This window comes from Oryctolagus cuniculus, chromosome 5 (genome assembly GCF_051225735.1).
Source record: "Oryctolagus cuniculus isolate XC-2025 breed Fujian yellow rabbit chromosome 5, ASM5122573v1, whole genome shotgun sequence".
Taxonomy (NCBI): Eukaryota; Metazoa; Chordata; class Mammalia; order Lagomorpha; family Leporidae; genus Oryctolagus; species Oryctolagus cuniculus.
The window spans coordinates 22,455,715-23,032,430 of NC_142871.1; the positions used below are offsets into that span (position 1 = coordinate 22,455,715).

The 576,716-nt window shown below is 38.9% G+C and overlaps 2 protein-coding genes and 1 pseudogene across 9 annotated transcripts; 2 read left to right on the forward strand and 1 right to left on the reverse strand.

Moving 5' to 3' along the window:
• Positions 1 to 29,690: 29,690 nt before the first annotated feature.
• FBXO30 (F-box protein 30) lies at positions 29,691 to 48,667 on the forward strand. 2 transcript variants are annotated; one of them, XM_051855290.3, is made up of 4 exons: positions 29,722 to 29,897; positions 36,287 to 36,400; positions 40,089 to 42,144; positions 46,418 to 48,667. In XM_051855290.3, the coding sequence occupies exons 3-4, from the start codon at positions 40,105 to 40,107 to the stop codon at positions 46,619 to 46,621; spliced, it is 2,244 nt and encodes a 747-aa protein (XP_051711250.1). In that variant the 5' UTR covers positions 29,722 to 29,897; positions 36,287 to 36,400; positions 40,089 to 40,104; the 3' UTR covers positions 46,622 to 48,667. The 2 variants fall into 2 exon arrangements, with proteins under 2 accessions (XP_051711249.1, XP_051711250.1); XM_051855289.3 differs by lacking the exon at positions 36,287 to 36,400 and having other exon boundaries at positions 29,691 to 29,897.
• A 77,105-nt stretch (positions 48,668 to 125,772) lies between these two features.
• EPM2A (EPM2A glucan phosphatase, laforin) lies at positions 125,773 to 412,363 on the forward strand. 6 transcript variants are annotated; one of them, XM_051855292.3, is made up of 4 exons: positions 125,773 to 128,193; positions 180,268 to 180,442; positions 231,659 to 231,900; positions 239,724 to 242,068. In XM_051855292.3, the coding sequence occupies exons 2-4, from the start codon at positions 180,381 to 180,383 to the stop codon at positions 239,999 to 240,001; spliced, it is 582 nt and encodes a 193-aa protein (XP_051711252.2). In that variant the 5' UTR covers positions 125,773 to 128,193; positions 180,268 to 180,380; the 3' UTR covers positions 240,002 to 242,068. The 6 variants fall into 6 exon arrangements, with proteins under 6 accessions (XP_051711252.2, XP_089188715.1, XP_089188714.1 ...); XM_089332589.1 differs by lacking the exons at positions 125,773 to 128,193; positions 231,659 to 231,900; positions 239,724 to 242,068 and adding exons at positions 128,200 to 128,734; positions 374,494 to 374,595; positions 411,854 to 412,363; XM_089332588.1 differs by lacking the exons at positions 125,773 to 128,193; positions 231,659 to 231,900; positions 239,724 to 242,068 and adding exons at positions 128,200 to 128,734; positions 374,494 to 374,595; positions 380,223 to 380,396.
• On the reverse strand, positions 395,400 to 396,135 carry LOC149126437 (nitric oxide synthase-interacting protein pseudogene; annotated as a pseudogene). The gene has a single exon (XR_016233509.1). The product of XR_016233509.1 is annotated as a nitric oxide synthase-interacting protein pseudogene (transcript).
• Positions 412,364 to 576,716: the final 164,353 nt, after the last annotated feature.

The following is a 576,716-nucleotide window of genomic DNA, read 5'->3' on the forward strand; positions in this document are numbered from 1 at the left end:
TTAAAGATCTCTACAATGAAAATTACAAAACCTTAAAGAAAGAAATAGAAGAGGATACCAAGAAATGGAAAAATCTTCCATGCTCATGGATTGGAAGAATCAATATCATCAAAATGTCCATTCTCCCAAAAGCAATTTATAGATTCAATGCAATACCAATCAAGATACCGAAGACCTTCTTCTCAGATCTGGAAAAAATGGTGCTGAAATTTATATGGAGGCACAAGAGACCTCGAATAGCTAAAGCAATCTTGTAAAACAAAAACAAAGCCGGAGGCATCACAATACCAGATTTCAGGACATACTACAGGGCAGTTGTAATCAAAACAGCATGGTACTGGTACAGAAACAGATGGATAGACCAATGGAACAGAATTGAAACACCAGAAATCAACCCAAACATCTACAGCCAACTTATATTTGATCAAGGATCTAAAACTAATTCCTGGAGCAAGGACAGTCTATTCAATAAATGGTGCTGGGAAAATTGGATTTCCACGTGCAGAAGCATGAAGCAAGACCCCTACCTTACACCTTACACAAAAATCCACTCAACATGGATTAAAGACCTAAATCTACGACCTGACACCATCAAGTTACTAGAGAACATTGGAGAAACCCTTCCAGATATTGGCACAGGCAAAGAATTTCTGGAAAAGACCCGGGAGGCACAGGCAGTCAAAGCCAAAATCAACTATTGGGATTGCATCAAATTGAGAAGTTTCTGTACTGCAAAAGAAACAGTCAGGAGAGTGGAGAGACAGCCGACAGAATGGGAAAAAATATTTGCAAACTATGCAACAGATAAAGGGTTAATAACCAGAATCTACAAAGAGATCAAGAAACTCCACAAAAACAAAACCAACAACCCAATTAAGAGATGGGCCAAGGACCTCAATAGACATTTTTCAAAAGAGGAAATCCAAATGGCCAACAGGCACATGAAAAAATGTTCAAGGTCATTAGCAATCAGGGAAATGCAAATCAAAACCACAATGAGGTTTCACCTCACCCCAGTTAGAATGGCTCACATGCAGAAATCTACCAACAACAGATGCTGGCGAGGATGTGGGGAAAAAGGGACACTAACCCACTGTTGGTGGGAATGCAAACTGGTCAAGCCACTATGGAAGTCAGTCTGGAGATTCCTCAGAAACCTGAATATAACCCTACCGTTCGACCCAGCCATCCCACTCCTTGGAATTTACCCAAAGGAATTTAAATTGGCAAACAAAAAAGAGGTCTGCACCCTAATGTTTATTGCAGCTCAATTCACAATAGCTAAGACCTGGAACCAACCTAAATGCCCATCAACGGTAGACTGGATAAAGAAATTATGGGATATATACTCTTTAGAATACTATACCACAGTAAGAAACAATGAAATCCAGTCATTTGCAACAAGATGGAGGAATCTGAAAACATCATGCTGAGTGAAATAAGCCAGTCCCAAAGGGACAAATACCATATGTTCTCCCTGATCAGTGACAACTGACTGAACACCAAAAAGGAAACCTGTTGAAGTGAAATGGACACTATGGGAAATGGTGACTTGATCAGCATAGCCCTGACTGTTAATGAGCAACTTAATACATTATCCCTCTTAGTAGTTTTTTTTGTCTGTTCTACTTAATATGACTGGTTTAATTCTATAATTAATACACAGTTATTCTGAAGTGTTGAAATTTAACTGAAATGTGATCCCTGTTAAACATAAGAGTAGGAATAAGAGAGGGAAGAGATGTACAATTTGGGACATGCTCAAGCTGACTTGCCCCAAATGGTAGAGTTAGAAACATACCAGGGGACTCCAATTTAATCCCATCAAGGTGGCATGTACCAATGCCATCTCACTAGTCCAAGTGATCAATTTCAGTTCACAATTGATCATAATGAAAGGACTAAGAGTCAAAGGAAGCACATAAACAAGTCTAGTACCTGCTAATACTAACTGACAGAATAAATAAAGGGGAGAGTGATCCAACATGGGAAGCGAGATACTCAGCAGACTCATATAGAATGGTGGATGTCCTAAACAGCACTCTGGCCTCAGAATCAGCCCTAAAGGCATTCCGATCTGGCTGAAAAGCCCATGAGAGTATTTCAGGCATGGAAAGCCAAGACACTCTGGCAAAAAAACAAACAAACAAACAAACAAACAAAACAAACAAATAAAAAACACCACCCTAAATGAAAGATCTCTGTGAATGAGATCCCAGTGGAAAGAACAGGTCTTCAAAGAAGGAGGTACCTTTCTCTGAAGGGAGGAGAGAACCTCCACTTTGAATATGACCTTGTCTAAACAAGATAAGAGTCTGTGAACTCAAAAGGCTTCCATAGCCTTGGAAACTCATGACTGGTGCATAGGGAGATTACTGATGCCATAAACAGGAGTGTCAATTTGTAAAGTCAACAACAGGAGTCACTGTGCACTTACTCCTCATGTGGGATCTCTGTCCTTAATGTGCTGTACATTGAGACTTAATGCTATAATGAGTACTCAAACAGTATATTTCGCTTTGTGTTTCTATGGGGGTGCAAACTGTTGAAATCTTTACTTAATGTATACTAAACTGATCTTCTGTAAAAAAAAAAAAAAAAAAAAAAAAAAGAAGAAGAAATTATCAATTCCCAACTTGACTCTCACTGGGATAAACATGACAATAGGTCTGATCTGATTTCATCATCATTTAAAAAATCATCTATTATTTTTCACTTTATGTTTGTGTGGGAGCAAACTGTTGAAATCTTTACTTAATATATGCTGAACTGATCTTCTGTATATAAAGAGAATCGAAAATGAATCCTCATGTGAATGGAAGGGGAGAGGGAGTGGGAAAGGGGAGGGATGCGGGTGGGAGAGACGATATGGGGGGGAAGCCATTGTAATCCATAAGCCGTACTTTGGAAATTTATATTCATTAAATAAAAGTTAAAAAAAAAAAGAAAGAAAGAAAGAAAAAACAAAAACCAAAAACCTAAATGAAAGATCTCTGCGAGTGAGATCCCAATGGAAAGAACGGGCCATCGAAGAAGGAGGTACCTTTCTCTGAAGGGAGGAAAGAACTTCCACTTTGACTATGACCTTGTCTAAATAAGATCGGAGCTGGTGAACTCAAGAGGCTTCCATAGCCTTGGCAGTTCATGACAAGAGCCTAGGGTGATTACTGACACCATAAACAAGAGTGTCAGTTGTTAAATCAACAACGGGAGTCACTGTGCTCTTACTCCCCATGTAGGATCTCTGTCCTTAATGTGTTGTACTATGTCAATTAACTAATACTCAAATAGTGCTTTATACTTTTTTATAGCTAATACTCAAATAGTGCTTTATACTTTTTGTTACTGTGTGGGTGCAAACTATTGAAATCTTTATGTAGTATGTACTAAATTGGTCTTCTGTATATAAAGATAATTGAAAATGAATCTTGATGTGAATGGGATGGGAGAGGGAGTAGGAGATGGGATGGTTGCAGGTGGGAGGGTGGTTATGGGGGGGAAAAACTGCTATAATGCAAAAGTTGTACTTTAGAAATTTATATTTATTAAATAAAAGTTAAAAAATACATAGCAATCTATGCGTAGCTAGAATTTCTATGGGTATTGTTGCAATATGTAGACATGTTTCTATATAATGACATATGCAAAAGTTGCTTAATGAGAATGATTGGTGGAACTGTAATTATTCTAATGCCTGAAAACTTATGTTAAATTATTACCGATCAATTATCTTGTTCTATTGTCTAGATTTTCCACTTGACCTGCTGGCCTATTCCCTATAGTTGACAATGGACACACAGGTACATGAGGAACAGCCTGGCTGGGAAAGACTTTCATGAACAAGAAATTAGAGAATATCATCTTTTGAGAAGGAACTCACATGCTTTATAACACTGAGTTCATTTTAGAAGTGATGAGCAGGGAGTGGTTGGGAGAGGAGAAAATCAAGAGTTCCCTTTGCCTGGCTCTGCACCTAGCAGTTTTGCCACATCCTATGTGTGGGGTAGGGAAGATGAAAGTACTTCTGTTATCAAAAATTTAGAGAAGATGCCACTCAATGTCATACCAAGCAACCAAGAACAGCTCCTTCCATCTCTGCAGTTCTAGGAGTAGCTGGGCAACTGAAATGCAAGTGCCTAAGTGAAAGCCCTAGGAAACAAGTTCCTGAGAGCGAAATGTCGCCATCATTAGATCTCTTCTGTGGTTTAAATTACAGTGGGGGTGCTGCTAGTCAAATCCAAGCCATAAAACTTTTTTGAATCAAAGTCATAGCTTGAATTATAGTGAGGAGAAAAGCATGCAATTAATAAACACTTTCTAAGCTTAAGTGCATTGGTGAGTATACCTACAATTGCTTCCTTCAGAGCCAAGAGGTATATTTTTAGAATAAGCTAAAAATTACCCCTGGCTTATGTTGTTTAACTGTATGTGTCCCTCCAAAATTCATGTGCTAGAATGTAAACTCCAGGGTGAAGATAGTAACAATCAGGGCCTTTGGGAAGTAGTTAGGCCATCGGGCTCTACTTTAATGAATAGATTGTTGCTTTTATAAATGAGGTTGAAGGGTGTCTTCTAGTGTCTTTTTGTCCTTTATTTTTGCTGTCATATGAGGAGGCAGGTTTGTCCCCTTTTTGCCCCTTTTTCCACAAGAGCATGCACAAATGCACAAGAGGTGCTTTCTTGAAGAGTGAAGCCCTCACCAGACACTGAATTCACTCGCACTTCCATCCTAGGTCTCTGTCTCCAGAACTGTGAGAAACGAATTTCTATTGTTTATAGATCACCTACTCTGTGAGTTTTGTTAGTAGCAAATGGAGTAAGACATTAAAGCTAATTACCTTAATATTTAATATATAAATGTGACATGTTATTAAAGCAGATCAACAAAATGAAGAGGTCTACCTGGCCTCAATCTTTGAGGCTATTCAGATTCCACTGACCAAATACAATAGAAGGTTGCTATATTGGTATTCGCGAGAGAGAGAGAGAGAGAGAGAGAGAGAGAGAATTTATTGATTATAGGAATCCAGATGATACTTGGCAATCCAAAATCTTCAGGTTACGCTGGCAGCTGGAGACCCAGGGAAGAACCTAGGTTGCAGTTTGAGTCTGAAAGCCATCTGCTGGCGGAATTTGCTCTTCTTCTATGGACTTCATTCTTTTTCCATTAAAGCTTTCCCTTGAACAGATGAAGATATGTGCATTATGGGAGGTAATCTGCTTCGCTCAGAGTCTACTAGTGGCCAGAGTTGTGGCATTGTGAGAAAAGCCACTGCCTGCAGTGCCAGCATCCCATATGGGTGTCAGCTTGAATCCCAACTGCTCCACTTCTGATCCAGCTCTCTTCCATGGCCTGGGAAAGCAGTAGACTATGGCCCAAGTCTTTGGGTCCCTGTACCCATATGGGAGACCTAGAAGAAGCTCCTGGCTCCTGGCTTTGGATTTGCCAAGCTTCAGATGTTGCAGCCATCTGGGGACTGAACCAGCGGATAGAAGATGAAGACCTCTCTCTCTCTCTCTCTACCTCTACCTCTGCCTTTCTGTAACTCTGCCTTTCAAATAAATAAAATAAATAAATATATTTTTAAAAAGTCTATTGATTTAAATGTTAATCTCATCTGAAAGATGTCTTCCCAAAACATCAATAGTAATATTTGATCAAATACCTGGGTATCTTTGCCTTACTAAGGTAACACAATATTAACCAGCAAAGTCACTATCCTCAGTGTAATGTGATTCTGGTCTTGTTTTAGCTTACAAAACCCAACTAATGAGGCAAGTGTTTGATCTGGTGGTCAAGACACAAATTGGGACAACCACAACCCATATTAGAGTGCTGGGTTTGAGGCCCAGCTCGGCTCCTAATTCCAGCTTCCTGCTAATGTGCACCTGGGAGGCAGCAAGCAACAGCTCCAGGACTTGGATCCTTGCTACCACACAGGAGATCTGGACTGAGTTCTGGGCTCCCAATTTTGGCCTGGCCCAGCTTCAGTCATCATGGGCATTCAGAGGGTGAACCAGTGGATGGGAGCTCTCTCTCGCTTGCTCGCTCTCTTTTCTATGTGTGTTTCTCTCTGCCTGTAAAATAAATAAATAGAAATTAATTTTAAAAGGAAAACATGTATTCTGTTTTTTTCTTTAAATGAATTTACAGTAGTGAGAAGCCAGGAAGTACTTGAGATTAAGAGAATATATTCTGTAATAGAAATAAAAACAGGTTTCCCTTTTGGTGCTCAGTTAGTTGTTGCCGATCAGGGAGAACACACATATTTGGGACTGGCTTAGTTCATTCAGCATGATGTTTTCCAGATTCTTCCATCTTGTTGCAAATGACCGGGTTTCATTGTTTTTGACTGCAATATAGTATTTTATAGAGTACATGTCCCATAATTTCTTTATCCAGTCTCCTGTTGATGGGCATTTGGGTTGGTTCCAGGTCTTAGCTATTGTGAATTGAGCAGCAATAAACATTAATGTGCAGACAGCTTTTTTGTTTTTTTTTTTGTTTGTTTTTTGTTTTGTTTTGTTTTGTTTTTATTTTTGACAGGCTGAGTGGACAGTGAGAGAGAGAGACAGAAAGAAAGGTCTTCCTTTGTCGTTGGTTCACCCCCCAGTGGCTGCTGCGGCCGGCGCACCACGCTTATCCGAAGGCAGGAGCCAGGTGCTTCTCCTGGTCTCCCATGCGGGTGCAGGGCCCAGGGACTTGGGCCATCCTCCACTGCACTCCTGGGCCACAGCAGAGAGCTGGACTGGAAGGGGAGCAACTGGGACAGAATCCGGCGCCCTGACTGGGACTAGAACCTGGTGTGCCGGCGCCACAGGCGGAGGATTAGCCTATTGAGCTATGGCGGCCTGTTGAAGTGAAATGGACACTATGAGAAACAGTGACTTGATCAGCTCTTGTCCTGACTGTTGATGTATAATATAATACTTTATCCATTTTAGTATTTTTTTGTTGTTCTAGTACCATTGGTTGAACTCCGTAATTAACACACAATTATTCTTAGGTGTTTAAATTTTAACTGAAAAGTGATCCCTTTTAGGAATTTGGAAAACATTATGCTGAGTGAAATAAGCCAGTCCCAAAGGGACAAATATCATATGTTCTCCCTGATTGGTGACAACTGACTGAACACCAAAAAGGAAATCTGTTAAAGTGAAATGAACACTATGAGAAACGGTGACTTGATCAGCCCTTGCCCCGACTGTTGATGAACAACTTAATACGTTATCCCTCTTAGTATTTTTTTTGTTTGTTCTACTTAATACTTTTGGTTGAATACTGTAATCAATACACAGTTATTCTGAAGTGTTGAAACTTAAGTGAAAAGTTATCGCTGTTAAATATAAGAGTAGGAGTAAGAGAGGGAAGAGATGTGCAATTTGGGACATGCTGAAGCTGACTTGCCCTAAACGGTAGAGTTATAAACATACCAGGGGATTCCAATTCAATCCCATCAAGGTGGCATCTACCAATGCCATCTCACTAGTCCCAGTGATCAATTTCTATTCACAATTGATCATAATGATAGGACTAAGAGCCAAAGGGAGCACATAAACAAGATTAGTGTCTGCAAATATTAACTGATAGAATAAAAAAGGGAGAGAATGATCCAACACGGGAAGCGAGATACACAGCAGACTCCTAGAATGACAGATGTCCTAAACAGCACTCTGGCCTCAGAATCAGCCCTTAAGGCATGCGGATCAGGCTGAAAAGCCCATGAGAGTATTTCAGGCATGGAAAGCCAAGACACCCTGGAAAAAAAAAAAATGACCTAAATGAAAGATCTCTGCGAGTGAGATCCCTGTAGAAAGAATGGGCCATCAAAGAAGGAGGTACCTTTCTCTCTGAAGGGAGGAGAGAACTTCCACTCTGACTATGACCTAGTCTAAATATGATCAGAGTCAATGAACACAAAAGGCTTCCATAGCCTTGGCAACTCATGACAAGAGCCTAGGGTGATTACTGATGCCGTAAACAAGAGTGTCAATTTGTTAAGTCAACAACAGGAGTCACTGTGCACTTACTCCTCATGTGGGATCTCTGTCCTTAATGTGCTGTACATTGTGATTTAATGCTATAACTAGTATTCAAACAGTATTTTTCACTTTGTGTTTCTATGTGGGTGCAAACTGTTGAAATCTTTACTTAATATATACTAAATCGATCTTCTGTATATAAAGAGAATTGAAAATGAATCTTGATGTGAATGGAAGGGGAGAGGGAGCAGGAAAGGAGAGGGTTGCAGGTGGGAGAGAAGTTATGGGGGGAAGCCATTGTAATCCATAAGCTGTACTTTGGAAATTTATATTCATTAAATAAAAGTTTTTTAAAAAAAGAAACAAAAACAAAACATCTATGAGGTTATTTGAAATTAATAACAGAGAGCAGAGTTCTTCCTAAAATAGTAAAAAAAAAAATGAATTCCTTTGAGCTTTCACTAGGGTTTCCTACCCTATGTTTCGAAGGATACCACCTACAAGGAAACAATCAAAACAATTCATTCCTTGCATCTGATATAGATATAGATATAGATAAGATTTAGATAAATAATGTAGGTGAAGATCCTGTTGACTAGTTCAAACTTGCCACTTTTTTTTTTTTTTATTTATTTGACAGGTAGAGTTACAGACAGGAAGAGAGAGACAGGGAGAAAGGTCTTCCTTCCATTGGTTCACCCCCCCCCCCCCAAATGACCACTACAGCCAGAACTGTGCTGATCCGAAGCCAGGAGCCAGGTGCTTCTTCCTGGTCTCCCACGTGGGTACAGGGGCCCAAACACTTGGGCCATCCTCCATTGCCTTCCCGGGCCACAGCAGAGAGCTGGACTGGAAGAGGAGCAACTGGTACTAGAACCGGCACCCACATGGGATGCTGGCGCCACAGGCAGAGGATCAACAAAGTGAGCCAGGGTGCCGGCCCCAAACTTGCCACTTCCGACCTAAACATGAGAATGTATAGATCTCAAAGAATTGTCAGGAATTAGTTTCTGGAATTTAGAAATACAAAATACATTTGTTACGTCTTACTTGAAAAGATATGTTTCACCTTAAGAATATACTTTCTATTTTTATACAAGGATAGTTCACTAACACTCAGTAAGTTACTATATGCAACCCAAAAGGCAGTCTGCAAAAAGAGTGGTGACTAGATAGGAACCATCCCAAGAAGTCTTCTAGGGGCTAGAATATCTGAACGCCAAATAGAAACTACTAGGTTGGTATATAGTGTGACAGTAATGCAGAGTATTTTAAGGAGCAATTTAAAACCTACTGTCCCAGAAAACCTTACAAGCCTTTACATTTCTATCAGAGGTATTTCAGGTATATAGGAATATATTACAAAATGTAACTCATATATATCATCTCCCTTTAAATGCAAGATTTTACCATGAGACTAAATGTTCTTTATAAAAGAAATAAATCTGATTTCTGGAATGACAACAAAATACTATTAGTATGAATAATTTATATTTTATTCCTAGGGGAAAATAATTATTTACAAATTTTTTGCCCCCTATGTTTCTGATCAATGAAATATCTAAAGTAGTCATTTAATGTTCATTTGATCCTACTATGCTGAGGATATTATCAGTAAAGATTATTATCATTCTTTTATTTCTTCAACATATTTTGAAGACTATGTGATAATCCTATGGGATATGCTGAAGATTCTGAGATTCTTCTAACTGCAAAGAGTTTCTGTTTTAGTAGGGGAGCAGGTAGTGCTATGGTTTGAATGCTTTTTTTCCCCTCAAGAATTCATATTGAAAGTTAATTCCTAATCAACAAAAGTAAGAGGTGTGACATATAGGAGATAATTGAATCATGAGGGCTCTCTCTTCATGAATGGGATTAGGCGGCCTTAAAATGGACTTTGTGCTAGATGAGGGCACCTCAGCCATAAGACCCATCACAGTGATCACCCAGTTTCAGCAGACAACAGGACAGCTTTCAGAAACACAGCCTCGAGAACTGAAGCCTCCTGTGCAGGAGACCTGGTGCTGGTGAAGTCTCCCCTCTCTCCCCATCTCAAAGTGATTGTGGGAGGGGTCCTATGCCACCATACTTTCTACTCCCACTGTAGTAAATGTGTCTGGACTAGAATCTTGGATCCACCACTTTCAAGTAAAAGCCTGGTTTTTCAAACTAACTTCAGACTTGACTCAGGATAGCTGCAATACCTCCGAAGAGAATGGTGACTACTCCTGTGGGGTGACTGAGGGACTCCAGCTATTCAAAAGGAAAAAGGACCCACTTACAGGGATGGGAAGCATAGTGGGTGCCATTGAGTCCAAGAAACCTCGGAGCTCACAAGGTTCGTTGGTCTTGCAGAACCATTGGGCATCAGATTTCCTCACAGTTGAGCAGGTTTGTAAGATTTGAGTCCTCATCCACAGGCTATCAGACTCCAGATGGTTCTTCAGAAGGAACCACATAAGCAGGCCTTCCATCAGGGACCTCTGGACAGACCTCTGGAGGAGGAACCCTGACTGCTGTCCCCAATGTTGCCTTGCCTCCAGCTTTTAGTAGCCAGAGCAATCTTCACTCCTGCTTCCTGATGGCAGTTAGGGTCACCTCATCAGAGAGGGGATTGATAGACACCATCTAGGTAGGCAGGCACAGGTGTGCCCCTCCCCACTATGTAGTGATGAGTCTTAGAGGACTTTAGAGGAGCCAGGAAATCAGCTTCTGTGATTGGAGACTTAACTTTCATCCAATTACCATAGCCAAGAACCAATCAAAATAGTCACTGCTGAAGGTCTCATTTGTATCTCTCCCAGGCCAGTCATGAGAACTTCCCCTTTATAGTCCCTAAAAACCCTTAGAGCACTTCTCCTAACAGAAATCCTCTTTTAGGAGCATCTCTTCAATAAACTTTGTACCTTCAATTGCTAAACAAATTAAAAAAAAAAGAATTTTATTTATTTGAAAGGTAGACTTACAGAAACATAGGGAGAGACAGAGATAGAAATAGAGAGATAGAGAGGGAGAGAGAGATGGATAGAGATGTTCTAACTCCTGGTTCACTCCCCAAATGGCTATAATGACTGAGACTGGGCCTGACAGAAGCCAGGAACCAGGAACTCCAGTCGGTCTCCGACATGAATGGCAGGGACCCAAGCACTTGAACCATCTTCCATTGCTTTCACATTAACAAAGAGTTAGATTGGAACTGGGGCAGTCAGGACTGGAATCAGTGCACATATGGGATGCTGTCATTATAAGCTTTGTCTTAACCTGCTGCAGCACAATGCTTGCCTATAAAATGATCTTTCTACCAGGAGCCAACAGAGATAATAGCTTCTACTTACAATATTTGGACATTATCTGCAGGTTTTAGACAATTTCCTCCAAAACCATTGTGAGGTTGGTGCTACTGTTCTTCTGCTACTTACCTAGGTAGGAACTGTGAAAGGCTGAGAATCTTGGTCAAATCATAAAATTAAAGTGTGAATCTGGGACTCCAACCTAAAGTCATGTTTTTCCTACTGTGTCCACCCAGCCATGTAGATGTATGTTTATTTCTTTTTTTTTTCTTTTAAGGAACAAACTGCTTTTGAAGGAGAGAGACAGACACAAAAGGAGAGACAAAGAGACATAGAGAGATCTTCCTTCTGCTGACTCCCTCCACAAAAATCTGCAACAGCTGGGTCTGGACCAGAGCAAAGCCAAGAGCAGGAGCTCACTCCAGATCTCCTACATGGATGGCAAGGACTCAACTACTTAAGCCATCAACCACTACCTACCATAGTGCACAGTAGTAGGCAGCTGGAATAAGGAGCTAATCTAGGACTCGAATGAATCCAGGCATTCTGTTATGGAATGCATGTATCCCAAGCAACATCTTAATAGCTGTATCAAACACCTACCATTTTCTGTTTGCTATAGAGATAGAGGTAGAATCATGTAGGGGATGCTGAATATAATGTCTTTACATCTCCAATGACCATCAAGTACAACTTTTGACGTAACTAAGGGACAAGCAATTTTAATATGAGATCCCTGACAAATGCCTGTAATACTAACATTTTGCAAAAGAAAATTCAAATGTTTTATCCATCAGCTCTATAAAATCAAAACCTCTTCTTTTCAAATGAAAATTTAGAACCAGATATAAATTGCTGGAGATGAAGATTTAATCATATTTTTGCACAATAGTTGGCTGCAGAGTAGATGAGGATTAGGATCAAAGTTTTCCAAATAAAGACAGTTAATGCTTCAGATTCTACCTAATAAAACTGCAATGCAGCATACCTGGGTAAGAACTCTAGTTTGAAAGTGACAGAAATTCGATTTCAACCTAAATAGAGAAAGAAACCTAGTTTATTGTCTTGAAAAATCCAAAGAGCAGGCAAACAGCCAATTCATGTCAAAGGCAAACATTCATTTGGGTCTTAGTAACTGACAGTACCTGGAACTTGAACAATGCTCAACCTCAATTTCTCTCTCTTTTTTTCCTCTCATTTACTCTGTCTGTCTGTCTCTTGCTGCCTCTTTGCTCTGTGCCGAATTTTTCTCACATTGATTCAGGTTTTCTATATGTGGCAGGAAATGTGATCACTGACAGTTCCTGTTTTATATCTCAATTCTATTATAGGACAAGAAAGCCTAACACACACTGTATCCATTCCCCCAACAAACAAGCCACCAAGGAATGCCTCTTATAATACAGCTTGGTTTGAATACCCACCCCTAGAAAGCACAACACTTCTAGGATGAGCAGTCTCCAGTAGCCTGAGTTGTTTTTAGAGAAGGTAGGAGATGGTTGCAAGAACAAGTAATAGATGCATCCCACAATCCCACAAGACTATCTTCTGTCAGTGTATTTTAAAGGCAGAGATTTCACAATTTAAACTCCTTCTATATCATAGATTTAATATTTCATTTAATTGATGGGTTAAATTTTTAAAGTATTAATGCCTCACTCCATTGCAAAAGGATATTTAAGATTAAAGGAACATATAAAATATGCCAATATACAATTGTTAAAGTAACTATGCAGACATTAGCCTGTGTGTGTTAAGAGGGGTCAAAGAAAATGGAATTTTTCTGTAGATGGATGAGGAAACACAGAAGCAAGCCTTGGGAGCAGATCGGCATTACACATCTAAAGTATTGCTCTTGTTCAATAACTTTGTTGAGTAGGCCTTTTATGGGATTAAATGAGGGAAGAAATGTCATAGCAAACCATCATTTACATACAACTTGGTTAAGTGGGTCCCAGACCCACTCCCTGGGGACAACTTAGGGGAATCTCATCTGCCCTGTACCAAGAGAGCTTTTAGTCTCATTATGAATTTCTGGGAGGAATTTTAGGAACTGCACACCCAGAAGCCCTCCACCCAGCAAGAAAAGATAGCCAACACAGGGAGGAGGCCCACAGCCATAAAAACTCCAGTCTGAATGCAGACTGGGCTCTCAGTTCTTTAATGAAATGGCCACCTGGTCTATCAGTTATAGTCCTTTTAATTGCTTCAGTAGTCATATGTCCTTCTGGATCTGCACCTTCATATTAAATCACCCAAAGACAACAAACTCCTGCAGCTAGGAACCACTACTACCCACTCCTGTTTCACAGTCAATAAAAGATGGCAATGGGGACAGGCATTTGGATTAGCAGTTAAAATTTCTGTATCCCAGAGGCTGGGTTGGATACCTTGTTTCAACTCCAAATTCCAGCTTCCTGGCATTACAGACCCTGGAAAGCGGCAATGATGGCTTAAGTAGTTGCATTCCTGTCATTCCTGTGGGAGACCTGGATTGAATTCCTGGCTCATGGTTTTGGCCTAGTCCAACTCAAGACATTGTGAGAATTTAGGAAGTAAATAAGCAAATAGAAGCTTTGATTTTTTTTGTCTGTCTATCTCTTTTTCTATCTTTCTGCCTCTCAAATTAATTATTTATAAAAATGCCAGTGAGGGGAATGGCACTGTGGTATAATGGGTGGTGCCAGCATCCCACATGTGCCTGGGAAAGCAGCAGAGAATGGCCCAAGTGCTTGGGCCCCTGCACCCATGTAGAAGACTTAGAAGAAGCTCCTGGCTCCTGACTTCAGATTGGTCCAGCTCTGGCCATTGTTTACATTTGGGGAGTGAACCAGCAGAGAGAAGATCTCTGTCTCTCCCTTTCCCTCTCTGTTTAACTCTGCCTTTCAAATAAATAAGCAAATTTTTTTTAAAAAATGCCAAGGAGTTATGAAGTACAAAGTACACAAAGGGAAAAAAAAGTGGTAATAAAAACCTGAAGTAGAAATGAGTTGGGTTAAATTCAAATGCAATCATACTGTCATTTTGAGCAAAAATGTCACTCTATGATAGCCAAAGAGAAAAGGGAAATCTGATTGGTAAAACAGTTCATGATACCCATAAAATAAAAACAAATCAGTTTATCAAGATATACAAGGCTATTCTTTATAAACTAGCACCAGGGAAGAAATGTTGAGGTACTTTATAGAGAATGTGAAATATAATATCATCAGTTCCATAAAGGGGTGTATGGAGCGATTACAAGTACAAGCCAGGGCATCACCGCAAACCCAATTCAGGAACAATTCTGTGAAGACCAAACAGTATTTTATGGAAATGCAAGGAATCTCCAAAAAGGTCATGGAAAATGCATATTATGAAAGAAACTATGCATGGATTTCAAAATGTTTTATACCAAAAAAATTTGCCTTTTAAATCCATTTCACTACAAACTTTTTTTTTTAAAGATTTATTTTATTTATTTGAAAGGCAGAGTTAGAAGGAGAGGTAGAGGTAAAGGTCTTCCATTGGCTGGCTCACTCCACAAATGGCTGCAATGGCTGGAGCTGAGCCAATTCGAAGCCAGGAGCCAGGAGCTTCTTCTGGGTCTCCCATGTGGGAGCAGGGGCCCAAGGACTTGGGCCATTCTCTGCTGTTTGCCCAGGCACATCAGCACAGAGCTAGATTGGAAGTGGCGCAGCCAGGACTCTATGGGATGCCAGTGCTGCAGGCCAGGGCTTTAACCTGCTGTGCCACAAGGCCAGCCCCACTACAAACTTTTTGAAGTACCTTCATATATGTCTTTGCTTTTAAGAGACTTAATCTTATGAAAGGCTTTATTCATTCATTCAATTAACTAATTTTGTGGGATACCAACTACTTGTGAGACATAGTGGGAACAAAATATGAAGGAGTGAATGCAATATATATCTTTCTGAACTCATCCATGGACAATGTTTTCTTTGTTATAACTTTTAATAGATGCTTGAATGACAAAAAATTCAAGAATGAATTCCTTGACAAGTAGTTAGCAATTTTTTATGTTGTCAATTAAAGGCACAATTATATGGCTCTTACAGAGGAGAACAAGAGTTTGAATGGATTTTGTGAAAAATAGAAAAACATACATAGTTTCCTGAAGCCATTCTACTTCTCTTAGAGGTATTTTCCATGGGCAGAATCAAGATCCTCCTTAGAAAACAATGAATTGTCAGGATGCCCACAAATTTCTTTTCTAGATAATGTGTCAATAATTTTAGTTGGCAAAAAAAAAAAAAAAAAGTATAAGGCAGGGAGTCTGAATGCCTTTATCAAAATAAAAAAGCCTAATAATACACTTGAGAACAGTAGGGCTTAAAGTACTCTGTGGCATAAGCTCCAAAAGGGACTATTTGTCAAGTGTACAACAAGGTTAATGAAAAGGTACCATGCTACTACTTTGATTCTTAATAATGCTTTAAAGGTTGAAATTAGCAACCAAAAAATAATTTTCAGTATTTATCCCTTATCTGGAGAGAGAGGCAGTAACTAATAAATTTTCTGCGAAGGTCCTACACTATGATTACAAAAGTCCTATGATTACATTATGTATCTATTAAAGGACTTGCCAGAAATCAAAGGTACTGAGGGAACAGCACTTTTTAAGTCCAGATAGACTTTCTTTGAATTATCTTGCCATGAAAGAAGTATTCGAGAAAACTCACTGTGTTGCTAATGTTAAATAATTCATTCATCAAAGCGGAATTAGACAGCATTGACAGGGCACCAAAATGACTGTTTGGGTATTATCAATATTTATCATGGAATATTATTATCATTGTTGTTTTATTGTAACTAGACAATAGGTTAAGTTGTCAAGGTAAACACCTTGTCATTCCCATAAGGTTATATGTATACTATTCACTATGGAAGAGAGCATACATCCAATTAATATAGCCACCATGCCAATTTGCTGACTTATGAATGGAAATTAATGTATCAGTTTCTATCCAGTTTAATGTTCACAGTTTTATGATAAAGTCTCTGAACACCCATTAGAAGTCTGTTATTTATATTGAAATCATAATGCTTGGCACATGCATCTTTATGAAACCAAAAGATGGCAGTGTTTTAGAAATGTTGCAAACATTCTGAACATGTCCCTAACATTTTTGTTTTCTGGTCAGATACTGCAAAAGAGACTATAGCAGTAATCCAACAGTAAGAGGGAACTTCAAAAAATTCGAGGAAAATGTAATAATAAGATTACATGCATTTTCCTTGAGCTTTTTGAAAATCCCTTGTAAACCAGACCTATCCGATCACTATTTATTCCCTTGTAAATTTACAATCCATACTCTGTCATAAAAGTCACTCAGTAAATGTCTGTTGAATGAACTACACTGAACAGATGACTCTATAACAGGAGGGTGGAGGATTTCTTTCTTATAAGCAGACAGACTATATATTTGAGCCCTTGCTGAAGAAACAGAGGTGAGAGGGTGATTTTTGTCTTTCAATTGCGAATGTCCCCAGGAATCTGTGTCAATCTAAGTTAATTAATCAGAGCTCTAAGAAGTATTGTTGGTTCCATTTAGAGATAGTTCTAATATAAATTTCCAATGAAAACTTGACTATCCAGAAATTTTTAGAAATTAGATATTATAAAAAGCCAAGGAATGTAGGTAAATTGGGTCATTATATTTAAATTGAAAATGATTTAGTTGTTTTTATTTTAGCCACTTTTAACAAAAATTTTAATAAATACACATGCTTTAGATTTTCTTAAATAGAATTTATTAAACATGCTAACATTTTCTTACATACTATAGAGAGTTACTACATTTACAGCACTCTGAGGACTGATAAAAACGTATAGTCACAAGGTAGATTCAGGGTTTTTGTTTTTTTTTAAGTTTTTATGTTTGAGTTTTCCTAGCTTCTCCTATAGACTCTCCCAAGAGTCCACCAGACACTCAGGCAATTATTTCTTCTTGATTAGTTCATGGGCTTGTTTCAATCCTATTACCATATTTTAATTTGTGGTCCCCACTCTGATTGGTTAAGATATTAGAAAGTCAGACTAAAAATACTGCATCTAAAGTAAGATAATTTGATTTTAAATGGTTTAAATGTTATTTGTCATGAAGAACTGTGTATTTTTAAAAATGTTTATACATATTTTAACTGTTCTTTCAAATATATCTTTCAATCCTTTCTTTGTTTCCTGGTATACTGACTGTTTCTCTGATTAGGTGAGTTTTAAATACAGTGAAGTTTTGCAGAGATGAAGTATGGATTATGTACAAATTAATTCAATAATTAGTGAACCAGTAGTCAGACATTTCATGAGATTCTGTTATTTTCTCTGTGTTGAAAAGAAGTTTTGTGATATTGGGGAAGATATTCCTCTATAATTTCAAAATAAAATATATTTGTTTTAGTGATAGTCTAGGTGAAATGGTTGAGAGGTAGAGGACTAGGCTAAATAAAAATTTATTTGATAAAAATCACTGTCATATGGGACTGGTGTTTGATGTGGCGACTAATGCCGCCACCTGGGATGCTGACATCCCATATGGGTGCAGGTTAATGTCACACCTGCTCCACTTCCAGTGTAGCTCCCTGTTAATGGCCTGGGAAAAGCAGTGAAAGATGGCCCAAGTGTTGGGGCCCTTGCACCTCCTGTGGGAGACTTGGATAAAGCTGCTGGCTCTTCAATTTGGCCTGGCCCAGAGATGGCTGTTGTAGCCATCTGGGAAGTGAACCAGTGCATGGAGAATCTCTTTTCTCTCTCCGTCTCTCCTTCTCTCTCTGTAATTATTGACTTCCAAATTAAATAAATAAATCTTTGATCAAAAACAGACACATAAAGAAATGGTACAATGCCTGAAATTGACTTCTAAATAATCTAGGTGGGCAGTCAAGGTATTGAGGAAACAAGACTATACTCAAAGTTAGAAATATTGAATCTAGGTGGCAAGTATATAAGTGTTTAACAAGCTCATCTCTCTACTCTTAAATATATTTGAAATTTTCTCTAAAGAAATAATTTTTAAATGTAATGATTTATAAAAATGTAATTCTTTCATTCTATGAAAACTAATAGAGAAAAACTGTTATCTTTGTCAGAAGAACCAAGGAAACTCATGGCCAAAAAGGAGGGTTTTTGAGTGTACCTGTTAACATCTTAATTGGAAACTCATTATATCTGGCATTTGTTCATGCTTTCAGACACTTGCTGGACCACTAAGCTGGCTTTAGCCTGATATTAAGGTTATCAAGTCCCTAGCTCCAAAGCCATTAACACAACTTTACCATAAAATCTCACACTAATCTAAAATAGTTAAGTTTGATACAAACAATACATGTTTGCAAATTTCTGGGATTTGTTGCCAGAGGTAGAAATTTGTTGCCATTGGTAGAAATGTTCATTGCCTTCTGATTTTAGATGTTCTGCTTTATTAAGTATGACTATATGTATTTTATGGATTTTATTTCCTATAATCTTGTTTTAAACTCTAGAAGATACAAATGTATTCAGAGGGTAATATAGACACATATAGAAGATCTCATTACAGAGCACTTACTAATTGCATGCTACAACGTCCTATTATAATAGGGCCACTTTCATTAATTATAAAAACTCATCCTCCAAGAGGGTAAGATCTTCAGTCTTTTTGCATGCTTCTATTATTCATCCCCAAGAGAATCAGCGAAGATAAGAGGCTGAGCAAGACAGCCAAGCCCATGTGGCAGAGGGTGATGACTAAGCCAGTGGATCAGGGCCAGTCTGGCTTGGACCAGAGTGGAGGCAGCCAGCAACAGCCAAGCCAGAAAGAACTGAGATGAGAGCACGGGTCAGATAGCCAGAGGCACACAGACTGGGGGAGGTTACATCAGACTGTGGCCTCTTGAGTCCATGGAACAAAAGTCTTGGCCCTGCCATTCTCTGTGACAGTGCATTCTTAAAGTTGTATTTCAGGCACTGACTCCAACTGTATTGCATTTTATTCCCCCAGTACTTCTGAGCTATTGAAAATTCTCTGTTTTTGCCTCTGCAGCAGCTTATTAGTCTAACATTGATACTAATATTAATCAAGCATTTGATGAATATTCATCTGGACAAATTATAGAAACAGTATCAGTAAACAACATGGACTATGACTTCTGTAGGAGATTTGGAATGGTTTTTTTAAAGCTTAAATTCTTTATTTCCAAACAGAATCTCAAGGACTTTTTTCCTTGTGTTAAACAATAGTAAGTAATGTTTTATACTAGAATCCTTTTATAGGATGCTTTATTATTCAAATAGATTTGTTCATAAAATAGGACAAATGAAACCATTGCTCCCTGAATATCAAATACAGCAAATTACTATCACAGTAGAGGTGACTTTTGAAGATGCCTTTAAATGTAATATTAGAAACTGTCCTTCAAATCCACCTCAATCTGAACTCTACTGTAAACATGTGAAGAAACGTCTTTGTTTGTTTGTTTGTTTTTTTAGTTTCCCCTTCTAGGATCTACTTGTTCCTTCTGTCACCATAGGTACCTCTCCTATTCTACCAAACACCATGTCCTTGGCCATGATCCAGAAGCCTACACAGGGTGGGTTCAGCTCCTCATTTCTAATCTTTTCATTACCAAAATCTCCTTTAATTATCTATCCCTTTAGCTCTTCTCTCCATGCAGAGACTCTTAGTTTTAAATGACTTTAAAATTATTCCCCTTGGAGAAAGTATAATTTTATCAACAAGCAATGAAACAATCTTTTATCAACTGTGGCTATCCAGAGCCACTTCATTTGAATTTACAGACTGTGAGCTGCAAAAATCCAGAAGAAAAATCGATCAAATACTGAAAAAGGCAGTATCAGGACAATATGATATTTTTTCTCTTTTTAATTCCCTATGCTACCTCAAAGTAGTTTGGGTGGACCAGTCAGTCTGCTAGTTTCAGTACTGCCAATGATTTGCACTGTGGCCTTGGACAGGCATTTAGTATCTGTATTGGCAAAATGGTATGGTTAATAATTTCCTTAGTATTACCTTTCTGTTACTATAACTAAAATACCTGAGAAGTTACTTACGAAGATTTATTGTGGCTCAGTTTTTGAAGCTTCACAGTCTAAGATCAGGCAGCTCCAATGGTGTGAAGCCTTATGAGGGTGGTAGATGGGAGGAGTCATGTGGAGGGAGGACCACCTAGTGAGTCAAGAAGCAGGAAGACAGAGAACTTGTAGGCACATGTTTAAGTGGTTTCTCCTTAGAGAGCAATCATGATTTGATTATAAAATTCCACACTCACAACCTTGTCCAATCCCATCACTTCCCAAAGGCCTCAACTTTAGATACCATGGTTATATAAAGGCTTCACCCTGTAAGTACCATTAATCGATGACTTTGGGACTTAAACTAAACATCTGCATAATTTAAGAAGCCAAATCAAACTATAGCAATCTCTTAAATACCAACTTATTTGCTCATCTTTCTTTCTTCTTCTTATTTCTTTCTCGAGTCAGATATTCCTGAGACCACAAAACTACAAGATCAAGAGATCCCACTTCCAGCTCTGTGTTGTGAGAGCTTGGATACCTCACAGGTTCCTTATTTCCCTAAATTCTAAATATGGATAACTTGAAAAGCTCATGAGATAGATACTGAAATTACAATAATTGGTTTTAAAAAGTTTGAAATGATTTTAAGCATATTACATTAATATAACCTCTTCACCTAAAATTAGCTTAGTTTCTTGTATTTACCAAGATGGGTTCACATTATTTTGGGGGTGAGAAATAACTTGTCTCTACTAGTGAAAATTGCAAAGCAAAAGAATGATAACCAAGGACTTCAAGAGCAGAGGCAAGCACAGGAGGTAGAAAATAGGGATATCATTCCTAACCTGGATTTTAGCCTAGTCATAGCCCTTTTGTCTCATTGAATCTTATCCTACAGAAAAATCAAAGTATGTCTGAGATTGAAATTTAGGGTAGATATTCCCAGCCTTGTTCATGCTTCAGGTTCCCATAACAGTTTCTTATCCAGATCCATCCTCCTCTCAATCTGTTCCTCTCAGTGCTGATTTTAAGATCCATCTTTTCAAATATTGTAGGTCAACTGAAGAATGCTATGATGATATTGTTAGTATTATGTCAAGTCAGTGTCCTCTAACTATGAGCTTCCACATTAGATCAGGTGCATTCACTCTGGTGCACTTTACATTACATTCAGCCCCACAAAATGCTATTTGCCTGCTGTTTCTTTCTAAAGCCTTCTTTTCCCTATTTCACAAATGCTTCTGGTCTTTTTCAAATATTAAAAGCATTTAATTCAATGTGGGATGCAACAGAAGTAATCATAGTATTTAGGCAAGTCTGATAGATTTCTCCAGGGAACATTATTGTGTGACTTCACCAAGGAAAGGAGGAAATAGAAGCATATGTTGTTTATAATATTTTGATATTTCTCTGCAGGAGATACATGGAGAAGTTGGGGGGCAGAATCTGGATGTGGCCAGTTCATTCAACTCTGAAACATCTTAGAAGAGAATTGAGATGGATTAAGCACCCAAAGATAATGTGGCATTTGGGTTGTGGAGATGTGGGCTTTAACAAATGATCCAAGTGGTCTTACATTAGGCATTGCCATTTCAGGTTGGAAATAAAATTAAACAGAAGGGCAGTGAACTAAAAGTAAATTCAGGATTAATCTAGTTTTTATTTGAGTGTGTTTCCTTTCAATATTAATTAAGTCACATTATATGGGAGTAAAATGTTCTAGACTCTGGTCCTGGCTCAGAAATTGATTTTACTGTCCTTTCCATTGGCAAAACATGAGTGACATGAAGTCATAATGTCTCAGGGAGCATAAAATGCCAATGAAACTAGTTCCAGCATTTCTGTGAAGATAATAAGGGCAAGTACTTTGATTCTTCTTTTGTGTGCAGAAAAAAATCAAAGTTCTACATGCAGCAAAATTTTCCAAAGTGTGTCAGGGCAAATCATGAATGATGATTTTAGAGTTGCATCCTATGTAGTTTTATCTTAGTTTAATGTTCAATTCATGTAAAAAATAGATATAGAGTTATGGTTGTGGAGTGGCAGCCTTGGTTAGCTTCACAGAGTCCATACTTAGAAGTACTGATGTAAATATTCAGAGACAGACTTTGGAGGTCATCACCTTCCCTTGCAATCTTTTCACAACCCTGAGGCCCTTGTAATCCCCATCCTCATGCCTCACATGCTCCTCTATCGACTGTCCAAAATCCTGGTAAATAAAATGCTGCCTATTCCAAAATTGGCTGTTTTTTAATAGTTGATTATGGAATAGTTGTTAATAGTTGATTTCCATCACAGGAACAAATTGAGAACTTTGTGTTTCACCCAAAGTACTCAGATTTCACACTCTACTTTCTGACTTCCCAATCTTGAGGAAGAAGGTAAGAAGATACATATCTGTCCTCCATGGTTTTTGTTTGCTTGTTTTTTGTTCTCAAGGGAAAGTCATTCCAGAGTGAAATCAGAGGACCATTTTCCAAGAACTAGCCTTAGCTTTGTAAACTGATAGGAATGGAAAATGTGCTCCACGTTTCCCCTTTTGAATACTGAAGAAGCAAACTGGAAAAGTCCCTAAGTCTTACCATTCCCTCATCTGTGATCTGGAAGCCATCTAATTTTTCTAAGGGGAAAACTATTCCAGACTTATGTTTTTGCTTTCAGGACTTAAGAGTGCTTCCTAATGCAAGGAGTGATCAATAATCTAAACTAATTACGGATTTGTTTACACACATTTCTTACCTCCTGCCCTATCTTCTGTACTCAGAATACATCCTGAATCATTTCTATAACTAATGAGCAATGGAAATAATGCTTGGTAATTTATCTATTCAGGAAATATTTTGTTTTAGAGAAACAAATTGGCTTGTCATTTTCAATAGTTTATTGGAATGGAAAATAATGAACTGATCTAGAGGACCAGCTTTTCCTTGCTCCCAAAAGTGAGCCAAGACAGCTGTGGCCAGGTGAGCTTCTAGTCCAGTGTTATTATGCACCCTCCTTCCTTTATCACCAAAGTATAATGTCAGGCAAGAGAAAGGTCTCTGAAAAGTGTCCTACCATCTTAAAATATGAAACAATAACAATTTACAATTATCAGTGTATCACAAATATCATTTAGCCAATGTTGATTAACATCAAATATTCATACTCTCCTAGCTTCTGGGGATACAGGAATAAGCTAGACAGACTACAGACATTGTCCCTCCTGTCGAGGTTGGCACTACGTGGCTTAACAGAGGTTTCAGCTGCAGATCTTATTGCGAACACTCACTACCTGGTATGGCTTAAACATCTGACCCTAAACTCAGGAGTTTGGTCTCCATAGTCATATGTTAATGGCACCAACAGGGTGGAAATTTAATCCAGTTATGATGTTTATAGTTGGAGTCTGTGGGAAATAATTAGATTGGATTAGTCTTTGAGGGTGGAGTCCCTATGACTGAATCTTGGTGGCCTAATAAGAGACCAGGACAGATAAGCACACACTCTTGCCATGTGATGTTCTGTGCCTCCTCAGGACTCTGCCAGGAAGAACATCATCACCAGAGGCCAAATTCTGCACTATGGACTGTGTTCATCTAAAACTGTATAAGACAAAATAAACTTTGTTCCTTATGAAGTAGTTTGCTTCAGGTATTTCATTATAATAATAAAAGCTAATAAGTGACACCTTAGAGACTCATCAAACAGGCTAACTCAAGGTTTTCTGAATTTTCTCACAAAGTTTGTCTGTCGCTCCCCCTCTTCGTGGAGGAGCAACACTGAACCCTGCGCTGTTCTTTCGTCTGCTCGGCCCTCCCCGGGTTTGCTGCTGGTTCTTCCCGGGTTGGCTACTATCCCTTCCACCTCCGTGGAAGGGCAGTTCCCCCTGGCCGCATTCCCCACTTCCGCAGGGGAGCGGCACACCGCCGGCCGGCTCTCTGGGGGCTGCACGGGTTCCCTTAGATGTTCCCCATAGATGTTCCCGGTGCATGCCGTTTCTCTCCTCCTTTATAGTCCTTCTCTGCCAATCCCAACTCGGCTGCCCACACGCTGAGTACGCTGCTCTCCAATCAGGAGCAAGTCCTACAGTTAATTGGTTGAACTGGAGGCAGCTGTGCGGAAGCTGTTTACTTCTCTCCCAGCGCCATATTGTGGGAGAGCAGATGCATAGAATAAGTCTTAATTCGAGTAACTTAGTCTAGTCCGGATTGCTCCCCACATTTGTCAAAAATACTGAAGAATAAATCTACCCATGATCCTGTGCTCAGGCATCTTCCTCATTGCCTAGTCCCTCAAGGGTGTGGTCTCTGCCCTCACCTAAAAAGGACAGGACTCCCATGCTTCAGTAGAGGCCCTAGCAGCTGTCAGCCTCTGCCACAACATTGCTCCTAGGTAGTACATGACTGATGAAAATGATGTCACAATTTGTCTCCTTGGGTTGAAGCAGTACTGAAATACTCCTCTTACCTTGTGCCTACCACCCTCTCTGCTAAGACACCTGACTTCAGCTCTGGGATCTGACTGAGAAGACACACCCAACGCTATGGAGTGCTCACACATGCCGGGCATTGTTGTAAGCACTGCACAGGTACTAAGTCATTTAACCCTCAAAATAGCACATTTTGGGGTGGGGATGGAAATGTGGGGAGAGCTACTCTTCCTCATTTGTCGAAATGAAAGAAATAAGCCATGGTGTACTAGTTAACTATTACTATGCAACAAATGACCATAAACTTAATGCTTAAAATAACAATCAATTTTTCATCATATTTTGTTTGGGTCAGGGCATGACTTAGTGGGATTCTCTGCTTTAAGATCTCTCATGAAGCTCCAATTCAAGGTGCTGGTGAGGGTGAAAGTCTCTTCCGAAGGCCAGACCTGGAAGGGATTGGTTTCTAAATCCATGTATTGTCACTGGCAAAATTTTGTTCCTTTGAAATTTTGTCAAGAATCTCAGTTCCTAGCTGGCTGTTATCCAATAGATACTTTTAAGTCTATGCCACATGTGCCTACCAACAAGAAAACTTGTTTCATAAAAGCCAGAAGTGGAGAGGACAGTCTGCCAACATGACTAAAGCTACAATATTTATAATCATGGGCATGATAGCTAAAAATCTGTGACATATTCCATTGGTTAGAAGTAAGTTAACAGCACCTGACCATACTCAGTGGCATATTACACAAATGTGTGAATATTAGGACATGTAGGTCATTAGGAGCCATAATATTGTCTATATTCCACACACAGAGAGAGGTTAAACATTTCATGCAGGGATTATAGGCTACTAAATTAAACTAGGATTTTAGTATAAGAACTCCATCTCCGGGGAAAATGGGACTCAAATGGTTTGGAAAAAAAGACTACTCATTGGAATAAGTATGTATATCTATTTATTCTTTTGGATGAATCCCTAAAATAAGGGTTGCTGAAGATGTAGGGGTGTGTGTGTGTGTGTGCATTTTTTTCTTTATGCAAGGTTTTGTAATTTTGAAAATAACACTGGACTGCTTTCACATAATTATCTGGGTTTCCAGGAAATTATATATATATATAAAAGGAGATAGGGTGCCACCCTTTCCTTATTCTCATGTGACAATAACTGTGACTAAAGCTAAGCAACATGCTTGTCTGATACCAAGAACTCCCTATGAGCCCACTTCTTACTAGCATGACAGTTAGCTGGGGAGATTTCACTTTGCTGCCACTGCAATTTAATAATTCCAGAGGCCTGAAAACTGATTATTAAGAATATTTATGGGACAAAATAAAATAAAATTCTCCCAGATATTTGAACTGTATCAAATTTCTTTGAACAATGAGAGATTTATACATAAAATTAAATATTACCTTCTGCTCCAAAAGTGTCATTAGCTTAACAACTTTACAACTATCTAATTGTAGACAACTGATTAATTACAGGGGTGGGAAACATCAAGCTCATAGGCTACATTAAGCCTGAGAAATCATTTGGTGTGGCCCTGCCAAAGCAACTGCAAGAGGGTCTCAAGACTCACTAAATCTATAGTAGGCTAATTTTTAAGTTGATAATATGTATGACACATCAATGATTTTATAAATATGTGAATAGATCTTGGCAGAAAAAAGGTTCCCCACCCCTGTAAGACGTCATCTTCATTAATCTTACCCTACAGAAGGCTACCTGCTTATCTGCTCACACACAAACTAGTACCACCTAGTGCTAGCTGCCTGAAATGCAAATGGAACACCTTGAAGGCACAGCCTTTCAGTGAATAAAATTATTCACCTCTTCCTTTATTTCATGAAAATATATTCTGTAAGCTATAAACTGTTAATACATCTAATTGTAATAAATTGTATTAATCTAATTGTAACTTAAATTGTGAAACATTGGAATACATATTTTAATTTCAACAATGTCCTATAGGAATTCTGTGGTGCACAGGAACAAAACCTGAGTCTTCTTTTACTACGTTCCAGGTTGCCTTGGTTCAAATTCCTTCATTATTTAGACAAAACTGAGAGGGTGATTTGGGGTTAGGAACATATCCTTGATAGGTTGCTTCTAAATTACCATAATTGTATCCTAATCGTCACATTCTTCATACTTCAAATGAATCTATACAGAAAATATAACTACAGCTATGAGACTTCAGATTCTGTCATTTTGGTGATTCAAACTATCTTTCTCTCATAATTCTTTAGGAGCATATTATAAGAGGAATGGTATTTCCCACCACAGTCCCAGCTGGTAATTCTAATTGTCCCATGATTTCACAGCTGCAAATCAGCCCCCACCCACTTACACTTGTTTTGGGCCAATGATGCTTTCTTTAATTAGCACATGACTTAAGCTTTAGTCTTGACTTATCTGTTGCATTCACCCCTGGGCTACCCAAGTACAGATGGGTCTAATTGGGAAAGAAAATCTACCAGAACATACATGCTATCTGCCCTGACATTGAACAAAAGGAAGAATAATTTGGTTGCTGCATTTCCTTCATCAACTGAATATCTCTGACAACCTTTCTCTGACAATTTACTCTTCTGTCTGGAGTTTCTAATTGTGGTGTGTGTGTGTTTTTTTTTTGTTTTTTTTTTTTTGTTGTTTTTGTTTTTTTTTAAAGTTCTTGTACCTTCATCAACTTCAGAAAAGCCTCTAGAAAAAAGCACCAGGAGCTACTGCAAGGTGTGATTCGAGTAGGCAAGGCCCTCCTAATTTTTAAGGCACTATATATGTCAAACCTAGTTGGTTTTATTTTACCCTTTTTGCCTTAAATTATCAGGGTCCCTTTCACTTCTTTGGGTAATTAAGCCACAGAGATAATAGCTTTGCTTTAGAAGTCAATGTCAAAATGGATGAGTGTTAGAGGAAGGAGTATTTGAAGAAATGTGTGACTACTGGCATTCTCTTTAGTCGTAACTTAAAAATTTTAGATAAAGTATCTTGAAAAGGCAGCTCTCTGAGGAGCTGGAACATAGGACAGAAAATTAAAATGAGGATAGGATGAAATGAAAGGGAAAGTAAACATTTCATTTTTCAAATTATAAATATTAATTAAGCATCCACAGTGTGAATGGTAGTGTACTAGATACTTGGGTGGAGATTTAAAACTAGTGCAAAAATTTGCTCCCATGGGTTTGGGAGATAATCTGTAAACTGACAACCAGATTTATGAAACAGGTAATAGTGCCATTTGGTGCATGTGGAAATGCTTAAAATAGGTCTATGTACTACAAGACACCTCTCATGAGACATGCGATTTGAACCGCATAGTTAAGAAGCAAGGACTTCAAATCAATCATCATATGAGCACAGGTAACTTGGAAATAGATTGTGTATAGCATTTGATGGAGAAAAGATCAATCAGGCCAAAATGCCTTACTTTACCCCATGCATATATATAGCCATTGTAGATGTCTAAGTGGAAAAACAACAAGATCAAGACGAAGTGGGTGTCATAGATCTGTGTTGGTAGTGGGTTTGATGTGGGAAACCCTAGAGAAAAGACTGCTTAGGTAACAGAAATCCCAATTTGCTTGGGAAGTTAACTAGGAGTGGAGGTGACAGGCAAGTAAAAAGGATTTTGTTTTAACTGGGCATGGAAAATCATTGAGATGGAGGGTCAAAGAAGACCCTGGGGTTTCCAGCATGAATGATTCATTTGAGGTGGGAGACAGTGACTGAGCTAGCTGAGTTAGTCAAGGGGAAAGTCCCAGCTTTCAATTAGTACAATCATGAAATCATGGGATTTAGAGAACCTCTGTCTTTGCTCCTTTATTTTACAGGAGGGTAAGGGAAGTAAAGGAAGATGTCTGTCTCAATCCAGGTCAGTGAGCTTAGAGTAGGGCTCCATGTAGCAGAACCCATGGTCTTCTTCCCCGAGCTGCACCTGCCTGCTGCCCCGCGCTTCCTGTCTAGTTCTCTGAACAGTGGCTCTCTAACTCTGGGCTGAGGAACAGGCCCTCGTCTGCAGCCACATTAGACAAAATAACAGACTGACTCAATTAAAAAAAAAAAAGTTTTTTTTAAACTAATGAATGGGATTTAACGCTATGTTGAATCTGTGAGTTCCTGACTTGGCTTTATTTATCAATGGCAAATTATGTGATGGCTGTCTTTTCCAAGGCACTACAGCTGGGACTATAATTGTAGCGACAAAAAGCATGAGAAAAACCATGTTTTCCCATCTGTGCTCCATCCACACTGACAGGATTACAGACGCCTTCTTGCTATTGTGAAGGGTCTTGCCGAGTCCACGGAATGGACCCTGGAGTGGACCCTGGGTGAGGGACTCCGACCACCCTGCAGGCACCCTGAATCACCGCTCCTTTGTCTCTCGGCCCTTGGACCAACGTTGGATGGTAGTGGGACGGGGACACGCATTTTCTAACAAAGCCAGGAGAAGGTACCCTGCAACCGCTTCAAGACCCCCTTCCCAGCTCACGGCCTCGGCGGGAAGAACCCCCCAGGTTTAACGGGCCACAGCACGGTCCTAGCTTTAGGTGACAGTGTGGGCACCCTGGGCTAGCCGGCGGGAAGGCCCGTGGCGGGCATCACCACAGATCCAGCGGGAGCGCCCCCATTTCCTTCAACTACAAGCTCCTGCGACCAGCACCGCCCCGTGAGGCAAGGGATCTGGGCGGCTCCCGTCCCATCTGGCACGGCGAACGAGTCACTCCACTTGGGCCTAGTTCCTCAGTTCCGAAGCCAGGGGGCTAGGGTCCCCTCCAAGAAGGCAAATTTAAATCCAACGGGATTCTGTAGTCGAACCCGTGAGCGAACCTCATAAGCCAAATCCTCTGCTCTGTCAGCCCTACCTTGCGCCACGTCGCCGCGGGGGTCAGAGGGCGGCGTGCGCGCTCCCGCCGGGCCTGCGCGCGCGCGCGCGTCCGCCGGGCTCGTAGCCGCGGCCTGCTGGGTGGGCGGGGCGGAGCGGAGCGGGGCGGGGCGCGTGAGGGGGGCGGCCGCCTTTGGAGGTGGCGGAGAGAGGAGAAAAGGCGGCGGCTGGCCGGGGCGAGAGACTCCCAGGAGGCGGACCGGACGGGGGTGTGGGGTGCCGGGCGGCGCAGAGACAGCGCGGAACAGCCGGGCACGGCGGCCACGGCAGCCGGGGCCTGGGCAGCGGTTCGGCCGCGCGGGCCGGTGAGTTTCTGGAGGCCGGCCGGGGAGGCCGCCGGGGCCGGGGCGGGGACGGCGGCCGAGCGGGGTGAGGCCCGCGGCCGGGGCCGAGACTCCAGCGCAGCGACCGTGGGGTCCGAGGGCTCGGCCTGCGGCGGAGTCCACACGACGCCCCGGGCCGCCCGAGTCCCGGGTGGGCCGTCCCGGCGCGTCGGGCCGGCGTCCGCGGCGCGGGTGCTCGCGCTCGGCCTCCTGCCCAGCGGGCTAGTTGCGGCGGTCAGCAAATGGCGACCCAGACCCGAGGGCCGCGACCCCGGGTGTCACCCCGTTTTGCGTTTGAGTTTGGGGAAGGGACGCAGGAGTTAGACTGGAGAACCCAAGAGCCTCGAAAACCCGGCTTTGAAAACTTGAGGTTCTTTGGGGACAAACGAGTTAAAGTCTCCCGGGAGGCATCGTCCGCGGTCTGCACGAGACGAGCGAAGTGGGTGACTTTTCCATTCATGGAAGTGAGAGACACTGTCTTCGCCGCGGTTCCTATTAAAGGGAAACCTGTGGGTTTTTTAAGATCTGAGACGTTATTTGTGTGCGGCTCCTTGAAAGTACATTGCTTGGAAGGCAAGCCCGGGGCGCGTGCTGGCCTCCGAGTGACCTGGGGACGTGTTTTTCCGCGCGCTGGGAAGAGACGGGCAGGCGGGCAGGACGGGCTGTTTACGGTGCTCCTAGCTAGTTAGTACACTTGCCCGGCATCCCCGGCTCTTGCTTTTTTTTTTTTTTTTCTTTGCCTTGTAAGTCCCAGAGAAAAGATGCTTGGGAAGGAATTGACCTTTTATTCGGTGATTACTTTGTTGAATCTGATCCAAGATGAAGTTATTTATGATGACTGTGAAGCCAGTGGGGACTAAAAACTCTTTTAAATGCAAAAACCTGAACTTCCTGAGTTGTGATTTCTTGGTTGCTAAGTTTCAGTACGGCGGCATTGCTCTTTAGAGATGTACTAAGTTGTAGTCACAGGGTCTGCATTTGTTGATTTAAGGCTTTCCCAAAGCATTGCCCCGTGGTTGACATGGCAGAAAGAAAACAGCAGGAGAACGCCTTTAGGCTTTTTTTTTTTTTTTCCCTAAGGTCTGGGTTTTATTTTGCAGGTTTCGCTGAATCACTCTTGTTTATGCTTAGTCACTGTTTCTCACTACAGTTTAATTGAGGACAACATGATGTTTTGCTAGTTTTTAAAATTATCTATTTGTGTTTACCTGGTACATTAATACAGTGACATAAGCTTTGTGATTCTAGAAATGTAAATAGTGGGTGGAGTTTTGTGAATGTTAAAAGAGAAATGAAGTTTGCTGTATAGGCAAAACTTTTATGTATTGCAAAGATACTAGGTGTTTAATTTCAACACAGTATCTGGCCATCTCCACCTGGGAGACTTTTTCAAATACAAAGTATCTAAATATACCATTAGAAAGCAATATTTTGTAAATAATTGTTAATATTTTCAAGTAATGTATATAGTTAGAGAGGTACTTTAAGGTCACCAAAATAGACATAGGTTAATTTCTTTACTGTTTCATACAGCATGTTTCTAAAATGTGACTAATGGGATAAACTCCTTTGCTCTTCTGAATGATTTTGGATAAATCTTTTAACTGGGTTCCTTAGACTCCTTATTTTAATAAAAGGAACTACTACATGCTATGGAATGGCATTGTACTTGTTAACTATTTTGATGTTAATGTCTTTAATTAAAAAGCTGTATAAAATATTACTTAATTTTGGGTTCCATGTGGTAAAATTGGCCTTGTATGAGTTGGAAGATATTTCAACAAATTCATGGAGACGATAAAGCTATTTTTGTGCAAAATTTTTTGAAATCATGCAGTTTTTAATAGTATATATTTTTCCATGAGCTTTTTGTAGACCCATAGTATATTGTAGATAGCTAGGTGCTTTTTAGGTACAGACAAGCACACATCAATTAAAACCCTAGCTGTGAAAATATTTTACAAAAAATCTGTATTTTTCTTAAGAGTACATAAAATTAGCAGTAATTTCTCAGATTGTATTTAATAAGCTTTATAACTTTAAATGGTCTCATATAAAATAATTGTACATAAAGCTTTGTGTATGTAAATGTAGCTGTTGTATAACAAAGTGCATCTACTTTCTGAGAACTACATATTTATATCCTGTTGGACACACATAATTGTAACCAACATTTGCAGAGTTCTAGATTATTTTCAGAGTACAGTAATTCCCTCAAAGTCACGAAGCTGAGATTCCTTGGAAGCCCACACCCCATGCCATGCTGTCCATTTTCTTAAACAGATCTACCACTTAGGTGGATTGTTTTTAATCTAAGTTTCAAATAGGTCTTGATCTCAGTATTACATATGAAAATTACTTCGACTTCTGATGTATGTCTATAATGATTTCATTTTTTTCCAGTGAAGAACATTACAAATAGAACTTTCACTTTGAAACAAGCTACTCATAACCTTATTTAGAAATGGAAGATGTATGTTTTGATTTATATCATATATGGAAGTGTAAAAACTTGAAAAAATAATTTTCATGTAATTTGGCTATTCATTCTACAAATAAGAAGTCAGAACCAAAGTTAAGTATAAGAATGTATATATTGTGACTCAGCCATTTTGGTACTGGCAGTGTGTGCTTTGATTTGGGATTTTAATGATAATGAACATTTTAATCTTCTCAAGTAGTCCCCATTCTTGTCCAGCTATCCTCCATCCTCCTTTTTTAAAATCACAAGAGCTAAGTTGTCCAACAGATATAGGTTTATTATGGTCTTTAAAACTGATTCCACTGTCTTAATTAGTAAGCAAGTGTTTGTATTTACTATACATTAGTACTTCTCACTTTATGGAGGGTGAGATTTGCCCTGCTAAAGCTTATAACTTGTTGCTAAACTTGAAATTTCAATCATAGATGTACTTTTAATAAAAGTGAATTAATAAATCTTATCTGTGATTTCTTATCTGCCTTACATTGAAGTGACACGTTACTAGATAAAACAAATTCTATGAGTATTTAATCTAATACCATATTAATCGTAGTATTAAACAGCAGGCTGGTGCCACCAGCTTATTTTATGCTTTTCCTCACCGTGTACCCTACTCAGGTCACTTAACACATGTGCAGATACCACTGTCTGCCTTCCTTTTTGAACCTTGTGTCTCTATATTGAATTTTTTTCTTCAGACACCACCCTGCAGAGTTCATTAAGGAATTAAAATAGTGAGACAATATAAAGGTACAATTTCCTCCAGTGCCCTTTATTGTTATTTAAAATGTCAAAATAATGGGCAATTGTAATAACTTGATTTGCTTTTTATTTTTTTGAGACATGATTTATCTTACTACATTTTTAATGGTTGGAGCATAGTACCTAGGTGCTCAATAAATATTTGAGCACTGTTCACTTGTGATGAAAACTGTGATGTAATTTTGAATCAATTTGGTTTTTTAATGCTGCATTTAGAAACCTGTAATTTTCTATGAAATCAAGAATGTCAGTTTGTTTTAGGATCCATTTTTTATTGTTTTATTCTTTCATTCATGTATTTAACACCAATGAGCATCTCTAATTGTGGCACAGTTTTGAATGAAATAACTCAAGAGTGAACAAGGCACATATAGGCCTGACTTTCGTGGAGCTTATAGTTTTTTTTTTTTTTTATGGAAGGGGGAAATTATTAAAAATATTAAACAGAATAAAAATTTACTTGGAGTCATCAGTGAATTACCAAGGAAAAATGCATCATGTAATGAGCGTGCATAATGTGGAATTTGTACCTTATTTTTGAGCTACATGTAAAAGTAACTTTTAAGTTGAGACCTGTGAGACAGGATGCCATGAGGGAATGGGAAGGTGTGTGTGTTTGTGTATCTATAACTGTGTCTTGGAGGCAGAAGCTCACATTAGGTACAGCCCTGAGGCAGCACTCTGTTTTGAATTATTAGGTGAGTTTTCTTATATTTAGAAATCATACTAATTTAAAATTATTTTTCTTTATTTTAGTGAATTTGGAAAATAAATGCTATTTTGAGGGCACTATCTTTATGCCTTAAATAGTAAGATCTCATTTCATTGTATGGGAAAATGCCATGTCTTAAAACTATTTTTAAGGATTGATTGTCAGCCAGAGGATGAGTTGGCAAGAAACTTCTGTTGGAAAAAAATTGATTAATATTTTCATAATTTACAAATATTTTCTAGTCTCATGAAACTTTTTCCAATGGTATAAATTTAATTGTAAATTAATAGATACGTCTTTTGGCATGTCAGGATTCCAATTCAAGGGAGTTTTTAAGAAAAAAAAATTTCAGAGTTTTAAATTAAGTTCCTCTTGTATTTGAAGCCTCAGTTTTAGCGACATGTTTTCTTCTGGTCCTTCTCTGTCACTGTTCAGCTGGTAAAGCAGGGGTTGGCATTTTTAAACCTGTTTCAGATAACTAATCAACATTTGTAAAATACTTTTTGAAGGTATATTTAATTTGATAGTAGTGATCTTGACTAGACAGGATAGATCTGGGAGAGAAATTTTGAAGCGAATGTTCTCTCTCCAGAGTACTCTGGGTATTGGCTACTTTATTTTCTTAACTTCTCAACATATTTATCTGTAAAATGGCATTGAACTTGATTTCTCTTTTGTATAGCTATTTTGAGAATTGTTAAATTTGTAATATTGATCCATATACTTATACTGAATATTACCAATGCAAATTACTTTTAGAACACTTTTAAACACATATATTCAAAACAAAACAATGTGCTATTATAAATAGAAAGGACCAAAAAGACTTTCTTGACCACTAGGGTGATTAAGTGTTGGAATAAACTAGAAGCAAAGTTGTGTAATCTCCATTCCTCAAATAACACCTTAAAATTGAGTCACCAGTTGCAGAAGAGGTGTCTTATTTTCTTAAACTTTTATAAGTTAACATGTCTCTTTATTGCCCACGTATATTGAGAAAATACAGATTTAATTCCTAGTTCTGTCACTTACTAGGTCTAGATTATCTTGGGTAAGTCGTTTACCTTTTTTGAACATTAGTTTTCCTCTAGGTTGTTATGAGGATTAAATGACTTGCTATATGTGAAGAAGGATAAAATAGGTACATAGTGTTTCCTTTTCCTTCTAAGTTGACTTCAATAATTAGTAAGCATTTTGTGAACCTGTTGCTTTGAGGACTTAGAGTCTTAGAGGGAAATATTGTGAAAGACATTATTTGTTTTGGACTTTGAGAACCCTCTACTTTTCCTTCCACCTTTGAAGGTCATTGCTGCTGTTTTTGTGTTTAATTTGTTTTTTTTCAGCAGCTGCTATTGTAAACACTTTCGAATTAAGAGATGTTTTTAAGATGTGTTCTGCCTGGTGTTGTCATGTGATAGTGTATATAGTAACGCAAAATATCTCTACAAGTTCTGAAAGCTGTGGTCACCTCTGTTGAAACTGCTTGCATTTTTAGGTTTCTGTCAATAACGGGTTTATAATCTTCAGCATGTCAATCTAGTTGTAAAATAAGGAAGCTATAGCTATTTTCACAAGCTAATCATTCAGTGCTATTTGTCTTAATTCTTACTAAATTTTCTCTGCTTAAGTTTCAGATGTTTCGCATCAGTTATTTCTTTTTTTATGACTCTTTTTGCATGTCTAATTTATAGATTCTATATTATGACAAACATTCAAAAATGTTTAATGCACAATTTTTAACACAATTTAAAAATTATTTTTGGTGTTGAGTGTGTGCATTTTATTTCCCTGACATTGAACACTGCCACATCAATTCAGAACTTTTCTACTTCATCAAGAAAAGTTTATCAGTAATGATTTAGGGAAATATTATTCCAGTTTGAGGAAAATCATGCCTAAATTGGAAAGAAAGCTGTAGCAATTTGGGAATGATTACTTTAGTCATCTGGAAACAAGATAGAATTCAGGGGAAAATAGTTAGCAACATCTTATGCAAAGAGGTGAAAAAAAAATGGGCTAGCTAGGAATCAGCTTCTTATGCAGAAAAGTAATTTAATGTAATTTAATGTGGGAAATGTTGAACTGAGTTGTATGTGCCATATACAAGTAGAAATAAATTAGTGAGAGTACTTCATAAAGTTTGTGGAAAATGGAATTAGAAATAAGGTTATGAACATGTTGGCAAAAAACATTGAGATCCATGCACATGTGAGATCTTAAATTGAAGGAAAATGTGTATCATGAAAAAGTTGTGTGTGGATTTCAAGTTTTTTTTGCACCAAAATAAATTTGTTGTTAACTTCTGTTTTCCCAAAAACTTTGAAGGTACCCTGTATAATAAATTACTAGCTATAGAGGGCTGGAGTAAGGAAGAAAGATCTGAGCACGTTATTAAGATGCATTTTCTGTCTGTAGGTAGTAATTGAAACTTTTGGGGACACCCCAGGGAAGGAATAGAATGAGCAAGGAATGACATGGCACCAGGAAGAATAATATTTCAGAAGAGAAGGCTAAGAGACAACCAGAGAGGTAGGAGGACAACTGAATAAGTATACCATCATGAAAAGTAAGGGAGCATAATGACCCAGATAGGAGGAAATAGTGATGGCTTGGCCAAGGCAGATGGGGTTTGGACTGAGCAATGCCATTTGGATTTAGTTATGGAGGACCTTAGTCAAGCAGTTTTAATGAGGGATAGTAAAAATAAAGCAAAATTAGAGAACTGATGAATGTATACAAGAAGTGAAGTTTTTTTTGATTGATATTTTTCTTCTAAAATCTTGATTAAATAGAAAAAAAGAATGGTAGCAAAAGGGAGATGTTATTTGTTTTGTAAAGATGAAATAGTTTTCAAATTTTTATAGGTACAAACCAATAAAGACAGTGAATTTTTTTTTAAAAAAAAGATTTATTTATTTGAAAGGGAGAGTTAGTAACAGAGAGGCAGAGGCAGAAAGAGGGAGGGAGGGAGAAAGAGAGAGAAAGAAATCTTACATCAGCTGGTTCACTCCCCAAGTGGCTGCAACAATCAGAGATGTTCCAATCCAAAGCCAGGAGCCAGGACCTTTTTCTGGGTCTTCCATGTGGGTGCAGGGGCCCAAGGACTTGGGCCATATTCTACTGCTCTCTCAGGCCATAGTAGAGAGCTAGATCAGAAGTGGAACAGCCAGGACTTGAACTGGCGCCCATATGATATGCCAGCACTGCAGACAGCAGCTTTACCTGCTACTCCACAGCACTGGCCCCCTGGAAGTTACAGAAAAATATATTCTATAGGCTCAGTAATTACAGTTAAATTAATATACTATGCTATGTATGCATTATCTTGCTTTTTGTTTAAAACTGTTCTTAATAAAAACTACAATGTATGGGGCCAACATTGTGGCACAGTGGGTGAAGCTGCCACCTATGATGCTGGCTTCCCATATGAATATTGGTATGAGCCCTGCCTGCTGTACTTCTAATCCAGATCACTGCTAATGTGCCCGATAAATAAGCAGAAGATGGCTTGAACCCTGATAACATAGAAGACCCAGATGGAGTTCCAGGTTCCTGACTTCAGCCTGTCCCAGACCTGGCGATTATGGTCATTTGGGAACTAAATCAGTCGATACAAAATCAATCAGTCAATCAATCAATCTCTCTCTCTCTCTCCACCCCCAATTCTACCTTTCAAATAAATACAATGAACAACTCTTAAAAAAAGAGGCGTATTTTGCCTTGTGATCCAGCAATACTGGAAAACTTGAGGTTCCCTGTGCATGTTTTGCTAATTCATGCCTTTTTACATTTGCATATGCTGTTTTAACAATGAATTGTCTTCCTTATGTACTCATTTTCCCATATTTAAGACTTCTCATCTTTCAAGAGTACTGTGAATTCTTGTCAGACCCGTACCCATAGTGTTTGTGCTGCCATTTGACTCTGTTTTATTGACCACATAATAATGTGATAGGATTTCTACTGTCTTTTACCTCCTGCAACTGTTAGCTCCTTGAGATGAAGCACTATGATTTACTGATATTTGTATTGCCACATCAAACACTATGCCTAGTCCGTAGTAATTAAACAATAACAAATATTCTAATGAATGGATGGAAAGAGTAGTCTTCAGAACTATGTGATTTGCCAACAAAAGAGACATTTTCAGCTACACTTTTTCTTTTCTGAATAACCCCCCTGTTTGTTTCAGTTAAGGCTTACTCTGTTGATTTGTTATGGGATTTATTAAGGCATATGTAGAAGGAAAGATCAGTAGATGAAATCTTAAAAGGAATTCATAAATTTGCAAGGGAATACAGATACAAAGTTTTGATTATATACATTCATTCCTGAAATTTGAGTTATTCTGTTTTAAGAATTTGATAAGGTCTGTGCAGTAAGGGTATGTCAAAATCAGTTTACTTCAATTAAAAGTAATTAACAAAGGAAAACTATAGCATTCTCTGAAATCTAAATGTTATATATATTAACTTATTGTTGATGTTAATTTATTTTTTAAAAAAGATTTATTTATTTGAGAGGTAGAGTTAGAGAGAGAGGAAGGGAGAGACAGAAAGGTCTTCCATCCGCTGGTTCACTCCCCAAATGGCTGCAGCAACCCGGAGCTGAGCTGATCCGGAGCCAAAAAGTGAGCCAGGAGCTTCCTCTGGATCTTTCACGCAGGTGCAGGGGCCCAACCACCTGGACCATCTTCCACTGCTTTCCCAGGCCATAAGCAGAGAGCTGAATCTGAAGAGGAGCAGCGAGGACTCAAACTGGCACCCATAAGGGATGCCAACACCGCAAACAGAGGCTTAGCCTACCACACCATAGTGCCAGCCCCAATTTATATACCATTGCATAGTACTTGAACAGTATTGTGTTTTAAACCCATTTGGGCATATTGTTGTATAATATTATAAAAATGAATATGACATTTTAATTTTTTGGCATTTTGTTAGTGGAGTTAGGTTACTTCAAAGTACTTGAGGTTACTTTAAAAAATGTGTAGAAAACATAATTAAAAGGTTTTTATTTTGATGTAAAAATATTGAAGTCCATGCATACATTTTTCACAATGTAAGTTTTCTGTAAACTTTTTGAAGAGCCTTTGTATGCATGAATTTCAAATATTTTGGAAAAACTGTCTTTTAATTCTATTTTTCCACAAACTTTGTGAAGTACTGCCATAATAATTCAGCACTTTAAAATATCATAAAGTTCATTTTTACATATACTATTATAACAATACTCCTAAAAGGACAAAAGTTTCTGGGGCCAGCATTGTGCCATGGTGGGTTAAGCCTCATCCTGGGATGTTGGCATCACACATGGGTGCTGATTTGAGACCTGGCTGCTCCACTTGCAATCCAGCTCCCAGCTAATGTGCCTGGGAAAGCAGTGAAGAATGGCCCAAGTCTTTGGGCCACTGCACCCAAGTGGGAGACTTGAAAGAAGCTCTGGGCTTCTGGTTTCAGCCTGGCCCAGCCCTGGCTGTTGTAGCCATTTGGGGAGTGAACTAGTGGCGGGAAGATCCCTATCTCTCTCTGTCTCTCCGTAACTCTGCCTTTCAAATAAATAAAAAGTAAGTATTTTTTAAAAAGGCAAAAGTTTCAAAATATAACATTTAAGTTCTGGTACTGTGTAGTATGTAAATTAATGCCAGTTGTAAAAAATTTGCACAATATTTTAATTGCATTTTTTTTTTTTTATTTTTAAAAGATTTTATTTATTTGAGAAGCAGAGTTACAGACAGACAGAAAGGGCTTTCATCCGCTGGTTCACTCCCTAAATGGCCTCAATGGCCAAGGCTAAGTCAATCCAAAGTCAGGGACTAGGAGCTTCCTCCAGGTCCCCTTCATGGGTGCAGGGGCCCAAGCACTTGGGTCATCCTCCGCTGCTTTCCCAGGCCATATAGCAGAGAGCTGGATTGGAAGAGGAGCAGCCAGGACTTGAACCGGTACCCATATGGGATGCTGGTGCCACAGATTGAGGCTCAGCTGACTATTTCACTGCGCCGGCCCCCAGTTAAGTTTTTGATGTGCTCTTGTACTTTAAGCACTTAAGTTCTGAGGTATTGATTATATGTAAAATTAACTAGCTAATACATTTGTTTTATGTAGTTCATTCTAAAATAAGCCAAGATATAGTATGATTTCATTTTTACTATTAAACAATTTTGAAAAATCTACTACTTTTTGCCTAACATCTTATCTTTTCCCATTTCAATAACTAGAGCTGGACTGGCCATTATGGAGGAAGAACTGCAGCATTCACACTGTGTGAATTGTGTCAGTAGACGGTGTATGACCAGACCGGAGCCTGGGATTTCCTGTGACTTGATTGGTTGTCCATTGGTTTGTGGAGCAGTTTTCCATTCTTGCAAAGCTGATGAGCATCGACTTTTATGTCCATTTGAACGAGTACCTTGCTTAAATAGTGACTTTGGATGTCCATTTACCATGGCCCGAAATAAAGTTGCCGAGCATCTAGAGGTGTGTCCTGCAAGTGTGGTGTGCTGTACAATGGAATGGAATCGATGGCCAGTTAGTTATGCAGACCGGAAATCATACGAAAATCTAAGCAGAGATGTTGATGAAGTGGCACAATTAGATATGGCATTGGCCCTTCAAGACCAAAGGATGCTGTTGGAATCACTCAAAGTAGCCACTATGATGTCAAAAGTGACTGATAAAGTATCTGAACCTAGAGAACAAATCTCAGTTAAGTCAAGTGTGCCAGAAATACCACATCCTAATGGTCTGGTGTCTGTTGATGAAGAATCTTACGGTGCACTTTATCAAGCTACTGTAGAAACAACCAGAAGTTTGGCTGCTGCTTTAGATATCCTGAATACTGCTACAAGAGACATTGGCATGTTAAGTTCAAGTCTTTGTACTTCCCCAAATGAAATGGAGGAAGAGCAAGATACCAGGGAAACTTTACAGGATGACAACTTAAAAGCCCAGGACCATCTTTATGAGGATGAGATAGGAGCAGTAGGTGGAATTGACCGTAATGACACAAGTCAGAACTCCCAGCCTGAACAAAATGGTTCAAGTGATTTGATACGTGACTTGAATACAAATTCTTATGACACTTTTGCTCTTTGTAATGGCTTTCCTTTGGAAAATATACATGGACAGATCAAAGACCAGAATCAGAATTTTCATGGTGATTCAAAACAAAGTGACTTGACAAATGGAGAATGTGTGCCATCAGATGGTACTTTAGAACCTTCCAGTTCACTCTCAGTAGCAGCACAACTTAGGGAAGTAATACCACCAGGTGCTTTGCCAAATGGAACAGTTCAGCATATCCTCATGCCAGATGATGAAGATGAAAGAGAATTGTGTTGGAGAAAAGTAGACTTAGGAGAATTGAGAAATATGGATGTTTTATCTTTCAGTCATGCTCCTTCACTCAAATTTCTTTCTAATTCATGTTGGTCCAAGCCAAAGGAAGATAAAGCAGTAGACACATCAGATTTGGAAGTTGCAGAAGATCCTATGGGGCTACAAGGAATAGATTTGATCACAGCAGCATTATTGTTTTGTCTTGGAGATTCTCCAGGTGGGAGGGGTATATCTGATAGTCGCATGGTCGATGTTTATCGCATTGACTTTGGGACACAGACTTTTTCGCTTCCATCTGCAATATTAGCTACAAATACAGTGGTCGGGGAAATAGCTTCAGCTTCAGCTTGTGATCATGCCAATCCACAACTTTCAAATCCAAGTCCTTTTCAGACACTTGGGCTGGATTTAGTATTAGAATGTGTCGCCAGGTACCAACCTAAGCAGCGTTCAATGTTTACCTTTGTGTGTGGACAGTTATTTAGAAGAAAAGAGTTCTCTTCACATTTTAAGAATGTACATGGTGACATTCATGCTGGACTCAATGGCTGGATGGAACAGAGATGTCCTTTAGCTTATTATGGATGTACCTATTCTCAGCGTAGATTTTGTCCATCAACACAAGGTGGAAAGATTATCCATGACCGCCATTTGAGGTCATTCGGAGTTCAGCCATGTGTATCTACAGTATTAGTGGAGCCTGCTAGAAACTGTGTATTAGGATTACATAGTGACCATCTGAGTAGTCTTCCCTTTGAAGTCTTACAGCACATTGCAGGCTTCCTTGATGGCTTCAGTTTATGCCAGCTCTCATGTGTATCCAGGTTAATGAGAGATGTGTGTGGCAGTCTGCTTCAGTCTCGAGGAATGGTCATACTGCAGTGGGGGAAGAAGAAGTATCCGGGAGGAAATTCATCATGGCAGATAAAAGAAAAGGTTAGTTTAATCATGACTCTGTTGACCTCTTATTTGATGTAAGGTAGGCACTTAATGCTGCTGATTTAATACAGTTAATATCTTACTTTTTTATTATTTTTTATTTATTTATTTATTTATTTTGACAGGCAGAGTTAGAGAGAAAGGTCTTCCTTTTTCTGTTGGTTCATCCCCCAAGTGGCTGCTACGGCTGGTGCATTGTGGCCGGCGCGCTGCGCCAATCCAAAGCCAGGAGCCAGGTGCTTCCTTCTGGTCTCCCACGCGGGTGCAGGCCCCAAGCACTTGGGCCATCCTCCACTGCACTCCCGGGCCACAGCAGAGAGCTGGACTGGAAGAGGAGCAACCAGGACAGAATCCGGTGCCCTGACCAGGACTAGAACCTGGGGTGCTGGCGCCGCAGGTGGAGGATTAGCCTAGTGAGCCGCAGCGCCGGCCTACAGTTAATATCTTCTTGAGAAATTGACCATGCTTTAAAGCTTAGAAAGTCAATATGTAGACACTTATTTTTAGTGATATTAATGAAGGGCTAGAATAGTTAGAATTGTCATGTTCACATAGTTAGTACTGATTTCCTATAGCTACATTCTAATCTTTTATATTCTTTTTATTTAGTAAATATAAATTTCCAAAGTACAGTTTATGGATTACAATGGCTTCACCCCCCCCCCATAATTTCCCTCCCACTCGCACCCCTCCCATCTCCTGTTCCCTCTCCCATTCCATTCACATCAAGATTCATTTTCAATTATCTTTATATACAGAAGATCAATTCAGTATATATTAAGATTTCATCAGTTTGCACCCACACAGAAACACAAAGTGTAAAATACTGTTTCAGTACTAGTTATAGCATTACTTCACATTGGACAACGCATTAAAGACTACATTCTAATCTTAATAGTTCTGTACTACTTTAATTCTGTAACAACTTTGGGTCCACATTACATCTTTTAATTTGGACTAAACCTTAAACATTTTCATCATAAAGCAATGGGAGAAGCTAAGTGTTTTTTTTCCCCTTTTGTCTCTTGCTTAAAATTGTCAGTTTGTCTACATTCTTTATTAGAACATGGTTGTTTCACATAGAATTGAAATATAAATAAGAAAAGGTTAAAACTACTACTGCAGTCATATTGTTAAGTGACTAAGTATATGAGAGATACAGAACATACATGGATGGATTAGGAAATGTTTTAGGCCAATGTGGGAAAAGTGTAGAGCATTAGGATTTATATTGTGGGAACTCTGGGTTTAGTAAAGTACAAAGAGTGATGCATATTAGAAATTTGAACTAGAGATTTAGACAAACCTGGACAAATCCTGGTTCTACCATTTTTCTCCTTTGATGCTTTGCTTCTGTCTAGCTTCTGTTTGAGGCATTATCCAATAGAAACTAGAAGGCATTACAGCTATCTGTGATTGAAGGTGATTTTCATTTTACAACACTTCAGATATGAACCTTTACATTTTGTGGAGTGTGAACAATTTTGATAAACTTCACATTTGTTTGAACAGCATTCAAATTTCTGTCTACTTTATTCTTAGTACCCTTAGATTTTTCTTTTACTTACTATTCCAGTTTTTCAGTATTCTCTTTCTACTCCTCTGTTCTCTTTAAAATTTGACCAATGCCTGAAATATGAATTATTTTGTGATGTTTTTCCAAAAATGGAATTCTAATGGTAAATTTGTTTATATTTTCATTTTCTAGATAATTGTTTATCTTTCTCCTCTTTAGGATGTGGTATACTGAGTATAACCTCTGTTTGTCCTTGATGACATATAGAATGAAAAATTTTGTTGATTCTATAATCATTTCCTACAGAAAATATCTGATCTTCAAGTTTAAATTGCCTTCATTTGTAAAGATTACTTACATTTCTGAATTTAACATATCCAAGCTACTCTACTGTGCCCTAATTTGATAAGGTAGCATCATCATCTACGAAATTACCCAAACCAGAAATTTGAGTTAGAACTGCCTGCTCCCCCCTTTATTTCCATATCCAGATAATCATTGATGATTCTCCCTCCTTCATGTCTCAGATTTGCTTTACTGTTTCCACTGCCGATTCCCTGGTTCAGATCTACATTTAATTTTTTTTTATTTTCTTCTTGATTACTGCAGCATCCTCCTAACTGGCTTTCTACTTAAGTTCGGCTCTTCTCCAGCAAAATTCTCTACACAAGATCTGTAGTGATACCATTTTATAAAAATACTGTTCTTATGTTGTAACTGCAGTACTTAAAATTTCTTTGTTCAATGCCCCAGGGATAAAGTCTGATTCCTTAATGAAACATTTAGATACCTGAAATATGCTAGACCATGTTTATTAGTACTTTCATTATTTAATCTACTTCCCCATGTTACAGATAAATAAACAGAGTTTAAATAATGTGTCTAACTGATGGATTCAGACCAATAGAACCTGTCTCAAGCTTGTAATCTTCATCTTATTATGTCATGCTTACTGTTCAGGTCTTACTTCCTCAATCTACCCTGAAGTCTGTAGGGACACTCACTGTTTTGTGTTCTGATGGTGCTCCATTATATCCCCGTGCTAAGGCATCATGCTGTTCTGAAGCTCATTGATGAATTGTTAGTTTCCAAGCTTAGACAATTTTGAGTTCCTTGAAAATATCTATTGCCTGTGTGATAGGTACTAATTAAATGACTTGATGGATGCTTGAATGAAAGATTGGCCCATTATTTAGAAACTTTGTCATCAGCAGATGGGAGCCATCCTTCTCACCCGACCCCATCCCTACTTTTCCTGAGTTTGACCAGATTCTTAGTTTTGTGGAAGTAGGGAGGTTGCCCAACATCATTTTATCTAATTTGTTCTTGAATTTAAAGAAAACTTAATTCCTACTGTAGTTCTAAAGGTTTGGGAAATTATAAGGGGGGAGGCTGGAGACACCTGCAGTGTTCCAGGCCTTTACTCACTCTTGGGAAATTCTCCATACAAGGCAATCTAACATAACCTTGAAGAGTAGGGGAAGTACCCTGCATACTGAACAATGGTTACTTCTGTTGCCTGCCTAGAAATAATTGTGTTCCCACAGAATTTGAAGGCATCAAGCCACTCTAGGAAGTCCTTGCCATTTTTTCCTGATAAAATGAGTGCTAAAGGCTTCCCCAAAATCTGTTTCTTAGAATATCTCATCTGCTGTGTACAGTTGGCTGTCTGTGTCAGTGGGTTCCACATTCATGGGTTTAACCAACTAGATAAAAAACGTGGGAAAAAATCACATTGGTACTAAATGTGTGTATATTTTTTCATTTTTCCCTAGATAATAGGGTGTAACAACTATTTACATAGCATTTCTACTTAGTAGGTATTATAAGTAATCAAGACATTTTTAAAAATATAGGCTATGCATTGGTCAGATGCAAATTCTATGCCATTTTATATAAGGAAGTTGAGCATCCATGGCTTTTGGTATCCATAGGGGGTTGGAATATGTTCTGGAACTAATCCTCCATAGATATAGTGGGATGACTGTGTTCATAACTATTAGTCTGTTGATGAACTTAGCTGAAATGCCTAGGCCTATCCTCCTATTCATGCTTGTTACCTAGATCTGTCATGCTCTGCATTTATGGGGCCTCTGTTTTCATCAGCAGACACATGAACAGAGATGACAGGTGATTTTTTGTCTAAAACATTTTATAGTGATGTGGACTTAATAGAATCCAATTTATGTTTTTTATATAAATTATTATTTCCAAATAAGCAAAGCACCTGTTTTACTATTAAGTATCTTTAGCACATGTGAAGAGTAGAAAGAGAAGCTTCCTTGGTTTACAATATTTAAGGGTATTTTTAATACATTTCATATGGTATAATAGGAATGGGAGAAAAATAATAACACTTGTATTGTCATTATCTGCAAACTATGTGGATAGTTCTTTATAGCCAATTGGATAGATTGAAATAATAGTGTATGATGAATATTACTTTAGGAAGTGGTGCTGAATTCATGAGGTTGTGATTTTTAAAAAACTATTTAATAAGCGTGGTTGGATGTGATTTTTAATGCTGGATTTTGTCTTTGCTTATTCAGTTTAGTGAAGTCATAATGTTGAGGTGATTTGTTTTACAGTGTCTGATAGGTTTGTATTCAGATGGGTCTACTACTTTAGCTAACTATTTGAAAGTTTATATTGAATATTTCTCTAACAGTAGAAATAGATGCAGTTTGAACAGAAAATGTGTTTTGATTCTCTGTAAATTGACATTTTAAAATCTGAAACAGAATTTTCTTCTAGGTATGGCGATTCAGTACTGCATTTTGTTCCGTTAATGAATGGAAATTTGCTGACATCCTAAGCATGGCTGACCACTTGAAGAAATGTAGTTACAATATTATAGAGAAACGAGAGGAAGCAATCCCATTGCCATGTATGTGTGTAACAAGAGAACTCACTAAGGAAGGACGTTCACTACGCTCAGTTTTAAAACCTGTACTTTAAAAACTGTAACTTCACTTGCACATACATGCAAGAACCTAGTGTAATTTCTTTGTCATATGTGACATTTTATTAATGTATTAAAGATTACAACTAGCTAAATTTATTGTCACTATGTATATAATGTTTTGAAGTGACATATATTTTTATAAAGTACTGTTTAGTTGGGGAAAAAAAGCTGCCTTAATGTTTGAAATGTGTGAAAATTTTGGAACTTGCTGGACAGGGTGATTTAATTTTTAGCTTCATAATTTTCATAATTAGTATATTTAATGGTGTGCATATTTGGGTTCTTAATTTTTTTGCTTCTTAAACTAACAAGATCCTGACCAAATGATTTATTCCTCATGTTTTCTATGGGTTGCAGTCCATGCAATCAAAAGGCAAAACTTGGATTTAAATTTTGCAGCTTGGATTTTTCAGATAAAAACATTTAATTGTTTAAGCACTACCATGAGATTATTATAAAGTTTTTATTTTCTAGTGCTCCCCTAATCCAATTCTTGATACATATATGATCTCTAATATACCCTTACATGAAACTTGAAATCGTGACTAATGTTTGATAATGAGATTTACCATGTTTCAAAAATAATTCACAATGATGTTTTTGTCTTAAGTACTTTCAGCTCTTACACAGAGTGTCACCATTTGCAGCTTTCTTTTTTGTTAGATGCCACATCCCAAAGACCTATGGCAATGTGTTACATGACAAGCTGTGGAAAAAAACAAGCAAACAAAAATAAAGCCTACAAATTTAATTTGAAATTGATCACGGCATTGCAATTTGTTAGATATTTAATGTTTGAAAAGAAAATATACCTCATTTTAGTTTTGAATTTGGAATATTGTGTGAATAAATTTCACATATTCAGAATGCACAGGGCTTAACTATTTTTTGTAAGCATTTTAAACTTTAACCTTTGATTTTTGTAAAATTCCAGCTATATTGCTTTAAAACGTTTGAGCATGTGAAATTTGTTATCTTCTTTGCAAGATGACAATCATGCCAAAACCTGTCTTGGTTGACAATCTCTTTGAAACATTTCCAAATTTATTTTTCGTAGACTTCCGTGGGACTTCTACCAAGAAAGTAAGAATTTCATCTTTGTATAAAGATCAAGGTGTAACAAAAATATCCAAAGAGCTATTGTTGAAGTATTTTATTACAGTTTTCAAATTGATTTATACTATTATTAACCTGATATGGTCACTTTAAAAACTGAATATGCAGGCTGTATCAGTATTTAGAAGGAAATTTCAAAGATGAAAACAAACATAAAGAATCTGTTTTAACTAAATTCTGGCATTTGGTAGTCTGAAATAGTGACAAGTTATTTTGTTACATAAGTCAGAAATCAGCTGTGTCGTCTTTTCTTCCATTTGTCCCTGAGAGTGCCCTATGATTACTGGTTCTTGATTCCCATATATGGCAGTCAGGCTGAGCAGAGGCGTTCCTTGGGCATTAGAGAAGAATTCTGAACTGCTTAAGATTTGTTTTGATTAGATCAAACCCTTATTACAGTTGAAAAATACATTGTTAAAGACTAATTGTTCCATCTCACATAGCATTTTTATTACTAGAATACGTATTTCTCAGTGCTTAAACTTTTTTCATATGTGAGATTGAAATGCATAAACAGCCTCTTTCTGTGAGAAAACTAGAAATAAGATATCAAATACTGTAAAATACAATTCTGCCTTTCACAGTTTTGCTGAAGAATGTGTCTATGGTTAGGATAGCACAAGCATTAACTTTTTGTTTTGTGGTTGTGCTTCTTACAATCCATGGTTTTTAAAGTTTAAATTTCTTGTTTCCACACTGGGTCATGAAATATTTAACATTTTTTCCACCTTATATTTCTTTTACACATATTTTGCTGTTCTCTCTTGTTTGTTATGCCACCATACTATTTTGTTAAAATGTTTTCTTTGTGCAAGATTTGTTCTCAAGTTCTAATAAAATGTTTTCCCTTTATATGGCTTAGTAACTTAAAAAGAAAACTTTTGTTCAAATAAAATTTTAATACTTGTTTGACAAATTCTAAACACAATCTTTTTTTCTGTGATGTGGTTTTCTGCATGTTGTAAGTTTCTTGTTGATTATCATTGTTCACCTATGTTTTACTGGTAAACATTAAATTCTTTTTTAATGTGAGAAATTAATTAGTTATCTTTACCTCTTCAGTATCTTGAAAGTCATCCCATTTAGGAGTATTGAAACATTAAAGAGTTTCTGGCATGATTGTTTCTCTGAAATAAGCAATGGAAACATCTGCCCTCTTTAGAGTGAAAAGGTTTTCATGTTGGATTCTCATTTGAAGAGTCTTTGTTGATTCTTTAGTCTTTGCAGACCAGCAAAATAGAAGGTAAGCACTAGGATGGAGGGAAATCCATGAATTCACTTCTGTCTTCTGCCTCCTCCTGGAGTACTGCCTGTTAGTTTATTAACTTAAATTCAATGCCCCCCCCCCCCAAAGAATGTATTTGAAATGCAAATTCTTGGGGGTCTCCCCAAACTTAATTGAATCAAAATTTTAGGGGAAAGTCTGTGTTTTGGAGTGGATATATATGTATATGCATTTATATGTGTATAAAATTTAATGGCAGTGTATCAGTATTAGTATTTAAATTCAATAGTAGATTTTTGTCTCATTTTTATAGCCATATGATAAGATACATCAGGTACTATGGTTGTTGAACGTTTAAAAAAAACTTGTTTAGTGCTGTGTTAAAATTCACTAGGATTTATTCATTTCAAGGTAAATTGCAGTAAACAATTCTAGTTCATTAGCACAAACCTTTAGCTTAGTTATTTCACTTTTGTTTAGTGGTAGCAGTCATGTGAAAATAGTAGTTTTTAGGATAAGAGTAGGAGTAGAGAAGTACTGGATTAAATTCTACAAAAAATTTGTAAGAATCCTTTCAGACCAATCAAGAGATATTGTTAAAGAATGAATTTCTGGTTTATCAGTATTATAGAATCTTTTCTGTTATTTCACACTGTGATATATATATATATATATGTATATGTATATATCAGTATCATCAGTGATGATGCTTTTATGAGTCCCTTAAAATTGGGATCTTAATTGTATTGAAATACAGGATTTCAACAAAACTTCCAGAGCCATTGAAGATATATGTGGTAGTTTATAATATATCAATAATAGATTTTCACTGTGGAGATGTGACTGGTTTGTGTTTGGAAGCAGAACAGATTTTATCATGTTTTGTATCCCAGCCTGAAAATATGGGTTTATTAATTTTTAATTTCCCATGGAAATCATTCAAACATTAAAAATGTGTATTTCAAGCATAATACCTTATTTGAATATGTTGTGATTTTAACCTGCAGAGCTGGTAGTTTAGAGGGTGGTAGAAAGAGTAATTGGCTCTTATTTTCTGGACAAAAACCTTTTTTTTTTTTTTTATTTTATTTAAGGTATACAAATTTAGAAACAATAGTGATACTTCCCACCCTACCACCCTACCCTCTCTATTACCCCCCCAACATGATCCCACCCTTACCCCTCCTCCTACCCTATTCCCTCTCTTAATTTTTATAATGCTCTACTTTCTGTTTACTTTATACTCATAAAATTAACCCTGTACTAAGTAATAAGTTCAACAAATAGAAAAAAACACTGCTCTTCAACAGTAGAGAAAAAGCCTGTGTGTGGCTGGTGACCTGAAAATTACTCTAACTCATCTTAATGTATTGCTGAGGTCTAGGAAGCCAGAGAGTACTAGCTATGCCTTTGAAGAAAGTCAGTGACTTGTGTTTAAAGTGATATATTGATGGGTTTGTTTTTGCTTTTTTTTTTTTAGTTTTTTTTAGGATTTTTCTAAATCTAATCTTTCAAGTGAGTAAAAGTCAACTCTAGTGAAATCCTTTCTAAATACAGAAATAGGAAGGATGATTTCTTTGTGAAGTCACCTTTTATGTAATAAAAAGAGCTTTCCAAATTTATTTTATGGGTCATAAAACATTCTCAAAGATTAGGTACTAGTGAGTTTACTGGTATATTTTAGAGAGAAATGTGTCCTGCACAGGTCAGTTTTCTACTTTACAAATGCAGGGTGTGAAGGAACATACAGATGTAAGGGAAGTACTTTGGAAAATATTGTTTCCTGAAATATTTGATTTCTACTAAATATTTTGGGAGAATTTGAGGCGATACTAAAAAGAAAGTGGAAACTATCTACATACAGTATGTTATTTTAAAAATCTTTTGCAAAACTGAGACCTTTTGCTGAAATTTTTTAAGTATTTTGTTGCATCTGTGATTGAAATATTCTATAAATTCATTGTTTGTATGACATTATAATCTTTGTAATTGGCCAGAACATCTTGAGGTACATTTATGGAGGTACAAGTTAGGACATTTCAGAACTGATGTTTTATAGTCAAGTTTTTTGATATTCCAATTTAGAGAGTGTCTTTTCATTAGTTTAATAAAGAAACTACAAAGAAATAAGGAAAATTCAGGAACATGCTGTATAGAAATATAGTAAAAATTCTTTGACATGAATCTGCTTTTATAATTTTTCAATCTTTGTGACAATGGACAGAAGTTATCTTTACTAACAAGAAAAGCATTTTGGAAGCAAAATGTATAAATAAGGGAAATGCAGTATTTCTTTTTCACTAACACAGGTAAAATTTTATTCATCCCCCCAGTCACCTTATTAAGCCATTTGCATGCAAATGTTACAACAGTAATTGAATTTTCAGTATGTAGCTAGTTCTAGTGGTATAATTGTTTATGTATTTGCAAGTAAAAGAAGTAAATTTCTTTTAAAATGTTAAGACCAATTCATCAGGTATAATTGTCCTTTCCCAATAAAGGCAAATCCAGGGTTATTTTAGACTTTTTTTTCTAATTATACTTTATTTTTTCTCAGGATCCTTAAACAGGTACATGGGTTGATAAATATATATTCATTTTTTTTGGCAAGAGGAAATGACTACAGTTAGATAGCTTTCTATACCCCTTATCATGGGTGACATTAATTGTAACATTATTATTCAATGACGGTTATGAAGTGTAATGATTTAAGTAAAAACAGTAGCAATAATTTGGTTTGCCTAAAAGATTAAAAATGAAAGAAGGGAGTCCGACCCTCTGCTATCCTGAGAACTTATTTTTTTCACTGGAGTCTTTTTCAAGTTGACATTATTGCTTTTTTTATTCTATTGCTTTCATTTTAATGTGATCATAAAACCTAGATTAATTACATGGTTAAAAACTTGTTTTCTAATTAGCTTAAAATTAATAGTTTTGATTAGTTGTTTTCAGATTTAAGTAACATTACAGCTTTTTTTTAAAGTCCCTTTCAGTTCAGCAGTGAAAAAATAAGTTTGTAGTATTGAGAAATTGTAGTGTTAGCATTCGGGTTTAGCCATATCATTTAATTACAAGCAATCAAATCATAGAAATGAAAATAATGAGTAATACATTTGTTTAAGAGTAAAATTACCCAATAAACAATTATGACAACTGGATGTATTTTATATCAATTGATGACTTTTAAGTATTTTTAATAAGATTTGAAATAGATTAACTAGTATTGATTCCCTGCAACATTCCAATATTGTTGTGATAATAGCCCTGATAGGAAATTGATTGCTTTTGGGGGTGGATGTCTGGCATAGCAGTCCATATGGGAGTGCCTGGGTTTGAGTTCTGGCTCTGGTCCCATGCCTCCTCTTCCCTACCCCTGCTCCTCCATCCCAGCCCTACTCTGCCGCTTGCTGCCCTTTGTTCAGGGAGTTAATCAGGATAAGGGCTCTCCTTGTGTCTCCATCTGATTCTCATGTAAACAGAATTTCTTTAATTTGGTGGACATCAATTCTAAAAATGTTATTCTGCACTTAAAATGTTAAATTTGCATTACTCATTTTATCAGTGGTTAGGCACCAGTCAGTAGTGAAAGCTTGAACGATATTCTGAAAGACAGTTGCACTGTGCATTCACTTGAGATGCCATTGCATTTCTAATGTGTCTGTTCTCGTGATTTGCATTAATTGCTGTCTTTATCTTAAATGTAAAAGGATTTAGTATTCCTTGAAAAAACAAGTCATAGTAAATGGATGAAGCTAGACACAAAAGGCCACCTATTTTATGATTTCATCTATATGAAATCCACAATGGTCAAATCCTTGGAGACAGATGTCAGATTAAGTGGTAGCTGGAGGAAGGGGATATGACTGATTAATGAGTATAAAATGAAGACATTCTACAACAAGATAGTGGTAATGGTTGCACAATACTGTGAATACTACATGCCACTCACTGAACTGTACACTTTAGAATGTTAATAAATGCATTTGTAGTTATCAAAGCCAAAAGGTATAGTGTTCTCAAAGTTTGTGAATTACTAAACCAGGGTTCAGTAATATGTAGTATTATAGCATTCAATAATATGACAAATTTGTTCTGTAATGTAAGTCCTAATAAAATTCATGAATTCCATCACAGAATTACTGTTTGTAGCAACAGAAATAAAGCTGTAATTCATCAGTTTCCTTAAACTTACTACTGCTCTAGCTGGCTTCTGTGTTGATGTTCATTTTTCACCTTTTCATTTTGTTACGATTTGTTACACAACATCACAGTCACACTTTGCAAAGGTCTGTTTTTAAAATCATGCTTTGAAAAAATGTATAATTTTCAGGGTTTTTTTTTTTTACAAAGTAGTTTTATACTTTGTTTCTTTTAAAAAGTAAATGCATTTATGTATTAAATAAGACTAAATAAATTGAACTGATACATACATGTTGTATTTCCTTTGTATTATAAAGAAAAAATTTGTAGCAGGTAGTGACTTCGGTTACCATTTGGTTTCTCATATTTGGTGAAGTAGAAGCCAAATGTGTCAGTGTGTTCTTTGATTCAACAAGCACTTATTGAGCACTGGTGCCAGTTTTTATGTTGACTGACTGGAAGGTTATTTCATGCCTAAAATTTTACAGATAGTTTTTTTTTTTTCTATCTATGTAGTAACTATACTAGATACAAGGACAAATGACACGTTCCAGAGAAGAGGAAGGCTGTAGGCAGAGACTTGGCTTTAAGTGGTTCTTTACATAATTCTCCAAACACTTTAAAGAGGTGTTCTTCCATACAGTAAAGTACACATCAGCAAAATAAGTCTGCTACTCAAGGCATGCGATTATTATTTTCATGACTGTGGGAAGTATTTTCAAATTACTTTAAACCAATTCCTTTTTCTACTGTGTTCCTGGTAGCCAACTTTACAAAATCGTTTATTCAGACCAATGTTTAACATAAAGTTAAATTGCCCTGAAAGGCTATCTAACAATTAAATTGTGTGTGTTCTCCAAGTAGAACAATAATGACCTTAGCAGAAGGAGGCTGAGTGTGTGAATTTGGCTATCAGGATAAATATGGATTAAACAAGAGACTTGCACTACACTAGCTTTACATATACATGGCAACAAGGATCAAAATCAGAGAATGGAGGAAAGTAAATAATTATGATAGTTTATCTCAAGTTTATTGTTTTACTTTAGCAATTTTTAAAATTTTTGCATTTTTAGTGATTATTTAATTTTATAGTATTTCCATAATAAGACTTCTTGCCAAAAATGTTTTTTGACCTGCTTACCTTCACCATCCACCTTCATGCTTGCTTGCTTCTGCATTGTATGTCTCACCATTCTCCAATACTTTTTATCTTTTAATGCCACTGAGCCTTTACAAATGCTACTTTCTTTACCTAGAGTATTCTCCCCTCCAAATATTTTTGCTTGGTTCAGGTGGTGTAGATCCAATTCTGATTTCACTTTTTTCCCTCTCCAAAAACCATTCCAAGCCAATGAGTCATTCCTTATTGTGATCCCACGTTTAGCCTAATTTTTAAATCATACCTTTTATTCAGCATTAATCACATTGCACTTCCATTATTTATTTGCTGATGTCTACTGTAAGTTGTGAGCCTCATTGTTTAGAAACCATATTTTACTTTGGCTTTGAGTCCCTGTGCCTAGCAGAGGGTCTTACATACAAACGGCATTCAATAGATGCTTGTTGATAGTAAAACTGAACAACTTTTAATGCTGTTTCAATTACCTTTTATTGTATAACATGTCACCTCAAAATTTTGTTGCTTAAGCAACAGTATATTTAGCTCATGATTTCTGGTTTGGCCTGACTTGGCTGCTGCCTGGTTGGCTCGCACATCCAAGGTCAGGTGATCATTTGGCTGGAGGTTGCATGATCCAAGATTGTTTTATTCACATGTCTGGCAGTTGGCAGGCTGTTGGCTAGGGTGATGGGAACGATTAGGCCACATGTCTCTCATCACCCATCAGGCTAGCCCAGGCTTATTTATATGGCAGCAGCAAGAACACTCAAGAGAAAACCCAAATATACAAGCCCTTTCCTTGCCACTGCTTGTCACATTTACTAGTGTTCCATTTTCCAGAGTAGTTACATGGTCAAACCCAGATTTATCAGGTGGAGAAATAGACTACCTTGATGGGAGGAACAGCAAAGTCACATTACAAGTGAGTGTTCATATAGAAATGAAGAGAATCATGTCTACCACAGATGCTGAGGACATTTCAAATCTTGACGGATCCTTGGCCCCATTTTTCGAACAAAAAATTCTGAATATCAAAAACTATAGCAGGGGCTGTTTTTTTTGACGCAGAGAGTTAAGCTGCCAGCTACAACTCCAGCATTCCATGTAAGAGTGCCAGTCCAAGCCCCAGCTGCTGTTCTGATCCAGCTGCATGTTACTGTCACTATTAAGACAGCAGAGGATGGCCTAAGTACTTGGACCATGCCACCCATGTGGGAGAACCAGATGCAGCTCTAGGCTCCTGGCTTCAGCCTGAACCAACGCTGGCCATTATGGCCACTGAGGGAGTGAAGGAGGATGGAAGATAACCTCTCTGTTTCTCTCCATTTCTATCACTCTGGCCATTTTTTTTTTTTTTTAAGATTTATTTGTTTGAAATAGTTGCAGAGAGAGTTACAGAGAGATCTTCCATCCACTGGTCCACTGGTTCCCTCCCCAAATGGCCACAACAGCCAGAGCTGAGCTGATTGGAAGCCAGCAGTTTCTTCCTGGGTCTGCTAGGTGGGTGCAGGGGCCAAGGACCTAGGCCATCCTCTGCCACTTCCCCAGGCACATTAGCTGGGAGCTGGATCAGAACTGGAGCAGCCGGAACTCAATCATATGGAATTCTGGTGCTGCAGGCCTGGGTTTTAACCTGCTGCATCACAGCTCCGGCCCCCACTCTGGCTTTCAAATAAATTAAATAAATATTAAAAAAATAGAGCCAATTTGAAATCAAAATTATCCAATGCATTTTTTCTTAAACTGAAAACAATGCTTTAGTCAGCATTCTTCATAGAGACAACAACCAATAGGATATGTAAGTAAGTATAGAGAGATATAAAGGAAGGCCTTACCAGGAGAATTGACTTGCTCAAGCTATGGAGACTGAGAAAGCACACAATAAGCCTTCTGTAAGGTAAAGAACCTGCAACTCAGAAGCATGGCTCAGGGAAGGTCCAAAGGCCTCAGAACCAGGAAAGCTGACTGTATTACTCTGATGCTGTAGGCCCAAGATTCAGGAGGTCACTGGTGCATGTTCTAGAGTATAAAGCCAGAGAACCTGGAGGTCTGTCATACAATAGTCTATTCTTGCTCCAGAATAGAAACCGTGAAAATCTACCCCCTTTCCACCTTTTTATTGCATCTAAACTCCCAGATGATTGAATGGTGCATGCCCACATTGAAAGCAGATATTCCCAACTCAGTCCACCAAATCAAATATCATTTTCTTCTGGAAACAACCTGCTAGACACTCATGAGGTAGCCCAATCATCACATCTAGGTAAAACAAGATTTCCCTCTCAGCAGAAGAGGAATGAGCTCAGTGCCTAATGAAATATGATAATGTTCCAGCTATCAGGTACCATTAGTACAGTAAAGTTGACATGCAAAATCAATTATCACAAGTCCACCTCCCATCATTTTGGCACCCATAATCATCTTTTGAAACCATACTTAGTGTCCAAATGAAGACAAGGACAAGGTCATAATTCTATCTTGCATGGTACAGCTATTCTATGTACAATTGGAAAGCATACTAACCCTTTTCCCAGGAAAGAAGGTAAATTCCTTGAGTGATTTTTACTCCTACCCCAGTAGCTTATAACAAACTCAGCACAGGTCATGTAATAAGGAATAAGAGAGGAAGGAAAACAAGTATTTTCTCAATATATGATTATACATACAAATGTATTCTTAACAAAATAGGGAGGAAATACTCATGGCAATTATATCCCTTATTTATGTAATACATCAAATGGTTGTAGCTGGTATTTATATCTACCTTATTTACCTATTCTTCATTCCCTTTGTTTGAAGCAAGAAAGCTACTGATTTTCATTAGCCAATCCAAACTCTCATTCCTGAAAGGTCTCAGTCCTTCCTGGATTCAGTTTATGTAATTTTCCGTTGACATTAATCACAGAGCATGATAATACTAAGAGACATCCTAAGGGATCTCCTGTATTCCAGATGCATTTTCCTTACCTCCATTGTGAAGTAGAAATCCAGTTTACCCATGGTAGTCTGGATCAGTCATCCCAATGAACACTGTTAACCACCCCCACAATGCAGCCACTTTAGCCTGCTGACTCAGATGCATGAGGACCCAAGAGTGGCCAAGTGCCAGTTTAGTGGAATCAGCATTGTGTATCCTAATGGGAACATTACTCTCTGGAACTAAGATCTCCAGGCCAGCAGAGCCTAAAGTTGTAGGAACAGCGAACAAATTTGGCTAACAGATCATTAGGGGTAACAGTGAGTGGTGCAACACCCATTTCTCCCCCTTAAATCACATACCCATGAATCGCAGCTACATTAGAAAGGGTATCCTATACTGGGTATTGATTCAGAGTTTATACAACTTTCTGGAGAACTTTTTTGAGCTTTGCAAAAGGGTTATCTCCTAGCTGACACTGTGAATCTTCAGTGGTCCAATTCATGGACTATTAAGCCAAGTCTGGAAATTGGAACCTAATTAAAAATTTGATAACAAGAAAATATGGGAAAGTGGAGATGGGTAGAACTTATGAGAGGCAAAGAATGTGAAGATATTTGTGTCCTATGTGAATACTTACAACAGGTGACCTCAGCACAAGACTTTATTAATGGATAGTGCAAAATGTTATCACTTAGCTTGGAACAGTGAGTCCTCAAAAGACTATTTGACCTTTCTATCAAATCATTTCACCTTTCTGCCTCAGGATGATGGAGAATATGGTAAGACCAGTGAGTTCCATGGGAATGAGCCCATCGTCCCACTTTTTGGCTATGAGTATTTCTTTGGTCAGAACCAACTCCTTGTGCAATAAATTGATTGTAGATATGGCATTCTGTAAGTCCACAGATGATAGTTCTAGCAAAAACATTGCATGCAGGGATGGCAAATCCATATCCAGAGTGAATGTTAATTGCACAAAAGACAAAATGCTACTCCTTACAAGGAAAAAGTTTTCTAATGTAATCAACTTGCCACCCAGTAACTAGCTGAGCACTCCAAGGAATGGTCCCATATTGGGGAGTTGGTTTTGATCTATGCTGCTGGCCATAGCCATCAGTCTTGGTGATTAGGAGTCCATGTTGCTGAGCCCAAGGATACTCCCCTCATCACTACACTCATGATCACTTGGTTCATGACCTCACTGGGTAATGGAAGAATGGCTGGAAAGTCACAGAAGGGGTCTTCCAAGTTCAGAGAGTCCTATGCTGGTGTCACACTTCCATATGCATTCAAATAGGACACAAATATCTTCACACTATTTTCCCTCTCATAAAGGTTTACCCACCTATCTCTTTCTTATATTTTCTCATTACCAATTTTCCAATTGTTCCAAGTTTCTGATTATCCCGTCAGACCTTTGAGTAGTCCATGAATTTGTATATAGTAGCATACCTGGTCATTCTTTTTCCACATAAAGTGTGCACGTGTCTGAAGTTCTATCCACCAAGATTTCCCTTTGCAGCTATGTCTCAGGTATATGCCAGAAAGGGAGTTTAGTGTGCTAGCTGTCCACTTTGGGTTGTTCCTACCTGTTGTGTAGCACCATCTGTAAACTAGGTCTGAGTCCTCTCTTCCTCTGTCAACCGATAACGGCCAATTCCCCATGAAATCTGCAAGAGGGAAAGCAGCATCGCAGAAGAAGGAACCGTGAGATTTGTACCAAACGCCACAAGACACAGTCCTAAATGTTGAAATCCCAAAGATCAAAATCTCAAATGGAAAAAATAATTTTAAAAACTAGTGAAAAGACATCTGTTTACATTTCTAAGAGGGGATGTATTTGAAAAACATAAAGACACAACAGAATACTCCACAGGCCAGTACATTATAAAATAGGCAATGCTAACATACGTATTTTTGCAAGCATAAATACACTAAACTACTGGTGTTCAGTTCTTGGACTTCCAAACCTCCAGAACTGTGAGAAAACTTTCTCTTTTTCATATATTATTCAGTCTAGTATTTTGTTATAGCAGTGCAAAACAGACCGAAACAGTTGATACCAATAAATGGGAGTATTGTTATATCAAATTCATAACAAATGTAGGCATTACATTGGGAACTTCCTAGTGCAAAGAGTTTGGAAGAGAGGACTTCACTAAGTTTATGGGAAAATAAAATAAAGATAAAAATACAAACTTCATTTTTGACATAAGCTCTATCAAGTCCAGGGCACTTTGAAAAAAAGAAGAAAAAAAAAAAGAAAAACATGGGGCTCGTGCTCACTTGGTTAATCCTCCACCTGTGGTGCTAGCATCCCATATGGGCACCAGGTTCTAGTCCCGGTTGCTTCTCTTCCAGTCCAGCTCTCTGCTGTGGCCCGGGAAGGCAGTAGAGGATGGCCCAAGTGCTTGGGCCCTGCACCCGCATGGGAGACCAGGAGGAAGTACCTGGCTCCTGGCTTCAGATCGGCGCAGTGCTGGCCATAATGGTCATTTAGGGAATGAACCAATGGAGGGAAGTCCTTTCTCTCTGTCTCTTTCTCTCACTGTCTGTACCTCTACCTGTCAAATAAATATCTACTTATTTGACTACTATTTATCTACTTATTTGAAAGTCATATTGAGAGAGAGAGAGAGAGAGAGAACAATCTTCCATGTGCTGCTTCACTCCCCAAATGGCCACAATGGCCAGGCCTGGGCCAGGATGAAGCCAGGAGCCAGGAACTACATCCCAGTCTTCCACATGTTACAGGTGCTCAAGCACTTGGCCATCCTCAGGTGCTTCCCTAGACACATTAGCAGGGAGCTGGATTGGAAGCAGAGCAGCCAGGACTCAAACTGGTGCCCCTATGTGGTGCCAGCTCCACAGACAGTAACTTAACCCACTGCACCATAGCACTGGCACCAAGGAGAATTTTTAAAGCAACAACACCAACCATTAGTCCATCTCTCAATAAATGAGAGTGCTTGGAATTTACCCATGTTGAGGAAGTCCTTTTTGTATTATTAAGTAAAGAAAAATAGGTGTTCATTAAAGATATGGAAGGCTTAAGATCTTAGTAGTCTGCTTAAGGTATGCATATTTATATTGTTATAATTACTATCTTTTAGGCTAGGGGTACAATGTTTAATGATAGGTTAGTCCTAGTCTAGAATTTTGAGCAATTAATCATCAGTTGAACAGACTTGGTCTTATCCTTGAGCCAGTGAATCCTTGAATCCTTCAGAAAAGAATTTGTCATTATGCAGTGTCCACAGATTTTTATATGGTTTCTTAATCTCTGTAATAAAAGAGAAAATATCAGATAAGTAGATATTTTCATTACTTGGCCATCTAGAAAGTCAACATACAAAATGCCTTGAGCATCCAAAGAAACTGCTGCCATCTCTTGGTAGTCACTATTTTGCTTGTGTTTTGTTTTCGGGACCATATTGGTAAAGCCATGCTTTATCTCCTGTTGAATTCTTGGAATAAATGCCTCAGGATCTTGATCTCCCTTGTTTCAAATTGCCATTGAGTGTTCTGCCCTTAGGTGCAGCTATTCTGGGCACAGCAGTTTGGTGCCCATCATGCAGAAAAATTTCTCACCTTTAATTTTTCAGCCAGGATTGTAAATATTGAGCCAAATGAAATGTTTATGATGTTGGCTATTGTTTCTACTGTTCATTGTTGGTCCTCTTCATTTAGGGCATAAAGAAGATTAGCTTTTTTCCTCCCAAATTGATGTGTTTGGTTTACTGCTATGAGCTTCATCTTCAACATCATCTTGGCCTCCTTGAACTATCCATTTGTAAATGGCTAATTTTCTTGGGGCATTACTCCCATAATTTTTTCATAAAGCATAAGATTTTATCATTCTTTTACCCAAGCTTCACCATAAATTGGATGTCGGTTTTTGCTTCAATTTTAGCAGAATTTATGTTGCTCTGATAGGGGCTCATTTCAAAACTAATGTCTTTCCTTTTTTAATGCCTCAAACTAGATCTTGTTCAGACATAAAAGATTGAGTTTAGTTTGCTGCAAAAAAAAATTTAAATCCTTTCATAGCTTTTTCCTTTCAACAAATTTTTTAATATCTTTCATACAATGTCAAGAATGGAGAATTCAGGGCAGTTTTGGTGAGGGGTCAGAAGAAGAGAGCTGTGGAAAAAGCCTCATTCTTATAGATTAAGATTTTGTGAACAGATCATATGTAGAAAATGAACTGTTGTAAAAGGAATATGAAAGCTGTTGGAATCAAAATGGAATTTCATGTGTGAACCCTAACAAAAATATTAAGGAAAGCCAGCAAGTTATATTGAAAGGGTTATTATGCATAATTGCCTGACAATAACTATCACAAAAGGATGTCAGAACTACAGTGTTACACAGGACCACTGAAACCTCATGCAAGTAAAGGACTTCTACAAGCACAGCTGCCCAATGGTTGTTCAAATTCAGACTGACATCACCTTCAATATTAATCATTGAGGCCAATGATTATTGTTTCAACATCCCTAATGTAATCTTTCTCATTTTTGCCTTTAAAAACGTTCCTTTGCCTCAACTTCTTTGAGTATGCCAATAGTCTGCTTACATGCATATTCTCATTATAATGCTCTGCTTGTCCCATTGCAATGCTCTGGTATTTCCAAATAAACATCATTCTCTATTGAGTCTTTCTTTCTCTCTCTCTCTCTCTCTCTCTCTCTCTCTCTCTGATTGTTGTTTTCTTATTTAGGTTGACGTTACGATGATACTGGCAAAGAACTTAGCTGAATTTTCTGTGTCCTAGGACTTTGTGGAAGTTAGAATTTAAGAATGCTAAGTAGGATATTTGGTGGAACAAATCTTTAAGGCATAAAGTGTTCAGGGTACTCTGGCATCTCTTAACTGCTTATAATAAAATGTGAGAAAAGAGAAATCATTTAGGAATGGAATTCATAATAAAACAAAAAAGGAAGCAAAATGTAATGCTTAGGAAGATTCAGCCTGGCCATGTAAAGAATAAAAAGAGTGCTTAAGAAAGAAAGCCAGCCGGCGCCGCGGCTCAATAAGCTAATCCTCCACATAGCGGCGCCAGCACACCGGGTTCTAGTCCCAGTCGGGGCGCTGGATTCTGTCCCGGTTGCCCCTCTTCCAGGCCAGCTCTCTGCTGTGGCCCGGGAGTGCAGTGGAGGATGGCCCAAGTGCTTGGGCCCTGCACCCGCATGGGAGACCAGGAGAAGCACCTGGCTCCTGGTTTGGATCAGCATGGTGCGCAGGCCGCAGTGCGCCGACCGCGGCGGCCATTGGAGGGTGAACCAATGGCAAAAGGAAGACCTTTCTCTCTGTCTCTCTCTCTCACTATCCACTCTGCCTGTCAAAAAAAAAAAAAAAAAAAAAAAAGGCCAAGTGTATGGCCAAGGAGATTTGTATGAATAGAAGAAACCCAGATTCTATTCATTGAGGTAGTGGAAGTGTGACCTTGAAGGTGTTTCATAGATCTTTGAGGATGCCACGCGCATCAAAGGCACAGATTGCCAGAAGCTTGAGGATGAGATGTTTCAAGGGAGGGTCCCAGGGACACTCTTAGGACCTTAGGACTTATTACTTCTAGCTAATGCAAATCTATACTCCCTGCATTTCAGTGTAGCATTTCTTGGCTGCGATAGCAATGGTTCAGATAGGCCCAAGTGTAACTCAGGCTGCCACACTGGAGGGTTCAAACATTGAGTCTCAGAAGTGTCCACGTGCTGCTGTTTCTCCAGCCATTTAGAGTGTATGAGCTGTAGATTAAAAACAATGTTTCAAAGAGCTTCAGCACTAAGCTGAAAACTGTTCCAGGGATGAGGATGCTGAAGAGAGCCCTGAATAGAGCAATGTCAAATGAAATCATGGGTGCTGGGCTACTCTCTAATCCCAGAACTGGAGAGCTACTGGATACAATGCCAGTCTGAGAACTGCAAGCATCTGACTCCAACCCATGAGAGCTGTGGCAATGCTGTGGATACTGGGTACCTTGGAACCTTGAGAATCCAACCCTGTGCTATTGTTTTGCTTCGGGATCCTCCCTTTATGTGATCTGGTAGAATAGAGAGTGTTGTTTTGGGTGGAAGTTTTGAGTAAAGGGTGAGATCTCCAGGAATTTGGTGTTTTTCCACTGTCTGACCATTTTAGTAAGTCTTGGAATTATCATAGCATCAGGTCCATGATAGGAGTAAAAGTGTCATTTATGATCATTTTAAGATAGTGGTATTATAATTGGCTATAGGTCATCACGGGGATGCAATCAGCAGCCATGCAGGATATTTTTAGCCAGAACTGATTCTAGGTGGAGGCTTTGCTACAATAATCATTTCAGGTTTCTGTCCATGCAAGAGTTTTAAAGACAACCCTGGCAGGGGTAGGATATGGTAACATATTTCCTTTGATTCTTTTATGATCCCTGACCTGTTTCTTCAACTATAACACTCCCCCCTCCCAGAGATTTTTGTCACTTAATCTTTATGAGAGGTCAAAGGAGGAAGGTCTATTTTCTGTACCTTCTTCACACTATAGCATGATGTCATCCTTGCCTAGCCAAGGAATGAAAATCCTTTGCTGACTGATCTATAAATTCCATTGGAAGATCTAGAGGTGTCACGAGTCATTGGTAATAGCTGGAATCCCTGTGTGTCCTACATGAAACTGTTGGATTATAAAAGAGGCAAATTTGACAGTTACATAGGCTATATGTGGGCTAAAAAGGAGCAAGAGTAAGTATTATGTCAGAGAGGAAAGAATAGTGTTTACTGCTTCCCCGATCATGGGGACTGAGGGTTTTCCCTTACCAATATAATGGAGCCACTTGGCTTGATCTTAAACTCTTTGATATCTATTTCTATGAGCCTAATTTTTAATAAAAGCACAGCAGGTTTTATAATCATTGTACATGCTCCTCCCTGTTCTTCCAATAGATAATCACTACCAGAAGTCACTGTTCATGACCACTTTATCTAAGAGATCTAAAGAATTTTGTAGTTGCTCTAGGGGTTGGCCAGTCATTTGGGCTAAGTCACCCTAAGCAACAAATAGATTTATTAAAGCAACTTTATGGTATGTAGTAAGATTTTCTCCTTTTGCTATGAACCAGATGTTGGAAAAGTTTATCTGGGAGATTTCCTGCCAATGGCAGTTTCCCAAATAAGATAGGAGAAGTAGAAAAAACATGTTATATGGGAAGAGCTACAGCCTTATTAATATGACTGTGTAGGAAGAAGTTTATGGCAAAAGGAAAACTTTACTTACGTCTTTTGGACATAAACTTAAGGCCCTTAATTTGCTCACAAGCATTATCCCCTGGATGTGCCTATTAAGACTCATGGGTTAAAAGTTTAATTCTTTAAGGTGCACCCTGTTAGAAATTCCCTATAATTGAACTGTAGTAGGAGTGCTAAATAGCATCTGATAGGCAGAGTGAACTGTCGGAAGTGGGGCTCACTAACTAATCCCAAGATGACACAAATCTTTGAAGGTAGGGATCCCACATGGGAATTCAGAACAGAGTAAGTGGCCCCTGTATTAATGGGAAAATCAATATTATTAATCTGTGACATCCTGGTTCACTCAGGTCTCCAGCAGTGTGATCGTCATATGGGTTATGAGAGCTGAGTTTCTGAGTCCTGTAAGTCCTCAAATAAGGCCATTAAGAAACTCAGAGTCCTTCCTTCCCTTAGGAGCTAAGGGCAATCCCATTTCCAGTTTCCCTCTTGTTTATATTGCCAACCGGGTTCCGGCAGGCTTTTCGGGCATGGACATTCCTTATGCAAATATCCTGGCTTCACACACCTGAAACATGCTCTCTTCCTCCATGATTGGATGACTCCTAGGTTGGCCTTGAGGTTGCAAAGCACTGATTACAGTGACTACTATCACGTGAACTTGTGTTTTCTGGACTCTTGTGTCCCATGTTAAAATCTCCTTCTCTATTCAGTTTTGTTTATATTGTTAAACACCCCAAATGCTGTGTCTAGCACCTAGTTCATAGGAATCTTGGGTTCCATTACCAGTTTCTGGAGTTTCATTCTGAATGGCTGGGGTTAACTGACCAAATGAGTACCACCTAAGACCTGTTCTTCAGGGGTGCTAAGATACGTTTTAGCATATCTCTTTAAGGCCTCTCTACCTACCTGTGGAATAAGGCTGGGATTCTCTTTTTATGTTGTATTACATCCCTGATTTTTTCACAATTTATAGGCTTGACAATACATTTTTTTCATCCCATCCACCATAAAGCCGTGATTTCTTTGATAACTACAATATGTTGGTGGACGCCCTTGTGTGACCTCATGCCCCTCCCCCTCCCTGACCACACCTGTGTGTCCACCTGCCAATCAGGTTAATTAACCACTCCCCTTTTGGAAGTGGATAAAAGGCCTGGGACACAGTGGGTCCAGCTTTTTCTTTCTTTCTTTTTTTTTTTTTTTTGCCTTTGCGAGTGTGGGCCTGTGCTGCCCTGTGCCTCCAGAGCACATAGCCTTCGGGCCACCCACTCCATGTGTTATGCCCAGTTCAGTTGTCCCCAAAGACCACCAAGGAGCCGATACCACTGTAAAGCACACGAGAGTTTTATTGCAGGTCCAGGTCTGGGCTCTCAATCAACACTGACGCAGCGGGTCTGAATTGAGAGCCCCGACCCTTCAGTTAACAGGGTTTTTATAGGGTTTTCAGAGACATTTTATACATCATGGTACCATTTAGCAAATCATCTCATCCCGTGGGAAATTCAAGGGACATCTCTTAGAATTGATTAGTGCATCCAGTGGCAGAAATGGACCTAGTAAAGGTGGTTGGATGGCTTTGGGGTTGATGCCTTTTGAATTGATTGGCTGAAGCATAGGGTCTGAGCTGATGGGGTGTACATGCCGAACTGCAGGGTCTCAGGTAGCTATCAATCACCTTATCTGCCCTGAGAAGACACCAGGAACTCTAGGTATTTCTCTGTTATCTGTTAATCGGCTGTTGCTAGGAGAGTTTATTGTAAGGGGAGTTCATTTATTTACTTTTAGGAGCTTCTGGCTCAGAGTTCAGGGCCTGGTCAGGCCCAAGTTACAAGATGGAGGCCTAATTAAAAATAGCTACACCTTGATCCAGGCTCAGGTCTCACACATGCTTCCTGGCCTGCATGTTCCTCCATGTGGCTGGCTCCTGGTAATCGGTATGAATCCATATTTCCCTCTCTTTCAGATAGGGCCCTCCCTCTCCTATGCATTTCTCTCACTGAATAAAAGGCTTAAAAACGTAAAACACACGCACACACACACACACAAAACAATATGTTGTTGGAACTTCTGTGACTCCCACACCATACTGGTTGGCTTGTTGGCCACCAGGGAGTCAGGGTGGGCTTGGACTTTGGCCTAGATCTGCTCTTTTGCCTTTGGGGTACAACAGATATGATGATATGTAGGTTACCCCAGGTCAAGTTAAACATAAATGTTAAGACCTAAAATTCTGTGAATGCAGGGGAGTCCTCTGGAAACCTTCTTATGTATTTACATTGATATGTCTAGTTCATTAGCCACCTCCTACCATCATTTACATATAGATAATGGGAGACCCCACTGAAAGTGATCCCAGCTGGGATATCCTGTGGTAGAGGGCGAGAGGGCAGGTGGGCTAATAGGAGGTGAATGAGAAGTCGGTTCTGAAGGAGAAAGGGAGGACTCATTGCTTCCCAGGGATGGTCCTCATAATGGGACAAGCTGAACCTGAAGTTGTTGAGTTTTGGCTGGTGGAGGACAACTCAACAGTGGGTCATCTACCATATCTATCTGTTGGTCCCCTGTGTCTGCCGTTGCTAAGAAATTATAGGCATAACAGAGCCTATAGCTCTCTCTGAAGGACGGGATTTCAAAAGAGTGCCATAAAGACCTGAACATGAGGAATTTCTGTTGTCTCTTACAGAAGAAATCAGGTTGGAGGATAATATTAAAGTTCATGTTCCCATTTTGCAGCCAGATTTTCCCATTCTCTAGTTTATATCGTAACCAGAGTTGCAAAGGAAATAAGCTTTTTTTCTCTCTAAAGCATACAGTTTGAAAGTTTCTGGTTTTTATTTGCTTAATTTTTATTTGTTTATTTGTTCTTTTATTGCCCATGACCTGAGGGGGAGAAAAAGGAAGGAAGTGAAAGGTATAAGTCAAGGCTCTATGAGAGACCTGTTAGTGGATCTGATCAGACCTGGCATCCCATGGTCTTGAATGTGATGCATGTTGCCTGCTCGTACTTTGGCCCACATTGTACTCAGATGTCTACAGCTCCTCAGGCTTTCCCTGAAGTCCCTGAGGTTTTCTTTGTGTGTGTGTGGGTGTGTGTGTGGGTGTGTGGGTGTGTGTGTGGGTGGGTGGGTGGGGTGGGGGGGAGTGAGGTATGGTGTGGTTCAGAGGTATTAAGTCTTATATTGGAATTTTAGCAAGCTGATAGCCTACTTGATGCTTCAAATCCAGCCTTGGGTGACTTAGGGCCACCAAAGTCACCTTAAAACTACCAATTGGATAGAAAGGAGGGGATCCTTCTTTGGGAGAAGATGGGGATCCTTGCAAACTAAATATTACTGTCTGGGGACTTGAAGACTTCACTAGTAAAGGTAACAAAATAATCTACAGAATACTTACCCTTGAGGAGTAAGGAGGGTCGAAATAAAGAAGGTTCAGCGATAGGGACTGCATGTGATACAGGATGCTCACAGCAATAGAAGAGAGATCTCCAAACATTCCCCATCTGGGAACAAATCCCAACCCCTCTGACAAATTCCAACCGCTCTGCCTTCCACAAGAAGAATCCAACAGTGTCTAGCCTTTATGATGTCAGCTCTTAGCCTTCCCTCCTCCAATGACCACTGGTCAGAGTAGGTCCCCTGGAGGAAGCAGACATGCTTGCCCTATGAGGAGACTGAATGTGGTGGATTGGGAGAAAGGAAAATATCTGACATGATTTTCAACTACAAGGGAGATGAGAACTGAAAAGCTCAGCTGTCAGTCTCTGGATGGGTTTTTACCTCCTCTGGGCTTTCACTTACTGTTTCCACCAGGCTAACTTGCCATAGATGTTGTGGGAGGCAGGAAGTCCAGGATCTTGTCTCTGACGCATGAAAAAATTCAAGGATGAGACATAGATAAAGGTTAGCAAAGGAATAAATTTTATAAGCAAAGCAAAAATCCACACTTCAGAGTGAATACATGTTAGAGTGAGCTGTAACCCACAAAGTTCAGGGTTATATCTTTTTGTGGTCTGGAGGCATGGGGTACTGCTTTGGGTGAAGTTTTCCAGGAAAGGGCAGATATTTCCAGGAATTTGGTGACTGCTCATTTTCTGGTGCAATTAGGAAGTCTTGGAAATGTCATGGTATCAGTGCATTATGGAAGTAGTAGTATCAGCCAAGGGTCGTTGTTTTTACAGTGATATTATAATAGGCTATTGATCATCACAGAGAGGCAGTAAGGAGCTACATTGATATTTTGGGCTGGCTGGCACTGGTTTTGGGTGGTGGTTTCTCCACAATATTGATTTTGGTTGCTGGCCATGGGAGAAGATTTACAGGCAAATCTGGGTGCAGTGACTTATTTTCTCTGGCTCTTTCTTTGATTCCTCACTTCTTACCTATAACATGTCAAGATATTTCTTCCAGCTCTTTTTCTTATCACTGTCTCCTTACTTATTTCATGAGGATGCCTTTTTCTTCCCTTTCAGAGGAGGGAGCCTTCACCAGAAAACAACCTGCTGGCAGGTGGATCTTAGACCTCCTAGTTTGTAGAACTGGGAGCAATAAATTTTCTTTCTTTGTTAATTACTCAGTATGTGGTATTTTTGCATAGCAGGACAAAAAGAGAAGAAAAGAGTCATACATTTTCTTCTTCAGAAACTTTTAAGAATTTCTTTTTTAAAAACGATTTGTTTACCTATTTGGGAGGTAAAGTATCAGAGAGAGAGAGAGAAAGAGAGAGAGAGAGAAAGAGAAAGGTCTTCCATCTGCTGGTTCACTCCCCAAATGTCTGGAACTGGGCTGATCTGAAGCCAGTAGCCAGGAGCTTCTTCTGGGTCTCCCAGGTAGATGCAGGGGACCAAACACTTGGGCCATCTTCTACTACTTTTCCCAGGCCATAGCAGTGAGCTAGATCAGAGGAGTAGCAACCAGGACTTGAACCAGCACCCATATGGGATGCTGGTGCTGCAGGTGCAGACTTTTACCTGCTACGCCACAGGGCCGGCCCCTTAAGAATTTTTTAAGGGAAATGGAGCCGAAGTGAAAGAATTAAGACTCTGTGTTGAATTCAGGGGTACGGTAGGAAACTATCAGATCCTGAACTTCCCTATAGATGTTTGCTGTGATCCAGGAATCACTGCAGGATTTTTTTCTCAAGGGTGCTTTGTTGATTTGTATGGGATAAAAATTTGATGCTTGGGGGCTGTCATGGTGTAGTGGGTTAAATCACTTTCTGTGATGCTGGCATCTCATAAGGGTGCTGACTAGTATTCTGACTGCTCCACTTCCCACCCAGTTCCCTGCTAATGTGCCTGGGAAAGCAATGCAAGATGACCGAAGTACTTGGGCCCCTGTACCCACATGGGAGAACCAGGTGAAGGTCCTTCCTCCTAGTTTTAGCCTGGCCAGCTCTTGCCGTAACAACCATTTGGGGAGTGAATCAGCAGATGGAAGATCTCTGTCTCTCTCTCTGTCTCTCTCCCTCTCTGTGACTCTGCCTTTCAAACAAGCAAATAAATCTTTAAAAATATTCAAGGCATGGAGAGTGGAGGGAATATTTGCCTAATATTGGGAAATATTAGGTTTGGAGTATTCAAATGAAAGATATAGGGAGATTCTGCATAGGGAGAGATAGGGAAAGAGAGTAAAGGTTTTGAGTTCTGGTTTGGATCCCTTTGATGGTTCTTTGGGAGATATAAATTCAGTTTAGCCTTTTTGCTGTAAAATTTTGACTCATAAATTGTATTCCCTTGAATGCAAATTGGTGTAGGAACTGATCCAAATAGATTATAATTATGTTCATTTTATAAAATTAGGATAATAGCTCTTACAATAAAACACTGATAAATTAGGAGGCTTCAGGGATATTTAATGTGGACTTAAGAATGGATGGTGACTCCAGAGACCTAAATCAGTCCATGCTATGACGATACCCCATAGCTAGTTTCCAGGTAAAGATAAACTTTCAGAAGATTCTAAATATATACAAGGAAAAATGTCTTAAGAAATAATGATCGGGGCTGGCACTGTGGCACGATGTGTGAAGCTGCTGCCCGCCGTGCCAGCATCCCATTTGGACACTGGTTTGGGTCTTGGGTGCTCCACTTCTGATCCGGCTCTCAACTATGGCCTGGGAAAGCAGCAGAAAATGACCTAAGTCCTTGGGCCCCTGTACCCATGTGGGAGACCCGGAAGAAGTTCCTGGCTCCTGGCTTTGGATCAGCACAGCTGTGGCCATTGCAGCCCATCTGGGGAGCGAACCAAAACATGGAAGACCTCTCTCTCTCTCTCTCTCTCTCTGCTTCTGCCTCTGTAACCCTGCCTTTCAACTAAATAAATACATCTTTTTTTTTTAAATAAAAAGAAATAATGAGCTTTACTTCCTAGGGTAAATGTAGGAAGAGTGATTAAAGACACCTTTTTTACCTTCCCATAGATAAATAGCATTGACTGTGTGAATGAGTGTGGATATGTAGCACACCTCCTTAATCAATAAGTGAAGCTGTTAACTATTACCAGGTATTATTCAATTTTCAATGTGATTGATAACCACATTTAAGTTATATTGCTTAAACCTGATTCAACATATGTACGTACACTTTAAGAAAACTATAAATACCTCTAACTGTTAGCAGAGATGGCTAGGGTAGGTTCTTTTTTTCTTTTTTTATTTAGTAAATATAAATTTCCAAAGTACAGTTTATGGATTACAATGGCTTCCCCCCCCCCCATAATTTCCCTCCCACTCCTACCCCTCCCATCTCCCGCTCCCTCTCCCATTCCATTCACATCAAGATTCATTTTCAATTATCTTTATATACAGAAGATCAATTTAGTATATATTAAGTAAAGATTTCATCAGTTTGCACCCACACAGAAACACAAAGTGTAAAATACTGTTTCAGTACTAGTTATAGCATTACTTCACATTGGAAAACACATTAAGGACAGATCCCACATGAGAAGTAAGTACACAGTGACTCCTGTTGTTGACTTAACAATTTGAAACTCTTGTTTATGGCATCAGTAATCTCCCTAGGCTTTTGCCATGAGTTGCCAAGGCTATGGAAGCCTCTTGAGTTCGCTGACTTTGATCTTATTCCGCCAGGGTCATAGTCAAAGTGGAAGTTCTCTTCTCCCTTCAGAGAAAGGTACCTCATTCTTTGATGGCCCCATTCTTTCCATTGGGATCTCACTCGCAGAGATCAGAGATCTTTCATTTAGTTTTTTTTTTTTTTTTGGTCAGAGTGCCTTGGCTTTCCATGCCTAAAATACTCTCATGGGCCATATCCGAATGCCCTAAGGGCTGATTCTGAGGCCAGAGTGCTATTTAGGACATCTGCCATTCTATGAGTCTGCTTCCCATGATGGATTGTTCTCTCCCTTTTTGATTCTATCAGTAAGTATTAGAAGACACTAGTTTTGTTTGTGTGATCCCTTTGACTCTTAGTCCTATCAGTGTGATCAATTGTGAACTGAAATTGATCACTTGAACTAGTGAGATGGCATTGGTACATGCCACCTTGATGGGATTGTATTGGAATCCCCTGGCACGTTTCTAACTCCACCATTTGGGGCAAGTCCGATTGAGCATGTCCCAAATTGTACATCTCCTTCCTCTCTTATTCCCACTCTTATACTTAATAGGGATCATATTGCAGTTAAAATTTAAACACCTACAAATAATTGTGTGTTAATTACAGAGTTTAACCAATAGTACTAGGACAAAAAATACTAAAATGGATAAAGTATCACATTGTACATCAACAGTCAGTACAAGAGCTGGTCAAGTCACTGTTTCTTATAGTGTCCATTTCACTTCAACAAGTTTCCCCATTGGTGCTCAGTTAGTTGTTGCCGATCAGGGAGAACATAGGATATTTGTCCCTTTGGGACTGGCTTAATTCACTCAGCATAATGTTTTCCAGATTCCTCTATTTTGTTGCAAATGACCGGATTTCATTGTTTTTGACTGCTGTATAGTATTCTATAGAGTACATGTCCCATAATTTTTATCCAGTCTACTGTTGATGGGCATTTGGGTTGGTTCCAGGTTTTAGATATTGTGAATTGAGATGCAATAAACATTAATGTGCAGACAGCTTGTTTGTTTGCCAATTTAATTTCCTTTGGGTAAATTCCAAGGAGTGGTATGGCTGGCTTGTATGGTAGGGTTATATTCAGGTTTCTGAGGAATGTCCAGACTGACTTCCATAGTGGCTTAACCAGTTTGCATTCCCACCAACAGTGGGTTAGTGTTAGGGTAGGTTCTTATGTTAACTGAAGAAAAAATTCAGACGTGAGACAGGGAGCAGTGGTAAGCATGGTAGCAAGGTTTAATGGGGTAGGACAGCCATCAGAATGGATGGGACAGAATCTGAGACAGAGAGAGAGAGTGCCCTGTCAGGGAAACTGGAGAAAGCAGGTTATATGGTTTAATGGAAATGATACATCTGGCAGGCCAGGCTGGCGGCTCAGGAAAGAGCTGAAAGCTGAACGCGTAGTCTGTATTCAGACTGGGGCTTATAAGGTAAAGAGGTCCAGTTCTTCCCACTGTTTCTCCTTCCCCTCCTCCTTTTCCAGGACAGAGAGTTGCTGAGAATGAGTTAGGTGAAATTCCTCCCAAAGTTTCACTACTCAATACTATCGGACTGGGTAGACCCCCTGGCACCTGGGCAGAGGAGCTTCCCCTAGGGTGACTTCCTTGGAGGAAGGACATAGTTTTTATTGCTCAGTGTTATCAGGCCAGATAACCCATTTGGTGCTGGGGAGAGAGGATTCTCCTATGGAGCTTTCCTTGGGGGGTGGTAAGGCTGAGACCACCTGTCAAGTTATTGGGGTATGGATAGGACTTTGTAGTGTAAAATATTGGCTGCTTCCAAGGTGAACTTCTGCAGTTGCTTTCTTTTTCTTAGGTCCCTCTTACACACATAGGCTAACTTCTAACTTCCTACCTAACATAACCAGACTTGGGCTTGCTGAGCAACCTGCTTGTGCAACTGACTGATTGTTGTTGGATTTAAGTCATCAGTTTGACAAGCTTTGATTTTCCAATCAGTCTCTAATTATTTCAGTTAATGCTAATGAGGCAGACAATTTATGACCAGAATTTATGTATGGGGCTAATTTACAGTAGCAAGGCAATGTGGGAGAGAGAATTTTATATTTAGGGCTGCTTGTAGAGCTGCCAATGGTAAGGAGACTTGTGACTTGTGTATTACCTATACAGCAGGAGGAATGGCCTATGGCAGAGAAGCTGGGACAGGAGAGGAGATTGTGAGAGAAATGCAAGGGCATGAAGAAAAGTGATAGAGGAACATATCTGATTATATGTTGGAGAATTGATGAGAATAGAAATAGCATGATAAGTATTTGGAAGTCAGTGCACATTATGGGAGATGGGTTGAGAGCGGAAATGTTTAAAGTGTACTTTAAAGAAATTGTAGGGGCTGGCAGTGTGGTGCAGTGGGTTAAACCACTGCCTGCCATACCAGCATCCCATATGAGCACCATTTTGAATTTCTGTTGCTCCACTTCCAAATCAGCTATCTGCCAGTAGGCCTGGGAAAGTACTAGAGAATGGGTCAAATGCTTGGGTCTCTGCCACCCACATGGAAGACCCATATGATATTCCAGGCTCTTGGCTTTTGCTGGGTCCAGCTCTGACCACTGTGGCCATTTGGGAGTGAACCAGCAGATGCAAAATCTCTGTCTCTCCCTCTCTCTCTATAACTCTGCCTTTCAAATAAATAAAACAACCTTTTTTATTTTTTCGACAGGCAGAGTTAGACAGTGAGAGAGAGAGAGAGATAGAGAGAAAGGTCTTCCTTTCCATTGGTTCATCCCCCAAATGGCCACTATGGCCAGCGCACCGCGCCGATCCGAAGCCAGGAGCCAGGAACCAGATGCTTCCTCCTGGTCTCCCATGCAGGTGCAGGGCCCAAGCACTTGGACCATCCTCCACTGCCTTCCCAGGCCACAGCAGAGAGCTGTACTGGAAGAGGAGCAATGGGGACAGAATCCGGCACCCCAACCGGGACTAGAACCCAGGGTACTAGTGCCACAGGTGGAGAATTAGCCACGTGAACTGGCCAAATAAAACAATCTTAAAAAAAAAGAAAGAAATGTACATTAAAATGTCCTTCTCAGTTTGGTATTTTCTTGAGACTAAATTAAATTTTCACTTATTTTTTTTTCCTTTGAAACTCCTATTTGTTTGAATATGACACTGTAAATCATAGTGATGTTGGTAGTAGCTAGCAAGGAAGATCTGAGGTTGCTGACACCTCCCTGCAACCTTGCATGTGCTCCCGCCCTGCATACACTGTCCAGCTACCCCTTCTTTCTTTGCATTGCTTCAATCCCCCCATTTCCATGTAGTGGAGAACCTGCTGTTTCACTTTAGAACTGGTGCCAGCTAAAAATATAAAACATGGCTGTCAGCTGGGTCCCTGTGATGACCTTCAGTGCATTATGATGTCATTACAACAAAATCACCATGGCTGACACTGCCACTCCCATCATGCACCTGATGCCATGACACTTCCAAAATTTCAAGAAAATGCCAAGAAAATGGCTAGTACTTAAGGTCTGCCACAAAGTCCACCCACTGAACATTTCATAAAGCATACTCCAGACACTTTCTTCAATGATTCTGCATCATAAACTGATGGCTCCAAAGCCTGCGGATGCAGCTCTGTCTTGAGCCTCTCTGCACTCCCTCCTGAATAGGAACTTTCACTTTGCATGTTAATAAACTGTGCTTCTCTTCTGACATTTCCCTGTGTCTTTTCCTTGAATTCCTTGTGTCAGAGACAAGAACCTTATCAAGCTAGCCCACAATAAGGCTTTCTATCGTATATACACATATTAAAGATGTATGAAAAAAGTACTATATAATTATCTTAAAAGTTATCTTATATCTCATCTAAATGTGAGTTTTGAGAATAACCATATTACATACAACACTATTCTAGTTATGGAGTCTTCATTAGAAATGCACTATTATAGAAAGCAAGGGTATCCACTATTTGATCCAAAGAAGCCAAAGAACACACACTAAGAGAGGCAAACACATGAAGAAATTTTTATTCTTGCCTTGAACAGCACAGTACAGGGTCACTTTACTGTGATATCTGAGATATTTCAAGGAGCCACTTCAAGGGACAAAAGGCAGGAGGAGCACTGCTTAGGAAGCACTCTAGGCAGATGTCTCCCCAGTCTCACCTTACAACACATCCACATCTGTCAAACTTCAGCATAAAATTGTGTTTGAGCAGAGGCATACCACAACTAAAGAAAAATTTCAATGTATTAATACAGGGAATACAGATATATAATTACACTTTTGTTTTTCTTTCTGTTGTCTTTTTAAAGTGTAAGTTATAGGAAATTTGAGTGATCAGAGAACTGATCTAGATTAGGGAAAATCTTTCCTTCTGGAAGTTATCATAAAAAGAAGGCAAACAAAGGGAGACAATTAGAGTGACAGCAAAGACTATAAAAGTTATAGGGTCCATTGTCTCCCATGTAGAGGAAAGTTTCAGGAGAAAAGGGATTTATTTAAGATTTGTCAAAAATAAAAATCTGGCATCCCATATGGGCACCTCTTGAAATCCAAGCTATTCCACTTCCAATCCAGTGTCCTGCTAATGTGCCCAGAAAAGCAGCAGAAGTTGGCCCAAGTCCCTGGGCTCCCACATTCATGTAGAAGACCCAAAAAAGCTCCTGACTTCAGTGGAGCCCAGTTTGAGCCATTGAGGCATTTGGGGCGTGAACCAGTAGATGAAGTTTTGACACTAAGGGTAAAAGCACTGTGTGGGGAAATTTTTGGAAAAATATGGTATAAGTAGTTACTAATAGAGATGATCTCTCAAAATCAAGATTTTGGAAAAAATTTGCAATTTTTAAAAATTTTACGATGCTGAAGAACAACTTTTCAGAACAGAACAATTAATACAATTTCAATAAAGATAAATGTGTAAAGACATGGGGAAGAAAAACTACACTTAAAGAAAACATTTTTTTTTGCCATTTTCTGGACTAAGTACATTCACAATATTCTGTTAATCCTAACAACTTTCACAGGTAAAAAAATACTGATGACATTTTATATGTAAGGAATAAAACACTGAAAACAACCTTAGACTATTGAATTTTTTTTTAAGGGAAAGGGTTTATTGGGGAACACCCTACAGACTGGAGTGAAGGGGCAGTGAAGGAAAAAGAGAGAAAGAGTATAAGAGAGAAACAGAGAGGAGAGGAACTAGCAAGGAGAGAAGATAGAACAGAGAAGAGGAGAGGAGAGCAGAGCCAAGAGCCCAGAGGAGGATGCTAGAGAGAGGAACCGAGAGAGAGCAGGAGAGAAGGGGCAAGAGAGCACGTGTTCAGGAACAGGCCCTTTTAAAACTTTGCCTGAGGGCGGGCAGGGAAGCAAGAGCAGCCAATCCCATTAGGATGGGGGTGGAGCCTGGCTCAGGTAGCTGGGCCATGCGGCCAACTGCGCCAGTTTCCCCCCTTTTGTTTTTTATAAAGCAAGGTTTGTATGAGATTATATTAGTCCCAAAAGTCCAAGAGGGGTAGAGGGACGATGATCTGTCTTTAGAGCTACTTGCTGCTGACACGGGGCGATGGAGGTACTCTTCACTGGCATGGGATGATGTCTCAGGCCTCTGTCTCCTGTGTGGGGAGCCGAGTATACCCCTGCAGCAGCATTTGGTTGACTGCCTGGTTGCTGAAGGCCTTCGTTTGTTTCAGTATCACCTGCTGTAAACACTTAGACACTGTAGTATAGAAGACAGGGTGAGAATAGTAACCAATGATCCTAAGAGTAGCATTAACCAGGTAATAAGAGGATTTTATAGAGGAAATGGAGGGGGTCTCTGGACCCTTGTGGGGATAGTTTGATGGATGTAGCTTAAAGCTGATTCCAGCCAAGACTAGGAGAAAGGCCACTAACTTTTGCAGGTAGTGGGGTTTGTCTGTAGAGAAATTTTGACACACAGGTTGGGAGCAGAGCCATTGGTGGTAGAGTAGAGGTTATGATTACAAAGGAATGAGGCTCAAGTGGGCTAGATACAGAGGACAGAGTTGTTATTAGAGAACCTAAGAAAGGTGTTAGCTACAATTAAGTTTTCTGATTGAGAGGCAAATAGAACCTGACAGAAGGGGCTTGATAATAATCAGGTGGGCTTTCTGGAGAGAAGATGGAAGAGATTGCAGTGGAGGTGGGAGCAGAGGTTGAACCCCGCCCCCTGGAATTCGGCAGGAGCGGGGAGGTGAGGACACAGCCAGATGGTGGATTCTGCTGCGTGGGAGATAATGGCGCCAGAACTTCAGCCGCTGAGGCCTCAGGAGGCCTGTAGATTGGAGCAATAAGGAAGTTCATGTGCAGGATAACAGGATTCGGGCAGAAGAAAGGATTTTTTTGCTCAGGCCTCTGCCCCCTAGTGCGAATCTTGGAGACCAGAAGTACACAGGGGAGGTTTAGTTCGAAGATAGGAAAAGGCTTGAACGTATGGAATCTCCCTCCATTTTCCCGAACGCTCACGCAAGTGATAAAGATGTTATCAGGGTCAAACTACGACTTCCGATCCCTCAGGGCCAAATGCGCCACCATAGAGGGGCCACTTTTGAGGGCTGGGGCCAATTTGCGAGGGACCATATTAACGTGGGAGGAGGAATTTCCCATGGCGACTCAGTAGGTCAGATCGGTGGACAGCAAGTGTCCTTGAAGTCCTGGCCATCTGACTAGGAGAGGAATGGGAACAGAAGGCGGGGTCGTCACCCAAGCGCCCACTGGAGCCCAGGGCCTAGCCTGAAAAGAGGCGAACAGAGATGGAGTCGTCACTCACACCCACTGTTGCCTGGACACAGTGTCCGTAGAGGCTAAAGGCCTTAAGTAGGAGTGGTGGCTAGAGTCCAGTCTTAACAGGGAGAGAGAGAGAGGAGAGAGAGAGAGAGAGAGAGAGAGAGAGAGAGAGATGAGGACTGCGGAATCTCGCTTCCTTGTTAGACCACCACTCAAATAGCAGTCGCCATGAGAGCTTCCCGTTCCGCGTCTTACCTCAAAATTTGGAAGGCCGATGTGTGGATGGAGGTTGCGTTCGGTGGCTTGGAAAGAGTTCCGGAGATGTGCTTCGCGACCGGCAAAAATCCAGGACCCCAGAGCACTGGGAGATGCTGGATTACCGATATGAGGCTATCTGAGTCACGGCTCCAATGTTATATCTTAATGTTAGCCGTTGCAAAGCACACCGGACACCGGAGTAAGGGAAAGGGTTTATTGGGGAGCAACCTACAGACTGGAGTGAAGGGGCGGCGAAGGAAAAAGAGAGAAAGAGAGTATAAGAGAGAAACAGAGAGGAGAGGAACTAGCAAGGAGAGAAGATAGAGCAGAAAAGAGGAGAGAGGAGAGCAGAGCCAAGAGCCCAGAGGAGGAGGCTAGAGAGAGGAACCGAGAGAGAGCAGGAGAGAAGGGGCAAGAGCTAGACTCTTGAATTTTAAGTTCACTCTACTTTACACAGAGAATCCTTGATAAAGAACCGAAATTTATTTTGAAGAAAGTTCTTAGAAATCAGTTAACTTATTTATTTCCACCTTTGAATAAATGTTATTTTTTGTGTATAAAAGAGCTAAGATGGGGACAACATTGTAGTATAACAGGTTAAGCCATTGCCTTCAATACTGGCATCTTATGTGATGCTGGTTTGAATCCTGACTATTCTAATTACCACCCAGCTCCCTACTGATGCATCTGGGAAAGCAGTAGAAAATGGTCCAAGTACTTGTGTCCATTGCCCCCCAATGTAGGAGACCCAGATGGAGTTCTAGGCCTCTGGCTTCAACCTGATCCAGCTGTTGTGGACATTTAGGGAACCAACAGCAGATGGACAATTTCTCTTTCTCTCTTTCTATCTCTTTCTCTTGTTCTCTCTTTTGCTCTCTCTCTCCCTCCCTTGCTTTCTGTAACTCTGCCTATATAAATCAATCTTTTTTAATAAGAGCACTAGGGTTAAAAGAGAAAAAATTCATTTTCTTACTCCTACTGGTCATGAGGGTGGTTCTTATTAATGTAATGTGACTAATTGTGGACTGCATGTTTCCAGAAAAATGTGAAGATAGTGATGAACTAAAGGTAAAAAAATCCCCAAAGTTTAGAAAAAGTTCATGAGAGATCTAGAATAATGTTGGTTGTCTTTCTCACCCATAAGTATTATTTGTAAGGATGGCCAGGTGGTTATAAATTCTTTCAATTTTTTCTTATTTTGGAAGGTCTTTTTTCACCTTCATTTATAAGTAAGAGCCTCACTGGTTACAGTATTCTGGGCTGACAATTTTATTTCTTTAAGGGCCTGGATTATATCTTTCCATTGTCTGATATCCTGTAGGTCTTGTGGTGAGAAATCTCCATCAATCTAAAGGCGGCCTTACCTGCTATGCCACAGTGCTGGCACCTCTGTACTTATTTTTATGCATATGGAAAAAAACTTTTTGATATTCTTGATAATGTGTCTCGAGGCATAGTGGAATGCATGTACCTTTATCAGATATCCAGAGGTGTGTGCTGGGTGGGGCCAGGGTGTTCTGGCCAGTGTTTATGGGTGGGGCAAAATGCCAAGTTATGACTGGCAGATCTCCCTTATAGTCAGTGGGATAGAGAGGATGATCACCCCGGCTGGCATGATTGATTACTGATTCTACCTTTTTCTATGTGATGGTTAGCCAACTGTCTAGGATGAGCTCACTTGACTGCATACCCTCACTCACTCAGGTACATGAATAGCACAAAGAATTTATATGGTTCATAGTGTGAGCATGGAGCCCTCTGCAATGTGTTTCCTGCATGCAGGAAATTCTGAGCTTATGGAATAAGACTCAGTAATTGCCAAAAGATCCAGCCACACCCACACCCACATGCACACCCTTATCAGTTTTCCAGCCTATGGCATAATCCCAGGAAAGGTTCTCACAATTTGAGGATGTAGGGGATCCACTCTCTACCCTGTTAACCTCCCCATCCAAAGAGAGAACCACACCATCCCTGGAGCCATCCACTTGCCTGGCAGAGGTCAGCCAGTGATCCTCCTGAGTCTGGTGCTTTGATGTGAGGAGGGGAGGTAGGGAGCAACATGACAAGTGGGTACTCTACCCCACATTCCTTCCTTCCTTCCTTCCTTCCTTCCTTCCTTCCTTCCTTCCTTCCTTCCTTCCTTCCTTCCTTCCTTCCTTCCTTCCTTCCTTCCTTCCTTTCTCTCTTTCTCTCTTTCTCTCTTTCTCTCTTTCTCTCTCTCTCTTTTTTTCTCTCTCTCTCTTTCTCTGTCTCTGTCTCTGTCTCTCTTTCTTTTGACTGGCAGAGTGGACAGTGAGAGAGAGAGACAGAGAGAAAGGTCTTCCTTTACATTTTGGTTCACCCTCCAATGGCCGCCGCGGCTGGCGCGCTGTGGCTGGCGCACTGCGCTGATCCGAAGGCAGGAGCCAGGTGCTTCTCTTGGTCTCCCATGCGGGTGCAGGGCCTAAGGACCTGGGCCATCCTCCACTGCACTCCCTGGCCACAGCAGAGAGCTGGCCTGGAAGAGGGCAACCGGGACAGAATCTGGCACCCCGACAGGGACTAGAACCCGGTGTGCCAGCGCTGCAGGTGGAGGATTAGCCTAGTGAGCTGCGGCGCCAGCCATAATTGCATTTCTTCTGCTAATTGTTAGTCTCCTTGGTGGGGGAAGGTTGGGAAGCAATCTGCCCTCCATTCAGAGTTCAGTAGGCACCCTTCCCTTGCCAACTCGTCCAGGTAGATTGGAAGTCAGTGTGGACCACAAGGTTCTCCTCCAGACAAGATCACCAGAGGAGCATGGCCTTCTGCAGACTTCTCTCACATCACCCTGGAAAGAGGACTCCTCTGCCAGCTGCCGGCCTTGGGAGTCAGCACTGATATTTTGATAGGGATTGCATTGAAATCTCTATGTGGTTTTAGCTAGTATAGATATTTTAATGATAATTCCTTCATCAGCAAGGAATATGTTTTCATTTTTTGTGTCATTTATTATTTATTTAATGTTTGATGATTTTCATTTTACAGATCTTTCAATTCTTTGTTTAAGTCTATTCCTAATATTTAGATTTTGTTGGCAAGAGTGCATGGGATTTCTCTATTGACTTCTGTTTTGGTGAGTTCCTTATTGGTATATAAAATGTTACTTTTTTGTATGTTTCTTTTATAACCTTTAACTTTACTGAATTGGTTTATCAATACTAACAGGTTTTTGCTGGAGTGTTTGAGTTTTTCATGTACAGCATCATGCTTTCTGCAAACATGCATATTTTCATTTCCTCTTCTCCAATTTTGATGCCCCTTTTTCTGTTTCTTTTCCCTAATTGCTGTTGCTAATTCTTTCAGTACTACATTGAATAAGAGTGGTGAAGTGAATATCCTTTCCTTACTCCACATCTGAGGGGAAAAACTGTTCAGTATATTTGTTGTTGGTTTGTCATATACCACCTTTATAATTATGAGGTATGTTCCTTCTGTACCTAATTTGTGGAGGGTTTTTATTATGAAGGAATGTTGCATACTATCAAATGCTTTCTCTGCATCTATTACGATGATCATATGTTTTTTTTCTTGATTCTGTTACTGTAATTTATGATGTTTACTGATTTGCAAATGTTGAACTACCATTGCATATATGGGATAAATCCTAGTTGATTATAATGTATGATGTTTTTGACACAGGGCTGGATTTGGTTTTCTGGTGCTTTGTTGAAAATTTTCACATTTATATTCCTCAGAGAAATAGGAATGTCATTTTCTTCTTGTGTTGTGTGATGGTTCTGTTTTGGTATCAGAAAGATGCTGGCCTCATAAGGAGTTTGGCAAAGGTCCATCCTGTTCAATATTTGAAACAGTATGAAAAGTATTGAAGCTAGTTCCCCTTTAAATGTGTTGTAAAATTCAGTAGTCAAGCCATCAGTTCCTGGATTTTTCCTTGATGGGTCTGTTTAGCTTTTTTTTTTTTTTTTTTTTTTGACAGGCAGAGTGGACAGTGAGAGAGAGATAGAGAGAGAAAGGTCTTCCTTTGCCATTGGTTCACCCTCCAATGGCCGCTGCGGCCGGCGCACTGCGGCCGGCCGGCGCAATGCGCTGATCTGATGGCAGGAGCCATGTGCTTCTCCTGGTTTCCCATGGGGTGCAGGGCCCAAGCACTTGGGCCATCCTCCACTGCACTCCCTGGCCACAGCAGAGAGCTGGCCTGGAAGAGGGGCAACCGGGACAGAATCCAGTGTCCTGACCGGGACTAGAGCCCAGTGTGCTGGCGCCGCAAGGCGGAGGATTAGGCTAGTGAGCCGCGGCGCCTGCTCTGTTTAGCTTTTCTATACCTTCATGATTTAATCATGGTAGATTATATGCATCCAGGAACTTACTCATTTCTTTGAATTTTTCTAATTAGTTAGCATATAGTTGTTCTTAGTAGTTTCTTATGATCCTTTTTATGCCTCTGCTTATAATATCTCCTTTTCTTTCTCTAATTTTATGTTTGAGTTTTTTCTTTTTGGCTTTATTAGTCTGATTAAAGGTTTGTGTATTGTGTATATTCACAAAAATCTTTTGTTTTGTTGATCTTTTGAATTTTTTTGTTTCAATTTCATTATTTCTGCTCTGATCCTTATTACTTCTTGCCTCTTGCATGTTTTGGATTTGGTTTGTTTTTGGATTTGGTTTTTCTATGTCTTAACAATGCATCATTAGATTGTTTATTTAAGATCTTTCTCTTTTTCTAATGTAAGCACTTAATGCTGTAACATTCCCACTTAATACTGCTTTCTGCATTTCCCACAGGTGTTGATATGATGCTTTTTCATTTTGTTTATTTCAAGAAAGTTTTTTATTTCCTGTTTAATTTCTTCAATTATCAATTGATCATTTAATAGCATATTGCTTAATTTCCATATATTTGTAAATGCTGTATTGTTTTTGTTGTTGATATTTAGTTTTATTCCTTTGTTGTCTGAGAAGAAACATGGTATGATTTAAATATTTTTAAATTTACTGAAACTGGAATTGTGGTCCAATATATGGTCTATCATAGAAAATGCTACAGCTGTTTATGAGAATATTGTATATTCTGTAGCTGTTTGGTGAAATGTTCTGTCATTCACATTAGGTTCATTTGCTCAATAGTATGGTTCAACTTCAATGCATCTTTGCTGATTTTCTATTTGGATACTCCATCCATTGATGACAGTGGGGTGTTAAAGCCACCCTCCCCACAACAATGTTATTAACTTAGGTTCTATCTCTCTCTTTAGGTCTAATAGCATTTTTGTACATATTTGGGTGGTGGTGTGCTGGGTGCGTATATATTTATGATTGTTATATCTTCTTGCTGAATCAGTCTTTTAATCAATATACAATGTCCTTTTTGTCTCTTTGCAGTTTTTGTAAATTTAAGTCTGTTTTATCTGATATGAGTATAGTTGGTTTTGGTTTCCATTTGCCTGATGTGTCTTTTCCCATTGCTTCACTTTCAGTCTATATGTATCTTTATTTGGGAAGTGAATTTCTCACAGGCAGAATATAGAGGTCTTTGTTTTTGTCCATTCAGCCAACCTAAATCTTTTGGCTGGAGAATTTAGTTTACTTACATACAAGGTCAATACTGATAGATAAGAGCTAATACCTGTCATTTTGTTGATTGGTTACTGATTATACTTGCTCTGCTACTGAATTTGGTAGTTTCATGTTTTTTCATAATGTGTACTTCTAATGTAGGACTTTCTTGTAATGTTCGTCTGGTGGTGATGAATTCTCTCCGTATTTATTTATCTGGGAAACATTTTATCTCTCCTTCACTTCTAAAGGAAAGCTTCACTGGTTATAGTATTCTTTATTGGAAGTTTTTTCTTTTAAGACCTTGAGTACATCATACCACTCTATTCTGGCTTATAGGCTTTCTTCTGATAAATCTATTGTTAGTCTAATTGGTTTTTCTTTATATGTATTTTGATGACTTTCATTTACTGTCTTTAGGGTTTTTTCCTTGTGCCTAACTTTTGACAATTTAATAACAATATGCCTTGGAGAAAATCTTTTTTGATTAAGTCTTTTTGGGGTCTTCGGAGCTTCTCGTGTCTCATATCTCGGGTCTTGTATCTTATATAAGAGGCACACATATCTCTTTCAAGGAATGCGGAGTTTCCACCTATGTTGTCCATGCCTCTTTCCTTCTGTTCTTCTTCAAGAATCTGTGTAATGTTAATATTTGTTGGCTTAATGGTATACTATTTTTTTGTGTAGGCTTTCTTCATTCTTTTCAATTCTTTTCTCTTTATTTTTATCTTATTGAATTTTTTTTAAAAGTCTCGTCCTCCAGATCAGAAATTCATTTCTCTACTTGATCCATTCTGCTGTTGAAATGCTTGATTGATTTTTTTAATTTCATCAGTTGAAGTTTTTATCTCCAAAATTTCTGTTTGGTTCTTTTTAATGATTTCTATCCCCTTAGTAAATTTCTTATTCATGTAACCTATTTTTTTCCTTACCTCTTTAAACTGACTCATACTCTCTTGCAACACATCGAGTTTCCTTACAATCATTATTTTGAATTCCATTTGTGGCATTTCATAGATTTCCTTGAGATAAGGGTCTATTTCTGGAGAACTATTTTGTTATTTTGGAGTTGTCATGGTAGCTTGCTTCTTCATGTTTCATGTGTCTCTTCAATGTTGTTTGTGAATCTGGTGCAACAGTGCCTTCTTCTTTATGGAGTTTATTTTATTGAAAAATAATTTGTTGTTTAAATGGAATATATGGTATCACTAGGTGAACCAAAAATTATAATCTCTGTTATTTCTCTTGTTTTAGTCAATGTTAGCAGTGTCTAAAAGTGACATGTTATTCTAGTCTTCAGCAGTTCCTGTTGTTAGAAACGTGACTTTGAGGTGAGTATGGATTTCCTAGAGTGTGTATCTTCAGTACACCATGAGTTGGATATCAGGCACACTAGGGATTGTGATAGTTGGAACCTTTTTCTTGGTGCTTAGGGATACCAAAATGGTTATCTCCTATTCCCTCTGGTAAGCCTGAGTGATACTGGGGCTTTTGGCAAGAGTGACAGGAGGGAGGGAGGGAGGGAGGGAGAGAGAAAGTCTTCCATCTACTGGTTCACTCTCCGGATGGCCGCAATGGCCAGAGCTGTGCTGATCCGGAGCCAGGAGTTTCTTCTGAGTCTCCCACGTGGGTGCAGGGGCCTAAGGACTTGGACCATCTTCTAGTGCTTTCCCAGGCCATAGCAGAGAGCTGGATCAGAAGTGGAGCAGCCGGGACTCAAACTGGTGCCCACATAGGATGCTGGCAGTGCAGGTGGCAGCTTTACCTACTACACCACAGGTCCACTCCCTCTGTCCCCATTCATGTTAAGATGGAGATGTTATTCAGGTGTGCTTGACCTAATTAAGGAGCCCTTTAAAAATAGAGTTCTCTTGCTGGTTCCAAAAGAGAAACAGACATTTATGGTATGAATTTCCTGGGGTTATGTGGAAGAACTGTTGATGGCCTCTAAGAGCTGAGTGTATTCCTTGCTAGACAACTAGAAAAAAAAATGGAACTATGACCTAAATTGTAAGGAGGTTAATCCCGCCAACAACCATTAAGCTTAGAAGAGGATCCAGAGCCCCCTATTTGTACTGCTCTAAGTGCCACTTTAATTTCAGCCTTGTGAAATCCTGGGCAAGGGACAACTCTGTGGTTCAGCAGTGTAAGTGGCCTTTGCAACACCAACATCCCCTATCAAAGTGCTGATTTGAGTCCTGACTGCTCTACCTCTGATCCAGCTTCCTACTGGTGATCCCAGGAAGGCAGTAAAAGATGGCCCAAGTACTTGGGACCCTGCCACTAATGTGGGAGATCCAGATGGAGTTCTTGTCTGCTGGTTTTAGCTTGGCCCAGACGTGGCTGTTGTAGCGATTTGGCTGTTGTAGATGAAAAATCTCTTTCTGTCTCTCTCTTCCTTCCTTTCAACCAAATTATGATGATGATGATGATGATGATGATGATGATCTTCAGCAAAAAGTCCACTCACATTGATGCCTTGACTTTTAAACTATTTAAACTACTGAAACTGAGACAATACTTCTGTTTTGTTTTAAGCCACTAAATTTGTGATCATTTTTGCATGCAACAACAGAATACTGATGCATTTCAAACTGCAGCAACTGAGAGGAGAATCAAGGAATCAGGCAAAATAGAATCATAAACTATAATGAATTCATAAGGAATTGAAAGAAAAAAGATGGAAGAGGGAATAGATCTGGCAAGTAACAGCACAATTGTAGGTTTAGATATAAACTCAACCATTTTAATAATTACATTAAAATTCAGCCGGCGCCGCGGCTCACTAGGCTAATCCTCCGCCTTGCGGCGCCAGCACACCGGGTTCTAGTCCCAGTCGGGGCGCCGGATTCTGTCCCGGTTGCCCCTCTTCCAGGCCAGCTCTCTGCTGTGGCCAGGGAGTGCAGTGGAGGATGGCCCAAGTGCTTGGGCCCTGCACCCCATGGGAGACCAGAAGTACCTGGCTCCTGCCATCGGATCAGCGCGGTGCGCCGGCCGCGGCAGCCATTGGAGGGTGAACCAACGGCAAAGGAAGACCTTTCTCTCTGTCTCTCTCTCTCACTGTCCACTCTCCCCGTAAAAAAAAAAAAAAAAAAATTCAATGACCCAGAGTCGAGTGCTGTGGTATAGTGGGTAAAGCAACCTCTTATAGTGCTGGCATCCCATATGGATGCAGGTTCAAGTCCTAGCTGTTCCACTTCTGATCCAGCTCTCTGATATGGTGTGTGAAAGCAGAAGATGGCCCAAGTGCTTGGACCCCTGCACCTGCATGGGAGATCAAGAAGTTCCTGGCTCCTGGCTTCAGATCAGCCAGCTCCAGCCACTGCTGTGTAGTATCCATGGTGAGTACATATTCTTTCTGCATGTAAACAGAACACTAGCTGAGAAAGATTATATTCTGTGCCTTGAAACAAGTCTTACTGAATTTAAAACTATTCAGGTGGGCTGGCACCGTGGCTCAATAGGCTAATGCTCCACCTTGCAGCACCGGCACACCGGGTTCTAGTCCCAGTCGGGGCGCCGGATTCTGTCCCGGTTGCCCCTCTTCCAGGCCAGCCCTCTGCTGTGGCCAGGGAGTGCAGTGGAGGATGGCCCAAATCCTTGGGCCCTGCACCCGCATGGGAAACCAGGAAAAGCACCTGGCTCCTGGCTTTGAATCAGCACGATGCGCTGGCCGCAGTGCACAGGCTGCGGTGGCCATTGGAGGGTGAACCAATGGCAAAAGGAAGACCTTTTTCTCTGTCTCTCTCTCACTGTCCACTCTGTCTGTCAAAAATAAAAAATCAAAAATAAATTAAAAAAAAACTATTCAGGTGATACCAAGTATATTCTATGATATAATTAAAAATATTTTACCGAAATTACTTTAGAAAAAATAGAAACTAAATAATATATCTAAATGCATGCGTAACTCCTGATCAAAGAAAAAATCAAAAGAATATTAAAAAGGTATTTTGAAATAAATAAAATTGAAAACACAACATCTCCAAATATAACTATAAAGTTGTGTTTAAAGGGAAATTTCTAGCACTAAAAGTCCTGTATTTGAAAAAAATTGCTATGTAATTAATGATAAGCTTTGACTTAAAAATGTGTAAAAAAATAAAAACCAAAATAGAAGAATGAAATAACAATGCAATGGTCAAAGAACAAATGAAAATAAAAAATAGAAAAACAAAAAAATCAATGAAATAAAAACACGGATGTTGAATTTTATCAAATAATCATTTTGTATTTGGTAAGATGATTATATTATCTTCCTACTTTTCTTACTGCACTGAAATTATATTGATCTATTTTCTAATGTAGTTTTGCATTTCTGAAATAAATCCTATTTTGTTATTCTATATTACCATTGTTATGCATTGGGATATCTGACTAGCTAAAAATTTGTGGAGGACTTGGAGTCCAGTTGAGCCCAGATTGTCTTTAATGCAAAGATTTTGTTTTTGTTTTTCTTTTCTTTAAATATATTTTTTATTTTTTTAAGATTTATTTATTTATTTGAAACTCAGAGTTACACACAGAGAGAAGGAGAGGCAGAGAGAGGAAGATAGAGGTCTTCCATCTGCTGGTTCACTCCCTAGATGGCCGCAATGGTCAGAGCTGCACTGATCCAAAGCCAGGATCCAGGAGCTTCTTCCAGGTCTCCCATACGGGTGCTGTGGCCCAAGGATTTGGGCCATCTTCTATGGATTTCCCAGGAATAGCAGAGAGCTATATTGGAAGTGGAGCAGCTGGGACTCGAACCGGTGCCCATATGGGATCCCAGCACTGCACATAGCTTTACCTGCTATGTCCAGCACTGGCCCTAAATATATTTTTATTTGAAAGGCAGAGTAACAGAGAGAAGGAGAAAGGGGGGAGGGAGAGAGAGAGAGAGAGAAAGAGAGAGAGAGAGAGAGAAGAGATTGATTTTCCATCTGCTGTTTAATTCCCAAATGTCCTCAACAGTCAGGTCTGGGCCAGGCTGAAGTCAAGAGCCATGAACTCCATCCAGGTCTTCTACTTGAATGGCAAGGACTCAAGCACTTAAGTCATCATTGCTGCCTTTCCAGGAACATTAGCAAGAATCTAGATTGGATATGGAAGCCAGGACTTGAACCAGTGTTCTGCAGGGGGCTGACAACATCTTAAGTGGCAGCTAAACCTGCCCTGGCTTTTTTTTTTTTAAATTAGGAATTAAATTTCTTTGGTAGATAGAGTGAGATGTTTATATTTTTCATTTTTGAGTAAGTTTATATATGTGGTATGTTTCATAATGCAGATCATTCCATTTCAACCAAAATGTCAAATTTATTTTTATATTGATTGTATGTACTCACACCATTCCTTACTATACTTTTAATGTTTACAAAATCTGTATTCATTGCTGATACTAGCAATTTGTGTTTTCTTTTTCATTACTTTTGACACAAGTTTATAAATGTATTAATTTTTTATGTAACCAACTCTTTGCTGACTTCTGATTGTGGAAACATAGCTCATCTAAAAACATTTCTTCTTTTATAATATGACATTTAAATATAAAAATATCCTTTAATCACTATTTCAGCTGCCTCCCATAAATATTTATTTTTTATATTACATTATCATTCAAATAATTATCTTATGATTTCTTCTTTTATTCATTTAGAAGTGTCGCTCCCCGTCTTCGTGGGGGAACGACACAAGACCCTGCGCTGTTCTTTCGTCTGCTCGGCCCTCCCCGGGTTTGCTGCTGGTTCTTCCCGGGTTGGCTACTATCCCTTCCACCTCCGTGGAAGGGCAATTCCCCCTGGCCACATTCCCCACTTCCGCAGGGGAGCGGCACACCGCCGGCCGGCTCTCTCGGGGGCTGCACAGATGTTCCCCTTAGATGTTCCCCTTAGATGTTCCCGTTAGATGTTCCTGGTGCATGCCGTCTCTCTCCTCCTTTATAGTCCTCCTCTGCCAATCCCAACTCGGCTGCCCACACGCCGAGTATGCTGCTCTCCTCCAATCAGGAGCAAGTCCTACAGTTTATTGGTTGAACTGGAGGCAGCTGTGCAGAAGCTGTTTACTTCTCTCCCAGCGCCATATTGTGGGAGAGCAGATGCATAGAATAAGTCTTAATTCCAGTAACTTAGTCTAGTCCGAATTGCTCCCCACAGATCCCCCTTTCTTTTTATTTTTTGGCGTTGATACGCGCCTGTCTTCGGTGTCCCGCGGCACACACTCTGCTCTACTTGCTAGAGTTGCCACAGGTTCTTACAAGTCCTATCAATCAGGCAAACCGAATCCGGGTCCTCTCTTCGCCATGTTGTGAGGAGGTTTTTAGGCGCTGATACGTGCCTGTGTTCGGTGCCCTGCAGCGCATGCTCTGCTCTGCCTGCAGGGGCTTATCGCCCTAATCAGGCAGACCGAATCCAAGCTCTCTCATTGCCATGTTGTGGGGGGACTTATTGGTGTTGATTCGTGCCTATCTTCAGTGACCTGCAGCTCATACGCTGCTAGCCGCCCACAGGTGCTCATCGCCTCACTAATCGGGCAGACCGAATCCAAGCCTTCTAATTGCGGTATTGTGGGGAGGCCTTACTGATGTTAATTTGTGCCTGTCTTCGGTGACCTGCGGCGCATAAGCTGCTAGCCGCCCGCAGGTGCTCACCACCTCCCTAATCAGGCAGACCGAATCCAAGCTTTCTCATTGCCATGTTGAGGGGAGGCCTTTCTATTTCTCTATTTCTCTATCTCCGGGCATTCCTGTTTCTCCCATTTTACTTCTATCTTCCAGCATTCCTATTTCTCTCATTTTACTTCTAAACTTCTGTTTCTCTTATCCCTGTGGCTTTCCGGTGCCCGCCCCGAGGCTGCTTCTCGGCGGCTTTCCGGCTCTGAGCCGCTTCAGCCCGCGCCTCTCTCATCTGCGTGGCTCGGCTTTGCGCGCACACTCCGCGGTCTCGCACTTAGCCCAGCGTTCCCTATCTACTTGAGCCCCACACGCTCTCTCTGCGCGCGGCAGCCTCCGCGAATCACACAGCGTCAGCTCACGTCTCCGCCACTAGTATTCAATCTAAGTTCCCCGGGCTAACCTGGCGAATTCAACTTTTCGCCCCTTATTCCCAGGCTAACTTGAGAATCCCAAAGTGGCTTTCGTCTCCGCCTCGGCCTGCCCCCCGCGGCTTCAATTTCCCTAACATTTTTCTCTACCCGGTACGTTTCCCCAAGCTTTCCTCCAACAATACTCCTCCCTCATTTCTCCTGGCCTCTCCCCACAGTCCGCTTCCGAGTCTGTTTGTTCTAGCTTTCACTTTCGCTTTCGACCTTAGAGATTTCTCCCAGCTTCCCCCCGTAGTCCGTATCTGAGTCTATGCCTAGGCTTTCAATAGCTTCTTCCGGCACCTTTTTCGTCCGGCTTTTCCCTAGGCTGTTTGCTAGTCTCTCTCTCCGGTATTTTCCCAGTTCTTCCCGTTTCTTCCCTCCTAAGTTTCATATCCGTCCTAGGTTTCCTATCCGAGTCACGGCACCATTATGTCGCTCCCCGTCTTCGTGGGGGAACGACACTAAGCCCTGCCTAGGCTTCATATCCGAGTCACGGCACCATTATGTCGCTCCCCGTCTTCGTGGGGGAACGACACAAGACCCTGCGCTGTTCTTTCGTCTGCCCGGCCCTCCCCGGGTTTGCTGCTGGTTCTTCCCGGGTTGGCTACTATCCCTTCCACCTCCGTGGAAGGGCAATTCCCCCTGGCCACATTCCCCACTTCCGCAGGGGAGCGGCACACCGCTGGCCGGCTCTCTCGGGGGCTGCACAGATGTTCCCCTTAGATGTTCCCCTTAGATGTTCCCGTTAGATGTTCCTGGTGCATGCCGTCTCTCTCCTCCTTTATAGTCCTCCTCTGCCAATCCCAACTCGGCTGCCCACATGCCGAGTACGCTGCTCTCCTCCAATCAGGAGCAAGTCCTACAGTTTATTGGTTGAACTGGAGGCAGCTGTGCAGAAGCTGTTTACTTCTCTCCCAGCGCCATATTGTGGGAGAGCAGATGCATAGAATAAGTCTTAATTCCAGTAACTTAGTCTAGTCCGAATTGCTCCCCACAAGAAGTACATTATTAAATTCTCAAACTTCAGGGATTTTGTAGATAATAGTTTTTATTATCAGTTTCATTGTGTTGACTAATCTTAAATAAAAATCCATATGCACTTAGACAAAATGTGTATTCTTCAGTTTGGACTATAGCAATCAGTAAATGCAATGCAGGGAATATATATGTTCCTCGTTTTGTCAATGATTGATTAAAGGACATTTAAATACCCAAGCACAATTGTGGAATAATTCATATTTTTGTACACATCAGTTTTTTGAATTATTGTGTACGCCTTTACGATGATCACATCTTCTTGATCATTGACACTTCTATCATCATAAAGTCTTCTTTTTCCCTGTTAAAAATATGGTGTGAAAAATAAAGAAAAAATGGGGGAAAATTAGCAAAGGAGAAAGTCAGCAAAGAGGGAATGGGTTGCAGCTTGCAAATGTTAAAAGGGATCAGCATAAGCCACCTTGAAAAGGTAACATTTCAACAAAATTCTGAAACAATTAGCTAAGTGGCTATGTGGGAAAATAGTGTTTCAGAGGGTAATAGCAAGTGCATATGCCCAGAGACAAGACTGTGCTATTTTCAAGGAATAGCATGAAAGCCAGTGTGATTGAAGAAGAGGAGAAATTGGGAAAAAGTAAGAACGATGAAGCAAATACTGGAAAACCAGATCATACTGGGCCTTGAAGAGTTTTGTTAAGACTTTGGCTTTTTAAAAATTTTTTAGTTTTTTTTTTTTTTTTTTAGTGAACTTGGAGGCATTACATGGTTTTGAGTACAATTGCTCCATGCTCTGACTTATATGTTAAAGGGATTGTTCTAACTATGTATTAGTATAGAGTACAATGGGGCAAGGTCTAAATTAAGGAGCCTATTGCAGTAATCCAAGCAGAACAGGGTGATTTGAGTTAGGGTGTTATCAGTAGAGGTAGTGAAATACAAACCGAACAGGAATCACGGGTGACTTCAAGTTTTTTGGAGTGAATAAGTGTTATCAGACACTCAACTTGATCCTCAAGAGGTCGTTTAATATAGCAGTTCAGGAAAAATGAATGGTCAACTTGAGTTTTGCATTTTTGCCTTTCTTTTTTCCTCTTTCTAGTAGAAGTACACATGAACATTGAAGTATTGTCATTGAAGAGAGAGAGAAGAAAAGCCAGAGACCATGTCATTCACAAATTAAATATAATTCTAGCTAAATTATACTGTTAGTGATAAGCACAAATAAATTCACTATTTAAATTTTTAAAACATGAGGTAAAATTATTGAGAATAACAGGATAAAGATCTAAAATATTCTCTCCTCCAAGAAAAGCAGTGATAATACTACCTAGAGTTAGGTTCTTGGGAGTTAAACACACATGTCTTAACCTCCTAGAAATTTTTTATTTATTATTTCTATATTTTCTTTTTTTAACTTTTATTTAATGAATATAAATTTCCAAAGTACAGAATATGGATTACAATGGCTTCCCCCCCATAACATCCCTCCCACCCGCAACCCTCCCCTTTCCCACTCCCTCTCCCCTTCCATTCACATCAAGATTCATTTTCGATTCTCTTTATATACAGAAGATCAGTTTAGCATACATTAAGTAAAGATTTCAACAGTTTGCTCCCATACAGAAACATAAAGTGAAAAATACTGTTTGAGTACTAGTTATAGCATTAGATCTCAATGTACAGCACACTAAGGACAAAGATCCTACATGAGGAGTAAGTGCACAGTGACTCCTGTTGTTGACTTAACAAATTGACACTCTTGTTTATGGCATCAGTAATCACCCTAGGCTCTTGTCATGAGCTGCCAAGGCTATGGAAGCCCCCTGAGTTCACCGACTCTGATCATATTTAGACAAGGCCATGGTCAAAGTGGAAGTTCTCTCCCCCCTTCAGAGAAAAGTACCTCCTTCTTTGATGGCCCGTTCTTTCCACTGGGATCTCACTCGCGGAGATCTTTCATTTAAGTTTTTTTTTTTTTTTTTTTTTTTCCCCAGAGTGTCTTGGCTTTCCATGCCTGAAATACTCTCATGGGCTTTTCAGCCGGATCCGCATGCCTTAAGGGCTGATTCTGAGGCCAGAGTGCTGTTTAGGACATCTGCCATTCTATGGGTCTGCTGTATATCTCACTTCCCATGTTGGATCGTTCTCTCCCTTTTTTATTCTATCAGCTAGTATTTGCAGACACTTTTCTTGTTTATGTGATCCCTTTGGTTCTTAGTCCTATCATTATGATCAATTGTGAACAGAAATTGATCACTGGGACTAGTGAGATGACATTGGTACATGCCACCTTGATGGGATTGAATTGGAATCCCCTGGTATGTTTCTAACTCTACCGTTTGAGGTAAGTCAGCTTGAGCATGTCCCGAATTGCACATCTCTTCCCTCTCTTACTCCCACTCTTATATTTAACAGCGGTCACTTTTCAGTTAAGTTTCAGCACTTAAGAATAAAATTTTTCAAGTTAGCTTCTTTGTGTGTTTCTATGTAGGTTGATATGAAACAGAGATGTGCATTAGAAATTTATACTATGTTTAGAAAACATGATGCTTGTCTAGAGCAGTGATTCCTAACTGTCGACAATATCACCTTTTAGGGGATACTTAATAAAGTCTAAACAGCAGTGTGGTGCTGACAACTAGTAGATGAGGGCCACAGATGCTGCTGAACATCCTATGAAGCTGTGAAGCCCCCACAAAACAAAGAATCCCATGGCCCAAAATGTTAATAGTGTCTAGAGGAGCAATGGGCAAAGTTTTTAGTTAAAGGACAAGATAGTAAACATTGTTGGTTTGGAGGCCATTTGGTTCCTGCTGGAGCCACTCAACTCTGCTGCAGCAGTGGGAAAGCAGTCATAGACCAAGCATAGACCATACATGAATGAGGAGACCCTGTGCTCCAATGAACTCATTCATCAAAACAAGCATGTGGCCCATGGGTCAGAGTCTAATGACCTTTTCGCTAGAAGAATTGTTTGCTTTTTCTGCAACCATCTAAGACACAGAAGAGAATTGGGACTGACGGTTGGTGGTAATCATGATTAAAATCTCTGCATTCCTGAATTCCTGGTCATCACTGGTGTTGTAATATGTTGGTTGTACACCTAGTTGGTGCTCAGTGAATACTGTTAATCCCAGACCTAATTAATTGTAAGTTATAGGTCACCTAACTTTTTTATTTCTAACATTAAATTTCCTCCTGCCTGTCATGTTTTCAGCTGATATGCCTTTCTGATAATCTTTACTCCTGTCCATTTCCTTGTAGTTTAGGACTGCTTATCTTTTCTCTTTCCCCTAAATGGAATCATCTCTCTCCTCTGTCTCTGAGCCCATTAGTGCTATTATACACATACACACACACACACACACACATACACAAACACAAACACACAAATTAAACAGTGCAAGTTTTTGTGATTTTGTTGAAAATGACTCACTAATTCTTTGTAGGATTTACCACCCCAAACATTATGCTTTCAAAGTTTGACCAAATATTTTTGTCTCTCAGGATTAAATTCTCTCTGCTTGGAAACTTAAATAACATCTGTCTGCAGAACTACGCAGTTACATTTACTTTATTACTTCATAATTTTCTTAAATCAAGAAAAATGCTATCTAATATATCATTTTAAAGTCATATAAGTTTTGCTGATGCCATGGCTCACTAGGCTAATCCTCCACCTTATGGCACCGGCACCCCAGGTTCTAGTCCCCGTCAGGGTGCCGGATTCTTTCCCGGTTGCTCCTCTTCCAGTCCAGCTTTCTGCTGTGGCCCGGGAAGGCAGAGGAGGATGGCCCAAGTGCTTGGGCCCTGCACCTGCATGGGAGACCAGGAGGAAGCACCTGGCCCCTGGCTTCGGATTGGCACAGTGCGCCAGTCGCAGTGCACCAGCTGTAGCAGCCATTTGGGGGGTGAACCAATGGAAAAGGAAGACCTTTCTCTCTCTGTCTCTCTCTGTCTAACTCTGCCTGTCAAAAAAAAAAAGTCATATAAGTTTCTCAGAAATCCATCAGTCTTGATTTCAAGACAATAACTTACTAATATCCCAAGTTTCCTTCAATTGTTGTCTTTAGCATAGCTAGCAATATAAGAGTCTTATCTACATAGTGACTAAGAATGTTATCTTGACTTTTTGTGTTTTTCTTTGGAGATGTTATTACAGTTAGGAATTTTGCTGGTGAGAGATCAATTTTATATACTCTGAAGGATGAAAGATATCAAACCTGGTTCATGAATTTCAAAAAATTTGTTAAAAGTTTAAAACTATGACCAACTGTGAACTGAAACTGATCACCTGGAACAGTGAGATGGCATTGGTACATGCCACCTCGATGGGATTGAATTGGAATCCCCTGGTATGCTTCCAACTCCACCACTTGGGGCAAGTCAGCCTGAGCATGTCCCAAATTATACATCTCTTCCCTCTCCCATTCCCACCACCATGTTCAACAGGGATCTCATTTCAGTTAATTTTCAACACTTAAGAATAACTGTGTATTAATTACAGATCTAAACCAGTCATATTAAGTAGAACAGATAAAAAAAACTACTAAGAGGGATAATGTATTAAGTTGTTCATTAACAGTCAGGGCTATGCTGATCAAGCCACCATTTCCCATAGTGTCCACCTCACTCCAACAGGTTTCCCTCTTGGTGTTCAGTCAGTCGTCACCGATCAGGGAGAACATATGGTATTTGTCCCTTTGGGACTGGCTTATTTCACTCAGCATGATGTGTTCCAGATTCCTCCATTTTGTTGCAAATGACTGGATTTCGTTGTTTCTTACTGCGGTATAGTATTCTAAAGAGTACATATCCCATAATTTCTTTATCCAGTCTACCGTTGATGGGCATTTAGGTTGGTTCCAGGTCTTAGCTATTGTGAATTGAGCTGCAATAAACATTAGGGTGCAGACCGCTTTTTGTTTGCCAATTTAAATTCCTTTGGGTAAATTCCAAGGAGTGGGATGGCTGGGTCGAACGGTAGGGTTATCTTCAGGTTTCTGAGGAATCTCCAGACTGACTTCCATAGTGGCTTGACCAGCTTGCATTCCCACCAACAGTGGGTTAGTGTCCCTTTTTCCCCACATCCTCGCCAGCATCTGTTGTTGGTAGATTTCTGCATGTGAGCCATTCTAACCGGGGTGAGGTGAAACCTCATTGTGGTTTTGATTTGCATTTCCCTGATTGCTAATGACCTTGAACATTTTTTCATGTGCCTGTTGGCCATTTGGATTTCCTCTTTTGAAAAATGTCTATTGAGGTCCTTGGCCCATCTCTTAAGTGGGTTGTTGGTTTTGTTTTTGTGGAGTTTCTTGATCTCTTTGTAGATTCTGGTTATTAACCCTTTATCTGTTGCATAGTTTGCAAATATTTTTTCCCATTCTGTCGGTTGTCTCTTCACTCTCCTGACTGTTTCTTTTGCAGTACAGAAACTTCTCAATTTGATGCAATCCCAATAGTTGATTTTGGCTTTGACTGCCTGTGCCTCCCGGGTCTTTTCCAGAAATTCTTTGCCTGTGCCAATATCTTGAAGGGTTTCTCCAATGTTCTCTAGTAACTTGATGGTGTCAGGTCGTAGATTTAGGTCTTTAATCCATGTTGAGTGGATTTTTGTGTAAGGTGTAAGGTAGGGGTCTTGCTTCATGCTTCTGCACGTGGAAATCCAATTTTCCCAGCACCATTTATTGAATAGACTGTCCTTGCTCCAGGAATTAGTTTTAGATCCTTGATCAAATATAAGTTGGCTGTAGATGTTTGGGTTGATTTCTGGTGTTTCAATTCTGTTCCATTGGTCTATCCATCTGTTTCTGTACCAGTACCATGCTGTTTTAATTACAACTGCCCTGTAGTATGTCCTGAAATCTGGTATTGTGATGCCTCCGGCTTTGTTTTTGTTGTACAAGATTGCTTTAGCTATTCGAGGTCTCTTGTGCCTCCATATAAATTTCAGCACCATTTTTTCCAGATCTGAGAAGAAGGTCTTCGGTATCTTGATTGGTATTGCATTGAATCTGTAAATTGCTTTTGGGAGAATGGACATTTTGATGATATTGATTCTTCCAATCCATGAGCATGGAAGATTTTTCCATTTCTTGGTATTCTCTTCTATTTCTTTCTTTAAGGTTTTGTAATTTTCATCATAGAGATCTTTAACGTCTTTGGTTAAGTTTATTCCAAGGTATTTGATTGTTTTTGTAGCTATTGTGAATGGGATTGATCTTAGAAGTTCTTCCTCAGCCATGGCATTGTCTGTGTATACAAAGGCTGTTGATTTTTGTGCAATGCCATCTCACTGTTCCAGGTGATCAGTTTCAGTTCACAGTTGGTCATGGTGAAGGGACTGGGAGTCAAAGGGAACACATAGACAAGTCTAGTACCTGCTAACGCTAACCGATGGAGTAAATAAAGGGGAGAGTGATCCAACATGGGAAGTGAGATACTCAGCAGACTCATAGAATGGCAGATGTCCTAAATAGCACTCTGGCCTCAGAATCAGCCCTAAAGGCATGCGGAGCTGGCTGAAAAGCTCATGAGAGTATTTCAGGCATGGAAAGCCAAGACACTCTGGCAAAAGATCTCTGCAAGTGAGATCCCAGTGGAAAGAACAGGTCATCAAAGAAGGAGGTACCTTTCTCTGAAGGGAGGAGAGAACCTCCACTTTGACTATGACCTTGTCTAAACAAGATAAGAGTCGGAGAACTCAGAGGGCTTCCATAGCCTTGGAAACTCATGACTGGAGCATAGGGAGATTACTGATGCCATAGACAGGAGTGTCAATTGGTAAAGTCAACAACAGGAGTCACTGTGCACTTACTCCTCATGTAGGATCTCTATCCTTAATGTGCTGTACATTGAGATTTAATGCTATAACGAGTACTCAAACAATATATTTCACTTTGTGTTTCTATGGGGGTGCAAACTGTTGAAATCCTTACTTAATGCATACTAAACTGATCCTCTGTAAAAAAGAAAAAAAGAAAAAAGAAAAAAAAAATTATCAATTCCCAACTTGACTCTCACTGGGATTAAACATGACAATAGGTCTGCTCTGATTTCATCATCATTTAAAAAAATCATCTATTATTTTTCACTTTATGTTTCTGTGTGGGAGCAAACTGTTGAAATCCATACTTAATGTATACTAAGCTGATCTTCTGTATATTAAGATAATCGAAAATGAATCATGATGTGAATGGAAGGGGAGAGGGAGTGGGAAAGGGGAGGGTTGTGGGTGGGAGGGACGGTATGGGGGGGAAGCCATTGTAATCCATAAGTCGTACTTTGGAAAATTATATGCATTAAATAAAAGTTAAAAAAAAAAAGTTTAAAACTAAATAGGAATAGAAATTTTGCATAGCAGTTAAGACATCCACATCTCCTATTATTGTGCCAGGGTTTGATTCCTGGCTTTAGTTTCTCACTCCCGCTCCCTGCTAATGCAGATCCTGGGAGACAGTGGTGATGATTCAAATAATGGGTTCATGCTATCCACATGGGAAACCTATATTGTGGCTCCTGATTTGGTTCAGGCCCAGCCCCAGAGCTGGCCTTATGGTAATTTGTGGAGTGTGCTGGCATAGAGAGGATCTCTGTCTCTGTGCTTCTCAAATAAAAAAACATCATCAACAACAACAATAACACAACTAAAATAAATAGAAGGGAGGTAGAAGGATAAGAAGATTAGAGAAAAATGGTGGTTAATTTATGGAAATTATATAGGGTAAAATGGAAAAATATCCGTATGCACAATATGCACTAAGAAGAACTAAATAGAATAATTTTAAAATCATAGGCTTTCAAAATATCCTGATCCTTATTCCAATGATTTCAAATGTTCTGCTTCAGAATAAGGTAAAACTTACTCAATATGAGCTAAAAATTCATCTACTAAAGTGACTTTTTGTCGTAGAAAATATTGGATGGATTGAAATGCAATCAGAAAAATCAACTATTGCTGTGGATTTGGGGGTTACATAATCCTACTTGATTATCTGCTTTATTATGCTAGTTTTTCCTGAATTCATATTGTTTAAATTGACTTTCCAATAATCTAGAATTTAATATTTATTTCAAAATACTAGTTTTCTACTTCTTAAGTCAGCCTCTTCAGTGTTTAAATATTGAGAATTCTAAATTGTTTAGTAGTTTGATCGCATATTTTCAAGATATGATTTATGTTTTTCAAAGTGAGCCCCCTGAGTTCACTAACTCTGATAATTTTTAGACAAGGCCATGCTCAAAGTGGAAGTTCTCTCCTCCCTTCAGAGAAAGGTACCTCCTTCTTTGATGACCCGTTCTTTCCACTGGGATCTCACTCGCAGAGATCTTTCATTTAGGTTTTTTTTTTTTTTTTTTTTTTTCCCCAGAGTGTCTTGGCTTTCCATGCCTGAAATACTCTCATGGGCTTTTCAGCCGGATCCGCATGCCTTAAGGGCTGATTCTGAGGCCAGAGTGCTGTTTAGGACATCTGCCATTCTATGGGTCTGCTGTGTATCTCACTTCCCATGTTGGATCATTCTCTCTCTTTTTGATTCTATCAGCTAGTATTTGCAGACACTTTTCTTGTTTATGTGATCCCTTTGGTTCTTAGTCCTATTGGCAGCTCATGACAAGAGCCTAGGTTGATTACTGATGCCATAAACAAGAGTGTCAATTTGTTAAGTCAACAACAGGAGTCACTGTGCACTTACTCCTCATGTAGGATCTTTGTCCTTAGTGTGCTGTACATTGAGATTTAATGCTATAACTAGTACTCAAACAGTATTTTTCACTTTATGTTTCTGTGTGGGAGCAAACTGTTGAAATCTTTACTTAATGTATACTAAACTGATCTTCTGTATATAAAGAGAATCGAAAATGAATCTTGATGTGAATGGAAGGGGAGAGGGAGTGGGAAAGGGGAGGGTTGCGGGTGGGAGGGACGTTATGGGGGGGAAGCCATTGTAATCCATATTCTGTACTTTGGAAATTTATATTCATTAAATAAAAGTTTAAAAAAAAAACCAAAAATCAAAGTGAGCCCCCAATCTCTACTCACCTAATTTCCAATAGTTTTGGTAATCTAATGTCCTCAAATATCAGCACTTTGATGGTCTCAATTAATTTAATATCGCTTGAATATGACATCTATTATGGAGTGGAAAGTAGAATTGAAGCCTCAGAATGCTTTATAAAAAGTGTAGGGAATCAAATAATTTGGGTTCAAGTACTGGCTCCACTATTCTTGAAAGCAAGAAATAATTTACTAGAACACTTGAACTTCATTGTCTTAACCAGGAAAAAAAGGGTCATTATTTCTAGTTCACAACATTGTTCATAAGAGTTTACTAGATGATGCATACAAAGTTCGAACCCTAAGACTGCCTCAAGGTAGCTCTTATTAAGTGGTCTCTTTATTATTATTATTACCAATCTACTTGAAAAAAATCCAAGAATTTCTGAGGCAATTAAATTTGCCCCTAAATATTTTTCTCTTTTATTCACTTATCTAAAGAGAGATGCATGATAGATTGTTTCATAAAAACAAACACTAACCCTATGAAATTTCTTTGTGCTTTAAATAGTTTTGTTTTTGCATATTTCTGCTTAGAGAAAAATGTCACACTTCCAATTTTTCAAGTACAAATTGTCAAATAAGTACCATCTGAAACAGAACTGTTTTCTGAAGTTAGTAAATACAAGAGAAGAGTCTCAGTAGTGTTTTCCCTATTTCACTTTCTTTTTCATTGTTAGTTAACCATTAGATAAGATGCTTGAGATTTATGCTAAACTGAAGGTCAAATATACTCTTATCACTTCTCACATCTCTAAAGAACAAAATTAAAACCTAGGTAGCATTACTTCATTACCACTAAAAGACTAATGTTTTGCCTCTCTTGTTTAATAATTTAATTATGTAATTACTGTTACATATTAGAAACTCATAATAAAGACCCTGAGGCTTGGATTGCAAATATGATTGTACCATGTAACCAGTATGAGCTAGTCCTCTATCATTGCTTATTTGCTTTGTGAACACACAAACATAAGGCATGATAGGAAAAAGGTCATGGTTAGTACATTCTGGCATGCATGGGCTAGATCTAGTTTACATCTGTTCTTAATTAAAACTGCTCACTGTTTTAACACTACTTTCCAGTTTTAGTTATCACTTGTTTTATTTTTTTAAATAATTAAATTTATTTTTTTACAGTTTTTTAAACTTTTATTTAGTAAATAAAAATTTCCAAAGTACAGTTTATGGATTACAATGGCTCCCCCCCCCATAACTTCCCTCCCACCCGCAACCCTCCCCTTTCCCGCTTACTCTCCCCTTCCATTCACATCATTTTCAATTCTCTTTATATACAGAAGATCAGTTTAGCATATATTAAGTAAAGATTTCAACAGTTTGCACCCACACAGAACATAAAGTGTAAAATACTATTTGAGTACTAGTGATAGCATTAATTCACATTGAACAACACATTAAGGACAGAGATCCTACATGAGGAGTAAGTGCACAGTGACTCCTGTTGTTGACTTAACCAATTGAAACTCTTGTTTATGGTGTCAGTAATCTCCCTAGGCTCTTGTCATGAGTTGCCAAGGCTATGGAAACCTTTTGAGTTTGCCGACTTCGATCTTATTTAGACAAGGTCATAGTCAAAGTGGAAGTTCTCTCCTCCCTTCAGAGAGAAAGGTACCTCCTTCTTTGATGGCCTGTTCTTTCTACTGGGATCTCACTTGCGCAGATCTTTCAGTTAGTTTTTTTTTTTTTTTTTCCAGAGTGCCTTCGCTTTCCATGCCTAAAATACTCTCATGGGCTTTTCAGCTGGATCCGCATGCCTTAAGGGCTGATTCTGAGGCCAGAGTGCTGTTTAGGACATCTGCCATTCTCTGAGTCTGCTGTGTATCACGATTCCCATGTTGATTCGTTCTCTCCCTTTTTGATTCTATCAGTTAGTATTAGCAGACACTAGTCTTATTTGTGTGATCCCTTTGACTCTTAGTCCTATCAGTGTGATCAACTGTGAACTGAAATTGATCACTTGGACTAGTGAGATGGCATTGGTACATGCCACCTTGATGGGATTGTTTTGGAATACCGTGGCAAATTTCTAACTCTACCATTTGGGGCAAGTCAGCTTGAGTATGTCCCAAATTGTACAGCTCCTCCCCCTCTTATTCCCACTCTTATATTTAACAGAGATCACTTTTCAGTTAAATTTAAACACCTATGAATAATTGTGTGTTAATTACAGAGTTCAACCAATTGTATTAAGTAGAACAAAAGAAAAATTCTAAAAAGGATAAAGTATTAAGTTGTACATCAACAGTCAGGACAAGGGCCAATCAAGTCACTGTTTCTCATAGTGTCCATTTCACTTCAACAGGTTTCCCCTTTGGTATTCAGTTAGTTGTCACCGATCAGGGAGAACATATATTTGTCCTTCTGTGACTGGCTTATTTCACTCAGCATCATGTGTTCCAGATTCCTCTATTTTGTTGCAAATGACCGGATTTCATTGTTTTTGATTGCTGTATAGTATTCTATAGAGTACATGTCCCATAATTTCTTTATCTAGTCTACTGTTGATGGGCATTTAGGTTGATTCCAGGTCTTAGTTATTGTGAATTGAGCTACAATAAACATTAAGGTGCAGACAGCTTTTTTGTTTGCCAATTTAATTTCCTTTGGGTAAATTCCAAGGAGTGGTATGGCTGGGTTGAATGGTAGGGTTATATTCAGGTTTCTGAGGAATCTCCAGACTGACTTCCATAGTGGCTTTACCAGTTTGTACCCCCAACTTTGGGTTAGTGTCCCTTTTCCCCACATCCTTGCTAGCATCTGTTCTTGGTAGATTTCTGTATGTGAGCCATTCTAATCAGGGTGAGGTGAAACCTCATTGTGGTTTTGATTTGCATTTCCCTGATTCCTAGTGATCCTGAACATTTTTTCATGTGTCCGTTAGCCATTTGGATTTCCTCTTTTGAAAAATGTCTATTTAGGTCCTTGGCCCATCTCTTGAGTGGGTTTTTTGTTTTGTTGTTTTGGAGTTTCTTGATCTTTTTGTAGAATCTGGTTATTATTCCTTTATCTGTTGCATAGTTTGCAGATATCTTTTCCCATTTTGTTGGTTGCCTCTTCACTTTCCTGACTGTTTCTTTTGCAGTACAGAAACTTCTCAATTTGATGCAGTCCCAAATGTTAACTTTGGCTTTGACTGCCTGTGCTTCTGGGTTTTTTTTCCAAGAAGTCTTTGCCGGTACCTATATCTTGCAGGGTTTCTCCAATGTTCTCTAAAAATTTGATGGTGTCAGTTCATAGATTTAGGTCTTTAATCCATGTTGAGTGGATTTTTGTTTAAGGTGAAAGGTAGGAGTCTTGCTTCATGTTTCTGCACATGGAAATCCAGTTTTCCCAGCACCATTTATTGAATAGACTGTCCTTACGCCAGGGATTGGTTTTAGATCCTGATCAAATATAAGTTGGCTGTAGATGTTTGGATTGATTTCTGGTGTTTCTATTCTGTTCCATTGGTCTATCCATCTGTTTCTGTACCAGTACCATGCTGTTTTGATTACAACTGCCCGTTTTAAACAACAGCTTACAACATAGTTACCCCAGATTTGAAAAATGTGGAGGTGCTCTAAAAGGGGGCAATGGAAATAATTAAAGGCATAGGAAATGACCCCTATGAAGAAGACTAAAGGAATTGTGATTACTCATTAAAGAGCAGAGAAAATTTAGGATAATTACAATTTCAAGGAGAAAATGTGGACAGAAATACCCTAAAAGGAATCAAAACTTCTGCCTTCTTTCTCACCTGGGACTGTATAATATTTACATTCACACACTGGAGGTACATTAGGTAGAGAATAGGAAGCCATTGTACACCCCAGTGCACTCCCAGTAGTGGTTATTGTTTTCTGTATTGAATACTCTTTAAGGAATTTATAGAATATAACCATAGACTGTGGTTTAGCAATTCTACTCCTAGTAGGAACTGTACAAATATATATCAAGATGTACCATTCTGGTCCTGGTTGCTCCTCTTCCAGTCCAGCTCTCTGCTGTGGCCCGGGAAAGCGGTGGAGGATGGCCTAAGTGCTTGGGCCCCTGCACCCCATGGGAGACCAGGAGGAGGCACCTGGCTCCTGGCTTCAGATCGTCATAGCTCTGGCCATGGCGGCCATTTGGGGGCGAACCAACGGAAGTAGGACCTTTCTCTCTGTTTCTCTCTCTCACTGTTAACTCTGTCAAATCAAAAAAAAAATATATGTCCCTACCAGGATGCAATTAGCTTCACTGGTTGTAATATACCTAAACTAAAAATAACTCATCTATATAAAATAATTGTTAATAATAGTTATTAATAATAAAGATCATGAAGTATCAGATATTCAAACTATGAGATAGATATAGCCACATGAACAATATGTATGTATTCTGAATGACAATGTTGAGCAAAAGATAAGTTACTAAAGGATACATGCAACATTATTTTTTTAAAAAAATTTATTTCAGGGCCAGCCCCGTGGCACACTAGGTCAATCCTCTGCCTGCGGTGCTGGCATCCCATATGGGCGCTGGTTCTAGTTCCGGTTGCTCCTCTTCCAGTCCAGTTCTCTGCTGTGGTCTGCAATAGCAGCAGAGGGTGGCCCAAGTGCTTGGGCCCTGCACCCGTATGGGAGACCAGGAAGAAGCTCCTGGCTCCTTGCTTCGGTTCAGTGCAGCTCCAGCTGTTGCGGCCATTTGGAGAGTGAACCAACGGAAGGAAGACCTTTGTCTCTCTCTCTCACTGCCTGTGACTCTACCTGTCAAATAAATAAATAAAAATAATCCAAAAAAATAAAATAATTTCTTTTAATTGGTTTTTAATAGATTCAGTATGATTTGTAGATACAACTCCAGGAAATCCCTCCATCCCTCATCTCTTTTCTTCCCATTGTCTTTTCTTCTCCCTTTCTTTTTTTCAGTTTCTGAGGTAACATATTTTAAAATTACATTACAGTAAAAAGGCATAACACTTCATCAAATAAGAAGTTTAACAAGTAAAGAGCAAAAATATCCTACTTTAGTGGGAATCTAGACAATGGCTATAAACAATAATTGAACAGAAAAATGACCATTTCACCTACATACAGTAAATTTTAAAGTATTCACAGATCATTAAAACTATAGTAGTATAACATTCTTAACAATTGGTTTGACAGTTATGAAACAAAGTTTTACAAAACCATATTTGTAGCAATACTGATCCACAAAGGCATTTCTTTCTTTTTTCTCTTTTTTTGGTTTCTTTTCAAAATTTTATCTCCTACATACAAGGGAGAACATGCAGTATTTATCTTTCTGGGGCTGGCTTATTTAATGCAACCTAATGTCCTTCAGTTGTATCCATTTTGCTGCAAATGGTGAATTTCATTCTTTTTTTAAAGCTGAATAACATTCCATTATGTATATATACCACATTTTCTTTATCCATTCATCTCATTATGAACACCTTGGTTGTTGCAATATGATTTCATTCATACAAATCCCCCAAAATATGCAAAACTAATTTTTTATTATGAGTGTCCCCAGAAGCAAACTCTGCATAATCATTTCAAGTTCAAGCATTATACTGAAACATATGAAACTACAGGACTTCAACAATTTTTGACCCACAAAAATTAGCAAATATTATTTAATCTAGCAATTTATTCAGAAGAAGACAAATAGCAGAAAAGTGAGGAGAAAGTAGACAAAGAAGGAGACCAGATGATAGAGTGCATTTCCAAGCTAGTTAACACTATGGCTCTCTAGATCTTAGTCCCTTTAGGAAATGCTAGGGAAACAGTGAAACATGCATAAGAATTAGCTTATTTTTGGGACAAAGAGTTGCAACATTTATACACCATCCCCATTCCATTTCTTAAAAAGAATTTATTTATTTGAGTGTCAAAATTAGAAACAGAGTGGAGAGACAGATAGATCTTTCATCCACTGACTGGTTCACTCCCCAGATGGCTGCAACTGGGCCAGGACGAAGACAGGAGCCAGGAGCTTCATCTGGGTCTCCCACTTGGGTGGCTGGGACCCAAGTACTTGGGCCATCTCCCACTGCCTTCCCAGATGCATTAGCATGGAGCTGGATTGGAAGCAGAGCAGCCAGGACTCAAGCTGTTTCACATATGGGAGGCTGGGGCTGCAGACTACAGCTTAATCCCCTATGCTACAGCTCTGGCCTCTCACCCCCAAGTCCATTTTTGATAGAGGTCTGATCCAGGGTTTGCAGAGATGTCATTTAGTATCCCTTTCTACCTCTGACATCTCTAACAGTGGGTCCCATCATATGTTCCCAAAGGGATTATTATTTATGCAACAGATTAAAACTTACAATAAGCCCTTTCTTGATCTGGTTGCAGTCCCAACTGGCAATCCTCCAAGTTACCCAATGGATGATTGGATGAATGGGTGATTGGATATTCTCAACTGTGGTATATATTCTCCAAAATCCAAAGGTGACTACTAATGTCTGTGCTATTTTTTTTCTTTTAGTTCTAGCAGTTGCAAAGTACAATAACTTGTCTATTACTTCTAAGAGGACCTGCTTGCATACCCCAGAACACTGAATCTCTGAACACTCTTTTGATGTTATAGCACCCTGAATCTTTGAAAGGATTATAGCCAACACTCCGGTGCCCATTTTCCTCACTAGGCTATCCATAGAACTCTAACTTTTGATCCATGGTTCCAGTTACTCTGTTGAATATAACAGTTGGGTATAGTGTCATGAGAAATGTCCAGATGATAGAGGTTCATTTGGATTTTTTTGGCTTGAAATCAGGAATTCTAGTCCTGGGAAGATAGTGATGTAGATACCATCATCCACCATGATCCATATGGTTTGTTTAAAGAGTGATATTGGTGAATTAAATGGAGATATGATGGATAAAATGCTCCTACAAACTTTAAACTTTTGAGTGACACACTGATGTCTGTCATTCTATCCAGGATAACGTAGTGTTTTGAATGTACTGTCTAGCCTAACGTGAAGGCAGTTCCAAAGACTTCTACCATTTTCTATTGCTTTTAAAAAAATCATTATAATTTTACTTCACAAGTGATGGAACCAATCTTAACTTGCTAAACACATTCATTTTGATTATGCAACCAAGACTGGGGAAACAATAATGACAATTCCATGGATCTGTTGGATCTACTGTGAAATGGATTTGTGCCAAGACTCTATCAACAACCATGGAATGCCAATTCTCTAATGGGCTACCCATGATATTTTGGGTTTCTGATGGTTTCAAGCCAAGTCTTGTATTTATGATTTCTCAAAAGACGATTTCTGGCAATACACAGTTACTACTGCATGTCCCTCTGGTGGAATGATTGGGAAATTAATGGTGTAAGTACCTGCTGAAGCACTGTACTTTCTTTCCTTGAAGGACCATATGTTCCCTTCAATTCACAATATCATGTCCACTTTCCTTCTGATAGCAATGGATTATTCTTCTAGAGTATTCTTTTTCCCATTGACTATAATAAATTCAGCTCCATCACATGCTCTTGTATCATCGGCTTTGGCCTCAAAGAAGAGATGCCACAAAGATTCTCCAAAATGCTGGTGCCTTGCCTTTAGTGGATTCCTTATTATTTTAGTAAAAGGAACTCTCTGGGCTCTCCCAAGGAACAAGGTCAGCTGGTGAATTTTCTAGCCCTATAAATCTCTGTATCCTGTCCTAAACACTCTGCTGTGGCAACTTCAATATTTTACTTCATTCACCACAGGCCATCATTTCCCCCAAAATTTCAAGAAGCCATCCTAATAATGTATTAGAATTGGCTTTAGGAATCCTAGCCAAGATGTCATATCCTGACTTGCGAGACAGTGACCTGAAATTGATAACCTCATCCTAATCCAGCATACATTCCAAGCCCTCATTTTCAGGCAGGTCCTCTCAGTTCTGACTTGGACATATGAGCCAGGTACTGCAGCCCATTTGGTAAAGCATTTGCTTCCTCTCATGGAAGAATTGTTCATCTTATGTCAGGCTGTGTTGAGGCATAACTCTAGTAATTGTTGTACAAGCAAGCCATCAGAGGAAGTAGGTCCAGATTTTGAAAGATGTAGAGATGCTCCTTTCCCTTGTACAGAATTTCTTAAGCATATGAGCGTGTATCCTTTTGGTGAAAGGATTGGCAGAATCACTATTTAATATTTGCTGTAAAATTGTAAAGTCCTTCCTTAAAGGTACCAGGCATCCCCTTCCATTGATGGATACAAGTTCTAAGAATTGGTTCAGATTCGGAGACTGGGTAAGGATATAAGATTTTCTGTTGGGGTGACTGATAGTGTATTCTGCTTTGTTCTTGATTTTATATATATATATATTTACACACACATATATAGGTTATTATATATATATACACGTGTGTATATATATATATATATAGGTTATATATGCCAAACAATATCCTTGTTGGCTGCTTTTCTATATTGCCAGTTGTAACACCCTAACTTAGTTCTCAGTACAGATGCCTATGAGAACTGGCCCGGTGCTTTCCATTCCAGCTTTGCTATTTATATTTTGATCTTCCTCAGATGAATCCTCTGCAAGGTCCACAAGCAAGGAGAGACTACTATACTGTAGCACAAAAGAGTGGAGCATTTATATAGCATAGGGAGTTCAGGATGATCTGAAGGGTCAAGACTTTCAAACACAAAAATCCAGATGTTCCCATCCCAAATGTCAGGCAACCACACCTTCTTTGTGTTTAGAAAGAATTTCTGGGTCTTTGAATCTGCCTTTTAATGAAATTTAGATATGTTCACAATTAGATCTTGGGTCCACTTTTCAGTAGTTTGTTCTCTGTTTATAGGTAATGAGGGTCTCTTTCATGCCATTTAGAAAAAATTTCTGATTTTTACACCCTGAGTGTGTTGAATTATGTCCCCAATGAGATATGATTATATCCACCTCCTGTATGATTATATAACCTCCTGTAGCAGTGAATGTGCCCTTATATGGAGTTTGAATCTTTGTAGACATAGTCAAGTTAAAATTAAATCATACTGGATTAGAGTGGACCCTTCATGCAATGATTACTGTCTTTATAAGAGAAAGGAGTGGGGGATTCAAGCACACACACACACAGGGAAGAATGCCTTGAGAAAATGGAGGCAGAAATGGAAATGAATCAAACTACAAGCTAAGTTCATCAAGGGTTACTGGTGATCACTAGAAGCTAGGAAGAAGCATGGAAGGATTATTGCCTAGAGCCTTCAGTAAGAGCATGACATTACCAACATCTTGCTTTAGGAATTCTAGTTTCCTCAACAGTGAGAGAATAAATCTCTGTTAGTTTAAACCACCCAGTTTGTGAAACTCTATCATGAAAGTCCTAGGAAACTCTAACTGTATAATTTTATAATTATAATCATGTCATATATTTTTTAATGTTAGTTCATTTCTATTTATTTGAGAGAGAGTGATCACCAACTGTTTGTTTACTCCCCAATATCCAAAATAGCTGCAGTTTTAGAGCAGGCCAAAATTAGCAACTCAGAACTTGATCTGGATATCCCATATGGATGTTGAGGACAAAGTACTTGAGCAATTACCTTCTACCTTCCAGGTACATCAGCAGGAATGCTGGATTGGAAGCAGAACAGAACTCAATCCCAGGCACTCTGATATGTGTTGGGAGAAGCTTAGCCTACTACACTACAATACCTGCTCTGCTGTCCCATATCTTTTAAACAATAGACCTATTATGCTAGTATGGGAACCAAATCTGACACAAGTGATAATCAGTATATGTGATGTTATCCTACCAGACACAGGATTATTACTGCTTTGTGCCTAGAATTTCTCAACTTCATAATTCCATCCTGAGGATGCTCTTCTTAAAGCAATTTATTAAATCAGTTGTTTGATTTTGGATTCTACCAGAAACAAATTTTGAATAAGGAGTTGAGTGAATGTGGTATATTTTGGGGGTGAATGACTTATTCATAAGGGAGTGAGGAAGGTTGAGACATCGGCTACTACTCTGAGCTACTAAAACTTAAATAAGACTTTATAGATGGCTGGCGCCGTGGCTCAATAGGCTAATCCTCTGCCTTGCGGCGCCGGCACACTGGGTTCTAGTCCCGGTCGGGGCACCGGATTCTGTCCTGGTTGCCCCTCTTCCAAGCCAGCTCTCTGCTGTGGCCCGGGAGTGCAGTAGAGGATGACCCAAGTGCTTGGGCCCTGCACCCCATGGGAGACCAGGTTAAGCACCTGGCTCCCGCCTTCCGATCAGCGTGGTGCACTGGCCGCCACGGCCATTGGAGGGTGAACCAATGGCAAAAGGAAGACCTTTCTCTCTGTCTCTCTCTCTCTCTCACTGTCCACTCTGCCTGTCAAAAAAATAAAAAAATAAATTAAAAAAAATTAAAAGACTTTATAGACTCAGAGCCAGTGTAAAACATACCCCACATTGAAGGGAAAATAGGGCTAATGTAATCTTTATATAAATTCCCATATGTCTTTGTTTGAAGGTACTCCTGGGGTATTTTCTCCAGCATTTCTAGCCTGGTATGCACAGCAAAGTGTACTCCAACATTGAATGATATCTCTCAAGCAAAGAAGTTAGGCATTGGCTGTTGATATGCATGAAGTAATAAGGGCAATGGGAGATATATTGGACACTGATAGCTTCCACCACAGAAAATTATATTATGGATATTATATGAGAAATAAAACAGTAAATAGAAGTAAGAAAACAATATCATAGAATACACACTTTCAATGTTCTTTAAAGGATAAAATGAATTATTTATCTTGCTCTAATTGTACTCTTGATTTGTACAAGTAGTTTTATCTGACATCTCAAACTATTAAGGCATTAGTTGTATTTTAAGGATTTAGAGGAATGTGTTGTCAAATATCCAACCTACTGTTGAGTCTAGGCCAGCTGGATGCTTTGTGCAATTTAGCTTAAAGCAATCTAACTTTCAAATTCTTAGGCTTTAAATGTAGACTTCATTTCTTATTCTTATGACCAACCTCTGTTGATATGAGTGCATTTATTCCTGAATTCTGAAAATTTCAGTATTATAATATATATTACTGACAGGTATTTGCCAAGAAGTTTTGCTTATGTGAGCTTCTCTCTCTTGATGAAATATAACATTCTAGATAAATGGCATATTCTTAAAATTAATCAAATTCTCAATGCTGATAATGAAGATCAATGCTTGAATATAATTTCCTACTTGCCAGGCACTGTTCTTTGCATTTTATCATATGAGTATGATATTTCGTTTCATATCCAAATCTACTCTGTGATTAGGTTCATTTTTTGTTACCTTTTTATAGTGAAAAAATTGAGACAGACAGAGGTTTAGTAAAGCCAGGAGTAACAAGCGTTAGAAACAAAAGTTGAGACAGCTTGTGTCAAAAAGGGGTTTCTGCAAAGAAGGGCACTATGTTATGATTCAGGACTATGTAACTATGTAGTTAATAACTACATTAAATGTATATGACCCAATGCCAGGGTGGCTGGCTATTTAAAACAAATGTTAATGTATCTAAAGGGAGACATACTCTAATACAATAATAATGGGAGACTTCAACACACCCACTTTCATCAATTGTCAGATGAACCAGACAGAAAAGCAATAAAGAAACAAAAGAGCTATGGACCAAATGGACCTGAATAATGTCAACAGAACCTTTCATTCCATAGTTGCAGAGCACATTTTCTCATCAGTGCAAGGGATTTCCTTTAAGATATACCATATGTTTGGCCATAAAGCAAGTTTCAGCAATTAAAAAAAATTGAAATTGTACCATGCATCTCTTTTGACCACAATGGAATGAAGCTGGAAATCAACAACTCAAGAATCTCTTGATCATATGCAAATACATGGGGACTAAACAACATGCTCTGTAATGAACAGTGGGTCATAGAAGAAATAAAGAGAAGTCAAAACAATTTCTGGAAATGAATGAAAACAACAATACAGCATATCAAAACTTATGAGCTAGAGTATAAGAAATGTTGGGGCCTGCACTGTGGTGCAGCAGGTGAGGCTGCCTGCAGTGCTAGCATCCCATGTAGGTGCCGGTTTGAATTCTGGCTGCTCCACTTCCAATCTAGCTCTCTGCTATCGCCTGGGAAAGCAGTAGAAGATGGCCCAAGTCCTTGAGCCCCTGCACCTGTGTAGGAGACCTGGCAGAGGCTCCTGGCTCCTGGCTTTGGATCGGCACAGCTCCCGGTGTTGTGGTCAATTTGGGAGTGAACCATTGAATGGATGACACTTCTCTCTCTGTGTCTCTCCTTCTCTCTCTGTGTAACTCTGACTTTCAAATAAATAAATAAATCTTAAAAAATTATAAAAATACAAGAAATTTTAAGTGTTAAACACTATAATGTTATAGCAATTGGTGCTTACATCAAGAAATTTTAAAGGCATCAAATAAATGAACTATGAATGCATCTGAAGGAGATAGAAAAACAACAAACCAAACAAAATTAGTAGGAGTAAAGAAATAATCAAAATTACAGAAGATAGCCAAAATTGAAACTGAAAAACACAAAACAAAAGATCAGAAATGAAAACTGGTGTTTCAAAAAATAAACAAAATTGATACACCACCGGTCCCCCAAAAAGGGAGGAGACCAAATCAATAGAATCAAAGATGAAAAATGAAACTTAACAACAGAAACCACAGAAATAAAAAGAATAATCAGGAATTACTAGAAAGGCTGTATGCCAACAAACTGGAAAAATCTAGAAGAAATGGGTAGATTCCTGGACACATACATTCTACAAAAATTTAGTCATGAAGACACAGAAATCTAAACAAACCAATGCTTAAAGAGATTGAATCAGTAATAAAGTCCTTCTAACAAAGAAAAACCCAGGACTGGATGGCTTCACCGCTGAATTCTAACAGGCATTTAAAGAACTAATTCCAATTCTTCTCAATCTATTCAGGACAATTAGAAGGGAGGAAATCCTCCCAAACTCCTTCTATGAAGCCAGCATCACCCTAATTCCTAAACCAGAGATAGATACAGCAAAGAAAGAGAACCACAGAACAATTTCTCTGATGAATATAGATGCAAAAATCCTTAACAAAATCCTGGCTAATGGAATCCAACCACACATCAGAAAGATCATTCTCCTGGACCAAATGGATTTATCCCTGGTCTGCAGGGATGGTTAAACATCCATAAATCAATAAATGTGATACATCAATTTTTTTTTGAAAGGCAGAGTTAGACAGTGTGGGGGTGGGGGAAAGAGAGAGAGAGAGAGAAAGGTCTTTCTTCCATTGGGTCACTCCCCAAATGGCCACTATGGCTGGCACGCTGTGGCAATTCAAACCCAGGAGCCAGGTGCTTCTTCCTGGTCTCCCATGCGGGTGCAGAGCCCAAGCACTTGGGCCATCCTCCACTGCCTTCCCAGACCACAGACGAGAGTTGGACTGGAAGAGGAGCAACTGGGACAGAATCCAGCTCCCCAACTGTGACTAGAACCTGGGGAACCAGTGCCGCAGGCTGAGGATTAGCCAAGTGATCCGTGGTGCCGGCCGATACATCAAATTAACAAACTGAAGAACAAAAATCAAATGATTGTATCAATAGATGAAGAGAAAGTATTTTATTTGATAAAATACAACACTGTTCCATGATGAAAACCTTAAGCAAAAATTGGGTAGAGAAAAAACTTTCCTCAACACAATCAAGGCAATTTATGACAAACTCATAGCCAACATCATATTGAATGGGGAAATATTGGAAATATTCCCGATAAGCTCTGGAACCAAGCAAGGATGCACTCTCTCACTATTGCTACTCAATATATCCTGGAAGTTTTAAACAAAGTCATTAGAAAAGAAAAAGAGAAAGGTCTTTCTTTACTGTTGGTTCACCCTCCAATTGCAGCTGCAGCCCGTGCACTGTGGCAGGCGCACCGTGCTGATCCGAAGCCAGGAGCCAAGTGCTTCTCCTGGTCTCCCATGTGGGTGCAGGGTCCAAGTCCTTGAGCCATCCTCCACTGCACTCCCGGGCCACAGCAGAGAGCTGGCCTGGAAGAGGGGCAACTGGGACAGAATCCAGCACCCCGACCAGGACTAGAACCCGGAGTGCCGGTGCCACAGGTGGAGGATTAGCCTATTGAGCTGTGGCAGCTAATATCCAGAATCTACAGAGCTCAAGAAACTCAACAATAAAACAAACAATCCTGCTAAGAAATGGGCAATGGAATTGAACAAGCATTTTTCAAAGAGGAAATTCAAATGGCCAACAAACACATGAAAAAATGATCAGGATTACTAGCCATCAGGGAAATGCAAATCAAAGCCACAATGAGGTTTTACCTCAGCTCCGTTAGAATGACTCTCACATGGAAATCAAAAAACAATAAATGCTTGCAAGAATGTGGGGAAAAAATATCCTAATCCACTGTTAGTGGGAATGTAAACTGGAGCGGCTGTTGTGGAAGACAGTATGGACATACCTCAGAAATCTGATTTTAGACCCACCATATGTCCCAGCCATCCCACTCTTGGGAATTTACCCAAGGGAAATGAAATCAGCATATGAAAGTTATCTGTGCCCCATTTTTATTACAAGTCAATTCACAATAGCTAAGATATGGAATCAATCCAGATATCTATCAACTGGTGACTGAAATGACTGAATAAAGAAACTTTGGCATACATACACTATGGAATACTACTCATTGTTAAAAAAAATCAAATTTTGTCTTTTGCAACAAAATGGATGCAACTGGAAACATAATACCCAAAACAAATGCCATCTGTTTTCTCTTACCTGTGGAAACAGAGTATCTTAAACTTAATGAATAGGAGTGAAATTGACATTTTGGGATTTGATGATTGTTTATAGCCCCTGACTCTACTGGTGAGGAATGGTTATTCTTTCCTTCATACTACTTGTTGAACTCTTTACATAGTTAGAATTAATCTTATGAGTATAAAGTGAACAGAAAACAGATCTTTGTAAAAATTAAGAGTGGGAATAGGAGAGAGAAAGAAGTGTGGGAGAGGGTGGAAGAGTAGGGTGGGCAAATTCACTATGTTCCTAAATCTGTGTGTATGAAATTTGTATACCCTAAATAAATTTTTAAAAAGGAGGTTTCTGTAGATTCATGTAATCAAAACATGGAAAGGTCAAAGAAAGTGTTCACCTTAAAAAATGGATTCATCATTTCAAGATTTCACAGTTCTCTTGTGTTGCTTCTCTGAAGAGTTTTAGATCACTCACACCAATTGTCTCTTTAAGACTGGAACCTTGGCTGGCAGTAGTCCGTTTTGATCTTAGTTTAAAAAAAGAAGTCTTCCTTTTTTGGATGGGGGGGGGGTAACTTGGAAAGAAAGTAGCATAACAAATTTCTTTGCCCTGAGAAGATTTAAGATCGCTCTTGAACAATATCCCAGGGTGTTATTTCCAGGAATATACCAAAGAGATGAATGTGGTTTAAGATGTATATTAAGGCTCTTGGCACATACAAATTCTTCCTCATCTTCCTTCGGGGCAGGTCTGGGTGTCATGAGCTCACAGTTGCTACATCTTATGGAGGTGGAGAACCAAAAGCAGCACTTCCAGCAGCTCGTGCACCAGTTGACTGAACTTCAGCAGAGGTGCACGGGCAAGTTGGGGTCATAGTTGAACAGTTGTGCTGGGGCCTATTTTGTGCACTTCATTGATGCAAACCAATTCACCTTGAATTGACTGGATCAGACCCAGCAATCCAAGCCAGTCTTTTCAGAAAGCCTTCTAACTGACCTCAGCAGGTAGGTAGTTCAAAAAATGAAGGATCATCGATGGAATGGTTGAAGAAACAATATGGTGGGATTGGTTCCCACCTTTTGTCACTTCTGGGACATCCAATCACCTGAAATTTTTGTACAAAATCCAATTGTTTTGTGTGTGAGGTTTGAGAGTTATGTGCGTATTTGGTTTCATTCATTTTATCTAATTGTGTGAAAACAATTGACAGATAAATGGAAAGCTCTATTAGATGTGTGTTACTGTACACGGAACTATGGTTTTCTCAAGATCCCCTTAATTGCTTCCTATAGTTTTATAGTGGACCCACATAGGTAAGATATTCTTAGTGTGAATTCATTTCAGATTTCTGAGGATACCTTTGTGTCTGTCAGAAAGGGCAGCAAAGTGGGAAGAGTCAATGGCTCTTAATTCCAGTCTTCCTTATCTAATATTTGACTATTAGTACTGGGACAGATCTATAGAGTACTCATGTAGACCACAGAAGCTAATGGGGAGGCCCCAGTGGTTGAGTCCCTTCCACCTATGTGGAATCACGATTGAATTTCCAGATCCTAAGTTTGGCCCATGTGAGCCTCAGCCAATTCAGGCATTTGGGGAGTGAACCAGTAAGTGGGAGCTTACCTGTCCCCCACCACCTCTTATATGAATGTGCAAAACATTTAAAATGTATATTATATGGAACATTACTTTCAAAGAGTGACAGAGATTATTCTGAAAAAGTTCTATGGTTATACTATTTGCAAAACCAAAATGTCATTGCAATCATTTTTTCGAAGCAAATAAATTGTCTCATCATGTATTTGTTTTAAGTTCTGCTGGATGGATCATTGACACTTGAGGTCACCTCATTATCAGTCCTTGAAGCACAGGAGTCATGGAGGAACAGCATACAAACAAGGGGAAGCTTGTCTTTCTTGTCCTCCTTTATTTTCTAGGCATATTGATTTATAGATGAAAACAAATAAATAATAAAATTTAACAAGTTGTTTTTATAAGAACCTGTTTCTTTGTGTATCAAAGAGAGAAGAACATGGAAATTCTTCTTGCTCTTTCAAATCTGCAGCTCTAAATAATTCTTTCTTTGAATTTTCTAGCCCAGTGTAATATGGTACAGCTAACTTTTAAATTGACTAAATAATAAAGGCATTAATCTAGTGAATTAAGTTATGTTGCTATTAATCCTGTGGTAGAATTTCGAAATAGAATTATAAAATCCATTGGTACTGTACCTGGGAAACACAAACTTAATTAAACAAGGAGTGTTTTCAGGTGAATTTAGTGGCCCTAAAGCGACTATGTCAGAGATGAACATTCACAGAAAATTGAAGATTCTAGGAATTCAATCTTTTCTTCAGAGTAGTAACAAATAATGCTTTCTAAAACGAATGCACTGCTTTGCCAAGATATTTACTTATAAAAACAATCTAATTTAATAGTTTGAAATGTTTGATAACTGAATGAGATTTTCAATTATATATTAGCCATGCCATTGTGGACAGTGTTTGCACTGTAAGCTTGTGAGGGCATGTACTCACCTAGCCAGTCCTGAAGGTAATAAGCAATAGAGTAAAGCAATTTACAATGTGCTAATTTCTTCTCTTGTGAAATAGGATAATTGAACTCATGACTTTGGTGTGAAGCAGTTCCCTTCTTGATTTTATTGTTTGATCTTCTCTTTTTCAACATTACATATCCAAGATGTTATTTTTCTCCAATTCTTCTTTGTAGAACCATTGTAACCTTTTAGATTTTCTATCCATTGTCTTAATTACAAATCACGATATATGAAACATATCAGCTAAAGTACATAATTAGCCTAAAATGTAATTGAGTGAGGCAAAACAAATATTGGCCATACAAATACTTTAGTATAACCATTTTTGGTATTCTTGTCCTTTGTTCCTCTGAAATTACTTTCTCTGGGATTGTCTGACTCTGCTTTTGTTGATGTAGTTTTTCCACTTGGAAACCAGCTTCCTCGCACATGCTCTCTTCCTTGTTTTCTGCCTCTCCTGTATTCTGATTGCAAGCAGACATAATATCAGTTCTGATCTCTCAAGCTATTGATGCTTCAACCCTCTTCTCACCTTTATGGTGCTTGTCACTAGTCAGTTATCATTCTGTAGCAAGTAATTTATAAAATTTAAAAATATTAAATTTTGTGCTGTACTGTAACTTTCTGCGTGTTTTTCTCTCCAACCACTACATTATAAATACCTTGTGAGCAAGGATCACCTTTTATAATTTACATGCAGAGTTGCATGTTTCAAGTCACATAATCCAATATCTTACACTTCAAAAGTACTTGTAAATATTTTATGCTACATACTTGTCTTTTGTTGAAGAATTTGAAAACATGAAAACATTGTTCTTTTTATTTACCACTGCATAGTGCAGATCAATACCTACTGTATGCTAATCAGATTAATGAGCATTTTCTGTTGAAAAGTAGGAGTTCAAAAGTCAAATAACTTAAAGGGGCCACAAGATTTCCATATAAGTTCACTTCCCTTGTTATTTTAACTTTTTTAAAAACATATAATGCATTTACCATACACATTCATCTGTTTAAAGTGTACAACTCAATGACTTTTAGTGTATTCAGAGTTGTAAACCATCACCACAATCAAGGTTAGAACATTTTCACGCAAAAAGAATCTCATATTCTTTTAGTTACTTCCCATTCCCCTCTAATTCTTAACCCACTGCTACGCTCTGTCTTTCACTATTTGACTTTCTGTCTCTATAGATTAGCCTATTCTGGACATTTCACTGAAATGGGATAATATAATATGTGGTCTTTTGTATCTGGTTTATTTCACTGAGCATAATTCTTCCAAAATTAAGCCTTGCTGTAGCTTGTATAAATATTTCATTCCTTTTATTGCCAAATGGACATATATAATTTGTTGATTCAACCATTTCATTACCATTTGGGTTGTGTCCAATTTGGAACTTTTAATAATGTCACTATGGATATTCATGCACAGCATTTGTGTCGATTTATGTTTTCATTTCTTGTGGAGGACTGGAATTGATGGGTCCTATGGAAAATTTCTTCTTAAATGCTGAGGAACAGTCAAATTATTTTCCAAAATAACAGCACTATTTTACATTCTTACTCACCATAAATGAGGGACCCAATATCTTCACATCCATGCTATTTATTTAGTTTTTATTATTTTTTATATGATAACATGTTTTTATTCTATTTTTATTTATTCAATAATATAAATAATATAAAATAATATAATTTTATTATATAAAATTATATTATTTTATATATTATACTTTATTAATAACATAATATAAAATTATTTATTATTTACTTTTTAAATGTTATCATATAAGAAAACAAGAAAACAACTCATGAAGTAGAAAGATAAGTAGCAATTTGACCTCTGTATCATGTTCAGTGGTAGAGACTAGAGTGTCAGGAATGCAAGCCTACACAAAAGGGAGGAAGCCTCAGCTGTGGTCCACTGTGTGTGCCTTAGAAGCTGTACACTCTTTTTGCCAAATTTTCTAATTTTGTTCAGTGAATATTTGTGTAAAATTTTTCAAATTTTCATTTTGGCAACTGGTCAACTAAGAGTTTGTATATGCTTGTCTGTTGTAGTTTCTGTTATATAGAGAGAATAACAGTGGCTTCTAACATCATAGGCAACAATATCAAAGCTACTGGGATTAGTTCCTTCAGAAGGAGCAAAATTGGCCGTTATTACAAAGCCTCCACTCAGTGACTTTCCTCCTTCTTATCTGTCACTCCTTCATGGGTCACTTTGTAAGTTCTGCAAGCCATCCCCTCCTTTTGCAGTGGTGTAGAATCCTCCTATGAATAGCAGCTGACCACCAATTAATCACAATTTTACCTGAAATTGAAGTAAAATATTCTAAGTCAGGTGAAGAAAACTTTTCTACCTGAAAAAGGCTTCTCTGGTCTCCTTTCAGGGGAGGAGTAACTAGAATCTTTGTTTTCTGTTATACTCACCTCTCATAAGTTCCTGAACTATGGAAGGGAGGTGTATGGAGTTTCTGCTGAAGTTCCTGAAGAATTAAATTTTTTTTTTTGACAGGCAGAGTGGACAGTGAGAGAGAGAGACAGAGAGAAAGGTCTTCCTTTGCCGTTGGTTCACCCTCCAATGGCTGCCGCGGCCGGCGCACCACGCTGATCCGGTGGCAGGAGCCAGGAGCCAGGTGCTTTTCCTGGTCTCCCATGGGGTGCAGGGCCCAAGCACCTGGGCCATCCTCCACTGCACTCCCTTGAAGAATTAAATTTTAGTGGAGGGTAGGGTGACCCATATGGAAGACCCCCCTAAAAAAGACAGTCATCATCACAAAACATGTGTACAAAGTCCAGGCTGCTGTGTTAATCAGCTTTTTATTACTAAAATAAAATGCCTGAAGCAGACTAGCTTTAAAAAGGAAAGAGGTTTATTTTGTTGTTGTTGTTGTTGTTTTTAAGATTTTTTTATTTATTTGAAAGTCAGAGTTACACACAGAGAGAAGGATAGGCAGAAAGAGAGAGGTGTTCCATCTGATAGTTCACTCCCCATTTGGCCACAACGGCCGGAGCTGCACCGATCTGAAGCCCAGGAGCCAGAGCTTCTTCCTGATCTCCCATGCAGGTGCTTTCCCAGGCCATAGCAGAGAGCTGGATCAGAAGTGGAGCAGCCGAGTCTTGAACCAGCGCCCATAAGGGATGCTGGTGCTTCAGGCCAGGGAGTTAACCCACTGCGCCACAGTGCCAGCCCCAAAAGGGGTTTATTTTGATTCAGAGTTCTGGAGATTCACAGTCCAAGATCAGATGATCCCAGTATTTTAACATATAGTGATGACATTCTTGCTGTCAGAATTCTGAGTTGGTGCAGAGTGCCATATGGAAAGAGATTGGGAGATTCCATGTCTGTATATAGCTTTGTCCTTATTCAATCCAGGATTCAATCATGAATTCAATAAATTTAATCATCCCATCTAATGTATTCACTTTTCCAAAGGCCTTACCTCTAAATACCACAACTGGATTGTTTCTACCCTCTTAATACTATTAATTTATGACTTTGAGGTTTAAACTCCTCCATGAGTTCAGGGGCATAATCATGTACAAACCATAGCAGTTACTGCTCTAAATCTAGTTAGGTGTGCCTATATGAAGATGCTTTGAAAAGTTTATGGAAAAATGGAATTATATAAAGACAAGTTTATTTTGGTGTAAAGAACTTTGAAATCCAGGTATAATTTTTTCATGATATACATTTCCAAGAATTTTTGAAGAGCCCTTGTATTTGTCCGTGTTGATACATGTGATCTATTTACAGTTACAATTTTGCTAAGGATCTGGACCCTTTTGTAAGCATTCTGAGGTTTACCAAACTGTATCTAAGCAGTTCTAATTAATTTTTTAAACATGTTTAAAGTCAGGACTTTACCATGCTGTAGGAGATAGGAAGTGAAATGTTTCATATCTGTGCATTCATAGTCCTTATGGCTTTATATAGATTTGTCTCTGTGGCATCAGATTTGACAAGGAATGAATATCTTATGGGAAGGCATACCCAGAGGAAAAGGTTTGGAAAATGGAGCATGGATTGAGTTTTAGCTTCCACTACAGTAAAGCACTGTAGTGTGTGAGCTACGTACTGATACACTGTGTAGCCAGCTGGAAGAGCTGTTGGGTTAGAAAAATCCTGACTTTGTCAACTCTAATCTGTATGGCCTTAGGAAAATCAGTGAATGTCCCAAAGACTTGGATTTTTCCCTTTGTATCACGGGGGTCATCATTACATCATAGAAAGGTTGAGAGTATTAAATAAGATTTAAAATCAGGCACCCAACACAGTGCTTAGCCCATTGTCAACAGGAGCTAAATAAATAAGAATATGTATCTTAATTGAGAATTAAGGTGCCAGATTGACTTCATGTCCTATACTATTCTACAAACTCACCTAAGAATTATTCCATTCTTTATAAGATTATCTATGTCTCGGTTTCTTTTACTATTTCAGGAAATGTCTCTTGATCTCATGCAAATGCTTATAGTTTAAATCCTAGAGGTTTTTATAAAGGGTACTGAGAGGGCAAAAGCTTAATCTAATTATGGTGTCAATGTTGTGGGCCTACTGGGAGGTTCTTAGGTCTATGCGGGCATGTCCTTGGAGGGTGGTTGTGAGAGTGTTGGTTAAACAACCAAATTGGTCCCAGCAACTGACTCGGCTTCCTGGTTCATTATGTGTTTGTTTCTTTTTACTTGCTTTGCCATTTCTATCTTCTGGTGTCACAGGACAGCTGAGTGAAAAGGGCGTGCCTGAACATGGACTGTGAACCTCCAAAGTGTAAGCTGAAATAAACCTTCTTCATTCATAAGTAGCTTGTCTTAGGTACTCACTGTCATAATAAAAAGCTGACTAATACACTGTTGATCAAGGCCAACTCTCAAAGTTATATATGAAACCTTATAGATGTTTATCTATTAAAGATATGAGTGATTTCTGTGTAGTTGCATGGATAAATTCAAAGGTTAGTATAATTGCCCAGTAGGAAGTTAGTCAGTTTTCTATGTAATGCAGCAATCTTTATCTAGCATTTTTTAGATACTTATATATTGTATCTTAAAGTTTTTTTGACCTAACTTTACTATCTAGATTGTTCTACTATTAATTTACATGAGAATAATTTTAGAAAACTATAATTTGAGAATAGTAGTACATTTTTAGAGAAATATGTATCGTTGAATAAGTAGTCTATTCCACTAATTAAATGTGGTATAATACCTCTTCCACACTACTTCTGCATTTCTAATATTTTAATTCCTACTAAGAACCAGAAATTATTAGGAAGCCCGGGATAATCACTCAGCTCCTGGTTTAATCTTTCTTTTGTATTGAGGGTCAACAGGATTTCACCAAAGATTTCTCATTTCCAGTTACCACAAACCCCTTTCTCCTTCTTTGAGTGCTCTTCCTCCAGCTGACAGTGAGGTAAAAGAATATTTTCAAGCTCATCTTCTGCCTGCACCCCAATCAGCTTCATGCTTCAAGTTTAAAATACTTTTACTTCTAATTTTTTTAAAAGAGAGAGAGAGAGAGAGAGAGAGAGAGAGAGAGAGACCTCCTATCCACAGATTAACTTCCCAAATACCCACAACAGCTGGACCAAATCTGGGAGCATGGACATTCAGTCTAGTTCTACATAGGTGCCAGGGTCTACTCACTCCCTTTACCCTACTACTCAAGTATGAGAGCCATCACTGCTGCCTCACAGGGTCTATGTTGGCAGGAAGCTGGAATTAGGAGATTGAGCCAGATAGTGCACCCGGATACTCAAAATGTGGGATGCAGGCATCTCAACGGGCATCTTAACTGCTAGGCCAAAGCCCACCCTTACTTTTGCTCTAAATGTAACATACCTACCATACCTACAATGGTTAGGAAAAATAAGTAAAGAAAATTCAAGGTCTTAGAAAGTGTTGGTCAAGGTTGCCCCTATCCGCATTCTCTATTCTCTACTAAGTGTGGATGACCTAGCTCTATTTAAGCTCTTTTTTTTTTTTTTCTCCAAACTCTTGGGAGTTTCAAATCACTCCTTGCAGCCAGCACTCCTTTATTACTAAGGGTTGAGGTATCAGGACTTCTACCATTTTTGAAAAAAGGTATTAACTATCCAACCATTCAAGTTAGTCCCAGACCCAGGAGGATCTTTTTACTTCTGAAAGAAGCTCTAAACTGGTGTCTCTGACCTGGAGGTCCTTTCATTTGCCTTGGCCCTCTAGTTTCTGTAGGTAAAGTCAATTTATGTTACTGCTTAAGAAAACAAAGGCTTGAATGATCTGTTGAGAATTTCTCCACTGAGATGTAAGGAGAATAGGTGTGGATCTTACAATGATGGGCATTGGAAGTATGATGGAAAGACAAGTCAATTCTTTTGAAAGGGCATATGCTTATCTATAATTTCATATCTGGAACATTTAAACGTTATTTTAATAGCATAAATTCAATGACAGAAGTGTGGCTAAACAGGCTATTGGGGATATACCGAAGAGGCACTACTTCTCTATGGTGGGATGAGCGGGATGTGGAATCATTGGAATCTACTGGAGATAGATTTGTATATGTAACAAGAAGGGACATGAATTTTTTAAATAGTTGAGAAATGCTGTGGGATTTTGGACAAAGACTTAGGACAGCTTGTGTCCTATTTCTTTAGATTCCCAGCAAGGTTTCAATTTTCCAGCCCAGAAAAATGTTATCTATAACATGCAAAAGTCTCTCAGTTGTACTGAAACTTTTTCTGGAAGGTTTTTGTTTGTTTTAAGCTGCAAAATGAAAAATAATAAATGTGACAATTGAATTCTTAAATCTGTTTTGTTAAGTGGTAAACTAATACTTACAATAGTCTCTGAACCATTTGGATAAAATGTGGATTACATCAGTGAGCGTGTATCTACATACACAATAATATAAGGGAAGATTTATGACAACTCAGGAGCTAGTGAAAGATTGCTTCAGAAAACATAAATCAGCAAAGATTCAAGCCATAGCTTTTCCTAAGGGGGCTTTGAAAGAATTTACATTTGAATTGGATCCTAAAACTCTAAGTTTAAATTTATCACACATTCTTCAAGAAATACTGTAGTTATATAGAAGACAGCACTATAGAAATGAAATGAAATGATACAAGTTTTCTTTGGTCTTTTAAAAATTACTGTCAGAATTGTTATTCTATTGAGATGATTTTTACTCAGCTCATCCCCATAGCATCAAGTATCAGAACTCAGATAAATTATACAAGTAATTCTTTTTAATAATTACCATAATATTTTTGTAATATAAAAAGAAATATCAAATGAAGAACCCAACAAGGAAAAAGATATGGGAATAACATACTTTTTTAACTGGTAAATTTCTTCATCTTGGCCTTTCTTTCTTTCTTTCTTCTTCTTCTTCTTTTTTTTTTTTTTTTTTGACAGGCAGAGTGGACAGTGAGAGAGAGAGACAGAGAGAAAGGTCTTCCTTTGCCATTGGTTCACCCTCCAATGGCCTCCGCGGCCGGCGTGCTGCAGCCGGCGCACTGCGCTGATCCGAAGCCAGGAGCCAGATGCTTTTCCTGGTCTCCCATGCAGGTGTAGGGCCCAAGCACTTGTGCCATCCTCCACTGCCCTCCCTGGCCACAGCAGAGAGCTGGACTGGAAGAGGGGCAACCGGGACAGAATCCTGGGCCTCAACCGGAGTAGAATCTGGTGTGCCGGTGCCGCAGGCGGAGGATTAGCCTATTGAGCTGTGGCGCCAGCCCATCTTGGCTTTTCCATCTGTTTCTGTTGCCTATAGGATTTGTGTATAACAGCATAAAAATTACAATTTCCTACGGCACGAGATCAAATAACCTCTAAATATCAATATATTTATGCCTTTATAGATTCCTCATGATTCACCTGACCATCATTCCTAAGCATAAAATCAGTTACAGGAAATAATTACACGTAGTTCACTTTTTATTAAGAGCTGATAGAGTATAACATTTAAATATGCTGGGACTTAAATGCATTATGTATATTACATATACACAATGAATCACATATCTTTTAATATGCATTAACAGGATACACAGGATATTATTATAGGATAAACAGATACCTTTTAGAACCTGGCTCTTTTCCTTCCTTGCTGTGAGATGTTTACTGAACCTAATGTGCCTCCTTCTCTTCACATCTAGAAGGGGAATAATAATTATAGTTACCTCATAGGATTGGTAAGATAATTAAATGAGATAACATGAATATGAAAACCATGTGTCTGGCACACAGGAAGGGCTCAATTGCAATCATTAAGGCTTATGTTTCCAAATGATTGATGGTCAAAGTGCAATTGAGGTTTTTAAATATGTCTTTTACCCCATATTCTTTCTATTTCCATCTTACTTGGTGCACAACATAGTTATCAAACTTGTACCCTGTTAAGCTTTTGCCATAAAATAAGTTTTAGCTTATCTTGTTTAGGGGTTCAAAGGGTGCTTATTGTAATGGTTAAAATTATTCAATCTCTTTATGAAGACAGAAAAGTAAATAATATCTGAGGTGGATGTTTGGTCTGGTTTTTAAGATGCCACAGATGCAGGCAGCAGAGTAGAATGTGAAAGTTCTAAACTGTTAGCTCCCAGGTCCTTAAGAAATAAGATCAATTAAAGTCTGAATTCCATTGTGGACAAGAAGTATTCTTGGCCAGATGAGTATTATTTTCCTAAAATTATTCTAAAAATATTTTATTACAGTCGTTTGAATAAACTGACTCACATGCCATTGTGAGTTAATGTCTGTTTTGCTACTGAATCAGCCCTAGTTGGCCAGCCTTGCTGCCTTCACATTTTTCTTGATGTTTATCCTTAAGCTTAGCAACCAACCAAACTTTGAGTGAAGTACCAATGTTTAAAGAGTGAAGCGTATTATTAATTTACTAACGGTCCCACAGAGACTGAGTTTGTGCAGTTTACAATTTTTGTACTTCTATTTTATTATGAATGCCTGAGATTTTGGCTTTTTCGTTACTATTCACAAGCTTCCAAACACTGGCAAAAATGGGTCTGTGTGTGCTTTTAATTCACTTAAGAGATCTGTGTTATGTTAAATGTTGGTGACTACACAAATTTTAAGAACATGAGAAAAACTTCATTAAAAAATGTAACAAAATGTAAACAGGATATTTAGCTTATGTCAGTGACAGACTGAAGTATCCTCTTCCCCCAAAGACGTCAGTACAGTATTTTTCTTCTGGTCAATTAGTTATAAACTTGTTTCTTGACTCGAAAATTTTTTAAGTTTAAAAAAATAGTAACCTAGACTAAATTTAAACAAATGGTCTTATTTTTACGCTGTTTCAAAAAAATCATGGAAAGTATACATTAAAATCTCTGAATTATAGTTTTTTTTTTTAGACTTGAAGGGGACTTGGAAGTATTTACTTCAAACACATTGAGAACGCGTTGAATTCACACTGAAAACAAAACACAAATACAGTGTTTTTCAAGGGAGAAAGTGATTATCTTATCAGGCGTCGGACTGCAGAGCAAGGGCAAGGCATAAAACGATCTTTTCTCAGCTCATGGTCTTGCGCTCATTCGTTGCAGAACCCTCAGAGGTGGCAGGTCTTCAGACAGGACGATTCGCTTACACCTGCAGATCACAAAGCACCCGGGATCCAGAGGGAAGAAGTGACTTGGCTAAGACCCGAGGCCGCTACCCAGAGGCCATTCCATTCTTCATGACTCTCCTAGAGATCATTTCCAGGCTCCTGTCCAGATGACTGGACAATCGCGCGGCTTAGGCTTCGTCTCCCTGTTTCCAAGCCTCGTTTTCTCGTCCCTGCTGCCGTCCGAGCAGGCGTTCTAGGTAGGCGCCCACGAGCAGAACCCGGTGGTGCTGCAACAGGCCGCCCCAGAGGCAGGCACAGGCCTAGATGCGGCCCGGGCTCCGGCGCCGCGTGATAAAGCCCAAAATAGGTGCAGACCCACACGTGTCCCCGCCGGCGCCCGGGCCTCCGCTCCAACGCCCAATCGCTGCGGCCGCCTGGCGCTCGGGCCGCGTGGGCCGGCGCTCGGAGACCCGTCCCGGGAGACACCGCCCGTCGCCATGCGCTTCAGGTTCGGGGTGGTGGTGCCGCCCGCCGTGGCCGGTGCCCGCCCGGAGCTGCTGGTCGTGGGGTCGCGGCCGGAGCTGGGGCGCTGGGAGCCGCGGGGCGCCGTGCGCCTGAGGCCGGCGGGCACGGCGGCGGGCGCGGAGGCGCTGGTGCTGCAGGAGCCGGGCCTGTGGCTCGGGGAGGTGGAGCTGGCGGCCGAGGAGGCGGCGCAGGACGGGGCGGAGCCGGGCCGCGTGGACACGTTCTGGTACAAGTTCCTGAAGCGGGAGCCGGGAGGAGAGCTCGCCTGGGAAGGTACTGGCAGCGGGCGCCGCGCGCCGGGCCCAGGCCTGGTGTGGCGCGGCCCGAATCTTCCCGGCGGCGGCTCCCACCGGCGCTGTGTGCCCGCGCGTCTGCTCTCCGCGGGAGCCGCGGCTGACCGTTCGGCGCCGGCCTGCGCTGCCCTGGTTCCTGCGCCGGGCCCGGCCGCGCGGCCCCCGTGGTCCCGCACACCCACCCTCGCCGGGCCGTCCCTTCCCGCCTCGCCGGGCCGGGCCGCGCTCTGCAGCTCTGCCTTGTGCAGTGCGAGACCTCGAAAACCGGATCCGTGCTACTTAAATATAGCGATTTTTTTTTAAGAATTTGAAATTCATGGGAAGTCCTGAGTGTTCCCCTGTTGGTTTTTTTTTTTTCTTCATTCCAGTTTTATGGCGGCTGAGACAGCCTGATTATTCTTAAAGAATGCTATGTACAGGATACTAATACACCAAAGAAGTGTACAAAGGAAAAGCTTCAGGGTCTCCACACCACACTTTAAGCGTATTGCCAATGCAGGTTATAGTGAAATCATTTCTTAAAATTCATGGGAAGAAATGGAGCTAAAAGTAGGAGTTTATTTTGGTGCAAAGTTTTTTTTTTTTTTTAATCTATGCATAGTTTTCTTGCAAAATGCATTTTCCATGCATTATGAGTTTTTTTTTTTCTTTTCCCTCCCAAGTAAACTACACCTTATGCCCATTTCCCACGAACATTCTGTAGGACACTCATACGTGATTTGTATGTGTTAGTATACATTTTCACTTTCACAAAAACTGTATAACGTGTAATTTTGAATCTCGTGGGTTTTTTTTTTTTAACTTAAAATGTTGTGGGTACCATACATTTCCTGACACTACATATAGATGTATTTTATTTAAAAAAATTTATTTGGGAAGGAGAAGGGAACAGAGATGGACACAGAGACAAATATTTAGAGAAAAACGAAGCATACTCCCTTTTGCTGATTCACTTCCCAGATGTCTGCAAAGGCCAACACTAGGCTAGAATGAAGTTGTGAGCCCAGAACTCAGTCCAGGTCTCCCATGTGAGTGGCAGGAAGCCAATTGCTTGAGCCATCCTTACCTCCCAGGTCTCAGTTGGTATGGGACCTAGGTACTCCAATACAGGACACAGGCATTTTAACCAGAGACTTAACTGCTAGACCAAATGTCTACCCCTATTTCATTTTAAAATGGTAGCAAAATATTCTGCATCTACCAATGGGCGTTAAGGTTGTTTTTAATTTTGAATTTTTCTGGTATAAACAATAATGGCTTAATTGAAAGTCCATGTACTTTAGAGTTATCTTTAAGCATTTGGAAATTTTTCTGCAGGAGAACTTCAGAGAAGTAATATTATTAGGTCAAAATTAAGGACTGCTATGTTATACCCCAAAAAAGGAAATAGAAGTGTAGACTCTTGCCAATGACATGTGAATTGAGATAACTTTTTTTAACTGAGATGTGCAAAGTGTTATATTGGAGTATGTGTGAACAACAGTTGTTTAATGCCAATGCAATGAATGATATTTTACAAGTTTGTATGAAAAAATTGACTGTTTGCTTGATATTTTTGGGTAAACAAAGATTCAGCAAAGAAGATGAGTATGCTGACCTATGTGAATTATTATCCTTGTTCCTCTCCTTGTACTCCATTAGGTTTTATGGTCTAGTAGCGTTTATTGTCCTCTCCTTTTGCCATGACAGAAATGAAAGGTGCCTGCTTCAGTTTAATCTTCCTTTACAGGCAATAGTATTATTAATAGAGTAGAATTATTTTATAATAAAATAATAAGGTAATATCTGACCATTTTAATAAAAGTTTAAGTAGTGGAAAACGAAGGTCTACCTTTCTCCAAACTCTCCCCCTTTCCTGTTTTTGGCCTTTCTAATATTCCTCCCAAAACTCTATAATTAGTGTTGCTACTTCTTATTCTATCAGTTTTAATTTTCTGTTTTTAGTTTTTCTGATACAGTAAAAATACACATAATATTTTTCATTAAAATTTTATAGTATGTGTTGATACTTAGTGGATATGCATACAATTAACCATCATCACTTACCATGAACAATAAGGAATTTAATGCAAATTCATTATCTTTTTCCTACTGATTTGTGTATTACTATAAAATTGTTGACTTTCTATTCTAAAAGTTCATTATTGTAATTCTGCTAAGTTACTTCACAAGAAAATAAGAAAAATATCTTACTTGCACATTCCGATCTCCTCATTTTGGCTTCATTCTAATTGTTAAGATTTTATAGTTTATATTTTGTTTTCTAATTGTCCCCTTGCCTTCTAATTTTATGTACATAGACTGATTCTTAGGTTTGTAAGTTAACAAGCATTATGAGAAGTAGTGTAACAAAGTGTTTTAAGATCCAGGATTCTGGAGCCATATTTTCTGGGCTCACCAGCCAGTGTGTGGACCTAGGATGAGTCATTTCATCTCACTGTGCTGTCACTATATTGCCTAAAAAATGAACTTTATTTATTAGAATACAACATACACTAAGTAAAAAGAGGGCATATGCTAAATGTTGTGTAATAGTTATATTCTTCTTACTGTTATTATTAGGAAATCAAGTTGTGCCAGTAGACTGATAAAAAGGGAAATAAATTTTGTGACATAGAGAATATATTTCTGAAAAGAAAAATTCCCCTTTCTTCACTGTTAATCATCCTCAAATTTTATTTAAAAGTAATACTAGACTTTGTTTTACGTCGTATTTGGAGAGAAATGCTTTTCTACAAATTAATGTAATATTTCTTGTTAATTTTTTTAAAAGAATAATTATGCTAATTCTCAAATTTTTTACCTTAATTGTACTAGTTTATGAGTACAAATTGCTTACCTCTTGAAAACACTTTTTCATTGAAGAATTGGAGGATCTTACCTGCTGTGAATCTCATTCACTGAAATATTCTCTCAGATACTGTTTTTCATCTCTAGAAATTCCATCACATACACTTTTTTGTTTATCTCTTGTTTTCATTGCTTCTTGACCATTTCCCTTGTATCTTAGATTTGTATATTCTCTAGTGAGTGATTTTTCTAACAGTTAAGGTTAACATTTCCCTGCCATTTATTTAATGCCTTTTCTTGGTACTGTGGCTGAGCTTTATCTGTGGATCTCTTTTACACATTTTAGATTACATTGCATGTACTTTAAAAAAATAAAAAAATTTATTTAGAATAGGTTTATATTTACAGAAAAGTGGTGAAGATAGTGCAGAGTGTTCATTTACTCCTTACCCATTTCCTGTATTGTTAATGTTTTATGCCATATATTAGTAGAGGATAAACATGGAAATTAAGGAGCCAGTATTGATTTTTTTATTAATTAGGGTCCATATTTCAATCAGGTTCCCTTTTTTTTGGTCTAATATTCATTTTCCTTTTTCAGAATCTCACCCTTAATACCACATTACATTTAGCTTTCATGCTTGTGATTGTTTCTCATACTTTCCCTGTTTCTGAGATGACCTTGGCAGTTATGCAACATATTCATTAAATACTTTGTGGAATGCTCCTCAGTTGGGATTTTCCCAGTGGTTTTCTCATGATTAGACTGAGATTATGGTTTTTTAAATACAATGACATACTTTCAGTTTATTTCATAATCAAAAGATTAACCCTCCATTAAGTAAAGAATTCAACAAATACTAAAAAGAAAAAAACACTGTTCTTCAACAGTAAAGACAAGGAGTGTAAACAAGAATCAGTTCTCAAAATGTTAATTTTGCTTATATACATTACTTTTTGGTAGTCTATTAGTTACCACAGTGTAGCAAAAACATATGGTATTTTTGGGGGAGACTGGCTTATTTGACTAAACTTAATGGTTTCCAGTTGCATCCATTTTGTTGTGAAAAACAGGATTTCATTCTCTTTTATAGTTGAGTGTGTGTGTGTGTACCACATTTTCCTTATCCAGTCATTGGATGATGGGCATCTGGGTTGATTTCATATCTTAGCTATTATGAATTGAGCTGCAATAAACATGGTGTACAGATGCTCTTTCATATGCTGATTTCATTTTGTTAGGGTAAATTCTCAGGAGTGGGATGGCTGGGTCATATGGTAGATCTGTTTTCAAATTTTAGAGGAATCTCCATATTGTCTTTCACAATGGCTATACTAGTTTACATTCCCACCAACAGTATATTTGGGTACCTTTTCTCCACATCCTTGCCAGCATTTATTGTTTGTTGATTTCTGTATGAGAGCCATTCTGACTGGGGTGAGGTGAAACCTCATTGTGGTTTTGAATTGCATTTCCCTGATGGCTTGTGATCCTGAGCACTTTTTTTTTATGTGTCTGATGGCCATTTGAATTTCCTCTTTTGAAAAATGCCTATTCAAATCCTTTGCCTATTTCTTAACAGGATGGTTTATTTGTTGTTGTTAAATTTATTGAGCTCTTTATAGATTATGGATATTATTTTTCAATTCAATAGTTTGCAAATATTTTTTCCATTCTGTCAGTTGCCTTTTCACTGTGCTGAGTGTTTCTTTTGCAGTGCAGGTATCTCTCATCTATGTAATCCCATTTGTCAATTTTGGCTTTGGTTGCCTGTGCTTCTGGGGTCTTTACCCAAGAAGTCTTTGCCTATGTCACATCTTGCAGAGTCTCCCCAATTATCTCCTCTAGTAATTTGATGGCACCAGGTTGTGGATTTGGGTCTTTGGTGCATTTTGAGGGTTTTTTTTTTTTTTTTTTTTTTTTTGTGTAACTTGTAAGGTAGGGTTCTTGTTTCATACTTCTGCATGTGAAGGGAATTATGGGTTTTGCTGAGATGATTACAGAGGTAAAATGTCTTTTTTTTTTTTTTTTCTGACAGGCAGAGTTAGACAGTGAGAGAGAGAGACAGAGAGAAAGGTCTTCCTTCCGTTGGTTCACCCCACAAATGGCCGCTATGGCCAGTGTACTGCTGCTGTTGCACTGCGCCGATCCGAAGCCAGGAGCCAGCTGTCTCCTCCTGGTCTCCCATGCGGGTGCAGGGCCCAAGCCTTGCCTTCCCAGGCCACAGCAGAGAGCTGGATTGGAAGAGGGGCAACCGGGACAGAATCCGTCGCCCCAACCGGGACTAGAACCCAGGGTGCTGGCGCCGCAGGTGGAGGATTAGCCAAGTGAGCCATAGTGCCAGCTGGTAAAATGTCTTTTTTTTTTTTTAAATTTCTTTATTTAAAAATGAAAGTTACAGAGAGAGAATGAGAAAGAGACATCTCTCATCTGCTGATTTGCTCCTCAATGGCAGCATTGGCTGAAGCTTGGACCAGACCGAAGCCAGGATCTCCCATATAGGTAGCAGGAACCCAAGTACTTGAGCCATCTTGCACTGCTTTCCCAGGTATATTATCAAGAAGCTAGATTCAAAGTGGAGCAGGTGGGACTTGAAGTGGCACTCATATGGGATGCCATCATTGCAGGTGATGACTTAACCCATTGGGCCATGCCTTCATTGTAAAATGTTTTGCTTGTCTCATCATATCAAGTGTGTATGCCTTCAACATGACTCATTTCTGGGGGCAGGCATTTGGCCCAGAGGTTAAGACATTGCTTAGGGTACCCGCAATCCATGTTGATGTGTCTAAGTTCAAGTCCCAGCTCCACTCCTGATTCTCTCTTCTTGTTAATGTGCACAATGGGAAGCAGCAATGTTGTCTCAAGTGGGTGGGTCTATGCCGCTCATGTGGGTGACCCAGATTGAGTTTTGGGATCAAGGCTTCAACCTGGTGTTTCAGGCTGTTATAGGCGTTTGAGGGGAGTGAACCAGCAGATGGGAGCTCTGTCTGTGCCTTCCAAATAAATAAAATATGTAAATTTAAAAATCCAAGTACTGTTGATACAGATGGTGATCAAGTAGCTGGGGCAGTATTAGTTTTCCGTCGTGTAAAGTTACTGTCTTTCCTCCGTTTCTGTGTCATCATGCACAACCCACATTTAAGGAGTGGGAAGTTATATGCTACCTCCTTGTTGACAGGATATTTATAGAAACTACTTGGAATTTGTTTGCCTGGGGGATTTGTTTCTTCTCACCCTCATTTATTTATTCAATAACTTTTAAATTAGTGTGCATCCATGGTTATTGTTTTTTGCTTTGGGTCTCTTACTACTTTCTTAATTTTGTTGTTCAATTTGTTGTAGATTTAGCCATTGAGAGCCCTTTCAGTAGTCCCTGTCTCTTGTGATGTTCCCCCATTGTTGTGTGTATTATGTTTTTTGTGTATTTGTTTTTGAGAACTTTTTTACTTTTTGGCACTACGAAGTGCTCTGGGAACATCTTTTGTAGACCTTCTCACGATAAGATTAACCATTTCTCCCAAGAGCTCTGTTTTGTGTCAAATGCTATTAGAAACCAAGATTCGAGTACTTGGTGTGCTTGTTGCTTCAGGCATATTGTTGTTTGTTGGTCCGCTGAACCCATAGAACATTGAAATATTTATGGATATATTAATTAACTTTATGTGTGCCTGGGGAACAGATACATACACACATATGTATATTAGTATGGTCTAAACTGTGTTTTTCTTGTAAAATCAGATTAATTGATTTGGGATTTTCTTCTTTCATGCCAAAGATTCTAACTTTTTAATTATAGCCTTCCATTAAATTGTGTCCCCACCCAATAGTGCTCTAGATAAGGTTTTATATTTTTAGATTTCAATGACTGTACATTTGACATTCAGATTTTTTTTTACTCAAATATAGTTTGTCTTCATTTCGTATTATCTTTTGTACCACAGTATTGTCTGTGTTGCAGTGGAATTGATATATGAAGATTTTGAGTCCTTCAGTACTCTATTAAGATTTAAGGAGACTTTATGTCCATAAGATAACAAATTACTTTGCTGTTTCTATAACAAAGTACTACAGTTTGATTGGCATAAACAAGAGAAATCTGTTTGTTGTCCCACAATTCTAGGGCCTAGCAGTTTGTGATCAAGGTGTCGGCAGGGCAGGGTGGATTCCTTCTGTGGGGTGTCTGAAGTTTCTGTTCCAGGCTTTTCTTTTTGGATTATGCATGGCCACTTTCTCCCTGTACTTTCCCATTATCTGCTCTTTGCCTGTCTCTGCCTGCAAATCTCTTCTTGTAAGAGCACTGCTCATATGGGATTAGAGCAGACCCTTATGACCTCCTTTTAACTAGATCTCCTCTATAAAAACCCTATCTGCAATGAGTGAGGACTTCAACATATGAATTTTCAAGGACATAGTCCAACCCAGAATGGATAATAAGCTTTTTTTCAGTATTTTACTCATCAAATTGTTCTTAATATTCCAGGTGTCATGATTTGGCCCTTTCCCTTCCATACTGTATCACCTGTATCAGGGAGAACAAAGATGAGTGAATTTTAATAGCTCATACACAATCTCTGAACTTTGAGACATCACTGATGAGAAACTCTGTTATTTATTATTAGTGGAAGGGGAATTGAGAGAAAAGAAATATGAGAGAAATACAGAGGTGTGTTGACTCTCCTGATCCTTTCTTATGACATCTCTCTTAATCCTCCCTTCTTTCTTTTCAACAGAACATTCATTTAATGTGTTGCTTCAGCCAGAATGATTTGAAGTTTTGAGAACATTGTCGAGAATTTTTTTAAAATTAAAAATGAAAGGTGTTTTTTTTTCTCCCCATTCTTGGTTCAGACCATAGCCTCATTCATACCCAATGCAAATTGTACCAGACTAAAACAGTACAGGAGTAGAAATTACTGTAGTTTCTCATTATGTCTCCCTACATACACAGTTTTTCAGCATTTGCCAGAGTTCGTGGGAGCAGAAATGACAAGGCTTGAGACTTTTAGGTGACTTGCTCATTTTCTCCTGAAGCAGATGGAGTTGTAATCTTAGACCAAATTAAAAGACATACTGTAAATGCTTACACAATGGAAGGGAAAAAAGGTTTGAACCCTCCCCTGCCTGCATTGTTCCCCAAAAGATGCTAGAGCAACTACAGTGTTTTGAGATGATCATTGGTGACATTATCAGAAACAAAAAAGTAATACTTTGGATAAAGTATTTGTTTTAACTAGTATAACAAAATTTATAATGTTTAGAAAATAAGATGTTTCTGATGTGGCTTTTTCCTTTGTGCAAAATAATGCTAGTGTGTGTGTGTGCACGTGTATGTGGTGTTATGCGCATGTGTTTTAGTGTGTGTGTATGTGTGTACATGTGTAGTAAGAGTAGATGGGAGCCGGTGCCGTGGCTCACTAGGCTAATCCTCCGCCTAGCGGCGCCGGCACACCGGGTTCTAGTCCCGGCCGGGGTGCCGGATTCTGTCCCGGTTGCCCCTCTTCCAGGCCAGCTCTCTGCTGTGGCCAGGGAGTGCAGTGGAGGATGGCCCAGAGTGCTTGGGCCCTGCACCCCATGGGAGACCAGGAAGAAGCACCTGGCTCCTGGCTTTGGATCAGCGCGGTGTGCCGGCCGCAGCGCACCGGCCGCGGAGGCCATTGGAGGGTGAACCAATGGCAAAGGAAGACCTTTCTCTCTGTCTCTCTCACTGCACTGTCCTCTCTGCCTGTCACAAAAAAAAAAAAAAAAAAAAAAAAAAAAAAAAAAAAAGTAGATGGAAAGGGGTCGGTGCTGTGGTGCAGCAGGTTAAAGCTCTGGTCTGAGGCGCCGGCATCCCATTTGGGCGCTGGTTCTAGTCCTGCCTGCTCCTCTTCCGATCCAGCTCTCTGCTATGGCCTGGGATAGCAGTAGAAGATGGCCCAAGTTCTTGGATCCCTGCACCCGCGTGGGAGACCAGGAAGAAGCACCTGGCTCCTGGCTTCAGACTGGTGCAGTGTTGACCGTTGTGGCCATCTTGGGAGTGAACCGGCCGATGGAAGACCTCTCTCTCTGTCTCTACCTCTCTATGTAACTCTTTCAAATAAATAAAATAAAAAAGAGTAGATGGGAAAAAGATTATGAATGGTGCTTGCAGAAAGGTTTCAAATGGCCTAAGGAAACTGTGGAAGTCTGAGGGGATGTCAGCTTCCTGTGAACCAGGCAGACAGACACTGGCAGGGCATATCTGACCTGGGGACTCTGCTAGGTTGAGAGTTGCCTCTGTGTGTTGGTGTCAGTGTTGGTGTCTGGACTTCCATTTCAATAAGTTCAGTAGCATGTTTTGTTATTTGAGCACCATCACCAATTTGAATTTCATTAACTGGAAAATTCTCTCGTTTTTTTTGTTCCAGATTAATATTTGAGAGAGAGAGAGAGAGAGAGAGAGAGAGAGAAAAGAAGAAGAAGGAGAAGGAGAGGGGGGCGAAGGAGGGGAGAGGGGAGAAGGGAGAGGATCTTCCATCCTCTGGTTTATTCCCCAGATGGCCAGAATGGCCAATGCTGGGCTTGTTGGCAGCCAGAAGCCAGGAGCTTCATACTGGTGTCTTACATAGGTAGCCAGGGCCCAGACACTTGGGCTGCCCTCTGCTGCTTTTCGCAGGCCATTTGCAGTGTGCTGGATTGGCAGCAGAGCAGCTGGGACACAACCAGCACCCATATGGGATGCTGTCATCACAGGTTGTAGCCTCAACTGCTATGCCATAATGCTAGTCTTCAAGTTCTCAGTTTTCTGCTCTGATGCTGGGGTCCTGGCCTGTGTCTGGCTAGCCCAGGTCTGTAAATATAGCCATTATATATAAGAGTGAGAAGCTTAGCGTTTTCAATCCTGTGACCTTCATGCTTTTATATGGTAAATTAGAATGTCACATTAACATAGAGCTCTATCCTGAATTTTAGATAATTAAAACCTTAGAGAATTAGGGGAATGTTTACTATGAAATTATTTCCTTGTTCAGTTTGATCATAAAAGGCTCTATACTGTTTCTATGAGCAATAAGAATTTTTAACATAGTGTGATCTGTAATGTGAAACTTTCTGGATATTATATCTGTAGATTTTTATGAATTCTTAGTATCTTTGAGAAAAACTAAATTAGTTATCCAGAATCTAGTTAGTGTATACAGATATTCTTTGTAAATGGAAGTAAAGCATTTTACATAAAGCATGGGCTAAATAAACCCTAAATGGTTTATTTATGTTAGTTTTTGGGGATCTTTCTCACATTTTTTCAGAATGAAGGGGTATCCCATAAAAGAAATACTTATTTTTGAAACTTTTTATTTATTTAATTTATTTGTAAGACATAGAGACAGAGATCTCTCTTCTGGTAATTTACTCCCCAAATGCCCATAACAGCTAGGACTGAGCCAGGCTGAATCCTGGAGACTGGGACTGAGTCCAGGTCTCCCACAGGGGTGACAGGGATCCAACTATTTAACAACTTCCAGAGTGCGGGTCAGCAGAAAGCTGGAATCAGGAGTGGAGCCAGGGCTTGAACACAGGAACACTTATATGGGATTCAGTTGTTCTACATGGTGTCTTAACTGCTATGCCAAATGCCTGCCCAAAAAAGTATTTATTGAAAAAGTTCTGTACCCTAGTGCTGTGTGTATTTTTTACACAGACTTCTGTCTTTTCTTACATGGCCTGGTTAAAAATGTGATTCTGAAGTTTTCACTTTGAAAGCATTTTCTTTTGATTATGATTGAAGAGGTTTTATTATTTCTCAGAGGGAAGTACTTAGAATTCATTACTGAATCAGTCAGTCTAATTAGAAGTGAGGAATGTAGAGATGCATAATCCAAACCAGACTTAAAATATGCAAAAACTCTTTTGGATATTATGATATTACAAAGGAAAAATGCCATAAAAACAAAAATGCCTTAATTTCATTAAATCACATATTTAGAATTTGCTAAAACTTTATTTTAGTCAAATATAAAAAAAACACTAATGATTCAGACTCAGTATTTGATGTCTGTGTTCTTCTCAGTTAATGAATGTCGTTGAATCCCTATACACTGGAGTTGGGGTGGGAACTGAAAGTTTCAAAGATGAAAAACATTAGGACTGGTGTTGTGGTACAGTGGTTTGCTGCATCCCATATGAGTACTGGTCAATTCCTAGCTGCACCATTTTCAGTCCAGCTTCCTGCCAATGATCCTGGGAAAGTAGCCAAAGATGAACTAAGTGTTTGGGTCTCCACAACCCATGTGGGAGACCCAGATGGATTTCCATACCCTTAGCTTTGGCCTGGCCCAGGCCTGGCCATTGTAATTATTTTGAGGAATGAACCAGCAGATGGAATATTTCTCTATCTCTCTGTCTCCCTCTCACCTTAATGCTGCATTTTTTAAAAAAATTATTTAATGTATACAAACTTCATGCATTTCATTCCATATATACAAATTTAGGAACATAGTTATTCTTTCTACCTCACCCTCCCTCCTGCTCACAATCACAGCCTTTATCAACCTCTCTCTCCTATTACCACTCTTAATTTTTACAAGATCTGTTTTCAATTTCCTTTATACTCATAAGATTAACCCCACAGTAAGTATAGAATTCAACAAATAGTATGAGGAAAAAAATCAACACTGTTCCTCAACAGTAGAGACAAAGGCAGTAAGAATCATTGGCTGTCAAATGTCAATTTCGTTTTTATACATAACATTTTAGATACTCTATTATTACCACAGATAAAGGAAAACATATGCTATTTGTCTTTTGGGAACTGGCTTATTTCAATAAGTATAATGGTTTCCAGTGGAATCCATGTTGTTGCAAAACACAGGATTTCATTTATTTTAAATCATTGAGTAGTATTCCCTAGTATAGTATATATGCTATAATTTCTTTATCCAGTCATCAGTTGATGGACATCTGGGTTAATTTCACATCTTAGCTGTTGTGAATTGAGCTGCAATGAAAATGAGAGTACAGATAACTCTTTCATATGCTGATTTCATTTCCCTTGAGTAAATTCCAAGGAGTGGAATGACTAGGTCAAACGGTAGGTCTATATTCAGCTTTCTGAGGTATCTCCATTCTGTCTTCCATAGTGGCTATACCAGTTTACATTCCCACCAGCAGTGGATTAGGGTACCTTTTCCCCCACATTCTCGCCAGCATTTTTGCTTCATGAGTTTTGTATGAGAGCCATTCCAACTGGGGTGAGCTGAAACCTCATTTTAATTTTGATTTGCATTTCCCTCATGGCTAGTGATCCTGAGCATTTTCATGTGTCTTATTGGCCGTTTGAATTTCTTTATTTTTTTTTTTTTGAATTTCTTCATTTTGAAAAATGCCTGTTCAAGTCCTTTGCCCATTTCTTAACTGAATTGTTTGTTTTTTTTTTTGTTGTTGTTGAGTTTCTTGAACTCTTTATATATTATGGATATCAATCTTTTATCAGATGCATAGTTTGCAGATACTTCTCCCATTCTGTTGTTTGCCTCTTCACTTTTCTGATTATTTATTTTGGAGTGTAGAAGTTTCTGATTTTGATGTATTCCCATTTGTAAATTTTGGCTTTGATTACCTGTGCTTCTGGGTTTTTTTTCCAAAAAGTCGTTGCCTATGCCAGTATCTCATAGATTTCTCCAATGTTCTCTAGTAATTTGATGGTATCACATTTGTTCTTCAGTTTTTAAATTTGATTTATTACATTTATTAATTTGTGAATTTTGAACCATCCCTGTATACTAGGGATTAAATCCCACTTGGTCTGGGTGAATGATCTTTCTGATGTGTTGATGAATTCCATTAGCTAGTATTTTTTTAGGATTTTTATGTTTATTTGTCTATAATTCTCCTTCTCTCTTGTATATTTTTCAGGTTTAGGAATTAAGATGATGCTGGCTTCACAGAAGGAGTTTGGGAGATTACCTCCTTTTTCATTCTTGTGAATAGCTTGAGATAAGAATTGGAGTTAGTTCTTTAAATGTTTGGTAGACTTCAGCAGTGAAGTCTTGGGCTTTTCTTTGTTGGAAGGGTCTTTATTACAGATTCAGTCTCAATCTTTGTTATTTGTCTGTTCAGTTTTTTTTTTTTTTTTTTTTTTTTTTTTATGTCTTCGTGACTCAATTTCCGTAGATTATATGTGCCAGGAATCCATTTTTTTAGATTTTCTGATTTGTTGGCACATAAATGTTTCTAGTAATTGCTGATGATTCTTTTTATTTCTGTATTATCTATGGTTACATTTCCTTTTCATCTCTGGTTCTATTGATTTGGTTCTTCTCCCTCTTTTTTTTTGTTATTTGTGTCAATGATATATCAATTTTTTTTCAAGCGCCAGTCTTCATATCACTGATCTTTTGTGTTTTCTTTTTTGGTTTTAATTTTGTTTATTTCTTCTCTAATTCAGTTATTTCTCTCATCATTGCTATTTAGAATTTTGGTTTGTTGTTTTCCTAGGTTCTTGAAATGCAATGATATATCATTTATTTGGTGCCTTTTTAATTTCTTGATGTAGGCACCAGTTGTTATAAACTTCCTTCATAACACTGCTTTTGCTGTATCCCATAAATTTTTTTTTTGACAGGCAGAGTGGACAGTGAGAGAGAGAGACAGAGAGAAAGGTCTTGTCTTTCTTTTTCCGTTGGTTCACCCTCCAATGGCCGCTGCAGCCGGCGCACCACGCTGATCCGAAGCCAGGAGCCAGGTGCTTCTCCTGGTGTCCCATGCGTGTGCAGGGCCCAAGGACTTAGGCCATCCTCCTCTGCATTCCTGGTCCATAGCAGAGAGCTGGACTGGAAGAGGAGCAACCGGGACAGCATCCAGCGTTCCAACCGGGGCTAGAACCCGGGGTGCTGGTGCCGCAGGTGGAGGATTAGCCTAGTAAGCTGTGGCACCGGCCCCATAAATTTTTTTTTTGACAGGTAGAGTTAGACAGAGAGAGAGAGAGAGAGAGAGAGAGAGAAAGGTCTTCCTTTTTCCGTTGGTTCACCCCACAGGTGGCCGCTACGGCCAGCGCGTTGAGGCTGGCTCACTGCACTGATCCGAAGCCAGGAGCCAGGTACTTCCTCTTGATCTCCCATGCGGGTGCAGGGCCCAAGGACTTGGGCCATCCTCTGCTGCCCTCCTGGGCCACAGCAGAGAGTGTCTTGGAAGAGGAGCGACCAGGACTAGTACCTGGTGCCCCAACTGGGACTAGAACCCGGTGTGCTGGCGCTGCAGGTGGAGGATTAGCCAAGTGAGCCACGGCGCCGGCCTTTTGATTTCTTCCATGAACCACTGTTTATTTAGGAGCATGTTTTTTAGTCTCCATGTGCTTATATATGTTCTAAAAATTCTTGAGTTGTTAATTTCCAGCTTAATTGTGATCTACAAAGATGTATGGTATGATTTTAATTTTTTGAAAATACTGAGACTTGCATTATGGCCTAGCATGTGGTCTATCCTAGAGAAAGTTCCATGTATTGATGATAAGAATTTGTATTCTGCAACTGTGGGATGACTGTTTCTCTAGATATCAGATAGACCCATTTGGTTAATGTAGATTAGCTGGGTGTGTTTTTTTTTTGTTGTTGTTGTTGATTTTCTGTCTGGTTGATCTGTCCATTGATGAAAGTGGGTTGTTAAAGTCTCCTGTTAGTATTGTATTGGAGTCTGTGTCTTCCTTTAGGTCCATTAGTATTTTTTTTAATATATCTTGGTGCCCTGATATTGGGTGCATATACATTTATTATAGTCACATCTTCTTGTAGATACCTTAATCATTATATAGTGTCCTTCTTTTCTTTTTTAACAGTTTTTGTGTTAAAGTTGATTTTGTCTGATATTTTAGGATGGCTAAACCTGCTCTGTTTTGCTTCCTGTTAGCATGGAATATTATTTTCCATCCTTTCACTTCCAGTCTGCATGTATCTTTGTTGATGAAGTGTTTTTCTTGTAGGCAGCAAAGAGGTAGGTCTTGTTGTTTTAATACATTCAGCCAGCTTATATCTTTTAATTGGAGGGTTTAGACCATCTACATTCAAGGATACCATTGATAAGTAATGACTTGGCTCTGCCATTTTTCACAAATATTCCTATCATTTACTTTAGATTTCCTTTTACTTTTTTTTTTTTTTTTTGGACAGGCAGAGTGGACAATGAGAGAGAGAGAGAGACAGAGAGAAAGGTCTTTCTTTTTCCGTTGGTTCACCCTCCAATGGCCGCTGCGGTTGGTGCGCTGTGGCCGGTGCACCGCGCTGATCCTATGGCAGGAGCCAGGTGTTTCTCCTGGTCTCCCATGGGGTGCAGGGCCCAAGTACTCGGGCCATCCTCCACTGCACTCCCTGGCCACAGCAGAGAGCTGGCCTGGAAGAGGGGCAACCGGGACAGGATCCGGCGCCCCGACCGGGACTAGAACCCGGTGTGCCGGCGCCGCAAGGCGGAGGATTAGCTTAGTGAGCCATGGCACCGGCTAGATTTCCTTTTACTTTTACTGGGAGATTTTCTGCCATCAGATTGTTTCATAATTATGACTATCTTTTTCTGTTTCTGTGTGTAGGACATCCTTAAGCATCTTTTGTAAGACTGCATGAGTGGTAACAAACTCTTTAAATTTCTGTTTGTTATGGAAAGTCTTTGTTTCACCCTCATTCCTAAATGAGAGCTTTGCAGGGTACAGTATTCTGGGTTGATATATATATTTTTTTTTTCTCATAAGACTTGGACTGTGTCTCTCTATTCTCTACTAGCCTGTAGGGTTTCTGATGAAAAGTCAGCTGTGAGTATAATTGGAGACCAGCTGAAAGTTATCTGGCATTTATCTCATGAATATTTTAGAATCTTTTCTTTATCTTTTACTGTGGACTGTTTGACTACACTGTGTTGTGGTGAAGATCTGTTCTGGTCAAATATATATGTAATTCTGTGAGTCTCATGTATTTGTTTTTTTATTTTTATTTTTATTTTTTTGACAGGCAGAGTGGACAGTGAGAGAGAGAGAGACAGAAAGGTCTTCCTTTGCCATTGGTTCACCCTCCAATGGCTGCTGCAGCCAGCGCGCTGCAGCTGGTGCACCACGCTGATCCGAAGCCAGGAGCCAGATGCTTTTCCTGGTCTCCCATGGGGTGCAGGGCCCAAGCACTTGGGCCATCCTCCACTGCACTCCCTGGCCACAGCAGAGAGCTGGCCTGGAAGAGGGGCAACCGGGACAGAATCCGGCGCCCTGACCGGGACTAGAACCTGGTGTGCTGGCGCCGCCAGGCTAATGCCTGTTGAGCCGCAGCGCCAGCCAAGTCTCATGTATTTGGACATACCTTTCTCCAAATTAGGGGAGTTTTCTGTAATTATTTTATTGAATGTGCCTTTTAATCAATTCTCCCCACACCTTCAGGAACTCCTAAGACTCACATATTTGGTCATTCGATAGTATCCCATATATCTCCAACTCTGTTTTTAATTTTTCTAATTTCTTCTTTTTCTTATTTGGCTTAAAAATTTCCAAACATTTGTCTTCTAGCTCAGATATTCTTTCTTCTGCCTCACCAAATCTGTTGTTAAGGCTTTCCTTATTTTTCATTTGGCATAGCAAATTCTTCGTTTCTAATATTTCATTTTGTTTTCTCTTCAAGATGTCAATTTCATGTGAATTTTTCATTCATGTCATATATGGAATTCTTTAATTTGTGAATTTACTTCTCATTGCTTCTGAGTAATCTTATGATTACTCTTTTGAATTCTGCTTCAGGCATTTAATCAATCTCTTCATCTTCATGTTCTGATGTTGAAAGGTTGTTTTATTCTTTTGGGGAGTCTTGTTGTCTTCCTTATTCTTGTTTCTTTAATATCTGCATTTACTTTTAGGCATTTGTGGAGATACTTTTTTTTTTCCTCTTATAGCTTTTATCTTTGACTATGCTTCAGTGGCTTAGTCAAGTGTCTGCTCTTTCAGTGAATACCCAGAGGAGTGTGCTGGGCGTGACCAGGAAGCTCTGGTCAGTGCTCAGGGTAGAGTGAGTACCCAGGGTGATACCCAGGTTGATGGTGGTAGATCTCCTGTTTTTTTTTTATTTTTTTTATTTTATTTTTTTTTATCAGCAGGGAGGGTTTGATCTCTTCTGTTGGCATACTCTCACGCTCACCTCTTCTCTTCCAAGGTGAGCAGTGCTGAGGTGTTAGCTCACTGTGGGTGCGGTACTTATCCACTCTGATTTAGGAACTGCACAAAGGATCTGTGCAGTCCTCAGTGTGAACACAGATCATGTTGCAGTCACCCAGCCCATGCAGTCAGGGAGCTCAGAGCATGTGGAGCTGCCCACAGTGATTGCCCAGAGACTCATCTATACCCTGCCCCCTTTTGTGTAGTCAGAGTTCCCACAGTCTCAGCACAGAAGAGCCCACAGTCACGTATAGAGGATCTGCTCTGCCCCACTGGACTCCCCCATCCACAGAGAGGCAGAGAGATTCCCTGAGCCAGCTGCCCTTGGGTGTTCCACTTTGGTGGTTTCAGTCCCTTAGCCTGTATATGTTGAGAGGCTGGGGGCAGCTCACAGTGCCATGTGGGTGTCCAGCCCCCTGTCATTCCTCCCAGCCAGACTCGAAATCAGTGGGGAGTGCAGATTTTTCTGTCTGGTAAACCCCTGTATCACATGTGTACACAAGAGCCACAGGTTGCAGCCCCCTCTCATTTCACAGTAGTGTTTCCTCACCATCAGTCGCCAGGTTCGTGATCCTGAGCCCCTGCTACAGCTACTGAGAAGATGGCATCTTGTCTGGACCAGCTGCTGGGTGCATGCACAAGAGCTGGCTCAGCTGTTACATATGTTCAAAATGGTGCCTGCCCTCTCAACCAGTTGCTGGATGCCATTGTGGCAGTGACAGAGAGAGAGAAATGTGCCCCTATTTCTGCTATGTTAGCAGGTACATAGTCCCCCACAGGGATCCAGGCTGGATTCATGCCAGGGTCTCCCCACAGCTTTATTACCAGTGGCATGGCCTGCTGCAGTCTGATCTTACCTCACTCTCCAAAGCTGGCATTATCTCAGGCTCTTGGCTGCTGGGATCCTGTGTTGTGTCAGTGCCCGTGATGTGTGCCTGTCCCTCCACATAGGTACGCGAGTCCCTCTTACTCCTGTAGAATTTCCACTGCAGTTTAACCCTATCTGTCCCATGAACTCTTTCAAATAAATACATAAATCTTCCAAAAAAAGATGAAAACTTCACAGCTCTTGAGTTTATGAGACATTTTTCAGCCAAACAACAACAACAGAAACCAAAACAAAAAAAAAAAACACCAAAAAAAGAAAGGTAAAAGAAGTTTGAAAATGTGCATTTGTGCACCTTAATGGAAGGAGTTCATCTCTGTGGGCATTCAGGAAGGAGAAGGTGCCAGGGAAGGCATTTAAAAAATTATTATCCCTGATTGTGGTTTAAATTTTAGTTTCCTTTTTGCAAAAGTTTTTAAAAGATTTATTTGTGAGAGAAAGAGAGAGAATGAGAGAATATGAATCTCAGTTGCCCATCTGCTAATTCACTAGGGAGCCACGAATACCACCTGGAGACACAGCTGCAGTATCCTACATCTGCTGCCTTCCTGCGTTAGTACGAAACTGGAGCTGGCAGTAGAGCCAGTATTTGAACCCAGGCTCTGATGTGGCTTTCCCAAGGGTGTCTCAACTGCTAGACCAAATGCTCTCCTTGAAAAAGACTTTGTACAAGGATAGTATGTTGAACTTGATGGTTAGTGAAGAATTAGGATCTCCTCTCATTTATTTTGTTTCTGAAATTATGGGAATAAACAAAGAAAAATTATTTTTAAAATATGGCTTAGTTTGAATCTCAGAAGAAAATGGGTGCTCTAATTTTATCCTCCATGAGAGCTGGTGAGGAGAAAGGATAGTTTCATTAAACTGAGAAGGGAAAAACCAAAGTCGGAGAGATACAGAGGCATTTAATTCTGTGCTGGTGGGTCTTCCTGTGAGTGTTGTGGTGAGCTGGGCCAAATTGCATGAACATCAGCTCTTGTGTGAAGGAATCCCGAAGGAGAAGACTGCTGTAGGGTAGCTGATGGGGAGAGTAGAACGGGGACTGCAGCAGGATGGAGGAACCCACTGTGGGATGGTCATTAGAGCCTTCTTACTGGAAGCCTAGAGGAGCTGGATAAGAACAGACTTGCCTGCCTGCCTTTGTTTCTCTTTCTTTCTCTTACTCTCTCTCTCTCTTTATTTTAAACATTCCACTGAAAGGCAGTATATAAACAAAGAAATGCATGTAAGTATACAGATGAGTTTTTGTCATCTGATCACATTACATTCATAACCAATACCCAAATTAAGAACAGAATACCACTAATACCCCGAGTCCTCACTATTATCCCGTCTATTTTTTTTACATTTTAACACGGAAAAATATTGTCATTTACATGTGTGATTCAGTGAAGCAATATTTATAACTCTATGCCAAATGATATAAAACCCACCCAATGTTTATACTCTATATATTAACAACCATGGATAAGAGAAAACGTATGATATTTGTCTTTTTGGATCTAGCTTATTTCACTTAGCATAATGATCTCCAGTTACATCCATTTTGTTGCAGATTTTTTTTTGACTAAGTAATATTCCATCATGTATATATACTGAATTTTCTCTATCTAGTTATCAGTTAATGGACATCTAGGTGGATTACATATTTTAGCTGTCATGAATTGAGAAGTTATAATTAGGATAGTGCAGATATCCCTTTTCTATGCTGATTTCATTTCCTTTGAATACATTCCCACCACTGGGATACCTGGATCACAGTTTAGATCTATTTTTAATTTTCTGAGGAATTTCCATATTGTTTTCCATAATGGATGTACCAGTGTGCATTTCTAGCAACAGTGTATTACGGTAATTTGTCTCTACAACTTACCAGAATTTGTTATTTGTTAAGTTTTTAGATAATCACCAATCTAACTGGGGCAAAATGATATTTCATTCTGGTTTTGATTTGCATTTCCCTGATGGCTACAGTGATCCTGAGGATAGTTAATGTGTCTGTTGTCTATTTGCATTTCATCCTTTGAAAAATGTCTGTTCATATCCTTTGTTTATTTCTTAACTGGATTCTTTTTTTTTAAGCTTTGTACATTCCTTAAATATTTTTTTTGACAGGCAGAGTTAGACAGTGAGAGAGAGAAAGAGAGAAAGGTCTTCCTTTTCGTTGGTTCACTTCCTTTTCATTGGCCGCTACTGCCGGTGTGTGGGGCCGGCGCGCTGCGCCGATCTGGAGCCAGGAGCCAGGTGCTTCTCCTGGTCTCCCATGGGGTGCAGGGCCCAAGCACTTGGGCCATCCTCCACTGCACTCCCGGGCCACAGCAGAGAGCTGGACTGGAAGAGGAGCAACCAGGACAGGATCCAGCGCCCCAAACGGGACTAGAACCCAGGGTGCTGACGCCACAGGTGGAGGATTAGCCAAGTGAGCCGCGGCACTGGCCACATTCCTTAAATATTCTGATATTAATCTTTTATTTAATGCAAAGTTTGCAAATGTTTTCTCCCATTATGTTGGCTGCCTCTTCACCTTATCAGTGGTTTCCCTTGCTCTCCAGTAGTTTCCTAACTTGATGTAATCCAGTTTGTCTATTTTTGCTTTTATTTTGTGTATTTTGCCTAGTCCAAGGTCTTGCAGTGTTTCCTCTTTGTTTTCCTCTGATAATTTGGTAGTTTCAGGTCTTAAGTTTAGATTCTTGATCCATTGTGAGTTTTTTTTTTTTTAATTTTATTTATTTGAGAGGCAGAGTTACAGACCGTGAGAGGGAGAGAAAGGTCTTTCCTCTGTTGGTTCACTCTCCAAATGGCCAAGATGAGTTTTGTGTAGGATAAAAGGTATTGTTTCAAACTTCTTTATGTGGAAATCAAATTTCACCAAAACCATTTGTTGAAGAAACTGTTCTTGCTCTACGTATTGCTTTAAGCTGATTGGTGAAAGATTAGTTGGTTGAAGATGCCTAGATTAATTTTTGGGCTTTCAATTTTGTGTCATTTGTCCATATGTCTTTTTTTTTTTTTTTTGCTGGTACCCAGGCTGTTTCAATTATAACAGCGCTGTAATATGTCCTGAAATCTGATACTATGGTGTTTCTGGCATTGCTTTAATTATTTTAGATTGCTTTGGCTATTCGGGGTCTTTTGCATTTCCATATGAATCTTAGGATTGTTTTTTTCTAGATCTGTGAAGAATGTCTTAAGAATTATGATTCGTTGTCACCGATCAGGGAGAACATATGATATTTGTCCCTTTGGGACTGGCTTAATACACTCAGCATGATGTTTTCCAAATTCCTCCATCTTGTTGCAAATGACCAGGTTTCATTGTTTTTGACTGCTGTATAGTATTCTATAGAGTACATGTCCCATAATTTCTTTATCCAGTCTACTGTTGATGGGCATTTGGGTTGGCTCCAGGTCTTAGCTATTGTGAATTGAGCTGCAATAAACATTGAGGTTCAGACAGCTTTTTTGTTTGCCAATTTAATTTCCTTTGGGTAAATTCCAAGGAATGGGATGGCTGGGTTGAATGGTAGGGTTATCTTCAGGTTTCTGAGGAATCTCCAGACTGCCTTCCTTAGTGGCTTAACCAGTTTGCATTCCAACCAACAGTGGGTTAGTGTCCCTTTTCCCCCACATCCTCTCCAGCATCTATTGTTGGTAGATTTCTGAATGTGAGCCATTCTCACTGGGGTGAGGTGAAACCTCATTGTGGTTTTGATTTGCATTTCCCTGATTGCTAGTGATCTTGAAGATTTTTTCATGTGTCTGTTGGCCATTTGGATTTCCTCTTTTGAAAAATGTCTATTGAGATCCTTGGCCCATCTCTTAAGTGGGTTGTTTGTTTTGATGTTGTGGAGTTTCTTGATTTCTTTGTAGATTCTGGTTATCAACCCTTAATCTGTTTCATAGTTTGCAAATATTTTTTCCCATTCTGTCGGTTGCCTCTTCACTTTCCTGACTGTTTCTTTTGCAGTACAGAAACTTCTCAATTTGATGCAATCCCAAATGTTAATTTTGGTTTTGACTGCCTGTGATTTTGGGGTATTTTCCAAGACGTCTTTGCCCGTACCTATATCTTGCAGGGTTTTTCCAGTGCTCTCTAGTAATTTGATGGTGTCGGGTCGTAGATTTAAGTCTTTAATCCATGTTGAGTGAATTTTTGTGTAAGGTGAAAGGTAGGGGTCTTGCTTCATGCTTCTGCATGTGGAAATCCAGTTTTCCCAGCACCAAAGGGGAAACCTGTTGAAGTGAAATGGACACTATGAGAAACAGTGACTTGATCAGCCCTTGCCCTGACTGTTGATGAACAACTTAATGTATTATCTCTCTTAGTATTTTTTTGTTTATTTGTTCTACTTAATACCTTTGTTTGAATACTGTAATCAATACACAGTTATTCTGAAGTGTTGAAACTTAACTGAAAAGTGATCGCTGTTAAATATAAGAGTGGGAGTAAGAGAGGGAAGAGATGTGCAATTCAGGACATGCTCAAGCTGACTTACCTCAAACGGTAGAGTTAGAAACATACCAGGGGATTCCAATTCAATCCCATCAAGGTGGCATGTACCAATGCTATCTTACTAGTCCCGGTGATCAATTTCTGTTCACAATTGATCATAATGATAGGACTAAGAGCCAAAGGGAGCACATAAAGAAGACTAGTGTCTGCAAATACTAGCTGATAGAATAAAAAAGGGAGAGAACGTTCCAACATGAGAAGCGAGATACACAGCAGACCCATAGAATGGCAGATGTCCTAAACAGCACTCTGGCCTCAGAATCAGCCCTTAAGGCACGCAGATCTGGCTGAAAAGTCCATGAGAGTATTACAGGCATGGAAAGCCAAAACACTCTGGCAAAAACAAAAAACAAAAAACAAAAAACACCCTACATGAAAGATCTCCACGAATGAGATCCCAGTGAAAGAACAGGTCATCAAAGAAGGAGGTACCTTTCTTTGAAGGGAGGAGAGAACTTCCACTTTGACTATGGCCTTGTCTAAATATGATCAGAGTTGGTGAACTCAAAAGGCTTCCATAGCCTTGGCAACTCATGACAAGAGCCTAGGGTGATTACTGATGCCATAAACAAGAGTGTCAATTTGTTAAGTCAACAACAGGAGTCACTGTGCACTTACTCCTCATGTAGGATCTCTGTCCTTAATGTGCTGTACATTGTGATTTAATGCTATAACTAGTACTCAAAGATTATTTTTCACTTTGTGTTTCTGTGTGGGTGCAAACTGTTGAAATCTTTACTTAATGTATGCTAAACTGATCTTCTGTATATAAAGAGAATCGAAAATGAATCTTGATGTGAATGGAAGTGGGGAGGGAGAGGGAAAGGAGAGGGTTGTCGGTGGGAGGGAAGTTATGGGGGGAGGAAGCCATTGTAATCCATAAGCTGTACTTTGGAAATTTATATTCATTAAATAAAAGTTAAAAAAAAGATTATGATTAGGAACACATTAAATTACATTTAATTATGAATAGGATCACTTTAAATTGCTTTGGGTAGTATGGACATTTGACTATATTAATTCTTCCAATCCATGAACATAGAAGGTTTTTCAGTTTTTATGTCTGCTTCTATATCTTTCATTAATGTCTTATAATTTTCAGTGTAGAAATCTTTCATATCCTTGGTTAAATTTATGCCAAGGTATTTAAATTCTTTGTAGATATTTTGATTGGGACTGATTTACAAGTTCTTTTATTCCAGACACTGTTGATTTAAGAAATGTGTTGATTTTGCAAATTTTCCGCAAATTCTTTTAGGAATTATAATAGTATCTTAGTGGAATCTTTTGGTTCCACTATATAATAGATCATGTCATCTGTAAATAGGGGCAATTTGACCTCCTCCTTTCCAATTTGTATTCCTTTTATTTGTTTTTCGTTCTTTTTAAAAATATTTTATTTATTTGAAAGACAGAGTTACAGAGAGAGGTAGAGCCAGAGAGAGAGAGAGAGTGATCTTCCATCTGCTGGTTCACTCCCCAGATGACTGCAATGGCCAGAGCTGAGCTGATCCAACGCCAGGAGAGAGGAATTTACTCTGGGTCTCCTACATGGGTGCAGGAGCCCACAGACTTACACTGCTTTCCCAGGCCAAAGCAGAGAGCTGGATTGGAAACAGAGCAGCTGGGACTTGAGCTGGCACCATATGGGATGCTGGTGCTGCAGGCTGCAGCTTTTACGTGCTGCAACACAGCTCTGGCCCCTGATTTCTTTTTCTTGCCTAATAACTGACTAAAATGACCAGAGCTATATTGAATAGTGATGAGATTGGGCATCCTTGTCTGGTTTCTGTTTCTAAGTGGAAATGCTTCTAGATTTTCCCCAGTTAATATAATGCTGGATGTGGGTTTCTCATTTCTTGCCTTGATTGTGTTAAAGTATGTTCCATCTGTCTTCAGTTTGCTTAAAGTTTTTATCATGAAAAGATATTATTTTATCAAATGTTGCTTTGCATCTGTTGATGTAATCAAATTGTTTTATTCTCAATTTGTTAATGTGATGTATCACATTTATTGATTTGTATATGTTGAACCATCCTTGTATCCCCAGTATAAATCCCTCTTGGTACAGATGAATGATTTTTTGATGTGTTGTTGGATTTTATTAGCTAGTGTTTTGTTGAGGACTTTTGCATCTTTATTCATCAGGGATATTGGTTTGTAGTTTCCTTCTTTTGTTTTATATTTCTCTAGGTTTGAAATTAGGTTAATGCTACCCTCATTTATGAGGAAGGGTTCCCTCCCTTTAAATTTTTTGAATAGTTTAAGAATAACTGGCCATAGGCTTACCTTAAAAGTTTGGTAGAATTCATCAGTGAAGCCATGGGGTCCTGGACTTTTTTTTTTTTAAGATTTATTTTTATTTATTTGAAAGACAGAGTTACAGAGAGAGGTCGGTCAGTCTTCCATCACTCCCCAAATTGCCAACACATCCAGAGCTGAGCTGATCTGAAGTCAGGAGCTAGGGGCTTTTTCTGAGTCTCCCATGTGGGTGTAGAGGCCCAAGGACTTTGGCCATCCTCTACTACCTTCCTAGGCTATAGTAGAGAGCTGGATTGGAAGAGGAGCAGCCGGGACTAGAACCGGAGGACATATGGGATGCAGGCCCTTCAGGCTAGGGCTTTAGTCCACTGAGCCACAGTGCCGGCCCTGGTCTTAGGCTTTTTTAGACTTGTGTATTTGGTAATTTTATGGTATCCCATAGGTCCTGAATACTGTTTTAGGTCTTCTAATTTTTTCTTCTTTTTTTTTCTGACTGAGATGTTTCAAAAAACCTGTCTTCTAGATTGGATGCTCTTTTTCCTATCTCCCCAAGTCTGTTGAGACTTTCCACTGAATTCTTGTTATTTGGCTTACTGAATAATTCATTTCTAATGTTTCTCCTTAGTTTTTTTCCAATATCCCTGTCTCTTTGCAGTTTCCCAACTATGTCATGTACTTATTTCCTTGTTACACTTACTTGTTTCTCTGTTTCTGACTAACCTTACAGTTATGCTTTTGAATTCTTTTCTAGTAATTTCACCAATCTCACAGTCCAATATTAATGTATTATTATATTCCTTTTGGAGATTCTTATTGTTTTCCTTGTTCATGTTTCTCGGATTTCTACACTGATTTTTGTGTACCTGTGAATTTTCTTGTACTATCTTCTGTGGAGCATTTTTTGTTTGTTTGACAGCATTAATCCTGTAAATGTGCCTCTGGTGCTTGATTGTAAGCCTAAGGCTTACATTTGTGTTTCAGGGATGTGTGCTAGGTGGGGCCAGGGAGTTCTGGCCGCCTATTGTGGTTGGAGCAAGAGTCCAGAGTGACACCCATCACGGGTGTGTGAAGCACCTCTGGCTACAGTCAGTTAGGGGAGGAGATATTGGAGCCAGCTAATGTGTTTACAATCCTTGCCCTTCTCTGTGTCAGGGTGAACCAGCTGATTTACAGCCTAGAGTGAGATCATGGTACCATTGCACTCCACGCATCAGGCACTTGCAGCGTACAGAGCACTGAGCCTCTCTGCATTGCATCCCCCCATCTCTCTGGGATATCCGTCTCTAGCTTGCAGGGAGCTCTTAGTCTCCACAGCCCAACTGGGCAGGTGCCCAGGAACCCCACTGCAAACTGCTGCTCTCTCAGCTCTGTGGCCTATGCCTAGAACTGTCACAGTCACAGGGTGTGGTGGATCTGCTCTCTGCCCTGCAAGCTACTGTGTTTCAGGCCCCAGCATCTCTGGCCTCAGTGGGACTACCTGCTGTTTTTAAATCAGAACAGAGTTCTTGTGCTACTCCACCACAGCAAATTGAGTTGGTGCTTTGTTGATTTGAGAGGAAGGAGGCAGCTTGTCCTTCTTTCACTAAGCAAAGTAGTTGCTCAGACCCTGACAACTCCCCAGGTTGGATTCATAGCTAGTAGGGACCATGGTATTCTCTTTCAGTCAAAGCTGCCAGTGGCAGGGACTGTGGCAGCCTGAGAAGCCTCTTCCCAGCTTACCTTGGCTGGATGGTGCTTCCCAGCTGGGAGCTGGCTTGTAGAAGCAGGAGTGGTGGACAGTGAAGAGCATGTGTGTCCTCCCTCTTTGATGTTCCACCAAGTCTCTGTTCTGTTCTGTCTGATCTGTACTGAAAATTTCTCTCAGTCAGTTCTCTTGGAACATGGCCTCCTTTTGTTTTTCTGGTGTCTGTGGCTGAGGTCAGTGTGGCTTCTCACTATTCAGGCATCTTGGATTCTCTGGGACAATTTTCTTGATGTCTTTCTTACCTTGCGCTACTTCTGTTGTCATGCTTTCTGGCCCTTCACATCTAAAACATCAGGTTACTTGTCAGTGAATTCTCTAGGCATGCCAGTGAATCCCTAACCCAACTATGTAGACAGATCACCTTGATCACCTTGAAGCTTATTTTTTTTTAACTTTTATTTAATAAATATAAATTTCCAAAGTACAGCTTATGGATTACAATGGCCCCCCCATAACTTCCCTCCCACCTGCAACCCTCCCCTTTCCCGCTCCCTCTCCCATTCCATTCACATCAAGATTCATTTTCAATTATCTTTATATACATAAGATCAATTTAGCATATATTAAGTAAAGATTTCAACAGTTTGCACCCACACAGAAACACAGTGTAAAATACTGTTTGAGTACTAGTTATAACATTAATTCACAATGTACAACACATTAAGGACAGAGATCCCACATGAGAAGGAAGTACACAGTGACTCCTGTTGTTGACTTAACAATTTGACACTCTTGTTTATGGCGTCAGTAATCTCCCTAGGCTCTTGTCATGAGTTGCCAAGGCTATGGAACTATTTTGAGTTCGCCGACTCTGACAAGGCCATAGTCAAAGTGGAAGTTCTCTCCTCCCTTCAGAGACAGGTACCTCCTTCTTTGATGACCTGTTCTTTCCACTGGGATCACACTCACAGAGATCTTTCATTTAGGTGTTTTTTTTTTTTTTTTTCCAGAGTGTATTGGCTTTCCATGTCTAAAATACTCTCATGGGCTCTTCAGCCAGAACCTTAGAGCTTTTTAAATACACAGATTCTTAGACCAGTCACAGACCCACAGAATTTCTATGAGTGGAACCTAGAAATACATATTTTTGATAACAGTTTTATTGAGTTATAACTCACACACCATAAAATTCACCCTTTCAGTACAGTCAGCAGCTTTTAGTGTATTCATAAAGTTCTGTAACCATCACCATTACCTCTACACTCGTAAAACAAATCTCATCCTTGTTGTCAGTCATTCTCTGTTCCTTCTCCCCCATCATCTGCAAACATTGATGGGCTTTTATGTCTCTGAATTTGCCTAGTTAAAGGAAATTGTATAGTAACTGGCTATGTAACTTTCACGAATCATAATGTTCATGGTTCCTGGGTATTGTGGCTTGACTCACTTCTTCATTCACTTTTATTGTAAGTAATATTCCATTGTATGAGTGCATCACATTTTGTTTATTTTTTCAACAGTTGATGTATATGTGGGTTATTTTCATTTCTTGAATAATGGTGCCATGAACATTTGTGTACAGGTTTTCATGTGGATATATCTTTTTACTTCTTTTTGAGAATATAGCCAGAAGTAGGATTATTGAGTCAAATGGTAACTGTATATTTAACTTTTTAAGGAATTGTTTCCAATGTTACTGTACTATTCTGCATTCTCACCAGAAGTGAGTATGGAAGTTTCAGTTTCTCCATATCCTTGTCAACATTTGTTACTGTATTTTTCATTATTGTCACTCTAGGAGGTGTGAAATGATAACTTATTATTGTTCTGATTTGCATTTCTTTAAGGATGATGTTGAGCATCTCTTCACGTGCTTATAGGCTGCATGTAAATGTAGAGGTTATTTATGTATATATATACATCTTGTTAGGAGAATAATCCATTGAAATCATTTGTCAGCTGAGAGCTCAGTCTGACCCTTCCACATGGGCACCAGGGACCCAAATACGTGAGCCATGATCTGCTTCCCATGGTGCACAGTTGGCAGGACCTGAGACTTAAACTAGGCATTCTGATACGGGATGCGGGCATCTTAATTTTTTTTTGGTGTATAAATGGTTGTTTTAAATCATGTATTGCAGATACAATTCTAATAAAATAATGATACTTCTCTTTCCTTTAACTTTCTGTCCCTCCCTCCTCTGTCTTCCTTTCTTTTTTTCTTTTCTTTTTGCAATAAATAACATGCTTACAATTTATTTTATAATCACATACTTAATACTTAACAAAATATTGTGTTCAGCAAGTAAATGACCAGTGTTTCACAGGAATATAGAAAAGGGCTATAAAATATAATCAATTTATAGGAGGTCAATTTTACACTTATGCATTCAGGATATTTTTATACTCTGTATATGAGCTAAGAGAAATTAGAGAAAACATAATGATATCTGTCATTTGGAATCTGGCTTATTTCACTATGCATAATGGTCTCCAGTTGCATTCATTTTGTTGTAAAATACAGGATTTCATTCTTTTTTTATGGCTGAATAGTATTCTGTCATGTGTATAAACCACATTTTCTTTATGAAGTCATAGTTGATGGGCATCTGCATTGATTCATATGTTACCCATTGTGAATGGAACTGCTGTTAACATGGAGGTAGAGATAACTCTTTCGTATGCTCATTTCATTTCTTTAGGGTAAATTCCCAGGAGTGGGATAGCTGGGTCAAATTGTAGATCTGTTTTCAGATTTCTAAGGAATTCCCATGCTGTTTTCCATAGTGGTTGTACTAGTTTATGTTCCCATCAGCAGTGGATTAGGGTACCTTTTTCTTCACATTCTCACCAGCATTTGTTATTTTCTGATTTTATTTTTTGTCAGGCAGAGTTAGACAGTGAGAGAGAGACAGAGAGAAGGGTCTTCCGGAGTACTGGTGCTGCAGGCAGAGGATTAGCCTAGTGAGCCACGGCGCCAGCCAGCAAGGGTCTTATTTCATACTTCTGCATGCAGAGATTTAATTTTCCCAACATCATTTGTTAAAGAGACTGTCCTTTCTTCAGGGATTAATTTTAGCTCATTTGTCAACGATTAGTTTATTGTGAATGTGTGGATTGATTTCTGGGTTTCACTTCTGTTCCATTGGTCTGCACATCTATTTTTTGTGCCCATACCAACTGTTTTGATTATAAGCGCCCTGTAGGTTAGTCTTGAAGACTGGTACTCTGATACATATGGCGTTGTGTTTGTTTAAGATTGCTTTAGCTAAAAGGGTTTTTCTCTTATATTTCCTTATAAATTTTAGGGATGATTTTTCTAAATCTGAAATGAATGTCCTTTGTATTTTGTTTGGGAATCCGTAAATTTTTTTTGTGCAGTATGGACATTTTGATGATGTTATTTTTTTCTAATCCAGGAACATGGAAGATTTTTGCATTGTTTTGTGGCTTTTTCTATTTCTTACTTTAATGTCTTATAATTTTCATTGTAGAAATCTTTCTCATAATTAATTTTTTTAGCTATTGTTAGTTTGATTAATTTTACAAGTTCTTCCTCAGCCATGGCATTGTTTGTGTATACAAATGCTACTGATTTTTGTGTTTTGGATTTATATTCTGCAGCTTTTCCAAATCTCTTATGAGTTGCAATGGTCCCTTAGTGGAGTCATTTGGTTCTCTTACATGCAGAATCATGTCATCTGTAAATAAGGATAATTTGATTTCCTCTTTCCCAATTTGTATCCCTTTCATTTCTTTTTTCTTGTCTCTGACTCTGACTAAAACTTCCAGAACGATACAGAAAAGAAATGACAAGAGAGGGCACCCTTCTCTGGCTCAGGATCTAGCCAGAAATGCTCACAGCTTTTCCTAATTTAATATGAAGCTGATTGTGGGTTTGTCATACATATATTCCCTGATTGTGTTGAAGTATGTTCTTTTTATATCTAATTTTCTTAAGTTTTTTTTAAATGAAAGGATGTTGTATTTATCAAATGCTTTCTCTGCATCTATTGAGATAGTCATATGTTTTTTATTCTTCAATGTGTCTATGTGATATATCATGTTTTTTGATATGTGTGTTGAACCATCCATGTGGAATACCAACATCTTAACTGCTGTATCAAATACCGTCTCAGGCTATTTATTTTTAATTATTGTGTTGCAAGAGTCCAGGTTTTTGAAAACAAGAGCACTTTTATGATTAGCATACTTCCTGGCTCTGTTTCCACCATTTAATTGGGCATAGACTTTAAATGTGTATAGGCAACCCCAATGTGTTTATTCTAGATACACTGCTGTATGCCAGGCCCTGACACCCCACCTTACTAGCTGCAGTTTTGTGTGGGTATACGCACAATAAGCAGCTCTGCAGTGTCATTTCTTGTATGACGTGGCACCTTTACTGGACACTGGCGGCTGTCATGGGTTTGCACTGATAACAAGCTATTTCCAGAACTAGTACCTGAAGACATGTTTCATACTCACAGATATTCTAAATATTTTTACCCATGTACTATTCTAAAGTGTACTCATTTGTATCTTACATATTACAATTCTACATATTCTGAGATTCCACTCTCTTATGATAGCCCTTTAATCTCATGTTCCGATAAAATGACTTGAGTTTCCATCCCGTATGCTGAGGAATCTGATTTTCTCTCCTCTGCGTTACCTTGAACCACTTTTCCTCAGTATAAAGGCACTTCAAATAGATCATAGAATGATAAAATTAAGCAATAAATTTGTTTCATTGCAAAACACTTTGAAATCCACGCATAGGTTTTTAAAAATAATATTCACATCCTGTGATATTTTAGATACTATTCATTTTCTGTGAACTTTTTGAATACCTTTGTATGTGTGCATTTAAAATTATTTTGCAGTGAAGTTAATATTTTAATTCCACTTTTCTATGAACATTTTTAAAGAATTCTAGTGTACTTTAGAAAAGCTGTGGCATTTCTGACCTTCACATATTATCAATATCTGTGTCCTCCCTCTGTGGGAAGATTATTTTTTGCTCTGTTGAGGAAATACGTGTATCTTTTTCACATGGCTGGTTTTGGCTGATAAAATGTGAAAGGAATGGTATGTGCTACTTCCTGTAGCTTTGCATCATTCTCTCTTCTCTCTGCCAAGAGATGACGATTGCTGTTCCAAACGCTGATTCGTGATGGCTCTGTCTGGTGGTCCCAAGCTTAAAACTCATAATAATGTGAAGAATATCTGTATGCCAATCTGAAATGCACACTAACATGAGAGAGAAGTACAGATTTGCTTTTCTACACTACTGGTAATTTGAAGTTATTTATCGTCACAGTGTGTCTTAGTACCTAAAACAATGCCTGATGTTCATTGCATACTTGATGAATTAATAAGTGTGCTCTCCAGGAATCTCAAATCAGAACATTCTTGTTCTGCGTCTCTTCAGTGTGTCATGTGCCAGTGAGTTTGTCACACAAGATGAAGATGCAACGTTGTTTTCAAGTGTCAATTTTTCTGCAAGTGAAAAAGACTTTTTTTTTTAAATTAAAATATGCATGTACCATATGGAACAGAACAGAAAACTCACAGGAATTTTGAAAATGCAGTTTCACCTAAGTTTCATGGCAGATGACATCCGTTTCAGGCTTTTTCTAAAACTTCTTGGATAGTTTGAGAAGCCGGGGATTCTCTGACCTTGATCCTGTCCTCTGTGAAACAGTGTTTAGAGAAAGCAGACGTGTCAAGGGTTAGGTGGTGGTAACAGCAGTGGACCAGGGGCCAGCAGGGCTGGGCGCCAGCCCTTGCTTTGCTACTCAACTAACAGGAGTCTGTCAATAACAGCCCTAGGACGAGAAGTACTAACTCCTGCTGTCTGCCACAGTGGATCTTCTGGAGTAATAACATTTGAAAGTACTTTGAAAAGTATTAAGCTTTGTTATTCTAATTGAAAAGTGGTATGAAATTCTTGTCATCTTTTCAAATTTGGAGATTTTTGTTTATATTCAAATTCCACTGGGTGGCAGTATTTCACTTGTACTCTGCTGTAATTTTTACTGTTTGTATATATAATCTCTCAGAAAAGAATTTAATCACCATTTTAAATGATTACCTTATTCGCTCCCAAAATTGTCTTTCTCCTGTCTCATTCCATACGGTCCCTTCCTCCTCAACAATTAAGAAAAAACAATTCTCATTCATTTTAAAAAGATTTATTAAAGCATCTGTGAGGGCAGTTTCCCTAAAACTTTCCAATTTATCCACAATTCCTTCTTAATTGAGAAGAAGTATTAGTTAGCTTAATTTTGCTGAGACATGAGCAAATTGCTCTGATGTGAATGATTAAAATTAAAATCACCTACAAAAGATATTGCAATTGACTCTTCATGAAGGCTTTAATAACAACATTTTCAGGAGCCGGCGCTGTGGCTTACTTGGTTAATCCTCCACCTGCGGTGCTGGGATCCCATATGGGCACCGGGTTCTACTCTCAGTTGCTCCTCTTTCAGTCCAGCTCTCTGCTGTGGCCCAGGAAGGCAGTGGAGGATGGCCCAAGTGCTTGGGCGCCTGCACCCACGTGGGAGACCAGGAAGAAATACCTGGCTCCTGGCTTCGGATCGGTAGCTCCGGCCGTGGCGGCCGTTTGTGGGGTGAACCAATGGAAGGAAGACCTTTCTCTCTCTCTCTCTCTCACTGTCTAACTCTGTCAAATAAAAAATAATAACCTTTTCAGTATATTCATGTAGATGTTTTTGACTGATAATGCCCACTATACCTGTTTTATTCTGTACATCAAAAGATCATGGCATGATTGTTACACTGTGATGTTTATGACGTTTTTGACATGTTTGAGAAACACTTTCTCATGTTTCCATATCAGTGTACTTCATGTCCTAGAATTAATTCCTAGAGAATTAAATCTGCAGAATGAGTTAAGTAAGAACAATATACTTGTAAAGCGGTGTTCATGTTAAGAATTCAGTGCGAGTGAGGGCAAAGGTGTATTGCAGTCATCTTGCTGTGTACACTTATTCTGCAAGTGTTCACGTGTAAAGAGCCTATTGATACAGATTTTCTTTAAAAAGATTTATTTATTTCAAAGGCAGAGTGACAGAGAAATTTTCCTTCTGCTGGTTCTCCCCTACCCCCTGCCCCAAAATGGCTGCAATAGCCAGGGCAGTTCCAGCCCAAAGCAGGAGACAGCAAATCTGTCTGGGTCTCCCACAGGGGTTCCCAGGGGCCAGGCATTTGGACGATCTTCTACTGCCTGATGCATTAGCAGGAAGCTGGATTGGAAGCAGAACAGACAGGATTCAAACAGGCATTCTGATATGGGATGCAGGCATGGCAAGCAGTGGCACCACAATGCCTGCTCCTATCGATGAAAATTTTTTTTTTAATTAAAAAAAATTTTTTTTTGACAGGCAGAGTGGACAGTGAGACAGAGAGAAAGGTCTTCCTTTGCCATTGGTTCACCCTCCAATGGCTGCCGCGGCTGGCACTCTGCAGCCGGCGCACCGCGTTGATCCGATGGCAGGAACAGGTGCTTCTCCTGGTCTCCCATGGGGTGCAGGGCCCAAGCACTTGGGCCGTCCTCCACTGCACTCCCTGGCCACAGCAGAGAGCTGGCCTGGAAGAGGAGCAACCGGGACAGAATCTGGCGCCCCGACTGGGACTAGAACCCAGTGTGCCGGCGCTGCAAGGTGGAGGATTAGCCTATTGAGCCATGGCGCCGGCTCAATGCAAATTTTAAATAATTATATTTTGCATCAGAAAAATATAGCAGCTTTGGAAAATTATGCTTGTTAAAGTATTTGTAAAGCTTGATATAGAGGAAATACTCTCATTTTGAAAAACATGAAATTTTGTGGAGAATTTTAATTGTTTTGTGCCAAATAAGTCTGCTACTTTCGTGGAGAAAAAGAATGTCTGAAGTTAAGTTGATATGCTATTGACAGTTTCATATATTTCTCTTATGGTCATAATTATGAACCACATTTTCTCATACAGGTAATGATAAGCTGTGTACACTATTTGTATAAGCATTAAAGAGACTTTATGAGGAAGATAATAGTTCTTCACTGGTTCACAAATAATCCTAGGAAGCACATAAAATAAAATCCCTTATACTTCCCCATTACATATTTTTTTAACCATTACATACTTTTGAAGTAAATTTAGAAATTTCTTTTGTTCTATTTGAACAAGGACAAAAAGGAGGAATGCTGGGTGTATATTAGTTTTAGCAAAAGACTTTGGAAAAATCTTACAGTTTTCATGCACAAATTAGAAAGCAAAATTGACTGGCTAGCAGATTAGATAGACACTTCGCAAGTTAAAAACTTGACACAGAATGCTGTTATTAATAAGTCAGTGGGAACATAATGTGAGAATAAGTAGCAAGTCTAGTAACCCTTGAACTAGATCTTCCCCTGCTCAATCTTTAATGAGTGACTTAGAGAAACATGCCTATCAAATTTGCTGTTAAGATAAAATTGAGAGAGGTAGCTGATATTTTGTTTGAGAGAAACAGTATTCAAGATATTATATACTTTAAAAGATTGAAAACTGCCATGAGGAAGAGGGAGAGAGGGAGAGAGGGAGGGAGACAGGTTATTTGGTTCTTGGTTGAACTGGCCTGCATAACCTCTCTGTTATAACACAGAATCTCTTCATTCTAATCTAAGACATACCTTCCTCAAATGCCTTCTCTTCCAATTTGCTAGTGTCTCTGCCCCAAAAGCATCTCTTATGACACTGTCATCTTATTTCCTCCAGTTGGCTTGCCCTCACCCAACACCCTCACTTCCCTGTTCACTCTTCAGTGATCCACAGTATGGGGTCTGCCTTCAATATCCCCATGAAAAACCTTTCAGTGATGTTATTTTGTAACTGGAATGTCCATTTTTCATCGTTGTTTTCCTGCTTGCAGTATTTACTGATATCAGTTATTCTGTCTCTTTTGTGGGTTCTGGAATTCTCTTCTCCTGGAATGCAGGAGCGTAAGTTCATGGGCTCAAGATTCAGATCCAGTCTCCATTGCAGGTTAGACAGTCACCCCACAGTATCCATGGGAAACTGATTCCAGAGTTCCTTTGGATTTCACAATCTTTGGATGCTCAAGCCCATTATATAAAGTGATCTACTATTTCCATGCAACCTATACTCATTTCACCATATACTTGAGATCATGTCTGATTATCTCTAATACCTGATACAATGTAAATGCTATGTGAATAACTGTCACACTGTATTATTTAAGGAATGGACAAGATGAAAAGTCTGTACATGTTTATTACAGATGCAGTGATACAATTTTTCTCAAATATTTTCCATCTGAGTTTGGTTGAATCTGTATATTATGGAACCTATGGACTTAGAGGGATGGTCGTTCTACTTACTGGTTGTAAACAGAAATGAGAAAATCATTAAGTATCCTCTGCCTGTTTTCTCATTTTCAAGAAAGGGCTAATAGTACTGTCTGCTTCACAGGATTGTTCTAAGGAAATTCAATTAAATAACTGATTAAAAGCATTTAGCAGAAAACCTACTTCAGCTGGTGTTCAATAACTCAATAATAGCTCTTAACTGTTACTCTTTCTTCTCTGCCTATCTTTCTAGTGTATTTGTAAAACTGTACCCTGATGAGGCAAGTATTTTATAGCAGCAGGTTAAGATGCTGCTTGGGATGCCCGCATCACATACTGGAATGCCACTTTTAGTCCTGACTGCTCCACTTCTGATCCAGCTCCCTACTAATACACCTGGGAAGGTAGTGTATTATGGTCCAAGTGCTTGGGTTCCTGCCCACCATGTGCGAGACCCAAATAATGTTCTGGGCTGCTGGCATAGCCCCAAATGCTGAAGCCATTTAGGGAATGAGCCAGCTGATGAAAGACACCTCTGTTTACCCACAGCCCCACACATCTCTCTTTCTGTTTCTCTGTCCCCACCTCTCTATATCTATATCTATATCTATCCCTTTAAATAAATAAATATTTTATTAAAAATCCTATATGCTGACTTGCAACACAGGTATACTACGAGGCACTCAAATTATTTTAACAAAAGCTTTGTTCAGTCTGATATTTTTCAAGACAGGAATATAACAACAGTAACTCCACATGGGCCCATGTGTTCCCAAATAAGACCATTGATTTTCTCCATAACTCACTTTAGTACAAATTCTGGCCAGTCTCTGACCAAACCAGGCTACTTCACCCTAAAACTGAAACTAAAATTCTCAAATCTTTTCTCTTTAAACTGTTTTCCATAAAAATTTCTCTTATTTTCTCTACTTTCATAAAATAACTTATTTATTCAAATACAAGTGTTGATTTTTGTTAATTTCTTCTTGGTTTATTCTTACACTTGGGATGCTGTTAATATATTTAAATAAATATGCAGTTGAATATTTTTCCATTGGTTACTTTGAATTGAAAGAGATAGGAACATGCAATTCCTAAGGAGATATCATTTATCATCCTCTATTATTTTCAGGAGAGAGATGATGCGTTCCATCCTCTCTATCATCATTTATGGCTTGACTAGAGCTTGTTTCTCCCCACCCTCATTAGCTAATAAAATCCTGATTTGTTTAGGTGGTGGTGGGATCAATCACTGGTCTAGTCAGTTGTGGTAATCTCATTCCTCATGGCTAGCAGGTGGTTTAAAGATGTCCGTGTCATCTCACTGTGGCTGATGAGATGCAGGAAGTCTTCATGGTAAGGCTTCTAGGAAAGCTTTTGCTTTTCTCATGAAAAGGCTCAGCTGGCATGGCCCTTCACCCTTCTTCATGGGTAGGATCCAGACCTGATGCCCATAGTTCACACTCTGAATGTGAGATGACAAACATGATGACACCGTCAGAGTGCCCAGAATGCCAAAGCAACATTTAGAAAGAGCTTGGTATTGACTAGTTCTGGACTGCCTGGCATTGCACCTCTTGTGTGAGACAGAGCCTTGTAGTTCTTTAAGTCACTGTTTCTCTGTTGCATGCCACCAGGTATAGTCCTAGGAAAAACAAAATCCTTCTTCAACTATTTCTTATGCATGTGACATTTATGATTATAGCAACTTTTAAGATAGCTTGCTAATTGCTAGTATTAAATAAACTCTTTTACTTTCAGACTATAATGTCTCATTGAAAAGATTAAAAACAATCTGGCTTCACAATTTCATAAACAAGTTCACCTTTAAAAATTCTATTTGACCACTCTATCCTCTATTTAAATTAGCTATCCCTGTCCAATTTCTTTCCAGTAACTACGCCAGTAACTATATGATATTCCTTTCACCTATATACCCATAATACTTCTAAATAATTTATTTTCATGGAAGAAAATAAAGCATGAAACCATCAGGGATGGTTTTCACAGCAGAATTTTATCCACTCAGGGAATGTTTTATTAAATTATTCAGTCTGCAGAGAAAAATTTCAATTGAAGAGCTATTTCATGCCAAAACATTAAATAACTATGTAATTGCCCAAATGCATGTTTTCCTGGACTAACAAGATGAAGATGGAGTTAAGTGTAAAATAATTCTCAATGTTCCAAAGAATTCCCAAGGTGAGTATGGTCATTTTAGACTTTCTAAATCTGAATGGTAAGACATTTTGAGATGTCACTACCTGGGAAGCTTTTCTCCTTCTATCATAGCATTATTTGTGTATGTAAGACACACAGATAGATGATGTGGGAACTTTTATGTAGGCTTCAAGCTCTGTCAATGAAGTAGAGAAATCTGGTTAGAAATTTTTACTTTCCATAATGAGTCTAATACTAATACAGACATTTTATCTATTTTTGCAGTAGGATTTATGTTCAGGCAATGAAACACAAATTTCTAGTCAATTCTGAGAGTGCTGAGAGAGAAAAAATGACCTGCCAACTTGGAAACACCAACAAAAGTCTAGACACTGCTGTAAAGATGGTTTTAATGACAGTGCAGAAACTGACATTAAAAATTACTAGGATAATTAAATCAAAATGTATTAAACACATGAATAAACATCTCTGCATGTGACATAGAAAGTAAATTCAGCATCTAGCAAATATTTCCAGTTATGCATAGATGGAGCCTTTACTAGGCTGAACTTTTTGTAGAATCCCTGGAGTCTTGGCATAATTAGCTACAGAAAGATTTGGTCTCTTAAATCAGGGGGTCAAATATTTTAGTTTCTCTTCAGATTATCATCACATTGAATGAATCACTAACATCTGGGTGCTTTAAACCAAGTCCTTTGGAGAACAATTCAAGTTTCAGATTTTTCTTCAAAAATTATTTTAAGGGAGCTCTGTTATTTTGTTTCATTTTAAATAGAAGCATAGTATCATGGAGATAACATTATTTGGGTTGTGTTTTTGAGAGAGTCTTCTGTCTTTGAGATACCATTGTGAGGTGTGTTCATGAAAATCATTAATTAATGCAATTTTCACATTTAAAAATACACTTTCTTAAATGTTAGAGTTGTGAGTAATTAGTAATTCTGTTCTCTATTTTTAAAGTCTACTTTTCCATGAATCTGATGGTTCTTGATTTAGATGTTGTAATTTGGATTCCTATGGGCTAATAGATTGTTCCTCTACCCACTGAAATGAAAAAAAGTCTCTCCTAATAATTCTACCTCACAATGATACAACATTCTTCAATTTCCTCCAGTTTCAATCTTCTGTATTCAGGTAGACATGACAAATCTATCATAGTTTTCATTCTCAGTGAGTCAGTTGCTCCTTTGATTCATAGTACATGGAAAATGATATTTGAGATGAAATCTATTTGCAAAACTTAGATATTCTGTCTGGATATCAGTTATATAGTTTTAAAACTATTTTCACAATGCAGTTTTGATTCATTTCCTAATTTCTTAATCAGCAAAGGTCCACACACTGTGAGAGTCAGGTTTTCTGCTTTATGTGCCCTCAGCATAGCACAGGGCCGCATATATAACAGATTGTCAATAACACTCGATTATTAACTGAATTAAATTCTGGAATATTACACCTATATGAGTATATTGTTTCACCAGGGCTGCTATAACAAAATACCCCATAGGCTGAGAGTATTGAAAAACAAGAATTTATTTCTCACCATTCTGATAACTACAAGTCCCAAATGAGAGTGCTGGCTGATCTGGTTTCTGGTGAGGTCTGATGGACACCAACTTTTTGCTGTGTCCTCACATGGCCTTTCCTCTGTTCCAGTGGGGAGGCAGAGGTTCTGATGTCGTCTTCGTTTTGTAAAGACATCAGTTCAGTTGGATTAGGGCCCCACCTGAGAGTTTCATTTAACCTTACTAACATCCCTAGTAGTCCCATCTCTAGATACAGGCACACTGAGTATAAGGCACCCACATAGAAATTTGGGGGAGCAGAAGTATGGCACAGCAGGACAAGCTGCTGTTTGATGCCCATTTCCCATATCAAAGTGCCTCATTTGAGTCCTTGTTGCTCTGTGCTTCCAATACACCTTCTTGCTAATGTACCTGGGAGCGGCAGATGATGACACAGTGTGTGGTCCCTGGCACTCCCGTGGGAGATCCTGGATGGAATTCTTGGATCCTGGCTTCCATTCCTGGCTTCCTAGGCCTGGCTGTTTTCATTTGTGGAGTAAACCAATGTATGGAAAATTCTCTCTCTCTCTCTCCCTCCCTCTCTCTTTCTCAGAGCTCTCTCTCTCTCTTTCAAAATTAAATAAATCTTTAAAATATGAGGGGTACACAATTCAGTCTGTAAATAAAATAGTAATCAGTAGTAAATAACTTGAATTTTGCTTTTTCTACTCCTTTTTCCTATTTCTTCCACTAGTTTGATATAAGCCTATGTTTCACTGCTTTCTTTCTCTAATCATGGGAATTTTCTCTTATAATATTTTCTGCTCTGTGAGGTTTGGCAGGCACTAATTAAATCTCCCCTTATAAAACTTTTAGCTGGAACTTAGCAAGGCTCTTCTGGGAGTTTTCCTTAACGATCCTCTCTGGAGGCTTGGCAGATCCAAGGCTAAACTTTATTAATCACTCCTGCTGTTCCCCTTTCTGCACACCTGACGCTTACCTTTGAGAGGACCAACACAGCACCCAGGCTGCTCAACAGCTGTCTCAAGGACTTCCACTGAATTTTTTCATTGAATTTCAAAATATGTAAATGGATTTGAGTCTGATTATTAATGAGAACAAATAATGATAGATATACTATGTTTGGAGGTCTCAGCCCCACTAACTTAGATTTCTACTATAATGCAATCAAATAATTGGGCTTAGGCTGAATGGCTTATTTTTTTTTACTAAAAGGATTGGAGAAGTTTACATATACAAGTGCACAGAAAGATGGGTGCTTATATATCACAGATTCCCATCTACTACTGGCCATAAAATAGGAATCCTCTATGATAATGTTTTCTGTCTTATAAGACACACACACACACACACACACCTATGCCAAATGTTTTATTTATGCTCAACCTACCCTGTTTGATATTTTGTTGTCTAGTTCCTCAAATTCTTGCATTCTTAACATAATAAAGAACATTTTAATATATATTTTATCTCCAAATATAATACTTGTTGCATCATTGCTACTTGTTTGTAGTTCTTCTTTTTCTGCCACTTATTTTGATTGTTATTGTTATTTTTATTGACAAATACTAATTGAATGCCTTTTGGAGTACAATGTCATATATTGATATTTGTATACAATGTGGAATGAATGCATCAAATTGCTTAACATATCCTTCACCATACTTATTTGATTTTTGTTTTGAGAACTTTGAAATTTATACTCTTAGCTGTTCTGAAATATAGATTGCATTATTATTGACTATTGTCACCCAGCTTTACAATAGATCTCAGTAACTTATTCTTGCTAACTCAAACTTTATGCCCTTTAACAAACAACTCTCTATTACCTTTTCCCTGCTCTTAGCCTGTGGTAAACACTTTTTTACTTGCTACTTCAAATTTTTTAATTTCTACAAACATGTGAGATCATGTTACTTGTCTTTCTGTGTCTGGTTTATTTCAACTGATGTCCTACAGGTTATTCTTGTCATTGCAAATAACTGGCTCTTTTTTAATGGAGGAATCCTGTTCTCTTGTGTGTATGTGCAATATTTTCTTCATTTGTTGATGGGCACTTATGTTGATTCTATACCTTGGATGTTAGAATATGGAAGTGCAGATATCTCTTTAGCATTTTGTTTTTAATTCCCTTGGATATTTACCCAGAAGTGGGATTGCTAGATTATTTGGTACTTTTATTTTCAGCAGCTACATAGCATTTTTCATAAAGATTGTGCTGATTTACATTCTGACCAATAGTGTATAAGGGTTCACTTTTTTCTATATTCTTCCCAACACTTCTTTCATCTTGTTTTTCTGAAAGATTAATTTATTTATTTTGAAAGTCAGATTCACAAGGAGAAAAGGAGAGACACACAGAGATCTATCCATTGGCTCACTGCTCAGATGGCCACAGTGGCCTGCACTGGGCCAGGCAGAAGCCAGGAGATTCTTTTTTTTTTAATATTTATTTTATTTATTTGAAAGACAGAGTTACAGAGAGAGGTAGAGACAGAGAAAGAGGTCTTTCATCCACTGGCTCATTCCCCAGATGGCCACAATGGCTGGAGCTGCGCTGCTCCGAAGCCAGGAGCCAGGAGCCAGGAGCCAGGAGCTTCCTCCAGATCTCCCACATGGGTGCAGGGGCCCAAGGACTTGGGCCATCTTCTACTGCTTTTCCAGGCCACAGCAGAGAGCTGGATCAGATGTGGAGCAACCAGGACTAGAACCAGTGCCCATATGGGATGCTGGCACTTCAGGTCAAGGCTTTAACCTGCTGTGCCACAGCACCAGCCCCAGCCAGGAGATTCTTAAGGGTCTCCCATGTGGGTGGCAGAATCCCAAACACTTGGTCCATCTTATGCTGTTTTTCCAGGCCATTAACAGGGAGCTGGATCAGAAATGAAGCAGCCAGGACAGGAACTGGTGCCTATATCGGATGTTGGCAGTGCAGGTGGCAGTTTATGGGCTAAGCTCCAATGCTGACCACTGCTTACCAACACTTCTTTGAATGAGAATAGCCTTTCTAACAAGTGTAAGGGTCATCCCATGGAAGTTTTGATTTGGATTTCTCTAATGATTAGTGTTGTTGAGTTCCTTTTCATATACATGTTGGCTATTTTTTTTCTTTTTTTAAAAAAATATTATTTATTTATTTGAAAGGCAGAGTTGTAGAGAGGCAGAGGCCAGAGATAGAGGTTTTCCATCTGCTGGTTCACTCCCCAAATGGCCATAATGGCTGGAGCTGGAATCAACCTAGAAGTCCATCAATGGATGAATGGATAAAACACACACACACACACACACACACACACACTAGAATATTACTCATTTATAATATTACTCATTTATAATAATGAAATCTTGACATTAGCAGCAAAATGAATGGAATCAGAGATCATTATGCTAAATGAAATAAGACAAACACAGGAAGAGAAATACATGCTTTCAGTCTATGTGGAATTTAATATATGTAGTAAAAAAGTGTGAATGCCACATTAGTTGATTAATAGGTATTTATAAATGAGTGTCTTATACTTTTTAGTGTGCTCTTTCAGTTCCTTGACTAAATTCATACCTATATATTTTACTATTGTTATTATTAGCTGCTTCTGTAAATTGGATTTTTTAAAAAAAATCTCATTTTTGGATAGTTCATTGTTAGTATATACAAATGCTGCTGATTGCTGCATGTTTTGTTTCTTGAAACATGACTAAATTCATTTGTCAGTTCTAATACTTCTATGTTGATGGAATCTCTAAGGCTTTCTATATGTAAGATATGTAGTCCACAAAGACAACCTTGTACTATTCATAATAAGATATATTTTATTTGTTTATGTTACCTAACTGCTGTGCTTAGGAGTTCCAATACTGTGTTGCTAGGAAATGCTAGGAGTGGGCATCCTTCTCATGTCCCTGATCTTAGAGGAAAACTTTTCAGCTTTTCACTGTTACATGTTATAGTGATGAAAATTTGACTAATAAAATAGGATTGAAATTTTTTCACTCAGTGTAATTCTCTGGAGATTCAGAGGTTGTATATCAATAGTTTATTGTATATTGTGTCAATGAACCAATAGTTTATTCTTTTTTTTTGTTAAAGATTTATTAACTTATTTAAAAGGCAGAGAGAGAGAGAAAGAGAGAGAGAGAGACATCTTCCATAAGCTGGTTCACTCGTCAGTTGGCCGCAATGGCCAGAGCTGAGAGCTGGACTGGAAGAGGAGCAACTGGGACTAGAACCCAGCACCCATATGGGATGCCGGCACCACAGGTGAAGGATTAGCCAAGTGAGCCACGGCACTGGCCCCAGTTTTTGTCTTAAAGTCTATCTTGTGTGTTATGAGTGTAACTTCTCCTGATAATAATTGATTTCCATTTACATGAATATATTTTTCCATCCTTTCACTCTGTGTGTATTTGTATTTATCTGTATTGATGAAGTGTGTTTAGGCAGCATATAGATTTTAAAAACTTTTTATTATCTATTTGGAAGTCAGAGTTATATAGAGAGGGAGAGACAAAGAGAGAGATAGAGATATTTTTGATCCACTGGTTCACACCCCTAATGGCTAGAATAGTCAGGGCTGGACCAGACCAAACCCAGAAGCCAGAAGCATCAATAGGGTCTCCTACATAGGTGGCAGGGGCCCAAACACTTGGGCCATCTTCTGCTGCTTTTCCAGGCCATTATTAGGGAGCTGGATCACAAGTGGAGCAGGTGGGACTTGAACCGTACCAATATGGAATATCAGTATTGCAGTTGTTGGCTTTACCTGCTACATTACAATGCCAATCCCAGAGGGTCATTTTTTTGATCCATTCAGCCAGTGTGTATCTTTTAACTGAAATATTTAGTTCATTTACATTAAATGTTGTTATTGACTTGTCCTGGCATTTTTCTATAAGTGTTCCTATTGTTTATAATTTCCTTTATTATTTTACTGGGTGGTTCTCTGCCTTCATATTCTTTCATGATCCTGATTGTATTTCTGTTGTTCTCTGTGTAATGAGGTTGTCTGGCTAGTAACACATTGTTTTAATTTTAGTTTGTCTCGGAAGATTTGAATTTTCATTTATGAATTAATGCTTAACTGGGTAAGGAATTGTGGGTTGTCTGTTTTTGTTTTTTAATTTCTTTTAGAACATGGACTGTATCACTCCCTTTTGTCCTGCCTGTAGGGTTTCTGTTAAGAAATCTGTTGGTAGTTCCTTCAAAGATAATCTGGCATTTCTCTTTTTGAAGTTTTGGGACATTATCTTCGTGTTTAACTTTTGTAAGTTTAACTATAGTGTGTCGTGGTGAGGGTCTTTTCTGATTGTATCTATTTGATACTCAATGTGTTTCCTGTATTTGGATGTCCATGTCTTTCTCCAAATTGGGGAAATTTTTTGCTGTAATTATTTCACTAAATTTTGATTTTCTAAGTCATTCTTTTTTCCACTATTTGCAGGAACTCCTGTGACTCATATATTTGGTCATTTTATGGTATCCTGTAGAACCCAAACTCTGTGGTCTTTCTAATTTTTTTTTTGTTTGTTTGACTGAGATATCTCCAAGGACCTGTCTTCTAGACCTGATATTCTTTCTTTATTCTGCCTTAAAACATCTGTTGTTAAGGCTATCCCCTGTATTTTTATTTGATGTGTTGAACACTTCATTTCTAGTATTTCTTCTTATTTGGTCTTCAATATCTCTATCTCTTTGCTTTTGTCTATGTCATGTGCTGAATTCTTAATTTCATTATACCCTTTTCTGTGTTTTTTTTGAGTAGCCTTAAAATTATTCTTTTGAGTTCTTTTTCAGGCATTGAATCAATCTTCTCTTCATCACAGTCCAATATTAATGGATTATTGTGTTCCTTTTGGAGAGATACATTGCCTTCATGTTCATCTTATTTTGTGTTTCTCAGTTGTTGTTGGATGTCTGGGGAGTTTCTTGTTAGTCTCTCCTCTGTGGGATTTTTTTTTTTAATTGAAATTTTTATTCCCTTGAAATGTGCCTCTGGGGCTTGGTGGAGTACGTGTGGCTCACACTTCTGTTCTGCGGGTGTGTGCTATGTGTGGCCAGGAAGTTCTGGTCATTGGGAATAGGGCAAGAGTCCATAGTGACACCCAAGTTGGGCCGTACTGGAGCACCTCTGGGTACAGTAGGTGAGGATGAGGGGATGTTGGATCTGGGTCAGGTGTTTTTGCAGGGTGATCCAGCTGATTCACAAACTAGAGTGAGTACTTGGTGCCTGCACACCACACCTACCCAGACATGTGCACTGTACAGAGCAACAGTCTACTCGACAGATCTTTCCCCCACACGCAGGGGCCTCTGAGTTTCCACATCTGGGCAGGTGCACCAGAACCCAGCTGCAGCTGGCAACCCTCTGAGCTCCATTGGCTATGCCAAGAATTCCTACATTCACATAGTATAGGGAGTCCACTCTCCACCCTGCAAGCTGCCCTGGCATCCTCCAGCGGTGGTGAAACTCTCTGCTGTTCCCTGACTGTGGACACAGTTCAGCTGATGCTCCATCACAGTAGATTAAGTCTGGGGCTTTGGTGAGGGTGGCGGGGGGGAGGCTATGGGGCTTCACTTCACGGAGAGAAGTAGTCACCCGGACACCCACCAGCTTCCCAGGCTGGTCTCAAAGCCAGTGGGGACTGTGGAATTCTCATTCAGTCAGATTCCAGCATCAGGGGTGGCAGCAGCCTCCTCTCTCCTTGTCCTGGGAAGGTGGTACTTCCCTGCTTGAAGCCTGCCCATGTAGATGCAGGAGTGTCTGTCTTTTCCTCTTGCTCCCTGTGGAGTCTCTGTTCTGTTCTGTGTTGAATATTTTTCTCAGTAAGTCCCCTGGGAACATTGTTCTTCCTTTGTTGTTTGAGTAGCTTTCTGTGGTTGAGGTTATGGCAGCATCTTACTAATTGAGCCATCTTGGGTATCTCTCATTCAGTTTGAAATCTCTGTAGTCCTTTGTATGAGCCACTCTCTATTGAAACCTAGACATTTTTGATATTATATAATGAGACTCTGAATCTTCTGCAACCTCCAGTTTTAACTGAATTCCTCTGATACTGTTCCAGCAGCAGCGTGGGAGTACTACCTCATTACCCAGGTTCCCTACTCTGTCTCCATTGATAACTGAAGGAATTGGACTTCTGGTACTGAGTGGGGTGGGTGTTCCAGCTCTCCAGTAGGCCTCCTCTGATACCTCCCCTAGCGGAGATTGGTAGGAATGCTTTGTTACTACTGTCCATGTGGCCTCTGCTCACAATGGGAGTGGGAGGCAAGTGAAGGTGCTGACTGTTCACTAGGTTGTCTCTGACACCACCTCAGCCAGAAGTGAAAGGAGTGCCTTGTTCCTGCCAAGTGCAGGTTGAAAGGCCACCTTCCTACCTGTCTCCATTGATATCGCCCTCATGGTTTCTGAGAGTCTGAGCTCACTACTCGAATTTCTTCTCTGATGCTGCCATGGTAAGGGATGAGGCTCTTCATTGCAGCCTGGTGAGGTGGAAGTCAAGGCTTTCCACTTGGCCTTTGTGGTGTGAGAGGATGTGGTGCTACTAGAGTAGAGCAATTCTTTTCTGGAAAATTTCTGCCTTGCTAGACTACCCTTTTCTCCTTGGCTATGTTGTCTTTTGTTTATTATTACCAGCATGCTGGCTTCTTTAGATCTAAGTCTAGAACATATAAAGCAGAATGAAAAATCAAAGGAACACTTTACTGTGTTATTATTTATGTCCCAATGTATGTAGATGTTCTGTCTTTCAATGTAACCTTATGTCTGTTTTATATCAATGTACAGTCCAGTGATCTTAATTGAAGTTAGTGGGAGGAATAGGGGAATATGTATGTACTCCCTTGTCCTGGTTGCAGAAATTCCCCTGTACAAGACTTATTTTATTGCTCATTTTGCTTTTATTTAGGCTAATTCAAAAGGCAGTGACTGGGATGGGTGCTGTGGCACAGTGAGTTAGAATGCCACTTGGGGCACCTGCATCCCATATAAGAGTGCTGCTATGATTTGATTTCCAGTTACTGCACTTTGGATTCAGGTTCCTGCTAATGCATACTGGGAAGCAGCAATTGATGACTCAGTTGGTTGGATTCCTCCCACTCAGGAAGGTGTAAGATCTAGATGTAGTTTTGGTATCCTGGGATTCTGGCTGTAGCCTGGACTGGCTCCAGCTGTTATGGGTATTGGGGGAGGGGAGTGTGTGAACCAGTGGGTAGAATATCCTCTCTCTCTCCTTTTCAAATAGATTAAAACAAATTAATAAACATAAAAATGATGACTAGCCACCTAACAGATATTTAACTGACCAGAAAATAGCTTACATAATGCAGATTAACCATGTTTTATAAAAATTAGTAATTGCCAAAATAAATCTTGGAATGAAGAATTTTGAGGAAGATGGTATATGTAAATAATTTTTCTTGAAAATTATAATTTATTTTTACTTGAGTTTTTAAATAATTGTTAATTATAACTATAAATTAAATGTAATTTATAATTTAAATATAAATTTTAAAATATAGCATTGTAAGTTTACAATACTGACCAGTAGGAGCCATAGACATTGTTTTTGGAACCACAAAGTCACAACTGTTCTTTGTAACAAATAGAGCCAATTATGCACCCCTCATCCAATTCCATTTCCCAGATGTAACCTCTGTTAGTGTCAGATGTACATCCTTCGGGTTTTTAGTCCATGTTTACATTGTCAGTCATGCTCTGCCACCTCACATCTCACTCCTGTTTTTCTCCTTAGCTTTTCTTTCTTGTGCATCCTGGTAAGTTCATCCTCCTCCACCCTGCTGCTAAGTGTTGAGGTGCTTTCAGGCTCAGTTCTGGAACTCTGTTCTTCTCCGTCAGTGCTGTTTTTCTCTGTGACTCATCTGTCCTTATCTCAATTACTGTTTGTACTCAGATGACTCATATATTTGTGTTTTTGTTTTTTCTAGTTCAGATTTCTGCTCTGAGTTTCAAACCAAAGTGCCAACTCTCTTTTTGGCATTTCTTTATGGATAACTGCAAACTTAATGTGCCAAACCCAGTCTGGTGATCTTCCATTCCCCTTCCAGATTTTACATATCAGTGAACAATGTCCCATAAAAAAGGAATCGTATTTGAAGCTTTGGAATCATTATTGATCCCTTTTCTCCTTCACCTCCCGTATCCAATTAATCCTAAAATCCTGTGGCTTTTCCTTCAGGGATCTGCCTGCTCCTTTTCATTTCTACTTCTGAGATTTTATTATCTCCTATCTGGGCTAACATGTACTTTCTAATTCTATCTCACTATTTTCTTTTAAACTTTATTTATTTTTAGTTGAAAGTTAGAGTTACAAAGAGGAAGCTCTTCCATCCGTTGGTTCATTCCACAAATGGTAGCAGTAATGGCCAGAGCTAAACCAGGCCAAAGTTAGGAGTCAGGAGCTTCAGCTGCAGCTCTCACGTGGGTGGTAGGGGCCCAAGAACTTGAGCCATCTTCTGGTGCTTTCCCCAGGCCATTAGCAGGGAGCTGGATCATCCCATATGTGGATGTTGGCATTGCAGGAAGAGGCTATACTTGCTATTCCATGACGCTGGGCTCTATCTTATTATTCTTGAATTGCATTTTAACTCTATTACCAGAAGTTTTTTTTTTTTCAAAATAAAATTCTCATCCAGTCATTTGCCTGCTTAAATTAAAAAAAATTGAATGCTCCTGTAGTAAACATCTCAACCCTTAACATGATCTAGCACAGCACCTGTCTTAGTGAATGTTTGTGGAAGAATGAATAACCTTATCTGGTTTGAAGAATTTGTTATTAGAATAGTATTGATACACTGAAGTACCTGTGTGCATATCTTTCTTTACTCTTGTTAATATTTCTGTTGGATCTATTTACAGAAGTGGGGTTGCTAGTATAGGTTGATTTTCTTCTATTAAATATCAAGGTTGATGGAGAGGTGGTGTAGTGCTTTGTAGCCATCAAGAGAAGAAAAGGCATAAAAAAAGAGGAGCCTGACCTAAGAAAAGCACTAATGATTATTCAGAGTGGCATCCTATACATTCTGGCTGATGGAAGGAAATTATATCCCAACAAATCACCCAATAACTTAAATTTTTTTCATTTTGAGATTTTATGCTAAGAAACTTTAGGTTAAATATTTTATAAGACAGAGCAAGGTGCAAATGAATCAAAGTTTTATATTCTCAACAAATGTGATTTACTACTATAAACCACTTAGACATTGATTTTCCTTATAGGTTTTTCTTAATATTTTACAAATAGTATAATGAAATACACGATGTTAAATGGAGTGTTCACATAAGAATTATTAATAAAACATTGTATATTTATATTTTTCATAGAAATCAAGGTGTACTTAATAATGTCTTATACCATTCAGGGTGCTGTAACAAAATACTATATACTGAGTGACTTTTATTTTGTATTTATGTAATTTATTTATTTTCATAATAAATGAGAGGGAAAAGAGAAGGAGAAAGGAGAGAGAGAGAGAAAGAGAGAAAGAGAGAGAGAGATCAATCTGCTATTTGCTGGTTCATTCCCCAAATACCCATATTAGCCAGGACAGGGCTAGGAATCTGGAACTCAGTCTGAGTTTCCTGCATGGATGGAAGGGACCCAAGCACTTCAGCCATCATGTGCTGCATCCCTGGCTGCACGTTAGCAGGAAGTTGGATAGGAAGTGGAGTAACTAAGACTCAAACCATGCACTTTAATATGGGACGTGGTGTCCCAAGTGGGACTTAACCATTGTGCCACATGGGTAGTTTTTTTTTTTTTTGAGAGTTTATTTATTATTTCACAGGTAGAGTTACAGACAGTGAGAGAGAGAGAGAGACAGACAGACAGACAGACAGACAGAAAGGTCCTCGCTCCGTTGGTTCACTCTCCAAGTGGCCACAGTGGCCAGAGCTGCGCCGACCCAAAGCCAGGAGCCAGGTGCTTCTTCCCAGTCTTCCATGCGGTTGCAGGGACCCAAGCACTTGGGCCATTCTCCACTACCTTCCCAGGCCACAGCAGAGAGCTGGACTGGAAGATGAGCAACTGGGACTAGAACCAGAGCCCATATGGGATGTCGGCGCCACAGGCCAAGGATTTACCTAGTGCACCATGGCTCCAGCCCCATGGGTAGTTTTTAAACTATAGAAATTTATTGCTTACAGTTGTGGAGACTGTAAAGTACAAGACCATGGCACCAGTAGATTCATTTTCTGGTGAGAGCTGTCTTTCTGGCTCATAGACGACATCTGTTGCTGTGTCCTCACATACTGGGAGGGAGCAAGGAGTCTCTTGGGCCTTTTACAAGGTAGTTAATACCATGTATGCAAGTTCTGCAACCATGACCAAGTCTGCTCTCACAGACTGTACCTCGGAATATAATCACCTTCAGAGTTAGGATTTCAACATATGAAATTTGGGGTGACACAGCAATTCAGAACATAGCCTCTAGCATAGTTGATATTGGGCAAAATTGTGGACAAGTGCTATTTTCAGAAATGTATTCTGTCTCTCAGTCCTTTGCTCCATGGTCCTGGAATGAAGAAAGCATGTTCTGATACATGTGATATGGGCAGAAAAGTAGCTTAAAGATACTAGGTGTCCTGGGACTAGGGGAATCTGGTTACTACTAGCTTAGCCTCAATGAGTTCTGTGACCATCAGCAAGCTGTTTCATCTCTGTGAGACTGAGTTTCCTCATGTGAGAATAATGGTAACCACTCTTACTTGCAGACCTCACTGGATATGATCATTTGTTTGATCACTTATCAATACATTTCTTTATATTTAAGCATTTATTGTTTGAGCAGATACTAAAACACTGTAGTCATGGTATTAGTCATAAATTTGTGTCTTTAGGAGATGAAAGTATTACATACAGGGGCATTATCGGTTTAAAAAAAACCTTTTCAACAGCTCATCAGGCTGTAAAGTGATTCTCAGTACTGAGAGAACCATGAAGTTCTGAAAGAGTTAATGTGCCTACAGGACCCTGTGATTTTTCTAAGTAACCCTTTACCAGTCCCTCCTGTTCCCTCTTTCGCAATGGTCTATTTTTGTCCCTGCTGAAATGTGACAATTAAGCAAGTTTATATTTGTTTTATTTTACTATTTATTTTACATCAGCCACTTAGAGGCTGTTTAAGCAAAACACCAATTTAATTGCTTTGTTTTTCATTTCTTCTTGTTCTAGGCAATGGGCCTCACCATGATCGTTGCTGTACTTATAATGAAAACAACTTGGTGGATGGTGTTTATTGTCTCCCAATAGGACATTGGATTGAGGCCACTGGGCACACCAATGAGATGAAGCACACCACAGACTTCTATTTTAACATCGCCGGCCACCAAGCCATGCATTATTCAAGGTAAAAACTGTGCCATGTTTATAAGCATAGAAGTAGGACAAGAGGTAGTATTAGGGCGATAGAAGTATTTACTGTGTTGAGAACTGCTGTGTCTCTTTTTTGAGGGGCCCACATAGGCCTGCAATGCTTTGAGGAGTTGAATTACAATGACTCGATGTGTTAGCTTTCCTGGTGCTAGTAGGGAAAGATTCTTTTTTATAGAATTCTTTTATTAAGCATATACTCTGGCATCAATCTATTTTGTTTTTTTTTTTCTTTTGTTTATATTTATTTACTTGCATGCATTTCATAAATACAACTTTAGGAACGTAGTAGTTCTTCCCACCATACCTGCCCTTCCACTCAGCTCTCACCCTTCTTGCTCCTTCCTCTTCTATTCCTAGTCCCATTTGTTGCTAAGACCTGTTGTCAATTATCTTTACACACAGAAGATTAACTCTATTCTAGGTAAAGAGTTCAACACTTTGTATCAGAAAGTAAAAGAAAAGAAAGAAAAATAACAAAATTGTTCCTCAACAGTCCAGACAAGGGCTGCTCAAAGTCATTGCTTCTTTTTGTTTGTTTGTTTTTTGTTTGTTTGTTTGACAGGCAGAGTGGACAATGAGAGAGAGAGACAGAGAGAAAGGTCTTCTTTTGCAGTTGGGTCACGCCCAAATGGCCGCTGCAGCCAGAATACTGTTGCTGGCGCGCCGCGCTGGTCCGAAGCCAGGAGCCAGGTGTTTCTTCTTGGTCTCACATGTGGGTGCAGGGCCCAAGGACTTGTGCCATCTTCCACTGCACTCCCGGGCCACAGCAGAGAGCTGTACTGGAAGAGAAGCAACCGGGACAGAATCTGGCGCCCCGACTGGGACTAGAACCCGGGGTGCTGGCACTGCAGGCAGAGGATTAGCCTATTGAGCTGTGGCGCTGGCCTGTCATTGCATCTTAAAGTTAATTTTGCTTTTTATTTGAAGCATTCTTCTGGTCTATTAGTTATTGCAGGTCAGGGAGAACATATGTTATTTGTCCCTCCAGTATGATGTTTTCCAGTTTCATCCATTTTGTTGCAAATGACAGATTTTGTTCATTTTTATTGCTGTGTAATATTCCATGGTGTACATTTCCCATAATTTCATTATCCAGTCTAAAGTTGACAGACATTTGGGTTGATCCCATGTTTTGCTATTGTGAATTGAGCTGCAATAAACATATGCTGATTTCATTTCCCTTGGATAAATTCCCAAGAGTGAGATGGCCGTATTATATGCCATATAAATATATATATATATATATGTTGTGTATATATATATATATGTTGTATTATATATGTTGTATTGTCATCTTCATTTGTTTCCAGAAATATTTTGATTTTTTCACTGACCCCACTGTTCATTCAGAAGCATATTTTTCAGTCTTTATGTGTTTGCATATATTCTAGTGATTCCTGAGTTTTTGATTACCAACTTCATTCCATTATGGTCAGAGAAGATGCATGGAATGATTTCAATTTTTTGAATAGGCTGAGACTTGCTTTATGGCATAGCATGTGGTCAATCCTAGAGAAAGTTCCATGCACTGCTGATAAGAATGTGCATTCCACACCTGCAGGATGGAAAGTTCTGTAGATATCTATTAAGTCCATTTGGTCTATAGTGTCGATTAAATCTGCTGTTTCTTTGCTGATTTTCTGTCTAGTTGATCTGTCCATTGCTGAAAGTGGGATATTGAAGTCCCTCATTGTGGGGAGCAACTGGGAGCAACTCGGACTAGACTAAGTTACTGGAATTAAGACTTATTCTATGCATCTGCTCTCCCACAATATGGCGCTGGGAGAGGAGGAAACAGCTTCTACACAGCTGCCTCCAGTTCAACCAATAAACTGTAGGACCTGCTCCTGATTGGAGGAGAGCAGCGTACTCGGCGTGTGGGTAGCAGAGTTGGGATTGGTGGAAGAGGACTATAAAGGAGGAGAGAGACAACATGCACCAGGAACATCTATCTGAAGGAACACCTGTGCAGCCCCCGAGAGAGCCAGCCGGCGGTGTGCCGCTCCCCCGCGGAAGTGGGGAAAGTGGCAGGGGGAACCGCCCTTCCATGGAGGTGGAAGGGACGGTAGCCAACCCGGGAAGAACCAGCAGCAAACCTGGGGAGGGCCGAGCAGACAAAAGAACAGCGCAGGGTCCTGTGTCGTTCCTCCACGAAGAGGGGGAGCAACACCTCATTACTATTGTATTCAATATGTCTCCCATTAAATACAATGACTTTTCTTTTAAACAGCCAGGTACCCTGTAATTAGGTGCATATATATTTATAGTAGTCAAATCTTCCTTTTGAATTGATCCCTTAATCATTACATAGTGCCCTTCTTTGCCTCTTGTAACAGTTTTTGTGTTAAAGTCTATTTCATCTGATATTAAGATGGCTATACCAGCTCTTTTTTGGTTTCTGTTGGTATGGATTATTTTTTACCATCCTTTCACTTACAGTATGCATGAGTCTTTGTTGGTGAGATGTGTTTCTTGTAGGCAGTGAACAGAAGGGTTTTCTTTTTTAATCCATTCATCCAGTCTATATCTTTCAACTGGAGAGTTGAGGCCATTTACATTCAAGGTGACTATAGCTAAGTAATGACTTTGCCCTGCCATTTTTCCATAGATATTCCTATTTTTTACATTGTATTTACTTTTTTTTTTGACAGGCAGAGTGGACAGTGAGAGAGAGAGACAGAGAGAAAGGTCTTCCTTTGCCGTTGGTTCATCCTCCAATGGCCGCTGCGGTCAGCGTGCTGCGGCCGGCGCACCGCGCTGATCCGATGGCAGGAGCCAGGTGCTTCTCCTCATCTCCCATGGGGTGCAGGGCCCAAGGACTTGGACCATCCTCCACTGCACTCCCTGGCCACAGCAGAGAGCTGACCTGGAAGAGGGGCAATCGGGACAGAATCCGGTGCCCCGACCGGGACTAGAACCTGGTGTGCCAGCACCGCAAGGCAGAGGATTAGCCTAGTGAGCCGCAGCACTGGCCTGTTTTTACTTTGTACTTTCAGTAGGAGATTTTCTGCCTTCACCTTCTTTTGTAGTGATGACCCTGTTTCTGCATTTCTGTATGTAGCACATCCTTAAGCATCTTTCGTAAGGCTAGATAGTTGGTGACAAATTCTTTCAATTTCTGTTTGCTATGGAAGGTCTTTATTTCACCTTCATTCATAAATGAGAGCTTTGCTGGGTACAATATTCTGGGTTGACAGTTTTTATCCCTTAAGACTTGAAATAAATCTTGCCATTCTTTCCTAGCCTGTAGGGTTACTTATGAGAAGTGCACTGTGAGTCTAATTGAAGTTCCTCTGAAAGTGATCTGCCATTTCTCTCAAGCACAGTTTAGAATCTTTCTTTGTATTTTACTGTGGAGAATTTGATTACATTGTGAAACAGTGAAGTTCTTTTTTCGTCATGTCTATTGGCAGTTCTTTTTTTTTTTTTTTAAAAGATTTATTTATTTATTTGAAAGAATTACACAGAGAGACAAGGAGAGGCTGTGAGAGGTTTTCCATGTGCTTGTTCACTTTCCAGTTGGCTGCAGTGGTCGGATCTGTGCAGATCCAAAGCCAGGATCCAGAAGCTTCTTCCAGGTCTCCCACATGTGTGCAGGGGCCCACGATTTTGGGCCATCTTCTGCTGTTTTCCTAGGCCATAGCAGAGGGCTGGATCAGAAGTGGAGCAACTGGGGCTTGAACCAGCATCCATATCGGGTGCCAGCACTGCAGACAGTGGCTTTACCCATTATGCCACAGTGCTGGCCCCTTCTGGGAGTTCTGTGTGCTTCCTGTACTTTTGGATGACCCCTTCTTTCTCCAAATTAAGGAAGTTTTCTGTTATTATTTCACTGAAAAGGCCTCCTAATCCTTTCTCTCTTTCTACACCTTCATGGACTCCTAAGACCCGTATGCTGGGTCATTTAATAGTATCCTGTAGCTCTCCAACAGTGTTGTTCAGTTTTCTAATTTCTTCTTCTTGTTTTTGGTTTGACTGTAAAATTTCCAGAGATTTGTCTGCTAGCTAGGATATTCTTTTGTCTGCCTCACCAAGTCTGTTGTTCAGATTTTCCACCGCATTTTTTACTTGATCTATTGAATTCTTCATTTGTAGTAATTGATTTGATTTTTCTTTAAGATCTCAATTTCATAGGAAAAGTTTTCACTTATATATACAGTTTTCTTTTGTTCATAAATTGCTTCTGAGTCATCCAATGATTAGTTTTTAAATTCCGTTTCTGGCATTTCCCCAATCTCTTCATCTTTACCTTCTAATATTGTATTAATATTGAAATGTTTTAGTGTTCCTTTGAGGGACTCATAGTGTCTTCCTTGTTTTATTTCTTGAAATTTAGCCTTTATATTTTGGCATTTGTAGAATTTTTTCTGTGTCTGCTGGCTTTTATCTGTGGTCTGTGTCTTTGTGGTTTAGTGAGACATCTATACTTTCAGTGAATTCCAAGAGGTGTGTCCTGGGTGTGGCTAAGGTGCTCTGTTTATTATTCCAGGATAGAGTGAGTATCCAGCATAAGACCCCAGTTGGGGATGTTAGTTCTTCTCTGGTTAACTGGATGGGGAGAAATGGTCACCTCTGTTGGTGCGACCAGCCCTTCTCACAGCTGTGAGATGCCCTGGTGTAGTCCCCAGTGCACTCAACTCTCATCTACATTGCTTTATGAACTGCACATTTGATCCATGGAGTCTTTCTGGTGAGCACGGTTCCCTCTGCTATGAGCTGCTGTAGGCAACTGAGGAACTTGGAAAGTATGGAGAAGTGCTCTGTGGTTACCCAGGACCTAGCCACGCTCTATCTCCTCTTGTGAAGTCACTGTTTTCTCAGAATCAGCTCCCAGGGTCATGGATTGTCAGTGGGACCATTCCATCCTGCTAGTCAGTCCTATCTATAAGAAAACTAAGGTGTTCCCAGAGCCACTGTCTGAGTGTGGTCTTCCCAGCCAAATTCAGTGTCGGTTGGGAAGATGGATTTTTCTCCCTGGTTAGGTGTGGTGTCTGGTTCACCAGCGCACAAAGTACCCACCTGCTGTAGCCTTGCTCACTTCTTGATAGTGCTGGGCAGGTAGGAGAGTTCCGAAGGTTCCATTTCCCCTCCAGAGGGACGGTTCTCCCTCCCTTCCCATTGCTGGGCAACTGGCCTAGTGTAGCTGGTGTGGAGGAGGAAGGAATTCCTCTGAACGGTTGTGGCCTTCCCTGACTGGGTAGAGGGTGAACCCTGTTATTGCTGGGCACCTGCAGGGAAGGTGGGGTGGCAGCTTCCTGCTTGTGTCCAAAAATTGCAGGAGCCCTTCCCCACTGGCGGTAGGTCTCCGCGGTAGCAGGGGTGGGAGTGAGGGGTGGGGACTGGGGGAGAAATGCACTATCTTTTTTTTTTTCTCCTTTGGGTTTCTGGTCCGTGTGGAGCTCTAAAAGCAGTTCACCAAGCTCTCCCTCCCACTGTATTGGCAGTGCTGTGGGCCGGTGGATTCCCCTGTCACCTGGTCTGCTGGTGAGGGCATCTTCCTCCCTGGATCCAAGCTTTTGTTGTGTATTTGCATGGGTCTGGGCTGTTTCTGTTACTTTCACAGGGTCTCCTGCTGTGGTTCTCCCAGAGCTTTATTCTAAGAGTGTACTTCCTCCCCTTTTTAAAATAAATTAATTTTACCCCATGTAAATCATACTTTCCTGTCTTTTCTCCCATCTTGGAACCCTCTTAATATATTTGATTGGATTATGGTTAACTAACATTCTTTATTTATAGAATGGACTAAAAATGAAAACTTAACTAACATAAACTAGATCAGCATTATCTTATGGTTGGTATAAGTGACATCAAGATTGAATTATCAAGACACTGAATTATCAGTGTCTTTCATAGAGATAAAAGTTTCAAGAACACAAATATCTAAGAATTAAATTTTGCATAATAGGATGCAGGGTGTATTCATTCATTCAGTCCAAGTTGTGTGGTTTGCTCTGGGTAATCAAAGATGAAGGGACAGTGATGCCTGCTCTCCAGGAACGTGTGCCCTCCTAGAAGATAAACATATAAAGAGTAGTGATACAGTGAGATGATTGATGTGATGAAATTGTATATTCAGTGTCATGAGGGACAGTTGTAGGAAAATCTTTATGAGGAAATGGAACGTGAACATAAATGTGAGGGGCTTTCTGTGGAGGAGGATATCTGGGAAAGGGAGGTTGAGGTAAAGAGAAGAGCAAGTGCAAACTTGCAGCAATCAAGTGAGCAGTATTAGGATGACCAAATAACTTCTTACCAGCCAAGATACTTTGAGAGTAAACAGATGTACTTTTTTCTTTTTCTTTTTTCTTTTTTGACAGGCAGAGTAGACAGTGAGAGAGAGACAAAGGTCTTCCTTCCGTTAGTTCTCCCCCCCCCCCCCAAATGGTTGCTATGGCCGGCACACTGTGCCGATCCAAACCCAGAAGCCAGGTTCTTCTCCTGGTCTCCCATGTGGGTTCAGGGCCCAAGCACTTGGGCCATCCTCCACTGCCTTCCCGGGCCACAGCAGAGAGCTGGCCTGGAAGAGGAGCAACTGGGACAGAATCTGGCGCCCAACTGGGACTAGAACCTGGGATGCCAGTGCCACAGGCGGAGGATTAGCCTAGTGAGCCGTGGCATCAGCCACAGATGTACTTTTAATATTTAGCCTGGACAACAGGTATACAGCAAGACATATGACATCCTAGAGAGTGTGCCATGGACAAGAGATTCTGGTACTTTTCTATATTTAGATTCAGAGATTTTAAAATTAATATATGCTTCTATGTTCAGGCTATACTTGGTATAATACTGCATCTCCATCTTCGAGAGAATATTTTTTATATGGAAGAGTGAATTCGCATTGAAAACACGAATAACCAATTTAATGAGACATTAGTGGTAAAGGACTGTACTTTCTGTCTCTTAAAAAGGTTTATTGCCAATTGAACATACTTCAAGAGATATAAATTAGACTTTTATGAATATCATACTTTACTCTGTTTTAAAAATGTTACAGTTTAGAAAATATATTGTAAAAGCAATCTTATAATTTAGTCTCTTTAGATGAAAAAACGATATATGGTAATTTTCAAAACTCAAAATTATTTTAAACACAGCAGAACAACACATTTGCATATTAGGTGAAATTACGTACTTTGGATACAGAGTAAGTAAGGAAGTTGTGTTTGAACCCCAAATCTCTCATTTAGTCCTGGGTAACCTTGGGACAATTATGTAACGGTTTTTGCAGTTTGAGTTTCCTGAATTGCAAAGTGAACTGGTAGAACTAGACGCCTGCTAAAGGCAGCTCTGCAAATGATCAAGGCTTAATGCTAATTCTTAAAACTAAAGCTTATGGACATTTTCCCAACATGTAATATATCTAACTAAAAATGACCATGCTCCCTGTCAGCTTCTCTGGTTTCAGAACCAGGGACCAAACAACAGCAATCTCATGCTGCCCCTAGGTGGTACTTTCCCTCATCTTTGTGGCCCAGGCCATGTATTCTGTCCACAAAGCGATTATCTAGAAGCACACACATTTTATACCTAGTATTCAACAATCTTTATTAAGTATCTTTATACCTCTTATGTAATGATAAGATAGTTTTATATTACTCACAATTAAAATCAAACTGACAAAAATTTCCTTTTGTAGTAAATAGAGGATAGCTAAAAAATTTTGCATGTAATACTACCTAATTGAATTGCTCACAGTCTTGTAATTCATAATCAAGACATTGGTCAAAGGAGCAAACTAATTTCAGTTGACACTTACATCTGATTAACTGATCTGAGAGTCCTTTTAAACCTTAAAACCAAGATTATAATTGTTCATACTGGTAGCAAAGGAAGACAACATATTCCTTCTTCTTGTTGAGGTATTCTGATAGAGCAGTGGTTCCCCACTGAGTATTAACTTGGTATATGAGTTTCCTCTAAGAGTTCCTCTTCCCAGTATAAATAACATTCTTCATATTTTATAAGGCCAAATTATTTGATGGGTTTTTGTTTAAATGATTTAAAATGTATTTTATGAAGCCTTTAGATATATTAAGTAAAATCTTTACATTATATGTCTAATTATATTAGGACAATTTATTTTTAATATCATACCAAAGGAAAATATTAGTGGTGCATATGATGTGGTGCAGTAGGCTAAGCTGCTGCCCGCAATGCTATAATCCCATATATGAGTGTTAGTTCAAATCCTGGCTACTTCACATCCAATCCAGCTCCAAGCTAATGTGCCTGGGAAGCCAGGGTAAAACTGCTCAAGTATTTGGGCCCCTGTGCCACCCATGTGGAAGACATGATTGGAGTTCTTGGATTCTGGTTTTGGCCTGGCCCAGTCTTGGCTGTTGTTGCCATTTGGGTAGTGAACCAGCAGATGGAAGGTATCTTTGTCTGTCCCTCCCTCTTTCTCTTTGTCACTCTGTTTTTCAATTAATAAAATAAATCTTTAAAAAATGGAAAATATTGGAATTCCAAGATGGTGGATTTGGAAACGACATAATGCGCTAAGGATGAACCACAACACGAAAAAGTATAATATCTTGGACCTGTGTGGAATGTGTGGATATGCAGCATGAACACAATCACAAGCATAACTGCAGCAGCTGAGAGCCAGAGCAGGAGGCAGCTTGGAGATGGAGGAGGGACCAGACTGCAGCAACTCATGGTGATGCAGCCGGCGGGAAAGCATGGCGTGAGTTTGGACTGGAACCCTGGGGGCTAGTGGTTGCTAGCGGTTGCCCATGGACCCAGAGACGTAGAAGGCGTTCATTTATATTATCATAGCTGCCCCACAACAGTGTCTGTTGCCCAGCTGAGAAAGGCAGGTGCTATTTTGGGTTTGGACAAGAGTTGCAGAAGACTTTGTGCACAAGCACAGCAACTGGCTGAGACAGGATGCCATCCTGTGCAGTACAAGGGGTAGTGGCAGGGAGACAGCAGTATTTGGGCAGTGGCTGTTGTATTCACAGGTGATCCAGAGATTCTGGCAGAGGGAACAGTCTGCAGTCCCCACTGACTTTGAGCCTGGGTAGGAGATGGCTGGACAACTATGTAGGATGGTGAGGCTATCTCAAGGAACATCTGCCTCTCTATTGCTGGACAGGATAGCAGTGCAGAGCCTTGTGTGCTGAGACCATGGAGACTCGGCGGCTATATGAGAAGGTACAGGGGTATATCAGGATCTCTGAGAACTCACTGGGTACAGTTCCACATGTGCAGAGCTCCTTGGTTACCTAAGCAGGTTATTGCAGCAGGAACTGTGCTAACAGTGAAGAATGCACAGATCATTTGTGCGGTTCATACAGTGGTGTGAAATACACTGGGGACTAACACTCAGGGATTGAGATCTATGACACCCAACTTGGGTGAGACCCTTCCTGGATACTTGCCCCACCCCTGAGCACTGACCTGAGCTCCCTGGTCACACCCACCATGTACCTCTTGGTATTCACTGAAAGTGCAAACATTCCATTAAGCCACAGAGGCATAGCTCAAAGATCAATGCCATCAAAGGAAAAAAAATAAAAATAAATCCACAAATGCCTAAAAGCAAACACAGAAATTAAAGAAACAAGAATAAGGAAGACACCATGATCCCCACAAAGGAACAAAATAGCATGTCAGTACTATAATGTGAAGATGAAGAGATTGAGGAAATTTGGGTAATGGAATTCAAAAAATTATTCATAGGATTACTTGTGGGGAGCAACTGGGAGCAACTCGGACTAGACTAAGTTACTGGAATTAAGACTTATTCTGTGCATCTGCTCTGCCACAATATGGCTCTGGGAGAGGAGGAAACAGCTTCTACACAGCTGCCTCTCACCAACTTGACAAGCTGCAGGACCTGCTCCTGATTGGAGGAGAGCAGCGTACTCGGCGTGTGGGTAGCAGAGTTGGGATTGGTGGAAGAGGACTATAAAGGAGGAAAGAGACAACATGCACCAGGAACATCTATCTGAAGGAACACCTGTGCAGCCCCCGAGAGAGCCGGCCGGCTGTGTGCCGCTCCCCCGCGGAAGTGGGGAATGTGGCAGGGGGAACCGCCCTTCCACGGAGGTGGAAGGGACAGTAGCCAACCCGGGAAGAACCAGCAGCAAACCCGGGGAGGGCCGAGCAGACCAAAGAACAGCGCAGGGTCTAGTGTCGCTCCTCCAGGAAGAGGGGGAGCGACATAATGGTGCCGTGACTCGGATATGAAGCCTAGGCAGGGTTTAGTGTCGTTCCTCCATGAAGAGGGGGAGCGACATAATGGTGCCATGACTCGGATAGGAAACCTAGGAGGGAAGAAGCGGGAAGAAACGGGAAAAAGTGGGAAAATACCAGAGAGAGAGACTAGCAAAGAGCCTAGGGAAAAGCCGGACGGAAAAGGTGCCGGAAGAAGCTATTGAAAGCCTAGGCATAGACTCGGATACGGACTGTGGGAAAGAAGTTAGGATTTAAAGTGAAAGCAAGAAGAAACTCAGATACGGACTGTAGGTTGAAAGTGAAAGTGAAACCTAGAAGAAACTTAGACTCGGATACGGACTGTGGGGAGAAGCCAGGAGAAGTGAGAGGGGAATATTGTTGGAAGAAAAGCTAGGAAACATACTGGGTAGAGAAAAATGTTAGGGAAAATGAAGCTGCGGGGGCAGGCTGAGGCGGAGACGTAAGCCAGCTTGGGATTCTTCAAGTCAGCCCAGGGAGCAAAAGGCGAAAAGCTAAAACTAGAGGCGGACGCGTAAGCCAGGTTGGAATCCGTCAGATTAGCCCGGGGAGCAAAAGACGGGAAGCCAAACCGAAAGGCGCAGACGTGAGCTAGGTTGAATTCGCCAGGTTAGCCCGGGGAACTTAGACTGAATACTGGTGGTGGAAACGTAAGCTAGGCTGTGTGATTCGCGGAAGCTGCCGCGCGCAGAGAGAGCGCGCGGGGCACGAATGGGGAGAGCGCACGGGGTGCTAATAGAGAGAACACGGGGCTAGCATGAAGGCCGTGGTGCGGGCGCAAAGGGCGCGGAGACCGCGGAGCGTGCGAAGCCGGGAAGCTGCCGCGGGGCGAGGCGCCGAGAAGCAGCCTCGGGGCGGGCGCCAGGAAGCCGCGGGGATAAGAGAAACAAGTTTAGAAGTAAAATGAGAGAAATAGGAATGCTGGCAGATAGAAGTAAAATAGGAGAAATAGGAATGCCCGGAGATAGAGAAATAGAGAAAAATAAGGCCTCCCCACAACATGGCAATGAGAGAGCTTGGATTCGGTCTGCCTGATTAGTAAGACGATAAGCACCTGTGGGCGGCTAGCAGCTTATGCGCCGCAGGTCACCGAAGACAGGCACGAATTAACATCAATAAGTCTCCCCACAATACGGCAAGGAGAAGGCTTGGATTCGGTTTGCCTGATTGATAGGGCTTGTAAGCACCTGCAGGCAATTCTAGCAGAGTAGAGCATGCGCTGCAGGGCACCGAACACAGGCACGCATCAGCGCCTAAAAACCTCCTCACAACATGGCGAAGAGAGGACCCGGATTCGGTTTGCCTGATTGGTAGGGCTTGTAAGCACCTGTGGGCAACTCTAGCAAGCAGAGCAGAGTGTGTGCCGTGGGGCACCGAAGACAGGCGTGTATCAACGCCAAAAATAAAAAGAAAGGGGGATCTGTGGGGAGCAACTGGGAGCAACTCGGACTAGACTAAGTTACTGGAATTAAGACTTATTCTATGCATCTGCTCTGCCACAATGTGGCGCTGGGAGAGGAGGAAACAGCTTCTACACAGCTGCCTCCAGTTCAACCAACATGCTGCAGGACCTGCTCCTGATTGGAGGAGAGCAGCGTACTCGGCGTGTGGGTAGCAGAGTTGGGATTGGTGGAAGAGGACTATAAAGGAGGAAAGAGACAACATGCACCAGGAACATCTATCTGAAGGAACACCTGTGCAGCCCCCGAGAGAGCCGGCCGGCAGTGTGCCACTCCCCCGCAGAAGTGGGGAATGTGGCAGGGGGAACCGCCCTTCCATGGAGGTGGAAGGGACGGTAGCCAACCCGGGAAGAACCAGCAGCAAACCCGGGGAGGGCCGAGCAGACCAAAGAACAGCGCAGGGTCTAGTGTCGCTCCTCCAGGAAGAGGGGGAGCGACATAATGGTGCCGTGACTCGGATATGAAGCCTAGGCAAGGTTTAGTGTCGTTCCTCCATGAAGAGGGGGAGCGACAATTACTCAAAAGCAATCAGAAGCAAATCTATGAACTAAAGAAAACCATACATGATATGAATGAAATTTTTTCCCATGAAATTAAGATTTTAAAGAGAAATCAAAATGAAATACTAGAAATGAAGGATTCAGTAGATTAAATAAAAATTGTGGTAGAAAACCTTAACAGCAGACTTGATGAGGCAGAAGAAAGAATGCCTGAGTTAGAAAACAAATATTTGGAAATCTTCCAGTCAGAGAAAAAAAAAAACAAAATAAGAAGAAATTAGAAAACCTAAAAGCAGTGGTGGAGATGTATTGGATACAATCAAATTTCCCAGCATATGGGTCTTAGGAGTTCCTGAAGGTGTGGAGAGAATAGACTAGAAGGCCTATTTAATGAAATGATTACAGAAAACTTCCCCGGTTTGGAGAAAGAAAGAAAGAGAAAGAGAGAAAGAGAGAAAGAGAGAAAGAGAGAAAGAGACAGGGAGAGAGAGAGAGGCAGGGGGAGAGAGAGAGAGAGAGAGAGAGAGAGAGAGAGAGAGAGAGAGAGAAAGGGATGCCTAAGTAGAGGAAACACATAGAATTCCTAATAGACATGATCAGAAAAGATCTTCACCACGACACATTGTAGTCAAACTTTCCACAGTAAAACATAAAGAAAAGATTCTAAAATTCTGCATGAGAGAAATGCCAGATTACTTTCAGAGGATCTCCCAATTAGACTCACAGTGGACTTCTCATCAGAAAGCCTACAGGCTAGGAAAGAATGGAGAGATATATTCCAAGTCTTAAGAGAAAAAACTATCAACCCAGATAACCACCTTGAAATGCTCTCGTTGTCAACCCAGATTACTGTACCCTGAAATTCTCTCACTAATGAATGAGGGTGAAATAAAGACCTTCCATGACAAACAGAAATTGAAAGAATTTGTCACTACTCCAGGCTCCATGATATGCTACACAAGAAATACAGTAAGATAGCCATCATTATGCAAGAATGTGAAGGCAGAAAATTGCCCAATAAAAGTATGAAAGAAATCCAAATAAAAATAGGAATATTTCTGGAAAAATGGCAGGGTCAAGTTGTTGCTTATCAATAGTCACATTGACTGTAAATCACCTCAACCCTCCAGTTAAAAGATACAGACTGGCTGAATGGATTAAAAAGCAAGACCCATGTATTTGCTGCATATAAGAAACACATCTCACCTGTGAAGATACATGCAGACTGAAAGTAAAAGGATGCCAAAAGAGATTCCATGTGAATGGAAAGCAGAATGGTCAGGTGTTGTCATACAAATATCAGACATAAAAGACTTTAACATAAAAACTATCAAAAGAGACAAAAGTCACTACATAATGATTGAGGCATCAATTAAACAGGAAGATATGACTATAATAAATGTATATACATCCAATTACAGGTTGCATGGCTGTTTAAAAAAAAGGTTAATGGATCTAAAGAGACATAGACTACAGTACAAGAATAACAGAGGATGTCAACACCCTATGTTTATCAATGGACAGATCACTTGATAGAAAATCAACAAAGAAACAATGGACAATGGAGCTAATCAACACTATAGACCAAATGGACCTAACTGATACATACAGAACTTTTCACTGCACAGTTGCAGAATACACATTCTTCTCATGAGGCCATGGAACTTTCTCTAGGATAGACCATATACTAGGCCAGAAAGCAAGTCTCAGCAAATTAAAAAAATTGAAATCATACCATCATCTTCTCTGATCTTAAAGTAATAAAGCTGGAAATCAACACCTCAAGAATCTCTAGATCATGTGCAAACACATGGAGACTGAGCAACATGTTCCTGAAAGAGCAGTGAGTCATAGAAGAAATCAAAAAGAAATAAAAAATTCTGGAAATGAATGAAGATACCAATACATCATAACAAAACTTATGAGACATAGCAAAAGCAGTGTTAAGAGGAAAGTTTATAGCATTTGGTGCCTATGTGAATAAATTGGAAAAGTACCAAATAAATGAGTTATCAGTGCAACGCAAGAACCTAGAAAAACAACAAACCAAACCCAAAATTAGTAGGAGGAAAGAAATAATTAAAATTAGAGAATAAGCAAAATTAAAATGGAAAAACAGTACAAAAGGTAGGTGAAATGAATACTGATGTTTTGAAAAATAAACAAAATGGATAAACCATTGGCCCAACTAACAAAAAAAGACCAGAATTAATAAAATAAGACATGTAAAAGGAAATATAACAACAGATATCACAAAAATAAAAAGAATCACCATGAATTGCTACAAAGAACTATATGTCAACAAACTGGGAAACCTAGAAGAACTGGTTAGATTCTGGGGCACATACAGTCTACCAAAATTGAGTCAAGAAAACATAGAAAACCTAAACAGATCAATAACCAAGACAGAGATAGAATCAGTAATAAACATTCTTTCAACAAATAAAAACCCAGGACCAGAGAGCTTTACTGCTGAATTCTACCAGACATTTAAAGAAGAACTAATTCCAATTCTTTTCAAGGCATTCAAAGCAATTGAAAGGTAGGGAATCCTCCCAAACTCCTTTTGTGAAGCCTGCATCACCTTAATTCCTAAGCCAGAAAAAAATAAAATAGAGAAAGAGTACTATAGACCAATATTCCTGATGAATATAGATGCAAAAATCCTCAAAAATATTATTTAATCAAATCTAACAACACATCAGAAATATCATTCACCCAGACCAAGTGGTATTTATCCTTGTATTCAGGGATTGTTCAATATTTGCAAATAAATCATTGTGATACATCACATTAACAAACTGAAGAACAAAAAAATATATGATTATCTCAATAGTTGCAGAGGAAGCCTTTGATAAAATACAGCATCTTTTCATGATGAAAACATTATGCAAATTGAGCATAGAAGCACTGTTGGTGGAAATTAAAGTGGTGCAGCCACTGTGGAAGACAGTATGGAGATACTTTAGAAATCTGAGTATAGATCTACCATATGATCCAGTCATCTTACACTTGGGAATTTACCCAAACCAAAAGAAATCAGCAACTGAAAGTGGTATATGTAACCCCATGTACATTGCAGCACAATTCACAATAGCTAAGATATGATATGGAATCAACCCAGGTGTCCATCGGTTGTTGACTGGATAAAAAATTATGGTATATATCCACTATGGAGTACCACTCAACTGTAAAAAAAAATAAAATCCCGTCTTTTGCAACACGATGGATACAACTGGAAATCATTATACTTAGCAAAATAAGCCAGTTCCAGAAACAGATAAATGTTTTCCCTGATACGAGGTAACTAATAGAGTCCCTGAAATGTAATGGAGTGAAATAGATATTTTTATATTCAATGATTGTTTACAGTCCTTGTCTCTTCCATTGAGTAACAGTGTTTTTGTTTTGTTTTGCTGTTGTTTTCTTCATATTATTTGTTGAACTCTTTTACTAAGTATAAGGTTAACTATATGACCACTAAATAAACTGAAAATAGATCATTGCAAAAAATGAGAGTGCCATGTGAGAGGGAGGAGGGAAGGAATGGAGTATGGATGGGAGGGAGGGTACTGGGGGAATTGTCACAATGTTCCCAAATCTATTCATATGAAACGCATGAAATTGTATAACTTCGGCTGGCGCCGCAGCTCACAAGGCTAATCCTCCGCCTTGCGGCGCCAGCATACCAGGTTCTAGTCCCGGTCGGGGCGCCGGATTCTGTCCCGGTTGCCCCTCTTCCAGGCCAGCTCTCTGCTGTGGCCAGGGAGTGCAGTGGAGGATGGCCCAAGTGCTTGGGCCCTGCACCCCATGGGAGACCAGGGGAGGCACCTGGCTCCTGCCATCAGATCAGCGCAGTGTGCTGGTCACAGCACGCCGGCCGCGGCGGCCATAGGAGGGTGAACCAACGGCAAAGGAAGACCTTTCTCTCTGTCTCTCTCTCTCACTGTCCACTCTGCCTGTCAAAAAAACAAAACAAACAAACAAAAAAAAAAAAACAAAAAAAACAAACAAAAAAAGAAATTGTATAACTTAAATAAAGTTTAAAAATGTGGAAATCAAAAAAAAGTTAATGTGAAAATATTTTCATTTTTTTTGCTTCTTAGCAAAGTTTCTTTACCAAGTTTTGATTAAATTCCAATTTAAAGTTAAAAATGTAAAATATTGATGGTAGATATTAGCACTATCTTAGTAATTGATCTGATGCAAGCAAATCTTATTTCTTTTTAGGAATCATTTAAAATTTATAGCTAATGTGTGTGAAGAAATCAGGTTTTGCTGATAGTGCTGTTGTGGATTCAGTACAATTATATAGCAAACAGCTGGATCCTATGCTGCCTTGTGTATTACAGTAGCATTGTTATTTAAATTATGACTGGAATGTCTGGGTCACTGGTGAAGCAAGGCATATTGGAAAAGAGAGATCTGGGTTGTCAGACCTCAGGTTCTGTTTGTAGGCATGATAGTAAGAAAGAAGGATTGTTTTGTAAGTTAAGGAAATTTAATTCATAAGTCCTTATTTAGATAAAATATGGCAATTTTACTATTATAGAATTTTAACATAAGAGCAGAAAAATGAAAATCTCTAGGGTAAAGGAAGGTAATTTATAAGATGCAAACTGTTGCAGAATATTTTTATGTTAATGAAAATGACCCTATAGAGCAGGGAACAATTAAGTTGGAGAAAGAGCAAAGTCTTTGTGTGAGGAAGAATGAACTGACTCTGGGAGAATGCTGTTCATCTCTGTCCATGTGAGGAAGGCAGAGAATTTGGGATTTGATGTGTAGGTCAGTGTAGTAATGAGAGCATGTAGAAAGTTCAGTTTTTGATTGTTCCTGTTTTCTTAGTGAAATATGAAGCAAGGTCATCAGTTGAGAGTGAGAAGAGAGAGGAGTTTTAGACTTGAATGAGATATATAGACTGGAAGACTAATGGAATGTAAATGTAGTAACTCATGAATTTTAATTTTTACAAAACTCTCCCAATTCCAGTATTACAGTGGCCATGACAACTGAAGAAGTATTATTCTAGCATAATGTGAATATGAAAGACAGAGTATTTTTTTGACAAGCTCAGAAAGCCTTTTTCTAGTGTTTTCTAGAAAACTCTAACCAGATCAGAAAGAAGTCTAAGTAATGCACTGACACAGTGTCTTGGGGTGCTTGGAATTTTATATCATGTTTTTCAGAGCTAGAATCAAATGCATAATACCAACCTATAGAAGGTCCACATCAGGAAGCCCAGTTGGCCTATTTATATTAGAGTGAGTGAATACATTGATTAAAGTTTCTATCTTGTTTTCAGAAAGTTGGTATCTCTAGGTCATTTTGTCAGCTACTGGTGACACATTTATTGGATTAAAGTGAGTCTTACATAGATAATGGGCTTGTCTTTGGCTGAATGGAATGAGAGAATTATCAAACTTAAGGAGGACTGCTCCATGAAAAAACTGTAGTCAAAATGCATATACTAATTACTGTATATTAGTGTGCTAATTGACTTTGTCATTGGCCATTTCTGTATCATAAAGCCCTATTATTACTTTTCTGTTGACAGACTTATTTACTAAAATTCAAGATATTTATTGTTATGGTTTTTCAAATTATATAATGCTTTCCTCATCTTCCTTCTCCTAAGCCCGTTAATTGTTCTCTTTGAATATTCTGTGTACTTACTGCTTCTGACAAATGAATCGACAGTGCTGAAATATTAGCTTAATCGATTAGTAGGTGTAACTGTTACTCTGAAAATATGTTGGGTGTGTCAACACAGACACACACATACACTCACACACATGCACACTCATGCTGACACTATTTCCTTGTACAAATTCTCCACTATATAATGAAGCAATCACTTACTACCTACCTGTGATGTGTGTGCCAGGGTGTTGGCATAGTACTTTAGGATCTTGAGTAATGAAATCAGAGAGTAGATTTTAGATATCATAACCAGGATTAAATTGGGTATGTAAAACAATCTTAATACTTTATAATTCTCAGTTGGCTCTGACTGAGAGAAAAGGAATCTTATGCAGCATCCTCTCACGTGGTAGATGAACATACTCAGAACCAAAGTCATTGAGGTACTGCTCTGCAATGCTAATGACTGCTAAATGTCAGAGGTGCTGTTCCCAGCGTCTTTTCCACCTGCCATTTAACTGTTTTATCATTGTGAGACAAGGCTCCCTTTTTCTTAAACTAGAGCATTCCACCATCAACTTCTGATTAAAATACAACTGGCTACAAGCAAACACAAAAAACTTGCATCCTTTCACTACTCCAGTTTTAAAGTTTGTGTGTTCCATATAATTCCAGATAACTCTAACTAGTTATAAGAAGGGTATGAAACCCATTTCTTTTTCTCAGCACATTCCTGCTATTTTTTGAAAAGGTATATGAATTTATGTAGTCATTTGCCTTGTAGTTTAACTCGCTCCATTTCCTTTCTGCATCTTAATATATTAAGCTGTCATATTCATCGCTTGTCTTATTTCCTTTGTTCCTAGAATGTAGATCCTTTCTCAACACCCCCTTCTTCCCTAAGATGTTTTTTTTTTTTGGCCTGTTTTTTGCTGAGACAGTTTTTATTAAACTTCCTGGTTTAGTTACTATCATTGCATTGCCACATCTTTGCTTCAAACATGTTTGCTGCCCTTAACATTGGAGTAGGCACATGGGTGTTAGAGGAGGGCATTGTTATGAGGGGCTCTTACAGTGTATACACCATCAATTGTTTCCTACTGCTCCTCCAACTTTATTATATTGCATAATAACGTTTTATGAACACTTGCGATATACAGTCTCAAAACCACAGACATATTTGCATTAAATAGGAAGTCACCAGAGTTTGTTTAAATGGTGACCATTTCCCTTCCCCAGTGATTTCATAATTTACTTTGGCAAAGATTTTTCACTTGGCCAGACTTCCTGAATCTACAGGTAAGTCCATTTGTGAACTTAAAATTCAGTTTTAGCAAAGAACCCTGCCAAGTCAATTTTCAAAACTCTACCATAGATTTTTGATCACCCTCCTTTTCAACTGATTCCCAGGTGATGTCAGATCACTTACACCTGACTTCAGCAGGAATCCTGTTAGATGGGTTTAGCTATCTTCACTCTGTTCTTTGGTTTTAAATTCTCATTTGCCTCTGCTATACTCAGAGTTTAACCAAATCTCTGTCTTCCACTGAAAAATACGTGTCCATGGTCCCTTTACTTATCACCATGGTCCCGAATGAAAAGTCGACTTAACTATGGTGTAACAAGAACCTCTGACTGATATTTTTCTTTAACAGTTTGGGAGTATATTTTAGGCATAATTTTGGGGGGGGGGGAGAGAAACCTGAAACTAAAATGAATGATCAACAGAGGAAGAAAATACAGCATCTCAAAAAATGGTAAATTGAAAACAGTCAATTTATTAGAAAAATAGCAGGTCTATATAAATAACCAATAACCACTTTGGTGCACAGTGAAGTGTATTTGTATCTAGAAAGCTACTTGCATATTTACAGTTGTTAATCATTTCTTAGAAAAATTATAAAGAAGAAACATGAGTAAGGAGAGAGGAGAAAGGAAGAAGGATGGAACACAGATTTCTTTTTAGGAGTTCATTTAGCAGTCTTGTGGTAGTAGGTGGCAAAATGCTTTTTTTTTCCTTAACCCATTTCATTCTTACATATGCTCTGTCCCTTCAAAGTTCACTATTAATAATCTCTAATGTTACTAGGGGTTTGGAGATAGGGCCCTTTGTGTGTCACAATGCTTGTAGCCATAGCAATGAGTTTTTATAAAGCTTCAGACTTTTCCAAAGAAAACAAAGCCCAGATTGTGTCTATTTATATGCAATACTACATTATCTTAATAAAATTATCTTAAAAAATATTTTATTTGAAAAGCTGAGAGGCAGAGAAAAACAAATAAACAGAGACAGAAATAGGGACAGACAGTGAGAGATTCCATCTATTGGTTCACCTCAAATGCCTGGGAGACCAGAATTCAGTCCAGGTGTCCCATGTGGGTGAGAGGGACCCAAGTATCTGAGTCAAAATGTACTGCCTTTCAGGGTGTGCATTAGTGGAAGCTGAAATTGGAGAAGAGATGGGAGTTGAATCCAGGCACTCCAGTATGGGATGTGGGTGTCACAAGTGTCTTAACTGTTGTGCCCCAAATCCCTGCTCCACCATGTTTTAGATACTATAACTTTTTAGTACATTTTAATGTCAGATATTGTAATGCTTCTTGCTTTGTTTTTCTTGTTCAAAATTGCTTTGATTAATAGAGAGGTTTCTTAGTGTGTGTGTATTGGTTGCATATGAATTTTAGGATTTTTTTCTTGTTCTATGAAAATGTCCTTGTTATTCTGATAAGGATTGTACAGAAACTATATATTGCTTTGGATAGCATAGACATTTTAGCACTGTTAATTCTTCCATGCATGTGTGATGTCTGTACTTCCTTGTGTTCTTCAGTTTTTAAAATCAGTATCTTATAGTTTTGATTGTAATAATCTTTGTTTTGTTAAATTTATACTTGGTATTTATTCTAGAGTTAGAGATAGAGACAGAGACAGAGATAGAGAAAGCTCACATCTGCTGGTCTACGCCCCAAACAGCTGCTGGGGCTGATCTGGCACCTTATTATTTTTTTTTTTTTGACAGGCAGAGTGGACAGTGAGAGAGAGAGAGACAGAGAGAAAGGTCTTCCTTTGCCGTTGGTTCACCCTCCAATGGCTGCCGTGGCCAGCACGCTGCGGCCGGCGCACCGCGCTGATCTGATGGCAGGAGCCAGGTGCTTCTCCTGGTCTCCCATGGGGTGCAGGGCCCAAGCACCTGGGCCATCCTCCACTGCACTCCCTGGCCACAGCAGAGAGCTGGCCTGGAAGAGGGGCAACCGGGACAGAATCCGGCGCCCCGACCGGGACTAGAACCCGGTGTGCCGGCGCCGCTAGGCGGAGGATTAGCCTAGTGAGCTGCGGCGCCGGCCGATCTGGCACCTTATTTTGCTTGTTGGGTGAGGGCATTGCACCCTGAAAGTTCTTCATGCTTGTTGGCATATAGTGTCATCTGCACATTGGAGGATTAGGACTTTTTCAGTCTTCATAGTCTGACTGATTGTGCATGTCCTCCTAGAAATTGTAAGCAGTCTATTTTCCCTTGGCCTATGGACACTTCTGCTATTTCATCACTAGATGGTGCCCTAAGTCAGTGTTTGCCCTGAGTTAACTGTTGATGTGTTGCCACTCTTCAGCAGTAGAGGATGCCCATATCCCAGCTTTCTCCTAGATTTGCAGTTAGTACATTGTTTAGAATGCTCTGGAGAAATGTCTGAAAAGAGGTAGTCTGTCCCTACAAGTTGCTTCTTTGGACCATTATAGGTGCAGATGCCTTACATACAATCATTGATATGAATTTCAGGTTCCATGAAATTCTGCCTGAGTTTTACTATGAAGGTACCAGGCCCAGGTTCTTAGAGAATGCATTAATGCTCACCTCTCTTACTCTACCAAGTGGACCATCACTCTCTTCATATTGTACTACACAGGGCTGGGGGAAGTAGGGCTGGGTACTTATGTGACCACCAGTACTGTAGTGCTGGAACATACCAGGAGTCCACAGTTGGCTGAGATGAGTGCAGTACAGGGGTAGGACCAGGGTTCACTCTTCTGTGGACTCCCTGCTACTGAGATGGACTCATGTTCTGAGACGACTGCAGTCAGCCACAGGTGTTATTCACAGGGATGGAAGTCTGATCAACAGGGGCATGGGTTTCCACTTCACCCTGTGGCAGATCCTGAGGCTCTGTTTGTAGGTATTGCTCTGGGGACTGGGACTGTTAGGCTCTGCACAGTGTTGGTTTTTACCAGCCCAGCACTGAGTTCTAAGACGCAATCCTTTGCTCACTTTTGTGCCCTGTTTCTAGAGGCTGGTGCTTTGCTCCTTGTTCTTTGCTGTAAGTTGGGGAAAGGATGGTGAAGCAATTCCTTGGCCATTCAGGCTGACATTAAGTTGAGTTACGCCTGGATCTCACAGCCACAGGAGCCTATGCAGTCTCTGGTGCTTGTACCAGGCCCACACAAAGCTAGTGGTGATGCAGGCTCAAGCATGAGTCCATTACACTGGGGCGCAGGTTTCTGTCTGATAGCAGGACAGGTCTAGAGGCTCTGCCTACAAGTGTCTGGTGCTGGGTGTCACTGAGATGGAACACCAGACAGCTCCAATGTAAAATTCTGTACTCTCTCATCCGAGCCACTAGAGCCCAGAGTTTTGCTCTGCTGTCTGCCCAAGGTTGAGGAAGAGGTGGTGGAGGAAATCCTTAGCCTCATTAAGGAGGATGAAGGAACTCAGTCTGTAGTTATTGGGTTTCTGGCCTAGAAATAGGTTCTGTAGGGCCCCATCTGGTCTGAGTTTTACTGTGATGGGCCTGGTAGTGGGTTTTAAGTCTAAAGTTGGATCTTAATTCCTCACGCCTGCCCAGGTAGCAGATACAGATTCTTTCTCAAAGCTTGCAGCTGGGGAGGAGTGACACACAGGAAGCTCCCTGTCTTCTTCAGTTAGTCTTTCTTATCCTTACGCTGGAAGTAGGCTCTTCAGTCTCTCATCTGGCTTCCTTAGCTCTTGTGAAGGCAGCTTTGTGTGTGCATAGCTGTTCAAACTGGTGTCTGTGGGAAGATGATCACTGCAGGATCTACTTAGTTACCATCTTGCTCCACCTGTTCGTACTTGGGATTTTGACCCCTTCCTGGGCTAATGATATATAACATGAAACCATCCTGCAGCACTGGGCAGAGACAGTCACAAGGGGATTGTTGCTGAGCTGAGGTAACTGGATGTTCTGTACCTTAGGTGTACTACAGACATTTTGATTTATAGTGTTTTCAGCTTATGATGATATTAAGACAATCCACTTGTTAGCAAAAGAGCATCTGGATTCCATATGCTCAGTATTGTGTTAGATTTTGCTAACATTCTTCTACTTAAATAACAATGACATTATATGACATTTATTTATATCACAAAGGTGTTCCTCACTTTGTGAAAAGATCCCTTTAAATTTAGGCAAAATAGACATTTTTCAGGATGCAGCTACAAAATGGGATCTTTCTCTTTCTGGCCTCAATTAATAATATTTGAGGGAGCAGATGTTTTGCCCAGCAGTTAATATGCTGGTTGACACCCTTGCTTCCTCCATTGGAGTACCTGGGTTAGAATCCAAGCTTTGGCTCCTGACTCCGACTTCTTACTAAAGCAGACCCTGGGAGAAAGTGGGTGACTCAAGTAATTGAGGTTCTGCCACCCACGTGAGAGATCTGGATAGAGTTCTGGGCTCCTGGCTTTAGCATGACCCAGTTTTGATGTTATAGTTATTTGGGGAATGAACCAGTGGAGGAAACACGCTCTTTCTTTCTTCATTTTCTTTCCTTCTCTCTTTTTATCCATGCTTCTAATATAAATAAATAAAAGTTAAAACATCACCCGAGGAGGGGCCTGCATCATGGCATAGCCAAATTAAGCTGCTGCATGACTTCTGGATCCAGCTTCCTGCTAATATGTTTGGGAAGTCATCAGATAATGACTTGAGCAGTTAAGCCTCTGCCATGCATGTGAGCAACTAGTATGGAGTTCTCAACTCCTGGCTTTGGTCTGGCCTAGCCCTGGCCTTTGTGGCCATCAGGGAATAGACTAACAGATGGAATCTCTCTCTCTCTCTCTCTCTCTCTGTGATTCTGCCTTTCATGTAAGTAAGTAAATAAATAAATATTTTAAAAAATTCTCAGGCTTTTTTTTTTCCTGGCTGCTGACACAATGGTAGGAAAAATAAGAAGGAAAAGCATTCCTTAAATTATGAAGAATAATTAATCAGTCAACTCGCATTTCAAAGATGGGTAATGAATGAGAAGTCTGCATGTGGAAATTCATGGCCTGGTGAACTGCAGATTGTGGATTGACATTTATAAAACTACATGGGAAGGCATCCCACATTTTATGCCACCCTTTTCTGTTACTCTACGATTTTCCGTATTTCTAGTCTGCCTGTGTCTCTGGCCCTACCACACTTTGATTTCCATTGTCCCGGCAGCTGTGCTGTCTCCCACCTTTCCTTCTCTTCCTCACTCACTGTCTTTTCCTTTCACATTTTTTCTATCCTAAGGTCCTTCCCCCCTTTCTTCCTTGTCTTCTTAATGCTTTATTCATTAGGTACAATATGTGATTTAAGTCCGTATCTAAACACATATTTAAAACATTTTGTATTTTCTGATCTTAATATCTTAGGTGACTTTGAGCTGTTTTTTTTTTTATTTTTTTATTTTTATTTTTTGACAGGCAGAGTGGACAGTGAGAGAGAGAGACAGAGAGAAAGGCCTTCCTTTGCTGTTGGTTCACCCTCCAATGGCTGCCGCGGCTGGCGCGCTGCGGCCGGCGCACCGCGCTGATCTGATGGCAGGAGCCAGGTACTTATCCTGGTCTCCCATGGGGTGCAGGGCCCAAGTACTTGGGCCATCCTCCACTGCACTCCCTGGCCACAGCAGAGAGCTGGCCTGGAAGAGGGGCAACCGGGACAGAATCCGGCGCCCCGACCGGGACTAGAACCCGGTGTGCCGGCGCCGCAAGGCAGAGGATTAGCCTAGTGAGCTGGGGTGCCGGCCTTTTGAGCTGTTTTAATTCTAGTCATTCATTCATCAAATATTTTTCAATGCTTCTTTTTTGACAGTAGCCAGGAACTAGGGTTACAAAGTTAGCACAGCCTAGTCTTGCCTTCAGAAGCTAATAACAGCAAATAAAATATGTATTACTGTGAAAATCTTAATGCAGCGAAGTTAATTTTTATGTCTGTGATTTTTCAAGTTGTTTTCTGTAAGTGGCCTCCATGAGCGAAGATCTCAAATTCATTTGTAAATATTGCTAAAATATGACTTTTATTTTGAAAACTTAGTTAACATTTAATGCAAAAATCCACATTTTTTAAAGAGGGAGAGACCATGGCACTTAAAATTTTTTAAAGGAAATTAATGAAAGTTTTATCTACCTCATATTCTGTTTTCTCATCCTAGTAAAGTCTTTTCAGATTATACTATCAAGAATTTGTTAGTGAAATCCAGTAAAAGCCTTCTGGGTAAAATACAACACAGTCTCCAAATTGTACTTTGAATTATTATCATTATTTAAAATAGAATTTTGCGGAGTGTTGGGTACAGGAATGTTTCCTTACAGATGTATGATACATGGCATAGCTTATGTACATCTACCTGTGCAAAGTGTGTGTCCATAGCCCTTGTGTAGCAAAGCATGCCTTACTCTGTGTGGGAAGAGTGGCTGGGTAATAGTATTAGATACTCTACAGAAGTCTTCTTGGTAGACATTATAATCTTCGGATTGGTATAGTCTATAAAATTTTATAGTAGACTTTTGACCCAAGACATAGTAATAACTTCTAAAAAATTACCTTTATTAATTTTCTTTAGTTGGTATATCAGGTGGCTGACAGTCCATCACATCCCATTTTGAACTCTTTTTTTTGTCCCCCCCCCCCTGGAACTCTTTGATATGCATTAAGACTGCTTATGTTATTTAGTTTTCAAGTGTGTACAACTTCAAAGTCTGAAAAATATTTCTGGATTTTTATAGAGAAAATAAGTAAACTTAGAAGCAAATATTTCTTTCTTTTTTTTTTTTTTGACAGGCAGAGTGGACAGTGAGAGAGAGAGAGACAGAGAGAAAGGTCTTCCTTTGCCGTTGGTTCACCCTCCAATGGCCGCCGCGGCCAGCGCGCTGTGGCTGGCGCACCGCGCTGATCCGATGGCAGGAGCCAGGTACTTATCCTGGTCTCCCATGGGGTGCAGGGCCCAAGTACTTGGGCCATCCTCCACTGCACTCCCTGGCCACAGCAGAGAGCTGGCCTGGAAGAGGGGCAACTGGGACAGAATCCGGCGCCCCAACCAGGACTAGAACCCGGTGTGCCGGCGCTGCAAGAAGAAGCAAATATTTCTAAACATAATAGGCAAATGGAGATCTAAAAATTATGTGAAAGCATCTAATCCTCTGGTAATATTAACAATTGTCATTAAAATCGTTAAAAATTGAAACCACTTATGAATTTGGAATTTAGCAATCTGTGTTTATTTAATTTTTACCTCTGTAACTTGTAAAAGGCAAACTAGATTTTTCTACGTATTTAGATTTGTGAAATAGCCTTTATTTTAAGATTTATTTATTTATTTGAAAGGCAGAGTTTAAAGAGAAGGGGGAGGGAGAGAAAAAGAGAGAGAGATAGAGAGAGAGAAAGTCTTCCATCTGCTGGTTCATTCCCCAGATGGCCGCTACGGCTGGAGCTGCACTGATCGAAAGGCAGGACCAGGAGCTTCTTCCAGGATCCCACGTGGGTTCAGGGCACAAGGACTTGGGCCATCTTCCACTGCTTTCCCAGGCCACAGCAGAGAGCTGGATCAGAAGTGGAACAGCAGGGACTCAAACTGGCACCCATATGGGATGCCGGCACTGCAGGTGGTGGCCCCATCAGCTATGCCACAGCACTGGCCCTGTGAGATATCCTTATATGACATGTGTCATTTTAGAGCAGATTTTTCATTGTTTAATTATGAATCAGATTTTAATTAAAGAAATGTTATATTTATCTAGAACTCAGTGAAGTATGGTATTACAAAATTAGACTAAAATAAGGTTTTTAAATTAAAAGGATAATACAGGCATCTGGCGGGATTTTTGCTTTTAGAACAACTAACACTCTGAATGAAAATGTTTCAGGGTTCTAGTAATAGTAATGAGGAGAAATAATGAGGACTGAAAGTCATCTATCGTGTTATAAATGGGGAATCCAAACCAGAGATTCTCATTAAAAATAAGAAGCCATAAATTTAAAAAAATGCTATAGAGTGCAGAGCAGGTCAGTCATTTAATGGAACATATGTATAATTAAAAAGCAAAATAAAGGGAGGGTAAAATATGACTGCATGCTTGGACAGATGCAGACAGTAGTTACTAAATTATATTGCCACATTGACTAATTCCTTCACCTTGTTTAAATATATCTGTCTTGATCTGCTTTCTTGCTAATGCAAATAGTTTTTTGAGGGGGCATCAGAACTTTAAAGCTAGAGTGCATGCAAAGGTGGCTAGTGTACAGAGGAAAATTAAGGAAATGACTGTTATTTCAGACCCTCAAGAAAGCAAACTTAGTTTCATGAACTACTAAGCTGATAGGGATGTAGTTTCATCAGTTTAGGGCACAGGTGAAGGGCTGTTCACCTGAGTGCCCCAAAACCGTACCACAGGCTGTGGAGACAGAGATTGTAAATGTTGGAGTGCTTTCAGAACGAAGTAACAGTCTTGATTGAAACATGAAATTCGTCCGCAAAATGAACTTGAAAAATCTTAACAGAAGGCTGTTGTCTGTTCTGAAAGTTCTGATAGAAATTTCCCCTGTGGCAGCCTCAGATCCCAACCAGGCAAGCAGGTTGTTAGAAAAATGTCATTTGTATTGAAAGTCAGGTCCATTCTTATAGATCCAGTGGTAAAGAGAGGCCAGCATACAAGAAGAAGGAGCAGATTAAAGAAGAAAAATAATGGAGACCATAAATGATAAAAAAAGAGATGACATCTGAGATACAGAGATGCAACTTGACTACAGTTAGGCAGGACAGCCTCCTCTCCTTTGGTTCATTAGCCAACCAGAGGCTGACTCTGCATCGTTGGCAATTTAGAGATGTTTGTCAGAAGTAACAGAGAGTGACTGGTGCAAAATTTCACTTGATAGAATGGAGAGATGGGAGTAGAGAAGGGTGAAGAAATCAGAATTGTAAGGAAATTGCAAGCAGAATTATAGAGGATAGTAGTTATTTGATCCCAAATAATAGAGACTCAGATGAAGGTGATTGAGTGCTTTATCTTCACTATGCAAGAAAAAGAGTCAGTATTGCAGGGCAGAGACTACTTAGCTTAGAAAAGCCTGTTTACAGGGGTAGCCTTCTGTTGGGACTTGGCAGGTAAACAGTGCCTTACACTGATACCAAAAAAAAAAAAAAAAAAAAAAATCCAAAGCTGCCCCTGAATGATAAGGGCGGCTCACTGTTTCTAAACTGTGCAAAGAATGTGTTTATGTTTAACACCTACCTTCCTTCTGGGAGTCTAGATGTTGGGCACAAGCTAGGCAGTGGGTGTCTACACACCAGCAACAACAGAAGCCATGCAGGGTGTCTGCCATGCACTTCCCAGAGATATAAGCCTTCCCATGTGTTACAACTTGTTCTGGAGGAGGTAAGCACACCCTGTGCAGTGTCACTGGGAAAGAACCCTTGGATGTTAGCACTTGTTTTCTCCCAAACTTTTCCTCATGGCCTTTTCTCCTTTGCTGATTTTGCTTTGGGTGCTTCAGTTGTAGCAAATCTCAAATGTGTGTCCAACTATATGCTGAGTCCAGGAAGATCTTCTAACAAGTTATAGAACCCACATGTCTTAGTTTGTTCTCAGTTCCAGAGGCTGAGTGGTCCAAGATCAAAGGGCTGGCAGATTCTGCGTCCTTCTGGGGAGGGCCTGCTTTCTGAGATGTCCTCTTCAGGTGAAATGGAAAGGGCGAGGGAGCTTTTTCAGGCTGCCAAGGGCAGTAGTTCCATTCTTGAGGGTTCTGCTTTTGTGATCTAATTGACCTTTTTAGGCCAAGCTCCTAATGCTGCCACTGTGGGAGTTAATTTCAATGTATGAATCCTGAGTACACCAATAATTAGGCCATAAAATTGAGGGTGACTTGAGAACCCTGGAACACTCACTTTACAAAACCTAGTTCCCCTAATGTCCTGAGCCAGTCCTGGCCGGTCAGACAGGCCATCAGAAAGCCCTGTGCCACCAGTCATTTGGGTGTAGGTTTACTGCCTGAGCTTGGAATCTGAACAACCTCTGAATCCAGAGGACATGTGTGCCCACGCCCAGAGAGTTGGAGTCTTCCCACTATGCTTTCTAATTACTTTCTACTTACATAATGTAGGTACTAAAATCATGTGCTCTGAATTGCCAGGGTTTGGACTCCAGCTTTACCACTATGTAGCAGTAGGACTTTGGGTAACTGAGTTAACTGCTGTGTGTCAGCTGGAAAATACGATAATAATAAAATTTACCTCATAAGATTTTTCCCAAGACTAAATGAGATAAAACATTAACAAACTGAGTAAGCACATGTTTAATTATTATCATAATTGCTATTATAAACAGGAAACCAAATCATTTTGTCTCTCAGAACTCAGTCAGTATGAAGATCTCCCAGGACCCTACATAAAAACTTGAACAGGTCAATATCTTCAGCCATTTATAAGTAATGAAATTTCTATACTTACTTAAGTCCTAAAATGTAATCTTTGTTTTCTACTCAGAATGTTCACTCCTGTGAAACAGTAAAAGTTTTAAATTTCATTTACAAGAAAGTATTTTATTATACTTGCTTTGAATTCAATCTAACTTGCTATTCAACTTTTAAACTTAGGTTTATGTTTATAAACAATGATTTAATGGTAAACACATTAATGATTAAAATGATAATTTTTGCCTATCTTCAAATATTTGATACATTTCTAACCCTATACCATCAATCTGGTCTTGGGGCATGATCAATGAGGATTTATAGGACTTAATACACTCACTATTGGCCCCACAGAAGAAATGTGTTTAGGGTCAGAAGTTACATATTGATGCTTTTTGGTTGTGACTATTTTATATTTTGACCCCCCCCCTTTTTTTTTTAAAGATTCATTGATTTATTTGAAAGAGTTACACTGAGAGAGGAGAGGCAGAGAGAGAGAGAGAGGTCTTCCATCTGCTGGTTCACTCCCCAATTGGCCACAACAGCCAGACCTGTGCCAACCTGAAGCCAAAAGTCCAAATTTATTCCAGTGTTGACACAGTACGATGTATGCATGCATAGCCATGGAAATTCAAACAAACCAAATCAAACAAGTAAAACAATCCATGCAGTCTTGAGGAGTGAAAAAGTAGTTCTCAATGGTAAATAAGAATGTTACCTTTAGGGAGTTGACACTCCAGAACAGGAAATAGACTTAGGAAAATGTGCTACCATGGGTGGCAAAAGTCAAGTATATAAAGCTCCTACTTTATGAAAGCATCACAATATCAACCTAAACTTCAAGAACCTTAAGAAACAATTCTATTTAAATACAGGGCTCCACTAAGCAGAAATTGGCTCTAATTTAATCTTAGCAGCTCAGTAGCCAGTTACCAAGCTCTAAACCAAATCCTCTGCTCTATTTTATTCTTAAACATTGTTTTACATAAGCAGGAAGTCATAACAGAGAACAGATTACTCACACCTACAGTTGCTACGGAAATAAAGCAGTGAGTGAGAATCTAGGTCAGGTGTAATGAACTTGACAGACTCTGTAAAGCTTTGTAGGCAACTGTGAATTTCTGTTGAATTCTGAGCATGACAGATCAAAATTGTTTCTGTATTTCTTAGAGTCGAGAACATTTTCCATAGCATAGAGTTAAATTATTATAATTTTTTCTTTTTTGTTTCTGCTGCCTACTCCTGAAATAACTTTTTCTTGTCTGTGCTTTTACACAGTAGGATTGTACAGTCTGTACTGATAATATTGAAGTGGACACTTTATAAACTATACCACATGATGAGTGATTATCCAGTGAATTCTGATCAGGACAGTGGAGGAGCCTGGAGGTTCATAAACAGCTCCCTGCCCTACTGGAGCTTGCTACCCATTTGGAATAACAAGGCATTAATGACTGGACACTTTATTGGTAATGAAAAATTAAAGTAGTCAAGTGAGATCAGAACACCCAAGAAGCAGCAAGAAATCAGTATGTGTGGTTTGTTTTATGTATCAACTTGGCTAAGGCATGGCATTCAGATATCTGATCAGACATCATTCTTGATGTTTCTGTGGAAGTACTGTTTTGATGAGATTGAAATTGAAATCAGTAGAGCTAGAGTAAGCAGATTGCCCTACAGGCGAGTGGGCCTCAACCTGTCAGTTGAAGGCCTTGGTAGAAAAAGACTGACTTCCCTGGGAGAAGAGGAAATTCTGCCTGCAGACTGCCTTTGAAGTTGAACGGCCATCCCACCCTACACATTTTGAATTTGCCAGCCTCTGCAATCATATGCGCCAACTCCGTGAAGTAAATCTCTTTGCCTGGTAGGTATAGCATATTAGTTCTGTTTCTCAGGAGAACACTGATTAACACAAAACCACAGGCAATTGAGGGCTGTGGTTTAAGCAAAGAGAATCTGCAGGAGGCCTGATGATGACATATCTTTTTCTTCTTTTTCCCGTGTTTAATCTTCTCCCTACATGTTGAGCTGCTAGAGGTCAAGGGGAGCAATATCAAAGGTCTGGTATGAAAAAAGACTTGGAAGGGGAGTGTCTTTTAATCCTTATGTTTAAAGTAGTTAGAAATCACTTTAATGTGCAAAAAAGATAGGATTTGTCATATGGATTTCTCTCTCCACAGGTTATTAGGAAGGCTTTTAGAGGCCATGGGCCATCTTATGGAAGCAAACTAGATGAAAAGTCTGCATGTTGCTCTTTAAGTGCAGCATATTCCATGTCTCCATGACCCTATTTCTGCTTATAGACTAAGCAAGATAACCAAAGTTTAAGTGCTATGAAAACAGGCAAAACTAGTCTATCCTGTCGTAAGTCAGATAGCGGTTATTCTTATAACAATTAGAAAGGAGAATGAAGGGAGTTATCTAGGCAGGCTCGTGCAAATTGTGGTCCTGGGTCTGGGTGGGGTCATATGGATATATTTAGTATGTAAAATAATTTTTGAGTGGTATGCATATATGTGTTTTAAATGTATATCACATTTCAATAAAATGTTTTTAGAATATCCTAAACTGAGTCTTTTTAAAATTTTAAAAATTGATAGGGTCTGAAAGTCCTAATGAGTCCCCAGGATAAATAACCAAAATAACTTGTTGCAGCATTTCCTTTGAATGGTTTCCATCAGAAAAATAGGTTTCCATTAAAGGTAAACAGAGATGGTAAAATATAGGCAAAGAAAAACAGATTTATTTTGAAGTCCATTAACAAATTTTTAGTAGCTCTGCCTGAATTATGTGTTAGATCTTTGGCACTACATTTATTTTACTTGTTAATGTTTATCTCAAGAATTCAGTGAGGCCAAATGATTGTATTTGTGAAAGTGCTTTTCGATGTTTGTTAAAACATGATGGAGAAGCCAAGTAATAGCTGTCACACTAGATCATAAAAGGTATGAATAAAGCCTCTTAACAGTGTATTTGAAACTTCATGGATCCTGTCAGCAACTGGAACTGTTTATTGTTTCCATAAAGCAACAGGACCATTCACCTTTCTGCTCAGACACAGCCTCCCCGACCCCCATCTTCCTTGATGACTCACAAATACCATGCCAGTTACCTACTTTGAATACCAAGGAGAGCAGGATGGGTAGAATTTTCATTCACATAAATGTGTGTTAGAAACAGTAAAACACGTGAAATTTTTTTTAGAACTGCTTTGGCTTTTTAAATAAAATAACAGAATTTCAAATTATGAGTTTTTACAAAGTCAGTATTTATTTGAAAGGCAGAAGACTGTCCAAGGGAGAGAGCTCTCATCTGCTGGTTCAGTCCCTAGATGCCCACAAGGGCTTGGGCTGAGCCAAGATCGAAGCTAGGAGCTAGGAACTCAATCCAGGTCTCCCACATGGGTGACAGGAACCTGATTACTTGATCCATCACCTACTGCCTCAGAGTCTGCATTAACAGGAAACTTGAGTCAGAAGTCAGATGCAGGTATCAAATCCAGGCACTCTGATATAGGGTGTGGGCATCTTAAATTAGAGACCAAATGCCAGCTCTCAAATTATCAGTTATTAATTTGAAGGAGCTAAATAGCACTCTTTTGTAAGGTGTGCAGGTCACTAGCAATGCTCAGTATTCCTTATGACTGCTACATTCCCTCTTCTCCTTTGATTATTTTATGTTGAAAACCATTCTTCTTGCCTTACATAAATATAAAGAATTATACCATTTAATTCCTGGTTTCTTTGAAACAAAAATACTGGATAGAGAAGACAGCTCATTAATATACCCCTCAATGTATCTAGTGGCAGAAATGCTATGCATTTCTAAGCAAAGGAAACTGCTGTCAGTACAAGCTTCTTTATATTGATAGAAACAGGTGTTCTCTTTTAGCTGTCAAGTAAGCTCCCTTCTGAGAATCTCAGATAAGTGTTCCAAATTACATCCAAGAGGAAACTTCCCCAAAGCATAATTACTTTTCATCAGGGTGCCACAAATAATGAAAGGAAAAGGACACTGGAAGTATATTGTATTCCACTTAATCACCATCATTTTAAAAAGCTGATATAGAGTTCCTTACTTTAGACAAATCTTCTGGCTTTGGTGGTAAATTAGGCATATTTTCTAAACACTGGATTATATTTTTCTAATTCATGTTTGGCTGAGAAAAGCTGACTAGCTATGGAATATAAGAGATAAGATTTGCAGCTGCTATTTTCAAGCAGTGCATTTTTGTCTATTCTTCAATAGCTTCCTGTGTTTCTATTTGTATTGCATGAATATCCTCTATCTTTCTTGGTAAGATGCATTTCATCAGGGTAGCTGTCTATGCAGGAGGCTGGCAGATTGCTTACTTCACCTTGCCTCTGCATTCTCCATCTCCCTGTACCCTCATCCAGGAGCTAAACTTACAGATAGCAATGACACATTAGTGTAAGTGCAAATGGTAAAGCTTTCTCCAATGGTAAACAGTTGGATAGAACAGTGCCTAAGAAAGTCTGGTCATCAGAATCTCATGGAACATTGCCCCTCATTTGAGAGATGTTGTAGGACAGAGTGATTTAATTTGAGGCACAATAGAAGATCTAGGAATGATGAGCTAGGTTTGGCTACAAGCTTAAACGTTGATTGTATATGGAGAAGTTGCTCAGACTCTGCATCCTTTGTTTAATTCTGTAAATATCTATTCTATAATAACATCACAAAGTCAACTTCTCTAGGATTGTATTTGATGAATAACAGTAACTATAAAGGACGGGCAGTATTTCTGAGAGGTATATAGACTAATGGGGAGATGATGGGAGGAAGGGCCAAGCAAACAGATGCATCTTTACCCAGGGTCGAGTCCTGCATTCAGGTTACCTTCTGTTTTCATAGTTGCTTTCTTATTCTTCCCCATCAGCAGCTCCTCCTCCTTGCTGTTTATGCTTTCCAGCTCATATCGAGAGCCTCACACCTACATAGCCTCTCACTCTTTGCACCCTGTCTTTGATGACTGTTTCCCTTTTCTCTGTAGCTGCAAAAGTAGATAGAAGTGTTAATCCACAAAATAAAATTTGCTTTGATGATTAAGTTACTGTGGAAGGTAGCTGTAGGTTTCCAAATAAATTATTCATAGGGATCAGGGATTTGCAAACTTCTTCTGTAAAGAGGTAGACAGGATATGTCTTGGGCTTTGTGGGCCATATGGTTTGGTTTCAACTATTCAACTCTCCTGTTGTTTTATGAAGGTAGATTGTGGACAGTATGCAAACAGATGAGTATGGCATCACTCCAATAAAATTTTATATATAAAAACAGAAGATGAGCCAAATCCTACATATGTGCATCATTTCTAGTCCCTTGAAGATAGAGATGAATCAAATTATAATAAAATTTAGAAGAACATCAGTTGTTATATAGCCCAGTTGTCCCCTGGAAAACAAAGGCTAGCTAGTGAAATATATTTTTAAAATGCTACATAATGTGTCCCCTATTAGAGGTTCACCAACACATTAGTATGCTAACAACCCTGACATTTTGGGTATGTCCTGTTAATAATAGGATGATCTATAATAATATAATAGTATTTGTTGTATGCCCAGAACTATTCTAAATACCTTTATATATATTATTTCATTTAGTCTCACAACCACATGAGGTATTCAGTATCGTTAATTCCATTTTATAATTGATGAAACTGAGGCACTCAAAGTTCAGTAACCTGCATGAACTGAGAATTAGTGAAGCTGGGAACCAAGGTTATGCAGCATGCTGCCCTCCCACATGTGTGAAATACTGTGAGAGCTGGGAAAGTGTCTTTTAAATACCATTCTCTTCATTGTGTGTGTTGGAAGCATGAGGCCAAGAGACATTTAGGTGGCTTTGCCAAGGTAAAAGTGTCTTTAATAAATGACATGCATCTACAAATCAGTCAAAACTCTACCTGTTACTTGAAGCAATGCTTAACATAATCCTTTATGAAGACATATGATTCTTTTCAAAATGAATAATCACTTCTGATTTCCTTTTATAATTCAGATTTTAATAACCAATTTCATTTCAATGGGTAAACATGTAATTTGATTTTTAAAAGAAACAATTATTTTCACTCTCAAAATTCTGATAGATATTCCCTTGTCAGGGGTAAGATGATGAAAAATTTTTACCTATAACGCTTATCTCTTATCTCTCTCCTGGGCTCTAAATCAATGATTTCTAAACCTCAGTGTACAAAGAATCACTTGGGAGTGCTTATTACAAAAATGCTGTAGACACTACCCCACCATCTTAGAACCTTGGCAGGAATGTTTCAAAAGAGAGCTCCAGGAGATCCTAGTGTGTGGTAAGGGATGTGAACCACTGCTCTGACGTCACACCTGTTATTGCCCACTAAATGTGTGCATCTGCATTAACAGCAAACATTCAAAATGCTGCAAGGGATGAAACAATACGTATGCTTATGGTCTGTTGATCATAATTAATAAAAATGGTACCACATTCTAAGCCATAAATAGGACTTCATTACTGTACATGCTGTAACATCCCTTCGGTTTTGTGTAAATGAGACCTTTAGATTGACATGCATGGTTGCAGAACCAAACCAAAAGACACAGGGATTCTGATAGGTTGCTACAAATCTGTACTCATGGCTCAAATATAGACTGATCTTTACCTTTTATGTGGCTGTCTTAATGGGAGGAACTGAAGTGGAAGAAACAAGTATTTTGGAGGATTAGGTTTTGCCAACATCATCTACATACTTACAAATATATAATCATTTATAATAGAAGACTTTAGAAAAGAAATCATATATGAGTGTAGTAGAATTTAGGGTAGAAATAGACAATCTAGGAGAACAAACAGAAATTGCCAAGGGACTTGAGACAGCCTGATTACTACTATTGAATACTAAATTTGTCTTTAAGTTTTTTGGCAGTTAAGGCAAAAAAGGAAATGTGTTGAGTTATGCAGTTTTATATTCTGACTAAAAACAGCTTTCACATTTATCTGCAGAGAAAATTGTTATTTTTGAGCTAAATTCAACCAATAATTTAACACATATGTCCTTGAGATAACACAGTTGAAAATGTGTTCACCACAGTTTTCTAAAAGTCAGAGAAATACTGTTCACTCCATGTTTGTTGAATGAACTGTCTGAAATATCCTGAGTCAGTAGGACTTCTACATTCATTCATTCATTCATTCAGTTATTGCTCCAGTCACTTGTTTGCTTTTAACTCTATGCTGATACGCTGTTAAGTTCTGGGAATGTGGTGACATGTGAGATACCATTCTTGTTCTCAAGGAACTTGCAACTCAAAGGAGCAAGATCTCAGAAAAATCAACAATTCAGAGTGAGAGAGGCCTTCTTTGTGTTCCTTTGACTTTATTGGACAATCACAGTGAGCCTGTGGAGGAATCAAGGAAGCCTAAGAGAGCCTGATCAGACAGAATAGCAGGGAAAGCTCATTCCAAGAAGAGTAGCAGGAAAAGAGCAGGCAAAGGCAGGTGCATGGAACTTCAGGAAAATGATAAATACTTCCTCTACAGGATGAAGTTAATATGGGACTGTAGGGTTAAAGACATATGTAGGAGGGCCGGTACTGTGGCATAGTGGGTAAAGCCACCACCTGCAGTGCTGGTATCCCATATGGGTGCCAGTTCGAGATCCACTTCAATCCAGCTCTCTGCTATGGCCTGGGAAAGCACTAGAAGGTGGCCCAAGTGCGTGGGCCCCAGCACACAAATGGGAGATGTGGAAGAAGCTCTTGGCTCCTGGCTTCGGATCAGCGCAGCTCCTGCTGTTGCAGCCAATTGGGAAGTGAACCAGCGGATGGAAGCTCTCTCTCTCTCTGCTTCTCCTTCTCTCTCTGGGTAACTCTGATTTTCAAATAAATAAATAAATAAATAAATCTTTTTGAAAAAAAGACATGTAGGGCCAGTTTCCAAAGGTCAGAAATTGAGATTTCATATGAAAGCAATGGGTAGTCATTTTAGTATTTTAGGCAGGGATGTCAGATGATTTGTGTTTTGGAAAGATCACTCTAGAGCCAGGAAAGGTCATTATGAAAACTCAGCCAGTTTGGCTTCCTGCAGCATGAAAGGGAGATAGATCCTCAGGTTATTTAGGGAGATGGTGGAATTCACTTTTTAAGTGTTGAGGATCTGAAGGAAAGCAATGGTAAAAAAGATCAGGAGACAAATTCTACAACTAATTGAGATTGACTGGGATGGCTTCGTTAGTGACTGTGGGGAAAGGGAGAAGGAGGAACCAAGTAAAGCGTCTTAGGTGAGATGACTGAGTGGCTTGTGGCATAACTTAATGTGTTCAGAAACAATGGAAGAGAATCAAATTTGTGAGTAGGAAGCAAAGGGTGGAAGATGGTGATGATGATCTCATTCAATTGATAGTAATGGGGCATTTAGTGGAGAATTCTGAGAGAGTGGAGGTCTGGCTTGGAGGCAATGGTTTCAGAATTTATGAGCATACAGATGGTGTTAAAGCAATGGACGTTGCTGTGATTCCTAGGAATATATGAAGAGAATAGAGGCTAGAGTTTGGATCTCTGCGAAACACAAAATATAGAAGGCATGCAGAGGACACAGAGTTCATAAAGGAGACAGAAGCCTGATAAAAATGAACTAGGTGATTAGAAGTGATCAATATTATACATGCAGTCACTAGTGATGTAATTTGGGACAGAGATGGAAGGAATGTATATATTAAACTGTTTCTGTGAAATAACAACTGTGCCAGGTGGGGCTTAATTGTAATAACTAATGTGGTATAAATTTCCTCAGAAATCTTGAAAATAAGCTTGTGCATAGCACAAGGTGGAAATGACAATGTTTCGGGCAATGGGACACGAAGACAATTATAGTTTACAAAATATTGAGACCAATTTTCACCAATTAAGAACTTCGCTGAGTAGAAGTAAAGTATACTCAGTGGAAGAGATGATGAATTAGCTGCATGTAGGAGCCCTAAGTACTTGAATGCACTCTCATTGTGATTAGATCGCATATTTGAGATTTACTGTCTTAAATATGATAGTTTTCGCTGAGTATGATAGGTGCTTCATTCTCCGAGTTATTAGACTTCATGTTTGCTTTCTTCAAGGCCTTTCTTATTTAGGAATAGCACAAATAGATCAAGTTTCACTAACACTGGCTCTCTTTCCCTATGTCTATGGATTCTTGGATCCTTGGCTAACTTAAAGAAGACTGAGGCTCTTTGATTTGCAAATCCTTAGGAAGGTTAAGTAACTATGGTAACTTCTCTTTGAACATCACTTGATGTGTAACCAACTCCAGGCTAGGTGAAAGAAGAATTTCCCAGAGATTTTGTAGGACCCTGCTGTTACAGTATTTTTTTAGTTATGCATCTCTCCTCAGACCCTATCATTCCAATCACTCTCATTTCATAGGAGATTGGAGGTGTTTCTCTTAAGTCCTCCTGAAACCTTGTCTAATTTATGACATCGCTAATTGCAACATTTCTAATTGCATCAGTGTTTCCAGTTGCTTAAATTCTTTGGTGCTTATAGATTTCAAATCTTATGTGTATTTTCCTTAATATTCGGTAGCCATGTATTAAAAACTCTTTTTTTAAAAAAGATTTTATTTTTTATCTATTTGAGAGGTAGAGTTATAGACAGTGAGAAGGAGAGACAGAGAGAAAGGTCTTCCGTCCATTGGTTCACTCCCCAAATGACCGCAACACCTGAAGCTGTGCAGATCCGAAGCCAGGGGCCAGATGCTTCTTCCCAGTCTCCCATGTAGGTGCAGGGGCCCAAAGACTTGGGCCATGCTCCACTGCCTTCCCAGGCCATAGCAGAGAGCTGGATCGGAAGAGGAGCAGCCGGAACTAGAACCGGTGCCCATATGGGTTGCCGGCACCGCAGGTGGAGGATTAACCTGCACCACGGCACCGGCCCCTGCATTAAAAACTCTTAAGCTGCACATTTTTAAAATAGAACAGAAATGGGAAAATAGGTCCCTATCATGAGGTCTCTGAGCACTGCAAATAAGGAGCAAAGAGCAATGTTTTAGAACCAAGGAACTTCATTATGAAAACATAGCCATTTGGCTTCCTGCGGATTCCTCACTGGGAAATCACTAGAGGGTAGAGGGATTTTTAAACGTTTAGTAATTTCAGAATTTTTTAAAATAGTGAGATTCTTCTCACTATGATTAATAATAGACCACTAATATCAGCATAACAATAGAGATAAGATGCTTTTCTTTTTATTTGTTCTAGCAGGAGGATCTTACTTCCCAGTGAACCCGAATATTATCTATTGCACTGAACTATTGTGATGTATGCCGATTTATAATAAACTGCAGATTAAATTATTAGAGTACTTTCTGCTACTCAAAATGAGATTTAAGGGCCAGCGCAGTATTTTTATGGGTCCCTGTGACAATGCAAAATCTCAGGCTCCAATTCAGACTTAATGAGTGGTGATCTACTTTACATGATCCTCAGACAGTTTGTGCATTAGTATTTGAGAAGCAGTGGTCTAAGTGGGTAATAATGATACAATGATCTCAAACTATTTTTTTCACCCAGAAAATGGTAATGAAAACATCTGCTATTGTTCAAAATACTTATTGGAATCCCTTTATATACTAGGAATTCCTTGTATTTCATTGTCAAACAATTATTTGGGGATGAGAAGAAGACATTAACATAAAAAAGAAGAAAAATTATGACTTTTTACGTTTTCCAAATGTCTTGTTTGCTACATTCATTTTTGTGCTGGAGCCAAAATAAAGACCCACAGGTCCAAAGAATGAATTTTAAGCATATCTCTTGAGTGACTTAGTTAAATAAATTAATCTGTCTCATTTTACACCACTTTGTAGTGGGAATTTCCTCAATATATTATAAGTCGTTCAGTTGATAGACTGTGTGTCCTGTGTACAAAGTTTTTACAACAGTAAAACCTTACTTCTTAAAATTTACATAATAGAAGATTGAGTATAAGGGAGAGTAAGTTTGGATAACTTGATCTTATCAAGCTTTTGGGTGTGTGGATGCTATTAGCACCATGCTTAGTAAATGGAACGTTAGCTAAGTTAAAATCTTGTAAAAAATGTAGTAAAGAAATATAGTAAAGAGCATTTGTAAACTTGGAGTCATTTTTTAAAACCGTGTAATGAAGTTTAATTTGGGGATGTTGTGCTTCTTTTCTTTAACATTTTATTGAAATACAGCATATCCATGTAAGTATACAGATAATTGAGTTTTTGTCCTCTGAGCACAGTCATATCCAGCCCCCACGTTAAGAATAAAACATAACTAGTATTTCTGAATTTGCTTTTCCCCAACCATTGCCAATAGTTAATGTGCAAGTTCTGTTGGTCCTATTGCTAAAATACATCCTGGATGTATCCATTTTTTTTTCCATTAGCACGGTTACTAGCTGAAAGTCTCCCTCTTCCTTTAGAGTTTCTGCTGCCCAATCCATTTCCCACACAACAGCCAATGTCATCTTTTAAAACTAAGTAAGTCATTGTCACTCTTCTACTTAAAAATTCATCATTTTTCATTGCTTTTCTAGTATCATGTAAATGCCCTTGCACATCAGTAAGGTGCTGTGTGGTCAGTGTAGGTCAGGATTAGTCCTACTCTCCTTCTGGTCCATCTCACTCTATATCTCTAAGTTTCTCTCATTTTCCAAAATATACCTGACTTCCCATAAGGACTGTGTGTCTCTCCCCTTTTACTTGGTCAGGTCTTGATTTTTGTGTCACCTTTTTAAAGAGGAATTTCAAATACTGCTTGAAGTCTAGCTCTGTGGGGATTTTCTATTTTAATTCCATGTTTATGTCTGCAATAACATACTACAAATGGATTCTATACATTCCATACATTTTGCATCATATATTCATTTGTTTGTTGCCTGTCTTCCTCAAAGTATGTGGGCTGACATGAAGTCATACTTTGACTGCCTTGCTTCTTGTTGTTTGGTGAGTGCCTGCCAAAAAGCAGACATCATTACATATTTGTTAAATTGAGAGAATGACTTTAAAACAAATACAGAATTTAATTTTTTGATTTTTTTATTCTCTGATCTTCTGTGGTTCCTAATTCATCATGAAAGTGATTAATTTTAAATAAATCCTTTCAAGTTCATTATGTGAGACAATCTTAAACATGACATTTTACTCTTTCAAAGAATGCTCAGCATTACAGACAATGTTAATATGCCAAGAGGATATTTTAATGGAACATTTTGTTGAAATTTGAATCAAGGTAACCAGCCAAGGCTGCTAACCTAGTTATTTGTTCCAGTCTTTGTGCTACCTTGTGATTGACTTCAAGGAAGTGAAGTATGCTAGTAGCCTATTTATTACCATAACCTGTCAGTGTGGTGTAGAAATCAAATTCCAGACCACAAACATTGAAAATAAAATCAAACTATCTTGGACTCAGTGTCTGAAGAAGTGATGACTCTAACTTATAAGTCTGAGAGTTTATATATATATACATATACATACATACAGACATATATATAATTTATAAGTCTGAGAGTTATATATAAATATATACACATATATGTATATATTTTAGTATGTATATATACACATATATGTATATATATGTATATATATGCATATATATATAAATATTTCAGTATGTTCTTCATTGCGGTCTATTCTCTGAGAGCCGTGTGAGGAGGTCTCATACTGCACTGGATGTGTTGAAACTGGACACCTTAGAACTCTAGAGCTAAGTCATGAGATCAAGGAGCAAGCCCAAGTGGTACAGACAAGAGCACAGTGATCTTAAATCATGTGGGAGGTGCCAGGGGACATGAGTGAAGGGTAGATGATGAGTAGTGTTGTGTATAAGAGAACAATTTGGACACCACAATTAAATGCTCATTGTATTTGTAAAATTCCAGACATCAAGATGAATGATGGAAAATATCTGTTAAAATTTGGCTGGCGCCATGGCTCAATAGGCTAATCCTCTGCCTGCAGCGCTGGCACACCAGGTTCTAGTCCCGGTCGGGGCTCCGGATTCTGTCCCGGTTGCCCCTCTTCCAGTCCAGCTCTCTGCTGTGGCCCAGGAGTGCAGTAAAGGATGGCCCAAGTGCTTGGGCCCTGCACCCGCATGGGAGACCAGGAGAAGCACCTGGCTCCTGGCTTTGATCAGCACGGTGTGCCTGCCGCAGCGCGCCAGCCGCAGTGGCCGTTAGGGGCAAAGGAAGACCTTTCTCTCTGTCTCTCTCTCACTGTCCACTCTGCCTGTCAAAAAAAAGGAATTCTGTTAAAATTCTTGAGGTTTGCTTGATGCATTGATATTTGAAAAGAGTCTGGATGACTGAATGGCAGTATATTAAGCCTGAGTCTATAGGTATTTATTAGTTTGCTAGGGCTGTCATAATAAAGTGCCATAAACCAGATGGCTTAAATAACACAGAAACTTACTGTTTTACATTTATGAATCCTAAAAACCTGAGACCAAGATGTCTACAGTGTTGATTCCTTCTGAGGGCTGTGGGGAAGTAACGGTTTCAGGCCTGCTGCTGGGCTTGTAGGTGACACCTGCTCTGTCTTCACATTGTCCTCCCTGTAAGTCTGTGTCTCGATTTACCCTTCTCATAAAGATGCAAGTCATATTGGATTAGGAATCACTATGATGACCTCAGTTTAACTTGGTTATTTGTGGAGATCCTTTCTTCAATAAGGTTACATAAAGAGCTGGGTATCAGAACTTCAACATATGAATTTTGGGGAGGAGAACTGAATCCATAACAGGTTTTCCTAATTAATCATAAAAAAACACTTTCTAATCAAGAAAATAAAGCATTATCTCCAATATATTTACTTCATAAGACTATAAATTATATAGTATTTCTGAGAAAATATAAGAAACAAACTACACTTACAGAAATTAGCCTGTGCTTTATATACAGTATAATCTATAAACCTTAGCAAACTGCACTAAAATTATGTTTTAAAAAAAGCTAATTAATATAATTCTCTAGGTTGGAATTTGACAATTTTCAGCCTTTACTGGGGCATCTTCCCTTTTGGGGAAGAAGTTTGTGATTAATAATACTTGATGCTGGAGGATGTATTTCAGAAGTAGCTGTATGTGCTAATGAAGGTGGGTGCTTACCAAAGGTTGGTTTTAATGTTCTCTTGCTTTTCCACTAATGACATCTAAATTACAGGACTGACACTTTTTTCTCTACTCATTCTTTAAAAGCCAGATCACATTTTAATTTCACATTGAATTGCCCATAAAATATTAAATAAGGTAAATGTAGCACAATTATCCAACTTAGGAAATGTGCTAAATTTTAGGCTTTTAAATTCTTAACTGGCCTTTATAAAGCACTTCAGAAAAATCTATTTTCTATGTGTTTGAAATGGTGCTGCTGTGTTTGTAGGGTAGGAAGTGGGCACAGTTCAGTAGTTGTGGTCTCTTGGTGTGATAAATAAATTAAAAAAGGCCTGTGTTCATACATTGATTTCATCATTCCGGTGGCTTTCCTAGCACATTTTTTTCCTATGGACGGAAAATAATGCTAATTTTCACCTTCAGAAAAAGGTTATTCTGCCATTTCTCACAGCCATTAGTGTCGGGACCTCCGATGTGCAGTCCATGTAATGGACTTGTCTCCTGGTATCTCTTGTCTTTTCCACACCATTCAGCCTGATTGACCCATTATTGCCAGTGAGGCCTCCTATGACTGACAGTTGAGGTGGCACAGTGGCTCTGATTCATATGCTTCAGTAGTTGTTGGACCACAGGCCTCGGCCTGACAGGTGAAACCAGTGGTGTAGGATTTTGATGTGATTACCTGGGACCACAAATACAGATTCACTCAAATGAACTAAATTGATTTTGATTTGCAGTCCAAATAAGTAAGTTTCCAGAATGTCAGCCATCCATTTATCTTCCTGATCTTTAGCTAGATTGCAGTATTTCTGGGACAGATTTTAGTTAAATCCAACCTGGTTGAATCAGAGTGGAAAGAGTAAACATCCAAGTTTTAATGCATTTTTCTATAAATTCCTACTACATACAACTATATTAAATATTGGCTATGGCTCAGAAGTAGGTTTTCGAAGATACTTACTCTGAATTGAACAAGTGAACACACGTTCTTTCTTATAACTTACAACTTCTCGTTGCTTACTCTTGTCATCATTTGCAGTCTTGAAACTATATATTTTCAAATGCTTGTAGGGGAGAGGTACTGTTTTAACTGTATACGCACACATATAGAGCTAAGCAAGTCAGGTTCTGTTGTCTGCACATTTTTGCTGCTGTTCAAAGCTCTGGGGTCTGTATCCTAAGCTTCTGCGATGTGCTCATTGAGATCTACCAGGCTCCTGGTTCTGGAATCTGGCTGGGTATGTAATCAAATTAATTTCTGAACAAAGACTAAAAGGCAATCTGCAGGATCACAGGTCTCACTCTAGACTCTCTTGAGGTGTATCTCTGTGAAGAATTCTGTTAAGAGGTGTTTAGATAAAAGTATCTCATGTGGCTTGAATTAAAAGCCAGGTTTGAGAACTTCTGCACTGACTTTCAGAACTCTTTGGTACAGTGTTTTTGTTGACTTTTCCAAACAATCTCCTGTGAAGTTACAGAAGTCTCTGCTTAAACTATAATTCTTAGTGAATTATTACTAAAATAATTCTCTAGAAGTTTTATAATGTAATTTTTAATATAACTATAAGCCATAACTTAATTTCATTAATATGCCTTTGAATTTTGGTATTTTCCATTAAACTTAATAAATACAAGCTATTATTATCCAAATCCAATATTTCAACATGTATTGTATCTTAAAAATTCCTGATGTTAAGATTGTTTAAGGGCCAGTGCCCTGGCTCACTTGGTTAATCCTCCTCCTTTGGCGCCGGCATCTCATATGGGCGCTGGTTCTGGTCCTGGCTACTGCTCTTCCAATCCAGTTCACTGCTGTGGCTTGGGAAAGCAGTAGAGGATGGCCCAAGTACTTCGGCCCCTGTACCCATGTGGGAGACCCAGAAGAAGCTCCTGGCTCCTGGCTTTGGATTGGCACAGCTCCAGTCATTGCAGCCATTTGGGGAGCGAACCAATGAACAGAAGATCTTTCTCTCAGCCTCTCCCTCTCACTGTCTGTAACTCTACCTCTCAAATAAATAAATAAAATCTTTAAAAAATTTTTAAGAAAGATCGTTTAAAATATTATTGATGTCAAATGAGAATTAAGAGTAAAATAAATCAAAGTAGATTTTTTTAAAGTTAAAAAGTTATTTATTTAAAAATACTTCCTCTTGAGTCTGATGCCATATCAAATTAAGCCAAGGAATGATGGTACAAGGCGGTAACTGCTCAGAGCCACCTGTACAGATGACAATTGCCTCTTTAGCTCATTAGCATAATCTACTAAGTAGTGATACAGAAATCCAACTCATTCACTTTTTCCCAAATAAATGTAAATTGTATACAATACTCCATACCCCAAAAATTACTTTATAAATTTTCTTTGTAGATTTTAATAGTGTCAGATCATTCTCTATTGAACAGATAAGTAAAAGTTGGATTACTGTTTAGAAAGTACATCATGCATCTTGTTATCTCTAGTGCATCATGTAACCAGAAATATTTCACCTGCTATTAGAGAACAAATTCAAATAGCATGCACATAGGGACATTCTAGCTGTCTGGTTAAGCAGAACCCATTGATTTGTGTGTTTGTCTCTGCCTCAGTGTAATGGTTCAGTATAGTTCACTTCATAACTTTAACTGTCTTTCCTTTACTAGAATGCTTGCTTCCAGAGTTTAGCTTTTGTTATTTATCTCCTAGGTTCAGATATCTTATTTTTAAAAGGGGACTCAATATTTATTTGTTAAATATAGATTCTGACTTCTAGCTGAAAGAATCAATTATGTTATGAAAAGGTTGGAAATATCTTATGTAGAAACTAGTGTTTATATGTGAGTATGTCTTTTAAGGGCTCATTTCCATCAGAAATGTGGTGTGGGAAATACACATGTTAAAGTACCGACTTTGGGCTTGTTTATCTTTGACTTACTCTGAATTTCTCCATCATTTAAAAAGCATTCTAAGACCAGGGTAAAAAAAGATGATAAAATCCTGTTTAGCAGCAACTTAGGATTCTATATACTGGCTCATGTTTGAGATTCTGATTTCTTATTTTGTGGGCTCCATTGTGCCAGTTTACTGTTTGTATTTCTCCATGAACTATTCTTTAGCTTTTATGCAAATCTGTGAAAAATCAGCCAACCACTTTATTTTGGCATTTACTGACTAGCTAAGTGCTACCAACTCAAACAGTGTAATATTCATTTATGGCTTGAGTAACATTGGAATTTAGCTTGCCTTCCATAAATATTCATTTAAATATTTTACCTGTCCTCTTCAAGAGCTTCCCAGTGAAATGTGCACCGCTGCTCAGTAGGTTGTGTGGCTTGGTTCTATACATGGTGCACACGGCCCTCGTCCCCAGCACAGGATGCTTTCGTGTACACAGTCCTCCCCGAAGTATGCGTATTGGAGCCAATGGTCCCTCCCACTGAGCATCTAGCAAACTCCCGAAGAGGAAGTTTTAAGGGATGGTGTACAGAGGAATGGAGCACCTGGATAGAGGCGTGGTCTGCTCCAACTCAACAGATACTAGGAAGCAGCACTCACCCAGGGGTTAGGAAGTATCCACACAGGTGAAGACTGAATACTCAACTAATGTCTTGGACGGTCACAGCTCTTCAGGGCTCTTTCAGTGCTCTTGATAATAACTTTTCTCCTTGTTCACTGGGTGCAGTGGAGAATCTGAGAATTTTGAGGCACTGCCCCATTTTTTCAACATTTGTTATCTGTTTCCTGTATTTCTAGATTTTCTCCTTTATCATTTTTCCCCATAATAATCCAAAATAAAGATTTTTACAAAGAAGTTCCAAATAATCCTTTAGACAGGAATGCATGGCTCACTTGGCTAATCCTCCACCTGCGTTGCTGGCACCCAGGGTCTAGTTCCGGTTGGGGCGCCAGATTCTGTCCCTGTTGCTCCTTTTCCATTCCAGCTCTCTGTTGTGGCCCGGGAAGGCAGTGGAAGATGGCCCAAGTGCTTGGGCCCTGCACCCGCATGAGAGACCAGGAGAAGCACCTGGCTCCTGGCTTTGGATTGGTGCAGCTCGCCAGCTGTAGCGGCCATTGTGGGTGGGGGGAGTTGGACCAATGGAAGAAACATCTTTCTATCTCTCTCTTTCTCACTGTCTAACTCTGTCAGTCCAAAAAAAAAAAAAAAAAAAAAAAAAAAAAGAATGCAAGCAGGAGGGACTTAAAAGCTTATTCTCTGGGCTAGCGCCATGGCTCAGTAGGTTAATCTTCTGGCTGCCGCACCAGCATCCCATATGGGTGCCGGTTCTAGTCCTGAGTGCTCCTCTTCTGATCCAGCTCTCTGATGTGGCCTGGGAAAGCAGTAGAAGATGGCCAAGTCCTTGAGCCCCTGCACCCACATGAGAGACTGGGAAGAAGCACCTGGCTCCTGGCTTTGGATCACCGCAGCTCCGGCCGTTGCGGCCATTTGGGGAGTGAATCAATGGACGGAAGTCCTTTCTCTCTGTCTTTCCCTCTCACTGTCTGTAATTCTACCTCTCAAATAAATAAATAAAATCTTTAAAAAAAGCTTATCCTCCTTTTCTATAGGGTAAATAGCACTCAAATTCTAGAAATATAGTGCTGTATCTTTTGAGATAGTCTCACTGAAGATGGGTAACACATGTGAGGACTGTTTATGTCATTGTCAACAGGAAAAAGAAAAATAAATCAGATTTTACATAAAAAATTGGATGTTCCATATCCTGCATCACTCAAATGAAGGATATACAGAACAATGGAAACTAACTGAACAGTCATTGCAACATAGAACAGACTCAATTACTGCCAGAAGTCAATTATAACTAGATATGTGTTCCACCTATGTTTATTGTTCATTCATTCCTGCCAGTGCTATTCTATCTGTTATTTATTTGTATTGGCTCCTTTCAAAATGCCTGTGAATTAGTTATGTTTAGACACATTCTCAGGATGAGTATACAAAAGGCATAGAGATGGTTAGAAACTTCACCCAACATCAGACAGTTATTTCCAAGTGCTATGATTGGCACTGAACCCAGTTTTTCTGCCTTGTATTCAGTGCCTTTTCCGTTATACCACGCTAAAAATGTATAGTGCTGTTCAGATATCCAATACTAGGTTTTGGCTATTCTCTGTATCTCCATTTAGTACATACATACATTCATATTTTAAAATATGATATGGTCTTTGGTATTATTATCAGAACAGTATGACTAATGATCCATAAACTCTCTGAGCCAGATAGGTTGGTCTCTCTCCTGCTTCACATTCCTTCCTCCCTACACATGGTAAGGAGTTCTGTACCCCTTTTATTCTCCTACACTGAGCTTCTTAACCTTGGCATTGCTCATATTTCGGACTAGGTCATTCTTTGTCATGGAGGGTTGTGATGTGCATTGTTGAATGCCTAGCGACATCCTTTATCTTAATCTATTAAATTCTAGGGGCCGGTGCTGTGGTGTAGCGGGTAAAGCCGCTGCTTGCAGTCCCAGCATCCCATTTGGGTGCTGGTTCAAGTCCCTGCTGCTCCATTTCCAATCTGGCTCTCTGCTATGGCCTGGGATAGCAGTAGAGATGGCCTAAATGTTTAGACCCCTGCACCCACGTGGGAGACCCAGAAGAAGCTTCTGGCTTCGGATTGGTGCAGCTCCGAGCGATGTGGCCATCTGGGGAGTGAACCAGTGGATGGAAGACCTCTCTCTCTCTCTCTCTCTCTCTCTCTCTGCCTCTCTTTCTGTGTAACTCTGTGTAACTCTCTGTGTAACTCTGACTTTCAACTAAATAAATAAATCTAAAAAAAATTCTAATAGCACCACCTGTGTGACAGTAAAAAATGTCTCCATAGTTAATTTAATTGTCAAATATCCCTCGGGAGGCAAAATTGCCCTCAGTGAGATCACTGCTTTAAACTCAATATAAAAGGAACTTAATGAAAGTGTAGTCCCTTTGTTTAGTCCCCATCCTGAATATTAGACATTTTCAGCAATTAATGATTTAGGCATTGTATTAGTCAGATCAAGGCAGACTGTGCTGTGGTAACAAGTGATGTCCAAATAAGCTTAACGCAGATGGTCCTCCCTGAGGCAGGTTGATGTTCAGGTTGCTTTAAACTTCCAGAAGCTTGGCATCTGCTGTGCTTTGATGATCCTGCAGCAGGGAGAAAGACCACAGAGAGTCATGCTTACAACTTAAATGTGTCCATCTGGAAGTGGCACACGTCACTTTAGCTCACATTCTGTTGACAAAAAGCGAGTCACACGACCATACTAACTCTGATGTAGATGGAAAGTTTAGACCTTCAGGCTTAGCAAGGAATATTTCAGAGTATTAATGACTATCACTAGTACAGGGTATTTCCCTAATAACTACTGTCTAAATGCCCTGTATCACATTTATGTGATGTGATTCCAGCAGTGATTGAAATGTAGTATCAGCTGGTTTTCTGTAAGGTATATATACAAGTGAAATAGTAAATAAGATGATGGATGCCATATGCAATAAATTATAGTAATGTGCATTAAATGTCTATTAACTTGCGAAATATTTACATTTTTGTGACGTTTACATTTCATGTAGTAAGTCCTCCACTTAAACAGCATGATATGTCTCCGTTTTTTTATTGCTGCTGTTTTTGATGTCCTCCAGTAATATGTCATTGGTAATCCTGATTAAATTTATTCCTAAATGTTTTATGGCTTTGTTATTATTTTTGAACAAAGTCTTTTTTTCCCCTTTTTCTTCATTCCATTTCTTTCTGACTATTGGAAGTATAAAGAAAAGCTATCTGATTTTTGTATATTTTCCCTCATTCAGATATCTTAGTAATTTCAATACTTTATATAGCTTTTTGAATTTAATCTCTTAGGGAAGTGATTCTCAAGGTTTGACCTTTGAACTAGTGTTAGTGTCATAAAAATTTGTTACAAACCCAAATTCTTGGACCGTCAACTTAGATATGTTGAATCAGAAACTGAGTATACAGCTCAGCCTTAGAGATTTTTAGATATAGAATCTTTACATTTTTTCTTTTTTATTGATATTAACATTGCTCTTCACTTTCTTACATTGTAGCATCAGTTGAAACATGAAGAATGCTGTGTCCTAGTGGAATTAATTTTGATTTTTGATTTTTATTTAGAAGAAGTTTATTGTTTGTGATTTTCTGGTCTGTAGCATATTTAAAATGCCTCATTCTCTTCGTGATTTTTATATAGCATTTTAAATAGGAATGGCTGATGAATTTAGCCAATGTTTTTCAGAATGTATTAATATAGGCGTTTTCACCTATAATTTATTAGTATCTGAAATATATCGATCGGCTTTGTAATGAATGCGTTCATGGAAGAAGCACAACTTGGTGGACTTATTTTAACATATTGCTAGATTTGGTTGGCTAATACCCCTGTCATTCTAGCTAATTGAATTATGTATTTTCCCCAAAACAGCAAACCAGTACCCTTTTTTCTTTTAATAATAATAATACCAGTTCTCATATTCTTAAACATCCAGCTTTTCTTATGCCAGATTTAAAGGTTAATTGCATTTTAACACTACATATTTTATGCAGCTCCTTAGACCTCAAATTAGAATGATAATAATAGTTAACCCCATATGTTCTCATTAGAATTCTACCAAATCTCTGGCTGGGGAGCTGCCCTCGCCAAGTGGAACATGTAACCATCAAACTGAAGCATGAATTGGGCGTTACAGCTATAATGAATTTCCAGACTGAATGGGATATTGTCCAGAACTCCTCAGGCTGTAACCGCTACTCAGAACCCATGACTCCAGACACCATGATTAAGCTGTATAAGGAAGAGGGCTTGGTCTACATCTGGATGCCAACACCAGATATGAGCACCGAAGGTAAGGATTGAAAGAATCATTCTAGCCCCTTGCTCGTGTGTTTCAGAGAAACTTCTGCTGTTTGCCTATCATTTGATTGGCATTGATCAATCCATCTATATAAATTAAGGGTCCGAAACATGAAAAGCAGACATGGAATAAATGTAAGGAAGTATAAGGCTTTAGATTTAGTGTATTTTACACGTGCCTTTTGATGGTTTGACTGAGCATCTGTTTAATGTGGCTTTGATTTTTATTCTTCAGCATATTTATTGTGTATCTGTTATCTGCATGGCGTTATGCTGTTGGCTGGAAACATGAGGGTAAAAAAGACAGGCACACTTGTTCTCCTTGTGGAGTTTATGGTCCTACAGATATTGCAAGTGCTAGGCAAATGACTAAAAACACAAATTTAAAGCTATGTTGAGGTTTTTTGTTAGAAGATATGTAGATATTGCTATGGGAGGATGAACAAGCAATTGGACTTAGGGAGAGGTCAGGGAAGATTTTCTTGGGAAGTGATATTTGAGCTAAGAATTAAGGGAGCTCCGGGGAAGAATGAGGTGGGAGAATGTGCCCCAGGCCTACACAGAAGAATCCCTAAGCAGGAGACAGCACCAAGTGTTGCAGGAACTAGAAGACTAATGTGGCTGCTGATGAAAGAGCAAGGGAAGAGTATCTTGCAGGATTTGGCCCACAATCAATGCTTTAGACTTTACTCTAGAGCAAGGAGAGGCAGTAGAGTGGTTGGGAGGTTGGGAAATGCTGAGGTCCATTTTTTTTTTTTTCTTTAAAAGTGCACTTTGCATGTAGCAAATGGATTGGAGGTGGAGCTGGGAGGCCAGTTAGGAGCTGAGCACACTAATCGAAGTGGGAGGTAATATGGGATATTGCAGCCCAGGCAGGGGGGTGAGAGTGAGAATTCATTTACTGCACAGGTGCTTGCTTATCATGGCTTTGTGAGAGGGGATATAGAGTGTGGCGGGTGTTGCCAGGGAAGCAGAATCAAAGACGGCATAGTTTTGATCTACTGGTAGGATGCAGTAAAACAAGCCCAAAACGAATGTGAGAGGAATGACTAACATGCTTTTGGCAGAGGGAGGGAGTGCTTAACGTGCAGTACATGGGAGGAACATAGAGATGCTACATGCATGCTAGAGCATTTGAGGTGGCCATAGCCTTGACAGGTGTATGTGGAAGGAGGGAGGCATTTGGGATGGAAGAAGTAGCACTGGCCAAGGCACAGAGATGTGAGATCTTAAAGGAATGGTGCATAATTCCACCTGTTTTAGAACAGGGTGCTTATCAAACAAAAACAAAAACAAAGCTACCTAAGCAAAGAAGCAAGTTACACCAATAGTATCAACCCTGCATCAGCAGGGGGCAGCAGAGAGCTGTGGAAATGGCACTGGCTGAGGGAGTGTGCAACCTGCTGGTCTGGGGGAAAGAAGGAAGACAGGAGTGCCTAGCAGGAAGCAGGTCTAACATCAGCTCTTTTGCCCAAACACACAGTGTGCATCAAACACTCTGCTCAGCAATTTACAGTCATTAACTTATTTAATTCTCTTAACAAGACTCCAGACATATATTGTAGTTATCTTCATTTTGCAGAGAAAGACTGAGGTATAAACAGTTAAGTAACCTTGAATAGGAGACCAGGGTATGGAGTGGCATGGCATAGATCTCCCAGCTGGCAGCCAGATGCAGGGTGTTGCAGATGCAGAGACCCACAGGGTCTCAGGAACTCAGGTTCATGATCAACTCAAGTTACACAAAGTCATGAGTTTCAGGGATGGTGGTTTCTCTCTCAGAAGGCAATGGTTCCCACAATACCTTGAGTATCACAGGGAACCTATGCAGAGGCAGCCTTGGCCCCATATAACATCTCAGGTAGTCCTTCTAGTCTCTGTCTGAATGAACTGTCATGGTGGATGGGGCATAGTTTTTGGTTCTGAAAGCAGGAGTAGTAATTTACAGTTTGGTAACTCTTCTCTAACCTGATCCAAGGAAGTTTAATTTCCCCTTTAGAGTCCTGTCATTTTTTTCAAGGAAGAAAAAAAAGTTTTGCCCTGAAGACCACTCGTTGAACGTAAGTTATATTTACCATGTCCAGCTTGTTTCTCTAGTTTCAAGAGAGTTAGGATTCCAGGATTCCATGATTGTAGCTTCCAGAGGGTGTTTTGACTTTAGCTTCTTTGACTCTGATCTGATAGCACAGTTATTATGGGAGATGAGGCTGGGAGAAGTTGAGCTACTGACTGTGCTATGCTGTGCTTCCCGTTCCCTCCCAGGCACTGATTACCTGAAGGTTCTGCTGACTGACAGGCAATTTGCTTGGAAGTTTAGGGGTCTGCAGAAGCCTACAGAAATAGTGTACCCCCACCCCAAGGTCCATTGTAGCTGAGTTAAACCTTTTCTTCTTGGGGGAGGTGTCACTGGGTCACCAGATCCCAGTTGCTGCTGTTTAGTGTAGTGTAGCAATGACACATCTCCGATGGCGACAGGAACTGCAGCTCAGATAGCGGGCTATAAAAGCTGACGACAGCAATGGAAGTTGAGAAACATCAGACTCTCTGGTTAAAGAAAGCTTTTCTTTGGTGCAGCCTAAGCTGTGGCAGTAGCCAAAGGGTTAATCGTTAGCGAGCGGTGGTGGGGAGGAGTGTAGGACCTTCTCACCAACAGATCAATCTGTGTGGCTCACAGTATTATCACGAGGAAGTATGGATTAATTCAGCTGAATAGTTTTAGAACTCCAGAGAAAAATCCATTGAAAGTGTTGTGAGCTGCTGCATAATGCTGTTGGATAACATCGGGAGAGGAAGACAGTCTGTAGGCTTGACTGTCACGACTGGTTGTTACAGGCCTGTTCTAGTCGATCATGCTATCGATCCTTACTCCTGTACACTGTGTCATATGCAGATGAGGTGGCTGAGATTTCTTTTTCACCTTTTCTTCAAAATTTTTGGTTTGTGTCTTTGACCTGGGAGATAAGGATCACTCAAATCCAGCACTCAGCTAAACAGAACAAAACAAATCTTGTTAAAATTTCCTTGGCATAGAAATTATTCAGATTGAATGTTGACCTCTCTGACAGACTGAACTTAGCCCCACGATCTACAAAGTCACTGATGGTAGAGCTAGAACACCTGGACTTGAACTTTGTAACCATTGGTAACTGTGGTACGGGAAGGCTAGTTCCTGCACTGGGAAAATGGGGAAAGTACTTTGTACCTTGCAGCTTGGAACAGTAGAGTAAGATAATTAAGTAAGATAATTAGTGTGAAATGACTTTCAGTATCACAAAGTTGAGGCTGCATTACGGATTAAATTGACCTTGTCTATCTTAACACTCCAAAGATGGAAAATAAGATATGCACAAATAAAATGTTAATATATTCAGCTTTATATATGCCCCTGAAATAAGAAAGATGTGTGTGTGTGTGTTTGTGTGTGTGTGTGTGTGTGAGAGAGAGACAGAGACAGAGAAAGCATGAGAGAGTGAGAGAGCGAGAGACAGAAAGAGAGAGATTAGAGAGAGATTGAAAATTGTGCCTTGAGTTATTTCTTTCAGGGTCAAACTTTACACAAAGCATGGCTTTCAGGCCTTTTGAACCCTCAGGCTGTCCCCATGTACCTGACAAACACTCTTTTCCTCCATCTCTTACCACCTTGGCTTACTCAGTGGTGATTTGCAGAGTGGTTTTAATCATTCTAGTGTTGGATTAATCTGAAGCAGGGATGGACCACAAGTTAGGCAAGTGGGAGCTAGTAGTGTCTCAAGTCCAATAGACATTATTGGCTTTTGTTGTTGGTGTTTTTTTTTCTTTGTTTTAAAAGATTTATGTATTTGTTTGAAAGGCAGAGTGACAGATGGAGAGCAGGAGGGAGAGGGAGAAGAACATAGAAGGAGTGAGGAAAGAAGGAGAGTGAGAGGTCTTCCATTTGCTGGATCACTCCTCCAATGCACTAACATTTGCAGTTAGGAAGGACTGAAGTCATGAGCCTGGAATTCTACCAGGTCTACCTGGGTAGGTACTCAAGTCACTAGAGGTATCATCTGCTGCTTTCCTAGGTGTACTGGCAGGAGGCTAGATTGGAAACAGAAGAGCCAGGGCTTGAACTGGCACTCCAGTAATATAAATGGGCATCCCAAGTGTGGGCTTAACATGCTGCCCCACAACACCTGCCTCTGTTTTGTTTTCATTCCTGCATTTAATGAATGCTTATTGAGCAACTGAGACCCAGGGCCTGTTTTAAATTTCAAAATAAGAACCACAGACTTTAGAGTGTTTTGTTTGACCTGTATGGGGTTTACATGTTTTAACTTAGTTGCCAGCAATTTAAAATTTGCAATATTTTTCATGATTAAAAGATCTGGGTTTCTATCTTGTCCTGAGATTTTACTTTTTTATATATTATTTTTAAAGATTTTAAAGATTTATTTATTTATCTGAAAGGCAGAGTTACAGAGAGGCAGAGAGAGAGGGAAGGGTCTTCAGTCTGCTAGTTCGTTCCCCAAATGGCTGCAAAAGCTGGAGTTGGGCTGATCCGAAGCCAGGAGCCAGGAGATTCTTCCAGGTTTCCCATGTGGGTGCAGGGCTCCAAGCACTTGGGCCATCAGCTACTGCTTTCCCAGGCCATAGCAGAGATCTGAATTGGAAGTGGAGCAGCTGGGTCTCAAACCGGTGCCCATATGGGATGCTGGCACTGCAGGCAGCGGCTTTACTCGCCACACCACAGTGCTGGACTTGGTTTTACTGTTTTTAAGGATGGAATTTTTGGAATCAAATTACATTCTATTTAAAGCCTATCAATAGGAAAGATAAAAATCAGCTACTCTAGTTGAACTGGCTCTATTGGATAGGAAATGTGGTCTTAGAGACCCTCTTTTCATTCATTGGGGGGTTACCTTTCAGCTTATCCTTCCTGGTATGGGCTTTAAAGCAGAGGGAGATGGGCTATTGTTACAGGGAGCTAACCTAGTGTAGAGGTACAGGCGTAAACCATAAGGAGGTAGCACTCTCACAAGGGGCACAGCACAACCAGGAAAGTGGGATATAGAGGATTAGCTGAGAATTCAGACTGACAAGAAAGGTGCGGAAAGGACCATTGATCAGGCTGGTTAGGGAAGGACCATAATGGAGCAGTTAAAACCGGGGACTTTGGAGTCCAACAGGCTGGATTGCAGTGGCCACTTAGAGAACAACACTGGATACATCTCTCTGCCTCAGTTCCTTCATATGTACACTGAGGACAACAATGTCACTGACCTCATAGGTAAGAAGTGGCTGAAAAATGACTTATTTTGTGCAAAATGCGTAGACCAAAGGCTCCAGCTGAGGCCAGGCAAGACAGGTGGACACCCTGGTCTGACTACTTCTCTGGTGCCCCTTTATATTACGTGTCCTGGGAGAAGACCACTCATAGGTGACTGCATTCTGATGAGTCAAACTCATGTGTAGCTGGGAATCTTTGGTGCTTTCCCTGTGGCCACTGACAAATGCCTGGCAGAAGGATGTGAGATCGTTGATCAGAAAACCTCAAGCTAACACCTATGCCTTTTTAACTTCTAGAATGTGTATATGACGCCTTAAGAGTCTTTTACAGATAAAAATGAAAAGGGAAGGGACTGCATTGTTTGACGTGTCATTGGGACACCTCTGTCTGGAAAGCAGGTCTGGAAAAGGGATCGTGACCTGTGTTAGCTGTGTTTGGCAGCCTGGATACACTTACGCTGGGCAGGTTGAGCACCTGGCAGTTCCTGCTGCAATGGCCACTGCATTCCATTCGTATGTTGAGCATGTGGCCAAGCCCCACATTGCATATTCTTCATTAGTTTCTGCCAAGGTGTACAGTATCAGGTGGCAACCATCGTATGGAACTTGTCAGGTGATCCCAGTTGTGGTGGAGGTAGCAAGAACCCACCCTTCTCAGAGCTATCAGTGGGGTCTTTTCCACTCAGCATTCTTGGAATAAACTGCTCATAGCCCTGCCACAGAATAAATGTGGTGCAGCTGGGTAGGCTTCAGCCTCCTCAACAGCGTAAAGAAAGAATTCCTTGGAGGTTTTGCCTCCGCTGCTCCCCGGCTCAAAGGGTGGACTGAACACACAGTGCTGTTCTCAAGACTGGCCATGGCTACCTCATTGGCATGTCTCAGGTCCACACCTTGTTGCTGCTCCAGAGATATTTTTGTGTCTCTACGACAACATCAAGGATTGATGCGGCAGGCCCCCTCACCGTAATGTCAGAGAACCTGGTGACCAGACATGGGGATTCAGGTGAGTTAGATTTCCTGGCTCTGTTTGGACTATGAGAAGTTAAAATAAATAGAAGCTGCTGTGTCTTTGACTCAGATAACCTCAGAGACCATGCAGGAAGCATGAGTAAGGCAGCAGGAAGTAGAGAGTGATGGGGCTCAGGAGCCACCAGGTATGCCCTGTCTGTAGCTTTAGATCTCTTGTTAGAAGGATGAACAGAGCCTGAGAGCAAGAGTAGAATATTATTCTAACTCTTCTCTGAGAGCATGGGGAGCCGGGTAGACAATGATTGAGATGGCCTTCAAGCCACCACAGGGTCTGCAGTAAACTATGTTCTTCTAAGGTGTTGATGCCCAATCTCAATGTGTGTTGGCCCCTGCAGGGGCACTTGCATTTTAAGAGAGAACGCCTGAGGAGGGAGGTCTAGACTTACTCGAATGACTCACATGTGAGAATTGTGGGTCTCAGTGAAAATTCATAGTTGAGCTCACACGGGGACAGCTTTTCCTGTCCTTTCAGTCATCTAGCTAGGATGGTAGCATAAAGGCAAAGAGGGCCCTTCTGTGGGGTCCTTGGAGGAACCTTGGGGGGCCCTGTGTCCCTGTAGGACTGTTGACAGGGTGTTGGGCAGGGCAGAGTGGGCTCCTCATAGGCATGCGATTGTAATGCAGGACTGTGGATTTTCCTTCTTTCCTTTTGCAGCAGTTTACTCTGGTTCCCACCAGACACCAAAACTCCCAACTCCTGAGCTATCTCTGTACCGAGAGCCTGGGAGCTGAAGAATTCCAGGGAACCTGAAATACAGAGATCACTGGCGGGAGGGGCTCCTCTGGTCTGCTGGAGGAAGAGGATCTGGTTCTGTCAACACTCAGCAGGGCATGGCACACCCCCTCTGTGGGATGGGAAAGCATTTGAATAATAATCAAAATAACAGTCATGAAGCTGTCATGACCATAATCATAATTAACCAATAACTTAGAGATTCAGTCATAGTTAGTACTCATTGCATAATGACAGGATAAATGAATGATCAGTTAGCCCACATGTAGTCAACCATCCCATTGGACTGAATTTTAACTTTTTAAAATTAACATATTTAAACTTCAAGTTTCATTTGTCTAACCAGTGACCAAGACTGATCCCTTTTTTTGTGTGTGTGTTTTACTATTTTTTGTTTTGTTTTGTTTTTTGAAGGTTTTTCAGATTAAATGAAATTCAGGTGACAGGACCTGACAAGTTTTCTATAACATTACCTCAATCTCAGCCCAATCTCTGCAAGCTCTTGGGACAGTTGTAAGCATCCAGTCTTCTGATGATAGGTGGTATTGACATTTTTTGGAGGGAAATTTGCATCAGTAGCAAAGTCACTCAAAGGAGCAGCCATCTCTGGGGAAGGTTCAGAGCACAGCCATTGCCTCTCAGATCGTCTCATGTTTTCCTTCCAAACAAAGGATGGAGCAAATGTTCACGTCCTGGGCTCACCCTGTGAGTGGGTCTGGGATTTCTCCATGCACTGGCAAAGAAACTGGCAACCACGGGGGCAGTTTCCTTATTCACCTGTTTGTGCTGTGCTTTCTCCATCCTAGGCCGAGTACAGATGCTGCCACAAGCCGTCTGTCTCCTTCATGCCCTTCTGGAGAACGGACACACCGTCTATGTCCACTGCAACGCTGGAGTGGGCCGCTCCACTGCCGCCGTGTGTGGCTGGCTCCAATATGTGATGGGCTGGAGTCTCAGGAAGGTGCAGTACTTCCTCATGGCCAAGAGGCCAGCTGTGTACATTGATGAGGATGCCTTGGCCCGTGCACAAGACGATTTCTTCCAGAAGTTTGGGAAGGTTCGATCTTCTACATGCAGTCTGTAGCAGCCCATTTGCCTCCTCTTCCTCTCAATTTCCTTAATTCAAATGATCTAGAAACAAAGATTCTACTTGAATGGAAAGGACTGTGGATGAGAACTTGTCTCTTAGGCTGCTCCGGTTCATTCAGGGGATAATTTTCTATTGTTTAGGTTGGGCTGTGTCCTCGAAATATTTTGCCTAAGAAGTTATGACACATAAGCCAAAGCCAAAAACAGCTGGTTGTGCAGTGCTGTTCTGTGCATCAGATAGGAAGGGAATAGGTGCAGGTCCTGCTGCATACAGATAGAAAAACCCTGTGCTTTACTCTGCATGTGCTGTACAAAGCACTGTGGATTCATGAGAGCGTGTACCTGTTGCATCATAGCCCCTTGACATAAAGAGGAAAAAACAGAGAGGTACATGGACTCACACACACACACGCATACCCACAGTGCTTTCCTGCTGAGTTGAACTAAATTTATAAACATCAGAGTCAGTCAGTTGCCAGAACAGGGAATCACAGTAAAAATTTGGACTGTGACAAAGGAAGAGCTCAACATGACTAAAAGTGAATGGCTTTCTAGACTTTGTATCTGCATGCTGCCTTGCAGTGGTCAAAGTCTGGTCCAGGGCATCACTTTCCTTATCCACCCAAGAGCTTTCAATCAAAATATCCCTCACTCTCTATTTGTTCCCATTTGAGGCTTAGTGAGCATGAGTGCTTGCTGAAAGTCTCCTGGTAGTCAGGGATGACCCATATTTCTTGATTCTGCTGTTTCCAGAATAACGTGTTGTTTCTCCACCATGGTGTAGTGAATTCAGCTTTGCCTCTTCAGATAAGGCTGATGCTCCGACAGCAGTTTCAATAGTGAAATATGGAAAAGTGGTACAGTGTTCTGATAAGTTGCCAACAAATTTACGAAAGTAGTTGCATTTTGTGCAACCTGATTTAAAATACAGTGTACTGTCTCAGCCAATGTGGCCTGAGCCATAGCTCTTGAGAGGAGAGAGCCCCAAATCCACAACCCAGAACTGATCCTGGTTCAGTCCTCAATATGCACTTCCTGTGCCTCCAGAATATGAAATTTGCTACCTTAAATTGTGCAGAAAGTACCAAGGTGAGCAAGACTTTGCCTTCAAAAGCGTGTAGCCTTCTAACAGACCTGTGTTCAACCAACTGTCATGCGGGATTGGACTGCGAAAGCTATGCTAGAATAGAGGAAGGGAAAATATCTTTTAGTCAAGTGCCTCTATGTGCTAGGTGCTTTACAATCTTTGTGATCTTAACCACGTTGATCTTCATGGTACCCTGTGAAAGAGCTGTCACCATCTCTGCTGTATAGAAGAACTAAGACTCAGAGATGTTAAAGCAACCGTCCACTGTCACATGGTAAACAAATACATGAAATGAGATAAGGCTAGATTTGTTAGAATCAAGGATCATAGTTTTTTTTTTTTTTTCTCCATTACACTATAGTGCTTATTTATTTATTTTGGCTCCTCATTTTCTCCCCAAAATATAGAATGATTGATAGGGGAGACTCTCACAGGAGGCATCAGAAATTAGAAGGGTACAAGGTAAGTTCCGGTTGAGCTCAAAGGAGAGGGAGATGTCTCATTATTGTGGCACTCAGGCAAGATAACATGTCTTCTGGGCAGAGGTGGCCAGGCAGGATTCATTTCTTCTGAACTTTTACAAAGCTAAATTTATAAGCCAGCATCGAATAATGTGACATCTAGCTCCATTGCTAATAATAGCTAGAAATAGCTATTGTATTCAAGAACCCATTTATAGCCATAATGTGTTATGTAAAATTTAATTGTATGGTTGGAATATTTTAAAATAATTATATATGTATGTGTGTGAGAGTTTCTTTAACATCTAACCAATCTAGATGCATAATTTCTATTATAGAAACATCTTTTTGAGTAGATTATTCCCTTTCTATCCTTTTGCTATGAAAAACAAAAATCAGTTTAAGACTGTTAAGAATGTTTTGGAATTACTTCTCTTGTCCTCAGTGAGTGAAATGTCTAATATGTTTCAAAAATCGATTGGAATCTTTGCTGAATAAAAAATTTTAAAAGACATTTTTGGATTTTTCAGTGTTATCAGCTTAGTCTGAAATCCAGAAATAAAAAACCACTGCATTTATTTGTAGGTAAAGGGGACAGTCAGTTGAGCTGGATTGTTTTCTCCTGTCACCCTTAGGTTCTCATTAATCAATGAAAATTGGCAATTACATGAAAAAGCAGGTCAAAGGGGAAGACACCACAATGAAGACATGAAGATGGAAACTTGAAGAGTGTGCCTGAGACAATGAAAGCGCAAAGCTGTCTCAGCTTTAGCTACTTGTCATTAGTATTAACAAAACTTTTCAAACACGGCTTTCTCAAGGAAAACCCTAAGTCTTAAATCATGTTAAAGAAATATGCAAAAGGGGTGGATTTTCTTAAATTTAAAATATGTTCCTTCCATTATTTTCTGTGCTGATGTTAGGTACAGTCTTTAAAAAAACACATAATGTCTATGACAAACATTAAGTATTTAGCTTGACCTAAGAAATAATAATGAAACAATGTATTCAGGACCTTGGAAATGATAGATTTGAAAGCAACTTAGGTAGAAAATGAAGACTTGCCACACATGAAAAACCACTGAATAGCTAAATATAGTCATTTAGATCAGAAGTAAAGCTGAAAGTATCTTTAGAGATCATGTCACCTCATTCCAGACCCAGAGATGTCATATGACTTTTTCCTATAGCAAGGAGGAAAACTCTGGATAAGGCAGGAAGATAGACTCTGGTGTCGAAAAATTGTAGAAATCACAAAAATGAGAGCAGATATTGTTAGTGGGGAAGAGTTGGTGGGAGGTTTAATGGAAATTGGAGTAAGTACAAGAAAACTGGCTAAGATGAGAAATAGCAAAGAATAGTGACATTTACAAAAGAAGAAAATGCAGTTTAAAGTGGGGGCATTGTGGGAGGTCAGGGCAGGTGCCCAGGATAGTGAGGCATGCTAAGTATCCACCTCCTTCTCTTCTCTGCTTATATTACAGCAGGAAAAAGGGTCAGCTAGGTGTAGTTTGTTATCAAATCATGGGATGGCTGCGCAATTGCTTATTATCTGCTAGGAAAAAGAGAGGGGCCGACATTGTTGCCTAGTCGATTGGGCTGCTCCCTGAGACACTGGCATTCCATATGAATGACAGTTCTAATTCCTGCTGCTCTACTTCCAATCCAGCTCCCTGTTAATGTGCCTGAGAAATCAGTGGAAGATAGCCCAAGTGCTTGGGTTGCTGAACCCACATGGGAGATCTGGTAGAAGCTTCTGGTTTCTGGCTTTGGTCTGGCTCAGCCCTGCCCGTTGCGGCCATTTGGGGAATTAACCAGCGGATGGGAGATATCTCTGTCTCACTGTCTCTCTATGAACCAGCGGATGGGAGATCTCTCTGTCTCACTGTCTCTCTCTCTCTATTTCTCTGTAACTCTGCCTTTCAAATAAAGGAAGTCTTTAAAAAGAGAATCTGTTAGAAGACAGGAATATGGATAAAGGGGAAGGATAGATGATGTTACTTCCATTTGAACAATAATAATGATAATAATAAAGTAAGAGAAAGAACAACAGTAACAACTCTGTTCTTTCCATCCCTAAACCATTATTCCAACAGACTTCACCGGTTGGTTAATGCAAAAATGTTGCTGAAAGCTTGGTCGCTGTCCCTGATGTCAAATCAAAATGAGGACAAGGTTTTGGGGTGAAGGAAAGAGTACATTTAATCCATCAACATTTATCTATTGACAGAGTCTCAACAGCTACCACTTTGTTGAATGAAGTGTTACAGGATTTATAAAGGAGCTCCTCCACCACATTGACAAATCAAAGTTCTAACTGATGAACTTTTGGGAGATACACTCAAACCATAGTGCATCCTAACCTCAGAGTCATCCTTGATGCTTCTCTGCCTTTCAAATGTCAGGTTTGACCCATCAGGAAAATATGTCAAGGATTACCTGTAGTCTCCATGCTTCACCTCCTTCAACAGCCAACCTGGTCAGAGCCAGCATGATCTCAAAACAGATTTCAGCAATGATCTCCTACCTGGTCTCCCTGCCTCTATTCTCTCTCTCTCTCTCTCTCTTAACCCCTACAATTATCAAACAACGACACAGTGGCCAGGGTAATCCTATGAAAATGTGCCTCAGAACATTTCACTTCTGTGCTCAACATCTACAATAACTTTACAGGTCACTCGGGTGCAGGTCAAAGCCTTTCAAGGACGTACACAATGTGGTCCTTTGTAACCCTCTGAATCATTTACTGCTGCCTTCCACCTCATCCACTCTGCTCTAGTTACACTGCCTACCTTGCTGTTCTGTGAATATACTGGGAAGATTCCAGCCTCAGGGCCTTTGCGCTTGCTGTTCTGTATACCTGGAATGCTCTTTGAACAGGTGTGCAGATGGCTTGCCCCAATACCTCCCTCAGTAATGCCTCTCTAGATAACTATTAAAATTGCCAATCCTGGCCTTATCTGTCCACAATCTCTGCTTTACTTTTCTTCAGTGGACTTGTTGACAGACATACAATGTAAATTACTAATTCACTTTATTATAGACATCTTGTCACTCACTACAATATAAATCTCAAAGGTAAACATTTGTATCTGTTTTGTTTGATGATATACCAAAGAGTGACTGCAACAGAGTTTGTACAAAAATACAATGTTGCAGGTGTTTGCTTCTTTTTTCCTTTTTTAAAGATTTATTTATTTATTTGAAAGGCAGAGTTACAGAGAGGCAGAAGCAGAGAAAGAGAGGTCATCCATCTGCTGGTTTACTCCCCTAGATGTCCACAATATCTGGAGCTGCACTGATCTGAAGCCATGAGCACGGACCCAAGGACTTGGGCCATCTTCCACTGTTTTCCCAGATCATAGCAGAGAGCTGGATGAGAAGCAGAGAAGCCAGGACTCCAACCAGCACCCATATGGGATGCTGGCACTGCAGGTGGTGGCTATACCTGCTATGTCACAGCACTGGCCCTGCAATGTTGTTTTCTAAGTGCTTTACAATGCTATGAAATATTATCCCTATTTTACAGATAAAAATATGGTTATAGAGAGAATATAAATTCATTCTATAGAAAACCAAAAGTTTCCCTCCTGATTTGGTGGAGTCAGCTGTGAATCAAATGCACTTTGTTAGCTCTAGCCACATCACATTATGACAGTACTTCAAAAACTTCATGGGGAAATAGAATTAAGCCGTAGGTCTATTTTGATGCAAACTGCTTTTGAAATTTACTGGTGCTTTTGTCTTAATATGTATTTTACATGAACTTTTAGAAGAGCTCTGCACATGAATTTCAAGGGAATTTTTGCTCTTAATTCTATTTCCATGAACTTTTTGAAGAACTTGTTGCAGTAGTTTTTGATGGAAGCTTTGATAATGTTTCATGGAATGGGTGCCTTAGACAATGATGATTCAATCTCTTGTAGTTCTGGAGACTTAAAATTCAAGATCAGAGCATCAGCAGAGTTAGTTTCCACTGAGGACTGTGAGAAAGAATCTCTTCCAAGGCATTTTCCTATTTTCTGGTAGTTTGCCATCAAACTTGGCTTGTAGGGCATCACACTGTTCTTTCTTTCCTCTTCATGTGACATCCTTTATGTGTAGGACTCTGTGTCCCAATTTCCTCTATTTATAAGGGCACCAGTCACTTTGGGTCAGATCCATTCTACTCTAGTACGACTCCTTGCTAACTAATTGTATCTGTAATTGCAGTAATTTCAAATAAGGGCATGTTCTAAAATAATGGAGGCTATGAATTCAACATATGAATTTGTGTGGGGGGGCATAATTCAACCCATGACACTATTGAAGTCAACTATCTGAACACTATGGAGAATGAAAAACAAAACAAAAAAAATTGAAGTGGATTAAAGAGGAATGGACATTTGAAGGAAGAGGCAAGAATGGGATGATTTTCCATTTACTCTTGTTTAGTTTGTAAATGAGTACTACTGAAAGATTGTCAAATATAGACAGAAAATATGAACCAATCAAATACAATGATGGATTCCTGTACTGTAATTATATCAGGTAAATCAGCAATATTATTGAAAGGAATATTTAAAACCCTGTGAAAAAAATATTGTGTCATCAAAAATAAATTCAAATTGGATTCAAGACTTAAACATAAGACCTGAAAACAAAGTGAACCTAAGGGAAAAAGTTCCTTGGCATTGGTGTCGGCTATGACATTTTTGGATGTGACACCAAAAATGCAGACAACAAAGGTAACAATAAACAAGTGAGATTACATCAAACTAGTTTCTGCACAGTAATGAAAAATTCACCAAAATGGAAAGGCAACCTACAGAATGGGAGAAGTATTTGCAAACCATATGTCTAATAACGGATTAATATCCAAAAGATATAAGGAACTCAAGTCAAAAGTAAAAACCAAATGACAAACTTAAAAATCTGCAAAGTACTTATATAGATGACATAGAAATAGTCAGTAGGCATAGGAAGAGGTGCTCAATAGCTCCTATCATCAGGGAAATGCAAATTAAAACCACAATGAACTATTATCAAAATGGTGGGTGATTACTCATGTATTTGGTCCTATTTGTACTCATTTAGTTTTTATTTTTTTTAAAGACTTTATTTATTTATTTGAGAGGTAGAGTAACAGACAGTGAGAGGTTCACTCCCCAGATGGCTGCAACGGCCGGAGCTGTGCCAATCTGAAGCCAGGAGCCATGTCCTTCCTGGTCTCCTGCATGGGTGCAGGTGCCCAAGGACTTGAGCCATCTTGTACTACTTTCCCAAGCAATAGCAGAGAACTGGATTGGAAGACAGGAGGCCAGGACTCGAACCAACACCCATATGGGATGCCAGTACCTCAGGCAGAGGATTAACCTACTGCACCAAGGCACTGGCCCCGAATTTAGTTTTTATTTCAAAAAATTGTTTTGCTTTTCTGTTTCTTTTCTTTAATTCTTTTTAATTTAAAAAACATATAAAAGGAACACTTTTAATGTATTCATACATACAGTTTTAAGAACATAATGATAGTTCCCACAAGACTTCTCTCACTCCAACCCTTCCTCATCCTTCATTTCATATATAGGTGTTTATATAGTATACTAATAAATACACTATATATATTATACTATATATACTATACATTTGCTTATATATATATGTTAATCTTCACATTGACATTTTTTCAATTTATTTTATAATCACAAGCTTAAACCTCCATTAAATAAAGAATTCAACAAGTAGTCAGTAAAACTCACTGTTACTTCGGAGCATTGACTAAGGGCTATAGACAATATTCAAATCCCAGGATGTCAATTTCACTCATATACATTATAACTTTTGTTCTTCATATATTAATTATGACAAAACATGGGAAATATATTTGTCTTTTTGGCACTGGCTTATTTCACTAAGCATAGTGGTCTCCACTTGCATTCATTTTGTTGTGAAAGAGAGGATTTCATTCTTTTTTTTAATGGCTGAGTAGAATTCCATCATGCATATATATTACAATTTCTTTATATAGTCCTCAATTGATGGATATTTGGGTTGATTTCATATCTTAGCCATTGTCAGTTGAGCTGCTTTAGATATGGATATACAGATAACTCTCATTTGCTGATTTCATTTCCTTTAGATAAATTCCCAGTACTGGGAAGGCTGGGTCATATAGTAGGTCTATTTTCACATTTCTGCAGAATCTCCATACTGCCTCCATAATGGTTGTACTACTTTACACTCTCACCAACAGTGTATTCAGGTACATTTTCCCCGTCTCTTCACTAGCACTTACTTTTTGGATTTTTGATAGCCATTCTAACTGGGGTGAGGTGAGACCTCATTGTGGTTATTAGTGGCATTTCCCTGATGGCTAGTGAGCCTGAGCATCTTTTCATGTGTCTGTTGGCCGTTTGTATTTCATCATTTGAAAAAAATGCCTATTCATATCCTTAGGGCATTTCTTAACTGGATTGTTTGTTTTGTTGTTGTTGAGTTTCTTGAGCCCTTTATATATCCTGGGAATTGTTCCTTTATCAGATGTACAGTTTGAAATATTTTCTCCCATTCTGCTGTTGCCTAACTTTACTTTATTGAGTGTTTCCTTTGCTGAGCAGAAGCTTCTTAGCTTGATATAATCCTATTTGTCTATTTTTGTCTTTATTGCCTGTGCTTCTGAGGTCTTATCCAAGAAGTCTTTGCCTATGCCAATGTCTTGCAGTGTTTCTCCTGTGTTTTCCCATTGATTATTTCAGGTCTTCTGTCTAGATCCCTGATCCACTGTGAGTTGATTTTTCTCTATGTTATGGTTTATGTATGTTATGGTTTAAGTTATGGGTTTTGTTTCATAGTTCTGCTTGCAGAGATCCAATTTTCCCAACACCATTTGTTGAAGAGACTGTCTGTTTTCCAGTGATTGATTTTAGCTTGTTTGTCAAAGATTAGTTGGTTGTAGATGCATGGATTAATTTCTGGGGTCTCTAATCAAGTCCATTGTTCCACAGGTCTATTCTTGTGCCAGTACCAAGCTGTTTTGTTAATAACTGGCTTTTAATATGTCTTGAAAACTGTTATTTTCTTGCCTGCAGCTTTATTTTTATTTTTTTGGATTGCTTTAACTATTTGGGGTCTTTCAGAGTCATTTTTTTAGATTTGAGAAGAACATTTTTGGTATTTTATTGGGATCCCACTGAATCTGTTAATTGCTTGTGGATATTTGGATGAAATTTATTCTTCCAATCCATTAACATGCAAGATTTTTCCATTCTTTTTTGTGTTTTATTCTATTTCTTTCCTTAATGTTTTGTATTTTTCATTGTAGAGTTCTTTCACGTGTTTGGTTAAATTTATCCCAAGGTATTTTAAAGTTTTTCTAGCTATTGTGAATGGGACTGATCTTACATGTTCTCTCTCAGCCATGCCATTGTTTATGTATACAAATGATATTGATTTTTGTGTGTTGATTTTGTAACTTGCTTTTATTCTTATAACAAAATAACTTAGACATTGACTTATGTCTGCTTGCCTTTATGACAATATCACAAGTATAATTATGAGTTGTTTTGGATATGCTTCCCCTTTTGTTTTATTTCCAGATCTATTGTTACCACCTCATTTCATTTTTTTGGCTGTCTTGCCTTCCTCAGCTTCCATTATGACTGAAAATTTTAAATTCAGTGACTCTCAAGATCCCAGTGACCATACTATTGTCCATGTCACCTACAATACTCTAGCCCTCTTAAGGGATTCTGAGCCACATTTGTTTTGCTTTAGTTCATCCATCAACACACTTCCCAATACATTCTATCATGCTGAAATATCTTATCTCCTAGTAATCCTTAACTGTCTCTTCATTGTTGCAGGTAGATTTCCATCTTTGGATTTTATATTGTAATTTCCATTCAAATATCAAGAGGAATAGTGTATTTGTCATTTTATTTTATTTTATTTTATTTTTTTTTTGACAGGCAGAGTGGATAGTGAGAGAGAGAGAGACAGAGAGAAAGGTCTTCCTTTTTGCCGTTGGTTCACCCTCCAATGGCCGCCGCGGCCTGCACGCTGCAGCCGGCGCACCGCGCTGATCCGGTAGCAGGAGCCAGGAGCCAGGTGCTTTTCCTGGTCTCCCCATGGGGTGCAGGGCCCAAGCACCTGGGCCATCCTCCACTGCACTCCCTGGCCACAGCAGAGGGCTGGCCTGGAAGAGGGGCAACCGGGACAGAATCCGGCGCTCTGACCGGGACTAGAACCCGGTGTGCCGGCGCCGCTAGGCAGAGGATTAGCCTAGTGAGCCGCGGCGTGTATTTGTCATTTTAAACTGGAATTTTCTCAGTCATCTATATCAATGACATCCAAATCTCAATCCTCATTGTAAAGCTCTTTGCTGAGTGCCAGGTTCATACATCAATATTTTTCTGGACATTTCTCAGGGTGTCTTCCAAACTCAATATTCCACAAACTGAAGTTCCCATTCCTTTTTCAAACTTTCCATATTTTCTCTGTTGGGAAGACATTGATAATATCTCCCTTCTACTTGTCTACATCAGAAGCTTGACCATCCTTTATGCCATTTCTTCCCACTCACCTCCCCCCAACCACTTAACAAATTCAATTACATTTCCAAATATCTGTTCAGTGGATCTGCTCCTCTTTATGATGTCTGATTTGGATTACTAAGGTGCCTTGATGTATTTTTCTTTAACTACTTTTACCCCTTTCCAGACCATTCTTTATATGACTGCCAGGGAAACTTTTCTATTGCAAGCTTGATACTATCTCTTCATTAGAGCCACTGGGTGGCTCCTCACTGATCTCAGGAAAAAGTAGCAAACCTTCATGTAATGTGTAAAGGCCTGGATAATCTGGACTATGCCTTTCTTTGGTCTCCCTGTCGTCCCAAAAAGCACCCCCCAAAAAGTACCCTCCAGCCACAGTGAATTACTTAAATGTTCTATGCCTTTTTTAAAATCTGATTTCTATACTTCTTCCTGTCTTGGAATCCTCTTCTCTCCCATTTATATCTGTCCAGCATTTACTCATTCTTCAGATCTTAAGTGTTCCTCTCTTGTGTAAATCTGCACAAATCTTCAAGGTTGCCCCACTCTGGCATTTTCATAGGACACCTCTTAATTTGCTGCACTCCAGTACATAGCCCTGAACTTCATTAGATAAGAATTGTAAATGATGCTTAGTAAACAGAGATTTTGCACATTCTCTGATATGTAAGCTAAACAGTTTTTTTTTTTCAGATTCTGTGCTTAGATGTACTGTATATTTAAATCCAAGAAAAATGTGAAAATAACTTTTTATGAGAATTTTTTCTTCATGCAAGTTAATTATTGGGCTCATTTATTCAGTGAAAGTACTTTCAAAGCTTCCTTGCATGATGGGTATTTGGCACAGCAGGTAAGACACTATTTGGAAAACAACAACAACAACAACAAAAGGCCGGCGCCCCATCTCACTAGGCTAATCCTCCACCTGTGGCGCCAGCACCCCGGGGTTCTAGTCCCAGTTGCTCCTCCTCCAGTCCAGCTCTCTGCTGTGGCCCGGGAAGGCAGTGGAGGATGGCCCAAGTGCTTGGGCCCTGCACCCGCATGGGAGACCAGGAGGAAGCACCTGGCTTCTGGCTTCAGATGGGCACAGCGCGCCAGCCGCAACATGCCCACCTAGTGGCCATTTGGGGGTTGAACCAATGGAAAAAAGGAAGACCTTTCTCTCTGTCTCTCTGTCTCTCTCTCTCACTGTCTAACTCTGCCTGTCAAAAAAAAAAAAAAAAAAAAAAAAGACACTGGGATGCCTGCATGCCAAATCACAGTGCCTAAGTTCAGGTCTCAGATCTACCTCCGATTCCTGCTAATGTGCATGCTGGGAGACTGCAGGTGATGGATCAGATATTATGATCCCAGATACCTCATGTGAGGCTCACACTGAGTCCCAGGCTTCCGATTTTGGCCTAGCTCAGGCTTAGATCCTGCAGGTATTTGGGGAGTAAACCAGTGGATGGAGAATCTTTCTTCTTTCTTTCTCTCTGTTTCTTTGTGTCTTTCTTTTTCTGTCTTCCTGTCTCTGTCTCTGCCTTTCAAATAAATAATAAGTAAAGGAAATTAAAAGGCTTCATAGAATTTTCTTGTTTAGTTCAAAATATTTTTTATAGGTTTATTCATTTGAGTGGCAGAATTACAGACAGAGAGGGAGAGACAGAGAGAAAGGTCTTCCCTCTGCTCACTGGTTTACTCCAGAGCTGGGCCAGAGCTGGGCCGATCTGGAGCCAGAAGTCAGGAGTTTCTTCCCATTCCTGCATGTGGGTGCAGGGGCCCAAGTACTTAGACCATCTTCCACTGCTTTCCCATACCATAAGCAGGGAGCTGGTTCAGAGGAGTAGCACCCTGAAAGGAACCAGCACCTATATGGGATGTTCGTGCCAAAGGTGGGCTCTTAGTGTACTATGCCACAGCACCTGCTCAAAATATTTTAAAAACCATTTGTCTATTTGTGTATGTTTCTAGTATTTGATGTTATTAAGTCATAGAAAATATTGTGTTAACATAAATAAGCCCTGATCATATCAAATGTTATTTTTGCATTTTCTACCTATTCTTTTGCTGAAAATTATGTTTATTTCATCTTCTTTTGGCTTGCCTTCATTTTGTAATACTGACATCTTTCAAAAAAGAACAGCCCTATAAAGTAGATTACAATGTATACTAAGTATATTGTTGGTTGTGTTACATCATATATCATTCTCCCAGTGATCTCATGGAACACATTTCTTTCTGCAAGGAATAAAGTTGTTATTCTTAAGAAATAAAGATGTTATTCTTGAACAATAAAAAATACTTTGTGCAACTAAGATGCTTAAAAGTCATTATGTTCTCCTTGTCTCAGCAATAATTAACATTTTGAGTGCATGGTTCTTGAACTAACTTTACTTCTGGCTCTGTCTCATATTTTTACCCCTTTGCCTCATAGTTCTTACTTCCATCAACTTTATTTTTATCCTAGTATATTATTTGATCCATATATTTAATTCCTTTAGGATAAATAGAGGTGTAAATAAATACACAAAGTATTTTCCATGTTGAAACACTTAGACCACATAGAGACTGACATTATAAATACTTTTGGTATAAAAGCCAAAATTAAAGTTGAAATTTCCTGGAATATCATACGTTTTAGGGTAAAATATTATTGTTTTTGGAAATGAAGAATCTAAAAATAGAGTTTTCTTATGTCTCAACCCCATGGACACCAATTTTAGAAGGTTTGTTTCAAATGAACAGATTGTCCTCAAGCCTTTGGCTTCATAGGATTGCTAAATACATTGTCATGATTAAGCATGGATGAATAGAATTTAGCCCATCATTGTAAGCTTCCCCTAGATCAATGACTTTACGAATGGAAAAATATGTTTTCTCTTCTTCTTCTGTCTAATCAACAGTTTGCTTATTATACTGTCTCCATAATTTATCTTAAAATCAATGGGATCAATAACCATTGTTTCCACCTGCTCTTCCTCCATCCATTTTATTGAACACATAAATAGCTACAGGCTTTAGAACATCATAAATTAAACTATAACTAAAAGATTAAGCAATCCTAGTGATCTGATACATGTTAGATGTGTGAAAAGTGGTATTCTTTCTTTCAGAGAAAATTGTAAGTTTGATACTATGATCATTATATTGACAGTATTAATGCCTAGTTTCAATTTTTCCCCTGATTTATAGTATATTTTCTTCTAGGGTAATAAAAATTTATGCCCTCATCACCTAAAATAGTTCTATTCCTGTATCCACAGAAAAGTGTTTTGGTATTTTAATGCATTAAGCTTATATTTGGAAAATTGAGGTGAACTCTTTGAATGTTATTGTGTTATTATTTGTATAAACCAGTTAGGTAAAGGTGCCTTCTGTATAATCATTGTTATGAAGTAATTGGGATTTTGTAAAGAAAATCTGTTTTATTATTTACATATTTAAATGGTATAATATACATGAGGAATACCAATTGATATAAAACACATCTCTTTGCAATGTAGTTTTAAAATGTCAATGAGCACATGTTTTAATTTGAAGTGTTTTACAATACTCTTTCTACAAGAATTACTTTCACATAAATATTGTTGTCAGTATAAAGTATATTTTACCTCTCAGTAGTCATTCTTGTTTGTTTTGTTCAGGTCAAAGAGAAGAATTTCCTGAGCTTTGATATGTAGTTTTCAATTTTATTTTATGAGAGATAGAGGGAGAGAGCACCCATCTGTTGGTTCACTCCCTAAATCCCTGTAACACCTGGGACTGAGCCAAGTTGAAGCCAGGACCCCAGAACTCAATCTAGGTCTCCCACATTGGTGGCAGAGACCCAAGTGCTTGAGCCATCTTCTGTTGGGTCCCAGGGTACACATTAATAGGAAGCTGGATAAAAAGCAGAGGATCCAGGACTCAATATAGGATGTAGGTGTCCCAAGCAGTTTCTTAGCTTTGCCAAATATCCACTCCTTTATTATCTTTTTAATGACACAGAAATAAATGTTTTTAATGACACAGAAATAAATTCACATTTTGATTGTGAGCCAATCTATCTGTAGGTCACTATAAAATGTTATGAAATATTATATTTTGTGGAAAAAAAGATAAGGAAGAAACCCGGTTTAGTAGCAGTTCAAATGAAAACAACATAGGGTATTTAAATCAGCCAGTCATTGTTTTTGCTGTTAAAAAGGGTAACAAAATGATGAGCTGATTTGTTACAAGAAGACACAATCAACAGGTACTAGACAGAGTTCTGATCATGAAAATATTGCACAAAACATTTGCTCTTAATGCTTTTCAGGAGAATTATTATATTCAGTTCTGCTCAACAAATTTGAAGAAGACTGACATTTACAATTCAGATAGTGTTACAAGGAACATTTATGGTTTCTTCAGATATATAGATTGAAGAAAAACAAGACGCAGAGATCTTCTTGACTAGGAATTTCATCTTTTGGACGATTGTGCAAATGCTTACTATCTTCCAGGTGCAAGACTGTGCAGGAATTTCACTCACTTAGTCCTTACATGGACTTTGTTAAGTGCATGAAAATATCAAAATATGTGCAAAGTGATGGGATTTCTATCTTGGAGAAAAAGGAAACCTATAAAAAAATTAATATGGGGCTGTCTCTGTGGTGTGGCTGGTAAAGCCACCGCCTGTGATGCTGGCATCACATATGGGCGCTGGTTTGAGTCCTGCCTGCTCTACTTTAATCCAGCTTCCTGCTGATGTACCTGGGAAAGTAGTGGAATTTGGCCCAACTCCTGCCACCCAAGTGGGAGACCTGAAAGAAGCTCCTGGCTCCTGGCTTCAGCCCGGGCCAGTCCTGGCTGTTGCACCTATCTGGGTAGTGAATCTGTAAGTGGAAGGTCTCTTCTCTCTCTGTCTCTCCTTCTCCTCCCAGCTCCCACAATGTGTGTGTGTCTTCCTTTGTCTCTGTGTACTCTTTAAAATAAATAAATAAATAAATAAATAAATAAATAAATAAATCTTTAAAAAAGAAAAAAATAATGTTCCTTAAGTATTGGAAAGATTAATATATAAACAAGGCAATTACCCTGCACAAAATACAGAAGTGATATTCATGATTAGGAGTTAGAGTGGTTGGTTTTGAGTTCTTTTTTTAAAAAAAAAAACTTTCTAAATAGAGTAGAAAAACAGATTGTGTTGTGTGATAGTGACATTCCTGATTTGAAATGATTTTTGAATCTGAATTTGCTAAACCACATTCCAAAATGTTTGAAAGAGGACTGATGGGTGGGTGGAAGTTTTCATTGTCTGACTTCTGAGGTCCCAAAGTTAATAATCTATGCTTCTAATTACTGATTTATGTCACTTTTAGCTTCTTCCCCCTTTCTCTTGAATATTAAAAACTACTGATTCACACTTACCAAGGCAGCCAACCTTTTGGGGCAGAGTCCAAAAACCTGCAGAGCTCAACGAGGAAATTGGATGCTCAGTTTGGCTCCGGCAATTTATTATTTATTTATTTACTTTTTGACAGGTGGAGTGGACAGTGAGAGAGAGAGACAGAGAGAAAGGTCTTCCTTTGCCGTTGGTTCACCCTCCAATGGCCGCTGCAGCTGGCACGCTGCGGCCGGCACACCACGCTGATCTGATGGCAGGAGCCAGGTACTTCTCCTGGTCTCCCATGGGGTGCAGGGCCCAAGGACTTGGGCCATCCTCCACTGCACTCCCTGGCCACAGCAGAGAGCTGGCCTGGAAGAGGGGCAACTAGGACAGAATCCGGCGCCCCGACCGGGACTAGAACCCGGTGTGCCGGCGCCGCAAGGCGGAGGATTAGCCTAGTGGGCTCCGGCAATTTCTTAGTGATGTTGGAGAAGTGAGGATAAGCAAAATGTGCAACCTAAATACATCTAACCTGCTGTGGCTATGCACGGGGGTTCTCGTTATGTATGCAGGGAACACAGGGATACCTCAGCTGCATCTCAGTGGAATTGACCATGCATAACTTCCCTAATGGGAAGAAGAACTTGAAAAGAGAAAGAAGACCATGATCATAAGGAAGAAGAGGCACCTCTGCCACAGGCGTCAACCGCTGAAATAATTTATGTCGTGGTTTCATTTGGGTGTAAATTATTATCTTTCCCATATATCTCATATGGAAAATTTTTATTCTGAATTCTTCATGACGATAAAGCTAAAATATTGCTGCCAAAAATCCGTTCTAGTTGCATTAAAACATTTAAATATGAGCATCCCTAGATCCAGTTCCAGTTTATTCACTGACTTCGTTCCACCGACTGTCTTCAATTATGCGTGTTGACTGGTTGAATTCCTGCTCTCCTATGCATTATTTATTTTAACTTTGAGTGTAGCATGGAATAAGAGCAGATTAATTTGCTCAGAGCACTACTTAAGGCAAGTGTTTTAGACTTGCCAGGATTTTACTGATAACCTAGTCTTCTGGCTTAATACCATTCCTGGCCTCCCATTGGAAGAATTTGTTTCTTTTCAGTTTCAAGGAATATGAACTATTTACTGAGGTATCTTAGCCAAATACATTACAGAGATGCACACCAGTTAATGTGATCACGTTTGTTAGGTAAACAATCTCCTGAATGGTTTTCTCACTATTATCCCTGCTATTTAAGTTCCTTCGTTTGACATAATTTGCTGCCAGTTTGGTTAAGGCAATTAATATTTGTGTTAATTAGATATTTGTTGTCTGTCCTAAAGTGGAGGCATTTAGCTCATGATGGGAACTGCTGTTAGTCCCTTGTTCTGAGGGTTGCTCTTTGTGTTTTGCTACTTTCTCCATGGCACACTTGTATTGCATCTCTGTCTTGCCAGCGCTGTGTATAGACCTCTGGAAACATTGGCACCAGACTGTCAGGCACCCACAGCAGGCTTTGTCTCTTGTTTAAAAATGTTGATCTGGGTGCTGGCATTGTGGTGCGGTGGGTATGCCGCCACCTGTGATGCCAGCATCTCACATGGGCATTGGTTTGAGTTCCAGCTGCTCTGCTTCCAACTCAGCTCTCTGCTAATGGCCCGGGGAAAAGCTGTGGAAAATGGCCCAAGTGTTTGTACCCATGCTACCCATGTGGGAGACCCAGATGTTCCTGGCTACTGACTTCCACTTGGCTCAGCCCTGGCTGTTGCAGCCATCTGTGGGGTAAACCAGTAGATGGAAGATCTCTCTGTATCTCCCTCTCTGTAACTCTTTCAAGCAAATAAATAAATCTTAAAAAGAAGTGTTGATCTGATAGAGCTGAGAAAAAGAGATGACCAACTAGGAAGGGATGGTAAACATCTACTCTTACCAAGATATTGAACTGTTTATGTGATGGTACGTGTGAAACAAATGAAAGAGCGAAGAAATTTTTTGTATGATTAAATGCCATTTGCAGATGAAAATATCTTGAAACAGGCATTAATGAAATACTTTTTAAATTCTGATACTGTTTTCTAGCTTTGGAAGTGGGGGGTACATGTGTATGTGTCTGTCTGTGTGTGCACTTGAGTACCTGAAACCATTTTTTGAGTTCTGTGTGCTGGCTTCCTGTACTCAGGAACAATAGCCTAAATGTCCAACCACTGCTGGCAGTGACAAAGCATTGAGAACAAAGAGAAGCAGCAAAAAGCCAACATAGTAAATGCTGGTCTTACATGAAAGCAAGAGATTGGAGTACAAATGCAATTTCCTTTTCCCAGCACATGCTTTTGATTTATACTACCCTAAACATAAGACCAGTTTGGATGCAGAGCCAACAGCAGTTGCAGGTGCAAGGAAGTTCACTGAAGTGCCTCACTTTTGTGTCCTCTGCTGTAACCACTGTCAACCAGAGAAATTGTGTAATCTGTCTTCCGTTTCAAGTCACATACTAATGTCATTTTTACCTCTTCTGCATTCTTTATTCTATACATACTCTGTTGCTAAACTCTACTTCATTTTTGTTTTGTCTTCCCCCTCTTATCTCTCCACTTTCTCTGTACACCCTGCCCACACCTATTCTGCATCATTGTGGTCAGCATTATTTCTTCACCCATCATTTTGCCCATTGTATTTTTTCTAAAATGTCTTGTAGTTGTTTCTGATTAGGCTCTCCAGAATTCCAAGAGCCAGACACTATCCATTAGAGCCTGATGGAGTAGCCTTGAACAGAATTCTCTTGAGTTCTATATGCTTTGGTGATGAGTCTTCGATCTTATTAGACAGACTTAACCAAATTTCTCATGACACAGTCATTTGTGTCCAAATGTAAAGCCATTATGAAAACATCCTCATATATCCTCAATTAGGTTTCTCTCTTTCAAAATGTTGACAGAAAAATTGAGGTATAATAGAGACATGGGCTTTCATTTGAGCAGGCAGCAACTCATGGATCTTGCAGCTCCAAAGCTGAAGTAGCATAGATGCTCCACTGATTACACAAAGGGAAAGAGGTTATGGGGCTAACAAGGAAGTAGAGGGACTATTTGATGGGTTACATCCACACAGTTGCCTTGTTTTTCTATCTTGTGGGGAAGTCTAACTAGCTTTTCATCACTGCAATGAATAACTGAGAAAATTAACTCTACAATGACAAAAAGTTTATTTAGCTAATGGTTTTGGAGATTCAATTCCAACTTTGGATGGCTCCCTTGGTTTGGGCACTGATGAGGTTGGTGGGTGGCAATGGCAGAACATGAGCAGTGGAAGAATCACATGGTTAGACAGGAGGTGGAGAAAATGACTGGGTACTTCACAACCAGCCTTCTTTTGAGAACTATCTTCCAAGTGCAAGCCATGACCTAAAGACATACCAGTAAGTCTACTTTCCAAACATCATAATTGGAATAAGTTTTCATGCTCTAAGCTGTGGATTATTTATGACTTTGGTGTTTAATGTCTTACATGAGTTGGGGAGCCAAATCATATTCAATCCATAATAGTAAGTTAGTCAGCAGTTTGTGATTGGCTAGTTTTAACTTTCATTTTTCTTTAATATAGGCATTACCAAGAAATAGCTCAAGTTATATATCAGTTATGGTTGCACATCAAGAAAGATTGAAGTCACTTATGAGGGTCCTAACTGGCTTTTTCAGGCTTTTCAGGTTTGGTTTCCATTTTAATTTTTCTCACAAAACTGATCATGAAGAACTCTTATTTTAAACTGTCACCAAAGCTTCAAATATTTCATGAAGCCCTTTTCAATTAGCCAGTGTGGACCTGGACTTCTTATGAAGTGCAGGATTTCCAGGGACTCCCATGGTTATCCCAGCAAGTCTTCCCATTTAGAGTTGTGTCTCTGAGGCCAACATGGCATGCACAGATATTCTTAGCTGGGATCATAGGCCTCTCTGTTTCAGGGTATGTGTGTGCATATGTGTGTGTCTGTGTGTGTGTGTGACTACATTCACACATCTGCGTAAGAGAGTTTGCAGAGTTTGTGAAGACTCATCTGTAGAATCATTTACATTGTGTCTGGCAAAGCATTGTGTGTGAATAAGCACATGATTGACTTTGGGATGATGATAAAGGCAATACCAAAATACCACCTTTGGGGCCAGCACCATGGCATAGTGGGTAAAGCTGATACCTGCAGTGCCAGCATCTCACATGGGCTCCAGTTTGAGTCTCAGCTTCTTCATTTCCAATCCAGCTCTCTGCTATGGCCTGGGAAAGCAGAGAAGTTGGCCAAAGTCCTTTGACCCTTGCACCTGTGTGGGAGACCTGTATGAAGCTCCTGGTTCCTGGCTTTGGATTGGCATAGCTCCAGCCACTGCGGCCATCTTGGGGGTAAACGAATGGATGGAAGACCTCTCTAATTCTCTCTCTCTGCCTCTGTAACTCTGCCTTTAAATAAATAAATAAATAAATAAATAAATAAATCTTTAAAAAGAAAGATACCACCTTTGTCAGCACTCAACATAATGGTAACAGTAGTCATTTAAAATCAATTAGGTTCTGAAACGATTATTTGAAGATAGGCTATATTATTTTCTCTTGCGCAAATAAGGACACTGAGGTACAGAGATTTGAATATATTTGCTAAAGTCACAAAGCTTTTAAGTGTTAGAGACAGAATTGAAATCAGGTCATCTTATACTATAAACCCCACTCATAACCACTGTGTCATGTTGCCATTACAGCAGATTTATTTTTTAAATGTATATTGAAGATAACTCAAACTATGTTTACGGATTTTTAAACAGAAAAATAGCATTTAAAATATTTAGTAAAAACTATAAAGCAAATATTTATGTTTTGCCATTGGCTCAAATAGATTTGGGTTAGCTATTTAGAAATGTTTTCCACATAAAAGTTTAATGTAACATATAAATATTTAAATATGAAAAATTAATATAAAATGTAAATACATGTTTTAAGAAGTATAAATATTTTATTTTTGTAGGAGACTGAGTAGTGTTTTTCATGTATGCCAAAAAACACAAGTGGGGAAAAGGGATGAAGTTGTCTCAATAAGTAAATAAACAAATGAATGAATAAATAAATAAAATGAAATAGTTAAGAATGCCAAATTAAATTATACCTATATATTGCCTACAAAATATCATGTAAGATATGGAAATAGTTGAATAAAGAATGCAACAACTATAAGCAGTTGTGGGCTTTGTTCATATGTAATAAAACTTTTCTGGTTCTATTTTGGATTTCGTTTTTATTCCTCTTTTCCTCTTTGGTGAATGTGAAATTGACTAGGAGTTAGACTGTTGTTAAGAAAATTGTCATTTAGGGCCGGCGCTGCAGCTCAATAGGCTAATCCTCCGCCTTGCGGCGCCGGCACACGGGGTTCTAGTCCTGGTGGGGGCGCCGGATTCTGTCCCGGTTGCCCCTCTTCCAGTCCAGCTCTCTGCTATGGCCTGGGAGTGCAGTGGAGGATGGCCCAAGTCCTTGGGCTCTGCACCCCATGGGAGACCAGGAGAAGCACCTGCCTCCTGGCTTCGGATCAGCGCAATGCGCCGGCCGCAGCGTGCCGGCCGCGGCAGCCATTGGAGGGTGAACCAACGTCAAAAAGGAAGACCTTTTTCTCTGTCTCTCTCTCTCTCTGTCCACTCTGCCTGTCCAAAAAAAAAAAAATGTCATTTAGTGGAAGTGAATTTCCTTAGCTAGTCATTGATTTGAGGAGCCTCCTGTAGGATAAAATACTATAAGCTGAATTGCTAAGATTATATATGGCCTCTTTTTCTTTCTTTCTTTCTTTTTTTTTTTTTTTTTTTGACAGGCAGAGTGGACAGTGAGAGAGAGAGACAGAGAGAAAGGTCTTCCTTTTCCGTTGGTTCACCCCACAATGGCCGCTGTGGCCAGTGCACCGCACTGATCTGAAGCCAGGAGGCAGGTGCTTCTCTTGGTCTCCCATGGGGTACAGGGCCCAAGCACTTGGGCCATCCTCCACTGCCTTCCCGGGCCACAGCACAGAGCTGGACTGGAAGAGGAGCAACCGGGACAGAATCTGGTGCCCTGATCGGGACTAGAACCTGGTGTGCCGGCACTGCAGGTGGATGATTAGCCTATTGAGCCGTGGCGCCGGCCATGGCTTCTTTATCAATGAGTCCCTTGTGTAATGGAATTCTCCTATAGATCTTTACCCCCTAGTTTCTTCCTAAGCAGGATAAATGTGCCATTATTTGATGTATCATTTTCTAAATTCTTTCTAATGAGTTTTTTGTCCATAGCAATTTTCATTGACATACATGAGAAAATATACAAAATCTCTTGCCAAAGAACAGTAATCTTTTTGCCTTTGAAAAACAGCAATAGAAGCAATATATCTTTCCCTTCCTGAAAAGAGTTTCTGAGTGTTCATTTTTCTGAATTTTTGTGATGTCCGTGTACCTATGATGCATATGCTATTCTTCCTTGAGATCTGTTTATCTTTCTCAGTGAATAATCTTCAGAATCAAAGAATTCCAATGTTGTAGCTCTGTTTCACAGAAGAATGGAGAGTGATGGCCCAGCCAGAGCTTATCAGATACACCTGTCATGGTGTAGCGCCAGGTCCCAGGTTCTAGCGACACTGAAAGTTAAGGCAGTGCTCAACCTTTCCAGAGTGTTTTTATTTTTCTATAAAAGATAAGGAACAGAAAAAAATCCTTTAATTCATTAAGTTAGAATGTACCAAATTGAAAGGTTCTTCATATATCAAGGATGGCATGTCATTAGATCTGTTATTGTTGTTGAAATTGTAATTAATGAATGGCTGTTGGAAATTTGAGCAATCTCTCAGAGGAAAATACAGTACAAGTTGGCACACTAGAAGCCACTTTCTGACATTTAGGAGTAATTTCTCTGAAATAAGTAGACCATGAAATGTGCAATCTCTCCCTAGAAAAATCATCATTTTTGCCATCATCTTACCATTCCATTAAGTGACTATTATGCATCTCCAGTCCTTGCTGCCCCTTCCTAACTTGCATGATGCAAACATGCCGCAATCTGAATGCAAGGGAAACCTGTCTGTTGTTCCCCCAGGCCGATCCTGTTACAGACCATCTCTTCTCTCTACCCCAACTCATTTGGTTCTTTCTGGCTTGTGATTTATTTTCATGATGGAACAGTGGTGATTATATTCTAAGTTCCAGATGCAATATTATTGATGTGTAAAAGTCTGCTGTCTTAATGCTTCCTCAAAAACTAGATACCAGGAAAGGGGCCTGCTTCCTACTGCAAAATTCTCCCAAGAAGGAATCCCAAATGGTGAAATGCCAAAATTATAGCAGACTAGGTGAATGAATCTTAGAGGCCAGTGGTCCTTGATAGAGTTCTTCAAACTTAGGTCATTTTCAAAGCTTGTTTATGTACTTAGATGTAGGCCTTTCACAGTCATTGGAAAAAGGTGATTGGAAAGAGCTGGAAGGAATATGCTTTATTTTATTTTTCCAAAAGGAAGTAATACTGTGGTCTGTCAAACTAAATAACAAAGAATGAGAGTCTGCAAAGATAATAAGTTTATTCAGGATTAAGCGGAAAGATTGCAATGTGAGATATGTGTACCTTGGGTGGACCAAGGCACATATGTGGAGGCTGAGGCAAAAGGAAACTTTCCATGGCACAAGAGAGAAGGCCATGTATTGTTTGTAAACAAGCCAAACATTGGGTAGAGTGGCTTACTGCAGGAATTGACCTCAGTCCATCAGTGTAGACTATATCAGGCAAGTGTATTATGAAAGATAGGCTAACTATCTTTGGGACTCAAATAGCAATTCACAGTTTGGAATGTTTTGGTTACAGGCCCAAGTATGTAGGAGCCCCCCCAGGAAGTCCTTGTACTAGTTCTTACCAAAGGCAAAGGTGCTTTTGGGTACTCCGTCTTAACCTGCTGGATGTTTTTTTTTTATTTTTAGGGTTTCACAGAATTAATGGTTTTGATTCTTATAATTCTACAACTAAATGATGCATTTTTACATGAGAGTATGAGAAAAAATGGAACTGTTTTCATTTACACATTTTTCTCAAGTTGTCTTCTTTTCTTCTTATGTTTCTTTGTAACATCCTGATACATTATTTGATTTATGAAATTCCTTCTGAGTCTCTGAAGCAAGTGCCACTGAATACTGAAGAATTTTCAATGGATTAATTTTCATTAATTATCTAATTTGAAGATAGCAATAAAATTAAATGAAAAAAGTCTTTTTCATTGGATAATTACTTTGTGTTGAATGCAATATTTCAAGATGCTCATGTGTGTTTTTGTTAGATATGCCATTAGCTGTGTTTTTTAGATTCAATAAAAAAATTTACAGTTACGATTCAGGTGAGAGCTAAAACAGAATCATCCAAATTTTATATATATATATATATATATATAATTTCCCACATGAAATCAAATTTGTTATAAGTGAGTTATCGTAAATGGTTCAGTATACCCAAATGTCTAATATATTTTTCTTGAAAATGGAACTAAATTCAGACAGGAAGTTTTCAGGCCTTTGTAAATGGTTACATTATCCATTAGGCATAATAGCATTTTACAAATTCCCAGAAAGTCCAAACTACTTTATTTCCTAAAATAGTTAAGTTTTTTTAAATGCTTACTTTTTTATTTTTATGCATTGCCCCCAAATATAATTTTTTATCATAGTCCAAATTGATATATATGAATAAACATTTAATTGTTTACAATTCTGCTGGGTAAAAATCAAATAAGCGACAATTTTCCATTTTACATATTATAATGAAATTTCTACCCACATGTTCAAACTTACCCTGAAGGCTTTTTGTTTTTCACTCAAATTGTTTAAGATATTGTTAGTGGTTTGAGATATGAAAATGCATTTTGTATTTAGAAACACAAATTGTTTAACATTTTCACTGGAAAATATTCTCTGAGATAATCTCTTGAATAACTTCACTTTACAGATAAAAAAATAGACTATAGAGAAAGGAAATTCCAAGAATATGGAGGGATCTTACTGCTCTAGTCTAGGAGGAGATAGTTTTAAAAAAATGGAAGGGTGCAGTCTCAGGGAAGAGTTAGGGAAAAATGGCAGAAGAATCTCCAAACAAATTAGAGGGTACTGTGGACCTACGTCGAGGATGTGGACATGCCTAGCTCAGGACCCTAGCAACTGAAAACCTCAGCACTGGCTCTGGAGTGAGGTGATACCAGTCTATAGCAGCCCAAGCCACTGGTGATAAAGCTGTGGGAAGAGCCTGGTGGGAATCTGGCCCTGTGGGGGACAGTGTACCTGCCAAACTAAAAGAGAAGAAAAAAGGGGGGACTCATTTCTCTCTCCCCAACCATCCTGCAACTGGTGACTTGTAACAAGCCAATAGAAGGTGGTGGCAATTTTGGACATAGGTAACAGCTGTGCCATCTCATGTCTGAGTGTCCAGCAACCAGCCAAGCAGAAATGCCTGAGTCTGGCAGGGTGAATTGATAGGAGGCTGGGTGCTTTTGACTCTGGGAAGCTTGTGTGCTGGGACTGTGAAAACACTGTGGCTGCACTGGAGGGTGCAGGGTGTGGCTGGGCCTTTGAGAATTCACTGTGGGCAGCTCCACATGCTCAATGTCCCCTGATTCCCTGATGAGGACTGCATAGATATTCTATGTGGTTCTTATGGCAGTGTGGGTGAATATTATACCCATTGGGGTTACTGCCCAGGCACCAGTATCATTTGAGGAGAGGGTGTGAGATGATACTACACCAGCAGAGATGAACAACCCTCCCCTTTGATTAGAAAAAAAAAAGAGATTTATCACACCCAACCTGGATGTTACCTTGGACTCTCTCTTCACCTTTGAGCACTAAATAGAGCTCCCTGGCTGCACCCACCACACGCCTCTAGGTAGTCACTGAAAAAGAAAAACTACGCTAGTCCACAATGGCATAGTCAAAAGGTTAAAGCCTTCACAGGAAAAAAACAAAGATATATCCACAAATGTTGAGTTAAAAACACAGAAATTCAGGAAAAAGAGTAAGGAAGACAACATGACACCCCAAAGAACACAACACTTCAATACTAGAATATGAAGATGAAGAGATTGAAGAAATTCCAGAAATATAATTAAAAAAATTGATCCTACCTTTGCTGAAAAGTAATCATAAACAAATCTACAGACTAATGTAATCTGTACATGACATGAAGAAATTTTCTCACACAAAATTGAGATGTTAAAGAGAAATCAAAATGAAATCCTGGAAATGAAGAACTGCGTAGAATAAATAAAAAATGCAGTTGGAAAGCCTTAACAGAATTGGTGAAGCAGAAGACAGAATATCCAACTTAGAAGACAAAATGCAGGAAATTTTACAGTGAGACCAAAAACAAGAAGAAATTAGAAAACTAAAAAAACATTGTTGGAGATATACAATATCTATTGTATAATAGATATACTATTAAACAATCCAACATATGGGTCTTAACAGTTCCAGAAGGCATGCAAAGAGAAAGGATTAGAAGGCTTTTATATTTAAATAGTAACAGAAAATTTTCCTAACTTGAAGAAAGGGACATCAAAGTACAGGAAGCACATAGAATTCCTAAGAGACATGACTAGAAAAATCTTCACCAAGACACACTGTCATCAAACTCTCCACAATAAAGCAGGCTAGGAAAAAATGCAAGATACATTCCAAGTCTGAAGAGAAAAAAACTGTCAACCCATAATACTACACTCTGAAAAGCTCTCTTGTATGAATGAAGGTGAAATAACACCTTCCATAAACAGTAATTGAAAGAATTTGTCACCACACTTATAGTCTTGCAAAAGATGCTGAAGGATATGCTGCATAGAGAAATACAGAAGCATGGTCATCACTCCTGAAAGAATGGAAGGCAGAAAATCTCTCAGTAAAAGTACAAATGAAATCCAAAGTAAAAAATATGAATATTTTTGGAAAAATGACAGGGCAAAGTCATTATTTGTCAATAGTCACCTTGCATGTAAATGGCCTCAACTCTCCAGTTAAAAGACACAGACTGGCTGAATGGATTAAAAAATAAAACCCATATTTTGCTGCCTACAAGAAACATCTCTCCAGCAAAGATGCATGCAGACTGAAAGTGAAAGCACGGAAAAAGATAATCGATACTAATAAAAACTGAAAAAAGAGCTGGTATAGCCATCCTAATATAAGACAAAATAGACTTTAACACAAGAACTGTTAAAAAAAGACAAAGAAAGGCACTATGAGATGATTGAGGAATCAATTCAACAGGAAGATGTTAACTATTATTTTTTTTTAAAGATTTATTCATTTTACTTGAAAGTCAGAGTTACACAGAGAGAGGAGAGGCAGAGAGAGAGAGAGAGAGAGAGAGAGAGGTCTTCCATCTGATGGTTCACCCCCCAATTGGCCGCAACGGTTGGAGCTGTGCCCATCGGAAGCCAGGAGCCAGGAACCTCCTCCGGGTCTCCCACATGGGTGCAGGAGCCCAAGGACTTGGGCCATCCTCTACTGCTTTCCCAGGCCATGGCAGAGCTGGACAGGAAGTGGAGCAGCCGGGACCAGAACCGGCGCCCATATGGGATGCGGGCGCTTCAGGCCAAGGTGTTAACCAGCTGCGCCACAGCGCCAGCCCCCCGATGTTAACTATTATAAATGTATATGCACCTAATTACAGGGCATCTGGCCATTTAAAAGGAATGTTAAGGGATCTAAAGGGAGACATAGATTCAAATACGATAGTAATGGGGGACTTGAAAACCCAACTTTCAGCAATGGACAGATAACTAGACAGAATATCATAAGAAAACCACAGTTAATTGGCACTATAGACCAAATGGACCTGAAACATATCTACAGAATGTTCCATCTTACAGCCATAGAATACATATTCTTCTCACCAGTGCATGGAACTTTCTCTAGCATTGAACACATGCTAGACCCTAAAGCAAGTCTCAGCAAAGTAAAAATAATTAAATTGTATCATGACCACAATGCAATGAAACTGGAGATCAGCAGTCAGGAATCTCTAGAACATATGAAAACATGGAGAGTGAACAACATGCTCCTGAATGAACAATGGATCATTGAAAAAGTCAAAAGAGATATCAAAAAATTTCTGGAAACAAATGAAGATGACAATACAACATATCAACTTGTGCAATACAGTAAACAAATTGTTAAGAGGAAAGTTTAAAACAATTGGTGCCTACATCAAGAAATGGGAAAGGCATCAACTAAATGAGCTATCAATGCATTTCAAGGATCTAGAAAAACAACAGCAAACCAAACCCCAAATGAGTAGGAGAAAGGAAATAATTAAGATTAGATATGAAATAAAAAAAATCAAAACCAACAAAAAAATACAAAAGATCAGCAAAATGAAGAGCTGGATTTTTTTAAAAAATACAAAATTGACACACTATTGACCCAACTGTTCAAAAAAAGGAGGGAAAAGAACCAAATCAATAATATTAGAGATGAAAAGGGAAATGTAACAACAGGCACCACAGAAATAAAAAAATCATCAGAAATTACTAAAAGAGCTGTATGCCAACACACTGGGAAACCTGGAAGAAATGGATAGATTCCTATATATACACAACCTCTCTAAGTTAAGCCTGGAAGACTCAGAAAATCTAAACAGGCTCCTAAGCAAGACAAAAACTGAATCAATAATGACAACCCTCCCAATAAACAAAAGTCCAGTACCAGACAGTTTCACTGCTATATTCTAAGAGACATTTCAAGAAGAACTAACTGAAGTTCTTGTGAAGCTGTTCAAAATAATTGAAAGAAACAGAATTCTCTCAAATCCTTCCTATGAAGCCAGCATCACCTTAATTCCTTAACCTGAAAAAGATACAACAGAGAAAGAGAACTACAGATTAAATTCCCTGATGAACACAGATGCAAAAAATTCCTGAATAAAATACTAGCTAATCAAATCCAAAAACACATCAGAAAGATCATTCACACAGGCTAAGGGGTATATACCCGTGGTATGCAGGGATGGTTCAACAATCACAAATCAATCAATGTGATATTTCATATTAGCATATTAAAGAACAAAAACCATGTGATTAAATATATGCAGAGAAAGCAATTGATAAAGTACAATTCCCTTTCATTAGGAAAACACTAAGCAAATTGTGTATAGAAGAAACATTCCTCAACACAATCAAGGCAAATTAAGACAAACCAATGGTGAGCATCTTATTGAATAGGAAAAGTATAAAGCATTCCCACCGAGATCTGGAACCAAACAAGGATGCCCACTCTCACCATTGCTGTGCAAGATAGTCCTAGAAGTTTTAACCACATCAATTAGGGAAGAAAAAGAAATCAAAGGGATTCATATTGGAAAAGAGGAATTCAAACTAGCCCTGTTTGCAGATGACATTATTATATATTTTGTGGAAGCAACACACTTCACTCAGACCATTGCAACTCATAGAAGAGTTACATAACGTAGGATATAGAATCCACACAAAAAATCAACAGTCTTTGTATGCATAGACAATGCCACATCTGAGCAAGAACTTCTAAGATGAATCCCATTCAAACTGGCTACAATAAAATAAAAATAATTTGGAATAAATTTAACCAAGGATGTCAGATATCTCTACAATGAGAATTACAAAATATTTTAAAAAGAAATAGAAGTTGATACAAAAAAATGGAGAACTCAATGTTCGCAGATGGGAAGAATCAATACCATCAAAATGTCCATACTATTGAAATCAATTTACATATTAAATGTAATACAGAGGCTGGCACTGTGGTATAGTCGGTAAAGCTGTTGCCTGGAGTGCCAGCATCCCATAAGGTCACCAGTTCGAGTCCCGGTTGCTCTACTTCCAATTCAGCTCTCTGTTGTGGCTTGAGAGAGCAGTGGAGGATGGCCCAGATCCTTAGGCCCCTGGACCCATTTGGGAGACCTGGAGGAATCTTCTAGCTCCTGCCTTTGGATCAGCACAGCTCTGGCCATTGTGGCCAATTGGGGAGTGAACCAGCAGATGGAAGACCTCTCTCTAGCTCTCTTTCCTTCTCTCTCTGTTAGCATCCCTAAGTTCTTATCTCTCCTGTGTTTTGAGAGACATCTTTGAGACATCTCAAAACTCCCTCACTGCTTGTGGCAGCCAGATGTGCCCTGAAGCTCATAAGGAAGGGAGGAAGGAGATGGTCAGATTAGCATGTATTATCAGTGATCTCTAAGCTTCCACAGCTGTAAACTAGGGTATATATTTATCAGAACAGCATGCACAGGGAGTGATCAGTTCCCTTTACTGGTGGTGTGCTAGACTGGGCCTCTGCCTGGTCAAATACATACTGTCACTTGGCTCCTTTATATAAAGAATAACAGTTGTTCTACACCTCTTAACCTTGCGTCTTAACTAATGGGCCTGATTTTGACAAGGAGCATTCAAGGAAAGAACCTTGGCAGAGGTGTTTTACACTAGAGTTTGGAGAGATAGTACCAGTCCTGGCTACAACTTAGGTTCGTGACTAGGCAGGAGAAGGGATAGAGAAGCATGGGGACGGGGGGAATAAGAATTCTCCCTAGTAAGCTTCTTCTGAGATGTGAACTGTATAGGAAGGACCTGACAGAGGGGACCCGAAACAGGGGACTTGATAAAGAAGGTAGGGGATACAAGACACATGCTTGGACTTGTCAATACAAATTTAAGTCAGGGTCACGCATGGAGCTACACCAAATGGGAGTCTAAATGGAAAATTTGCCTGTGCAAAAGTAATACTTGGTCTCTAACCCAGAACTAATGAGATATCTAGGAAATACCAGCTAATGGGACCAGCAGTTGGAGTTTGTTGGAATTTAGATCTGGCCAGGTAAACAGTACATTCAGAGTATTTAGCATGACAAACAGAGAGGGAGAAGATCTTCTCAGGATGTGGGGTAAAGGAAGGATTCCTTGAGGCATGGAGCCTGGGGCCCATGGCCACACTTCAAACTGCACCCAGTCTCACTGACAAGTTGATCTCCAAGCAAAAAGAATAGAATGCCGTTTTCAACCGGACACCCAAATGGGCTGTCAAGAGTCTGGGGTCTGGTCAAGGAGTATTTGAAAAAAACTGGAGATTGGCCCTGGCCTGAATTTCAAAGTTACTTCAGGACCTTCTCACAGTCTGGCCAGTGAAAGGAAACTGAGGCTGACTGGACCGACATTCCTGGCACTTAGACAAGAAGTATGACAGGTGGAACCCCTAGTGTTATGGCTCACAAGGATTCCAGAAGAGCAGGGGACAGAGCAGGGCACTCAAGTCTGGGACAAGGTAAGGAGTCATCGCTCCAGACCATGCCCAGTCTAAACAGTGCCACCCCTTGCAGGGAATATGCTTCCCAGTCCAACACCATTCCAACTATCGGGATCTGTTGTCCAGCCGAGATCTTCAGGAAGCACTGGAGTGTGGCCCCAGCCAGGATCCTTCATTTGTTTGAAGGCCTTATCCCAATCCCTCACAAAGTGCCAATGCACACGAGGGAGAGGGGACTGCTTCACAGCCCAATGCCCACATGGGCTTGTCGGGGACTGAGGTCCAGCCAGTAGATTTTCAGAATAGACTGAGGAGTGTCCTGGCCAGAGTGCTTCAGTCAACTGAGGGCTTTTCCCGTCCTTCACAAAGGGCCAATGCAAACAAGAGAAAGAGAAGTTAGAACAGAGTCTCAGCTCTAGGGATTGTTCTGGTCTAATCAGCTAGCCAGCATCTGTGCTAACCACTTTCAACTGGATGACAGGGACCCAGTGTTCTTGAGGAAGTGAGAGAGTTACTATGGAGGGGAAACAGAAGCAAGAGCATTCCACATGCTTACACATCTGGTAAGGCAATCTGAAGCTGGCTGGAGTCAAATTTGAACTATATCCAAGACACATTGGAGTTAAATCCAAGTCACAGCACCAAAAATAGTATGAGTGAAACTTAGTTCTTTGTCTCATGTGAATGAAGAATTTGCTCGTGGACAAGGCAGGGAGAAAAGCAATATTTATTTAAGACAGAAACCTCCTGTTACTGCGATGAGTGTGTTTGGAGGGGTGTCCAAGTGAGGCAGATCCTGTGAACTGTGTCTCCATCTTTTAATCACACTTTTGGGGGAAAGACAAAAAAGAGCAGCAACTGACAATAACTTAAAAGGTGGGGGCAAAAATCCATCAAAAGGCCTGGTTTGTAATCTTGTTTGCTCTGTCTAGCTTGCTCACGATAAGACAGATAAACCATCACAACAGTGGTCTAGGTAACATCTTTCTATTCTTATGGTAAAACTAGAAACTTCGAAGGGTGGGATGGACAATTTTGTCTTAGCTTACGGCTTGTGGGGAAAAACAGGCAGTGGGGTTTCAAAGCTTGATCTTGCTAAAAATAACTTTTTGGGAGTAACAAGTATTTTGCACCCTCTTAAAGAGACTCTCCTTACCTCATTTTGCACTGGGACCAACCTAAATGCCTGTTAACCCATTTGACTTCTCACATTACAAATGATAGAACTTCCTGCTCACTGATTCTTAACTGTGCCCACTCTACTGTGAAGACAATTAAAAACATTCTTCATCTCTGTTATGGTGATACTTCCTGCATTTCATTTTGATTCTTTGTTAGAGCTCCCATCTCCCTAACTACATTACTCATCTGTTATTGCATGTTATATGCTTAACATATTAATAATTGCCTTTAAAGTTCCTAGCTGCTATTGCAGAATCTGTCATATTTGAGTACTATTTTGATTTTTACTTTACCTTTTAAACTCTTTTTCCCTGTCTTTTTACATACCTTATTTTTTTGTTTATTCTTTTTTTTTTTTTTGAAGATTGAAATGAAATGATGTATTGGGTAAAATCAATTGTGATAAATAGGCACTTAGAGTGTGGTTTTATGCTTATCTGCCTAAATTACTCATCTGTGCTTAATGTTTGTTGTAGATGCCAGTGGCTTCAAATTATTCAAATATCCTTGTTTTGATCCCATCTATTTATTCTGGATTCCTTAAGCACTTCTCAAGTAGAGTTTTTGCCTTGCCACTCTCTAGGGTGTAATCCACCATTATTACACTGGAGCCCTGTGGATGTGGTGGTTAGGTATGTTTCTCCATTTGTTTTTTACCTTCAGTTAAGAGACAGGAAGGCTGGATGGTGCTAGAGTAGGGTAAAGTTTCCTTCCCCCAGATAGCTAAGGTTCAGGGAAAATCTTTTCCTCTTGGAACAAAAAACACTTGAGGCATATGCCAAAGTAGTGACTTCCTTCACCTGCCACAGCTATGAGGGGATTTTCCTTGGCTCTTCACTATGAGGGCCTGGTGAGAATTCTGAGGGTAAAACTAATGAAAGCATGAGAGTTTCCCTATGGCTGTAGTCCTAGGAGTTTCTTATTTTTTTTTCTTTTCAACATTTAAAATATAAATTTCCAAAGTATAACTTTTGAATCATAGCAGCTTTCCCCCCCATAACCTCCCTCCCACCCGCAGCCATCCCATCTCCCATTCCCTCTCCCATCCCATTCTTCATCATGATTCATTTTCAATTATCTTTATATATGTAAGATCAACTTAGTATATACTAAGTAAAGATTTCAACAGAATGCGCCCACAAAGACACACAAAGTATACAGTACTATTTGAGTAGCAGTTTTACCATTAATTCTCATAGTGCAACACATTAAGGGCAGAGGTCCTACATGGGGAGCAGGTGCACAGTGAATCCCATTGTTGATTTAACAATTGACAATCTTATTTATGAAATCAGTAATCACCCAAGGCTTTTTTCATGAGCAGCCAAGGCTGTGGAAGCCTCTTGAGTTCACCAACTCAGATCTTATTTAGACAAGGTCATAGTCAAAGTGGAAGTTCTCCCTCCCTTCAGAGAAGGGTACTTCCTTCTTTGATGGCCTGTTCTTTCCACTGGGATCTCACTCACAGAGATCTTTCATTTAGGTCATTTTTTTGCCACAATGTCTTGACTTTCCATGTCTGAAATACTCTCATGGGCCTTTTAGCCAGATCCAAATGCCTTAAGGGCTGATTCTAAGGCCAGAGTGCTGTTTAGGGCTTTTGCCATTCTATGAGTCTGCTGGGTATCCTGGTTCCCATGTTGGATCATTCTCTCCTTTTTAATTATATCAATTATTTGCAGACACTGGTCTTATTTATGTAATCCCTTTGACACTTAATCCTATCTTTTTGATCTGTATGAACTTAAATTGATCACTTTAACAAATAAGATGACACTAAAGGGAATAAAATAGTAAGTTGTTCCTTGACAGGGCAAGGGCTGATCAAGTTATTGTTTCTCATAGTGTCCATTTCACTTCAACAGGTTTCCTTTTTGGTGCTTGGTTAGTTGTCACTGATCAGGGAGAACATATGATATTTGTCCCTTTGGGACTGCCTTATTTCACTCAGCATGATGTTTTCCAGATTCCTCCATGTTATTGCAAATGACTGGATTTCTTTTTTTTTACTGCTGTATAGTATTCTATAGAGTACACATCCCATAATTTCTTTACCCAGTCTTCTGTTGATGGGCATTTAGGTTGATTCCATGTCCTAGCTATTGTGAATTGAGCTGCAATAAATATTGATGTGCAGAAACTCTTTTATTTGCCAATTTAATTTCCTTTGGGTAAATTCCAAGGTGTGGGGTGTCTGGGTTTTATGGTAGGGTTATATTCAGGTTTCTGAGTAATCTCCAGACTGACTTCCATAGTGGCTTAACCAGTTTGCATTCCCACCAACAGTGGGTTAGTGTCATTTTTTCCCCACATCCTCGCCAGCATCTGTTGCTGGTAGATTTCTGAATGTGAGCCATTCTAACTGGGGTGAGGTGAAACCTCATTGTGGTTTTGATTTGCATTTCCCTGATGGCCAGTGATCCTGAACTTTTTTTCATGTGACTGTTGGACATTTGGATTTCCTCTTTTGAAAAATGTCTATTGAAGTCCTTGGCCCATCTCTTAAGTGGGTTGGTTGTTTTGTTGTTGTGGAGTTTCTTGATCTCTTTGTAGAGTCTGGTTATTAATTGTTTATTGGTTGCGTAATTTGCAAATATTTTTTCCCCATTCTGTCGGTTGCCTCTTCACTTTCCTGACTGTTTTTTGCAGTACAGAAACTTCTCAATTTGATGCAATCCCAAATGTTAATTTTGGCTTTGACTGCCTGTGCCTCTGGGGTCTTTTCCCAGAAGTCTTTGCCTGTGCCTATGTCTTGCATGGTTTCTCTGATGTTCTCTAATAATTTGATGGTGTCGGGTTGTAGATTTAGATCTTTAATCCATATGTCCATTCTCCTAAAAGCAACTTATATATTCCATGTGATACCAATTGAAATACCAAAGACATTCTTCTCAGATATGGAAAAAATGATGCTAAATTCATATGGAGGTATAGCAGACCTCGAAGAGCTAAACCAATCTTGTACAACAAAGACAAAGCTGGAGGCATCACAATACCAGATTTCAGGACATAATACAGGGCAGTTATAATCAAAGCAGTATGGTACTGGTACAGAAATAGATGGATATACCAATAGAGCAGAATAGAAACACCAGAAATCAACCCAAACATCTACAGCCAACTTATATTTGATCAAGGATCTAAAACCAATTCCTGGAGCACGGACAGTCTTTTCAACAAATGGTGCTGGGAAAACTGGATCTCCACATGCAGAAGCATGAAGCAAGAGTTTCTTATTCTTATGCTTGTTCATTCTCAACCTCCAGAAAGTTGTCATGGTTATCGTGAAAGTGTTCCTATAGTTTATAGCTCCCTCAACTCCTGCTACAGGTAAACAGATCTGTAAATTGTCCTGTCTCTAGAAATTTTTGCAACAGTGACTTGCGCTGTTGACATCAATTTTCTGATGGAAGTTGGTGATTTTTAATAATTCCATTTTTTTCTTGCTTTTTAGAAGTGATTGTTACCAAGTTTTTGGATTTCCAGATCACTTTGGAGACATTTTGTTAGATAGGAAGTTAGAAATTAGTCTATGGGGGTGAAAGAGGCCAAAGGAAATCAAAGCACCATGGAATGGAAGGTGGTAGCCTCTAGCAGCCTTGGAAGGAGCCTAAAATTTTACAGTATAACATCCTGCCCATACCCCAGTAACTTTATAAGTCCAAGTCTTCCCCCAGAGAAGGCATCCTAAGGGAATCCTACCTGCCCAGGACCAAATGGGCCACCCAGTCTGATAACATTGGATAATGAAGCCTTGAAAGATTTTCTTTTTTGTACACTTTACCCAGTAGGAGGGAAGAGGGAGAGGAAATACATGGGAAAGAACTGGACCCCATATTCTTAGAAGTCAGTCTGAATACAGACTGAATATTTAGCTCTTTCCTGAGATGCCTGGTCTATCAGGTGTATTTCAGCTTTCAGCTTTCTCAGTTCCTTTGTGAGATGATCACCTGGACTGTCAGGTGTAAACTTGCTTGCTCCAGTCTGAATCATTGGGCACTTTCAGATTCTGGAGAGGTGCCCATCCATTCTGATGGATGCCTTATCCTGTTACACCTTGCTACCTTGCTTACCACTATTCTCTGTCTCATGCCTGAATTTTTTCTTACAGGGAGACAAAACTTCTATTCCACTCCTCTCTGCTATTTTGCTTTGCTTTTGTCATACATCTTTCTTTTAAAATTTGAATTGTACAGAGACTATGCATTGGTGGGAGTAACCTAGATATTCATCGTCTCACCCATACAAGGCAATCCTCTGTGGGGCTAACATCAATTGGTAGGTGAAACTCAGATCCTTCCATAGTTTTCACATAAAAGCCAATTCCACTTACCATTTCTTCAGTATTCTTTCCTTTTTCTTATTTGTGTGGCTCTCCTCAAGATTTATAGAGGCATTGGAAAGGATGACACTGACACACTGCATGTTGTGCCTGTAGACAAATCCCCATTAAGGATCTTTTACAAAGTCCCTCTTCAGGTATCCTACTTCACTCTCCTGCCCTGTTAACCTCTCCAGCAATGATACCCAGCCTCCATTTCTCCAGCAGAAGTCAGATTTTATAAGGAAAATATGAACTCTTTTATGAGGATAAGCACATTTGTGACAGGAAAATAATGAAATGCTTTGTCCAGTAGCATCCTAGACCATAGTTTTCCTCACTTGCAGGGAACTCTAATCCATTCACAGCCTCTGGCAGGAGTGCTCTCTCTGAACCAGCTCCAGAATGCTCACACTTCAGCTAGGGCTGCTTTGAAAGAATAGCACAGCCCCTTTTCCTGTGGCAGGCTTCTTCACCATGAGCAGGCTTTGTGTTCCTATCGTATACAAATATTTTTGTAGAGGTCTTGATTCCAGTCTTGGTTGGTTGCAGAGTCCTCTCCTGGCTGTCAGTTCCCTTATTCTCTGCTTTTCATAAGCCTAGAGGTAGTAACTTCTCTTTTGCTTGTTTCCTCTAGACCCCTTAGGATCCTTCTCCACCCTCTTCATTAATTTTCCTATCTTCTACTATTTAATAATACCCTGTATAAAATTTTTCTGCTGAAAGAGTGATGTGATTTCTGTATTATGATGGGTCTGATCCATTTGCCGCATGTATTTATCTTGAATCTTCACCTGTCTCTTCCCATTTTATACTGACAGTTCTTTTTTTAATAGACTCTAAAGAATAAGTCACTAGCTGTGTGTTAGTCAATCTATAATTTGTAACATCCTGCACTGTTCTTTGCATGTGATAAGTGCTCAATGAATGAGTGAATAATGGTGATTTCTTTCTTTGACAGACGTAATGTTTGATACAACGAGAAAATGATGTCGAGTGCCACTTAACATTACTTTCCAACATATTTTAGAATTTTCCTTAATACTTTTTCACAAATCCAATCACTTTGAAAATTACTTTGAAATCAGTAATGGAAATTGGAATAAACTTTCCTGAAGGACATTTCTCAAAAATGACTCAACTCAGTAGGTTAAGCATGTTCTATGGTCTACACAAAAAAACTTAGTTTTTTTCTCTAAGGAATTAATCCATGAATTACATGACTTTCCCATTCTTTTTTTTAAAAGATTTATTTATTTATTTACTTGAAAGTCAAGAGAGAAGGAGAGAGAGAGGGAAAGAGAGAGAGATCTTCCATTTGCTAGTTCATTCTCCAATTAACCATAATGGCCAGAGCTGCACCAAGTTGAAACCAGGAGCCAGAAGCTTCTTCTGGATCTCCCACACGGGTGCAGGGGCCTTCTTCTATCGCTTTCCCAGGCCATAGCAAAGAGCTGGATCAGAAGTGGAACAGCTGGGACTTGGACTGGTACCTGTATAGGATGCTGGCACTGCAGGCGGCGGCCTCACCTGCTATGCCACTGTGCCAGTCTCATTGTCCATTCTTCTTTAATGAAGACAAAGTAAGCCTCTAAAGTAAAGCTATTTTATTTCCCTGTTATACTCATGGGTTTTATTAGGTTCTTTCCAATTTTAAAGAATGTTAAACTAAGAGATTATTTTTCCCTAGAATATAAACACAGCAATCCCATACTCAATGTCTAAAAATCCTGTATTTGGCAATGCAGGCAAATTACTAAGGCATTCCAGTCATTTGTGTAAAGCACTGCAGTTCATCAGAGAAACTTATTTTGAGGTTTTTGATGTTCACTGTCAGCAGTTGATTAGTGTGTCCTTAATAAATATTGCAGAAAAATGAATGGCAGGTGAGTCTGTGAGTGATTTTCCAAACAGACTACTATCTGGTTTGTGCATGTAGAAGTTATTTATTCAGCAGTTTTGTTTATGAGATTTCACCACTATTGAATTTTTATTTCTAAACCACTTGATAAATTGACTTATAGAGAATAAGATAGATTTTTTTAAGAAAATTGGCATGTCCCTCTGGGTTTCAGATATTTTTGTTATGTTTTATACCTCACCAACATAAGAACTCAAGTTCTTAGCATTCTCCCTTTAGGAATTATAGGAGAGCTGGATTAAGTGAGCATTTTGCTCTGGAATTACAATTAGAATGTAGAAATTTGGTAACCATTTCATGTGATCTGTTTCAAGAAACTACAAATCATGTTCCAGTCCTAGCTTCACCTGTTTGAAAAAGTGAGTGCCTTCTCCTTCTAACTTGCTGCACTGAGAGCATTCTTACATACGGAAGCCAAGAAACAGATGTTTACTGATGGATCTCAGCAGGAGAGTAAACACAGCAGTCTGGGCACAGGGTATATTTCACTCATGCACAACTTGTTTCTCAATATTTTGTAAAGTGTGGGTGAGAGAAAGCATTAAACAATCACTCTTCCCATCCCTGCATAAGGAATAACACTTCAAGGCATATTAGTAATTCATATATTCTGGGTCATGTGTAGTATAATTATTTTTGAATAAAGTGTGCAACATAGAAGCATGGATTCAGTTTATTTTTCTCATTAATCATAAGAGCAACACTTTAAGATGGGAATGTTTCTTTCAAAATGAGGGATTTCTGATTTCCTGTGTCTGTTTTCTGCTACATTATGGTATTAGCAATCACTGCACGTGTTCCATAATTGTATAATTTTTGTAATTGTCTAGGAGAGATTCAAGGAGAGGGAACCAGAGGGGGCACTGAATGGAATAAGAGTTTCAGGAAGAGTGTTAACAGGTTTCAGTACTTCAAAGAGGTCCTATATAACAGCAAATGAAAAAAGAAAAGAAACTCAACAGTCATTGGATTTGGCAATTAGGAGGTTTTGATCTTGTTACAATTTAATTAGGAACCACAGTATACTAGCACTTCAAAATTTCATAAAAATGTGTGTTACAAAAAATGATCCCTGTTAAATATAAGAGTGGGAATAAGAGAGGGAAGAGATGTACAATTTGGGACATGCTCAATTGGACTTGCCCCAAACGGTAGAGTTAGAAACACAGCAGGGGATTCCAATTCAATTCCATCAAGGTGGCATGTACCAATGCCATCTCACTAGTCCAAGTGATCAATTTCTGTTCACAATTGATCATAATGATAGGACTAAGAGCCAAAGGGATCACATAAACAAGACTAGTGTCTGCTAATACTAACTGATAGAATAAAAAAGGGAGAGAATGATCCAACAAGGGAAGTGGGATACACAGCAGACTCAGAATGGTGGATGTCCTAAACAGCACTCTGGCCTCAGAATCAGCCCTTAAGGCTTGGATCTGACTAAAAAGCCCATGAGAGTATTTTAGGCATGGAAAGCCAAGACACTCTGGCAAAAAAAAAAAAAAAAAAAAAAAAAAAAAAAAAAAAAAAAAAAACCTAAATGAAAGATCCCTGTGAGTAGAACCCAGTGGAAAGAACAGGGCCATCAAACAAGGAGGTCCCTTTCTCTGATGAGAAGAGAGCACTTCCACTTTGACTATGACCTTGTCTAAATATGATCAGAGTTGGTGAACTCAAAAGGCTTCCATAGCCTTGGCAGCTCATGACAAGAGCCTAGGGTGATTACTGATGCCTAAACAAGAGTGTCAATTTGTTAAGTCAACAACAGGAGTCACTGTGCATTTACTCCTCATGTAGGATCTCTGTCCTTAATGTGCTGTACATTGTGATTTAATGCTATAACTAGTACTCAAACAGTATTTTTCACTTTGTGTTTCTATGTGGGTGCAAACTGTTAAAATTTTTACTTAATATATACTAAATTGATCTTCTGTATATAAAGATAATTGAAAATGAATCTTGATGTGAATGGAAGGTGAGAGGGAGTGGGAAAGGGGAGGGTTGTGGGTGGGAGGGAAGTTCTGGGTGGGGGGGAAGCCACTGTAATCCATAAGCTGTACTTTGGAAATTTATATTCATTAAATAAAAGTTAAAAAAAAAGAAATGTGGTGAAGGCATACAAAAAAAATGTGTTTTACAAAAAACTTTGCACGGATTTCAGGTATTTTTGTTCAAAATAAATTTATATTTTATTTCTTCATATCCCTGTTCAAAGTCTGCTTGTATGAAAGATATGAATCATTGATTAATGTTTACAGAGGATCAGTAACAATAGCCATCAGAATTCAATTGAAGTTTTGTTTTCGGTAGAGTAACTAGGGTATACTTTGTTCAAATGGGTATAAATCTGGAACAATCCTATTATATATTTCTTTCTTTCTTTCTTTTTTTTTTTTTTTTTTTTTTTTTTTGCAGGCAGAGTGGACAGTGAGAGAGAGAGACAGAGATAAGGTCTTCCTTCGCCGTTGGTTCACCCTCCAATGGCCGCCACGGCCGGCGCACTGTGGCCGGTGCACCACGCTGATCCAAACGCAGGAGCCAGGTGCTTCTCCTGGTCTCCCATGGGGTGCAGGGCCCAAGCACTTGGGCCATCCTCCACTGCACTCCCGGGCCACAGCAGAGAGCTGGCCTGGAAGAGGGGCAACCGGGACAGAATCCGGCGCCCCGACCGGGACTAGAACCCGGTGTGCTGGCGCCGCAAGGTGGAGGATTAGCCTAGTGAGCCGCGGCGCTGGCCAATTATTTTAAAAATTATATATTTGGAGGTTAAGTTACAGTTGCAGAAGATACTGAGAAATGATTATCTAAGTAGGAGGGGTCATTGTGGGAAGCACACGGTGGTTTCTATGTAGTGTAATTACCTAAATGAAGGCCTGTGTCGTTGGGTGTATATTTTGTATATAATTAATTACATCTTTTTACCTTCAGACATCTTCTATCATCTTAATGATGCTTAAGAAATATATACCTGAGTAATAAATTAAATGGCACAGTTAATGTAATTTCAAAGCATACGCAGTTCTAAAGGGATATTTTTATATTGACAGCACCTTGCTCTTACAACTGAATGCTGCTTGGTCTTTCTGAGGGCAAGTCCCCTTTCTGAGCACCAAAGCTATCTCTGGTAAACAGTAGGATAAGATTTTTAAGGTTATAAAAATTATAAATACCTTTAAATTATTTTTGGTTACTTAATCATTTATTTTTATCATTATAGATTTATAAATATGTGTTTTATCTTTGGAGTTATATATATTCCATTACTATCAATATTAATTACATTGCTCCAATTGTCTTTGCTTTGGCCACTGGAGATCCTTTGGGTCATCTTCTTTATTTTTATTACCTAGAAAAATTTTATTTAAGGTATACACACTTAATGCATTTCATAAATAAAAATTTAGGAACATACTGATTCTTCCTACCCTAACCTCCCTCCCACCAGCACTCCCACCCTTCTTCCTCTTCCCTCTCCTATTCCCATTCTTATTTTTCACTAAATCAAAAAAAAAAAAAGATTGTGACAAGGAAAGAATTTACCATATTATGTTAAGCAAGCAAAACTCTAGGCAAAATATATAAACAATATGGTTTTTCAGACACTATTCATCAGACAATGAAGGATAATCACCCCTGAGTGATGACAAACAAGTGATACAACCACCCTAGTTTGCCATCTGATGACAATTCCAGGTTGTGGTCCAGGGAAGTAGAACCCAGTTGAACCTCAGACTCTTTGAGTTAGGAGATGGATTAAAAGATCAGGGTTGACCAAAAGCAGCTAGAGACTGAAGGACAGAGAACTGGAGAGGTGAGAGTGGATCAGAAAGAATAAAAAATAAATGTGAAAATTTCCAGTCACAGGACAGGGAATGTGCCTGTTCCTGCCAACCAGACTGGAAAACTTAATAATTCATAGAAAATCAGACACATACACAGAAGGGCTATGCATAAACAGTGAGGTCAAATTAGTCTTAGATTTTAAGTAGGATCCTGCTTAATATATTTTAAACACAATAACCCAATGGGTCAGACTGTTTCCAACATGATTGTGTACCAAAACAAAATTCAAGCATATTGATAGATATATAAAGTACCAGCTCAGAAATAAAATTCACAGCATATGATAGGCAATGTAAAGTTATCCAGTGTATGAAGAAATAGGAAAATACCCATGGTGAGAAGAAAAATAAATTAATAAAAAGGCCAAGGGTATTAAATTTAGCAAAGATATTGGAAAAGTTTGGTGTAAGTATATTCTTTTTTTTTTTTTTTTTGACAGGCAGAGTGGACAGTGAGAGAGAGAGAGACAGAGAGAAAGGTCTTCCTTTTGCTGTTGGTTCACACTCCAATGTCCGCTGCAGCTGGTGCATTGCACTGATCCGAAGCCAGGAGCCAGGTACTTCTCCTGGTCTCCCATGCGGGTGCAGGGCCCAAGCACTGCACTCCCTGGCTGTCGCTCCCCCTCTTCGTGGAGGAACGACACAGGACCCTGCGCTGTTCTTTTGTCTGCTCGGCCCTTCCTGGGTTTGCTGCTGGTTCTTCCTGGGTTGACTACCGATCCTTCCACCTCCGTGGAAGGGCGGTTCCCCCTGCCACTTTCCCCACTTCCGCGGGGGAGCGGCACACCGCCGGCCGGCTCTCTCGGGGGCTGCTCAGGTGTTCCTTCAGATAGATGTTCCCAGTGCATGTTGTCTCTCTTCTCCTTTATAGTCCTCTTCTACCAATCCCAACTCTGCTACCCACATGCCGAGTACGCTGCTCTCCTCCAATCAGGAGCTGGTCCTGCTGCTTATTGGTTGAACTGGAGGCAGCTGCATAGAAGCTGTTTACTCCCTTCTCAGCACCATATTGTGGGATAGCAGATGCATAGAATAAGTCTTAATTCAAGTAACTTAGTCTAGTCCGAGTTGCTCCTCACACCTGGCCACATCAGAGAGCTGGCCTGGAAGAGGGGCAACCGGGACAGAATCCGGTGCCCTGACTGGGACTAGAACCCGGTGTGCGGCGCCACAAGGCGGAGGATTAGCCTATTGAGCCATGGCGCGGCTCAGTATATTCTATATATTAAGAGAAACTTAGTAATGGAAGACATACATAAAACTCGTTAAACTTCTGAAGATGAAAATTATTATGTGAGATGAAAAATACGATGAATAGGATTAGATATTGTAAAAGAAAAGACTAGTGTACTTGACACATACAATAGAAACTATCAAAAATGAGGTAGAAAGAAAACAATTCTGTAAAACTAAATGATCATTTCTAAGCTGTGACACAACTTCAAGCAGTTAAATGTTTACCATTTGAGTCTTATAAAAGACTATAAAATCCATTTAAGGAAGTAATGATAGGAGTGAGTATTGTGGCACAGTGGTTAAGCACATTGGCTTGCCTGGTTCAAATCCTACTACTCCACTTTTTTTAAGTCTTTTTTTAATTTTAACTTTTATTCAATAAAAATAAATTTCCAAAGTAAGGCTTTTTGATTACAGTGGTTACCCACCCCCATAACTTCCCTCCCACCCACAACCATCCCATCTCCAACTCCCTTTCCCATTCCATTCACATCAAGATTCATTTTCAATTATCTTTATATACAGAAGATCAATTTAGTATATATTAAGCAAAGATTTCAACAGTTAGCACCCACATAGAAACACAAAGTGAAAAATACTGTTTGAGTACTAGTTATAGCATTAATTCACATTGTACAACACATTAAGGACAAAGATCCTACATGAGAAGTAAGTACACAGTGACTCCTGTTGTTGACTTACATTTGACACTCTTGTTTACGGCTTCAGTGATCACCTGAGGCTCTTGTCATGAGCTGCCAAGGCTATGGAAGCCTTTTGAGTTCGTTGACTTCAATCTTATTTAGATAATGTCATAGTCAAAGTGGAAGTTCTCTCCTCCCTTCAGAGAAAGGTACCTCCTTCTTTGATGGCCCTGTTCTTTCCACTGGGATCTCACTTGCAGAGATCTTTCATTTAGGTGTTTTGTTTTGTTTTGTTTTGTTTTGTTTTGTTTTGTTTTGCCAGAGTGTCTTGGCTTTCCATGCCTAAAATACTCTCATGGGCTCTTCAGCCAGATCCAAGCCTTAAGAGCTGATTCTGAGGCCAGAGTGCTGTTTAGGACATCTGCCATTCTATGAGTCTGCTGTGTATCCTGCTTCCCATGTTGGATCATTCTCTCCCTTTTTTATTCTATCAGTTAGTATTAGCAGACACTAGTCTTGTTTATGTGATCCCTTTGACTTTTAATCCTATCATTATGTTCAATTGTAAACTGAAATTGATCACTTGGACTAGTGAGATGGCATTGGTACATGCCACCTTGATGGGTTTGAATTGGAATCCCCTGCTATGTTTCTAACTCTACCGTTTGGGGCAAGTCCAATTGATCATGTCCCAAATTGTACATCTCTTCCCTCTCTTATTCCCACTCTTATATTTAACAGGGATTACTTTTCAGTTAAATTTAAACACCTAAGAATAATTGTATATTAATTAAAGAGTTCAACTAAGAGTATTAAGTGGAACAAAAAAATACTAAAGGGATAAAATATTAAGTTGTTCATTGAAAGTCAGGAGAAGGGCTGATCAAGTCACTGTTTCTTATAGTGTCCATTTCACTTCAACAGATTTCCTTTTTGGTGCTCGGTCACTTGTCACTGATCAGGGAGAACACATGATGTTTGTCCCTTTGGGACTGGCTTATTTCACTCAGCATGATTTTTTCCAGATTTTTCCATTTTGTTGCAAATGACCAGATTTCATTGTTGTTTTTTTTTTCTCTGCTGAATAGAATTCTATAGAGTACACATCCCTTAATTTCTTTACCCAGTCTTCTGTTGATGAGCATTTAGGTTGATTGCATGTCCTAGCTATTTTGAATTGAGCTGCAATAAACATTAAGGTGCAGACAGCTTTTTTGTTTGCCAATTTAATTTCCTTTGGGTAAATTCCAAGGAGTGCGATGGCTGAGTTGTATGGGCCAAGAACCTCAATAGACATTTTTCAAAAGAGGAAATCCAAATGTCCAACAGACACATGAAAAAATGTTCAGGATCACTAACCATCAGGGAAATGCAAATCAAAACCACAATGAGGTTTCACCTCACCCCGGTTAGGATGGCTCATGTACAGAAATCTACCAAGAACAGATGCTGGCAAGGATGTGGGGAAAAAGGGACACTAACCCACTGTTGGTGAGAATTCAAACTTGTAAAGCCACTATGGACGTCAGTTTGGAGATTCCTCAGAAACCGGAATATAACCCTACCATACTTCATTTTTGATGCAGTTTTCTGTTTTATAGTATTCTGGGAGATAGTGGTGATAGTTCAAATACTTGGGCCCATGCCAGCCACATGTAAGGCTTGGAGTTCTGAGGTACTGGCTTTGTCCTGGACCTGCTGTTGTGGATATTTGGGGAATGAACCAATGCATAGAAGAGTCTCTCTTCCACTGTCTCTCTCTCTTCTCTGTCTCTCAGTGTTCTTTTAAGTACATAAATAAATGAAGAAAAATGATAATTGTTTCCAGTTTCATTGGAAATTATAGACCTATATATCCAAGAACTGAAGTAACCCCAATCAAGACAAAAATGAATAAAACTACATCAAGGCACACCATATTCAAATTCTAATGAAGAAAAAAATTACTAAAGAATCATCTATAATAAGAAACTAGCAATAAAATGAAAACTATGAAAATCATCAAGGAAACTAAGTTACATTACATTTAGAGGACAAAGAATTAAGAATGGTGAAATAATTTTCATCTGGTTAGTTGAGAAGATAGTGGAGCAATATTTTTAGTATACTGAAAAAAATAATATGCCAAGACAATATAATCTAGTTAAACATATTCTAAATCAAAATGAAATGAAGTTATCTAATGACATATAAAATATGACATAATTCATCTTTGGCAGACTTACATTAATGAAATATTGAAGGACCATAATAAATGGGACTATGGGTCTGTTGATAGAAATAAAATAGAAAAGAAAATAAGGAAAAAAGGAAAATAACTGTATGGGTAAAATTTTAAGAACATTTTATGAAAATATAGGGGGTCTTCAAAAATTCATGGAAATGGATTTATTGTGAAAAACATTTTCATGGACCCTTATTTACTTGTTATAACATGTCTGAAATGTTTGAGGTATTAAGAAGACTAAACATTGGCTTGAAAAGGTAACTAATATGAATTCTGGAGAAATTGAAGGAAGAATAAACATCCAATTTATGGTGAAACTTGGGTGGAATAATGGTGAAATCACTGATGTTTTATGACAAATGTTCTGCTCCAATGTGTGCCAAAAGTCTTGTGCCTCTTGTGCCCAGATAAGTTGCCGGCAAGAATGAGACTTTAAATGGAGATTTGAAACAGTTAGGATCAAGATCCTGAAGGATTTCTTCAATGAATTGTAGCGTGAGATGAAACATGGCTTCACCAGTATGATTCTAAAGTTAAAGCACAAAGAAATGGTTACCAGAAGGTAGAAGTGTTCTAGTGAAGGCAAAATTGGGTCAGCCAAGAGCAAAAGTTGGGTCATAGGGTTTTCGGATGCCAAGTTCAAGCCATTTTACTTGGTGACTTTCTGGAGGGCCAAACCATGATAATATTTACATATTAGGAGAGTGTTTTGACAAAATTAGCAAATTCTGTAGCAGAAGCCTATCCTACCCCTAGGAAAGCTGCAAACAGTGAGCCTTTCTCCACCATGACAATGATCCTGCTCATTCTTCTCACCAAAAATGACAATTTTCTGAGAGTTCGATGGAAAATCATTGGGCAGCCTCCTTACCATCCTGATTTGGCTTTTTCTAACTTCTTTAAATATTTTAAGGACACCAATTATTCCTCTGTTAAGAATTTAAAAAAAAAAGAATACATTGACATGTTAATCTACAAGATCCATGGGTCTGGAGATAAGAACCAGTTTCAGAGTTCAACAAATAGTACTAGAACAAAACAAAGAGAAAAATACTAAAATGGATAAAGTATTACATTGTACATCAACAGTCAGGACAAGAGCTGATCAAGTCACTGTGATTAACACACAATTATTCTTAGGTGTTTAAATTTTAACTGAAAAGCGTTCCCTGTAAATATAAGAGTGGGAATAAGAGAGGGAGGAGATGTACAATTTAGGACATGCTCGATCGGACTTGCCCCAAATGGTGGAGTTAGAATCAGGCCAGGGGATCCCAATACAATCCCATCAAGGTGGCATGTACCAATGCCATCTCACTAGTCCAAGTGATCAATTTCAGTTCACAATTGATCACACTGATGGGTCTAAGAGTCAAAGGGATCACACAAATAAGACTAGTGTCTGCTAATACTAACTGATAGACTCAAAAATGGAGAGAATGATCCATCATGGGAAGCAGGATACACAGCAGACTCATAGAATGGCAGATGTCCTAAATAGCACTCTGGCCTCAGAATCAGCCCTTAAGGCATTTGGAGATGGCTGAAGAGCCCATGAGAGTATTTTAGGCACGGAAAGCCAAGACACCCTGAAAAAAAAAAAAAAAAAAAAAAAGAAGACCTAAATGGAAGATCTCTGCGAGTGAGATCCCAGTAGAAAGAATGGGCTATCAAAGAAGGAGGTACCTTTCTCTGAAGGGAGGAGAGAACTTCCACTTTGACTATGACCCTGTCGAAATAAGATCGAAGTTGTTGAACTCAAAAGGCTTCCATAGCCTTGGCAACTCACAGGAGTGTCAATTTGTAAAGGAATCACTGTGCACTTACTCCTCATGTAGGAACTCTGTCCTTAATGTGCTGTACATTGAGACTTAATGCTATAATGAGTACTCAAACAGTATATTTCACTTTGCGTTTCTATGGGGGTACAAACTGTTGAAATCTTTACTTAATGTATACTAAACTGATCTTCTGTTAAAAAAAAAGAAGAAATTATCAATTCCCAACTTGACTGTCACTGGGATTAAACATGACAATAGTTCTGATCTGATTTCATCATCATTTAAAAAATCATCTATTATTTTTCACTTTATGTTTCTGTGTGGGAGCAAACTGTTGAAATCTGTTACTTAATGTATGCTAAACTGATCTTCTGTATATAAAGAGAATCGAAAATGAATCTTGATGTGAATGGAAGGGGAGAGGGAGTGGGAAAGGGGAGGGTTGCGGATGGGAGGGACGATATGGGGGGGAAGCCATTGTAATCCATAAGCCGTACTTTGGACATTTATATTCATTAAATAAAAGTTAAAAAAAAAGTAGCCTAGGGAGATTACTGACGCCATAAACAAGAGTGTCAATTTGTTAAGTCAACAACAGGAGTCCCTGTGTACTTACATCTCATGTGGGATCTGTCCTTAATGTGTTGTCCAATGTGAAGTAATTCTATAACTAGTACTGAAACAGTATTTTACACTTTGTGTTTCTGTGTCGGTGCAAACTGTTGAAATCTTTACTTAATATATACTGAATTGATCTTCTGTATATAAAAATAATGGAAAATGAATCTTGATGTGAATGGAAGGGGAGAGGGAACGGGAGATGGGAGGGATGTGAGTGGGAGGGAAATTATGGGGGGGAAGCCATTGTAATCCATTAACTGTACTTTAAAAATTTATATTTACTAAATAAAAAAAGAACCAGTTTCAAATCATTGCTTAATATAGTGTCTTGAGCTTCATGGAACTTATGTTGAGAAAGAAAGTTTATAGAAAGAAAGGAAGGGAGGGAGGGAGGGTTGGTGGGAACTATCCTATTCTTAGAATTGTATCTGGGAACTGCACTGTATCTTTTCTTTGTATTAATATCACCTTGAGGGGCCGGTGCTGTGGTGTATCAAGTGAAGCCGCTGCTCGCAGTGCCAGAATCCATATGCGCGCCAGTTCAAGTCCCAGCTGCTCCACTTCCAATCCAGCTCTCTGTTATGGCCTGGGAAAGCACTAGAAGATGGCCCAAGTCCTTGAGCTCCTGCACACATGTTGGAGACCAGGAAGAAGCTCCTGGCTCCTGGCTTCGGATCAGCTCAGGTCTGGACATTGTGACCATGTGGGGAATGAACCAGCAGATGGAAGACCTCTCTCTTTCTCTCACAAACTCTCTCTCTCTCTGCCTCTCCTTCTCTCTCTGTGTAACTCTGACTTTCAAGTAAATAAATAAATAAATAAATCTTTAAAAAATATATCACATTAATATGAACATTGATGAGACTTCTGTTGTAATTATCATGCATTTGCCCTGATCCTGAGAATCCAATGTATTAATAACGTCATTTAAAAAAAGTGTGTATTTAATTTATATCTTTTGAATCTACATGAAATTTTTGATACCTCTCATATTATAAAAAAATTGACTCTCTAAACAAAAATAATTGCAAGGCAGTCCAGGATTTGTAACCCTATGTAGCAATGTAAATCTTGAATGCCAATATTTGAGAAATGGAAGTATGCACTATTAGTTATTATTGACTTAGTTGTATAATATCACTTGAATATACATTGTTATAAGATAGAGATGTCTACTCTAAACCTAAAACAACTATTTAAGTAACACATAGAGTTAGCTATTAAGCCAACAAAGAATATGAAACACAATGAAAACAAAATAAAATTAATACAAAAGACTAAGAAGAAGGAGAAGAGTGAAAAAAAGAACATGGGGCAAAACTCAATAGCAATATGCTAGGCTTAAAGTTAAGGATATCAATAATCACACAAAATATTAGTATTCTGAATATTCCAGTGAAAGGCAAATATTTTCAGACCCAACTACATGCTGTCTAAAGTATATAGAGGATGAAACAGAGAATTACATTCAAATATATGGAGAGTTTCTCTATATAACTAAATTAATTAGATAATATTATGCTAATTATACATGATAGTTTTCTTTTAAAATAATTATTAATATAAAGAGAACAAATTTCATGTATTAATAGGTACAATTCTAAGAACATAATCATGCTTACCTCCCTGCTTCCCCCTTTACCACCTCCTCATTTTCTTTTTTTAATTTCCTTTAATTTTTACAATAACACATTTTCATTTTAATTTATAATCACAGGCTTAATGCAGCACTAGCCATAATTTTCAACAAGTAAAAAGAAAGAAAAATATCTGCTTCACATAAGGTTAAAAACAATAATCTAATCATAAGCTGTCAATTTCATTCTTTTTAAAAAAAGGTTTATTTTTATTTATTTGAAAGGCAGAATTAGAGAAAGAGAGATAAAAGAGAGTGAGAGAAAGAGAGAAAGAGACCATCCACTGGTTCACTCCCCAAATGGCCACAATGGCCAGTGCTGGGCCAGGCTGAATCCAGGAGCCAAGAACTTCATCCAAGTCTCCGTCCTGGGTAGCAGGGACCCAAACTGCTTTCCCACTGGATTAGAAGTATACGAACTGGGTCTCGAACTGGCATCCATGTGGGATGCTGGTGTTGGAGGCAGCAGCTTTGCTCGCTTCACCTCAACACGAGCCCCAAGTTTCATTTTTTTTTCCTTAGAATATATAAAATGGTTTGGATTATACTTTATTCCAATATAGACTTCTTAAAAACTTTTTAAAATAAATATAAATTTCCAAAGTACAGCTTATAGATTACAATGGCTTCCCCCCCATATCTTCCCTCACACCTGTAACCCTCCCATCTCCTGCTCCCTCTCCCATCCCATTCACATCAAGATTCATTTTCAATTATTTTTATATACAGAAGATCAATTTAGTATATATTAAGTAAAGATTTCAACAGTTTGCACCGACACAGAAACACAAAGTGTAAAATACTATTTGAGTACTAGTTATAGCATTACTTCACATTGTACAACACATTAAGGACAGAGATCCCACATGAGATGTAAGTACACAGTGACTCCTGTTGTTGACTTAACAATTTGACACTCTTGTTTATGGCATCAGTAATCACCCAAGGCTGTTGTCATGAGTTGCCAAGGCTATGGAAACCTTTTGAGTTTGCCAACTCCAATCTTTTTTAGACAAGGTCATAGTCAAAGTGGAAGTTCTCTCCTCCCTTCAGAGAAAGGTACCTCCTTCTCTGACGGCCCTGTTCTTTCTATTGGGATCTCACTTGCAGAGATCTTTCATTTAGGTTTTTTTTTTTTTTTTTTTTTGTTCCAGGGTGTCTTGGCTTTCCATGCCTAAAATACTCTCAAGGGCTCTTCAGCCATATCCAAATGCTTTAAGGGCTGATTCTGAGGCCAGAGTGTTGTTTAGGACATCTGCTATTGTATGAGTCTGCTGTATATCCCACTTCCCATGTTGGATTGTTCTCTCCCTTTTTTATTCTATCAGTTAGTATTAGCAGACACTAGTCTTGTTTATGTGATCCCTTTGACTCTTAGACCTATCAATATGGTCAATTGTGAACTGAAATTGATCACTTGATGTGAATTTTGTAAACCATCTACACTATCTGATTCCCTGGGAATGGCAGTTTAAAACCTCTGAAAATTTCGCCTTTTGAGAAATTTTGAGGCAAGTTTCTTTGTTGCTGAGTGTTTTGTATTGAGATGAAAATAGCCTGATGCTTATTAGGTGTAATATTTCTGGTTAGGAATATGTGGTCAATGATGGTGTAACATAGGAATGAAAAAAGGGAAATTGGAAAAATAACCTCATAAGTAGAAATAGTAAAATGGAAGAGTAAATAAAGATTATATTTCAAAGTGCTTTTAAGTCATAAGATTTTTTTGTTGTAAATAAGATTTCTTTGTTTATTTTAACTTAATCATATATAAATATAAGGTAGTAAAAATAGCCACCATTTTAGAACTTACTTATTAATTCTGTAACTTCTAATATAAAGGTTCATATTTAAATTATTTTAAAACTTCTAATCTATAAACGAACTATGATTACTACATATGCTTGATTATTTCAAGTAATCAGTAAGAGGATCAAAAATATGCTTTTTAAAGATTTATTTATTTTTATGTACATGAAAGGTAAAGTTACAGTACGAGGAGAAGGGAGGGAGAGAAAGAAAGAGAGACAGAGAGATCCTCAGTCTGCTGGTTCACTCCTCAAATGGCTACGATGAAGCCAGGAGCCTGTAGTTTCGTAGTTTCCCTGGGTTCCCCAGCATGGGTACAGGGGTTCTAGCGCTTGAGCCATCTTCTGCCACTTTCCCAGGCACATCAACAGGGAACCGCATTGGAGGAGGAGAAGCTGGGTCTCGAACTGGTGCCCTTATGGCATGCCAGCGTCACAGACAGAGGCTTAACCTGCTGCAATGCAATGCCAGGCCCCGTAAATGTGGCTTTAAAACATGTTTAGAGATGGTTTATATCTTAGTGTTGTTCATAGACCTAAAAAAACTTATGCATACTCTTTTATCTTAAATCATTTTCCTTTTTCCTTCCTTATATCTGTATATAAAAGTGACACAAAAAATCTTTTTCTTTTTTTGGCTGACTTTGCGCCTTTCAAAAATAGACACCTGGAATAATAAATCACTCCAAAGTATTCTTTATGCATTTCTTGTTTTTCATACAAAGAAATTCAAAGAATTGGCAGGAGTTGGAATTGTCATTGTTTTATAATGGATGATTTTGAATGGTAATTTTTGTTGTAGAGCCTTCCACAAATTAAAGACACTTGAAAATTAAAAAAAGATAAAGACACTAAAACTTTAAATGTTAAAAACAGATGAATAAAATACAGATGAATGTTAAAATACAGGTGTTAAAATACAAATGAATATATGTATATTATATATATATAATATACAGTATATATATATACTATATGTATACTATTATACATTTGCTAATTGCAAATGCTAATACTATTCAAATAAAGCTATAAAATGAAAATGGAAGTAGCTCAATTATTTTCAGATAGAGAATATTTCAAAACAAGAAAAAATTATCAAAGATTAAAAGTGGCATTGAGTAATGATTAAGAGTTCAGTACTCCAAGACATAATAATCCTTCATATGTGTGTACTGATTGATGGTTAATTTAAGCTGTCAACTTGACTAGATTAAGGGGTTCCCAGGTGGCTGGGTGTGTTTCTGGAAGAGACTGGCATTTCAGGAAGAGAATCAGGTAGGGCATATTTGGACACACTAACACTGTCACCCAGCTGTTTTTGATTGACATATGTAGACTTTTCACCCAACAAGAGTAGAACACAAATTCTTGTCAAGCCTTATATGTTACATCCATTAAGATAGACCATACTCTAACGATAAAAACACACCTTAACAACTATTAAAATAAGAGAAATTAGAAAATTCTTCTCTCAGCTTACAATGGAATTAAACTAAAATTTAATAATAGAAAGAGGATGGAAAACCACACAAATATTTAAATATCATATTTCTAAATAACAAATTGGCCAAAGGAAAAAGTTCAAGATACATTTTTAAGTAGTTTAAACTAACTAAAAATGAAAGCATGACATATTTGTGGGGTGTAGCAAATGTAACGATTAGGGGAAAATTTGTAGTACTGAAGACATATGTTAGAGAAGAAATATTTAAAATCAGTAATCAAGTCTTCTACCACAGGAAACATGAAAGAGAAAAAATCCAAAGTAAGCAGCAGAAAGGAAAATATCTGAAATTAATTGAAAAGAGGAAATTGATAGAGAAAATCAGCAACGCTCGGAAGCAGTTGTTTAAAAAGACCAGTAAAATTGATAAACCTTTAGCCAGGCTAACGAAGAAAATAAGAAAAATGACACTCATATAAAAAGTGCAAAATAAGCATCTATATATTTTATGAGCATCAGAAGGAAAATAAAACAATAATATGAACAAATCTGTGCTCAAAAACTTCATGAGCTAGATGAAAGCTACCAATTACTTTATGGACCCAATCTGCCAAAACTCAACAAGAAGAAATAGACAATCTGAATATGCCTGCCTATTTTAAAGAAATTGAATCAATAATTTATAAGCATCTAAAATAGAAGGCTCCAGGACCAAATAGATTTACTAGATTTACTGGTGAATTCTACCAAACATCTTTTTAAAAAAGATTTGTTTATCTAAAAGTCAGAGAGAGAAAGGGAGAGACAGAGAGAGGTCTTCCATCCACTGATTCACTCCTCAGATTGCCTCAATGGTCAGGGCTGGGCCAGGTCGAAGCCAGGAACCAGGAGCTTCATCTGGGTCTCCCACACGGGTGGCATGGGCCCAAGCCCGTGAGTCATCTTCAGCAGCATTTCCCAAGCTATTAGCAGGAAGCTAATTAGGAAATGGAGCAAGGGGAACTGAGCTGCTGCCTATATAAGATAACAACATCATAAGCAGCAGCTTTACCATTTTGTCACAATGCCGATCCCCTATCAAAAATTTAAGGTACAAATCATTCCAACTCTTTTCAACATTTCAGAATATGGAAGCAGAGTGAATACTTCTTAACTCATTTTATGAAGCCAGTGTTACCTAACCAATGCCAGACAAAACCATTACAGGAAAATTAAAGACCAATACCTCTAATGAACATAGATTTCAAAATCAACTTAATCCAACATTGTATGAAAAGAATTATATAACATGACCACGGAGAATTTATTCTAGGTATGCAGAAATAGTTCAGCATTACAAAATCAATTAATGTTGTATCATATCAGCTGTCTAAAGAAAAATTGAATGATTGACCAATAGGTGCAGAAACAGCATTTGATAAGTTCCAACACCAATTTATCATAAAAACTAGGAAACTAGAAATTCAGGACAATATTTTCAACTTGATAGAGAATATCTACAAAAAATGTAAGGCTAACATCATTCTTAAATTTGCTCTCCCATTATGATTAGAAATAAAACAAGGATATTCCTTTTATCACACTTTTGTGGTGCGTCGCAAGTTCTAGCTGATGCAACAGTACAAGAAAAGAAAATTAAAATGTACTAATTGACAAGGAAGTAGTAAAACTCTTCGTAGATGATATTGTTGCCTTTATAGATAATCTGAAAGAATTGATAAAAAATACTTCCTAGAACTAATAAGCAATTTTAGTAAAGTTGCATGGCTAATACCCAAAACTCAATCTTTCTTTTTTTAAGATTTCATTTATTTATTAAGAGGTAGAATTATAGACAGTGAGAGGGAGAGACAGAGAGAAACGTCTTCCATCTGCTGATTCACTCCCCAAATGGTCGTAATGGCTGGACTGAATTGATTTGAAGCCAGGAGCCGTAAGCTTCTTCCAAGTCTTCCACTTGGGTGCAGGGGCTTGAGAACTTGGGTCATTTTCCACTGCTTCCCAGGCCATAACAGAAAGCTGGATCAGAAGAGGAGCAGCCAAGACTAGAACTGGGGTCTTTATGGGATGCCAAGACTACAGGAGGAGGATTGCCCTACTGTGCCACAGTACCAGCCCCATCAATCATTTTCTTATGTACCAGCAACAGAGAAGTAGAATTTGACACAAAAAATAATACCACTTGTATTAGCATACAAGAGAAAAAATTAGATAGGTATAAATCTAATAATATATACAAAAAACAATCTGATCAAAAAAATTGTTAAAAAAAACTACTTAAATGGATAACCCAGGTTAATAGACAAGAAGAATGAATATTATGAAGATACTATTGCTTCCCAAATTGATTCAATGTGATCTTAAAAAATTGGAAAAATTTGTTTTATAACTGCTATGAATAAACTGATTTTGAAGATTAAATGAAAAGGCAAAAGATGTGGAACAGTCAACACAATAATGAAGGAGAGAAACAAAACGAGATTTACAAACCCAACTTCAAGAATTGCCATAAAGCTAAAGTAATAAAAAGAATGTGGAATAGATGAATAAAGGATAACTAAATAACTAAATAACTAAATATTCTAAATAACAGAATAGAGAGCACATAAATAGACTCACACATATATAGACAGGGTATCTTTGCCAAGGACCATGGAGGAAAGACAGTTGTTTTCAACAAGTGGTGACTGAACACTATTTTTTTTTTTAAAAAGCAAATAATACAAATATAAAAAACCAAAACCAAAAAACTCCCAAATAATATAGACACACCTTAAATCTTTTTGTAAATTCACTCAAAATGGCTAATAGACCTAAATGCAAAATCATAAAACTAAATGATAACACATGAGAAAACTTAGGTGACTTTGCATTCTGTGATACTTGTTTGATATGACCCCAAATGCCTGATCCATGGAAGAAATTATTAATAAGTCAGATGCTTCAGGCTGAATATTTATGTCCAGCTTCTCCTCAAACTTCTGTGTTGAAATCTAATCCCCATTATAATGATATTTATAGGTGAGCCTTTAGGTCTCACTGGCATAGATGAGATTAGTATCCCTATGAAAAAGACCCCACAGAAATACCTAATCCCTTCTACAATATGAGAGTGATTGAAGAAGACAGATGTGTGTGAACAAGAAGATGGGCTCTCACTAGACAACTAATCAGCTTCTACCTTGATCTTGCACTTTGTCTATAGAACCCTGAGGAATATATTTCTCTTGTGTTCGAGTAACCTAGTTTATGGAATTTTGTGATAAGCCAGCTAGTTTATTGAGTTTTGTGATAGCAGCCTGAATGTACCATGATGCTGGACTTTATTAAAATTAAAAATCTTGGGACTGACACTGTGGGGTAATGGGTAAAGCTGCCACCAGAAGTGCTGGCGTCCCATATGGGCACTGGTTCGAATCCCAGCTGCTCCATTTCCAATCCAGCTCCCTGCTAATTTGCCTGGGAAAGCAGTGGAGGATGGCCTAAGTGGTTGGGCCTCAGCACTCACATGGGAGATCCAGACGAAGCTCGTGGTTCCTGTCTTTGGATTGACCCAGCTCTGGCCACTGTTGTATCCATTTAGGGAGTGAACCAGTGGATGGAAGATCTCTCTCTCTCTCTCTCTCTCTCTGACTCTCTGTAACTCTGGCTTTCAAAAAAAAAAAAAAAAACAAATAAAAAAAAAAAAAGAAAATCTTTGCTCTGCAAAAGACACTGCCAAAAGAATGAAAGACCAAAGATTGGGGGAAAATATTTTCAAAAAATATCTCTGATAAAGGAATATCCAGAACATACAAAAAATTCTTAATACTTAACAGTATGAAAATAAAAAACCCAATTAATAAACGGATAATAATAATAATTGTCCAATCTGCTTTACAAATACCACACGAGGCTCAAATAAGATATTACAAAAGCTGCTCAATTTGTGAGTGGATCATATTCTGGTGTAGTAACTATTAGAGCACCTAAAAGGTAATCTATAGAAGTGAAATTGACACTTTGAGATTTTGAACAGTCCTTGACTGTTGAGGAACAATTTTTTTTTTAATCTTCATATTATTTGTTGAACTCTTTACTTAGTGTAGGACTAATCTTACGAATATAAAGTGAATTTAAAATAGATCTTTGTAAAGAATAAGAATGGGAATAAGAATGGGAGGAAGATGGGTGGGATGGGGGTAAGGAGGGAAGAATCACTATGTTTATAAACTTATATATATGAAATACAATGAAGTTTATATTCCTTAAATAAAATAAAAAAGTTATGCAGGGCCGATGCCGTGGCTCACTAGGTTAATCCTCCACCTGCGGTGCCAGCATCCCATATGGGCGCCAGGTTCTAGTCCCAGTTGCTCCTCTTCCAGTCCAGCTCTCTGCTGTGGCCTGGGAGGGCAGTGGAGGATGGCCCAAGTGCTTGGGCGCCTGCACACGCATGGGAGATCAGGAGGAAGCACATGGCTCCTGGCTTTGGATCAGCTCAGTGGCGGCCGTAGCGGCCATTTGGGAGGTGAACCAACAGAAGGAAGACCTTTCTCTCTGTCTCTCTCTCACTGTCTAACTCTGTCAAATAAATTAAAAAAAAAACTTTAAAAAAAAGTTATGAAAAAATATCGTAAGTGCAAATGCGTTTGACGCACCTGACCTTCTGAACACCAAAGCCTAGCAACACAAAAACCAAAATATTCTAGTGGTTGTTTCTGCTTGCAACTGTGGGGCTGAGTGTGAGCTGCAGCCACTTCAGCGCAGCATCCAAGTTAGCATTGGATTACACATACTGCCAGCTCAGGAAGAGTACAGGGGCACAAGTACTCAGGCAATCCTCTGCTGCTTTCCCAAGTACATTAGCAGGGAGATGGATCAGAAGTGGAGCAGCCAGGACATGAACCTGGAATGATATGGGATGGCAGTGCTGCAGGCAGCTGGTTAACCTGCTACATCACAAAGCCAGTCCCAATAAATAAAAATTATAATAAATTTTTGATGAACCACCGCAAGTCAGGGGCTTTCTGTATTCAAATCTGGCTGCATAAGTGCAAAAAATTATGTCAAATATAAACAATTCTTATTCTGCATTAAAAAAAGACAAGGACTGAGGGAATCAATAGGGGCTTTTAAACAATGTGTTTGAATATTATGCTTTTAAATTGGGACAAATGAGTTCGCTTTCCCTTCGAGAATGTTCAAGAAACTATATGCGGCTGTAAACACTACAGGTGATAATCACTCCACTTTGTCCCTGTCAAGCATTTACCTTTGCCACTGAGGTCTCACCAGCTTTCCAGCTTCTTCAGGAGCTTTTCGTAATCTGATGCCTGATTCTGCCACAGGGTAGTGTATCGGGGTTTGCCAAGTCTGCTGAATCTGCTGTCATAAATGAACAGTAATTCAGTAATTGAATCCCATGTCATCACAGACTGCTCAGATGCTATTTTGGAATGATTCCAGTACCAGTCAAGGTGTAGAACATGTTTGAAAATTTCATAGCCACTTGACGAGGGCTTCTTGCAATACTTGTCTGGGCTCTTATAACAAAAGAGGGTGTTGAAAAGAGGCCATGCTGAAGTGCTATTTTGCCTTTTTTCTTTTGGAGTGTAAAGCTTTTAAAGAGTTATAAATTTTCCTGAACAACTCCTCAGCAATTCATATATCTGGGTATTGCAAATTCCATGCCTGGAGCTTCCTCCTCCCCGTTCACTTCTATTGTACTGGCTGCCGTGACACCTCCAGCGTGTGCTCATTTATAATCTGGGCACCAGCAGACTAGAGCATTTGAACACCCCATGGGGAAGAAATTATTCCATCAGAGGCCTCTTATTGTCCTCATCATGCTACTAATTTCTGCATGATTTAAATGTGCATTTGCTACTGCTGTTACTTGCCTGGTGCTGACACCACAGATGCTATTATCAGAGCCAGGCTGCCTGTGTATCTTTCTTTCCTGCAGAGTCAGGTTGGCATTCTGACATTTGGAAAAACAGGGCATTGGAGAGATTGGAATCGAGTTCTTAGCAAACCTTTAAGTAAATGCTTTGCACTGGATTAGAAGTTGCAGATCCCAGATTCTTGTGCTGGCCTGGCCATTCACAGATCATGTATACACTGATAAATCACTCAAGCTCTCTGCATCTCAGTTTTCCATTTGAAAGTCAGATGACAAAACAAGTATTTGGGTCTGTTGGAGAAGTCCCACACCAATTTCCTAGATATTTTCTAGTCCCTTGGGAATATCTGAATTGCAAAAACAGCTACACTTATTATTATGGTTGTAATAACACATTTAATTAATGTGACTTTAATTTCCACAAATGACCTTAGTTATGTGGTAGATACCCTACATGCTGGGTTTCTGGAGCTGGAAATACACAGATGAAATGCAATGGCATAGGTGAATGGCAGGACATCATGCTACTGTCCTCTAAACACACAGCCTGTACTGGGAGACAGTCAAAGAAATGAAGAGCAGCGGGAGGTGTTTGGGTCTGCTGCTGCCCATTATATTCTCAGCACTGCATAAAGACAGATCAGAGCCAGATGTCAGATTGCTGGAGAGTGACTTCTGGTTTTTCTCTGCATGATCAGAGAAGCACCAGCTGTTCTTTGGCATCATCAGGCTCCAGGATTCAATATCAATTTGATAAATCAAATCTGAGAACCTGCCTCATCATTCCAGTCCATGTGCTTGGTAGGGAAAGTGATGTGGCAGACACAGCTAGCATCCACTAATTTACATGTGCTTTCTTACATTTCATTTCTTTCTCTACAGTTAGGTTGGGACCTTATGACAAGTTCTGGCCCATGGGCTGGCAGTAGATGTGTTTATTCAAGGTAAAAGCTGTGGTGTGAAGCAATAAAAGCTAGTCTTTTCCCACTAAATTTATTTTATCTAGGTGTGGCAACATTTTCCAGATGCTGTAGCTCCAATTTGGAGATGGATGCCCATCTCCAACATTGGACTTCACCTGAGGAAGAAATCAACCTTAGTTTTGTTGTTTTTGTAGTTGTTTGTTTGTTTTAAATCACTCAGAGTTTGGGGCTTGTCTGTTGCAGCAGCCAGTGCTGAATATATCAGATAAAAGATGGAAGAATGAGGCCCAGTACAGAAAATTCTCTACAAAATATTATAACTGAATTGATCACTTGGACTAGTGAGATGTACCAATGCCATATCACTAGTCCAAGTGATCAATTTCAGTTCACAATTGATCACACTGATAGGTCTAAGAGTCAAAGGGATCACATAAACAAGACTAGTGTCTGCGAATACTAACTGATAGAATAAAAAAGGGAGAGAATGATCCAACATGGGAAGTGGGATACACAGCAGACTCATAGAATGGCAGATGTCCTAAACAGCATTCTGATCTCAGAATCAGCCCTTAAGGCATTCGGATATGGCTGAAGAGCCCATGAGAGTATTTCAGGCATGGGAAGCCAAGACACTCTGGAAAAAAAAAAAGGAGGACCTAAATGAAAGAAAAATCTCTGTGAGTGAGATCCCAGTAGAAAGAATGGGCCATCAAAGGAGGAGGTACCTTTCTCTGAAGGGAGGGAAGAACTTCCACTTTGAGTATGACCTTGTCTAAATAAGATCAGAGTTGGCGAACTCAAGACGCTTCCATAGCCTTGGAAACTTATGACTAGAGCCTAGAGAGATTTCTGACACCATAAACAGGAGTGTCAAATTGTTATGTCAACAACAGGGGTCCCTGTGCACTTACTCCTCATGTGGGATCTCTGTCCTTAATGTGTTGTTCAATGTGAATTAATGCTATAACTAGTACTGAAACAGTATTTTACACTTTGTGTTTCTATGTGGGTGTAAACTGTTGAAATCTTTACTTAATATATACTAAATTGATCTTCTGTATATAAAGATAATTGAAAATGAATCTTGATGTGAATGGAATGGGAGAGGGAGCGGGAGATGGGAGGGGTGCGGGTGGGAGGGATGTTATGGGGGGGAAGCCATTGTAATCCATAAGCTGTACTTTGGAAATTTATATTTACTAAATAAAAGTTAAAAAATATTGTAACTGTCAAGGAGGAGCATTCTAATAGAACTTCTCAAACATTTATTGATCAAAATATTGTTCCATCTAATGAGAGTATCTCTGGAATTGTCATAGTGTTTAAGAAAAGCTTGCAAGAAAGGGATGCAAATACCTGTTGAGAGTACTTCCACTGCACCTACTCACCTTGATCATTGGGAGACTCAATAAGATGGTGCCTGGGAAAAGCTGTATGAATGCAAGATAATGTTAACTCATAAATAATGGGTTTATGAAAAGTATACAAGCACATTTCTCCTTTACCAAAGTCAACATTTTTATGATTCCTAAGGGGAAAAAATACTCCAGAGTGAGTGTATTGGAAATTCACTGTCCTTTCGCAGAACAACTAAACCAGAATGACTTTGACACAGCAACCAGGCAATTTTCTTTCCTAATTTCTTAGATTACTGCAGGCCATAGTCCCTTTTTGTCTTTAGGGTTGTTGCCAGGCAACAAGCCTAAAACCTTAGATCTAAAACATCTCCAAGTAGGCCATCCTTTAAAAGAGTAAAACTTCAGTTGTTTTTTTTTTTTGACCCCATTAAAAACGATTTACTATTATTTTGAAAGGTGGTCTTCAGTTCCTTCAGAATGAGCTCTACTCTTTAGGATGTGGGTAATGGCTCTTTGCTCTCTTCATCTCACAGCACATGAAAGCAACTCATCTTTAATAGGCTTCACCTGGATAATGCTTAGGAGAGGAGTTGATGTGGTAGTCAAGGTGATCGCCACTCAGCACACAATCTAGATTATTGCAGCTTTCACCTTGAACAAAGTATCAGAGGTACCATGTGGCTGAGAGACCAGGTGTGGAGCAACTCACAGAACCAGCAGGAATACAGGGGAATAGGTGGTGTGCAAATATAGCATATTTGAGAAACAGAACCATTGCAACCCAGGGACTGTCCAGAGGGGTGGTTAGCATATCTATTCTAATCCACAGTTCTTTGAAAGGAATAAAATATAATGTTATGATTAGTAAGTGCTTAGGGCTCTTCTCATTTGAATTCTCCAATTTTCAGAAGTTTAAAGTCAGCAAAGATATGAAGGGGTTTATGTAGTGTCATAGGGCTAACGACAAATCCAGGACTAACAACTGAGTCATTCAATTTCAAATCTCTGCCTTTTGTATTATGTCACTTATATGTTCCTCTGCTGGTAAAAGTAATCCACCTAAGAAACAACAGCCTTTGGATGCGGAGCTACGACTGTATTAGTTCATTCATCCCTTGTTCTTGACTCTTAGAAGCATTAATTCTTATCTGGAAATAGTATTCACAGAAACAGACATTGCCTTACGGGAGAAATTTGCATATGCCTGTCCTTATAAAATACTTCAAGGTTTTATAGGGCTCATATCTTAGGCAGTAGTCTTCCCCATAGAGATATTTCTGGTTTCTGTTTCATTAGGTAGAAAGACAAATGCTGCTCTTTGTGTCTGCTCTTCCCATGTTCCTCAGGGACAGGAAAGATGGAGACTCCTCCCAGAGTCTTTTCAGGAAGGTTGACACCCACTTTTCCCGAGAACTCTGTGGCCCTCAGAGGGCCAAAGTCTTTCCAAAAAAAAGCAGTGCTCTCATCCTCATCCAGGAGTTATTTTCTTGGGTCCTGGCTTCCATCTGGCTTGGAGAATGACTGATGTCCTGTGCAGCTTCTTGGACTTGGCCCTGGCAGCTGTTCTGCTCAGGAAGAGCAACAGGAGGTAGACTGGGGCACTGAGGGCACCAAAGTGATACATGTTTTATGATAATGGTTTTAAGAATTCCAGTTTGAATCTGAAGTTCAGTTCATGTTGTTCTTTTCTTATTTAAGAATTGCTCCCCACTGCTTCATAAAGAGCCACTTCATCTGAGCTCACAGATGAGGTTCCAGCTGCTTGGGTAGCCGCCTGCTGTGATCTCTCATTTGCACCTGGTATACCACATGCAATGATGCTGCCATGTGCACAAGTTATTAGTGTCATGTGTTGGCAATGGGACATTTTGGGGCCATGATAAAACAGCAAGTAAGCTTAAAAACAAACCATGGGGACCATTAAAATAGGCATTGCACAGAAAGGATGGTCAGTCTGAGAGTGCTAGACTGACAAAGAGAGTGGAAGCTAGAGGGAAAACAGAAGTCAAAGTTCAGACTAGACAGAGGAGGAAGAAGAAAGAAAAGGGACAACATTTCTGTAAGCTGCGCATATGTGGCATCCCAATGCCACCATCAACAGGGAGACCTCTTCTAACAGACATGCTCACTGGCAGAGGATAACCGCTAATGTTGCCCAGGGGTTATGGAGAGGAGCATTGGCAAAAACACAGAAAGAAACTTCCAGAAAATTTCAGGGCTACAGGTTAGCTGCATCACTCTATATTTGAATGTAAACTCTGACTCTGTGATGTTAACTTGTAACTGTAGAGCCTATAAGAAACTTAATATTTTCCCCCAAGTCCCAACATACATACACACACACACACACACACCTGTGTGTGTATGTACACATATACATGTATGAGTGTCTACATGTTAGACACAGGAGGACATGAACCTGTAACAAATGGCCACTTTACAGCCAATTATAGGCAGCCAATTGATCAAATCATGACCAAATAAGGCAAATGCTTAATCACACACCATGCTTTAGTAAAGCAACACCTAACTGTAGCCAATTGGATGGTTCCTCTACATGGTTTCTGGGTCCTGCTATAAAAATTCACTGCTTATGCTTCTGGGTGGAGCTCCTGGACCTCTTCTGGGTGTGAGAGCTGTCTTATTCATAACTCCTTTAGTGATCAAATTAACACTGTTAATTTTATTTTGCATAAAATTTCTCTTTGAAGATGTGGGTATATATGGTAAATATATATATATTCATGAATGTTTTTGTGTATATATTATATATTTTATATATTTCATATGAGTACATAGAGTGTCCTTAGTTAACAAATCAAACACATACATATGCTTTATATAGTTCTTAATATATAGATGTTCATTTCTAATTGAAGACTTCTTAGTTGGAAGAAGAAAAATCACAGGCTTAAACAATTGGAAGATACGGAATGGTTAAATGCAAGCTGTTACAAAAGAAATCTTTGAAGTGTTTATTTTGAGCTACTGCTAGAAGAAATTTGTAAGGCATCCTGAAGTTCACATTTTGGTAAGTGAGTATATTAAATTAATTAAGAGAAAAAAGAAGACAAAGTAACTGCTACATAGCTTAATTATGGCAGGACCTTTATCGTTTTCAGATTGGCTGATTTTCTCCCCACTGGGACTGCCAACCTCCAGCCTCCCGGTGCTAGCATCACTCCTTCTATGAGGTTTAATTAAGCAAGGACATAGGCAACAAACCTTTTCAAATACCATCTATTCCTCAAAACTTACCCAGTCAATGTCCTGCTTCCTCAGGACCATTTTGATTGGGGCGCCTCTAATCTGATAGGATAGTACCATTTAGTGGTTGCGAATTTAACGTTTTACTCTGCTTAGGGAACATGTTTGCATGTTGACAAGGCCCTTCTGAGCTTTATCCCAGATACATTTCTAGCAGGATCTGGGTCTGGGGTCTGGGTGAAGTAAACAAGGGTTCTGGGATACACAACTTAAAGATATGCTTACATACCTCTGAATGCCTTCCCTGAAATATTTGCCACAGCAGCTTCCTTTGCCTCACCCGTTTTCCTAACTTCCAGATGGTGGAAATGTAAATCACTATGATCAGCAACAAGAAGGAGACTACTTGTAGTCTCCAAAGTCACATTCTGTAGGTGTCTGCTAGCTCTCAGTAATAATCCTTAGGTCTTTTATTCATTTACTAAGGTCAAATATATGAAACCTCATATAAGATCTGTCAGTTTGTCATGTTATTTCTTAATGCTTGACTATCTTGAAACATAGTCCAAAATAGGCTCTGGAGAAGAACAGAAGGGGTTTGGGCATAAAATGACACTGATTTGGCATTTACCTAGTTTTATGTTAGTAAAATAGAAGATCTAAAATAATAAGTAATTAAGGATCAATTTACAATATAAAATTAAACATGGCAATGAAAAAGTGAGGGCTGTAAGGTGGAAAACATAAGTATTTTTCTAAAATTGAATAATTGCCCCCAAAGGCAAAATTTATAAGGTTCCCAGGGACTATGCCATGACAAGGGTATAACCAATCACTAAGGTAAAAATCCACACATTTCCAAGGACAAATGGGTGTTTGTATTGCTGATGTTCAGTGACTTCCTATCACCTCAGGCAATGTTGTGATGATCAAGAATACATAATACATTAGATTCTGAGAGTTTTGGAACTTATTCTGGCTATACATGTTTTATCCAAATGGGAAACAGAATAGAAAGGAAACTATTACATTATTTTTATTAGAGGGATAATAATCTTGGAGATTACTTACTTTTTGAAAATAAATGGGCAATTATTTCAACTCTATCATTTGAGGCTAACTGCCAAAATAAGTCATATGAGTTCGTTGCAGGCATTCCTACTAAGGAGGCAATGATACCTGATTTTCTCTAGCAGGTACATACAGATGGTCCTCCAGTCATTCTTCTCCAAGGGCTTCTTGATAGATTTGAACAAGGAATTGAACCATGAACGAGGGGGGTGGAATTATGGCATAATGGGTTAAAGCCACTGCCTGTGATGTCAGCATCCCATATAGGTGCTGATTCAAATCCCACTGCTCCACTTCCTATCAAGATCTGTGCTAATGCACCTATGAAAGCAATGGAAGATAGCCCGAGTACTTGAGCCCCTACTCACATGGGAGACCTAGATGAAGCTCCAGGCCCAGCCCTGGCTGAGTTGAGTGAAGCAGCAGATAGAAGAACTGTCTTTCTGTCTCCCTCCATACTGCCCTGTAACTCTTTCAAATAAATAAATAAATAAATAAATCTTTAAAAAAATGAAAGGGAAGAAGCAATAACAAAGCAGTACTAAATTTTTCTGTACATCTTTCACCAAGTTTAAAGACAGAATAACTAAGCTTGTCATCTTCTAATATGACGCATTTTAAAATTTTCTAAATTCATGTTGGACTATTTAGTCAGGACTGTGACTATTGTGCTTATTGTGATAAGGGTCAGGGTATAGTAGGGAAATACTTGCAAAAATTCAAAGTCTGCTGTAAACTATTGAATAAATCATTTGAAGGTTAAGTTTATTTGGGCACACAATATCTAAATGGATAAAATCATACTAGGGATGTTTCATTGATTTACCTATTTTTTCTTTGTTTGTTTCTAGTTACCAAGTTTTGTCAGGCTTATAATAAAATTCCAATTGGATTTTCCAAACTAGCCTCTTGGCCTCTTTCTGTTCCACAAATGTTCAAGGTATTTCACGCTTTTGAACTATTACATGCTTTCCCTTTGCCTGACATGCTCTGCCTCCAGTTCTCCCCTGGATTCTTCCATCCTTCAGTCACTTGGTCCTCAAGAGTTCAATTTCATTTTGTATGTGTAGTGACATGTAACTGAAAGTCCACTTCTTTGAGCAAGCAAATAAGAAAACCTGCAAGTTCACTTAGCACAGGTCCAAACCACATAAGGCACAGCTCACACACACCTTCACTTTGATCCCACTCTGTCACTCCAACACAAAACAAAGTTATCCACCCCTTACTTTTATTCTTGAGCATTATGGACTGGCATAAGTCTCATTATGTGAAGAATAAGCCTTCTCAAACACTTTTAGTGCTTTGCAACTTCATCAATCTCCACATAGAAGCCAATTTTGAGTGGGAAGCTTGGTGTCACCTTCTATTGTGCAGCCGCAGTCACACCCTCTCACAGGGGCCTTCTCTAAAAATGCTAAAGTGATTTTCCTCATATTTCTCTATCTTATCACCAATTTGTATGTCATACTCTACATAAGAGTCCTGAATACATTCTGTTATCTTCAAAGCAAGTAACCGTGTTAACCTGGCATCCAATGCCTTTTATAATCTGACCATTGCATCTCCAAATATGTCTGCCCCTGTCTTTGCAGTTTTAAATAGGACACCTCTTGCTCATTGCAATTCTACTCACAGGAAAGGCCCTGACTCTATTCATACAAGATCTGTCTTTCTAGCACATCTTGGATTCAGGAACCCAAGCTTGTTCCATGAACCTAGCTAAAAGTTCAGAGCCCATTGATTACTTCCACTTCTAAATTCTTACAGAATTATTTGTTGGGATGATTTTGTCCAGACTTTTCACTTTTCTCATTTCAAAGAGGTAGCCAAAACCTCAGAAATTCTATCAAGGGAGAATGTATGAAGAGCTTGACATAAACAGCTTTTTCCTTTGTTTTGTAAAACCTTAATCTATTGAGATGATTATATAAGCATCCTGGAGCAGCAGGAGAGAATTCTTTGACAGACAACTAGAGAAAGTGAAGAGCCCTTTATAATTGGCCAGGAGAAAGGGCTAAAGTTCACAAGAGGCAAGAGTTTCAAGTCAATATCACAACATCTGGGCGAAGACTTACAAGGGAAAGCAACAGGGTTTGCTAAGGACAGCAGTGCCATATGGTCTAGCCATTCCAACATTGGATATATATCCAAGGAAAATTAAAAAAATTCTGTCAAAAAGACACCTGTGAGGGGAAGATAACAAGAAAGGAAGAAGTGATTCCCAGTGGATAGTTGGAGAGATATTTGCAGTGAAAATTCTATAGAAAGAAGAGATATGCCATGGAGCAGCATGGGCAGTACAAACACACAACAGCAAGAGGGGACACATCCCATGAATCCCACAGCTGTTGGCTGGAGGAGACATCATCTTCGGAGAGCAAGGTGAGAGCAAACTGGCAGCTGTGTCACTGGTGATATTGCCTGAGGGAGAACCCTGAGGACCATGTTGACTTTGAGTCTGGCCTGGAGCACTAATGGGGGGGTAGAGTACTCCCCTAACCCTGTGAAGGGAGAGTATATTTCTCCCCATCTTCTGATAAGGGCTCCTGGTGACCAGCATGGAGAACGCACCATCTTAATACAAATAGAGGCTATGTTGGCTCATGTTCACACCACTAGGGGACTTTATCAAGGGGATACATACCCGTTCCTTCCTGAGTTTGAGTCTGGCCTGGCAGGTTGGCAGGGGACTGGAACCCACTTAAGACTGTGAGGTGCTCCCATTCCTTGACTCTATCACAAGCTCTGAGGCTCAAACTGCCAAGAAAGAACACTCACATGTAGCTGCATCTATGAGTGCCTCTGCTCTCTCCACAGATAGGGTAGGATCTCAGGACAGAGAGTAGATTCCTGCAACCTGTGACTGTGGGAGCCTTATGATATATGTCTATGGGAATTCTGTGACAGCACCATAGGACATGGTAGGTAGCTGGATCTCTGGGAAATCATGGTGTCTGGCTTCAGAGACTCAGAGTTCCCTGATTGCTGGGGGTACATATGGCAGAGGATTCCATACTCGCACTGAAGATTGTACAGATACTTTGTGTGTCTCATATTATCATGTGAGTGGATATTGTAGCCACTGTGGGATAAACCTAGGCATTGATCATCTTTAAAGAGAGGAGGTGAGGCTGTGATTACCCCAGCAGATGTGATGATACACTACCCCACACCTGACAATAGAGGAGATATTTGACACCCAACTCAAGCATCACCCTGGACTCACGTTCCACATTTGAGCACTGACTAGATCTCTCCGGCCCCACCCAAAGTCCCTGCTGGATATCCACTGGGGTAGTACATACTCCACTAACCCACAGAGTCATAGCTTAAATAGAAAAGCCATCAGATGAGAAAACCAAGTGTTTCCACAAATGCCTAAAAATAAACACAGAAATACAAGAAACAAGAACAAGGAAGACAATATGACTACAAGAAATGGATAGCTTTCTGGACAAATGCAATCTACCAATATTGAGTCATGAAGACAGAAAATCTAAACAGAATAATAAGCAAGAGAGAGATTCAACTTGTTATAGAGACTCTTACAACAAATAAAACCTCAGGAATAGGTGGCTTCACTGCTGTATTCTATCAGACTTTTAAAGAAGTAATTACAATTCTTCTCAAACTATTAAAAAGTTGAAAGTGAGTCTATGGACATGCCACCCTGAATGTGCCCAATCTCGTTTGATTTTGGAAACTAAGCAGGGTGGGCCTGATTATAGTACTTGGATGGAATAACAGTTGAGAATGAGAGAAAATTCCAAAACTCCAGTAAAGCCAGCATCACATTATTCTAAAACAAGAAAAAGATAGAAAGAAGGAAGAGAATTATAGACCAATATCACTGATGAACATAGATGCAAAAATCCACAACAAAATACTACATAATCAAATCCAATAACGCATCAGAAAGCTCATTCACACAGGCCAAGTGATATTTATCTATGGTATGCAAGGATGGCTCAACATTTGAAAACCAATCAATGTGATACATCACATTGACAAGTTTAAGAACCAAAACCATATGATTATCTCAATAGATAACAGAGAAAGCATTTGATAAAATAATATATCTTTTCACAATGAAAACTCTTAGAAAATTGGGTATAGAATGAACATTCCTCAACACAATCAGGCAATCTATGACAAACCTATAGCCAGCATCCTATTGAATGGGGGAAAATTTGGGAGTATTTCTATAGAGATCCGGAAACAGACAAGGATGACCACTCTTACAGTTGCTATTCAATATAATCCAGGAAGTTTTAGCCATAAAGCCATTAGTCAAGAAAAAGAAATCATAAGGTCACAAATAGGGGAGGAGGAAGTCAAACTATCTCTACTTGCAGATGACATGATTTTATATATACGGGATCCAAAAGACTCCAATAACAGATTATTGGAACTCATGGAAGTATTTGTAAAAGTGGTAGGATATAAAATCACCACACAGAATCAATAACCATTGAATACATAGACAATACCACATCTGAGCAAGAACTTCTAAGATCAATCCTGTCCACAGAAGCTACAAAAAATATCTTGGAATACATTTATCCAAGGATGTTAAAGATCTCTAAGATGAGAATTATGAAACACTAAAGAAAGAAGTAGAAGAAGACACAAAAATAGAAAAATCTTCCATGTTCATGGATTAGAAGAATCAATATCATCAAAATGTCCATACTACCAAAAGCAATTTATAGATTCAGTGTGATACCAATCAAAACACCAAGGTTGTTCTTCTGAGATATAGAAAAAACAGTGCAGAAATTCATGTGGAAACACAAGAGACACTGACTAGCTAAAGCAATCTAATACAATAAAAACAAAGTTGGAGGCATCACAATACCAGATTGCAAGACACTACAGGGCCATTATCATCAAAAAAGTCTGCTACTGGTACAAAAACATAAGTATAGAACAATGGAACAAGTAGAAATGCCAAAAATAAACACACACATCTACAACCAAGTCTTCTTTGATAAGGGAACCAAAACCAATGCCTGGAGCAAGGACAGACTCTTCAACAAATGGTCCTGAGAAAACTGGGTCTCAACATGTAGAAGGATAAAGCCAGACCCTTACCTTACACCTTACACAAAAACCCACTCAAAATGGATTAAAGATCTAAATCTATGATCCAATATCATCAAATTAATAAAGAACTTTGGGGATACACTGAAAGACATTGCAGTAGGTAAAGAGTTCTTGGAAAAGACCCCAGAGGCATAAGCAATTAAAGCCAAAATTGACAAATGGGATTACATCAAATTGAGAAGCTTTTGCACTGTGAATGAAACAGTCAGGAAAGTAAAAAGGCAACTGACAAAATGGGAGAAATTATTTTCAAACTATACAACTGATAAAGGATTAATAACCAGAATATATAAAAAGATCAAGAAACTCTACAACGGTAAAGCAAACAACTCAGTTAAATAATTGGCAAAGGACTTAATAGGCATATTTCAAAAGAAGAAATCCAAATGGCCAACAGACACATGAAAAAATGCTCAGGATCATGACAAGAGCCTAGGGTGATTACTGATGCCATAAACAAGAGTATCAATTTGTTAAGTCAACAACAGGAGTCACTGTGCACTTACTCCTCATGTAGGATCTCTGTCCTTAGTGTGCTGTACATTGAGATTTAATGCTATAACTAGTACTCAAACAGTATTTTTCACTTTATGTTTCTGTGTGGGAGCAAACTGTTGAAATCTTTACTTAATGTATGCTAACCTGATCTTCTGTATATAAAGAGAATCGAAAATGAATCTTGATGTGAATGGAAGGGGAGAGGGAGTGGGAAAGGGGAGGGTTGCAGGTTGGAGGGACGTTATGGGGGGGAAGCCATTGTAATCCATAAGCTGTACTTTGGACATTTATATTCATTAAATAAAAGTTAAAAAAAGAAAAAATGCTCAGGATCATTATCCATCAAATAAATGCAAATCAAAACAACAATGAGATTGCACCTCACCCCCGTTAGAATGGCTTTCATGCAGAAAGTAACAAGAAACAAATGCTAGAGAGGATGTGGTGAAAAAGGAACCCTAATCCACTATGGGTGGGAATGTAAACTGGTATAGCCATTTTGGAAGACAGTATGGAGATACCTCAGAAATCTGAATACAGACCTACCATATGACCCAGCCATTCCATTGCGAATTTACCCAAGCAAAATTAAGTCATCATTGGAAAGAATTATTTGTAACCCTATGTTTATTGCAGCTCAATTCACAATATCTGCCATAGGGAATTGATCCAAATCCTTGTCAACTGAAGACTGGATTAAGAAATTATGGGCTATATACATCATGGAATGCTACACAGTGGTAAAAAAATGAAATCCTGTCATTTTTAATAAAATAGATGAAACTATAAAACCTAATACTTAGTGTAATAAGCCAGTTACAAAAGGATAGATACCATATGTTTTCCCTGATCTGTGAGAACTAATAAGTCACTTAAAATGTGAAATTAACACTTCAAGATGTAATGACTTTTAACTGCCCTTGTCTTGACTGTTGAGGAACTTTTTTTTTGGATACAATTTGTTGAACTCTTTACTTAGTATAGAGTTCATCATATGTGTATAAAGTTATTTGAAAATAAATCTTAGTGAAAAATAAGAGTGGGAATTAGAGAAGGAGGAGGAAGAAGTGTGGGATTGTGGATAGAGTGGGAAGAATAATTATATTCCTAATGTTGTATTTATGAAAAGCATGAAGTTTCTATTCCTTAAATAAAAGGTTTCTGGGGGGAAAATCATGGTTCAACTACAATCATTCCAGTAATCAAATATATCTTAGCTGACTTCAGTTTAAAATAATCCTTATCGTCCTTGTATATATTCCTGCTGAACAGTGATCTTTCTCCTTTTATCTTTTTTGAACTCTTTTTTAGTGGAGAATTTAGTCTTTGATTATATATAGTAAATTAAATATATATTATAGCAAAAACTAGCAAAAAGGGGAAGGAAATCTCATTATATTCTTAGAATCAGATCTATGAACTATATGAAATCTGTTTTCTGTGTTAATTTTAAAATGTCTAGAAAACAAATTCTTATGGAAACACAAGAGGCCCTGAAGAGCTAAAGCAATCTTAAACAACCAAAATAAAGCCAGAGGCATCACAATACTAGACTTCAAAACATACTACAGTGCAGTTATAATCAAAACAGCCTATTCAAAGAACAAAAGTGGACATACAGAATAGAAACAATAGAAGCCCCATAAATTAATCCACACTGCTACAACCAACTATTCTTTGACAAAGGAGCTAAAATCAATCCCTGGAGAAAGGACAGCCTCTTCAATAGATGGTGCTGGGAAAATTGGATCTCCACATGCAGAAGTATTAAACAAGATCCCTACCCTAACCTGTACAAAAATCAACTCAAAATGGATCAAAGATCTAAATGTATAACATTATGCCATAAAATTACTAGAGGAAAATCTACATTTGTAAAGACTTCTTGGAAAAGACTCCAGAAGCCCAGGCAATAAATCCAAAAATAGACAAATAGGATTGCAAGCTTTGGCATTGAAATGGAATCACTCAACAAAGTGAATAGGCAATTGAAGGAATGGTATAAAATATTTGTAAGCCATCCAACTGATAAAGGATTGTATTTAGGATCTATAAAGAGCTCAAGGAATTCAACAACAAGAAAACAAGCAATTCAGTTATGAAAAAGACATAAACAGACATTATTCAAAGGATGAAATACAAATGGCCAACAGATACACTAGCCATCAGGGAAATGCAAATAGAAACCACAATGTGGTTTCAACTCACCCCAGTTAGAATGGCTGTCATTCAAAAACAAACAAAAACAGTAAATGCTAGTTAAGATGTGGGGAAATAAGTACCCTAGCCCACTTTTGGTGGAAATGTAAACTAGGACTACCATTATGGAAGACAGTATGGAGACTTCTCACAGATCTGAAAATAGATCTAAGATATGACCCAGCCATCCTACTCCTGGAAATTTACCCAAATGAAATAAAATCAACATACTAAATAGTTATTTGTACCACTATGCTTAACACAGCTTAATTCATAATATCTAAGATACGAAATCAACCCAGATGTCCCTCACCTGATGACTAGATAAAGAAAATTTATTATATATACACTATGGAATATTCCTCAACCAAAAAAAAAATGAAATCCTGTCTTTTGCAGTAAAATTAATGCAACTGGAACAATTACGCTTAGTGAAATAAGTCAATCTCAATTAGACAAATATCATATGTCTTCTCTGATATGTGGCAGTTAAAATAGAATACAAAAATGTATAGGAATGAAATGGACATCAAGTGATATGATTGTTGTTTTTAACCCTTGCTTATACTCCTGTGGAACTGTGGTCATCATATTTTTACTTGTTGGATATTATTAGTAATGATTAACTAAGCCTGTGAATATAGAGTGAGTTAAAATTATGTCTTTACAGAAAACTGAAGAAGAGAATGGAGGAAGGGAGCAGAAAGGGAGGGGGCAGGAGAATGAGGGAAGTGTAGCTGTCTTCTTGAAACTGTACTTATGGAATGCATGAAATCTATTCTCTTTATTTTAATTTAAAAATTTTAAATACAACACCTGTATTCCCATGTTTATTGCAGCTCTATTCAAAGTAAACAAGAAATGGAAATAACCTAAATTGTTAAATGAGCAACTTTAAGTGGATAAAGAAACTGTGATGCAGATATAGAGTGGAATATTACCTAGAAATAAAAAGAATGAAATATTATCATTTATAACAACATGGATGGAATTTGACGTCATGATGTTAATAAAATAAGTACAGAGAGACAATTATCACATAATGACACTCATGCGGAATCTGAAAAATAGATGACCTTGTAGAATTTTAAAGAATAACTGTGATTATCAAAGTTTAAGGAGGGAGAGTGGCTTTGAGAGTTAGGGAAAGGCTGATTAATGGAAACTGGACTAGAGTTAGGAGTAAAATGTTCTGGGTTCCACTGCATGGAAGGATAACTATAGATAAGGTTGATGCATGGTGTGCTTTTCTCTTTGAAAAATACTCTAGAATATAGGATTTTGAATTTTTACAAATTCTTAGAATATTGGAATTTTACCACAAGTAAATGTTCAGTGTTTGAAGAGATAAATATGTCACCTTCACTGGACATTACACAATATATACATGTATGAAATACCACATTGTAGCTCAAATATAGGTGCAACTTTTATATGTCTCTGAAAACAAAAAAATCATTTTTTAAAAAAGAAGGAATTTCTCTGAGCTCCATCACTCAGCCTCTGCAGAGACTGTCAAACACTCAGCAGGCCTTAACTGAGTGGCAGAGATCTCAGGACTGAAGGGATCATGTAGAATAGACAACATTGTCACAGTTACCAGTGTGGACAGCGCACTGGTGGGCTCCCCAGAGCTGAATGTTGCGTCACCTTAGAGAGGAGAGCCCAGTGCATGAGCCAAATTGAATTTCCTTTCAGCCTGCACCAGCATTATATTCATCTGCAAAGGAAGTATATGTGCTGTTTCTTGTACTCCAAAGTTTATGGATAATTATTTCATGCTAGCTACTTCAGTGATTTAATTCTTTAGATTATTATGATGTTTGATGCTGTTTTTCCCTCTGTTGAATTAGTTAACCTCAGCTATAGCAAAATCTCTTGAAAAATTGTCTAATAGCAGTTCTAGTAGAATATCCTACATGCAAATAGCAACTATGTTCTTGTGAACAGAAAAGCTAGAGACATTGTCTGGTATAAAGATTTTAACTGGTTTCATGGTAATCATTTTCCTTACAATTGGCCCGTATTCTGGGAAGATACTCACATGAACACAGCAATCTAATGCTTATTGTGCAAAGAATAGATGATGATATGCATGTCTGGAAGTGGAAGAAATATAAATGGACCACTTGTTAGGGCTTGTCTGGCTCCTGGTTATCACTTTTAGTAATAAATACCACTTGTGTGTTTTTCTGAGGGCAAGCACTGCTCCAGCCTTTCCTTAATTTGTTGGAGTTTTTTTATGTGAGTAAAATCAGAAATGCCATTTCAAACTAAAATGTAAGAATGGCCATTAATAAAACACAGCAGGAGATAAAATTGAATACTATTTTAATGTTTTGCATATCCGTATGCATTTATTTGAGAATATACAAACATTAGTTATGTGTAACTACTCGAATGTAAATATATCTGTCTATATTTATATGAGAGAACTTCAAAAAACTGGAAAATTGAATTAAAAGATAAATTTAGGGGCAGGCACTGGGTTAGGTGGTTCCATCACTGCTTGGGATGCCTGCACCCCATTTTGGAGGGCTTGGGTTCAAGTTCCAGCTCCCCTTCCAAGTCCAGCTTCCTGTGAATATAGCCCCTGAGAGGCAGTAGGTGATGCGTCAAGTAGTTGGAACCCTACCACATACGCGAGTTCCCTATTCATGACTTCACCCTGGCCCAGTACAAGCTGTTGTAGGCATTTTGTGAATGAACCAACAGTTGGAAGTTGCTCACTCTCTATGTCTTTCAAATAAATTAAAATAAATAAATAAAATAAATTTAAAAACTAAAAGCATTATTTTGGTGCAGCAGATTTTGAATTCTATGCATAGCTTTTCATAATATGCATTTTCTATGAATTTTTTGAAGACTTCTTGTATCTATATCTATAAATTGGACCATGTTTATCTCTGAATAGTAAGATCTTTGATGCTAACTATATCATTTTAATTTTTTTATTTACCCAACTTTCCACAATGAATGTGTTTTATAATCAGTAAATTAATAAATGTTCACTTTTTAAAAGGCAAGCAAATAGACATCTGTTACTACTGAAGGATTCTTTATAATCATACATAACAAAAAGTTAACCCAGTATTCATTCATCTAACACATGCCTAGGGGAATAAAGTTATACCTGGGCCGGTGCCGCGGCTCACTAGGGTAATCCTCCACCTAGGAGCGCCGGCACACCGGGTTCTAGTCCCGGTCGGGGCGCCGGATTCTGTCCCGGTTGCCCCTCTTCCAGGCCAGCTCTCTGCTATGGCCCGGGAGTGCAGTGGAGGATGGCCCAAGTGCTTGGGCCCTGCACCCCAGGGGAGACCAGGAGAAGCACCTGGCTCCTGCCATCAGATCAGCGCGGTGCACCGGCTGCAGCGTGCCAGCCACGGCGGCCATTGGAGGGTGAACCAACGGCAAAAGGAAGACCTTTCTCTCTGTCTCTCTCTCTCACTATCCACTCTGCCTGTCAAAAAAAAAAAAAAAAAAAAAAGAGTATAAGAAACAACGAAATCCAGTCATTTGCAACAAAATGGAGGAATCTGGAACACATCATGCTGAGTGAAATAAGCCAGTCCCAAAGGGACAAATACCATATGTTCTCCCTGATTGGTGACAACTGACTGAACACCAAAAAGGAAACCTGTTTAAGTGGAATGGACACCATGGGAAACGGTGACTTGATCAGCATAGCCCTGACTGTTAATGAACAACTTAATACATTATCCCTCTTAGTAGTTTTTTTGTCTGTTCTACTTAATATGACTGGTTTAATTCTGTAATTAATACACAGTTATTCTTAAGTGTTGAAATTTAACTGAAATGTGATCCCTGTTAAACATAAGAGTAGGAATAAGAGAGGGAAGAGATATATAATTTGGGACATGCTCAAGCTGACTTGCCCCAAATGGTAGAGTTAGAAACATACCAGGGGACTCCAATTTAATCCCATCAAGGTGGCATGTACCAATGCCATCTCACTAGTCCAAGTGATCAATTTCAGTTTACAATTGATCATAATGAAAGGAATAAGAGTCAAAGGGAGCACATAAACAAGTCTAGTACCTGCTAACACTAACCGATAGAATAAATAAAGGGGAGAGTGATCCAACATGGGAAGTGAGATACTCAGCAGACTCATAGAATGGCAGATGTCCTAAATAGCACTCTGGCCTCAGAATCAGCCCTAAAGCCATTCGGATCTGGCTGAAAAGCCCATGAGAGTATTTCAGGCATGGAAAGCCAAGACACTCTGGCAAAAGATCTCTGTGAGTGAGATCTCAGTGGAAAGAACAGGTCTTCAAAGAAGGAGGTACCTTTCTCTGAAGGGAGGAGAGAACCTCCACTTTGACTATGACCTTGTCTAAACAAGAAAAGAATTGGAGAACTCAGAGGGCTTCCATAGCCTTGGAAACTCATGACTGGAGCATAGGGAGATTACTGATGCCATAGACAGAAGTGTCAATTGGTAAAGTCAACAACAGGAGTCACTGTGCACTTACTCCTCATGTGGGATCTCTGTCCTTAATGTGCTGTGCATTGAGATTTAATGCTATAACGAGTACTCAAACAATATATTTCACTTTGTGTTTCTATGGGGGTGCAAACTGTTGAAATCTTTACTTAATGCCTACTAAACTGATCCTCTGTTAATTTCTTTTTTTTTTTTTTTTTTTTATCAACTCCCAACTTGACTCTCACTGGGATTAAACATGACAATAGGTCTGATCTGATTTCATCATCATTTAAAAAAATCATCTATTATTTTTCACTTTATGTTTCTGTGTGGGAGCAAACTGTTGAAATCCTTACTTAATGTATACTAAGCTGATCTTCTGTATATTAAGATAATTGAAAATGAATCTTGATGTGAATGGAAGGGGAGAGGGAGTGGGAAAGGGAAGGGTTGTGGGTGGGAGGGACGGTATGGGGGGGAAGCCATTGTAATCCATAATTCGTACTTTGGAAATTTATATTCATTAAATAAAAGTTAAAAAAAAAGAAATAAAGACCTTCCATAAAAAAAAAAGTTATACCTGAATAACTATTGTCATCCCAAAACCTGTGTTCTACAGAATATCTTTAGTAGAACATTTTCTCAATTGTATTAATGAAATCAATTTTGTGAATCAATAACATTGATGTTTAGAAGCCCAAAAAGTCTCTAACTAATTAAAAGACAAAGTTTAAAGTCATTAGTTCAAAATTAAATCTATGGGCATCTGAAGCTATATGGCAGAGCTCAGTGTTTTTTCAATGTTTAGTTTTAGAGCTTAGCAGTCATCAATAATATTGCCAACAGTGCAGCCATCTCATACCTTTTGCCTCCCAAATCTGGCCAGCACTTCTCTTTGACCATGCCTGTGGAGAGGGAAGGAACTGCTAACACGTCATAACATCTGGGTATGAAATGGAAGAACCAATAGATGTATTTGATTTGATTTGTCAAATGTTTTGTTCATTTTGTTTATTTTTTTGAGAAAAATCTCACATATTAAATTCATTCAAATTTTATATATAGCCCTATATTTCCAGTTTGCTAAAACACCCCAGGCCCCTCATTGCCTCACCTATTCCTAACTGCATTGTTTTACTCAATTACTTTACCTGTGTTTACCTGCAAATATGGAAGCTTACAGTCTATGAAACTCTCTCAATGTAAGACGTCAAGGCTTGGGACTTTTCTTAAGAGTAAGTATTAGACGATTTTCTACCAACAGACTGCCTCAAATGCTACCTCTCTAGCATCTCTAGTGGTGACATCTAAACACTAAGTGTCTTTTCAGAATTTGGTGACAAAAGTTGAACTGAACTGACATGGTAGTTATTAAACATTTTAGTATCAATAGCCCTTTTAATCTTACAAATTATTGAGGGCTCCATAGATCTGTTATTTATATGAGTCCTAGCTATCCAGGTAGATTAAATTGGAAAGGTAAAAATTTTTTATAAATGTGTTGGAAATAATAACTACATTTTATTTTAAATAACATTTTAAGAAATTAACACTTGAAGGTTTCTTTAAGCCTCTCATTGGTACATTTTTCCAAACCAAAATTTTAATAGAAGGAATGGCATTGTTTAATATTCTTGCAAATCGTTTCAGAGTATTGCTTGATGGAGGACAATCAGATTCTGGTATCTGTTTTTATATTCAATCAAGCCCCTTAAAAACTTTATTTCATACTCATGAGAGAGTGAGTGAAAAAGGTAAATGGACTTTACAGGGATTGTGGCCCAAAGCCTGTCTTCCACCTTTTTTTTTTTAAATAAATATGCAGATATGCCCATTCATTTATGCATTGTCCATGGCTGCTTTTGTTATATCTAGAGAGAGTGTTGTGTCCATGTGGCATACAAAGCCTAAAATATTTGTTATCTGACCCTTTACAGGAACAACTTGCCTTTACCAGATTTAATGATTTGAATGTTCCCCAAATGACTCATATGTTGCCATATAGAGTGGATAATTTTAAAGGATATAAAAGAAAATGGGTACACAGATTACTCTCAAAATATATAATTCACAAATTTAAATATTGTGAATATGGAATCATTATCTTTCCACTGGAGACGGAAGAGAAATCATGTATAATGTGATTTTCTATGAGCTGAAGATATTCTGCCTTTTTATGTGATTGTACACCAAATCTCCACACAGATATACCATTGGACTTTTAAAAATGATTGCTACAATGAAACAAAATTACAAACATAATATGGCTCAAAAATGCATTCTAAATATTTCAAATACGTTCAAAGAGGGAATGGAATCAGAGATATAACGTGATACAATTGCTGTGTTCAGCAGGAGACGGTCCCTCCAAGGAGGTAGTGTTCTCCCTGAAAAGATGAGCTCAGAGCTTCAAGGTGGTTGCTTTCTTCCAGTTCCAGGAAGCTTTCACGGAGCTGGATGCCACAGGCTGCTCTTAAGGCACCAAAGGGGCTCACTCTCATTTCCTGTGTACTATTAGTTTATAGTTGTAAATTCTTCTCCCCTTCTCTTATAACCTCAATTCTCAGAGCTCTAAATACTTTCAGCCTTATAAATACTCCCTGATTAACCTTAAAGCTGTGGTGAGATCAACAGGGAATTTGGAAGGGCTATTCATCTTCTGAGCTCAGAAATTCTATCATATCAGGGTCAAGTAACATTTGAAAGATGGCTGCTCATCAGAGACAAATTTGAATTTGCTGACTTTGCACAAGGAAACAAGTAAAAAGTAAAATGCATTAGTAGGAGTCACGTATCTCTCTAAGATGAATCAAAGCACAAATCAAAGGCACACAATGTGAGGCCTGAGAAGTCTTGGCATGCTTTATCATATGTTCTGCTCACAACAAGCATTATTTGTCAGATATACAGTCCTGGGACAATAACCTAGTATGTAAATTTTTTCCATTTAAGAGGCTGATTAAAATTGTAGAATGAAATGTAAGCAGATAAAAAAGTAATGCAATAAAAATATGTAAGCATAAAATTCTATGATAGCAAGAAAGGTTAATGTGTGAGTTAATTAATTTTCTTCATTATGTAAACGTCATCTTTGCTAGGCTGTGCCTTTATTACATACACACAAAAAATTTGAGTTGTTTATATCAGAAAGGTCAAAGAATAACTTGTGGGACAACAAAAAAAAATAAATCCAGAATATAAGAGGGGAAGAAGAGAAATATGAGAGAGCTATGCCAAGACTTGATTAGAGGAATGGAGTAGGTTAGGTTACTGGCTTTGTCGCATTCTGTTAGTACTTGTACATCAGCATATATTGACTATAAGGAAATCTGCATACACACAACAAATTATAATTATGTGTGTGCATGTTCTTTCAGATACAGGAAGAAAAAAATCTGGTGATTTCATTTGTGTAAAAATTTAATTCTCCCTATTTACATTTTTAAATAAACCAAAAGATATTTTTAAAAATATATGTATAAATATATATTTTAAACTTTTTCTTTGATATACTGAAATTTATTTGAACAATCATTGTCAAAATTTTAAATTATTTATTTTTTAAAAAATTTTATTTAAGGTATACAAATTTCATGTATTTCATGTACACACATTTACGAACATAGAGATATTTTTCACTCCACTCTCCCTCCTGGCCATGCACCCACACCTCTTTCTCCTCTCTCTCCTATTCACACTGTTAATTTCTGAAAAAAATTATTTTGGTTTAATTTTTACTCATAAGAAAACCTTACACTAAGTAAAGAGTTCAAGAAAAAACATGAAGAAAAAGTCCACTGTTCCTCAGCATTAGAGACAAGGTCTGTAAACAATAATCAAATCTCAAAATGTCAATTTCACTTCAATACATTACATTTTAGGTACTCTATTAGTTACCACACATCAGGGAAAACATATGGTATCTATCTTTTTGTACTGGCTTATTTAACTAAGTATAATTGTTTCCAATTGCATCAATTTTGTTGAAAAAGATAGGACTTCACTTCTTTTTACTGCTGAATAGTATTCCACAGTGTATATATACCATAATTTCTTTATTGAATCATCAGTTGAGCAACATCTGGGTTGATTCTGTATCTTAGCTACTGTGAATTGAGCTGCAATGAACACAAAAATACAGATCATTCTTTCATCTGCTGATTTAATTTCATTTAAGTAAATTGCCAGGAGTGGGATTGCTGGGTCATCTGATAGATCTATTTTCAGATCTCTGAGATATCTCCCTACTGTCTCCCACAGTGGCTGCACAATTTTACATACCCACAAAGAATGGATTAGGGTACCATTTCCCTTGCCAATGTTTATTTTTTGAATACTTCTTTATGTGATTTCAGGTGAGGTGAAACGTAACTGGGGTGAGGTGATACCTCATTGTGGTTTTGATTTGCAATTTCATGATGGCTAGTGATCCTGAGTATCTATCATGTGTCTGTTGGCCATTTGTATTTCATCCTTTGAAAGTGCCTGTTCATATCCTTTGCCCATTTCTTAAGTGGATTGTTTATTTATCATTGTTGAGTTTCTTGAGCTCCTTATGTATTCTGGATGTTAATCCTTTATCAGTTGCATGGTTGGCAAATAATTTCTCCCATTCTGTGAATTGCCTCTTCACTTTGCTGAGTGTTCCTTTTGTAGTGCAGAAGCTTCTTAGCTTGATGTGCTCCCATTTGTCTATATTTTACTTTATTGCCTGGGTTTCTAGGGCTTTTCCTAGAAGTATTTGCCTATGCCAATGTCTTGCAGAATTTCCACAATGTTCTCTCTAGTAATTTGATAGTATCAGGTTTAGATCCTTGATCCATTTTGAGTTGATTTTTCTGTAAGGTGTAGTGTAGGTGTCTTGTTTCATGCTTCTGCACATGAAAATCTAATTTTCACAGTATCATTTGTTGAGGAGACTTTTTTCTCCAGGGAAGGATTTTAGCTTATTTGTCAAAGATTAGTTGGTTTTAGATGTGTGTGGATTGATTTCTGTGGTTTCTATTGTGTTTCATTTGTCTATATGTCTATTTCTGTGGCAGTAGCAGGCTGTTTTGATTATATCTCCCCTGTAGTATGTCTTGAGATCTGGTATTATAATGCCTCAGGCTTTGTTTTTGTTGTTTAAGATTGCTTTAGCTATTTGGGGGTCTCTTGTGTTTTTATCTTAATTTTAGCATTCTTTTTCTAGATCTGAGCAGATTGTCATTGGTATTTTGATTGAGAAAGCATTGAATCTGTAAATTGCTTTTAATAGTTATGGGTATTTTGGTTATATTAATTCTTCAAATCCACGAACATGGAAGATTCTTCTATTGTTCTTATGTCTTGTCTTTCTTTATTTCTTTATAAATTTCATTGTAGAGATCTTTCTCATCTTTGGTTAAATTTATTCCAAGGACCTCAAAATTTTTGTAGCTGTCATTGTTGGACTGATCTCACAAATTTGTTTCAGCCTTGGCATTGTTTGTGTAATGAAAATCTATTGTGGCCCACACTGCAGCGCAGTGGGTTAATCTGCCTGTGGCACCAGCATCCCATATCATCACTGGTACTAGCCCTGGCTGCTCCTCTTCCAGTCCAGCTCTCTGCTGTGGCCTGAGAGAGCAGTGGAAGATGGTTCAAGTCCTTGGGCCCTTGCACCCATGTGGGAGACTAGAAGAAGCTCCTGCCTCCTGGCTTCGGATTGGCACAGCTCTGGCCATTGCATCCATTTGGGGAGTGAACCAGCGGATGGAAGATTTCCTTTTTGTCTCTCCCTCTCATTGTCTGTAATTCTCTCTCTAAAATAAATAAATAAAATCCTTAAAAAAATCTATTGATGGCCACTTCTGCGGCTCAATAGGCTAATCCTCCACCTTGCGGCGCTGGCACACCGGGTTCTAGAACCGGTCGGGGCACCGGATTCTGTCCCAGTTGCCCCTCTTCCAGGCCAGCTCTCTGCTGTGGCCCAGGAGTGCAGTGGAGGATGGCCCAAGTGCTTGGGCCCTGCACCCGCATGGGAAACCAGGAGGAGCACCTGGCTCCTGCCTTCAGATAAGTGCGGTGTGCCTGCCGCGGCGGCCATTGGAGGGTGAACCAACGGCAAAGGAAGACCTTTTCTCTGTCTCTCTCTCACTGTCCACTCTGCCTGTCAAAAAAATTAAAAAATAAAAAAAACTATTGATTTTTGTGTGTTAGTTTTATATCCTTCAACTTTATCAATCTCTCTTGTGAGTTCCAATAGTTTCTCACTGAAGTCTTTCAGTTCCACTATATAGGATCATGTCATCAGCAAACAGGGATAATTTACTTCATCTTTTCCAATTTATATACATTTGATTTCATTTTCTTCTTAACTTTCAATTATCTTGTGAGGTTGTCCTCGTATTTCTTTTAATCCAAACTGATGGTTCTACAAAATAGATTAATTTTATAAATTGAACCAGTAAAATTGCTGATTTTTTGTCAAAGGTGGCCAAAAATTGCCACAATTATTCTGGCTCAAGTTAATTTACAGAACACTCTAAATTTGAAATTAACCAATTCATGTACAAAGATGGTGTTGAGTGTTCTGGATAGCTGCATGCCCAACAGTAGAGGATGGGAAGGCCAGGCACTACTGGGATGTGTGCCCCATTGCTGGTGCAGAGTTATCTGGGAAAGAAGCAAAGGATAAGCTGATGCCAATGACACTAACACACTGACACCTAACATGCTCTGTAATGGACACTATGCCAGATACCTACAAAACAGATCTCACTATATCCTCAAAAGCAACATTCAAAGCAAGGTTTGTTATTCACATTTTACTAATGAACAAATTAACTTGTGCTGACCAATTTTATGTGTCAACTTGGTGATGCTTTGGTGCTAACTTCATGGTCTCACATGTTAAGTATTAGATTTCTGAGTAAAGCAGATTATCCTTCATAGTGTTTTTGGCCTCGTTCAGGTGAAAGTCTTAAGAAAAAAAACTGAGGTCTCCAGATGAGAAGTACATCTGCTTCCAGATTGTCTTTGGACTCATGGCTGTAGCATCAACCCCTGCCCAACTCTGTCTCTGTCTCTTATTTATAGGTCAATCAACTACCTATCTAGTAATCATCTATCATCAATCATTACCAATTCTATGTATCTATTAATCATCATCTATCTATATCATAATTCTTTTTATCTGTCTTTCTATCTATTTACCTATCTATCAATCCATCTAACCAACTCACTGATTTTGTTTCTCTGGAGCTCTCTGACCAATATAGAGAATGTGATCAGGTTTATGTTAAATTACATCAGGGACAGTAAACTCCAGGTTTTCAGGTTCCAAAGCCCAAACATTGTACTACATTAAATTTCCTCTTATTTTCATTACGTTAGTGTCATTCTGTGCTTCCATGTGTCGTGCATGGCTTTCTTTTCCCCATTAAGCTATAAGCTTATGAGGATAAGAACTTTGTTATCTGAGTTTCTAGCACAGTGTCCATCATGTAGCATTATTCAGTGTATATTTATTTTAGTACAATGGTACTTTAAAAATTTTGTGGAAATGGAATCAAAAGGTAAATTTATTTTGGTGCAAAAATTTAAAATCATGTATATGAAGGATCTTCCAGAAGTTCAGGGCTAATGTGTATTATGGAAATCTATACATGTATTTCAATATTTTTTGCACCAAAAATAGACTTAACATTTAATTCCATTTCCAATGAACTTTTTGAAGTACCTTCGAATTCAGAACAAAAGATTTATGGTAAAGTACTCTCATAATTTGAAAGTACTACACAAATATGAGATCTAACTGTTGTATAGCAAAACAGGTTGCACCATTATTATAAACAAATATAGAGCATATGCAGACAGATCATATGTGCCAAAGCTATCAAGAACTTAGAAGTCAGTGTTTTACTTGACATACAATTTTACCCTTTGCCAGCAGAAGCTGAGGTTGAAGAAATACTTTAGGACAGAAAGTAAAAGTTTTTCTCTCCAGAGCAACTGATGAAAGCAATGGCAGTCCCCAACTGTTTTCCCTATGAGATAAGGTTCGCAATCTTCAATCTGAGAAGGAAAAGCAACTAGGTTTTATATCAAATCCAGCTGCTCTTGACCATGAGTGAGTCTCAGCGGCACTTGAGAAAGATTATGAAATGAACATTGGTCCTAGCAGCAAAGAGAGCCATGATTAATGAATATTACGTCCACCCTCTGCAGAAAATGGAAGGAGGACAGCATGAGTACAATTTTGTTCCCACCCCTGATTTAGGCAATATATGACTTGGTATCTTTGTGAGTTAGCTAGGCTTGCTATTGGCAAGGAGGAAATGAATAAACATTCAGTTTGCAAGGAACTCAGAATTATTTTCTTGAAACACATGTAATACTTTCTAAATGTTTAGGGTAGATTAATTTCCTGAGTGCCCTATTTGATATCTGTAGACAATCAATTTTTTCCTTTAATCATAAAATAGATAAAATCAAATTAATCAATTTTCGGGGGGACATGTTTGCTGTGCTAGAAAAATCAATTATTAGAGACCATGTTCAAAACCTAGTTAAGAAAATACGCTACTGTTGCATAGTATTTTAGATTTATACTTTATTTCACCATAAATTGCACTTTACTTTCATGGTTTTATGCAGTCAAAAGTTGCTCTTTTTTTTTTTTTTTGAAAGGCAGAGTGGACAGTGAGAGAGAGAGAGAAAGGTCTTCCTTTGCCGTTGGTTCACCCTCCAATGGCAGCCGCAGCCGGTGCGCTGCGGCTGGCACACCACGCTGATCTGATGGCAGCAGCCAGGTACTTCTCCTGGTCTCCCATGGGGTGCAGGGCCCAAGCACTTGGGCCATCCTCCACTGCACTCCCTGGCCACAGCAGAGAGCTGGCCTGGAAGAGGAGCAAACAGGACAGAATCCGGCGCCCCGACCGGGACTAGAACCAGGTGTGCCGGCGCCGCAAGGCGGAGGATTAGCCTAGTGAGCTGTGGTGCCGGCCAAAAGTTGCTTATTTTTATTCATGTATTGATCAATACCTCTTCATGTTAATCTTTTTTGAATGTCAAATTTTCCATGGGAATTACTTTTCGTCAGCCTGAAACGCATATATGTCTTCAGAATTAATTTTAATAGGGATATTTGGGTTTTAACTCACTTAACTTTTCATTGTGTTTGAAAATCTCTTTATTTCCTGTTTGTTCTGCAAAGACAATTTTGTTAGTATAGAAATATAGGTTGACAGCGATTGTGCTGTCGGGCTGTTTTTGTGTACGCTTCTGGTTTTCATTTTTTTCTTATGTGAAGTTAACAATCGTTCCAATTGTCAATCTCGTGTAGGTGACCTGTCATTTCCTGAAAGCATCTAAAAATATCTGGATATTTTCTTCATCATTTTGCAATCTCCATATTTTGTGTATCAATTGAATTTATTTATTTTTATTCTACTCGAATTGAAATGCGTTTCATGGATCTGAAGATTCTTCAGCAGTTCTTGTAAGTTCTCCATATTTTTTGCCTTCACACGTTGTATACTTCCAGTTCTTTTTAAAATTATCTGATTAAGCATTATGATTCATGTCACCTCACCTTCCCTTTCTATTTCTCATATTTTGCTTCTTGTTTCTTCATGGTCCTGTTCAAACTCTGATTATTCACATGCATTCATTCTACTGGAAGGACATCCAATCTGAAACCTTTCTGCAACATTTACTTAATTATATTTTAATGTATTTGATTTTATCAACTTAGTTTTTTTTGTATTTTCATCAAACCTAGCTATTCTTGTTATTTTGTTCTTTGTTCATTCTTTCAAATTTATTTGTTTAAAGTTCATTAAAGCATATTGGACATGATTATTTTGCATCCTTTTTGTAATATCTGACTGCTTTAATATGTTTTTATTGTTTAATCCCTCACGGTACCCTATTTTTGTGAATCTTTGGATTTTGTACTCTGAACTATTTTTGGACTTTATCTGTGTCCAATCTTTGGTCAAAGTTGAAGCTAAAATTTTCAGAGAAGATTTACATTTATTTATACCATTCCCTTCTGAGTGACAGAACCAACTCAAAATCATTGGATTTTTAAAAACCAGATTGTACTGTGTATTTTTAAGGTACACAACATGATATTATGGAAAACATACTGATGATAGTAAAAAAATAGTTGCTACAATGAAGCAAATAAATATTAACTACATTAACTCACATACCCATTATTTTATTTTTTAAAGATTTATTTACTTATTTGAGAGGCAGGGATATAAACAGAGAGAGGGAGACATAAAGCGAAGTCGTCCATCCACTGGTTCACCCTCCATATGGCCTCTGTGGCTCAGTGGAATGTCTGCTGTTTCAGTGATACACAGAGGCACGTGCTGGGTGGGCCCAGGGAACTCTGGTCAGTGCTCAAGGTTGGGCTGCGAGTCCAGGGTGACACCCAAGTTGGGTGTGGCAAATCTCTATGTCAGCATTGGATAGGGTATGAGCACATCTGAAGTAATCAAAGTCTTACCTTCCCTTTTCTAAACTGATCAGCGCCCATAATCAGCACACAGTGGATACCACCCCCATGAATGCAAGCACATGGCCCACTCAAAATATCTGTGAAGTTGTCAGTCTGAGCTTGGAGCCCTCTGCAAGGACTCACCCCAAGCAATCAGGGAGCTCTGAGCTTCTGAAGCCAGACACAGTGATTGCCCAGAGACCCAGCTACACCCCACATTATCATGCAGTCACCAAATTCCCAGAGTCATAGCATGCAATCCACCCAGCTCACAGAGTGCAGGGGAACCACTTTCAGCACTGCAAGCCTGCGCCCCTCATAGAGAATGCAGAGGCTTTCACAGAGCCAGGTGCCGGTGGGTGTTCCGCCTTGCAGTTTGAGCCCCAGTGCCTGTGGTAGGGTCGGGGGGATAGGAGTTCCTCATAATCCCAGGAACTCAACCACCTGTCACCTCTCCAAGCCAAACTCAAACCAGTGTGAGACAGAGATTTATCCCTTGGTCACCTGTGAGGAAGAGCAACCACAGCCTCTACTGCCGTGAGGGTGTTGCTTTCTCCCTGCTGGTCTCTGGGCACCTTTGTGGGGGGACTGGGAGAAAGAGATGTGCTTTTCTTTCACGGGATTAGGTGGGTACCGTGCACCCCGCTCCAATAAGTGTTACAAGCCAGACTGAAAATAGTGTGGTCTGCAAGGTCCTCCCTCAGGCAATGTCCCCAGTGTCAGGGCTGCCACGGTCTGCTCTCATCTTGCATCTCTTCCTGTCCACAGCGGTGGGAGTCACAGGTGGTGTCCCTAGTCATTGATGTGTGTTTATACTGTCCATGCTGCTCCATGACATCTCTCTTCTTCCTGTAGAATTTCCACTACAAATTTCTCTCCAACTCTGTCCTGGGAATGCACTTCCACTCTTTTTCTGTTCTCTCACTCTGGTTAGAATCAGCACATCTTTTCCGTATTCAGCCACTTGGAGTCTCTCTTTTTTTCTTTTTATTGAGTACAGATGAAATTTACTTTCTGGTCATGAATCCCACACAGAGCACAATTTTAACACCCAAGTTCCTCTACCTCTAGACTTGTTAGTTCTACATATCTGCTACTTTTTATCCTCTGAACTACACTTCCCCACCTCACTCCAGTAACCACTATTTTATTCTCTATTTCTATATATTTGAAAATTTTAATATTTAAAATATTCTATGTGTAGAGATAATGAATTATCTTTCTTTCTGTGTCTGTATTATTTCACTTCCAGGTTCATCAAGCTGTATTATATGGCAAGATCTTCATTTTTAGAATTGACTCATATTCCATTGCGAGTATATATTTCAATATCTTTCTTCATCTGTTTCTCAGTAGACAACTGGCTTTACTTCCACATCTTGGCAACTGTGAATAATGCTCTATTGAACATAGGAATTCAGACTATTAAAGTATAAAATGTGAAATAAAACCAATTAGAGACCAGATTAAAATTATTTTTCTTTCATCTAAGATTATTTTTATATTTATATTTTTATTATTATTTTTATCAAGATTATTTGCTTTTATCTAACGCCATTGTCATAACAGCCAAATTTCCTTACTGCCCCTTTTAGTGTCTTTAGGGTCCCTACTGTATGCAGTGATCTCCTATTAGATTCTGCATCTTCAGTGTACATAGGCTGTTTCTGCTGCCCCCTACTGTCATGTAATATGCAGATAAAGAATAAGAAATTCAATCTCTCCAAAACTTAGCAGAAAGTCTTAGGGCAAAAAGTGGCCTTGGTACATGTTTACTACCTCAGACTTATTATTTCCTTTAACTTTTAGAATCTTGGTTTGCTTTATTTATTTTTCTGTATTACATTTTAAATGAATCTTAAGAAAATATTTGTATCTGTCTTACTTAGAAAAATTGTCCAAGTTATATAACCTGCCATCTTGTTGAAATGGAAATCAAAACAAAATTTCATCATATTGTATTTATTTATTTATTTTTTTATTTTTGATAGGCAGAGTGGACAGTGAGAGAGAGAGAGAGAGAGAAAGGTCTTCCTTTTGCCGTTGGTTCACCCTCCAATGGCCGCCGCGGCCGGCATGCTGCAGCTGGTGCATTGCGCTGATCCGAAGCCAGGAGCCAGGTGCTTTTCCTGGTCTCCCATGCGGGTGCAGGGCCCAAGCACTTGGGCCATCCTCCACTGCACTCCCGGGCCATAGCAGAGAGCTGGACTGGAAGAGGGGCAACCGGGACAGAATCCGGCGCCCCGACCGGTTCTAGAACCCGGTGTGCCAGCGCCGCAAGGTGGAGGATTAGCCTAGTGAGCCGCGGCGCCGGCATCATATTGTAATTTACTTAGACTTTTTTGTATGGAGGGTTTTGACTTGAAGGCATGAAATCTATTGCAACACAGACTAGTGGGCAGGAGTGCTTATTGAGAAGAATTAGGGGTTCTTTGATTTGGAGATGGCAAATACACATCATACTTTATTAGCTTTCTGTTGTACTAGACTCTGCAAATTATGCATAAAGGATAAATCACATTAATGGAAGCTAGAAAAGGTAGCTTGAGTCATTTTTACCCCAGTGGTTCTTACTCAGCTATTATCAGTCATGTCCAGCAGACATCAGCGTATTGAAGTGGATGATAGGTAGAATCAGATAAACAAGGCTGCAGGGTTTTGCAAAGCTGCCAGTACTATATCATACACACTCTTTCTCTTTCTGGAAAAGAAGAACCCATGACCACAATTTTGCGCTAGGAAAAGCAGATTGCTCATTATAAGCCACTGTCTGGGACAACTTTCCCAGATGAAATTTCCTTTAGCAATTTTTCTATACTTGACTCTATTATGATAATGGATATTTTTCTATAATCTACTATTTGAGAGTAGTTTGCAATGTCATTGTTTATAGTGTTAGAATTGCTTTTTGGCAAAGAACAAAGAAATGTGACAACTTATTGTCAGTGCATTTGAAGAGCAGGATATATCTTCGCTCTGAGCTCTTAGCTCAGTTTTACCTCATGATTAACTTGTTGCAATTAGTTTTAGTCCAGAACCAACTGTATGTAAATAGAATTTTGATACAGAATTATACCATTGCAAGTAAAATACCTTGTTTAAATCATAAACTCAAGTTTAGGTTTCTAACTCTTCAAAAAAATGTATTCTTGCTTTAAAGCTATTTTGCAATGATAGCTTGTAAATTTTAAGTGCAAAATAAGGAAGAAATTTGAAATAAAATTGATTTTGTGTTGTTTAAATCTATCAGATATCATGCCTAAAGAATTAATCAGGAGGAAAGGATCTGAGTGTGTTTGGCTCACAACATAGGTACTTTCATTATTTCTTGGAGTCATGGCTTCTTGCTGTGTAATTTTGCCTGAAGTTTCTTTTGTTATCTTTGAAGAATTTTCCTGAACAATAGCAAGATAGAACTAAAAGAAGCACTTAGGGAGACTCCAAAGAGTAAAATTGTCTCTATTCATCGATGTAGTTTATACAGTAAAATTCTCAATGTGATCTTATCAGGTATATTATTTAACGCACTTTACACTGGTTCTTACCAGAGAGTTTCTGTCCACTTGGATGAAGCAGGGAAAGCATTAGAAAGGACATGGCATTTAAGTTGATATTTGGAGGATGAATTACTATTAAGTAAAACGTTGGATTTTATTAGAAGCAGATTCCTGCTTTAAGGACAGCCTAATTTTGTTTGCTAGGAGGACTAATAATATCTTTGGGGTGGGGCCTGAGACCACCAAAGTGCAGGCTCTTGTGTCAGACTTTAAATTTACTCACCAGAGCAAGCAAAGTGACTGTGAGAGACAAATTTTGCCCTTCAGAAGACAGAGAGGACTTTTAAAGGCAGCAGAGGGCAAGAGCAGGAAGATGGATGCAGCATCTTGAGAAGAGAGGCTTTGTAGGCAGAAAGAAGAGGATTAATGCAATCACACTGGGCTTTGGTTGTTGCTGTCATGTGAGTCTTCTTTCCCATCTCTTCATGGTTTCTTTAGTAAACTATTCCTGTGTTATTAATGTATTCTGGAGTTAGGACTACCAATGCACTGATCAAAGGATATTTTGAAGTAAATATACAGATTACTCCCAGGGACTGGAATGCACAATTGTTCCTATATGATAGGACCTTGATGGGCAAAAATGGGAGGACACTTTTTGCAGATTCATCTGGGCAGAAATAAGTAACTGCTCTCAGGGAACAGTGAAGGGCAATTCTTTTTAAAAATCAGGCTTTTAATAGAAGTTAGAGAGCAGATGCTAGAGGCTACATTTTCTCGTAAGTGTCTAAAGTGCAAATAAATTGGATTCTTGATTGGACATTCATTAAAATATTATAGAGGGTACAAAACAGAAAGGAAGGTTGGTGTGCCTTTGTGGAAATTAAGGAGACTTGCAAATGAGTAGCAGGATGTGTGGCTATCCAAGCGCCACACACAGACAGAAATAAAAGCCATGGGTTAGTTGTAATATGGGGAATTAGAAAGAAAAGTAGTAAGAAAAATGCTAGAAGAATTAATTTAGAACCAAAACATGAAAGGCCTTGAGTGTTAGGATTAAGCATTCTGGCCTCATTTGTTACAGAAGAAAAATCATGGGATACTTTTGTGGGTTGTTATTTGGATTTATGAAATAAATTTTGGGGTGGGCAGTGGGTGCAGCAGTTAAGACACCATTGGACTGCCCATGTACCACATTTGAGTGCCTGGAATCTGGTTTCAGCTTCGGTGCAGAATCCAGGTTCCTACTAATAAGCATCCTCGGAGGCGGCAGTGATGGCTCCAGAAGGGGTCTTTCCACTCAAGTGACAGACGCAGACTGAGTTCCTGGCTCCTGGTTAGGGATTATCCTAGTCCCAACTGTTTCTGTCATTTGAGGAGTGAATCAGAGGATGGAGGTTTTTCTCTCTATTTCTGACTCTCTACCTTTCAAATGAAATAAAAATAAATAAATAAATTTTTAAATGAAATGAGTTTTTATTACTTCTAAAAAGAGTGTATTTTTATATAAAACCAAATAGTATAGACAAAACATTCAGGGGAAGCAGGTGGTGCAGGGACACTAAGCCACTGCCTGTGACGCCAGCATCCCATATGGGCGCTGGTTTGGGTACCCTCTGCTCCACTTCTGATCCAGCTCCCTGCTAATATATCTAGGAAAGCAACAGAAGGTTGTTCAAGTGCTTGGGCCCCTGTACCCATATGGGAAACTCAGATGGAGTTCCAGGCTCCTGGCTTCGGACAGGCCCAGACCCAGACATTGTAGCCATTTGGGAAAGAAGCAGTGGGTGGAAGATCGCTCTCTTCCCTCTCTCTTTCTCTTTCTCTGCTACTGTCTCTCCCTTTCTCACTGTATCTCTGCCTTTCAAATGGATAGAAAGATAGATAGATAGATCGATCGATCTTTTAAAAAGCCTCAGGAAAGAAACTAAGGATCTTGGTAACCCCAACACCTACATTTTGCTATATTCTTTCACCCATGTTCTTTTGTCAATTGATGTACTTTGCTGATCAGTTTAGTCTTTTGATTGGGGATTCACTGTAAAGGAGCAAATGTAGCTGCAATGACGTGCCAGTTTGCAGTGACCAGGAAGGGGAACTCTTAGAAGGGAGAGAGGCAGGGTCAGTGCAAAGAAAACTGTAAAACACCAAAGAGGGAGAGGGTGTGAGTACACTCATCTTGGGGTTGAGAGCAGAGGAAGACTTAGTGGACAATTATTTCTAGATTTTAAACCTGAAATGATCAAGAAGTTACCTAAACTAGGTAGTTAGGATGAAATGTGTGTTTTGAAAGAGAGTTAATATATTTGATTTGATTATATATAACTGTCAGCAAATCTGGGTAAAATTGTCCAGTAGAAACTGGAATATTCAGGCCAGGTAAACAGACTGTAGGGCAAAGATAGACAAAAAAATGACTCGTTAAGTATTTGCTAATGCATATCTTATTTAAATTCTTTCAACTGTGCAAAGTGGTAATTATTATTTTATAGATGAAGAAAAGTTCAACACAATAGCTAAATGGTAGACCTGAGACATAAACAAAAGTCTTTGCTTGTTCTATACAAAGAAGTGTTGAAGGGGTCAAATGAGCAGGGGAAGATTTTAAAAGGGAAAAGTATACAACTTTATATATGGATGTATATGAATCAATATTTATATATTTATAGTATTTTACTGTATTTTAATTCAGTCCATGTATATCTGTTTTGAGTATTTATTATGAAGGTAAGGAAATAGAACACTCCCAAGGCTAAAACATTGTCTCCACAATCATGGAGCTCCCTTTAATAATGATGGTAATCATTAGACTATTAAGAGTATACTAATTACAATTGTAATATGATGATTAATTTTGAATAACAGCTTGGCCTGCTTAAGGGATGTCCCTCTGGCTGTTAAAGAGTTATTTCTTTATGTTCCTGAGGCTGTTCTCAAAATTGACTACTGTTTGCTTATCATCATTATTATTTACTTGAGCAGCAGAGAGACAGACAGAGGTCTCTGATTTGCTGTTTCATCCCCAAATGCCTGCAACAGCTATGGCTGGGTGAAGCTGTAGTCAGGAGCTGAGGACTTCATCCGGGTCTCCCATGTTCATGACAGAGAACCCACTTCTTGAGCCATTACCACTGCCTCCCCAGTACTGTATTAGCAGAGTTGGGAGTAGAGCCAGGATTCAAACACAGGTGCTCTGAAATGAAATGTGGGCATCCGAAGTAGTACTAGGCCAAACACCAGCCCAACATTCCGATAATGATGCCCTGAGTAATCTCAAAGGTGTTCCATACTTTCTTTTCCAATTTTTCTTTTCTTCTGAGCCCTAGACAGATCATCCTTAATGCTGTGTTCATGGCAATCCAGACTGGCTGGATTTCTTTTTTTTTTCTTTCCCTTTTCCAAACTCTTCTAGCCCTTGCTCATTATACAGATCCAAAGTCACTTGCATGTTTTCAGGGGTTAATTAACAGCTAAACCCTGTTTCTCCAATACTGTCTCCCTGTCTTGGCCTTTTTTTGTGCTGCTATAATACATTGTCACAGACTGGATAATGTTTCATGAACAGAAATGTATTGTCAGTGCACTGTGGAGCACATTTATGACAACAAAAATGAAGTTTTTAAAGAGAAGGAGGAGGACAGTGACATGTTTATTTACATTTGTTTATTTAGAAGACCTCTCTGGTTTGATGTAGGGAATAAACAGTAGGTAGTGTAGTGATCTGCATTTCCATTTCTTATTCTATGCCCCATCCACAGTCTCGCAGTTGAAGAACAGAGACTTGCATTTGTGACTTGCTTACATCTTCTCCCATTAGCCTGGAGGACTATATTTCTTCACATGCTTCTTGCTATCCTTGACCATGTGACTTGTTCAGCCAATGGAATCAATGGATGTGACATGAACAGAGGCCTTACATGTGCTTCCATGATTTGTCTTGGCCTCTTAGATCTGCATTAGTCACAAGCATGCCTACATAGCCACTGGTCTCAGGGTGAGACACAAAGCAGATCTGAGTTAAGTTAGTCCGGAGACTCCAAGTGAGAGAAACATATGGTTGCTATAAGCCATTGAGATTTCATTGCAATCCCTGCTAAGTAATAAGAACAAATGCAAGAAGAAAAATAGCAGTCTAAGTAGAAGATAGATGATGGATTTGGCTAATACAATGATGGAAGTGATAGAAAGAATTGAATAGACATTAGAGAAATTTAGATGTTTGAAGTGGTATTATGGAGGATTCATTGTATATGAAGATAAGAAGAAATGCTAAAGATGGTCCTTCAACCAAAGATTCTTGCAGTATTGTTCAACTTTATAATCCTAAATACAGCAGAATTTGCCGAAAGTTTTCAAGTGATGCATGTCATTTTCTTTGTGACTATGAAGATCATTAGTGTGGTTAAAAAAATTTAAATAGTCAGAATCTCTCTCCCTGGATGCCAACTGGAGAGGAGGAGGCAATTATTACTCCTCTCTAAGAAATAATACCAGCCCAAGCTTCAGAGGAACTGTTGCCACTGGGATGATCAGAGCAAAAGCCTTTCTTTTTGATGTGATAGATCATTTTATGTCCTGTTGGGCTTAGAGGTTGCCACAGGCATGCCTGTGTCTGCTGTTAAGAAGCACTAAAACCATCACTTTCACAAGGCTGCAACAAATACCCCGATTTATTATATTTTACTGCAGGATGTTTGTAGGGTTTATGCCTATGGCACATTTTGTGCCTGAACTTGACTCCTGAAGTTCATAACCTGTTGTTTCTCTACAATTTCCCAATTGGTATCAGGTAATTCTTATGGCTGGTTATTTTGTTGTTATGGTTGTTGTTCCATGGATGCAACAAACTGTTTTATCCAACATTAGTGAGCTGTAAGCAACATGGTTCTCATTAACATAGTGAACAAATCATACTGGCAGCCCAATTGTTGAGAAAATAGGGTTGCAAACTCCGGAAAAGTCACAAATTCAGGTGAAGGCTGATTGATTCTTTGAACAATGTTCTCTCCCTGTAGCCAGCAGTAGTTAGCAAGCTGCAAGCAGCAAGCTTGCTGTGGCCTTTCTGATGCAGGTTAGTGAGTTTCTCATTTGTTACTCATTCAGTAGACAATTGGGCATGTTCAGGTTGATTTTCTGGGTACTGCCTGCTGAAATCTTCTCCACTAGACTTAACTCCAGCTTAGAAGCTTGTCCATTTTCACTTTTCATCTGAACTCAGCCACCATGGGACTCGCCAAAACATTCCACCTTTTGGTACTGAAATTAGGAAGAATAATTAGAGCTAAATGTTAAGTGCTTTTTTTAAGTTGGTAAAGTTGAGAAATATATCATATTTTGTCTCTCCATTTTTAATATTTTTTAAGATTTTCACTGGAGGAGGTAAAAGTCTCAAAATGTACTGGTACATATTTCTGTCTTTTTCTTTTCATCATTCTTGAAAGTCTAATGAAAATAAGGCACAGCATGGAGGAATTACATGACAAAGATCAGTGAAGGAAGGGCGTGGAAGAGGTAAAATTATGTTCTCAATATAACTAATATCTTAGTATTCAGAAGAAGCCTGGAATATGTTTTTAGCATTCTTAATTCTCCCACATCTTGAAGAAAACATCTTCTTTTTGCAAGATGAAATTTGAAACAAATACTCTTTTATTTCCTTCAGAGAAAATACACTGTCTCAATAGAACAGACAGGATATTTAGAGCCAGTAAATTTTGTTTTATTTTTGACTTCACCAAAATTCATGGTATGGAGTTGGGCAAGTCAGAACAATTCTGATCCTCATGTTCTTATCTGGAAATATAAAGATTTTCTTGGATGACCTCTATCAAGCCTTTTTTGACAAGAAGCAATGTCCTTTATTCAATGATTTGGTAGCTAACATTAGCCTGGATCTGTCATTTACATAATCTTATCATTCTTTGATCTGATACTATTTATTTGACTTATTGATTATTATAAGTGCTATTCATGTTCATGTTTCAGAGAAGGAGCATCTTTTGCCTACATTCTGTTTATATCTTTTTAAAAGCTATATTTCTCATCTATTAAATCTGGTATATTCTATCTAAGTATTGAGAAGTACCAACACAACAAACAAAACAAACACAAAGATGAATGGAAGCAAACATTTAGTGAACAAAGGTTAGAGTAAAATATTAGAAATAAAAGAATCCAAAGTAAAGTTTAATTGTCCAGAGGGGTCTAGAGAAAAACCCTGGTTTAACTCACTCACAGAATGACATCATGTGAAGATGATCCATCTGGCTTGGTGCTTCATTTTCTGGCTATTTTGAGCTTTAAGTAAAATCTTTTTATCTCAGTAGTTTACTTAGTTTTTTCAGCATCTCCACTCACTGCTTTCATCCCCATATTGTTTTAAGCTGCTCTCTAACAAGGCATCTTGAAGGAAATTTTAGAGAATTGAAAATAATTTTGAGCTGAAGAGTTAAAATTGTATATGTGCGGGTGTAAAAAGTTAAGGTTAAGCTTAAAGGTTTAAACCTTCCTGGTGCAGCTGTGAAAATAAGACAGAGTGAAGTAGCACCTTGACAGTAGGGACTCCATTTTGGAGCACTTGAGACTCCATTCTGGGAAAGCACCCCCCCCCCCCACCATGAGACTCTGGTCTGAAACTATGATCTCAAATAGTCGGACAATAGCAGTGCACTACATCACCCTTGGCAGAGCACAAAACCCCCCTAGCATGATTGTTCAAGCTTAAAAGTAGAAAGGTTGCACCTGGGTTACCTGGGATAATAATAAAGATGTGATTTGTCTAAATCTTAAGATCATAATTGCTGATTGTAAGATTTTAGCAACCGCTTAGCAACCATGTATTTTCTCCCCCCCTCTTGATTTTGCAGTTTTTGCCTTTATAAACCCTATACTTTAGTTCCTCGAGGCTCCTCTGTTCTTGTATGTTCAGAGAGCCCCAACATGTTGGATCAATAAATCTTTAACCCTTTGCTAGTTGCATGAGAGAAAGTATCTTGGAGTCGTTCCTCAGGCAGTGGGCATTTTCAAACCCTAGCAGAGCAACCCAACCCCATAAGCATTACTTTTCACTCATCTCTGAAACTCATGTATCTGAGGTACTTTGTATTGGCCTGTTGGACTGCTTTGTAAGAAGAAAGAAGACAGGAATTTACAGAGTTGGGTTAGTCAGGAGTATTCAGAAAAGTGGAGTGCAAGTATCCCAGATGGAATTTGACTGGCAGAGAAACAGTCAACCTTAATATCTGCAACAGCTTTGCATGGTTGGAAAGTAGAGACCAACTTTAAAAACTACACCCTTGCTAACACATACACTTTTGATTTTCTGACTTCATGGTTGCCTTACACTTTATATATATATATATATATATATATATATATATATATATATAGAGGACATCAGAGTTAGGCAATGAGAGAGAGAGACAGAGTGAAAGGTCTTCTTCTGTTGGTTCACCCCCCAAAATGGCCACTACGGCCGGCGCGCTGCACTGATCTGAAGCCAGGAGCCAGGTACTTCCTCCTGGTCTTCCATGCAAGTGCAGGGCCAAGCACTTGGGCCATCCTCCACTGCCTCTCCGGGCCACAGCAGAAAGCTGGACTGGAAGAGCAGCAACCAGGACAGAACCAGCCCCCCAACCGGGACTAGAACCCGGAGTGCCGGCTCCGCAGGCGGAAGATTAGTATGGTGAGCCGTGGCGCCGGCCTGCACTTATGTTTTATAATGTACTATGATAATATGTTCCATTAATTCCCTGTTAGCTCTCAGATCTTTTGAACTAACTATTTTATCTGAGAAGGCTTGGTTTTATAATGAACTTGTCATATAAAATGTTGAACTTCAGGCATCTTTCAAGAGAGGAAATTCAAATGGCTACCAGACACTTAGAAAATGCTCATGGCTGGTGCTGCGGCTCAATAGGCTAATCCTCTGCCTGTGGCGCCGGCACCTCCCGTTCTAGTCCTGGTTGGGGCGCCGGATTCTGTCCTGATTGCTCCTCTTCCAGTCCAGCTCTCTGCTGTGGCCTGGGAGTGCAGTGGAGGATGGCCCAAGTCCTTGGGTCCTGCCCCCACATGGGAGACCAGGAGAAGCACCTGGCTCCTGGCTTTGGATCAGTGCAGTACGCTGGCCTCAGCGCACCAGCCACAGCAGCCATTGTGGGGGGGTGAACCAAAAGAAAAAGGAAGACCTCTCTCACTGTCTCTCTCTCTCACTGTCCACTCTGCCTTTCAAAAAAAATGTTCAGTAGCACTAGCCATCAGGGAAATGCAAATCAAAACCATGGTGAAATTTCACCTCACTCCAGTTAGTATGGCTCTCATACAGAAATCAACAAATGACAAATGCTGGTGAGGATATGGGGAAAAAGGCACCCTAGTCCACTGTTGGTGGAAATGTAAACTGGTAAACTGTGCAGGACAGTATGGAGATACCTCAGGAAGTTGAATATAGACCTACCATATGATCCAGCCATCCCATTCCTGGGAATTTACCCAAACAAAAAAAAAAAAAAAGAAAATCAATATATGAAAGAGTTATCTGTAACTCCATGCTCTATGCAGCACAATTCACAATAGGTAAGATATGGAACCAACCCATATGTCCACCAACTGTTGACTAGATAAAGAAATAATGGTATATATACACTATGGAGTACTCCTCAGCTGTGAAAAAATATAAGATCCTGTCTTTTGCAAAAAGATGGATGGAACTAGAAACTATTATACTTAGTGAAATAAGCCAGTCCCCAAATAGGCATATATCATATGTTTTCTCTGATCCAAGGTAACTAATAGCATACTTAAACTGTAATGTATTGGAGTGAAATAGACATTTTGAGATTCAATGATTGTTTACAGCCCCTCTCTGAAAACACTGAGTAACAGTGCTTTTTTTTTTCATACTATATGTTGAGCTCTTTTTCTTAGTGAGGGTTAACTATATGACCATTAAGTAAATTCAAAATAGATTTTTGTAAAAATTAGGAATGGGAACATGAAAGGGAGGAGGAAAAAGGGGTGGATTGTGGACAGGAAGGAGGGTTAGCGGTAAGTGTCGCTATGTTCCTAAATCTCTATATATGAAACACATGAAACTTGTACAACTTAAATCAAATAAAAAAAAAAGTGTTTAAGGTAAAATAGTATAATTTTTAAGAAACATATAACATTCTGTTATATAATTTACTTTGACTTCCAGAATACAGAAATTACCCATTTTGTGTAATCTGGAGGGACTGTTTGTTTAAGAATCATCTGATATATTCCAATTAGAAATATTAATGTTAAATTAATGTTAAGTTATTAATGTTAAATATTAACCTGGATTGGAAGCAGAGAAGCCAAGACTCAACCTGACACTCTCATATGGGATGCATGAGTCCCAGTGTCTGGAATATATCTACCCTACTAAATATCATAGCTTTCCAACAGTATGAAGTACAGCATGAGTCGTTTACTGTCATGAACACAAGGCTGACTGGGAGCTATAGTGCACAGCCCTTGCCCAGCATTGTGAATGGGTATTGTCCACATGTTGTCAGACCAGGAAAAGATCATTTAATTACTATCATTACAATCACATTAGTTATGTTTCATTCATTTATTAAAACATTTATTTAGCACTTACAGTATGACAGAAAATGCCAGTGCCAAGGATAAAAAGATGAATATTCAGAAGTTCTTGACTCACTTTGACATTTTCAATTGTCATACATAGAGGCATTTGTTGAAAATTATATCAAGTACTTAACAGAAACTTTAATTTCTTAAAACTTCAGTAACAGACTATTTGCATGTAAATGTAGTCCCAGAAAATTTTGTGCTGTGGCAAACAAGCAATTTAAAGTATTTTCATTTATTCAAATGGCTTACATTTACAACTGATTCTAAAAAACACAATATATAGGATAATGTGTATGTGTGTGCGTGCGTGTGTGTGTGTGTTTATTGAAAGAACTACAAATAGAAGGGGATCTTAAAAAAGTTCATGGAAAATGTATGTTATGAAAAACTGTATGAATTTCAAAATGTCTACATGCACCAAAATAAATTTATTTTAATTCCATTTCTCCCATAAGCTTTTTAAAGTACTCTCAAAGTTAAAATTTATTTTTAGTTCTTCATGAAGCTCTTTATATATATTTAATTTCTTGGTCACAAGGCATCTGCTCATACCTTTAATTTTAGGAAAAAAGTTGAATGTGTGCATATGTGCATGTTAGTGAGTGCTGAATCCTCACATATTCAGATCATCAAAGTAGTTGCCAGTTCTGACAGTTACAGTACAAAATTTTTATTTGGCTTTGAATTTATTTTTATTTTGTAATGGATAATTTAAAAAATATAGATTGAGCATTAATGTAGTTGTTCTAAATTTTAATACAGAACTTCATATTTTAAATAGAAATTGAAGATAATGCTAATATTTTACAATTACCCCCTAAGTTATACAAATATACAAATATTTTAGTATTCTGGATTTCCCTCTCCCATAATTTTGAATTTTAATTGTTTTACAATTTTATTTATTTGAAAGACAGAGTTATAGGGAGAGGTAGAGCCAGAAAGAGAGCAGTCTTCCATCTGCTGGTTCATACCCAAAATGATCACAATGGCTACAGCTGAGCTGATCCGAAACAGGAGCTAGGAGCTTCTTCTGGGTCTCCCACCTGGGTGCAGGAGCCCAAGGACTTGGGTCATCTTCTGCTTTCCCAGGCTATAGCAGAGAGCTGGATCAGAAGTGGAGCAGCCAGGATTCGAACAGGTACCCATACAGGATGCTAGTGCTGAAGGCTGGGGCTTTAACTGGCTGAACCACAGCATCAGCCTCTTGAATCTTAAATTTCACATTTTTTAATGTTTTGGGATGTTTTAAAGTGTGCATGAATCTATTTTTGTTGCTATATGAAAATACTCAAGACTGGGTACATTATAAAGAAAATATCCTTATTTCACTTATAATCTAGAAATCCAAGATTTGACAGCCTCATCTGCTCGACCTCTGTTGGGAGCTGCCTTGGTTATATCACAACATGGATAGCATTTCAGGAAGAGAATGTGTGAGAGGGTGAGGCCACATGGCGAGATAGGAAGCCAGAGAGGACTCAAAGGCCAGAGATTTTTTTTTTAAATTTACTTATTTGAAAGAGTGACAAAGAGGGAAGGGAGAGAGAGAGAGAGAGAGAGAGAGAGATCCATCTTCCATTTCCTGGATCACTGCCAACAGCTGGGGCTGGGTGAAACTGAAAGCAAAAACCAGGAACTCTAGAAATCTATGTGGGGCTTCCATATGGGTAGCAGAATTCAAATACTTGGGCCACAAATTGCTACCTTCCCCAGCCCATTAGCAGAAACCTGGATTGGTAGCAGAGAAGCCAAGACTCAACCTGACACTCTCATATGGGATGCATGAGTCCCAGTGTCTGGAATATATCTACCCTACTAAATATCATGGCTTTCCAACAGTATGAAGTACAGCATGAGTCGTTTACTGTCGTGAACACAAGGCTGACTGGGAGCTATAGTGCACAGCCCTTGCCCAGCATTGTGAATGGGTATTGTCCACATGTTGTCAGACCAGGAAAAGATTAAACTTCAAAATTGCAAGTACAATTTCTACTGAATGTCAATGGTTTCACACCCTCACAAAGTCAGCAACTGTGGAGAGGAGCCTCTAATAGGCAGGTCAGACAAGGCAGAGTAAACAGATTTAGTTTGAATAATTTGAGCTGGTTCTGGGGCATAGTAGCTGTCCCTAACTGCTTGTAACCCGGCCCTGGTGAGCTTAGGGTCAATAATCCTCAATAATCGTCAAATGTGGTTGGAGATCCAATTTTCCCAGCACCATTTATTGAATAGACTGTCCTTATTCCAGGGATTGGTTTTGGATCCTTGATCAAATATGAGTTGGCTGTAGATGTTTGGATTGATTTCTGGTGTTTCAATTCTGTTCCATTGGTCTATCCATCTGTTTCTGTACCAGTACCATCCTGTTTTGATTACAACTGCCCTGTAGTATGTCCTGAAATCTGGTATTGTGATGCCTCCAGCTTTGTTTTTGCTGTACAAGATTGCTTTAGCTATTCGAGGTCTCCTGTGTCTCCATATGAATTTCAGCATCATTTTTTCCAGATCTGAGAAGAAGGTCTTCGGTATCTTGATTGGGATTGCATTGAATCTATAAATTGCTTTTGGGAGAATGGACATTTTGATGATATTGATTCTTCCAATCCATGAGCATGGAAGATTTTTCCATTTCTTGGTATCCTCTTCTATTTCTTTCTTTAAGGTTTTATAATTTTCATCGTAGAGATCCTTAACGTCCTTGGTTAAATTTATTCCAAGGTATTTGATTGTTTTTGTAGCTATTGTGAATGGGATTGATCTTAGAAGTTCTTCCTCAGCTGTGGCATTGCCTGTGTATACAAAGGCTGTTGATTTTTGTGCATTGATTTTATACCCTGCTACTTTGCCAAACTCCTCTATGAGTTCCAATAATCTCTTAGTAGAGTTCTTTGGGTCCCCTAAATAAAGAATCATATCATCTGCAAAGAGGGATAGTTTGACTTCTTCCTTCCCAATTTGTATCCCTTTAATTTCTTTTTCTTGCCTAATAGCTCTGGCTAGAACTTCCAGAACTATATTGAATAGCAGTGGTGAGAGTGGGCATCCCTGTCTGGTACCAGATCTCAGTGGAAAGGCTTCCAACTTTTCCCCATTCAATAGGATGTTGGCCATGGGTTTTTCATAGATTGCTTTGATTGTATTGAGGAATGTTTCTTCCATACCCAGTTTGCTTAGAGTTTTCATCATGAAAGGGTGTTGTATTTTATCAAATGCTTTCTCGGCGTCTATTGAGATAATCATATGGTTTTTCTTCTGCAGTCTGTTAATGTGGTGTATCACATTGATTGTTTTGCGCACGTTAAACCATCCCTACATACCAGGGATAAATCCCACTTGGTCTGGGTGGATGATCTTTCTGATGTGTTGTTGCATTCTATTGGCGAGAATTTTATTGAGGATTTTTGCATCTATGTTCATCAGGGATATTGGCCTGTAATTCTCTTTCAATGCTTTTTTTTTAAACTTTTATTTAATGCATATAATTTTCCAAAGTACGACTTATGGATTACAATGGCTTCCCCCCCATACCGTCCCTCCCACCCACAACCCTCCCCTTTCCTACTCCCTCTCCCCTTCCATTCACATCAAGATTCATTTTCAATTATCTTAATATACAGAAGATCAGCTTAGTATACATTAAGTATGGATTTCAACAGTTTGCTCCCACACAGAAACATAAAGTGAAAAATAATAGATGATTTTTTTTTAAATGATGATGAAATCAGAGCAGACCTATTGTCATGTTTAATCCCAGTGAGAGTCAAGTTGGGAATTGATAATTTCTTTTTTTCTTTTTTTTTTTTTTTACAGAGGATCAGTTTAGTATGCATTAAGTAAGGATTTCAACAGTTTGCACCCCCATAGAAACACAAAGTGAAATATATTGTTTGAGTACTCGTTATAGCATTAAATCTCAATGTACAGCACATTAAGGATAGAGATCCTACATGAGGAGTAAGTGCACAGTGACTCCTGTTGTTGACTTTACCAATTGACACTCCTGTCTATGGCATCAGTAATCTCCCTATGCTCCAGTCATGAGTTTCCAAGGCTATGGAAGCCCTCTGAGTTCTCCGACTCTTATCTTGTTTAGACAAGGTCATAGTCAAAGTGGAGGTTCTCTCCTCCCTTCAGAGAAAGGTGCCTCCTTCTTTGATGACCTGTTCTTTCCGCTGGGATCTCACTCGCAGAGATCTTTTGCCAGAGTGTCTTGGCTTTCCATGCTTGAAATACTCTCATGAGCTTTTCAGCCAGCTCCGAATGCCTTTAGGGCTGATTCTGAGGCCAGAGTGCTATTTAGGACATCTGCCATTCTATGAGTCTGCTGAGTATCTCACTTCCCATGTTGGATCACTCTCCCCTTTATTTACTCCATCAGTTAGCGTTAGCAGGTACTAGACTTGTCTATGTGCTCCCTTTGACTCCCAGTCCCTTCACCATGACCAACTGTGAACTGAAACTGATCACCTGGAACAGTGAGATGGCATTAGTACATGCCACCTCGATGGGATTGAATTGGAATCCCCTGGTATGCTTCCAACTCCACCACTTGGGGCAAGTCAGCCTGAGCATGTCCCAAATTATACATCTCTTCCCTCTCCCATTCCCACCACCATGTTCAACAGGGATCACATTTCAGTTAATTTTCAACACTTAAGAATAACTGTGCATCAATTACAGATCTAAACCAGTCATATTAAGTAGAACAGATAAAAAAAACTACTAAGAGGGATAATGTATTAAGTTGTTCATTAACAGTCAGGGCTGCATCTTTTTCTGGCTTAGGAATTAAGGTGATGCTGGCTTCATAGAAAGAATTTGGGAGGACTCCCTCTTTTTCGATTGTTCTGAATAGTTTGAGAAGAATTGGAGTCAGTTCTTCTTTAAATGTCTGGTAGAATTCAGCAGTGAATCCATCTGGTCCTGGGCTTTTCTTTGTTGGGAGGGCCTTTATTACTGTTTCAATTTCTGTCTCAGTTATGGGTCTGTTTAGGTTTTCGATGTCTTCCTGGTTCAACTTAGGTAGGTTGCATGTGTCCAGGAATCTATCCATTTCTGACAGGTTTCCCTGTTTGCTGGCATACAAGTCCTTGTAGTAATTTCTGATGATTCTTTTTATTTCTGTGGTGTCTGTTGTTTCATTTCCTTTTTCATCTCTGATTTTATTGATTTGGGTCTTTTCTCTTCTTTTTTTAGTTAGTTGGGCCAATGGGGTGTCAATTTTGTTTATTTTTTCAAAAAACCAGCTCCTCGCTTGGCTGATTTTTTGTAATGTTTTTTTGGATTCAATCCTGTTGATTTCTTCTCTGATTTTAATTATTTCTCTTCTCCTACTAGATTTGGGTGTGGTTTGCTGTAGGTTTTCCAGATCCTTGAGGTGAATTGAAAGCTCATCTATTTGGTGCCTTTCCAATTTCTTGATGTAGGCACCTATTGATATAAACTTTCCTCTTAACACTGTTTTTGCTGCATCCCATAAGTTTTGGTATGTTGTGCTGTTATCCTCATTTACTTCCAGAAAATTTTTGATTTCTCGTTTAATTTCTTCTATGACCCATTGTTCATTCAGGAGCATGTTGTTCGATCTCCATGTGTTTGCGTATGCTCTAGGGATTCCTGAGTTGCTAATTTCCAACTTCATTCCTTTATGGTCTGAGAAGCTGCATGGTTTGATTCTAATTCTTTTGAATTTGCTGAGACTTGCTTTATGGCCTAGTATGTGGTCTGTCCTAGAGAAGGTTCCATGTACTGCTGAGAAGAATGTAAAATCTTTAGCTGTAGGATTGAAAGTTCTGTAGATATCTGTTAGATCCATTTGGGCTATAGTGTCATTTAAATCTACTGTCTCCTTGTTGATCTTCTGTCCTGTTGATCTGTCTATTTCTGAGAGTGGAGTATTGAAGCCTCCCAGTACTATTGTATTGGGGTCTAAGTCTCCCTTTAAGTCCCTTAACAAATCTTTTAAATAAACCAGTGCCCTGTAATTAGGTGCATATACATTGATAATTGTTACATCTTCCTGCTGAATTGATCCCTTAATCATTAGATAGTGTCCCTCTTTGTCTCTCTTAACAGTTTTTGTGGTAAAGTTTATGTTGTCCAATATTAAGATGGCTACATCTGCTCTTTTTTCATTTCTGTTGGCATGGTATATCTTTTTCCAGCCTTTCACTTTCAGTCTGTATGCATCTTTTTTGGAAAGATGTGTTTCTTGTAAGCAGCAAATAAATTGGATTTCCACGTGCAGAATCATGAAGCAAGACCCCTACCTTTCACCTTACACATAAATTCACTCAACATGGATTAAAGACTTAAATCTATGACCTGACACCATCAAATTATTAGAGAGCATTGGAAAAACCCTGCAAGATATAGGTACCTGCAATGACTTCTTGGAAAACACCCCAGAAGCACAGGCAGTCAAAGCCAAAATTAACATTTGGGATTGCATCAAATTGAGAAGTTTCTGTACTGCAAAAGAAACAGTCAGGAAATGGAAGAGGCAACTGACAGAATGGGAAAATATACTTGCAAACTATGCAACTGATAAAGGGTTGATAACCAGAATCTACAAAGAAATCAAGAAACTCCACCACATCAAAACAAACAACCCACTTAAGAGATGGGCCAAGGACCTCAATAGACATTTTTCAAAAAAGGAAATCCAAATGGCCAACAGACACAAGAAAAAATGTTCAAGATCACTAGCAATCAGGGAAATGCAAATCAAAACCACAATGAGGTTTCACCTCACCCCAGTTAGAATGGCTCACATTCAGAAATCTACCAACAACAGATGCTGGCGAGGATGTGGGGAAAAAGGGACACTAATCCACTGATAGGGGAATGCAAATTGGTTAAGCCACTATGGAAGTCAGTCTGGAGATTCCTCAGAAACCTGAATATAACCCTACCATTCACCCCAGCCATCCCACTCCTTGGAATTTACCCAAAGGAAATGAAATTGGCAAACAAACAAGCGGTCTGCAGCCTAATGTTTATTGCAGCTCAATTCACAATCGCTAAGACCTGGAACCAACCCAAATGCCCATCAACAGTAGACTGGATAAAGAAATTATGGGACATGTACTTTATCTAATACTATACAGCAGTCAAAAACAACGAAACCCGGTCATTTGCAACAAGATGGAGGAATTTGGAAAACATCATGCTGAGTGAATTAAGCCAGTCCCAAAGGGACAAATATCGTATGTTCTCCCTGATCGGCAACAACTAACTGAGCAGCAAAGGGAAAAATTGTTGAAGTGAAATGGACACTATGACAAACAGTGACTTGATCAGCTCTTGTCCTCACGGTTGATGTACAATGTAATACTTTATCCATTTTAGTATTTTTTTTTTGTTCTAGTACCATTGGTTGAACTCTGTAATTAACACACAATTATTCTTAGGTGTTTAAATTTTAACTGAAAAGTGATCCCTCTGAGGAATTTGGAAAACATTATGCTGAGTGAAATAAGCCAATCCCAAAGGGACAAATACCACTTGTTCTCCCTGATAGGTGACAACTAACTGAGCACCAAAAAGGAAACCTGTTAAAGTGAAATGAACACTAGGAGAAACGGTGACTTGATCAGCCCTCACCCTGACTGTTGATGAGCAACTTAATATGTTATCCCTCTTAGTATTTTTTTTTGTTTGTTCTACTTAATACTTTTGGTTGAATACTGTAATCAATACACAATTATTCTTTAAGTGCTGAAACTTAACTGAAAAGTGATCACTGTTAAACATAAGAGTGGGAATAAGAGAGGGAAGAGATGTGCAATTCGGGACATGCTCAAGCTGACTTACCTCAAATGGTAGAGTTAGAAACATACCAGGGGATTCGAATTCAATCCCTTCAAGGTGCTATGTACCAATGCCATCTCACTAGTCCCAGTGATCAATTTCTGTTCACAATTGATCATAATGATAGGACTACGAACCAAGGGATCACATAAACAAGAATAGTGTCTGCAAATATTAGCTGATAGAATAAAAGAGGGAGAGAACGATCCAACATGGGAAGTGAGATACACAACAGACCCATAGAATGGCAGATGTCCTAAACAGCACTCTGGCCTCAGAATCAGCCCTTAAGGCATGTGGATCTTGCTGAAAAGCCCATGAGAGTATTTCAGGCATGGAAAGCCAAGACACTCTGGGGGAAAAAAAAAAAAAAAACTAAATGAAAGATCTCCACGAGTGAGATCCCAGTGGAAAGAATGGGTCATCAAAGAAGGAGGTACCTTTCTCTGAAGGGAGGAGAGAACTTCCACTTTGACCATGGCCTTGTCTAAATATTATCAGAGTCAGTGAACTCAGGGGGCTTCCATAGCCTTGGCAGCTCATGACAAGAGCCTAGGGTGATTACTGAGGCCATAAACAAGAGTGTCAATTTGTTAAGTCAACAACAGGAGTCACTGTGCACTTACTCCTCATGTAGGATCTTTGTCCTTAGTGTGCTGTACATTGAGATTGAATGCTATAACTAGTACTCAAACAGTATTTTTCACTTTATCGTTTCTGTGTGGGAGCAAACTGTTGAAATCTTTACTTAATGTATGCTAAACTGATCTTCTGTATATAAAGATAATCGAAAATGAATCTTGATGTGAATGGAAGGGGAGAGGGCGTGGGAAAGGGGAGGGTTGCAGGTGGGAGGGACGTTATGGGGGGAAGCCATTGTAATCTATAAACTGTACTTTGGAAATTTATATTCATTAAATAAAAGTTAAAAAAAATAAAAAAATGTGGTTGGAGATACAGACCCTGGTTGGCTGATTTGCATTTGAAAAACACACTGGGAGAGAATTATTTACCATGACCAGAATTTGTCTACCTTGGTGAGGGATAGCCCCTCTAGGGTTAGCACGATGCCCCACTGCAGAACTCATAAAGTAAAAGCTGGTCTGAATACAACTAGCTCTCACTTGCTGCCATTTTTCTTCCCCTTAAAAGACCTGGATCAAAGATGTAATCCTTTCATCAGTTTTCATAAAGGTTCTAGTCACACCACACCAAGAGGTTTTTTTTTTTTTGCTTAGCTTTGAAGTGTTTGGAAAGTTCCAAGGAGTTATAAGCAACTGTGGGCTTTCTCTCCTTTCTTGTCTATCTTTAGCTCTTTCCTTCCTCTCCATTGCAACCAACAAATTCCCTATCTTCCCTTTGGCAGGGAACAATCCTTACATCTACACCATTCAAGGTCTTAGCTTCTACTACAACCAGATGTTTCAAGTCATTTTCTGAGCATTGGTGGATTTTCTTTCTTCATAAATGATTCTGTCAATGGCTAAGAAAGCAAAAATTTTCTGCCTTAATGCATATAAACATATACTGATAAGATATCCAGAGGAGAAAAATAATATCAAAAGCAAAAAGCTATTTCAAACTGACCACAACTTTGAAGTGAAGGTGAAGAGTATGACATGAGAGTGTTGAATCCTGAGAGGTAATGATATATGTACCATGTCATTGCTCCCTGAGGTAGCTTGTCATCTGTGAATGTGTGCAGAAGGAATATAATATATTTCCTCTTATGATCATAGTGCAATGTGTAGTACCATTTGGGAATGAGGAAGAAGGAAGGATTGCCCACTATCACAGAAAGGGCTGCTGAACTTAAAAAGCCTTGCTCGGCTTCTGAGGAGTTGAGATATCTCTGCAAACTCCGTACTACATATGCTATTCAGTGAGGATTCCTGACACACAAAATAAAAGACTTGCAACTGATTACAAAATAAACATATAAAAAACAGTAGCTTTTTACATGCTAATGATGAACACACTGAAAAAGAAATCCCATTCACAATAGCCACACGCACAAAAAAACTCACCTCAAATATTTACAAATAAATTTAACTAAAGAAGTGAAAGCTATCTACAATGAAAATTATAAAACATCGATTAAAGAAATTAGGTTGCACAAAAATGGAAAGGTATTCCTTGCTCATTGATCAAAAGAATCAATAACAATAAAATGTCTATACCACCTAAGACAATCTGCAGATTCAATGCAACCTGTATCAAAATACCAATTACATTCTTTATAGAATTAGAGAAAACTTTCCTAAAGTTCATGTAGAATCAGAAAAGATCCAGGGGCCAGTGCCGTGGCTCATTGGGTAATCCTCCACCTGCGGCGCCGGCATCTCATATGGGTGCCGGGTTCTAGTCCTGGCTGCTCCTCTTCCAGTCCAGCTCTCTGCTGTGGCCCGGGAGGGCAGTGGAGGATGGCCCAAGTGCTTCGGCCCTGCACCCGCATGGGAGACCAGGAAGAAGCACTTGGCTCCTGGCTTCGGATCAGCACAGTGCCGGCCATAGCAGCCATTTGGGGAGTGAACCAGTGGAAGGAGGACCTTTCTCTCTGTCTCTGTTTCTGCCTCTCTCTCTCTCTCACTGTCTATAACTCTACCTGCCAAATAAATTTTAAAAAAGAAAAGATCCAGAATAGTCAAAGCAAAAATAATATCAAGCTAGAGGTATCACAGAACCTGTCTTCAAAGCATACTACAAAGCTATAGTAATTATAACAGCATGGTGCTGGTGGAAAAATGGATAAATGGAGCAGAAGAGATAACTCAGAAATTAATACAGGCATATCCAACCAATTAATTTTGACAAAAATGCTCAGACCATACAATGGAGTAAGGGTAATCTCTTAGATAAATGGTGTGGGCAAAGCTGAATGAAATTAGATCCATACCTCTCACTACATACAAAAATCAACTCAAAGTGGATCAAAGACCTAAATTTAAGACCTGAGGCTGAAGAAAAACTAAACCAATGGGATTAATATCAAACTCAGATGCTTCTACACAGCAAATGAACAATCAATAGAGAGAGGAGACATCCAACAGAATGGGAACAAAAATTATGTGCTACCTATGTAACAAGGGATTAATATCCTGAATATATCAGCAACTTAAAAAACTCAGCAACAACAACACAACACACTTTGTTAAGAAATGGGCAGAGGAACTCAAAAGACAGTTCTCTAAGGAAATGGCCAATAAATATATGAAAAAATGCTCAACATCACTGGCCACGTTAGGAAAATACATATCAAAGCCACAATGAAATATCATCTCATCCCTGTCAGATTGACAAATCTAAAAGATAGAGAGCAACAAATGCTGGTGAGGATGTGGAGGAAGTGGAACACTTGTACATTATTGGTGTGAATGTAAATTTGTCCAGGCACTATGGAAAATAGAATGGATACTTCCTATAAAAGTGGAAATAGGGTTGCCATATGACAAGCAATCCCACTTTTGGGTATATACCTAAGAACAAAAATAGGTTGTATCCTAGAGATACCTGCACCACCATTTTTATTGCAGCACTGTTCACAATAGCCAAAACATAGAGTCAACCAAATGTCCATCATCAGGTGAATGGATAAAGAGTATGTGGCATATATGCACACTAGAGTATTGTTCAGCTATAAAAAAGATGAAATTCTGCATTTGTAGCAGAATGGATGCAACTGGAATTCATCATATTGAGTGAAATAAATTGGACACAGAAAGACAATTATCGCACATTCTCCCATATTTGTGGAAAAAAAAGCAAGAAAGAAATAGCTGTGTGTATTTTTGCAAATATAGTTTTGTCAAACTTTGTTGTATTCCTTTGGCAAACCAATGGTTAGCAATGTCTTACTGCTGTAGTTTTAATGATCTGTAGTTATTTTGAAATTTGTTATATGCAGGTGAAACTATTATCTTTCCAATTGAGTATTGCTGATAGCCCTTGTCTATATTTATGCTATACCAGGACATTTTTGCTTAGTACTTGTTGAACTCTTTATTAAGTAGAGAAATAACCCTTGACTGTAATGTAAATTAAAAATGTTATATTATAGAAAGAGAAGGAGGAAAGGAAGAAAGAAAAAGAGGAAAGGCAGAGAGGAGGATGGGAGAGAGGAGGGAGAAGAAGAGAGAGAGAAGGGGACAGAGGAAAGGAGTATTATTATATCCTTAGAATTTTACTTGTGAGCTATATTTAATCTGTTAGAAACTAAAAAATTAAATCTAAAAGTCAATTTAAAAATAAGTAAAACTAAGGAAATCTGAATAAAATAGGGACATCATTTACTAATTAAAAATACAATAAATGCAAAAAACCTAAAAGTAAAAAATAAGCCTTGCAACATATTTCTGTGTTCCCTTTAGCCTTTCTGATGTTCAGTTATTTCATCCATGAAATGAGAATGACCTCTGCATCATATGGTCATGTAAATTACTCCAAGGAATGTGTTTAACAATGTTTAGCCTTGAATTTAGTTCTGTGAGGTGGTTACATTTATTGGTTAAATTTATCACAAAGACAGTTATAACCTAAATCTCAGCATAAAAATACTTTTATTTATCTGAAACTAATTGACTGATATAACTCTTGTTACATCATTTAGGCATTCTGAAAACAAAGGAAATCGGACAATTGTTAAATACATGTGTTAGTCTGTGTTCTTTTGTCAAGTACAAACTTTTCAATCTGAACTTGAAGGGTGATCAAGTCATATGGCGAGATACTTCTCTTGAAGGAAACAGCACAGTTGATTACTGTTCAACACTTAGCATCTGGCAAGTGGTGCCAGGGGAAGCCAGAGAGCACAAGAGAATGATAAGACACTTCTGATAAAGAGCTGCTTGAGTAGTCTCTGATGTCCATTCAAAGAGATCAGGCCATGGCATCTTGGTTTCCATAGCTACTTCTTCCTTATTATTCCTAAGTTATTATTAAACATATATTAAGTCTCCACAGAGCAGGAGCTCAAAGCAGGTAAAGAAAAACCCTTGGTAGGACAGCATCTGTTTTTTTTTTTTTTTTTATCTGCCCTTTTTATCTTTCAGCTCAAAGTTTAGGAATACCCAGAAAAATTATAAAAGAAGTAGCTAAAATAATATTTCTCCCTGGTTATTCTGCATTATAAAAATATAATTGTTGATTAGAACTATGAGGGTACTTGTAACTTATTAGTTACTGGAGCCAGGATGTGGGAAGCAGAGGATTAATTAGTGATCAGAACGCATGTTCTATTGATTTTGAGAGACTGTATATAAACATGGAGCTTTAACTTGCAATCTGGAGGAATCTGCCTAGGAAACTAACCTGTTATTTACAAAAACAATCCAGGAAGGACTTACAGGACACTTTCTGGAAGTGAGACTGCTATCTTGGTAACAATCCAGAAAGCCCAACTATAATCTCCATAACGACTACCTCAAAATGGGGAGGATGTGATGTGATTAATAACTGACATTGGTCCTATGTCTAACTTAGAATGCATGCAAGAAGCCAGATTTGTACCCCTAAGCCAGCCGATGGATGCCCATTCTCAGTTAGGGCTCCCACAGCCCAGTGCCAATAGCCTCCAATCAAGGACTTCACCAGAAGCCTTCCCTTTTTTCTTACTGGGAAACTTTCCCACTTCTTTGCCTGCTTTTGAGTCTTTGCCAAAACACAAGAGATGATGCCCAACTCCCTTGGAAAAGCAAGACCAGGATACATGGTCTTTATACTCCTCATCTGGTTAGCCTTCTGTTTGTTTCCACAGTTCCAAGAAGGACAAGGGTGGGCTGTGTACAAAGCCTTTGATACTGCCACGGGAGAATTCAGTGTCTCCAAGCCTGGCTGGCACATAAGTGGACAGGCCAATGTCTTGAATGAGTGAGTGAACATAAAAACCTGGTGGAGGATGAAACCCAACTTCTCATCTTAACAGAGAACTGAGGAACTGGGTAGATAAATGGTAAAAAACTGTCCAACCCCTACAAAAGGATACTGGGGATAAAGGTGGAAAGCTGATTGGCTGTAAAGAACAACAAAATAGAAATCAAATAATACCTTCAGTTGTTCATTGTGCTGCTGTGAAAGTTCAAAAAATTACTGACTTTAGCGATTTTATTACAATATTTTTCTAACTTTTAAACTGCTATTGACATAGCCTTGAAATTCATTTAAAAGAATTTCCCCCCTACCTTAAAAACATCAAAGCAGGGCTTCAGGCAGCAGAATGACTCAGGGAGTTTTACTCCCATGAAAGTCAAGTTGGAAAGTGAATTCACAAACTGAAAATGAAGTTACCAAAACATTGTTGGAAGAAGCAAAACCCAATAGGAGCATTTTCACTTAGTTTAATTTACCAAAAATAGCTGTAGACATGGCCCAATTATGAGTAAGATGTTCCAACTGTAGAATGGATCTTCCTTACCTCATTTATTTTCCATGATAATTGAGCTGTGCTTCTTTGTTTGCTTTATTGTTCTTTATTTGTATATTAGTAGCTCCAAGAGTCATTGCTGCAAAACTCAGGTCTGCTCTCCCAGACTTGCTCCTCACTGGGTCATTTGGAAGCTGTAAGATCCTGCTTACCTACCTAGAGTGGTGTTTCTCAACTTTGGATGCTCATTAGAACCTTCAGGGAGCTTTAAACATCTACTAATGAAGAGATCCCAACTCAAGCTAATTAAATCAGTGTATTTCTTAAAAATAACTCCCCAGTTGATTCTAATGTGCATGGAGCATTGAAAAAACACTCTCCTAGAAGAAGCAAGATATTCTTGACAGTAAGTGTCACCTTGAATCGTGCTCATTTTGTTTGAGGATTGTCAACATTTAATAAAGTAACTTTTACCTTGTCATTTTTAAAGTGATAGCAACACAGACGTTGTTACAGGACTCCTTGAAGCCTTTCCTGGATTGTTCAATGCTACAGCTTCCAGAATCCAAGGGCAGGAGTGTCACTTGACCTGAGGTAATAGGGCAGTGGAGAATAGATTCATCTATTCCTTCTATGTTGCTTGACTTTTCAATATGAAAGTTAAAAAAATGCCCATGATTCTATGCCTAAACTGTTAGTAAGACTGTTAGTAAGGTGTTTGTGGGGAGCAACTCGGACTAGACTGTTACTCGAATTAAGACTTATTCTATGCAACTGCTCTCCCACAATATGGCGCTGGGAGAGGAGGAAACAGCTTCTACACAGCTGCCTCTTGCCAATTTGATTGAGCTGCAGGAGCTGATCTTGCTCCTGATTGGAGGAGAGCAGCGTGCTCGGCGTGTGGGTAGCAGAGTTGGGATTGGTGGAAGAGGACTATAAAGGAGGAGAGAGACAACATGCACCAGGAACATCTATCTGAAGGAACACCTGAGCAGCCCCTGAGAGAGCCGGCCGGCAGTGTGCCGCTCCCCCGCGGAAGTGGGGAAAGTGGCAGGGGGAACCGCCCTTCCACGGAGGTGGAAGGGACAGTAGCCAACCCGGGAAGAACCAGCAGCAAACCCGGGGAGGGCCGAGCAGACAAAAGAACAGCGCAGGGTCCTGTGTCATTCCTCCGTGAAGAGGGGGAGCGACAGTGTTATTTTGACATTGCCAGTGACCATTTAAAGAGCCTGGAGATGAGGTGGCACCTTTGCACTGATGAATTAGAGCAGTGGGTAGCCTGATTTGGTGGTTTGGAAGCTTCACTAATTATGCATCTCAGTCTCAGAGTTGGATAGATCCAACAGATTTATCACACGAGGACTCTAGCTGAAGGACGTATTTTTCTTGAATTCATGAAATCACAAATAAGCCACAGTCTAGTTCAGATTAAACACAATAGAACTACATGGTAAGATTGTAAAAGGCCTCAGTTTCTGGGCAATGAGGAGAGGAAAGCTAGAGTACCAGCTCCTCCACCAGAGGTGATCCAATCTTCTGCAGAAGTAGAGGAACTTAGCAAGACTTTTCCTTGAGCAAATACCTCTGGTAATGGCATTTGAATTCTCCTAAATGCTGCATAGCTTAGAACAGGTTTGGTGCTTCTGATTCACTTTGAATATGTTTCTGTAGAAATGTCTGTGCTAGGTTGTGTCTTAATTCCTCTCATATTTTTAAACTGCTACACTTATTTCCCTATAAATTGAGTGTAGTTTTCATTAGCATTTACAAAAAGACACACTCATCCCCCCAACACACATGCACATATAAATATGCATTGTTCTTGAACTTTTTATTGATGTAGAAGAAAAAAGTTTCATAATAATATCAACTGTCACTCAAGATAAATCTATACCTTAAAAATGGCGCTTTGCACATGAGCCCCTTCAGATGCTGGGTGAGGTGCTCTGGTAGCCTAAATTGGGCCTGTATTGCTTACCGGTACCTAGTGGCTACGGTTTCAAGAGAAAACAGATGGTCTATGAGTAAAATCCTTTCAATATTACCACTATGTAATTAGTAAATCCACAGCTCCTCTTACCAACACTACCAGAGCTACATTCAAAAAATTGTTTTTTCATTCCATAGATGTTTTGTATTTATATAATGCCATACACTGCTGTAGGTGCTGGAGATAGAACAATAATTAGACCAGCTGAAGACACAGTGTCTCTTGAATCTTGTATTTTATTTTATGTTTTTAAACTTTTATTTAGTAAATATAAATTTCCCAAGTACAGCTTATAGATTACAATGGCTTTTTCCTCCCCATAACATCCCCCCCATCCACAACTCTCCCAACTCCTGCTCCCTCTCCCATTCTATTCACATCAAGATTCATTTTCGATTATCTTTATATACAGATCAATTTAGTATATATTAAGTAAAGATTTCAACAGTTTGCACCCACACAGAACATAAAGTGTAAAATACTGTTCCAGTACTAGTTATAGCATTAAATCTCAATGTACAGCACATTAAGGACAAAGATCCTACATGAGGAGTAAGTGCACAGGGACTCCTGTTGTTGACTTAACAAATTGACACTCTTGTTTATGGCGTCAGTAATCACCCAAGGCTCTTGTCATGAGTTGCCAAGGCTATGGAAGCCTTTTGAGTTCGCCAACTTCAATCTTATTTAGACAAGGTCATAGTCAAAGTGGAAGTTCTCTCCTCCCTTCAGAGAAAGGTACCTCCTTCTTTGATGGTGCCATTCTTTCTACTGAGATTTCACTCACAGAGATCTTTCATTTAGGTTTTTTTTTTTTTTTTTTTTTTTTTGCCAGAGTGTCTGGCTTTCCATGCCTAAAATACTCACATGGGCTCTGCAGCCAGATCCGAATGCCTTAAGGGCTGATTCTGAGGACAGAGTGCTGTTTAGGACATCTGCCATTCTATGAGTCTGCTGTGTATCCCACTTCCCATGACGGATTGTTCTCTCCCTTTTTTGTTCTATCAGTTAGTATTCGCAGACACTAGTCTTGTTTGTGTGATCCCTTTGACTCTTAGACCTATCAGTGTGATCAATTGTGAACTGAAATGGATCACTTTGACTAGTGAGATGGCATTGGTACATACCACCTTGATGGATTGAATTGGATGCAGTATTTGAGACAGAGAGATATTGTCAATTTATAAGCGTGCAATCATCCTAAATGAAAAAAAGGAATAATGTTTTGAAGAAGACAAAGTGGGTGACATGAAAGAAGGTGATTGATTTGGGAGCTAGGAAGAGCTCTACAAAGGACGTTTGGAGTTGCCTTGCTGAGGACAGAACATTTGAGCAGACACCTGAAGCATGAGCTCCACTGAGCAATGTGCAGAACTTAGAGATAGGGTATTGCAACAGAACAAAGAACAGATTCAACTTTCCCTCAAGCAGGAATGAGTTGAGAAACTGAAAAGACCTCTGTGCATGGGGCATAGAGTTAGGGATAGAAGCAGAGCAGTAGGAGAGGCCAGATGTCTTCCTTTGGAATTTATTTTTAGGTCATGATAAAGCATGGAAGTAATGGGCTAATCGAAATAAGACACTGATGGGCTATAAAGCATGGAGTGGCATACAAGGCAAAATTGAACGCTGCAAGATGGGCTAGAAGGCTGTTGCAGAAATATCAGAAATGGTGATGGCTTGGTAAATAGTGCTTGAAAGGGAGATGATGGAGAGGAGCAAGGTTGTAGAATAAACAGGACTTAATGATGGATCAGAAATAAGAATTAAAATAATTGGGAAATCAATAATGACTCCCATTGCCATAATTTAAAAGACAGGGATGAACAGGGAGGCACAGGTATTTGTTGGTGTGTTTTTCTTTGTTGAGGAATGCTTGGAGGAATCAATAACTGTGTTATATGTAGCCTGTTTAATGTGGGGAGGTTATTAGGCCTCAATGTAGTTATGTCTAATCATTAACTGATTACATATAAACTTGATGCTCAGGAGGGTGGTAGGTCTAAGATTGTACATTTTTGAGTCATCAATGAACAAATTATATTTAAAATCAAGGTATTAGAGGAGATAATCTAAAGGAGACAAGCTACAGGTGGAAGAAGGGAGACAAGGCTTGGTGTTCACAGAGGAAGAGTAGCAATGCATTATACCTGAGGAGAGTGGCCAACAGGAAGCAAGCATTTTAGTGCAAAGTATACTACTGATATGAGATCAAAAAGAGAAAAAAGGAAGATGGAGGCAGCAAATGCTTCATGTTTTGCAATGAAGTAGAGAAATGAGCAATTAGCTGGAAAGTGCAATATGGGTCAAGGGAAGATCCATTCATTTTTTTTTTCACAGCTACTAACAATGCATGTTCTTTGGCTGATGGTTATGCAGGTGAATGGGTCAATGTTAATGTCATACAGCAAAATCCAGAAACTGAGTTTGAGATCTTTCCTACTATCCCAGCAGGATTAATCATATTCTTCACTTTATTCTCATAGGGTTTGTGTAATAATATTTGAAACATTCTGTTATGGCTAATCATGTACATTTCTGTCTCCTAAGTGGATTCCAAACTGATTGGGAGAACAAATATTGTTTATTGATTGTCAGCTATATAAAGCCTGCTATTGGGCACAATACACATGTGATGTCAAATACTACACACAACAGCCCCTCATGGCCAACATAATCTGAAAACTGGTACAATGATGTAAGTGATGAGTCAGAAACAGAATGGAGATCCTAGCTCATGTATACCTGCCTCTCAGCTACAAACTCTCCATTGCAACACTTCTGTTCCACCGTCTGCTATTTATCCCCAGTGCATGGTTTGCACAGTTCAATACAAGGCACATAAGAACTTGGAGTTCAGTAATGATGGATGAAGTAAAACAAAGCCACAGTATTGAAGCTTGAGAACCTGCAATTCAATTATTCTTTCATCTATTTGTTTTTGACAATAAATTCCATCTGTTGATGTAGAGGAAGTACCTCATACTGTGGCCATGCACAGTGGTCTCTCCACTAAACTCCTACTGTGCATTCTAATGTGGAGGAAGGCAGAAGCCAGGGTGTGGGGAGCAACTCGGACTAGACTAAGTTACTGGAATTAAGACTTATTCTATGCATCTGCTCTCCCACAATATGGCGCTGGGAGAGGAGGAAACAGCTTCTACACAGCTGCCTCCAGTTCAACCAATAAACTGTAGGACCTGCTCCTGATTGGAGGAGAGCAGCGTACTTGGCGTGTGGGTAGCAGAGTTGGGATTGGTGGAAGAGGACTATAAAGGAGGAGAGAGACAACATGCACCAGGAACACCTGAGGAACATCTATCTGAAGGAACACCTGAGCAGCCCCCGAGAGAGCCGGCCGGTGGTGTGCCACTCCCCCGCGGAAGTGGGGAAAGTGGCTAGGGGGAACCGCCCTTCCATGGAGGTGGAAGGGTCGGTAGCCAACCCGGGAAGAACCAGCAGCAAACCCGGGGAGGGCCGAGCAGACGAAAGAACAATGCAGGGTCCTGTGTCGTTCCTCCACGAAGACGGGGAGCGACACCAGGGAGTCTGTGATGGAGATCAATGGGGCTTCTCTCCTCAGCTCCCGTGGCTCTGCCTCAAAATACGTAGAGAAGGAGAAGGAGCTACTGGATTTGAATACCTTTGGCTAAGTAAATGGTGTTGGCTGCTGCCATGAGAAAACAGCCAAAGTTAGAGAATGAAATTTGTTTGTATTTTTAACCCCAAGATGGTAATTAATTCCTTTTGCATTTTTAGTTTTCATCTCCAGAGATCTTTTATCCCATTTATCACATAATGATCATAACCTCATGCAATCTGTCTGCAAAGCTAATAATTTATTTAGGAGCTTTAGAACTTATCTCAGCCATCAAACTTACTTGCTCCTTTATTTTGTGTAAATTAAATGTAGAAAGAAAATTTTCTGTAGTTACTGGACATAAAGTTTTTGAGCTTGGAGCCCACTATTTGCTGGAAGTTTGTTAAGCCAATCCAAAGTACCATCCCTTCCTTAGATAAATGTACTTTTTTCATTGAAGAAATAGAAATTATAAGTAAACTTCAATAGAATTCTCTATTACCTCTAAGAATCTAGTACACATATCTTGCTTTCTTATCCATTATCATAAAGTCTCTACACTCCTATGAAAGCCTGGCATCCAAATGTACAGTAGCTTCTGTATACCCTTTCCTACTCAAGGACATCACTAGTGTAATCTCTTACTTGTCTCATCAGTTTTTCGCTCTCTTTCCACTCATTCCCATCAGTGCACAAACTTAAATAGTTCTCCATGTTTAAAATAAATGCCACCATCAGTTTTGCTCCTCTTAGTATTTATTGTTCCTTCCTCCTGACTTGCTAAAAACATGGCAGCTCCTCTCGTCTTCCAACTGTGTGATTCACCATACATTCTCAAGGAAACACACCATAATTGCTACCTTTAAGATTATTGGCCACCCTCACACCCTCTCCTGACTTTGGTGATCCCTTCACCTTGTTCTACTTTTTCTCTAGGCCTTTAACATATGATGTACTCATGCATTGTAGTCATCACTGAATTTTACCTAACATGTTCATAAGAATTTGTGTCTTTGTAACTGCTTTGTTTCAAGAGCCATGATGAATCTAGTACAATGTCAATCCTATAAAAATCCTACACTTTTGAATTTGAGAATACCTATGAAAGATATGTTCTTTTCAAAAAGAAGGCTTCCTTACCATCATATAAGGCACATGTATGAATTCTGGGGTGAATCCTCTAGGTAGAAACTGAGACTAGTGAAAACCAAGGGACATAACACAATTTTAGCAATGGCTGGAAAAAAATAGTGCAGGAATGAGATAGATGAAGGGTTTAAGTCGTAAGTATGAATTCAAGACTAAAAGAAGCCACAGAGATGGAGATGGGTCTTTGTGAGAGTATTAGATACTAACGAGTAAGTAAATGTGGTGAAGGATGGAGGAGTCTGCTGAGTGCTAGACCACCGGAAACTAGTGAAGACAAGGGGGCAGTGTAGGAAGCTGAAAAGTGGACAGGAAACAAAACAAGGAAGAAAGTACAGATGTATTTCAAGGCTTTTGATCATGAGGAAACAATGATTATGAAAGCATGGTTGAAGTCTATGAAATATGAGTGACATCTGGTCATATGTAATGAAAAGGAAATAAATTTAAAGGGTCAATGAGCTGTGAGTATTTTCAGAGTGGCACAATTGGGGTAGTTTGGGGAAGAGAAACTCATGATGGATTTGGTTGTGTGAGAATTCAGTCTCAAAATATGAGGCCAAACACGTGACATTATCCTGATTGATATCACACCCTTTAGGGTTGGAGTAGTGTTGTAATTTGGCTATGCAATTTACTAAGTGTATGACATTGGGAATGATTTTGAACTTAAATTTCCTCATTATCAGGATGAAGATAATAATAGAATTTTCGCAGGAAGATTAGATAAGAGGTCTTCCTCACCTAGATGTCAATCTGGTATATACTTGCTCAAGATCTAGAACTAATTGGCTTATATTGTTACAGAAATTTGGTCTAGCAGATAAATGCCCACATCCCATATTGGAGTGCCTTAGTTTGATATCTGGCTCTAGTTTTTGACTGAAGCCTTTTATAATGCAGACCATGGGAGGTAGTGGTAATGACTCAAATAGTTAGGTTCCTGCCATCCACGTGAGAGACCTGGATTGAATTCCCAGATCTTGGCTCCAGAGTATTTCAGGAGAGAACGGTCAATGGGAGTGTTTCTCTCTCTCTCCTTCTTAAATAAATGAATAAAGAATAAATAAATAAATAAACAAAATTTTCAGAAAAAAATTGGCTTACACTTTTGCTAGTCTGCAATCTCTGAAACTCAGAAGTTTTTCCTCCAAACCTATTTTATCTTCTGAGAGCTTCTGGAAGTTCCTTTTCATAGGTCCTCCTTCCTGGAGCCTTTGAAGTTCCTTTCTTCCATATGTCCCTTATTGCCCCTACTCTGTCCTCTATTTTCCCCAGCAAGAACCTTGATTATTTGTGCAGTATCTTCACAAAATTTTCTTTTAAATTTTAAAATACAAGCGAAAGGTCCCAAATTAAGTAATTTTTACTGAAAATTGATAAAACAAGGAATTAAATTGGAGAGAGGATTCTATTAGCAATAACAACTCTGTAAGGAATATCAATGCACAGTTATTGTGCTGTTTCTCCACTGTGCTTCATAGTCTTGGAGTCTTTGTCTCTGACAGATGCCTCACTCACTCTCTCATGTCCTCTCACTACCACTTGCTTTCTGGAGACAAATCTCCATGGTGGGTCTCCATAGAAGCTTCTCTTTCCTCAGACTTTGAAGTCTGAGAGACACTAAAAATAGAGCCCCAGAAGAACTTTTCCCCAACTCACTTATCAAGTTATTGTTCCAAAGGAAGATAGTTCTTCTAAGAACTCAAGAAACAACTTTTTAAATAACAAACATTTCATCACCTTATGACATTTACATGGTGTCTGAGTAAGCAAGTCTAGCTACTATATTAAAAGAAAAATGAGGATTCAGTTCTTATCCAAGGCTGAGCTATGGCAACATAGTCTGGGTATTTAAAACTTCTCGAATCTGTTTTTTTTTTCTTCAAATTTAAGGACGCAATCCTTACCTTCCTTCCACACTACAGTCCTAGTTCTTCAGTTTCTGATTCTTACTCTACTTCTGGATGTCTGGACCACATCTAACAGTTACATCACTTATGTTTCTGTAGAATGGGCCATTCTCTATGTTACCCCAGTGTTCTGGATTATTTACTCTGAGGTTCTAAACTAGGCTAACATGGTGATTGATAGCAGGGGACAATTTTAAAAGGGATGATTAATTTCTTCCACCTTAGTGCAAGTATATGTCATTTTTAATCTCTTCTACTCAAAGGTAACTGTTGGCCAATTCTAATTACAAAAGGCAATTAGTAGACTTATTATGTCATAACCTTTATTTTCATGAGTTTCACACAATCTGGATCTGATCCCTGGTTAAATGGCATTCTGATTCTATTAAGATTAAATTTCACACAGACATTAAAGGGCATAGCAAGAGCTGAAAGTAATTACAGAGAAGAGCGCACATCTGCTCCACCAAAGTGTCCATCTTGCTGTTGATGCTGAAATGGATTAATTCGTTCTCCGAATTGGCCAAGCAGCTTGTATGATAGGATGCTATTAGATGACGGGATGAGTCCATTTTGGAATGAATACTAAAAATTAAGGTGCCCAAAATAAATCACCCCAACAGTAAAGTGAATTTCTCCACTTCTCTGAAATCAGCTAAAATTCTGTTGCTGAGAACACTAAAACACTGACCTTTATCCTAACCAGAAACCTCTAAATAACTGGGGTATTGAAAAAAATGATTAATAGCTCATTATACGTAGAAGAATAACCACATTCACCTTCGTGCTTAGGTTGCTCTCCAGAAGTAAGTTGTGATTTTGAGACAATTTACAATGTCCTTCAAGCCTTTGTGGCTTATGATTTTATGTCTACATGAAATTAGGAGGCAAATTTTCTAAGTGGTTTATCAATTGGAGTAGACATATGGATATCCCCTATTAAAGACTAAAATGACTTCTATTTTAACCTCTAAATCAATTGTCTGCAGTTTTATTTTTGTGTCTTGTAAATCCAGTTATGAGAAGTCTAATCATGGTAGTGTAAAAACATGATTATTATCAGAGATGTCACCTAACTCAGCTCATGGTAATTTACCATCATTTTAAAAGACTCATATTTCTGTCCAAATAAGGTCTAAAAATTTTTTAATGTGAATTTTTGAGTGCCTGTCTGACTCCCAGGGATAATACACCATCCACTTAACACTTCACTGTTCCTCTTCCACAGACACTACTCAACTCAGTGCATTAAAGACACTGCCTACCAATCATATAAATTAGGTAGTCTTTCATAATGACAGAAATAATTTTCATCTATTGCTATTTAAGTAGTTTTACACTATTTTTGAAGCTCTTCTGCCTGTGATAATAGATTATGTGAAAATAATAAAGTATTTAGGAAAGTCACATCTGGGTAACTCTGTTTATAATAACACAGTTGTTCCTTGGGGAGCCACTAAGTATAAGACTTTAAGAATTCAGTACCATTTGTACAAGGCAACCGTTTTATTTGTTTGTGACTTTTTGGTTTTAATTATTATTTTTATTTTGGTAAGGACACAACATGAGATTTAACCTCTTAACACATTTTATGTATATTTTTATGTATATGTCTAGACCTTATTCATCTTACGTAACTGCAATTTTATACATATTTAGTAAGAACTTCTCATTTCTCCCTCACCCCAGTCCCTGGCAACTACCATCTACTTTCTGTTTCTACATTTGACTATTTTATATTGTCTCATATGAATAGTATTGTGTTACTAATATGTTGTGTCTGTGATTAGCTTATTTAACTTCATATCTTCAAGCTTCATCTGTGTTGCTGCAGGTGAGAGGATTTCTTTAGTTTTATGGCTGAGTGACATTCCAGTATATGTGTGTATCACACTTTTCTCATTCATTGATCTGTTAAGGGACATTTAGGTTGTCTCTTCACCTTGGCTCTTGTGAATAATGCTGCAATGAACATGGGTTGCAAATCTCTCTTAAGATCCTGACTTCAATATTTTATTTCATTAAAGATTTTATTTATTTATTTAAGAGGTAAAGTTACATACAGTGAAAGAGGGAGAGAGAGAGAAAGGTCTTCCTTCCCTTGGTTCACTCCCCAGATGGCCACAATGGCCGGACCTGAGCCAATCCAAAGCCAGGGTCCAGGTTCTTCTTCCTGGTCTCCCATGTGGGTGCAGGGGCCCAAGCACTTGGGCCATTTTCTACTGATTTCCAAGGCTATAACAGAGATCTGGACTGCAAGAGGGGAAGCCAAGACTAGAGTCGGTGCCCATATGGGATGCTGGCGCCACAGGTGGAGTATTAACCTGCTGTGTCATGGAGCAAGCCCCCTGACTTCAATATTTTAGATAAAACTCAGAAGTAGGATTACTGAATCACTTGGTAGCTTTGTTTTAAATACTTTGAGAAAGTTTTACGTTGTTTTTGTGTTGTTTGTTTTGAGGCAATTTTATATCTCTGTCTGGGGCACCAAGACACTCTGATGTTCAGGCTCTGGGGATATAAGAACTATCACCTATTTTCTGATTTTCACATCATTCTATGAATGATTTCATGTCGTTGTGTGTGTGTGTTTGTATTTATGAATGATATATGTGTATGACAATCTTTGATCACATTAATAAATGCAATGCAATCTCATAATATTGCATCCTACCATGGTAGCATAAGTTGGCAGTGCTACTATTCTGTGCTATGCAGTTTGTCAAGTGCTGGGATGGAACTGATCATGTTTGAGGTCTTGCTGCCCATTACCAGGTAATTAATAAGACAAGGATGGCCATATTGCACTTCAGAATGGTTAAAACATAACTTGGAGTGAGTATTTCTGATACAAACTATGGGAAGGAGAGAGATTCAGAGAAGGTGAGATTCCTGAGGTAGCTTCTTGAGATTTCTTTTGAGGACGTCATCCATCTTTTCTATGTTCCCTGATGATTGGGGATATTTTATATGTGGACCATTAGAGACTCCCTGAATGACAGTTGCTTTGAAGAAAGGGCCATTGTCACTTTGTAAGCTCTTAGGAAGTCCAAACCAAGGGATAATTTAAGAAACCAGCACCTTTCCTACTTCAGTAGCCTCTTCAGTTCTACAGGGGTTTGCTTCCACCCATCATTGATGGTGTCTACCTATACCAAGAGGTACTGGAAATTTCGTGTTTTAGGCATATAAGTAAAATATAGTTGTCAATCCTCCCCCTGAATAGCTTTCTTTTCTTTGTAATCCAGGGAAAGGAAGTCTTTGATTTAAGGGGTTGTTCATGAGACAAAACTCACAGGCCTCACAACCTATTACATAATCCTAAGGAGGTCCTTTCTTATAAATAGCCTTTGTGCCACCTGAAAAAGTCTTATATCTCCCCAGGTGGAAAGCTTGATGGAGAGTTTTAAGTGACTTCCATTGGTAGGTGGAAGGAAGATGGAACCTTACTTATTCATACTGAAGCTACACACTGGGATGGAGTCAATAAACTAGAAAGTGCCCTTTGAGTCTCTGCATAAGAGTTCTGTGGCCTGCTCTCTTCTAGGGGATTTTCCCAAATCAAAGGGGCCTCTAAAGGCTCCAGGGACAGAGTTGAGTCTCCTGGGCTAATGGTCTGACTGCCGAATTGTAGGTAATCCCATGAGATTGCCTTCCTAGCCCATGTAGTTAGCCTGACTGCTGGCAGGTGGCAGGATCCCGGAACACGTTTCTCCAACCCCTGCCTTCTGCCCATCAGGTAAACTGCTCCTGGGTGTGGCCCAGGCCCATCAGGAAAGCTACCGTAGCCTGCATGACCTTCAAGCTGATTGGAGAAACATGGTGGTGCCAATATCCGCTCTATACTATAGAATTAGTGTTGCCCTGAATTAGCTACACTCCCTCTTTCTGCCCTTTAAAAGGTGCGCTTGTTTGTTAATAAAGAGGACCTGTTCACCAAAACTTGTCTCTGGTGCTCCTTATCAAAGAACATTGTGCCCCCTCCCCCACACTCCTACCCCCAGCTGACAGTGTGCAGGCCTTGCAGATTGAGCCCACACCAAACCAATTGGTTTCCCTCAGTTTCTTCATCAGTCCTCTTTTGGTGTCCCTTACATTGTATAAATTGCCATTTTCTGGGGGATAAAACACCAAAGACAATAATTGATCTATTTCCTGATGGTATTTGATAGGGGACCCATTTGCAGTTAGGAAGTACGTTTCTTTCCAAATAGCCACAGGATCATGGAGAACTATGTAGGCTGACTTAGAATTAGTATACTTAGAATCTGCCAATTAAGCAGTCATGCCATGAAGCAGATGAGAGTTCTCAATGGTCTTGTTTAAGCGACTATGGCATATTCAGCCCAGTGGGTTCCTTGTTCAACAAAAGAACTCCCATCTGTAAATAAAACCTAGTCTGGGTCCTCTACAGAGGACTCATTATGGCCCACTCTGACTGCATAGGTCTGTAGAACTACAGGTTTACATTCATGTTCTGTGCTATCTCCTTTGGAAGAAAAGTAGCAAAATAAAGAGAGGAGCAAGTCCTGAGCTAGATTACAGGGACCTCCATCAATAATGCCTGGTATTTTAAAAGGTGACTGAGGCTTCCAATTGGGGCTAGCAATCTTGTCACCCACACCCTTTGTTATGGGAGTGTGTATCCACTAATAGACTTGTCCCTGTGTCAGTTTGGTAGCTCCCAGGATTAGGAGGGTCATAGCCACCACCACTCAGGGGGCAGACTGGCCGCACTTCAGCTGGTAGATGAAGTTCTTTGCTAAGATACTCAGTAAGCTATTGAACTGGTCCCTCAAGCTGAGTCAATACCGTTGAAGCCACCCATTTTCTCTCTGTTACATATAGATTAAAGGGTTTCCTATTGGGAGGTTTAAAGCCATGGCCTTGTGCAAGGCATATTTAATTTAAATAAAGGCCTGTTTGGCCACTTGGATCCGTGCCAAAATATGGGAATCTGGGATCTGGACATCTGGGGGTCTTTTATCAGTTGGTATAAAGGATGGGCTATTTCCTCATATGCAGGGATATGGAGTTGATGGAATCCTGTGACTCCAAGGAGACTCTAAGCTGTTCAAGGATTTTAGGAAGTGGAAAGGAAGGTGGACACAGACTTGTGTCTGTCTTCTTCTAGTGCCCAAGTTGCTTCAAGTCAGGTTAAGCCTAGATAATTAAGGAAGTCTGACAGAGTTAGGTTTTAGATTTTGAAATGTTTTAGCCTCTTTATTTTGCCAGAAAATTGAGATGGGCCTTGCTCCCTCTTGGAAACCCACCACTATTTGTGAGCAGAGGAGGATGTCATCTGCATACTGTAGTTGATAGTGGCCTCAGGATAGGCAAACTGACAGCTCTTTGGACAAATCCTGTCCAAGCAAGTGGGGACTATCTAAAGATGCTTGTGGCAACCCAGTCAAGGACTGAGAGGACTGAGTTGAGGGGTCTTTAAAAGCAAACAAATACTGGGAGTCAGAGTGTAAGAGTATTAAGAAAATCCTTTAAATATAAAACTGTAAGCAATTTAGTACCTTCTGAAGTTTGGGACAGTAAAGAATTAAGGACCACTGGGTGAGGGGGATCAGGGCCTTATTAAAGGGAAAGGAGATCCTGTACTAGATTCCGCTCTCCATTTGGTTTTTGGACCCCTAATATTGGAGTTTTACAGGGACTATTGCATGGCTTTAGAAGTTCCTATGGCTTTAAATTGTCTCATGGCTTTTAACCTTTGCCAGGTCTTTAGCTTTATTGATATTATTTGATATTTGAATTATTTGATATTTGACGTTACTTAGTGATATTGTTTTTGATGGGGAAAAGAGGAAAGATCTTTAAGATGAATCTGTACTGGTTGGGCAGATATTGCTCAGTCAATATTTCCTTGGGTTGTCCAAACCTCTTGATTAATATCTGTATCAATTAGAGTAAGGTATAACAATTGCTGATGTCAATTAGGCTCTCATCTGGACTAAGATATCTCTCCCTAGAATGTCTGTTAGGCTCTCTGGTATGATCAGATAGGCATGTGTAAAAACAAGTTATTCTAGTTACAGCTTTGGGTTTGGTGAAATATCTAAGTAGGGGCTTTCCTGACCCAACTCTCAAGGTGATACTAAGGAAAGAGGGGAGAAGGGATTTTTGAGAAGGGCAGACAGATGGCTTCAGTGTCTAGGAGGGCATTTCTGTTTGAAGGTTAAGACCACCTAGGACACCTGAATGCTGATGGTCTGGGTGATAGGAGCCTGTAGGAAAATCCCTTGTCCCTTTTAGGACTTTTGGGTAAAATGAAGAAGGAGACCTGACACTAGAGGCTTCAGTCCTCAGGGGTGGTTAATCCTCCAGTGATCCCCACTGCAAATAGGACAGGCTGTGGGGGTTTTCTCTGGCCACATTCCTTTTTGAAATGCCCCACCTACCACAGTCACAGCATTCTGGAGACCCCTGGGGAGACCCTCAGTTCGGTGGTTGTAAAGTCATTACCAGAGCTGTGATCATTTTCTTATCCCTTTTCTGTCATTATTGGGTTCCTGCCTTGTCTCAATTATAAAAGACCAAAGTGGCCACCTTCAGGAGTTTCTCTAATGTATTCTCAGTTCCATCAGCCTGTTTTTAAAGATTTTTCTAAAAATCTATGACTGACTAATAAACTTATCCTTTTAAATTGCCTGCCCCTCTACTGAGTTGGGAGATAGGAAGGTATGTTCCACTAAAGTAGCTTTCAGTCTCTCTAAAAAGGAAGATGGATTTTCCTCAGGGTCCTTGTGTATCATAGATAATTTGGAGTAATTTCAGGACTTGCTCATATTCCTTCTTAGTCCCTCTAAGACACAAGCAACGAAACATTTTCATTTCCATTTATCTACAGGGTCATCTTGTGTCCCTTAAGGGTGAAGTGTTTTTTTTTTTTTAACTGAAAAACAGGCTATTTTCCTGTAGGATATAATAGTTCCTGGCCTCCCTGATCAGGAAAGGATGAAAATCTCATATAAAGTTCATCCCCCAAGATTTCTGCAGCTTGGAGATCAGCCTTTTTAGAAAAATCAATTTTTTAAAAGAATTTTATTCTCCATTAGGGTCTGATTTAGGAGTAACATTATATGTTTCCAGCTGAGTTCTTATACCTGGGACAACCTTGGAAAGCCTTGATATATCTGTCAGGATCCTCTGAAAAACTGCTCAAGTCCCCCTCTATCTGTCTAAGATCCTGCAGGGAAAAGGAGCCCTGGACACAAGTAGTGCTATCAAATCCTCCAGACACCTTATGGAGGAATAAAATAGAAATTTGCAATTGGGAGTTCTGTTTGCTATCAGGTAGTCGTGGATGATGGGGTCAGGAGGGAACAAGTAGGGAGAGGGATTGGTACAGCATGTGTGGCAGGCTCTGCAGTGAGCAGAGGGAGAGGGGCAGCTGGAATCTTGCAGGAAACTGCTGCTAAAAGCATCAAGTCTATCTTACAGAATTGACAAAGGTTGGCTTATCTCACAGGGTAAAAATGTCTGAACATAAGGGATATAACAGATCTCAGACCATTTCTCTGTTCCACAACAGAATAAGCCTAGTTGGATTTGGTATCACAGTTAATGCTTACTTCTGGGGGACCAAGGTTCTCCATCATCCATCTTGTACCCTGGCCACTCCATGGTACAGAAAAAGACCAGCCATTTTTTCTTCAACGTTCGAGGGCCAGAGTGTTCCTGTGCCTGACGATGCACTCTAAAGGAATGCATGCTGAAGATGCTTTATTACTCTTCTGAAACAGGAAGACAAGAATCAAAGAATCCCTAGATTTCTGCCTCTGCCCTAGTGAGGTGTCCCTCAAGTTTGTAGGCTGTGGCAGCCTACCATCCTATAGCCAACAAGAGGGAGAAGCAAGAGAACAGGTGTACATATTCTTACTACATCTCCTTCCCTTCCTTGTGTCCTGGGGATCTTTGAAACTGTGGGTGCATGTGTGACCTGGCACTCATCATCGAGGAAGGTTAATCCAGTAGATGTAGTTTACCCTTACCTGTGCCTAGCTTTGACCCTTCCTTCTGCCACAACCTCCTTTTTTGATCCAAATCACCTGGCAATGCCTTTTTTAATGTTTAACTTGTTTGTCTACGTCTTTGTCAGTCCCTCGTTAAATAATCTGGCCTGCTCATTGAGCCTGCTGGCTTCGATAGGACCAAAGCAATATTTACCTTTGTTTTCATTAACTGTGGCCATGCAGCTGGAACTATATGCATGTGTGCCTTTCTCATGTCCATCAGGCAGTTCATTGTCCCTGATATGGAGGCCCCATCCAGAGTACAGACTCCCCATGGATATATTGCCCTAATACCTATGCAGATGGATGATATCTCTCAGAGGTTTTAACTCTTAGTTCCAGGACATCCTATGCAGGGGAGGGTTGAGATCAAGGATGGGAGCGTAGGAAGGGGAAGGGCAGCTAGGTTCTTGTCTCAATATTGACTGGGCCCTAGACACACATTGAAGGTGGAGGAGAGAGCACACATTCCTGTCACCCTCATCATCATGCCACCCAGCATAACTTGCAGGACAAACTGATATATCTGATATATCTAATATAAGGCCATGGTGAATGGTTCTACTCTGGAACCATGAGTCATTGACCCTAGAGCATAAAACATCATACTTTTATGTAAGTACAACATAAGTTTTGCATCATTTTATAACCTTCCAGTGCGTTTTATAATTTATTTAACTCCAACATTTTGACCAAAGTTTTGGGTCAAATCCAATCAAAGTTATAGTGATCATTAAAATAATTAAATATAGGCAGGCAATGCTAACTCCTTTAAGACTCAGTTCTAAGAAATTGAGACTCAGTAAAGAAAACAGAAAACAGATAAAACTTTACCTCAAGAAACATAAAATTTGTGTTACCTTGGTCAGTTAAAACAGCACAGAAAATCCTTGATTAAAAGGACTAGCACATAACATCAACATATGATTGCATTACTTACCAGCAACTAACTAAATAATGATACAAAGAGATTGAGAATCAGATAATCCTGTTGTCAAGAACTGGAAGAGTCATTGACAAAATGTAAGTTTCAGAGAAGGGAGAAAATACTTATGTTGAAAAATTGTTAATGGATTAAAGCTTCTGTCTTGATAGCTTAGATGGGGAACCTGTCTGGCCAGTAATAGTCAGAGGCATTCCTGCTCTCTTCCTGACATTTGAGACTGAGTGAGCAGGGGTAGTGAACAGGAAGGAAAGAGAGAGAGGGGTGCAGATTTTAGTTCAATACCCTAACAGGCAGTCTGAATTCAGATGCAATCAAGGAAATTTCAAGCAACACTAGGGATCTCTCCTGGCTAAAACCCCTCTTTTACTGCAAGACTTCATCCAGTATCATGCACTGGATAAATTTTTTTGAAAGGGAACTGAGGCAGAACAAGACCAACATTCCCATTGCTAAAGGGCAGAGAGGGTTAATCAGTTCTGCCCCAGCAAACCTACCTTTTGAGTCTTTAAGACCAGCTGGCTCTCAAATCACTTCTAACTGCCTGACAGAGTCCCAGTGGCTTTAATTGATAGTGTACTATGGCAGAGAACAAGGAACTCTGAAGAAGCAGCAGAGGCAGTCTGTCATGACTAGCCCTTCTAATGATCTTGGATGGATCCTCCAGAAATGTTGCCGGAACCTGTAATTCTAATTGCTCAGGTTTATATCTCTTGCCCAAGAAATTTTGCAGGTTTTCTTTCCACTGAGTTTTGTGAGATGTTACAGCTCTTTTAGATTATAATTCTTTCTGCCAGATTCATTGTCTCACATCCATGGGAAAGAGAGCAAAATAAAGGAGGATTATTGATGAAATAGTAGAGAAACTCCTACCAGTCATGAGGGGTGTTTAGAGGGCTATTGTCTACGGGTTTTCATAAGCTATAAAAGGGAAAACATTTTCGTAATTGGTCAAGGAGAGATATTGAGAAGTGATGGTTTTCATTGCTTAATTGGCTAAAAGTTAAGTCTCCAATCACAGAAGTCCTGCCCAAAAGCTTGTTGCTTGATTTTTCTCAGGTGCTCTGAGACTTATCTCCATATGGTGGAATGGAGTCCCATGATCTCTGTCTACCTAACCTGGATTCTCTCGTAACTAACATATTGAATCTACAAATTCCAGTAAGTATATCAATAAATTTACCTTGATATAACATCGTGATTTTTCTTTTCTGATCTGGTTTCATTTAGAATTCAGTCCCAGACAACTGTTGGGATTTTTTTTTTCTGATGTAGGTTGGCTGAATCCTTCAGTCATTTGACTTTATAACCTGGTTTGACTCTGCTTATGTGTCTGGGTTTGCTTGTGTCCACAGGCACCATGTGGTCCTGGGAGTAGGTCTTAAGAAATATCAGCATCTCCTTGCAAGGCAACTGCCTTTATTGATGTGAAGGTGACATTTTATTTTCATCAAGCATCCACATGTCCCTCTGTGGTTTTCATTTTCCTTGTAGTTTTTTGGGGTGTGTGTGTCCAGTTGTGGAAAACATGTTTTGAACAGAAATTGTGTATAATACTTTTAGGCTGAGGCACTTGAGAGTTGGTTTCAGAAATTCTCTCTCCCTCTTCCCATGCAAGAGTTGGCATGTGCTCCACCAATTCAGCTGCATAATCATCAAACTTTCACCAATCTGTTGATGGAGAATTTCCTGCCTATTGGCATTGAACATGGAGCATAGCAATGAAACACATTTGTGCTATGTTTACGCCCTGATGTTTTGTGGTCGTTTTTATTGCATCACAGTCCATTGTATTGTGATTAATCCAGTGAGGTCCTTACATGATTTTCCATTATGGGAATGGTAACCTAATTAGATAGGAGCTGAGGCTGATTTCTGCTGACAAATGAGGCCTGGTAGGTGCTTCTTTCCTGGAAACCACAGCTGATAATTTAAGTAAGCAGTTGGCCACTTGTATACCATGAATGATCGATATTTCATATTTTACTGGCAATGAACTCATTACCAGATTTAGATAAATAACCAAATTTAGGAAAATAACCCCAGGTGATTAAACTGGAAAGTGTGTTTCTTGAAATAAGTTTTGATGCCAAATATTTTTGATCAGGGAAATCAATCTTCATTTGAGGTATCCTGCTTGCAAAGAATTATGGAAGAGTCTGGGGGATAATTTCCAGGCTCCTGGAATATTTTATGTCATAGATTGTGTACCATCAGTATTTTGATAAGCATTTTTTTAAAAAAGTGCTGCATAAACTTAGACTCTCAGTTCCTGGTGTTTACTATCTTCATCAGGTTTCAGAACCACTATGAAAATCTTGTAGATAAAAAGTTTGATATTAAAAGAGTTATGTGTTTAGTAAAATGATTTATATGGAGAATGACATGCTTAGGATTACAACCATCTTTTTTAAGATTTATTTATTTATTTGTGAGGCAGACGTACAGGAGAGAGGGGGAGAGAAAAAGCGGTCTTCAATCTGCTGGTTCACTCTCCAAATGGCCTCATTGGCTGGAATTGAGCCAATCTGAAGCCAGGAACTAGGAGCTTCTTCTGGGTCTCTCAGTTCAAGACTTGGGCCATCTTCTGCTGTTTTCCCAGGTCATTAGCAGGGAGCTGATAGGAAGTGGAGCACCTGGCATTCGAACTGGTGCCCATATGGGATGCCAGAACCACAGGTGGAGGCTTAGCATACTACACCATAGCACTGGCCCTGATTATAACAATCTTATACTCACTACATCTGGAGAGCAATAGTCTTGCTTTATTCAACTTCAAGTTTGCCGTACACTAATAGTGTTTGAAACATAATAGATGTTCCTTAAATTTTTATTCTGTGACTTGTGGGGAGCAACTCGGACTAGACTAAGTTACTGGAATTAAGACTTATTCTATGCATCTGCTCCCCCACAATATGGCGCTGAGAAAGGAGTAAAAACAGCTTCTACACAGCTGCCTCCAGTTCAACCAATAAACTGTAGGACCTGCTCCTGATTGGAGGAGAGCAGCGTACTCGGCGTGTGGGTAGCAGAGTTGGGATTGGTGGAAGAGGACTATAAAGGAGGAGAGAGACAACATGCACCAGGAACATCTAGGGGGAACATCTATCTGAAGGAACACCTGTGCAGCCCCTGAGAGAGCCGGCCGGCGGTGTGCCGCTCCCCCGCGGAAGTGGGGAAAGTCGCAGGGGGAACCGCCCTTCCACGGAGGTGGAAGGGACGGTAGCCAACCCAGGAAGAACCAGCAGCAAACCCGGGGAGGGCCGAGCAGACGAAAGAACAGCGCAGGGTCCTGTGTCGTTCCTCCATGAAGAGGGGGAGCGACATGACTGAAGAGGTCAGTGTGTATTTCAGGAGTGTAGTTCAAAAATATATATAAAAAGACTACTATGCGGGCCGGTTCAATGGCTCACTTGGTTAATCCTCCATCTGTGGTGCCGGCATCCCATATGGGCGCCAGGTTCTAGTCCCGGTTGCTTCTCTTCCAGTCCAGCTCTCTGCTGTGGCCCGGGAAGGTAGTGGAGGATGGCCCAAGTGCTTGGGCCCTGCACCTGCATGGGAGATCAGAAGGAAGCACCTGGCTCCTGGCTTCGGATTGGCACTGCTTTGACTCCAAGCTACTCCACTTCTCATCCATTTCCTTGCTAATGTGCTCAAGTACTTGAGTTGCTGTCATCAACATGGGAGATCCAGATGGAGCGCCTGGCTTTAGCCTGGCCCAGCCTGCCTCATCTTGGCCCAGTCTGGCCCAGCCCTACCTGTTGGGGACATCTGGGAAGTGAAGTAGCAGATGGAAGATATTTCTCTGTCTCCCTGCCCCCATCCCAGTTCTCCCTTTTTGTTACTCTGTCTCTCAAATCAATCAATCAGTGTTCAGGAAAAAGATAACTTTAGAGGAATATGTGGGAAGTTGAGAACGGCTTGTAGCCAGGCTGATGATCCAAGGAAAAGCGAGGTCACAGAGAGCCATGGAGGCTTCTCTGATGTGACCGGGCCTCAGTCCATGGTTCCATGCTCACCAGCTCTTTGTAATGACTATGATGACTAACTAAATGTGTTTACCTCTGAAGTCTTAATGTGTTGACATTTGAGACTGGGTGGGCTTTGGGAAGCTACTTAGATCTGAGAGTGGAATCCTTATGAATTGGTGTTTGTGTAGAGGGGATGCTGGGGACTGTTCATGCTCTCTTTCTGCTGTGAGGACACTACAAGAAGTGAACTGCCTGAATCCAGAAGAGGGTTATCCCAAAGACTCTACCCTGCTAGAAACCTGATTTTGGATGTCCAGCCTCCAGAACTCTGAGAAACAGGTTTCTGTTGTTCTAAAACCAGTTAGGCTATGTCTATTTGCTAGAGCTGACCAACTGACTAGGTCAACCCCCTTTTACCCATTGTAAAATTTAGAGTGCCAATTATGGAAAGTAAATGAAAGTAAAATATCAGTAATGTACATTTTAAATTTCAACATATACATAATATAAAAGACAAGTAGAACAATGTTTATTTTGAAAATCAAAACATTAATATATGATATATATTGATATATAGTATATATAATATACATATTGATATATATGCTATATATAGTCATGCATTTTATTATAGTTCAGTTATTTTTGCGTACTTGCATATTTGTATCAACCAATTTAAAATTCACTTATTCAAAATGATACAGATTTGAAAAATCCTTCTATAGATGATATACAACCATTGGAAAAGTTTTTTTAATATTTATTTTTACTTATTTGATAGAGATAGACAGATGATAGATATAAATAGATAGATAGATAGATAGATAGAGAATCTTCTATCTGCTGGTTCACTTCCAAAATGGGTGCAATGACAAGGGCTGTGTAAGGCCTAAGTCAGGAGCCTGGAACTCCATCTGGATATAACACATCATTGGCAGGAGCTCAAGCACGTGGGCCATTCTCTGCTGCTTTCTCAGGCACATTAGCAGGTTGGTGGTTGGAAGTAGAGTTGCCAGGACCCAAACTGGTGCTCTGATATGGTACACTGATGACACAGTGGCTGCTTAGTCAATTGTGCTGCAACACTGGCCACAACTAGAAAAGCTTTTAAAACGTTTTTGCCTTTAAGGTTTCTATTTTAAAATGGTTTTGAAAATACAGAAAAGTATAAAGAAAAGTTCATGGATACATGTAGATTTAAGAATTTTTAACATTTTTCCATGTTTTCTTCACATGTAAATGTGATCTATAAACATAAAAATATTCTATTTTATTGAAAGCAGAAATGGATATATTAATATATAATGTGGAATTTATGACAAATATAAGGGTATATTATTAAGTGAGAAGTTTAATTCAATGAAGACATCTATAGATATCTATACTAAATAACATGGCACCTACAACATTTTTATATTTCATATATATTTTTATTTCCATATACGAGAGAAAGTATGTAGTATTTATTTCTCTCTGTGTCTGGCTTGTTTTATTCAGCATAATAATCTCCAATACTGTTCATTTGTGTTATAAATATCAAGATTTCATTTTTTTTTGACAGGCAGAGTTAGACAGTGAGAGAGAGAGACAGAGAGAAAGGTCTTCCTTTTTCCGTTGGTTCACCCCACAATGGCCGCTACTGCCAGCGCATTGTGGCCGGCGTGCCGTGCCGATCCGAAGCCAAGAGCAAGGTACTTCCTCCTGGTTTCCCATGTGGGTGCAGGGCCCAAGCACCTGGGCCATCCTCCACTGCCCTCCCGGGCCACAGCAGGGAGCTGGACTGGAAGAGGGGCAACTGGGACAGAATCCAGAGCCCCGACCGGGACTAGAACCCTGTGTGCCGGCACCACAGGCAGAGGATTAGCCTAGTGAGCTGCGGTGCAGGCCAAGTTTTCATTGTTTAATCTGTACATCCATTGATTGATATCTAGATTAATTCCATATCTTTACTGGTATTTCTTTTGTATGCTGACTTTACTTCATTTGAATGCATTCCCAGAAGTAGTATAGCTGGGGTATGTTGTAGGTGTAGTTTCAGTTTTTTGAGGAATCTCTATATAGTTTTCCATATGACTGTACTAATTTGCATTCCCTGCAACAGTGAATTAAGGTTCCCCTTTCTCCTTCTTGTTATTTTTTGACTTTTTGTCAATAGCCATTCTAAGTGGAGTCAAAAGACCCCTATTTGTGGCTATAATTGGCTTTAAACTGAGGACAGGTTTACATGATCAGTCAGCATAAATTTTAGATAGAATAAGTCTAGAGATGGCATGGTATGGAAATTTGAGGGCCGGCGCCGCGGCTCACTAGGCTAATCCTCCGCCTAGCGGCGCCGGCACACCGGGTTCTAGTCCCGGTCGGGGCGCCGGATTCTGTCCCTGTCACTCCTCTTCCTGTCCAGCCCTCTGCTGTGGCCAGGGAGTGCAGTGGAGGATGGCCCAAGTGCTTGGGCCCTGCACCCCATGGGAGACCAGGAAAAGCACCTGGCTCCTGGCTCCTGCCATCGGATGAGCGCGGTGGGCTGGCCGCAGCGCGCCGGCCGCGGCGGCCATTGGAGGGTGAACCAATGGCAAAGGAAGACCTTTCTCTGTCTCTCTCTCTCACTGTCCACTCTGCCTGTCAAAAAAAAAAAAAAAAAAAATTGAGACAGAGTGTGTAAGAGACTGGGACAGAGAGACTTAATGCCCACTGAATGCTCATTGTTCCTCTCATTTCCCTAGGTTAGGGACTGATTATTTCTGGCCGATTTTGTCACTTCCAGGCACAGTCATAGAAAGTTGAAAAAAGTTTGTCATCCTATCTCTTTCTTTTCCACAGAGCAATGGTGAGTGCTGCTGTGGAGATGGTAACCTCTAAACCAGAAGCAGCCTGCATTTTTGACCCAAAATATGGAGGACAGTGACAATGAGAAATTGATTCATTCCCATTGGGCTTGCTGCCCTAGAGAAATATTCTTTTAATTTTTAAACCACTAAGATTTGGAGCTTAACCTCTTAGCATGGCCTAGGACTAACTGATTAATAAAATCAACTTAAAACAAAAATAGTGATGCATGGTAGGGTTTCAAGTGAGATGAAATCTTAGCAAAATATTTTATGGATTTGAAAGAAGTTTTTGATTAGTTACAGGGCTAAGGATTGGGGCAGATAGCTGTTTGTAACTGTTAGACTTAAGCAACTACATGACCTGATGCCACAAAAATCAAAATACAGAGTATAATATGGTATTAAATGAAATTGCAATTTTAATTGGTAAAAGTGCTCTGCATAGTATCAACTGCATAGTAATTCAAATATTTCTTTTTTTCAATTTAAATAGTTTTATATGCATATAAGAAATTTGGCAAAAGTCTCATTTTCCTTAAAATTTTCAAGAATGCTATTAGAAACTAATAATTATTCTTTTCGAATATATATGGACAAATCATTCTAAAATAAAATCATTGTAATGCCAACCTAAATTTTAAGTGTCTGTGTCTTTACCACGCTCAACAGTTTCTCTTAACAGGAACATATTGGCCATCGAAGGACAGTCCACATGCTTTTGAGGTGTCCACAGCAAGCATCCTGGACTCTTGTCCTTCTGATCCTATTTCACAGAATCAGGAGCTGTAGAGTGGGCTCATTTGAAACAAGATCAGAAATGGGCTGGTCCTCATGGATTCCTTGATCTAATCTAATCCATCCTAATTGGACATACAGAGATCCACCTGGCTCATCACCAGTAGATTTGTGGGATGTAGATACAACCCCTCATAGCAGGGTCTTCTATTTCTCCACGTTTGTTGTTGTTGTTCCTTTATGTGTTTCAGATCACATTATATGTTCAATTTTGAAACTCATCACTAAGTTTTTCAAAATAAATACTTTCTATTGCTGTTGCATTTTTAATTAATAGCTTTAATTTATAGCTAGGGATTATTCTTTTTTTTTTTAAAGATTTATTTTTCACTTGAAATTAAGAGTTACACAGAGAGAGGAGAGGCAGAGAGAGAAAGAGAGGTCTTTCATCAGATGGTTCACTCCCCAGTTGGCCACAGCGGCTGGAATTGCACCAATCTGAAGCCAGGAGCCAGAAACTTCTTCCAGGTCTCCCACGTGAGTGCAGGGCCCAAGGACTTGGGCCATCTTCTACTGCTTCCCCAGGCCATAGCAGAGAGCTGGATCAGAAGAGGAACAGCCAGGACTAGAACTGGTGCCCAAATGGGATGCCGGTGCCTCAGACTAGGGCGTTAACCCTCTGCACCACAGCACCGGCCCATAGCTAGGGATTATTCTACCTTGTGAATATACACTCATTTGTATTTACTTTCCTGAACTTTTAGACTTCCAGGTATTATTGTATTTTACTATTGTTAATCATGAAATAATGCTTATGACACATGAAGTAATGAAGAAAATACCTTTGTATTAAAGACTTTTGTTTTTCCTTGAGATTATTTCTTTGCAGAAAAATGTCATTTAGTGGAATTCTGGATCAAAGAATAAAGCTATTAAATAATTGTGGAAATTTCTTTTCATAAGTGATCTTAAATTGTGTATGCCAAAATCTCTGATTAGATTCCTCTATTCAAACAATAAGGTCATTAAAATAATATTAATGATGATAATTTAATTGTAGCATTCTATTAATATTATTTTGATAATCATGGAGGTCATTTAAAGGGTACAAAACAAAAATATAATGGTTTCATGGCTCTAATTTACCCTTACAAGACTCAGAAAATTTTTAAAAAAGCAGATTCATATACATTCATATATATATGTTTATGTGTGTATATATATATATATATGAACATACATATATATTTATTGAGAGAGAGACAAGGAGAGAGAAAGCATGTATTACAGTGCAGTTCTTTGTACTATTCTTGCAGCTTTTATATAAATCTGAAATCATTTAAAATAAAAATTACAAAAGCAAATACTACATAAAAAACTCTCACATTAAGGCTTTCCACTTTTCATTTTTTCCTTAATTTTGCTTTAATACTGGAATATATTTAATAAATTTTTAAAGATTTATTTTATTTATTTGAAAGGCAGAGTTACAGAGAGAGGTAAAGACAGAGAGAGAGGTCTTCCATCTGCTGGTTCACTCCCCAGATGGCCAGAATGGCCAGAGCTGCGCTGATCCAAAGCCAGGAGCCAGGAGCTTCTCCCAGGTCTCCCACATGGGTGCAGGGGCCCAAAGACTTGGGCCATCTTCTACTGCTTTCCCAGGCCACAGCAGAGAGCTGGATCAGAAAAAGAGTAGCTGGGACTTGAACTGGCGCCCACATGGGATGCTGGCGCTTCAGGCTAGGACTTTAACCCACTGCACCATAGTGCCACCCACTATTTAATAATTTTAATAGAAAGAACAGATGATAGTCTGCAGATAACGTTTTTATTTATAAATGATATGCTGCCTTGGTTATAGGAACATCACCATAAAACATTTAAATGGGATGTGGCAATGTTGAAGCTAAAATTAATAGTCCTTTCTTTTAGAATCAGTGCTCCACAGGCTAATTATGCATTCAGACTCATTTTAAAGCAGATTCATAATAAATATTACTTACCATGAAATTTGCATTAAAATCATTGTTCAATTCTATATAATAATTATTCAGTGAAATCGTGAAGACCTTAAGATGTAAATTTTCTTATTGATTTTCCCATTGAATTTAAATCAAACAAATTTATTAATAATCACAGTTTATGTAGGATTCACTGAGCTTTGTTAAGCACTTTCAATTTGCTAAGTGCTACATACATGACAGAAGACAATCACTGTTTATTTTCAAGGTGCTTTCCAAAAATAGAATAATGAAGACAGCTTGAGCAAGGCTGACACTGTGCTGGGTTTTAATAAAGCTGCCACTCCTCTCCTCCTTATTCCAGATGGGGAGGAGAGGGAAGCTGACTTGAGTTGCCCGGGGAGGTGGGAAGAGAGTGCAGGTGAGTGAGCAAGTGTGCAGCTCCTCCAGTACGCAGCTTCCTCAGCTGTCATTTCTTCTACAGGAAAGTCGTTTATTTGGGGCTATGCAGTCATTCAGAGGAGACTTCTCAGTGACTCACCTCGGGATGACTTTGCAAAAGCAAGGAACTCTGGCAGTGAGGCAAGCTGGGGTTGGCCTTGGCAGAGCTGCATGGCAGATGGCAGCCATGGGAGGCAAGATGCTTGACTGTACTCAGTTTGGCTTTCAACCCGGACTGCAAGAAGATGCTCAAATATCGAGGCATTCCTGATCCTTTCTCAGCACTCTGTTCTTTAGCTTGAAACCTACTCCAAAGGGTTTTTTTCTCCTGAAAAATATCATTCACAGTTGCCTTTCCTTTGGTTGACTCCCAGAGGTTCAGCTCTGTGCTTTCTACGACTCTTAAACTCTTGCCTTTGCCTGTATCCATGGCTTTTCCTCCTTGCTCACGGGCATTTCTCTCAGTGCTCAACCGGATAGTGAAAGCACCTTTTCTACTGTTCTCTAGTGTTTCATACCAGTGCTTTAGAGTTCAGTTGTGAAAGTTTCAACTCCCAGATCTTTCTACTACTGCGCTTCTAAGACCTCATACAAGTACTTAGATTCTTTTAGATTGAGCCTTCTCATATATAAAATGAGAATAATGATAACAAATGCCACTTCCACTTGTACTGTCCCTTTAAAGATCTTGGACTTGGGAGTCTGGAATGATCAAAAGGAAATTAACATGGAAATTATTTGGAAATTTTATTAGTTTCATTATATTTACTAGAAGATAGGGAATATATCAGGGCTAGTCCAGGAGAAGAAACATTTCATAGGCTCTGTGTAGATGCTACCAAATATAACAGTCTTCTTCACTCCAACTATGTCGTAAGATGCATTCTATGAATAAATGCAGCCCAGTGGGAAATCATCCCTCCAGATTCTCCAGAGTAAACTTCAGTGGTGTGCCCTGAAACAGGCATGGGTATCACCTCAACTTTATAATCAGTGGGAGTGGTGGCAATGGCGCTGAGTTCTACCAGAGGGCCACAGAATATTACAGAGAAGAAAGATTCAGGAAACAGAAAAACAAAGTGAGGCAACAAAATGACAAGTAGAGAGATCCTGTGACCATTCAAGGCTATACCACTTTGTGTTTCTTATACAGCCTTCTGTGGTGCCCCAGGAATGCCACCAGATATGATATTTAACACAAAGGAAACTTTCTATATTTTTTTCAGGGTTATTCCAAATTCATTTGAATTTTAGAACTTGTAATTATTATTATTACTCAGTAGTAGTAGGAGTCTAAATCTTCATATCACAAAATGCTCTGATATCTCTTTGTAAATGTTAGGGGAAAATCATACATGCTTGGTACATTCAAGTGTTCAGAAAATATTAGTTGTTATTGTTACAAATATAATATGCCCCATTGCATACTGCCAAGGATGAAACAAAGCTCCTTTGAATGCTTGATAAACCTAGTGTTCTCTAGTTCTAGTTTCCTCAGTGTTGGTCTGATAAATATATAGCACTGGGGCTGGTGCTGTGGCACAGCCATGGCCTGCAGATCTGGCATCCCATAGGAGCATTGGTTAAATTCCCAGCTGTTCTACTTACAATCCAGCTTCCTACTAATGCACCTAGAAAAGCAACAGAGGATGGCCCAGGTCCTTGGGCCCCTGCACTCACGTGGGAGACTCTGAAGAAGCTCCTGGCTCCTGGTTTCAGCCTGGCCCAGCCCTGGCCATTGCAGCCATTTCCCCAAACGAATGAATCAATGGATGGAAGATCTCTCTCTCTCTCTCTCTCTCTCTCTCTCTCTCTCCCCTTTTCTCCCTCTCTCCCATCCAAGCACTAACCAGGCCCAACCCTGCTTAGCTTCTTAGATCAGACAAGATTAGGCCCATTCAGGATGGCATGGACACAGACTCTTCCCCACTACCCCTGCCCCCAACAATGTCTCTGTTTCTCTCTCTGTAACTCTGTCTTTCAAATAAATCATCTTTTTTTAAAAAAAGAAACTAATAAATAGCATTTACATATCTAACCTACATGGCATTTCCTACAAACCAAACCTGAGTCACCCTAGTCATCAGTCTAGCTCACTAACCTTGAACTGCCAAGAAATATGGTGCAACCACATATTAATTTTACACTGTGGATGCCTTCAGTAAAGTCAATATACTCTGTTTCTCCTTTTTGCTGATTTCTTCAAAGGGTAGAAGAAGAGGTAAGCATGCTTTCTGTGTTTCTAAGCCTAATTGGAGTCTCCAGTTGTTAGAAGGGACAGAAACAGTCAAAATAAACTGTGAGCAAGTAATTATTGAAGATAAATGTCTAGCTGTACACTTGATTCAGCTGTAGTTGAAGGCCATTTTCTCCCATGCCAGGGAGAAATTTATTAGCTTTGTTCGTCCTCAGAATATAGGAGCATGGGGGAAGGCTTTAGAAATATTTTACTATGAGGTCTGTGGATCTCAGGGACAAGGGGGTTTCATGAGTAAATTTGGATCCAAATCCATAGGAACTTCCAACACAATGCTCTTATGCGCCTCCTTTCCCTTTGTGTACTGACTGACCTGGTAAATGCTACTACACTACTTAGGGTAGAACAGGAGAGGGATGGGTTAGAAGCCCTGCAAGTCCTTGCTGATGGACAATGCTGTTCCGCTTGCCTGAGTGCGATTCTCACCCTCTCAGATAGATCACGAGCCTCTTCCACTGCTCAGATTGTGCAGCTGAAGGTACAGCTTCTAAGTAGCTTCCTTTTGGCAGTTTTCCTATCCCTACTGGGGATGTGGTATCAAAATGCAAGCTGCGGAAAATCAAATGAAATCACATTTACATGTTCTAGAATCAAGGCTCTGTCACTCCTTCATTTACTTCACCCAAAGGGCTTTGATGAGGGATGTTTTGATGATGATTTCTCTGAACAGTTGGAGCATCACATAAATGATTGTTCTGTAGCTTTCAATAAGATTCTGTCATACCATCTCACAAGCTCTTTTTAACCAAAGCTCTAATTACTAAAATTGTTATATAAACAGATGTCTGTTACACCAAAGTCTAGTTTTCTTGCAACTATAATTTTTCTGAGTTCATATGCCAGTGGGCTAAAAGAAACACTGTTCGATGTTACCAAGGAATGTTTTTATAGAGTGATGTGTGCACAAAGGTGGTTATCATCCAGGCTCCCTTTGCCTGCACACTCCAAGTAACAGGAAGAAAGGATTCAGAAGACAAAGCACTCTACAGGCCTGGCTTGATCCCATGTGGAAATCTCTATCTTGGTTAAGCGAATTCCTTTCCAAAGGTACACACATCTGTCCATGGCTCCCTTCTAACCAAGATGAAGACTAAAATTTGTCTTTGTAGAGTTTTATTTAATTGTGAAAGTGGTAAAGCACAATTGATGGTCTTCCATGAAGCAAGACTCATTATCTCGAAATCCGCTGAGCTAACACTAATTTATTCATGCATGCATGAGCAACACAAGCTTTTCTGAGTATCTATTATATACCACGCAGCATTTTTCTGCCCATACAGAATGCTAAATAGAAGCAGACTTGAATGTTGCCCTCAAGAAACTTATAGTCTAGTTGGGGAGACAATTAATGGCAAAAGTTGACCAATAAAGGCCTAGTAAACTTACAATTTGAAAGTATAGGTATTTAGGAGTACATAGAAGAACTAAAGAGGATCCTGCCAGGAAATAATCTTTGAACATAGTCTATATAATGTATAGGGCAGAACAGGTAAATGAAACAGCACATTATGTTTTGTGACCCTAAAAAATATCAATCTGGTTGGAACTCCAAGAGTGGGGGGAAGTAAAATGAGAAAGGAGGAAGGAGCAAGGGGACACTGTGAAGTCTTTTGCATGCCACATTCGGTTTTTCCCCTTCATGTTGACAGCAATGAGAGAACATTACTCATTTTATTCAGAAAATACATAAGATAATATTGTGTTTTTAAAATTCAATCTGGCTATAGAGTGACAAGTTAGCAGAAGTGTCAAAGGAAGATGGGAAATACCAGTTGGGAGAAGTTCTATCGTGTGATTTTTGTGGAAGAGAAGATTGGAGTTTGAACTAGGTCTTGGTAATGAGAGACACTGACTTTGGTGCTGTTTGGAGGATAAGGTCCAGAGGTGAGTATCCTCAGCACCTCCAAGAGCAAGTAGCCAGGCAAATCCTCTTTTAGGACACTCCACCTTCATCTCTACAGCTGGCACTCTGTAGCTTCATAGCACAGGGGACCCTCATGCTCAGTTTGGAATTCTAAGTCCTGCTGTATCTACTGTGCTAGCCCACACGTTAAGATACTGAGAAACTGAACCCTTTTGAGGTTCCCTAAGATGAAATGTAGTGACTTCTTGGCCCCAAAGCTGTGAGCTTCCCTAAAAGTATCCCATGCTACCAGTTCCTCTAGTCTCAGAGGAAAATGCGTCCCTACTTGCTCAAAGTTAACCTGGGCTGCTGCATCCCGGATCTCTTCCCGCTCCTGGATCCAAGCCCTTCTATGGGTAGTGTCCACTCTGCCCACTTCCTTCCCGGCTCACTTCTTTATGAAGTGTCCCTTAGCAGGTGCCCTGTGCTACACTTCTGCAAGGCCAGGCCAAGAACCCAGACTTTGTGTCTGCACTTTCTTGCTTCACTACTCCCTCCCATTCAGTTGCTTGCCACTTCAATAATGATCTCACAGATTCCACATCAGGGTCATGATAATCAGAGTGAGTTTTAGAACAATTTCTTAGCAGTGTTTGATGTCACTCACTACTTTGTCTTTGGTTTCCCATGATGCTACTTTTGTCTATATATTTCTTTTCTGGTTATTCCTTCTCAGGCTTTTGGGATCCTAGTGTTCCCTAGGTTGGACCCTCATATGTGGATGATAGTTAATGGGAATTTCTAGACTCTTTAATGTTCAGTGATGCTCATTTTTTAAAATTTTTTTAAAGATTTTATTTATTTATTTGAGAGGTAGAGTTATAGACAGTGAGAGGGAGAAACAGAGAGAAAGGTCTTCTGTCCATTGGTTCACTCCCCAAATGGCCACAATGGCTGGAGCTGTGCCGATCTGAAGCCAGTAGCCAGGTGCTTCTTCACAGTCTCCTAAATGGGTGCAGGGGCCCAAGGACTTGGGCCGTCCTCCACTGTTCTCCTAGGCTACAGCAGCGAGCTGGATCGGAAGAGGAGCAGCCAGAAAGTAGAACTGGTACCCATATGGGATGCTGGCGCTGCTGGCGGAGAATTAGGCTACTGTACCACAGTGCTGGCCCCAGTGCTGTTCATTTTTAATGTCATGACACCTAAACATGAATACCAAAACAAAGCAAAAAGAGTAAAAATAAAACACACAAACTCTTATCTCATATATGAGGGGTCTTCCAAAAGTTTAAGGAAAATATGTTATATAAAATCTGTGCATGGATTTCAAAATTTTTTCACCAAAGTAAACTTATCTTTTAATTACACTTTTCTATGAACTTTAAAAAGTGCCCTAATATTTTTAAGTGATGATTATATAAAGTGAACTGTCTTAGTCCTCATCACTGAATATATTTAAGCAGATTATAGACATTTGTGACTTGAGGGAACTGATTCTCATAGAGAGAGAGTATGAACATTGAACACGGGGATACAATTGAATTAAACTTGCTTTTAGACGTCACCTAACCTGAAATCTGATGACTGAAGTAATGCTTATGTGGGCATGGCAAATGCAAAACATTTTGTTTTTTTCATATTTATTTTTATTAATCCTTTGAGCAATCCTAAAATGTAGGTAGTATGTCTGTTTTTTGTATGCATTAAGATATTAAGATAATCAAAACATTAATTTATTTGTATATAAACACATAAAAGACTATAAATAGCCAAGCTGAGATTTGGAGATTTTTATCTTCTGATTCCAAATCCCATACCTTTCACATGATAACACATGATTCTTTGATGTCTATAAATGTTATTTCTTCAATAAGATTATCTTAATGAGAATGTAAAACATAGATGTTTAAATTTTAAGTGCAAGGACCATTCTATATTTCAAGAGACTTTAGCTTGTAAAAACATTAGGGGTGCTCTTTTAGGAAAATATTACGGCCGGTGCCGCGGCTCACTAGGCTAATCCTCCGTCCTGCGGCGCTGGCTCACCAGGTTCTAGTCCCGGTTGGGGTGCCAGATTCTGTCCCGGTTGCCCCTCTTCCAGGACAGCTCTCTGCTGTGGCCCGGGAGTGCAGTGGAGGATGGCCCAAGTCCTTGGGCCCTGCACCCCATGGGAGACCAGGAGAAGCACCTGGCTCCTGCCATCGGATCAGCACGGTGCGCCGGCCGCAGCGCGCCGGCCGCGGCGGCCATTGGAGGGTGAACCAACGGCAAAGGAAGACCTTTCTCTCTGTCTCTCTCTCTCACTGTCCACTCTGCCTGTCAAAAAAAAAAAAAGAAAAGAAAAGAAAAGAAAAATATTACAAAATCATAAAGATATTTGCTAAAGTTTGGCAGGAGTCAATGTACTTGAGGGACCTGAAGCTTAGACCTGACTAAATCTATTACAAGAGTAAATAATTGCCACTTACACCAAGTTCTCTATATCCTAAATTATTCCAGAAAACAGCAGAAATCCCATTGACTGTTCAGAAAGACCATAACCATTTCATCTGTTTCTGAATAGGAGCATACAATTTTGATGGTTTCTGAAGGAACCAGACTGTTCATCTAAAAGCAGAAGCCTAGACGTTGTTTACATCAATGGAATAGATTTATTTATTTTTTAAATTTTCCAGTGCCCTGTAAGGTATGGACTTCTCATTAATGAAATGCATTTCTCCATTTAACTCTTTCATTTGTTTCTCCCTCTCAGACAGATTTTAGAGGTGCAGGTAGAGCCATTGTTGCTGTTAAGGTAGTTTCTAAGAGGCAGGCTTCTAAGGAGCGGAGGTCATTCTTGGATGTGATGGGACACCTGAAGAACAAGTTAGAGATGAAGGATTTTATCATGTTGTTGACTGAGGTGGCATGAAAATAAATGAAGTACAAAGCACAGAAATTACTAAGAAGTTGGTATTGTCAAGACTGTTGTGTCGGAATCTGTCTTCAGGCATCCTACTTTACCATTGCACCTTGTTCTTGACTAATATGCAATTATTCATGTTTCTATGGAGTTCTGATCTAAAGTCATCCTGTAAAATAGCAACAAATTTTATCCCTGGATTATTCACTTCTTTCATAGCCCTTTTAAAATTCACTTTTAGGTAAGAGAATGAATAAAATCATGCCACCAAGTCATATTTTAGTCTTCAGAAAAATGGTGAATTGATCATTTATTTGCCTCCTTAAGTCATAATCTCAAAATCAGGAGGCTAATAAAAAGTCACTCATGTTTACAGCTTTGTTTTAAGGGAGAGGTAACCAAAACCAAGTTAGCTATTATTTCTCAATAAATGTGAAGAAATTTACTTCCATTTGTAGTTAAAAAGTGAGGGGTCTACCTGTGTTTGTTGAGATGAGTGACACTGCAAGGGTTCAGATATAGACTAGTGAGGTACTGGGCTCAGATGCTACAAGAAAGTGTTCAGTCACCTGATAATCGATTTCACTGAATGGTCTTTGAAGCAACTTTCAACTCTAGGAGACAGCTTTAAATAACAATAACTCTTTCATGCTAAGAGACCCTGCTTTGACTTTCTATTTTTAAGTAAAGGAAAACCTTGATGAACTTATCATTTTTCCTTTCCTCCTCTAACATTGTGCCAGTGCCTTACCTATAGATAGAAAACGAATTGATGAGGACAGTTTTCTCCAAGAGAATGATAGATCCTAAAGCGTGTGTCTGGACAGCAAACACAGACTTATTTCTTATGGAGTTGTCCACGCATTGCCAAGTAACTCATCCCTACATTTATTTTCACACTTGCCCTTGAAGCTGTTCTTTAAGCCACAGTACAAAGAAGAAAGGACAGCTATAATTTAAGACATAAACAATCAATGTAACAAACAAAAAATATGGATGAGTGACACATGCAGAGCTGCAAGCTGACTGTAGTTGTTAATGCTGATTTAGAACAAGAAGATGCATAAAGCAAAATGGGCTCTTGTATTTTCTGTCACCCAGATCCAGTAAATTTTTCCTTTAACTAACTGGCTGTCATTTTTTTTTCCTGAACAAAGCCTTTTTACCAAGTAAGGTGAAATTTTCATGAATTATGCTTACTGATGGGCTGCCGATCCTCATTTTGTCCATAGAAATATTATATAGAGTTTTTTTTATTTATACTAGTAACAATTACTGTTATTTAAAATATTAGAGGCTCTTTACTGGTATATGTTGACCACCTTTTTACAAGCCTGTAATGAAAAGTACATTAAGGAAAAAGAGCTGCATTTAAAAAATGTGTCACATATTCTAAGCACTCAGAGTGATCATTATACTTGCCATGTTGAAGACACTTTTAACTTCATTTTAAACGATTGTATTTTTCATCGTGATTTCTTTTAAGCCTTAATAATAAGGTGGGACAATCGCTGAATGGTATTCTGTTAAATGATATTATTCATTATTATTAGCTCAGCAAATAGTGCTACTTGAAATCATAGGGAATCTGAAATTATCATTTGCAAATGTGCACTGCTTTATTTTCCAGGAGAAAATGCAAATGTGTACGCATAAAAATCCAGGAACTCTGACAGCTGGCTGTTTATAGTTCCCTTGAGGGAAAGAGGAGGGGAAATATGTTTATCAGTTTTTATAGTGCCTTTTCTTATATGGAGTCTAAGTTTTTCTAGTGAGTCAGCATGAGATTTGTTTCTGAGAATTGCATTGCTCAGTGAATGACTGTGGTTTGCTTCTTATCTACTTATTCACCCAAATGTGTTGCTTTATGGTGTGCTTATATTATCCATGAAGAAATCGACTGATTTCAATTTAGAGACTGTATGCACACATTTTCTGTTTGAAAATTGATTGATCTTAATGTTTAAATTACCATTATCATGTACAAGTTATCATTGTTGTGTAATAATAAATTATCTCCAAACCTGGTGCCTTAAATCAATAGCATATGTTTAGTATGTCTCAGTTTCTTAATGTCATGAATTGGGGAGCAGCTGGCTGGGTCAGGGTTAGAGTCTGTTCAGAGACTGTAGCCAGGTTTGGCCAGGATGTAGTCATTTGAAGACTTGACTGGGGCTGGTTTTCATTAAAAGGAACTGCAAGAGCTGGCACTGTGGCATAGCAGGTAAAGCCTATGCCTGCAGTGCCAGCATCCCATATGGGCACCAGTTCGAGTTCTGGCTGCTTCAGTTCTGATCCCTGCTAATGACCTGGGAAAGCAGTGGAAGATGACCCAAGTCCCTGGGCCTCTGCACCCAAGTGGGAGACCTAGAAGAAGCTCCAGGCTCTTGGCTTCGGATTGGGTCAGCCCTGGCCATTGTGGTCATCTGGGGAGCGAACCGGATGGAAGACCTCGTTCTCTCTCTCTCTCTTTCAAATAAATACATATTTTTTTTTAAAAAAAGGAACTTCAAAAATCAGCTTTCCCAGGGAACATCCTTGATGAACTGACCCTAACATTTAATAATCCCATGAAAGATTTTTTTAATTGGCATGTTTTTCCTGAAATAACAATCTGTTTTATCCTTGAGCTGGTATGATATTTAGAAAAATTAATTTTGGATCTCCCCTGTGGCAGTATGACAAAACAAATTTTCTGAAGAATTTCCAGGTTAAAAAACAAACAAGTAAAACCAGCTTCTGTCTGGATGAAATATGCTTTTTAGTTCATTTCCAGTATCAAAGTAAGAAGTAAAGGAAATCTTCGGGGGCATTCTTTACTACTAGCCTAAGGATATAAAGCATTAAAGAATAAGAAGTTATCATAGAACTCCAAGGATGCCCTAAATCTAAATACTCTTAATAGGAGGCTGAATCAATTATGCGACAATTGAAAGAGCAAATTCTGATGATGGAAATTCTTCATTAGTCCACATAAATTTAAAGGGTTAGATTATTTTAAGACACGATTTCTCTTAATTTCCAACAGAAATAAATTCAAATTTTCTCTGTCTTAGGCATCTGAGTTCATGTCTATGTATTCCATATAATAAAAATATCGAAGTATGAACTCATTATCGAAGATTACCTTAAGAAATAAGGAAATAAGCTATAGTAAATAGGAGTTGGCAGAAATAATTGCCAACGTATTTATTTACTTTTAAATATTCATTTATCTATTTGAGAGGCAAAGAAACAGGGAAAGAGAGAGAAAGAGAGGGAGAGAGAGAGAGAGAGAGAAAGAGAGAAAGATATTGATTGTGTTTCCATCCCCTGGTTCACTCCCCAAATGGCCACAACAGCCAAGGACAGGCCAGACTGAGCAGACTGAGGCCAGGAGTCAGGGACTCCATCTGTGTCTCTCACATGGATAGCAGGAACTCAACTACTTGAGTCATCATCCATTGCTTCTAAAGTGCCTTATCAGGAAGCTGGATGGGAAGTGGAGTAGCTGGTACTCAAACCAGTACTTTAATATGGCATACTTGGATCTCAAGTGACCATTTAGCCTGCTCTGCCACAAGGTTTTTCCCTGAAAATATGTTTAAACCCCAGAATATTTATTTTGGAAATTATTGTCTTTAGAATATAAACTTATTTCTCATAGAGTCCATTTCACTTCAACAGGCTTCCTTTTAAGTGCTCAGTTAGTTGTCACCGATCAGGGAGAATATATGATATTTGTCCCTTTGGGACTGGCTTATTTCACTCAGCATGATGTTTTCCAGATTCCTCCATTTTGTTTCAAATGACCGGACCTCATCTTTTATACTGCTGTATAGTATTCTATAGAGTACATATCCCACAATTTCTTTATCCAGTCTTCTGTTGATGGGCATTTAGGTTGATTCCATGTCCCAGCTATTGTGAATTGAGCTGCAATAAACATTGAGTTGCAGACAGCTCTTTTATTTGACAATTTAATTTCCTTTGGGTAAATTCCAAGGAGTGGGATGGCTGGGTTGTATGGTAGGGCTGTATTCAGGTTTCTGAGGAATCTCCAAACTGACTTCCATAGTGGCTTTACCAGTTTGCATTCCCACCAACAGTGGATTAGTGTCAGTTTTTCCCCACATCCTTGCCAGCATCTGTTGTTAGTTGATTTCTGTATGTAAGCTATTCTAACTGGGGTGGGGTGAAACCTCATTGTGGTCTTGATTTGCATTTCCCTGATGGCCAGTGATCCTGAACATTTTTTCATGTGTTTGTTGGCCATTTGGATTTCCTAAATGAAAGATCTCTGAGTGAGATCCCAGCAGAAAGAATGGGCCATCAAAGAAGGCAGTACCTTTCTCTGAAGGGAGGAGAAAACTTTCACTTTGACTATGGCCCTGTCTAAACAAGATCAGAGTTGGTGAACTCAAGAGGTTTCCATAGCCTTGGCAGCTCATGACAAGAGCCTCAGGTGATCACTGAAGTCATATAAGAGTGTCAATTTTTAAATCAACAACGGGAGTCACTGTAAACCTGCTCTCCTTGTGGGACCTCTGCCCTTAATGTGTTGTATTATGAGTATTAATAGTAAAACTACTACTCAAACAGTACTGTATACTTTTGTGTCTGTGGATGCAGGCTATGGAAGTCTTTTGAGTCCACAAACTCTGTCATCATTTAGACAAGGCCATATTCAAAGTGGAAGTTCTCTCCTCCCTTCAGAGAAAAGTACATCCTTCTCTGATGTCCCTTTCTTTCCACTGGGATCTCACTTGCAGAGACCCCTCGGGGGCACATATATTTGTATGCCAGTATTTGGTATAGCATTATTCATAATAGCTAAAGGTAGAAAAAAAAAACAATTGCTCATCAACAGGTGAAAAGGTAACATGTGGTTCATATACACAATGGAAAATTATTCAGTCTTCAAAAGTGATAGAGTTCTGATACATTCTATAATTGAATATTATACATAAAATGGTTGAATGGCAAATTGTGTATTACATAAATGTTTTACCATAATAAAACATACTAATCAAAAATGGATCCAACTTTTTTTTTTTTTTTTTTTGCGCTCCGGGCCGTTTATTCGTGGGTCTCCCCTCGCACTCAGGCCTGCATCACCGGCCGCGACTTCTCCGCCTGCAGCTTCACCCCGGAGCCCGCGAAGCCGGTGCCGCCCCGCTGCAGCACGATGATGTCGCGCTCGGTCAGCCGGTCTCCGTTCACGGGGTCCACCATGTCCTTCCGAATCAGCTTCTCCACGCACTCCAGCGTGACCACGGCCCCCGAGGGCCGCAGCACGGCGCACGGCGTCGCGTTGCTCAGGCTGTCGCGGGTCACGGCGCACACGTAGCGCTCGCTGCGCGTGATGAGCCCCACGCGGTCCACCGAGTCGTCCAGCAGCGTAAAGCGCACGGGTGTCAGGTCAGACATGCGCAGCGGCTTCCCCGACATGGGGCAGGTCACGGTGCGGGACGGCTTCTCCAGCTTGGTGGCCTTGGCCTCGGGGGTCAGGGACGGGACCCAGAAGCTGGGCAGCGCCTTCTCCTTGTCCTGGCCCGGGGGCCCCTCGCTGGGCCCCGCTTGTGCATTCTCTGCGCCGGGCCCCGCGGCGGCCTTGGACGTGAAGGGGTTGAGGGGCCGGCTCACGATGGCCGCCTCCTTCTCCAGGAAGCCCCGCACTTGGTCCTGCGCTGCGGCGCGCCGCAGCTGCCGCTGCTCCTCCCGCTGGGCGCCCCGCTGTTCATTATTTGGAGACTTCAATCTACCTCTCTTAACTTTGTTAAACATACTTTCTCATTGAGGATTGAACAGGCAATAAAAGAACCAGTCAAAATAGAAATTTAAATTGTACAAATGACAGGCTTGATCTAACAGACAATGTTCAAGCACAACCTTCCCAAGTGAGATAATAAACCTTCAACTTAAACACAAAGTAAAACATTTATAAAAAAATGACTACAAATCAAACTAAAAACACATCACAATAGTTTAAGTTCATCTTTTTATGGACTATATTTTCTGAAATTTATGCATCAAAGTTGAAATAAAAGAAAATAAATTATTAAAACATGCACAATTTCAAATTATTCATGATAATAGTTGAAATAACTAAACTCAAAAACTACTCATCATAGTCATGATCAATATTATATAATAAAAAGTAACAACCCTCTTGATAGAACTAAGGGGGTCCCATGAGAACTACCCTAAGCACTTCCAAGGGCATGGTCTCTGATGATCTCACATTAGGCCCTATCTTTTAAAGGCCCTACCATCTCATCACCACACTGAGGACTAAAGAGCTAACACAGGAATCTTGGAGGACACACTCAGACAATATCCAGACCTTAGTACACAGTTTGTTAATATTACAAGCAAATGTGGGGCCAATAATGACATAGAAATTCCACAAATAATATAACTAACTAGTACTGACTTGATAAAAATATCCAAATTGTCCAAAAATCATTAAATAAGTTGAGGCAATAGATAAAAATTTTCCAACAAGGAAAATCCTAGGTCATGACAGAGTTGCAGGTGAATTACCTTGACACTTAAAATTGTTTCTGAATGGCCAACATGCAGCTAGGAAATATATGATACTCTCAATTCTCAGTATTAATATGCAGAACATCATAAAGATTTAACTATAAATATGTGCAATGGTTAGATAAGGCACAATATGATCATTTGCATAGAAATTCCAAGATTAATTGAAAAAAAAAAAACTATTGAAACCTGTAAGGTTCCTATATACAAAATTCAGTACACAGTAACTTTTCTACTATAGGGCAATAGCCAATTAAAATGCATTATGGAGCAATATGCCAATCACAATGATAGCAGAAATTAAAAACAGTGAGAATTAAACCTAAAAAGATATTTGAAAGACTATAATGAAAAACAAGGTAATACCCTTTGAAAGATACATAAACCAACTTAATAATTACAGAGGCAGAACATGTTCTTGGAGGTGAATATTTAATGCTGTAAAATTGTCACATCTCCCCAAATTCATCTATAAATTTAGAGAAATCCCATATAAAATCTCGAAAGAACCATTTTTGAAACTTGATAGATTTACTTCAAAGTTCAACTGAAGCAAAAATTTAATAGTAGTCAAGAATGTTTTGAAAAAAAAAAGATAAAAAGTTGACATTTGCTCAATTAGAAAAATACCCACTGTAAAACTGTAACAGCTGAACTTACATAAGTAATAATTTCAGAGTAGGTAGATTGACTGCATAGAGAAAGAGAGTGCAAGATCAGATCCAGTTAGATAGGAAATTTTAATATGTGACAAAAACAATGTCATATGTTACCTTGTGGGGTAAATCAATGGGAAGGGAATGGATTATTTAATCAATAGTCATGAGACAAATAGCAGACAATTTGGAAATATAATTAAGTTTTATCCTGCTTCATGCCCTCTGAAAATTCTTGAAATTGATCACATCAACTATACGAAAATAACAGAAAATTAAAATTTTGAGAAAATAAAGAGAATATAATTTGTAATTAAGGGTTTAAAGGGTTTCATAATAAAAGCTCTGAATTAAGAAACCATACATTATAAAATTATTATATTTACCCACATAAAAATTAAAAACTTCTAACTCACAGAAGTCACCATAAGGACAAGTGACAAATCAGAAGAAATCATGTCACACACACAATAGACAAAAGATTTATAAGGAGACCACAAAATATGAAACACAAAAGCAGTGAGCCATTGACAAATAAAAATGTCTTTAAAATGTTTCAAAATATGTTCAAACTCATTAGGAAGCATAAAAATGTGAATGAAAAGACAATATTTTGTTATTGATCAGGATAACAAAAATTATAAAGCTTGATAATCATACTAGGCAAGAATGTTCTAAAACAAGCTCTGTTTCATGCTCTCTTCTTTTTTTTTTTTTTTTTAAGATTTATTTCTTTATTTGAAAGGCAGATTTTCAGAGAAGCAGAGAGAGAGAGAGAGAGAGGCTTTCCATCTGCTGATTCACTCCCCAAATGGAAGCAATGACTGGAGCTGGGCTGATCCAAAGCCAGTAGCTTGGAGCTTCTTCCATGTCTCGTTTCATGCTCTTAATAGGTGTGTACAATTTGGCTTAGGATTTTGGAAGGAAAATATTCAAGATCTTACAAAATTTAATGTGCAAAATATTTTATCAGGTAATCCTATTTCTATATGTCTTTTCTAGAAAAGTAACTAACATTTGCTGAAAAAAAAAATGGAAGTGTAAGTATTTGGCATAGAAAACCTGAAATTAACCCTATGTATCCATTGATAATGGACCAGTTGTACTCCAATGCATTTGTACTATAGAATATCCACGTAAATCATATATAGACCAATCATATGTAGATATTCTAAGTTATAATTTGGTACCATCTCAATAAACCATTATAAGTTGAAAATATTGTCTGTTTTTTTTTTTAATCTTTTATTTATTTATTTGAGAGGTAGAGTTACAGAGAGAGAGAGAGACAGAGAGAAAAGTCTTCCATAGGCTGGTTCACTCCCCAAATGGCTACAATGGCCAGAGCTGAGCTGATCTGAAGGCGGGGCTAGGAGCTTCTTCTGGGTCTCCCACACAGGTGCAGGGGCCCAATTAGTTGGGCCATCTTCTACTGATTTCCCAGGCTACAGCAGAGAGCTGGATCAGAAGAGAAGCAGCTGTAACACAAACTGGCACCCATACAGGATGCTAGTGCCACAGGAGGAGGCTTAACCCACTATGCCACAGTGCCGGCCCCCAAAATATTGTTAGTTGAAAATGTATTTAATACGCCTTACCTACGGAGTGATGTAGTTCAACATGGTACACAGTGGTCTGAGTTGTATCCGTTCATGATGGTGGAGCTAACAGGGAGCTGCAGCTCCTGCCCAGCTTTATGAGTATCACTTGCATATTGCTAAACTGGGAAGATAAGAAATTCCAAATTCTAAGTATGGTTTCTCAATGGACATGGCTTTTGTTCACCAAGCCCCACCACATAAAGAAAAAAAAAATCAATCAAACCATCCTAAGTTGGAGACCATTAATGTATACCAACAAGGAAAGATACCAGTAGACATGATGAAATAGATGAAGTATGTTATTGATATTAACTATAAAGTTAAGTCATTTATACAAAAGTGTATATAAAAACATTATATACATATACATATATACATGTATAGAATATATGCATATATATTTTTTACATGTTTCCCAGGAAGTGATATAGGAGAATTCACAGCACACTGATAAGTAGTTAGTAAGATTCAGATATGTGATACAGAAGGTGAAATTGTACTGCGCATTCTTAGAGTATAATACTTCAGTATTTGTTACAAAATTAAAAACAGAATAAAATGTATATAAAGAAAGAGTAACTGACAATGTAAGGAAAAACATTTAACCTTTTAATATCTGGAAAGAAATCTTGATATTAAATCAACTAGGGTGGCTGGCGCCACGGCTCACTAGGCTAATCCTCTGCCTGCAGTGCCAGCACCCCAGGTTCTAGTCCCGGTTGGGGAGCCAGATTCTCTTCTGGTCGCTCCTCTTCCTGTCCAGCTCTCTGCTGTGGCCCGGAAAGGCAGTGGAGGATGGCACCAGTGCTTGGGCCCTGCACCTGCATGGGAGACCAGGAGGAAGCACGTGGCTCCTGGCTTCGGATTGGCGCAGTGCCGGCCTTAGCGGCCATTTGGGGGGTGAACCAATGGAAGGAAGACCTTTCTCTCTGTCTGTCTCTCTCTCACTGTCTAACTCTGCCTGTAAAAAAAAAAATCAACTAGGGTACAACTCAATTTGTCATACTATGTACATTCACTTACATGAATTGCATTTGAATCAAAAGCAAGAAGGAGACCTTTTCACTAAGGTTCAAAAATGTGTTCAATAAGTGGTTGTTGGTGGTAGATTGGTGGGCTTGGAAGTTTATTGTAGTGAATTCTAGGGAGACAGCTTGATTGCCTTTCCATGGTTGTTGGGGAACAAGTGGAACACAGACTTTTGGCTCAGAGACTGAATTCTGACCAGGTTTCAGGGCAGTCTCTCCTGAACAAAAATTCCAAGAGACATCTTTGGGATCAGAGAGTTAGACAGTGAGAGAGAGAGACAGAAAGAAAGGTCTTCCTTTTTCTGAAGCCAGGAGCCAGGTGCTCCTCCTGGTCTCCCATGTGGGTGCAGGGCCCAAGCACTTGGGCCATCCTCCACTGCCCTCCCAGGCCACAGCAGAGAGCTGGCCTGGAAGAGGAGCAACTGAGACAGAATCCGGCGGCCCAACCGGGATTGCCGGCACCACAGGTGGAGGATTACCCAAGTGAGCCACGGCGCCGGCCAGGATTAAGGTCTTAATTACTAAAGGTAGATATATTCTCTTTTAAAATACTATGATTGTCGGCGCCGCGGCTCACTAGGCTAATCCTCCGCCTAGCGGCGCCGGCACACCGGGTTCTAGTCCCGGTCAGGGCGCCGGATTCTGTCCTGGTTGCCCCTCTTCCAGGCCAGCCCTCTGCTGTGGCCAGGGAGTGCAGTGGAGGATGGCCCAGGTGCTTGGGCCCTGCACCCCATGGGAGACCAGGAAAAGCACCTGGCTCCTGGCTCCTGCCATCGGATCAGCGCGGTGCGCCGGCCGCAGCGCGCCAGCCGCGGTGGCCATTGGAGGGTGAACCAACGGCAAAGGAAGACCTTTCTCTCTGTCTCTCTCTCTCACTGTCCACTCTGCCTGTCAAAAAAAAAAAAAATACTATGATTGAGTAAGCTAGAAATACTGCATCTTTTGAGAACTGATGAAAGTTAGGATCTGTCTCCCTGGAAAAGTGTATTCCTGTATAAGATTTGGTACAATGGCTCTTCAGTAAACGTCCCATTTCATTACAGGCTAAGAGGAATAACAAAATCGTTGCACAGGTTTAACCCTATCCCAACCATCCCCTCAACACACACACATGTATACACACATATATACACACACAGTCCCTTGGAGAGTTTCAAGGACCATATCCAGCTTGACATATTCTCCATTCCTTCTATCTGACATTCTTGGAAATATCCAGACTGTAAAGAAGTCTTATAGCATAGTTACTTTTATTAATAAAATTATATATGAAACAATAAAGCCATAAATGTTCGGTATTGTCATGAGGGTGACTATGTACTCAGTGCACACTGGCACTAGTGCCAGGTATTCCTCTGAGAGAAAGTTAAGGAATTCGCCTACAGTCTCACAGCAGCTGAGAGGCAGAATTGAGATTCCAACCCAGGCAGGCAGGTGCCTGTACCTATGCTTTTGAATATTGTGACATGGGGGAGTGTCAAGTCCAAGTCTGAGGTAATGGAAAGTCTTTAAGGAAGTTCCACTGTGGTTGAGTTTCATGGTTGTTTTTGAACTATCCCTACTTCTAAAGGTGCCTCTGAAATTAGTCTCCCAACGCCTCAAGGACCTGAAGGACTTACTGGTGGCCACGGTTCGCCATCACCCAAACCCAAATACCTTGCTGGGAGCAAGATAAATCCACTTAGTTTTAATTTCTCTCACCACGTTTTCTGTTTGCTCTGTTCCAGAGAACTTATTTATCTGTAGTTTGGCTCCTCTGGAAAAATCACCTCCAGTCTCCTCAGGATGCCTTTCCTCTTCACACAATTAACAGCATCTTTTCCCTGTGACACAGCACGTGGTATAGCATTTTCTGGTTCTTGCTCAATCTTTAAGTTCTAATGGAGTATTACATACAAATGCAGCCTGATCCGGAGCAGAGAGAGAACAGGTTGGGACTCTGCCATTCCCTCATCTCTATCTCAGTCACTGATTTCGTCTTAGGCTGCATGTACACAAACTTTGGTGCTGCCTTTCAAAACTGCTGCCCACACATAAAAACTTCTCAGCTGCCTCATTGGCATATGTGTTCTCCAATCCTGACTACATGGACTGCAGCACCTTCAAAGCAAAGCAGAGCCCCTCATCCCCTTCAGTCAAGCCCACATAACTGAAGTCTCTATAGGAGAACTGACACATTGCCTGTGATTTTTGCTCAACTGCCCAAATTAGAGGTCTTTTATTAGATTTGAAATATTTTCCAGCCCTCTAAGGAGACTTAGATCCCACTTTAAAGGAAGGAGCAGAGTGGAAAAGGGTGGGGATAGGAAAGGGATCTAAATAAACAATGTCTTGGGCTGATGAGTGACGGACTGGGTACAAAAGAGACTATTTCAGTGTTTCATCATTGGCTACATTATCACTGAATGGAGAATAAAAAACACTTATTAGATTTATATTAACATTTTATGGTGATATGCTCCTGTTGGAGATATAATATGCCAATGTATACACATTTTACTGTATATATATATATATATATATAATATGTGGATATGTGTAAATGTGTAAATGTGAACGCTATAAAATTAAATGCATTGATGACTCATTACAGATAGAGCTTTAGCAACAGGGAGACATTTTTAAACTCCATTGAGATGCATATGAGGCAAGACTGAATCTAAGAAATAATTATTATTACTAGAAGAGGAGTCTTGCTTGGTAACTCTGGTACAGGAATAGAAACACGATAGCAGTTCTGGGCCTGTGGACTCCTGGGACAGGTATGATGTTGGACAGGGCTTCACTCCAAGTTGGGCGATAGTGAGAAATAAATGAGCTCTGGGCTTCCCAGCTGAACTTTACACAGAAAGTAATTTTCCTCCATTTCTGTGGTGTGTTTATTACTACACGTAGAGAACTGTTAGGGATTAGCATTTAGCAGTGGTGACTGATTACCAGTAGCAAATGACTAATGATAGACAAAACATCGACATATACTTAGGTAAAACATTGGGAATCCCTAGAATCACTCTAACAATGGGAACTCCAAAAAGTTCTAGACTTCCCACATAGGTTGGTATAACATCTGATCTTTCTAGATTTTAGTATTAACCCAGTAAGTCCCGAGTTTTCCATTTTGTGAATATTTCAATAACATAATATTTTTAAATGTTACTAAGTGGCGTATTTTTTATTCAATTTATGTCTTTATATATATCCTAGATTTAGCAAAATGGGCTAAAATGGGTTAGTATTAATGATAGTACTTGGATTCAGATGTTTGGAATATTAGAATGATTTATCGGAAAGAGATTGATGACACACGTTACATGGATTTAGAGAGATTGTCTAATAGTTTCTTGTTTTATTTATGCTACTCAACATTGTTTTTAATAGATCTTAATAATACTCTATGTTAAGACAACTGTATCTTGACAAATATTATAAATACACAGGTTATATCATATGAATCATTTATGTTCATGATATACTTTTGTCTTTGGCTACTCAAAAGAAAAGTTAATCCATACCTCAGTACATTAGGGAAGGGTGTTCCATTTTCTCTATTTCTGAAAGTCATGTCATTCTTCCCTCACGTTCTGACGGGCCTTCTAGGATGATCATCACTGTTCTGCATACATATGAAAAATTTAGCAATTCAATTAGGTGCTGTGGATATAGAAGATACCCTCGTAGCAGTTTTTTAGCAGGTACACTAAAATCAGAATTGCCTAGTTTAAAACCTGAGTTTTGATTGACTGTGGACCTTTGAGACATTCATTTAATTTTTTGCATCCATTATCTGTAAAGTACTACTACTACCAATTATAGTTAACTCATCTTGTTTGTTGTTAGCCTTAAATGAGCTAATATATATGCTAAGCTCTTATAAACCTCACTTAGCACATAATACACAATCAAACATGTACTTTTGAGCTTTGAAATTTTTGTTCTCTCATAGTCTATTTGAGTATCCCTATTTTATACTGTGATCTTACTAAACTTTAATGTCATATATAAAGTGGTTCAAGATGAAAATGTCTAAAATCTACATATTAAAGTTTCAAAGTGATCTGTATGTGGTACGAAATGTTAATACATATGATTTATCTACTCCCTGACAAAAAGAGAAAATGGGAAAAACAAGTTTCTGTTTTTTGTTCTTATTTCCTTTTCACCTCTGTTGTCCATATATCTGTGTACCAAATTATTGTAAACAGAATCAAGTCCCCTTCAATCCTCATAACAGTATCAGCTGCCTCTAACTCTTCTTAACTTTTTCCTCTGTTTGGAAGATACCAAGCTCTCAATGAGTTGAAAAAATTTTCACTGCCAAAAGAAAAAAAACCTGTAATTGAAATTACCAAATGGGGCAGAAGTAGCACATTCTGGATTTTTTAGAACATGGAAAATCTGTTTCATTTGGAAAAGCTCTCTCTCTCCCACTCATACTCCCAAACCCTCCTTCTCCTCCCTCTCTCATTCCCACTGTTATTTTTTTATTGAGATCTATTTTCAATTGACTTTATACACATATGTTTAACTCTGTGTTAAGAGTTAGTGCTCTATTAGTTATCACAGGTCAGGGAGAACATGTGGTATTTGTCTCTATGGGACTGGCTTATTTCACTAAGTATGATATTTTCCAGATTAATCAATTTTGTTGTAAATGACCAGATTTTATTGTTTGCTTTTTATTGCTGTGTAGTATTCCATAGTACACATATCCCATAATTTCTTTATCTAATCTTCAGTTGACAGGTATTTGGGTTGATTCCATATCTTAGCTATTGTGAATTGAGATGCAATGAACATGGGGTTATAAATAACTCTTTTAAATGCTGAATTCATTTCCCTTGGGTAAATTCCCAGGAATAGAATGGCTGGGACATATGGTAGGTCTATATTCAGATTTCTGAGATCTCTCCAAATTGTCTTTCATAGTGGCTTTACCAGTTTACAGACCCACCAACAGTGGATTAGGGTATCTTTTTCCCCACATCTTCTCCAGCATTTGTTACTTGCTGATTTCCATATGAAAGCCATTCTAACTGGGGAGAGGTGAAATTTCATTGTGATTTTGATTTGCATTTCCTTGATGGCTAGTGATCCTGGGCATTTTTTCATGGCTGTTGGCCTTTTGGATTTCTTCTTTTGAAAAATATCTGCTAAGGCCTTTGTCCATATCTTCACTGAGTTGATTGTTTTGTTGTTTTTCAGTTTCTTGATCTCTATGTATGTTCTGGTTATTAATTCTTTATCACTTGAATAGTTTGCAAATAATCTCTCCCATTCTGTCAACTGCCTCTTCACTTTCCTGAGTGTTTCTTTTAAAGTACAAAAGATTTTCAATTTAATGTAATTGTGAAATCAGAAATGACCCCTTAAATTATATATGAAAATGTGGCCCCTTAAAGTTTCCCAGAGGTCACATCTGGGGTGCCACATGTTACTGGAATTTGGGGTGCCATACAATATCACCATATGCTTATTAATAAATCCCCAATATTTTAAGCCCGAGAGGGTTCTTGCCTAATATCTAGAGAAGAATTCTAAATACTGGCATAAATAATCGAGGCAGCATGGTATATTTTGAGCTTTTATTTAGTGCTAAAGATGCATAGGAGACGAGAGCTTTATTTAAGAGAGAGGGGGGTAAATCCGGGTTCATACCAAGCACTAGGAACCAGCCACATGGAGGAGCATCTAGGCAAGGAAGCCTAGGGCAGGTGGCCTGAAGGCCACTTGCCCTGGAGGCACAGGGCTACAGTCAGCCCCCTCCTGGCTGGAGGCCAGGGAAAAGAAGAGAGCAGACACACTGTGTCCAAGGCTTTTAACCCGCTTCCAAAGGAGAGTGGTTAATTACCTGATTGGCTAGTGGGCATTCAGATGTGGCCAGGTAGGGTGTGAGGTCACACAGGGGCATGGCGAAGACGTGGTCTTCCAGTTCCGAAAGCTACTTCAATTGCATTTGTGAATTTTGGCTTTGATTGCTTTTGCCCCTGGTTTTTTTCCAAGAAATCTTTGCCTGTGCCAGTATCTTGCAGGGTTTCCCCAATATTCTCTAATAATTTGAAGGTATCAGGTCATAGATTTAGGTTGTTAAACTATTTTGAGTGGATTTTTGTGTAAGTTGTAAGATAGGGGCCTTTCTTCACACTTTTTTGCATGTGGACATCCAGTTTTCCCAGTACCATTTGTTGGACAGATGGTCCTCATTCCAGGGATTGATTTTAGCTCCTTGGTCAAATATAAATTGGTTGTAGATGCTTGGATTGATTTCTGGCATTTCTATTTTGTTCCATTAGTCTATCCATCTGTTTTTGTACCAGTACCAGACTGTTTTGATTATAACTGCCCTGTAATATGTCTTAAAATATGGTATTGTAATGCCTCTGGCTTTGCTTTTGTTGAATAAGATTGCTTTATCTATTCAGGGTTTCCTGAGTTTCCATATGAATTTCAGGATCATTTTTTCTATATCTGAGAAGAATGTCCTTGGTATTTTGATTGGTATTGCATTGAATCTGTAAATTGCTTTTGGAAGTATGAACATTTTATTGATATAGATTCTTCCAATTCATGAACATAGAAAATTTTTCCATTTTTGTTTCTTCTACTTCTTTCCTTAATGTTTTGTAATTCTCATCATAGAAATCTTTGACATCCTTGAATAAATTTATTGCAAGATATTTGTTTTTTTTTTGTTGTTATAGTGAATGATATTTATCTTAGAAGTTCTTTCTCAGCTGTGACATGTCTGTGTATACAAAGGCTGTTGATTTTTGTGCATTGATTTTATATCCTACTACTTTACCAAACTATTCTGTGAGTTCCAATAGTCTCTTTGTGGAGTCTTTTGGATTCCCTCTATGTAGAAGCATGTAGTCTGCAAATAAAGATAGTTTGACTTCTTCCTTCCCAATTTGTATCCCTTTGAGTTCTTTTTCTTGCCTAATGGCTCTGGCTAAAACTTCTAGGACTATATTGAATAGCAAGGGTGAGAGTGGGCATCCCTGTCTGTTACCAGATTTTGTGGGAATGCTTTCAACTTTTCCCCATTCAACTGGACACTGGCCATGGTTTTTTCATAAATTTCCTTGATTATGTTGAGGATTGCTCCTTCTATACCCAATTTTCTTAGAGTTTTCATCATGAAAAACATTTTAGAATTCAATTATGAGGCCAACACTGTGGCATAGTAGGTTAAGCCTCTGCTTGCAATGCTGGCATCCTATGTGGGTACTGGTTGGAGTCCTGGTTGTTCCACTGTTGATCCAGCTCCCTGCGAATGGACTGTGAAAGCAATGGAAGATGGACCAAGTACTTGGGTTCCTGTACCTGCATGTGAGACCTGGAAGAAGATCCTGGCTTCTGGCTTCAGATTGGCCCAGCTCCAGCCTTTAAGACCATTTGGGGAGAGAACCAGTGGAAGGGAGTCTTCTCCCTCTGTCTTTCCCTCTCTTTGTCCATAACTCTCCCTCTATAATAAATAAATAAATCTTAACAAAAAATAATTTAGAAATGTGCCAGAGGATTTCAATACAATCCCATCAAGATTGAATGTACCAGTGCCATCTCACTAGTCAAAGTGATCAATTTCAGTTCACAATTGATCACACTGATAGGTCTAAGAGTCAAAGGGATCACACAAACAAGACTAGTGTCTGCTAATACTAACTGATAGAATAAAAAAGGGAGAGAATGATCCAACATGGGAAGTGGGATACACAGCAGACTCATAGAATGGCAGATGTCCTAAACAGTACTCTGGCCTCAGAATCAGCCCTTAAGGCATTCAGATCTGGCTGAAGAGCCCATGAGAGTATTTTAGGCATGGAAAGCCAAGACACTCTGGCAAAACAAACAAACAAACAAACAACACCACACACACACAAAACCTAAATGAAAGATCTCTGTGAGTGATATCCCAGTAGAAAGAACGGGCCATCAAAGGACGAGGTAGCTTTCTCTGAAGGGAGGAGAGAACTTCCACTTTGACTATGACCTTGTCTAAATATGATCAGAGTTGGTGAACTCAAAAGGCTTCCATAGCCTTGGCAACTCATGACTAGAGCCTAGGGAGATTTCTGATGCCATAAACAAGAGTGTCAAATTGTTAAGTCAACAACAGGAGTCACAGTGTACTTACTCTTCATGTGGGATCTCTGTCCTTATGTGTTGTCCAATATAAAGTAATGCTATAACTAGTACTGAAACAGTATTTTACACTTTATGTTCTGTGTGGGTGCAAAGTGATGAAATCTTTACTTAATATATACTAAAGTGACCTTCTGTATATAAAGAGAATTGAAAATGAATCTTGATGTGAATGGAATGGGAGAGGGAGCGGGAGATGGGAGGGGTGCAAGTGGGAGGGAAGTTATGGTGTGGGAAAGCCATTGTAATCCATAAACTGCAGTTTGGAAAATTATATTTACTAAATAAAAGTTAAAAAAAATAATTTATTTATGTTTAACACTTACCCAACCTATATAATGCTTTTACTCTTTAATTATTTAAATATATTTGTCTGCTAATGACACATTGCTAGATGCTTTATCCAGTGAAGGTTTATTAGATTTATTCATATATTTGCCTACCTGTCCCTCAACGCCCTCTACCATTCCCTTTTAGGTCTCTCCCTGCTCTACTCCCTCCCCACCTACCTAAAATAATACATCTATACTGTTTACTTTGATGATGGTATTTGGGTGTCAACTCTTTTTTTTTTTTTTTTTTAGTGTGAAAAGCCTTCATTTCACTCTCATTCTTGAAAATCATTTTGCAAGATTTGAAAATCTAGATTCATAGCTATCTGTTTTTAGCTCATTGAATTATTTTTCTTCATTTCTGGCTTTCATTGTTGTTGAAAATCAGCTGTGAGTCTTAGCACTCTTTAGGAATATGTCTTTTATTTTTGATTGCTTTTAAGATCTTCTTCCCTCCCCCTTTCCCTCCTTCCTTCCTTCCTTCCTTCCTTCCTTCCTCCCTCCCTCCCTCCCTCCCTCCCTCCCTCCCTCCCTCCCTTCCTTCCTTCCTTCCTTCCTTCCTTCCTTCCTTCCTTCCTTCCTTCCTCTGTTGTTCTACAGTTTGTTTATGGTGAGTCAAGTGACATATTTGTATTTATGCTTCTTGTGACCTTTTTTATTTGTGGATTCGATAATCATTTGTTTGAAAAGTTCATTTTACTTATTTTAAAGGCACAGAAAGACAGAGGGTTATGGGGGGGAGAAAGAGAGATCTCCCATCCACTAATTCTCTCCCCACATGCCTCCAATAGCCTCTACTAAGCCAGGCTGATGCCAGGAGCTGAGAATTCAGTCCAGTTTTCCCATGGGGGAGTATGTGGGTGGCAGGGACCCAAGTACCTGAGTCATTAGCTACTGCCTCCCAGAGTCTGAATTAGCAGGGAGCCAGAATTAGAATACAGCCAGGATTTGAACCTAGGCACTTGAATATGGGTTGTGGGCATTTCTGCAGTGTCTTCACAATTTATCAAATGACCATTCCAATGATTTCTTTTTAATATTAATATCCCCTATGGGATGCTGAGTAAATGTATGCTAGCAATACTCATTGCATTTTGTATGTCTTACCATCTTTATTCTATTTTTCTTACTAAATTCAAAATATCATATTTATATCTATCAGCTCACGAATTCTATTCATATATATTTGATTATTTTAATTTTTCAATTTAATGTCTTACTTAAATATATACTGTTCATGGGGCCAGAACTGTGGTGTAGTGAGTACTAAAGCTGCCAGCTGCAGTGCTGGCATCTGATATGGGCATTGGTTTGAGACCTGGCTGCTCCACTTCCAATGCAGCTCTCTTCTATGACCTGGGAAAGCAGTAGAGATGGCCCAAGTCCTTGGGCCCCTGCACTCACAAGGGAAGTCCAGAGGAAGCTCCTGACTCCTGGCTTTGGATTGGTGCAGCTCCAGCCATTGCAGCCAATTGGGGAGTGAACCAGTGGATGGAAGACCCCTCTCTCTCTCTCTGTATGTAACTCTAGCTTTCAAGTAAATAAATAAATCTTAAAAAAGTAAATAAATGTATACTGTTCATTTCTAAAAGCTTTATTTGGTTTATTTACCAATATACTTGTTACCTGATAATATATTAAATTTTCTCTTTTATTAAACATTACTGTTATACATTGTAGGCTTGATGTTTGATGTTTTCAGCATCTGAATTGTTATTTTTTTCTGTTGCCTATTGTTTCTAAATGCTTTCACCTGTGTTCTTTGTTTCATTTTCTGTTTTGTGAGTTTTGGCAGTAAGTTGCTCATCTTTCTCTGAGATAAAGTCAAATCATTACAGAGACTTGCATTTGACCCTGCAGTTGTCTGGTGTCACTCTAATTTAAATTATCTCTGTGAGGAGTTTTTTTAAATCATCAAGGTAGAGGTAGTGTGTATTCAGATCTTAAGTACCTTGCAAGTTTCAGTTTTGGGATTATGATAATTCAAAGGAGGATTTTCTCATCCATTTGGCTCTGAATGTGAGATTGGAAATTTGTCTCAATATTTCATTTACATGGCGAAGTTTATTTATAAATCTCAGTTCTAATGTGAGTCCAAGCTTTATGGGTCATATTTTATGAAGTTCCATACCTTGAGAATATCCTGAGCTTTATCTCTCCTCTACCCTCCCCAATTTATTAAATATTCTCCAAATAACTTGAAATGAGGAGTCATCCTTAAGACACAAACTACCTGTGGGGTTTGCTGACCTCATAAGGTTTTCTGGTTTAATTCATTTGGGGGCCTTGACGATGTATTGATTCCCTGAAAGTCCAGGAATGCATTTAGAAAGATGTTTTACATATTTCAAAATTTTTTTCTAGCAATTTAGTTTCTTCTGCCGCTTCCAGCATTTTGGAGAATTAATCTGCATGACCAATCTTGCACATTAGATACAAGAGTACCTGAACATATTTTTAAGCAGGAAGTGCATGCTGAATTTTGAAAGCTTTCATAGAAGACAAATTTGACTTAATAGTCTGGGCATTTTTGTTAGATATCCATGGAAGCTATCAGCATGACAAAAATATCAAGAACAGATGGGAGTCATTTTCTTCAAACCGCAGTAATCAGATCAAATATCCATAAAATGTGATAAATGTTTTCTTTTTCTTTCTTATTTTAAATAGATATAGGACAAAGAAAAATGTGAATAAATTTATTGAAGTAAACAACACAATCCAATGATTAAAAATAATCTACTAAATTAAGGGAATACAATTATTGCCATCTCAAAGCAATAATTCCAAGTCTTTCACTGGGAAAGTGTATCAGCAAAGCAGCACATGGCAATGAACTCGGTGTTTCAGTATTTTACTTCATGTTGCTAGTTAATAACCACAAAACCCTAGGCCAAATGAAAAGTACTCATGAATTAATTACTTTATGATCTATTTTCCTAAAATTATCAGATACTCAAATGAGGAGGACAGCACAGTGACAGATGTAAAAAGGCATTTCCTCTGAACATTATGCTCATTTAATACAATCTTTGTACAGCTGCAGGACGATTAAGGACATCAGGAGCAAGTTTAACAGAGGGATTTTTATTTGTTTGTTGTTTTAATCTCATGAAATGTCTAATGGGGGTGGGGAAAGCAGAGAAGTGTTTTTCTCCAAAATGTTTGAGATTTTTTTTTTTTTTTTTTCATTTCAGGGCCACAAAGAAGTGGCTATGATCTGGACTGTACATTCTAAATGATGAGGGAGTTTTCTTCTTCCACACTTCCATTTTGTTGACTGAGTCTAAGGATTGATATCAGGTGATATTTTTAATAAAATGATCTGATGGAAAATCACTTGATAGAAGATAGGGCCGGCGCTGTTGCGCAGGGGTTTAATGCCCTGGCCTGAAGCACCGGCATCCCATATGGGTGCCTGTTCTAGTCCTGGCTGCTCCTCTTCTGATCCAGCTCTCTGCTGTGGCCTGGAAAAGCAGTAAGAAGATGGCCCAAGTCCTTGGGCCCCTGCACCTGCATGGGAGACCCGGAGGAAGCTCCTGGGTCCTGGCTTCAGGTCGGCGCAGCTCTGGCCATTGCGGCTAATTGGGGAATGAACCATCAGGTGGAAGACCTCTCTCTCTCTCTCTGCTTCTCCTCTCTCTGTATAACTCTGACTTTCAAATAAATAAATAAATCTTAAAAACAAAAACAAAAAAAAAACATAATTGAAGATGACGTTATGTTATTTTTTCTAATAAATTGTGTGAGTGATATGATAAATTACAGGGAGAGATTGTTAGCTTGTTAGACAAGAAAATAACAGGGGGAGTTTTAATAACAACATTCCAAAGACTGAAATTTGGAAAGCAATTTAAATACAAGTGTGGTACCTGTTGTAATATACCAAATACTTGGGAGGCCTGAGTATCCACTATCTGAGACCAAAAAATTCAATTAAAAACATTGCAATTGTGCAGGAAAGAATGGGTTTCACATGAGTACATATATGGTTGGTTGGTCAAGCACCAAGAAATTCCTCATATCCCACCGCAGCTTCCTATCTCAAAAATGCACCCTCCCAGCCCTATCAGAATATTTTACTGCTGAATAACCACCAATATTTGTGAAAATTCTGCAGAAATACTTTTTCAAATGTTTCTTAAAATATGCAGTTATTTTATCTCTTCAGACAGAGGCACACATATTAGTAGTAGGCAGTAAGAAACAACTTAAAAACCCTTGAAGACGCCCAGTGTAACAGAGTTTACACAGAAAATAAAGAAAGGAGCACAATATTGTGAAATCAGGATTGTAATTGTTATCAGGAAAGGGCAAGGATCCAGGCAGGCCCACATTTTATGAAGGAGTTCTGACATTGGTCTCTGGATTTGTCAACAGAGCCAAGGACTCCATGAGAGAGACAGAGCTTAGAAGAACAAAGTACTGGACTGACACAAAAAGAAGTTTAGGGAGAAATTTTACAATGAGAAAACAGTAAGGAAAGGGAGTTGGATAGAAGTCTTCAATAGCACAACTCACAAAACTTATGGTCTCAGATTTCAAAAGGCTTTTATTTGAGCAGTAGTATGCATTGATATTTAGCAAAATAGAAATTAATTAATTATAATTTTTTCAGAATTTCTAATTTATTAAAGAACAAATCCAATAATAGTAAACATATGTAATTTATCCTTAATGAACAATTTCCTTAATCCTAAAACAAAAAATTTAGTGAGAAGTCCAATCTGATTTATATTTTGAAACTGTACTTAATGTATAGCTTAATAGGCTATACCTGTTTTCATGTATCTGTTCTTGAATGAAGTCTGTAATACCATATTGTTTTTGTTGAATATGTGAATAAAATCTGGCCAAGGTAGGAATTTTACAATAGCCTTTCCAAATAGTTATGTATTTTCTTCCACAATACTACATCAAACTTTAATGAATCTGTAACAGTATAAATGATGTTATATTAAAATGTATTGGTCTATCTTGTGCATAAAATGGAATTTTTATATATGCATGATTTCATATGATCATACATTGGCCACTTGTAAAGTTTTGGTGCAGTAAGCAATATAGACCTTCCCATGTCTACACATTTTCAGTATATCGTACTCAAAAATCATGTGATAATGTCATCATTATTTTCATCAAACAAGTGGGTGAGGAACTGGCAAGCTAATGATAGCAGATGCAAATTTTCTAAAATTCTAAATTTTGATTGAAAACTTAAATTTTACTATTGAAAACAAATGCTATCAGTTGATTTTCTGGCAGGGAGAGGATCACTTTGCTTATTTTAGAGAAAATGCTTGCCAAACACCAACAATAGTTATAAATTAGCCCTCAGTGTTCTTTAAGGTAAAAATGGTATTCCTAAGGATTTGGCTTCTGGACAAGATGGAGTAACTGGAGCTGGATTTACCCAACTGCATAAAAAGGGGAAAAATAGGACAAAGTATATAAAACTGCAGTTTTTATAACATTGGAAAAATATTCTTGAGAGATGGAAAATGAATGATATGCATGGGTGATAGTTGCATATTATAATCTTATGGAACTTCCAGTTCATGTTGCAGAGGGGAACCAAGGTAGATCCTTTGAACTACTCAAATTGGGATGATGCTGAGATCTGGGAGAATAAAGCAGCAAGAGTTACTGGGAGAGAGTACAGGAAGGAAGAGAACTCTGCAGAGTCACAGAAGAGTATTCCCAAGGTTTTTCTGTTACTAACTGACATGTGTAGGTATATAAGAAACCTACTCAACTTAGGAAGTGAATCATCAAAAAGGATGGGAGGTGATAGTGCTATACAATATATGGGTAAATGCCTAGAGTGGAATTAATGGGTAGGGTATGTACATACTTACCTTTAGCAGTTGTACCAACTTACACTCTCACAAGTGGGTCAAATAGTTCTAAATCTTCTGTAATGCTTTTTTCCCCATTCTTTATATTTTAGTCATTCCAGTGGGTATATAATGTAATATAATATAATACAATATATAATAGTATATACATATATTTGTTTTTCCATTGTTCATATTTTAGTCATTCCAATGGGTATATAATATATAATAGTATATAATGTAATATATTATTTCATTTAAGTTTAATTTATCTTATTACTGTGCAATTGAATTCATTTTTAAATGTTTGTTGGTTCTGTTAATATAACTTTTATGTTGTAACTAATCATTAAAAGAGCTTTGTAGGGCTGGCACTGTGGCGTACTGGGTTAATCCTCCGCCTGCAGCGCCGGCATCCCATATGGGCACGGGGTTCTAGTCCCGGTTGCTCCTCCTCCAGTCCAACTCTCTGCTGTGGCCTAAGAAAGCAGTTGAGGATGGTCCAAATGCTTGGGCCCCTACACCTGCATGGGAGACCAGGAAGAGGCACCTGGCTCCTGGCTTTGGATTGGCATAGCTCCGGACGTTGAGGCCATTTTGTGGATGATCCATCGGATGGAAGACCTTTCTCTCTGTCTCTCTCTCTCTCTCTCTCTCACTGTCTGTAACTCTACCTGTCAAATAAATAAATAAATAATCTTAAAAAAATAAAAGAGCTTTGTAAAAATCCCCACAATTTCTCGTTGTATTGAATTAACTGGAATTTTCTGCTCTAGAAGTATATAGAGAAAACATCCAAGCATAGAGGGAATACGTGATCAGAGTTATTTGACTGCTTGGGGACAGTCTCTTGAAAATATGAAATTCTGGAAAAATACTATTCAGTAAGTAGCTGTGGAAAGGTTTCATTGATTGCACTAGCTGGGAGCACTTTACTAAATTGAGTAAGTCTGCTTAAGTGTTAATTAGCCAGTAGGTGATGTGTAGGACACTTGCTATTTCTTTTAGGTCAACTGAAGTCACAAAGGGAGAGAGTCAGATACATGGGGTAGAAGATGCTATCATATGATTCTGGTAAATTTTTTCCAACAAAATTAGAATAAATTGATGGATCTCTGTCAACTTTATAAATAACATTTCTCTATAAATAAAACTAAGACTACATGGAAAGAAGCATCTGATAGTACAAAAATAAACTGCATGTGGCCCAGCAGAAATTAGTGCTCATGAAAGGGTTGGTTAATTATTTTCTCTTTGGTGCTGTCATTCCTGAAATACATCCACCACCTGAGGTCTTATGCTTGGTTTTCCTCAAATCATTTGATTTAGATGTGTAAAAAAATTGTGGTGGGTGTCTAAATATGCCAGTAGCATAGCCCTAATTAAGCCAAATAGTCTATAAGTCACAGTAGCCCTAACAAAGTTGCTATGAATATCATTAGACAAGCTATATCATCTTTTAAGTGAAACCAAAATATGTAAAGTCTCTGACACAACACCAATTATCCCAAAATAAATAGACATGAAGTAGCTCCCTGGCCCTCCTAGTTCACTTCCAGTTTACACTATCATTTTGAAACAGCCTAAACTTCTCTATTTGATGTCCATTCTGTTCATCGGTGGAAAACATTACGATTCCTTAAGAGTTAAACAACCAAGGAAGTGTTTTGGAAAAGAAGACACTTTGTCCAGGTTATGTCATATTGAGTTTCAAAATTTAAGTCTGTGCCATCACTTGTGTTTCCATCTTCAAAATTTAAGTAAATAAATAAGCAATGATTCAAAGAGCAGGTACCTCAGGTACCATTGGCAATACCCAGGTTGGCTCATGGTCAAGATACAGATTTGGCTACACCAAATCATTGTTGCTTTCTACCAAGTAAGTATACAAATATATTTGAGTATTTAATAAACATACAGCATTATATTGCAGATAGGGAAATAAGGCTTAACGGGTTACATCCCCAGGGTGAACATTCAGCAAGTAGTTACGACAACAGTCAAGATGCCCACATCCCCTCTCTGAGTGCTGAATTCAATACCCAGCTCTGGCTCTGGCTCCTGACTCTAGTTTTTCTGCTAGCACAGACCCTGGAAGGCAGCAGCAGTTGTTCAAGTAACTGGGTTCCTACTATTCATGAGGGAAACCTGTATTGAGTTCCCATGCCTCAGCTTTGGCCCAGCCAAGTACTTGGCAAGCATTTAGGGAGTGAACCTGCAGATAGGAGGATAGAAGCACTTTCTCTCTCTCTCTCTCTTTCTCTCTTTCTCTCCTTCCTCCTTCCCACGATCATTCCTTCTCTTCTTCCTATCTCTCTCTCTCTTTCTCTCTCTCTCAGATAAAAAAAGAAAAAGAATAGAGAGAAAGTAGTATAATAATGTTTATCAAATGCTGGGGGTGGGGTGGTGAAGGAGGGAATGAGGAGCTGTTTATCAAAAGGAATAAAGTTACAGATAGACAAAAGAAGTAGGTTAGTCTAACAATAAAAATGGTAAGTAAGTGAAGTGATGGATATGTTAATTACCTCTTCAATAATTCCATATTGTATACATGTATCAAAACATCAAAGTGTACCCCATAAATGTATACAATTATGATTTATAATACAAAACAATATTCATTTTAAAATGAGAAAAAAGAAGCCCTGGCAGTTTAATGTAAGTCCTGTAAGAATTTTAAAAAGGTAGATATAAATCAAAAATTTGCTTGCTAACCAACACATGAATACATTTTCTGTATATACTACGTTTATGTTCCACACTCTTTATCAACCTAATCATTATTATATTCAGTATAATTATTATTCCTTTAAGTCATTTATTTTACCCATAAAGAAGTATACATAAAAGCATAGTGATGTGGTCTTGGATATTTATGTTTTGGAGTGAACATTATGATGATTTTGATGTTTATTAAAGATTATTTATTTGTCATGGTAATGCATGTTGGAATGTTTTTGTATCCCATGAAAATAAAATTAAGCACTTTTCTTTCTTTAGTATTTATACTTATAGACAGTGTTAAGCCACTGACATTTGTATTTGAGAAAATTATTGAACATATTAAAGGGAAAGATACAATGAAGGGAAGGAAAACTAGATATAAGACATCAATTAGCAGATTTATATATAGTAACTAGGTAAAAGATAATGAGTCTCCCAAATGAGGATAACAATATTGAGTAGGAGAAGGCATATTGGAAAGTTCTTTAGGATATGGAATCCATAGAACGTTATGGATAATTGGATATTTGGAGTAGAAGAGTAGGATAAGTTTAAAACATACAAGTAAGCGTCAAATATGATAAGTACTTGTGGATGTCATTAAATAAGGTTTTGTAGGTGTTTGTATCAACAGAAAAATTATGAGGAGAGCTAGTAAGCTATGACTCTCAGTTTCTTTCCTCCCTTCCTTCTTTTTGTCCACCCTTCCTTCCTCCCTTCTTTCTTTTCTTCTTTCCTTCACTCACAAATATTTATTGAGTGCTTTTTTATGCCAGCCAAGCTTTTAGGTTTAGAATTTATGAAGTGAATAAACTAAGATCCTATTCTCAAGGAACTATACATGCAATCGGAAAACCTACACCACATAAACAAGTAAATACCAAATGTGTAATGTACTCTGAAGAAACCTACAGCAGAATAAACCTTCTGCTTTGAGTTGTGATGGAGTAACTGGTATCAAACCAGTCCTGCCACAAAGAACACTTTTAAAACAAACAAAACAAGAAGGATGACTATTTGAAGGCAGCAGAGAATGACTATGGTAACCAAGATTTCAGGGTGAAGAGTCGATAGGAAAAGAGTGAAACACATGTCTACCTGAATACTTTGCACATTTCCCACTTTGAAACATCCTTTTGAGTCATATGCTGACTTGAAGGTTGTATATGTGAAGGACGATTTCCAAGAAATCAAGTAGAATCGATAATATCTTAAAAGCTTTGGGATTTGAGCAGTACCAATGTGCCATAAAGAAGAAAACTGATTTTGCAAAGGATGTAAGACCGTGGAAAACAACTCAAGACTAGCCCATATGCATAAAAGCCAACAAGTAATAGACTCCCATAAACTAGGTCAAAGAGATCCACCAATACCTTAAAAGAAGACAGAATCACACACTACCTTTGTAACTTTTCATGTGTGATATTTGCCCTACAATAAAAATGTATGTATGCCATATGCTATAAATGTAAACAAATTGAAGGCCAAGAGGAAAAACAGACATTTGAAACAGGCTTACCAATGATCTGGGTATCACAGACCCAATTAAGCCAAATAGTCTATATGCATAATATGTTATACCAGATGAATTCTGAATATCAAGAATTTAGGAAGATGTTGTCTGTGATGTATTACTAAGGATATTTCATGCAATTTCAGTTACATATTGGCTAAAGCTAAAGTCTTCTGTAGGATATTCTGAGAATATACAACCAAGATGTGCATGCTTTGCAGATTATTGTCGGGGTTAACTTGAATAATTAAATGTTATGATGTTGGTAGAGTTGCATTGTCGGATTTCTCATGTGGCAACTTCCCCTGCACCACACACACTGCTATCCAATATACAGATTCAGGCAGAAGCTTTAGAGCCTTGAAATTACATATCATCATTTATACGTTAGTTATAGTTATACGTTTAGTTATAGAAAACATGAATAAACATGAATAAATGCATGTTTGAGGGAAGATGACATAGACTCTGCCCTTCAATGAATGTTCCAAAGAATTTATAGCCATTTTTAAATTGCCACATGGAGCTAACCAATTTAGACTTCAGAATACCTGTGATTAGAGTGATGCCAATGAAAATGGTGGAGTAAGGAATTTTGAAAGTTCATTCCATAAAAGGATAGAAAAAATAATAACTTGATACAAACTGTCATAATCAATTACAACAAACACCTCTGGAAACTAACCAAAGGCTTTCAGGCTTAGATAGCACTTCTTCAAGAAAAATGGTGGTTGAATCCTAGTAAGCACAGTGAGCTCTGAGGCATGTCAATTTGACCCAATTCCACCCCCAATTCCAGTTTATTTGCAATCAACCTACAGGAAATAACAGTCTGTAATTCCTATAGGGTAGGCAGCAAAATATACCTTATTCACAAAGCATTGAAATTAATTGTTTTGACCTATCTGGTGGCTCACTGCAATGGAACCGACTTTGATGTTTGCCTTTATTTCACCTGGATGTAAGTAGCTGCTTCTAAGTCTTCATTTACTACAAATTTATAGGCAAATGTTTTGTTGAGTTACCTGAGGCAATAGATATAAGCTGGGGTCTACCATAGACTAACCAAAAGCTCCTGAGGAAATGTTAGTTAATAAAATATCTATATGCTTTTGAAAACTCTGACATTCTGGGAATCTAGAATGCCATTCACATATGTTGGACGTAGGCTATGTGCATTCTCAGAAAAAACCTGGAAAGTCCTTAACTTCTCACTTCTGGATTATCTAGATATACTGCAGAAATAAGAAGTGATGGCTAAGGCAGACTTGTAAATTGCCTAACTGAATGTTGAACATGTGACTCAGTATATACATATGAAGCTCCTTGGTAAATATAAGGAAACTTGTTTTTATTGGACACGTAAATAAATTCCAGCCTAATCATTTTCTACTCACAAAGCTAATGTATCAGATAATGTCAGTGTCCACAGTTGATAAAGAATACATACTTTAGAGAATTATTACTGAAAAGTCCCTAGGCAAACACTCACTACCATGAGTAGCAACATAAACCCAAGTGAGGAAAGAGCATCTTATTTCCAGAGTTGCCACCTTTACATATTTTTTCTTCATACTATTTGTTGAAATTTTACTTACTGTAGGGTTAACTTGATGATCATTAAGTAAACTGAAAGTAGATCTTTGTAAAAATTAAAAGTGGAAATGGGAGAGTAAACAGGAAGAAGAGTTGGAGCATAGGCAGGAGGGAGGGTAGGGTAGGGTAGGAAGTATCACTGTGTTCCTAAATCTGTATATATGAAACACATGAAACGTGTACAACTTAAATAAAATTAAAAATAAATAAATAAAAAATAAGACCAAATATCCTCAGAAATCATGTTAGAAGTAAACTTTCTTTCAAGATAAATGAAACCAAATGAACAAAAAACTACCACTTTCAACAAAATCTTATCAGACATGCAAAAAGAAAACCCATATACATACATATGTATGTATAGAAAACCCATATACATACATAGTGTATTTCACTAGGAAAAAATAATTAATGGAAACTGTTCTTGAGGAAGCCCAAACACCAGAATGGAAGAATGAAAATAATCCTAAAGAATTAAAGGAAAGTATAACAAGCATATCTCACTAAATAGAGAATATCAATTAAGACATAAAAATTATAAACAGAATTGAAATAGACTCTCTGGAACTGAAAAGTAAAATAACTGAAATGAAAAACTCAGTTGAAGGATTCACCAAGCTAGCTGAGCAGAAATAAAGAACAATGAATCTTAATATAGGCCAATTGATATTTTCAAATCTGAACAACAGGAAGTAAAAAGAACGTATAACAATCTGTACTCAAAGATAATTAGCCCCATTTTAAAATGGACCATTCTGTGTAGGCATTTCTCAGGGGTTAAGTTGCCACTTGGGTTGTCCACATCCCATATTGAAGCCTCTGATTTGAGTATGGGCTCTTCTGTTTCCAGTTCCAGCCTCCTGAATATGCACACCTGGGAGGCAGCAGATCATGTTTCAGGTAGGTGGAGCCCTGTCACAAGAGAGTCCTGGATTGAATTTCAGGCTCCTGGTTTCAGCCTAGCCTGGGTCTGGCTATTGCAGGCACATGGGGAGTCATTTAGTGAATGGGAGATTGCTCTCTTTGTCTCTCTGTCTTTCAAATAAATCAAAAATTAAAAAAAAATAAAATAGAAAATGATACTGGACAATTCATTTGAATAGACAAATCTCCAAAAAAGTGCAATTAGCCAACAAGCACGTGTAATACTGCTTAACACCAGTAATAAATAGATAAACATAAATCAAAAGCAAAAGGATAAAGCACTTTACAGTTGCAGGATAAAAAATAGACAAGAAATGTGAGTGAGGATAGGGAGAAACTAGAACCTTTACGTGTTGCTGATACAGCTGTAAAATGTTGGAGTCTCTGTTAACACAAATTGGTCCATTTTTCAAAACATTTCACACAAAATTATCTTAAGATTCATAATTTATTCCTGGGTATGTCTTCAAGGGAATCGAAAATTATATTTTCATAAAAACCTGTCTAAGAGTAAAATAGCATACATAATAGGGAAGATGTGGTAACTACCCATAACTCAAATATCTATTAGCTTATGAATGAATAAAATATGATAAATTGATATAAAGCAATATTATTTGACCTTACAAAGGAATGAAGTATTGATATATGCTACCAAATGGATGAACTTGAAAACATAACTTCAGCTGAAAGGACCTAGACACAGTAAGACAGATAATGTATCATTTACTTTCATGAAATCTTTAGGATGGACAGAGACACAGAAAATATATTAGAGGTTATCAGCAGTCAGCAGCAGAAGAGAATTAGAATTAGCTTGTAGTAGGCATGGGGCTTCTTTGTGGATGATAGAAATATTTTGGAACCAGAAAATAGTAATGTTTAGACAACATAGAGGATATACTAGCAGTCACTAAGTTGTGCATTCTAAAGTAGTGATCTTCCTGTTACGTGAATGATATCTGAAGCCTGAAACCAATTATGATGATTTTTGAAAAGATTTATTTTATTTATGTGAAAGGGAGAGTTATGGAGGGAAGACAGAGAAAGAGAGAGAGAGAGAGACAGAGAGAGAGAGGCGCCAGAGTTGGGCCAAGCCGAAGCCAGGAGCCAGGAGCTTCTTCCAGGTCTCCCATGTGGGTGCTGGGGTCCAAGGACTTGGGCCATTCTCTGCTGCTTTCCCAAATGCAGGAAGCTGGATCAAAAGTGGAGCAGCTGGACTTGAACCGGTGCCCATATGGGATGCTGGTACCTCAGGCACTAGCTTACCCCACTATACCACTACACCAGCCCATGTGATGAATATTTTTCAGTCCTGGAGGTGAAAGGTGGATCAGGCTAGCAAACTGGATTCTATTTTCAAAAATCAAATGAAAATCCTATAAATTAAAATTATTAATTTAAGAATTCAATACATGAATAATAATATTATAATAATAATAATATAAGATTAATGAAGCATAAAATAAATATATTAGTAAGAAACATTAAAATTTAAGGGTAGTAGGAAAAATTGAAATTTTGAAGAAGTTATTGGAAAAAGGTAAAAAAAATTACCTATGTATTTATATATTCTCAAAGAAAAAGAGAGATAATGGAATAATGTTATTTTACCACTACTGATAGGAAGCTTCCAATACCAAAAGACAAAACTACAAATTTAGGAGGCTCTAAAAATCTCAAGCAGGATTAATACAAAGAAAATTATGTCTAAGTATATTATCATAAAAATCATCCAGAGATAAAGGTGTATTGTTTGAAAAGATCAATTTTAATGCAAATAGCCAAGTTTTTAACCAAAAATGATGGAAATTGGAAGTCAGTGAAATGACATATTCAATATGTCCAAATAACTACTAGTTAGAATACAATATTCAATGAAATATCTTTTATAAATAACAGTGACATCAGATTTTTTAAAAGAAAATATGTAATAAAAGAAATACTAAAGTATATCTTTCAGGTAAAAGGTAAATGATTCCACTTAAAATAATAAATATATAAAAAGAATGAGGAGCACTGGAAACAGTATATATTTGGCTTAATGTACACAATTTTCAGTGTTTATGGATTTAAATTATATGAAGAGTTAGATACATGTAAAATATCTATATAAATAAATATTAAATGAATGAACATGTATAACAAGCTGGAAGCAAAGGAGGAGTAAGGTAAAATTAAATAATTGATTAATTCAAAAGAAGACAAGAAAAAGGAAACAAGAAAAAAAATATGAGTTAAATGAAATAAGTCATGATGGTTTTAACTTCCTCAGTCATTACATTATACAGAAATGGATTCAGTGTTTTATTATTTCTACATTATTTGTGCATTAACCACTTACGTATTCCACATGCTTCACATAGCGTTATGTTATTGTTACACTCCGAATTAAGTGTGTGATCAATCCTTAACATAATCTTCTGTTGAAATTTCTTCAATTGTCTCTTCAGTGAATGAAGCTTGTCCTCAGCATGATTTCTCATAAATGCTCTAGAATAAAATACTCTTACCCGTTATTCATTCAGAGCTGTTCTTATGTCTGCTTGATGGTGAAGGGAAATTTGGCTTGATACGAAAACCGCAGCTAAACCTTTTTTTGTAGGGTTTTAAAAATGTTCCATTATTATTTTGTGTTGTCTTTCTAAAAGTCTGATAAATGTTGATTTCTTTCCTATGGAAGCGATTAACTATATTGTTTGGAGATCAAAAAGATAACAATTTTTATTTAAAAGTTAATATTTTTATGTGAATATGCTTTGGAGTTGATCATTCTTTTTTTTCAGTGAGTTTCCTCAATATATAGTTCTTTATTTTATGAAAATCATATTATATATATTTGTTATTATAAAATATGCACTACATTCTTATTTCCATTTTATTCTTTTGATTTTCTTTTTGTAAGGTCTCCAGTTTTATAGATATAGATATAGATATAGATATAGATATAGATATAGATATATAGAGAGCGCTATGTTTTAAAATGATCAATTTCAGCCTTTTGACTTCATTTTCCAGAATAATTTTATTACTTCATTTCTTATGCTCATTACTGTATTCTTAGTCAGCATATAATTCCATCTTAACTTCAAGGTATATTTGTTTGTCTTTGGTTTTTTCCTCTGTATATGGTTAACTCTTGTTTACATCTTCCTGTTGTTTATACATGTCTAGAATTAATTTTAGAATTTTAATTTATGATATTCTCTCATATTTGCAACTATTTGTTAATTTTACATAGTTGAATTGATGACTTTCATATGGCAGTGTTGTGTTATAATTTTACTTTTCTTAATATTTTATTTGTGTATATATATATACAAGCTTTTCATTCTCATTTTTCTATCTTATTTTTAAAGCTTTTTGAATGCGTGCTTGAAATTTTGCTCACATGTGCATTGTTCATTATTAGCTGTAATTATTAGTTTCACAGGACAAAGAATATAATGATGCTTGACAGATAGAGGACGGTAGGTTTGATAGATGGAGATGTGGCTTTTTTATTTTTGTTTGTTTTTCATTTTGAGAGTTCTGCTTGTGGAGTCCAAAGTTTTTAATAAAGCTGACCTTAGGGATAATGTTTCTTCCCCTGAGTCTTTGACAATGTGTTTTATTTCTATAAAGCCCTTGTCATCAGATACTTTCTTTCTTTCACTATCAAGCTCACAGGCAGCATTTTCCCTGTCATGCTCTCATTCTCTTTTCCCAGAAGCTGTGCCTTTGAAAGGACAGCACCTCTTATCCCGTGCATCCATTAAGCACTTTGCTTTTCCCTCTCTATTGTTGCACTTTGATCTACCACATTGGGTCTTGCCTTGGTGTGCCATCACTCACCACCTGAGCCTCTTGTTATGGAGGTAAAGCCTGATCAATAACATCTGTAATGCAACGCTAGGACCACCCTGATTCATAAGTTCTGTTGTGCACAATTGTTGTTTCACCCCGGTCCTGGTCTGTAAAAAGACATTGTTGACTTATTGTGGATTAAAAATTTTATTAATTTCTGTTATTGCTATTTTCATAAATTAGGGAGGATTTTATTTATTTTTGTTTGGCATTTATAATTTGAAGGAAGTATATATGAGAGAGTTTGAAGTTGGATGGCCACTTTAACCTTTGGGAAGTCAGAATCTCTACTTTTAAGGCCAACATTTGAAGTAATGAAGATTGAAGACATATCTGGAACATTCTTGGATTATATAAGTAGTAGTTAGCTATATTTTGTTCAGTTTTATTTTTCAAAAGTTCTCTTTGAGTTGAAAACAATGATTATTTCCTCAGTATTATTCTGCTCTGAGATTTAATTTTTTTAACATCAATGAATTTAAAATTAGTTTTGGTACTTCATTTTTCATGTTCATCTTTAACTGAATTATAGCAAAGTCTCTGCTCCTTAAAAATCAAACCTCAGATATCAGTTGATTTATGGAATCAAGAGTTTTGTCCCACCCATCTTTTGTTGTAATCTTTTGACAGAGATGTGCCTTGTGTGCTGATCTCATGTGTCAATGACTCATTTTTAACTTCCAGTTACCTCATGGGTAAGATATTAATATAAATGCTCTTGTTGAGGGGTTATTAGTTTCTTTTGTTTTCCTTAAAATCTCTTTTTAAACTGTGTATACAAATTCTCATCAAACCAAGAAGACTTTAGGGACACTCAAATTTCAGCAGAGCCATTAAAATACCACAACCTTACATCTTTAACACATCTCAGTGATAACTTTCACATAAGAAGAGGTTAAAATATTCTCTTTTATAAAAGGTTATCAATAATTTCTATGATGCTCTCATTTCTCTCATAATGGTGTGCATATATCTCCCATTATTATATATTAACATCTTACATCCTTTTTTTTTACAACCTTAAAGATGGTTAATAAGAATGAATAATTCTGAGCACTGGACTTATTCTTAGTGCAATGTTTTAGAATGAAGGCTACTTGAGCTGATAATTTCTGAGATCATAATGACAATATTAAAGATTGTTATTTCAGAATATCATACTTATCTTTTCTTTGGAGGTATTTATATTAATCACCTATTACCTATATGCCAGGCTTTGTTCTAAGTGTGAGATATATGAGAGTAAATAATGTGGAGAAAGTGCTTGCATTCAAGAGAGAAACATAGATTAGATGGGCAAACAAAGTGAATTCATTGACAGATATATTCAAATTTATCAGACTGTAGTAAATTTTCATTTAAGAACTAGAATAAGGTATAATGGAATAGTGAATATTTAATTCAGATTGCATGGTTATTGTGAATAACATACTAATAAATGGAACCGATTTGATAAAAACAGAAAGATGTCTAGTATTTCAAGAAGAAAAGTAGGGATGAAAAGAGTCTACATGGTGTTTTTTTTTTTTTTTTTTTTTTTTTTAAGTTTGGGTATTTGGCCTCATTGTTGCGACTCTAGTTGAGATGCCAGCATCCCATATCCCCAGTGCCTAGATTAAATTCTCCAGCTTCTTGCTAATGTGGACCCGGGGAGGCAGAAGTGATAGCTCCAGTGACTGGATCCCTCTGATTCACAGAAGAGACCTTGACCGAGTTCCTGGCTCCTGGCTTTGGCTTTGTCCAGCCTGGTCATTGCAGTCATGGGGAGTGAACCAGTTTATGGGAGCACTCTCCATCTCTAGCTTTCCACTTCTCAAATGCTAAAATTTTTTTAAAACTTAAATTTTACTATTGAATTACCATAAATTAATATTTGTGTAAATACTATGTGAGAATAATTTGAGAAACTAGTGATTATCTAAAATACTTTACTGATTGACTCATTTGTCAGTGGAAAACTCAGCTGGTTCTTTTGGTTTTGAGTGCTCCTATACTGAATAGAAATTGGGACACGGTTTCAAGGAAATCCCATTCTCGCTGAAAGAAACATTTCCCTAAGGATATCTTTTCAGCACTAGCAGCTGGGTAACTTTCCAACTAAATGATAAGTGCTGAAGCAAAGAAAATATGATGTCTGCCTCTGCAGTATTCTAAATGATCTTTGAGGCTCCTACTGTGCAATGAAGAAGATAAAGTATATGTGTTTCCTTTGAATACCTAGGTCCTCACCAAGTAACTTGTCTATTTCAACACATTTACAAAACAGGTAAAACCAGCTGCCACCACAAAGACAAACATTTCCTTCAAGAAAAATAAAATAAACATAGTAAGAAATGTGTGCAGGACAGTGTTTGTGCATTATACATTCCATTTTAATCAAAGAAAATGATATAATTCTGTGATAAGGATAATTGTATATCTTTCAACAATCATTATGATTCTGCCATGATGAAGGATAGCAAATGTTTATTGAAAGAGAAATAGTGCTCCTATGGATATTTAATTCTATCCAAAATAATATTAACCACTCAGTGGGAAGGAAGTTCACAGTTATTCAAAGAGGAAGGTAGTTTATCTCAGAACTGTCTGAGAGAGTCTAAGTACCTGAGCTACATAGATTCAAAATATCAACAGCAATCTTGTACAACAAAAACAAAGCTGGTGGTATCACAATACCAGATTTCAGGACATACTACAGGGCAGTTGTTATCAAAACAGCATGGTACTGGTACAGAAACAGATGGATAGACCAATGGAACAGAATTGAAACACCAGAAATCAATCCAAACATCTACAGCCAACTTATATTTGATCAAGGATCTAAAACCAATCCCTGGAGTAAGGACAGTCTATTCAATAAATGGTGCTGGGAAAATTGGATTTCCACGTGCAGAAGCATGAAGCAAGACCCCTACGTTTCACCTTACACAAAAATTCACTCAACATGGATTAAAGACCTAAATCTACGTCCCAACACCATCAAATTATTACAGAACATTGGAGAAACCCTGCAAGATATAGGTACCAGCAAAGACTTCCCTTAAAAGACCCTGGAGGTGCAGACAGTCAAAGCCAAAATTAACATTTGGGATTGCATCAAATTGAGAAGTTTCTGTACTGCAAAAGAAACACTCAGGAGAGTGAAGAGGCAACCGACAGAATGGGAAAAAATATTTGCAAACTATGCAACAGATAAAGGGTTGATAACCAGACTCTACAAAGAAATCAAGAAACTCCACAAGATCAAAACAAACAACCCACTTAAGAGATGGGCCAAGGACCTCAATAGACATTTTTCTAAAGAGGAAATCCAAATGGCCAACAGACACATGAAAAAATGTTCAAGATCACTAGCAATCAGGGAAATGCAAATCAAAACCACAATGAGGTTTCACCTCACCCCAGTTAGAATGGCTCACATTCAGAAATCTACCAATAATAGATGCTGGAGAGGATGTGGGGATAAAGGGACACTAACCCACTGTTGGTGGGAATGCAAACTGGTTAAGCCACTATGGAAGTCTGTCGCTCCCCCATTCACAGAGGAAGGACACAGGACCCTTTACTGTTTTTTGCCCGGCCCTTCCCAGGTTAGCTGTCGTTCCCTCACTCACGGAGGAACAACGCTGTCCCAGGTTAGCTGCCGCCCCCCCACCCCCGCCTCCGCGGAGGGGCGGCACACAACCGGCCGGCTCTCTCAGGGGTTGCTCAGATGTTCCCCAGATGTTCCCGGTGCCTGCTGTCTCTCTCCTCCTTTATAGTCCTCTTCCACCAATCCATGCTCTGCTGCCACACATACCGAGCACGCTGCTCTCCTCCAATCAGGAGCAGGATCAGCTCCTGCAGTTTATCAGTCAAATTGGCAAGGCAGCTGTGTAGAAGTTGTTTGCTGTCGCTCAGTGCCATATTGAGGGAGATCAGATGCATAGAATTAGTCCTAGCAGTTCCAGTAATTTAGTCTAGTCTCGGTTGCTCCCCACAGAAGTCAGTTTGGAGATTCCTCACAAACCTGAAAATAACCCTACCATGCAACCCAGCCATACCACACCTTGGAATTTACCCAAAGGAAATTAAATTGGCAAACAAAAAAGCTGTCTGCACATTAATGTTTATTGTGGCTCAATTCACAATAGCTAAGACCTGGAACCAACCCAAATGCCCATCAACGTAGACTGGATGAAGAAATTATGGGACATGTACTCCATAGAATATGATACAACAGTCAAAAACAACAAAATCCGGTCATTTGCAACAAGATGCAGGAATCTGGAAAACATTATGCTGAGTGAATTAAGCCAGTCCCAAAGGGACAAATATCATATATTCTCCCTGATCGGTGACAACTAACTGAGCACCAAAGGGGAACCAGTTGAAGTGAAATGGACACTTGAGAAACAGTGACTTGATCAGCTCTTGTGCTGACGAAGTACAATGTAATACTTTATCCATTTTAGTATTTTTTCTTTGTTTTGTTATAGTACTATTGGTTGAACTCTGTAATTAACACACAATTATTCTTAGGTGTTTAAATTTTAACTGAAAAGTGATCCCTGTTAAATATAAGAGTGGGAATAAGAGAGGGAGGAGATGTACAATTTGGGACATGCTCAGTCGGACTTGTCCCAAATGGTGGAGTTAGAATTGTGCCAGGGGATTCCAACACAATCCCATCAAGGTGGCATGTACCAATGCCATCTCACTAGTCCAAGTGATCAATTTCAGTTCACAATTGATCACACTGATAGGTCTAAGAATCAAAGGGATCACACAAACAAGACTAGTTTCTGCTAATACTAACTGATAGAATCAAAAAGGGAGAGAACAATCCATCATGGGAAGCGGGATACACAGCAGACTCATAGAATGGCAGATGTCCTAAACAGCACTCTGGCCTCAGAATCAGCCCTTAAGGCCTTCAGAGCTGGCTGAAGAGCCCATGAGAATATTTTAGGCATGGAAAGCCAAGATACTCTGGCAAAAAAAAAAAAAAAAAAAAAAAAAAAAAAAAAAAAAAAAACCACCACCAAACCTAAATGAAAGATCTCTGTGAGTGAGATCCCAGTGGAAAGTATGGGGCCATCAGAGAAGGAGGTACCTTTCTCTGAAGGGAGGAGAGAACTTCCACTTTGACTATGACCTTGTCTGAATAAGATTGGAGTTGGTGAACTCAAAAGGCTTCCATAGCCTTAGCAACTCATGACTAGAGCCTAGGGAGATTACTGACGCCATAAACAAGAGTGTCAATTTGTTAAGTCAACAACAGGAGTCACTGTGTACTTACTCCTCATGTGGGATCTCTGCCCTTAATGTGTTGTCCAATGTGAATTAATGCTATAACTAGTACTGAAACAGTATTTTACACTTTGTGTTTCTGTGTGGGTGCAAACTGATGAAATCTTTACTTAATATATACTGAATCGATCTTCTGTATATAAAGATAATTGAAAATGAATCTTGATGTGAATGGAATGGGAGAGGGAGCGGGAGATGGGAGGGGTGTGAGTGGGAGGGAAATTATGGGGGGGGGAGCCATTGTAATCCATAAACTGTACTTTGGAAATTCATATTTACTAAATAAAAAAAGAAAAAAAATAGCTTGAAAACCAAAGAAATGACAATACAGAATGAAAGGGAGAAAAATATAAATAAAAATAAGTAACGATAGATTTTGAAAAAAAGTACAAGTTCAATATGTCTATTATAATTTTTATTTCACCCACAGAATAATAGGATTAGGATGCATAACATTTGCAATTCTAAATAAAATGGAGTGGAACAGCAATAGCAACAAAAAGCTATCAACGCAATTATCAGGAAACAGAGAAGAAAATGAAGGAAACAATAAGAAAATATAATAAACAGAAAGTATAAGATAAAGTGGGAAAATAATTTTAAATGTCCATAGTGAAATAAAATAAATATTAACAGGTAAATATTCTTGCAGGGAGGCATTCACAAATTGATTAAACCAAATAGTGATATAGTTCCTGGATTAAGGAGATAATTTAAACAAAAAATGTGAGTGTAAATCATTGGAAAAAGAAATTCTAGGCAAATATTAACAAAATAAAATAAATGTGCATATTTAACAAAATTAGGTAAATAAGAATTCAAATCAAAGGGCAAATTTGAATGGAAGAGAACAAAGGAGAATGTTTATCGAAAAAGTAAAATCTGTATTTTTAATAGGAAAGTCAGATTTTAAAACACCACTCATTAAAATTTCCATGGGCTGTCAAATTCACTCTGAACAGAAGCTAATTCATTTCTAGGAACTCAAAGTCTCTAGGGAATCTACCCAGCCCCTCTCCCACTATTACCTCTTGGGTAGTCTCATCTCTCCCTGCTGCAGCCCAGTGATCTTATTATTTTTCAGACATGTCTCTTGTATCCCTGACCTATGCCTTCCCACCAGTTGTTCCCATTCCTGTTATGTTCTGTCCCCAGAAATTCACCTAACTCTTAACTTTCAAGATTTGTCTGCCGGCGCCGCAGCTCACTAGGCTAATCCTCCGCCTGAGGTGCCAGCACCCAGGTTCTAGTCCCGGTTGGGGTGCCAGATTCTGTCCTGGTTGCTCTCTGCTGTGGCCTGGGAGTGCAGTGGAGGATGGCCCAAGTGCTTGGGCCCTGCACCCACATGGGAGACCAGGAAGAAGCACTTGGCTCCTGGCTTTGGATCTGCACAGCGCGCTGGCCTGTAGCGGCCATTTAGAGGGTGAACCAACGACGGAAGGAAGACCTTTCTCTCTGTCTCTCTCTGTCACTGTCTAACTCTGCCTGTTAAAAAAAAAAAAAAAAAAAAAAAAAAAAAGATTTGTCATCCTATTGAAATCCTTCTCTGCCTTCCTCCCCACTCCAAATAACTGACTGTATTTATCTTACCTGTTACTATTTGGTCTTTTAAAAACAATATTCTGTAAGCTCAAGAAAACAAGGACGGGTATGGACTTGATGTTGGATATCTAAGGTTGTCAGAATCTGCACAGGATCATATTTGTGTCATGGTACTATGTCAGGGTTAGTTCTGAGCTCTGTCTGATAAAACTTTGAACTCCGTGAATGACTATACAAAGCAAAAAATGCCATCAAGCTTAGAAGGGAAACTTGGTTCTCTTTTCAGAGCTTATACTTTTTCAGAATAAAATATATATCCATGCAGTTATACTGAAGGAGAGGGAAAGAATTCTTTTTGATCAATAAAGTAATCGTTTGAGTTGCATTTTGAAGATGATTCAGGAATTTTTGGAAGATGTAAACACATATTGAATAAAATACAGTTTCTTTGAAGTCAATTAAGAATGTGGATGAAAGGAAGGAAATACAAGTGTGCCATTCCGAATTGAAATGTTGCATGTGAAATATTTAAGTTTTTTAAAAAAGAAATTTTACTGCAATTCTTTGCCTGTCTGATAGTTTGCAATTTTGTGCTTAACACACTGTAAGGTAAAATAAGTTGATATTCAAACTTCTTCATGACATACATGCAAAACTGAGAAAAATTTGTGTGTGATGTATATATGTGTCCCTTCCTAGTGAAGTCTGAATAATGATGAATAGCTATAATTGTGATATTTTTTTCTTCTATAGTTATTTGAAGCTTCTCTATTTCTTCTATAGTTCTATATGTCTAGGAATGATATTATTTATTCAGAAATTTTAACTGTGGGAATGATTTTGATATGAGTCTGATTTTGAGATATTGATCTGCCAAGAGAGAAAGCCATATATATATGGTCATATACAAATATATATACTTATATATATATATATATACTTATATATTTGTATATGACCATATATATTTTTATATATACACTTAAATATATATACACATATTCCAGTTCCACCTCCAGTTTGTATATGACCATATATATATTTCTATATATACTTAAATATATATACACATACACACACACACATTGGAATACATAATAAGCTCAAGAACTGACTCAGTGCACGTGAATGGAATGATTTAAAGACTGACATTATTCTTATGAAAGGACAGAGAGAAACAAGAAGAAAAAATGGTGACTCATCATTGCCTCCATCTTGGATTGCTGTGAACTTTAGCCAGTTGTCGATTGACTCTTTCCTGAAGGAGTGAGAATTGACACTTGGTGCCTAGAATATCAACCAGTGAATAAGTCAATGAAAACTCCTAGGGCAGCTTGCAGTATTAAATTTTCCTTTATTTTTACAAAGTTTATTCAAATATCTTTATTTTCTTTTAAAATATTTAAATCTTATATTCAAATTAATGAATTTTTTTGAATAAAAATTGCCAGAGAAAAAATGACGTAAATTTTAGAATTTCCCCCAAATGCTATTTTATTTCTCAGTTTAAGCAACTTCTTTCAGCATCAAGCAAACTCTCTCTAGAATTGGCATTTTGACTTGTAGTCAAGGCACTGATTAATATTCCCACATTCAACATCAGTGTTCCTCAGTTTGATGTCTGCTTCCAGTTCTACCTCCAGTTTGTGCTAATTCAGACCCTGGAAGGTAGTGATGATGCCTCAAATAACTGGGTTCTTGCCACTCATATAGGAGACCTGGGTTCTAGCCACCCACATGGGAGTCCTGGAATGCCTTCCTGGCTGGTCCAGGCCAGGCTTTTGCAAGCATTTGGCGTTTGAGCTGGTAGATTGGTAGATTGTCCCCTACCTCCCGACCACTGATTCTCAAATAAATAAATAAAATAATAAAACCAAATTATCACAGATGAATATTTAGTCAATTCCAAGTTACATGCACCATCCGGCTATGTCTCAATTCTTCCTGCCTGAGATGCTCTTTGTATTGAATAGAAAGTTTTTTTGTCTTCACAATTGGAGAAGGATGCTGCCAAGTCTTGACTGCAGGGCAGCTGGCGGGTGAGTGGTATTCACCAAGGCATGGTTGGGCTGGTCCTGTCCCTAGGTTTCCTGCAGGAGTCTTTCTCTGTTGACCACAGCTGAAGTGTGCTGTGTTCAGTCAACTTGGGCAGTGCTATGGGGTACATCTGCAGCATTTTACCTTGTCCATTGATCCCATTAGTTTCCGCTCATATCAGAGACATCCTACTTTCTGGAAGAGCAGGAAGTCCCACTTAGGATTAAGTTCAATAACATATTTGATAGTACGTGGCTATGGAATGATTTTTTCCCATCCAACAGTGATGCATAATCTTCCTCAAAATTTTTCCAACTATTTTGTTGCCCTGTTAACCTCCACTTGTGAGGTGGGAACAGGTAGCCAAATAGTGGGTAGAAAATGAATTGAGATTGTCCCCTTAGTAAGACTAAGTAATCTAACCACTTTAGCTCTGAAGCTGCTGTTTTTCCACAGCCAACCCCTCAAAGGCAAGACCATGGAAGTAGTCATCTCCACACAAAATTCTAAGTCAGGAAGTGGGTAGAAAGGCTTTTAGTTATTATTCTCTCTTCGTAGGATCTTCTGTCCATGTAGACAGGTCTGAACTCAAATATCTGAATATTTGCTTCTTATACTCCTGCCTCTCTTTTCATTTCTACAATGCAATGTGGTCAGAAGAAGCCGGCTTCTCCCTTCCACATGACAGGACACATCCCACGTAATACTCTATAGTTTTTGCATCTGTTTCAATAATTGATGGTCAAAACCACCAAATCTGAGCATAAATTTTTTTCACTCTTGGAAAACCTGCATATATCAACTATTGTCATGTTGAGGAACAAAAGGAAAAATAAACAAGCATTAAATTTGACAATGAAGGCTAAGATAGTACTTTTTTTATTTTATGGAATGTGCACTCATCCAAAGCAATGAAGACAACAAAATTTTGGAAGAGAGATTTAAATCAAGTAGTTAAAAATTAGAATCCTTCAAAATCATTGTAAAATACAGAAAACTAGATAAGAGATTTTCAAAAGAGATAGAAGATAAAAAGAAAAAGTGATGAAAGATGAGAGATAGGGGTTATGGCAGAAGAGTAACTGTGTTTTATGTACTTTTCTTTCCTAAATTCTTCCTTAAGCTTACTAAAATATTCTCGAATTAATGTGTAATTATTATTTATTATGCATGAAAATAAGTGAGATACTCATTCCTATAAAATAAAACCAGAGCTAACATTGTAGAATATAAAAAGTGAAGTAGTGATTGAGTCAATGCTTCGAAAAACATCTTTAGTAACTTAGTAATAAAAACAATAGCATTCTTGTTCTTACTACCAAGTTGGTCAGTTGTGGCTCCATAATGTCAGTTTATGATAGGGTAGAAGTGAAGGAAATTAACAAAATTGTATTACTATGGTACTGTACACACGACTGAGAAAACAGTCAGTTGTTGCCTATTAGAGACTAATGGTAGTTGAGTTAAAGTAGTTGCTAAAGAATTTTTGAGCTCTGCCTAGGTGCCATTCATTTTTTTCTGATGCCAAATGAGGTAAAATTTCTTAAATTAAACTGACAAGCTTAATTTACAAGGAGTAGAGTACAGTGTGGATAACACTTCTAGTTTCCAATGGCAATGAATACATGATTTCTCAGATCCTTTTCATAAAAATTGACAAAATTATATGACCTGTCTCTAAGAAAAAAATCTTTTCGTTTATACAGAGGAAATGTAGAAAACAAAGATACCAAGTATCCAAATTATAAACAAATCTGAAACAGATTTTCAGTTGTTCTAATCTCTAATCACATGATTAGAATAGGATAAAGCCACAAGAAAAATAAATATCTTACGTATGTATAATTGAATATACACTTAACTATACTATATAATCACATATATGATCACATAGTATCCTTAACAAAGATTGGCCGGCGCCGCAGCTCACTAGGCTAATCCTCCACCTTGAGACGCCGGCACACCGGGTTCTAGTCCCAGTCGGGGCGCCGGATTCTGTCCTGTTTGCTCCTCTTCCAGGCCAGCTCTCTGCTGTGGCCCGGGAGTGCAGTGGAGGATGGCCCAAGTGCTTGGGCCCTGCACCCCATGGGAGATGAGGAGAAGCACCTGGCTCCTGGCTTCAGATCAGCGCGATGCGCCGGCTGCAGCGCGCCAGCCGCGGCGGCCATTGGAGGGTGAACCAATGGCAAAAGGAAGACCTTTCTCTCTGTCTCTCTCACTATCCACTCTGCCTGTCAAAAAAACAAAAAACAAACAAACAAAAAAAAAAACATAGACTTTTTAGACTTTTACATATGAGTTAAAACAGCACGTCTGTAGATATTTGGAAACTTTTAAATTATATTAGTTTCACTGTATACATTTTAAAGCTATAGTTGCATGGATTTTTTTTTATCAGTTTACTATGTCCATTTGTCTCTTTTGGTATTTTTTCTCTTAAATTATACTTTATCTTATAGTGATGTTTTGTTTGTGTTTATCAGCTGAAATTTCTCCCAATTTTTTTCCTTTAAATGTCTTTTTGTGTCAAATATATCTCATATAGACAATGTATGTCTCTTTTACTTTTCATCCAAATTAGAACATAACCCATTTGTAGATGTTATTACCAGGGGCATATTTGAATTTGTTTTCATTCTCTTATTTATTTTTCTGTTCACTTATTCTTTGCTCCTGTTTCTTTTTTCTTTACTTCTTTGAAATGTAAATTTATTGCTTTATAAATTCTATTTAAATGTTTGTCCTTGACTTTTTTTATAAAGGTCTCTGTGATTGTTGTCCACACACTGCACTCACCAGAGAAATTTAAATTGTCCTATTATGTTTTTTCTTCCAGATTCCTTCATAACGGTACACAAATGGATATGCAAGACAGTGGGAAACTTCATTTATCAGTTCCCTCATTGTAGGTAATAGCAGGAAGAATGTGATTCGATGGTAAGCAAAAAGCAAGATCCAAAATTTGTGTATCTCATGGGTAATATATGTGATATAAAACTCTCACAAACTATCATTCTTCTTGTTTAGTCCTTTACTGCCCATTCATTGTGTATTGTAAACAGTATTTTGTCATCTTTTAATGAAATAGCCAATGAAACTTGCAAAACAATGAGTGATAACACTGTGAAGTAAGCCAGTGTTACCAAAGCGTGACTCTTGAAATGTTTGCTTAGGTAAGATACAGACAATTAAACGGTATAATTATTATCATAAATTAAACACTCCATTGTCCTCCTGCCAATGTAATTATTGTTGAAAATAATTAGAAGTTTCCTAAGTGGATGTTTACTGTCAGTGTAAGGAACTAGTTAGATTCATAGTTAGCTTTTAGATTTTAATTGCCTCATTCCTTGAGCAAATGTTTTGTACCTGTTATACAAAAAGAACCTATAAAAGGTTTACAAAAAGAAATGGAAAGGATTAAGTTACACTCATAATTATACGTATGCATGAGCTGCTGAAATTATTGATGCAGCCAGGATAAAACATAAAATTTCTGGAAGTACCATATGGTGAACAATTTGCAGAACCCACAGACATCATAAGCATATGGGTATATTTCATATGATCTGAAGCAATTTTAGGGGCAAAGAATATCATATCAAAGGATATGCTCTTTTAAGTATCAAAATAGAGGGAGATTAAATTTTGTTGGCCTGAATACTGTAATATTGGTGGTAGCATGCTCATACATGTGTGTGCATGTGTAAAAAGGAAAGTGAATATAAAAATAACAGATGATTTACTTAAAATATATTCATTATAAATATTTAATTTGAGTCTCAGGAGATAATCATGTCAAAGCTGACTGGAAATAAGAGATCATGGTTTTGATCTCTTAACATTTCGTTAGTAAAAGAAGCCAATAGTATAGAACAGAAGTGAAGCATCTTATTAAAGTATATTTTAAATTTTGATTTAGACAGTTCTTTAAAATCTTAACTATTCAATGTTTAATTCATGCTTCATTTTAGCTCATTAGTGTGTTCTGATTTATTTGAACTATCATTCTTTTATGTAGCACTCACATTTGTAATTTATTTCATTAATGATTAATAAAATATTTTACATAAAATTCTTTTAGGTTTTTAATTTTCTGTGAATCTACTCAAACATCTTTTCTATTAGACAATGAAGGCTAGTTGTTACATAATTATATTGAAAACCTTTGTATTTAGTTCAGTGGAAAATGTCTAAACAGAATGTGTTAATGATATATCAAGCTTTCTCCCTCCAAATTTAGTGGTATTTCATGAAGTTGAAGCCTCCTCTGCTGGATAATTAAAACATGAGGAATTTCATGAATCCTGATCAATATCTTTGCTACATGTTTTAGTGTTAAGACAACTCACATAAAAATTCTCTGCAACCATTTCTCCAGTTTTTCAGGTTTGATTTCTGTTTCTATTCTTATTAGGTTTCCATCTGAATGTGCTTTAAATGTTTTTTATTGTAACATATCTGAAACAGTAATATTTTCTAAAAAGTATCTTAGCAACTCAAAGGATATTTGGAAATATTCTAGCCCATTACAGTATCTTCCTACCCAACTCATCTAGGGCTTTAACACATTTCTGACAATAATGGTGGCTTGTTTTACTGCAATTTTCACTGGGAAGGCCATGCACAGGTGGAGAGAGGAATAGGGAAAGACATTAAACAGAATTTGCATGGGAAATGAGTGTGTATTTTTTTTTTAAATCCACACAGGAGATTTGGATACGCCCTCTCAATTGAGACTCCTCATTTTGCAGGGAAAGCAATATGCAAACAAATGTTCTGTGGAGCTAGAAACAACACTGAGTGACTCCTAGTCCAATGCATTTCTTCAACACCATAATACTTTAATATGGTTTAAATCTCTTACTTTTGGAAGTGTGTTTGCAAGCAATACAAACTGACTTTGGATAATTCCATTAAAATGTTGTTTGAACTGCATAGCATAGTTCATGAAACTATGTTCATGGAAGGGAGAAGGGAAGGACCATACTTTGAACAGCTTTGAGCCCTAAAGAAATTCAGAGCCATCCTTTCCCTGACAGTGTGGGGAGCTGTTCATCTCCACTTGGAGTTAGAATCCAGGTCTGTCAAGCAGGCGCTAGGTTCTCACCCTTTAGCAAGAGTGGAGTGGAGTAGCTTGATCAGATATCCCACCAAAAAGGAGGAAGTGTTTACCAAAGAACACTGAAGGCATTGTTAGCCCAGGAAGGAAGAACTGGGAACAGGCAGTTAGAAACACATGCATGCACCAAAGCCCCTGCCTGAAGGAAGTCTAGTTCTAGCAGAATCTTCAAAGCCTGCTTTTTCATGACTTTCAGTCCTGGTGTACCTTCTGGATGCCTGTCCTGGGGTTACAGCAGACACCATCACCCTGACTCCTGCTGTTTTCCACTTGCATCATCCTTTTTATTGCCTCCACCCAACCCATGGCAGAAATCCCACAAGGGGAGGTGGTGTTCCTGGAAAGAAGCTTTGCAGGGAAGGAAGGAATGAAATAAAAGGGAACAAAGAAACTGGACAGGTTGTTAGCACTGGAGTGGAAGCATTTGTAGGAATTCATGCCAGTTCTTCTCTGCCTTCTCCATTAGGGCATTGTCAGAGGAGAAGGTACAGGGAAGTTGGAAACAGTGTGTAGAGCACTTGAGGGTGTATCAAAGCTGCTGAATAGCATCTCCTGATCAGCTGAACCAGGTGACTGAACGGCTTCCTCCAAGCTCTGCCCGTCTTTCCATGGCACTGAATGAGGAGTCTGGAAACTGGGAACTGGGGATGTGTAACAAGCGGGAATAGGTGGGGGACACAAGGTCGTGATGAGAATGCAGTTTACATTTTGATTTTGGGTCCAGGTAGAAAATGAAGGGAATTTGAAAGGCTAATGGGTGGGAAATATCAGTGACAGGAAGCTGTTGTCATGACAAGAGCCACTCTCTTGGGGGTGCAGACAGAGCCACGGGGGCCACAGGAGGTATGACCACAAGAGGAACTTGCAATGCTAAGAATCACATGTGGAATCTGCATACAGCTGACTTTTGTGTGTAGCTGAGGGGAGGAGGGTGGAAAGTTGGTATCACAGTGGCAAAGTCTAACCTGAGAGAAGGAATAGCCCTTCCCTCAATTTTAAGGCAGTGTCAGAAAAACAGGAATAGATAATTGAATGATGAGATTTGATAAATTATCATCTTGAGTTATACTTAGAGTCAAATTATATTGGAGTCCTGGGTAGAAAATTCATCATAAAGTTTTCATCTAGAAGGGTTATTTTCTTAAACTACATATATGAATATACTATGCTGAGATAAGAGGACTTTAGCCCCAAAGCCTGATTACTTTTTATACTGTCTTTTAAAAGCTATAAAATGGAAGGAAAACTGAGAAGCAAAATTCCTGGAATGCTAAAGCATCAAGGAATTTGTGAGTCTGCTTCTTTTTAGAGGCATATTCCACAGCAAGAAATGAAAAAAAAAAAAAAGCATTTTTCTATGTGGCACATGGCAGTACAGTCTTAGAGACACCTGTAGGATTTGCTGTTATTGAAAACTGGAAGAATATCCAAGTTCAAGAAGCTCAGTAAGTGCCGTTAAAAGAAAGCCAAATCGAAGGAAGTCAAGAGCAACCAAAACCTCTGGGAACTCTTATCTAAGCTCTCATCTGCACACCCGCTCTGACAAGCTTCATCAGCTTCCTTGTCAATTAGGACAGGGCCTGGCATTGCTCTACCCACACTGGGCTTGCTTCACTGGGAGAGCAATTTCAACTATTAGGGAAGATAGCCAATTCCTCAACATGCAGACATCTTCTGTCTCCTGAACATCCTGTATGAACTTTTACTACAAATGTTTAAAAATTGTTTTGCTTTTCTTTTCACAAAATGTACTAACTCTTGATATAAATGTAATATTATACATATGTAGAAGAAATCAATTTCTAATTCCTACAGCCCATATAAATAAATCACATTCAAAATGTTGCTGGTTTGCCAATTTTGTAATGTCACCTATATTTTACACACTGATCTTAGCCAAAAGGCAGAGAAGCGATCACCTAATCCTAATAACATAAGAATAGAAAGGTATCTTTTAATTCTCTGAACTTGTAAATAAAGCATTCAGAAGAGTTTTCTTTTAGGAAACATAAGACAGTATAACCGTTGTTGTTGAGGATAAAGTCATGCCACATGCAATTCCTATGTGACACTCAACTAAATGTGTTCTCTTTTCACCTTGTAGGTTATTGAAACTTTCTGCCATTGTTGTATTTATCTGCTTGTCCTCCAAGTTATTGACGTTTTTGGTACTCAATACATTCTACTTTTGAGCAACAGGAAGAAAATATAAAAACTGGATGTAAGAGTAATGAAGTATTCATAAGAAAAAACTATTGAGAAAACTTCAAGCTGTGAAATTGAGCGTGATCTATCTTAATTTCATGTGTAATATAATCATAAATTTTAGAAAATTGATTTCATTTTGTACTAACACCAAACTTATATTTTTAAAAACTCTTCCCACTTTCAGGAAGTTGTAAAGATTTTGCTAAGAATCTTGAATCTTGGAATTATGCTTCCATGTGGGAATAAAACAGCAACTCATTTAGATGTCTACAATGAGTGTTTCAGACTATTTTCTTTTTTTGTTGACAATTGCACTGATGCCTCCCTTCCTAAGTGACCAAGGTCAGGGTGTCACAGCTGTCACAGCCAGCTCTCAGCTACACGCACAGAGCAGAGTGGGAACAGAGTTAGGCTTCGTTCTGGAGTATGGCAAGTTCAAGAGGCAAGTGGTCTTTTATTTATTCAATTTATTTAAAGAGGGAGGGAGACAGAGAAACAGACAATGCTCCCATCTGATGGTTCACTGTCCAAATGCCTGGATGTTCAGGCCTATAGCCAAGAAAAAAAAAATGCAATCAAGGTCTTCCACATTGATGATAGGAAACCAATTACTTGAGCCATCCTCACTGCCTGCCAGTGTCTGCATTGGCCAGCAGCAATAGTCAGGGCCCAGAGCTGGCAACTGATCCCAGGCACTCCAATGTAAGACGAGAACATCTTTACAGGTATGATAGAAACCTAATCTCATCTGGTCAAGTCTAAGTGAGATGATGGAAAACAAGAATGGGATCCAGCTGGCATTGTTGCATAGCAGGTAAAATCACCAACTGTGACAATAGCATTCCATATAGGCGTTGGTTCATTTCTGGACTGCTCTATTTCTCATCTAGTCCTGCCAATGGCCTGGGAAAAGCAGAGGCAGATGGACCAAATGCTTGGACCCCTGCCACCTACGTAGGAGACCTGGATGAAGATATTGGCTCCTGGCTTTGTTCTGGTTCTGCCCTGGCCATTGCAGCCATCTGGGGAGTGAACTAGCAGATGCAAGATCTCTCTCTCTCTTTCTGTCTGTCTTTCACTGACTTTGTAACTGACTTTCAAAAAATAAATAAATCTTAAAAAAAGAATGGGGACCAAAGTAGCAGCTTTTCAAACAGGATCAAAGAAACAAATGGGCTTGGGAACCAGGAGTTACCTCAGCAACAGAAAGGGGGGTGTGTTCTCTTCTGTTGGGTATCTGTAACAAAGACTTTGAGAGTCAGGGAAGGCATTATCAGCTCTGAGAGTCTCAGTCTGGAGCAGAGTTGTCACATGCTTAACAGGTACATTATTAGAATTAAATAAGATAATGTACAAGACATAGCATTGAACAGTATAACACAAATGGAAGATGTTATTATTGTCATTAACATCATTATCATTGTCACAAAGTACCGAACACCCTGTAAGTCTATCTGCTGGAATAAAATAAAAAGAGTTGATAATAATCAGATTTGTTTTACCCAACATTTTAGATGCTAAATATCAGGCATAGATATATTGGAAATAAATTATTAAATTAATAGATGTAAAACCTAAGTTTAAAATATTTTTCACATACACATTTAGGAAAAATTTATGTTAATGGTGGAGGCTAGCATATACAATTGTGGATCTAGCATATCACAGATAAACTGGTGATCCTTCTCTGAACAAAGTACATTGCTTTCCCAGATCGAGAGAGATTTCATAATCTCTTTAAATTTTATGAAAGCCAACTTTATGGTTCTGGTACAAAGTATCATGTTGTCATGGCACACATTTTATTTACTTTTTTATATTTTATTTATTTATTTGAAAGTCAGAATACACATACACACACACACATACACACACACATACACACACAGATCTTCCATCTGCTGCTTCACTCTAAAGATGACCACAATGATCAGTGCCAGGAGCCAGGGGCTTCAATCAGGGCTCCCACATGGTTGCAGGGTCCCAAGCACTTGGGCATTTTTCTAATGCTTTTCTCGGGTCATCAACAGGGAGCTAGATCAGAAGTGGAGCAGCCAGGACATGAACCAGCATCCAGATAGGATGCTGTTATCACAGTCTGTGGTTTTACCTGCTATGCCACAAAGCTGGCCCCAGGCCACACATTTTAACACACTAAATGCTCTATATTTTTATGTGTTTATTGCTTCCTAACCAGTGCAAGTAAAACTCTATGAGGGCAGACCCTAAATTTTCCTGATCTTGCATGCTTGCAGGGCTCGTCAACCACTCAGGACAGCAGAGTAGGAAGCACTGCCTGGGAAGTGGATGCACTTGTACCATAGTTGGAACTTATGTGGAGAGGGCTGGCCTGGAACTAGATTGAGCATGCTCAAGGAGCTCACCTGGATGGCTTCCAGCCAAGTCAACTGTAGATAACACCCGTGCTAGTGCCAGTCCAGGAGCACTGACCTGCTTTTACCAATACCATCTCCCACCCAACCCATCTCTAGAAGAGTAGAAAGGCAATGTAGAGGAGGGTAGAGGGAAAGAGGATAAGTAAAAGGGGAAAAATAGCAAAGAGACCATCAACAACCCACCAGCCCTTTCCCTTTTCCCTCCTTTTAATTTCAGGAGGAAAAAAATGTACGTAAATGATTTAGTCCAATAACAAATGGTTTTCATTTGAAAAAATACTTTCTTGGCCCTAAGATATTGTAACTATAGTACTATAGCCATTGAACGTAAGTTATGAGGATACTACTTTGCCTAAATACAGAAAAGGAAGTTCATAAGGAAATGTCAAAACATGCATCAGAATACACTGAGTTTCAATTCATGAGTTCTTTAACATCAGGGCAAGAACATGTCATTTACAACACAGAAGCATGGGCACACTGAGTGTGAATGAGCTGTTGGTGGAGAGTATCTGTCATTACTCGAGCATGGGCTGGAAGATGGACCACATTTTTTTGAAGTCCTTCTGCTATAAGAGTCTATCAGTACAATTCCTAAGTCTTTGTTTCTGCTTCTCCCAAGTGCTAGATTTCCCGTTATAGGGCATAGTGATTATTTCAAATGGCATAATAAAACTTTAAGTCTTCATTTGCTAAAATTGCCATAAGACTTTAATGGCCCCTATGAAAGCTTTTGGAAATAATTTGGCTTGCTCTTTGTTCTTAATTAGGAATCATGATCTGAAATACAGTTGGTCAGCTAAGTTTTTACAAACTTTTGCCCTTGACTTCAAAGGTCTCCCTCCAGACATTCTTTGTATTTAGCAGCATCATTTCATTTAAATGAATCCCTCCAAAATGAGAACTGTTTCCCCCCAGTGCATTATGCTTATGTTGTGGGTCCTTCAGAATCACTGTTGATTTCATCAACCTTAGGAAAACAGAAAATTGATGACATAAAGTGCAATCCTTGACGTTTGTCATAGATCTAAATTACCATGGAATCCTTCATGGCATCCAAGGTGGAAGCAACTGGTGGAGTGAAGGTCTCTAAAACACCACATGAGAGGAGCCAGCCAGCAGAGGACCGTAGGTCCTTTCCAGGCTGTTGCCTTAACAACAGTCACAGGCAAAGCTTACCATCTCAGGGTTCCTATGAAAAGACATTTTCCTGCATCCTGTAGCTATGACAAGCACAACAGTATGCTCATTTATTTAACATGACAATTTTGACAGGATGTATACATTTCTCCTTATTGATACAAGCATTGAAGCAGATGAGAAATGAATAGCAATCCAAGCCTCAATCGACTTGTGGACTCCTTCAGCAAATATATTCCGAGTTGTGACTATGTCTGCCACATAATTCTTGTCTCCATAAGGAGGACAAAAGAGAAATCACACATGACCCAATATTTTAGAAGATTGTGATCTAATTAATGGGTTAAAACCACAATTAATGTTTAAGAACAATGCTAAGGCTATATGAATTCAAGAATGGAAAAACTAATTCTCGGGCCGGCACCATGGTTACTGGGTTAATCCTCTGCCTGCGGTGCCAGCATCCCATATGGGCACCCATATGGGTTCTAGTGCCAGTTGTTCCTCTTCCAGTCCAGCTCTGCTGTGGCCCGGGGAGGGCAGTGGAGGATGGCCCAAGTGTTTGGGCCCCTGTACTCCTATGGGTGACCAGGAGGAAGTGCCTGGCTCCTGGCTTTGGATCGGCGCAATGCCGGCCGTGGTGGCCATTTGGGGAGTGAACCAACAGAAGGAAGATCTTTCTCTCTGTCTCTCTCTCTCTCACTGTCTATAACTCTACCTGTCAAATAAAAAAAAGAAAACTAATTCTTCTTTTACCTGTAGAACCAACTGACATGGTCAGATATGTGACTAACCCCCTCTCTCTTCTTTCCCCCATGGTTATGTAGTTGGTCCTCAATCTGCATGGGTTTTGCATCTGCAGATTCAACCAATTGCAGATCAAAAATATTTGAAAAAATTACATTTGTATTGAACATGTAAAGATGTTTTGGTTATTATTTCCCAAATACTACATAACAGATATTTACATAAAAGTCACAGTATAATAGGTGTTAGAAGTAACCTAGAGATGATTTAAAGTACTCAGGAGGATGTGTGTAGGTTATATGCAAAAGCACCACACTGTTTTATATTAGGATCTTGAGCATCTGTGGATTTTGTTAGCTTTGTTAGTTTTGTTTATGTTTGATATATTCACAATAAAATTATTTTAAAATGCCTGAAAAGTATAGTACTATAGGCTCTTAAAGGCTTTGAGCAAGCATGTGTCACATCATTTCTCCTTCCTAAGTTAATAGGTTTCTTTTTATAATCTCATCACACTTATCTCCTGTACCAATATTATAAAATTGATCATATTTTGCCTGTGAGTACATTTGAGCTGTTTCAAGTAATTACAGCTCAGCTATTTGTATAATTCTACTTAGCAAATATGTCTGGATAATGATTGTTTCCAATCTAAGTCAAGCAAATCATTTTGCCAGGAGTAGTATTACCAAGGAAAGCTTGTCATATTTGCACTTTTTCCTGTATCATTGCAAAAATGACCTAATTAAAAATGTATATTGTGGTCAAAAAAGAGCTGGAATCTTCTATACTCATAAGACATGAGTACTGATCACTGATCAGTAACACTGATCAAGTAACAGAAGTACTTTTGGCTTCAGTTTCAAGATTGTTGATCTCCAGCATCCTCTTCTATTATTCTATTGCACAATTTTCATAGAGAAAATGTGAACAATTATTGGAGTCTCACAAGTTCATAAAATAAATTGAAGAGTTTGCATTTCTTGCCCTTAGCTTCTTCTACCTCATATTTCTTGTTTGTTTCCCAGATACATGGCTTACCATTGAGTTTAAATTGTGACATCATTAAATAGAATTACTCAGGCTACCTGCTGAGGGTGTGTGAAATATACTAATCATAGCAGGAGTTATTTTTAATAAGTCAGCACCTTTCTAAAAAAGTTAGGAATGGGGTTAAGGAGACTCACAAATCATAGCAGGTGCTATTAAAAAAGCATAATTTTAACATAATCATTTTAAAATTTTACCTGGCTTTTCCACCTCATACTAAACTTTTCCTAGCATAGCTTATTGATTTGCCACCTTTTTTTGAACCCAACATACTAGCTCTCTAGTTGTCACCTTTCTACCATCATTTTCTAGGTTACCTGGGTGTAAAAATACCTTTTTAAGTGTTAAAGTGAGCATATGGATAGGATTGTTAAAGTGATCATATAGAAGGATTAAGTGTTAAAGTGATCATATAAAATACAATTAAGTGTTTTATAGTAATAATAATAGATAAAATTTAAAAAGTGTGAATGCTCCAACATGGGAAGCAGCCCATACAGCAGACTTATAGAATGACAATCTCCTTAAGTAGCACTCTGACCTCAGAATCAGCACTTGAGGCATTCGAATCTGGTTGAAAAGACCACGAGAGCGTTTTGGACATGGAAAGCCAAGACACTATGGCAAAAAAGTGTCATACATGGAGGATCTTGGTGGATGAGACCCCAGTGGAAAGAAGTATTCATCAAAGAAGGATGCACCTTTCTCTGAAGTTAAGAGAGAACTTCCACTTTGCATATGGTCTTGTATAAAAATTGAAGGAGTTTGTGGGTTCAAAAGGTTTCCACAGCCTAGGTAGCTCATATAAAGGGCCTCGGGTGATCACTGATGTCATACATTGGAGTGTTAATTGTTTTTTTTTTTTTTTTAAGAGTTATTTATTTATTTGAAAGTCAGAGTTACACACACACACACACACAGAAAGAGAGAGGTCTTCCCTCTTCTGATTCACTTCCTAATTGGCCACAACAGCTGGAGCTGTGCTGATCCAAAGCCAGGAGCCAGGAGCTTCCTTTAGGTCTCCCAGGTGGGTACAGGGACCCAAGGACTTGGGCCATCTTGTACTGGTTTCCCAGGCCATAGAAAAGAGCTGGATCAGAAGTGGAGAAGCCTGTTCTTGAACCAGTACCCATATGGGATGTTGGCGCTTCAGGCCAGGGTGTTAACCTGCTGCACCACAGCACCAGCACCTAGAGTGTTAATTGTTAAATTATCAACAGGAAGTTGCTGTGGACTAACTCCCATGAAGGACACCTCTGTCCTCAAAGAACTGTATTATGAGAGTTAATAGTAAAACTTGTTCTCAAAGGTTTACTGTATTTTATTGTATTAAGTGGAGGATATTCTTTAAGCTATAGTTATGTCTAAGTGCTCACAAAGGATGTATCATTCTTGAGTTCTTTGAAGTTAATTGTTTCACACACACAAAAAGAGAATGCTTAAACATAAAAAAATTAAACCTCAGAAAGGTTTACTTTTATTGAATTAAAAATTATTTTTTCCTCATTATAAAAATAATCCTTCTAGTGTTCTATTGCACAGTAGGTAACAATACTTAAAAATAACATATGCATATTTCTAAATAACTAGAAGAAAAACTTTTGAATGTTCACACTACAAAGAAATCTTGAATATATGAAGTTATGGATGCCAATTATCCTAATTTGATCATTAACATGTATGCATGCATTGTACCCCATGAATATGTAGACTTATTTTGTGTCAAGAAAAAAAAATCTAAAAAAACCTCCACATGACCTTACCCATGAGGTACTGAAAAATCACCATTAACACAATCTTCAAACTAACAGTATCCTTTCTGTATATATTTATAGTACCTTGACTTGATGACAATATTTTATAATAATTTTATTAGCCTTGATCCATGCCTGATATGAGTAAATATTCATAATTTAAAAACCAGGATAACTCTAAAACACTTTTGAATTTAAAACAATATTTATTTAAGGCTATACAGGGATATAATTTTAGACTCATAACTTGGAAAAATCTGCCAAATAGCATTTTAGTTTAGTTCATGCAGTGCTTCTGTGATTTTAAATCGTGATAAGCCCCCACAATTATAGACAAGTTGGCAATTTTTTCATATTTTGCGTAGGTGTGCAGAACTTGCAGTAAATATGCATTTATGCTGTAGCCTTCTTTTGATTTGCACTCATTATGTCAATGTGTCATGATAACCCTATAAAATATTCCTAAATTTTATGGATGATTTTAGAAGCTCTTTCAGGATTATATAGGATCTGACAGGAATCTCTTGGTTGTATGCTCAGTGATTATATTTTGCCTAAGACAGGTACTTTGCCTAGTTTAATGCAAATATCTAAGAATATTCAAATTAAAGCAAATGTTTTAAATAAACTTTAGCACATGGCAGTGGTCTCAATGTACCATGCCACATTTTTCATTATAGTTTCATCAGAAACAAATCTCCATGTTCCTTATCATGTGTATCAACTACATAGATTTTCTTTTTCAGATTTGAAAATTTTACTGCCAAAGAGAGATGCATCAACAGTATCTGCACACTTGGCACTGGCATTGGGCATGATACTTTTCCCAGTACTTACTAAACACCTCCCCAATTCAACCTACTTTCAAGTCTGTAGTCTTTGCTTTGGCACGTAATTGCTTCTTCTAGACCAGTGCTTCTCAAACTTAAGCATGCAAAAGAATCACATCTACTCTCAACAGTTTCTGATTTAGTAAGTTTGGGATATGGCCCAAGGATCTGCATTTCTTATAAACCTCCAATGACACTGATGCCTTTGGTTGGAGTGAACACTTTGAGAATCATTTCACTCACCCACCTGGGAGAAGTTTCTTATCTGTAAGCCTGTACTGGTCAAAGGTAATTGCTATATTCCTACTTCTAAGACATTCCATTTCTCTAGAAAATCCATCATTTCTGACCAAGTGCAATGATTTGAGCTACATTCTTACCACCTGCTGTGCTATTTTGTCTTATCTGACAATTTGGTAGTTGTCATTAGAAGAAATTCCAGTTACATAAAAAGAAATTCTCTGCATGCATTCACTAGAGTACTTTATCAGATATCATTCATACCACCACTTTCACTTGTAACGGTTGTATCCATAAAAGTGGAAATTGAATGAGAAGAGTCAATAGCAATTTTTGTATCCGAGCTCTTATGCTGAGTCACTCCTAACAGAACTACAGATCTAGCATGATACTAACATTTAGTAAAAAGGAAATGTTATCTGGATCTTCTTGTATATTTATGTTAGTTAATTTAGGAATTTAACATGCTCACTTTTTAGAACTAATTCTTGTTATAGAAGATGAAAATCAATGACTAGTTCACTTTAAAGCAAGTAAGATTTTTTTAAAAAAAATCCATGGTATGGAGAGCAGTAGGCTTTGGCTATTGACTTTTGAATGTTACATCAGGAGTGCAAGGCATACATTAATAATCTGGGGAGAAAAAACTATATATTTTCATGGTGTTAAAAAGATATAATCAGCATTTAAATACACCGTGTGTGTGTGCGCGCATGTGTGTTTTTGTGTATGAGGTAGCTCTGTTATTAAATATCTCCTTCAAGAGTTTCAGCAAGCAGTTAATATTCGTGAATGATTAATTCCAGTCATATTGATGGAATAGTTAGATTAAAGGAAAGTTGTAAAATAATATAACCATTCACCCAGCTTAAAATAAAATAATTACAAAAATGGTGGTATCTCAGAAAACAGCTTTTCAGTAGCTTCCAGAATGACTATTTCTGACCTGGCAACTCTCTAATCTAGTAGTTCTCACATTTGATTTTAGCCCCAAGTTTTTAAGCTGACATTAAATTCAGCAACTTCTTTTACAGGAAATTTAAATAAAATAGTAGTCTTCATTCTTGTTCTTTGGAATCAAAGAAAGAATTTTGCATATTTCTGGCACGTTGTTTCCTCAGATTTAGAAAGAGAGTTCAAAACTGATTTTAAAAGAATGATCTGCATAGGACAGCATTTTATTAGTGGAGTGTTACTATAGTCATTTCTACTTCTGGCACAAACTTCATCCTTTTTCATTTTTCTTTTTAACCCTAGGGTCTCACTCATATACTCATAGTTACTGATAGAAACCTTTGCCTTGAGATGAACGACATCTGAAAATTACATGATGTAACCAGAAGCTATAGCAAACAAGCAGATGGGGATTTCAGTTTGACAAAAAAACTAGTTGTCATCATAACATACACCATATAATAGACAATGAACCACTGTGTGTTTGTACAACCACTGAATGAAATTGTGCTTCTGAAAGAGTGGTTTGATTTGCTAACTGGACTGATTATGTATGCAAATTCAAATCCAACATCTTCTCAGGTGATGCTTTAGTGTAAACTGAGTTTTTCTAACATTGTCAGCAGCTCTTCTATTCACAGTAGCAGCAATCCAATTAAAACAGCCATCAGCACAGAAGTGAATTGCATTAAATAGTTCCCATTAATGTCATATTTAATTTAGAAGTACAGTCTTGAGGATGTTCATTACTGTTCTCTGCAAATCTACACTCAGCTTATGCACACCAAATATTATTAGTTGTGTCTGTCTCTTTTAGACAAAGATCACTCTGCTCATATTATTTTCCTTACATTCTTTGAAACCTGTGATATTCAAGTCACCACTCTTAGGTCTTGCAACAATCTTTTTAGGAGGATGGAAGGATGTTACCTTTACTTCAAGATAAAATATGAAAGCTTCCTTTCTAGGTTTACAACCTAAAAAAACAGCTAAGTGTGTATAGGAATAGACTTAACTCTCTATGAAATGTTCTTTTCACATTTCAATTTTATATTTTGAGCTAAGATCAAGCACACAGAAGAATTTCAAGATCAATACAAGGAATTCACCCAGAGTGTTCAAATGTTCACCTATTGTCCATGTTCTCACTCATTTCTTTCTATAATAAATTGCTTTTGTTCACCATTTGAGAATAAACTGCAAGAATGATATCCCTTAACCCTTCAGGTACATCAGTTTGTGTTTCCTAAAAACAGAAATATTCTCTAACTTAACCATAATATAATTATAAAAATCAGGATATTAATATTAAGACTATAATATTACCTAATACATAGATCCAGTACTATTTAATATATTTTCCCAGAAGTATTCCTTATATTATAAGAACATCTAGGTCATATATCACATTCTAATGTCATGTCTTTAGTTTTCTTTAATCTAGATTATTTCCTCAGTCTTTCTTTTTTTTCCCAGTGTGTTTAACAATTCTGAAGCAGTTATGTCAGTTATTTTGTGGAAAAACTCCTTCAACTTGGATTTATCCCATTTTTCCTCACAGGTATATTCAGATTATATGTTTGAGGCAGGAATATCACATAACTGATGCAGGAAGCAGGTGATGTCAATTTGTCCCATGCTGGCATTGTTTATTTTGATCACCTAGATAAGACGGTGTTTGTAGATTTTCTACCTCTTCCAGGTTGCTATAGCTCTCTTTGTAATTAATATGCTATTTGAGAGGAGATACTTTGAGGCTATGTGAATATCCTCCTATTTCCAAAACTTTAGCTCACTGATTTTAAAGCTTATCAATGATTCCTCCTAGATGCTATTTTTTCTGATGATTGTCATGCTTTTCTAATTATGTTATTCTTTCACATGTATTAGGTAGCTTTCTAATCAGGAAGAAATTCCCCTTTTCTATCTTTTATTTATTGATTTATTTATGTTGGCATAGCTCATTAATTTTTGTTTTATTTGATGATTTACTTTCATTATTTCATCTAATGCCCAAATTGTCCCAGATTGAAGCACTGAAAATTACCTGCACTCCCTTTTGATGTGTCCCCACCACTCCACAATTATAAAAAGATAGTCAGTTGTAAATTGACTGATCTTAGGCATTATAAAATACTGCAACAAAGTTCATTAATGGGGACTTAGTCCATGAAATCAAGAGACTTCCATTCAATTTTATCTTAATTCTCACCTCCTGTGTAATGCTGCTTCCATTATTACATATCATTAAAGCTCATATTAGCTCAGAATTTTGGTGGGGTTTTGGGTAGAATTTAGTAACATATGCATGTAAAGGCCTTAGTGTTCTTCCTGACACATGAGAGACCCAAAAGTCAAATGCATTCTGAGCATCATTAAGAAGATAACTAAAATTAAAATAGAAATTATTTTTCCTCCTTAAAAATGTACATTTAAATACAAAGAATGTCCATTACCATTCTGGTCAACAAATTTTAAAAGCAAAATCACAGATCTTGATAAGGCTGGAGTAAGTGAAATAATCAAGAAAACAAAGGAAGTACTCTTTGTTCAATATACGAATGATGGATACAAGTAGGCACACAACAAATGATCCATAAATGACAAATGCTTTCATTTTTTCCTTAACTGACTACCATAAATTGTGCCCAGGGTGCTTTTTCCCCTAACCATTCTCATAGACTTGACATGTCAAAAATACAAGTCCAACTTAATAATAGTATGAATGTCTTTGTTTTATTAGGCTTCTGATAAGTTTTTACAATGTTATATTAAGAACTATATTAAATTATTGGGTCCTTTGGCAAAGTCAAAGTTACTTTTTAGAACATTTATTAGTTTAAGTTTTTCTTTCTGTATGAACACTTTACTCGGGAAACACCCCTGTTTCTATTTCAGGCTACTTCCAAAACACCACTAAGCAGATATCAAGTTACACATCATTAATACCTTTGACCAAAACCAATAGATGACTTGACCAAGTTGAACCAATCTATTTCCTAGGAGTTGTATACTGAAATAGAAAGAATGTAGGTTTCTAATTGTTTCAGGCAACTGCGGACCCTAACATTTGAGGCTGGTCAGTCATAATATTTTTATACTTTATGGATCAAACAAAGTAATCTAGGCTCACGGAGAAAAAAATATAATAGTGAAATGTAGCAAATGTGAGAAAAATAGTGAGAAGGTCTGAGTCAACTCCAGAGAGCAAGAGACAAAAATCAAAAAGAGATATGGAGATAAAGATGCAGAGATAAAGACAGATGATGAATACATAGATCCACAGATAAGTGATAAATAAATGTGGGAGAGATTGAATCTTTTTGCTTATCTGAGAAAAAGAAATAAGACTGCAGAATGATTACTGAGCGACTTTGGCAATAAAGTGTTTCTTTAAGAAATAACAACAGAGAGCGACTTTCCAAGGAAATTAGTTTATTGAGGAACAAGTCAGGAAGTTGTGGTAGGCAGACTGACATGAATCATCGGTGTATTTATGGAGGATGAGGCAAGGGAAAGTTTAAAAGGCAGAGAAAAGTTCCTGTAAACTGTTCTGAAATGGAGTTAGTCTCTAGGGCTCAATGAAGTAACAGGCTTTGGGTGATTGGCAGCACTGGCTGTGGCTAGAGAAACGTCTTCAGAGAAACCACCCTGGCTGCAAAGTAGTAGGTTAGCAATATGTAGGGGCTTACTAGGAAGGCTGTTTTGAAAAGTCTTTAGCAATAACTCTTATTTTGGATGTGTGCACAGGGTTAACAGGATTTGGGGGAATTTCCTGTGGGCTTTAGAAGGTCTTTGTTACAGTACTTTTCTCAGATACATGGAACTGAGAATCCCTTCTGACTCTACTTTTTTTAGGGCTGACTGAGTAACTCTAGTTTAGCATTAGCAACTTTCTTTTTTAAAAAAAAAAAACCGTTATTTAGTAAATATAATTTTCCAAAGTACAGTTTATGGATTACGATGGCTCCCCCCCCCACCCCCCATAACTTCCCTCCCACTCACACCCCTCCCATCTCCTGTTCCCTCTCCCATTCCATTCACATCAAGATTCATTGTCAATTCTCTTTATATACAGAAGATCACTTTAGTATATACTAAGCAAAGATTTCAACAGTTTGCACCCACACAGAATATAAAGTGCAAAATACTGTTTCAGTACTAGTTATAGCATTAATTCACATTGGAAAACACATTAAGGAGAGATCCCACATGAGAAGTAAGTACACAGTGACTCCTGTTATTGACTTAACAAATAGACACTCTTGTTTATGGCACCAGTAATCTTCCCTAGGCTCTAGTCATGAGTTGCCAAGGCTATGGAAGCCTTTTGAGTTTGCTGACTTCGATCTTATTTAGACAGGGACATAGTCAAAGTGGAAGTACTCTCCTCCCTTCAGAAAAAGGTACCTCCTTCTTTGATGGCCCATTCTTTCTCCTGGGATCTCACTCACAGAGATCTTTCATTTAGTTTTTTTGTTTTGCTTTGTTTTTGCCAGAGTGTCTTGGCTTTCCATGCCTAAAATACTCTCATGGGCTCTTCAGCCAGATCTGAATGCCTTAAGGGCTGATTCTGAGGCTAGAGTGCTGTTTAGGACATCTGCCATTCTATGAGTCTGCTGCATATCCCACTTCCCATGTTGGATCATTCTCTCCCTTTTTGATTCTATCAGTTAGTATTCGAAGACACTAGTCTTGTTTGTGTGATCCCTTTGACTCTTAGAATTAGCAACTTTCAAACGAGCAAGAGCCCAGGGTTTGGGAAGTTTGTGCTACAAAGGGCCCTTTCTATGATTTGTAACAAGGTGTGATGGTTAATTTTGTTTGTCTGTTTGGTCCAGGTACCCTGATATTTTGTCAAACATTATTTGGGATGTTTCTGTGATTATTTTTTGATGAGATTAGTATATATTTATTTATTTTCAATTTTTTTCCATTATATTTGAAAGGAGAGAGAGAGAGAGTGAGAGAGAAAGAGAGAGAGAATCTTCTATCTGCTAGTTCACTCCCAAATGCCCACAATAACTAGGGCTAGGCCAGGCCTCAGTCAGGAGCTCAGAAATCTGCATGGGTCTCTCATATGTGTGGCAGGGACTCAAGTACTTGAGACATTGTCTGCTGTCTCTCATGATGCTCAGTAGCAGGAAGCCAAATTGGAAACAGCAAGAATTTGAATCCAAGTTCTGTGACATGGGGTGAAGGCATCCCAAATGATAGCTTAACTGCCGTGCCAAATGCGCATCCCAAAATACTTGGCATTATTTAGTATTTCTATAGTCTTCTCTTTTTAGTTTAAAGATTTATTTATTTATTTGAAAGTCAGAGTTACACAGAGAGAGAAGGAGAGGCAGAGAGAAAATGAGTTCTTCCATCTGCCAGTTCACTCTCCAACTGGCTGCAATGGCCGGAGCTGCGCCGATCCAAAGCCAGGAGCCAGGAGCTTCCTCTGGGTCTTCCCACGTGGTTGCAGGGAACCAAGGACTTGGGCTATCCTCTACTTCTTTCCCAGGCCACAGCAGAGAGCTAGATCAGAAGTGGAGCAGCCGAGACACGAACTGGTGCCCATATGGGATGCCTGCACTGCAGGCTGCAGCTTTATCCACTATGCCACAGCACCGGCTCCTAAAGTCTTCTCTTGATGCCGAGTTAAGAAAAAAAGTTAATCCTCCGCCTTGTGGTGCCGGCACACCGGGTTCTAGTCCTGGTCAGGGCGCCGGATTCTGTCCCGGTTGCCCCTCTTCCAGGCCAGCTCTCTGCTGTGGCCAGGGAGTGCAGTGGAGGATGGCCCAAGTACTTGGGCCCTGCACCCCATGGGAGACCAGGATAAGTACCTGGCTCCTGCCATTGGATCAGCGCGGTGCGCCGGCCGCAGCACGCCGGCCACGGTGGCCATTGGAGGGTGAACCAACGGCAAAGGAAGACCTTTCTCTCTGTCTCTCTCTCTCTCACTGTCCACTCTGCCTGTCAAAAAAAAAAAAAAAAAGTTGTAAACTGGATAGTGTCATTGACAATGTGGTCAATAATAGGCTTCCAGGGATGAAGGGTGCAGCTTGTATCCACAGATGTTATAGCTGGAGGAATCACCATTTTCATGCTCTCTGAACGCAGAAGAGAGATGTTCCATGGTTATCAAACAAGGAACCTTCACAGAATAGGGTAAAAAGCCACTTTGTTCTCTCATTCACCAAATATGGACTGTGTACCTGCCTAAATATCAAATACTATTATAGGTACTTAGAATATGTAAACAAAACAGACACAGATTTCTATCCACTTCCCTCTTGGAGCTTATATTCAACAGTGAGAAGAAAGTCATAAATAGTACATATAAATGTAATAATAAATATTTTTAGGTTAAAAAGTGATAAATACTTTGGAACATAATCAAAGAGAGAAGAAGAGGAGGCTTGCATCTTAAAAAATACTTATTTTATTATTTCACTTATTTGAAAGGCAGAGTTCCAGAGAGAGAGAGGGAGAGACACAGAGAGAAAAAGATGCTCCCTCCCTTGATTCACTCTCCAAATGATCACAATGGCTGGGACTGCATCAGGCAGAATCCAGGCAGTCTAAGTTCCTAACACATGGGCCATCTTGTGCTGCTTTGCAGGATTATTAGCAAGGAGCTGAGTGGGAAGTGGAGTGGCCAGGACTCAAACCCAGTGCTCATATCTGGTGCAGATATCATAGGCAGTAACTTAACCCATTGCACGACTGTGCCAGCCCCAAGAGTTACATCTTAGCTGTCTATATGAGAGTAGGTCTAATTGAGAAAGCAATACTTTAGCAAGGAATTTAAAATGATACAGGAATCAATTAGTGTTTTATTTGTGGAAAGAGGGCATGCTATTGTTTGAATAATGGTTTGGGTGTCCTTTAAAGTCCCATGCATTAGTTCCCAGTGTCTTATGTTAATTTTTAATGGGTTAATGCTTATAGTTAATGGATTAAGTGTTAAGACTTCATCAAATTGTGGTGTCTGAGGTAGGGCCTTTTGGAAGTTATTTGACTGGATTAATCTGCTTGAGTCCATCATGATGGAACCATAATGACTTTACAAACAGACCACATGGACATGTAGGATGAGTGTGCTGCCTGTGTCTCTATGTCTCCTGGCTTGTTCACCTCCATATGTATTCTTCCATCCTCTGCCTTCATCAGATGCCAAACCAACTGATCTAGGACCATGAACCTCCAAATTTGTGAGTTCAATAAACCTTTCCCTTCAAAAACAGCATCTTTCAATATTTGTTATAGTGAAGAAAACCTGACTAACATAGAAAAACAGCAGATGGAAGAACCAGTAAAAATTCACAACTGCGTGCACATGTCTGGCACCTTCTAGGAACAGCCAGGAGTGGCTGTAGTATGTGCTTATAGAGAAGTGATGGAAAAAGAGATTAGTAGGGGGTGAGATCAAGAAAGATACGGTAGGTGAGGAGGCAGTTTTTATAGAGTTTTGTGGAATTTTATGGGCCATTTTAAGTGCTTAGCTTTTATTTGTAATGGGAAAAGGAATCATTGGAGTGTTTAGACAGAGAAGTAAAGAAAAGAGATGTTGGGAAAGTTAGGTTTATCAGGCTCCTATACCTCTATTCTATACCTGTATGCTTCTATGGCAACCACTGTCAAGGTAACTGGCAGACTCAGAGCTGACATAGCTCTGTTATGTAATGGCTTGGCTACTGGACACTATTGTTTGTAGGTTCATATAAGAAACTGGAGGATGCATGGTTTGATGTGGGCCTTTTCATAGCCTGACTGCACCATGGGAAGCAGAGGTGTTCTTGTGTGCTTCTTCTTGTGTGCTTTTCAAGGCTGCTGTGAATAAAAGAGGTATGAATATGCAAAAAGCTCCCAAATTGGTCTTTAGCCTTTCTGAATTCAGACATAGTCTTCCTGGAGTTGAGCTCCTGACTTGCACTTGACATAGTTAGCAGGATTTGACTGAGGCCAAAATGAAGTTTCTGTCCTGCTGGAAGGTGGAAGTTAGGGGTAGCCAGTCAAGAATGGGTGGTACCCGGTGGCCTGCATGTCCCCCCGACCAGGAGTGGGCTGGAGTGAATGGTTAATCCACTAGTGTGAAAAAGGCATCGCATGTTCTTGGAGAAACTTTAGATAAGAAGGATACTTCAATGGCAGCTGGAACTATGGGCTGGATCCTTCCGACTGCTTTACAAGCAGAAAATAATGATAGATTGCAGGTGGCATCAGGGTAGATAGGAGTGCAGCTCTTCTCAGAAGAGGTGAGAGAGGATCACAAGGCAAAATTGATGCCATTTGTACTCTGGAAGGAAGAGCTTCCTCTCTGAATTGCATCCAGTGCTGGAGAGAATCCACTGATTATAGTGGATGCCTCTACCCTTCTTCCAGTGATGGACTTGAGTCTCCTGTACTATTCAAGGCCTGTTCGATGTTCACCCAGAAGATATAGCATCAGTAACCAAGGTCTCCTCTGGCACAGCTGCAGGTACTCCCTCAGGTGGCAGATCATTCAATGTTCTGCCTGTATACTCAGGCAGAACCAGTGGCTCTGGGGACTAGATTTAGACAGAGACCCTCTTTATCTATCACATCTTGGCTGCTTCAGCTATGGGACATAGAGGTGGATCGAATTTTGCTCTCGAGGCCAGAAATGGTTAAACTAGCATCTCTGACTGTGCATCCAGCCCTGAGACAGATGTTCTAGACTGCCCATCACAGGGTAGGAAATCACACTTTTGGATTGGCATACGGCTGGTGCCCACTTAGTGCAGCCTAATGCTGGAGATTTACTTGGGGCAGTTAGTTAATGGCAGACACATGCTGAATTACAGCAAGTATTGCAGGAGCTGGGCATGCACAATGCCATCTAAAATTTTGGGACTCATGGGCCAAATGAGGAGGTTTAAACTTCAAGAATGTAGGACCACATTTTGTAGATTATTCCCTCTATTTGGCTCCTAGGTGGCAATACCATCCATGCATATAGCATAGCTTTCAAATGTGATTACCCGTGTGTTGCTGATTTGGGAGAGGGTAGGATAGCATGCATGAGGAAGAAGGTGCAAGCTTCATATTGAGAAGAAACAAGGGAGAGGACCTATTAAGGTCATGCAAACCCAGATGTGAGTCAATCTCCTGGCAGCAGGGGAAGATAGGGAAAAGTCATATGAGCAGATGAATAAGTTATTGCTGGAATTGTAGCAGCAATAGAAACTAGAATGACGGTTCTGGCCACTTATGAAGCCTAATTTGAGCAAAGCACCCAAGTGTACACCAGGGTTCTGAGCAATGCAGCTACAGGAAATTCTGAGGTGCCCTGAGCCATCTGAAATGACTAGCGATGACAATTGGGCATTTAGATTTGATTGAGCAGAGGCCAAGATATCTGCCTAGCAAGGATGGATGGGGACCAGAGTCCTCATGTGGAACTTGCTATCCACTGGCCCCCTGTAATGCTCAGAGAACACTGGCACTTATGGATACACTCAATGTACATTACTGTCCAGCAATGCTGGGAAGTTTCCTGGGCCCTCAGCAACCATTGATGGCTATGGAGGATACTCTATCCAGGTAAAACCAGTAACCTTACCTTTGGAAATAGGGCATCTACTACCCAAGAATATACTGTGTATGTGTTCCCCAAAACTGAGTATATATTGGGCATTGATGTCCTGGTTCTGAAAGCATAACACTTTGTATATTTCATACTCTATTGTTGACTGGATCCAAGACTGGGCAGTAAAACCAAGTAGTAGGACAGCACAAATGCCCAACCCACAAGCTCATGTGGGATGCATTACAATGGATTTTGGGACCTGTGACTTATGTCACTGATATTACACTCCCCAAAGTCTCACTTGCTGTAGAATTGGTATCTAGTCCATTCCATGATGGAACAATGCTGATTCCTGTTGAGGCCTGGTATGCAAATGACTCCAATAGAGGACATCCCACACAAAGGACTGTTGTAGCCTTCCAGCCTTCTACCAAGATGATTTTATGGGAATCAGATAATCTCCAAAGCAGTCCAAGGGCTGAGTTATGAGAAGTATGGCTGGTCATTGTCAATGAGCTCACATCTACAGTTATTTGTACAGAAAGCTAGGCCATTTATTGGGGTCTATCTGTCAGGATATAGTTATCTATCTGCAGAGAACTGGATGGTTATACACTGCCCTGTGGGGCTAAGTCATGAGGCAATACTTGTGGAAGATGCGACATCAAAAGAAAGTCATTGGGTACCATGTGACAGATCACATGCTTCTTGCCTGTCTGGGGAACTGATGAGGTGATACCCTTGCTAGGGTACATTGGTTGGAAAAAGCCCAGAAAATAGTGTTGCTCAAAATTTACATCAATAGCTGCTACATTCAGGACAAGAGATGATGTGTGCCACACAGAAGGCTTTGAACCTACCTGTAACATACCAGGAAGTTCTAGACAGGTGCAAAATCTGTACTGTACTCTGTATTCCCAGGAGTATCCTCTTTAAGTGTCAGTGGCCACTGGAACTGTTTTATGAGTGAGTGCTCCTTGAAAGGTGGCAGATAGTCTTCATCTGGCCTTTGCCCCAGTCTGTGGGTACAGAATGCTTTCCTGTTAGGTGGCCTGAGCAGAGAGAGGTCCTAAATGCTCTGGAGACACAATGTGACATGTATGCAGGACCAGAGGTTACCGAAAGTAATTCTGAGGCCTACTTCATAGGTTCTGGTGTGCAGGACGGAGCTACACACCTAGGTATTGACTGCAAATTACATGTCAGAATCATTGAATAACATGATGGCCTATTGAAACAAGACCTTAGAAAGGAATCTGACTCAAGTTTCCTGGTGGGATGGACCAAAAAACTGTGGACTGCATTACAGTTGTTCAGTGAATGGCCTTAGGCAGGGGTACTAGCTCTGGTGGAGGTTTTGGGGCATTACTCAGTAGCACTCTTTCAACTTTAGGTGCAAACCATTAACCTTCTGTTGAAACCAAGTTTTGGAAAGCAAAACAATGTGCTTTTGCCTGGTCCAACATCCCTTGAGCCAGGGGAATGTACCACTTTGCAATGGCCATAGAAAATACAGAAAGCCAGCAATGTTTGATTTGCTTTGTTGTTGCCTTAGGGAACAGAACTAGAACATGACCTGGAAGTGACATCATGGGGAATGGCCACTTGGCCACCTGTGGCCAAAGTGTGTTACTCACACAAGGAAAAGGCCACTATCTTGCTAGGAGTATATTTGTTTTAGCTCAATAGCCAAATGATACCCTTTCCAATATGCCTACATGTAGCTGAGTACCCAATAAAGTTTGTGGCTCTCTGAGTCTGTGTAAGAAACTGGAGCATCCCCTTTTGCCAATTGTGATGTTATCGCAAGACGAATCTCTTTTTGTGTCTTTCCCAATGGTCAGAACTTGTTATTGTTGGTGCAACTAACTTCTTTGACTTTTTGCCCTTAGCCTGGTGACTGCAAATAACCTGGTGGACTGGGCACACATCTTTGCAATGGTAACCAATCAATTAACTTGTTGCTTGTGCACTGAGTTATCTATTAGCTCTGAAACTAGACTTCCTTGGAAGGTAATCATAGTCACTGTCAAAAAAAAGGACTTGGCTGAAAAACTGGCAATCTTCTGACTCATTATGGAACCCCAGCTGGACTCATGTGAAGACTTTAGCCAAGCAGCAGTATAATAAAACCCAATCAGGGTTGGTTTTATATGAGATTGATTGATTGGCTTTCTGTAAAGGTAACAAAGCTACCTTCTTGGATGCAATGTTCCACATTTCATGTGTAGTTCTCACTAAGGGATCTGTCTGGAAGACAATGTACACACAAACTGTGAAGCAAGGAAACCTGAAGGGATGGACTGTTGGAAAACTGAGTCTAATCAGTTCCCATTTGCCTCTATCCCATTCTTCTATGGGTCTATGACAATGGGTGTCATGGTAACCCAGAACTGACTTAGCTGTTATATAGTGGTTTGGGTGTTGGCCACTGCTGTCTGTAAGCTCAAATAACAAGCTGGGGGACGTATGGTTAGATGAAGCTTTCTTTGTAACTTGACTGCCACTATGGAGAAGCAGAGATATTCCTACTTATTTTCACTGCCGCTGAAAATAAAAGAACTATGAATCTGCAAATGGTTATGAAATTGTTCTTTGGGCTTTCTTAATCTGTATGTAGTCTCCCAGAAGCTGAGCTACTGGCTTACAAGAAAACATATCAAATACCTAAGTACCCACTACCACACTTCAACAAGCACCAGATTTCTGTTATTGGTTATTTATTTCTCTTTCTATTGAAATAAATTAGTTATGAAGTACATATATTATAATTAAAACCAGAGTGGGATCAGATGAGACAAACATGCACCTGTATATCTAACTCATAAAACAAGTCAGCAAATTCTGTGTTCATTTCCAATCAAGCCCCTTTCAACTGAAAGAAAACTACTATCCATGTATCTCATTATCATCTCTGCTGCTCCTCTCTGCTCTCGTTTGCTAGTCGGGCTTGACATTTGCTTCCAGGAAGAAAACTTTTGTGAATGTTTTCCAGAAGAAAAGTTTTGGCTTACCTAAGATAATTTCACCCATCTGTGGAATTTATTTTTTTAAGGTTAATTTGAGTCCGTAACTGTTAAAAGCCTACAAAAATGATCACTTTGGCTTGTCATTTTCCTCCTTGTTGTTACGATGGAACAGAAGTCTTTCTCACTCCCTTCTGTACTCTAACCAGCTGTGCACTCTCTGAATGAAAGCCCCAAATGGTGGAATGGAAAGAAGGGAGATAGGGAACATAATAATGTCTGATTTTCTGTTGCTTGGCAAAAGCAGGATAAGCAGTTTATGAGGGTGACCCAGAAGTAGGCACATAGCAAGTTTTAGGTGATAAAGAAAACTGATGTCTGGAACTCCCCATTGATCTTTGTTGTTGGAAGCAAGGCAACCTGGTAAGAAGAGGCTTCAGGCTCTGAGAGTGAGCCATCTCCTTGAATCCTCCTTGATGTCTTTGGTTGTGCTTCCTGTTCTACAGTACACTCCTATCAGCAAACACTGGGCTGTACAAGGTGTTGGGAGGAAAAGTCTTTGTCCCAGTCAATAGGTACTTTCTTGAGAATATTATCTATTATGTAAAATAAACCTGAGACAATTATGAAGCTATGTCTCTTGGAAAACTTGCAGGGCAACTGTTCATTTCTTACAGTTACAGAATCACAGTTTCTTAACTAGATAAAGATAACAGTGACTTTATTGAGGCCTACCTTAGAAGAAGCATATTTCTGCTGGATTTCAGCCAAGAATTCCTCCCCAAATAAGGAGGTATCTGTTGGCTCTTCCATTTCTGCTTCTGGCCCACTGTGAGCCTCATGGATGCTACCTGCCTTTGGATCCCCTCAAGTACTTAGGAAAGTCTTTCTTAAAATAACTTTACTGTTATTGACATCCAAACGATAGTAACTAAGAAAAAAATCACTGATTATTAAAGATGACAAAATTCAGTTTAGTTTTGCTTGTACTATGTCTGGTTCATAATTAGGGTTTCTAATTTTGTTTTTAGCCCACTGTGTTAATCCCAGCTACATAAAATTTCACCATCATAGGTGAAGTTGACATCATACAGCTGAGTGTAACCTTTTAATATCCTACTTGTTCAGAATAAATATTTATCACAAACAGGTGGCTATTTGTAAGCCTTAATTAGTGATCTAAACTCTCATTATTAAGTATGGAGGACTTTTAAAAAACACTAAACACTTTACATTCTTCGTATATAATTTTAAGAGAGTCAAAGTTACAGTGGAATAATCAGTGAGATCTCAATTAAATGATTGAAACTCTCTATTTCAAATATTTTAGAATTGTCTAAAAGGACAGCTTAGTTTCATACAGGTAGGAAAGCTATGACAATTGAGGTGACTTAGAACATTCTTTTGTGTTATACAGAAGTCTTTTTTCTTATTTTAAATAAAGTTTTGTTACAATATTGCACAGACTAAAGTCAACAGTATCCACAAATAGAAGTAGTAGCAGGAATTGCTTTCCTGAATTCATTTATTTGTTCAGCATAGCTTTTGAGTGGTCACTCTATCCGAAATGCTGAGCCAGGCACCGTGATTACCTTAAGATAGTTATAACTACCCTGAATTTTATGCGATTTAGTGATTGAATACAATTTGCTGTAGATTATGCTTTTCTCTAAAATTTTGTTAATATCTTCAAGAGTATGCTAATGAATAAGCCATTTTGCTCATTTGTTTAATAACCAATAAAATAGAAATTGGAAAGCATTAGAGATCTTAATGAGTCTTCTTGTAGGGTAGTCCTATTTACATGAGTTTGAACCTCACACTGAATTTTAAATTTTGATTTTAGGCTAGGAGGAGACTGAAAGAAGAATATTACAAAGTACTGAGTGAGTAAAATTGATGTACAAGAAACATTGTGTGACATGGCGCAATAAAACTAAGAAAAAAAGAAGGAAATCATCTCATAGATAGCAAGCAGTAGGTTATTAAATAAATGATAGTTTCTCAGGAGTGTAAAATAGGAAAATCCTAGTTATTCAGTGTCCTAAATTTTATGAAACTTTATAAGGCTGGAGGGTCTGGAGAGAGAAACTCCATCACTTTAGTATATTTTATTATACTCAATTCTTGCCTGGAAAAAAGATTTAATATATGGAAACACTGCATCCAGTGTCACATAAATAAAGTATACTTCTCTGCATTTGCAATGTAACACAAAAACAAAATTAATCACACTCAGATTGGGTAGATTTGCTTGAAAGTTTTGATTGAACAAAAATTCACTAAAAATCTACCATTTAATATATAATCACTAGAATGCTCTAAAACTTTTAAAATTTATTTAAAGGGAACTATATTTTTAAGGCAGAATTAAATTACAAGCATTCAAACCAAATATATGGTTTCACTTTATTCAGTCAAATAATAGTTATCTTTTTAAACAGGGAGTTATTCATGGTCAAGGATCTCTCTATTCTTAGTAGCTCCTTAGAAATGGGTGTGTGTTTGTTTTTTTTTTCTTGAAGTGCCCTATGATCTCTATCTCCTAAATTGGTATAAATGATTTAGAACTCATTCCAAAATTGTTCAGAAAAATTCTTACCATTTGCTGGATTCTACATCTATTTTTATTTCATTTTGAGAATTTGAAAAACATGTATTCACAAGATGCCATATATATCTTCCTCAGTGTTTAAAGGATTATTGGCAGTGGTTCAGTGTTCTTGTCTGTGTGCTAATTCCTTCAGGTAAGGTTTATGTTCCCATGGAAACCTAAAATATCTAGTAATTCTCTTATCTCTTCACTTATCTGTTCAAGTTTTTCTCCAAAAAGTTTAAAACTTGCAAAGTGAAGAACATTCTTTCATAAAGTAAAGATTAGAGAAAGGGGCCACTAGACCTGATTTTCCGGCCTCTGTAAATTATGGTAAATTATGTCATTGCACTGGAGTCCTCTCATGACTGAAAGACAGAACCAGCCCCTGGGAGTGCTGATAGCTAGAGATCCTTTCTCCACCTCACCAGCTTCTCCAGGCTTCCTGCAACCAACACCAGATCACTAAAGCGTTATAAAGGCCAGCCTGATTGTCCCAGCAGACACCAGTTCTGCAGGCCCACTCAGACACTGAACTTTGGCCCAAATCTTCCCTCTGCCCAATCCTTTTTCCCTTCCATTCTCCTGCAGGTGTTGATCTCAATTGTTGGTAATTCATCCCATGGACTTACTTCCCTTCTGGGAATTCAACCAACAACAACCATTTTTATAAATATGTCCAATGCACTGGCTATTATTATTTATATTTTGGCAAACAACATTTAACTGGAAGAAGAAAAATTCAGAATGTATAATTTTCCCAATGCACATGAAGGATGGGCATAATTTATCATCTATTAGTGTCTCACTGAAAGAAAAAAATCTCAAGATTATTCAAATATTTTTCAGATCAGATACTAACAGGAAGAAGAGATTGTGCAAGTATACAGAAAATATCAATGCTGGGGACATTATGAATACCAACCTCAATTTGCATTGTGTCTCCAGAGAGAGAACAAATTGGATGGTGCTGAAAAGTGACATCCTAGGGGGAAAAAAAGAAGTTGTATTCTAGAACACAGAAAATATTGAAAAGTTCCTCTACTTATAAATATACTTTGGCAAAAATGGATTTTCCCAAAAACCTCATAAAATATTGGTAAATCAAAGAAAGAAAACTTCATGGCCTAATAAGACTTGTATCAGACATAAAATATGTTTCTACATTAAGAATCTATCAATATGATTTATTAGATCCATGTGTTATAGGAGCAAAGTATGTGGGTGATATCAATAGTAGCTAAAAAGCATTTAGAGAAATTTAACATTTCCAGTAGAAATTCTAAGGACAGAGAGAAATACTTAAATATAATAAAGACAACTAAAAATAGATAGTACATATCATGATAATAATAAACAATATGCTGAAGGCTTTTATACTAAAACCAGGAACAAGACAGGAATATGGCTTGCTAGAATTATTTTAACAATGAATTTTATTAATATAAGAGAAGTTTTAGAATTCAATAAAAACTGAAAAAGAAAATGCTGAACAATCTCTTAATTGCAGGTGTCAGCCTTCTATGCTCAGAGCATCCAGCTGATAGAGTAAAAATTTGGCCAATATTCAGTTATAAAGAGAAAGTAAATAAAATAAGATTTATAATTTTAATAGACTGAAATATTTTAAAATAAATTTAGCAAGAGCTCTTTCTGCTCTATATGAAGAAAATTGCAAAACTTTATTGAAATAAATAAGTTGAATCTACAAAATAGATAATATTTCTTAATAAGAAAACCTTATATAAAATATGAAATCTTACTATATATTTAATAGAGTTTCAAGCAATCTTGAATTTTTAGGAAATACTTAGATTCAAATTAAAAGACAAATTCTGGAAAACAATCAAGAAAACTATCAATTTTTTAAAGATTTGCTTATTGATTTTTTGCAAGTCAGTTACAGAGAGAGAGATATCTTCCATCCTCTGCTTCACTGCTTAGGTGGTCACAATGGCCAGCATTGGGTCAGGCTGAAGCCAGGAACCAGGAGTTTCATCCACTTCTCCTATGTGGGTGGCAGGGGCCCAAACACCTGAGTCATCTTCTGTTTTTCCCAGGCCATTAACAGGGAGCTGAATCAGAAGTGGAACAGCCAGGACAAGAACTGGAGCCCATATACAATGCCAGTGTTGCAGGCAGTGGCTTTGCCATAATGCCTGACACTATACTAATTTGAAATTGATTGCATACTTGTATTATATAATATTAAAACTTACTATTAAATCAAATCAGTAAACATACCAATTATTATCAATATAAGATATGAGAAAATCCAGCAACAATATGAATATTTTGAAAATTAATAAATTAAAAAATTATCTTTGGTTCCTTTCAAAGATATTAAAATCCAGGCAGAAAAATAATCTATCATCCCTCTGATAGAAAATAAAGCTAATGGATTTTTACACACAAACAGAATATTTTGTAACTTAGAATTAGCATAAATCTCACAAGTTACGAGAAAATAGATTATTGATTAAGCAAAACTTAAAAACTTATGTTTTATTTATTTAAATTATAGACTAAAATATGCACAACATGAAATAGGTTTCATGACTTAATTAACAAAGAACATCAAGGAATTTTTTTCTTTTAATTGAAAGGCAGAAAAAGAGAAAAAAAGAAGAGGGAGACAAAGAGAGATGAGGGGGAGAAAGAGAGAGAGAGAGAGAGAGAGAGAGAGAGTGTTTCCTTCCATTTGATGGTTCACTCCCCAAATGCCCATAAAATTAGGGCTGGGCTTTGGTTAGGAGCCTGGAACTCCCAGGAATCCCCCATGTGGATGGCAGGGGCTCAAGCACCTGAGCTATCTTCTGCTGATTCTCAGGTGCATTAGCAGGAAACTGGATCAGAAACAGAGTAGTAGGGATTTGATGCCAACAGGAAAATGAGCCAAGTGTATAAGAAGGCAATCAGGAAGGGAAACAGTACCCATGGGAAAGTATACACAACATCTCCAGTAATCAGTAAAATGAAAAAGAAAGCAACATTGTACTATGACTCCCATAAATTATATAGGCAAGAGTTTAAAAAAGAGTGAAGCTCTGCTGATGGTGAGGATGAAGGAAAGCAGGTGTCCCAATCACTACTGCTGGGCAGGCAAACTTCCTTAACCACTTAGAAAAGAAATTCCACACTACATGCAAATATTATGGTCATATATATATATAATAGATATATATATATATATATACCTTTGATTTGCCATCCAACTTTTGAAATGATTTCCTATATAAACAGGATTTGCTTGTTTGTTTTCATTTTTACTCATATACTTGAAAGGCAAAGAAAGAGAGAGAAAGAGAAAGAGAGAGAGAGAGAGAGAGAGAGAGAGGAGAGAGAGAAATCTCTTATCAACTGGCTTTAGTTCCCAAATGCCTTCAATGGTCAGGGCTGGACCAGGTCAAAGACAGAAGCCAGGATCCTAATTGAAGCCTTCCACATGAGTGGCAGGTACCCCCTCACTTGAACCATCATTAATGACTTCTAGGTTGCACATTAGCAAGAAGCTGGAATCAAGAACTAGGGCCAGGAATCAAACCTGTGCATTCTACTGTGAGATGTGGGCATCCTAGCTGGTACCCTAACTGCTGGGCCAAACATCAACCCTGATGCAATAATTTTTTTTTCTTTTTTTTTATTTTTATTTTTATTTTTTTTTAACTTTTATTTAATGCATATAAATTTCCAAATTGCGACTTATGGATTACAATGGCTTCCCCCCCATACCGTCCCTCCCACCCACAACCCTCCCCTTTCCCACTCCCTCTCCCCTTCCATTCACATCAAGATTCATTTTCGATTATCTTAATATACAGAAGATCAGCTTAGTATACATTAAGTATGGATTTCAACAGTTTGCTCCCACACAGAAACATAAAGTGAAAAATAATAGATGATTTTTTTTTAAATGATGATGAAATCAGAGCAGACCTATTGTCATGTTTAATGGGAAGTGAGATACTCAGCAGACTCATAGAATGGCAGATGTCCTAAACAGCACTCAGGCCTCAGAATCAGCCCTAAAGGCATTCGGAGCTGGCTGAAAAGCTCATGAGAGTATTTCAGGCATGGAAAGCCAAGACACTCTGGCAAAAGATCTCTGCGAGTGAGATCCCAGTGGAAAGAACAGGTCATCAAAGAAGGAGGTACCTTTCTCTGAAGGGAGGAGAGAACCTCCACTTTGACTATGACCTTGTCTAAACAAGATAAGAGTCGGAGAACTCAGAGGGCTTCCATAGCCTTGGAAACTCATGACTGGTGCATAGGGAGATTACTGATGCCATAGACAGGAGTGTCAATTGGTAAAGTCAACAACAGGAGTCACTGTGCACTTACTCCTCATGTAGGATCTCTATCCTTAATGTGCTGTACATTGAGATTTAATGCTATAACGAGTACTCAAACAATATATTTCACTTTGTGTTTCTATGGGGGTGCAAACTGTTGAAATCCTTACTTAATGCATACTAAACTGATCCTCTGATGCAATAATTTTAATGCCCCAATTCTCTCGGGTGGAAAAACAAAAAATACTAAAAATCTGAATGTCATTAGTTGGGGAATGGTTGGATTAATGATAGTGTGTCCAAGTTATACAATATTATGCAGCTATTAAAAATGATGTATTGGTGCTATATCTACTGAGCTGGACAAATATATCTGTTTACAATGAATTAGCAAGTAAGAAAAGTATACTGAGGAACACTGAATAACATATGATTCCATTTCTCAATAACAAAAGCTTAAATACATGTTGTTACATATATGTGTAACACATGTGTAAATGTATGCATATATTATGTGTATCTGGCAGCACTTATCCATGTTTTTTTTTTTTTACGTGGTTCAGGTACTTGCAATCAGCTGTAGTTTGAAAATAGTGAATGAAATGAATTAAAAATTATAGAAATAATTGTTACCTTTTAAATTAAGTATTGTTCTGAGTAGTATGTTGAAACCTCAAGTTGTCTTACTCTGCCATGCCTTGGAGGTGGCTCATATCTTTGCCAGTGTGTTCATGCTATATATAATATCCACCTATTAGTCATTAGGTGCTTTCTTTGATTATCAAGTTAACTGCTTCAGCATTACAATGTTTGTATTCAAGTAATCATTATTTCACTTAATAATGGCTATCACAAAATACGGGGTAATATATAGAGAAAAGGTTTCTCTTGGCTCATGATTAAGGAAGCTTGGAAGTTCAAGAGCATAGAACTTTAATTTACTTTGCTTCTGGTGCGAGTGATGTGCAGGCATATGAGGAAGAGGTGAAACATGAGGGGTAACATTGCTTTAAAACCACCTGCTCTTGCAAAACTAATCCAGTCTTGTAAGAATGCATCCAGTCCCAGGAGAAAGGCTTTGATTTCTCTTCCCAGCCTCATCATCTCTTAAAGGCCTAACCTCTCAACACCACTGCAGTGACAGATTCAACACGAGCTAGGGAGGGAACAAAGCATATTCAAAACCCTAGCAAATAGGGAGGCTAGCAATCCCAGTGTCAAAAGAAACCATAAAATATTCTTTTGACATGAAAAGATGAATGCTCTTGATTTAATCGGAAAAGGAAGAAAAGGCATATGTTGAGCTTACTAAGATATACAGTAAGGAGGGATTTTACTGTAAGAAAGAGTAAGAAATGCTGAGTTAAGATGAAAAACACATTCAATTAGGAGTTCATTACTATCTGCAGTTAGAGGCATCCACTGTGGATATCGGAATGTATCTCCCATGAACAGAGGGGACTACTATATATACAAGTGTGTGTGTATAGTTGTGTAGGTGGGGGGAGGTGGGAGAGGAGGAAGAAGGTGTGGAAGGACAATCCCACTACATGTCCTGGACCCTTTGGTTCAGTGCACCTGCAGGGTTTGCTGCTAAGATTCACCAGTGACGCTGAGAGCATGCTTTGGGCACAGGATATAAATCATTTAAAAAAGAGTTGAAAATAGGGTATCTGGGGATTGTATGCCCACATGGGCTTTGACTCCGGGCTGAGCACAAAGCCTTTGTCTCTAGGCAGATATATTTCCAGCCATTACTTACACTCTAGACTTTTTGAGTGACTTCTCCAGAAGTTACAGCCTTGGCTGGCTCTTTCCCCATTTAATACTATTTACCTCATCCGGTCTCTGATTTCTCCTGGAAAAAATATTAATAAGAAACTTCTAATTGTGTCATGGTTTTCTGCCTAGAAATTTTGACTTAACCTATCAGGCTAACCTTAGTTATCTTTAGGAGATAAGAAATGTATCAATTATTATCTGTATATTTTTGCATTGATTCATTAATTCCAATGAAATCTTTTTCATGTAAGAAATAATAAAAGTATTTTAAGAAACAAATAGCTCTCAGTATCACTTTTATATGCGCTTTATTTAGAATATCTAAGAGAGAATTTTTCCTTTGTACCTCCTCATTTGTCATATATAGAGCTAAACACGCACATCTCTATTTCTGAACCAGCTTTTCCTGTTATATTGCCATATTTTTCCTTATGATTTTATACTGTAGTACATCAGAACAAAGCAAGACTTTCTGTACCCGGCTTCGTTTTGTTCCTTTTTTTTTTTTTTTTTTTATCCACATAGAAGAATCAGAAATGAAATCTCAAGGTTCACTTTACTTCAGCTTCTTTTATCACTTTCAGGACCGCAATTCACAAAACATTTACATCTTATCTTCCTGACTTTTTTTCAGTCCTTTTTTTTTTGTTTGCCTCCATTTTTCAAGGCGTGGCTTATAGAAATATTTTGTAAGTGGGGATGTATAGAGACAGCTTTGTTTTTTAACTATAATTGTGAAGCTCTCAGTCATGCACATCTACTCCCCCCCCCCCCTTTTTTTTTTTTTTCTGAAAGGAGTTCTGAGGTACCCTGCTTGCCAAAGAAAACAAGCTGGTTGGCCCACGGCCTCTATGTTCAAGCTCTAGTCAAATATTTATGCTTAGATAGCCTTTTCAGTGAGCTGCTGTCTAGAAAATGTGACCTCGTAGATGGGGGGAAAGAACATCTGATAGGACAATTGTATTTCTTAGGGTTTCTATCCGTTCTAGTGTTCAGTTTCGAGCAATTCTTAATCTAAAATATATAATTACCAGGACAAGCACAAAGTATGTGGCATCATTGATTTACATTAACTATCATTTGTAATATATAGCTGATATTCAATTATGTCAAAAATCACCATATTTTATACATTATAAGAAGATTTTAAGAATAAAATACTTTGGTGGACTATTTTACTGGAATTGGAATTTCCTTCTAATCAAATATTTTAATGGTATTTTCATTCAATTTGATGAAGGTGTCCTTGTTCAAGAGAAAACATTTTATAGCTGAAAAGAAAAACATATTAGAGACATGGATGAAATGTTTCTAAAGGAGATGAAAATCAATCAATAGAGTAATTTTCAGCATATTTATAAATTATTTTTACAAACCAAGGAAAATGTCTTTTAATATTTTTGGCAGTTAAGTGAATGTACTTTGTTTCACCTAATGTGTTAAATTTGTTATCATAAGATTTCTAATATCCTCATAATTGTATTTCACGATATGTTTTGTTCGATTTGTGAGTACTATTTCTTAGGGCACAGTTCCAATGAACATGATATAGTAGAACACAAAGTCCTAGAGTTAGTTTTTATGAAATAGTGTGCCTTTGAATAATTGTTTAGTATCTCTTTTTTAGTGGGATGTAACCTATATACAGTAAAATACACAAATCTTAACTGTTCAGTCCAATGAGTTTTGGTGATCGTCTGTACTCTTATCCACAACCAAAGACAGACACAGAACACTGCAGTTACCTCAGGAATTTATCCCATTCTTTCAATCAAGTTCACCTCGGCAGAATCATCCATTTTCTCATTTCCATCTCCAAATGTTCAGTTTTTCTTTTTCTTAAACAGAATCATGCAATATGCACTCTTATGTGTCTACCCATTAAGGTGGGAAATATTATCTACTGTTTTTTGAAAGGGTTTATGAAGTGCTGATGTTCTCCCAAACTTAAATGTTTGATAGAATTCAAAGAAATTAGGTCTATTTGAATTTCCTTTTTTTTGTTGTGTCTGTGTTGATAATTTGTTATTTTTTTTTTTTTGATAGGCAGAGTTAGACAATGAGATAAAGAGGCAGAGAGAAAGGTCTTCCTTCTGTTGGTCCATCCCCCAAATGGCCGCTACAGCTGGTGCTATGCTGATCCGAAGCCAGGAGCCAGGTGCTTCCTCCTGGTCTCCCATGGGGTGCAGGCACCCAAGCACTTGGGCCATCCTCCAGTGCCTTCCCAGGCCACAGCAGAGAGCTGGACTGTAAGAGCAGCAGCTAGCACTAGAGCCAGGTGCCCATATGGGATGCCGTCGCCGCAAGCGGAGGATTAACCAAGTGAGCCACAGCACCGGCCCTGATAGTTTGTGATTTTGAAGGAATTTGTTATTTGTTTCATCTAATTTATTGAATTTGTTGTCTCCTTATCCTTTAAATACTGGCGTATTTCACTCAGCATGATGTTTTCCAGATTCCTCCATTTTGTTGCAAATGACCGGATTTCAATTTTTTTTTTAACTGCTGTAAATGTTCCATCTGCCCTTGAAAAGAATGTTATATAGTTGTTGGTGGTAGCATTTTGTTAGCACAAATTAGGTCATGTTGGTTGATTGCACTGTTCAAATTTTCAATAATATACCTAATTTTTTTTATCAGTTAATTGCTGAGCCAAGAACTCCAAAGTAATTTTAAATAGCATAAAAGAACTACAAATGCCAGGTAATGCAGATAATGATAATTAAAATGAATGAAAATATAGACTTTTTCAACCAAAAATGGGATCCTATTAAAAATACTGAAGTGGGCATTCTGTAATGGCAAATAAAAGTGTCTGAAAAGAGTTCATAGAATAGATGGGTTTAGGGGCAGACTGCTCATATGATTAAAGCAGTTTCAACTCCTTCCCTCCTTCCCTAGCCCCCTTTTGTTTTTCAACCGATTAAGCAAATCTTCACTCTATCTACAATCCTGTCCTTGGCCAGGTGCTGATTCAGAGTGTGTGACGTCGTTAGCCTGCAGGAGAGAGTGTGGTTCCAGAGGTATGGGTGGCAGTCCACTGGGGCAGCCAGCACAGTGGGACCCATGGAGTTCAGCGGAAGTGGGAAAGGATGCTTCCTGGGGCTGTAGGGATTGGTGTCCTCCTACCACTGGCTGCACTTGAAATTCTACAGGACTTCTTTGTGTCCTCCAAGGTTTTGTGAAGAACTTCATCTCATGCATCCCACATATTGTTTTCAATGTACATGTCACAGAGGAGAGTGTTTTCTGGACAGGCTCCTGCAAGGCCTTGGGATGTTTTTCTTCCTGACTCATTGCTATATTCAACATCACTAAAGATCCAGTAATAAAATTCAATATGAGTGGGAAGCTTAAACTTCTACATGAGAAAATTTGAAAATAATAAGATTAAAAAGTAAAGTAAAATCATTTGATAAAGCAATACAAAATCTTGATAATTTTATTGAACACAGAAGAGAAAATCAGAAGTTTTAAACTCAACAAAAAGGGCAGTATTCTTGAAAGCTCAGAACATATACAGATAGTGCCAGACTTAATATCTTTGTCATAAAGATTTTCAGATTTACAACAGTGGGAATGCCAATCCAATTAATCATTCTGTTGTTCACTTTCAGTAGAGTATTCAATAAATTCCACAAGATATTCAATTTTTCCCAACTATAGGCTAATGTATATGTTCTGACCATGTTTAAGATACACTATTCTAAGCTATGATATTCGGTGGTTTAAGTGTATTAACTGCACTTTGACTTAGGGTATTTTCATGTAATGGGTTTATTGGAATGTAACCTTATCATAACTCAACTAGCAAACACATTAAATATGTTTGACTTATATGTGTGAATATACACGTGGATGAATATTCAAAGTTGTAAGTATTTAAATGACATCATGTTTTCAGGTTAAGATTGCATAAGCTTGAAGTCTTTTGATAAATTTTATCATTCTGCCTTGGAAAGTGAGTTTTGCAAGAGGAGGGAAGATATGCTAAATTTAAAAATTTAAACAAAATGTATTTTTATTGCTGTAATTAAATGTAATCAAAAAGTTGAAAATTATACACCCTGAGGTTGAGGGCTGATTTAATATTCTTGAAACAAAGTTAAGGCTATGATTTATGAATTAAGTAATTTCCTCTGTTGATAATAGTTTCTAAAAAATTAGAGTAGTAATAGGATTTAGTTGTATGGGCAAAAGAATTTTAATGGTAAGTACAGATAGAGCTTGGTCTAATTTCCCTTTCTCTCTTAGCCCAATCATGTTACATAAGTGAGTTTTGACACAGCAACTCAGTAGCTGATTGCCCTTGGATCAGACTCACAGCTTTTCTGAGTTTGAGTTTTCTCTATAAATATATCTTTTGTAAATGGTTCCACTCTTATTCCAAATTTAATAAAATTCCATCTCGAATCTGAAAACATGGTAGGAGTGCACTGATGTGTGTTCACATCTGACTGGGGTCATATGAGATCATGGCCGGTCTGCTTGGAGGAGCGGAACATCCACTGCACATGCGATGTTCTACAAGGCCCTCACTGCCTGTCTCATGGCAAGCAGAAAACTGTTTTAGACAGTGGCTGTTGTGTCAACCTAGGTCCTGGAGTGCAGTCAACATCTGTGCTTTGTGCCATTGGCCAAACCACCATGGACGTGGAGCATGACAAGGAATAAACTTTGTTGTTCAAAGCTTCTGCATACAATTCATTGGTAATTTGTTTTCATAGCCTAGTCCAGGCTATATTAACCAATATCTAAACAAAATATTAAACAATAGTAAATTGATTAAATGATATGTGATGTAACATAACTTGGAATATTGTGAAATCATTATTCATTAAGAAGTTTAATGACACATCACATTTTTGACAGGAAGAAATGCTTATAGTACATTATTTCAAATGCCTACTTAAATATATATGTATGTATACATGTATGTAGATAATACATGCACTTGCATGAATAAGGAATAAAATATGCTATAATAAAATATTACATGAATAAATATTACATACAAAAATAGAAGTCAGCATATTAGGATATTGTTTTTTAGATGATATTTTTCTCTTTAGGTTTTATATTTAATTTGTTTTACAATAAATATATAAAATACAAATTGCATCATAAAAGTTGTTAAGAAGAGAAAAGAAAAATACTGGAAGTGGGATACCATGCGGCATTCTGCTTTCTATGCAGCTATATTAACATTCCAATTTCCCAATCTCCCAATTCAAACCAAACTCTATAATAGATGTACTTGATAAAAAATTTGAAGACATTTATTCTGGGGTAAAAGGCTGTTTCACTGACTGTTATAATTATTATAGCTTGAAATATCTTGTCTTCAGTTGAAAGACAAGGATTTCAATTATAGAGGAAAATTCTGAAAATGTGACTTTTGCCTATGGTGACAATAAGGCTTGACAAGTAATATTTGCCCTTAGGCATTTCCTGATCTTTTTATTTTTTCTCTTTAGAAATGGCTCAAACTGCCTGCTTTACTGAGAAATCTCTACAGCAGACAGCTGACCTCATGTGTTTGCACTAAATCTTTATTATAATAAAGGCTTCTGGGATTTGTGGAAATAAACCTGCCTCCGGGTGTTCATGTTGGTCACATTTTAAGGCAGCTCTCATTAAGTCATATCTGGAAACTTCTGGCAACTCTGGAAGAGATTAGTCCAATTTCATAAGTTGTTTCAATTCCAAACCTAATTCATTCTTCCCCACAATGAACCGGGCACTGGAGCCTCAGGAGAAACAGTAACAGAGCTAGATTTCTGGATATTTTCCTTAGACAGGCATAAGGGCAAAAGAATGAAAGAAGTTTAATGTAAACTTTTAATCTTTTGAGAGCATCAGTGAAGGAAAGTCCCTTCAAGTCTTTCCGTCAATGAAGTATCTTTTAGTTGATGTGATGGTGATGTCAATGCACTTTCTCCCTCTTTGAAAAAGTGCCAAAGAGGAAAGTCTGAAAACTCTAAAGGAAAATCAGTCAAAGGGTTAACAACACTCTCCTTTAACACTTGGCTCTGGGAATTACAAGTAGGATTCTCACTTCTCTGCCTAAGTAATAGTTACATGGCTTCACAGTTTTCATAAAGTTTGTGGGTTTTTTTTTTCCACTCACCCACTTACTAAGATTGTTTTACTATTTATCAAAATGTTCCTTTCCTTGGGAAACACTTGAGAGTCTCTTCCTAGAGACACAGAGACAGGCAAAGGTGTGTCACAGTTTTCAGTTGGACCCGAAAGGAAGCACCCTACGTGCTGTGTCTAGTGTTCATGGGGTGGAAAGACCCTACTTCCATTATTCTAACTTCTCATTCATGCCTCATCAAAATCCACTTAACTCAGCTGTAGTAGTCCTACACATAGAGAGGAAGCAGAATCAGGGGAGAGGGAGTCTGCTCTCTGTGGCACTCCTTGTCTAGGGGCAACTGTGTCCAGTCCAGTGGCAATCTCTGCAGCATCAAATGTGATACCAATGACAAGTGCATTAAATTAAATCAAATTTGGCCCGAGGATACCTCCATACATTGACTTTAACTTCATAAACAAACTGAAAGTCTAATTTAGGAGTACACTTGTGTAACAAATATTGAGTCTCAGCCAATCACATCAGCTGAGCTTCATTCAGCCACAGGCTGCCAGCTGATCAGTCTATATCCACGTGAGGCGTGTGTAGCGCTGTAACCATTCAACCTGTTTGTGTGACTCCCACTTATTTTCCATAAATGTAGCCTGCCCGCATTGTAAAGCAGGGTTCTGCTTCTTTGGTTCTGAGGGCTGTCTAATGAGCAAATCATTCCTTACTCAATCAAATCCTAATAAATTTACTTTGAATTTTTTTCTTCTAGCAAATATAAAGTGGGAATGGAAAAGAATGCATTTTAGCTTTAGAGTATACAATCAACTGATACTTGACAAAGCAATGGAGACATCAAAGTAAAACCGGATTCCAAAGTTTATTTTTATCATAGGTGAACAAGATAAAACTAAAAACTGAAATCATAGTCTAGACGTTTTAATTTGAACAAAAAATGAATTTCCTTTGGCAAAGTTGAGTATGACGACCCTTCAGGATTTCTGGGGAAAGAGTTTCTATTCCAATAACATTTTCATGGCAACTAAATGGATGTAAGAAATCATCAGAGGGACAAATTACCCAAATTATCTGGTTAATATGACAGGTACTGTTGACAGCACTAAGGTAGTGTTAAGAAAATAAGTATACAGGAACGAAAAGAATATTGAAGATAGATGAGACAACAGTTAATTGATGGAGCAAGAGGGAGGGAGAGAAATCAAGTGTATGCAGGAGGCCTAGTAGATAAACATTGTAAAGGAAGTTGGACTTCAAGGACTTGGAAATTGGATTTTTGCTTTTCTCTTTATGGTGTATGTAAGGGTATACTTAAGAATGCCAGGGTCCTTAGACTTACAAGTGGTTTTACTTTTTAATGCCACAAGCTGATGCCAGCTACAAGAATAAAGTGTGTCTAGTTGTCAGGAAAGAGCAAGGAGAACGTGAAATGCAACATTTAGAACCAGAACAGAACAGAGGTAAGGAACCAAGGAAGTGGTCCCAAAGCCTCATCAAGGGCACTACAGAACACAGCTGGGTATCTGGGTAAAGGCCTGTGATAGGCTCAGAAGACAGAGTGAACATGTTCCTGAATAATGATAGGTTAACAAGTGTGGGGTGTGACTTCTGAAGAATTTTAATACCTTTTTAATACTTTTTTTTTTTTGATAGGCAGAGTTAGAGAGTGAGAGAGAGAGAGCGAGAAAGGTCTTCCCTCCCTTGGTTCACCCCGAAATGGCTGCTACGGCTGGCGCTCTTCATTGATCTGAAGCCAGAAGCCAGGTGCTTCCTCCTGGTCTCCCATGCGGGTGCAGGGCCCAAACACTTGGGCCATCCTCCACGCCTTCCCGGGCCTCAGCAGAGAGCTGGACTGGGAGAGGAGCAACCAGGACAGAACCGGCGCCCCAACCGGGACTAGAACCCAGATTGCCAGCATTGCAGGTGGAGGATTAGCCCAATGAGCTGTGGCGCCAGCCAACTTCTGAAGAATTTTACACAGGACTCTTTGCAGGGCATGGACAGTCATGCACATGGTCTTGTTCATAAGCAAGATGTAAGATTTAAGGTTGACACTTAACATTTGGTCATACAAATGTAGGCCAAATACCGTTCATTTCAAGAGAGTATCCAATTATATGGTTGAATTTTCAAGAAAAATCAGTGTATTTACTTTGGTTAAATATAAAATGACAATTAGGATTTATTTATTTGTGTTTTTTTTTTTTTGGTTCATTTAGTATAAACATCCATAGCAAATGCAGAATGGTTTAACAATTCTGTTGAAATTTATTATCCAAGTCCAATATTCAATTTTATAAAACAGCCAACGCTGTGTTTCATTGAGATAGAGTACCTCTTTTTGAATGCTCAACTTAAAATTTACTTTTAACCTGCTGAGTTTTGATTTTTATGGCTCTTCTTAAAAAATAGCAGAAGTCAAAATGCCATTTATTTAGAAGTGTGAAACTGATTTAAGAGATGAAACCAAGGCTTATTTATTGCATATCCTAAAAAGTAATTGATCTTTGGATGAAAGATTTGATGGACAAATTGCTTTCATTAGTAAGACAGTTTTGGGAAGACTGATTTAACATTAACAGGTCAAACAGTTCCCAGTTTGATTTTTTTTTTCACATAAACTTCTGGAGAGCAAGAAAGTTTGACAAACATAAAACTCTAACTTTTAGTGGTTTTCTAATTTATCTCCCTATTTTGTGTGCATTTCAAAATACTTGCCATTTTACGTCTTTTTAGTGTGACGAAGCTAGAGCTTTTGCTTTATTTACTCTTAATCATTCCCTTATGAATAATTATCTGGGCTGTTGTCAGTGTTACCCTGGGAAATTGCACCTTCTAGGCACCCAGCTTGGTTTGGTTACAAATACGTTCTGGAGTCACAAAGGACTTGTGGATCTCAATTGCCCAGAATGGAGCAGAGAGCAAGCTGAAACTGAAGCCTGTCCTTTGTTTCATGGCCTGGAAAGCCAGAAGAAAGCGTAAGCACCAAGTCTGAGGCTATGAAAAGAGAAGAATGGAATCCAAGTCAGATATGCTGGAGGAAGAGGCACACCTAGGAGCAGGGGTGGTGGCCTGGATGAAGAGTTGACAGAAAGTGTGAATGCTTCCATTGGCCTGAATAGCTGCCAGGACATGGCATGCTTTTTATGAGGAAAACCCTGGCTTTGAGATCTAAGCTCAAAAAGAATTGAAGGTCATTATACAACCTAATAGAGTTGTCCTTAATGATAGCTTTGCAAAAAATGTGCAGGTCATACACATATAACCATTTCTACAAACTGAGTCTTTTTGAAAATGGAGGGCACAGTGTTAATCGTTCCTCATTTAGTCATTTCATTTATTAGTTCTTAATAAAAATGAAGACCTAATATTAAAGTTATATGAAAGGTTTTCCTTGAAGTTACACTGTCCAAATCTGTAATTTTCTGGTGCTCTAAATGAACATAGAAATAGAGGTCATAGGTGGACATTTGATCTATTGGTTAAGATACCAGTTAATATTAGTTTGTATGTTTTTAGTTCAAAATAAGGCACCAGAATGGTTATTCATGGCAAAAAAAGATATTTATTTTCAGAAAGGACAGCATGGAAAAGTAGGATTTTAGCTTGCCTGGTGAGCAGGCATGTGGTTTGAAGTAAGATTTCAGCCTGCCCTTGGCTGGCACTGTGGCACAGTAGGTTAAACTTCTGCCTGTGATGCTGGCATCCCACAAGAGTGCCAGTTCAAGTCCTGGCTGCTGAACTTCTGATCCAGCTCTCTGCTCATGGCCTGAGAAAGCAGCTGAAGATGGCCCAAGTGCTTGGGTCCCTGTACCAACGTGGAAGATCTGGAAGAAGCTCTTAGCTCCTGGCTTCAGATTGGCCCAGTTCCCACCATAGCAGCAATTGGAGGAGTGAGTCAGTAGATGGAAGACCTCTATTTCTGTCTCTTCCCCTTTCTGTAACTCTGCCTCTCAAATAAATAAATAAATATTAAAAAAAAAGACTTCAGCCTGCCCTCCCAGTAGGCAGAGGCCTTTCAACCTACTTGGTCTAAAGGGGATGTACCATAATAACGAGTGGCCAGATGTGTAAAAAATTCTCATCAATAACTATTGATCATGTTAAGGTGGAATAGGAGGAACAGAAACACAGGAAATTTCATCCATAGCTATTGACCAAGAGAAGCATAAACAGAATAGGGGTTTGGAATATTCTTGGAAGTGGTTTGTCAAAGTTACTCCTAAGAAAGAGTACCTCACCAAGCCTGTTGTTAACTATTTGTGCCGTGTAGTCTGACACATCCTGAGAAACCAAGTATCTGTATACGTGACTTTTGGTGTTATGTAAAAAGGGTCTTATGGATAGGGGGAACCAGGAAACAGAGTGAAGATGGTAGCAATGGCTGCTTCCTGCTGAGAGGGGTCTTAGTTAGGGAAGTGGTTTCCTTCTGCCTCCGTACTGGAGCTGAGATCCTTGGATCAGTGGCTGGTCCTGGACATCCCTTGGTAAGAGGATATTGTTGGCATGGAATTTTAGTGAGGTTCTGAATTGCTGAGTGAGCACACTGCTGTAGTAACTGAAGGAGGCATGGCTCTAGAGATATAAGAGGAAAAATTCTTATGAATGGAGAAGTGACAAAAGCCAATGTAGACAGCAGGACTTTTGAAACTAGATGCTGCAAGAATCAGACATCTGTTGTTGAATTTCAGGTGCCCTATCTGCTAGTTAGTGAGCAGCATCTGGATAAGACCCAGCTGGTTGACAGAAACAGTGTTCTTCCCGTAGAAATAAACAGAGACCTGTTTTTACATGTACATCTTTAGAAAGGGCCTGGTAGGAGAGGACTCTACCAAGACCTCCTACCCCCGGGCCTACTCTGGCAATGATTTCTAAGTTGGCTGGGAGGCTTATTAAGGTGACAGCTCTTACATAGTAAATACATGTGGTTAGAGAGATCACAAGTTATTGGGTTACTGGGCATGTGATTTATATTGGAGAAAAAAAATAAGTTATAGTCCAGTTAGTGGCGGCGGGGAGGGGCTGTAGATGTAGTTGTTGGTCCCACAAAAGAAAAGCATCCTCTGTTCATGTAAGCAAGTTGTCGGATGAATAGAAAACAGTTGCTAAATGAATTCGTTCAGGATGTTGCTTCTGGTTTGTTTTCTTAGGCATTGAGAATGCCTGCAAATGAAGAACCCTTAGTTTTAGTTGATCCATCTGTAAAACACTGAAGGGTGAATTTATTTAAAGGTGAACTACAGACTTTGAGAAAGGGACTTAGGAGTATATCATGAATTTTGTCACAGCGGTGTTGGAAATTGTTAAAATCTATGAAGGTAGATGTTGGAAGGAGAGTAGCTGGGTTAAGAGAAGAACATCTCTGGAGTGTATCTTTGAGGTTTTTTAGAAAGGTGATGTAGAGAGTTTGTAAACAGATGACTGAGATTGAAAAGATGGCCTGGTGTGATGAAAAGTCCTGGATAGAATGTGAGGTTTGTGAGCTGTGTATGTGAGATTGTAGGAGAAAAAAAAAAGTTTTGAGCTTTGTAGTATTAACCATGAGGCCACATCAAGAGCAGAGAATCAGATTGGCCAACCCAGTACAGTTTTATCCAGCTATTTGGAGAAGTAAGCTACTGGTTGGATATTGGAACCAGAAAACTGGTGGAGATCAAATGTGAAACTGTTTTGTGACTACATATAAATTAAAGGATTTAGAAGGATCGAGGAGAACAAGGGTCAGGGCTGAAATGAGGCTCTTTTTATTTAGGTGAAGGCCATTCTGCTAGAGGACAGGATTTCAAGGGGGTGTCAGAGGTCTCCAAAGGTTACCTGATACGTAGAAGAAGAAGTTGGCCGATACAAGAAGAATGATACATTTGACTTTGGAGAACAGGACCTGGTAAATTAATGGATGAGTCCCATCGGTATGTAGATGTAATACATATAAACCTAGCTAGGTGGCACCAAAGTTAGGTTGCAGGTTTTTATGCTGAAACAAGGCACTGAGACAGTCATTTAGGGCAGAAAAGATATTTAATTTTAAAAAGATCAGCATAGTAAAGTAGGATTTTACCACACCCAGACAGTGGGTGGAGGGACTGGAGGTAAGACTTCAGCCTGCCTGGCCACGGGCAGAGCCCTTTTAAGTTACTGGCGGGAAAGGGGAGGATGGTGATATGGTGTATGTGGGGGAAGATGTGTAGAGAAACTGCATCAGTAACTATTGATCATAATAACTGGGAGTAGGGTGGACACGAAGACAGGAATTTTCATCTGTAGCTGCTGAACATTGTAAGCAAGAACGGAGTAGGCAAACCTACTCACTAACAACGCATCCTTCTGGGGTTTGGAATGTTCTTGGCAGGTCTCCTGTGGAAGTTACTGCTGAGGCATTTATCGCACCTGGCATGTGGTAAACTTTATGCCCTGCAGTCTGACACATCCTGACAATCAAGACATTGCATGCCTGTCAGAGTGCCTGTGTTCTGGGTTGTGCTCGAGATTGCCACTGACTGCTAATGTAGACTTCGGGAGGTAGCAGCGGTTCCGGGCATCCACTTAGGAAGCCTGATTGAGTCCCTGGTTCCTTGGTTTATCCCAGCCCAGTGTTGGCTATTGCAGGACTTTGGGGAGTGAATTAGCTGGTAGAAGTACTCCTTCTTTTGTATGTGTGTGTGTTTCTGTTTGTTTCTATATTGTGTGTATGTACATGTGTCTGTGTGTATGTGTGTGATTCTCAATGAAAAGGAAGGAAGGACGGAAGGACGACGGAAGGAAGGAAGGAAAAAAAAGTAAGAAAGCAAGTTCAGAATAAATTCTGGATCTTTTCTCTATTATTGTTCCTAAACTGCTCCCACTGAAAGTTCTGTAAGTTGCTTTCTTTTTTTGAAAGATTTGTTCATTTTGTTTGAAAGACAGAGGAGAGAGAGAGACAGAGAGAGAGAGAGAGATATCTTTTATTCTTCTATCCACTGCTTCATTACCAAAATGGTCACAACTGTCAGGGCTGGGCCAGGCAGAAGCCCAGAGCTCCATCTGGGCCTCACTTGGGTGACAGGGGCACAAGTATTTGGGCCATCTTCTGCTGTTTCCCAGGAACGCAGGCAGGAACCTGGATAGGAAGTGGAGCAGCTGGGACTCAAACTGGTACCCGTAGGGATGCCGACACTGGAAGTACAGGCTTAACCAGCTGGGCCACAATGCAGGCTTCCATCTGTGACTTATTGCTGCTAATTTCTTTAGAAAACTCTACATCTAATCTCCTGTAACCACTTGGAAACAGTTACTGCTACCTCCTGCTTAAAATGCTTTCTTAATTTTGATAATTAATATTTAGCATGCATGATGCTAAAATTTTACCTTCATTTACTATCCCAGCCATCTTATCAACCTGACATACAGATGAGGATATTGAGTGTTGAAAAGGTTAAGTTACTCGATCAATGTAAAATAACTAGTCTGACCCCAATGCTAAGCTCCATTAACCTGCAGGCCATTCTACTCTCCACCTGCCAGCTTACTGATTACCTCCTCTCCTCCTCTCCTGTCTTCCTATTCGGTTCTTCCGGACTGAATAGGAGGATTGGCATTGAATGTATTCTATCCAGTGCAATAGTAGGGTTCAGTCTCAGCAGTAGTTTTTACCCATGACTTCACACTAAAGTCACCAGAGGTTTTTTTGTTTTGTTTTGTTTTCAATAGCAGATGTTTTTCAGGTGATTCTAATGGCAGAAAGCCTTGAAAACAACCAAGAATTGAAAGTAAGAGTTCCCTGCCAGGATTTGTTAGAATTACCTGAGGTACATTTTTAAATTCTCTCTGGGATGCACTAGTAGGGAATCTGTAATTTTTCAAGATCTCATAGATGATTCTGACAATCAGTGAGATTCAGAAACAACTTAGAAAGTTTACCTGTCAATCAGCTACTACTTGCGCATACTTCATATAGGAGTTTGTGGTTTAAATATTTATATATATATATATGTTATATATAAATATATGTACATTATATATATATATAAATAAAATTCTCTGTGCTGTTTAGGGGCTGGTGTTGTAACACAGCTGGGATCCTGTATATGAGTGCTAATTCAAGTCTTGGCTGCTCCACTTCTCATCAGGTTCCCTACATATGCTCTTGGCAAAGCAATAGAAGATGGCCCAATTGCCTGGGCCCTTGCCACCTACCCGGGAGGCCCAGGCAGAGTTCCTGGCTCCTGGCTTCGGCTTGACCCAGCCCTTAGAAACTGTAGTCATTTGGAGAGCAAACCAGTGATGAAATTTCTCTCTCTCTCTCTGTGTGTGTAATAGCTTTTAAAGTAGATTAAAAAATCTTTTAAGACTGTTCTGTGTTAACAGTTTTTTTTTTCTCACTGTTTGTTGAACTCTTTACTTGGTATAGAGTTAATCTTATATGTATAAAGTTAATTGAAAATAGATCTTAGTAAAATATAAGAATAGGAATAAGAGAGGGAGGAGGAAAAAGTGTGGGAGTGGGAGTGAAAGGGTGAGTAGCGAGGGAAGAATCACCATGTTCCTAAAGTTGTATTTATCAAATACATGAAGCTTGTATACCTCCAATAAAATGTTTCTGGAAGAAAATAAATAAATCAATATCAGACTACCATAAACAGCAAACTGAGATTTTGAAATGAAGAGGTGGAACCTGTTCTCACTGAGGGGATCAGGGATGGTGGTAGCAACAGGAATCTACTGAGGGGATGGCACAGCTGATCCACACACAGGCATCTGAGAAGATGAGAGCATTCAGTTTACAGCCTTTGGCTTGTGTGACAAGAATGTGAATATAGGACAGGGGAACAGTTTTCTCAGATGATTTTATTGAATGCAAATAACAACTGAGCATCAGTATCCAAATCCAGACGCAATAGACAGGTTTTAAGCCAGGAAATAATATTGTCAGAGCTGCAATTTAGAAAGGCAGAAACCTGAAACTTGGTTTCTACTCTTTTGGGTACCGATCAAAGCCTAAATTCAGCTTTGAATGCATGGAGACTTGAGGCTTCCACGAAGACTTTGGATTCAGTTAGTCAGAGTGGACCTATGGCCGCTGAATCTTTAAAAAATTCCACATGTGATCCAGGTGCAGATGAAAGGCCAGAGGCAATGCATTGAGGCAGAAACATTTTCAGGGGGTTGATCTAAGAATTCCATGAAAACTTTCCTACAAATTGGTGGCTTCTATTTCGCAGAACAAGGTAGAAGTTTTACTTCAGCTTCAACCCTGAGGGAACCATACAAGGACAGCTCACCTAAGTAAATCCTTTGGGTTTTCGAAAATAAACTCAAAAACTAGGCTGCTGGTAAAGCTGAGCTCCAATCAAAGCATTATATGCTGTGGATGCCCAATGCTCTTGGGTGACTTCATAGATAAAGCTGGTGATTCCAGCAGAGTGTTAAAAATGGAGCCAGTAGATAAACATCAAGGCTCTGATGTCAAATGATAATTAGAAGTGATTATGACTAGTACTTTACACTCCCTTTCCTAGGATATTGTTTAGTATTTCATTCTCATCCTCAAATAGACATTCCAACCATATCTGCAAAGATTTATGTTAAAACATGACTTATACATGGATCTTTTTAAAAAATAGATGAGCATAGCATTATTTTATGTCTAAATAATGGAAGCCAGATTCTCAGAGGCAGTTTTGTTCCATACAAAGGTTATTACCAGGTAAACAATCAGTATGCTTTACTCACATGTAATATTAAGTATGATTTCATAAATTCTACAGACATCATGGGAAACTTGATTAATCTTTTTTTCTTTTTTGCAAATATGAAAACAGGCTCTGAGATCAGTTATGGATACAAGAGCTGAAGCCATGTCTGAATGCGTGGCAGGCTGCTATCAGGGGATCTTGGTTAGCATCTTAGCTTTGCCATCAACCAGCTGTGAGAGATTGGATCGGACACCTCCTCTCAGCTTTAATTCTCCTTATCTATAAAATGGAGCTAGATTTGTTCTCTAAAATCTCCATGCAGTAGCAAGTCTATAACCTTGACTTTAATTATTTGCCTAGTAAATTTAAATGTTACTAAAACCAAGCTATTAGATACTCCCGATTTCCTAAGCTACATATGTTTTTATTCAATTGTTTTTGATTTATAATATTTAAGAGCATATCACAACATACTTTTTATAAGAAGTAAGTAGAAATCCTGGTGTTCCTATTTACTTATATAATTTGTCCCTGCATTTAGTGTTAAAATCAGAAAACAAAACAAATAAATGTTGTCACAATTTAAAAAATTAAGAAACAAACTCATTTAATTTGAAGTATTTTCCATTTCGACTTTTTGTATCTCTTATTAGTTATAGACTCGAATTTTTGTTTACATATTGTGGAGATATTATTTCTTTTTGCTTTTACCTTCTAACTTAATTGCATTATTATCAGTAAATGCATTCTATAAGGAAATTCTTTGAAATTATTGAGACCTGTTTAGTTGAATAGTAAATTTTCATTCACTCACTTAAAAAGTAATTCATTTTTCATTAAAAAGACATTATATTCTCAATTGGTTGCTGACCTATATATCTACATGTGAGCAGGCTTATTAATAGTGTTTTCTAAATTACATCTTTATCATTTTACATACTAGAAATTCAGAGATTGTGTTTGAACCTCCTACTATGTTGGTAAGTTTGTCCAAATATCTCTTTGTATGCTTTGAATATAGTTCATTTGTGTAACAAATAGAGGACATTTATAATATTCTGATGGGTTGAACTTTTTAATTTTATACAGTGATTTTCCCAATCCCTAATGACATACTACTAATGTTTTTCTGTCTTATACTCTATTTTACCTGTTGCCTAAGCTCTCTTTGGTTAATATTTGCTTTATGTACAACACACACACAAACACACAAACACACATCATGACTTTGTCCAAATTTTCTCTGTCCTTCATTTGTAGGTGTGTTTCTTATAAAACAAAAGTATCACTAGTTACATAATTGTTACTGGTTTTCATATATCCTACAAGAACTAAATTTAAATTTTTTTATTTATATTTTTATTTTTTTAACTTTTATTTAATGAATATAAATTTCCAAAGTACGATTTATGGATTACAATGGCTTCCCCCACATACAGTCCCTCCCACCCACAACCCTCCCCTTTCCCACTCCCTCTCCCCTTCCATTCACATCAAGATACATTTTCAATTCTATTAATATACAGAAGATCAGTTTAGTATACATTAGGTAAAGATTTCAACAGTTTGCTCCCACACAGAAACATAAAGTGAAAAATAATAGATGATTTTTTAAATGATGATGAAATCAGATCAGACCTATTGTCATGTTTAATCCCAGTGAGAGTCAAGTTGGGAATTGATAATTTCTTTTTTTTACAGAAGATCAGTTTGGTATACAGTAAGTAAAGATTTCAACAGTTTGCACCCCCATAGAAACACAAAGTGAAATATACTGTTTGAGTACTCATTATAGCATTAAATCTCAATGTACAGCACACTAAGGACAAAGATCCTACATGAGGAGTAAGTGCACAGTGACTCCTGTTGTTGACTTAACAAATTGACACTCTTGTTTATGGCATCAGTAATCACCCTAGGCTCTTGTCATGAGGTGCCAAGGCTATGGAAGCCCCATGAGTTCACTGACTCTGATCATATTTAGACAAGGTCATGGTCAAAGTGGAAGTTCTCTCCTCCCTTCAGAGAAAGGTACCTCCTTCTTTGAAGACCTGTTCTTTCCACTGGGATCTCACTCACAGAGATCTTTCATTTAGGTTTTTTTTTTTTTTTTTGGCCAGAGTGTCTTGGCTTTCCATGCCTGAAATACTCTCATGGGCATTTCAGCCAGATCCACATGCATTAAGGGCTGATTATGAGGCCAGAGTGCTGTTTAGGACATTTGCCATTCTATGGGTCTGTTGTGTATCTCACTTCCCATGTTGGATCATTCTCTCCCTTTTTGATTCTATCAGCTAGTATTTGCAGACACTATTCTTGTTTATGTGCTCCCTTTGACTCTTAGTCCTATCATTACGATCAATTGTGAACAGAAATTGATCACTGGGACTAGTGAGATGGCATTGGTACATGCCACCTCGATGGGATTGAATTCGAATCCCCTGGTATGTTTCTAACTCTACCGTTTGAGGTAAGTCAGCTTGAGCATGTCCCGAATAGCACATCTCTTCCCTCTCTTATTCCCACTCTTACATTTAACAGCAATTACTTTTCAGTTAAGTTTTAGCACTTAAGAAGAATTGTGTATTGATTACAGTATTCAACCAAAAGTATTAAGTAGAACAAACAATAAAAATACTAAGAGGGATAACATATTAAGCTGCTCATCAACAATCAGGGTGAGGGCTGATCAAGTCACCGTTTCTCCTAGTGTTCATTTCACTTTAACAGGTTTCCTTTTTGTGCTCAGTTAGTTGTCACCTATCAAGGAGAACAAGTGGTATTTGTCCCTTTGGGATTGGCTTATTTCACTCAACATAATTTTTTCCAAATTCCTAACAGAGATCACTTTTCAGTTAAAATATAAAAACCTAAGAATAATTGTGTGTTAATTACAGAGTTCAACCAATGGTACTAGAACAAAAGAAATACTAAAATGTATAAAGTATTACATTGTACATCAACCATCAGGACAAGAGCTGATCAAATCACTGTTTCTCATAGTGTCCAATTTACTTCAACAAGTTTCGCCTTTGGTGCTCAGTTAGTTGTCGCCGACCAGGGAGAAGATACGATATTTGTCCCTTTGGGACTGGCTTAATTCACTCAGCATGATGTTTTCCAAATTCCTCCATCTTGTTGCAAATGACTGGGTTTCGTTGTTTTTGACTGCTGTACAGTATTCTATAGAGTACATGTCCGATAATTTCTTTATCCAGTCTACTGTTGATGGGCATTTGGGTTGGTTCCAGGTCTTAGCTATTGTGAATTGAGCTGCAATAAACATTAATGTACAGACTGCTTTTTTGTTTCCCAATTTAATTTCCTTTGGGTAAATTCCAAGGAGTGGAATGGCTGGGTTGAATGGTAGGGTTATCTTCAGGTTTCTGAGGAATCTCCAGACTGCCTTCCATAGTGGCTTAACCAGTTTGCATTCCCACCAACAGTGGGTTAGTGTCCCTTTTTGCCCACATCCTCTCTAGCATCTATTGTTGGTAGATTTCTGAATGTGAGCCATTCTAACCGGGGTGAGGTGGAACCTCATTGTGGTTTTGATTTGCATTTCCCTGATTGCTAGTGATCTTGAACATTTTTTCATGTGTCTGTTGGCCATTTGGATTTCCTCTTTTGAAAAATGTCTATTGAGGTCCTTGGCCCATCTCTTCATTGGATTGTTTGTTTTGATGTTGTGGAGTTTTTTGATTTCTTTGTAGATTCTGGTTATCAACCCTTTATCTGTTGCATAGTTTGCAAATATATTTTCCCATTCTGTCAGTTGTCTCTTCACTTTCCTGACTGTTTCTTTTGCAGTACAGAAACTTCTCAATTTGATGCAATCCCAAATGTTAATTTTGGCTTTGACTGCCTGTGCTTCTGGGGTGTTTTCCAAGAAGTCATTGCTGGTACCTATATCTTGCAGGGTTTTTCCAATGCTCTCTAATAATTTGATGGTGTCAGGTCGTAGATTTAAGTCTTTAATCCATGTTGAGTGAATTTTTGTGTAAGGTGAATGGTAGGGGTCTTACTTCATGCTTCTGCACGTGGAAATCCAATTTTCCCAGCATCACTTATTGAATAGACTGTCCTTACTCCAGGGATTGGTTTTGGATCCTTGATCAAATATGAGTTGGCTGTAGATGTTTGGGTTGATTTCTGGTGTTTCAATTCTGTTCCATTGGTCTATCCATTTGTTTTTATACCAGTACCATGCTGTTTTGAATACAACTGCCCTGTAGTATGTCCTGAAATCTGGTATTGTGATGCCTCCAGCTTTGTTTTTGTTGTACAAGATTGCTTTAGCTATTCGAGGTCTCCTGTGTCTCCATATGAATTTCAGCACCATTTTTTCCAGATCTGAGAAGAAGGTCTTCAGTATCTTGATTGGTATTGCATTGAATCTATAAATTGCTTTTGGGAGAATGGACATTTTGATGATATTGATTCTTCCAATCCATGAGCATGGAAGATTTTTCCATTTCTTGGTATCCTCTTCTATTTCTTTCTTTAAGGTTTTGTAATTTTCATCATAGAGATCTTTAACGTCCTTGGTTAAGTTTATTCCAAGGTATTTGATTGTTTTTGTAGCTATTGTGAATGGGATTGATCTTAGAAGTTCTTCCTCAGCCATGGCATTGTCTGTGTATACAAAGGCTGTTGATTTTTGTGCATTGATTTTATACCCTGCTACTTTGCCAAAATCTTCTATGAGTTCCAATTGTCTCTTAGTAGAGTTCTTTGGGTCCCCTAAATAAAGAATCATATCATCTGCAAAGAGGGATAGTTTGACTTCTTCCTTCCCAATTTGTATCCCTTTAATTTCTTTTTCTTGCCTAATAGCTCTGGCTAGAACTTCCAGAACTATGTTAAATAGCAGTGGTGAGAGTGGACATCCCTGTCTGGTACCAGATCTCAGTGGAAATGCTTCCAACTTTTCCCCATTCAATAGGATGTTGGCTGTGGTTTTTTCATAGATTGCTTTGATTGTATTGAGGAATGTTCCTTCCAAACCCAGTTTGCTTAGAGTTTTCATCATGAACGGGTGTTGTATTTTATCAAATGCTTTCTCGGCATCTATTGAGATAATCATATGGTTTTTCTTCTGCAGTCTGTTAATGTGGTGTATCACATTGATGGTTTTGCGCACATTAAACCATCCCTGCATACCAGGGATAAATCCCACTTGATCTGGGTGGATGATCTTTCTGATGTGTTGTTGCATTCTATTGGCGAGAATTTTATTGAGGATTTTTGCATCTATGTTCATCAGGGATATTGGTCTGTAATTCTCTTTCAATGCTGCATCTTTTTCTGGCTTAGGAATTAAGGTGATGCTGGCTTCATAGAATTAATTTGGGAGGATTCCCTCTTTTTCGATTGTTCTGAATAGTTTGAGAAGAATTGGAGTCAGTTCTTCTTTAAATGTCTGGTAGAATTCAGCAGTGAATCCATCTGGTCCTGCGCTTTTCTTTGTTGGGAGGGCCTTTATTACTGTTTCAATGTCTGTTTCAGTTATGGGTCTGTTTAGGTTTTCGATGTCTTCCTGGTTCAATTTAGGTAGGTTGCATGTGTCCAGGAATCTATCCATTTCTGATAGGTTTCCCTGTTTGCTGGCATACAAGTCCTTGTAGTAATTTCTGATGATTCTTTTTATTTCTGTGGTGTCTGTTGTTACATTTCCTTTTTCATCTCTGATTTTATTGATTTGGGTCTTTTCTTTTTTTAGTTAGTTGGGCCAATGGGGTGTCAATTTTGTTTATTTTTTCAAAAAACCAGCTCCTCGCTTGGCTGATTTTTTTAAAATGTTTTTTTGGATTTAATCCTGTTGATTTCTTCTCTGATTTTAATTATTTCTCTTCTCCTACTAGAGTTGGGTCTGGTTTGCTGTAGGTTTTCTAGATCCTTGAGGTGAATTGAAAGCTCATCTATTTGGTGCCTTTCCAATTTCTTCATGTAGGCACCTATTGATATAAACTTTCCTCTTAACACTGCTTTTGCTGCATCCCATAAGTTTTGGTATGTTGTGCTGTTATCCTCATTTACTTCCAGAAAATTTTTGATTTCTCTTTTAATTTCTTCTATGACCCATTGTTCATTCAGGAGCATGTTGTTCAATCTCCATGTGTTTGCGTATGCTCTAGGGATTCCTGAGTTGCTAATTTCCAACTCCATTTCTTTATGGTCTGAGAAGCTTCATGGTATGATTCCAATACTTTTGAATTTGCTGAGACTTGCTTTATGGCCTAGTATGTGGTCAGTCCTAGAGAAGGTTCCATGTACTGCTGAGAAGAATGTAAAATCTTTAGCTGTAGGATTGAAAGTTCTGTATATATCTGTTAGATCCATTTGGGCTATAGTGTCGTTTAAATCTACTGTATCCTTGTTGATCTTCTGTCCTGTTGATCTGTCTATTTCTGAGAGTGGAGTATTGAAGTCCCCCAGTACTATTGTATTGGGGTCTAAGTCTCCCTTTAAGTCCCTTAACAAATCTTTTAGATAAACTGGTGCCCTGTAGTTAGCTGCATATACATTGATAATTGTTATATCTTCCTGTTGAATTGATCCTTTAATCATTATATAGTGTCCCTCTTTGTCTCTCTTAACAGTTTTTATGGTAAAGTTTATGTTGTCTGATATTAAGATGGCTACACCCGTTCTTTTTTCATTTCTGTTTGCATGGTATATCTTTTTCCAGCCTTTCACTTTCAGTCTGTATGCATCTTTGTTGGGAAGATGTGTTTCTTGTAAGCAGCAAATAGATGGGTTTTATTCCTTAACCCAATAAGCCAATCGGTGTCTTTTAACTGGACAGTTCAGGCCATTCACGTTCAATGTGACTAATGATAAGTGGTAACTTTGCCCTGCCATTTGCCAAAGATAAGTTCTGATATATGCTTTGAATTCCTTGTGATCTTTTGCTGTGAGCTTTCCTTCCTTTACCTTCTTTCATATTGATGACCGTGTTTCTGTGTTTCTGTGTGTAACACATCTTTAAGCATCTTTTGCAGGGCTGGACGAGTGGCGACAAATTCTTTCAATTTCTGTTTGCTATGAAAAGTCTGTATTTCACCTTCATTCACAAATGATAGCTTTGCAGGATATAATATTCTGGGCTGGCAGTTTTTCTCTCTTAGTACCTGGGCTATATCTCGCCATTCCCTCCTAGCTTGTAAGGTTTCTGATGAGAAGTGAGCTGTGAGTCTGATTGGAGCTCCTCTGAGAGTAATCTGACGTTTCTCTCTTGCACATTTTAGGATCTTTTCTTTATGTTTCACTGTGGAGAGTTTAATTACAACGTTTCGTGGTGAGGATCTCTTTTGGTCATGTTTATTAGGGGTTCTGTGAGCTTCCTGTACTAGGATTTCTCTGTCCTTCTGCAAACCTGGGAAATTTTCTGCTAATATCTCACTAAAAAGGCCTTCTAATCCTGTCTCCCTCTCCATGCCTTCAGGAACTCCTAGAACCCGAATGTTGGGTTTTTTAATAGTATCCTGAAGATTCCCGACAATATGTTTTAGATTTCTAATTTCCTCTTCTATTCTTTGGTCTGACTGTAACCTTTCCTGTTCTCTGTCTTCTAAGTCTGATATTTTCTCTTCTGCTTCACCCATTCTGTTTGTAAGGCTCTCTATTGTGTTTTTCATTTGATCTATTGAATTCTTCACTTCATTATGATTTCTCGTCACTATCACAGTTTCCTGTTGTACTAGTTGTTTCATTTCATTTTGATTCCTCCTTAATATTTCATTTTCATGAGAGAGATTTTCTATCTTGTCCATTAAGGATTTCTGTAGTTCAAGAATTTGTTTTTGAGAACTTCTTAATGTTCTTATCAATTTTTTGAGATCTGCTTCTTGCATTTCTTCTATCTCATCATCTTCATAGTCTTGAATTGGGGTGTCTTTTTCATTTGGGGACGTCATAGTGACTTCCTTGTTTTTATTACCTCGGTTTTTGCATTTGTTATTGGGCATATTGGAGATATTTGGTTTCTTCACTGTGGTGCTTTTTCTTGTTATACTATGACTCTAGATTAAGTGGACTGTCTGTTTTTGATGGAGCCTTAGAGGCTTGAGATGGGTGTGGCCTGAGAGCTCTGTTTGGTGTGCCAAAGGTGACACTCCCAGGTTAGGCGTGGTAGATCTCTCTCTCTCTCTCTTTCCTTTTTTGATTCAACAGGGAAGTAATTCCACACAGCCAAACGAAGTTGGAGATAGTTAGCAGGCAAATGATATACCCGCAGCAGCCAGAGATCGGAAGCTCTTTCCCAAGGACCACACAGGGAATCTGCCCTCAGAGTCGGCTCAGATTCTCCTTCAGTCTCCCACAGAGTAGAATCAGTGCTGAAGCCAGTGCCATATCCTTGAACCTCCAGAACTTTTCAAATTACTTTCTCCACAAAGACGCAGTGAAGCTGAGCGTCTTGAGTTGTGCCTTTATTTAAGTTTTTAAATATGATTTGTAAAGTACTTTCTAATTTTTGCACGAGAGCCTCCAAACCCTATACAAACTTCTTGTCTTGCTTTTCTCATTTAACATTGACCTTTGGGTAGTTTTCCACAGCAATTCACAAAGTGCATACTTATTATTACTTGCTGTCTGTATTGGGTCCCTATTAATCAGTGTCTTGTTATTACCATTTTTTCCAAAAACTAACCTTGGATGTCATTACATACATGTGTAGCTGTATCTATAGGAAATATTTCCAGAAGTTTTATTCCTTAATCAAAGTGCCTATATTTGAAGATTCTTCAAAAATGCCATGGAAAATTTGTATTATTAAAAGCTTATGCATATCGGAGAACTCAGAGGGCTTCCATAGCCTTGGAAATTCATGACTGGAGCATAGGGAGATTACTGATGCCATAGACAGGAGTGTCAATTGGTAAAGTCAACAACAGGAGTCACTGTGCACTTACTCCTCATGTAGGATCTCTGTCCTTAATGTGCTGTACATTGAGATTTAATGCTATAACAAGTACTCAAACAATATATTTCACTTTGTGTTTCTATGGGGGTACAAACTGTTGAAATCTTTACTTAATGCATACTAAACTGATCCTCTGTAAAAAAAAAAAAAAAAAAAAAAGAAAAGAAAAAGAAATTATCAACTCCCAACTTGACTCTCACTGGGATTAAACATGACAATAGGTCTGATCTGATTTCATCATCATTTAAAAAAAATCATCTATTCTTTTTCACTATATGTTTCTGTGTGGGAGCAAGCTGTTGAAATCCTTACTTAATGTATACTAAGCTGATCTTCTGTATATTAAGATAATCGAAAATGAATCTTGATGTGAATGGAAGGGGAGAGGGAGTGGGAAAGGGGAGGGTTGTGGGTGGGAGGGACTGTATGGGGGGGAAGCCATTGTAATCCATAAGTCTTACTTTGGAAATTTATATTCATTAAATAAAAGTTAAAAAACAACAACAACAACAACAAAAAACTTATGCATGGATTTTAATTTTTTTTGCACCACATTCCATTTATCTTTTAATCATTTTTATACAAAGTTTTGAAGTTACCTTGTGTTTGCAATCATGAAACATATCAAAAAATTACTCTGAAAAAATTCTGGGAGCAATGAATATGAATATTTGTTGCTCAAACCAAGATAACATTATCAGAATTTCTGTAGGTAGCAATCAAATAGGTGAAAAATGAAAATTTGTATCTCACCTTTCTTATCATGGTCAATATTAGGAATATGTGATGAGTTTTAGGGGCATTTGGAGTTGATTTTCTGATAACTGTATGTTCATGTCCTTTGTTTATCTTTCTACTGCAATGCTAGTCTTTTTGATGCTGATTTCATACAAGCATTTTACATGTTAGTTCAGCACTTTGTCTATGAGTTGCAAACCAAATTTCCCAGTTAATCAATTATTCTCACTTTGCATGTTTTCTTCCTTATTTTTTTAGCATGTGGAATTTTTTTTTCATTTTATGTGATCAACTATAGCATTTTTTGGTAATTTTAGAGGTTTTGAATCATAACCTGTTCGAAGTTTATAGAGGAATTTTTTCGTTTTCTTCCAATGTTTTTTATGATTTTGGTTTGTTATGTGTAAGTAATCTATTTGAATTTCAATTTCTTCTGAGCAGTATATGGTGTGAGTCCAAATTTATTATACTGATTTTAAAATATTGTTATTCCTTTTCTCTAGTATTACTATTTTTTGCACACTGATTTGTGTAATATTGAGTAAAGAACATATTTAAATGATTTTGAAATTCTTTGTGTCCACGATTCTTTTTCTATTCTTTCTAGTTTTTGCCTATTTGTGTTTTCTCCAGTCTCATTTTTCAATTTGTGCATTTGTAGATCTAGTCAAATAGATAACATAAACAAACTAGTGTCTGCTAATACTAACTGATAGAATCAAAAAGGGAGAGAACAATCCAACGTGGGAAGTGACATACACAGCAGACTCATAGAATGGCAGATGTCCTAAACAGCACTCTGGCCTTAGAATCAGCCCTTAAGGCATTAGGATATGGCTGAAATGCCCATGAGAGTATTTTAGGCATGGAAAGCCAAGACATTCTGGGAAAAAAAAAAAAAAAAAAAAACCTAAATGAAAGATCTCTGCGAGTGAGATCCCTGAGAAACGGTGACTTGATCAGCATAGCCCTGACTGTTAATGAACAACTTAATACATTATCCCTCTTAGTAGTTTCTTTTTTGTCTGTTCTACTTAATATGACTGGTTTAATTCTGTAATTAATACACAGTAATTCTTAAGTGTTGAAATTTAACTGAAATGTGATCCCTGTTAAACATAAGAGTGGGAATAAGAGAGGGAAGAGATGTACAATTTGGGACATGCTCAATCTGATTTGCCCCAAATGGTAGAGTTAGAAACATACCAGGGGACTCCAATAAAATCCCATCAAGGTGGCATGTACCAATGCCATCTCAATAGTCCAAGTGATCAATTTCAGTTCACAATTGATCATAATGAAAGGACTAAGAGTCAAAGGGAGCACATAAACAAGTCTAGTACCTGCTAATACTAACAGATAGAATAAATAAAGGGGAGAGTGATCCAACATGGGAAGCAAGATACTCAGCAGACTCATAGAATGGCAGATGTCCTAAACAGCACTCTGGCCTCAGAATCAGCCCTAAAGGTATTCCGATCTGGCTGAAAAGCCCGTGAGAGTATTTCAGGCATGGAAAGCCAAGACACTCTGGCCAAAAAAAAAAAAAAAAAAAAAAAAACCTAAATGAAAGATCTCTGTGAGTGAGATCCCAGTGGAAAGAACAGGTCTTCAAAGAAGGAGGTACCTTTCTCTGAAGGGAGGAGAGAACCTCCACTTTGACTATGACCTTGTCTAATCAAGATAAGAGTCGGAGAACTCAGAGGGCTTCCATAGCCTTGGAAACTCATGACTGGAGTATAGGGAGATTACTGATGCCATAGACAAGAGTGTCAAATTGTAAAGTCAACAACAGGAGTCACTGTGCACTTACTCCTCATGTAGGATCTCTGTCCTTAGTGTGCTGTACATTGAGATTTAATGCTATAACGAGTACTCAAACAGTATATTTCACTTTGTGTTTCTATGGGGGTGCAAACTGTTGAAATCTTTACTTAATGCATACTAAACTGATCCTCTGTAAAAAAAAAAAAAAGAAAAGAAATTATCAATTCCCAACTTGACTCTCACTGGGATTAAACGTGACAATAGGTCTGATCTGGTTTCATCATCATTTAAAAAATCATCTATTCTTTTTCACTATATGTTTCTGTGTGGGAGCAAACTGTTGAAATCTTTACTTAATGTATGCTAAACTGATCTTCTGTATATAAAGAGAATCGAAAATGAATCATGATGTGAATGGAAGGGGAGAGGGAGTGGGAAAAGGGAGGGTTGCGGGTGGGAGGGATGTTATGAGGGGGAAGCCATTGTAATCCATAAGCCGTACTTTGGAAATTTATATTCATTAAATAAAAGTTTTAAAAAAAGGAAAGAATGGGGCCATCAAAGAAGGAGGTACCTTTCTCTGAAGGGAGGAGAGAACTTCCACTTTGACTAGGACACTGTCTGAATAAGATCAGAGTTGGTGAACTCAAAAGGCTTCCATAGCCTTGGCAACTCATGACTAGAGCCTAGGGAAGATTACTGACACCATAAACAAGAGTGTCAAATTGTTAAGTCAACAACAGGAGTCACTGTGCACTTACTCCTCATGTAGGATCTCTGTCCTTAATGTGTTGTCCAATGTGAATTAATGCTATAACTAGTACTGAAACAGTATTTTGCACTTTATATTCTGTGTGGGTGCAAACTGATGAAATCTTTACTTAATATACACTAAATTGATCTTCTGTATATAAAGATAATTGAAAATGAAACTTGATGTGAATGGAATGGGAGAGGAAGTGGGAGATGAGAGGGTTGCGGGTGGGAGGGAAGTCACTGGGGGAAAAGCCATTGTAATCCATAAATTGTACTTTGGAAATTCATATTTACTAAATTAAAGTGTAAAAATATTTTTATTTGTTTGAAAGGCAGAGTTACAGAAATAAAATGAGAGACAGAGAGCTACAAAGATCTCCCATCCATTGGTTTACTTCACGAATTATCCCAATGGCCAGGACTGGGCCAGGTTGAAGCTAGGAGTGTAATATTCCATCCAAGTCTCTCTTGTGGGTGGAAGGGGCCCAAGCACTTGGACCATGTTCTGATGGTTTCCCAGGCACATTAGCATGGAGCTGGATTGGAAGTGGAGCATCTGGGACTCAAATTGGCACATGTATGGGATGCTGGCATTATAAGTAGTGCTTAACCTGATATGCCACAATTGCAACTCCAGTTTCAGTGTATTTTGCTTTTATTTATTCAATTATTTAATTTGAAATAAAGAAAGATAGAATGAGACAGAGAGAAAATAAGAGAGAGAGAGAGAGAGACAGAGACAGAGATTTTCCATCTACTCATTTACTCCCCAAATGTTAGCAACATCTAGAGCTGGTTCAAGCTAAAGCCAGGAGACAGGAACTCAGTTTGGTTCTTCCACACGGGTGGAATGATTCAAGAACTTGAGCCATCACCTGCTTCCCAGATTACACATTAGCAAGAAGCTGGATTGGAACCAGAGCTGGGAATCAAACTCAGGCTCTGACTCTCTAATATAGGATGTGGGCATCCCAAGAAACGCTTAATCACATGAAAAAAAAAACCAATCTATTTCCCTCTTTGTAACTTTAATTAAGATGTTTGTTTCATTCTATTTTTAATTTAAAATTTGTATTTTATTCTACACGAAAGGCAGTGCAAGGGAGACAAAGAGAAAGAGAGAGAAAGATCTTCTATTCCCCAAATGCCAGCAACAGCTAGGACTAGGCCATGCTAAAACTAGGAACCTGGAATGCCATGCAGGTATCACATATGAGTGGAAGAGGCCCAAACACTTGCATCATCATCTGTCGCCTGACAAAATGTATCAGTAGGAAGTTAGATTGGCAGCATAGTAGCCAGAACTTAAACCAGTACTCAGATAGGGGATGCAGACCCCCCCCCAAGGGATAGCTTAGCCCACTATACCACAAAGCCCACAACTTTGGTGCAAGCAGTTAGTCATTCATTTTCTCTAAGCACTTAATTATAACACATTGGGTACAAATCTTAGTTTTCAGGTTATAACAATATTCCCAAGAGTTACTTTAAAGACTTTTTATTTTTAATTTCAAACTGGAATAGCTTTTTTATTTCTTATATTTCTCTGTTCTTACTTTTTAATTTGCCAAGATTTCCTTTGTGGCTCCCAAATATAGTCAAGTTTTGTGAGTGTTCCATGGTCACTTAATAACAAAGTGTGTGAAATCTCAGTTTTCAGAGTTTAAAATTCAGTATGTATAACCAGAAAAGATTGGTTAAGTATGTTATTGGATATTTTGTGCTAATTATTTTTCCACTTGAATAATCATGGATCAAGAGATAAATCAATGTGTGCTATAATTAATCTGTTCTTGATTATTCCTCTTTATGTTTCCAAAGATTTTGATTTGTGACTCTAGCAGCTATGTTACTTAGTGCATACATTTTCAGGAGTGTTAAGTCTCATTTTGAACTGGAATGTTCATATGTATCCTGGGTAATTTAATGCACTTTAAATTACATTTCATCTTTTGTTCTGTTAATATTCTTTAACATTCCTGTATACACTATTCTTCAGAATCACTCTTTCTTATCTGCGTCCATTATAAAAAGCACAGAGAAGTTGCATTTTCTTTTCTTTTCTTTTTTTCTTTTTATATATTTTTTAACTTTTATTTAATGAATAAAAATTTCCAAAGTACGGCTTATGGATTACAATGGCTTCCCTCAGAAGGTCCCTCCCACCCGCAACCCTCCCCTTTCCTGCTCCCTCTCTCCTTCCATTCACATCAAGATTCATTTTCAATTATCTTTATATACAGAAGATCAGTTTAGCAAATATTAAGTAAAGATTTCAACAGTTTGCACCCACATAGAAACACAAAGTGCAAAATACTGTTTGAGTACTAGTTATAGCATTAAATCACAATGTACAGCACATTAAGGACAGAGATCCTACATGAGGAGTAAGTGCACAGTGACTCCTGTTGTTGACTTAACAAATTGACACTCTTGTTTATGGCATCAGTAATCACCCTAGGCTCTTGTCATGAGGTGCCAAGGCTATGGAAGCCTTTTGAGTTCACCGACTCTGATCATATTTAGACAAGGTCGTAGTCAGGGTAGAAGTTCTCTCCTCCCTTCAGAGAAAGGTACCTCCTTCTTTGATGACAGATGTCCTAAACAGCATTTTCTTTTTGATATTATTTGAAAACCGTTTTAAGTACAGGTGAGTGTGAACACAAAGTAAAATCTTCCTAAACATTTCATTTCAACTAAATAGTTAAGGATTACATTTTTTTGTGTGTTAAATGTACAATTTAATTCCTTAATATAATCACAAGGTTATACAACCATCAGAACTCAGTTTTTATTTTTTATTTTTTTAAATTTTTTTGACAGGCAGAGTGGACAGTGAGAGAGAGAGACAGAGAGAAAGGTCTTCCTTTTTGCTGTTGGTTCACCCTCCAATGGCTGCCACGGCCGGCGCGTTGCGGCCAGCGCACCACGCTGATCCGATGGCAGGAGCCAGGTACTTATCCTGGTCTCCCATGGGGTGCAGGGCCCAAGTACTTGGGCCATCCTCCACTGCACTCCCTGACCACAGCAGAGAGCTGGCCTGGAAGAGAGGCAGCCGGGACAGAATCTGGCACCCTGACCAGGACTAGAACCCGGTGTGCCAGTACCGCAAGGCGGAGGATTAGCCTAGTGAGCCCCGGCGCCGGCAGAACTCAGTTTTAAAATATATTCATCATTTCAAAAATATTATTCATATCTTTTCAGTCACCTCCCATTCCCAATCCATCTCAAACAACTGCTAATCTATTTTATTTCCTTTGCATGAATGTTTCACATGAATCAAATCATCAAACTAAGACAGCATTTTTATGCTTAGATTATTCTTTATAGTATAATGTTGTTGAGGTTAAACTATGCAAAAAATTTCAATATTTTGCTTCATTTTGTTGCTGAATAGTTATTAGATAAATGGCCCATTTAAAAAAATGAGCAAATGTTCTGGTTCATGGTTCAGAAAGACGCGAATTGGCCAATAAGCACAGGAAAATATGTCCAGGATCATAATTATGAGAAAGAAAATTAAAACTACAATAATAAACTACCCTATGGGTGCCAATACCTACTGGTGATGTAGTAAAGTTGACATTCTCAAACATCACAGGAGGGAAAGTAAAATGCTATAGCACCTTTGTAAAACACAGAAGACTTACATTTTACACAGGCATTGGAAGCACTGCAAAAGACAATGTGAGGTGGATACTTTAAGAAATATGGAAACAATATCTCAAGAAATTCCAGCTCAATGATTTCAGCTGCCTCAGGTACCAGAGTAAGTGATTATCAGAAGAAATCCCAAAGACAAATCACCACATTTTCCAAGTTACTTACTGTGTAAGTATTCATCATTCATGTACTTCCCACAGCAGATGTTTTTCCAAGAAGACCAGAAACTACTCCTGTTGTGCTGATTTGCCTGCCCAAATCTGCTGCTTCTATATTACTAGGCTATATAGCGAGGTTCAGTCAACATGATATCATCCCTATGTTGGACCTGGAGACCCAATACAAGTTCTGCAGGATGGCAAAAAAAAAAAAAAAAAAAAAAAAAAAAAAAAGAAAAAAAAATCCTATAGTCCTATCGTCTTCCAACTCCCATTGTTTCTTTCAAGCAATTTGTTGTCACATCTTCTGTAGGTTGTTTAAATTTCCACTTTGACTGCCTTTTAAGTTCTTCTGTTTGTTTGTTTTTTTTATCATTTTTTTATTTAGTAAGTATAAATTTTCAAAGTACAGTTAATGGATTACAATGGCTTCTCCCCCATAATTTCCCTCCCACTCACACCCCTCACATCTCCCGCTCCCTCTCCCATTCCATTCACATCAAGATTCATTTTCAATTATCTTTATATAAAGAAGATCAATTCAGTATATATTAAGTAAAGATTTCATCAGTTTGCACCCACACAGAAACACAAAGTGTAAAATACTGTTTCAGTACTAGTTATAGCATTACTTCACATTGGACAACACACTAAGGACAGAGATCCTACATGAGGAGTAAGTACACAGTGACTCCTGTTGTTGACTTAACAATTTGACACTCTTGTTTATGGTGTCAGTAATCTCGCTAGGCTCTAGTCATGAGTTGCCAAGGCTATGGAAGCCTTTTGAGTTTACCGACTTTGATCTTATTCAGACAGTGTCCTAGTCAAAGTGGAAGTTCTCTCCTCCCTTCAGAGAAAGGTACCTCCTTCTTTGATGGCTCCGTTCTTTCCACTGGGATCTCACTCGCAGAGATCTTCCATTTAGGTCTTTTTTTTTTTTTTTTTCAGGGTGTCTTGGCTTTCCATGCCTAAAATACTCTCATGGGCTCTTCAGCCATATCCGAATGCCTCTCTTTGTTGTCATATAGTTTCAGAAGGATGTGGTTTGGCACAGATTTCTTTCAGTTCATATGACTTGAAATTCATTGGTGCTTCCTAATCTTGAGGATACTATAAACATATGTCTCAGAAACACTGATCTTTCCAATTTATGTGTGTGTGTGTTCACTATATCAAATTCGGAGTTCTGCTAATATCTTTTTACTGGAAGAAATCCTTGAATTTTTATCTTTATTTCTTGAGAAGTCAAAATGCAATACAAAATTTATTAGGTTATCTAGTGTCCAGTTATATTTCAGTAGGAGAGGCGTTCAGCAATTGCGAATAGTCCTTAAATTTGATTTTTGAAATAACTGCATTTGTTATAATTAGAGTAGTGTTTATACTGATTTAATAATCATGAAAACAGCCAGGCAGTTAGTATTTTAAGTCTATAGCTCGATTAATAATAAAACTAGAAATTACATGTATTTAAAGTGTTTTCTTGCTTCAAAAATTGTGTTATGTTAGATTCTGACTCTGCCTGCCTTGTACCTCAATGCTGAAAAATTCTAGGGAATTAACTTGAGATTTATACATTCTAGACAGCTTACATTTTTACTGAAGTGTGTGTGTGTGTTCATACTTAACAATTTAACATCATTCATAAATGATCTTAATGTTGTTTTCTTTAATCTTTTGGACCAAGAAATGAAGTTATCATAGGTACAAAATGAAACCTGGTTTCAGAATCTTTTTAAAATGTGTTATTAGGTTTTGAGAATCTAGATGAAATGATTCATTTCCAATCATTAACATTGGTGTAATGCTATCTTTATTTCTGGACTGACCAATATCCACAAGAATAAGATGCTTTATAACAGAATCACTCTTATTCTCTTTTTCAAACTTCTCCAACTCTATTGAAAACATAGTGTTATTATGTTATTCTTCAGAGTAATGTAGACAACAATATCTTTCAGTAGAAAAAGGACTTATCCTGTATAATGTCAATCATACCTTAATAAATTGTATAATGTGGAATTTCCATTAAATGTTTTTTTCCAGATACTCGCATACATATTGAGTTCCCTTTTCCACATGGCAAGCAAGAAGTACACAGTGATCAACTGTCCTATTCAAAGAAGGTATTTGTTTTGCCAGAGTCTTTAATTTTTCTCATTTGTTGCCTTAAGTTGCTTGGAATATAACCAACCCAGAATAACTTACATAGTTGAAAGATTATTGTTATATATCCCATCTCAAAGAAATGAATGATCCATATCACATTTCAGATTTCATAAGCTCCTATTGGTAATTTCAAGATGAAATTTTTATGGATGTTTCTGGGAGTTCTTGCTCATTTTATATTAAAAGTATGGACTAGTGAAAATAAAAATGTGGTTGAGTTTATTCTTTACCATCAATGTCTATGGGATGAGGACAAGCTCAGGAAGTGAGCCATCATTCCACCAACTCCTTTTTGCTGCCTTTACTCTTCTACTGAGTGGGCCCTGCTACTCTTTTCTATTGAGTGGGCCCTGCGTCCTTCCAGGTTTCCCATCAGGAGCCATACTGAACTGTTTGTCTCCCTCTATCCTCCATCTCCAGACTGCCAACTGCTGCTTCTGCACCATTTACAATTTGTTCAAGGATTCCCCACCCCTTCTCTGCCTCAGATTCTATCCCAGGAGTTTCAGTCATACTCTGAGAAAATCCATGTGTTTCTTATTATTTCCATGTTGTACGTGAGGATATTAAAGCTTCAGAAGATGGTGTGACTTAGATTACAGAACTCAGCTTTTAAATAAACGGGAATTTGAATAAACTTTGTTTGTTCGAAGATCTTTGCCTGACTCAGCCGATGGAGGGAAACCTCATTGTGTTCCCTGTGTCGTCTGACACTGCACCGATCCCTCTCCATTTCAGTAATGTGCTGTTTGCTTTGGATTAGAGCTGACTTTCCTCTAACTCTGGTCTACTTGTTACTTCTCCTATAGAAACTTTCCCCAAAGTTCCAGGCATTTCCTCCAGCTGGGGACATGCACATATCTGTGTGGTGCAATTCTGTTGTGCATGTACCTTCTTGGTTACTATTTTCCTCATTGTTGCTACATGAAATTAGTCCAAATCATTGCCATAAATCTTTCCAAGAGTGGCTTGGGAAATCTAATATAGAGAATGCCTCTAGCAAAAGCACTTAAATGAATCCAGGACTTCAAAAAACTTAGCAGACAAAACACTAAATGCTCCCTTGGTTATTGTATGATGCTATCATAGACAGTAGCTTTATAGAGCAGTGTCCAGGTTGAATGATCTTTGTAAGTTCCCTGTATCATAAAATGCTTTTCTCTGCCATTTGCATTCAATGTAGATATTTCATTCCTTTATTTTTTTAACTTTGATTATTTGAAAAATATAGTTGAGAGAGAGAGAGAGAGAGAGAGAGAGAGTCTTCCATTCACTGGTTCACTCCCCATATCTTCCATTCACTGGTTCACTCTCCAAATGGCCACAATGACCAGAGCTGAGCCAGGTGGAAGCCAGGAGCCAGAAGCTTCTTCTGGGTCTTCCATGTGGGTGCTGGCTTTATTCACTATGCCACAGAATCCCTTTATTTAATGTTCCAAGTTCTACCTTTGACCTCTATTAGGTAATCTTGCCTTCTCCAATTCAGAGATGCCAAATTGAAGGCCCAGGATAGGACTGCCCTGGGAAACCTGCATAATACATAAGAGTACCTCACAAAGTTTATGAAAAATGGAATTTAAAAAGTTCATTTAGGCACAAAAAATTTTTGAAATCCATGTAAATGAAAGGTCTTCAAATGTTCATCAAAAATGTGCATTAAGAAAAAAATCATGTTTGAATTTCAAAAGTTTTGTACCAAAATGAACTTCTCTTTTAAATCCATTTTTCATGAATACTTTAAAGTGTCTTTGTATTTGATACTTCCCTGAATGAATGCTGAACAAATAAAAATTAAAAGCTTTCCCATGAAAGTCCAGATTTCAAACACTTCTTGCAGTATCAAAGCCTGGAGAGTACTAGGGCTGAAGTGAGAAATGACTGTCCCTTGCAGAGAGCATAAGCTTCCTGCAGTCACTACCACTCTGTGTGAAATCTAAAATGCTGAAGCCCAGAGTCATTCATGATGACTGTCATGCTTTGCTGGTTTTTAATAGAGAAATTAACAGGCAAGTAGCAATAAGTAAAACAGTAAAATAATTCATGTAGTCATTTCTCTATCCAAAGTGGGAAAATCAAACATTGAATGCATCAAGAAAAATTGGTGTGAACACAGTTTTCTACAAAAATGAAAAACTATCCTATAAATTTTATATAAAGAATGTTTGTGATAAAAGGGGAAAACACCCCTGAGATACCCTGAAAATACTCTTTGGTAAAACCTATTTAATATATGGGAAAGGTGATTGATTTTTAAGAAAATTTAAAAAGAGTAATATTCAAAACATGCTTGCTTTTCAAAGTGATATTATTGTGAAGTATAATTGTGATTTAAGAGGCCTATTTTGCTTGTCTCTTTGAGACCCTTGGTCTAGAGGGTTGGACTTCCTCAGCTTGCTTGGTAAATTTATCACTAATTCTTTAATTTTGGTGCAAATAATGATATGCATTTAACAAAAGAAACTCTTTCAGGAGCTACAAATTGTGGTACAAAGATATATGCACATAGCCCCGTCCCTGAAGGAATCACATAGATGTTGACTCATTCATTATTTCAACAAGCATTTATTGAGTTCCCCTGAGGGTCAAACACTGTGTTGAACTGGTTATGTCAAGATGAGTAATAGAGTCTCATCTCATAAGAAGTTTATGGTCAAATCAGAGAGGGAAGGAAGCACGTATTGCACAGTGTGATCATGCCAGTGGGCTGCAGGCAGAGTAGGAGGGAGAGTGAGGATGAGATGAGAGTGTGAAAGAGAGTGAGGATGATGTGGGAGCGTGATGAAGATCATGAGAAATAAAGTCAGGCAGTCTGTTGAAAGAAAATTCTGCATGAGGTTTCACAAATCTGCACATTTTGCAAGCATAAGTATAAAATGGCTTTTACTATCTTTTTAAGGATGACTGTATCACAAATAGCAGTGGAACATTGAGATAGCTCCCTCAAGAGCAAAGAACAAGAATAATAAAGATAATGTCTCCCTTTAGAGGCTGCCCATCATAAAAATATCTGGGTTCTCTAAACTATTACTTCTTCTCTTGGAATATAAAATACTGCATTATGCCATTATGCAGGTATCACCTGGATCCGTCCACACAGCACCCCTAGGACTGGAATGCAAGGAGAGCTGAGGAGTTTGCTATTGTTTGTTGGGCCAGGAAAGATAAAGTCCTTTGTCTCTGACTCAGGACTCTCATATATCTTCCAGCATCCATGAAGCTGTAGGCGACTAACTTAGCTTCTATGGGAAGTAAAATCTCTGACTCTTCACAGTTCTTGGTGGGATCTTTGATGTTTATCCAAAATCCCTTATTTTAGTAGCAACTAGGTTGGAAGATGAATCTGTTTGTTTATTGAAATAAAGCAAAACAGAATGAGGAAAGATACTTTGAGAAAATACTTAAGGACCCTTGTAATCACTGCTTACATTTTCTATGCAGGTGAAATGCAGATAAGAAGACATCAAGGACAATTTAGAAGGAAATAGAAGGGAAATGTGAAATAATAAGGCAGTATGTGACCCATGAGAGTTGTGGAACATTGGAGATGTGGTTATTATTGCTCACAATCTATGGCTTTGGTTCTTAAATATGGACGTCAAGCCTTTTTTAAATTTTAATTCTTTGATTTTATTGGTTAGTGGAGAGGTCTAAGCTGCCTGGTTCCCATTTGTATCCCTCTTTCAATTCCAGCCTGATTGAGCAGTGACACTGGGTATGTTGTACCCTTTAGGTGGTGCTGTCCAAGGTCACTGATATGCATGCTTACCTCTGAGATCTTTCCTTGTATTGTGTGTCCACATCCGGGAGCTTCCCAATCTCTTTATGGGAGGACTTGTTAGCATCCTTAAATTTGCTAAAGAATCTCCAATATCCATACCACTTTAGAAGCTTCATTCTGAAGCTTGTTTAAATTTTACATAATTCTGCTGTCCCCTTAAAACCTTAAGTTCTTGAATACATCTATTTCTGTCTCAAACTTTTCCTGTTTTGTTCTTTCCATTCACATTCTTGAGGAGAGATGCTGGATTCAGAGCCAACTGAGCTCATTCTTCTACCTCTCCCAGAATTTCAACTCTGAGGAAATGACCACCTGCCAGGATATTAGCATGCTTAGAATCACCATACATACCAAGAATTTTTTTTTTATGTAGGCAAAGTAAAATAAGTCAGGAGGGGTTATTAATGAGCTTAATTAGAAACAAGTAGCTTCTAGGAGAATGAGGGACAACATGAGAGTTTCACTATGAGTCAGGGCATGGGCATGACCCTTGGACATGACACAGATGAGTATGGCACAACCTGCATGTATCTTTTATGACCTTCCTGTTTCTTCTCTGATATGCATCACTCAGTCAACAGTCCATAAAACACATTGTTTCTTCTGTGCTTTCTGGATACATGTGTGGCTGCCATTTCCAGAGTGAGAAGTAGATTTGTTAAGAAACAAAATCTAGAGGGTTGACAAGGTGGAATTTATTGGAAATGGCACAAAGTCCAAAGAGAAGAATTTATGTTTGACTTAACAGTGCAAGAACTGAGGACATAAACCTCAGATTCCAGGATGATTGCAGAAGCCCAGTCCAAGCAGGTGGTATCAGATGTAAGCCCTTTCAAGATAATTACTTTTAAATCTTTTTCTTTCTCCATTTCTGCTGTTCTGGGCATTGCTGGACTCTTGCAAGACTTTAACTGTCTACTCAATTATAGTTCCTTCTTCATTCTTTTCTTATTTCTTGTTGCTAAATTAACACAAAACTCACAGGCACAGATTATCTTTGCCTAAAGGAAGGCAGCACTTGTGTGCTCTGCAAGATGACAGTTTATCAGCTCAGTTGAAAGGCAGTCTTTCAGGATTTGTTTAGTTTCTCTCAAGGTTGGTGCTAATCCTCCTGTTATCATCTCTGTCAGATTTGTTGACTGTAATCAGTTTGCCACCCAAGGTAGGCATATTTGAACACCAGAAGCCAAGCCTACATCTCACAATGAGTTATTTTGTTTGCAAAGAATTAAACCTAACAAAATTCCAAGCTATGAGTCACCTTTTGGTAAATAAAGACAAAAACCATCTGTCTCTTTCTATCTCTATGTTCACCAATTTAAATGTATGAACAATTGATATAGTCAATTAGTTTCATAAACAAGCAAATGAAAGTCGAGGATTCCTGGTGATTTATTTACTGGTTAGTGATTCAGCCAGGAGTAGACTCAAGTATTCATTGACATGTTTGCATGGAGAGATGTTAAACAGTTAGAAGCATCTTCCCACAAAGTCTACCCCCAACCATATGTATATGTACACACACACACTTTGCCTTCACTAATTTTGAATTTGTGACAAAAGTAATCTGGATGAAGACAGATTTTAGGTAGTATGTAGCAATCCAGGAAATCCATATTCAGTTACTTCTAGAGACACCCATATTTGAAGATTCACATTCATATATAAATCAAAGTAAAGAATGGGCTCCTAAAGTCTACTCAGCATCCAAGTGATGACTTACGCATGTTGTGCATTAAATAAAGAGAGGACATTGTTATCTTCCTTGGAAAAGGAAAAGCTAAGAAAGGAAAGGTGGAAAAAGTATAACTTTAGCTATTGATGTGGACAATGGCTCAAATTCAAGAGAATTGACTGGTTTCTGTGGATTGTACTATTTGCACGTTTTAGCCATCTTAAACTACTTTGAATGGGTAGAATTTTGTTGAAACCAGTGAGATGTGTAATTTTTGTCTAGGTTGACCTACAGTAAAGGTTGTTGCTCCCTTTGATCTGAAGTTCAATAGGGAATAGGTAATAGAGACAAACAAATTATCAAATATATAAACAGTTCAATTTAGTGAATGATGAGTTTTACAGTGAAAATAAACCAACATAATAAAAAACAGTTGATGCATTGGACTGACTATGGAAGAAAGGACGTTCTAATGAGGTGTCAAGCATGCTGGGACTACAAAGCAAGATGTCCCTCTCTCTTCTATAACAATACAGTCAATCATCAGTTCCAACTGATTGTGGGTAACAAAAGAAACAATGGTTCTAATGTGCAAGGAGCTTAAGTTCTAAGTGTAGAAACAAGATTCAACAAAAATGAGAGGCATTCATCAAAGTCTTATAAACTCATTCAGAAATGCTTTTTTCATATTTATATCCAGATGGAATTGACACCCATGAGAACTGAGGCAACAACTGGCTATTTCCATGATAAAGTCTTCCTCAACAAGGAAAAATATACTAGAAATCTCTAATTTGTGCACTTCTGTGGTGGCATTTTTCTTTATTTATTTATCTATTTGCAAGGCAGAATGACAAAGGCAGGCTAGTAGAAACACAGAGCTCCTTCATCTGCTGATTTCCTTCTCAGATGCTAGCAACTTCTGAGGGAAAGCAAGGCCAAAGCCAGGAGCAAGAACTCCATCCATGTCTCCACTCTGGGTGGCATGAACTCAGGTACTTAGGCCATCATCCACTGCCTCCAAGACAGATTAGCAGGAAGCTAGATAGGAATTACAAAAGCCATGATGGAAGCAAGCATTCAGATATGGGTTGCGGATGTCCCCATAGTAGCATAATTTGCAGTGCCACAACACCCACCAGGTATGGTGGATGTCTTTTGATGTGTCATTGGATTTCCTTCCTAAGATGAAAGATGGTAGGAGGGCTGCCAGCTGCCAGCTCTCACTGTCACCTCCTTCTGGGGATTGCCCCAGTTGAAGTTCTATAGGGTAAAGCTGTTGACTACCTTTCTTGGGGCAATTATGGGAAAGAAGACATTGTTTCCTACCAGCATTCATATCAATGAAGATTTTTTTCAATTAGGAAGGTGGTTTGAATACAACATAGCTAAGATATACACCCATCACAGTGGATAAAAAAGCTGAATGATAGGGAATTAGGTAGGAAAGGGTAAATATATTCTATAAACAGAAGAACAGGGGCAACATTGTTTATGTATGGACAAGCATTGAACACATCATGATATGGAAGTAGTCTGGTTTGTCAAAAAAGTGAAGGCAAATATTCATCACTAAAAACAAGATTGACATGGTCAATAATTTAGAAATGTCCATCAACACACAAATAAATATATGTTATCTCTGTTAATCATTCTCAAATAATTTTAATGGGATCTTGAGAATTAAATCTCTAGTAAACACAATAAAATAAATTTATTTGCGATAAAGTAAAACAAGACAACTTAATTTGAAATATTAAGTAAGTATGACTTTTAAATTAAGATAAATCTTCTTGCTATTAGTCTAATAGCTAAATTTTCTGTACAAATTATTTTCCATAGGATGTGAATGACTGTCAGGATCTTGTTCAATATGGGAGTAATTTAAAATTACTTTGTCAAGGGTAAGATAATGGAAGAAAATTAGAGGAGACGCATTTCCAGGGGACAGTTGGAGAGAAGTCTGCAGTGGAAATTGTACGAAAGGAGAGCGATCATGCAGCAGTGACCGGGAACAGCTGGGGACCAGAGGAGGTGCCAGCTTCTGAGAGTGAGGAGACATCAGACTGCCTCAGCCCTTGTGATATTGCCTGAGGGAAAACCTTACAGATCAAACAGATTTTGAGTCCGACCTGGAACCCTAGAGCATATTTCTTTCTTCCCATCACCCCACAAGGGTGGCCAGTGGCCATGAGCGAGAAAGTGCCATCTTATTGCTAGTAGAGTCTGCAGTGGATTTCACGCACATGATTAGGGGATTTTTTTGGATGGATATATTCGTATTCTCCACTGACTTTGAGTCTGGCTTGGAGGATTGTCAGAGGGCTGGGCACTAACTTAGCAGTGCGAGGTGCTTCCGTCCCCTCCTTCCCTAGTCACAGGCTCCAGGACTCAAACTGCCAAGGTGAAGCACCCACATGCAGCTGGCTCTGGGAATGCTTCTGCTGTTTCGGTGGACAGGGAAGGCACCTGGGGCTGAGTGGATCTCCTGCACTCTGTGACTGTGAGAGTCTAGTGCATTTTGACTGTGGGAATTTTATAAATGAACAATAAGGCATGGGGTGTATCTGGGACTCTGGACAATAATTATGTATGGATTCAGAAGCTCAGATCTCTCTGACTGCCTGTGGTGGGTATGGCAGAGGGTTCCATGCTTACACTGAATACTACACAGATCATTTGTGTAGCTCATGTACCTGCGTGAGTGGGGTTTCTAGCCACTGTGGGGTAACCTTGGGTATTTATCACCTTGGAAGACACAAGATGAGGCTATGATTATGCCAGCAAAGGTGATCATACCCTCTACTTTACTGATAATAGAGATCTACCACACCCTACTTGCATGTCCTCCTGTATACTGGCCCCACATTTGAGCACTGACCAGAGTTCCCTACCCCCACCAAGCACACCTTGCTGGATATCTGCTAAAAGAGTAAATATTCCATTAAACTCAGAAGCATAGTTCAAACATAAAAGCCATCGGAGAAAAAAACCAAAAGTTTTTCCACAAATGCCTAAAATAAATGAAGAAATGCAAGAAAGAAGAACAGCGAAAGCAATATGATGTCCCAAAAAGAATACAACACTTAAGTATTAGAGTGTGAAGTCAAATAGATTGATGAAATACCTGAAAAGGAATCTAAAAGAATGATCATAAGATGTCTCAGAAACATAGAGAAAGAAATTCATGAGATGAAATGATCCATAGACCATATGGTTGAAAATGTTTGCAAAGAGACAGAGATATCGAGAAAAAATTAAACTGAAATATTAGAAATAAAGAACTCAACATTCCAATAGAAAACATAGTGGAAATCTTCAATAACAGATTTGGTGAGGGGAAAGAAAGAATTTCTAATCTAAAAGACAAATCCTTTGAAATATCTCAAAAAGAAATTAAGAAAAAAATAGAAAAACTGAAAATAATGTTCAATATTTATGGGATTCTACCAAATGACCAAGCATACATTCTTAGGAGTTCCTGAATGAGTAGATAGATAAAGAGAATACAGTAGAATGACTATTCAATTTAATTAACAGTAGGTAACTTCACTAATTTTGAGACAAGGACCTCCAAATATAGGGAGTAAATAGAACTCCCAGTAGGCATTATCAGAAAAGATCTTCATCAAGACACAATATAGTTAGACTTTCAACAGCAAGACATAAAGACTCTAAAATGTGCACAAGAGAAATGCCAGAATATTTTGGTGATCCCCAATTAGAATAACTACTGAATTCTCATCAGAAATGCAACAGGCTGGGTGAGAATGGAGAGACATAATCTAAGTTCTAAAAGAAAGAAACTATCAACTTTGAACAGTGTATCCAACAAAGCTCTCATTTATAAATTAAGGTGCAAAAAAGACCTTCCCAAACAAAAAAGAAATAAAGAATCTCACCACATTTCCAGCTTAACAAATGCTTCTTAAGTAAGTGCTATACACAGAAACAGAGAAAAATAATGATCATTATGAAAAATGTGAAGGGAGAAAATCTTCTAATAAAAACAAAGAAATCCAAAGCAAACGATAGGAATATTTGTGGAAACATGATAGAACAGTCATTACTTACCAATAATAAGTATGAGTATAAATGTTCTACATTCTCCAATTAAAACATACATACTGACTGAATGGATAAAAAACAATATCCATCTATTTGATGCTTTCAGGAAGCACCTCAACAAGAAAGATACACATGGACTGAAAGTGAAAGGCTTGAAAAAGATATTCCATGCTAACAGAAAGCAAAAAAAAAAAAAAAAAATGAGCAGGTATAGACTTCATATATCAGAAAAAAAAGACTTTAACAAAAAAGCTGTTAAAAGAGAAAAAGAAGGGTATATTTTTAATAATTAAGGAATCAATTCAAAAGGAGGATGAGACTACAATAAATATATATGCACCAAGGAGTGAGATGACTGGGTTGTATGGTAGGGTTATATTCAGGTTTCTGAGGAATCTCCAGACTGACTTCCATAGGGGCTTCACCAGTTTGCATTCCCACCAACAGTGGATTAGTGTCCCTTTTTCCCCACATCCTCTCCAGCATCTGTTGTTGGTAGATTTCTGTATGTGAGCCATTCTAACAGGGGTGAGGTGAAACCTCATTGTGGTTTTGATTTGCATTTCCCTGATTGCTAGTGATCTTGCACATTTTTTCATATGTCTGTTGGCCATTTGGATTTCCTCTTTTGAAAAATGTCTATTGAGGTTCTTGGCCCATCTCTTCACTGGGTTGTTTGTTGTTGTGGAGTTTCTTGATTTCTTTGTAGATTCTGGTTGTCAACCCTTTATCAGTTGCATAGTTTGCAAATATTTTTTCCAGTTCTGTCGGTTGCCTCTACACTTTCCTGACTGCTTTTTTTTTTTTTTTTTTTTTTTTTTGACAGGCAGAGTGGAGAGTGAGAAAGAGAGAGACAGAGAGAAAAGTCTTCCTTTGCCGTTGGTTCCCTCCAATGGCCGCCACAGCCGGCGCAACGCACTGATCCGATGGCAGGAGCCTGGTGCTTCTCCTGGTCTCCAATGGGGTGCAGGGCCCAAGTACTTGGGCCATCCTCCACTGCACTCCCTGGCCACAGCAGAGAGCTGGCCTGGAAGAAGGGCAAACAGGACAGAATCCGGCTCCCCAACCGGGACTAGAACCCGGTGTGCCGGCACCACAAGGTGGAGGATTAGCCTAGTAAGCCGCGGCGCCAGCCTGACTGTTTCTTTTGAAGTACAGAAACTTCTCAATTTGATGCAATCCCAAATGTTAATTTTGGCTTTGACTGCCTGTGCTTCTGGGGTCTTTTCCAGGAAGTCTTTGCCGGTATCTATATCTTGCAGGGTTTCTCCAATGTTCTCTAATAATTTGATGGTGTCGGGACATAGATTTAAGTCTTTAATCCATGTTGTGTGAATTTTTGTGTAAGGTGAAAGGTAGGGGTCTTGCTTCATGATTCTGCACGAGGAAATCCAGTTTTCCCAGCACCATTTATTGAATAGACTGTCCTTACTCCAGGGATTAGTTTTGATCCTTGATCACATATAAGTTGGCTGTAGATGTTTGGATTGATTTCTGGTGTTTCTATTCTGTTCCATTGGTCTATCCATTTGTTTCTGTACCAGTACCATGCTGTTTCGATAACAACTGCGCTGTAGTATGTCCTGAAATTTGGTATTGTGATGCCTCCAGCTTTGTTTTTGTTGTACAAGATTGCTTTAGCTATTTGAGGTCTCCTGTGTCAACCCAGCCATCTCACTCCTTGGAATTTATCCATAGGAAATTAAATTGTCAAACAAAAAAGCTGTCTGCACATCAATGCTTATTGCAGCTCAATTCACAATATCTAAGACCTGGAACCAACCCAAATGCCCATCAACAGTAGACTGCATAAAGGAACTATGGGACATGTACTCTATAGAATACTATACAGCAGTCAAAAACAATGAAATCCAGTCATTTGCAACAAGATGGAGGAATTTGGAAAACATCATGCTGAGTGAATTAAGCAACAACTAACTGAGCACCAAAGAAACCTGTTGAAGTGAAATGGACGCTCTGAGAAACAATGACTTGATCAGCCCTTGTCCTGACTGTTGATGTATAATTTAATACTTTATCCCTTTTAGTATTCTTTTTGTTCTAGTACTATCTGTAATTAACACACAATTATTCTTAGGTGTTTAAATTTTAACGGAAAAGTGATCCCTATTAAATATAAGAGTGGGAATAAGAAAGGGAGGAGATGTACAATTTGGGACATGCTCAATCGGACTTGCCCCAAATGGTGGAGTTAGAAATGTGTCAGGGGAGCCAGCACCGTGGCTCAATAGGCTAATCCTCTGCCTTGCGGCGCCGGCACACCTGGTTCTAGTCCCAGTTGGGGCACTGGATTCTGTCTCGGTTGCCCCTCTTCCAGGCCAGCTCTCTGCTGTGGCCCAGTAGTGCAGTGGAGGATGGCCCAAGTGCTTGGGCCCTGCACCCGCATGGGAGACCAGGAGCAGCACCTGGCTCCTGGCTTTGGATCAGCGTGGTGTGCAGGCCACAGTACGCCGGCCACAGTGGCCATTAGAGGGTGAACCAACGGTAAAGGAAGACCTTTCTCTCTGTCTCTCTCTCTCTCACTGTCTGCTCTGCCTGTCCGGAAAAAAAAAAAAAAAAAAAAGAAAAAAAGAAATGTGCCAGGGGATTCCAGTACAATCCCATCAAGGTGGCATTTACCAATGCAATTACACTAGTCCAAGTGATCAATTTCAGTTCACAATTGATCACACTGATAGGTGTAAGAATCAAAGGGATCACGCAGATAACACAAACAAGACTAGTGTCTGCTAATACTAACTGATAGAATAAAAAAACGGAGAGAACAATCCAACATGGGAAGCGAGATACACATCAGACTCATAGAATGGCGGATGTCCTAAACAGCACTCTGGCCTCAGAATAAGCCCTTAAGGCATTCAGATCTGGCTGAAGAGCCCATGAGAGTATTTTAGGTAGGGAAAGCCAAGACATTCTTGAAAAAGAAAAACACCTAAATGAAAGATTTCTGCGAGTGAGATCCCAGTAGAAAGAATGGGGCCATCAAAGAAGGAAGTACCTTTCTCTGAAGGGAGGAAAGAACTTACACTTTGACTATGTCCCTGTCAGAATAAGATCAAAGTCGGTGATCTCAAAAGGCTTCCATAGTCTTGGCAACTCATGACAAGAGCATAGGGAGATTACTGATGCCATAAACAAGAGTGTCAAATTGTTATGTCAACAACAGGAGTCACTGTGGGATCTGTCCTTAATGTGTTGTGAATGTGAATTAATGCTGTAACTAGTACTGAAACAGTATTTTACACTTTGTGTTTCTGTGTGGGCGCAAACAGATGAAATCTTTACTTAATATATACTGAATCGATTAAATTGTAGTCCCCTGGTATGTTTCTAACTCTACCATTTGGGGCAAGTCAGCTTGAGCACGTCCCAAATTGTACATCTCTTCCCTCTCTTATTCCCACTCTTATGTTTAACAGGGATCACATTTCAGTTAAATTTCAACACTTAAGAATAACTGTGTATTAATTACAGAATTAAACCAGTCATATTAACTAGAACAGACAAAAAAAAAAAAAACTACTAAGACGGATAATGCATTAAGTTGTTCATTAACAGTCAGGGCTATGCTGATCAAGTCACCGTTTCTCATAGTGTCCATTTCACTTCAACAGGTTTCCTTTTTGGTGTTCAGTCAGTTGTCACCAATCAGGGAGAACATATGGTATTTGTCCCTTTGGGACTGGCTTATTTCACTCAGCATGATGTGTTCCAGATTCCTCCATTTTGTTGCAAATAACTGGATTTCGTTGTTTCTTACTGCGGTATAGTATTCTAAAGAGTACATATCCCATAATTTCTTTATCCAGTCTACCTTTGATGGGCATTTAGGTTGGTTCCAGGTCTTTGCTATTGTGAATTGTGCTGCAATAAACATTAGGGTGCAGACTGCTTTTTTGTTTGCCAATTTAAATTCCTTTGGGTAAATTCCAAGGAGTGGGATGGCTGGGTCGAACAGTAGGGCTATATTCAGGTTTCTGAGGAATCTCCAGACTGACTTCCATAGTGGCTTGACCAGTTTGCATTCCCACCAACAGTGGGTTAGTGTCCCTTTTTTATCCTATCAAGGTGGCATGTACCAATGCCATCTCACTAGTCCAAGTGATCAACTCAGATATCCATCAACTGATGACTTGTTAAAGACAACGTGGTATATATTCACCATTGAATACTATCATAAAAAGTATGAAAAAAGAATTAAATCATGTCTGCCATAATAAAGAATGAAATCATGTCTGCAACAAAATGGATGGGACTGGTAACCACTATGCTTAGTTAAATAAGCCGGTCTCGAAAAGATTGTTGATTTTAGCCCTTGTTTGTATTCCTGGGTAACTGTGGTTTTCCTCCTTTATAGTTGTTGAATATTATGATTAAGCCTGTGAATTTAGAGTAGATTAAAATTATGGCTTTGCAAAAACTGAAGAGAGGGGAGGGAAGGAAATGGATTAGGGTAGAGCAGGGTAGTGAGAGAAGTGTGGTTCTCTTCTATGAACTGGACCTATGGAAAGCATAAAGTCTATTCTCTTTATATTAATTAAAAATTAAAAAGAAATTACTTTATTCTCTAAATAATTAAAATCGTCACAGAAATTCCAATATCAACCTCTGCATGGTTAACTAGAAAACTAATCTGAACTCTGAATAATTGTAAGAACTTTATTTTGGAAAGCTTGGAAATAATCTCCCAAATAGAATTTATTTGGCTTGTTTACTTGGCTCAAATTCAAGTAAAATGTTGATTTTTTATATACATGAAATTTTATTTATTTGAAAGGTAATACAAGAGATATGGAGAGAGACAAAGATATAGATAGATCTTTCTTCCACTGTTTCATTCCCCCAAATTCCTGCAACAGCCCAGAATGGGCTATGTTAAAACCAGGAGCCAAGAACTAAGAACTCTGAGTCTCCCATGTGTGTGGCAGGAACTTAATACCTGAGCCATAATCTGCTGCCTTCCCAGACAGATTAGCAAGAAGCTAGATTAGAAGCATAGGTGGAGGTGGGACTTAATTTCAGGCACTCTGATATGGGTTGAAGCATGTCCACCCCATGTATATGAATTTTCACACACACACACACACACACACACACACACATACAATATATATGTATATATATATACATGATATTTTATATGTACATATATACACAATATACTCATAAGAGTAATATCAGGAAAATGTTCCCAGAGTGCATTACACTTAATTTTTGTTATGAAAGTGAGATTTTCTTTTATATAAAGAACACTATTAATCAATGGAATCTGTGTGTGAAGAGGTAATAGAAAGTTTCATTTATTATAAAGCTATAGGAGATTCAAAGTGTCTGGAGAATGGTGAATATATGAGAATGATAAGAAATGACATTAAAATGAACAAGGATAAGGTCACAAATGGCATTATGTCATTCCAAAAAGTTTGGAATGTACTTTGCACCTTAGCACTATGCCCTAACAAAATATTATCACCAAACTGGCACCACAACAGAGTCTTCAATCATCATTCTCTCATTTAAGATCAACTGCTTGGGGGTATACAGGAAAAAAATCCTCAAATCTCTAAATTCAGCTAGAGTGGGCAGTCAATTCACAGTATTCATATAAGGAATATTTTTCAAAAGTTAGTTTTGTTTTGAAGTATAACATGAATACAGAAAAATGAACAATAGACAAATTATACTCTTGTAGCTTGATGCACTATCCCAAGAGGAATTCACCCACATAACCATCCCCCAGGCCAAGAAATTGAACAATATAACTTTTCAGATGTCTTCCTTTTACTTCTACAAAGGTAACCACCAACTCTTGTTTTGCTTACTTTTGAACTTCTTTCCCTAGAAGAGGTTTTCAAAAGTTCATGGAAAAGTTTATTATGAAAACATGATTCATGGATTTAAAAATTCTTTGCACCAAAATAAACTGAACTTTTAGTTCAAGTTTCTATAAACTTTCTGAAATATTCTCATAGGTACACATGTCTACTTTATAACTATGGATATCCTTGCTTGTTCATAGTACAAGTGTGCATAGCTTTAGCAAATTCTTCTAAACAGTATTCTAAAATTATTATATTAGTTTACATTTGCACCAACTGTGCATAAAATTCCAGTTGCCCTGTACTGTAGTCATTATTTAGAAGCATAAAACTTTAAAAATCTTAGTCATTCTTGTGTGGATGTAAATATGAACAATTTTAAATATTCTATTCAACTCCACATTGAGAAGGAACCATATATATAAGAATGGAGATAGTTTTCCTAAAAGTGGGGAGATGAATTTGCATATAATCCACAATATCCCAAGAATTTCTTCCTATTTATATAATAATTTTACAACATAATTTCCTCAACTCCTTTTCTTTGAAGTTAACTATACATTTTTTTACCTTTTTATTTAGTAAATATAAATTTACAAAGTACAGTTTATGGATTACAATGGCTTCCCCCCCATAATTTCCCTCCCATTCGCACCCCTCCCATCTCCCGCTCCCTCTCCCATTCCATTCACATCAAGATTCATTTTCAATTATCTTTATATAAAGAAGATTGATTTAGTATATATTAACTAAAGATTTCATCAGTTTGCACCCACACAGAAACACAAAGTGTAAAATACTGTTTCAGTACTAGTTATAGCATTGCTTCACATTGGACAACACACTAAGGACAGATCCCACATGAGAAAGAAGTACACGGTGACTCCTGTTATTGACTTAACAATTTGACACTCTTGTTTATGGCGTCAGTAATCTCCCTAGGCTCTAGTCATGAGTTGCCAAGGCTATGGAAGCCTTTTGAATTCACCAACTCTGATCTTATTCTGACAGGGTCCTAGTCAAAGTGAAAGTTCTTTCCTCCCTTCAGAGAAACGTACTTCCTTCTTTGATGGCCCTGTTCTTTCCACTGGGATCTCACTCGCAGAGATCTTTCATTTAGGTCGAAGTCAACTATATTTTTAAAAGAAGTTACCTAGGCCGGCGCCACGGCTCACTAGGCTAATCCTCCACCTTGTGGTGCCGGCACACCGGGTTCTAGTCCCGGTTGGGGCGCTGGATTCTGTCCCGGTTGCCCCTCTTCCAGGCCAGCTCTCTGCTGTGGCCAGGGAGTGCAGTGGAGGATGGCCCAAGTGCTTGGGCCCTGCACCCCATGGGAGTCCAGGATAAGTACCTGGCTCCTGCCATTGGATCAGTGCGGTGCGCAGGCTGCAGAGCACCGGCCGCAGCGGCCATTGGAGGGTGAACCAACGGCAAAAGGAAGACTTGTCTCTCTGTCTCTCTCTCTCTCTGTCCACTCTGCCTGTAAAAAAAAAAAAGAAGAAGAAGAAGTTACCTATGCAGAAACACAAGCCCAGGATTTTCTAAGCTCACAAGAAGTTACCATAGAATACTAGATCCATATATAGTGATAAAATTGCTCCACTTCTGACCTAGCTTTCTGCTAATGGGCCAGGGAAGGCTGAAGAAGAGACAAAAGTCCGTGTGTCCCTTTGACCCATATAGGACATGAGGAAGTAACACCTGCTCCTGGCTATGGACAAGCCCAGCCCAAACTGTTGCTGATATTTGGGGACGGAACAAGCAGATGGAAGCTCTTGCTCTCTCACACTCTCTCTTTCCTCTCTCTGTCATTCTGCTTTTCACACAAATAAGTAAATTAATATTTTATTTAGGAATATATTGAGAAATCACTATTTATCAATGTTGCTCATTTCCAAATTCTAAACAGGGTATGAACGTACCGCTACTCACCTGTCAAGATTGTCCATATGTCGCATGACACAAAATATTAAAATGACATATTGAGTGAGATAAACTCTTCCCAAAGTATTCCCTGACCTTAGTGTTTTCACTGGTAAGTTTTCATTTAAAGATTTCTTTACTTACTTTATAGGCAAAACAATAGAGAGATGGGGAGAGACATTGATGGGGATAGGGAGAGTTTTTCCATCTGTTGATTTACTTCCCAAATGGTCACAATAGCCACGGTTGGGTCACAACAAAACTAGGAGCCAAGAACTCCCTCCTGGTCTCTCCAGTGGGTGGCAGGGTCCAAGTACTTGGGCCATTTTATGCTGCCTTCCCAGGTGTGCTAGCAAGAAGCTGCATCAGAAGTGGAGTACCTCAACTTGAATTGCACTCTGATACTCTGGAGTCCCAAGAAGCAGAAATCACTGCATCCCAACACTGGCCCCTCATTAGGAAGTTTTTGCTGGTAAATCTTTTATGGGTAGAGCTTATATGACTTAACCAGCTCACATTTGAAGATATTAATATCCTAAAAAGTTTAGAGTGATTGTTCTGTCATTGTGTCTGAAGATATTATTAGAGAATGATAGAAAATGCAAAAAAGAACACCCAGTAGACTTGATGTAATCATAAATTTTCAATGTCCCTGTCCTCTTTGTTGGGGTATAGAATTGGAAAGCATTTTCCTTGCATAATTTAATTAACTTGTCACTTTATTTTGGAGGCTTGCTAATTCATGATCCAAAAGGACTGCTTTATGGAGCATCACCAGAACAAAAGCTAGATGCTGAATAGAATTAAGCAGTCTGAGCATAATGTGTGAGTAGAATTATTTCTAAATTAGCATCAGTTTATGCAATAAGTTCAATAGATTATTTACTGCTGAAGCTGGGGAGTCTGTGGTTTACTGACCTGAATTTTTTATCTGCCTGGAATTTCCTGTTATTTCTTAATGCAGTGCTAAAATAATATTGAAAAATAGTTATGATCATCCTTGGATACTGTTAATTATTTAGCAGTGTTAATTATTTCTATTTATATATTTTAATTTCATATTTTATATTTATATAATATTTTATATTTTCACAGTAATTTTCAAGAATTACTGATTATTAAATTATTAAATCATGCTCAGGGATTGCTATTATTCCGACTTAGTCTATAAACTCATTATGGTACCAAAAGAAAATTAAAGAATGAGGAAGAATGAGGGAAAGGCCATACCTGGCTCTGGAAGACTCTATTCTTAAAAAAGTCCAAGTACTGAGAATTGATTACATTTTTTGTACCCTGTGTATTAGTTACCACAGATCAGGGAAAATGTATGATTCCTTTTCTTTTTTCCAGGGTGTCTTGGCTTTCCATGCCTAAAATACTCTCATGGGCTCTTCATCCATATCCGAATGCCTTTAGGACTGATTCTGAGGCCAGAGTGCTATTTAGGACATCTGCCATTCTATGAGTTTACTGTGTATTCCACTTCCCATGATGGATTGTTCTCTCCCTTTTTGATTCTATCAGCTAGTATTAGCAGATACTAGACTTGTTTGTATGATCCTTTTGACTCTTAGACCTATCAGTGTGATCAATTGTGAACTGAAATTGATCACTTGGACTAGTGTAATGGCATTGGTACATGCCACCTTGATGGGATTTTATTGGGATCCCCTGGCAAATCCGATTGAGCATGTCCCAAATTGTACATCTCCTCCCTTTCTTATTCCCACTCTTATATTTAACAGGGATCACTTTTCAGTTAAAATTTAAACACCTAAGAATAATTGTGTGTTAATTACAGAGTTCAACCAATAGTACTATAACAAAACAAAGAAAAAATACTAAAATGGATAAAGTATTAAATTGTACTTCAACAGTCAGCACAAGAGCTGATCAAGTCACTGTTTCTCAAGTGTCCATTTCACTTCAACTGGTTTCCCCTTTGGTGCTCAGTTAGTTATTGCTGATCATGGAGAACATATGATATTTGTCCCTTTGGGACTGGCTTAATCCACTCAGCATAATGTTTTCCAGATTCCTCCATCTTGTTGCAAATGACCAGGTTTCATTGTTTTTGACTGCTGTATAGTATTCTATAGAGTACATGTCCCATAATTTCTTTATCCAGTCTACGTTGATGGGCATTTGGGTTGGTTCCAGGTCTTAGCTATTGTGAATTGAGCCACAATAAAGATTAATGTGCAGACAGCTTGTTTGTTTGCCAATTTAATTTCCTTTGGGTAAATTCCAAGGAGTGGGATGCTGGGTTGAATGGTAGGGTTATATTCAGGTTTCTGAGGAATCTCCAGACTGCCTTCCATAGTGGCTTAACCAGTTTGCATTCCCACCTACAGTGGGTTAGCCTCATCTTTACTCTTGAGGAACGGTGTTTTTTTAGTTACTACTTGCTGAATTCTTTATTTAGTGGAGAGTTAAGCTTGTGATTATAAAGAAAATTAAAAACATGTCATTGTAAAAATTAAAATAAAAATGAGAAAAGAAGGAGGAGGAGGGTGGCAGTGAGGACCAGAGGGAGGGAAGGTAGGGTGGGAAGTATCGTTATGCTCTTAATACTATATATAAAACACATGAAATGTCTTCTCTTTATGTAAATAAAAAAGTAGACAAATTAAATAAAAAGAAGATGGAATGACACATGGGGGAGAAACACTAGGTCTGAGGACAGTGAAGGTGAAGCTCTCTTGGCCTTTGAGCAGTAGGCCTTTTCTGGCTCGTGTCTTCATGCTGGACTGCGTAGAGTAGAAGCATGGCGATTGTAGAAGGGTACGAATGGGCCAAAGGGTCAGTATTGGCTGGGGTCTTTTTACATGTCCAGAGTATTCCAAATATTCTTCCATGTCCTTGCAGGAGATCATAGTGAGTATAGCTAAGGGATAAGCTGTGAAGTGGTAGTTCTTAGTATGTGAAGGGAAATTTTAGGGTGGTTAACCTCTGTTTGCACACTGTAGTCATTTCCCTTCAAGTTAGGTAACAGGTATCCACATCCTCACCTACAACCCACCCTCACATTATAGATGCCCCACCCCTTTTCTGGTCTTCTGACTGATCCTCACCTCCAGGCATAGGATTTTGAGGGACTAACATGGCATGGTCAACTGGAGCCAAAGTCACCTTGCAGATCATGCCTGGGTACATGAGATTCCATGTTTATTTCCAGCCCATTGGCCTTGGGCCAGCTTTCAGAGCTCTGTGAGTCTCTTCCAGGATCTGATTCCCTGAGTCAGACAACCTACAAGTGATCACCTCTATGCCGAGCGATAACCAAAGGGAGGCTGTGTGAGATCTGTGGGCAGAGTATGGACATGCTTTCATGTTAGGAATGCAATGATGTGGGATGAAGGGTGAGGGGAGAAAGGAACCTTGGCTCTGGGCTGCATGCTGGCATGTATTCTCATGGATCCTGAGAATTCTACAGAAACTCCCATCCTTTTAGGCCAATATGAAAGTATATTTGTCAAACTAGGATATTAGACAGTATTTTACCTAATGGATTGTGAGCTTGACTTATAACATTTAAATATTCAGACTTTAGCATTTGGATTCACACTTGGACTCCTACTCTAAGCCCTGCTGATATTAATGGTGGTCATACCACATATTTGAAGTGAAACTGCATATGGTTACATTTCCTGAGGGAAGAGACTTTTCTATCCTCAGCACCTTGCACCTAGTATATGTCACTTTCTGACATATAGGAAGTACTCAATGATTTTTTAATGAAATATTAAATTTGACTTGTCCCCATAAGCAGAGTTGTTAAAAATCGCATCCTTGTTTGATTAGTACACATTGTATATGTGCATTGAAATGTCACACTTTGCCCCATAAATGTGACCAGTTGTTAATATTTTTTTCCAAGAATCACATTTCTGGAGGTACAAACCTTGGGAATGGGAGGTGAGATGCAACACTTTCTGTAAAAACAGAGAGAAAATTATCTTTGTAAAGCCTTTAGTTTCTGCCAATTAGTGAAATAAATAGTGCCTATCGCCTGCCATTATTAACTATACAGCCTGTGCATTATAACTTCCCTAGGAATTTCGTTTACTGAAACTCAGTAAGAGTAGCTGGTGTAGTCGATTTAAAAGGGGTGATTGATTATTTAACAACATCGTAAAAGTTCCCATGGAAAGACTGCTTGCCATCTAAATAATTTACCTTAATTGGAGAATTTCAGCACTTGTCAAACTATTTACTCTACAGCAATGATATCCTCAGAGTAGACCTAAATTTTATGTTAAACTATCTCTTAATGAGAGATTTTTATTGCCTTTGTATTCTAATCGGTCTGTTAGATATTTTTCATATTTGATGTTTTCTGCAGCCATCATCAATTCATGCTCAATCTATGATTTTAGAAGCACCAGTCCAGAATTGCATACTGGAACTAGAAGAAGATTTGATTATATTATAAGAGGAAGTACTATATATATTTGATATACAAATCTCATTTCTTAAGAAAATTTATCCATTTCAAGCTTTTCCAAGTTTGTTGTAAAATTAAAAAAGCAGCTGAGTCATGATATTTTAGTCCCTAATTAAAAAAAAAAAATGCCTGGAGCAGGCATTGTGGTGCATTTGGTTAAGCTAACTCTTGGACATAGATTGAAGTCCCAGTTGTTCCAATCCTGATCCAGCTGTTTGCTAAAGGAGCTTGGGAAGCAAGATATATGGTTGCTTAGGTACTTGAGTTTCTGCCATGTATGTGGAAGACCCAGATGGAGTTCTCGGATCGCTGGTTCTGCCTAGCCCAGCCCTGCCTGTTGTGGTCATTTGGGGAGTGAATCAAGAGATGGGGGATTTTCTTTCCCCTCTCTCTCTCCCTCTCTCTCTGTCACTCTGTCTTTCAAATAAACAAATGTCTTTCAAAACAATGGTTGGGTTAAATTGATTGGGTTAACGTGAGGCCAGTTAGATTTTACAGTTTACTTGTAAAATAAAAATTTCTAGAATACAGGAGAATTCCAAACCAAATATGGTTCAGAATGCCCCATTCTACCATATGTACAGGTTGTATTTATAGACAAAGAAATAGAAGTGACGCACAGGAACAGCCTGATAATCTACACTCAACTTTTCCCTTAGATAGACATAATCTAATCAGCTGGAAGCCTCTGATTGACTGAATCTCAACTGCTGTGATTTGTTGAGACTGAGTTGCTTGGATACAAGGTCCACTCTTAGGTTAGATTATAATTTGTTTATACATCAAGCTGGAGTGTAGCTACCATTCCGGGAGGCTATTTTGATCAAACCTTATCACTCAGATAGGAGACAGATTTAGGTCAAATATATTTTAGTTTAGCAATTCATATTCATCCTTTAAAAACCCAGTATGGTATTTGCTTCCATAAACAATGTTTCTGTTGTAAAGCAAAGGTTACAATGGCCCATCTATGTTTACTTTTAGAGACACCCTTATTTTTTTTTTTTGAGAAAAAAAATGTATAACTCTGGGGGTGGCATTGAGGTATTCTATTACAAAGCATAAGTAAATTTGTTTTTCTCTAGTGACTGAAAAAATCATCTAATCAATTTCCAAAGAACAGTGACTAACCACTTTAGAGGCAAGTAATATCTATGTGTTTGTCTGAAATAAGCTTTCAAATTTCTTTTTTATTTTCTGTTCCCTTCTCTCTCTTTTTCACTTTACCTTTTGTAGGACAGTGCATCAAAAGTTCATGGAAATGTGTAATTAAAAGATAAGTTTATTTTGGTACAAAATTCATGAAATTCATACATAGATTTTTCATAATACAGATTTTCCATGAACTTTTTGAAGACCCTTCATACACTTCTCAAAATCCTTTGGAGATATACCACCAGGATATAATTACTATAATGCTCACAGTGTAAATTCATGGAGAGCATGGCTTCTGTCTGCTTTAAAAAACTTTCTTAGTACCTGTATCTGGCATGCTTGTGAAACGTGTGCTGTTAATGAGTGAATGAAGGTGAATAGAATATTTGAGTATTTCGGAGTGATCCAAAATTCTCAAAACAGTTCGCAAAATTCACATGAAGTTATATTTTGACAGAGAGAAATTATATTTTGGGCAAGAGGAATCAAATTTCAAATTCCTAAGCCTTTGCCTTCTAATAGCGTTACTGACTAAGCCACACAGTTACTTAGGTTGCAAAGCCTGTTGACTGGGCACAGGCACACTGAATCCAAGAAAGAGGCCAAATTTCTGGAAAATCATTTGTTCCATGCCCTCTCTGCTGGTTTCTTTTGCCATACGGATATTTAAATATTTAGGAGATTTGGTGTATCACAATAAAAATTTAAGCTAAGTAGGAAAAGCGCATGGGTGTTCATTGATCAAGATGTCGTCCCTTGCATCCCTGAAACATCACTCATTTTCTCCTTATTTGCTCTCCTGTTCTTGTACACTTCTGCTTCTGTTGAGTTGTGTTGCCTCAATGGCTGTCAGTTTGGCATCACTGAACCATGAGAATTATTCATGGTTAACTGTATCCATGTTGGACAAAGGCAACCAACAATTAGTTGTCCCCTGAAAATTGTAGCCCAATCAGACTATATTTATAAGCCAATAATGATCTTTCTAGAATTATAAATGCTGTGGGTGTAAGAGTAGTATTTGTAATGATATTACTATAAATATTTATTGGCATAATAGTGTACTTAAAGCTTTCATACCATCATTTGTTCCTCACATCTGTGTGAGCTACAGAAAATAATTATTAGACTATTCATTCCAGGGCTGAGAAAAATGATACTCAGAATGATTCAGTAGTAGTCCAAGCGCATATTTTTCACAACAGGTGATAGTTGTTGTAAGCAGAAAGGTGGCTTTGGCCCATGCCGTGTCTTTGACTCTGTCCTACAGGGCATTATTATTAAAACGACAATTAGCCGTATGGAGGAAGGAGAGAGATGTGCAATGAGGAGATGACTTTGCTATAAGGAGATGTTTTCCTGAAGCTTATGCAAAGATGCAAAAGAAGAGTCAATTTAACTAAAATTCTTAAGAATATAGAATATATATTACCCCAGATTTTCCACTATTGCATAAGGTTGGATATAACAACACTACCATGGATTAGATGAGTACATTCCTCTTCAAAAAGTGATTCCATTTCTGGTTAAATGGGAACAAAGGTAAGGTTAATTTGTTCTTTCCTTCCCAAATGTGATCTCATTTCAGTGATCAGTATGTGTTAATCATATTTACTATGTGTCAAGTACTCTTTAAAGTAGCTTCATACTTTTTAGCTCATGGTATCCTCATAGTAGCCCTAGAAATTTAGGTCAATAAGTATGTCCATTTGACTGATGAAGAAATCAAAGCATAAACTGTCAAACAACTAGTGTCTAGTAGAGGCAGAATTTGTACCTGGCCCACAGCCTTTAACATTAGGCTCTAATATAGCTGACAGAAACAGTAGGTTGATATTTCTTCAGTCATAACCTCATAAGTGATAATATTTCTTGTTGAAGAAATTCTTTTTTTTTTTGACTGGCAGAGTGGACAGTGAGAGAGACATTGAGAAAGGTCTTCCTTTTGCCATTGGTTCACCCTCCAATGGCCGCTGCGGCCGGCACGCTGCGGCCAGCGCACCACGCTGATCCGAAGGCAGGAGCCAGGTTCTTATCCTGGTCTCCCATGGGGTGCAGGGCCCAAGCACCTGGGCCATCCTCCACTGCACTCCCTGGCCACAGCAGAGAGCTGGCCTGGAAGAGGGGCAACCGGGAAAGAATCTGCCACCCCGACCGGGACTAGAACCCGGTGTGCCGGCGCTGCAAGGCGGAGGATTAGCCTAGTGAGCCGCGGCACCGGCCATGAAGAAATTCTTATAAAAACTGCCAAATATATGGTACAACATTTGATTTCGCATACTTCACACCGCAATGATCATAAATACCATATGTGGCCATTATCGTTTTAGATTCAAATGAAATATAGTAACACCAAAGGATCTATTTTCCTTTGAACTCCTGGGCACTCCTTATCTTAACACCTATTGTTCTCTCATATATTTTTTTATGGACATCTTTAGGAGGAGACAAAACAATGATGAGGTAGTAGTGAGTGCCTGTAGATCAGGTGAAGTAAGCCCTGGTTGATGAAGCCTCTTGAAAACAGGGATCCACTTAAATACACAGGGGAGCTGGTGTTGTGGAGCCAGTTAAGCTGCTGCTTGTGACGCTGGCATCCCATATTGGATCACTGCTTTGAGACCCAGCTGCTCCATTTCCCATTCAGCTCCCTTCTAATATACCTGAGAAAGTGGTGGAAGATGGCACAAATATCCGGGTCCCTGCCACCCACGTGGCAATGGACTTACTAGCTCCCTGCTTCAGTATGGCCCAGCCCTGGCTGTTGCATCCACATCCATTTAGTGTATGAAGCAGCTGCTTTAAGATCCTCTCTCTCTCTCTCTCTCTCTGTCTCTCTCTCTTCATCTCTTTGTGTCATTATGCTCTTAAAAAATAAATCTTAAAAAACTTCATTAAGTTACATTGCTTTTTTTTTTTTTTTTTTGACAGGCAGAGTGGACAGTGAGAGAGAGAGACAGAGAGAGAAAGGTCTTCCTTTGCCGTTGGTTAACCCTCCAATGGCCGCCGCAGCCGGCACGCTGCGGCTGGCGCACCACGCTGATCCGATGGCAGGAGCCGGGAGCCAGGTGCTTCTCCTGGTCTCCCATGGGGTGCAGGGCCCAAGCACTTGGGCCATCCTCCACTGCACTCCCTGGCCACAGCAGAGAGCTGGCCTGGAAGAGGGGCAACCGGGACAGAATCCGGCGCCCCGACGGGGACTAGAACCTGGTGTGCCGGCGCCGCTAGGCGGAGGATTAGCCTAGTGAGCCGCGGCGCCGGCAAGTTACATTGCTTTTCATCCAGACAATTTTCATCCTCAAAATTGTTCCTTGGAAGCATGCACACACACACACACACACAGAAGCTGTATGGTGCTAAATGGGAAAAAATGGGAACCTTTGACATTGCGATTAAGGTAACACTTGATTCACCCATATTCCATATCAGAGTGCCTGGGTTTGAGTCCCAGCGTCACGTTTAATTCCAGATTCGTTCAACTATACACCCCAGGAATCAACAGGTGATGGCTCAAGTGGTTGATTCCCTATCACCCACTTGAGAAATCTACACTGAGATCTGGGCTCCAGGCTTCAGATTGGCCTAGCCCAGCTACTCTGAGCATTTGAGGAATGAATTAGCAGATGAAAGATCTCTCTCTTCTCCTCTCCTTCTCTCTCCCTCTCCTTCTCCTTTTCTCTTTCTCTCTCTCTCTCTCTCTCTCTCCCCCCTTTCAATAAAAATAAATATGTAAAAGTAAAAGGTCTCAAAGGAAATATACCAAGATAAGAAGGTTATTTCCTCTAAATGATTGTGATAGTGGGTTTAGATAATATTTATATTGTTTAAAAATCATCTACAGTCAGCCTATGTTGCTTTTGACATTATTTTACAATAATGTGGGAAACAAATTACAAAAATAAAAATCAATATACTGATCCTTATCATAAAGATGCTCATCTTAAAACATGTTTTCACCAAAGCATAATGTTATAAGCTAGGCTAACCAAGGGTTTATACATGTGTAAACTCCTGTAACAGCAATCAGCAAACGTTTTCCTTGAAGGGCTCAGTGACAATTACTTTAGATGTGATCCATAAGATCTCCATCACAATCATTCAGTTTAGCCACTGTGGCCTGAAGGAAGCTATAGATAGCATGGAAACAAATGAGCACAGCTGTAGCCCAACAAAACTCTATCCAAGGGGCCAATGACGTGGCATAGCTAGTAAAGTTGCCCTTCTGACCCCGCCATCTCATATGGGCACTGGTTCATGTCCTGGATACTTCACTTAAATCTAGCTTCCTGCTAATTACCTGCGAATAGCAGCAGAAGATGGTCTGAGTGATGAGGCATTTGCTACCTACATGGGAGGCCCGAATGAAGCTCCTGGCTTCTGAATTTTGATTGACATACCCCCAGCTGTTGTGGCCATCTGGGAAGCAAACCAGCAGGTGAAAGATCTCTTTCTCTGTATTTCTCACTCTGTGTAACTCTGAGTTTCAAATAAATAATTAACTTAAAAAAATCTTTATATTCAAAATCAACGTGCCAGTTGGATTTGGCCTGTGGTAGTTTGTTGACTCCTGTATAAAATCACGTGTTCCAAATCATACAGTTATAGAATATTAGCACACTAGCAATAAAATCGATCATCTTAACTCCCTTAATATGTGTACATTTTCTATGGAGATATAGAAGCCATACTGCTGAGTGATAATAAGTATGAGCTTACATTTCACAAATACTTTAGTTTGCATTACAAATTATTGAAGCTTTCTAAGCTGTCAGTTACCCCTCTTTAAAAGAGATGGCAAGGAGGCCAGAGCAGTGGCATAGCAGGTAAAGCTGCTACTTGCAAGGCAGACATCCCATATGGGTGCCAGATCAAGTCCCAGAAGCTCCACTTCTGAACCAGCTCTCTCATATGGTCTGGGAAAACAGTAGAAGATGACCCAAGTCCTTGGGCCCCTGCACCCATGTAGGAGACTCAGAAGAAGCTCCTGGCTCCTGGCTTCAGATCTGCCCAGCTCTAGCTGTTGTGATCACTGGGATGTGAACCAGTAGATAGAAGACTTCTCTCTCTCTCTGCCTCTGCCATTCTAAATCTGCCTTTCAAGTAAATAAATAAAAAAAAATATACTGGAAAATTTAAAAAAATAAAAGAGATGAAAAAGCATCCTAGAAAGGTTATTATACAGTTAAGTGACAAATTAAGTTACTTTCTTAACTCAAAATCTGGCATATATAAAATACTCGCTAAATGTTAGCTAGCATTGTTATCTGTGCTCATATGCTAACTGGTGGTAAAATCAAGCATAAACATCAATGTGACTGGAACAGCCTGACACAGCTTTAGCTAGGATTAATCACTAAATTCAGTGCTAGAACAACTATAGTAACTAAAACAGATGGGATCTGCTGTTGAGAAAGAAATAAAAGAAGGAAGAAAGAAATGAAAGGAAGAGAGAAAAGTAGAGAGAAGTGAAATTAAGATGAGAGAGCTAGAAATAGACATAAATAAAAATATAGAAATCGATATACTGAGTGATGGTTTCTCTGATGAAGTGAGATTTGAGCAGAATAATCAGGAGTTACTAACATGAAAAATATTGGGACAGAATCTTCCAGGGAGGAAGAAGAACAAGTACAAATATTAAGATTAGAACAAAGCACAGAAAAGTTGGGGAGACAATCAGGTCATGTAAGTTATTATAAGGGATTTATATTTTAAGTTAATGATAAAGGAAGTTATTGTAATACTTGAAGTCAGAAACATTTTAATCTGATTTATATTTTTAGAGATTGCTCTGGTACCTAAAAGGAGAATGGAGAGTTGGACAGCAAGACCAGACTTACTGTGAACTTAAAATAGATGATTACAATAATGAGATGAGAGATGATGGTGGTTAGAAGTACAGGGAGCAGTGGTGAAGATGAGAAATGGTATGAAAGTAATGTCAACTATGTATTTTACTGCATTCATGAGCTAGAAGAAAAAAGGAATATTAAGGATGTCTCCTAACTTATTTTTCGATATGGAACTGCTTAAGAAGAGAAATTAGAGAAAGGTTAGGGGAAGACGTTAGGAATTCTACTTTAGAGAAGTAAGTTAAAATGCCCATTAGACATTTGTATTAGTTTCCTACAGTGGCAGGAACACATTACCACAAACTGGGTGGTTTCAAAATGGTAGAAATTTATTCTGTTATGGTGCTAGAGACAAGAAATCCAAACTGCATTTTACTGGACCAAATTCAAATTATCAGTAGTGCCACATTCACACTTCCTTTGGAAGCTTAGAGCAGAGTCCACTCCTTGCCAGTTTCAATTTCCAGTAGTGTTATCTGGCTTCATGGTCACGCTGCCTTCTCTTTTTCAGTGTGCCTTCTCTTCTGTCCGTGTGGAAATTTCCTATCTCTTTCTTATAAAGACCTGTCTTACTGCTTGTAGGGTCTACTTGAAATATCCAGGATAATGTCCTCACCTCAAGGTCCTTAATTTAGTCATATATGCAAAAACTCTTATTCCAAATGAGATAACCACAGGATCCAAGGATTAGGACGTGGATTTATTTTTAGGAGAGGAGGGATATTTTAGCCTACCATGACAGCCAGAGGGGGATATTGAACTGGATGGGTGCATCTGCACTCAAAAGAAGAAGCAGTAACTGCACATTTCAGTGGAGGAGGAGTCAGTGCATAAATGCATATAAAGCAGTGACACAGAAATCATTTCTTAGAATGCGAAGGAGACCAGGCCAGAAAACCAGTCCCTGGGACACAGTCGAAGTTGGAAGTTGAGAGAGGGGGAATGTTCTGAAAAAAAAAAAAAAAAAGAGAGAGAGAGAGAGAGACAGAGAGACAGAGAGACAGAAAAGGGACGTCCTTTCCTGTAGGTTAGAGGGAAAAATAGCAAGATGTGATGCTTCAGAGTCCAAAAGTGGGAACGTTTTTAAGAAGCAAGTCACCAGATGCAGGTGGGCTAATTATGATAGGCTAGAAAATCAGTCATTGCTTTTTCTTAAAGAGGAGTTGGTAAGAGGCTAGGGCACAAAAGCTGAGAAAAAAATGGTGAAGAGAAAACTGAGTTCTATTTTTGACAGTATGGTGCTCTCAATAACCAGAAAGCTTTCTTGTGGAAAAAAAAAAAAAAAACACCTGAAAATATTTGATAGCATATAGCAAACATTCCCTCAACTATGTGAACAGGTCATTAAAAAAAAGCAGTAGAAATCCTGAGACCTCTAAAGGAAAGAGGAGGCTAAAAACAATAAATAGTTACAGAAGTTCTCCTACTTGGAGGTGTTTCTGCTTCTCAGATACAGTTTTTAATATTCACAAGGTCCTGATATTGAGACACACATCCATGTCTGCATTAAAGAGTGATTTAGGAAAATGGTTACTCTTCAGAAAGAAACATAACAATACAACTTCACAATCTTGACCTGGGATCTGGATTTTATTTTTTAATTTTCACTGTAGAATTTTACCTATCACAAGAGTTAGGATTTGAATTTATACTATCTGCTGATAGCAATAAATGCCAAATGTAGAAATTAATAAAAGTGGTCCTAAATCTATAACAACCCAGGATGCTGACAAGATCAAAGAAAATCTCCTCTGGATAATGCAGATTTGCTCTCAAGCCAGAAAACATGGTGTTTCTAACCAAACAAGACCTCACCACACAAGATTACAAACAGGAGCAGAAGCAAATCACCACCACTGAGCTAGGGGAAGGAGAATCAAAGAGAAGAGCTGGACTCCTCAGGCTTTCAGATAGTGAAAGACGATTTCACATTTTACTTTCTTTGATGTTTTAACCATAGTTAATGAAACAGGATTTAAAGGCTTTAAGAAATAAAACACTACATCAAAACTGTGGGAAAATATCCAACACCAACTTTTAAAAAAAGATAGAGTTGAAGAAGTTACCATTTAGAAATTAAATACATAATAATGAAATTTAAAATTCTGTTAAGGAGTAAAAAAGGCTAATAAAACCAGCAAAAGAAAAAACCTGGGGAAGTCATCCCAGATGTAACAAACAATGTGATGAAGACTATTAAAGAGACAAAAGATAGAGCCGGCGCCGTGGCTCAATAGGCTAATCCTCCACCTTGCGGCGCCGGCACACCAGGTTCTAGTCCCGGTTGGGGCGCCGGATTCTGTCCCGGTTGCCCCTCTTCCAGGCCAGCTCTCTGCTATGGCCAGGGAGTGCAGTGGAGGATGGCCCAGGTGCTTGGGCCCTGCACCCCATGGGAGACCAGGAAAAGCACCTGGCTCCTGTCTCCTGCCAGGATCAGCGCGGTGCGCCGGCTGCAGCGGCGGCCATTGGAGGGTGAACCAACGGCAAAAGGAAGACCTTTCTCTCTGTCTCTCTCTCTCACTGTCCACTCTGCCTGTCAAAAAAAAAAAAAAAAAAAAGAGACAAAAGATTGAGACATATATCAGGTATCTCTTGCTCCATAACAAAACACCTCAATAACCATGATTTATTATTTTGTATCCTTCGAATAACTGAAAAATTCTGTTTCTGGTTCTGTCTGGACTCATTCTGAAATATATGCATTTAATGCAAATATTGACCTTAGCTGGGACAGGTGGGAGAGCTGGACCTTTCTTTAACAAGATCTTCAACTTCAAGGAGACTAGATCAGTTCCTTCACATGGTGCTGGGTGTCTTCTAAGAGAGTAAGTTCTAGCAAGTGTGTGCTCCAGCATCACTGTGTCACATTTGCTAATAATCCAAGGGTTCACATGGCGAGGTCCAGAATGGAATATGGAGGAATCAACTCTTGAATACTGAAATGCATGAGGGTAAAAGTTCATAGAATTTAGAACGCCTAATGTATACTTAATCAAAAGCTCCAGAAAGAAAGGGAAAGTTTAAGTATTAAGAGCAATGAGCAGGGACCCAGTGTAGTGGCACAGCAGGTTAAGCTGCCTGTTAGGCAGGAATCCCATATGATTGCCACTTCCTGTCTCAGCTGCTCACTTCCAATTCAGCTCCCTGCTGATGTTCCTGGGAAACTGACAGAAGACAGCCCAAGTCCTTGGGGCACTGCCACCCATATGGGAGACAAGGGTGAAGCTCCTGGCTTCTGGCTTCTGGTTCTGGCTTCAAGCTGGCCCAGCTCTAGTGTTGGTGGCATTTGGGGATGAACCAACAGATGGGAGATCTCTATTTCTTTTTGTCCCTCCCTGTCTCTGTAACTGCCTTTCAAATAAATAAATATATCATAAAAATGACCTATGGGGAGAAACAATATTCTCAGTGGCAGACACTGTCTCAGAATTTACATAGTACAGTCTCCATATAGGGTCAGCACTGTGGTATAGCGGATAAAGCTGCTGCTGCAGCATCCCATATGAGCACCTGTTCGAGACCCGGCTGCTCCACTTCCGGTCCAGCTCTCTGCTATGGCCTGGGAAAGCAGTAGAAGATGGCCCAAGTCCTTGGGCCCCTGCACCCACATGGGAAGACCCAGAAGAAGCTCCTGGCTCCTGGGTTCAGATCAGTGCAGCTCCGGCCTTTGTGGCCATCTGGGGAGTGAACCAACGGATGGAAGACCTCTCTCTCTCTCTCTGCCTCTCCTCTCTCTGTGTAACTGTGACTTTCAAGTAAAATAAATAAATCTTAAAAAAAAACAAACTTCATACTTGGAGTATTTCAACTAATCCAAACCAGACTCTGTACCTGAATCAATAGCATAAAATATCAGAGAAACAAAGTGACTATCTCAAAACAAACAAAGAAGAAAGACATATTCTCCAAAAAAGGAGGGTTATTAACAAGTAGCTGACTTCTCAATTCCAATGATGGAAGTCAACAAATAATAGAGTGCTTTCGAAAGCTGAGTGAAAATAACTGTAAATGTAAAAGTCTATATACCCAGTAAAATATTTTTCAAGAATAAATCTGCTAGAGAAATAATCTCAGAAATTGAAAACTGAAGCTTTTAAGCAAATGGCCATCACTACAGGTAAATATTAAGAATGTACTCAGGAAAATGGAAACAACTTCAGAAAAGAAGTCTGATATGCAGAAATCAATGAGAGGACATTGAGAAACACATATGCATTCAGACTGATATTTAATATATAATGAACTTATTGTAACTAATTTATGATGTAGAAGAATGAATCTAAAACACTGGAGAAAACAATGAAAAGTTGAGGTATGGGATGTTAAAGAATATAGATGTTCTTATTTTATCAGAAGTACAGCAAAAATGTTGATATAACTTAATATTCATAAAGTATGGATATTAATATTTAAGAAATCATCACTACAGGGCCGGAGCCATGGCACAGTAAGTTAATTCTCTGCCTGCGGCTCCAGCATCCCATATGGATGCCAGTTCTAGTCCCAGATGCTCCACTTTCAATCTAGCTCTTTGCTGTGGCCTGGGAAAGCAGTAGAAGATGGCCCAAGCCCCTGCACCCACGTGGGAGACTGGGAAGAAACGCATGGCTCCTGGCATTGGATTGGCTCAGCTCCAGCCATTGTGGCCATTTCAAGAGTGAACCAATGGAAGGAAGACCTTTCTCTCTGTCTCTCCTTCTCACTGTCTGTAACTCTACCTCTCAAAATAAATAAATAAAATCTTTAAAAAAAAAAGAAATCATCACTAGTAAAGTAGAATAAAAACAAACATTAGTTCAAAAGAAAAAAGAATCACATGTAAATGTAAATTACATAATAAATCCAAATGTATCATAATATAAGAATACCTTGATGTTCTAAACTCTTGCTTTAAATGCATTAATAAAGGAAAAGGAAGGAAGGAAAGCAATAAAGTTCCTCCCATAAGAGAGGACTTCAAAAGGTTCATGGAAAGTGAAATTAAAAGATAAACAGTAAAAGAAGTATGCTTTATTTCTCAGCATAAGCTCCATAAGGTTCAAGACACTTTTATAAGTGATGATGCTAATCACTTAGTCATAATGAACTGGGGGTCCTGGGAAGTTTAGCATGTCAACGAAATGTTTCTTATATTATTAGCAAAGGAAAAATGGTTGCCTTATAAAGATTTTTTTAAGATCTGGACACAAAAAGAAGTGAGAAGGTGCCAAATCATGACGGCAACATGGATGCCTAATGTATTCTACGTTTATTCACAGGACAAGGTTAGTAAATTTGATGAAATCAACAGACTGTATGTCTCAATATGCTTGAAAGATGGTGGCGCAGCCATACTAGAAGAAGGAACTAGAAAGACAAGAGATGGGAATTAGGAGTTGGATGTCAGAAACTGATTTTCAGAAATGACAACCTGAGGATGGTAACAAAATCTTTACTAGATCCATGGATCTGCGGCATAGAAAAACATTGTTGTGGAAAAGGGCACAAAATTACTAGGCCACGGTATTAGCTACATTATCACCTGGAAATTGGAATTTCCCAGGATGAGAAAACATACAAAATAGATAAGGTGGCAGTGACCAAGTTTTAATGTATTCGTGATTTATCACATTAAGCCTCTACTTACAGCAATCAGGAGGAAAATATGGTAGTCTGATTTTAAAATTCTGGGTTTTTTAAGGCTTTTTTAATTTTTGCTTGATAAGAAAGGAAGAGAGGAATATGGAACAGTGGCTTAAAGTGCCCTTGCAGCGCTGGCATTCCATACGGGTTCCAGTTCAAGTTCCAACTGCCCCACTTCCAGTCCAGCTCCCCGCTAAAAACTTAGGAAAGCAGCAGAATAGGGTCCAAGTCCCTGAGCCCTTGCCACCCATGTGGGAGACCCAGAAGAAGCTCCAGATTCCTAGATTTGGCCTGGCCCAACCCCAGTATTGCAGCCATCTAGGGAGTGAACCAGCAGATGGAAGATCTCTTTCTTTGTCTCTCCTTCTTTCTGTATAACTCTGCCTTTCAAATATATAATGTTTAAAAAATAGACAAGGAAGAGAAAATATTTCTAAAATTATATGGACATCCAAGAGGCCATAAACTACTACCTGCAAGTCCTAGTACACAAGATTTGTGAGTAAAAGTGAGGAAGGGAAACTTTGCTTGCCCAGTAATGTCAGAGAAGCAATCTCCTCAGGTGACATCTAAACCCAGTGAGAGCTGATGATAAAGGCCACATTCAGAAAAGAGACTGACATGTGTCAGAGGCAGTTCCTGCTGCCTTACTATATTCTACGGAGAGTACAATGCAAGTTGTATGAAAAGACATGGGAAGGTAGAGTGGGACAGGAATCCAGGCATATTAGATGATGTACTCAGCAGCATTGGAAACAATGGAGTTATTGAGAATGATCTGGGGAACATGAGCTTCCAATATTCACTAGGAGTCATGATAGGGGTAGCCCTATCAGCATCTTATGGAAAAAGGGATGATTGCTTTCTGTTAAATGTGTGGGGACTTAGGTCAAGAAGGTACGCATTGCCAACTCAGAATTGAGATTTTTTTCTACCTTCCCCATACCACCTGTCATCTTTCCCCAGTGCATAACTCCACTCGGATTAATTGCCTCTTGTTTGTACTCTGATTCCACTAATTTCTTCAGCATGCTTTTGTTTCCCACATGAAAGTGCAGTGATTTTTTTTAAAACTTGATCTTTCTTTTGATACCTGACAGTGCTAAATGCTGGATGCATTCAATAACTATGACTGATAGGGGCCAGGGCTGTGGCGTAGCAGGTAAAGCCACGGCTTGCAGTGCCAGCATCCCATATGAGCGCCAGTTTGAGCCCCGGCTGCTCCCACTTCTGATCTGGCTCTCTGCTATGTCCTGGGAGGGCAGTGAAGGATGGCCAAGTCCTTGGGCCCTTGCGCCAGGTGGGAGACCCAGAAGAAGCTCTAGGCTTCTGGCTTCTGATCAGCCCTGCTTAGGCTGTGGTGGTCATTTGGGGAGAGGATCAGCAGAAGGAAGATTCTCTCTCTCTCTCTCTCTCTCTCTCTCTCTCTATCTCTGCCTCTGTGTAATTCTGCCTTCTAAATAAATAAATAAATGTTAAAAATAAATAAATAACTAAATAAGACTGATGGAGCTATACATTTCATTTGTCTAGGTTGCAAGTGAGTATTTAGACATTCAAGATATGGTTACAAATTGCAAAATGAAGGAATTTTTTTAATCAGAGACTTTTCCATGTTTAAAGGAAAATCTTAGCTTTTAAAGATTCTGCGTTACAGGGGAGTGCATGCCACACAGACAACAGCGGGGAGACTTGCGACGTCCAGGGCTCCGAGTCCACACATCGGCGCTGGAAGGGGAGGTGAGCTCAATAACCCGAGACATTGGTGGGGAAACGGGGGTCAGAATCTAGAGGGGGGCTGCAAAGTGCAGCAAACTCACTACCAGAAAGAAGGAAAAAAAAAAGCTTCAGGGTTTCTCTTCCCCCTAACCTTGCAAAGGTTACAAGGCTGCAAGGCTTGAAGAATTCCCAAGAGGCAAAGAGCAGGCCTCCTCTCTGGATTTACATATCAAGGGGGGAGAGCTAAGGAACTGAGTCACTACAATTCAGTAGCCTAGGCAACCCAGTGGGAGTCCAGAGGAGCCAAAGACTGGAAGCGAAATACCATCAATTCTGCACAGCCATGCCCTGCGGTGTTACTTACCCCCTAAATAAATAAAATAAATAAATAAATAAAAAGAGAGAGATTTACCACGCATAACCTGAGGGTGTCACCTTTGCACACCCTTAACCAGGAAGAACCAGAGAGAGCTCTCAGGCCACACCCATCTCAAGCCTCCAAGGCTCCTCCAACAGCAGGCAGTCCACTTAACACGGACACAGTATAAAACAAACAAACAAACAAACAAACAAAAAAAAACAACGCACAGTGACGAAAGAAGAATTAACTATGCCGAGTAACAAACACAGAAATAGAGGGAGCAAGATCAACGATGACACTATGATGCCTCCAATAAGCAAAACACCCCAAGCCAAGAGTATGAAGATGATGAGATAGAAGAAATGCAAGATACGGATTTCAAAAAATTTATGATAAGAACATTTAGAAGTTTTCAAAAGCAAATCCTTGAACTACAGAAATCCTTAATGGACAAGATTGAAAATCTCTCTCGTGAAAATGAAATTTTAAGGAAGAGTCAAAATGAAACTCAGAAACTAGTAGAACAGGAAAGTGTTATAGTGAAGAGAAATCAAAATGAAATGAAGAGCTCAATAGATCAAATGACAAACACATTAGAAAGCCTTAAAAACAGAATGGGTGAAGCAGAAGAGAGAATATCGGACTTAGAAGATAGAGCACAGGAAAACATACAGTCAAACCAAAGAAAAGAAGAGGAAATTAGAAATCTAAACAATATTGTTGGGAATCTACAGGATACTATTAAAAAAACCAACATTCGAGTTCTAGGAGTTCTTGAAGGCATGGAGAGAGAGAAAGGATTGGAAGGCCTTTTTAGTGAGATACTAGCAGAGAACTTTCCAGGTTTGGAGAAGGACAAAGATATCCTAGTACAGGAAGCTCATAGAACCCCCAATAAACATGACCAAAAGAGATCCTCACCACGACACGTGGTAATTAAACTTACCACAGTGAAACATAAAGAAAAGATCCTAAAATGTGCAAGAGAGAAACGTCAGATTACTCTCAGAGGATCTCCAATCAGACTCACAGCAGACTTCTCATCAGAAACACTACAGGCTAGGAGGGAATGGCGAGACATAGCACAGGTGCTAAGAGAGAAAAATTGCCAGCCCAGAATATTATATCCTGCCAAGCTCTCATTTGTGAATGAAGTGGAAATAAAGACTTTTCATAGCAAACAGAAATTGAAAGACTTTGTGGCCACTCATCCGGCCCTGCAAAAGATACTTAAAGATGTGCTACACTCAGAAACACAGAAACACGGCCATCAATATGAAAGAAGGGAAAGGAAGAACACCTACCAGTAAAAGAGCATGGGAAGCTCAAAGCATATACTAGAAAATATTTCCGGGAAAATGGCAGGGCAAAGTCACTACGTATCAATAGTCACATTGAACATTAATGGTCTGAATTCTTCAGTTAAAAGACACCGTTTGGCTGACTGGCTCACAGAACACAACCCAACTATTTGTTGCCTACAAGAAACACATCTCTCTAACAAAGAGGCATGCAGACTGAAAGTGAAAGGTTGGAAAAAGATATTCCATGCCAACAGAAACCAAAAAAAAGCAGGTGTAGCCATATTAATATCAGACAAAATAAACTTTAATACAAAAACTGTTAAGAGAGACAAAGAGGGACACTATATAATGATTAAGGGTTCAATTCAACAGGAAGATGTAACTATTATAAATGTATATGCACCTAATTACAGGGCACCGGTCTATTTAAAAGATATGTTAAGGGACTTAAAGGGAGATTTAGATTCCAATACAATAGTACTGGGGGACTTCAATACTCCACTCTCAGAAATAGACAGATCATCCGGACAGAAGATCAACAAGGAAACAGCAGATTTAATTGACACTATTGCCCAAATGGATCTAACAGATATCTACAGAACTTTCAACCCTACATCTACAGACTTCACATTCTTCTCAGCAGTGCATAGAACCTTCTCTAGGATTGATCACATACTAGGCCATAAAGCAAGTCTCAGCAAACTTAAAAGAATTAGAATCATACCATGCAGCTTCTCAGACCACAGCGGAATGAAGCTGGAAATTAGCAACTCAGGAAACCCCAGAAAGTATGCAAACACATGGAAACTGAACAACATGCTCCTGAATGAACACTGGGTCATTCAAGAAATCAAAAGAGAAATCAAAAACTTTCTGGAAGTAAATGAAGACAACAACACAACATATCAAAACTTATGGGATACAGCAAAAGCAGTATTGAGAGGCAAATTTATAGCAATAGGTGCCTATATCAAGAAATTGGAAAGGTACCAAATAAATGAGCTTTCAGCGCACCTCAAGGACCTAGAAAAACTGCAGCAAACCAAACCCAAATCTAGTAGGAGAAGAGAAATAATTAAAACCAGAGAAGAAATAACAGGATTGAATCCAAAAAAACATTACAAAAAATCAGCCAAGCGAGAAGCTGGTTTTTTGAAAAAATAAACAAAATTGACACCCCATTGGCCCAACTAACTAAAACAAGAAGAGAAAAGACCCAAATCAATAAAATCAGAGATGAAAAAGGAAACGTAACAACAGACACGACAGAAATAAAAAGAATCATCAGAAATTACTACAAGGACTTGTATGCCAGCAAACAGGAAAATCTATCAGAAATGGATAGATTCCTGGACACATGCAATCTACCAAAATTGAACCATGAAGACATAGAAAACCTAAATAGACCCATAACTGAAACAGAAATTGAAACAGTAATAAAGGCCCTCCCAACAAAGAAAAGCCCAGGACCAGATGGATTCACTGCTGAATTCTACCAGACATTTAAAGAAGAACTAATCCCATTTCTTCTCAAACTATTCAGAACAATCGAAAAAGAGGGAATCCTCCCAAATTCTTTCTATGAAGCCAGCATCACCTTAATCCCCAAACCAGAGAAAGATGCAGCACTGAAAGAAAATTACAGACCAATATCCCTGATGAACATAGATGCAAAAATCCTCAATAAAATTCTGGCCAATAGAGTACAACAACACATCAGGAAAATCATCCACCCAGACCAAGTGGGATTCATCCCTGGTATGCAGGGATGGTTCAACATTCGCAAATCAATCAATGTGATTCACCACATTAACAGACTGCAAAAGAAAAACCATATGATTATCTCAATTGATGCAGAGAAAGCATTTGATAAAATTCAACACCCTTTCATGATGAAAACTCTAAGCAAATTGGGTATAGAAGGAACATTCCTCAATATAATCAAAGCAATTTATAAAAAACCCACAGCCAGCATCCTATTGAATGGGGAAAAGTTGGAAGCATTTCCACTGAAATCTGGCACCAGGCAGGGATGCCCACTCTCACCACTGCTATTTAACATAGTTCTGGAAGTTTTAGACAGAGCCATCAGACAAGAAAAAGAAATCAAAGGAATACAAATCAAGAAGGAAGAAGTCAAACTATCCCTCTTTGCAGACGATATGATTCTGTACTTAGAGGATCCAAAGAACTCTACTAAGAGACTATTGGAACTCATAGAGGAGTTTGGCAAAGTGGCAGGATATAAAATTAATGCACAAAAATCAACAGCATTTGTATACACAAGCAATGCCATGACTGAGAAAGAACTGCTAAGATCAATCCCATTCACAATAGCTACAAAAACAATCAAATACCTTGGAATAAACTTAACCAAGGACGTTAAAGATCTCTACGATGAGAATTACAAAATCTTAAAGAAAGAAATAGAAGAGGATACCAAAAAATGGAAAAATCTTCCATGCTCATGGATTGGAAGAATCAACATCATCAAAATGTCCATTCTCCCAAAAGCAATTTATAGATTCAATGCAATCCCAATCAAGATACCAAAGACATTCTTCGCAGATCTAGAAAAAATGATGCTGAAATTCATATGGAGGCACAAGAGACCTCGAATAGCTAAAGCAATCTTGTACAACAAAAACAAAGCTGGAGGCATCACAATATCAGATTTCAGGACATACTACAGGGCAGTTGTAATCAAAACAGCATGGTACTGGTACAGAAACAGATGGATAGACCAATGGAACAGAATTGAAACACCAGAAATCAATCCAAACATCTACAGCCAACTTATATTTGATCAAGGATCTAAAACTAATTCCTGGAGCAAGGACAGTCTATTCAATAAATGGTGCTGGGAAAACTGGATTTCCACGTGCAGAAGCATGAAGCAAGACCCCTACCTTACACCTTACACAAAAATCCACTCAACGTGGATTAAAGACCTAAATCTACGTCCTGACACCATTAAGTTATTAGAGAACATTGGAGAAACCCTTCAAGATATTGGCACAGGCAAAGAATTTCTGGAAAAGATCCGGGAGGCACAGACAGTCAAAGCCAAAATCAACTATTGGGATTGCATCAAATTGAGAAGTTTCTGTACTGCAAAAGAAACAGTCAGGAGAGTGAAGAGACAACCAACAGAATGGGAAAAAATATTTGCAAACTATGCAACAGATAAAGGGTTAATAACCAGAATCTACAAAGAGATCAAGAAACTCCACAAAAACAAAACCAACAACCCACTTAAGAGATGGGCCAAGGACTTCAATAGACATTTTTCAAAAGAGGAAATCCAAATGGCCAACAGGCACATGAAAAAATGTTCAAGGTCACTAGCAATCAGGGAAATGCAAATCAAAAGCACAATGAGGTTTCACCTCACCCCGGTTAGAATGGCTCACATACAGAAATCTACCAACAACAGTTGCTGGCGAGGATGTGGGGAAAAAGGGACACTAACCCACTGTTGGTGGGAATGCAAACTGGTCAAGCCACTATGGAAGTCAGTCTGGAGATTCCTCAGAAACCTGAATATAACCCTACCGTTCGACCCAGCCATCCCACTCCTTGGAATTTACCCAAAGGAGTTTAAATTGACAAACAAAAAAGCGGTCTGCACCCTAATGTTTATTGCAGCACAATTCACAATAGCCAAGACCTGGAACCAACCTAAATGCCCATCAACGGTAGACTGGATAAAGAAATTATGGGATATGTACTTTTTAGAATACTATACCACAGTAAGAAACAACGAAATCCAGTCATTTGCAACAAAATGGAGGAATCTGGAACACATCATGCTGAGTGAAGTAAGCCAGTCCCAAAGGGACACATACCATATGTTCTCCCTGATCGTTGACAACTGACTGAACACCAAAAAGGAAACCTCCTGAAGTGAAATGGACACTATGAGAAATGGTGACTTGATCAGCATAGCCCTGACTGCTAATGGACAACTTAATACATTATCCCTCTTAGTATTTTTTTTTGTCTGTTCTACTTAATATGACTGGTTTAATTCTGTAATTATCACACAGTTATTCTTAAGTGTTGAAAATTAACTGAAATGTGATCCCTGTTAAACATAAGAGTGGGAATAAATGAGGGAAGAGATGTATAATTTGGGGCATGCTTGGGCTGACTTGCCCCAATTGGTAGAGTTGGAAACATACCAGGGGATTCCAGTTCAATCCCATCAAGGTGGCATGTGCCAATGCCATCTCACTATTCCAAGTGATCAATTTCAGTTCACAATTGATCATAATGAAAGGACTAAGAGTCAAAGGGAGCACATAAACAAGTCTAGTACCTGCTAACACTAACCGATAGAATAAATAAAGGGGAGAGTGATCCAACATGGGAAGTGAGACACTCAGCAGACTCATAGAATGGCAGATGTCCTAAATAGCACTCTGGCCTCAGAATCAGCCCTAAAGGCACTCGGATCTGGCTGAAAAGCCCATGAGAGTATTTCAGGCATGGAAAGCCAAGACACTCTGGCAAAAAGATCTCTGTGAGTGAGATCCCAGTGGAAAGAACAGGTCTTCAAAGAGGGAGGTACCTTTCTCTGAAGGGAGGAGAGAACCTCCACTTTGACTATGACCGTGTCTAAACAAGATAAGAGTCGGAGAACTCAAAAGGCTTCCATAGCCTTGGAAACTCATGACTGGAGCATAGGGAGATTACTGATGCCATAAACAGGAGTGTCAATTTGTAAAGTCAACAACAGGAGTCACTGTGCACTTGCTCCTCATGTAGGATCTCTGTCCTTAATGTGCTGTACATTGAGGCTTAATGCTATAACGAGTACTCAAACAGTATATTTCACTTTGTGTTTCTATGGGGGTGCAAACAATTGAAATCTTTACTTAATGTATACTAAACTGATCGTCTGTTAAAAAAAAAAAAAGAAGAAGAAGAAGAAATTGTCAATTCCCAACTTGACTCTCACTGGGATTAAACATGACAATAGGTCTGATCTGATTTCATCATCATTTAAAAAAAATCATCTATTATTTTTCACTTTATGTTTCTGTGTGGGAGCAAACTGTTGAAATCCTTACTTAAGGTATACTAAGCTGATCTTCTGTATATAAAGAGAATCGAAAATGAATCTTGATGTGAATGGAAGGGAAGAGGGAGTGGGAAAGGGGAGGGTAGTGGGTGGAAGGGACGGTATGGGGGGGAAGCCATTGTAACCCATGAGTCGTACTTTGGAAATTTATATTCATTAAATAAAAGATAAAAAAAAAAGATTCTGCGTTACTCATTCTTCCTCCCCACTTTGTCACAACTTGAGATTTATGAAAACATAAGTAGTTACCATGGTGATAATTACTGGGCAGAGAGGAACCATTTGAAAATAAGAACAAGAACTGCTACAATAATCAATGGCAAATTTTTATATTAATCTTTTTGCTTTCAATAGTAAAAGTGAAAGTAACATACTGAGGCAACAAAAATATTGGCTTTTGAGAACGTTTCTTTGCTTCAGGGTTGATAATCATCTAGTACTCTACCATTTGTTAATATATTGAAATAAATCCATACTGGTTGGAAAACAGTCATGGGCCCTCTCACTCCCCTAAGACTGCACCATGGCTCCAGCTATCCACAGCTCCCAATACCTTCTACAACTCCTCATAACCCAGCAATTAAAGATTTGTCAAGCAGGGTCCTGCACAATGGGTATAGTTGGTGACTATACCAGCTACTAAATAAAGGGAATATCACTCCTAATTATATGCATAAAATGTTGCAAACTAGCATTCTTCAGACGTGGCTTGTGAGGTCCTTCCAGGGTTTTCCATTCTCTTAAAATTAGAAGACAACATTTAAAAGTTTAGTGACTTAATGTCATAATCTAAATTTTTATCTTTTGACAAACTGGAGATACTGACCACACTGAGTTTGCGTTATAAAACACATCAGTAAAGTGGAGCAGCAGTTAGTTTCCTTGGATTCTGCACTGTGCAATCTGTTCACCAGGCTGCCCCACTCCTTGCTGTTCACCCCCAAGGCTACAGCTTTTAGTGTTACTAACTGTACCCTTGTGTGTTTAACTTTCTGTGCCCTGTACCATAACAAGTTCAAATCAAATTTCTAGGAACTGTGTTTGGCTCTAGATTAAGGGGTCATTTGTTATGAACGTAGCTTAATGTGGAGCCATACCTACCTTGCCTCTTTGGTGTTCTGTATGCCTTTTTCCTTCTGGAAGACAAACCACCTGGACTTCAAGTTCAAAATGGCATATCACTAGGACCGGTGTTGTGGTGTACTGGGTTAATCCTCCAGCTGCAGCACTGGCACCCCATAGCAGGGCCAGTTCATGTCCTAGTTGCTCTACTTCTATTCCAGTTCCCTGCAAGTGGCCTGTAAACAGCAGTGGAAGATGGCCCAAGTACTTGGGCCCCTGCCCGCCTTGTGGGAGACCAAGAAGTCCCTCGCTTTTGCCTGGCCCAACTCTGGCCATTGTCGCCATTTGGGGAGTGAACCATCAGATCGAAGATCTCTCTCTCTCTCTTTTTCTCTGTCTTTCCCTCTCTCTCTCTGTAACTCTGACTTTCACATAAATAAATGTCTTTAATAAATAAATAAATGCAATTTTTTATTATTTGACAGGTAGAGTTTTATACAGTGAGAGAGAGTGAGACAGAGAGAAAGGTATTCCTTCCATTGGTTCACTCCCCAAATGGCCTCCACGGCCGGCACTGCACCAATCCAAAGCCAGGAGCCAGGTGCCTCTTCCTGGTCTCCCATGCGGGTGCAGGGGCCCAAGCACCTGGGCCATCCTCCACTGCCCTCCCGGGCCACAGCAGAGAGCTGGACTGGAAGAGGAGCAACCGGGACTAGAACCCGGTGCCCATATGGGATGCCAGTGCCAAAGGCGGAGGATTAACCAAGTGAGCCACTGCGCCGGTCCCAGATGCAATTTTTAAAAATGGCATGCCCTGACTTCACAGACAAGAACATCTTGTCAATGGTGCCCATGCTCTCAAATATTCACAAGGAATAGTCTAGAACTGGGGAGCAACATCAGCACTAGTATTGATGTTAGCTACCAAAATAAGAAAGAAATTGTGACTTCTTTCACATAAGATTGCATCATAAATGAAAGATTGTATCTTCTACAGGAAAACTGCTGCTGCCAATTATGCTACTATTTCTGGGAAGAGAGTGATACAGGAGAGACAGGCTTAGGCTTTCTACCTACTCAGCTGCTATTTCCTCCTTTAACTGTGACTTCCACCTGACCATTTGCGAATTCACAGCTATTCAAAAATGACAAACAAGAGGGAATGTTCTAACACCACATTTAATCAAAATCCTCAACTCAGTTTTTTACTGTTGCATAATACATCCCCCCAAGCATAGTCACTTAAAATAACTGTTGCCAGTTTGCTCATGCTTTTTTGGTTCAACCATTTTTCAGGGTCATTCATTCTGCTGTAGTCACTTGGAAGGATAGCATGGTTTCTGTCTCATCTCTGGCAATTTGTGTGGGATACAGGCAGGGTAGCTGTGCTCATCTCTGCATGGCTGACCCCTCCTCTTGGTGTAGTGTCTTAAAGAGTGACTGTAAGAGTTCCAGAAATATTGTGGTGCACCCTGTACCACATTCTACCATGCAAATCCAATAACAGGGAAGTCTGAACTCAAGGGGTAGAGAAATAAACCTTTATGAAAGAAACTGCAACATTACGGAAATATGTACATAATCCAAAAAGAGATGAAAATTTTTTAGTAAATTTAACCTTTTTATAAAAAAATTCATTTATTTACCTGAAAGGCAAGTAAGAGAGGGAGAGAGAGAGTCATACTGAGAGAGAGAGAGAGAACACTTCCATCTGCTATTTCACTCTCCAAACGATCACAACAGCCAAGGCCAAAACCAGCAGTTAGAACTCCATCTGTGTCTCCCACAAAGATGGTAGGACTCAAGTGCTTAAGCCATCATCCAAGGCTTCCCAGGTTCATTAACTGGAAGTAGATGGGTGGGACTTGACCCGGCACTCTGCCAATATGGGAGGTGAGTATTTCAAATGGTTGCTTAACCTGCAATGCCACAATGCCTAACCCTGAATTTTGAAAGATCAAAATTCTTAAAATGTAAAATATGAAAAGATAAAAATACCAACAACATAAATTTGAAAATAAATCTAAAAATTATCTAAGGAATGGACATTTGGCCTAGCAATTAAGATGATATGGGATGCAGTAAAAATGCCTGAATCCCATATCACAGTGCGTTTGGGTCCTGACTCTGAAACCCAATTCTAGCTTCTTGGTAATGCATAACCCAGCAGGCAGTAGGCGATGACTCAACAGTTGGATCTGTGCCCCTCCATAGGAAGCCTGGATTGAGTTTCCAGCTTCTGGCTTCACCCTGGCCCAACCCCAGGCTTTGAAGGCATTTAGAGAGTGAACCAGCAGGAGGGAGCTGTCTCTCCCCATTTGTCTGTCTCTCTTTCTCTCTCTGTCTTTACCTCTTAAATAAAAAAAAAAGCCTTTAAAGGACATTTATTTACATTTTAAAAATATTTATTTAGGGAACATACAATGTAATAACAGGATACATCAGAGGCTACTCTACACAATAAAATAGGCAGCACTAACTTTAACATTTTTGTAGATATATACACCCAGGTATACTAATGACAGACATGCAGGTATAATAGTTATGAGCAGTCAAACTATAGTCATAAAAGACAAAATGTTGTTTAAAAAGTCACTATGTTTAGCAATTCTGTGCACTCAGGCTTATTATAACTTAGTCATCTTAAGTACCACAACAGACAACCTAAGTCTTAATGGGACTGATCAAAAGTCATGATGGTCACATTACATATGCAGTCATTCATATGAACAGATATTCAGTATCTTTAGAAATTTTATCTTTCACAAGTGCAGGTTTATAAGAACTCTCCTCTTCATTTGCTGAGGAAAGTATACCAGTTTCATATGCACGCACACTGCTTACACACAAAGTCAACTTTAATAATGCATTTCCATAGAGGCCAACTTCTCAAACCTGCATAAAATAAATTAGAACTCTCTAAAAATATTAACACAGTTTTTACCTCCAGCATTGGAAATGATATGAAAATAAAATACATAACACAATTAGTTGTAAAAATAATGATGGCAATTTAAAGTAATGGGAAACATTTTTTAGAAAAAAAGCTTAAAATGAAAAGAAAACTCAGCGTATGAAAAACTATATAACAAGAATAGATTATGGACAACTAAGTAGAGGCAGTCCATGATTGATGGCTGACTTGCACCACTAACCATATTTTTTCAAGTCTTGAAATTAAAAATTGCTTTTAATTAATAACTGCTGTTGATGTCTCTAGTACCTGAGTCCCTGATACTTAGATGGGAGACCTGAGTTGAGTTTCTGGTTCCTGCTTTGCCCCTGGCCCAACCCTCACTGTAACAGGCATTTGGGAGGTGGAGGGGAGAACCAGCAAATGGAGTACTCTCTCAATCACTCTCTCTGCTTTTCAATAAAAAATTTTAGAGTGATTCAATGGACTTGCAAACAAGCAAAAACACATTAATCTCTTTCTCAAAATTCAGTTTTCCATACCTCTTGCATAACATTTTTTCCCAACATGAATTGCAATTTGGGGGAGTTCAACTTTCAGGACTTCAACATTCAGGATTTTAATCTTCAGGATTGTAATTTTTCAACTTCCAAGATTTTGCTCTTTCAAGATTTTAACATTCAGGATTGTGGGGATTTCATTCAGCACTGAAGAGGAATTGTTATTATCCTTTGAGCAAATGATTTGCTGTGTTCCTGAAGCTAGAACTGGCAAAGGAACCAGTCCTCCTAATAACAGAAGAGATGGATTGTGGCAGAGAATATCTGAAATGTAATGAACTCATGAACAGATGTCAGCAATATGTGGAGAGATGGAGAATGCAAAGATAATGGAGACTGAAAAGTAGTTCTGCTTTGGAACTCATTGATGAAGTTCTGAAGCTACAAGGAGAAATGAGGGAGTAGGAAGAATATGGGAGCTGGAGAGCCTGGGAGGGAAAGTCCACTGACAGGACTTATTCCTCAAAAGGTCCTCTGCAAGCTGCCATAGCCTGGCTGACAGCACTCCCACACTTACTCTGTCCTCAAAGCCTGGGCTGCATTCTCTGATTCATCGGATCTCCATATCTCAGACCTGATTTCTATTATGTCATCCAAACTCCTTCAGATTTCCCTTTGTGAAACATCTTTCACAGCATACCTGCTGGCTTTTTTTAAAAATATTTTTATATCTTTTGATTAGGTATGCTCATTCTAAACATGTAAAAAGCACAAAAGCTACTCAGACAGAAAACCATGGATTTGCCTCCAAGGAGTTGGTAAAGCTTGAACTTGAGCACAGGCTGACCATGGAGCTGATGTCAGCCCACAGTGGAGTTGCTCTATACAATTGGGCTCCTTGTCTGCTCTGCCCACAGAAAGGTTAAGGACTGTTTTGCTCTAGCCAGCAGAATAGTACATTGACATTGATTAGTAAGTGAGAAGCATAGACCCACTTACTTCTTGGCTAAAAGAATAAAGAATCCGGGGACAGACTTGAAATGATCAATATTGTCACTGCCACAAGAAACAGGAAGTAACAGACACCAAGCATGTTGCTCTAAGACACACAGTGATGGTGTATTCATCTTGGCAACACTTGCACAACCCGCTATGCTGATAAAGACAGTGAAAGTGGAATCAGGAATTGAAAACGGAATGTAATCTGCATCTTTCAGAGACCCAGGAGTCATTAAGGAAGCTGGAAGAGGAAGGGTCTTTGGGAGCTGAGCAGTGAACACCTATGAAGGAAAGAAGTTCCTCTGGCTCCGTGCCCTGGGTCTGGCCTCATTACTTGAAGGGAGCTTTGAAGGAATGGCCTTTTCCATGTGTGCTTCATCTTCTCAATTGGGAAAAGGGACATGGGAAAGAAACATGTTTGTTGAGTTTCAAAAACTCCAGCACACTGTCTTTGGATGTTGTGTGCAGATGCTATGCGGGCTATGTCTAGGTGTGCATAGTGCTGTGCAGCATTTGCAAAAGCATGTACATTAGCCAGAAAACATTTAAAGCAGCATCTTCCACACTGTGTACCAGCAAATGCCCATTGGGTTTAGAACACGGGTGCTGCCCCCTGGATTGTGCCCAAGTGCCTCTCAACAGGCAGACTTATCTGAAGATGGTCATTCCAGCCCCTTGTTACCTTGCTAAATATCTGGTAACTCCTTTCCATTAAAACCACATCATCCTTCTTAACAGATCATTTGCACATTTCTGACCACTTGGAGATGCTCCGTACTTAAAGATATTTGTACCCCAAAAGACAAATTTTCCTCATTTCCTGGAAAAAAGAAAAAACAATTGGAGCAGTTTCTGATGCTACCTAATTTAATCACCTGCCTAAGACACCCAGACCAGCAAGAAGTAGATGGGCCTTTCTACTCACTGATGAATGGAATTCTCCCCTGGCCACTATGCCCATGCTTGCCTGGACTTTGTCATTTTTAAACGAGAATATTTTCACCAATATAACTAATTCTCAAGGCTTAAATTTCAGTTTATTTTGTCACAAGAGAATCCCCTTTTATTTCCTCTCTTTCCTTGAATTTCATAATCAGACCATTCTGAACACGAGTCCCCCAGGAGCACTTAGGTGAGGTTAATGGATTAGGCAAAGAAAAGTGGGAAGGTTTTCCCTGTAGGTTGCATGAAATTCTTAGAATTCAACCACAAAAGATTACTTACCTGAAAGTCTCAAGTCCCTCCATATTAAGATGGGAAAGGCAAAGATACTGAGGACAGAGGTGGCTTCTTATACAGGATTCACAAAAATACCTAGTTGAACACCTTACAATGGCCAGGTCATGTGTCTTTGTAAATCATCAAATATGTGTGTACATATGTGAGTGCATGTATGAATGTGTACATGATTGTATATATTTGAATGTGTGTATATGTGTGTGCATATGTGTAGTCATGCATGTTCACATGTGTTCAGGTATGTGCATGTATGTGTGTATGTGAAAGTACAAAGGGAATAAGAACAAGAAAGGAGGGCTAAGTGTCAGAGTTTCACTTTAAAGACAAAAGTGTACCTTCCGTGTTTTTAACAATCACACCAAGACCAGGGAGTGCAAGAATATGGCTCCCAGGGTCCTCCCTGCGATAGTAAGGAGGCCCAAGACAACGTGAGGTAGGTCCCAGAAACAAGTCCATTACATTCATGAACTCTGATCGAGTGTCTTCATATGGAATGTAAATTACACCTCTGTTTGTTCCATGTTTCAGTGTTTCAGGACCCTGCATTGCAACACGCATGCAGTTCACAGTTTCTCAAACAAAATATAGCTTGAGTGAGGGTAGGAGTAAGAAAGCCAGCCCCTTCCTGACTGTCACACTTCTCATTCACAAGCCTGCATCTGGAGGAGGTGACAGAGTTGAACACATTCCTGATGAGTCACTCACAGTTTGGAGCATCGCAGAGTAGACTCATTTAGAACCACATCACTGAAGTCACAAGGGATCAAGATGGGCGCAGTCACCTGTAGACAGACAAGACAGCCATGGTGAGACAGCAGTCATCAGCCTCGGTTCATTCCATCTGCAGAGGCTGCTGAGATGCATCGAAGCAAGGCTGGGTGTCTGTGAGGGCAGAGACAAGAGTACCTACAGGGGAACTGCTCTGTGCAGGTCATTAATCCGTATCAATACCTGCCACTCAACTCTACCCGACGATGTCTACACTATTTGCCAAAATACATATATATTATTTCCTCTGACATCTTCAACTCATGCATCATACTTGCAAAGACTGAAACATCTAGAAAGCAGAAAAATGAAGTTTGCTGAACCCTAAAGAGGAAAAGCACCTATTTGTCTCTATAACTTCAGAGCAATACCCCCCAGCCCAAGCACCTTCTCACTGTTCTCAACAAAATAATCTCCTTTCTGGAAGGGTAGCCAGGAATTAATGTCAACACTTAATCTGCACTTGACATGAGGGATGTAGTGTAAAGATCTATTTTGGGAACTAAGATTCCCAGGACACATTTAGAACAAGGCTTGCTGTTTACAGAGCACAATTTCCAAATGGGCTTCTGCTTTTTCTGGGAATGTGAGACTGAGCACATGCCTGGGTTCCTTCTGTGACTGTTTTATTAAGAGGAAAGTTGGTTGCTTGAGACTGTCAGCAATGTTACAGCATCAGTCAGGAAATGTTTATCGATTGTACACTATTTTAGATGTAGTGGAAATGTTGAATTTGTGTCCAAGATTCCCTTAGACTGAGTAAAAACAGATCATTTGAAACGGGAACGGTCTGGAAAAATACTGGTGACATATTTGCACATCCACACTGTGTACTCAAAGACTATCAACATCTGCTGAGATATACAAAAGGGTAAAGGCAAAAAATAGGGCAAAATATATGCAATACCACTGCCACTCAAATAAACATTTGCTTTAACAAGTATATGATTTGGGGTCGGCACCATGATATAGTGGGTTAAGCTGCCATTGGCAGTGCCTGCACCCTATATAGGGACCAGTTTGAATCCTGGCTGCTCCACTTTAAATCCAGTCCCAGGCATATGTGTCTGGGAAAGCAGCAGAGGGTGACCCAAATGCCCAGGAGACCTGGAAGAAGTTCCTGGCTCCTGGCTTCTACCTAGCCCAGCCCCAAGAGTTACAGTCATTTGGGGAATGAACCAGTTATTTTCATTCATTCTCTGTCTCTCTCTGTGTCTCTCCCCACCCCCTCTGTCTCTCTCTCCCTCTTTTTTGAAATTCTGACTTTCAAAATAAATAAATATTTTTTAAAAGTATATAATATTGAGGTGAATATTTGGCACTTCTTAGGATGGATGATTGCATACCATATCAGAGTTTCTGGGTTTGTCTTACCTCCATTTCTGATTCCATATTCATGGTAATGAATACCCTGGGAGTCAACAGATGATGGGTCAAGTTGTTGGGTTCCTGACACCATGTTGGGGAACTGGATTAAGTTACAGGTTCATGGTTTGGTCCTGGCCCAGCCCCAGTTCTCTCTCTCTCTCTCTCTCTCTCTCTCCCATTTTCAATTAAAATGAAAACAAATAAAAAACAATTTTAAAAATATGATATGAAATAAGCATTACACTAAAAGTCAGGACTGGAACTACTTTCATTATGGCCATAACATTGCGTAATTTGGGCCAATTCCTCTATGACTCTGAGTTTTAATTTCCTCGTGTGTAAAGCCAGGCAGCTGGAACAGGATGATGCATTAAGTGTACTCCGGTATTGAAATTCTGATTTTGTGATTATACCCGAGTCACTTCCATTAACACTGAATTTGTTTTTAGCAGAAAACAGATATTAAGCATCAAAATAGCAAAACACACATTTTGCCTTTCATAATTAATATACATTTCCAAACTAAAATTTGCAGTACACCAAATTATATTACATAATTATCATGAAACATCTGGTATTATCCACAAGTGCTACATTTTGAGAGTAGGTGTCTATAAGTAATTAAAATTCTGAATATTGAATTCTTTACAAAGTACACTCATCAATCACTAATGATTATTCATTTTTATTTTGCTTTGATTAACTCATCTCATTTCTTATTATAATAATTAGTTCTAATTCCCTCATTTTTCCCTGGTTAAATAGTCATCAATGAACATTTGGGGAAAACATTAAAGGAATTGATATTTTTTTTTTTTTTTACTTTTGAAAGATTGATTGTATTAGATTGTTACACAAAATATCCATCACATGAAAGACAAGAAGGCTTCCAAGATAAACACCAATAGCTGAAAAAAATGGGACAGTCAGGAACTGGTATTTTTTTAAGATTCATATTACTTATTTGAAAAAAAAAAAAGTTACAGAGGGAGGCAGAGTGAGGTCTTTGATCCGCTGGTTCACTCCCCAGATGGCTGCAACGGCTGGAGCTCCACTGATCCGAAGCCAGGAGTCAACTAGGAGCTTCTTCTAGGTCTCCCACGAAAGTGCAGGGACCTAAGGACTTGAGCCATCCTCTACTGCTAACTACCTCCAACTTCGTTCAGCTGTGCAGAATAACTTCCCTTTTGAATAAAAAAAAAAAAAAAAAAAAAAAAAGAAAGAGAGAGAGAGAGAGAGGTTTACCACGCCTAACCTGGGAGTGTCACCTTTGGCACACCAAACAGAGCTCTCAGGCCACACCCATCTCAAGCCCTAAGGCTCCATCAAAAACAGATAGTCCACTTAATCTAGAGCCATAGTATAACAAGAAAAAGCACCACAGTGAAGAAACCAAATATCTCCAATATGCCAAATAACAAACGCAAAAACCAAGGTAATAAAAACAAGGAAGTCACCATGACGCCCTCAAATGAAAAAGACACCCCAATTCAAGATTATGAAGATGATGACATAGAAGAAATGCAAGAAGCAGATCTCAAAAAATTGATAAGAACATTAAGAAGTTCTCAAAAACAAATTCTTGAACTACAGAAATCCTTAATGGACAAGATAGAAAATCTCTCTCGTGAAAATGAAATATTAAGGAGGAATCAAAATGAAACGAAACAACTAGTACAACAGGAAACTGGGATAGTGACTGAAGTGAAGAATTCAATAGATCAAATGAAAAACACAATAGAGAGCCTTACAAACAGAATGGGTGAAGCAGAAGAGAGAATATCAGACTTAGAAGACAGAGAACAGGAAAGGATACAGTCAGACCAAAGAAAAGAAGAGGAAATTAGGATTCTAAAACATATTGTCGGGAATCTTCAGGATACTATTAAAAAACCCAACATTCGGGTTCTAGGAGTTCCTGAAGGCATGGAGAGAGAGAAAGGATTAGAAGGCCTTTTTTTTTTTTTTTTTAGTTTTGTTTCTTTTTTTTTTTCTTTTTTTTTTTTAACTTTTATTTAATGCATATAAATTTCCAAAGTAAGACTTATGGATTACAATGGCTTCCCCCCCATACCGTCCCTCCCACCCACAACCCTCCCCTTTCCCACTCCCTCTCCCCCTCCATTCACATCAAGATTCATTTTCGATTATCTTAATATACAGAAGATCAGCTTAGTATACACTAAGTATGGATTTCAACAGTTTGCTCCCACACAGAAACATAAAGTGAAAAATAATAGATGATTTTTTTAAATGATGATGAAATCAGAGCAGACCTATTGTCATGTTTAATCCCAGTGAGAGTCAAGTTGGGAATTGATAATTTCTTTTTTTTTTTTTTTTTTTTTTTTTTTTTTACAGAGGATCAGTTTAGTATGCATTAAGTAAGGATTTCAACAGTTTGCACCCCCATAGAAACACAAAGTGAAATATATTGTTTGAGTACTCGTTATAGCATTAAATCTCAATGTACAGCACATTAAGGATAGAGATCCTACATGAGGAGTAAGTGCACAGTGACTCCTGTTGTTGACTTTACCAATTGACACTCCTGTCTATGGCATCAGTAATCTCCCTATGCTCCAGTCATGAGTTTCCAAGGCTATGGAAGCCCTCTGAGTTCTCCGACTCTTATCTTGTTTAGACAAGGTCATAGTCAAAGTGGAGGTTCTCTCCTCCCTTCAGAGAAAGGTACCTCCAGTGAGATATTAGCAGAAAATTTCCCAGGTTTGGAGAAGGACAGAGAAATCCTAGTACAGGAAGCTCACAGAACCCCTAATAAACACGACCAAAAGAGATCCTCACCACGACACATTGTAATTAAACTCTCCACATTGAAACATAAAGAAAAGATCCTAAAATGTGCAAGAGAGAAACGTCAGATTACTCTCAGAGGATCTCCAATCAGACTCACAGCTGACTTCTCATCAGAAACCCTACAAGCTAGGAGGGAATGGCGAGATACAGCCCAGGTACTAAGAGAGAACAACTGCCAGCCCAGAATATTATATCCTGCAAAGCTATCATTTGTGAATGAAGGTGAAATAAAGACTTTTCATAGCAAACAGAAATTGAAAGAATTTGTTGCCACTCGTCCAGCCCTGCAAAAGATGCTTAAAGATGTGTTACACACAGAAATAAAGAAACACGGTCATCAATATGAAAGAAGGTAAAGGAAGGAAACCAAGGAAGGAAAGCTCACAGCAAAAGATCACAGGGAATTCAAAGCATATATTAGAACTTATCTTTGGCAAATGGCAGGGCAAAGTTACCACTTATCATTAGTCACATTGAACGTGAATGGCCTGAACTGTCCAGTTAAAAGACACCGATTGGCTGATTGGGTTAAGGAACAAAACCCATCTATTTGCTGCTTACAAGAAACTCATCTTTCCAACAAAGATCCATACAGACTGAAAGTGAAAGGCTGGAAAAAGATATACCATGCCAACAGAAATGAAAAAAGAGCAGGCGTAGCCATCTTAATTTCAGACAACATAAACTTTACCACAAAAACCGTTAAGAGAGACAAAGAGGGACACTACATAATGATTAAGGGATCAATTCAACAGGAAGATATAACAATTATCAATGTATATGCACCTAACTACAGGGCACCGGTTTATCTAAAAGACTTGTTAACGGACTTAAAGGGAGACTTAGACCCCAATACAATAGTACTGGGGGACTTCAATACTCCACTCTCAGAAATAGACAGATCAATAGGACAGAAGATCAACAAGGATACAGTAGATTTAAACGACACTATAGCCCAAATGGATCTAACAGATATATACAGAACTTTCAATCCTACAGCTAAAGACTTTACATTCTTCTCAGCAGTACATGGAACCTTCTCTAGGACTGACCACATACTAGGCCATAAAGCAAGTCTCAGCAAATTCAAAAGAATTAGAATCATACCATGCAGCTTCTCAGACCATAAAGGAATGAAGTTGGAAATTAGCAACTCAGGAATCCCTAGAGCATACGCAAACACATGGAGATTGAACAACATGCTCCTGAATGAACAATGGGTCATAGAAGAAATCAAAAGAGAAATCAAAAACTTTCTGGAAGTAAATGAGGATAACAGCACAACATACCAAAACTTATGGGATGCAGCAAAAGCAGTGTTAAGAGGAAAGTTTATATCAATAGGTGCCTACATCAAGAAATTGGAAAGGCACCAAATAGATGAGCTTTCAATTCACCTCAATGATCTAGAAAACCTACAGCAAACCAGACCCAAATCTAGTAGGAGAAGAGAAATAATTAAAATCAGAGAAGAAATCAACAGGATTGAATCAAGAAAAGCATTACAAAAAATCAGCCAAACGAGGAGCTGGTTTTTTGAAAAAATAAACAAAATTGACACCCCATTGGCCCAACTAACTAAAAAAAACAATGCTTTCTTATAACAAATTACAGAGTAACAGTGATCAGAACTTCTTTAGTAAGGACAGTCTCTAGTTCTGTTTTAAGTTTTTCTCTCTGTCCTTTATGGAAATGGAAAAAAAAAAAACAACAACAACAAAAAAAAAACAAAACAAACAAAAAAAAAAGCAGATGATCACAGTCCAGAAAGTAATTATTAACTGAATTCAGCATTTTCTTATATTATCAAAAATACCAGTTCCTGGGACCGACACTGTGGCAAAGCGGGTTAAAGCCCTGGCCTGAAGCACTGGCATCCCGTATGGGCACTGGTTTTAGTCCCGCTGCTCCTCTTCCAATCCAGCTCTCTGCTATGGTCTGGGAAAGCAGTAGAGGATGGCTCAAGTCCTTAGGTCCCTGCACTTTCGTGGGAGACCTGGAAGAAGCTCCTAGTTGACTCCTGGCTTCGGATCAGTGGAGCTCCAGCCGTTGCAGCCATCTGGGGAGTGAACCAGAGGATCAAAGACCTCACTCTGCCTCCCTCTGTAACTTTTTTTTTTCAAATAAGTAATATGAATCTTAAAAGCTCCACCCCCATCCTAATGGGATTCACTGTTCCTGCTTCCCTGACAACCCTCCAGCAACTTTTAAAAGGTTACCTGTTCCTGAACACATGCCTCTCTCGCTCTCTCTTCTCTGCGTTCTCTGCTCTCCTCCCCTCTCCCCCTCTAGCCTCTCTTCTCTCTGCTCTTTCTCTTCTCTCCTAGCTAGCTCCTCTCCTCTCTGTCTCTCTTTCTTACACTCTCCTTCTCTCTCTTTTTCCCTCTTTGCCCCTTCCCTCTGGTGTGCTGGGTTTTCCACAACAAACCCTTTCCCTTACTCCGGTGTTTCATGTGTTTTGTGACGGCCTAACAGATATGCCCCCAAGGAAGTCTGGAGAAGACTTATCTCTAATTTGGCGTTGCCAAAGTTCCGAGCACATTTTGGTCCCTTCTTTGGTGATCCTTAAACACAAAAGGAATGGCTGTACTGTAAGCCATGATCTGATGTCATTGTGGGTGGAGGGTGGAAGGATGAACCAAAATAAGACTTTATAAGAATTGAACAAAAAGTACTATTAGTGATGATTATATTTTACTAAACGTCACATGTTCTCCCATATAATCTTACAACAAACCTAAAACAACTAGAACAACTAGAAACTGGATGAATAAGAATTTGAATTCAGATAAATTTCTTCATGTATAAAAGTATTAAGGGAAGGAGAAATTATGGACAAAATTTTTCAAATAAACAATACCTGCTTTGAAGTTTCTATCTGCATGTTTGAAGACATTCACTAATCTGACTCTATTAATTCAGGATCACAACTATTAGAATTTCATATTAATAAAAAAGTGAGTTTGCCAATAAATGATGTCAGCCATCTAGGAAAAACAGTTGGATCCTAAGCTTTTATATTCAAATTATTCAATGATTTTACTATAAACAAAAATGAATGAAATCCTGAAGTAAATAAAGAAATACAAGAAAAACATTTCATAACCTCAGAGCAGGGAAGGCATTGTTAAGAATGATACAGGGGAGGAGGGGAGTGGCTGGTGCTGTGGCGTAGCAGGTAAAGCTGCCGCCTGCAGTGCCAACATCCCATATGGGCACCAGTTCGAGTCCTAGCTGCTCCACTTCTGATCCAGCTCTCTGCTGTGGCCTGGGAAAGCAGTAGAAGATGACCCAAGTCCTTGGGCCCCTGCACTCTAGTGGGAGACTCAGAAGAAGCTCCTGGATCCTGGCTTTGGATTGACACAAATCCGGCCGTTGCAGCCATCTGGAGCGTGAATCAGCTGATGGAAGACTTCTCTCTCCCTCTCTCTCTCACTCTCTGTTTCTCTGTCTCTGCCTCTGACTATCTGTAACTCTGCCTTTCAAATAACAAATAAATAAATCTTAAAAAAACAAAGAATGTTACAAGGGGCCAGCCTCGTGGTATAGCCTATAATGCCAACATCCCATGTTGGCTCTGGTTTGAGGCTCTGCTGCTCTACTTCTGATGCGACTTATGTGCCTACACTCACATGGGAGACCTGGAGGAAGCTCCTGGCTCCTGGCTTTGGCCTGGCTCAGCTTGGCCATTATGGCCATTTGGGGAGTGAACCAACAGATAAAGGATCTCTCTCTCTCTGTCTCTCCCTCTTTCTCTGTAACTCTGCCTTTCAAATCAATCAATCAAAAAATCCTGAACTTTAAAATCAATCAATTGATCAATCAAAACACCCTTAACTTTAAAAAAAAATCACAAAACTTAATAGAAAAGTTTGGTAGACTATTCTAAAAATAAATTTAACATGGCAAAACCAGTCTAAGCAATATGAAAAAATACAAGAACCTAGATATTTTCTACTTATCATGATCAAAATTTTTCTAAGATATAATAATGTCCATAATTAATATGGACATTATTATATCTTAGAAATAATTATAATATGGACATCCCAGCAGAAAAATGAGAGTAGATATGAAGAGACAGTTCATATTATAAAAACAAAAAGGCCTGAAACAGAAAAATGATATTTAATATTATTCATAATAAGACAAAATTTTAAATTCATAAAGATACCAAGTTTTTGTTTTATATTGGCAAAGATTTAAAGGGTTTTTTAAAAAAATTATTAATACATCATGAAGAAAACAGTGTAGAGAAATAGACCTTAGTGAAGGGATCTAATTTTCATATAGGGCAACGTGGCAATATCTAGCTCTATTTTAAATGCACATACACTTGCACTCAGCGATTTCACCTCCAGGAATTCATCATTCTGATATAATCCCTTATGCGTGAAATTTTACATGTACAATGTTACTAATTTGTGAATAGTCATGTTTGTTACATTTTGTGATTAGAGAAGTTTGGAAGCACCTTAATTGTCTGTCAGTGAGGGACCAGTTGGCTAAGTTATGGTTCATGTAGTGTGCATTTTGTCATCTTTTGGATTTTGTTTTTGACAGGCAGAGTTAGACAGTGAGAGAGAGACAGAGAGAAAGGTCTTCCTTCCGTTGGTTCATCCCCCCAAATGGCCGCTGTGGCCAGTGCTGCACCAATCCGAAGCCAGGAGCCAGTTGCTTCCTCCTGGTCTCCCATGTGGGTGCAGGGCCCAAGCACTTGGGCCATCCTCCACTGCTTTCCCAGGTCACAGCAGAGAGCTGAACTGGAAGAGGAGCAACCGGGACAGAATCTGACGCCCCAATTGGGACTAGATCCCAGGGTACTGGCGCCGCAGGTGGAGGATTAGCCAAGTGAGCCACGGCATGGGCCTTATCTTTTGAATTTTGAATACACGTGAATGTGTGAGTGTAGGAGTGCATTACTTCCACAGTACATGTTTCTAAAAATCACCACTCCTTTCCCCTTCTGTTTTTGCTGCTCCACAAAATCCTATTGCACGTGTGCTGATGTTAATAAAACATGATTGCATAACATGTTAGGGAGCAAGAAATAATGTGTGGGTATTCCTGTCAACTGCCAGTCAAAGACTCTTCCTGTTCCATCTCCTTCTGGGTCCTCCTCTCCCAGGAAGGTCTTGTGACATGCTGTTTGGATGTAGACTTTGATTCAGTATCAGGAGATAGGAAATGGACAATAACAAGTAGGGAAGATAGAGGGTTCAGTTCAGGTTGTTTTGACAAGAGTCACACAAAAATAACTGGGAGGTATGAAAAAAATTAGATAAGAAAAATGTTTTAGAATGTCTTTCTGAAAGCATAAGCACTTCTTGGTTCTTGAGCTGTGAAATAGGAGTACCAGGTTCACAGAGTCCACCGGCTTCCAAATATTATGACTTAGAGCTTACAATGGGATTCTGATGGGCTTTGTTTCCTCCAATGGGCCCCAATGCCGCCACTCAAAACTACATCAAACAATTTAAGGGGATTGAAATACTCCCACAGATAAGTTTTTCTTCTGTTAATGGATTGACTACAGAAAAACAGTCCCTGCTATTTGAATTTCCAATGAATCATAAAGCCAGGTATCTGTTTAGTGTTTTCTTCCCAAAGAATATAATAGAGTTTATTATATTAAGAATGTAATTGGGTTATATAATAGATTAGCCTTTGTCTGGTTAGTCCCCAGTGAGATTGTGCTCACTACTAGATGTAAAATCAGAGCCCTGATCAGTGACAAAGGACATGGGGTTATTGTAACCAACACCTCCCTGCCAGGCAGCCCTGCTACGATGGCCTACCTTGGACCCTTTCTCCAAATCTACTGCCCCTATAATCCACATCTCTATGACCCCTGAATACTTAGTTGGCTATCGATATATGATGCCTTTTCATAGATAGGACTGGCTTACCATTTGAAGTCATGAAATTATGGAAATGTATGCTGAGCAATATCATGGAGTGTATTTACACAACAACAAAGATGACCACAATGTTACCAGGTGATGTAGTCTCAAGGGACTACCCTCATATAGGCAATTCATCATTGAACAATGCATTGCTATGCAACATGTGACTGTACAATACTTCAAAATGTTCATGGGAAATTTTATTAGAAAATGGTTATTTTGATACAAAAATCAAATCTGTGCTGTTTTTTATAATATTCATTTTCCATGAAAATTTTAGAGACTCCTGTAAGATATAATTCTATACAGTTCTTACATAGATCACTGAAATATCAGGTTGTCTTTGGTTACAAATTTTCTTTCATCTCAATACAAACTCCTGTTCATATACTTTTAGTTTGCAGTTTGTTGCTCATGGAGCTCCTAACTGAACACACACACACACACACACACACACACACAGGACCTTGGACTTAAGTAAGATTTAGTAATACCATGTTTCTCTGCTGAGATATGTTCGGGAATTTGCCAGAGTCCTTGGGTTTCTGGCATCATCATTTGTTTCTACAACAATATAGTGACAGGAAATAATCACTAGCAAGGACTCTGATCCCCTAGCCAGAGAGGTTTGGGGTATGAGGAGAATTTGATTTAAAACTTTAGGAAAAAATTTGTTGCAAAAATGAAGATTATCTTTCTTGCAGATACCTAAGCAAAGGCAGAATCCCTAGTGGAACACAGACTGCTCTGAAATACATAACAAATAAGAAATCCTTTTTTAAACTTTGTATTATTATATATGAGCACAGTGAGTACAAAGGCAGCTAAAAATGATATGTTCTGGATGCTCTTATTTTATTTTCAGCTATAATCCCTCACTGATGGAAGTCAAATCATCCCATCCAGATACTATTTTCATTTGGGAATAAAGCTTACAATGGAGTGGTAACATTAAATGTATCTCATATATGTACTTTCAAAAGCTTATTGCAGTTTTTCTCTATTTTGAAAACTCCAAATATTTCTAGCTCAATGAAATCATTAATCCATTCATTCACTTATAGATTAATGATTTTAAGACCATCAGTCTGCTTACTCAGAACTGTGTTCCAGTTCATAAAATATCACAAAATAATTCTTCCCTACACTTCAGTGAATTAAAATGGATGACTGGGCAGATGACCACCTCTTCTCTTTTCTTCCTGTTTCTGAAGATTTATTCATTTGAGAGTCAGAATTACAGAGAGAGAGGGTGATACAGAGAGAGAGAGAGATATCTTCCATCTGTTGTTTCACTCCCCAGCATGGCTGCAATAGCCTAGGTTGGGCCAGGCTAAAGTCAGGAGTCAGGGTTTCCTACATAGGCAGTAGGGGCTCAAGCACTTGAGCTATCCTCCACTGCCTTCCCCATGGCATTAGCAGAAGCTGGATCAGAAATGAAGCAGTAGGGACACAAACTGGAGCCCACAGGGGATGCCAGAGTGGCAGATGGCAGCTTTATCTCCCTACACCACAATGCGGCCCCAATCTCTTCCCTTTTCTTCAGAGTAGCTCCCACGATCAGGCCATGTACTCAACAGTGCACATTAGGGCCACTTCCTGGGACAAAAGAGAGAAGATAGATCATTCACCTGGTGGGAATACAATAGCCTGGGAAATCTCAGTCACCACAGTTCCTCTATTTGTCAAATGGCCAAGAGAAACGAATAAAATGCCATACTTGTAGCCACAAGGGCAATTCCAAGAAAGGCATTCTGTATTCTGAACTATTATGGTCAAGTTCTGTTTTGTTCAAATCCTATCTACCTAAAGTCTCTTTATCCTTTTCCCTTGGGGTGCAGCCTGCATTTCTGCTGAGTTTTAAGCATTTTTCACTGAGTAGTCTTGCTGCCACCCTCATATTTCAGATCATAACTTCGACTTGAAACCACGCTAAGCGCACCTGTGGCTTGAGTGCAAGTGTGACACAGAAAAGGAGACAGAATTTGTGCTAGTGGTAGATATAATAAATGATAACAGTTGTAATCTATTTTTCTATTGTGATGAAAAATTAGATGTACTAAACTGATGATTCCTTAATTTATCTGTCTGATAATTTTTTTTTCACATTCTCCATCATTGCCAATTTTTTTTTTCTGCTCTGGGATTTCAGTATTATATTGGGTGCAAGGGAAAAGCTGCTGGTACTTTCTAACATCAATCACTTTTGTTGAGTTTAAGTGTTATTTTCTTGATATAAAATTACATGCATGGCTAATCAGGCAATGATGCCTTAAAGGACAAACAACCTTCTTCATCTGGTTAGAAAACTGACTGCAGCCAACATCAGTCTCTGCTTAATTTTGCTGCAAATGATCAACAATTAGAGGAAGGTTAGATTACTCCAAGTCCAGGTACTTCTCAAAGTTGTGGCCTCTAGTGATAGAAAACTGTCTTGTCATTGTACTGTAAAGAGCAAGATTGTCGTGTTACTAATCAAGGTGGTGGCAAAAATGCTCTGCCATTGCATAACCAAAATGAAGATGTCAAAAGGAATCTATATGGCTTCTGCCTCTACTGAGTCACTGTATCAGAGCAACAGTTAGATGACACCAGAGAATATGGAAATAAATTTGCCTTTCATAGTTTGACAACTAAAATCACATAATATTGATAACTGTGTGAGTAACTCTATGAGAGTATGTGTTGGTGATTGCAAAACTCCAATCAATGTGATCAGGTAGTAATTTAAGAACTGTTGATCAGACCTTTTCAATATGCAAGATGCAAAGCTCAGGAGACCTCAAATAACAGACTGTTATTCAAAGAATCACAGGGAAGGGATTGAGAGGACAGTCTCAGCAGCGTCGTGACCAGGGATAGTGGACCCTGAGAGGCAGGGCAGGATTCAATAAGAGGTTTAGTCCGAACTGTGACCCAAAAAAATCGCTGTTATCAGGACTGGCACTTATTGCTCCATCCTCTGAGATTTGCTATGAATCTGCAATTCTGTTTCTGCTCCCATTATGACTAGCTTAGCTTAGTCTCCAATTTATATTTAAGGCTTTACTGCCTCATGACTTTCTGTTCCTCACCATTATTTTCTTGCTACCATGGTTTAAAAATTGTTGCTTTTTTTTTTTTTTTTGACAGGCAGAGTTAGACAGTGAGACAGAGAGAGACAGAGAGAAAGGTCTTCTTTTTTCCATTGGTTCACCCCCCAAGTGGCCGCTACGGCCGGCATGCTGCTGCCAGTGCGCTGTGCTGATCCAAAGCCAGGAGCCAGGTGCTTCCTCCGGGTCTCCCATGCAGTTGCAGGGCCCAAGGACCTGGACCATCCTCCACTGCACTTCCCGGGCCACAGCAGAGAGTTTGACTGGAAGAGGAGCAACCTGGACAGAATCCAGCGCCTCGACCGGAACTAGAACCCGATGTGCCGGCACCACAGGCGGAGGATTAGGCTAGAGAGCTGCGGCGCTGGCCTTGTTGCCTTGTTTTAAAGTTTGTTTTGCTTCTAATGATCCAACTACCAGACTCCTTCTCTGTACATATCCTTCAAATAAGCCATATTATAGGATACGAATAGATTAGCAAAGTCACTGGGACGCAGAATCCTCATGGGCAAGAGTCTTAGATCAAGCTAACTAAAACGATCATTAGATTTACAGACTTCTCTACCTTGGGTTATAGATCCAGTCTTCCATTTGTTAATCGTCTGTAGCCAATCTGTGGTACAAAATGAAACACTGTGTGTAAGGAATGTCCCAGAAGCTACAGAAGGCTCTTGGAAGAGAACTAGAGAACCTCCCTCAGTGGGTGATCTAGGACATGATTGGATTGTGCTTCAAAAAATGGAGGCCTAGTCAATTATATTGAGCTGTGTATATAAAGGCATTCCTAGAGGGTACAAAGGGAAATTACAAGTTGAGGGGGTGGTCCATTCGTTCAGGGGTCAGTCCATCTGAAAAGTGCATTTATTGTAGAGATATTTGGTTTCCATCAAAGCCATATATTAGCCCTTCTTGTTTTCAGCCTGTAGATGACAAGCAAACCTTAGATGAAGCCAAGTTGATTTAGTACACCTACAAAGCAAAATGTACAGCTCTGTCAACCTAAGTATGCTGAACTACCTGACACTCTGTCACAGCTGTCACTATCAATAATATTACTAAATTCATTTGTTAATATGCATTCATTCCTGAGACACAGGAACTCACAAAAATCAAGGTTATGGGCCTGCAAACTTGAGCACTAGCTCCTGAGATATGATAAATGTCCCACAGAAAAAATTCACCTTACAAGGCTCTAATTTTTGCTCCAAAAACCTTGCCCATTATTTTGCACCTCTGCACCACCATTAATAAACTTTACATTTAAACTTGATTACAAAATCATTTATTGTCAATCAAATTGCATTAGGATTCACTGTTTTTAATAAGCATCAGTTCAAATTAATCAAACTGTTGACCATTACCTTGCAGACCAAGTTCATAAAATACTTCCAAACTGAGCCAATGAAGACAGTTGAAAGAAAGGAACTTTGTTTTATACATTTGTCAAACCAAGGTTAAGAATGATATACTATTATAATTGTAATGATCTGTGATTACTTTAAAATTTACTGTATACTAGTGAAATGGTCATTTTTCCCATTCAATTATTGTTTACAGCTGCTGTCTATATTCTCACTAAACTAGAGTCTTTTTGTTTTTTAATTGTTAAGCTTCTTTTTATGTAAAGTATTAAACACTATTCTATAATGTAGATTTAAAATGTTTTTTTAAAAATTAAAAAAGGACAGAAAGATAGAAGAAATAAGAATAGGAGATGGGGAAGGTGATGGAGGAGGAAGGGAGCTTCATATGTTCTTAGAGTTGTGTTTACAAATCATATTGAATGTGTTAAAAACTAATAAAAATTTTAAAAAGATGTGTATCCCAAAAAAGAAAAATAATATCTCAAATATGTTCTAAGCACAATTTAAAATTGAGATAAATATATTATTTGAAGAATTCAGGGGCCAGTGCTATGGCACAGAAGGTTAAGCTGCCACTTGCATGGCCAAATCCCATAAGGACGCTGGTTTGAGTCCTGGCTGCTGTTTGATTACTAGTTATACCATTGATTCACATAGTACTACACTTTAAGGACAGAGAGCCTACATGTGCAGTAAGTGCACAGTGACTGTGTTGTGATTTACACAACTGATACTCTTATTTATGAAGTCAGTAATCACCAGAGGCTCTTGTCATGAGTTGCCAAGGCTATGGAAGCCTTTTTTTTTTTTTTGAGATTTTTTGACATCTTTATTTGCAAGTAGCAAAGACAGAATATGAATATAAATTTCCAAAGTACAGAATATGGATTACAATGGCTTCCCCCCCATAACGTCCCTCCAACCCGCAACCCTCCCCTTATCCACTCCCTCTCCCCTTCCATTCACATCAAGATTCATTTTCTATTCTCTTTATACACAGAAGATCATTTTTGCATACATTAAGTAAAGATTTCAACAGTTTGCTCCCACAGAGAAACATAAAGTGAAAAATACTGTTTGAGTACTCATTATAGCATTAAATCTCAATGTACAGCACACTAAGGACAAAGATCCTACATGAGGAGTAAGTGCACAGTGACTCCTGTTGTTGACTTAACAAATTGACACTCTTGTTTATGGCATCAGTAATCACCCTAGGCTCTTGTCATGCGCTGCCAAGGCTATGGAAGCCCCCTGAGTTCACTGACTCTGATCATATTTAGACAAGGCCAGGGTCAAAGTGGAAGTTCTCTCCTCCCTTCAGAGAAAGGTACCTCCTTCTTTGATGACCCATTCTTTCCACTGGGATCTCACTCGCGGAGATCTTTCATTTAGTTTTTTTTTTTTTTTTTTTTTTTTTTTGCCAGAGTGTCTTTTGTTTTCCATGCCTGAAATACTCTCATGGGCTTTTCAGCCAGATTCACATGCCTTAAGGGCTGATTCTGAGGCCAGAGTGCTGTTTAGGACATCTGCCATTCTATGGGTCTGCTGTGTATCTCACTTCCCATGTTGGATCATTCTCTCCCTTTTTTATTCTATCAGCTAGTGTTTGCAGACACTAGTCTAATTTATGTGATCCCTTTGGTTCTTAGTCCTATCATTATGATCAATTGTGAATTTGATTACAACTGCCCTGTAGTATGTCCTGAAATCTGGTATTGTGATGCCTCCAGCTTTGTTTTTGTTGTACAAGATTGCTTTAGCTATTCGAGGTCTCTTGTGCCTCCATATGAATTTCAGCATCATTTTTTCTAGATCTGCGAAGAATGTCTTTGGTATCTTGATTGGGATTGCATTGAATCTATAAATTGCTTTTGGGAGAATGGACATTTTGATGATGTTGACTCTTCCAATCCATGGGCATGGAAGATTTTTCCATTTCTTGGTATCCTCTTCTATTTCTTTCTTTAAGGTTTTGTAATTTTCATCATAGAGATCTTTAACGTCCTTGGTTAAGTTTATTCCAAGGTATTTGATTGTTTTTGTAGCTATTGTGAATGGGATTGATCTTAGAAGTTCTTCCTCAGCCATGGCATTGTCTGTGTATACAATGGCTGTTGATTTTTGTGCATTGATTTTATACCCTGCTACTTTGCCAAACTCTTCTATGAGTCCCAATAGTCTCTTAGTAGAGTTCTTTGGATCCCCTAAATAATCATATCATCGGCAAAGTGGGATAGTTTGAGTTCTTCCTTCCCAATTTGTATCCCTTTAATTTCTTTTTCTTGTCTGATGGCTCTGGCTAGAACTTCCAGAACTATATTGAATAGCAGTGGTGAGAGTGGGCATCCCTGTCTGGTACCAGATCTCAGTGGAAATGCTTCCAACTTTTCCCCATTCAATAGGATGTTGGTTGTGGGTTTTTCATAGATTGCTTTGATTGTATTGAGGAATGTTCCTTCCATACCCAGTTTGCTTAGAGTTTTCATCATGAACGGGTGTTGTATTTTATCAAATGCTTTCTCGGCATCTATTGAGATAATCATATGGTTTTTCTTCTGCAGTTTGTTAATGTGGTGTATCACATTGATTGTTTTGCGCACATTAAACCATCCCTGCATACCAGGGATAAATCCCACTTGGTCTGGGTGGATGATCTTTCTGATGTGTTGTTGCATTCTATTGGTGAGAATTTTATTGAGGATTTTTGCATCTATGTTCATCAGGGATATTGGTCTGTAATTCTCTTTCAATGCTGCATCTTTTTCTGGCTTAGGAATTAAGGTGATGCTGGTTTCATAGAAAGAATTTGGGAGGACTCCCTCTTTTTCGATTGTTCTGAATAGTTTGAGAAGAATTGGAGTCAGTTCTTCTTTAAATGTCTGGTAGAATTCAGCAGTGAATCCATCTGGTCCTGGGCTTTTCTTTGTTGGGAGGGCCTTTATTACTGTTTCAATTTCTGTCTCAGTTACGGGTCTGTTTAGGTTTTCGATGTCTTCCTGGTTCAATTTAGGTAGGTTGCATGTGTCCAGGAATCTATCCATTTCTGATAGGTTTCACTGTTTGCTGGCATACAAGTCCTTGTAGTAATTTCTGATGATTCTTTTTATTTCTGTGGTGTCTGTTATTGCGTTTCCTTTTTCATCTCTGATTTTATTGATTTGGGTCTTTTCTCTTCTTTTTTTAGTTAGTTGGGCCAATGGCGTGTCAATTTTGTTTATTTTTTCAAAAAACCAGCTCCTTGTTTGGCTGATTTTTTGGAATTTTTTTTGGATTCAATCCTGTTGATTTCTTCTCTGATTTTAATTATTTCTCTCCTCCTACTAGATTTGGGTGTGGTTTGCTGTAGGTTTTCCAGATCCTTGAGATGAATTGAAAGCTCATCTATTTGGTGCCTTTCCAATTTCTTGATGTAGGCACCTATTGATATAAACTTTCCTCTTAACACTGCTTTTGCTGCGTCCCATAAGTTTTGCTATGTTGTGCTGTTATCCTCATTTACTTCCAGAAAATTTTTGATTTCTCTTTTAATTTCTCTTGAGTTCACAAATTCCGATCTTATTTAGACAAGGCCATAATCAAAGAGGAAGTTCTCCCTCCCTTCAGAGAAATGTACCTCCTTCTTTGATGGCCCATACTTTCCGCTGGGATCTCACTCACAGAGCACAGAGATCTTTCTTTTCTTTCTTTTTTTTTTGCCTCAGTGTCTTGGCTTTCCATGCCTGAAATACTCTCACGGGCTTTTCAGCCAGATATGAATGCCTTAAGGGCTGATTCTGAGGCCAGAGTGCTGTTTAGGACATCTGCCATTCTATGAGTCTGCTGTGTATCCTGCTTCCCATGTTGGATTGTTCTCTCCTTTTTAATTCTATCAGTTAGTATTAGCAGACACTAGTGTTGTTTATGTGATCCCTTTGACTCTTAATCCTATCAGTATGATCAATTGTGAACTGAAAATGATCATTTTAACTAGTGAGATGGCATTGGTACATGCCACCTTGATGGGATTGAATTGGAGTCCCCTGGCATGTTTCTAACTCTACCATTAGGGGTAAGTCTGAGTGAGCATGTGCCAAACTGTACATCTCCTCCCTCTCTTATTCCCACTCTTATATTTAACAGGGATCACTTTTCAGTTAAATTAAAACACCTAAGAGTGATTGTGTGTTAATTAAAGAGTTCAATATTAACATGTTAAATGGACAAACGTCATAGTGCATCGAAAGTAAAGATTTAAAATTTGTGAAGATAATTTGAGAAACAATATTCAACTTTTCTGAAAGGGGAGCATTACCAGATAACTGGTAATTCAATTATTAAAATGATCTAATTTTTATAGGAAAGAATCTTTAATGTTAGAGGTAACACATACATTAGAGAACAAACTGAATACACAGTCATATGACAGGAAATTTTGTTTTGAAAACTATTTACCATTACATGGTTTGGCAGTAAATAATATGGTTTAGGAAAGTGGTCCGGCACTGTGGCGTAGTGGGTAAAGTCACTGCCTACAGTGCCGGCATCCCATATGGCTGCCAGTTTGAGTCCCAGCTGCTCCACTTCCGATTCAGCTCTCTGCTATGGCCTGGGAAAGTAGTAGAAGATGGCCCAAGGCCTTGAGCCCCTTCACCTGCATGGGAGACCTAGAAGAAGGTCCTGGCTCATGGCTCCTGGATCCTGGCTTCAGATCAGCACAGCTCCAGCCATTGTGGCCATAAGGGGAGTGAACCAGCAGATGGAAGCCCCCTCTCTCTCCTCTCTCTCTCTCTCTCTCTGCCTCTCCTTCTCTCTATGTATATCTGTGAATTCAAGTAAAATAAATAAATCTTAAAAAAATTTCGAGGAAGGTTTGATGTTACAGTTTGAATATGACTTTATCCTCAGTTCATTCAGATGTTTAACTCCCAAATTCATGAGTCAATGCTACTGAGAGGGTAGAAACAATCCAATTACACTCTTTAAAATATATTTTCATTATTTGAAAGGTAGAGTTACAGAGAGGGTGGAGGGGAGAGAGAACTTGGCCAAATGGCCAGGCTGAATCCAGGAGTCAGGAGCTTCTTTTGGGTATGCCAAGCGGACACAGGGGCCCAAGTACTTGGGACATCCATTACTACTTTCTCATGCACATTGCCAGGGAGATGGATTGGATGTAGAACAGCCTGGACTTGAACCAGCCCCTGTAGGGGATTCCAACACAGCAAGAAGCAGCTTAACCTACCATGCTACAATGCCAGCCAAGCAAATGATAGTTTTTAAGAGGTGGACATCATGGAGGTCCCTCTGGTCATTGTGAGTGTGTCTGCAAGAGTTAGTTCTCATGAAAAGTTTGGTTTGAGGGTCAGTTTTGTGGCATAATGGGTAAAGCTGCCTCCTTCAGTGCCAGCATCCCATCTGGGCACCAGTTTGAGTCCTGGCTATTCCACTTCCAGTCCAACTCTCTGCTATAGCCTGGGAAGGCAGTAGAAGATGGCCCAAGTCCTTGGGTCCCTGCATCCTTGTGGGAGACCTGAAAGAAGCTCCTGGCTCCTGGCTTTGGGTCAGCTCAGCTCTGACTATTGAGGCCATCTGAGGTGTGAACCAGCTGATGCAAGACCTCTCTCTCTCTCTCTCTCTCTCTCTCTCTCTGCCTCTGCCTCTCTGTAGCTCTGCCTTTCAGATAAATAAGTAAATCTTTTAAAAAGGTTAGTTTTATTTATTTTATTTTTTAAAGATTTATTTACTTATTTGAAAGTCAGAATTACACAGAGAGAAAAGGAGAGGCAGAGAGAGAGAGATTTTCATACACAGGTTCAGTCCCCAGGTGGCTGCAACGGCTGGAGATGCCTTGATTCAACACCAGGAGCCAGAGGCCTCCTCTGGGTCTTCCCATATGGGTGTAGGGGCCCAAGGATTTGGGCCGTATTCTACTACCTTCCCAGGCCATAGCAGAGAGCTGGATCAGAAGTGGAGCAGCTGGGACTTGAACCGGCACCCATAAGGGATGCCAGCATTCCAGATATTGGCTTTTACCTGCTACCCCACAGTGTCAGCCCCAAAAAGGCTGGTTTTAAACCCAAGTGGGTACAAGCCTCTCTGCTCCTTCCTTGCTCACCATGTGATCCTTCCTCTGCACAACCTTCGCCGTCACCTTCCACCACTCTCACATGCCAACCAGTGGGACTCAGTCTTGCACTTGAACTATGAAGCAGATAAGCAACTTTCTCTCGCATGAATAGCTTTTTTTTTGGGTATTTTGTTGTAGTAACCAAAAGCTTACTAATAGGAACTGGTAATGTGATGGTAAATAAATACATTATTTCAGTGGTCCTG

Excerpts from the sequence above, each read along its gene's own strand:
- FBXO30 (XM_051855289.3), top strand. The coding sequence starts at position 40,105 with ATGGAGGAAGAACTGCAGCATTCACACTGTGTGAATTGTGTCAGTAGA. Across the intron at positions 42,145-46,417 it reads CATGGCAGATAAAAGAAAAG|GTATGGCGATTCAGTACTGC; the intron begins GTTAGTTTAATC and ends ATTTTCTTCTAG.
- EPM2A (XM_002714860.6), top strand. The coding sequence starts at position 128,434 with ATGCGCTTCAGGTTCGGGGTGGTGGTGCCGCCCGCCGTGGCCGGTGCC. Across the intron at positions 128,735-180,267 it reads AGGAGAGCTCGCCTGGGAAG|GCAATGGGCCTCACCATGAT; the intron begins GTACTGGCAGCG and ends TTCTTGTTCTAG. Across the intron at positions 180,443-231,658 it reads CAAGCCATGCATTATTCAAG|AATTCTACCAAATCTCTGGC; the intron begins GTAAAAACTGTG and ends TGTTCTCATTAG.